The sequence below is a fragment of the Cavia porcellus genome, unplaced genomic scaffold (assembly GCF_034190915.1).
Source record: "Cavia porcellus strain 051 isolate PalLab524CR breed Dunkin Hartley unplaced genomic scaffold, mCavPor4.1 scaffold_1, whole genome shotgun sequence".
Lineage (NCBI taxonomy): Eukaryota > Metazoa > Chordata > Mammalia > Rodentia > Caviidae > Cavia > Cavia porcellus.
Window position 1 is genome coordinate 47,148,332 of NW_026947484.1, and position 564,979 is coordinate 47,713,310.

General features: G+C 39.2%; 8 protein-coding genes, 3 long non-coding RNA genes, 2 other non-coding genes and 2 pseudogenes across 28 annotated transcripts; 6 read left to right on the forward strand and 9 right to left on the reverse strand.

The window, feature by feature from the left end:
- Window positions 1-31,470: 31,470 nt before the first annotated feature.
- On the forward strand, window positions 31,471-46,646 carry Ptger2 (prostaglandin E receptor 2). Of its 2 annotated transcripts, none has more exons than XM_013154721.2 (2): window positions 31,471-32,982; window positions 43,054-46,646. In XM_013154721.2, the coding sequence occupies exons 1-2, from the start codon at window positions 32,149-32,151 to the stop codon at window positions 43,156-43,158; spliced, it is 939 nt and encodes a 312-aa protein (XP_013010175.1). In that variant the 5' UTR covers window positions 31,471-32,148; the 3' UTR covers window positions 43,159-46,646. The 2 variants fall into 2 exon arrangements, with proteins under 2 accessions (XP_013010175.1, XP_003471795.1); XM_003471747.4 differs by having other exon boundaries at window positions 31,473-32,982; window positions 42,941-46,646.
- A 37,970-nt stretch (window positions 46,647-84,616) lies between these two features.
- LOC106028082 (uncharacterized) lies at window positions 84,617-104,205 on the reverse strand. 2 transcript variants are annotated; one of them, XR_002791734.2, is made up of 5 exons: window positions 104,022-104,205; window positions 103,210-103,339; window positions 94,588-94,705; window positions 93,605-93,826; window positions 84,617-91,121 (listed from the first exon to the last, which is right to left on the reverse strand). It is a non-coding gene; the product is annotated as an uncharacterized LOC106028082 (long non-coding RNA). The 2 variants fall into 2 exon arrangements; XR_010047071.1 differs by lacking the exons at window positions 103,210-103,339; window positions 104,022-104,205 and adding an exon at window positions 99,225-100,445.
- Window positions 104,206-115,815: 11,610 nt separating this feature from the next.
- On the reverse strand, window positions 115,816-205,619 carry Txndc16 (thioredoxin domain containing 16). 5 transcript variants are annotated; one of them, XM_063247716.1, is made up of 20 exons: window positions 205,320-205,617; window positions 195,655-195,945; window positions 193,704-193,786; window positions 188,949-189,025; window positions 188,074-188,148; window positions 178,841-178,962; window positions 173,679-173,769; window positions 166,993-167,143; window positions 153,058-153,224; window positions 152,656-152,716; window positions 149,870-149,993; window positions 146,094-146,237; window positions 145,471-145,530; window positions 138,909-139,077; window positions 138,653-138,783; window positions 130,214-130,298; window positions 128,553-128,691; window positions 125,815-125,975; window positions 124,730-124,920; window positions 115,816-119,887 (listed from the first exon to the last, which is right to left on the reverse strand). In XM_063247716.1, the coding sequence occupies exons 2-20, from the start codon at window positions 195,812-195,814 to the stop codon at window positions 119,622-119,624; spliced, it is 2,457 nt and encodes an 818-aa protein (XP_063103786.1). In that variant the 5' UTR covers window positions 195,815-195,945; window positions 205,320-205,617; the 3' UTR covers window positions 115,816-119,621. The 5 variants fall into 5 exon arrangements, with proteins under 5 accessions (XP_063103786.1, XP_005004597.2, XP_013010153.1 ...); XM_005004540.4 differs by having other exon boundaries at window positions 138,653-138,789; window positions 205,320-205,616; XM_013154700.3 differs by lacking the exon at window positions 124,730-124,920 and having other exon boundaries at window positions 119,662-119,887; window positions 138,653-138,789; window positions 205,320-205,619.
- A 330-nt stretch (window positions 205,620-205,949) lies between these two features.
- Gpr137c (G protein-coupled receptor 137C) lies at window positions 205,950-267,469 on the forward strand. 2 transcript variants are annotated; one of them, XM_003471827.5, is made up of 7 exons: window positions 205,958-206,558; window positions 237,972-238,015; window positions 239,214-239,442; window positions 261,995-262,144; window positions 263,266-263,391; window positions 263,555-263,673; window positions 264,747-267,469. In XM_003471827.5, the coding sequence occupies exons 1-7, from the start codon at window positions 206,130-206,132 to the stop codon at window positions 264,922-264,924; spliced, it is 1,275 nt and encodes a 424-aa protein (XP_003471875.1). In that variant the 5' UTR covers window positions 205,958-206,129; the 3' UTR covers window positions 264,925-267,469. The 2 variants fall into 2 exon arrangements, with proteins under 2 accessions (XP_063103816.1, XP_003471875.1); XM_063247746.1 differs by lacking the exon at window positions 261,995-262,144 and having other exon boundaries at window positions 205,950-206,558.
- Window positions 248,061-248,166, reverse strand: LOC111757400 (U6 spliceosomal RNA). Its single transcript, XR_002791760.1, has one exon. It is a non-coding gene; the product is annotated as a U6 spliceosomal RNA (small nuclear RNA).
- Window positions 267,470-267,989: 520 nt separating the features above from the next.
- On the reverse strand, window positions 267,990-311,253 carry Ero1a (endoplasmic reticulum oxidoreductase 1 alpha). The gene is made up of 16 exons (XM_063247752.1): window positions 311,062-311,253; window positions 296,793-296,912; window positions 295,934-296,017; window positions 289,953-289,991; window positions 288,778-288,854; window positions 288,611-288,684; window positions 284,357-284,477; window positions 282,792-282,842; window positions 282,001-282,008; window positions 278,837-278,863; window positions 278,654-278,746; window positions 277,599-277,845; window positions 276,904-276,973; window positions 272,679-272,765; window positions 272,468-272,601; window positions 267,990-270,837 (listed from the first exon to the last, which is right to left on the reverse strand). Exons 1-16 carry the CDS (start codon window positions 311,188-311,190, stop codon window positions 270,777-270,779), a joined length of 1,422 nt encoding a protein of 473 aa, XP_063103822.1. The 5' UTR covers window positions 311,191-311,253; the 3' UTR covers window positions 267,990-270,776.
- On the reverse strand, window positions 302,345-311,054 carry LOC134475820 (uncharacterized). The gene is made up of 2 exons (XR_010047087.1): window positions 308,330-311,054; window positions 302,345-306,790 (listed from the first exon to the last, which is right to left on the reverse strand). It is a non-coding gene; the product is annotated as an uncharacterized LOC134475820 (long non-coding RNA).
- A 12,348-nt stretch (window positions 311,254-323,601) lies between the features above and the next one.
- Psmc6 (proteasome 26S subunit, ATPase 6) lies at window positions 323,602-345,807 on the forward strand. The gene is made up of 14 exons (XM_003471828.5): window positions 323,602-323,791; window positions 324,722-324,801; window positions 324,895-324,934; window positions 325,140-325,192; window positions 327,258-327,325; window positions 328,012-328,126; window positions 329,894-329,981; window positions 332,622-332,683; window positions 332,769-332,892; window positions 333,256-333,317; window positions 335,102-335,222; window positions 335,352-335,432; window positions 339,541-339,612; window positions 344,344-345,807. Exons 1-14 carry the CDS (start codon window positions 323,665-323,667, stop codon window positions 344,460-344,462), a joined length of 1,212 nt encoding a protein of 403 aa, XP_003471876.1. The 5' UTR covers window positions 323,602-323,664; the 3' UTR covers window positions 344,463-345,807.
- Window positions 345,808-346,572: 765 nt separating this feature from the next.
- Window positions 346,573-372,401, forward strand: Styx (serine/threonine/tyrosine interacting protein). 2 transcript variants are annotated; one of them, XM_063247767.1, is made up of 12 exons: window positions 346,573-346,931; window positions 354,239-354,271; window positions 355,672-355,725; window positions 357,247-357,344; window positions 359,576-359,636; window positions 359,980-360,016; window positions 360,319-360,358; window positions 360,437-360,487; window positions 361,181-361,253; window positions 365,300-365,393; window positions 367,435-367,522; window positions 368,247-372,401. In XM_063247767.1, the coding sequence occupies exons 1-11, from the start codon at window positions 346,875-346,877 to the stop codon at window positions 367,506-367,508; spliced, it is 672 nt and encodes a 223-aa protein (XP_063103837.1). In that variant the 5' UTR covers window positions 346,573-346,874; the 3' UTR covers window positions 367,509-367,522; window positions 368,247-372,401. The 2 variants fall into 2 exon arrangements, with proteins under 2 accessions (XP_063103837.1, XP_003471797.2); XM_003471749.5 differs by having other exon boundaries at window positions 367,435-372,401.
- A 1,077-nt stretch (window positions 372,402-373,478) lies between these two features.
- Gnpnat1 (glucosamine-phosphate N-acetyltransferase 1) lies at window positions 373,479-385,824 on the reverse strand. 2 transcript variants are annotated; one of them, XM_003471750.5, is made up of 6 exons: window positions 385,572-385,824; window positions 379,992-380,159; window positions 378,869-378,931; window positions 377,099-377,226; window positions 375,961-376,022; window positions 373,479-374,863 (listed from the first exon to the last, which is right to left on the reverse strand). In XM_003471750.5, the coding sequence occupies exons 2-6, from the start codon at window positions 380,143-380,145 to the stop codon at window positions 374,716-374,718; spliced, it is 555 nt and encodes a 184-aa protein (XP_003471798.1). In that variant the 5' UTR covers window positions 380,146-380,159; window positions 385,572-385,824; the 3' UTR covers window positions 373,479-374,715. The 2 variants fall into 2 exon arrangements, with proteins under 2 accessions (XP_003471798.1, XP_063103845.1); XM_063247775.1 differs by lacking the exon at window positions 385,572-385,824 and adding an exon at window positions 385,149-385,323.
- LOC111757381 (5S ribosomal RNA) lies at window positions 379,321-379,439 on the reverse strand. The gene has a single exon (XR_002791744.1). It is a non-coding gene; the product is annotated as a 5S ribosomal RNA (ribosomal RNA).
- Window positions 385,825-385,863: 39 nt separating the features above from the next.
- LOC134475829 (uncharacterized) lies at window positions 385,864-397,429 on the forward strand. The gene is made up of 2 exons (XR_010047101.1): window positions 385,864-386,021; window positions 394,527-397,429. It is a non-coding gene; the product is annotated as an uncharacterized LOC134475829 (long non-coding RNA).
- A 12,112-nt stretch (window positions 397,430-409,541) lies between these two features.
- LOC111757369 (mitotic spindle assembly checkpoint protein MAD2A-like) lies at window positions 409,542-426,099 on the reverse strand (annotated as a pseudogene).
- A 28,970-nt stretch (window positions 426,100-455,069) lies between these two features.
- Fermt2 (FERM domain containing kindlin 2) lies at window positions 455,070-528,556 on the reverse strand. 7 transcript variants are annotated; one of them, XM_013154622.3, is made up of 18 exons: window positions 528,229-528,556; window positions 526,906-527,071; window positions 496,204-496,437; window positions 479,243-479,377; window positions 472,925-472,957; window positions 472,360-472,585; window positions 472,148-472,250; window positions 470,428-470,535; window positions 466,702-466,836; window positions 465,871-465,920; window positions 464,503-464,627; window positions 461,513-461,619; window positions 461,143-461,364; window positions 459,135-459,158; window positions 458,603-458,623; window positions 457,918-458,042; window positions 457,279-457,420; window positions 455,070-456,320 (listed from the first exon to the last, which is right to left on the reverse strand). In XM_013154622.3, the coding sequence occupies exons 2-18, from the start codon at window positions 527,060-527,062 to the stop codon at window positions 456,147-456,149; spliced, it is 2,121 nt and encodes a 706-aa protein (XP_013010076.1). In that variant the 5' UTR covers window positions 527,063-527,071; window positions 528,229-528,556; the 3' UTR covers window positions 455,070-456,146. The 7 variants fall into 7 exon arrangements, with proteins under 7 accessions (XP_013010076.1, XP_063103858.1, XP_063103874.1 ...); XM_063247788.1 differs by lacking the exon at window positions 528,229-528,556 and adding an exon at window positions 527,292-527,443; XM_063247804.1 differs by lacking the exons at window positions 472,925-472,957; window positions 528,229-528,556 and adding an exon at window positions 527,292-527,443.
- On the forward strand, window positions 488,575-488,986 carry LOC134475833 (protein CEBPZOS-like; annotated as a pseudogene).
- Window positions 528,557-564,979: the final 36,423 nt, after the last annotated feature.

Here is a 564,979-nt window from a genome sequence, read left to right on the forward strand (position 1 = left end):
AAGAGGAGCAGGTTATAAAAGGCATCGAAACAAGGAGTGGGCAGACAGAGGGTCGCTGCTCTAGAGGCGGCCAGATGGAATTGGGCTGGATCTGCTGGTGGCGTGGCTTGTGATTGGGGTGAGGGGATAGGGGCACCAGAGAGATTGGGAGTGCTCATGTGGGGCCCTGTGCAGTTGTGCAGTCTGTGCACTGGCCCAGGGCTCCCTGCTGAGGCTGTGAGGGTGTGAAATGCAGGCACACCCTGCTCAGCTTCCTTGCAGCTCAAGAGAAGGGAGCCCCTCTTAGGATCCCTGCGCTGTTCTCCTCAGGTTCCCTGTTTATCTAGGTGGCAGATTGCAGTTACACATTGAAATGAAGTTGCTGGGATATGGTGTGTAGTTGAAATACTCTACCTAGCCAGGCCCAGGAGGAAGCAAATATTAGGATTGTCAAGTGAGTGCCACACATTCTTCAAAGGCCTTTTGGGCCACGCATTCCTGAGGAGCAGAGAAATCCTGTCAACACCAAAGTCAGGAGTGGCCTTGGACCTTCTGCAGCCATGCAGGCCTCATCATCTGCTTCTGATTGAGAATTCCCGTGCTCCAGGCCCATCTGTGCTCCAAGCCTGACCCTCGGCCGGCAGCAGTATCATTGTACAGAACGTATGGAAAATGCAACCTCTCGGCCTCCTTTCAGCATGAGGAGCAGGTCCACAATTCCTCCCCTTGGAATTACTCTTTCCCAGGAGGCTGGGATTGCTGGCATGGCTGTTGGGGGGGGGGGTGGCGGGGAGGCAGAGCCTAGCCTACAGGTAAGCAGTGATTAGGGCTCTCCTCTCTACCTCTGCACCATTACCCACTGCAGTGAAATCCACAGGTCTCCAACTATCTGCAAGGTGAACAGTCCAATCCTCAGACCATGAAAAACTTGAATGAACTCAGAATTCACTCAGTCTTGGAAATATTTACAACAAAGGCATTTAGAACCTGCCATATTTACTACAGTGTCAAGAAGGGAGAAGAAATACATTTAATTTTGTCATTGCTGCTGTTGTTAATTCAATGCTAATGCCAGGGAGTACATTAAACCTGAATTGAGTAAAAATCTGATCAGAAAGTATATTTTAAATTGAGCTTATAGGCTTAGGAGGATCTTACATTCATAGAAAATACTAGGAATCTCAATGGAAAAACAGGATAAAGTTAAAACTCACAAGTGCAAAATGTTACCATGTGCTGCAGTATGAAGCTTAGATTTTGAATCAACAAGGCCCCAAATCAGATCATTGATGTTGGAGGTTAGTCTAGCAGGTTAGATACACACTTGGGCAAATGAGGAAGTTGGTAAGTTGCTGACATCAATTTCTTAACAGCATAATGGAGGAATAAGACACAGTAAAGGTCAAACAACACAATTGGTTGAATGGGTAATATTCGATTTCATTCTACAATCTTAAAAACATCCAAGTTCTCTTTAGGTTGTTTGTTTGTTTTTTGGTACTGGGGATCAAACTCACAACTTTACATTTGCTAAGCAGGAACTTACACCACTGAGCTAAATCCCTGGCCCTCATTTTACTTTTTAAAAAGAATGATTTACTGACTGTGATTGGCCCATCTAAATTGATATTTTTGATTTTTAAAAACATAAAATACTAGACCAAAAATCTACCCTTCGTATGTGAACTAAAAGTTAACATTAGGTAAAACAGAAAATAAGGCAATGAATTTAAAATGGTTTTTAAAAACTAGCCGGTCATGATGGCACACACCTGTGATCCCAGGACTCAGGAAGCTGCGGCAGGAGGATCATTGTGAATTGGAGGCCAGCCAGGACTACGAGGTGAGTTCAAGGCCAGCCTAAGCTGCATAGTGAAACCCTATCTCAAAAAGATACACACACACACACACACACACACACACACACACACACACACACACAAATCAGCATGCAGCTTTACAATATAATCAACAGTGAACTCTTTAGGTCATTGAGTTATTATGGCAATAAAACATAAAGGAAAAAGTATTAAAGAAGTAGTAAAGAAATCAAAATTTCATTGTTTTCATACCTCATCCCCAATTAAGGTAGAAAAAATAGAAAAATATTCCATTTTAATATACTTGCATTTTTATTGCCACATCACTCAGATTTTTATCAAATAGATAAAGTATATGTTTAGGATGGATGGTAAGTATAGACTACAATACGGTAATTCATCTATAATTCACATCGGGAGACCAGGGGCACCCACAGGAACAAAAAGGCTTCTCCAGAGCCACTCAAACCTCAGACCAACAAGTGACTTTGAAAGGTAACCACCATATGTGAAATAATACTGTGGGGAAAGAAAATGAACCATGTTTCAGAAAGAGCCCCAGTCTCAAAGTCAAGGGCAACATCTCTGACTATTAGATGTAAATTTGTGACCCAGCTGTTTGATAGGATTATTTCCAAAAGAAAGGCTCATCTATATTGCTGCGACATAGAGAATTTCTTTCTTTTATATTCCTTACTGCAGCCTTGCCAGAGACCTGTAACAGTTGATAGATTGTGTCAATTTAAGCTTAGAAGCTTAACTAAGAAACTCAACAGGTCTACTTCTTAGGGTATAGAGGACATGCCCTTGGGCACTGTTTACAGTCCAGGATGTTGTAATGGTTGATTTATTGTATCAACTTGAGAAGTTTAGAAGCTTATAGAAGCTTAACTAAGTAACAAAGTGTCCTTACTTTGTAAACATTCTGAGCCATGCAAGAAGAGGGTGTGGAGATGGTGTGTGTGAGTGCTACACCTGCCTTAGGGTGGGTAGCCTGCTTAGAATATAAGGAAGGAAAATAGGTTTGTTCCCCACTTTTGCTCTTGTTACTTTTGCTGTCTTCTGTAGACTTGAACTCTTTATGCCTGGCCACCCTGCCTTGAAATCTACTGATTACAGACTGAAATCTCTACAAACTGTGAGCTAACTAAAACTTTCCCTCTTTAACTTTGGGTGTTGGGTATTTTGTCCCAGCAACAGGAGAAAAGTAACTAAGACAAAACTTGAGTCAGAAGACTCAGGTAAATTGTGCAGAGATTCCTGACCCCAAAATCCTGAAATAAGAAATGTTTTAAGCTACTATAACTTTTCGGCTTTTATCATTAGCTAATACAACTATTTTAGGTATCATTAAACTAATGGATATCAAATTATATACAAATCCATAACATTTTATTAAAAAATGACACATGAAATATTTATAAACCGATTCTACAGTACACTACAAGGAAATTTTCAACAAAGGTGAGAAAGATTAGAAAAGACATTTCTATTTAAACTGGAACCAAAAACCCTCTCCTAATTACATGACCATTCTTTCTTGGCATGTGCCACGCTTACTAACGAATGCATATAAGATGCACGTATGGTCTAAGAATCATAAAGTAAATATCCATGTAGACATCTTGCATGTGAATAAACACATTGTCTATACCAGAACCCTCTGTGCACCTAACCTGAAAACTGCTCTGCCCCTTGAGAAAAATTATGCTTTTGAGAAATTATGTCCTTTGTTTTTCTTTATTGCTTATGTATATAGTTATTGTCTTTGTCTCAGTATAACAGCAGGTCTCAGGACAGGTGCCTTGTTGGTAGAGCCTAGGACAAGGACTTAGGAGTAGGTGATCTGTAAGTGAAGGTAACAAGGTAGATAAGGGCAGAAAAAAAGGAACAGGGCTCAGCTTTACCTTGACCCCAAGGGGACTCAGTGCTTGAAGGACATCACAGTATTGGTCCCACAGAGACACTGGTGATGGATATCAATGTGTATTTGACCAATGTGTCCTGGAAGGCCCCTTTGAGCCATGAGCTGAAGGGAAAGTTTGAACTCTTGGCAACCGATATGGACAGACGCAGAGGGAGATGAGCACTGACTCAGCAAAGCAGGTCTAGGTGATCTCCACAGCATCACGGATGTGAGAGTCATCCTCACTGTTTGTGTAGCGGTGGTTCATGTATTTGCATTGCCAAATACTATTCTGTTGCATGAATATATCACATGCCTCGATGACCAGTTGGGTTGCTTCTGGATTTGCCTCTTACAAATAATATCCTGTTTTGGACATGGTGCAAGAGCATTTCTAAAGCACATATCCAGGAGCAAAATTGCAGGATTGTACGGTATATGCCTCCTTGAAATTTTCTCATATCATAAAAGTTGTTTTCCGGTTTACACTACTGGTTTTAATTGATAGTTATTACTGCTTGACATCATTGCCAACAATTTTTATTTGTCAGATTTGATCTTTTTCATTCTGGTAAATTTGTAATGGTGCTTCACTCGGCTTTTAATGTATTTGCTCTGTTAATAATAATGATGTTTTACACCCTTCATACATTTATTGTCTTCTTGGAAATGTTTGTTATGTAAAGCATTTACCTAAGTTTTTAATATAATGTCTATCTTTTCACACTGATTTGTAGACACTATACCCACTGTTTACAAAACCCTTTTCCCATTTTGTAGTCTGTCTTTCTACTCTCTTTATGACTTTTAATAAATGGAAATTATTATCACTTAATTCATATGGATAATCTTTTTATGTCTTAAATATTTTCTGAACTTGGAATGATGAAATATTATATTACTATACATTAGTTTTGCCTTTCTCTCTTGAATTTTAATCCATCTATGATTTATTTTGTATAAGGTATGATGTAGATTTATCTTGTATATCAAGTAGATAATTCTGTACTTTTATCACATAATAACAATGTCCCACAATCATTTATCAAAAGTTTATCCTTTCCCACATTAAATATCATTTCTGCCACATACTAAGTGTCCAAAATTGTATCTTTCTATTTTGTTGGTTTATTGTCTTAGTCACCGTAATTTTATAATACCTGGTACTTTAAATCCTTCTACCTAGTTCTTTTTCAAGTGAACCCTGATAATTTTAGTGATTTGTATTTTTGTAGAAATTTTAAAAATTGGACTCTGGAGAACATGGCGGACAGACAACAGCAACTGCTGAACGCTCTCTAAAGGCTCGGCTCAGAGGCCAGGAATGATGCGGACTAAGGAGATACGAACCAGTAGAGATATGCTCTGCTGACTCAGGAACGAACTGGGCTGAGAGAATCCAACTTGGAATACAGCCCTGGCGCTAAAATAGGAACAGAAAAATCTCGGTGTGGAGGCTCGACTCCGCGCCATTGGAAACCGCGGTTTGGATTTCCCGCCGCCAAGCGCCCGGCTACCTCCACAGCTGCTCGGCAAGGAGAAACGCGACCGCGGAGCTCGGGGAACGGGAGTCTGGGAACGGAGTCGGAAACGCGACAGACAGGGAGGAAGGCTGACTGGTGGCGAGGTGAGCGAGGAACTGACTCCCTACCGCAGTTTGACTCCAGCGGAGGATTTTCTGGGCGCGGGCAGTCCTGTAAGAGCAGGGCGCGGTGCCAACTGCAGCCGCACGTTTCCCTCTCGGACGGGATTGGTGAAAGGTGCCTGGCCGGAGGGACGCTGCTCGCGGACTTTCTAGGCTGGCCCAACCCAGATCCCAGAGCCTGACAGTGGCCCGGAGGAGCGACCGACTTCCGCGTAGGCTGCCTCCTCCGCAACTCCCTGGGGCGCAGAGGTGAGCGGGAACAACTAGCCAGCGCAATTTGATCAAGCTGTGGCTGACAGGCAGGGAAGCCGGGCCTCCTGTGTAAGATTACATTTTATAAGGAACAGAAAATATGGGGAAGGGAAGCAACAAAAAAGGCTCCTCGACCCCCAATCCTGAGAATCAGGCAATAGTGGACACTGTACCAATATACATTAAGCGCCATTTAGAGAGCCTCATAGACCAATTCAGGAATGAAGTTATCAATGACCTGAAGCTAGAAGTATGCAGAATAGTTAGAGAAATGCTAAGCACCACCCAGGAAAAAGCAGATGGTGGAGTGGAAGAACAGAAAAAGAGGGGAGAATTGCTTGATGGAGAAAACAGAGAAAGCATTGAGTATGTGAAGCAGGTGCAAAGGGACTATCAAGAAATCAAGAAGTCTACCCAAGACTGGCATAACAGCTTGAAAGAAACTAAGGACAGACTATCTGAATTGGAGGGCAGACTTGAAACATGGGAGAATGAAATGAAAAACTTCTTAAAAATAACAAAGAAACACACAGCAATAATACAAAGACAAGAAGATGATAAGAGGAGCCATAACTTAAGGATTAAGAACATAAAAGAAGAAGTAGGGACACAAACAAGTGAACTACAAAAGCTACTCACAGAAATAATCCAGGAGAATTTTCCTAATTTAGCAAAAGGTAAAGATACTCAAATGTATGAGGCATACAGGACCCCAGCTACCTACAACCCTAACAGAGAAACACCCAGGCATATAATAATAAAAATTCCAGAAATTCAATACAAGAACAAAATATTAAAAGCTGTAAGAGACAAGAAACAGATCACTTACCAGGGAAGACCCATCAAAATTACAGCCGATTTCTCTTCACAAACCATCAAATCACGAAGAACATGGGGAGAAATAATTCAAGCTTTGAAAGATAATAATCTACAGCCAAGATTGAGATATCCTGCACAACTGTCCCTGGAAATTGATGGAAAAACGAGGTGCTTCCAAGATAAAGAGGAACTGGGGGAATTTGCAACCACCAATTCAACCCTACAGAAAGTATTGCAGGATATTCTAAAAAAAGAAAAATACAAAGAACCCAGAAATAGGGGCGGGGAGGCCACAACGAATAGAGCAGAGAACAAAACGAAGAAGACAAACTGACAGCTACTGACAGAAAAAGAGCTCAACAGAAATGAGACAGAGAAGATTGGATGATAGGAACAGCTTTTTTTGGAGAAAATGACATCTTAATAGGTAATGCTGATTTAGTACCATCTTGTTTTGAAGTCTCATCTAGCTTTTGTTCTTCTGTCTCCAATGGTCTAAACAGGTTGTATCTTATTGGATTTTGCTATGTATGATAGTATAAGAAAAAACCTTTTAAAGACAAGGAGATTATACAGAGACCATTGTTCATTTTCTGTTAGTCGATTCTAAATACTCTATAATGCTGTCATTCTCTTAAATGGATTTACATTGTTTTGATATACTTAATGCTACAGTATATGAAGTTGTACTCAAGGACTTCAGGGAGGGAGTCAATATGGTAACTATTTTTGGGTCAGGATTAGCTGGTGGTGAAACACTATTCTGCTTAAATGGTTATGTTTTGATCTGCCCTGTTTCGCTGTTATGCCCTCTTTTTTCTCAATCTCCACTCCATTATTTACTTTTTTATTTTTATCCATTTAATTACAGGGAAAAATATAGCAGGATATAATATAGTAACCCACTTTGACTTTCTATTATCTCGATTTGAAGCCCTGTATTACTCTCACCATCTTGTTTTTGACTGAGGTTCCTATATTCTGTTTTGCTGGATAGTATCAGGTTCGAAAGTTTAGGCATCAGCTGAGAAGATAATGAGATTCATTATAATGCCCATTCTCGTTGACTTTTATCTACTTTTGAAGACCTACAATATCTCCAATGTTTTGGTTTTGTCGATTTTATTCTTTACGGTTTTGTTCAATTGTATTACAACTAATGATATAGGCAATTCTATTAGAAATAGCGGGAGGCATTATGGTAACCATTGTTGATCATCTTGTATTATGTTTTTATATTATCTATTATGTCCACCCTTTTGACTTGACCGATTCTGTTCTGTTATGTCACATTTGGTTTTACTCTCTTCCAAAAAAGCAACAAGAACCGTGGGAGCAATGAAACCCAAAATGTGTAATAGTCACTGTACAAAAGAGAGGAAAAGAAAGTGCTCTAAACTATATAACTGCAGGTATATTTAAAAGTATAAGATAGAAAATGATATCACAGAGTTTTATTGGATCATTGAACAGAACTGTTTGCAGTATCATTGTTGGAATGTCCACTCTACAAGCTTTAATTTTGTGACTTGAACAATTATTTCTAAGATGGCAATATGTAATCCATTAACTAGTGATTTCCTACTGCGCATTTTTTTATTCTGTAAATCTGTATAACTTGTACCCCTTCACTGTTTTTTTTTCTTTCTTCTCTTTTCTCCTTAAATAAAAATTTAAAAAAAAAAAAAGAAATTTTAAAAATTTAAAATAAATTTTCTAAGTTTCACCAAAAATTACAAAAATCAGGATTTTCATTGGGATTTTATTGTCTCTGTTAATTAATTTGGTGTATTTCCCAGTTTACTTAGGTCTTTTTCAATGTCTCCATAAGTTTCAAATTTCTGTTGAAGTATAATATATATATAGAAAAGTACACAAATTGTAAGTAGACCGTGGAATACATTTGCATCTCTAACTAACCAGCACCCAGAGTAAAAACAGAGTATGGTGCTACTAGAATCTCAGACCTCTCTATGGTTGCCTTTTAACTACCAGCTTACTACAAGGGGAAACCACTTTCTTGAGTTTTAATAGTGTATAATAATCTCTTCACTTTTAAACTTCATATAAATGGAATCATTCAGTGTGGGTTTGATTTCTTCCACTCAGCGCTCTGCTTATGAATTCAGCCACCCTCTTCAGAACTATATTTTGCTTATTCTCTTTGCTGTAGTGTATGGTATTGTACTGTATGACTCTACCACAATACATTAACTCATTCCATTGTAGATGATTTTTGAGGGATTTTTGATGGGGATTACTACAAATAGTAATAAAGATTGTTTTACATGTCTTTTTGAAATGAATGCATGCATTTCTAGTAAGGATATAACTGTAAATGTAATTGCCAGATGATAAGTTTGGTCCATAATAGACCTTCTATGACTTTAACCTGCATATCACTGATACACCTTTCTACGTTGCTCGGCCTTTGGCTATCCCTGCCTATGAAGGATTTGTTCAAATCTTTTCCCCTACTTTTCCTGTTCAGTTCTCTCCCATTCGCTTATCGGTTTTCAGGAGTTTCACACTCTGAATCTATTAGGTTTTTGAGTTTGGGCATGTGGATGACAAAAATGTGAATAGTTGGAAATTTTAATAAATCTCCATCTATTTGGTTCCTGGAGTTCAAAATGAGAATTTAGCTAAGGAAGGCTGTGTGACATCATTGTAGGTCTGTGCCTGCTGCTTCTGGCTCATGGTACTTTATTTCCCACCAAGCTGAACATCGTGAAAACTCGTGTTTCTGAGATTCTCTTATGCTAAGATGACGGTGCCTTCCTCATGTGAGACACTGTGTGGTGGCCCAGGTGCTAGGACTGGATTGGGACACTCCCAGAAGAGTTTAGAGCATCCTGTTGTGTGAGTGCACCAGGTAAGTTAAACTCACAGGAACTGCCTGCTTCTGCTAATAACTTCACACAGGTGGGGTTGAAAGGGTTAACTCCCTAACTCCCCAGAGCTATCAGAGCAGAGCAGAAAGGAATGCCTAACTCCCCAGAGCTATCAGAACCGAGCAAAAAAAAAAAAAAAAAATGCACCTGCAAGGTTGTTCTGTCTCAACGAGATAAGTAAGACAAGTAACTGTTCTGTTCTGGGCACATAGTGACTGTGCTAGGACCCCCAGTCTCCATGGTTACTCAACCCCAAACCCCTCCAATCAACTTCTGCCAAGTCCTATGCTGCTCAAAATTAACCAATGCAATCTGCTTCTGTAAACTTGCTTGCCTCCTGCTTGCGCCCTTAAAAACCCTACACAATTCCCCCTCGGGGCCCTCTGCACTTGTTTGCCTGGGGGACCCCATGCGCATGGAAATAAACTTTTTACTCCTCACTACGAGCTGAGTCCTTGGGGTCTTCTTCCCTGCGATGCCGGTCCTTACATTTGGAGGCCCCAGCGAGATCAAACTGAGATCAGACCTCCTCGCAGAGGGAGACCCCAACGGCACCTCTCTGGGGTAAGTAGTACAGCCGGTTTTTGTTTACTTTCATTTTGGATCGATCCGCTGTTTCCTTTCGCCCCAGGCCGAACTCCCGGCTCTACTTCAGGGGCAAATTCTGTTCTTGGGTGATCGGGGGACGCCCCACACGGTTTTCCGTGACTCACCGTCTGCGATAGGATTTTCCTATTGGTCTGGGGAATTTCATTCCCAATCTGTGGTCCGTCTGGGCCAATCTGGGGAATTTCATTCCCAATCTGTGGTCCGTCCGGGCCAATCTGGAGGCACCCCCTAAGGTGACTCGTCTGATGTGAAAGTAATGCGTGAGAGTGAGGTGGCCGGCCTGTTTGTCCTGTGTGTTGTGACTGTTGTGATCGGTTATTTGTTGTGTCGCGCGTACGCTAACCACTCTTTGTCTTCAGAACATCATGGGACAAACGACATCATCCCCATTGTCCCTCACCCTCGACCATTGGTCGGAGGTTCGAGAGAGGGCTCACAATCTCTCCTTACAGGTTAAAAAAGTAAATGGCAGACTTTCTGCTCGTCTGAGTGGCCCACATTCTCCGTGGGTTGGCCACCGGAGGGGACTTTCCACCTTCCCCTCATCTTAGCAGTTAAGAACATCATCTTCCGCCCCGGACGAGAGGGCCACCCCGACCAGGTCGCCTACATCTTGGTATGACAGGACCTCAGGGAGGAGCCCCCACCGTGGGTAAAACCCTTCCTTCCTCCGCCCTCTCCTTGGTTGCCTATTTAAACTTGTTACTAACTTAGGGGCTTGTTGCCCATTTCTGTTGCAGGATCCATATGGCTTATTAGATTCAAGGTTCATGATAAGAAAAATTATTTCCTTTAGCTCACCAAACTATGCAAGAAGCTCCCTTTGTTTGTGTCTTTAATGTTGTGGCGCCTTGTTTAATATGTAAGACTTCAATTGATTGCTTGCAACCTCAGCATGCCTTTTAAAAGGAGTATTTTTTTCTCTCTGGTGAAAATGTAAACATGTGCACATATATATGTATATCTATGGTTATTAAGAATCATATCAACTTTACCAAGTGAAAACCAGGTCATACTGTAATTGAGCCAGTAAAAAGGTTATAGTTTTTAAAAAAAAACAGCATTTTAATGTGGTAAAAAGACATAAAATAATTAAATATGATTTAGACTACTAGAAGGTGACTTCAAGGTTCTGTTGTGAGTTTTAATGTTGTCTGAGAAACGAGAAAAAAGGTAATTGACTGGTAATAGTAAAAAGGAGAAAAAATAAAGTGGTTTGTTTTCAAGTAAAAATATCTGGCTGTGCCAGAATATAAAAAAAAAGATAAAACTTGGAGGTATATTGTAAGTTATAAAAAGCACGAGATGATGTGAATTTTATTTGTCTTGGTTATAGTACTAAAAACAGCAGGTTTGACAAAAAGTAAATGTGTTCAAAATTTGACAATATTAGATCAGTTTTGGTAGATTTATTTATATGATTCTAAACCTTTGCTGCAAGGTGTTTCCATTAATATGAGATTATAGATGATAATAAAGTTAAGATATAAGTTCTTACATGTGCTGTGGACATCTGGGAGATTATATGGCACAATTTTGTTACCTGTAAAAAAGCTTCTTTTTGTTAAGTATTTAATTTCAATAAAATGATGGAATGCCACGTGACAGCCTGGGACAAAGGGTGATGTGCCATCCAGAAAAAGCCTGCTCTCTGATCTGGAATGCCAAAACCATGTTTTCCCTTTGTTCCACCCCGATTGGACATCCAGAGGTAAGGGGGTTTCCCCAGCATCGCCAGTTGTTCTCTTTGTAGCTCAGTCGGCCCCACATGTTAGACAAAAATTACAAAGGTTTGAGAGGTTTAAGGAAATGCCCCTCAGCCAGTTAATAGAGATAGCACAAAAAGGTCTTTGAGAACTAAAAAATTTACAAAAAGATAGCCAAGATGTTAAAATTGCTCTATGAAAAAAAAAAACTTTTAAAAAACAGACGAGAGTTTCTGGGGGCAATTGGATACTGTAGGCTAAATTTTACTGAAAAGCTTGCCTCTATATGACTCCCATAAGGGAAAAACTCAAAATTCGCTGAACTGTACTGATGAATGTAAACAGGCCTTCCAGCAGCTCAAGCGGGCCTTGACAGAGGCCCCAGCCCTGGGACTCCCTGACATTACCAAGCCTTTCATCTTGTTCATAGATAAACTCAGGGACATTGCCAAAAGAGTCCTAACTCAGGACATTGGCCCTTAAAAGAGGCCTATAGCCTACCTCTCCAAAAGACTTAATCCAGTAACAGGAGTATGGCCCCCTGCCTTAAAATACTAGCTACTGTGACAATGTTACTTAAGGAAACAAAAAAACACGCTTTGGGCAAGTGATTTCTGTGGTAACCTCTCACAGTTTAGAGACTCTTATCAAAACCCCTCCTGAAAAAAAAGGCTCTCCAATGCCAGAATTCTACTGTCAAGCCCTGCTTCTAGACCCAGAGTCAATGATATTCAAGACTTCTTCAGCTTTAAACCCAGCCACCCTTATGCCTGATGATGACCTGGAGGAACAAAAGACACCTTCCATGAGTGTGCTGACATCCTCGAACTGCAGCGGAACCTACAGGCTGATCTTACTGACCAGCTTTTGGGAAATGCCGTCAACTGTTTGATGGAAGCAGCTTCATCCAAAACGACAAACGAGTGGCCGAGGCAGCAGTGACCACCGAAAAAGAGGTACTCTGGGTTAAGCGGGTAGAACCTGGCACTTCTGCCCAAAAGGCGGAGCTTGTTGCTTTGACTGAGAGGCTAAAACTAGCCATGAAAAAGAGGGTAAACATCTATACTGATAGTAGATATGCTTTTGCTACTATACATATACATAGAGCCATCTATTAAGAGCGAGGTCTCTTAACCTTGGCCAGAGCTAAGATTAAAAAAAAAAAAAGAGGGCTCCACAAATCCTAAATTTGCTGGCAGCAGTCTGGCTGTCAGCAGATTGCTGCTATTCACCTGAGGAAACAATTTGGCAGATCAGGCCGCTGGAAGAGTAACAATCACATCAGAGAGGCCAGCCAAAAAAGTAACTGCTCTGATGTGAGTCCCCCCGACCTTATCAGAACCAGTCTACACAAAAAAAGACTACACTGGTTGTTGTGAGCCATCTAACGGATTCCAGTCCCTGTGACTAAAAGACAAGTACAAAATTTCTAGGAGCCACAGGACTGATCCAGAGTTTGGGACCCTGGCAGAGGGCTGTTGCCTACCTTTCCAAGAGACTTGGTTCTGTGGCAGCCAGATGGCCACCCTGTCTGCGGTGATTTCATCAATGGCCCCCTCATAAAGGAGGCTTAAAAATTGACTTTTAGACACAAACTCTTAATTGTTTCCTCCTATTCACTGGAGACTCTCATCAAGGTCCCACCAGACTGATGGATGTCTAATTCCTGAGCCATACATTATCAGGCACTATTTCTGAAAACAGCAGCTTCAAACTCGACTACTTTGCTGCCTGAGGATGACCCCTCATCGCCTCACCACAATTGTACTGAGGTCATTAATCACCTCATGGAACATCGACCTTATCTAGTGGATAAGCTACTGTCTAGCGTTCCATCCTACTTCTCTGATGAAAGCAGTTACGTCTCTCAAGGTAAGCGGGTCGTGGGAGCTGCCGTTACACAAAATCTCAGGTTCTATGGGAACAAATCTTAGAGCCAGAGACATCAGCATAGTGGGCTAAACTCGTTGCCCACACTGAGGCCTCAAGTTGTCTTTATCAAAAATGGTGTTTACTGTCTTCTGGAGTCAAAAGATTAAAATTGCTCCCCAAATTTAGACTTGTTGGCTGCCATCTAGATGCCAAGGAGAGTGGCTACTATCTGCTGTATAAGCCATTGGGCAGAAAAAGATTTGTTATACAGAAAAATAATTTAACAAATGCCACCTTCCAAAAGACAGCCAAAAAGCCCCAAAATCAGTGGAGATTGAGATAAGCTTGACATTACTGCTGATCCCACCTATTTTCTTTGTCAGAGTCCATTTGCACTTAAAAAGACCAGCATCTGGCAGCTCAACTTCTAAGAGATTCCGGGGGCTAATATCAAGCTAGCCCAGTCTGTGAGCTTCAGATGCCCTCAGTGCCAATTGGTAAATCTAAAAGTGCTGCAACAAATAAAAACCACTGGTTATCGTGGGACTATGCCTAAAAACACTGAAAAATAGATTTTACAAAAATAAAAAGCCTAAACTTCAAAAATATAAGTGTTTTCTACTTAGTCTGAGTCAGCTCTGATAGCAGTTTCTCTGATTTGGTCTCTCTTTTTATCCATGGGGTCCGACAATGGCCTGGCTTTTATAGCCTAGTAACTCAAATTAACCTAAGCTTTACAGATCAATTAAAAAAAAAAAAACTCGATTGGGCTTACCAGCTTCAGAGTTCAAAAAAAAGATAAAAAGATAAGTTAGATTTTAAAGACTATAATTACTAATGGCCTTAAAAAAACTGGCGAAAACTGGGTGAGTCTCTTTTCCTTCTGCCCCTTTGCATGCGTGATACACCCCCTATGTTGCAGATATTTCCTCTTTTGAGGTTTTATGTGAGGTTTCTAGAAATTAGCTAATTTAACTAATCAAGATCTTATTAAGTCTCCCCCAGACTTTTCAGCTAGCTGTGACTTCCATCCACTGGTTACTTCGCTGCTGCCCACTGCAGCTAAAGAGCCTAGACACCTGGACAAGCGACCTCACCGTAAATCTCTTGAGAGCGACCTCACCGTAAATCTCTTGAGCCGCAATAGACTGTCAAAATAGCTAAAAGCCTGCCTGGATTCAACATTCCCACTGCAGACAGGTCCCAACTTCAAAAGACCATCAGCCTACAAATAAGTAAACTGTCATTTCTTCCAAGGACACTTTAAAGCTTAAGATTGTCTAATATAACTGATAATTTTGTGTTCTCCTCCTTTATAGAGACCCCAAGGAGGCCTCTGTCTGACTTAAAAATTGTTACTTGTATGATAAAACAGAATAAATTTAAATGTTGGTTTTCTTTCTCCTTTTGGTTAACAGCTTTAATGACAGCTACAAGACCTTTGTTAATCCTCCTACTGGGCCTTATGTTGTAAACAAGTTGATAAACTATGTCAAAGTTCTTAAAAGCTTGTGATTTTAAAGACACATACAAGGTTATAAACAGATGCTAATGAGTCAATCAATGGGAAGTGTTATACTCTAAAAAAATAGCTTCGTTATATGTGTATTATAACAAACCTGTAAAGTGACTTACTAAATGTTTTTTTTATCCTTTTTCCCTAACTGATATGTGACCTAATTGATATGTTGAGTAACACTCTCCTCTGTAAAGAATTACAAGAATCTCACCTAATTGATATGTTAACCATTGTTGCCCTCTACAAACTACAAAAGCTGTACTAAAACAAGCTAACAAGGGTTGTTAATCACTGCTAGGGGCCTCTATTCTCCGTTAAAAAAAAAAAAACTAGAATGGCAATTAATTTACATTTATTTAAAGTAACCTGCTTGTATGCAGAGAGATTCGCGTGTGAGTTTGGCCCTTTACTCTGACCTTGACACATAACCGCCGTTTTCTGTTCTGTATGGCGCCTTATTGCCTCCCTCTCCCCTCACCTATCTATCTAGGCCATAAAAAAAATTTGGGTTTCTGGTGACCTCCTCCCGGCCCGGTGATGACCTGTCATAAAATAAGCCTGCCCCAAAGTTTAAAAACTGTTTAGCTTCAAAAAAATTACCGGGTAATACTATGGCCCAAACCCCAATCGGTGCTTTCCTTTTGTTCTGTATGTATCAAATGAGTTAGATATCAGGTCTTTGTAAAACTTAAGTTCCAGTGTCTCATAACTTGTGACCCCTTCGCACTCACTAGCAAAGACAAGCTGTCCTGAGATAATTAACTCTCCACTTTCTTCTCCAAATATTGCTGCAGACGTGCCACTCTGAGATAATGTCAGTCTGCAGGATGGGAGTAATTTAAAAAATAACCGGGGGCTCCCAAGATTGTCAGAGCTAGGTAAACAACAATACAGTTTCCAGACTTGGGTCAACAAGTTTGATGGCTCTACAGGTTTCTTTATAAATCACATAACTCAGTTTATTAACTCCCAAGTCTCTCAGATAAAAATAATGGTCCTTAGACAACAACATACTCCCTTAGCTATAACTGACCTCTAAGATTAGAGGTATTATGCAGAAGAAGGGAGGAGATGAAAGGGTTAACTCCCTAACTCCCCAGAGCTATCAGAGCAGAGCAGAAAGGAATGCCTAACTCCCCAGAGCTATCAGAACCGAGCAAAAAAAAAAAAAAAAAAAAAAAAAAAATGCACCTGCAAGGTTGTTCTGTCTCAACGAGATAAGTAAGACAAGTAACTGTTCTGTTCTGGGCACATAGTGACTGGGCTAGGACCCTCAGTCTCCATGGTTACTCAACCCCAAACCCCTCCAATCAACTTCTGCCAAGTCCTATGCTGCTCAAAATTAACCAATGCAATCTGCTTCTGTAAACTTGCTTGCCTCCCGCTTGCGCCCTTAAAAACCCTACACAATTCCCCCTCGGGGCCCTCTGCACTTGTTTGCCTGGGGGACCCCATGCGCATGGAAATAAACTTTTTACTCCTCACTACGAGCTGAGTCCTTGGGGTCTTCTTCCCTGCGACGCTGGTCCTTACAGGGTTTCCTTTACTTTTATTCACTGTGCTGTTACTTTTTCGGTTTTCTGGTAAGCCGTGGGAGAGCGGTTTGGGGGATGAAGTGGGTTTAGTTTTATTTCCGGTTCATTCGGAACCTAAGGAAGTAGGTCTTCCAGGCCTAACTTTACAGTGCTTTAGTATAATTTAGAATTTAATTGCTGAACTTGTAGGTACTGGGAGGACATAAAAAATAAAAATGAGATTTCCAAAAAAACCTCCAAAGTGGAAATAAAACTCATAGACTTGGGGAAAAAAACCTTCAACTTTACCAAATGTTAAAGAAATTCAAATCAAAACAGTGAGATAGCGCTTTTTCACCTCACTAAATGATCAACGCATTTTAAAAACAGTAGTACCCAGTGCTGAGTGGGTGTGTTGAAACTGACATTTTCATTACTTTGCTGATGATCCATGAATTGATACGACTCTTTTGGAAAGTGATGTAGAAATATGTACTGTCATTTCCAAAAAGATCACATTCTTTGATTTGGTAATTTCACAGCTGAGAATAAATCCTAGGAACAGAATCAAAGTGTAGTTTAGTAGTACAGCGCTTTCCTAGCCTTCCCAGGGCCCCGGGTTCCATTCCAGCAACCTCCATCTCACCAAAAAAGAAAGAAACTCAAATGTAAGAAACACTACAATGCATAAAAATGTGAAGTGTAGTTGACTGTAAGAATTGGAAGCAATATATCTGCTCAGCAACAGGAGAAATTATTACAATGTATCCAGTGGATGTATTTATTACAATATTACTCTGTAAAAAATACAGTAAGGAAAAGAAAGTGGATGCAACATCTTATGTGCATTTTATAGCAGACAAAACTGGAGAAAATACTTCAAATCAGGAATACTTATCCTAGCAAAATGGTACTTTTTATTTTAAAGAGGAAAAAAACAATATAAGTTTTAAAACAGCTTAATAGAAGAGTTACAATAATTAATATACATTGCATATGGTTATCTTCATAGTAGTTACTCAGAGTACAAGATACAGGGTACTTTTGAGTATCAAAATTCAAACTCCACGTGGGACAAATGCGGACAGCCCTGACATTTTATGTTGCTCCTCTAGAGGGAGCACAAGTGCGTGAAACACACTGAAGCTGCAGGGACGCAGGAGGTGGCCGAGGGATGTTTGGACATACAGGAGACTGTCCTAAGCTAGAAATCATTTCTACTGCCACTGCCTTTAAGTGACACAGATTTTCTCATACTGAGTGCATGATGTTTTCTAATCCATGTTCCCAAAGGAGAGGGAGACGATAAAAAGGAAAAGAAACTTGAGGATGCAAACTATTCTGAAAGCCCTAATATTAATGACATGGAATTACAACCATGTTTCCCCTGAAATACAGAAAAACAGTACTGTTATAAGGCAGCTAAGTTAGATAAAAAATATTACAGGTAGTGAAATAGGTCTGGGCCCTTGAAGGAGCCTGTGCAGAAGACAAGATACCTTGCAACTGTGGGGGAGGCAGACGCCTCCTCTGAGGGCCAGAGCTCAAGAAAAAAAGAAAAACAAATGCCCCCATATACTTTCTAAGGATAACCATCAGGCATCATCTAAATAAGTATCCTTCACCTTGCAGAGGCCAGCAAGAGCCACTGACCCAAACCCTACAGGAAAAGCCTCCATTCTGTATTCATGCCCGCTTGCTATGTGACTTGTTTCCCCATTTGATCCCAATTTAATCAATTTTACCTGAGCAGTTGCACTCGTAATCTTATTGGTTGACCATAGTTCTGTCCCCCCTCGTGCCAACCTTGTGATTGCCCATTTTTCCACACCTTGGACAGAGACTTAATAGCAATGTGTCTTTTATGGCAATTTTTAAGTTAAACATTCGCCATATTCCTCACCCTCCTTCACTGATGTACAGTTGATGGTGATTTCTGTCATGTAACACATGACAGTGTGTCTTCATGTATTTTATTCACTGGATCTGGCACCCTGTAACTTCTGGCTCCTTCCCAAAGTCAAAATGATCATAAGAGGTAAATATTTTCAATTGATTCAGGCCCTCAGCCAGCCGCCATATGCAACTGAAGACAGCACAAAAGAGAACTTCTAGAACTGCTTCGAGAAGTGGGAGGGACGATGGGATGATGAATGTGTTTGAAGAAAAGGAGGGATTTTGAGAGAGATTCACTACAATGTCTTTTACTGTAATAAATTTTAAAAATTCAAACATTCTCCACTTTTAAAATCATATCTCATTTGCTAAATCACATCTCATTAACACGTGTGGGTGTTTTTACAAATACTACGTTTTTGTTGGCTGCTTATGTTACTGGAGGTTTTCTGACTTTGTGTACCAGGACATCTTATCTCACCTAGGACCCAGTCTCTGTGCAAATTTCACGAGTATCCTCAAAGTGGGCTGTAAGTCCATTTATTCAAACCACCACCCAGCTGCCCACTTCGCTTTGTCACACAGATCCTCTTTCTGCCTCGTGGTGATTCTACCTTGGGGAAGAGCCCTGGCCATTTGTCCTCCTGAGTTTGTTTGCTACCTTGATCTGCCCCGCAACTTGTTTCTCAAACCCTGAAATTTGAATCTGAAAGTTAAAAGACTTGACAGCTTCAAGTTGTTTTTACTGTTAGTCTATTTAAGAGATGGCGTTGTGCTTCACGTTGTATTTAATCATGTCTGAGAAGACAAATATTAACTGGGCTCTTGGCTTCACTCCTGGCCTAGGGTAATGATGGTCTGAACCCTTCACTGAACATTTAATTTCCCTGTTATTTATCACCACAGAAGTGACCTTGGTGCTGTTACTTTTGGTTTTAAGTGAACATCTAGCTCCTGTTCATCTTGTATACCTATACATTTTGAGCAATTGGACAGAGTTACTGAAATCAATACTTTTAATAAGGATTAGAACGCTGCCTTTTCTAATTCTGTCATATTTTCTACATTGTTGACTAACATTCTTCTACAAAGGAGAACTTCATTGAACTATTTGGCTACTCTCAGATATATTCTTATAGAAAGACTGGATAGTGCTTAATTCTTTACGGACTGTCAAAATAGGAAGTAGAGTGCAAGTCCTTTCAAAGGATGACATGCGTTCTTTCTCTTTCTCTTTGAGTATTAGAAGCCAAACTCAAGACCTTTGTACTGAGCGATATCTCCAGCCCTTTGTTTAGTTTTCACTCTGAGGAGGGGTCTGGCTAAGTCACTGAGTTGTCCAGGGTGGGTTAGACCTAGTGATCTTTCTACCTCAGCTTCCCAGAATGCTTGGATTACAGGCGTGTGCCACCCAGCCTCTCTCTGAGTACCTACAAAAATTTCTATAATTCAGTGTGATTCAATCCATTGTCACTATTCTTTTGATATTCAAATTATTTATGATTGAGCCATGACTAAGCTTTGGATCTGACATGCATTTATTTAGATTTTATGAATAATATTCCCTTCTCTGGGCACTGTCCCTATCCCCCAAATGTGCCATATATTTATGTAATATAGATAGAGAATAGGAAGATAGGTAGGTAGATAGATTCATATTGCTAACTTTCTTCTCTGTCACCAATTTAAGCAATATTCCTACTTCATGTGTGTAGGTTCTGCCTAATCTAAGCAACTTTTTACTTTTAAATTGTCAGTTTAATTTGTGCTCATAAAAACCATTTCGCTCTGGTTAGCCTAATTAGTCACGTCCATTTTCTCTCTAACTTTCCAAGTTTCATGCCTTTGTGTCTTCTCCCAAGGTCTTGGTCTTCATGGGGAGGCAGGCAGGAAATAGTCATGGAGAGTCTTATATGCCAAGTCAAAAAAGTGTCCCTTTGATCTGAATGACAGTCAAGAGGCACCAAACAGCAGGAGAGGACCGTGATCATATCTTTATGGAATGATTGCTTGAGTCACATACAGAGAATTTTGTAGAAATGAACAACACTAAAGAGCGGAAAATGAGAAACATAACCTATGAGGAAACCAGAACCAAAAACTGGCACCGGCCTGGAAAGAATTCCAGCTGTCTTTGTTCCTACGATTAGTTAGATGCAGAGGCCAAAGGAGAGAGACAAACCAAACCGACACGGGTTTTGTCGTGGGCAACTGTGGGGCGGGGTGCATCTGCAGGGATGAGGAACAGTGGGTGAGAAGCCGGTCTGAAGGAGAGGGCTCGCATCCTGTCTTTGCAGACACCCACCTCCTCCGTGTCGCATCCTAACATGAAAGGCCACTTTCCCAGTGGGTGCATTTTTCTTTTGCAGGAGGACAAAGCATACCTTTTCTATTTGAAATCACCAACATCCCCGCTTCTGTCTTCCTTCAACAACCTCATCGACCTCTGCTACCAACTGTCTCAGCCTGCCCGCACCCGTGCCCGTGTACACCGACGTCCATCCAGCTTCTGAGAAACACACCCTCAGCTCTCTGTGGCCTACAAAGGTCAGGGTGAGTTACCTGACCGTCTTCTCAGATCTTCCAGGGACACGGGTCAGTCTGCCCTTCCCTCCTCCTTCAGTCAACACACACTTTCCAAGAACTTACTTTATGCCAGACACTGTCGATCCTTGGGATCATTAGCGCATCGGAAAAACAAAGATCTCTGCCTTCTAGGGACTTATCTTCCAACAGGAGAAAATCAGCTGACAAACAAAAACCAATGAATAATCAAACCATGTGGTATTTTAGGAGATAATAGGGGTTACGGAAAAGAGAAAAAAGTAGACCTCAGTAACAGCCTTGAGTGATTTCCTTTTCAACACATTGTCATCACTATAACAAAACACACGCTTCGAGGAAATATTCGCCACTAAGTCAGATTGGAGGACATGTTGATGTATCCCCAAATGATAAAAATGAATCCCATTTTCATCTACTATGCTTAAATCAGTGCGCTTCTCCTTCCCACTTCTCTGACATTTGATGTGAGCACAGTAGAGAAGAGACGGAGTGAAGTCTGGAAACGCGGGAAAAGTGGAGATTTCCTACTTTGTCATATTGTGCCAGGGGTCGCAGGGTCAGGCCACAGAAACAGCCACAAGCTGACTCCTCTTTCCTCTGGGGTCTGACGTTCTGTTAAGTGACTGCTACTCTACAGGGCAGAGGAGATCAGGAACTCACAGAATGATACATGGCCCAGGAATGGAATTTCCCATGGGCAATGCTTTTTGTTTCAAGTGTAAAGAAAATGAAGCTCTTGTGCTTCGAATATAACCACAAGAAGCTCAGCTGTCACAATGGGCATGGCCAGTTGTTTACAAAGATGACTGCAAGAATTCCTCGGTCTCTCACTGCACTCAGACTCCATCCAGAGGCAGCACCTATGTGCAGCTCCCTTTCTCCAGACTGGCCTTGGGACTTGCCCTGACTAGTAAATAAGGTATGGCGGAAGGTGTGGTTCATAGCTACATGTCCCCCACGCCTCATGCCCTTATAGGAGGCATTCCAGGGAGGTGATCAGATCATGGGGGTACTGCACTCATAGGCAGATTAGTCCACGGATGACTTCATAGCTGAAGGTAATGTTAGAAGACAGGTCCTTGTCAGAAGAGGGAGTCAGTGGGGAGGTGGCCGGGAAGGGTATGTCTCCCTCCCTAGCTCCTCCCATCACTCTCTGCTTCTGGGTCACCATAAAGTGAGCACCCTCTACTCCCTTGTACCCCTCACCATACATCCTGCCTTGGAACCATGAACTGTAAACATCAGCCAAAATAAACCTTTCTTCCTTTAAAGTTGGGGTGTTGGGTATTGAGTCGCAAGGACAAGAGAGAGACTAGGACAGTGGAGGTGATGGGTCAAAACTTCCGCAGCTGGGCCTTGCAGCTTCCATTCACCTTGTGCAACAGCGGGGCACACAGCAGCCAGCCGGGGCTACCCTGCTGTCACTGAGACAGCCCTGGGGCCAAAGCCTCCTGGACAGCCACTCCCCAGTCAGCCACCGCGTGACTGCAGCACGAGATGACCCAGCACAACCTCTCATTGCTGAGTCAAGCTTTCCGTTACTGACCCACTAATCAAGAGAAAATAAAAGGACTGTTTTAAGACATTGCATTTTGGAATGAGCTGTCACTCTGAAATAGGTAACTGATATGGTACATATGCATTACAGTAACGTTTTATTAAAATTGAACATTGATGCTCTAGTAAATTGGATTCTAATAAATAAATTTAATATTGACAGTGAGAAGTAACAACAGGGTACCTATTTCTCAATGAAAAACTCACTAGCATCTATCTTGCCATAATTGCTTGTTTTACAAAAATTAAACTGTATTATACAGTGTTTCATGATTCACTTAATTTACTTAGTATGACTAGGACACGTCAATAAATGCAGAGCTACATTTTTTTTTTTTTTTTGAGACAGCATCTCACTGCATAATTCAGACTGGCCTGGAACTCACTGTGTAGTCCAGCCTGGCCTTAAACTAAGGATAATCCTCCTCTCTCAGCCTCCGGAGTGCTGGGATTATAGCTCCCGGATGGAGCTACATTTTTAAATAGTTGCATAATAGCCCTTTGAACAGATGTGCACAATGTATGTATAGAATGTCTTAGTTACTTTTCTCATTGCTGAGACAAAATACTCCACACTCAGAGTAAAAAGAGGAAGGATTTATGCTGAGAACTCTTGAAACTGGAACTTGCACACACGTGCAGGGCTGCTGCATGACCAGGGCAAGATGAGATAACTGCTGAGGACACCTGGCTCCAGCTCCAGTTAACTAAATAAAGAATGTAGCTGCAGGCATGTCACTCCTATGGTGAAATGCAACATGGAGATCTTCTCACAAGATATTTCTCCTAAATTAACATGATTTGTTACTTAGAAAAGCCCTTGAACCACTCCCAAGCTCTGTTCAATTTCCTGCATTTTCCACTCTAACCCCCTAAATAAACACGGGCTATCCAGAGACATCTGTTGTCTTAGCCACCAGAGTCCCCAAATTCTGCAGAGGGTTTTGATCCTGCTGAGCCCTAAAATCATACCACTTATCTCATTTAATTAAGCCTTTGCCATACACTCATTTGGGAGACTGGGGCTAGGCCAAGGCCCCCTGTAGGTTTACTTTGGATCACAGTTTGTAGGGTCATAGTCAGCTGGCTTGAAGGCAGGATGACATGACAGAGGGTCATCATAGAGGAGCAACAATTTATGGTGCACAGAAGGCAGCAGACTATTAAAGCCACCATTGATGAAAAGCAAGGACTTTCTTTCTGTCCCTTATATTTCACTCAGTGTATCAGCCCTTATCCCTCCCACCCTTAGTCCTAGCATCACACCACAAAGCAGTCCCAGCATCACATCCTTGATCCCAGCAGCATGAAGCCTAGCTCCAGCCACCTCTGCAAAGCCCCACCCACGACCACATGAGGCACTGGGGGAGATCTAGACACAGGTCATAACATATAACTCCCTTCAACTGACACTGAGGCTTGTTTCCAATCCTAACACATAGTGAACAATCCTGAAAGAAATGTCTTTATGCCTACAACACTAAGTGTTTATCCTTTCAGCTTTGCTTTCTTCGCCTGCAAAATGAGATAAGGTGCGTAAAGCTTTTAGTAGTTTGGGATGCAGTGCTGCCCTTAATAAGTGATATTCTTTCATTATCTTTATTGTCTGATTCTAAACTTCACTAATGCAGGGATCATGTCAAGCGTTTCTCAAATCCCAGTACATCTCAAGTGCTCAATATTAAAATAACTGGTGCACAATGAGTGCTTTCTTTGAGCCAAGGCCCCAAGTTCACCTGCCATCTAGGAGGTAGGTGCTGCTGTCCTCCCACACTACCAGTGAGGAAACCAAGGCACATGCAAGTTAAGGAACATCCTAAGGACAGAACTAAAGTCCAAGCAATCTGCCTCCAAAGCCCACGCTCACGAAGCTACTCCACGCTGCCTCAGTAAGCATCTGCCTCAATATGTTGCTGAGTGATAAGTACTGTAAATGAATAACAGGTCCTGGAAATGCAATCTCTGGATCTCAGGACATTCCTACTTCAAGACCTTCATTACTTATATGCAAGGTAAGCTGTTTATTACATTGTCTTTGAAAATCAGTACACAAAATCATACATGCTATATTGTCACAATTATAGAAGGAAAAAAAGCACAGAAGAAAAATTTAAGGCAACGCATTAAAATGTTAACAGTGATCCCTTTTGGATGGCCATTTATGAGTGACCTTCCCCCTCCCATTTCTCCAAAATTGCTGGAATGAGGCATTATCTAACATAAGCAAGTTAAATAACCATAACCTTGCTTTGATGTTAATTTACTTTTACCTTGCATTTGGTTGGGTTCTTGAAAGCAAACACTCCCAAGAAAACAGAATGTTCATGATTATGTTGTATTTTTTGTCCTCTGTCCCCGCCTTTAAAAGGAAATCAGAATACCCATGATTTGCTGCCCTGAGATGAGTGGAGTGGTTCCTTTGATCTATCTCCTGCTTCTAATCAGCAGTATTACAGAACTGTCCATGCTCTTCCATCCATTTGTAAAGCACTTTTTATTGACTTGGGGTTTTGCAAAGACTTTATCAAACTGTTTGTCAAATGATCTGAAATAAGTGCTACCAAACCTTGCACATGTGCGTGCACACACATGCACACTTCTACATGGACCCAAATGTAGCTGGGTAATAATATGACATATTTACCTGTATATTTTTTTTGCCCAGTAATTCGTGATCCTCTGATCTTACCCATTTCAGCAGTTGCTAGGGTGTTCTGTGTACCCTGCTTTTAAGAAAGGAAATAAGACAATAGAACAGAACAAACAGACGTATAGGTTTCAATTCTGGATTTATGGGGTTTTTTTTTGTTGTTGTTGTTGTTGTTGTTTGTCTTTTTCGGTTTTTATCGGTACCAGGGAATGGTTTTTGAGGCTTAGGAAATTCAGATCAGAGAAGATGAGGGATAGCTAAGTGTCACACTTGTCCCCCAATGACTTCCATGGGCTGTGAAAGAAGGAAGGTGAAGTACGGAGAACAAGGAGAGATTGGCTGCTAACACAGGGCTGTCTTGGAAGATGTGGCTCATACCTCAAGGTATCAGAAAGGTCTAGTGGATCCAGCAGCATAGAAAACTCTTGCCTAGCTTTTTGCATGCAACCAAGCAAAGGTTCTGTCCGTCTCACATGCCATAGGAAGAGGAAAGCATTTCCTGGAAGACAACAGTGATAAGAAAAATGAAAGAATGGGACCAGATACAACTAATTTTTAAAGTGCTCTTCGGCTAACTCCAACCTGCTAAATGTTTTAATTCTACAATTACCATTTAGTACGTTTTTTAACCTGCCCCCTCAAAATTCCTCTAATTCCTAGGACATATTGAATTTAAACTCTGGGCTCTCTAAAAGTCAGTTGCTATTGATTTTTCTTTATTTTTATGAAAGAACGACTTCTTGGTGATTTTCATGTAAGACCTAGATTAAGCAATAAACTAAGGGATGACAAAAAATTAATATCTGGGCTGGTCCGAAGGTAGTGAGTTATCTCAATTGATTGTTCACAGTCAGTACAGATTGAACTCCTTGTTCTACTCTTTCCCCCCTTCTCACTACTGCACTTGACTAGTCTAAAAAAAATAAAAAATAAAAAATAAAAAAATTAAAAAAAAATTAAAAAAAAAATTAAAAAAATTAATATCTGTCTTAGTTACACTCTTCATTGCTGGGATAAAATACTCAATATCTACAATTTAAGGAGAGATTTCTTTTGGCTCACAGTTTGTAGAGTTTTCAGTCCATAGTCAACTGGCTCCAAGGCAGGGTGGCATGGCTGAGAGGCATGAGAGGAGCACGGCAGAGAAGGTTTGCTTATGATATGGTGCAGAAAGCAGAGAGCAATCCAGGGATGCAGGAAGGGGCTAGATCTTTCCAGGCTACAACCCCAGTGACCCACCTCCTCCAACAGCACATTTAGCTATAAACTCATCAGTGGACTAATCCACTAAGGAAATTCACAGCTCCATGATCCAATTACCTCCCCAAAACCCCACTTATGAGTGTGAGACGTAAACCTTTACAATATCAAAATATTTGCTTAAAGCTGAGTGAAGCATTCTTTTATTAGAAATGGTATTTACAAGTGAGATGAATTCAAATCTTCCACTGAGAATGAGTTTCCAAACCTTGTGGAAAATGGAAGGCTACTATCTCTATTATTCCTGCTCAGCTTTAAACAACTGGCAAGACCTTTCCTCTAGTTACAGAGTAGAACTGGAAGAGAATTAAAATCTTAAATCTAAACCTTGACCTTCCACCAAGTAGAAAAGAATTTGTCTTCCAAATATAATTATTTCTCAGAAAGCAGATTCCTTGCATTTCCTAATATAAAGGTAATAATCACAGCAAAAGTAATCAAAACACACAAGTATAGGGAAGAAAATACCACCAGAGAAATTACCATTAATATTTTGTTAAACATCCTTCTAGACTATGCAAATTGTGTATGCATAGTTTTATATTAATGATTTTGTACTGATACTGAATGTAGTAAAGATCATTTGCAGTAAATACAGGCACATCTTTTTAAATGACTGCATATTCCACTTCATTGGTGTACCATAATTTATTAAACCAGTCACCTATGGAGGACATTTATTTCCAGATCGATGCAATAATATGCCTGTGTGTGTGCATGTGTACGTGTGTGTACCATTGTACACACACCAAAACAAGTATATCTTGGTGACCTTGTCAGATTACATCTTCCTAAGGCAGTACATTTCTATGCATATTGTTTTAGGCTGAAGCATGTTTTAGGCTGAAGCATTTTTAGTAAGTAATAAAAATTTCCCAGCAGGCAGAAGTCACCCATTCAACTGTCACCAACAGTGAGCCCATTTCTCTTTATCCTTGTCCATCCTAGACTTGTGCAGTCTCTTTAAACTTTTCCCAATCCATCAAAATAAAAAGCAACATTTATGTTTTGTCCAGTAATTTTCCCAAGTTCTACTGCAGAAGGCAGGAATCTTGTCATATGCTTCTTTCTAGAGAGTGTGTGTAATATATGGGGACATGGAATCAGATAAGATGGTCTGGCTGCCACATGCCGAGATACATTGCATTAACTCTGTGAGTCCGTAACACTGCCATGCTAACCCACTTCCCCTTCCAGACCCCACTCCCATCACATAACAGTAAAGGTGATTGGAACCAGATGTTCTTCCACTTCACTGCCAGCTCAAGGAAGGACGGTGTTGGGAAATGCATTATGAATATTTGCAGTGGTCAACTGTAGGCTGACTAACTCCTCAGCCATTGCCAGTCCCTGCTCCTTTGTCTGCCTCTACACTTTCTAGCTTCCAGAAGTTGGAAAACCTCAAGTCCTCTTTTGTCAACCTCGTTTGGAATTAAGGGGTGGCAATGTTGTCAAATTCAGGTCAATGAGACATAAAAGGAAGTCTCTTGGGGTGCTTCTCAGAAGCCTTTTGCTTTCCAGCTTAAATAAACAGGTACAAGAGAGCTAGCTGACTGGTTTTGTCTCTCTCTGGTTCCTGTCTCCAGGGTGGACTTGATGGCTGGACTCCTGGGGAGCTGGGTAGAGGCTTTGTGGGCAACATCCCAGCAAGGCAGAATCCGCTCAGCGCCCAGAATCCTTGAATAGTCACAGGCTAACACTAGTTGCATGAGGACCATGTTGCATGAGCTCTGAAAGGTGCTGGGGAAGCAACACCCATGCCGTTCATGCTGCAAAGGATCCTGCAAGGGTTTGGGCATGTTTGCAGCTCACACACTGTCACTGAGCTGCTGCTGGCTCACCTTGCTGCATGGAGCAGCACTCAGGCTTGCAGCTCCTCCAGCTCTTGTTATTTCTTCTTTAGCTTCGTCAAGTCCTAAGCCAAGTGCCTCCGCCAATCCATGAAGTGTGCCAGCTTCCCCTGCAGGACACCCACACTGCTGAGGCCTGAGGTAGTAGAACACATGCAGATCCAGTCCGCCTTCAAAGATTTTGGTCACTTGAGAATTCCAATTTGTCTTCGCACATTGTAGACTTCTTTTGCTCTCATCCAAGAACAGCTTTCTACCCCAACTGCCCGTCTGGCTGAACTATAGTAAACTTCAGGCTCTACAAAAGAACCAAAGAGAACAAATAGCCTTCTACAGACCCAAAACTGCCCTGTCCAATAAAACATCTGTGATGCTAGAAGTGGTGTCCACATAAGCCACCCAGCAGGACAGCTACTAATCACACATGGCTGCTGACCACTTGACGTGTACCTAGTGCAAGTGAGAAACCAAGTCTTTAATTTTAATTCATTTAAATTTAGGGGCTGGGAATTTAGCTCAGCGGCATAAGCACCTGCCTTGCAAGCAGGGAGTCATGAGTTCGATCCCTGGTACTGATAAAAAAGGAGAAAGACAAAAAATAAAATAAATAAATAAATTTAGATAGTGACATGTGGCTAGTAGCTAGTTTAGTAGCAATACAGGCCTACTGCCTAATAATAAATTCTACATCATTCATCACTCAGAGCGGTCCTCTTCCTCAGATTGAATCCTGATAGTCATGACGCAGCTGGTGATTTCATGGGGGTGAGCATGGAGACAGAAAGCTAGCACCTAAAGAACAACAGGAGCAGATGGCAGAAACAGCCATAGTCCTGGTAGCTAGCTCCACCAGCACAAAACCTAGAAACTTCCTAGGTGAGAAAATAAAGATCTGTGAGCAGAGCACCATCACTGTGCACTTTCAAGAAAGCCTCTTTCCATTTTTAAATGACTTCTGTTTTTTGCAATGAAGTGCTATAAATCTTGTCTAGGATATTACAGGACTCAGATGCTGTCCTTAGAACTTGACTTGAAAAAAAACGTATTTACACATGCCTAAGAATCATAAATTAGTCTTCTGGAAGAGAAGTGTTTGCCCCACCACAAACCTACCCATCAGTCCTGTGCAGTTCCAGGTTAGCATTGGTCCCCAGGTTCACACTGTCTGAACTCTAATAGGCAGTGGTGAACCAGCACCCATGACATCTGTGCACACTGGTGGCCCTCACGCACTGTCACTTACCTGCTGCATGTGGCAGCACACAGTCTTGCAGTTCCTCCAGCTCCCGCCACATATTCTCCTTGGGCTTCTTCAAGTGCTAAGCCAAGCGCCTCTGCAGATCTGTGAAGCACGTGGCATTTTTCAGCACTCTGATAGGAAATGGTGCATGACTGTAGGCAAGTCCACTGGTAAAGTCAAGGGGTCTCAGAGCTGTTGACCCAATGGTGTAGACTCCAGTCTGAGGACCAGAAACATTAAGAATTTAAAAAGACCAATGTCCTGGTGTAAGCTGAGAATTCTCTTCCTCTACCTTCTCAGCTCTATCCAGACCTTGAAGAGACCCTAAGAAGCCCATCCACATGGAGCAGGGCTATCTGCTTTACTCGGGCTACCCTGGGTCCAGTGGCTTTGGGGAAGGGATGTATACAGATCTTGGACACTAGGAATTAGCTGTCCACACACCTCTGCTCAAGTGTTCTCACAGTGCCGGACGAAGTCAGAGATGGAAATTAGGAAGAAAAGGGAAAGACAGTGTGGGCGTAAATCTGCAGTTACAGCCTTGCTCAGGTACCCATTAAAGCCAGGGGCACCAAATACCCATCCAAAGGAAAGCTGGAGACAAATACACAGGGAAGAGTCACTCTCCCTTTGTGATAAAGGGGATTTATGAAAATAGCAAACGTATGAAAACACTTGAAAAGTAAGCACAGTGAAATTTCATGACTCAAAAAAAAAAAAAAACCACCTTTATTTAGTAGTAAACCACAGTGCAGGAACTGTGTTGTAAGGCAGATTCATAGTGTTTCTCTGTTGAGAAACACTCCCAAACCCTATGGAGCTTCCACATTGCTTGGGGTTGGATGGGGTGAGGTTGGGATAGGGGAGTCATCAGCAAGGATTCGTAAAAACTGATGATGTTACTGACCTGGCATTTACAAAGGAAACTGCAAGGGTTAGGATAGCCTTCCCTGCAACTCTTAGGGTTGGAAGAAGGGGTTGCTGGTCTGTGAAAACCATCCTGCAGGCTGTGCAAAGGATCTGGGGCACCATGCTCGCCCTTCTTCCTGGGCACCTGCCCTATACTTAAGTCTCCAGGCCTTCATCAAGATGGGCTGAATCAGTCACGTGGAGAAAGCACACTGTGCCCAGGTGGGACCCAGCACAGTACCAAAGTGTGCTCAAAGCCTTTCTTTTCCTTCAATACTATGGCTTCTTTGCTTGTCAGCTCCTTGTGCAAATCCTTCCAACCTACAGAGGCCAGTGGGTGGAGATTAAGAAGTGAATAAGAGCCCAAGAGAATACAATTGATATTTGATATGGAAATTATCCACACTGTCTGTCAAACTAGTTTTTATTTATTTATTTATTTTGAGATGGTCTTGCTAGGCAATTCGACCTGAACTTAAATTCACTATGCAGCTCAGGGTGGCTTTGAACTCACCGCCATACTCCTGCCTCAGCCTCTCCAATGCTGGTATTACAGGCGTGTGACACCACACCGGACTCAAACTGAATTTTTAGTTTTGCTTCACTTAGCACATTTTCGCAACTCCACAATCATGACAGTTGCTGACAAGCAATTTCTTTTTTTTTTCCCCCTTTTCCGCAGCTCCATTTTGAAACTAGCCCGTTACCCTGCACTATCCAGAGCGAGTCAGTCCAATGGACCCTGCATGCTTAACCCAGCTTGCAGACATGAAGGCCCAAGGGACTAGTGAACCACCGGATTTGTTTTTTTTTTTAAAGACTGACTTGAGGAGAGAGCGATGAAGTGTTCAAGCTGTGAGCACAAGCACAGTTCTATTCAATTACATGAACTTTTTCTCTTTTTTTTAAAGGTTGCTTACACAAGTGCTCATGCGTTAGGGTGTCGACACAGGAAAAGGTCAAAGGCTGGCAACCTAATCTGAGAGGCTGTGGCCTGCGTGTTTGGTTCCTTGGGTGGCCTTCTCACTTCCTCCCAGCGTGTCCTGCCCTGTCACCTCGGAATGCCACACGCACTCCGCAGAGGGCACACGGTCTCCCTATCAGCGATGCTTGGTTCTTGACGTCTCCCAGGCCTGGCTCCTCTGACCTCTCCCCAGTGTGCTGAGCGCTCTGTTTTGCTGTCGCCCGGATCCTCAGTGCGTTCCGCCTACGCCCCAAAAGGGCGCGCAGCCCTGCCACCCTCCCTGGACTGGCCCGGCCCCACACTCCCCCGCCGGGCCGGGGCTCCGCTCTCCCGCATCCGCGAGCCCAGGACCCGCACGGCCCCGCTGCCCCGGCCGCGCCTGCAGGCTCCGGCTTGCTGCGCGGGCTCTGCCGGGCGCCGACGCCCCTCCCGGGTCCGCCCCAGGGCGGCGCGGGGCGGGGGCGGGGCGGCCACGTCTGGGGCCGAAGGTCCGGGCCAGGCGGACGCAGGAGCCTCGAGGGCGACCGGATGCGGCACCGCACGGCCACTGAGCGCGCGGCGGGGACCCTGGAGCGCGGCTGCCCGGAGCGCGTGCCGGGGGCTGTGGGTCGCGGTCCCTCCCCACTCCCCGCTGGGCCTCGGGGCGCTGGGACGCGCACACCCTGGTCCTCCCCGGTGCTGTCCGGGCCCGGAGGGCGCGCCCGTCCGACACGCACCCCGCCATGGGCAACGCCTCCAATGACTCCGGGCCCGGGGACTGCGAGAGCCGACAGTGGCTCCCCGCGGGCGAGAGCCCGGCCATCAGCGCGGCGATGTTCTCGGCGGGGGTGCTGGGGAACCTCATCGCGCTGGGGCTGCTGGCCCGCCGCTGGCGGGGGGACTCGGGGCGCGGCGCGGGCGGCCGCGGCTCCGTGTCCCTGTTCTACGTGCTGGTGACGGAGCTGGTGTTCACCGACCTGCTCGGGACCTGCCTCATCAGCCCGGTGGTGCTGGCCTCGTACGCGCGGAACCAGGCGCTGGTGGCGCTGGAGCCCGGCAACCGCGTGTGCACCTACTTCGCCTTCGCGATGACCTTCTTCAGCCTGGCCACGATGCTCATGCTCTTCGCCATGGCCCTGGAGCGCTACGTCGCCATCGGGCACCCCTACTTCTACCAGCGCCGCTTCTCGAGCCGCGGGGGCCTGGCCGTGCTCCCGGCCATCTACGCCGCGTCGCTGCTGCTCTGCTCCCTGCCGCTGCTCGGCTACGGCCAGTACGTCCAGTACTGCCCGGGGACCTGGTGCTTCATCAGCCACAGGCGCACGGCTTACCTGCAGCTCTACGCCACCATCCTGCTGCTGCTCATCGTGGCGGTGCTCGCCTGCAACTTCAGGGTCATCTTCAACCTGGTCCGTATGCACCGCCGGGGCAGACGGAGCCGCTGCGGATCGACGTGGAGCGGCGGCCCGGGGTCCCGCAGGAGAGCGGAACGGCTGTCCGTGGCGGAGGAGGCGGACCACCTCATCCTCCTGGCCATCATGACCATCACCTTCGCCGTCTGCTCCCTGCCCATCACGGTGAGTCGGGCCTCCGCGGTATCTGCAGCCCAGCGCCAAGCAGCCTGCCGGGCTCTTTCACACCAGCCCTTCCTGCCGCCCAGCAGACTCTTGGCAACTGAAAAAGTGTGTCCTCATTTTCAAGCTGTGTCTCTAGCCTTGCCCTTTTCGCTTCTGTCTTCACCCGACTTCCTTCCTCCGGCAGTCCTGGCACGTGGGCGTCGCTAAGCGAGTGTACCCCAGAAGGGAGCCTTGGCCTCTTGCAATGCCTGCCCGGCCCCCACGCTAGGATCACAGCCCTTGTACACCGTCCCTTTCCACTCTTGGGGGATGAGGCAGCTCGGGAGGAGGCGGCCCGCGCCACCCTAGGATGTTTGCCACTGTTGTAAGGTGGCCACCCTGAGCTAGTTTGCTGCTGTTCCCTGCTCTGCCTTCTGCTTCTCCCGCATAAAGCATTCCAGCTGCCATTGAAAATGCACCCAGATGCAGGGGCCTGTGGCAGAAGTTCAGAGCGATCGCTATTTAAAGTTCAAACAAGCATCTCGTTTACAGGTTCCCGATTTATGTATTTTAGTGTTACTGTTTGTGGCCATGGAGATTCAGGATTTGGAAGAGAAGGAGGAGGAGGAGAAGGAGGAAGAGACAGTTCCATAGAAGAACCCCCTTATGCTTCTGCAAGTCCTCATAGGAAGCATTTGTAACCTCTTAAGAAACATCCTCTGGTGTCAGGGTCAGGAATGCACGCACAGGTGCACTTCCTTTTGTGGCTGTGCACTTTACAAGTTAAAAGCTCAGCTTTTCCATCTCAGCGAAGGGAGAACTGAAGGGCGTTGGGTGGGCAACCAGTTCCGCGGTTCTCACGTGCTGAGCTCAAGCCTCCTGAAGGCTCAGCCCGGCCTGGTGCTGTTCGGGCCTCTAACAGTGCTAGAAACGGGGAGTGTGTCAAGAAAAGGCAGCACGCCTGTCCTTGTAACTATCTCGGCCCCCTGGCTGCTTCCTCTGGTTAGCCTCTACTGCCATCCTCAACGGCAAAGGAGCATGGTCCTAATAGTCCAGATGTGACCCCGCAGCTGTGTTCTATTTGCCGGAGTCCCCAGTGCCCTCTCTTTTCTACCCCAGCCTCCATCAGGGCAGAAGCTGCTCTGAATCCACAAGTTACATTTAGTGGGGATGAGAGGGAGTTTGTCAAAGGCACCCTCTCCGTAATGAACCAGGACCCTGTGGGAAGTGATACCTCCTCCTCCATCCCAGCGGTGGAGTTTGTTGTAGAGAAGAAACACTTCGATGCAGAAACCACCAGGGTTTCTGTGCTTCTTGTTTTACAGCCAGCATTTTTAATTATGTCAGCGCCTAAGGCAGCTTTTGGGGTTAGGACCAGGATGGAGAAGATTATGAAAGAAAGCAGTTCAGGTTCCTTAAACAACAGAATGCAGCGTGAGGGACATAAACAGGCCAAAAGGGAGGAGGGCCTGTCAGGCTGGTGGGAGCTAGGGTGTCAGCTCTTGGGAGTTTTATCTGCCACTTTTGAATGAGTATATGAAAACATGCCCCACTTACAGCTATGTAAATGGGCTCAAGGGTGATGGCACTCTTGTAAAAAGGATTGTTATCCCCCTTCCTAGCCATTTAGAGGAGGCAAGCAGGAAGGAAAGGTCCCTCCCACGTCTCCCCACTGCATAAACCATAGGCTTACAAATAAAGGGCGAGTGTTCAACAGGTTCCCATGGTTCCAAGTAAATATTGCCTATAACAGTGGACTCCATCATTGCCATAGGTTGATTTTTAAATATAACATACTTGATATATTTAGACCTTCATTAATATGAGGCCTGGATGTAGCTCCAGAGTTGCCCAAAAGAGAGGGCTTAGAGCCAGATGTCTGAGTAGAAAGGGGAGAAGGAGATGAGGAAGTTTGCTCTGAAACTGTTTTTATTTAGGTTGCCTGTTCATGGTTTGAGGGTCTAGATGAAGTTTAGGGGGTTCACTTCCAGTGTTTGCTTCTGTATGTATTCATTGCAAAGATTCCCAAGGAGCAAAGAAAATCCTCATATGAACAAAATCAGGAAGCCAGCCAAGCTGATTTCTTGTCTTTCAACTATCATGACACCACAGCCAGATGAACTACAGATAATCCAGTAGGCACAAAAGAGAAGGTTGAAATCAGTTCTTCATAAGGAAATCTGCCTTGGCCACTGACTAGTTTTAGTTTATTAGTAGGTCATTGGTAATAACTGCTAGCATCTTTCCCTTGTGTAACACTTCACACTTGAGGAAGCATACAAAATTTATAGCTATGATTTAGTTCACTCATTCTATTGTAGAATGTGTGACTTTTTCCCCAAAGGGTGCTTTCACCCCCAAGCCCTTTTGTTCTACTTGAGCTACCTAATATTGTGGTCATAAATGGTCTACACCAATCTCCCACCCAGATAGGAATCATTTACATAGGTCCTAACCAGAGGCACGGGAAGACAAATAGAGGGTTCCGACTGACCTAATTCTCCTGTTTCCCCAACACAGGGCACACAGTCCAACAGAAATACAATGTGAGCCACATAGGAAATTTAAAATTTTTCTGGAAGCCACATAACAAAAAGTAAAAAGAAACAGATAAACTAATTACATATTGTAGTTAACCCAGTGTAAAAAAAAATCAATTCAAATAAGCGATCCGTGTAAAACTACTTGAGCTAGTCCAGCTAATTTTCTTCTTTATATACCATAAAATACAGAAAATAGTAATAAAGTACCCTAGGTCTACCACTCGTTCCTCAGAATAACAAGCATTGCTTTCTGTGTCCATCATAAGTGGACCAAACCACTGACCAGCAAGGGGTGTGCACACATCTGTACCCAGTGGGATACCAGGCTATTCCTCAGCATCCTAGCATTGGAGGAGACTGGGTGATTTAGGAAACCTAGAACTACTAATCTCTGCCATTGCCCTACGGTTTGGGCGAAGTGGAATTAATAGCTTCTACTAAAGAGTGCAAAGTTTGGAAAGTAAAACTCTCAAAATGAAAAAAAAAAAAAAAAGCCCTGAAACAAAGTCGTATAACCTCATGTATCATTTTTATTAATGCCAAAAAAAACCTTAGGATTTTTGAGTACTTACTTTATAGTAACTCATTATCTTCACAACCTGTGAAATAAATAATACTATGATTCCTGTTACAGATGAGACATAACTTCCCCTAGGTCCCGTAGCTAGTGAGGGGTGGATCTGGGATTCAAAGCCTGGCAGGAAGCACTGCGGTACACTGACTGTGCACCAATTACAGTACCTTAATGAGAAGGTACTCGGTTCAGGAGTAACATAAGAGAAGATGAACCCACAGTTTTATAAGAGAAATATGAAGACACTATAAGTATCTGGGGGCTGTAAGTGTAGCTCAGTGGTAGAAAGCTTGCTTAGCATGCACAAAACCTCTATTCCTGGACTAAATAAATTACTGTGCATTTTAATTTCAGCTTGTTAACTTTAAAACTACAAGGGCAAGGACCTTTTACTACTGGTCAGCTCAAGGGAGCTAAGCTGTGTCAAAGTATAGAGTTTCCTTTTTGCTCTCCACAGACCTATAAAATAAATGTCTGAGACTGAGATTTTAAGAGATTGGCTCATGTAAATGGTAATCTAAATTAAGAAACAATCAGATTGTCCCTCACACAAAACCTTCCATTGGTACTCATAAAACATTTCTTCAGTGACTTAAAAAAAAGTACGTAGTGTTTGGAAAAGGACATTATTTTGGCTCTCCAATATGAAATCATGCATGAGACCAACAACATATTCCAAACTGTTTATCCATTAAAGGACTTTTGTATAAATTAATAAATTCCTCCTTATGTTAATCAGCAGTTGTCAACATTTCACAATGACAAATAGAAACTTTTTTCTTCCTGCAATGGAACAGCAGAGGAAACATGAGACCTCTGTTCTTGTCTCAAATAATGTTTGTTTCTTAATTTCCGACCCATTCTCTTACCACTTTGCTGATTGTGGATGGTTTCTGTTCATTTTAAACCCTTTTTCACATGCCATTACGATAAAGTGCTCATGCTTCTTACTCAGTTCTAAAATTTCATAAGGGAACCATTGACTCATTCTAAAAATGTCTTCATCTTTACAAATTCTTTACGGTTATAATTTCTAGGTAAATCTGATTAGTGGAAATCTGATCCTTGCAAGTACAGAATAAATGCAAGTAAAACAATACCAGAGTTTCCTGTTATTCCAGGTATTTATGTAAAAGGTGATACCAGGGCAGGTTGAAAAGCTGGTCTGTAGGGGCTGGGGATTTAGCTCAGTGGCATAAGTGCCTGCCTTGCAAGTGCGTGGTAGTGAGTTCGATCTCTGGTACTGATAGAAAAAGAGAAAGAAAGGAAGAAAGAAAAAGCTGGTCTGAAGTAGGCCCATTACATAGGACAACAATTCAGATAGGGATTTCTGTGCATAACCACTATGAACTTTGCCTGGTACTTTAAAAGGATGCCCTCAAGCAACTAACTAGAAGGTCCTTTATCATTCAGGCATATTAAGGTTGTGCTTAGGGATTGTTGAGACGTTTTGCATATACATTACCTTTTAAGAGAAAGTTCCTCTATATGCTTATTTTCAGTTTGACATCCTTTCTTTCACCATTTGACACTGAGCAGTGGGGATTATAAATCAAGGCACAATTAAAATTTAGATAGCAAGAGCTGCATTCCTTTTTCCAAAAGAGAATTTGTGCATTTGGTTTATCCCGTGGTCAGGGATATTCTCACTGCTATTTCAGATAGTTTAGGGCAGGTATGTGGTTTACAGAAAAAAAGCCTTTTGACATGTCAGAAGTCAATCATTGTTTGTTTGATTTTTAAGAGATAGATTAGATACAGTGGTTAGATACAGTGCTTCGAGAATGTCATTAGCACATCTCTTTCCAGCCAGAGCCTTAAGACCCAGTTAATCTCAGTGCGGTGTGCTCTCTTGACTTCTCCTGTCCTCTCTTTCAAAGTGTCTGACCACCACTCCCCATCTGGATCTTGAGCACTCATATCATCAAGGTATACAAATCTCTATTTTTCTGATAGCATTTTGTTGCCTAAAATGACCTCAAACTAAAAATGGACTTTCAGTCCCCTAAAATTGGGACATATGTTTGATGGGAAGGGCCAAGGAGAAGGCAGATTTCATCTAGGGAAGGCTGAAGGTCCTCTAGACCAGCGTTCTTATCTCCTGCTGTGTGGACAGCACTTGGATCTCTCTGAAATCATTTGCAAAATGTTGTGTTGGGGAAGTCCCGGGGAAACTGCGCACCGATTTCTGTAATGGATAAGAGGCGCCATCTGGCATCGTGTAGGCCCTGAGTTTCAGACTCAGCATTCACTCCCCTTTTCTGCTCTGAAATGCACCATACAAAGGTCATGATCATCTCAGAGGCGCCTCTGTGCTCCAGGTTTTCCTTCTGGTGGAAACAGGCTTCATTTTCCTGCACCATGAAGCGCTTGGGATGTGACGGACAGGACTTTTTCTTTCTTTTTTCAGTACCAGGGCTTGAACTCATGACTTCTCACATGCCAAGCAGGTGGTTGTACCACTGAGCTAAATCCTCAGCTCTGAATTCCTTAAAGCATTGTATACCTGGAAAATTTTCTCCCTGTCCCCTATCAAAAAAATTTACAAAGAATTAATTGTACCAAACCTATAGTCCAAGACACCCTACTGTCTTCCAGAAGGCAGAGAAACACAATTACAAGCAGTGCCTACACGTCAGCTGTGGATAAAAATAAAGGAAAAAGAAGCCTCCAAGAAAGCCAAACAGCTGCTTGGAAAGAGAGAGGTTTTTGAACTATAAACAGGAATATTGATAGCCAGCAGCCTTCACGACATCTTTGAAGGGAAGTCCCCTGAAAACCGGAAAGTCTGCCATTTAACTTTATTTCAGAAGCTCTTTACATCAATGGCAGTGAGTGTGGAGGGGCTAAAAGCGAATTTGGTTTCCCACTGCTTCAGTTTGACTTCATGGTTTCCCGACTGGCCTAGAGTGTGATCTTAGTTTCCTGCTCCTAAAATGGGAATAATAAGACTTAGAAGGTTTATGTAAGGCTTAAACAAAATTAGACTTTTCAGTTGGCTGTGTACCATGTCATATTCAGTGATAATGCTCTCTCTTAGGGTTAGCTGCTATCTCTGTGGGATGAAATTTCCAGAAGAAAATCAGACTGTATGTTAATAAGCAAGAACTGAATCTAGAAGCTCATTATTTTGATTGATCAGCCCTAAGTTGGTCTTGGGGTTTTTAAGTGAGATAAATGTGAAAAGCATTTCAGGTTTTGTAATCAGGTTTTAGGTAACATTCTGAAGCTGTGGTCCTTAACCTTAGTGTGCATCAGTGTTAGCATTAGCCCTACAGTGGTCGGAAGATCAGGAGGGTATGAAAACCCTAGAGCCGTCACTTAACTCAGACTAAATGCGTCCAAGTGGCTAAGGGAGGAAAAGAAAGACAGCGGAATGTTTTAAAACTCCCTAGATGATTTCAATGGTCAGTCAAATACCATCCTCATTTACTCTAAATTTCTGAACCCACTTTGTAACATCATTAAAGATAGGAAAGTAGTTTAAATAAACAGCCCCTGGGCAGTGCCCAGATGAAGTATTCCACGGAAGCTGCCAGAGACAGCCCTAAAGTAGCACCAGTTCCCGTCCGTGCTGCTTTGTGAGTGTCACAAGCTCCCTGCTCTTTGAAAGCCCTGTAGAGAGGGCCTGCCCTAAAGAATGAAAATGCACTTGGCTCCTTTAGGTTAGCTGTTGGTACTTTTCTCATGGTGAACACATTGGATGTATACACAAAAAGCACACAGATTCCACCAGACTCAGAATCCGACACAGCATTCCTTCATCGCCCAGGCCCCATGGTTTCATTAACACCCCAGAAACAGCTAGACTCTCAGGGAGAGGGAATGTGCGGCCACTGAGTCCCAGGCTCAGTTTCCATTTAGAGACAGACGGTGGCCAGCCATTGTTGCTTGATGTTCTTTCTTGTCACAGCGGGTCCAGTGTTTGCAAAGGGGGATTGGGAGAGGCTCCAGGGAAACAAGGCAGGGCTCTTGCGGGCCAGGTAGGCAAGTACCAGAGTGAGGCAGACAGAAGAGCCCAGAGGAAGGGGAGAGCCCGGCCATAGCCCCCCGCTGGCATGGACAGCTCAGGATAGGCTGTCTGGACCAACTTCAGCAGGCTCTAAGCCCCAGGGGAGTTAGGTCCTATTGCAGGTCCTGACCCTGGGATGTTAGCTTCTGGTGTACAGCCTATTTCTGGTTTGGTTAGTGCTACAGTGTTTCAGAAACTCTCCCTGCCCAGTCCTCCATTGCCTCTAAGACTCAGCTAGCCCAAGGAGTGGCAGTCTCTCCCCAGCCATGGAGAGCTTTCATCTGTCAAAACATCGCTATGGGGTCAGGTGTGGGGTTCTCTCCTGTAAGCCCAGCACTCAGGAAAGCGAGTCAGGAGGGTCTCTGAGTTTGAGGCCAGCCTCAGTCACATAGTGATTTCAAGGTCAGCCTGAACTGCATTGGGAGACTGTCCCCAAAAAGAAAAAGTGGGGGGTGGGGGGACAGAGGAACCACCTAAAACATCAATATATACCGAAAAATTAAAAAATATATAAATAATATAATTTGATAGTAACCAGAATATACTTAATGCCACCAAATTGTACACTTGAAAATAGCTACAGTGGTAAGTTTTATGTTATGTAGATTCTAGCACAGTTGGAAAACAAACTCCAAAAGTGCTAAACTCAAGTTTAAAAAAAAAAAAAAAAAAAAAAGAAGGGAGGAATGGGGAGGCTGAAGACAAAGCTTACCTCCAGGACTTCAAGGCTCAAAACTGAAGAAATTGCTACGTCCTGAAATGCATATTCTAAGCAGTTCTAAAAATTGCCCTTTGTAGTGGATGAAAAGGAAAGAGTACAGAATTGCTTCATTCTCTAGAAGTATCTTTCACTTCTCATTACCCTGACACGCTCTGAAGCCATCAGGAACCGTGAGGAAGGTTTTTCACCGAAAACCTAACTCATCAGCAGAGTGGAAGCTCCAGGAGCAGACACCAAGCCTTAACCGAGTCTCGCTGACGACTCAGCCTTAGCAAGTTCTCTGCTCAAACTAAGCACAAAGTCAGCTCCAGGTTTCCCTATAATAAAGTGTTATCTATGCACGTACACGTGCATTACCAATTAATATATTTTAATCCAGCAGATTTATATGCACAGTTAATCCTGAATTTCTAACCTCCAGAATCACCTCTTTAATACACTATACTGTGTATTTTACATCTAAAGTGGTTTAATTGACAAGAAAACTAGTGCTCCATTGTGTATCCCCCGCCTGTTTTCTTTTCTCTGTGATCTGGGAAACACACTATCAGTTCTTCTTTTTCCTTGCTCTCTTGCCAAATCTTTTCTCCACTCCCTATGCCAAGATTCTCTGGCATAAACACCTCTGGCTGCCAAACCTTTCTGCTATTGTCCTAACATAAGCAATGCAAAGAGGACTACACTTTCCTCTCCCTGCAATTTGCTTGGTACGTCCAGTTCTCAGATGCCCGCAGAGTAAGTACCAGGGAAAAAGAAAATGAACCGTTGTTTCTTTTGTTGGGGAGGGAGAGGATGGTGCCCTAAGTCAGAGGGTACCATCTATCACAGGTCAGAGGGTCTCCAAAGCCTAATGACAAGGTCCAATCCACATTAGTTTCCTTCCCTTCTATAAACTATGGAAATGTTCTCTCTTTACCAAGTCATATGGTTCCATCCCTTGCAATCTGATCAAAATGTCTTTTTGCTCCCCAAATAGCTAAAGAATCAGAAAAAAGCGGGGTGACCAATTGTAAAACACAGACACAAGTGTAGAGATGCTTAGCACATGGTTCTACAAACCTATGCTCTAATACAGACCTGGATGCCCTTCTCAATGAGCAGTGCACAGGCAGCAGGAGAGTTGGATTTTTGTCCTGACTGGACCAATAGGCAGCCTTGTATACTCAGGAAAACCCCAACTTTTCCATGTTTTCATTGCTAAAGTGGTGATAATAACAATTAACATTGCAGAGTGCTTATCACATGTGAGCTGTGAAAGTAGCCAAAACGTATCTTCCTGTCATCCTGCCAGCATCCCTGTAAAAATGGTATTATTGTTATTATTATCATGATTTTACAGATGTGGAAACTGAGGCACAAAGATTAGTTTTCTTAGTTCTTAGTTTTCTTATCTGTGTTGCCAAAGCTATTGCAAGAGCTATGATTCAACTGAAGCAGCCAGATGACAAGAATTCATGCTCCTTCTGTTGATAATCTGCTGCACGCCCTGTCTTGCTGAATTATGACTATTACAGCAGATCTGGGATTTGGAAAGAAAGAGGCGCATGACATGTTATCAACATTCCTAAAGATCGCAGCCTCATCTCTTAAAAGGAGACAATACTTAAGCTTCCAAGTTTTTGTAAGGACTAGGAATAAAGCAATTTTAGTAGCCAGTATAATTCATGACCCACGTTAGGCTACTGATCAGTGCACATTAGTAATGTTACTACTACTATTGATATTTTTAAAAGATTTTATTCTAGGCATCCAGAAGACCTCTACCACTGAGCTATACTCCAGACCCCAGTTTGGCAGGTTTGAAAAGTATGATTTGCACTGTAATCGAGAATATAAAACACTCAAAAGAGTACTTGGTATTGGACATTTTTCCAGTAACAGGACGGTTGTGCATGATGTCAGTGTTAATTATAATCCACAGAAAACATGCGCTCCTGGAGTTCAAGGGAAAAATGCATTCATTATGTTATGAGTTACGTATGGAAGAAGGATGAGGTTTCACTACCCACCCTCTTCACCACCACTGCTAAACCAAGGACACGGTTAGATTGTGGGAACTAGCATAAGATGTAAGCCTGTCCATTGCTACGGTGTAAACTAACTTCGTTTCTCTCCTTTACTTTTTACAGATCTTTGCATATATGAATGAAACTTATTCCCGAAAGAAAAAATGGGACCTCCAAGCTCTTAGATTTTTATCAATTAATTCAATAATTGACCCTTGGGTCTTTGTCATCCTCAGGCCTCCTGTTCTGAGACTCGTGCGTTCCGTCCTGTGTTGTCGGACTCCATTAAGGACACAAGATACAACACAGATTTCCTGTTCTTCACAGTCCAACGCCAGTAAGCAGGCTGACCTCTGTGGACAGTCATGAGGACATGCTGTGCTATGCTGCATCTTGGGGGATCCTTTGGAAATGGCTCCTTGGAGAAATGGAAAAGGCTAGCACATAAACAGAGTGAAACCACCCTAATAAAACAGAGTAAAAAGTATGTCAGCAGTGATTCGGATTACAGGCATGCTGACAGGACACTTCGTAGCAGGTGGCAGCGGTGTCTATAAAACCTCCCCTCACGGAGCTCCCACACATGTGGTGTGGGAGGAACAGCCAGCCGTTAAGATCCACTGGGTTTTGATGGGAGCTTCCCCGTCGAATGTCATAGCATGTGGTGTGTACTTTGTTAAAACCCCTGTGGAGTTACTGTCTTTTCTATGTTAAATGTCTGTGCTAGATGTATACGAATAATGTAGAGTCAGATGAAGTGAAACTTCATGTGTTTTTCTCGGAAGTCAAAATGCAGAAGCACCCAAGCCAGGCAAGCTGCCTTGTGATTGCTTAATGAGCCCTTTGTTTGGACAGTGATGTCAAAAGTCATTGGTACTTTTTACTCTGACGTTTGTAGATGTGGGTACTCTGGTCGCTGTATTATTCTTACCAGGCCAGACTTCATTGGTTAGCATCAGTTTGTTACACCTGACCTTTAGGAATTCTGTGTCCAATTGCCAGTTATTTATTTCATAAGATCCATCTAATATTACTAACATTAATCAAGAAGATTGTAGGAAGTTTCTTCTCAACAAGAAATAATGAAATGGTTGTTAAGACTGTTAATTCTGATGAATGCTCTACATTCTATTTCCGGAGGAGGATGTGTCTGGCTATCTGAAGCCAAGTATTAGCATTGAACACTGAAGCTTTTAGTCCATTCTTCATATGTTCTAGAGCTCTTCTGAGCTGATCTAAGGTTCTTCCTAAAATACACTTTTAAAGCTGATTATTACAGCAAAATTCATCTGTCTGTGTTTTTATTTAGGGAACTTGGTTTGAGTCATACTATATAAGAAATCACGTAACAATGAGTCATATCTTAGTATATTTCTAAATGTTTGGCATAGTGTAAACTCAGCACCAAAATATTTCAGCAAATTTACACAGTTTAATCATGGTTACTGTGTAAACTCACATGAAATGTCACAAAAGAAACCATCAAACAAAATTTAAACATGGAATACTGGATGAAGTCTCCCAAATAACATTGTATAATTCATGCAGATGTAGTGTCTTTTAAGTAAGATTAAAAACAAAAATGTTAGAGTTAATGCGACCAGCATTCTGGTTTTGGTTTTGATTTTATTTTGTTTCTTTTTGTAAGATGAACCTAGGACCTACCACAGCTAAACAAGAGCTCTACCACCAAGCCAAACTGCCAGCCTAATTTGGCAGGTTTTTAAAATATGACTGCATTGTACATGCCATTATAAAATAGTCACTGAGTACTTGGCCCTGGAAGTTTTTCTATTGGTGTTCAGGCTTCCAGCATGATCTTTAAAATAGTAGAACTGCATTATATTTTGCAGAGCATAATTATGAGTGTTATTTAAAAAGAGAGCATGTTAGTGCTTTCCAAAGTCTCACTGAATTATTTACTTAAAACTACTTCCTATACGTAGTTATCAAACCAGAAGAGCACTCCAGACCAATCTGGATATCATGGTATTTTGACCCAGGTAATCTATGTCAAATCAGCACTTATTTTTTGAGTAAATGGTCTGCAGCTGCACAATTCTTTTTAACAAGCAGGCAAAATTTAACTTAAAATCTAGACAGAAAAATAAATCTTCGCTATCTGCCAAGCAATCTAGTGTTAAAAAATTATCTGAACAAGACTAACTAGGCCCATGGGTAATTCCTAAACATAAAATTCTGAAGTTACTTTGAATCTGGAAGATTGATTCCATTTATCAGATGACTTTAAATCTCAGAATGAAAATGTTAACCACAATCCTTCACCCTACTCACTGCCCCCTAAATTCCAGAATAATGCCTGAGAATTAAAAAAAAAAAAATCTGGACATAATATCATAAGTAGAAACAAGATTTACCATGGGAACCTCAAATAGAAGAATTTAAGCCATTAAGAACTAGCAGATTTCTAGAATTTGTTTCCTTGTGTGTTCTTATGCCATGTACTATGTTCAATAATTATACCTTATTTCATTTGCGTCAATATGTACATAGAAGAAATTGAATGTAAAAATCCTATGTAATAGCCAGTCACTTACATTAATGGTACTTTAAAGGTAACTTACGTGAGATACACAACAATTTCCTATGTAAAAAGCCTCTCACTTCAGCTGTACATGTAAAGATTATCGATTTCATGGTAAATAAGAGACATGATGTTTACCGTAGTACATTAAAAAAGTACATTGTGTTTAAAAGAAGACCTAGATATTATTATTTGCCTCCAACAGTCTATGAAATTCAAAAGGAGAGAAAAAATGTAGTGAATTTTCACCACAGAATGCCAGCCTTCATTTTAAGCACCCTAGATGGACTCCAGAAGTCTGTGCTAAGCTAAGTTGCTCCTAGGTGGTTCATTATGGCTTTGCTATCTTTTCTGAGAAAGAACAGGGACAGTCTGGTGCTAAATTGTGGCCTCGAGTCTCCAAAGATCTGGTAGGGAACTAGGTATGCTTAAAAGCTGTAGAAAACCTGCAGAAGGTCTGGCTGCCAAAGTGTTCTAGGCCGATGGGAACCTAGAGCCAGACTAAAGTTCTAGAAACAGCACTGTCTGTCCCCAGACCTCCATGCCGGCAGGGTCAAATCAGAGAGGACGAGACTCATCCACATCACTACATTCTCGGCATAGCTCAGCTCTGCTCTTGGCCTCCCCAGCTCTCATGTCGGCGCACTTTGAAGCGGGCTGGGGCTTGTGTCAAGTCCCCTCTGAGTTGAACTCAGAGAAACACAACACATACTGTTTTAGTATTTGATGACTTTGAAAGGCAGAAGAGGACAATTAGCTCTCACTTAAGCCAAGGTTTGTTTATTTCACTTAGCTTAAGCCAAATCTAATGGTTTTCCGAATTTAGGGAGGGCCTGCGCTTGAGCATTCGAGAGGGAGAAGCATTCCTCTGCAAATGCAGGATTTTCTCCACTCTGGCTTCCAAGGCTGCCTCTTTCAAGGCAGAGTTGCTGCCGCTTGGGTACTGATGAGCTTCTGCCTCTATCCATGTCCATCGCATTTCCTCACTGAACGCATGGACACTTTCAATCACCTGACTGCAGTATATTTCATTTTAATAAAAATTGACCAAGCATTCTGATCGCCTGAAATATACTGTATGGAAAGAAGTATCATTTTAGCAGTTCAAAAAAGCTACAGTCTGATTTTATACATGGACCAAGAATGTGTACCGGGCATTACTGTTTTCAGAAAGTTACTCCCTACCCTCTAAGTAGTGTTTGTGATTTTTAAAAAGTGTAAAGAATTTTTTTGAGTTATATATTTTTATTTCCTGTAATAAAACTATGTATTATTAAAGGTCAATTGTAGTGGTTGAATTCTGTGACCAATGTTTTTAATTTTGAGAAATCTACAGAGTCGAGGCCAGGGATTTAGCTCAGCAGCATAACCACCTGCCTGGCAAGCACGATGTAGTGAGTTCAATTGCCGCTACCAAAAGAAAAAAGATTGAGGTTTTGGGAGTGAAGGACTGTGAAAGGATGAGAAAATAAAGAAGAGAAAAAAGCTGGAGCCCTTACTCTCCTGAAGGAACTGCTCCACCACTGTAGCACCTTTATTTATACACTTAGAAAGAGGATGTCAATTTCAGCCCCACTGCCTAGCAACTTGTTTGCCCAGCTGGCCTGGGACCTTTGCTTTCTTGGTGCTGGAAAAGGGTAAGCATAGCTGTTTTGGGGCTCTCTGTGTTTTCAGGGCTGGCCTTGCTTGAGCCCCACACATATGATTAATCTCCAGCTTCAGTGGCTCTCTACAAGGGGATGATTTTTAAAAAATGTGATGGGGGAGCCCTGAAAAGCTGTTACCTTCCTAGGCCTGAAGGTACAGGGAGGGAGCAGTTACTAGAAACTGGGAGAGCTGACAGAGATGCCATCCTGTTGGGCCTGTGGCCTAGAGCAGGGAAATGCAGCTCTGAGCAGACCATAGGGAGGAACAAGGGGCAGAGGTTTCCTGAAGGTTCTCTCCTCCCTACCTGATCTTCTGCTCCTGGTTCCCTTTAGCCAAACGCAACCGTAACCTGGAGCCTACAGGAGACCCAGGCGCTGCATCCCATCAAGCACAGGGCATGGGCAGGGGGTAACATTCAGCAGGAACAGATAAAAATGCATGGTTTTTATTCTTTTTAATGGTACAAAACTGAGACAGCAAATTCAGCAGCCTCCCTTCTGATCCCCGACCTTAAGTAGACAATCCTCTAGCGGCAGGGAACAGGAATCAGCCCCATCTTTACAGAAGGACATAAAATAGTGTCCTAGGCCCTGCCGCCCTGGCTCAGGAGACAGATTACATGATTAGGAAAGAGAAAGAAATCACACTGGAACATTTTTTTGTTTTCCTTGCCCAGCAATATGACATGGTAGCCTTTTCTTTCTCTCTGTCTCTTTCTGTCTCTCTGTCTCTGTCTCTCATTTGTGTCACTGGTAATCAAACCCAGGGACTTGCATGCTCTAGGCAAGCTCTCTACCACTGAGCTATGTACCCAGTCCCACGTGGTCATTTTTAAGCAAAACAAAGGCAGAGAATCAAGGGCAGGGTTTTAATCACGGTAGAGCTTTTGCCTATGCATGCCCAGAGCCCTGAGTTCAATCCCAAGGAAAATGAGAATGACAGAAAACCGCATACCCCTGTTTAGAAATAAACTGAATCTTTATTTTTAAGAAAGACCACTGGAGCGTGAAAAACTTCACTGTATTGAAGGCGATCCCCAAACTTACCATAAACTGAGATGGTTCTCCACAGCACTCACAGAGAAAGATGATAGGAAGCAATTCTGCAGTCCAGCACCCATACAAAGCATCAAGGAAAAACACATTTTAGCCAAACAGAAAACTTGGGTGAAGCACTGTTCCCACAGCCATCTGCCACTGCGGCCCCTCTTCTGCCACAGGCTTGGTCCCTATTCTGTGAGCTGCCTGCCTTGATCCCCTCTTTTTCAGGCAGGAAGTGTCTCCCCTTTACATCTCAGCGCTGCCTCCCGTCTCCCTGAGTACACGAACTCCGCCAGAACCAAGCACTGAGAACTGTAAACTGGATTCTCTGGTGCTGAGTTCCAGTGTGTTGGCTTTTGCCTTGATTTTGACACTGTATTGTTAATACAACCGGAGTTTTACAAAGCTTTCTTAAAAATCAGATCCACTCAAAGCACTTTGAAGACAACAATACACAATCTATCAATCACTGGTAATTAATTTCCTGTTATCTTGTTGTGAAACTCTGTATCATTGTTCCTACTATGTTTTTCTCCTCTTTAAAAATAATAAATAAATAAATACATTTTAAAAAGAAATAAGGTCCAGTTCAGGTAGAGTACGTCCAAGGGGGGTCACTAAGGATGTCCTGAAAGCCACCCTTATCTCGTCCTGCTTGCTATCTTGCCAATCTGAAAGCGCACAGCCCATCAGCTGCTCTCTCTTGCCTGTGGTTCTCTGAGGGGCTGTTGTACACCAGCAAAGATGAGCCTTCAGCTTTGTCAGCTGAGCCTTGTCCTCTGTGTCGCTAAGGTGCTCATTAGGTGATGTGGAACTAGACCTTAGTGTTGTGGCCCAGAGACAGAAAGTTCCCTTGAAAGTGGAACCAACTGCTCTCAGACTTAACTGGAAGATGCTCCTTTCATTCCTAAGAATACTGTGCGCCTGGTACATTGTGATACTTAAGCATTTAAAATTGCAACAGTTGCATAATCAAACCTAAGAAGACAAAGTTGAGACTATCTTTCAGCTCTCAGAGAGCTTTCCAGCCTGTACAATGTGGTGAAGGGTTCAGAGGAACAGGCCAGAAAGCCCCAGAATTTTAAAACCCCACTATTATCTTTTTATATTTTTAAAAATGAATGTCTTCCTGTTACTTGAAAATAACAGACACAATAACCAAAACATCGTGGGCTGCGTACTGTGGTAGACTTATTCTCTGCCCTGTAAAAATAAATCTCCCTGTGTGAGTCGGCATTCCAATCAAAGAAGAGAAGGTTAAGTGTGGCGATGGCGGGGAGTGGGGTGCTCACTCAGAGAGGGAACACTGTTCACATCTTGTTTACATTTGCCTTCAGGCAAACCGGGAAACTCAGCTGGCGGCTGGAGTGAGTCCGCGTGCCACCCTGAGCCCAGGGAGACTTTAAGATCGTCTCTTCTGGAGCTCAAGGACCCACCCAGAGCCCAGCCACACTAGACTAGCCTTGGGAGGTTTTGTGGACCAACTATATTAAGCCCAGTGACCTTCTTCAATTACGGGATTTGAGAGCAGGTGAAGTGAGTTCCAGGGCGTTGGTCCTTGCCCAGAGAGAGCTTTAACCCATCATCCACAGTGGGTAGGTGCCTGCCTAGCTACCTGGAACACTGAAGGTGGCACAGGAGGGCTAAGGGCCTAACTGGACCAGGCTCAACAATGTCCATTCAGTCCCAGGAGCCTAGGGTACAGAAGATGATTTCCAACACATCCAGGGGAAGCTTTGGAACAATATTTGAAACACAGAAACATAGGAAAATGACAAAGCAAAAGACCAAAATGCAATCTCAAACCGGCAGCCCATCCCAAGAAACCTCAGGAGCTATGTATGTAGAAGAAAATATGTCATACACCTGAAATATCTGAAAATAATAGCAACTGGAATAAAGAAGCAACTCTGAGAAGCTTTAAAGGAATTCAAACTAGAAATAATCTCCCAGGTAAAAGAAGAAATGATAAAAGAAATGAAAGAGATGCTGAACATACCTAAAGAAGATACAGTTAAAAATTGGAGGAACTAAACAAAAAGGTAAAATCCTGGGATGAAAAATATAAGAAACAAACAGAATACATAAAGCAGATGCAAAGAGATATACAGGAAATCAAAAATTCCACTGAAAGTTGTAAAAACCACCTCAATGAAAGTGAAGATAGAATTTCAGTCCTTGAAGATAGATTGCAGCTAGCAAACAGGAAAGGAAAGATCTTTTAAAAACAACAAGGAATCAAGAAATAATTCAATAGCTGCAAGATGATGCAAAGAAAAACAACATAAGATTGATAAGGATAAATGAAAAAGAAGGGGGCAACATAAAGGGGATATTTAGAGAAGTAATCACTGAAAATTTCCCAAACATGAGAACGGAAACTGACATCAGGATCAGTGAAGCATATAGAACTCCAGATAACCATAACCAAAATAAAACTACATTCACCTTTGGGGCTAGGGACATGCACTTAGTGGAGTTTGTTCTTTTTATTTATTTCTCTTCCCCTTTCCTCTCTCTCTGGATCCCCTTCCATCTGCAGAAGACCCAGCTTTCTATCCTTATACTTTGGGTTTCTTACAGAAGATCTGATCCTTGAAAGAGGGCCGAAAACTTTGCTTTTAAATGAATGCAGTGAAGGAGAAAGTGGGGGCCATTGCTCTGGCCCTTGGCTCCATCTGCAATTCACCTTCTTCCCCAGGAGCCTAGAGCACTGCTCTAGGGACGCCTTCTCAGCAAGGTGGCCCCTCACACCTGCTGAGGCCGAGTCCCCTGCACCCCATTCCTTTACACCGGCCTATTCATTTCCTAATATCAGCAGTGTCAGGAACACCTCCAGGCTGACTTATGTATAACCTTCAGGGAAGGTCTCTCCCTGCTCCAGAATGCAAGTCTAGGGAAACAGAGATTGTTTTCTGTTTTGTTTTGCTGTCTGTGATGGCATCTTACAGTTGTCTTCTACGCTTATAACTGTGTCTCATTTGGGGACCTTTTTCTACTTATTTACTCTGTATGATATTTTGAAAGTAATCCCATAGCGTATTTTGAGTGTTGTATGTATAAATCTCATCTAATCCTCTAAATGACACTGTAAGAGATGTACTTGCCCATTTTACAGATGGAAAATAGATGTTAAAAGTTAACTCAAGCTGGGCATGGTGGTGCACACCTGTAATTCCAGCACTGAGGAGGCTGAGACAGGAAGATGCTATGAGCTAAAGGCTAGCCTGGGCTACATAGTGAGGTCAGGGCCAGCCTGAACTATATAGCAAGACCCCATCTCAAAAAACAAAAAATAAATATAGTAAGTAAATAAATAAAAGTTAACCCATTAGCTCAAGATCACACAGTTTAATAACAAATGTTGAGAAGCTGAGAGTGAGGGCAGAGAACCCTTCTACCCTCTGAAGTGGGATTCAACAGTGGGGTTATTTTCAAGAGAGTGAGGGCAGAAAACCCTCCCCTGTTTGTGGGAATGCAAACTGGTATGATCACTATGGAAATCAGTATGAAGATTCCTCAAAACTAAAACTAGAAATCCCATTTGACTTAGCTATTCACTTCTAGGTTTCTTCCTCAAAGAGTTAAAAACATCATATTTGGGGTGCCTGCTTATCCAAATTTATAGCAGTTCAACTCATAGTAGCCAAATCTTGGAAGTAGTTTATATATCCATCAAGCTTATATATCCAGATGAATGGACAAAGAAAAGGGGATATTTATACACAAAGAAAAGGGGGTATTTATACACAAAGAAAAGGAGATATTTATACAAAATGGAGTAGTATCCTGCCATAAAGAAGGATAAATGAATCATTTGTAAGAAAATGGATACACCTTGAGACCGTAATATTAAGTGAAGTAAATCAGACACACGAGCTTAAATACTACGTGGTTTCTTTTACATGAGACACCAAAATATAAATAAATAACAAAATTAAAGACAGATAATAGGAAGTAGGGAAATAGATTTTGTTCAAATAGGAAGGTGATAGAAGAATGAGAAGACTTCAGATGTGTTATGTATATGAACCAACTCCATCCACAGGGGCAGAGACTGAGGGCTTGAGCAGGAAGAAGGAGATGTGGGGAGGTGACGGCAGGGACAAGAGATTGGTCCCGTACAGAAGGATTCATCATGCAAGCAAATATGTTAAGGACAAGGAAAACCAGAACTGTCATCGTTAGAGAAAAGTTAAAGCAAACAGGTTGCGTGTTATAGTGTTGGGTTGGACCTGGGGGTACTGGTGTTAGCTCATATCTTTTAATCCATAAAGAAACCATGTAGGTGTGTGTGTGTGTGTGTGTGTGTGTGTGTGTGTGTGTGTGTGTTCTCAACTTTGTCCCTTAAGAGTAACTGAAATTAGCAGACTCTTCCCTGGCCTAGTGACAAGCACACAGATCTTAGCTCCTACAGAGCATTCTCCTCCAGAACCCAGATGGCTGCTTCCAGCCCTGGGTTAGGAGAACATGGAAAGATCCTGGAAGATCTTAACTGTGCAAGAAAATAAAGAAGTTCTCAAGGAACAAAGACGCCCAGGTCCTCAGGATTTAGAAGCAGCTTGAAAGCCAATTCAACTGGACTACAACTGAACTGGGAACTATTTCAGCAACAAAATATCTAATGACAATAACAGACTATGACTCCTGGAACAAAATAGGCAAGAGTAATTCCACACAGATGAAAATAAATTTTAAAATGAAAGTTTAACCAGAAGCAGGATATTATGCAATTTCAAAGCACTTTCCCATAAAATAATTATTAATGACAGAAGGAAAGAGCAACTTGACAGCAAGCCAGCCCAACTGACCCTAACTTAAAGGACCAAAGTGCACGACGGGATGAATTTAAATTATGAGCCAGAAGGTTTAATGCAGTACCCACAGGGTCACTTTTGTGAGGTTCATAAGTGGCACTGGATCACGAGGAAAGCCACACAGACTCAAATTGAAGGATTTCTGTACAAAATGCCTGACCTGTGATCTTCACAAATGTGAAGGTCATGGCAGTCCTAAGGACAGTGAGGAACTAAAAGCCAAGGACTAGTAAACACAGTAAGTGGGTCAGGGCTGGGTCCACTGCTATAAAGGATGTTGTGGGGACAACTGGCGAAATACGGGTGGGTTTGAGGACCAGACGGTAGAAATGTGTCCAAGTAAACTTCTTGGTCTGTTATGTGTCCAGGGAGGATGATGCCCTTGGAAACACACACTCTGCTATTTGAGGGTGAAGATGCATCTGTTCAAAGAAGTTATGTATCCTGCGCTTCTAACGCTTTGTGATACTTTCAACATGCAAAATAATTATCAAGTAAAACCACAGACGAACTCTCCACAAGAGAAAGAAAACAGAACAAAAAGAGTTCATGCTTTTTGTTTACACAGGGAGAAATTCACCTAAACTAAAAAATCACAATCCAATTTCTACCTCTCTGATCAGTTTTCCATCAAGTGTTTTGTTTTGAATTGTAAACGACTGAGTGTATACAAAATAGAACCACAACCTAGCACCAATGATAGACACCTCAGTGGCTGGAGAATGAGGTGACCCACAAAGCTGGTGCAGTGGTTGCTGAAAGGCTTAGGCTTTGCCACTGGACAGACTTCATTTCAAACCTTGCCTTTGCCACTCCCTGTTTAACTGCAAGCATGTTATTCAGACTTGCTAAGCCTCTGTTTTCATCCACCCCAAGGGTAGTGGTTACGGAATTTCTAACAGAATAAAATGACACATCATATAAAGTACTGAAAAGAATGTCTGGCACAGAGTAAATGCTTTCTCAAAATGCCAATTATCATCATCATTCTGGGTATTTTAGAATGAGAATTTATTTGTGTGTTTAGGATCTCATGAATATTTTCTCCCTGTCCTGCTATTTAAACCCTTCTTATCTTGAGACCCACATACACCTCTGTCATCACCAACACCACAACATTAATAATACCACCAACACCCATCCCATCAATGAAACATGGACACCACCAACACCATGAGCAACATCAACCCCACCCATGCCAACACCACCACCACCACCACCATCATCCTGCCTGGTGACTTGGAAAGGTGTTACTAAGAAACTCGGATCTGACTGGAGGCCCCAAGGGCACCGAAGCCAGAGGTGATGCGATGGACGGGATCTACCCCTGCGTTCACCAAGAAATCTGCAAAAAAGTCACAACTAGAGCAACTGCCCACGATCTGCACACCACTGAGAGACACTGGCAGCCTTCACGCAGATCTTCTCCCATCTCCTCAGGTCTTTGCTCAGAAAAGACCTCCCCTGCATGAAGAAACACCTCCATGAAACAGTCCCACCACTGTCCTTCCCCTTGCCCTCGGCTGCTTCTTTCTCTTTAGGGCCCTTAGCATCCTCCTCAGTAGCTGATATTATAGTGTGTGTGTGCCCACCTGTGCACATGTTTATTGTCTTTCTCTCCGAGTAGATAAAAAGTCTCTATGTTGGCAGGATCTGTGTTTTTTTTGTTTGCCTTTAGAACAATACTTCAAGTAATAGGTATTAAATAAATACTTATTGAGTGAACAAATAAATGAATCTAATTTTCAACCAGCAGTTTCAAGGCAAACATCCCTGGGGATGTTTAATCAATGCAAAGGACCCTGGGAAAATGAAATATCTACACATATGCCACAGGGAGATTTAAAAGGAAGAGCAGATAACTTCAGCACAATAAATGCAAACAAAGAAAAAGAATTCCCTCCACAAAACCTTCACTATGAAGCTCTTGATACATCTATCTTTGATAGATTTGTAAAAGCATAGCTTTTTTTGATTACTCCTTTTCTGTTTATTTTTGTAAGTGGGGTTTTTGCCTCAGAAAATAAATTCCAGGAGTAAAATCCCACTGTTGTAGCAGGACATTTATAGGACCTAGGAGTCTAACCTGTGACTGCTGCCAGGAAATCAATCTGTTCCTAAATGGTCAGTTTGCCTACCTTGTCTGCTTCCATTTTCCTGGGGGGACCCCAGCCCCCTGGGTGGCGGACTCTGCACTGACCGTTGTCACTTCTCAAGCCACCTCAGCTGTCATTAGTCCGTGCTGAGGTGCTTGCAGATGCCTCTCTGTCAGGGGCTGTCTGCAGCCTCTCGATCTGGAGTGCCCCTGTGTTTTTGTTTGTTTGTTTTGATACCAGGGATCAAACTCATGACCTTGTATTTGCACAGGCCAGATCACTGGCCAGTGCCTGTGTTCTGCCGATCTAACAGACACTCATCCATTTTTAAGTTTCCAAGAGGGTTATTCCTGACTTGCCTTGTGTACCGTGAAAGTAATGGAAATCTAACTAATTCAACATAACAATCAATAATAGGCGTGTGAACTTTACTAAAATAGGTTAGAACAACTAAAAGTAACCCAGCCCCGAATATCTTTAATATGTTTTCTTTTAATTTTCTGAAGAGTCCACTTATTTCATATCATTTAAAATTCTGAGATTGCAATGATGATAATATGTACACATCTCATCATATCTGTGTAATTATACCAGGAGCCCCATCTGTGAAAGAAATTGAATATGGGTAGTACAGACAGTCCCAGCCTAGCTGTTTTTTCCCCTACAGATAATCTCCCAAATATCCCCCTACACTGAAGAAAAAGCAAAACACTGATTTAGTCAGATGTACCTCTGTGAACTGATGCTATCTTCTTAACCCAGCAAGAATTTTAAATAAGGAAGTGCAGTTTGGACAGTCGCAAAATTATATATCCCAGGAAGATTTTCAGACAATAAATTACATCTTAGAAATAATGGTATTATACTTAAATCCTTAAGTTCTTACATGAACTTTCCTCCAGGCAAAATAAAATGGTCATCTGATAAGCATTTGCGTTTCTTAGGCCAAAGAACAATACTCCGGGGGCTTAGAACTAAAAACTGCAGATTGCATTTCCTAAGAATTTAAGATAAGATCTCAAAATAGTGACACAAATAAAAATCCAGGCCAGATACTATATTTAAAGGTTTTTCTAGTAGGCTTATAATTTAAATCTCCATCCAAAAGTTTTATTTTATAGTCATCCAAAAGCATTATTTACTTTTATATTTGTTTTCTTTTGGACTATTCTGAGTGAAGAATTCTTGCTTTTGTTTTGTTTCAGTGGTGCTTGGGCTAGAACGCTGGCCTCACACATGCTAGGCAAGTGCTCTACCACCTAGCTACATCTCTAGCCCTTGCATAAAGAATTTTTAACCAAGAAGCAGGGTTAATATGGGCATCTAGCCTCAGCTAAAAGTTAAATACAAAAGAAAAATCAGTAAATGCACACGTAAGAAGAGGACTTGTACTTTGATTATGAAGTGATCATTATGATCATGTATTTTATTTCCAAACACTTCTTTTTTTTTTTTTTTTTTTTTGGTCTTTTTGAGACAGGGTCTCTCTATGCAGTTCAGGCTGGGCTTGAGCTCACTTTGTAGCCCAGGCTGGTCTTGAACTCACAATGATCCTCCTGCCTCAGCCTCCCAAGTGCTGAGAATACAGGTGTGAGCCACCACTACCAGCTTCCAAGCACTTCTTGAAGTAAGTGTTTACTAAGAGACTTCTCTGGAAATGAGAATGTGGATTAAAAGGGGTCCTTTAGATTTTTCTTTGGTGAGTTTTGTGAAAATCAAGTATACGCATGGAAACCTTCTGGTTTTGTATTGTAGATCTGACAAACTTCCAAAAAGGATTTGAGGGGAATTACAAAGATAGTTGATGTAACACTATATACATGTATAGTTATGAATATATTTATTCATATACATATGAACAAAAATGAAAAGAAATTGCTGTTTCCTTAGTATTACCATATTGCTTGTCTTTCTGTTGACATCTATCTGATACTAATAAGGAAAAAGTCTCCAGTTCAACTATGAAAGACTCTAGAAAATATAATGGACAATTCCAGGAACAAAAGAAATACTGTTCCAATGAACTCATAACATACTTTTATCAAACGTTTAAACTAAGCCAATGAAGGTATTCTGTGTTCGGTCAAGATAATATAAGATACATAAGATGCATTCTGGCTACACCTGTGGTGACTTATTGTCTGAGTACAACTGAGTTCCACCAGCTACACTTCCCAGAGCTGGGTTCAGGATGACCATACAGGAAAGTGCAGGCAGACCTGGAGAAGAGGCGTGAGAGGAGCAGGCTGTGTTTAAGCCTGGAACATCGGTGTTATGTCATGCACATTGCTGCAAAAGAGTGTCTGAACCCCAGCTCGCAGCTCCTGTAAAGGTCTCTTTGGGGCAGCAGCCTGGCCCGTTACACATCCAACAGGAGCTGCGGTTCCTCCTACAGACTGTTTGAATCTTGTGCCTGCTTCATGGGCTGGTCCCGCAGAATGCCTGCACAGAAGCTTCTTCAGGTCCTCTGCATCACCCAGGGCTTGGTGGGAGGCTAATAAAAGATGTCTTAGATCCTCAGCCTCAGTATTATTCTAGAATAATAGAATTCTAGAAACAGATTCTAGAGGAAGAGAATGCTTCTGTTCCGATTTCTTGGGCTTATTGCACCTTTAGGGGCTATTTTTAGCTTTATGTCATAAACAGGGCATGTAAGGACCAGCCTACCAACCTTCCCAAGAAAATGGTCTCTGAGGCCAATAAAAACAAATGGTGGAAAGATGAGTCTCAAAGAGCTTTATAGAACGGACAGAGTAAAAGAGGCATCAGTCTCCACGGTTTGGAAGAACTTCACAGAAAACTGTAAATGACTTGAGCAGAACAAGGAGGAAATATTATCATCCTCCGACGCTGCCTGCAGAGAAGCCTCACCAGGGCTGTCAGATGGGAAACAGAAACAAGTAGGAAATCAGAGAGGAAGGCCTGTGGTTTGTAAATCACGGTTATCCACATGGGAAGTCCAATGGCAAATTAGTCAAAGAAGCCATTTGCATTAGGCAAATTCCCTGGAAAGATTATCTTAGAAAAAGCTATAGTGTTCTTATGCCCAGTGAGAAATATAATCTTTTAAAAATTCTGTTCTGTGCACGAGACAAGCAAGAAAGCATCTCATAACAAACAGAACAAAACATGTGAAAGACCTTCATGGAGAACTTTATAACATTTTATTAAAAGGTAGAAGACACAAAAATGTACAGATACATAGTGATCGTGGGCAGGAAGGCACAATAACTTACACTATAAATTCCCACTGAATTTGTCTGTAAATGCCAAGCAACTTTTTTTGTGGCTTTTGTGAAAGCTTGAGTGTGTATGTGTGCACCCATGTGTGTGTCTGTGTGGGTAGCTTAACAGATTCTTTCTAAATTCAGGTGGGAGAGTAAAGAGCAGGGATAATCAAGTATACTAGTTTCTTATTATTGCTGTAACAAATTACCACAGATTTAGTGACTTAATACTGATTTATTATCTTACTGTTTTGGAAGGCAGACATTCAGAATGAATCTTATAGGCTAAGATGGGGGTGTCAGGCAGGCTATGTTCCTTTTGGGGTGTTGAGGGGAAAATCCACAGAATGCCTTGACGTCAGTATTCCTAGAATCACCTCCTCTTAGAACGCAGGAGTCTGCTCCCATAGCCCCGAATTAAGGTTCTATTTCAAGGACCTTAATCTAATCACATCTGTAAGTCCCTTTTCATTTGTAAAATAAAAGAATTCCAGAGATTAGGGTATGGACTGACTGCTATGGAGAATGATATTATTCTGACACTGAGGTAATTTCAAAGAACTAGGAGAAAGACCTTTGCATACTGCAAATGAAAATGTAATAAACCTGTAGTAATTAAAATTGCGTGCTACTGGGAGAGGGATAAACACAGAGCTCAGGACACAATGTGAATCAAATCAGAAACTTGGTAAATGACACAAGTAGTTTTGTAAATTAGGAGAGAAAAGCCAGTGAATACTGCTGAGATAATTATTGTAGAGACAATTTTTCTAGGTAGAAAAAACTAAATCTCTAGTTCATAGTATATATATAGAGAGGAATATTCATCATATAAATATAAGTACAAGTAAATTCTAGAAAAATCATGTGGATTTAAAGGTGAAGAAAATATTAAAATACAGGCAAATGTGACCTCAAGTAAAAAAAACTTCTTAACCAGACCTCAAAATTCCAAGTAATAAATTCTAGACAGAGATGTAGTTCTATTCATTTTTCTCCACAACAATAAAAGACACTATGCATAACGTAAAGGTGAACCCCAAACTAAAAGATCTTCCTCATCTGTGTAACTAAAACATTAGTGCTGAAAAAAATGAAAAGAACTCTAAATCTATAAGAAAGTAAAATTGTATTAAAATTAACTAAAAATGAATCAAAGACTAAATATAAGAGCTGAAACCATAAGCGTCTTGGGAAAAAATAAGGGTACGTTTTCATGACCATGAATTTGGCAATAGTTTCTTAGACATGACATCAAAAGCACAAGTAATTTTTAAAAATAAGTAAACTGAATTGCATCAAAATTTAAAACTTTTGTCCATCAAAAACACCATCAAAGGCCAAGGATATAGTTCAATGGCATAAGCACCTGCCTGGCAAGTACAAGTTACTGAGTTTGAGTCCCCATACAAACACCCAGAACCAAAACCAACCAAACAAAAAACACCATCAAAAAATGTGAAGACAATCCACAATATGAAAGAAGTATTTGCAAATTACATACAGTATACAAGGGTCTAGAATCTAACACATATAAAGAGCACTTACAACTGAACAACAGAAAGACAACCCATTTCTAACATGCCAAAGAACTTGAACAGGCCTTTCTCTACATACAGATGGCCAGGAGGCCCCTGAAAAGATCCTCAACAGAATCGGCCATTAGAGAAGTGCAAATAAAAATGACATGCGATATCACTCTGCTCCCACTAGAACAAGCATAATATTTTTAATGGAAAATAAATGTTGGCATGAGTGTGGGAAGATTAGAACCTTCATATATTGCTGATATGACTGTAAATAGAGCAGTTGCCATGAAAGCAGTTGTTATTCCTCCGAAAACTTAACATCGAAATAATATGTGACAATTCCCCTCCTAGGTATAGATCCCCCAAACCGAAAACAAATTCTCAAACAGGTACTCACATGCCGGGGTTCATAGCGGCACCATCCACAATAGTCAGAAGCTAGAAACAACTCTAATGCCTGCTAATTGATGAATGGATAAAGAAACAGAGTATGTGCATACAACCCAATAGTGTATTATTCAGCCTTAAGGGACCACAGTACTAATGGGAAGTGTAATCAGAACATGCAGTGAATATTGAATTTTTAAAAAATGTATTACAGTAAGAGATACACTGACATTAATCCCCCTTAAAAATACTCAACCGTACTTTGAATATGGTTATCCCATTTTTCTTTCTCAAACAGTTCCAGAAGTCCTTTCTGGTGTCTTTAGTTGTGCCATTTTGGCTGCCTTGATGCTCTAAATCAGTTCAGAACTGCTGCTTTTCATGTTAACTTTGGGGAAGAGCCAGAAGTCACACAGAGCCAGATCCAGTGAAAAAAATGAGTGAGGCCACAGGGTAGTGTTTTCAGGGGTCTGCGTTTCCACTGGATGGTACTCCACAGCAGTACTGACTACATTCTTTAATCAGTCCTCAGAGACACTCACGAGAGACAGCTTCCAGAACGGCTTCAGAAAGTAACAAGAATGGAGGGATAATTGTATTTGAAGTGAGGGCAAACATTTTGAGAAGGATTCATCCCAAGGTCTTGTACTGTAATAATTTTAAAAATTTAAACATTCACTGTATGTTTTGGTCACACCAGTAAATGATACAATATAAATGAACTTTGCAAATAGTAAACTAAGTGAAAGAAGCCAGACATGAAAGTATTCTATGGTTACACTGATACAAAATACTCAGAGTCAGCAAATTCACAGAAACAGCAGATTAGTAGTTTTCAGGGTCTGGGTGTAGAACAGGGAGTAGTTGCTTAATGTATAGGAGTTCCCTTTTTGAATGATGAAAACTTTCTATAATTAGACAGAGGTGACAGTTACACAATATTGTGAATAACTAAATGTTGGCAATGAGAAAGTTTATATTATGTATGTTTTGCAATGATAAAAAATATCATGAAGCCAGGTGTGGTGGAAAATGTCTATAATCCCAGACAGAACTCAGGAGGTTGAGGCAGGAGGATTGCTGTGATTTCGAGATCAACTTGGGTCATGAAGTGAATTCAAGTGAACTACATAGCAAGATCCTATCTCAAAAAGACAAACAAATAAACAAAAAAGTGAGTAATAATTGTATACACCAAACTGTAATACTCCTGTACCAAAAAAGATACCATAAATACTGTAAAAAGACAAACCACAACTATTGAAAGGACTTTTGTTGTCACTGTAGCGAGGAGGGAGGGAGAGAGAGAGAGAGAGAGACAGAGAAAGAGAAGGATAAAATCAAGATTATAAAAAAGAATTTCCCTAAATCATTAAGACAATACAAATACCACTGTCTCAGTTACTTTTCACTTTTCTCTGAGACAAAATACCTGATGCCCAAAATGAAGGAAGGAAAGGTTTATTTCTTACAGTTCTTTCAGTCCATACTCAGATGGCTCCAAAGCAGAGTGGCATGGTGGGGCCACCATTTATGGCTGTCACAAACAGCAAGGTGCAAACTGGCAAGATGGAGAGACACATTGTGTGCTGGCTCCACCCCTAGGCAGGTGTAGCGCTCACATCACCAATCCAAGCACTTAGACAATGAACCAATCACAAATGCTTAATTTGGTCCAGTCCATAGTTGTATAAGACTTGGGGACTACTGACATAAACCATGACAACTACAAAGGGAAATGAACTAGGGGTATAGACAGCTCACAGAAGGAGAACCCAAATGGCCAAGAAAAAAATATGTTCAACCTAACCAGTAATCAGCAAAGTAAAAATGAAAAATACCTTTTACACAAGTAGTTACAAATCAGTGAAAATGAATGGATGCATTACATCTCAATTGTTTGCTCTGGATGCATCACAAAAGTAATGTTGAATGAAACTGGCACCTGTGTAAAATTTTAAAACATCTGAATTAGGAAGGTAGACATCCAAAGGAAAGGTACAGTTAGAAGGAAAGGAGAGTTGGCCATGGTGGTGCATACCGATGGTCCCAGGTACTCAGGAGGCTAGAGCAGAAGGACTGCTCTGAGTCCACAGGTTTGAGATCAGCCTAGTGACACTTCATCTCGAGGAAAAGAAGAAAAGATCCCTGGAATGTCCAGATGATTGTCTCCAGGGTCTGGAGGTAGGGAATGGAAGAAAGTGGTACCAGTGAGATGTTGTCTATAATTTTTACTTCCTACCTAAATGGGAAGCAAATAAAACACATTATTGGTATTTGTTAATTTTGAACGGTTGACACTTAGATTTGTGTTCTGTATTTCCCGTACTTTTCTGTGAATGAAGTTTTTCAGAATTAATTAATAGTCTATTAATGTGGAGTTATAAAGCAAGAGGCAATGTTGTGAAGACTGCATGTGTTGATGAGCCAATTATTTCTACAGTGAAAAAACTGGCTAAATGAGAGAGAGGGTGGGAGAAGGTGGTGGTGGAGAAGAAGGAAGAGGAGGAGGAAGAACGGAAAGTTCATGAGAGAGACAGAATATGTGTCATGCAATGAAATCTGCCGCCTGCCAAGCAGACTTTCTTTGAAGAAGAGACCTCATAAAGACAATGGTGGTGACACTCCCTAATCACAGATCCCTGGACAGTGCAGTGCTGGAGACTTGTGTGTCTGCCTGGGACAGTGTGTACTGCCATTGATGAAGGGTAGCTCCCGTTCTTCTAGAAGAGGCATCAAACAGCAAAATCCAGGACAAAAACTGTTACCCACTCCTGGCTCCTCCAACATTTTTCATTTATTTGCTTATGAATTTAAATCTGATACAAGCCATCATATTACCTGTTGTGTCAAACAGTTTCAATTTTTTTTAAGATTATCTTTGCTAATGCAGTCACAGATGGAAAAAGAAAAACAGTCTCTTTAGCCCATTTGTTTGGGCTTTTGCCTGACACCAGCTGGCTGCTTCAGAAGGAAACAAGTGGGAAATGTTGCTGCTTGCTCAACTTAAGAAGTGTGACCTGCTGTTGGTTTTCTGGGCTGCATATTCTGTGTTAACGTCAGAAACAACAGCGTATTAACAAAGCTGGCTCAGAGGTCCAGCAGGCCCATGGCTCAGACCTAAGTCTGCTGTGTCCAGGCTGTACACCTGCTCAGCACACAGGAATGCTGCATTTACATGTCACTTTCTCCAATCAGTAAACACTTCTTTCTAATGCACGGATAAGGGAGAGAAGCCCTGAATTAGTGTTCTTAAGTTTCTTCAAATTTACCCCAGGAGCTAAAGCAGGAAATTCTGTTCCTAAGAACTATCCCAAATTTATAAATACTGCTTGACTGTGAATAGGGTATTAAGATGGATTCAGTTTGGTGGGAAGAGTAACTGTTATATTCATAGAAAACTTTCTCAAAGAAAAAGAATTATTTCTCCTTTAGCAGAAAACCCAATAAAATGTGTATCGTTTCCCAGATCTCATTATTTGAAGTCTTCTAGAATACAGCTTCCCTTTTTGAAATACAGACTCCTTACGGGCAGGGATTTTGTTCTACTTTTTCAGCATGCAGCCTGACACTTAGTTGGCCCCTGTTATGAATAATGCAAACCCAAGATGACTGCGTGGATCATGGACTGCATCATCTATCCAACAAGCAAGATGCATGTTCCAGCTCCTACTCTCAGAGGAGTTGAAAAGAAAACAATAACAAAAAGGACTAAAAATAATCAGACTTCTAATCATTCTCAAGAAGGAAAATTATTGTTTTACATATGACAAAATCACGCATATGGTCATCGTGATTCTGGAAAAAGATGTAATCTTGCTGTAAAATCTGCAGAGATGAATAGCACATAACCCATTACCCATCAATCTCTAGAAAGCCATTCTTCATATCAAAGGACAAGAGGCAATCAAGACACTAGTATTTGTTTACACAAATGTGCCAAGCAGGAAACGTGATGCTACATGACCTGATATCCTGGTTTTGTCTGGTGAGCCAAGGAGGACACCCCTGCCGTAAGCTGTCCCAATCACATTCTTCTGGAATTTGGAATTGAAACCATGAAAGGAGACTCAGAACCTGCGTGGGAGGGGACCTGTGACATATCACCTTTGGCACGTTGAGGGGGCCAGTTCTTAAAGAGAGACAAATGAAGTGAATGCCCTATTAATATCCTGTGGCTTCTGTGACCAAGTGCTACAAAAGTTAGTAGTTTAAAACATGCACGTTTATTACCTTACAGCACCACAGGTCAGAAGGTTGCAATGGGTTGGCAGTAATGGAGGGTGCAGGGGTAATTTCATTTCCTTGTTTCCACCACCTTCCAGAGGTGACTGAATTCCTTGAATGATGCTCACGTACTCTGAACTCCATTTCCATGGTCCATCATCTCTGACTGGTCCGTCTATCTTCCTCTTATAGAGGCCCTTGTGGTCATACGGCCCACCGGGGTAATTTGGGACAATCGCTCCATCTCAAGAATTTTAACTTAACCATATCTGCAAAGTCTGATTCACCATGAAAAGTAGCATTTTCACATGTTGCAGAGATTAGGACATCATTGTAGGGTGGGGGGCATTATTCTGTCTGCCATAAATACTGAAGGAGGGATCAAGATGACAAATGAAGAAGAGGTTCCCATAGCCCTGTGCTTCCTCCCATGTCAAGCTGTTCCTGCCCTGGGGTGCCACGAGGTGTTCTTATGTCCCTCTGAGAAGGCTCCCGGGAAGCAGCCACCCGGAACAGCCACCTAGGGAGAATTCTGAAGGTTTATTGAAACGATAAGATCAGTTAACGTCTGCCCTGGGTACTAAACCACGGGGCTATACGGTGTGTGTCACAAATTCATCATCGTGGCACGAGGTTAGAAGTAGATTCAGCCTGGCTGGTGAAAGGAAAGTTTTTTTCCTCACCAAAATGGTGCTTAAGCTATGAAAATTTAGATTCATGTTAGTACACAAACCTAAATTCAGGAATCTGGGGTATGATAGAAAGATACAGTGAATGCTTAAATTTTTAAAAAATTTATTATAATAAAGGATGACTTTTGATTTTGGGGAAAAGCCAAAAATGCAGATCTGATGAACAAGGTGGATATGCACACACAGCAATGTTTTTGTTTCAGAGAAATTGCCATAAACATGCTTAAGGGGTGATCAAAATATTCAGTGAACGTTGAAATGTTAAATATTTATTTATTTATTTAGGTCTTATTATGGATTAAAAACTGGTGGTCAACTTAACACCAGCTGAATTAAATCAGCACAGTGCTGAGTGTAGACAGCCCACCTGAGGAAAGTTGCCAGCATAAATGGAGACGTAGAGAAGACAAGCAGGGTGTTGTGGGTTACTCTAAGTGTTGCTGTTTGAGCCATTGGTTCTCCTGGAGGAGCTGGTCATGACTACCTTCCCCAGTATGAGTTTGACCACTGTCATTAGAGGAGCTCAAGACCTTGTTGGTGACAGTAGCTGTGGTTCACTTTGGGGGATCTCTGGTCCTTAAATTGAGCATTGCTTCCTGGCTCTGGAGGGAAAGATGTGTGCTGTTTAATCTTCAGGAGAAACTTGTCATGCTGGCTTCCTGGCATGTGCTTACCTGTTCTTATCGTCAGAGGAGCTCGGAACCTCTGTGTCATTAAGAATGGCTATGGTGCTTTTTAGGGCAGCCCTAGTCTTGGTTTTAAGCGTGACTTCTCAGCTCCAGTGTAGAACCCTCAACCCATCAGCACAGCTCCTTCACCCCACTGGCATAGACTTTCTAGCTTCCACCGCTGACCTTTGGGTCTTCCCAGTGCAGATCCATAAAAGAAACTGGTATTAGTCCTTCTTGTGGGCTCTAGACCTGCAGTTGGACTCATGGGAGACACTGTCATGGGTTCTAGGTCTTTATCTGGACTCATGCAGGACATTGCTGTGGGATCCAGATCCTTGGCTGAATATTCTGGGTCTTTAGTGTTGTGGACAGATTTTCTGCACTTTCTTGTGTCAAATTCTGGGTGACCGGGGCTGGGGATTTAGCTCAGGGGCTGGGGATTTCGCTCAGCAGCATAAGTGCCTGCCTTGCAAGCAGGCAGTCCTGAGTTCAATCCTTGGTACCAATAAAAACGAAAAAGACCAAAAAAAAAAAAAAAAAAAAAGAAAAGAAAGAAATTCTGGGTGACCACCATAAAACAATATTATAAATTCTGTGTCCTGATTCTAGTTGTTCTCCTCACAACCCATGACTACAACAGGTCTTTTTGAGACAAAGTTTCACTATGTAGTTCAGGCTGACCTCAAACTCAAAGCAATCCTCCTGCCTTAGCCTCCTGATGGCTGGGATTATAGGTATGAACCATCATGCCTGGCTAGACATTTATTACACTACAGACACATTGCCATTAATCTCTCTTAAAATATTCTTTCCTACTTTGAACACATTTACCCACTATTCTCGGTAATGTGCCATTTACTGTAATAAACTTTTTAAATTTAAACATTCACTGTAGTTTTAGTCTAATCCTTATGTTTATAGCACTTCAGAGGTTGCCTGTCACATGTAACCCAGGGAGCCTGCAAAGGAACTGGATTTTAGTTGTACCTGTACCAACTACCTAGCCCCTAAGAGACTCCCCAGCTCCCCAAAAATTAATTTGATGATTTTTTTTGCCAACTCTTTGCCCATAGCAGTGGTACTCAGTGCCCCTCATCACAGACCGCTTGGCACAGGCATCACAAGGCCCCCAAGGCCTCAGCTGGGTGGCCTCAGTTGGGAAGCCTTCTGTTTCCCTGCGTGAAACAGTTTTCCACTGAGAAGCAGTTTCTCACAGAGAAGGCCAGGGGTTTGGGGGCCATGAAGGTTTATTTCTGTTAGTTTTGTTTATTGCCGTGTGCCAGGAGCTCACTTATGCCTGTATCCTTGGCTTCAATTTAAGAGGGAATTCTGCCCTGAGTGACATTTAATAACTTCACCAGTTGCTCACCCCTGTGACTTCATAGTGCTGAAATTACACGGGCACACTGCCCCAGGCGAAGATAAGAGGGGCCCATCCTGTTACAGAACTTACGAGAACCCGGAGGGTTGGCTGGATTGGAGCACTCCATTGTACACACGTAGTATCTCTCAGAATCAGCAGCAGCTCTAGGAGAGTGGGGCCAAACGCTGATGCAAGAGACCTCTCCCTGGGCACCGCCTTGATGCACTCTTGGTGTTAAGAATTCTTTCCTCCAACAAAAACTTAAAGAAGCCTATGCCATCTAATCCCCCACTGTGGTTTTCAAATCCTGTAGAATGAGTGTTTATAAAATAGGATTTTTTTTTTACTAGATATTGTTAGAAGGATGTCTGTATGCATGTTCTGCCAAGAAATTTTAAAATCTGGGCTTTGCCAAGGAGCATAAATATACTTGGCAGAATCCAGAGACTCGGTAGCAAAGATAAAAGTAATCATTCTGCTCAGCCAATTGTTCACACTTAGCACAAAACATCTGTCTTCCCTGGGGTGAATTTTCTCCCCTGATGCAGTCTGACTCTGGTGGGGACCCATGAGATGTCCAAGCCCAGCTCCGCACAGCACCAGATAAAACCACCAGCGGCAAACAATGGGCCCCAAACAGGTCATCTCTTGCCAAGGTGACATCTTTTCCTCCGGGAACAACCAATGTTTAAGGGAGACATTTATACTTTAACTGGGTCAATCTTTAAATCTGATCAGATTTTCTTCAGCCCTCTGGGCTTTATGGAAATGTCAGTACAACACACAGGCTGTCAACTTGCAGACTGATGATCAGTTAACAGATTTCTTAGTTTTACACTCAGTGAAGCAATGTAGTGACCTCTCACAAGAACTACATGATATCTTTAGGGTTATGTCTTCACTTCTACATATCCCCCAAAACATCACTCGGGGGGAAAAAATAACCCCAATACTCTGATTCTGCATGAAACCTATCTATTCTTCCTTTTCTTGCAACATGCACTCCAAATCAATTAATTATCAAAAAGCTAAAACATTGCCTCTCCAGAAAATTAAAGTCATTTCTTCCTCTTTTTTTTGTACCAGGGATCGAACTCATAACCTCAAGCTTGCCAGGCAGGTACTTGCGTTGCTGAGCTAAATCCCAGGCCCCAAAATCATTTCTTTTTTATCTTTAAAAGTTTAACAATTTAAAGAACATCAGCATTTAGCATTTCAGAAAAAAACTTATGCCAGCAGCAGCAGCTACAATTTGATACCAACTTTTGGCAGCTAATTTACTTAATCTACAATATTTACAATACTACAGCTGCATTTAACAGTTTCTATAAAATTTCTTAAATTAGTCAAGCATTCATCTGTTTAGTATTGCAGGTGTTTGTATACTTGCCACGTTTTTCTTTGGAGCTGTGTGTTCCTGGAAGGGAGACACATCAAAGCATTGAGGAAAGACAAAGATCTACTCTCATCTTCTTGATGGTGGAGCCCTAATGGAACCCAGGGCCTCACACATGCTGGGTGAGTGCTCTCCCCTGAAAGATAGCTCCAGGCCTGAATTGTGCCGTCTGATGGCCCTCCTGTCTCCTCCTGTTCTCTAGCTCTTCTCTACCACTGCTACACTCAGAAAAACAAAAGCTGAAACAAATACCATATAGATTATATTTCTTATCATTTATCATTTGACTCTTACCAAACAGCTTTTAACAAACACCACAAAAGGAGTCATTCTAGACCCTTTTTGAAAATCACCTTAAAAAGCATCATTAGGTTACTCCTTAGGACTTAGAGGTTGGAGAGTAGAAAAAGGAAACAATAAAAAAAGAGGTCTCTCTCCACAGAATGACTAAAATAGACCATTTGGCAAATTGTAACATCGTGGCTCATAGTTTTTGAAAGGTTGCATTTGTAGATTTTATTTACATTATAAATTATTTTTAAAAACCAGACATACCGGGGAACTGTTTTTAGCAAGTTAAAGTTATTATCAAGATCTTTTCCCACAAAACCACAAATAAAAGGCAGTGAAATGTCAGCTGTGCCCATTTCATTACCAGACAAGTAGTTACAGAAGCCAGAATTTCTGTTAATAACCCACGTAAGTCAAACTCATTCCAAAATAGGAAAAAGGAAAATGGAAACCAGCTGAAATCGATGGTTAAGATTCTCACATGACGTAGTGGTGCATACCTGTAATCCTAGCTACCCAGGAGCTAAAGCAGGAGCATCACAAAGTCAAGGCCAGTGGGGGCAATTTATCCAGACCCTGTCTCAAAGTAAAACATATTTTTCAAAGGTTGGGAGATATAGTTCAGTGACAGAATGCTGGCCTAGCATGTATTGAGGCCTTGACTTCAATCTCCAGTGCTTTAAAAAATAATAAGATTCTTAGAGGGTAAACTTCTTAAGATTAATTAACACCCTTCTACCTTAATTAGCAAACCTAATGAGCCATAACTTGGATTTATACAAGCAGTAATTTCAGAAATAATTCTATGATAATCAGAAATAAATATGTTTTAAGTGTCCAACTTTTCTATTCTGCAAGGCAGTTTTAGAATTACATAGTTAAAAAAAATACAACATAACAGGAAACAACTTTCCTTATGAATAAAACACGGATCTACCAAGATATTAGGGGAAAATAAAAATCCCTACAGGCCACTCCACGATGGAAGCTGCTGGTTCCCAGGGAAGCACTTTCTCAAGAATTGACGCCCTCCCACCCTTCACCCCATTCCCTGGTTCCCTTTGACCCAGTTGAAACCGATTTAGTACTTTTTTTAAAAAAATACTGGTAAGTTAATATGTTTTTGTTTTTACTTGACTTGTTATTGATTTTAAAGATTAAGTAAGAAAGAAGATAAATAATTTTGCAAAATCCAAACTCTAAACAAAAACAGGCACATTTCTGAATAACAAGTTTCTGGTTCTAAAATAATTTCCCTCCCATCCTAAAGAACCATGTTCAGTATCTTGCTTCTCCAGTTCTCTGTGCTTCTCAAGTTGGCCAAGAAATCTTAGAACTTGCACCCAGAAGAACCAATCTTAGACACCAAATAATTCACAGACACCAAATTTGATCTTTCCTGTTATTTCCTTTGCTTTAACTTTCCCTCATTCTCAGATTTTTCATTTAGGCCTAGTTTCCCTTTTGAAGAAGATAACTGACATATAAAGACATGGTGATGAGTGAATTACCCATTCCTTTCTAGCTCAAGATACAGGTTTCTGTCTACCTTCGAAAGTTGTGATTCAGTGAGAGTTCACTGAGAATAGACCCGAATGTGTGATGTCCTCGAGCTGGATGACAGTCACTGTTTCCATACAGTATTATGTCTTCCTCAGAAGGCCTCAGAAGGCATGGGATTCAGAAGGACTTTGGTTGCTCAGATTTTAGCCACTAAACCATTCACAACAGCTGAGCATGTGGAGAACAGGGGTCCTCAAGACCACAGAGACAAATGACTCACACTTGGGAAGAACAGGGCAGCAGGACTGGTCAACTGAACAGCAAAATGGTGAAGAAGGAGCCTCTGAAAAATAAACCCTCAGATTACAAACAATCCAGGCAAACTGGGTTTAACTCCGTGCAGATTACAACCCAGAGTAGGAGACTGTCAGATTCCATGTATGGACTCATTCATACCTGGAACACAACTTAGGGAAAATAGTTCAACAAAACATTAGCAGCAAACTCTCAGCAATGAGAACAGGTTCCATGTACATATCTGCTTTTCGTACAATTCAAGAATGGAAGTTTCTTATGAATGAATTAACTCTTGATATCCAGAAGAATACAGAAAAAACCAATACTGGCTTTTCCATTTTTTCAGATGAGCTCTTCATTTCCTTTTCCTGTTGGTGTCCCAGCCATAGTGTTTCAGCATCCACCAAATTGAAAAGAGACACCTTTGTGACTTCTGGCAGTAGGGTTTTCTTTTTGGCCATGGAGCAGTGTTACAGGCAAAAATCATGGCATATGGACTCTTCCCGTTTTAAATTAATTACATATAAAGTAATACAAAGCATGAGTAAAGAAACACTGTGTATGGGATAGGAAGATTCAATATGATCAAAATATCAGGTGTAAATGAACTCAAGAATGCAGGGCAATCCTGTTTTTTTTTTTTAAACCATTTACTTTCTGCAGGTGGACAAATTAATTCTAGGTTTCATGCTAAAAACAAGCAAGAATAGTTACAAAGCTCGGAAAAGAAGGGGCAACTGTTAGGAGTAAAGAGTAGGAGTGAAGTAGAGAGGGCAGCTGCCCTCAGGTTATCAAGCACACTGTAAAAGCCTCTGTGATTCAGCACTGTTGTACCGGGTCAGTGGGCAGACAGATGGCAAAAACAGACAGCAAAGAACGAAAGACTGTACAAAATAGAGATGAGCTGACACGGAAATGTAAGAAGTAAGTTGCATTTTCAAATCAGTGAGAAAAAGCAGATTTTAACACTTTCTTTTGAAAAAACATTTTTTATCCTAGACCAATAGGACATCACTGGTAGCACGGAAAGAGAGGAGGGGGGTTACTGTAACACTGATGATCTTTCTGGTCTTCCTTATTTTGTCTAAAAGGTCACTATCTTAATTTTTGTTATATAGAAGTTGTTATCCTGCAAACCATACCATAAAACACATTTTGCCAAAACATTTTCTGTTAGAGTTGAAAAAATATATAAATTTGATATCTGTGGAAATAAACTTGCAAACATTTTGGCAATGATAGTAATCTATTCACCACTTTTGACATTTATTTTTCCATTACATTTAAAATTATGTTTTAAAACTCACTTCAGGACTTTATTTTCTAATATGTTGCTCATTCATAAAAGATGAGAAGCTGATTTAAACTTATTATGTTAATAATAATTTGCTTCTAGAATAAAAGTATTTGATTTTACCATTTAGGTTAGAAAGTTTGTGCCTCTCTAATAAAATAAAATATTATTTACTATTCTCTTGATACACTTTAGTACAATAAAAAGTATGCCTTAAAGCTTTAAAAAAAACACTTTCTTTTTCCTCTAGAAATTTCAAAATGCTTTTTAATTAACAAAAATAGAATTTAGAAAATTTTAAATGTCTAACCATTTAAACAGAAATAAATTGGACTCATATTTCCTACTGTACACCTGAATCAATCAGGCATCTAAATGCACAAAGTAAGTCCTTATGAATTTTTAAAAAGAGTAAGTTCTTTTAAAGTTTAAAAGGCAGGAGAAATTTTCCTAAGATTTAACATCCAAACACAATGAATAAAAAAAACTTTCACATGGCAAAAAGTTTCATAAACAATGGCAAAAAACCATCTGGGAAAAATATTTGCGATGATTATCAGAGTTAATATCTATGTGTGGTATATAAATAACTCCCAAAGATAGAGAAAGAAAACACTGATAACATGATAGAAATCTGCTAGTTAATAGAAAAATAAAGTAAATCATCTTAACATATAAAAAAGTTTAACCCTCCTTGTACTAATAAAATTGAAAAGTAATAAAATCATTTCTCTTGTAATAGATTGAGAAAATCCAAAATCCACAATTTACCCTGTTTACTGGGTTGTGGAGAAATAGATCCTCTTATATAACACTGGTGAGAATGTATAATTGTGAAACCCCAAGTAGAAGAGAATTTAACAATATCTAGAAAAAATATAGACTCTATAATTTTATCCTATGACACGATCATCCCACTTTTAGCAATCTGTCTCCCAAAACATAAAATCATACACACACACACACACACACAGAGTTATTTATTATTACATTATGAGACTTGCAACAGGCAGAGTTTGGTCTCTGTAAGTGCTATCCTCAACTTCAGAGGAAGAAAACAAAAGATAAGAATTTCTTGGAGAATGATTAATTCCAGGTTGACTGAGAAAAATAAAAGAAAGAAATGTATGACTATGAAAAAAAATTTGTGCCAGAAAAGTAGTAAAACACTTTAAAGACTAACAGGGGTCATAAAGAACAAGAGAGCCGATCTAAATGAGTTCTCTACAACTTGAGAATCAGGGAAGAAAATCCTGACTGCAACTGATTAAAATTATATTAAATAGAGAAAAAAAGTCCAGGAGCTTATGATGAAACTTACAAACAGGATGTCCTAAAAAAAAAATCTGTGTTCATTAAATCTGTGTTCATTGGAAAAAGCTTGTATATAAACTCTCTATTTTTATAATGATAGCTAACGGGGAAGAATTAAGTACTTGTTGGCCTCTCCTATACTGTACTTCAAAGTATCCAGAGAACCCTAATTAATGTAAGGGAATGTCTCATTACAGACTGCTCTCAGTTAAGTAAGCACAGGAAGGATAATAAATTTTAAAACATCTGCTGTATAGTTCCTGATGAAATGACCAAATCAGGCCGTAGTCATCAACACATGGGAAAACCTAAAAGAAAGGTCAAAGGAAACGAGATATTTACACAGGGTGCCAAGCATTGGTTGTAAAGGAACAATAAAGGACATTACACTAGAAAAACAAAGCTGTTGTTGGTTTAATATGAAATGCTCCCCAATGACTCATGCACTGAAAGCTTGATTCTCCAATGCGACAATATTCAAAGGGGCTTAGATCTCCATGGTGCTAAGCTCATCCATGAATCAATGCATTCATGAGTTCACAGCAAACCAGGCCTAGTGGAAAGAAGCAGGTTAGAGAGTCGGCCTTTGAAAGGCACCTCTTGTCCCTAGGCTCCCCTTATTTCCCACTCCCTTGTCCTCCTCTCCTCCCCTTCCCCCATCTCCCCAGCTTCCCGGCTGTGATGAGTTGAGCAGTTTTCTTCTACCAGAACATTCCATCACGAGGTTTCCACCTAGCCAAAAGGCCCAAACCCAGGTAGCCCCTGACCATGGACTGAAACCTCGAAACCATGAGCCAAGATAAACTTTCCTACTTTGAGTTAATTTTCTCTAAATTTTTCCCATAGCTGCAGAATGCTGATTAACACACAGAGTGTCACTCATATGCACACCAACAAATCTTGACAATCCTAACAGAGCACTAGATATTGCTTGCCTCCCCAGGTGACCCTATTCGAAGGACATGGGACCAAGCATGCTTGGCAAGACGTTAAGCCCAAATCTAATCAACTATAAAAACATATGTTATGCAGTACTAAAAATGCAATTGGGGAAACCGAAAGTATATTGGCTATTAGAGAACGTATTGTCCATTTTGTTAGATGCAATTAAAAATGAATTTTTTTTCTTTTTTTAAAATATATTGAAATATTTAGGGGTGAAAAGCCATGGTTTCTAGGAACCTACACAGAGGCCTCGCCACATAGTCATCTAGCAGGAAAACTGGCTGTTTTGTAGCAAGCCAGAGGGGAGGCAGGGAGGGACTGCCTGCCTGGCATCAGTCAGACTTCATCTGCAGATGGGGAGAGTAGAAGGGCCAGCTGGGAAAAGCTGTGCAAAAGTAGGACATAAGCAATGAGACGGGGCTCCCCCAAGCACAGATAAACTTGGGTGAAAGGTCAGACTCGAGTTTATTTACAAACAGCAGTGCATTACTTGAATTCCCCAAAGTATTAAGAAGTCCCTTGGTCTTGCAAGCTTCCGTCAGAGCAATGATAATACATGTTGTTTCTTCTTTCTAAAGGCAGATAATAGATTGTCTCTTGCATTGGCTAAATATCCTCCTTGGAACAACCAACGCAGAACATTGCCCTTTTTTTGTTTACCTTTATAGGTGGAAAAGATAGGGTGAGTCTAAAAGAGACTACATCTATTGCTTAACCCTTTAAGAATGAATTAAAGCCACTGAGGAGCTTACAAACAGCAATGTATGGTTATTCCTATGTACCACCCGGAATTTAAAACTTTTAACGTAAGTTTGGTATCTTTGCTATTTAAGAACAAGACATTACACTTACAGTTTAAATCCTTCTACTCCTTTCTGCAAATCCATTCACCTTCCTTTGCAGAGAGGCAACTCCTTTCAGATTGATCGTCTCACTTTCTTATCCATTTCATCTTTGCATAATTTCTTCCACAAGAAACTACCCACATCTTATATCTTGTTAAAGTATCAGTCTTCAAATTGTTTCTATCACCTTGTCATTTGAGTTTCAAGATTCATAAATATCTGGAAACTGATTGTGATTATTTGTTGTACCCCATTAAAAAAACACACTGATATTTATCTGTTTTTTTGTTACTAGTGAGCATTTTAAAATTTAAACTTGTTAACTTGTAGATATTACAAACCATGCTGCTTCAAAGAACAATTTATGCATTATTTTATGTGAACATGTGCAAGAATTTCTCTAGGATTCCTGTGGTCCTACTTTTTCATCTAAATGTGAATCTAGCAGATTGAAGCACAGAATATATCTCTAAATGACCTTGATCTTCTAGAAATTGAACAGAATTGTTTATGGAAAGTGATACCTTATGTTAAAAATAGTTTGTTTGTTTGTGGAACATTTATACACAGCTTTATTTATTTACTATATTTTGCTAATCAGTTAATGGCTGTACATGTGCTTTACATTATAGTTTATCTAAGATAAGTAGCTTACTATAGAAGCTTTTATTGTATGATATTTTTTATCTACATCATAGGATTTCTAATTAAACAAGTCTTAGGTCTTCTGGAGAAACTCTAGAATCATACCTTCCTCTGACCTTTTATAACACAAGGGCTTTTAAAAAAAACCCAACTGTATAAATATTAATCAGTTTTCTCATTTCATTTAATTATTTTTATTGGTTGATTGATTGATTTTTGGTACTGGGGATTGAACTCACAACCTTGTATTTCCCAGGCAGGTGTTTATACCACTGAGCTAAATCCCCAGCCCCACTGTTTTCTCATTTTATAACAGGAAGTTTTCATCCCAAGTTGTATGTAACCAGTGTTACTACACTTTATGTAATTTCAGCAGTAAACCCAAAATCTTAGTATTTTAGCTATTTTAGTAAGGTAAGTAGCTTACTATAAGTAGCTATGATTTTAACCTACTTAAATAGCATCATTGGTATAGCAGACAGCTGAGTTCACTTACAAAATCTAAACTTTTGAATTAATACATGCAATTTGAATTAATTACAATTTTAACTATTAACATATTCAAATATTTCAGTTCAACTATACGTGTGCAGATCATATACCTCCTAGAAAGACATGATAGAAAAGCATCAAATATTATAAGCAAAGTAAATAAAGGACTAGTGCAAATTATGAATTGATGAACTTCTCTAATGACTCGTTCATGACTAGAGTTTTTTCTCTTTTGTCATTGTCTTATTTTCCACCCATAAAGGAGGGAATTCAATGACTCTTTCATTCACATTTTCTTGATGGAGACATGAAAGCTGCTATGTTGCTTTAGTCAACTCATTAAAATATTAGCTTATTGAATTAATTTAATTCAGTTAGTTAAATCAGATTATCTCGACTGAGACCAATATTAAGACTGTTATTCTACAAAAAGGAAATGTGAGCTAAACTTCAGTCAAGTCAAGCATAGGAGGAATAAGTTGAGTCTGTTTTCCAGCTCTCCTTTTATAGGTATCCTCTACATAATCAGCATCACATTAGCCTCAGTTCTCCCCATTCTGAATTATACTGCAGACTAGATGGAAACAACCAGCAATCAGTGTATCAGCACTATACTGGTCGCTTTCCTGACCCTCAGACAGTCGGGGGGACTTTAAATCTAAACCATAACAAACACCAATAACTCCCCAAATGAGTAGGCAAGATCTAAGTTTATTCGTAGGATGAGATAAAGGGTACTTGTTTAGCCACAAAGATACTTTTAGTTCCTGTGCCTCTTGAACCTTTCAAAGACGTGAAGGTCCAGCTCCATAAACAATTTTATAAACCTGGTGCTCATATTGCTGGCCTCAACAAACGAAAATAAAATTTTATTTTCTTCTAAGAAGATCCTGCAATATTTTCCTTCAGATGGTCTCTAGAGATGACATATATGTGTTAGATTTTCAGGGACAAAACTGTAGGTGGGAGAAACTTTTATTGTTTATTTGCACTTCAGCTGCATGATACAAGTTGAGAGCCATTGACCTGGGCAAATGCTGAAGCATCCACCCACCAACTCCATATGTAGGGCAGCCTCAGATACCTAAGGCTAGATGCAATCATAGCTAACGGTATTTATCACTTACTGAATGCCAGGCACTGTTGTGAGTACTTTCACTTGTAGTAATCTGTGTTGACCTCCCAAATGCAAGAGAGATGTACTATTATTAACTTGATTTTACAGATGAGGAAATTGAGACAAAGAGAGGTTAAATAACTGGCCCTGGTTATTCAGCTGCCCGGCCTGTGATCTCCAGCTAGACCACAAAGTGTAGTTTATGTGGCTTTATTTGAACCAACAGCGATATCCTGGGCTGTGGTCTACCACCTTAGGGAGACTAAAGTTCCTCTGAAGTCATTCGAGGATGGAGATCCCACTGACTCAATACTCTTTGGAAAATATAAAGAAGACCAGGAGTGGGACTTGCCAAACACTAAGCTGACCAAAGTCCCAGTCTATGGAAACTCATTAAATCAAAGCCAGTGTGGAGCTAGATCTGACTTCCTGAAATTTTCATTTCATAAACCTTATTAATAACTCCAAATGTTAATGGTTCAATTGCTAAAATTTATGGGAGAACAGAAGATCTCCTGGTCACGTAAGTTTAAATAAAGTAACATTCTACTGAAAATTCATAATGAATCACAGAGATTATAATATATTAAAGGTTCATAGAAATCCTGCAATTAAAAAATGGCTTAAAATTATTTAGAACAGCATTTCCCAAATATGTTCCCCAACATATTAGAATACAACTTGGGATAGGTGCTGTTGACTAAAGGTGACCAGTAGCCCCTTAGGACAGGCATGGAAAGATACAGAAGCTCTGTGGGCTGCCTTGTCTTGAAAATGTCCCTCTAGGATCTCACAACACCCATAGCCTTTTCTGATATCTTCAGCAGGGCCACAATTCTGGCGTTGGTGCTCCACGATCCCAGGTCTGGCCTTAGTTTTCTAAGTCCCCTCAGACTTTTCTATCCAACAGCTCGGTGTGTAGCCCTACACAAAACTTTCTCCCAAAACCAGGGAGCAAGACATTTTATTTGGAGTTTCAGAAGCTCTCTGGTAGCTTCCCAAACAAGTGTTTCCTCAGTAAGCAGCGAATCACAAACATCCATATGGATGGGAGCAACTGCGTAATAATAGAACAGACATGTGCTATTCTTACGGCTTTTTTCTCCGAAGAGGGCATAAATTGGATTAAATCCATTCCCACAGTACACTCCTCAGTGTTTCTAAGGGTATGAGAAACCTGAAAATCAGAAGGCAAGCCACAAATGAACTGTTGTTCCTCCAAATCACGCCACTAATAGAATGTTAAATTCCTCTGTGGCCAAACACAACATCTAGTTCCCAGTCTACCAAAGACCAAGCCAGGCAGTGACCATGTTACAGCTAAATACTTCATCCAAGTTATCCAGCCAATCAAAGGTCTCAGAGCTTTTTAAGATTTCAAATGATTGGATGTTCATCTTATAGGAGCAGAAGAGCTCAGAGATTCCTGCAGGTATTTTGATGGCCTCATTCTCTTCTTCCTTGAGAAGGAAGGGTGGGAATTATGATGAATTTATAGCTGTCATGATGTTCATGCAGTCAGTTAATAGCATTTTATACTTAAACTGTAATTCTCAAAATAAATACATAGAAACTTCTCATCAGATTGTGACAACAATGATTGAAAGCTGTTATTGTAACAAGTGAAATCTACAATTCTATGGTTTTAGTTTCTGCAAGTGTTATGGATTAAGAACTGGTGGTCAACTTAACATCAGCTGGATGGCACTGAGTGAAGATGTGCCACCTGAGGAAAGCTGCCAGCATTATTAGGTGGAGTGTTAAGGCATTGTTGTATTGAGGCATTGTGGGTTTTCCTACAAGTTGCTGTTGAGCCATTGGTTCTCCTGGAGAAGCTTTGGTCCTCATATCGAGCATTGCTTCCTGGCTCTGGAGGGGAAGCATGGCTTCCTTGGTCTCCAGGATGAACTCGTCACACTGGCTTCCTGGCATGTACCTGACTGTGCTTGTCGTTGGAGGAGCTCAGGGCCTCCATGTCGCTGAGGACAGCTGTGGTGGCTTTCAGGACAGCCCTGGTCTTTGTTGTGAATATGACTTCTCGGCTCCAGCATAGAACCCTCATCCCACCAGCACAGCTCCTTTACCCAGCTGGCACAGACTTTCTGGCTTCCACTGCTGACCTTTGGGCCTTCCTGACACGGATCCATAAAAGAGACTTCTTGTGGGCTCTGGACCTCCATTTGGATTCATGGGAGGCATTGCATGAGTTCTGGTTTTCATCTGGACTCTTGTGGGACACTGCTGTGGAATTTAGGCCCTTGACTAAATATTCTATGTCTTTGGTGTTGCAGATAGATTTCCTGCATTTTCTTGCGTTAACTCTTGGTGACCATTATAAAAATATTATAAACTCCATGTCCTGATTTTAATTGTTCTCTGCACAACCCTTGACTACAATAGCAAGTAAAATGAGAAGATTAAAGAAGAAAATCATTAAACTCTTTTGTAAGCTTTGAAATTCTATAGATATATCTGTTGTAGTCAGAGGTTATGAAGAGAACAATTAGAATCAGGACATGGAATTTATAATATTAATTTATGATGGTCACTGTTGCAGTCGGGTTTTGAGGAGAACAATTAGAATCAGGACATAGAATTTATAATATTATTTATGATGGTCACCCAGAGTTTAACACAAGAAAGAGCAGGAAATCTGTCCACAACACTAAAGACCCAGAATATTCAACCAAGGTCCTGGATCCCACAGCAATGTCCTGCACAAGTCCAGATGAAAACCTAGAGCCCATGACAGTCCCTCCCACGAGTCTAACTGGAAGTCTAGAGCCCATGAGAAGGACTCATGCCAGTCTATTTAACAGATCCAGGCTGGGAAGACACAAAAGTCAATGGTGGAAGCTAGAAAGTCTATGCCAGTGGGGTGAAGGAGCTGTGCTGGTAGGTTGAGGGTTCTACACTGGAGCTGAGAAGTCACATTCACAACAAGACCAGGGCTGCTCTGAAAAGCACCACAGCCATCCTCAGCAACACGGCGGCCCCAAGTTCCTCCGATGATAAGAAGAGTTGAGTTACATGCCAGAAAGCCAGGGTGACAAGTTTCTCTTGGAGATTAAACAGCACATGTCTTTACCTCTAAAGCCAGGAAGCAATGCTCAATGTAAGGACCAGAGCTCCCCCAAAGTGAACCACACCCACTCTCAGCAACAAGGTCTCAAGCTCCTCTGATGCCAATAGTCAAACTCACACTGGGGAAGGTAGTTAGCACGACAAGCTCCTCCAGGAGAACCAACAGCTCAAAATAGTGACACTTAGAGAAATCCACAACACCTTGCTCTTGTTCAAGTCTCTACGCTAGCAACTTTTCTCAGGTGGACCATCTATGCTCAGTACCATGCTGATTTAATTCAGCTGGCATTAAGTTAATCACCAGTTTTTTAATCCATAGCAATACCACACTGCAAGACTGGATATGAGCCAGTCTGCAGGGTTACAAAATTTGTATTTAACTTCTAATGTAGGTTGGCCTATTTCTTCCTCAAAGAAATGGGAGACTGCTGTTGGGCAGAGGCTGTAACTGCCATGTCCTTAGACCTCTTTATCTAAATCTTGTTTGTTCCCTAGCAAGTCATGAAGCTGGCACATTGCTGGTGCTCCTTAAATATCCGATGGCCAACTAACATTGAAGGTGGCACATTGCTGTCTTCACAGTGCCACAAAACTCCTCACCCAGCACCCTCTAACTTTCCTGAGCAAGTCAAATGGCTCTCCCTCGACCCTTATTCTTCATAACCTTGGTATTACTTTGAATGCCATAGAAGTAATCTGCTTTTTTTTCTTGGTCTTCTGTGCATGTCTTTTTTTTTTTTTAATCTTTTTATCAGTACTGAGGATTGAACTCATGACCACCTGCTTGCAAGGCAGGGGCTTATGCTGCTGAGCTAAATCCCCAGCCCCTTCTGTGCATGTCTTAAGGCACCTGATAATATCCCTTTCTGAAGAAGGGAACTTAACCCTGTATTACAGAGCCTGAACCTCCAGCCATGGCATTGTCTAGCAGGTAGTTTCCTGTTCCTGTGTGTGTGACCTAGAGAATATTTTCTTGAATTTTTTGGCTCTTAGCAACCTACACTACAGATATGTAAAAGTCTAGACTCATGGCTAGAAAACGGAGTCATATAGAAGAACTGGCCAAAGAATTCACAGCAACTTACAGATCAAACAATCCAAGCACCTAACTCAGTTTGGTCTCCCATTGCCAATGTCCAAGGATGCCAAGGACTTTTGTAGCAGCTCCCAGTCTCCATGGATCCCTGAATGAGTACTCATCCAGTCTTCCCAGAGTCTACCTTCTTCTATAAGCCTGGGATTTGAAGATGAGCTAGAAATCAAGTACCATAAATGGAAACTATCTATGATCCTTTCCTGCCTTGGGTGTAGGGGTGTAGGAGAAGGCAACTTCTCTACTTAGTGTGTAGCTTAAATTTTACACTTCTGTGTAATCAAAGAAAAGGACAAAGTGGTCTGGTGTTTTATTTTAGTGTTCTGTGGTGTCTACAGACACTAGTGCAAACCACTATGTGAAGAGAACTTCATTCTTCTGATCTTGTAGGAAACCAAGGCTTAGAGAAGATTATTACTTATCAAGCTTCCTGAAATTTGGATCCAAGGTCTCCATCCCTTTAAAAACTCTCTCACAGTGCATCTAAATATTCATCGAATAAGTACAGAGGAAAAAAGATTTTGGATCTATTGTTTATCATCTACCTATGTAATTGTTAAATCACAAATTGGACGAAGTTCCTCTGCTCAAGGAATTCATGCTTTAATAAGATAAATTAGATCCATTAAAATAGGCACAACACAAAGCAGAGTTTGTTGCCATGATAAATCAGAAGCCCTACAGCAACTGGGGACAAAACTGCTGCACAAGATGGCCTGAGGAACTACCTTTCAGCTCTCAGAGAGTTTCAGTGCAAAGACGTGGTGAAGTGCTCATAAAGCAAGCCAAAGTGCTTTGCAAACCCAATATTAACTTTTTGTATTCTTTGAATCGGATGTCTTCATCTTATTTGAGAAAAAAAGATGCGATAACTGAGACACCACAGCTTCATGCCACAGCACGTGGCTCTCTGACCTGGATTTATTTCCGGGCTCCTGGACAGGACAAAGCCTGAAAAGTGGCTCCAGGGTGGGAGTGGTGGTCAAGGCAAACCACGAGGGTTCCACGGGCCCAGTTAGGATTCAGGCAGCTGCCATTCCAGAGCAGAAGGGGCAGTAGAGGAAGAAGTCTGGAATCGTGTCCAGTGGGGCTCGGGAGCAGGGCTGCGAACCTCAGCCCAGGTGGGAAGCTGGTGAACTAGGGCAACTGTCCCCAGAAGGAAGGGGAGGAGACAGTAACCAGGGCTGGAAAACAAATAATATGGGGAATAGATGGGAAAGGAAGTTAAAGGACCTCAAATTTTAAATGAGGTGGTCAGAAAGTTGACATTGTCATTACCAGCAATGAGAATGGAATCCAGAAAGGGACAAAAGAGGAAGAGGGTTGTATATGGCTTTGAATATGTCAACTTGGAAGCATCCACAGGGAGTTGAGAGCCTGGCATCCAGCAGGAATTGGAAGCAAAGAAGATCTGACAGCTGGTTGTGACTGTGTAAGGAAATGGTGCATCATAGGTAGGAAGAATTGACGCCACAGGTATCAAGGGAAAGGAATCAATCATTCATCAATTAATTTGCACTGAGCCCTTCCTTTGTAGGCACTAGCGGTACAACAGTGTCAGAGACGTGTTGTAGGATTTCCCTCCTGGAGCATAGACCAAGGAGAAGAAAGTTGAAGGCAGAATTTTAGAGAACACTGACTGTCAGAAGATGAAAGGGGAGGGAAAGCAAGACAGGCAGGCAGCAGGTAGCTGGCTTAGATTCCAAAGAAGGAGAAAATTTCAGTGAAGAAAAAATACAAATATTGCAGAAGTCCTTTGTTTGTTATTCTTATCCCAAAAACATGTAAACATGTAATCATGGAGATGCAGCTAAGAACCAAAAAAGGAGACTGGTCCAGGGAACCCTCATTCCAGTAAAGGAGACAACGGTCAACACACTGAACAGGATAATCACACGCTGTCACAAGTGGCCTAAGTAAGCAAACAGGATGAAGCAATGAAGGGCCGCTGCAGAAAGTGGGAAGGCTGGCAGGTGAGGCTTTGCCAGGAAGAGACCATAAACTGAGATCTGAAGATTGTAAACCATTCCCACTGCTTGTGGTGCAAAGAAAGCTCCGGCAGAAACAGGAAGTGCAACCATGCAGAAGTCAGAGAGGGTGCTGTGGTTTTGGGTAAGGTTTATTCAGGTTTAATTCTTTAAGAAGTGAGTGTTGAAGAGGGTGGTGTTCGGGTCATGGAGGTGGGGCCCTGACGGATATAATGATATCTCCAGGAAATGAGTGAGTTCTCACCATCCTGGAACTGAATTAGTCACCCTCAGAGCAGTGTGTTATAAAGCATGGTTACCTCTTGTTTGTTGACTGTGTACTTGTGTTTGCTTGCCCACCTGCCTTTCCAACTGCACATGGTCCTCACCATGTGCAGCTGCCCAAACTTGAATGCTATGGCCTCTAGAACTGTGAGCTATACAGACCTTTTCACTTTACTGGTTAGCCAGTCTCTAGCATTCTGTTATAGCAAGGGAAAATGGACTAAGGTGGGGGAGGGCCACCAGAGGAAATGAAGAGAAACCAGTGTGGCTGAAGTCTACTGAGCAGAGAGAAGCCTGCTGTGATAAAAGGCTGGAAAGTAAATTTCCAGTGGATCAACAGAGCCGTGGCCTTGGTTGGTGACAGAGGACATAAAGAAAAGGCCAGACCTGAGCTTGAATCCATAGAATGTGCTGATAGATTAGTCAGGAGGCAAAGGGAAGTCAAAGATGGATCTGAGATTCTGTTTGAGTAATGAGGTGTGGAAGGTGGCGCCATTTATTTGCCTGTGAAAGTCTGGGAGTGGAAAACTGGAAGGAGAAACAGCTCCATTTGGGACACATAAAGCAGAAGGTCCTGAGATTATTACTCAGAATTCTAAATAATGGGTTTTTGGCAATAAGGAGGCCACTCATTTCCAGGCAGAGATTGTTCCATGGTCGTCCTGGGTCGCGTGGTTACTGGCCCCAGTGGAACACCTATGGTGCCTTGGAGCCCATTGTTATAGCTTGGGCTGGGGGTTCACTGCACACACACTGACTCTCAAGACTGTATCTCACCTGCCCAATCCCCATCCTGGCAGCTGGAGGGCAGGAGGGCTGGAGATGTTCTTCAGGCTCTGTCTCCAGAAAGGTGAGAGGGTATATCACCCACTGTGAATAACCAACCAAAGGAAAATCAGCCTGGTTTCCACCCCATGGCAATTTTTTTCTAGTGTTCCCTCTGCTAAGACATTAGAAAAAAAATCTTTGTTTTATTTTATTAGGGACAAATGTTACACTGAAAAATGTTAACAGTATGTAGACATTGTTTTGCCAAAATAAGATTACTTTGATGTACAGCCAGTTGGCTACCCGTAAATGATTCCTGCCCCAAGTCAGGAAGGCTGAATAATAAATTGGCTATTTGGTCTAAAGCATTCATTCATTTCTTTATTAAGCAAGCATATTGGGGTTGGAGGTATATCTCAGTGATAAAGTGTTTGCCTAGCCTTTCTGAGGCCCTGGACTCAGTCTCCAACACCACAAAAATATAAAAATAAAAATAAATTTTAAAAATCATTTTAAAAAATTATATCTTAAATACTAATATTTGCTAGGGGACATAGGCTATATAAAAATGTATGAGACAAATCCTTTTATCCTGTCGAGAGATTAGACATGAACACAAACAGTAATTCATAAGAGTATGAGCTAAGTACCATTTGAAACAAAGTCCTTTCTAGGAACCTGGCCAGGAGAACCGAAGGAGGAGATGTACTTTCACAGAGAGAAGAAAAATAGGAGATAAGAAGTTTCTCTGAAGCAGGAGGAAGAAGTTTAAGGTGATGTTGTAGAATAGCCAAAATATCAGTGGTGCTAAAATCTAAATTTGTATTGCAAAGTAGAATACCAGGGTGGAAAGGTAGGCTGATGCCAGGCTTGGGAGACAGAGTTAAGGGTCCTATCTCAACTCTTGAGCAGAAGATGGGTGGGAGGTAAGGGGAGCCTTAGAGACAGAGCAACACAGAGGAGTTGTTGTGTTTATGTCTAGATGTCCCCCCAAAGCTTCATGGGCTCATAGGTGACTGGATTAGCCCACTGATAGGTCTATAGCTGGGTATGATGTTGAGAAGTGAAGCCTGGTGGGAAGAGGTGGTCACCATGTGGCCTGCAAGTCTATACCTCCCTCCTCCTCCCTTGATCCAACTCTGCTTCCAGCCTACCCTGCCATGAACTGTTTGTTTCTCCTCTGCCAGGCCCTCGGCCGTGCTGCCCAGCCTTGGAACCTACTGAACTGAACTGAAACTTATACAAACTATGAGTCAAAATGAACCTTTCCTCCTTTAAATTGTGAGTGTTAGGCATTGGGTCTCAGTGATGAGAAAGCAGCTAAGTCAGGAGTCTAGAGACCACCGTACTCTTCTCGCCTGAGCAATGGGGCTGAGCTTGTAGCTGGCAGCCCCGGGGAAGGACGGGGGGATGGAAGAAAGGGTTTGAAAAAATGTTCAGCCAGCCTAGGTTTGGGAAGCAGGGAGGAAGGGAAGAGAAAGTATTGACTGAGGCTTAGGCTCTGCTGAGAGGAAGAGGGCAATTTTGCTGCAGAAACAGGAAGGTCAAGAGTTCTGAGGAAGACATGGTCAGTTGGTTTGAGGCAGAGCTCGTGAGTCTGAAGCCCTGGGAAGGTCTGAAGTGACTTTTAGCAGTGGGTGAACCTGTGGGATTCGAATCAGAGAAGCTGTAGAAACTGGACACCCACCAAGCTGACACTGAAGGTGTGGGAGCGGGTGGGATTCTGGGCCCAGGTGTGAAAAGCCACAGGAAGAGTGACAAGGGTCTAAGGAGACATCAGAGAGGGAAAGAGAAAACCAGACCCTGATCAAGCACATCTTCCATGCCTATAAACCTAACTTCAGAGGAACAATTACTTCTTGGCTAAAAGGATATCCACAGGGCAGAGCCTTGGGGGAGTGGGGACAGGTCATGCTTCCAGGGAGGCTGGGGAGGCAAGGTCAGGGCAACCCATCTCCCAGAGGCTGGAGCCTGGACACCCTTCTCCAGCTAGCATGCAGGTCTGCCCTGCTCTGGGGCTTCCTTCCCATCCCCACAGGGGCTGTTCCTCTGCTCCATGCATTGGACATTGAGAAAGGGAGCCCCAAAAACTTGCCATTCAAAAAGGAGGTTCAGGCAGGGGCAGACCAGGGGGATGGAGTTAAGAAAAAGAGTATTTGTTTTAGTGATAGTGGATTTAGAAAAATCTCTCTCTCTCTCTCTCTCTCTCTCTCTCTCTCTCTCTGTTTTACTGTTTTGACAGTGTACAGAGCATCTGCAAATGTTTAATTGCATTTAGTAAAAAAATGTCAATCTTTTGTAGTTCCTGCATGGTGTGGTTCAAAGTCTCCCTCGCTATACTGAAAAACAATCACCCGCGTGTTTACAGCTTCACGTCTGTACATATGTATGTGTATGAATTGGACGTGTAACATTTTGCTCCATGTGGATTTTATTTCTGTCCACATGAATGATCAGTTCTCCCAACACAACATTTCTCTAACTTTGTTCTAAGGAGTTATTTTCCGGGAGTGCAGGCTGGAGCTATGAAGAGGATCCTAAGATTGAGTGATCAGGACCTGCACACTACAATGTGCCTCTTAGGAACTGATAGCAACCACTTGTGGTCTGACAAGAAAGAAGAAATTTCAATTAATTTTAACTCAGGGCTTTATAAATGTATTTGGACATGGAACACACTTTTTGCAACTCAACTGATAACTCAAGTATGTCTTGTATGCCTGCTTTTCTTTCTTCTTTTTCTTTCAAATGTGTAGTTGGTGGTGCCAGGAATTGGTTCCAACCTTTGCACTGAACTACTTCCCCAGCCTTTATTTTGTTATATTATTTTATGACAGAGTCTGGCTAAGTCATTAAGTTACCTAGGCTATTCTTGAACTTACAATCCTCCTGCTTCAGCTTCCCAGAGCACTGAGATTATAAACAGGTGCCAGCGATGTCTGCTACTTTTAAACACAGAATCGATGGAATTAAAGGTTAAGAGACAGTCTTTACCCTCAAAAGCTTACAGCCAAAAAAGAATTATGATCCAGTAAGGATCATTTTAGAGGCAGAGCTGACCGCGTTGATCTTATTCAAATGACTCCATCTGCACAATCTCGTTGAGCCCTAACAGCCTCCTGAAAGCCCCCTGGCATATTCCATACTTCAACACAGGGACATGGGCAGTGAAGGACACACGGGGCCCATCACCAGAGAGATGCCCAGAGGGACACAGCCCCAGATGTGGCTGCATTTCGGGAGGCACAGGAGGAGTCAGGGAAGGAAAAAAAAGATGATGGCGTCAGAGAGGAAGGAGGAGAGTCTTAAAAAGATTTAGAAGTACTTAGCATAGGTTTGTTTTCCAGGATCATTCTGAGACCTTTTATTAAACATTAATTGGCAATTTCCTGGATGAAGAGCTTGGGACAGAGGGTCAAGTGATTGGGTCATCATGAATCAGCAGCTTACACATCAGCCCACCACACATGAAATGCAACTGGCAGCTCAGAGCTGGGAAAGGAAAGGAAGTGGAACTTTTCCAAATGAAACACAAGGACTCTACCATTTTTAAATGCAAAGAAACTGAAATACATGGCGGTAATTTCAAAACTGTTGCGACTTAGAGACAAAATTGGCCTTTCTGCTTTGGGAAAAAAATAGGCTAAGTGGCAGAAAGAATGGGTAGTGGTGGAAATTCATGAACAGGGCTCTGTGAGGGTCATGGGTGAGTCTCTAACTCACCTATTTTGTCTGTAGAATCAGCTGCTTAAACTATTTTCTTTTCTTTTTTTCTTTTTTTTTTTTTTTTGATCTTTTTCTTTTTTATCGGTACCAGGGATCGAACTCACAACCACACACTTGCAAGGCATGCGCTCATGCCACTGAGCTAAACCCCCAGCCCCTGCTTAAACTATTTCAAATGTCTTCATCTTATCACATTTCCACTTGGTATCTCTTCTTTGCCTATAACAAAATCCACCTCCCTGGCCCAGCTAGCACCACCTTTGGAAGTTTTCTGGAGGTTGTGGGAAATCATAACAAAGTCTGGAGATGCCATGGGTACTGACAGAGCTTGGGTGTGGATGACACCTCAACTCAGCTACCATGTCCAATGGCCACCCTCAGCCTCTCTTGCCCAGACATTAGATCATTAGTGCCTCTGAGATGGATCACCAGGCATCACCCACTTAATTTTTGAAATAGATTCTCAACATTGATTGAGGGATAGCTATGTGATTGTTAATGGTCACTGTTTACTATGTTCTAATCACTGCATATGCTAAGTACTGTATATGCATTCACTGATTTGATCATTTTTTACCCCTCTCCAAAGACGAGAAATGTAAGGTACAAAGCGGTTAATAATTTGTCAGCCCAGTGATGAATGAGGAAGCCAAGATTCAATCCAAGCTGCCAAACCCCGGATGTGGGCCATAAGAAGCCTGGGTGGACGAGCTGGACTCCTCATGAATTACATACAAATCAAAGGGTGTTGCTCAGGGTCCAGTGCATACCTAGCATGCACCAAAGCCCTGAGTTCAATCTCCAGCACCTCTACCCCATAAAAAAAGAGCCAGGAGGATCACAAGTTAAAGGCCAATCTGCCTAACAACATCTTAGCAAGACCCTGGCTCAAAATAAAAGGGCTAGGAATGCAGCTCAGCATGGAGCCCCTGAGTTCAGTATTCAGCACCAGAAAAGCAGAGCAAGAGGAAGAAGGAGAAGGAGGAGGAGGAAGAGGAGGAGAAGAAAATGGTTTGGCAGCATTAAGAAAGAGAATTGAGTGTAAAATAAAATGGAAAGATGCAGAAAAGTAGGTAAGAAGCTGCAAACAAAGACGATTTCCATCCGCCAATCTCTTCCTCCCTAACATGCTGTTCCTGCTTCCCGCTAATCCCATCCCATTTCCCCTCTGTACACCCTGTCTAGCCCAGGAAAGCCTCCTTGAGTGTCCACTACATTCACTTTCTCACCCCTCCACCACTCTTATATTGAAATATGTAGCCTCACCCTGCAGTTTCATGCGTTTCCTGCTCATTCTTACAAATCAGTGACCAGTGCTTGAAGTGACTGATCATGCCTTAGGTACGGGCTTGTGGGTCCCACTTCCTATCCACCACCATGCCTTCAGAAAGCTGGCCACATGACAGGCATTCATTATTTGTTGACTCAAATCCCATTACTGTGGAGAACCTTCTAAGTGACCTTTGCATGAGTAACTTCTTAATCTTTAACTTTCTATTTGTACGCCGCTTGCTGTGGAGGTCCATTGTTTGAAATCAATTCCAGGATTTCTGTTTACAGAATATGGTTTGAGTTATTTCATGCAGACAAGAAAATAAAAGAGAAAAAAAAGATCATTGGCTTCCAGAAAATATTTTTATAACACTATTATTATTGGCATCTCATGCTGACATGGAACTACTTTCTTTTGGCTAAACTTTGAACAAATTCACATTCTCCAAGTTCCTCTTGGAGTCAATTTTATTCTCATGCAAATTTCCTAAGATTGCCAGCTAAATCTCTCAATACGAGTAAAAAATGGCCATGTGTTAGGCTGATCCAGTTAAACGCCCAAAGTCTGTGCTCACTTTACTGCTTAAAATGTTCTGTAAGCAGCAAGTCTGGGGTTCCCAAATGTTCACCATATGCACACGCCCAAGCAAATAAAACAATTCTCAATTGTAATTGGACCATAAAATGGCTTCCTTTCTGTCTTACTATTTGCATTTGCAACATGAGCAGTAGCAGACAAATTATCATTTCTCATAAGGCAGTATGGGAATTTTCAGGCAAGTCACAGAGACCCCAGAATGCTGTTCATGCCAATCTTGTTACAGCTTCCCAAGACCTCTGAAACACCTACCATGAAGTTTCTTTTCTTACTGATGACAAATTCTTATAATCTTTTAAAGTCATTCAGCCGCCTTATGTGAGTTTAAATTTTCTGCCTTCCAACTAGATTTCAAACTGTAATTAAAAAACTAGTTTTACATTTCTTTGTATCTTCTACCACATTTAATCCTAATGATGGAAAGCAGTAATACAATAAATTTAACTGGCTCATACTCAAATCAACAAAAGTGTAAGTGACTTTTTTCCATTAAAGATTACACTTGGAGTGGTGAGTGGCAACAAAATTCAACATCTGAGATCCAGAATCCAGATACTGAAAATAACATGAGAAAGAAAAAAAAAAAGTAAATCACTAGGAATGTGGAAGGAACTGACAGGAAAAGTGAAAACTACAAAGAGGTTGAAGAGACAGTCCACAGTGCGGATATAGGAACCAAACAGTCTGGACTCTCACCCCAGCTCTTGGATCACAGCTCGTGGAGTGGGCATCCTGACTCTTCAGAAGCAAGGTGAATGCTGGGGCTTGAGACTGAAGTGCTGGCAGGGGACTGGGCCATCAGTGAGGGCTTCAAGGGGAGCCCACTGCTCTTGTGATCTGTAGGGATAGTGCTGGATTTTGCTCCAAGCAGACTTCTTCCACAAGGCAGGCAATGACTGGAGAGAGGCACCCACCACATTGCTGAGTTGTTAGTTGGGCATCGTTCCATGAAGGGGCTGGTTGTTTGACTCTTGGACTCAGAATAGCTGGGAATGGGTCACTTCAGGGATACCCATGTTACCTTCCCACAGGGACCGGGTGATGAGAACCACAAACAGGGAGTGGGCTAGAATTTGTGGAGGGGTTTGAGCTCCAGCTGAAAACTGAGGCTAGATTTGAACTGTGCTCCATCTGAAAAAACAAACATATCACCAAATTATTTGAAAAGATAATGAAAGAGATTGAAAAGCAGATCAATGAGGTTCTTAGCTGGATTACAGAAGATACAGCAGATAATGGAAGTAATAAACTAGATGATTAAGGAATTTACAGAAGACATTGAGCAAACAATAAGACAAAGCATATAAACAAAATACAGACATGTAAGAAGACAAGGCAACAAAATGCCTCCAAAACTCCCAGCTCCCCAAAGCTGATCTGGGGGCATCAAGGGAAAAGAAAGCAAAAGCCATATAACTGATTTATTGGAAATGATAATCTTGGAGTGAAGTGTTTCAAACTCTAAAAGACAAAAACTTCCAATCCAGACTTACATATCTTACAAATCTTTCTTTAAAATTGGTGGAGTGTGCAGCCCTTCCAGGGGGAGAACCACCAGTGTCTCCTGAGAGCCACGCTATGTTGGAACTTAGGATGCTGGGAAACCAAGCAACCAGCCTGCTCCCTGCTAAGCAATAGTGAATCTACTGGTGCACAGCCTAGAGTCAAATATCCCACTTTCCCTGCCCCCCCCCGCACCGCCCATTAGCAAATGGGAACCAGAAATCTGAGCGTCTCCTGGGAGGTTGACCATAGCAAATAAGGGCGATTTTTTTCTACCATCTCTTTGAAGGCAAATATTTTTATTACTGTTGTGCTTTATTCTGATTAATGGTACTGCTCTATTCAATATTCTGCTTTGATAAGTTCTATAATGTTCTGTATTTCATTTTATTTTGATATACATGATTGAAAGAACAACTATTGTAAAGATAATGAAATATATGGTGATACCTATTACTGTTATCCTGGTAACCTGCTGTGAAGTTCTGTACCAATTTCACTACATGGTCTCAGTTGGCTTTATTCTGTCTTGTTCTGCTGTATTTTACTACTTTCAAAATAAAAAAAAAGAAAAAATATATATATAAAAATTGGTGGGGCTGGGGATTTAGCTCAGCGGCATAAGCACCTGTCTTGCAAGCAGGCGGTCGTGAGTTCGATCTCCAGTGCTGATAAAAAAAAAAAAACTTGGTGGAGAAATAAGCTATTACTGTAGCAAGAGCACCTTAAGAAATTCATAATCAGCAAAACCAGCACTTGAAAAATTTGTCAAGGTTATCCAAGAAAGAGACAACAAAGTCAACAATACCAAAAAGCCTAACAGAATTAATATACCAGTCAAGGTGAGCACATAAGCAGAAAGGAGATGGGAAAAAGGAACCAGCAACAAGAAAATAGTGCAATGGTAGGGATAAGTCAATACCTTTCAGTAATAATTCTCAGTGTGAATAGTCTGGATTCTCTAATCAAAATACACAGGTGGACAGAACAGATCAAGAAAAAAACCTCATGATATGCAGTATGCAAAACATGTTTAATTCAAAAAGAAATTCACATATTAAAAATAAAAGAATGGAAAATAATATTCATGCAACAGAAATATGAGAAACACACACACACAAAAAAAAGTTATCTTAATTTTAGACAAAGTGGATGTCAAGCCAAAACTTATCAGAAGAAACAAAGGAAGATCACTACATATTGGTTAAGGGAATAATTTAATAGGAAGGGATAATAATTATAATATAATATGCTTATAATAATTATAAGCATATTGGCACCAAATATCAAAGCACCTGAAGACACAGGCATAGGCAAGGACTTTCCATACAGAATCCCAATTGCACAAGAAATAATACCAAGAATGAACAAATGGGATAATATCAAATTAAGCTTCTTCACAGCAAATGAAATAACAGAGCTAAGAGACAACTTACAGAATTGGAAAAATACTAGTCCTCTTCTTCAAAGGATTAGTATTTTAAAATATATATTCAAAAATGAGAACTTCCTCAAACAAAAGACCCAATCAAAAATAGGCAACTCAAATATAGAGAGAATTCTCAGAAAAAGTACAAATAGCCAATAAATACATGAAAAAACTGTTCAGCATCACAAACCATCCAAGAAATGCAAACTAAAACAAAACTGAAACACCTAACTCCAGAAAGAATACTCAGCAACAAGAAACAAAATGATAAGTGCTGGAGAGTCTGTGGGAAAAAAAGAACCCTTCTACATTGTTGATAGAAATGTAAATGAAGATTACTGAAAGCCTAAAACTAGAAACTCCATTTGAACTAGCTATTTTCATTCCTGGCATATTCTTGAGTTAAAGACTACACACAGTGAATTAATTAACGATCAACTTGGAACACCCAGCTGAACTGAGTCAGCATGGTGCTGGGTGTGGAAGGCCCACCAGAGAATTGTTGCCAACAACATAACAGGAGAACTGGAGGAGAAGATGGCATGCTGCTGATTCTCCTGGAGAAGCTTGTCACACTGGTTTTCCTGATATGAATTCAGCTGTTCACATCGTCATAGGGGGTTGGCTGCTTGCTGTTACTGATGATGGCTACAGATCTCTTCAGGAGAGCTCTGGTCCTTACCTTAAGCATTGCTTCCTAGCTCCACTGCAGATCCCTCAGCCTGCTGGCACAGATCTTTCATTCCACTGACATGGATGTTCTAGCTTCCACCACTGGTCTTTGGGCCTTCCCCGTGTAGATCCTTGATACCAACTTGCATGGGACATTGTTGTGGGCTCTAAACCTCCAGCCAGACTCATGGAGGACATTTCTTTTTTCCCACAGACTCTCCAGCATATTTCCCTGAAGGGGTGGGGGAGAGAGACATGGTATGTTAGTCAGCTTTCTGACACTATAAGAAAATATCAGTGATAATAAATTTATAAAGAAAAAAGGTTGAATTCAGCTAGCAGTTTTGGTGGTTCAGTCCCATAGTTGGATAGCTCTGTTTGCTTTGGGCCTGAAAACAAGGTGTCTTAACAGTGTCTTTACAGCTTTACAGTGGGAACACATGTTAGAGGAACAGCATTTATCTCTTGAGTCAGGGAGCAACATCATGGACAGGTAAGGGTCCAACAGGTCCCTTCCATTACCTAAAGAAGTCCCTCTAGGCCCCACTTTTAAAGGTCACCCCACATTCCAATAGCTCCATGCTGAGTATTATGCCTTTAATACATGAGCCTTCGTAGGACAATCACCCTCCACACTATAGCAAAGGGAACGTGTAGTCCCCTCCTTTGGGGAACTATGAATACAGCTCCCAGATCAGGGTACACTACATGGCTCTGCTACCAGAGCTCAGGGTGAATTTCCACCTGGGCTTTCTCCCTTCCTCCCTCTTTCTGTTACTATTTTCTCAGTCATCAAGGCTTGATATCTCCCAGCAGCTTCAATTTCAAAGTGTTTCTTGACCCTCTGTGTTAGAATTGGGTTCCCCTCCTCCTTTCCCTGAGGTCCCACCACCTCCCTGGGCACCTCCAGGGAGAGAGACCCCCACCACCTCCCCTCCTAACCCTGCCCACCCACCATAAGGCTAGAGCAGTCCCCTAGCCTTTCCCTCTCACCTGTCTGTCCAGAACACCTAGCACAACTTTCTCATGTACTTGGACTCTTAAAAATCAAGAGTCAGGGCTGGGGTTACAGTGTCTGGCAAGCGAAAGGTGGTGAGTTTGATTCCCAGTACTAAAAAAATAAAAATCAAGAGTTAAACAGGGAAGTGTTTTTCTGGAAACTTCTGCTTTCTGCTCCCTGTGAGGCAAGGCCAGAATTTGGCCACCTGCAAAGATGAGGGAAGGTAAAGAAAACAGCACAGGAAGAAACTGTCTCAGAAAATGTCCTAGCCATTTACTTCTGTCTTTGACCTCTTCACCCCTGCCGTGAATAACAATGTGCCCCACCCTGTCCACCAAAGGTGTCCACATTCTAATCCCCGAAACCTGGAAATGAATATATTCCCCACACAGGGTAAATGGGGCCTTGTAGGTGTGGTTAAGCTATAGATCTAGAGATGGGGAGATGATTCTGGATTATTTGGGTGGGCCCAGAATAATCATAAAAGTGGAAGGTGGGGGTTAGAGTCGGAGAGGAAACATAAACATGGAGACCAAGGCCACAGAAGAGATGTTGCTTTGCTGGCTTCAAAGATGGAGTCCAAGGCCACGGATTGCAGGCAGCTTCTGGAATCTAGAAAAACTGAGGAAATGGATTCTTCCCTCAGGCCTCCAAGAGGAACACAGCATCTTGGGTTTGGCTCAGTGAGACTGGCCATAGACTTCTAGAACTGTTAAAATACTTCTGTGTTGTTTTCAGTCAAAAGTCTGTGGTCATTTCTTCCACCCTTAATAGGAAATAATAAACTCTCTGAGGTCAGGGACCATAGGAAGTACCTCACATAGAAAACCAAAAAAAATACACATAGACATGAATTCCCTACACCTCATGAATAGAACTAGAAAGGCAAATAGCACACTGGACCTAAAAGAAGTGAAATACGGTTTAAGCTGAAAGGATTTTGATAAGATCATGTTTTGGTTTAAAAGCACATCTTCCAGGTTTCTTCTTCTTCCCTACTGCCAGGGAGTGTTGGAATTTCTTTGCACACTGCGCTCAAGGAATGGATGATTCAGCTTGGAAAAAGGAAGACTTTTCAGCATTTGGGGAGCACCTGGGGAGACGCTTGTTTAGGTATAATATCCACGCTCTCATAGATAAAAATAGTCTTTAAATTTTTCCAAAAGTAAATCATTTTTAAGTATCAAAAGCCTCGGGCTACACCTGCCCTTTCCTACCTGTTTCTTTTGAGGAATCAAGCATTTTAGCAAAGATATGAACAGTGACTGATGTCAGTGCTGGTGAGCAGAGATCAAGTCATCTTTGTATAACTCAGAGGAAGGAAAAGCTGAGTGCAGAGGTCATGCTTGTAATCCCAGCCCACTTCTGAGGCTGAGGCAGGAAGATGACTAGTTTGAGGCCAACTTGGCAACTTAGCAGATAAAGGAAGAGAAAGAGAGACCGAGAGATAGAGAGAAACAGATACAGAGACAGAGAGAAAAACAGAGACAGACAGAGTCAGACTCAGAGACAGAAACAGGCATTAAACTAGAAGGGAGATTGTTAGAGAACAGGAAGGAAATCAGGAATAATGGAGAGAAAAGAGCCAAAGGGGTTACTGGGAGGGATAAATATCCACGGTGCGTAATGTGCACATAGGAAAATGCCAACATGAAGCCGCTACGCTGTATAACTAATATGCACTAGTAAAACAGATTGCTTGCTCCAGGGCCCCTCTTCAGTGAAATTAAATCCCCACACCACTGGCAGAACTGATGGTTCCAGAATGAAGTAGTTTCAGTCATGAAGATATATAAAGAATGACATCTCTTCCCATAAAAAATCAGTAGACTGATAAAATTTATATGAACAAATAACTTTAAACAGAGCTGAAGGAGGATTTTATTAGACTAAAATCTAAACTTTTTACATACGATTTGTTTTTATCCATGATGGTTCAAAGAAAATAATTCCTTTTTATAGGGTTCATATGTAAATCACTTTTTTCTCTGTGAAAAAGATTTTATAGTAAGTGCTATTGCAGTGCTCTCTCTCTCTCTCTCTCTCTCTCTCTCTCTCTCTCTCTCCCACTCCCTCTCTTGAGACAGTCCCACTATGTAGTCCAAGCTGGCCTTGAATCCACCACAATCCTCTTGCCTCAGCCTGCTGAGGACTGGGATCACATGCCTGGCCCAGTTTTCTATTTTAGGCTAAAGTAAAATTAAATTTTACAGAGCAATTCTGCTCTTAATATACATGTTACACAGCAGGAGGCTTTCTCCTTTACCAAACATAAGCTGTTTTATTTACAGCCCTGTTTTCTACTGTGTATCTCGGGAAAACCTTGGTGCAGAAGGAGGATGCTCTCAGTCCACTCGAGAGAAGACATGTACAACAATTACTTCCTTGCCCTATCAGCATAATGCAGTGGGTGTCTGCAGCCTCGTGCTGACCTACTCTTGGGGTTTCTGTGTTCTATGCTAGTCGCTGAGCAGGAATTGCAGAGCTGTGTTGGTTCACGGTGGTTCTTGGCCTATGTAGAAAAGAGACACTCTCCAAAGCAAACGTTTCTCACACTTGAATGTATAGGTCTTCTGAATCTGGTCTGTGTCTCACCGAGTCAAAGAATGAATTCAAGGACAAAAGAGGTAGACAGGGGGAATGTTTAATCAGAAGAGAGAAAGGGCTCCTGATAGTCAGTAAGGGAGCTGAAAGTTGCTTGCCAAGGGGACTCTTTGTCTAGGAGTTTTTATACCAAAAAATGGACTCACGTCATTCAAACTAAAGTCAATCTAGAGGGGCCTAAGAGGAGTTGAGGAGGGCACAAGCGTATGTTGGCAGGTGTCTCTCACCTCTATCTTATCCAAGTGGTTCATTAAAAGAACAAATTGGGAAGGAAAAAACATTTTCCAAATAGGCAGGAGCAGAAGTTATTAGCAAGTGGGCATGCTAATAAACAAGATATCATTTGCTTATCACATTGCTTGTTACAACCCTGGACTTACTTACTGACTTGGATTTTATTAACTCTTGGCCTCATATTCCTGATTTGTTGATCAAAGACTGGTCATTCTGACTCTCTCTTAGGCCTCATGTCTCTCTAATTGCCTGCTATCTTCTGCTTAACTTGCTACTCTAACAAGTATGGTTTGAAATTAAAAAAAAAAAATTGCATTTGTACTAAATACACACAGACACATTTTCTTATCATTTTGCCCAGATAATAGAGGTCAGCAATGATGTACATAGTTCTTACAGTGTGCTGTGCATCTAGAGATGATAAAGTATACAGGAAGATGAGCATAGGTTACATGCAAATGCTCTGTTTTGGGGACTTAGGCACCCTTGGAGTGTGGTATCTATGTGGAACCCGTCCCCTGCAGATCCCGAGGGATAACTGTACTGCCATTGTCCATGTTTTAAAAATACATTTGGCACAGTTTTGAAAAGATGCACATTATTAAGTCTTAAGTTAACTGAGATTGCTATTAATGATTGCAGGTCACAAATATTCGGACTTTTCTCTAGCCCAGTGGTTCTCACCCCAGCTATACTTCCATATGACAGGGAGTGCTTTGAAAAACTGCCAGTGCCAGCCCTCTCCCCACACACAAGCTGAAACAAAATGAAATTGTCTAGGGAGGGGCACAGCATCCACCAGTATTTCTCAAAAACTCTGCCTGTGATCCTAATGGTCTTGTGCCACCAAGACGGGGCAGAGCTGCAAGCCAGCCCCTCCAACTAGGAAGGCATTCCAGGTATGAGCGTGGGGTAAACACTGCCCACAGCTGTGATCCATTAACTCCATGCATTCTCAAGGAAAGCTCGGTAAAATTATGTGACTCACATAAACATCTCTCCTACTACCTAGTAACTCAAAAGGGTTCTCAGCAGGGGAACCTGACAAAGAGAACCTCCTAGTTGCCTTTGGTCCATTTTAGAAAACTTGAGAAGATCATCAAATTTTGGCACACCAGGGCTGCAGGGAGCACACTTTCTCGAAGAGAGGCTTTGTCCCTTTTCTTTTTTGCAAGGCTCCACTTTAACAAGTAAAATCTTGTAAAGTTGACAGAAGCCAGCAGAGGCAGTAAAAGTTCCTGGAAGTCCAAGAGCCAGCAGAACAAACCCTCTGCAGAAACAAGACTTTCCAGTCTGTCACAGTGGCTAACAAGCCAGACTATCAGGGCTGAAATCTTGGCTATGCTATTTTCTAACTAAATGACCTTGACAATTTACTTTCTGCTTGAGCTTCCTCATTGTTAAGGCTGGTAACAGTGATGATGATTAGATTATGAAAATAAATATGAGACAATGCGTGTAAAGTGTTGCACGTACAACGCTTGGCCTTGGTAACTATCATTGTTATTCATTAACACCATGAGATAAAATGTAGAATATTATTACTATTGCTTTTTCTGGTTTCGCGAGTTCACGCCTATAATCCTAGCTACTGGGAAGGCTGAAGCAGGATGATCACAAGTTTGAGGCCAGCCTGGACAATTTAGCAAGATTCTGTTTCAGTTATAAAAAGAAGAAAAAATACTTGGGGATATAGCTCAGCAATGGAGCATTTACCTACATTTACAAGGCCTGAAGTTCAATCTCCAACACATGAAAAAAAATTTAAAAAGAAAGAGAGATTGTATCTTACCATTGCCTTCAGTAAGACTGTAGGATGTACACTGAGCCAAAATGAAAACTCTAAAGCAGGTTTTTCTTGTAATCCACAAAGGAGCCCCCAAGCTCGAGTTCAAAAAATGAAGCAAAAACATATTTTAAAAAGCAGCGCTGATGTGGGAGAACATGGCAGATAGATAGCAGCAGCTATGGAGGCTCTCTGAGATACCCCGCTTAAAATCCAGGAATGGTACAGGGTGAGAGGTCCTAAGCAAGGGGAGATACACCCTGCTGACCCAGAAATGAACTAAGCTAAGAGAAAACAACTGGAAATCCAATCCTGGTGCTATAACAGGAACAGATAAAATCTCAGCACAGGAAGCTAGAACCCACCCCACTGGAAGCCGCGATTTGAATTTCCTGCTGCTTCTGCTGCGTCCAAATCTGCAGGGCAGGGAGAGAGACGCGCGAAAGCTCTGAGAGCGGGAATCTGCAAACGGAGTTGAGAGCAGGAGTGGCAGGGAGCCCTACATCGACTTGCGGTGAGTGAGCGGAACGGGGACCCTTTCATAGAGTAGGAGGCTCCAGCAAAGGACATACTGGGACCAGGCAGACTTACCGGAACAGGACACTGCAGGGACGTTAGCTGCATATTCCCCTCTCAAGCGGGATTGGTGGGGAGTGCCTGGCCTGCGTGATGCCGCTGACTAAGACTCAGTAGACTAGCCCAAACCAGGTCCCAGCGCATGGAGGCGCACCTTAGCGGGAAGCCTTCGGTAGGTTGACCTGGAGGGGCAGGCCCAGCAGAGGCTGCTGAGGTTTGTGTCTCCCTAGTACACTGCAGTGGGCGGGAACACCTAGCCGGCGTAGTTCAAACAAACTGTAACTGAAAAAGAGAAAAAAATTGGGGCTCCTACATTTACTTGTATGGAAGGAACAAAAAGTATGGGAAGAGGAAGCAACAAGAAAAGGTCCTCAGTCCCCAATCCTGAGAACACTGATCCAGGAAAGGGAAATGCAAAGGAAGACAGAAAACATGCAGTATCAGACACGGCACCAATAGACATAAAGCGATATCTCCAGAGCCTCATAGATGAGCTTAAAAATGAAGCATTTCATGAAATAAAGCAAGATATAAGTAGAATAGTTAGAGAAATGCTAAGCACCGCCCAAGAAAAAACAGATGGTAGAATGGAAGAACAGAAAAAAAGGGGAGAATTGTTTGATGGAGAAAATAGAGAAAACATAGAATACGTGAAGCAGGTTCAAAGAGATTACCAGGAAACTAAAAACTCTATCAAAAGCTGGCATAACAGCTTAAAAGAAACTAAGGATCGATTATCTGAACTGGAGGGCAGATTTGTAATATGAGAGCATGAAATGAAAAACTTCTTAAAAATAACAAGAAAACAAACATCAATAATACAAAGGCTAGAAGATAAGATGATCTATAACTTAAGAATTAAGAACATAAAAGAAGAAGTAGGGACACAAACAAATGGACTACAAAAGCTATTCACAGAAATAATCCAAAAGAATTTCCCTAATTTAGCAAAAGGTAAAGATACTCAGATGTATGAGGCATACAGGACCCCAGCCACCTACAACCCAAACAGAGCTACACCCAGGCACATAATAATCAAAATTCCAGAAATCCAATATAAGAACAGAATACTAAAAGCCCTCAGAGACAAGAAACAGATCACTTACAAATGAATACCCATCAGAATTACAGCAGACTTCTCAGCACAAACCATCAAATCACAAAGAGTGTGGGGGGAAATAATTCAAGCTTTGAAAGATAACAACCTCCAGCCAAGATTGATATATCCTGCACAACTGTCCCTAGAAACTGATGGAAAAACAAGGTGCTTCCAGGATAAAGAGGAACTAGGGGAATTTGCAACCACCAATTCAACTTTACAGAGAATTCTACAGGATATTCTAAAAAAGGAAAATACCAAGACTTCAGAAACAGTGGCAGAGAGGCCACAATGAATGGAGCAGAAAGCGAAATGAAGAAGACAAACTGACAACAAACGACAGAAAAAGAGCTCAAGAGAAATGAGGCAGAAAAGATTGGATGGTAGGAACAGCTATTTTGGAGAAAACAAGACATCATAGTAGCTAGTGCTGATTTAGTATCATCTTGCTTTGAAGTCCCATCAAGCTTTTATTCTTCCGTCTCCATCGGTCTTAACAGGTTGTATCTTATTGGATTTTGTTGTATGTGATAATATAGGCAAAAACTTTTATAGACAGGGAGGTTGTACGGAGACCATTGTTCATTTTCTGATGGTTGGTTCTGAATGCCCTGTGGTACTGTCATTCTCTTGGATGGTTTTACATTGTCTTGATGTGTTTGGTGCTACAGTATACGAAGTTGTACTCAAAGATTTCGGGGGTGGGGGAGACACTATGGTAACTACTTTTATGTCAGGATATCTTGCGGTGAAACACTATTTTGCTTAGATGGTTATGCTTTGACCTGCGCTGGTTTGTTGTTGTGCCTTCTTTTATCTCAATCTCCTTTTTAAAAAATTATTTACTTTTTTATTTTTATCTTTTTAATTAAGGGAAAAATAAAAAAAGCAGGATACATTGTAGTAACCCACTTTGATTTCCTATTAACTTGATTTGAAACCCTGTATAGCCCTCACCATCTTGCTTTGACTGATTTTCCTCTCTTCTGCTTTGCTTGATAGTACCAAGTTCGAAAGTATAGGCAACAACTGTAAAGACAGTAAGATTCATTATGACACCCATTCCGGTTGACTATTATCTTCTTTTAAAGTCCTGTAATGTCTCCAATGTTTTGGTTTTATTCTTTACTGTTTTGTTCAATTTTATTATAACTGATGATATAGGCAATTCTTTTTAAGATAGCAAGAGGCAGTATGGTAACCATTGTTGATCACCTAGTATTTTGTTTTTACATTATCTATTATGTTCATCCTTTTGATTTGACTGACTCTGTTCTGTTATGGCACATTTGGTTTTATTGTCTTCAAAAAAAAGTAATAAGAACTGTGGGAGTAATAAAACCCAAAATGTGTAATTGTCATTGTACAAAAGAAAGTAAAAGAAAGTGCTCTAAAGAATATAACTGCATATATATTTAAGTGTATAAGATAGATAACCATATTACTGAGTTTTGTTGGATCATTGAACAAAACTGTTTCCAGTCTCACTGTTTGAAAGTCCACTTTATATGCTTTAATTTTGTAACTTGAACAACTATTTCTAAGATAACAATATGTAATCTATTAACTAGTGATTTCCTACTGTTTATGTTTTCTGAAATTCTGTATAACTTGTACCCTTTTTCTAATTTTTTTTCTTTTTCTCCTTAAATTAAAAAAAAAAAAAAAAAAAGCAGCGCTGATTTATTTTATCCTGGGCCCAGCAACACAATGTAGTTAGAGATTGCAAAAGCTGTGTATTGCTCTTTTATACTTGCCACCTTTAAGTACATATCACAGTTTACAAAGTAAGGGGGTATGGGCATGGATCAGGAAATCTGTTAACGAGGAAGATCTTTGGTTTTCCTTAGCAGAGGCTAGAGTAGTCTAGCAGTAATTGATCATCTTTGTTAGCTTATTTTAGCACCACATCTGTTATTTGTAGAGGGCAACAATGGTTAACATATCAATTAGGTAAGATTTTACAATTCTTTACAGAGGAGAGCATTGATTAACATATCAATTAGGTCACCCAGAGGGGGAAAGAAGACACATACACAGTAAGGCCACGTTACAGGTATTTTGGTATAATATAAATATAATAAAGCTCTTTTTTCTAGTGTACAACAGTTTTCACTGGGCCCAGGCATAAAGCCTAAACAGCCGTCAGGTGAGGCTGGTTTGTAGCACACTCGATGGAGGGACTTAACACTCAAAATTGATTCTGTTGACAGTGGGGAGCCATTTGGATTTTTTTGAGACAGAGAATATCATGGTCATCTTTCTTTTTTAAAACAGCACTTCACAGAATTCAGATGAGGTTTGAAAACATCTTACCTCTTCTGAGCTGCTAGAAGTTCTCTGCCCTTCTTCTACAGAGGACACCACCACACGATTTGCATTTGCGATTTGTGGTTTTCCTGAAGCAAAGAAGCGGTCTCAAGCCACTAACATTTCCGTTGCTGCCCTGAGAGGATGACAGTTAGACCAAACCTTGCAGCCTTGATGTACATTCTGCCATGGGCCTGGGGTAATTTTACTTCTGACCCATATTCTTTAGCAAATATTTGTATCATCTAAGTCACCTTGGGGGTTTACCTTTCAGTCTCTTGACAAGATCAAAATCAAAGCAAGAGAGCAAGGTAGCTGGGAAGCATCATGTGTCACACTGGAACTGTTAAGCAGGAGTGTTTCTTGCATTTAAGAGAAATCACTAGCCCACTCCCAGGCATTTATGGGTTTAGTTATGATGTGGAATTTCCTAACTTACACTAACTGTGCATTTTGCGCAAATAATGATGCACGTGTTAAAGACAGAATATGTGAAATTAGGTAGCCTGACTCTGGGTTTCTACTTACAGACAAAACACTATTACAGAAGAGAAATGTATTTTTTCCACCTGATAAGTGGGCATTATTTGGGAAGAGGAATTGTCATACTGTAATGCCTAAACCTAATTCTTCCCTTTGAGGACAGTCATTTAACACTTAAATGTTTTCCCCCCAAAATAAGTGGTAATGAAAAGTCCATCATCCAGATGTGCAAAAAGTCCCACAAATGCTAACCAAGTGCTTATTATGGGCTGTGTTTTACCTGCTACATTCTCATCATAACCCCATAACCTCAATCATTTGGTAATATTAGTAACCTCACTTCGCAGATAAGGATACTGTGAGATTAAGTAGCTTGTCAAAGCCACAGGAGACCACAGGGGCAGAGCCAGGATTGAAACACAGAATCCGGAGTCCGTGCAGCTGCAGTACATTGCGGTCACTTCTCTGAATAAGTTGAAAAGCTCATGGGAAGAGAGGCTTGTTTTCTGCACAGGTGCATTTGCTGGAACTCAGAAGGACAATTAAAAGGGGGAGGGGAGGGGAGGAGAGGGGGAAGAGGAAGGGGAAGGGAGGGGGAGGGACGCGGAGGGGGGGGAGGGGAGGAGAGGGGAGAGGAGGGGAGGGGGAGGAGCAGGGGAGGGGAGGGAGGGGAAGAGGAAGGGGAAGGAGGGGAAGGGGAGGGGAGGGACAGGGGAGGGAGGGGGAGGGAAGGGAGATGACTTGCTGCTGAGGTTGATAAGGTCCTGGGACAGTGGAGTTGGAAACGGGGTTCAGGTTAGAGTTAGAGTTAAAGTGTGGGAACTCCTGCGGGAAGGGAGAGCAGAGCCATTCTAGTTAGAGGAAACAACAGAAGCAGGTGCATAAAGGGTGACGTTAGGCTTATTTGCAAGAAATGTAGAGATATGGGTGGAATCAGACCACAGAAGATTAGAGAAGGGTAAGCATCTGAACCAGCTGAGGGTGGAAGAAAAGGCAGAGGTGGGGGGGAACCCGTGAAATATGGCTCAGGAAAAAGGCTGAGAATTTAGTTGCTGCTATGAATTAGACTTCATTTTGTTTCTAGTTTCTAGCCCTATTTCTGGTACACAGTAGGCTCTAAAATCATGTTTGTTGACTGAAGGAGAAAACTGTCAGAACCAAAAACGGATGAGGAAGTAGACTGTTTACAAATAATTCAACAAACAGCCTAAAAGAAACTTGAGGGTTTTTACATGAATGAAAACATGAACTCAGATGGAGAGGTCAAGAGAAGAAACTGATTTGGAGGCTACTGCAACACACAGAGCCCGAGACGAGCCAGGGGTTTCACCTGTTACCAACTTCTAGCTGACTGTATAAAGAAAGACATTGCAGTCACTGGGCAGTTCCATTTCTCCCAGCAGGTGAGAGGGCTCCATCTGTCCCCAGCTTCCTGCATTCTGACTCTTGTCTTCATTTCTTTAACCTCCACCATCCTCCACTGGGAATTTCAAGAGCTGAGCTGGCCGCATCACTGCCCAGCCCAGGTTCAGGCGGGGCCCCTCTTACTCCACTGCCCAACTGGCCTCAGAACTCTCTCTGCTTCCCATCCTGCCGTGGGCCTCGCTGTTGAGTCAGCCACTGCCTCTGTCAGCAGCTAAGAGGCAACCCAGCACCAAAGCCCTGCTGCACACAGAAGATGGTGATGATGCACAAGTCTAATTTCCCTTTCGAGAACATTTTCATTTGAATCCTAGCAACATGTTGATTAGTAAAATTTTTTTAAAGAAAATACAATCAAAAGCAGCGAGGAAGGGGACAAAGACTAAATAACACACACCAATAAGTCAGGGGATAGGAACAGAGAAGGGACCAAGGCATAGGACATGGCTTCCCAATCTGATAGAGATGACAGACAAGAAAAAGAAAATTACAATACAATGTGGTAAGTACAACAATAGTGAGACACATAGGACACTATTGTATTAAGTCAGCTGCGGAGGGGGATCAAGTGGCTTTCTGAAGATTAATAGTAAGTGATGTGATGGCTCCCCAAAGGTAGGATAGGATCTTGAAGAATAAGAATTTTCTAGTTTTCAAGTTACATTGTGACTGTCACAGAACACACACCTATATTTGTGGCTGCCCTGATGTGGCTTCCAGTTCTGTGGCTGTTTCTCGATGCCACGAGAAAAGCCTTAATTTTTTCCAATGCACATTCACCGACCTCATTTCTTCGACATTAAGCCAAGAGTCAGTGTTGCGTTAATTTAAAAATGAAACACGCCATTTGTTACATTAAGAAGCTTGACTAGCCAGGCCAAAAACCACCTAAAAGTTAAATTTGGTGTAAGATAAATCATAGTATACATAAAATCCAATTTCTTAAACACCAAAGCAAAAGACTTGTTTATATCTAATTATTATCCTAACTCATGAGACTTTATAGACATTTTGACTGACAGAAAATTTATACTCTTTCCCTTTCATTTTGTGACTAGAAAATGTGAGTCAAGAATTTAAATGAATGTCTCAGTACACTGTATCTCAAACCATCTTCGAATGTTAAAAAATTTTTCCACCAAATGCTGAATCAAAATGAAAATGTATCGCATAAACACACGCACATGGCACAAAAGCCAGAGCTAGAGTATTACATGCGCTAAAAATGCTCTTAACTGGTGTGTCATTTGGGCCAATCTCGCCTTCTGGTTGGGTCTCCTGAGCCATCATTCTGGTCCAGGATATAAATGCAGCACAACAAAGACCATGGAAGAGTGAAGATGTGTTTTCTCCTGGTACAGACTGAGAGAGGCTTTCAAGACAGTTACTGTACCACCAGTGGTGTTTATCATGATGAAAATACTAATCACACAAATTATTTAGGAATGGTCTCTCTCTCTATCTCTGTGAGTTTTGTTTTGTTTTTTTGAGATGAGTCTCACTGTGTAGTTCAGGCTAGCCTTGAACTTACTCTATAGCCCAAGTTGGTTAAGAACTTGCAGCAATCCTCCTGTCTCAGCCTCCTTCGTGCTGGGATTATAAGTATGCACCACCACGTGCCTGTAAGACTGGTATCTTTGAAGGGAGAAAATTTAATTAAAAAATTGAGAATTCTAATCATTGGAAAGAGTAAATTTTTCCATTTATCACACCTAATAAAACATACGTGACACTAATGTATGCAAGTAGGAACTGTTAACTTGAAAAGACTAAAATTAAAATACAAATAAAGTTCCACTTTCAGCACAAATTAGAAATACAGTAAATCAATCTTTTTTTTTTCTTTTTGTACTGGGAATTGAACTCATGAGCTTGCGCTTGCTGTCAGGCCACTGTGCTGCTGAACCATATCTCCAGCCCAGTGAATCTATTTTTAATTTTGAAGATTTACGCTTGTAAGCTGGAGGAGGGATGAATGAATTACCAACAATATTTATGCTATTGGCAAATGCTTTGTATACTTTTGCTGGTAAACATCTTTTTAATCCCATGGGAGCAACTAGATAACATATGCAAGTTTTAAAGTTTGCCAGGTCTTCAGAAACACATCATTCTAAAGTGAAATTATATTTTCTTTACTTTAGTCCTATTCCTGTACCATCCATGTCAACAAAAGTTACTTATTTTAAGTTGTTGTCTGGCATCTGGGTATCAAGATGCAGAGGAGAAATTCATGATAAATATATGCCTTGGGTTACTAAAGTAGGTTTAGCATTAGGATTCACATTAGGGTTAGAGTTAGGGTTAGGGTCAGAGTTAGTGTTAGGGTTCAGGTTAGGGTTAAAGGAAGTATGACTTTCACTCCTAGAAATGTGCATGTATGTACAGGTACCTTCCACTGTGCCTCTGTTCAAAACAAACTCCAAAAAAGGCTCTCTATGCATATACAGTCTCTGTGGACCAGGGTCCAGGGAAACAAGTGTGTCACTTCTATGTGCAGTTTTGGTTTCCAGTCTCCGACCCACAGTGGACATGGACAGGGAATATTTCATCCTGGATTCCGATTAATGCTCTTTCAATCCTCTGAAATATCCTGAAATTTCAGAATCGAAGATTTGTCGACCATTAAAGTGAAAGTCATGCCAGGTACATGATGTTATGCATATTTCCACTTCTTTTAGTAACCATCAGAGAACAGTAATGATGACCTAAGCAATCTTAAACCACAGGAAAGAAAATTATTCGATGTGCTAATTTACATACAGCAAATTTAAATATGAGAGAGGTAATCAAATGCATTTTTCTCTTAAAACACCTCACTATATCAGTTTGTATGAGAAACACAAATACATTCATACACATAGGCACATGCATGCATGCCTGAGCATACACAGCCAATCCTGAAGTACAAAACAGAATTTGTATTAATATAAACACCTGAATATTATCTTTTTTAAAAAGGCAATAAGACTTGAAAAATCAGAAGTATAAATAAATGAATCTGTGAGTGAGTTTCACTGTGAAAGCAGTCTTTTTTATTTTAAATCAAACCCAGGGCCTCACCACTGCTAGGGAAGTACTCTACCATTGAGCTATATCCCCAGCCCTGACGGAAGGGGAGGGGATGCAAAGGGAATAAAAAAGGAATTAGGATGTCTTGTATATGTGCATCAACTCCCCATGATTAATGTAATCATCATGTACTGAAATCCTGTACTAAAAATAAAAATAGAAATAAAATTTAAGCACGTTTTTAGAAGTTGCCTACACTGAACTCGAACTTGCGGCACTCCTGCCTCAGCCTCATGAGCACCTGAGATTACAGGCCGGGGCCACCAGCCCCAGCTCAAGCAGGAATTTTTAACTTTTTTTTAGAAGGTACAAAATATTTTCTTCAAAAAAAGTATTATCTATTCAACTACACTATCTACCATAGGGTTATTCATTCAGAAAACATTAAACGTGAGTTGAAATAGATCACCAAAGGAAAAGAAATTGCCCGTTAAAAACAATGGGAGCCCCCCAAATCACTGTTTTCTGTAGTTGACAAAAAACTACAGAGAGTGTTTTCAGGGAAACAGACCAACAGCAACAGTCACAGCTGGGACTCAGACTCCCTGTTTTACCAGTGGGGATAGAAAAGCGTCCATTTCGTGAAACTGGAATTAGAGCAAGTGTTAGCAAAATACGACCTGCTACACATTTTAAAAAATCTTCCCATACTAGTACTAAGGGATCAAGGGAATTGCTAGAAATAACTGAAATTCTTTCCCACCAATACTGACTTTCAATTTGTTTTACAATGCATGTATGTTAATAATTATGAAAAGATTAAAATAAGGAAAACCAAGAAATTCCTGATATATAGCTTCTGTTTTTTTATGAGTTTCATTATGAACAAATATGTTTTTAAATTTTATGTTCTCAGTGTTAATTTGATTTCTTATTATCATAATAATGCTATCTGGGGTGATTCCTATATCAGAAAAGCACAATGTGTATGAGAGGGGAAATTAAATTAAAACTCTGAATATCCTAATAATTAGAAAGAATGAATTTTCCGTTTATCGCAACCAATATAATACCTGATGCTAATGGATGCTAATGGATGCAAATTAGAATGTGTCGACTCTACAAGGCTGAAATTAAGATAGGGTTTCACTTTCAGCACAAAATTAGAAATAAAATAAAACAGTTCATGGGTTCTATATGTACTTTTGGGAAGCCAAATCATCTCATGTGTTCCTTAAGAAAAAGACCACTATGAATTCTCAACTTCCTGCTCATAAAATACAAAACTATTTCAAGGAAAAAGAAATTACAATCAGAAAGTTTTTAAATCAGAAAAGCAGAGTTTAACCAGAAAGTCCTTCCAGGGACTAGATGAAATAACAGGATAAATCAAAACACTCAAGAGTTACGAATTTCCAAGTGCTGGTTTTGTCTGCAGTATTTTCCTGGGGCCAGTTTTATTTAAGACATAAGAGATATCAGAGGCCTTCACTGAATCCTAGAACAAACTTTTAGCTTTTCCAGCCTTAACAAAATACATTTTTATGAAGTGAGACAGGAAAACAAGGGCCAACTCTTCCTTTTTCCCTTTGACAGCAAAAGGGAGGCAAGATCTCATTGACAGCCATCATCAACCTGGTAGCCACCAGCATGAATAGCTCCAGCATCTTCCTGCCAGCTCCGGGGTTGCCTCTGCCCTCTAGGCCCTGCTCATCCTTGCAGCCCTGCCCAGAGATGGCAGTCACAACACCTTCCCCAGGGCCAGCCTGCTCAGATGCCACCACAGCAGAAGTCAGGAACATCCAGGGTTGCAGCTTCAATCCCATCATTTCCTGGAAACAAAAGAAGCTGTCAAGCAGCTGGTTTTCTCCTGTTCAGTTTAATTGTCTCCATGACAGCTGATGCCATCCTAGATGCTCCATGGCCACTCAAGAGATATTTGCCTTGGCTATGGTAGGCCTTAGACACAGACTGACCCCCAAAGACTCTGCCATGTTGTCACTCCAAATGAGCCTGCTCCCTCTACCACTACTTCAAGAAGTACCAAAATAGGTCCATGAGATGTAGAAGACTGTGTGTGTATAGACTAACCTTTCCCCATATAAGCAGCATTCTCTCATCTTCCTCCGGTCAGTCCAGGAGGGCTGTCTCCTGTGCACTACCCCTCTGAACTACAGCATTGGCCCAATAAAAGCCTCCCTTGGATGGTCCAACTGCCTACTCCTTCTTTTTAATCTCAGGTGATGTGGGCTAAGCAGGTTGCATTGAGAGCTGATAACACTCAGGGATACTAATCCTGAGCAAGATTGGCAACCAGAGGGCTGCTGAGCAGCTCTAGGGAACAGCAAAATAGTGCAGAACCAAGGGCAGTAGAGACCTGTGGAGACTGGTGGAGACCAGCAGAAGAGCCCCAGACAGGCAATGGAAGGTTCTGGAAGAGCCCAAGAAAGGTGCAAGGGAGCTAAGTGTTCCAGGTGGTAGGGAGCTTCCAGGGGTGGCCGAGAGCTGACAGAAGCTGCTAATACTGAAAGCTCAGAGCTGCAACACTGAGTACCAAGAGCCAAGTCACTGACACTCAGAGGCCAGAGCTGGAATCAAGGGAGCTTCACTTTGCCAGTTTGTGATTCCTATCCTAATTGAGCTACAGAACCTCCATTTGGTGACAGAAGGACACTATAGCATGTCATACAGATTACATGAATTACAAACACTGGAAAATAGAAACTGCTTGCAGTATACTATTCATAACGTCATTCATCTAAAATACAAATTCTCAACCAATGGGTGGCAAGTGGCAGTATAAACAAATCATCTAAAAAGTATCTCCCCAAAATCTGGGTTTTTAAACAGTTATGTCCCAAGGCCAAACTTTTTCTTTAAACATCTGACAAAAATTTGAAAAGCATCAGTTTCAAATGTCCAAAACGAAATCTCATAATCCGAGTTCAGGGTTTTCTTTGGTGACAAAACCCAAAGAAAGCAGTGTTAAAGACCATAAATACCACAAAACGGATTGCAAGCCACGCAGAAAGGCCTCCTGTCAGTCTCCTGGAATTTATTTTCCTCTCTCTGATTCTTCTTTATTGCATCATTTATTACAGGTCGTGGTTTTATGGGTTCTCCCACACATTTGTAGAGCATCTTAGGCAACTTCCTTTTCTTCTTTACGTCTTAATTTCATCACTGGTAGGAGAAAAACACCTACACTATGACTTTTCTTTCTGGGGCCTGAAGATAACTTTTTTTCTAAAATGAGCAGTGCTCATACCTGTGTATGTGGGAGTTTATCAGTTGGATGGCAACTATGTTTTTAAATGATTTGTCCTCAGTTTTCGATTTTTTTGTTTTTGACGGTTATTATTGATTCTACCTTGGCTCTTCGAAAGATACAAAGGGCAAATCCACCACTTCTTCTGTCTTGTTCTCCTTCATTTCCCACCTTTTACACATAGAAACAAATATGCACATGACATGATCATTTATATTAACAATGTGATCTGTCCTGTTTCCCTTTCTCCTGTACAATGTTACCAACCTAAAAAATGCCTGATCGTTTTCATTCATCTTCACTTTTAAAAATTCTTTTTAAAAGGAGTACTCTAAGATTTACCCTTTTTACCATCAGTTGACACACATCTACATTCATCCCCTTTTCCACCATCCCTACCCTGTCCCTTGTCCAACTGCTCCTATCTTGTAATCTATTCGAAACACCCTTGGCCTGCAGTCGATATCTCTGGGATTGGAGTTCTGCTTCTCCTGCTAAAAAGCTTTAGAAAAATTTCCGTTACCAAGGATTTTTAATTGAGCTCTCCACATCATTTTGACAGCTTTTTAACTGTTTAAGCAGAATCTTGGAGACTAGATGGAAAAGGAAACATGCAAATCTGTTTTGTGGGAAGCTTTCACAGCAAATGAAGACTGAAGTTTGGAATCATGGATTCTCTCCTAGCTTGTAAAATACATTACAGATACACTGAAAATTAAATTAAATTAAATTAAATTGTTTAAAATTAAATTAAACAATGTATGGGAAGAGGCTTTATAATTAAGAAAATTGAATACTAGTTTGCTTTTTGGAATCAACATTTTGGGGGCATTCAGAGTAAAATAAACTCACTGTTACTCATTTCTACAGCAACCATTACACAAGATTCAGAACAAAAATATCAACATTAATGACCTTCTGTAATGTTCATGGTACAAAACCTTAGAGAAAACCAGAACACAACTTTTAAAGGGGCTGAAAACCAACTGACAAAACACTTTCACTCTACTTTAACCAGAGCATATCAAAAATAAATTTTACCAATTCTGACTTCTTGAATGACATTAAGACTTCATCGTGTGAATTTGCTTCCCAAAGTTACATTGTTTCTCCTAGAAAACTAGAGAAACAATGTCACAATACAAAGCTAAAGAAAAATGATGTGCAAATATTGGTCTCTCCCTTCATACACCTAAGTTGTTTCTTCATACCATATTAGTAGAGATACTAGAGAAGGTTTACCGATTTCCATTTTGGAAATTCTATGTTGCAAGGGGAGAAATGGTGCTCTAATCACTTGGAAAAATCACTGCAGGAAATGACTTCTGCCCTAGAGAGTATCTGAGTCATTATAATTTCCAAGACAAAACACTGACGACAACTTTTAAATTACAGCGAGTTTAATCTACTTAAGCTAATGCAAACAGAGGGCTGGCAGAAAGAAACTATTACTCTAAAATGATTTTAATTGTCAATTTAGAGAGATCACAAGCTTTACACTCAATTCATCAAAGATGTTTAATTTTCCTATTTCATCAGAATGAACCCTTTGAAGTATACTTTTCCACTCTTGGGAGAAGATGGGGAATCACCTAATAAAGTTGAAACCCTAATTCACAACCTATGATTCAGAATTCAAACTCATTAATGTTTTGCTGCATCTGGATTCGTCTCCTCACTAGTGTCTTAAGCTTTTCTCCAAATATCTTTCACTTCACGTGGAACTCTCACTCTTGTTTTTCAGACACCACATTGTTTGAGGACATCACATCATCATCCAGGTTCTTTGCTCTCCCTGGAAACGTGTTTAGCAAGTTTTACTCACATCTGAAACCTCAGCTTCAGCATCCTTGCTCCTGAGAGTTTTGTAGCTCTTGACCTTTTAGCTGCCATCCTCTGGGAGTTTCTACCACCCTCTGTAACTTTCTGCCCTGGCACTTCCCACGCAACGTTAAAACCTTTCACCATTTTCTGGGTGCCTTCCCTGCAAACTATACACTAAAGTTTTCTGCCTGGACTTTCTTCACAGTGTCTGATGTGACTTCATGTTCACAGCACTTAGGTCGGGGAGTTGGCATTGGTAGGCATTACAGGTATCAGTTGGAGGAATATATGAAAGTGAATAACATGATCTAAAGACATTTTGTGAAACTTCAAATTATTTTACTATTTGCAAGTACTGCAATAATTGCATATTTTCTAATTTTTTTTTTTTTTTTTTTTTTTTTTTTTTTTTTTTGGTATGGCCAAACAGTTTTTTTTAAGTGGGAAAAATTGAACTTCATTTCTCTGGAAGCAAAGTAAGCAATACAGGAAGTCACTGTGATTTTCTTGTTCTCAGTAGTCATTTGAATTGTTCAGATGTTAAGCAATTATAAGCCAAGATTGTCTGCTTATAGAGAAGGATAGATGGAGAATAGTCTCCTTTAATACACCACATTCCAAGAAGGGGAGAGCTGATTTACATAAGGATCTTTGGGCTCTGGGAGATCTTCCAGTGAACCAGAGTATCACTGCAATCCTCAGGGGCCAGGAAGTAAAACAGTTTGCCTAAAATAAAACTTGATAGAAAGGTATGAGAATTGTTGAATGGACCGAGCACTGAGCTGATAGCGAGGTGTAACAGTACTGAACCAGAGAGAGCAGATACAGGACTCCACAACCAAGATTCAGGGTATATTTGCCTCTGGTAAGTGAGTAGATGAGAACCAAAGTTGTAAATCACTAGCCACTAACAGCCAGGGGATCAGGCTTTCTTCTGGCATGGAGCTACTTAATCAAGGAGTATTCCATTTGCACTGGGTATGTCTACACACGAGTGACAAAACAGAACAGGCATAGCCCACTCCTCTTTCTCTTTCCCTCCTGTGACAGGCTGTGGATTGGCTACACCATTTTCCACAGCTGTTTCCCAGGGTGGAAATTGGAAAACCAAATGTAGGACTTGACTCCCAGCATCTTGGGCAGTAAGAGTGGCTATGTGATCCAGCTCTGGGTCATGCATTTTACACAATGAAAAGTTTCCCAGGTGAATGTTGGTTTAGCCTTTGTTCTCATGAAATGAAGAAATGTATTTGGCAGCGCCCTCCCTCCTCCTTCCTATCTTATATACATGTGGACACTGGAGCTTCTGCAAGTGTCTTACAGAAGTGGATGCAAGTAATTTGGATGGAGTCACTGGACAGTGAAGGGCTCTGTTGATGTTGTGTTAGCTGCTGTCATTCGTAGGCTTCTTTTCACTTAAATAAAGCAAAACCTCATGTGCCTAAGCTACTGCTGGAGTATCTGCTACAAGGAGGTAAAAGCATGCTCAGCTGACACCATGTTCACATCTGCAGTCATACCTACCAGACACCGGGAACACGAGGTGCTACCTAGCCCCATGAGGCTGGTGGCCCTCCACAGAACTCCTAGGAGACTGCTACACAGTGCACAAGGGTCTCCTAAGGCACCATACCTCAGGATGACGAGAGGACACTGTAGGTGTAAGTAAAGATTTCAATGCCTGCTCAGTTTTAAAGTCCAGTCTTGAAGTGCAAGCCCCGCTTCAAAAAGCGACGATGGGCTATGGTTATGATCAAATGAGACAGACTCCTCTACAACCTCTCTGCTCACCTCTGCGTGCTAAACAGGAATGAAACATTTAACAGTTTAATGTTATAAATGGAAATAGAAAAAGTAATTTAATTTTTTAAATTGTATTTTCGTATAGATATTCTGAAAGAAAGAAGTGAAACATTTAGAAGTTCAAATGGAAACCCAACTGGTTCCATTTGACTAATTGGAATTTGAGGGAAGTGAAACTAGTCATTGCATTTTTATACCTATTTCCATCTTATATTATAAATACATATTTCAGATTTTTATTATTAGAATTTATCACTGTGCAAATACGAAAATCTTACAAAAGAATCAAGCTTCAAGGTGACTCATCACAGTTGAAGCCTCAACAGTGGTGAGCAGTATTTTCACCAATGAACAAAGAAAGCTGTAAAGTTTTAAATAACTCACCATATGGCTATAGATAGGGAGTCTCGATGATTCTTTTTCCTGAATTGAAAGTCCCTTCTCTAACCAGCATGCCACACACTTTTCAGTTCCCAAATGTTTCTGGATAGGCTGGTGTTCTCAGGTCTGCTTACCAAATAAAAACTTCTTTGAATGACACTTTTATTGGACTCTATTTGCAGAGATCTTCCAATAAACACTCCCCCAGAGATTTAAAGTATTTTTAGGAGTAAAAATGATCTTAGCTTCTTATAACATCTAAGTAGGGATTTAGTTACTGTTCATATTTGTCAAGACCATCTAAGGCTGGCGTGTCCTCAGAATCCTATCCCAGTAACTTTGGGGAAGTGGTTTAAATGCACGAATTACTTTCAGTACAACAAACCAAACATTCAGAAGGAATTTCATGATACCAAGAATGGGGTAGCTGGTTACACTGTATTTCAAACAAAGAAATACTTTTAACATGAGGAAAGTTAATTCTTCACAAGTAGCCTTCATAAATGTACAAGAGATCCACAAGAGAAACCGAAAAATCCAGGATGTATTTAATGTCAGGAAGTGAGTGTTTTATTTGATTAAAAGGCTGACGAGAAATTTTGCCCATTCTTAAGTCAACAGCACTGTCTGGACTATTTCACTAGACTCCAGATTCTGCATCTGTTTTCTTATAAAGCTCTTTAGGCCTATGTAAGAAGTTGACCCCAGGTTATACAAACTAAACTAAATCTTGGATAGGCTTCCATCACCACAGCTTAGTAAGAAACAAAGGCTATTTTAAGAAAATGTGAAATTACCAGCTATACTCATAATGGGTTAGAACATTAACGCTAAATGGGAGAAATATCTGAATTATCAGCTTACTCAGTAATGATGCTAGACCATTGTTTCAATGTTACATATACATACACGTGTGCATAACTTATATACATATACGTGTGCATAACTTTCAAGCAGAAAGAAGTATGGTAGATAGGAAAGATTTGTATGCTACCACCTTACTAAACAAATGTGAAGGAGAGTCAGACTTAATTACAAGGTTTGCCATTAATACACATGTTATGCAGACTTTTATCCCAAGAACATGCTGTATGCAAGGTTCCCTGACTCCAATTTCTAGGTATCATTTCATTGTTGACATCAGATTAATTGCATCATGGACAGACAGCATGCTGTGCATGATTTTAATCCTTTTAACAATTAGAGACTTGCCTTGTAGCCCTATATGTCGACCTTTATAAATGTTCTGTGAGCTTGAAAAAAGTGTGTATTCAGCAGCCATGGGAGACGACAGATCAACTTTATTAATGACACTGTTAAAATCTTCCATAACTTCCCTCAATTACTTAAAAACCTAGTGTGACCTGTCGACTACTTTTACTTCATAAACCTGATATTACATTATTATTTAAGCTATTGTAACTTATTGCTAAACTTATGACTTTTTTTTTGTAATGGGTATCTAACTCACTATCTTGCTCTTGCCAGGCAGATACTTATGCCACTGAGCTCAATCCCCAGCCCAACATGACTCTCTTTAATAATGGTTTTTACTTAATATGTATCTTATTTGACATTAAGACTTATCTGACTTTTTTTTGGTGCCGAGAATTGAACCCAGGGCCTTGTGCTTGCCAGGCAGGCACTGTGCCACTGAGCTGTATCTCCAACCCTGACAAGCTTTCTTAGAAAATTGCATGGTGTATCTTTTACCTGATCTTTCATTTTAAATTTCCTTGTATACTTAACATAAATCCCCTATAAATGCTACATAATTGACATTTTAAGTCATGCCTGGCAGAGTTTTAACTGGGATATTTGATCTATTTGTACGTATTCACTAATACCTCAAACTAAACTGTTCTCAGTTTTACACTATTTGACCTGTACATTCTGTTTTCAGTTAATTTTCTTTCCTTGCCTTCTTTTGTCTCATTATTTTTTGTACCTGAAAAATTTCCCCTTGGTTTGATGGTTTTCAATTCTTTTAGTGAATAACTTAAAAATTGTAAAATTCTTATTTATGGAAACCTAGAGTCCATCAGTAACTTTGTATCTTTTTTTTCAGGGAAATTAAGAGCACATGCACCATTGACTCTTCTTCCTACACTGTCAGTGTGTGTGTTTTGTTCTTTGCTTTTAAAATCCACTAGGCATTGTCACACACTATTAACATTCATCCAGATTTATCCACATACTTACCACTTCGTTCAAATCTTAGCTTTCTGTGGCTATCACTAAGCTCCAGTTATTTTAGCTAATGGTTCTAAGTCCAGAGAATGGTGCCAACATCTGTGTGGCATCTATCTGGTGAGGGCCATGGTGGAAAGCATCATCAATTACATGGTAAAATAGAGCAAGTAAGCCAGAGACTAAGAGCTTACTTTCACAACAAAGCCACTTCTGTGATAACTCATTAACGCACTGGTGTACACCCCCATGGATGGAGCGAGCCTTCCTGAGGCCTAATGTCCCTCCTTTTAGTATATTACAATGGACACTTAGTGAGTGCTGGTGGAGACAGGTACGCCATTGCAAATCTCTATTCCCTTGCTTCTTTTCTGTTCTCTTTCTTTAATCATGAAGTCTGTCTCAAAAGTTCTTGTTTTGTTGATGGCAACTGTTTTGGTTGTTCTAAAATGTCTTTATCCTGTTTTTTTTTTTTCTTGAAAAAATATCTTCACTGGATTTAAAACTCCGTCGATAGCTTTGTTTCCTTTTTCTTTTAGCCTGTTAAAATCACTGCGGTCTTCTGGTTCAGCAGTTTCAAACTGTCACTTCTTTGAATGTAATTTTTTTTACTCTTGAACTTCCTAAGACTTTATCTGCATTTAATGTTTGTATTTTAGTTATGTGTCAAGTTTGCATTTGTTTTTATTTAATCTTTATTTATAAGCTTCCTGAATTTGTGAGTTGGTATCTTGCACTGTTCTGGTAAATTCTGTTAACTGTCCTTTCCTCTGGCTTGTTTCTGTCCTGAGCCACCTTTCCAAAACTGTTGCACATGTTAACCTTTATTACTGTCTCCCAGAAGAGTTTATTTCTTATGATTTTTCTGGTGATTAATTTTGATTATCAGCTTCATTAAACTGAGCACACTTGTAGGTATATCTAAGGGTGTTTCCAGAGATGTCTGGCCTGTGGGTCAGAGAACTCAGTGGAGAAGATCTCTGTGTAAATATGGGTGACACTCTGCCACAGGCCGGGCACTGGCTAGGACACAAAATCAGCAGGGGCAAGCTCTTGAACACAGGCATGCTGGACTTCTTAGGGGATACGGCCTGCGCTGGTGCTTTCACCCATGGGTGACAGACTCCAGATTCTTCAGCCATTGAATTTGAATCTGGCCCAGTCTCTGGGAGGTTTCCAGGCCTTTCAGCCTCACACTAAAGGTGCACCATTGATTTCCCTTGTTCTGAAACTTCGGGCTTCTTGGACTGAGTAGCTAACAGTTCTCCCAGCTCTTCAGCCTACCCCAAGGGCCAGTATGGCCTAGTGAGCCTCTTGATTATAGAAACTGATGTGAGACACAGATAGAGATTTTTTTTTCTATTTACTCTGTTTTTCTAGAGTATCTAAATCATTTGTTCTTGGCATATTCTGAATAATTTCCAGGATCTAACTTTCTGTTACCTCCCTCTTTTCGGCTGTGTCTAATTTGAATTTTAATTATTGTACTGTTTGGTTCTTTTCTGTATCAAGCTGCTGACTTTGGGGGCCGGATAACTCTGTTACGGGGGAGTCCAATGCAGGGTGTTCAGCAGCACCCCTTGCTCCTACCCATTGGGCACCAGCTGCACCTACCTCATCATGACATCCAAACTGTCAACAATGCCAAATATCCCACAGAAGCAAAAGTACCCCCTTGTTAATAAGTGCTGGTTAAAATACCATGACTACAAGAAAACAGATGTAACCACCAGCTGTGTGACATGGCTACAACTCAGTTAAATTAATTATACCAGTTTCTGTGTAATTAATGGGGCACTGAGCTTTCCAACACAGTATCACGCAGCATGAGTGAGCAAAGAGCTATTGAAACACAGCTACTTCACACTGAGAAACGTTACTGAGTGTAAAATATGCCTGCATTTTGAAGAGTTGGTATGAAAAAAAAGGAAAGGAAGCATCTCAATAATTTTTACATTAATTGGGTAAGATACATTTTTTAAATAAATTTCATCTCTCAAATTACAGCCCCAAGAAATCAGCTTACTTTTGAACATCATAGCTCTTTATGAGGCCTAAGCGATTTTTCTGTTTCTTTAAACCAGTTATTTCTATTCCAATGCTTTATTCTCAGTGTTTCCACTGGTTCTTTTCTGACTGCCAGTTTGTCTTCATGTTGCTCTTTATCACTCTCCTGTGTATCTGTTTCCTTCATGCACCCTGGCGCTTTTCCCGTGGAATGCTGAGCTGTGGCAGCGTCCATCATACTTAGGAAGTCATAAGCCGGAAGAGGAGGTTTCCATTCCTGAGCAGATAAAATTGCTAGAAGACACAATCAAGGGTTAATGAATAACATTTACAATGCTATCACATGAATATATAAGCGATGCTTTTTTTTGAAATATATATTTGTAGGCAATGAAGATTTTAGTTTTACTTATCTAAGCAAAGCTAGACTCTTTTTAGTGTCACTAAGAACTACATATATTTGTCCCAACTCTCCACAATGAGTGTAATCACGATATTCTGCAAACACGTACTAATAAAAATTTCTAACATTTAAGTATGTATCATCACTAGCTATTTCTGATTTTTAATTACAAATTATTTTCTACATCGAGATAAATTTTGATAGAGAAAAAAGGATCTATCATTTTACTGCCAATTAATCTTTACTTGTTAGGGTTTTTAAAACTAACATTACATATAAACAGGCCTAAGTTTGAATGAAAAGTCTCCTACCTGCCTCCCTACTCCAATCTTAAAATATTTAACTATTCCCTACAAATTATTCCAGAAGATTTAACAATCTGGTACACAATAAAATATTTGTGTAGTATTTTATAAGATTTTTGTTATGTCAAATTTCACACTATTTGTCTGGTATAATAATAATCTAAGTTTGCCATGTGTTTACTTATTTAAATTAAATGCTTAATTGTTACCACAATTGTATAAAAATGGCTAATACACAAATATAAATTAACATACATGTCCTATACTGAAGTATAAATTTCTGTGTTTTCAGAAAAGTAGAGATTATAAAGTCAGAATCCAGAATCATAGATTCTCAGCAATATCTCTTTTTTTGTGTTTCAAAATTTTGGTTCTGTTCAAATTAGAAAGAAAGTAATTAAACTTTTTACTTACAAAAGACATGATCTTTTTAAAAAAACCCTAAAGACTTCACCAAAACAACTCTCATAATAAATACATTCCGTTTAGTTGCAGAACACCAAATTGACATAACAATCGATAGCGTTTTCATATGGTAACATAAACCAACTGAAAAAAAATCTCAATAGCATGTAAAAAGAAAATGTTTAGGAATAAATTTAGCTAGGGAAGTGAAAACACCACATACTGAAAATTTTAAAATACTGATGAAGGAAACTGAAGGAAAAAAGGAAAAAAAAACCCCTGCTTATGGTTAGAAAAATTCAATGCTCCAGTGTCTGCATTGCCCAAAGCAATCTACAGATCTGAAGCACATGTATTAAAATCCCAATGTTTTCAAGAGAAAACATTCCTAAAATTCATTTAGCCAAAGCAATCATTAGTAAAAAAGAATGAAGCTACATGACTTTAAAATGTATTACACAAAGTTCCAATAAACACAATAGCAGGCTAGTTCATAAAGACAGACACATGGTTCAGTGGAATACAACAGAGACCTAAAGTAAGTGCACTTATTTAATCTCTACGTATCTTAAACAAAAGTACCACAAACACTCAACTGAGAAAGTCTTTAGTACGTTCAGTGTTGGGTTCAATTCATGTTGTAATCACATTTAAGAACAAGTTAGACACTTAGCAGACCCCATCTACAAAAGATCAACTCAAAACTGATTAAAGTCTTAAATTACCAGAAGAAAACAAATGGAAAGAGCCTCCTGAAATTGGTTTTTGCAATTACGGGGATTTTTAAAAAAAATATGATCCAGAAGCACGAACAACAAAAACAAGGCTAGACCAATGGGACTGTTTTTATCAAAGGCAAAAGCTTCTGCATTGCAAAAGAAGTAAGAGTGGACGAACTACAGAATGGGAGAAAATATCTGCAAACCACACATATGATAGGGGTGAATATCTGAAATATATAAGCAAATCAACAGCAATGAAACAAAGCAAAACAACCCAAATAACCCAACTAAAAAACAAGCAAAGACCTTAACACTTTTCCACAATGAGCTGTCATACCTGGAAGAATAAATTTTATGAAAAGGACAAAAAGCAAGTGTTGGTAAGAATGTGGATAAAAGGAAACCCTTGTATTCTATGGGTGGGAATGTAAATTAGTAAAACTATTATGGAAAATAGTACAGAAATTCTTTTAAAAGTTAAAAAATAGATCTTCTATATGATCCAGCAATTCTACTTCTGGGTTCATATCCAAAGAAATTAAAAATTAATATGTCAAAGAGACACATGCATTCCAAGTTCATTGCTTCATTATGAATAGCCAAGACATGATGAAATCAACCTGTATCCAACAAAGGATGAATGGATAACAGGCTGTAGAATAATCTACAAAAGAATGCTATTCTGCCTTTAAAAAGAAGGACAGGACTGTCATTTGCAACAATCTGAATGAATCCAAAGGATATTATGGTTAGTAACACAAGCCAAGCACAAAAAGACAAATGCTTCATGATCTCACTCATAAAGATGTTAATCTAAAATAATCAGACTCAGAGTATGAGGGTAGTTGCCAAAGGCAGGGCATGGGGCAGGGCAAAGAATAGAGAGATGTTGGCACAACAGTATCAAATTGGTTGGAGAGGAGAAATAATTTTTGGAGATCTGTCAAATAGCATGGTGATGACAATAAATAATAATGTATTATATATGTGAACAATTTTAATAGAGTAGATTTTGAATGCTCTCATTACAAGGAAATGATATGTATCTGACAGGCATGTTAACTAGCTAGATTTCATCTTTCCACAATATGTACATACATCACAACATGTTGTACAACATAAGTATACAGTTTCTCATGTGACAATTAAAATTTCTGGTTCTAAGGCTAGACTCCAAGCTTCCTGGTTTGTTGGTTAATTATTACTTTCTTCTAGTTTCTTTGTTTGCTCTTCTATGGGTAATTTTTCATATGATTCTCATGAGAATTAAATAATTGATGATAAGTCACAGCATTGTGGTGTGGTAGACACTTTGTAAACATTCTATAAACATTAGCTCTTATTAAATTTAACTGAAATAATAAAGTGGTACTTACTTTCTGTGGGTAATACCTACTTTGTGTGGCTTTGTGTGTAGACTAAAGTAATTAACAAGTTTGTTAGCTGTTATCGTAAAATAATACTTATGAAAATACTGTTTCATTAAACAGAAATGCTTTTCTCAAACATTTATGTATACAGATTAGATATAATAACTCTGGAGTTTAAGTAAAATCACTGCAAACTTGGTTATCACCTGATAGTACTGGTGACTACACAGACTATCTCAATTACTTGATTAGAAAGTCAATAAAAAGCAACATTATACATTTGATAATGTTATAGTTTAGATAAAAGCCTCATATATAGAAGTGGACTATTGGAATCATAACTGATCATAAGGGCTCTAACTTCATAAGCAGATGAATGGATTAATCAATCTGCTGATAAATCTGTCTTAATTACTTTTCCCGTTGCTCAGGTAACATACCCAATACCTACAGGCTAGAGGAGGAAAAGTTTATTTTAGTTCATGGTTTGCAGAGGTGTCAGTCCATAGTCGGCTCGCTCCAAGGAAGGGTGGTGTGGCAGAGTGGCATCATAGAGGAAAAACGGTCCATCACATGGCAAGCAGAAAACATCAAGCCTTCTTAGACTTTTATTTCATCCATGCTACAAGCCTGCTGGATGATACCATCCACATCCATTATCCATATCTAGAATTGTGCTAAACCAATCAGTGGGCTAATTCAGTGATCATTCCCTTAATCTGTATTCACCTATCCTTGGTCCAGCCACCTCTGAAAAACCTAGACTTTTAGTGCATTAGGCTTGGGGGGGGGGACATTTAGATACAAGCCATAGCAGCATCCATAATTTAATAGCATCACTAGAAAGTGAGAGTGGGTCATGAAGGCGTGATGTTGGGGACTGTATTTTGTCTGTGGTTCATTCCTTCCTGGCTCTTTCCTATTTTCCAGCTGCCATGAGGTGAGCAGCTTAGCTCTACCAGGCACTTCCGCCATGATGTTCTGCCTCACTCACAGAGCAGGTGGATCATGCACTAGTGACTGTGGACCATGAATCTCTGCAGCTGTAAGTGAAAGTTCAACTTTCCTTTTTAAAGCTGTTTATAAACTAACACACAGATTAGGTAATGTGGTTAAGAGTAAGGGCTCTGGAGTCAGACTGTTTGGTGCAAACCCCTGCTTTAGTATTTATTAATTAAATAACCTTGGACAAGTTACTTAACCTCTGTCACAATTTTTTATTTGAAAAAAAAAAGACTATAATGACAACATCCAGAACTCTTAGGTTGTTGTGAGACTAAAACATCTAATCCTTGAAATATATACAGCACCATGCCTAGAAAAGAGCACATGCTCAATATATATTTTTATTCCACCAGTAACTTTCTATATAGTAACTGGCCTATAATGTAAAGGCCAACTCACTGAACAACAAAAGCAATAATAAGTATTGAAGGAAAAACTAAGAGGAAACTTCAGTTGGACATATACATTGTTAGGATATTTAGAATCAATTTTTACATAAAATGTTTTCATTTCTGCAAACCGTGTATTGCTTATAGCTATAGGAAAAAAACTGGCATGCATATAAGAAAGCAACCTGGAACTCTCTGGTGACATGTATGATTTGAAGTTTTCTAAGTAGCACAAAGGACTCATGCTTCAGGAGGTCAGTGTTCCCACTAAAACAGCTTGTTAAACTATAAAAATCACATGCTTGAAGATACAATCTACAGAAGCAATGTGGACTTGAGGAATTAAAATTCAAAAGAAGAAAGCAGCCTTAGTAGACAAGCTGACTGTTTTCAACTGTCCCCCACAGAGTTTTTGCCCTTCAGGCCACAAGACTCTGTCACAGGCAACACTGTCACCATAACCATGACAGTCCAAATCCTCCTAGCGTTCACTTTACATCTATCCAACAAAACTGTGTGTCTTAAGAGAAAACTTACTGATAGGATTTTCTAGTCCTGCTTCTAACTTCTTAAGCCACAACGCAAGGTTTTGTTCGGTTATGGACCGATCTGAAGGAAACGCAAAAACTTGGCCGCTTGAATGCAGATTCACCAAAGCCAAAAGAGGAAGAGGAGGCAGAAGGCCGAAATAGGCCTGCAATATTCCTCTCCCCACGGGCGTATTCTTACTACGAGAGGAGACAAGTCAAACAAGTTAATTAGTGGTTTTGCTCTGATAAAAAATGAAAATCATAGTTTATGAAACACTGAAGTTTTCATTGGTCTCATGTCAGTAATATGCTTTTTATATTATGAAAAGATATCCTAAAAATTCTATAACGATGTTGTTAGCAGTCAAATTTTAAAAAGTTTTCTAACTTAGGCACTCTGTGTTCTAAGAGAAAATGAGGCAGCCACTAGCCATTTTTTATGAAAAGTACACATAGCCCAAAAAGCTTCTCAGCACAGCTTTGACATAAGCGATCAGTTTCTTCCATGTTTTAATGAAGTACCTGTTTGTGTCAGCTAAAAAACAAATCGGTTATACTAAAAAACTAATCAGTTACATACCTATAATAGGATATTTATTTATATAAATACAACTTTTCCAAATAAAGTTGTGCCTTTGCTCAGGAAATAGAAGAGATTCTTTGCAAATTAAAGAAATGAAAAATAATTATGTTCCTACAAAGAAACCCGTTAAAGTTACCTAGTGTTCCTAAGGTAGCACATTCCACATTATGCAAAATACCACTATTAGATAACCTATAAATGATAATCACCTGGGAAAACTGTCTCCAGCAGGGAGCTGTTAAACTTCAGGCAAACTGTACACTGCCCCATTTTTGTAATTTTCAAAAATCAGAAAAATTACTACTTTTGAACTTTTACTGTAGAATAAGATGCAGTCCAAAAAACCAAGATCATCTTGGATGTTACCTATAGTTAGGTTTAGTAACCTTTAGTTACTAAAATACCATGAAAATGTGTTTGGTCTCATATTGACCCCTAACATAGAGTTACAGAGTATCATTTCCTAACGAAAATACATTTACATATGAGACAAAGTGAAGCAGACTTACAGATTTAGCCAGCAAGGAGTAAATGAATCCAAGCGTTTCTGTTCCACTAGTGTCAACATTGCTTTTCTATACTGAGGATTTATGCTGCCATCACTGAACAAAATAAGTAACGGTTTCTGAAGTCTGAAATAATTAGGAAGATTTTCCACAGTGATTTCTGGCTGTTTCAAGAGAAGGACCAAAACAAACCAGAATAAAAAAAGAAAAAAAAGAAAGAAAACAAAAAGAAAAATAAAAAACATAGAAATTATGATGCACAAAATAGAAAACAACATTCAAATCACTCCTACAATTTCAGTTCATAAAATGTAATTCAAATATGTTTCCATTTAAATAGAAATTTACCATGCTAATAACTAGAAATCTCAAGAGTTTCTTATTCAATCCCACCTCACCTTAATGAGTTTTTGAAATAAAATTACTAATACACTTTGAGAATAAATTAATATTCCTACTAACTGCTCATGCCAATATCTAGACCAGGTTAACAAACTTATACATGACTAACAAGAAACCCTATTGTACATTTTTATCCTAATAAAATTTGAGTAAAACTACAAGCAGAAATTTAAAAATATAATCTTCTGATAGTTCTATGATTACTTAAAAATTAACTAAAATTTACCTTTTTCAACATTGTAGATATGTTGGCATAAAGATATCTAAAGAAAATCCAAAAACCAATCTCACTTCTTTTGAGATTAAAATAAGAGAAATTTAACAAGGAATTAAAAATCTAATCCTCTTGTCATTTTATTATTAACAAAAAGATAGTAACTATTTTAAATATATATTTATAGAAGACAATGTCTAAGCTGTTAGTATTTAGAATAAGAAAGAGCAAAAAACTAGAATTTCAAACAGCAATGACTCATAATAGTAAATCTACCATGCTCCAAATTTAGTTTCACATCTACTGTTTCACTTGTGGACTGAAACAAATCATGCCCTGTCAAATGCACAGAGAGGGCAACTTGCTATAAAGTAAGGTAAGGGAACTCATGAGTCCTTTTAGGAAGTGATATTTGGGCTGGACCTTGATTAAAGAACATGATCTTTCCAGAATGAGGTGTGTACTTGATTGGGGATTTGAAATATAGAGACTATTGTAACGACAGGAAGAGAGCTATTCAAACATAAAGAATATTGGGAATCAGTACAGTGAAGGAGGCCACACTTAGGAACCAAGAGACAAAAGCAGCTGTGAGACCAGATGGGTAAGGCTTTGACAGCTTTCCTAACTTGTGGGAACACAGACAGGAACTTTTATCAGATTGGTGAGGTGGATAGCACTGTTTCCAGAAAGACAACCAACTGGAAGGTGAATTTGGAAAAGATCAGTGATGGACACTGCTCTTTCCTGGATCTGTCAGAAAAGAGCAGGACCTTTAAAAGACAAAACACTCATCAAGAGGAAACTGGTTAAGTTATGGAACATTAGCATAACAGAGTATTATGCAGATATTAAAAACTAATATGCATACATATACCTTAATAAAAATTACATATAAGACATGTATAATTTTTTTAAGTTTGGGGAAATATATTGCCAAACTTAAATTTTAAGAAATTGTGATTGATTCTACTTTTTCCTTACCATTTTCCATATTATCTGAAAAAAATTCTAAAATTACTACACTATATATATGTGTACATATGTTAAGGGAATCTTTACCTAATAGTGTCATTAAAAACCATGTTCGCTATCTATTGTAATACACACCTGTAATCCTAGCAGTCTGTAAGGCAGAGGTAGGAGGATCACATATTTTGAGCCCAATCTGGGCAATTTAAAGACTTAGCCAGACCTTGTCTCAAAATGAAAAATAGAAAAGGGCTGAGTTAACTCAGTGTAAAGGCCATGGGTTCAACCCCAAGTACCACTGGAAAGAGGATTACTGTAGTAAATAGCTTAGAAAACTATATCCTGAAAATACTAACATGGTAATTTAATTAATCATAACCAGTGACTTTGATGAAGAGGGAGAGAGGATAGAATCAAGATTATGAGGAGACTTCTTCAAGACTACAGACATTCATTTGAGCCCTAAAAGTATTCACATTCAGGTCAAGTCAAGAAACACAATAATGGGAGAATATTTGTTCCTTCTGTCCTGTTAGAAGGGTAGAAGAACAAAGTTAAAATACGCTAGCTATGTTTAATACGAAACAACTGAAATCAATCATCTAGGTTGTACCTGCATGACCTTGAATCCACTCGTATATAAAGCCTTAGAAGAGGCCTTTCATTTTAGAAAGCATTTTAAAACTATATAAATAATAATGATAGCTAACATTTGCTGAATATTTGCGACAGGCCAAATGCTATAGACAAGCAGCACACATCACACTGTCTTTAGGCCTCATGCGAATTCTTTGCAGCAGGTGCTACTATGACGTGCCATTTTACACATGTGGAAACTCAGATCAGGAGCAGAAAGGTGCTGGACAGCCAGTAAGAAACTAAGCAAGGCACTGGAGCCAGGCAGCTGACCTTCTGCGAAACACTTGCTTTATAACGAGCTTCCCCCTAGATTCAATCCTTGAACTGAACTCCAGCCACTGTGGTTTCAGCAAGACAGGAGAATCCGTGGCAAGGACTAGAAAAGATGGATGTATCATCAGTGAACAGCCAAACAGAGCAACCCAGTGCCCTATGCCATCAAAGGCTGGAAAACTGCATACCAGCTGAGCAAGATTTCATTTCAAATAACATCCTTTTTATAAAGTACACTCACGAAGGCTTCCCGTGACGCATCTGTTATTATCTGCACTATGTCTTGTGTGTGGGTGCCAGCCAGTGGAATGCTCTCTATCTTGTCATCTTTGTGTCTGGCAAGCAGCAGGGCTGGCAGAGTCACAGCATATTTATTTGCCCTATGGAGAAATGCAGTATTAAAATTCACAACCAAAATACAGCAAGTCATCAGAAACATTGAAAAAAAAAAATCAGGCCAAAAAGTCACAGCAACTGGAAAGCCCTACTGCTGGAGAGAAAAAAATAGTTTCCAGGCAATTTTATCTTTTATATGAGGCTGAGGAAGTTCAAGAGCTGACAATCTTTAATAAAAGAAAACGACAGGTAGTAATCTAGCCAGATCTTATCCCCCCACCACCACCACTTACTCATCCTACCTGTGTCTAAATAAGATTTGGAACACAGTGAATGACTCTAGGGCCAATCTTTTTGGTGTTAAGAAGATGGGGACCCAGGAGGAACACCCTGACTGCCAGGTACTACACTACCTATCCTGGTTATGCTTCCTTTAACCCTCAGAACTTCCCTATTAAGTATCCTCCACAGTTCTGTTTTACAGATGAAGAAATAGAATTCTGAATTTAAATGAAGTACTCCAGACACAGGGTGTGTGCTCTCTCTATAGACAAGAAACCCACATCTGCCCTCCCACCACTTTTGCTAACTAAACCTGAAAGAAAATGCCCTGAATTAAACAGAAAAAATTCTTTGTGTGGAATTACCAGTGAGGTGCTCACAGGTGTAAAACCCTTGCTTTTACCAGAACAGAGTATCTGGCTTTAAAATAATTCAAGGGCTGCAGCAGGTCCAGTGTTCCCATCACTCGGGGGAGCCCCTTAGTTGGCTGGTAATAAACAAGACACCCTGAAACCTACCATTCTGGCTCTTCAGGCCATAGTTAAATATGCACCGACAGCAGAAAACAGTAGGTGATTTTATACTGTGAAATGGATAGGTCTCATATCTGCAGGTTTAGTATGTGCATTTCAAAAATGACTGCTTTCACCAAATGAACAAAAGTCTCATCATCAAGAGCAATGTTCAACAAGAAAGATTTAAACTCAGAAATTACAATCACGAATTTTACAGTAAGAAGGTCAGAAAAACTACAAGCACTTAACAAGTCCATTTGCATGTTAAAATAAGCCTCTACTGCAGACTGGTTTTTGTATCACTAACAGTTTCCAAATTCACAGTCCAGTCCTTTATTCTGCAACTAAAATACTTCGGTACTCACAGCTGCCCATCTTCCACAAAGCAACTTAAGTGGCTGAAAAAATGCTGATTTTTGTGAATATGTATTTTGGTAGCAAATATAAACTGAGATGCTTAAGAAATAAAATTTTCAAAAATTTTCCAGAACTATCAAGGCTCCACCAAAACTGCAGGGAACAGAACTAAAAGAAAATTTTTATAAGAGAATAAAGAGCTATGAAGCCAAGATGACCCCAGTTCTGGATCAAAGTGAAAGAATATTTAAAGAGTCTAAATAGTGTAGCACTTCTCAGATCTTCCTAAGAAGAAAACTAAACATTTATTTATGCTGCTGTTCTATCTTCCTAAGTCAGCTGTGTAAAGACAATCAACACATTATATTGCATAGCTTCTTCCTCCCTCAAATTAGAAAAGCAATAAACTTACAGTATCCAAACATCTTCTTCAGAATAAATTCCAGTGAGGACGCCTCCTTTTAAGTAGTTTCCTGCTTCAGTGAAATCTTCTTTTGCTATAAATACACAGACATGACCAACTCTGAAACCATTAATTATCAACTGATAAACAGGTTTATAAATGGTAGCATTTTGTTATTATTTAATTATTACAAAGATAAACATTTAAGTATAAATGTATTATATTAATGGTTTTAAAATAAATCAGAGCAGTTTTAAAATACATCTGTGTTATGACATCAGATTATGAAAGAAATGTAAATTGATAAAATGTAACAAGGCTTCCTAAACAAATGATTTCTAAAAGTTATTTATAAAGTTTATGGCACTCTGGTCATAAATAAAGAGTGACTAAACATGTATTTGTTGTTTTTTAAATTTACTCCTAAGAAAGGGTCAATGAAGACAGCTGTGAAACACTGTACATTACAGTTACAAAATATAAAGATGCCTTATGCAAAAAAAGTCCTGAAGTTCTAGACTTTTAAATAGTGTGTTAGGTTTTTCACTTATGAAGAATTTGTTTCTTATTTTCTGTACTTTCTGTAATGTATTTTTGCTACTTTTGAACTTTGACTTGTATGTGTATCTACCTTTTTCCCTTATTAGGACAGGCATATTCAAAATTAAAACTATTATTTCTATAGCTTTCTAAACATAATATGTTTTCACAAATGATGGCATCTCATGGGTCACGTGAATGATTATCTTACAACCAAGAAGCAAATTTGAATTAAAGTACTGTGGAGCAATGAGAAAAGAGCAGAGGTGGGTGTACAGGTAAATGAAGTATTCTTGCCCCATGAAGGCCACCTGGTCAGCTCCAAGCACAGCGCAGGCAGTGGCTCAAGCAGAAAAAGTGAATGGAAGAAGTCAGCTTTAAAGCAGCTGCTGAGGCAGGCATGCTGCACCCACGAGCTGCATCCTAGCATCAGCACGGTACTTTGGGGTAACATCAGCACTGTCTTCATCGGGTAACCACAGTGTTTTTTTAAAGGGTGCACTCTGAATCCTGTGCACTCTGCACAGGATTCAGAAGCATGGTCTGCAGGAAAGCAAACTTACCAGAGCAACTCAGCCCACAGGCAGCTTGTGAGCTCATTTATAACCGTATGTTTAGTAAGAAGCTAATAACCCATTAAAAGTATTTTTAGACTGTGATTTCCAAAATAGAAAAGACACATAAGAAAATAAGCAACTAAAAAAGAAGAGAATGCCTATACTTTTACTTCTAAGAGAAAACAGAGCTAAATTCTAAATCAGTGACATAATGGAATATGTGTCAGCTTCTCTTCTTTATTAAGCAGCAGCAGTGGAAAACATATCAATATTCTTGTATAATTTTCTCATATGGAAGCCTACTTTTGAATATGCTTCCTCATAAATCCCCGTGATTATCCTGTGTATTCTAAGTGACTTGTGGGATGGGAAAGTATAAAGATGCAGGCCTCATGTACACATTCATTTCCACTAAATCAGAGTGTGTATTTTCCTCCAAACATTCAAAACTAGGCATATTCTTCACTTCCATGATGAAAACCGTGTATTGTGAGAATACATAGCATTCTCAATTACAAGGAGTTCGGTTATCTAAATAAAAAGATGGAGAAATCTTTTGCTTCCAGAAATACATTTGGGATGGATATAAATGATGACTTGTCCCAGTTCCTCAGGAGATTGAGGTAGGAGGGTTATTCAGCCACGTAGTTTACAACTAATCTGGGTGACATAGTAAGACTGCTCCTGTACCTCCTGCCCCCATCTCGCAGCAAAAACATAAAAGGGACTAAGGGTATAGCTCAGTGGTAGAGCACCAGACTACTATGCACACAGCCCAGGGTTCAATCCCCAGTGGGGGAAAACCCATAAATATATTGTAATTACACAAATATGTTCATTTAGCAATACTGCATTTCCATTACATATAATTATATGCATATAACTGCATTTATAACCACACATATGTGTATGTGAGAATTCTGTGTCAGTGGAGAATTGAGAAATAAAACATGTCAGTAGCTACTCTTAACCACTAGATTTTGGTTTCCAAACTCAATTTCCCACTTAAGGAACCTGGACTTCTTGGAGAAGTGACTGGTTCCTGGAATATGGCTGAAAACATCTCATATCAAAAGAACAGATTTAAAGAATGGTGGAAACATGTCAAAAGGACACAGAGGTCAGACTGAATAGGTTCCCGGGATCCCAATCAGGAGCAATACGAATAAACTAATGGCAACAACTGACTATAACCCATTGAAGAAAATAAGAAGGCATGCCATGGGGTGCATGCCTGTAATCCCATAACTCTGGGAGGCAGGAAGGTCACAGGGTTAAGCCCAGCTTGGACAATTTAACTACTTGGCAAAATTCTGCTTTAAAATAAAAAAATAAATTATAAAAGACCTGGGGATGTTATTCAATGTGAAGACTCTGTGTTCCATGCCAGTATCACAAAAAAATAAAGAAATAAATATTCAGAAGTCCATAACTGATACACATGAAGAAAATCCTTTTTTATAGTAAGATACCAATGAACAAATGAAGGAATGGTGGAACTAGTTAAGATTTGGTTGGCCACTGTTATGGTTTATATTCACATGTCTCCCCCGCTCCCTTCAGAGGCAAGGGCTTTTGGCAGGTGAATGGATTATGGGGGTGCTATAGCTGACTTCATGTTGGGAGGCAGGGCCTGGCCACAAGAGGTGAGGGTCACTGTGGGATGACCTGGTGGGATTTATCTCCCTCCCTGGCTCCTCCGTTTTAGCTCTGCTTCCTAGCTGTCACGAGGTGAGCAGCTTTTTTCCACTTGGCCCTTCTATCATCCTGACAACCATGCAAGGACTGACACTTCTAAAACGTGAGCTGTTAGGTCTTGTGTCTAGTTGACCCCCAAAGCCTCATGCAGTCCTAGGTGAGGCTTTTTCAGAGGCTGGGGTGTGTGAGATGCCGGGATTCTTTCACTGTTCAATGCCAGGGTCAAGGGCACTACGATTAAGGCTGTGAATGCTACTCACCTTAGCCAGGATAAAATATAAAACACAGAAAGAAATGCGGTCACCCCATTCTTGCTTTGCTACCTTCTGCCTGCCATGAGCTGTTTCTCCTCTGTGATGCTTGTTTGCCATGTCAACCTGCCTTGGAGCCAGCCAATTATGGACTGAAACCTCTACAAACAGTGAGCTAAATAAACCTTTCATCTTTTAATTCCAGGTGTTGAGCATTTTGTCTTATCAACAAGAAAACTAAGATATGATTAAAAATAAGTCTCTCCTCCATTAAGTTGTGGGTGTCAAATATTTTATCCCAGAACAAGGAAAGTGACTAAGGCAGCAACCATCATGCTAATAGCTTTTTTATTTTTTTTTCAGGTAAGGGATTCTAAAACTGGTTTGTAATACAAAAGTGTGGTAACGAGCAGCTCTCCTACAGAGTTTTAAACTTCTCTCTCATGGGACACTTAATTAATTACAATGGAAAAGACAGTAACTTTTCAGCAGATAGAGAAGTGAATAAAAGAGGTATTTCTGCCCTCTTGGACCTAACATTGTTCTTCTTCAAACCATTAGAATGAATCTTAATAAATAAATCAACATCTGATACAAAAGAAGTACTCAATAAATGTTAGTAGGCAGCATGTATTTGTAAGACACAGCTTTACAACAAATGTTAATGAGTTCGTAGCAGCTTTTCATCATTGCACACTTTCATTCAACAGATGTTGATAGTCCAACTACTATCAGGCAACTGTCTATAAAAAAGGTAAATAAATAAACCTAAAGAAATAAAAAGGAATAAACGCCTCCCTGAAAAGGCTGAGAACAACCAACCCAATGAAATTATTTAAAGAGATGGACAGGGGTTTAGTTCAGTGGCGTAAGTACCTGCCTGACAAGCATGAGGTGGTAATTTTGATCCCTGGTACCAAAACAAACAAACAAACAAAAGAATAAATATCAAGAACGTGTCACTTTAGCATATCAGACGTGCTTCTACATAGTTCAACTTTAGGCTTTTGAGGGGAAATACGATTAAATTTTCTATTTCTTATGCTGATCTCCTATATAAAAACAGTATGAAAAATTCTTTCCATTGTTTCTAAATTAGCAAAACATTTTCTGTGTAGAGTCTAATCTGTATGTTACAGTTTATTATATAATGATGATAAGACAGTAAAAATTTCATCTTTCTGTTTCTAGTTGCTACCAGATTACTTAGGGCTAAACTTTGACCAACTGCTGTGTTTTCTGGACTTTCTACCTAATTATCCCCTACCATTTGTCTGCAGGGATTCTCCTCCTTGTTTTAATGGTTTTATTGTATTTGTGCTTTTTATTGTCTGAAGACTCAAGTTCTTCTTGAAAGGAGGAGGAGGCCTATTGTAAACAATAAATGATAACTTCAAGGCCGTGGCAACTAAAGTACATAGAAAACAAAGTCAATAGTAGGAGAAGAACATTAGAAAGAAAGGGAAGAATTAAAACACAAACGGCCTTCTTAAGATGACATGCCACTACTTTTTAGTAAGTTCCTTTGGGCTTTTATTATCAAAGATTCTTAAAGCAACATAAAAAATACTAAACATAAATTGGTAGGAAACAGTTAACAGTATCTACTATGTACAAATATAATTCAAGATGAGGGGAAAAAAGATGGGGGGGCCCTTCTTCCCATAAAATATTCTTAAGAGATTTCATTCAGAATTTGAAATTCATCTCAAAGAAAAGAAAAATAAGGGGAAAGTTTGCTAGATAAATGGTCAGAGTTAGCACAGTGAAGAAAATAGTAGTGGTTTTGTTACCCATTCCAAAAGCCACCATGTTCAAAGGCAACAAATAATATTCTCAGAATTACTACTGGTCAGAAAAAACACCTTGTGTGTATCTTTCTTTGGAAACTTACTTTCTTTGGAAACTTTCATAGAAACACATTTCTATGAAACAAGAGATAAAGAGGCAGAGTGTAAGAACAGAGAAGGTGTGATGTTTAAAAAACAGTAGTTTATCTACATTTTAAACACTAAATCTCTCCACATACTTTTCCTTCTTACACAAAAGTAACTAAGTTACATTTAAATGTCCTTATATCTCTTGCTTTGATGTTTATAAAATTTGAGTCTAAATTTTAGGCTTATAAATGTTATTCAACATTCAAAAAAACAGTTTATGATGCTACGGAAAACAAAGTAAAAATAACTGCTATAAGCACTGTATCAAAACAATGCAAAAACATTAATTTGAAATTCAACAAAAATAATACAAATTAATAGAAGGACAGATGTACAGGTACATAAGATAAATTCGTAAATGGACTGATATACAGAAACACACGGTATTGTGGAATATTTAAGGGCTGATTCTACAGATGTTCACAGCAAAATTCTTTCAACTTTCCTGTATGTTTAAAATATTGGAAAAGTAAACTTAAAAGATTTTTGAAAGAGAAATGTACAATGCAAAAAAAAAAAAAAAAAGAGAGAGTGAGAAACCAGCAATAATGATAATCTGAGTTCATAATAAGAAGCTCACACAAAGAAAAAACCCCTACAAAAGAAGTGAAAAACATCTTTATCTCTCAAGAAAAGCGTCAAAATGGTCTTTGATTTTTATAGGATCAGGTACATGTGTAATGAACATCTCTAACTCCATAGAAAATGTAAGAAGGCTGTATACAGAAAATAATTGTAATAAAGGAAAACCTAATCAAACACTAGTAAACCAAAACAAGCAGCAGACATCTAGTGAGACAAGATCATAAATGTAATTGGTTAATGTTGATCTGGAAGAGATGAAAGGTAAAAAAAGGGGGGGGGCAAAAAAAAGAAAAGTAAAATAGACAAATAAGAGACTTGACCAGTAGTATATTCAACATGTATTATAAAGCTAGTTTTATAATATGATGATGATGGAAAAATCATATAGAAGTAGAAAAAAAAAGGACAACTGTTAACTACTTCGAAAACATTAAGTTGATCTCTAACATCATATAACATGCACTAAAATATCTAAATGGTTAAAATCTTTTTAAAAAGAAAAAATATATATCAAAGAATACAAAGCGAAAAGGCAACTTACAGAATGGGAGAAAATGTTTATAGATCAAGTGTCTGACGAAGGGCTATCCAGAATATAAGAAACTTTTGTAGCTCAACAACAAAAAATACAAACAACCCAATTTTTCAAAACAATGAGCAAAGAACTTGAGTAGGCATTTCTCCAAAGAAAACATCACAACAGTCAACTGGCATAATGAAATGACATCAGACAGGTGTGGTGACACCCACTTGTAATCTTAGCACTCAGGCAGGGGAAGGCAGGAGGATCACAAGATTGAGCTCAGTCCAAAGCAACTTAGGAAGACCCTGTTTCAAAATTTAAAAACTGCTAGGGATCTAGCTCAGTGCAAAGGCCCTGGTTCCAATATCTACTCACACAGAAACAGAGAGAGAGAGAGAGAAAAAAAAGATGCTCAACCAATCTTTAGGGAAATGCAAACTAAAACTACAGTGACAGGTATTGTCTCACAACCTATTAGGATTACATGCTATGATATCAAAAAATAAATAACAACAGTTGGCAAGAATATTGGAGAATTGGAATCTCCCAAACTCTGTTAGGAAGAATGTAAGATGGTACATACAAACCATAGTACTATGGTCCTCGAAAAATTAAAAACAGGGACTGGGGATTTAGCTCAGCAGCACAAGTGCCTGCCTGGTAAGCACAAGATTGTGAGTTAAATCCCCAGTACCAAAATAAATAAATAAAATAAAAATAAAAACAGAATTACCAACAATTCCACTTTCAAGGATATATCCAAAAGAATGACAGCAAAGTGTCAAAGTGCTATTTTATACCTGTAGTTTTGTCAGCCTTATTCACAACAGCCAAGAAACAAAGCATCCTGAGCATTCACTGATGGACAGATGGATGGATGGATAGATGGACGGATGATGGATGATGGATGGATGGAGAAAATGTGGTATACACACAAAGGCATATTACTGAGACTCACAGTGAAAGAATCCTGACACATGCTACAGGTACACATAAACTGCAAGTAGAAGGGACGTTATAAGGGCCTGGAAGAGTGGGAAATGGGGTGGACCTGTTTATTGGATATAGTGTTTCAGTTTTGCAAAATGAAAAAGGTCTAAAGACAGCTGTATTTAACATAGTGAATGACACACCCCAAAATAGTTAAGATGATAAATTTTATGTTATGTGTATTTTACTACAATTTTTAAAAAGCAAAATGTTCACAACAAGAAGACAACATAAGCACCTGGTCCAATGGTACGTGCCTATAGTCCCAGCACTTGAGAGGCTGAGGCAGGAGGATCATATAAGTTTGAACCTCACCTGGGAACCTATATGAAAGTAAAAAATAGAGAGTGCTGGTGTGTAACTCAGTGTGAAGTCCCTAGGTTCATTCCTTAGTACTGCCAAAAATAAAAAATAAAAAGACATAAATTAAAGAAAATACATGCCAAACCAAAAATACAAGTGAATGAATCAACTGGTAAGAATTTTTATAGCTACAAGCAATGGAAGAAATCTCAAAATCAACAGACTTGAAAACAAAATTTTTACACTGCTATATATAAATTATTATCAAGCAAAGTCAAAAAGCAAACAAAGTAGGGGAAAATGACTGGGACACAATGAGCAAAGCTTAAAATCCTTAACCTGTGAGGATCTCATACTCATACAGTAAACAAAGCCTCATTGAAAAATGCACAGCACAGGGGCTGGGGATTTAGCTCAGCGGCATAAGCACCTGCCTTGCAAGCAGGCAGTTGTGAGTTCGATCCTTGGTACCGATAAAAATGAAAAAAGACAAAAAAACAAAAACTACAAAAGAAAAATGCACAGCACATATAAAATAAAATTTACAAATGGCAAAGTTATTCTACTGGAAACCTAACCCCCTTAAATTCATACAAAGACTCAAAAATTGTCTTCATATACAGACTAAAAAAAACAGTATTTACAAGCAGTATAGTCTGTAAATAAACTAGAGTGTATATGTAGTCATTCAAATATTATATAGCCATGTTTATGAAGAATATTAATCACATAAAAATATACCAATATAAAGTAAAATAAAAATAGCAAGATACTAACCTAATAACACAGTTTTAGTCCAATTACACCGAACATGTACAAATATATAATTAACCTATAGAGATACAGAAAAAATATGGAATGACAAAAATTTAATGGCATCTATAGTTTAATTTTTTTTTCCTCATAATTCTCTCTATTCTTACAATTTTTTTAAAAAAGAAAAAAAATAGGCAAGGGATATAGCTCAGCAACATAGCACCTGCCTGGCAAACACAAGGTCCTGAGTTCAATCCCCAGTATCAAGAAAAGAAAGCTCAATTTAAAAGCTCAACTCTACTTACCTGTAGTCATGGTTGGACTAAATAGTCCCAGGACTGACAAGGTAGAATAGGTCATCAGGCCTTCATATAACTCCCCATTTAAATACTCTTCTGCTTCTTGGATTGATGTTATAATCACTGGACATGAGATCCTGTTGCTGGATGAAAATAACTATATTCAAAATTAATTTTTAAAAATTTTTTTCTGTTAAAAACATTGGAATTTACCAATTTATTACACAAGGTAAGTTCCCTAACAGGGAAGCTGAATACTTACAGCTGGATAAACCTGAGGAGCCCTTCAGTTCCTAGCATACCGGTGTAAGACACAGGGTTCTCACCCTTCTTGTACATCTTTACAGCCGGAAATTCAGTAACATTTTGCTTGGTACATACATCAGACCAATCTGCACAGTTTATTCTAGTAAACAGTGCAGCAGATGTGCCTAAATTAAAGGAAAACGCACATTTTAAAACAAATATGAATGCAGTCATCTGCTTAGAATGTTCACTATCTTCCTATCCTGCTCTTACTTTAACCTCTGAGTATGAAAGATTAAATATTCTTGCTTTGAGTTTTGTAACACTTCCCCTTTAGCTTTTATTTCTATTTCTCTAGCTTCTCTTTTTGCTCTTTTTGGGGGGCTTTAGTGGAGTTGGGAGTTTCTCAAGGCTCTGCTTAAACTGTCTTCTTGCTCTACACTCAGTTCCTAGACAGTGTCAATAAGCACCAATAACCTAATGAATCCTAAGTCTGTATCTTTGGTCCTGGTTTTTGCTTCAAGTTTCAGATCCATGTATCCTTAACAGCCTTCTCTGTTTCCTGATGGGATCATCCTCAAATCCTGTAATGTCTAAAACAAACGTGGTCTCTTTCTTGGGTCCTCTGATGAAGGCTGCTACTGTTTCTTGGGGGGAATTAACACTAGTTAATATATTGCATATTGTTATCTTAGAAGTTGTCCTGTTACAAAATCAAGGCACAAAAGTGATCAGTCAAACAGTGATAGCACTAACTCTTCTTTTCGATGAGTGAACAGAGATTAGTATAGTTATCTATCTAGCATACATATACATACACACCAACATACATATAATCTTTTCCTTTCTTCCTGTTCCCTATCCTAGCTGTTCTGTGCTTTTGAGCACTTTCTCTTTCATTATTATAATATCTATTGTATATTTAGAATCTTATTACTTTTAGATTTTTATTTTTTATTACTTTTTATAGTAGGGAATTATGATAGGATTCAGAGTCCCATTTAATCCAGCTCTTCCCCTTCTGAATATTTTTCCAGAAAAATTGAAAATGTCATGTCACAGAGATATATGTGCATCTATGTTTATAGAATTATGATATTTATAAATGTGAGTTTGATTTATTTCACTTATGAGTAAGGTCTTGAGTTGCCTCCATTTACCTATAAAAGCCTCAAGATCATCCTTTTTATAGCTAAGTAATATTCCACTGTATAAAAATACCACATCTTTTTCATCCATTCTGCAGCTGATGGGCCTTTGGTTGTTTCCAAGATTTAGCTATAACAAATCGTGCTGTTATATACATGGGTGCATATATATATATATATATATATATATGTATATATATATATATATGTATATGTATATGTATATATCTGTGGCATGACATTTTCAATTTTTCTGGGAAAATATTCAGAAGGGGAATCACTGGATTGAATGGGACTTCCAATCTTAGTTTTTTGAGGAATCTCCACACTGATTTCCACAGTGGCTGCACCAGTCTACACTCTCACCAGCAATGGAAAAGTAATCTTTTGATAAAGTCCAACACTTGTTCATACTAAAAACCCTACAGAAACTTGGAATAGATGGTATCTACCTCAATCTGATAAAAGCCATCTATGACAAACCAACAGCCAACATTATACTAAATGAACAAAAACAAAAGCTTTCACAATCAGGGAGAAGACAAGGATGTCCACTATCACCATTCCTATTCAAAACAGTTCTGGAAACATTAGCCAAAGCAATTAAACAAGACAGAGAAATAAAAGGAATAAAGATAGGAAAGGAAGAAGTTAAATTACCACTATTTGCAGATATGATATTCTATATCATACTATACTAAAAACTCTTGTCAAAAGAATACTAGAGTTAATAAGCAAATCTTGCAGTGTAGCTGGATACAAAGTCAACACTCAAAAATCAATACCATTCCTGTACACAAACAACAAACCCACTGAGAGAGAAATTATGGAGGTAACACCTTTCACAATAGCATCCAAAACAGTGAAATAGTTAGGAATCAACCTAACCAAGGATGTATAGAACTTCAAAAAAGGACATTGCAGAGGATGTCAGAAAATGGGAAGATATCCCTTGGTCTTGGTTAGGAAGAGCCAACACTGTGAAATGACCATATTCCCAAAACTGTTATACAGATTTAATGGGATTCAGATCAAAATCCCACTAACATACCTTACAGATCTAAAGAAGACATTTCTAAAATTCATTTGGAAACAGAAAAGACCTAGAATCGCAAAGGCAATCCTGGGCAACAAAAGCAAGGAAAGAGGCATCACAATCCCTGACTCATACAAAGCTAAAGTGATAAAATCTGCATGGTACTGGCAAAACAAACAAACAAACAAAACAGACCTGAGGATCAGTGGAAAAGATTAGAAGATGCAGACACAGCCACAAAGCCGCTTAGCCACCCTCTTTGACAAAAAGACCAAACATGTACACTGGAAGAAAGATAGTCTCTTTAATAAACGGTGTTGGAAAAAATAGCTTTCTGCATGCCAAAAACTGAAACTATGTTTATCACCATACACGAAAATAAAATGGATCAAAGGTCTGAATATTAAAACAGAAACACTAAATCTACTGGAAGACAAGGTAGGTAGAAATCTTGAGGACAAGGGTAAGCAAGAGTTTATGAACAAAATGCAAACTACATGGGAAGCACTTCAAAGAACCAACAACTGGGGTCTCTTATTAAAAAGTTTTTGTACTTCAAAAGAAATCACCAACAAACTGAAGAGAAAGCTCACAGAATGGGAAAGAATTTTAGCAAGCTGTCCCTTAGACAAAGGAATTATATCTAGAACATATAAAGAATTGAAAAACATCAGGCCCCCCGGATTGAAAGACCCAATCTAAAAATGGGCATCTGAGATGAATACACACTTCTCAGATGAAGAAATACAGATGGCAAATAAATACATGAAAATATGCTCAACATCACTGGTCATTTGAGAAATGCACATTAAAACAACACTGAGATTCCATCTCACTCCAGAAAGAATGGCTGCCATCAAAAAATCAACTGATACCAACTGTTGGGAGGGATGTGAGGAAAAAGGAAAATTGGTACTTTGTGCAACGCAGAAAACAAAGCATCCTTATTCCTGTCTCCCCATTCCTAAGGCCCCCATGTCCAATCAATTAGTATATCTTTTTAATTGTAGCACTTAAATTTAAAACATCTTTCCGTCCACTTCTCTTTACTTCCAGTAATGTGTCAGCATTTCTATTAAATAAATACGATCACAGCTTCCAGTTCGCTTCCCTGGATTCGATGCCTACAATAACACCAGAGTTAACCTTTCCAAAACTCAAAATCTGTTCTGGTGCCAGCATACTCCCGACCCTGTTGTGCAGAGCCAGGTCTGTCTCTCGATGAGCGTCTACTTCACGGCTTTCTGATACATGCTCTGATAAAACCACGCTCCTTTCCTCATCACTCTGTGTGATCATGTGATCATGTGCTCATTCGCACGGATCCGACCCTACCAGAAGAGGGCTTTGAAAGAAGGGGCTGTGCCTCTGTCATTCATCACATACTCTCAACCTCTACGGCGATCCTTGCACATGAAGCCCTTTTAATAAGCAAGTGAGTAAATGACACACATGAAACTCGACCAGGGCTTCAGAAACCCATCCCTGGTTGAATATTGTATTTCTTTTCAGGTTAAAATGGAATCCAATGCACAAATTCCTACTTTTTCTGCAATAAAATATGTCAATTTCTCTAAAATATGTAAATCAGAGTGAAATGAGATTTTTAAAAACCAAATAGAACAAGTAAACAATTGAAAGTTATAAAGCCGCTTACACTGGTTACTATTTTTATGTTTATTTTCTGTAAGATGGCTTCAATATTTACTCCCATTTCAATCTTAATAGTCTAGCTACCAGAAGAAAAAAATTCTAATAATAAATAAAACTTAGTAGATTATTAGATCAAATAAGAAATCTCTGTATCAGTTTAGGATACAGTGTAACTTAACCATACAATGTAATACTTTACTGCTAAGTTTTCAATGATGAAAACTGATGTTTAGATTCTTGATTATACCTCACAGAGGCAAAATCTCATCCCTTCAGATTTAGTGCTAACACTGATAACACAAACAACATCTAAGTCCCCAGGAAATTCCCGGTGTTCAGCACAATGTCCACTGTACAGTATCTATTCAGTGAAAATGTAGAGATGTGCACTGGTATTTCTTCATAGGCAGTTTAAATTTTAAAAAATATGTCAGTATCTGAATATCATATGAGCATTTAAACAAAAAGAAGTCTTTATTCTTTCCAAAAATCAAACCTGTTATTTCTCTGCAAAGTTCTCCTGTCCTTAATCATGTCATCAATAACTACATGGCAGTGACTGTTCACATGACCACCATGTTATGCGCCATCTGAGTGTGGAATACAGTGCTATGGCATACCAAGTTATTTCCTTCCTATAACATCTTCAACACAGCTGCCCCCGCCAAAAAGGTTGATAATACCTTGTCCCTACAAAAAGGAAAACTCTGATGTTACTTTTAATTCTGGAAAAAAAAAAAAAAACCCAGAAACACATGTTGCTACGGTTGATGGTTGACACATTGTATTAACTTGAGAAGTTTAGAAGTTTAAGAGACTCAGCAGGGAGCTGGAGTTTTTACTTAATATCCTTGTTCTATGCAAGAGAAAGGCAGTATTTTTCCAGTGCTACACTGGCCTAGGGGTAGGGAGTGGACTATGTATAATATAAGGGAGGAAAAGAGGCTTGTGCTCCCTCTTTTGCTCTGGCTGCTTTTGCTGGATGCTGCCTTCAAGCGCCCCTGTCCCCTGCTACCCTTCCTTGGAGCCAGCTGATTATGGACTGAAATCTCCACAGAGAGATAATAAACCCTTCCTTTCATAATTTTGAGTATTAGGTATTTTGTCTCAGCAATGAGAGAAAAGTAACTAAGACACATGTTAACAAAAGTTACATGTTCATACTGAAGTAATTTTAAAATTTTATTTTACATAAAATGGTTTCAGTGCCTATATTTCAATCTGAATAGTTTATTATTCTGAGGTATCTATAGCATTAGATACATATACTTTATCAATGCATTAATTTCAAACAAAATTCCTGAAAGAAAAAATAGATTCTCTTTGCTAGATACTATGTGAGTATAAAAATCTGACATTTGCTGCCACCTTGTGACTGAGCAAAAAAAAAAAATTCATTGCCTTAGATGAAAAATGGCTTTTTCCCAAGAAGTCAACATGAAAGACTATAGGATTAATGTCCAAAGTACTACAATATTTTCCTAATTCACAAAGTTTTAGTACAGAATGGGCATCCTTAATCCGGAAAAAAAATCCAGACTGCTTCAAAATCTGAAATTTTTTGAGTGTCAACATAAAATACCATAAAAGAAAAATTCTACACCTAACCCTGAGAGATAACAGTCAAAATCCAGGTGCATAAAAAATATTACATAAAATTACTTTATGAATGTCATATATAGATAGTATTTATATGATATATATATATATATATATATATATATATATATATATATATATATATTTTACACCTGGGTCCTATCCCAAGATACTGCATTTTATATATATATGCAAATATCCTAAATTCTGAGAAAATCCAACACATTTCTAGTCCCAAGCATTTCAGGTAAGGGATATTTAACCTGCTAGATTTCATTATAAACACAATATACTATAGTTACTTATATCACATATTTTAACATTAAACCCCACCTTGAACTTGGAAAAAGTCTATTTATCTGACTTCTAATTACTAATAGGATTGTTATTCACAAAGAACACACTGAGTAAAAAGAAAATCAAGACCTAGGTTATTTTTATTGTGCAAACACAACTAAAACTAAACAGTGGATACCATTCCCAGAATAGCCAAGAATAACCAGATCCATCATGGGATCTGGTTACAAGATAAACAGGGCAAGAGAAAATCATATTACAGATACAAAACATGATACATTCTGTTTAATTCCAAGGACTGTAAAACTGTGCACCCCTAATCCATCACTAACTCTCTTACGCTCAGGCCTCCCAATTTCCCCCTATGTCTTTACTGGAACAATGTCATACACATTTTGATTTAAAGTCCAGTCCTTTAAATTTTACTTGCCTACCACCAGATTAGACTTCACAGAATAAATAAAAATATTTTGCCTGTTAAGAAATAGCCTAGACCAGTTAACCAAATATAGCTTCAAGAACACCATAATCTTTCATCTTCCATTAATCTATGGGACTAGGTCATATCTATTAGTTTTTATCTCCAATATTTAATAGGAACTGGCATGGAGTAGGTTTCATACATAAGCTTTCCTATTTCCACCAATCACAGTCTCATGAGACAATAAAAATGAATGCTTCTGAGTATGTCTGATATTCTGAATTTATTTACTAATTTAACTTTGGAGACACAAACCTAATAACCTGAAACTTTATGTGGTCCTCTGCATCTTTAGTATGACACAGTTTAACAAAAAGCTACAACTCAAATCAGGAAAATGAACATGCATATGACAGTATAATACCTTTCAATTTATCTGCCACATCAATATAGGATTGCAGGAAGGCCAGGGATACTGCTTGCCCTGCATTAAAATTTTAAAAATGTCAACAGAATGCATCAATGTATATATTTCCAGAAGCTTCCATACTTTTATACCCAACAAACACAGATTTATGTATTTTTGCAGAATTGCTATTTCCAAATAGTATAGATTACTCAGTACTGTCCAACCCCTTAAAAGGGTTCTCAGTGCAACCATTTTTCTGCATTAGTACTGCAGATAGTGTGTGCTCTTTGATAGCACATACAGGAACAGTACTGCAAATAACACAGAAGAATGGCTATCATATTAAGATAAAAGCAATATATTTCCTTTAAATGCTTAAATCTATAATAATTGCTAATATATTAAAAACCACTACTTAGAATCATAATATTTTTCAAACTATTTAGTTGAACACCTAGTGAAATCATTAAACTTCCATTTGTAAATTACACATATAGAGTACAGATATGGTCTGAACCACACTGACATGTGTGACAGGACACATAAAAGTTTACAATGTGCAACATGAATGAATAAAATGAAATCTACTTTAAATGTCCTACTATGTAACACAGAAGCCTCTAAAGGCTCCAACTCACAACCAGCATAGAAGAGCACAACGCTGTCCGAAGCCATCACTGTAGGGTTAAATGTCTCTTCTGTAAGTTCCATGGTCAATTCCAAAGGTAACTGTCTCTTCCTATCTCTGTAAACAGTTTCTGCCACTTCATCATCTTGAATATCTAAAATGTTTAAAAAGAAATGATTATGAACACAGATTTGTACTTAAAAGTATTTAAACTATTCTTATAAACAAGCGTTTGAAAATTTTGTAGTTTATAAAAATTCCTAAGGCCACACAAGCTAACTAGTTGAAATGAGCAATATTTTGGAAGCTTTCCAAGTTGCATGACTTTTGATCTTAAAAGACCCAGAGATGCTTTCTGACTTGGGAATGTCAAGCTTAGTTAATTCCACAAGTAACTGCTTAACTTTGCTCTACAAATAATATAAATATTGCTGTTGTATTTCTAATGGCAGCAGTAATTATTAATCTCCAAAGACTCTACTATCCATATTTGGTAGTGTTTAGCTTCTGCTATATGTCAAGCACTGTAAACGCAAACAGTAAAAACACAGCTCTAATCACTGGCCAGAAGAGCCAGGCAAGGAACTGATCAATGAATACACATACAACTATAAATTCTTGTCAGTTTATGAAGGAAGGTAAAAGACAAGTGAAAGACTGCAACAGGGAAATTCAGAATAGGAAAATAAAAAATTTACCATGCAGAAAATTAACAATGTTTTAGATGAAGAAAATGACAAAGAGGACAAATGTTGCAAAAATTTTGGCTTTTATTCTATGTGCATGAAATTATGGACAGATTCTGAATATGTGAAAAATCTTTCACTAGTTTAGATAGACTAATCAATATATTGATGGATTGCTAGATCACAGGTCCACCTGTGTATATATTAAAAAAAAAACCCACACTTTCAATTGGTAGCTATGCTGCTAAAAGTTTATAAAAATTGTACAGTAACATATAAGGGACACCTAACTGGGTAAGAGAGACAATTAAAGTCTCCTGGAAGAGTCTGTTAAAGGAGAAACGCAGGCAGAGGGAAGGGCACAATGAATGCACATCGACCAAAGGGAAGAGCACAAGCAAAGGCACAGCGGCCTGAAGAGCACGGTGCCAATCGAAATCCAATCACTGACCCAATAGCTGATAATATTAAGGATGTGAATGCTTTAGACATAATGATACTCAGTTAATATTTTTAAAATTCTCATCTTTATGAGATACACAAGTGAACATCTATGGCTGAAATTACCTATCTGGAACATGTGTACAGGGGGTGGGAGTGCTTACAGCAGGGTTAGCCATGAGCTGATGGTGACTTTGACAAGTCATGGAGACCAGGAGTGTGCTCTATTATCTTGCCTACTTTACAGCGTGCCCATCATTCTCTTCAGCGACACATGAAAAGGAAAGGAAGAAGACGATGCATGCGGAGAATTAGAGTACCATTTTTCCACATGATTTCTATGCTATACAGAAAATTCTAGATGTGGATTTCACTACCCTCCTCAGCAGTCTTTTAACTGACACATATAACTCTGGGTCTCAATGTTTAACACTCAGCTCTGAATTCTAACAGTTGCACCACATTAAAGTACTTTTAAATACCACATTCCATGAAAAATATTCTTCGAAAGGTACGACATCCTCAATAGCAAAGTCAGGAGTCTACTTCCTTATGTATTCTGTGGTCTTTCCTTCTTATTTACATGAGGTGCGTCTGAAATACATGGCTTAGAGCATACTCATATTTTCGTTTCCATCAGGCTTTTCTTATTTCCTAGCTCATCCCTTGTTCTCTTATTTGACTCTAACACCTCCTTTCCCTCCTTTCTGTATCTGTTGAGCCACCTCCTCTGTAAACTTCCTCCTCAGCTCTTTCCCCTGCTGGTCAGTACACAGTCACTACTTATTACACATGCTTCTTTTTTCTTTTCATCCTGTGGCCCTCCTGTAGAGCCCAGACTTTTTCATTCTGAGTTGTGCCTTGGCCACTTCTTTTGTGAAATATTTATCCTTGAGTTCCACTCACAGATGGTAAAACATTCTTTCCTAGACCTCTTCTCGTTTTCTTGTGTGAATGGGAAGGATACACAAAGGGAAGCAAAAGCAATAAGGCAGAGAACAAGGAACCAGAGCCCAGGTCTGCCCAGTTACACAAAGCATGGTGAACTCCGGAGAGGAACACAAGCAGTCCTAACCCTTGTGGATCAAAAAAGAGCTGGAGCTGGCTCAAACCAGAACTGGTCACTCTAATTAAAGCTCTAATTAAACATATAACACAGGCTTTGATCTTAATGATGGATAGGCCTCATGAAAATAATGTATAAATTGCTTTTTCAGAGCTCATGATGATGATACTACGTGGTAGGACTAAAAAAATCTGGAATTTAAATTTTTAAAAAATTTATTATACTAAAAGACCGCTGTCACTAATCCCCCTCAAAAATCCCCTCCTCACTATGAACACGCTTCTTCCATCATCTTGTCACTTTCTGAAGCAGTTCTGGAACCCTCTTTTTGTGGCTACCTCGATATCCTGAATCAGTTCAAGACATTTACCTTTCATGGTCATTTTGATTCTGGGAAAGAGCAAGAAGTCACACAGTGCCAGACCTGGCGAATAAGGTGGATGAGGAGTCTGCCCTTCTGATGGGTGGCACTTCATAGCAGCACTCACCATATTTCTACTCATATTTTATAAAAATGCTCAAAAAAGAGCAGTTCCAGAACTGCTTCTGAGAGTGGCAAGAATGATGTGATTGCCGCAAGGGAAGAATTCTGAGGGTGCTCGGCAGCACTGTCTTTACTGAAATGAATTCTTAAAATTCATTCTGTTTTTTGGTGACCCCTTGCAACAGTCAAGTACTTATTAAATGAGACATAAAAATAAGCATAGGTCACAGACCAGTGAAGAAGAAAGAACAGGAAATGAGCAGTGACAGAATAGGGTTAATGCTGTGAAAAAAAATTATCAGAATAATAATTTATAATAAAGATGTATCATGTCAAGGTGCTTTAAATCTGTTCGGGCACCACCACATTCACCTGTGTCCATGGGCAGCTCACACAACTCTGAAGACACAGACTCTATAATATGGAGGGACCACCAGTTAGCCTACAGGATAGTAAGCTGAGTAATGTGGAGCAGGGCAAGAACCATGAAATACTGCATATATGTAAGCGGTAAGGCCAATAAAAAACCAGAAATAACTGCTTAACAGAAATAACTGTTAAGAGAAATATTAACATGTTCTCAAAATTTATTTACCATACTACTAGCAATCAGACTCATTTACAACTAGAAACACAACTGTATTTATTTATTTATTTATTTTGTCTTTTTCCTTTTTATCAGTACCGGGGATTGAACTCACGACTGCCTGCTTGCAAAGCAGGTGCTTATGCCGCTGAGCTAAATCCCCAGCCCCCGAAACACAACTTTATTTCCTAATAGGAATAATAAAAATTAAACATGTTGTGGTTTGAGTGGAGTTTTTAAACATGGAGTAGACCAATGGGCAGGAGAACTGATTCGAAGGATACAAACAGAGCTGTGGGAACCCAGAAACCTGATCCAACAATACACAGGCGCACTAAACAAAAGAGGATCCTTACATCTTCTCACCTAGTCAACCTGACACAAAGGGCATCAAACACATTTCTCCAAGTCTCGCCACAGAATCCTGACTGTGAATGCTTTCTATGAGAAAAGGTAATTCACTGGAAACTTTACTGACTTGGGGGCTGGGCAGGAAGGGGGTGGTAAGTATTATAACTATTACCCATATCTGGATCTTCCATGTCACTGTCTTCATCATCCGGTATTTCCTCCATGTGCATATTATTTTCCACATGAGAAATTATGGAATCAACATCAGGTAACACCAAAAATTCCACTGGCATGTCCTAGAAATATGTTAATTTTTTAATCATTAAAATATAGCATAGCATTTTAATCTAAAAATGCTTTACTTATTTGACACTAAAAAACTAAGCCTCTGAATTTCACTTTTAAAACAAAACAAGAAAATAAACTCCACAATTACTATAAAAAGCATACTTTATACAAAGCATTTATACAAAGACAGTCTGCCCTGCTAAAAAACATGACAAAATGGAATTGTCTCACTCACTGATTGTCACAGCTGCCTCTCCTAAAGTCTACGACACATTTCACATACAATATCAAGTTCTAACTCAAGAGATAATGGAAACATAATTTTATAGCAAATATAGCCAATCGAAACTGGTTATTTTATATTCCCCTGAAATAATAAAAAATACTTCATCTAAAATAATTCCACTAAAAAGCACACTCTCTGCCCCATTTAGATCAGTATTATTCCATTAAGATTTCATTATTAATGCACAACTACTGCATTTTATACTCATGAAATTTTAGGTCATTAGATGAGCCAATCATCCTTAATATATATGCTTATTTGAATTTTACCCAAAACGCTCAATGGTGCTAATTAACTTTAAATCTAGTTTATAGAAAATAAAGAACAAGGTAGACAAAGCACAAAAAAGTTCAGACAAACCTAGAATATAGAAAAACTATTCCCATTTCATTTATGCAAAAAGCCAATGTCATAAGGAAAAAAAAGAGAAAATTAAGCAATTAAGAGACTTAGGAAACATCAAACAATTTATAATCTTTGACTGGATTTAGCTTTCCAAAAACTAGCTCTAGAAAATAATTCTAGGATGACAAAATTTGAATATAGACTGCTCAAAGAAGAGACTACCATATTAAAATATTATTATAAGGCCAGGAGTGGTGGCACAGGTCTGCAATCCCTCACTCGGGAAACTGAGGCAAGAGGATCACGGCAAGTTCGAGGGTGGTCTGGGCCACCCAATGAGTTCAAGGCCAGCCCGAACTGCAGAGTAAGACCTTGTCTCATAAAGACAAAAAAAAAAAAAAAAAACCTATAAATTTATAACAAAATTATCATATATATAGAACCACAAGTTTTTAGAGAGTCATGCTATGTATTTGTGAATAAAACTTCACATTATCTTCAACATTCTTTTAAAGTTTCAGAAAAATAACTAAAACAAACAAGACAAAATGTTCACAGTTGAGTATGGAGCTACACATAGGGTTATTCATTCTATCTTCTCTTGAACATTTAATTTTTTTCACAGTAAAATGTTTAAGAAAGGGGTAAAATGGACTTTTACAGACTTGATGTGATGGTTTGCATCTTAAATGTCCCCCAAAGGCTCGGGTGTGGAAAGGTGAGCCAGCGGAGAACATGGCGGGTGGTGAACCTTTGGAAAGTGAGGCTGCTGCGGGAAGTTAGGAGGTGGGGGTGTAACAATGGAGATGTGAAGAGAGATTCCAGGCATGAACACAAGCCTCACAGCGCTACGCTAACACACTAAGGCCATGCTCCTCCTTGAGGCCTCCTGTGCTCCATCTAGAACATTCTTTCTCCACACATCTTTCCGTTTGTTCCTTTGCTTTGCTGTCACTTCTCAGAGATGGCATCTGTGACCACCCTTTCACCTTAATTCGATTTTTTGTCCTCCATCACCCCCGGTACCATCTGACATTCCAGACATATTTGTTTTTTATGTTTCCTACTACTAATACAGTCACATAACTAGGGTGAAACCTGGTTTTCTAGCTGGGTCCTCAGAGCCTAGGACTATGCCTGAAAAAATGCAAGTACTTAACAAACACTTATGGATGAATATTATTTAATATTTATTAGCATCAACAATGTTGGATCCAAAGTAAGTACATTATTTCATTTATTATTCTGACTCAACAACCCTATACAGTAGGTAATATTATCCCTGTTTTATAACAGAAAATATGGAGATGAACAGAAATAATTTTCCCAGAGCTACAAAGTAGGATTTGAGCTAGGGAATATGACTCCAAAGCATAAGCACTGAGCCCTATTGTACTAATCACTGTCACAGAGAAAAAAACAACTGGAAAGCTTATATGAGACTAACTTTATTATAAATTTTATTATTATTAAAAGGCCTATAATGTAGTCATAGGTCTGTAATACTATCTGTGCAGAAAGTACTACCAGTGACACTCAAGGAGTACAGGAAAGGGAAAGGGAAGGAATGGTCACATAGTCTCAGGATCAACATTACTGCCCCAAAGTGGAAGTTAAAAAGAATTGCATTGAACTTGATACAACTCACAGAAAAAGCTTATTCTGGGGCTGGGGACTTAGCTCAGTGGCTCAGGCGCTTGCCTGGTAAGTGCAGGTCATGGGTTCAATCCTCAGAACCAAAAAAATAAAAATTTTTTTAAAAGCTTATTCTATTCTTAGCAATGAGCTACATCCCCAGGCCTTGTTGTTTGTTTCTTTGTTGTTTGTTTTTTATAATTTCAAGACCAAGTCTTACCAAGCAGCTAAATTGCCCAGGCTGGGCTAACCCTCCTGACTCAAGTTCCAGACTGCGGGATTGCAGGTATGCACCACCATGCCAAAGTGACAGGTTTTCTTTTCCATGAAAAACACGTATTATTTTAGGACTACGTGTACTTTAAGCAAGCTGACATTAGAGACCAGTAGCAAAAGTGACTAACCTTTTCTGCTCTTTTGAAGACCACATTGGTATGCTGAGGAATGTTCACTTCCAAAGAGTCCCTTTTTCAAAATGGAAACAAATGTTTTACATTGCAGATCTGAAGAGTAACAGTCATCCAGGAGGTCAATCCAAAATAGGACAATAAATTCTCATACTAAAAAATGCTTATGAAAAGTGATTACAATTTATTCTTTGAGAAATTTCACATATAAATGCATACCATATTGTCCCGTCTCCATGTTAATCTGATCAGACTAATAATGTGCAGAATTTAGCTCAGCTATTAGTTCTAACAATATTGGGATTTAGCCAAGATCTGAGGGTTTCATGTGTTTAGATTATATAAGAAGAAAAATACTAGGGTTTTGCTAATACAGTGGTTACTCGGTGTGGAAGATACCTTAACAAGAGTAGAACTCCGGCTTTTCCTAGAAGATGCCAAGCAACCCACTCTGCAGTTCTTCTATCAGCTTCATATGTAGCTTTTTGGCTAACAATAAAAACCAGTGGTAATCCTAGTTGGAGATGAACAGTTGAAACTTGCTGGGGATCTTCAGCAACTTCAGTCTTTATTTAAAATAAAAGAAAAACATGCCTTCATTGTGTGAATCTAATGTTCCAACATTTGGACTGAAATCCTAATTCATATTAATAAAGTCATGATTAAAAATCAACTCTGTGAAGTAAACCCAACATTAGTAAAAACAATCACATTTAATACTTCCATATACCTGCATAATTTAAACCAATTATAAAGCCAAGAAATACTATAAAGAATTAAACATAAAATTACAACGAAAAAACAGGCATATTATAAGGAAACAAAAATAAAAGAATGTGGTACTGATAGAGGTAAATATTTCAAAGGAAATAGAATAGACAAGACATAAATGTTCCTGTACAATACTTTAAGAGGCAATAAATGACACAATAACATAAGGAACATCTAAATTAAAAACAGTAGATTGGGTACATATATCTAATCTCTCTCCCTCTAGAAATCCCAGGGAAACCACAGGAGTTAAAAATATATAAACATGCATAATTGAATAAAGAAAAAACAAGAGGCAGTAATATTTGGAGGCTGGAATACAGAACAGTAACTGACATGGTTTTGTTATGAAGCAACACCCTCAGCCAGGAGAGTAAAAGCTAAGGAATGACTCAATTTCAACTATACAATTCTAAAACAGCACAAGAACTGTCAGTGTTTTATATATATAGAAAATGTCAGGAAGGTTCTAAAATGAGAAAGAATAAGTCAAAGTGCATGTTTGTAACAGAGAAGAACGGTGATGTTTTGGGAAACTGGTACCTGCATAGAACATCTTGGTCATTTTTCAATCCCTGTGGCCATCCTCCAGAACCCCTTGCCCTATTTTCAAAAGTCCACTTTCTAGTTTCCCATCACCTCTCATTTTATTCATTTATTTATTTATATTTTATGTTTCTCATAGAAAATATGCAATATTTAACTTTCTGCGTCTGGCTTCTTTTGCTTAGCATAATGGTCTCAAGTTCCATCTGCTTTCTTACAGTGATTTCACTCTCCTTTATAATTGGACAACATTCCATGGCATGCATATATATATATATATATATATATATATATATATTCACAATTTATTTATCCATTTGTCTGCTGATAGGCATCTAGGTTGTTTCCAGTGTTTAGCTACTGTGAACTGTGCTGCCATAGATATAGGTATGCATGTATCACTAAAATGTGGTGTCTTTAATTCTATCAGGAATATACCTAGGAGAGGTATGGCTGGGTTACATGGTATTTCTATTTGTAGTTTTTTGAGAGATCGCCATACTAATTTCAGTAGAAACTGCACTAGTTTGCATTCTCACCAACAAGGCAGGAAGGTTCCTTTCTCCACATCTTCACCAGTATTCACTGTTTTTTGTGTTCCAGATAAGATGGAATCTCAAAGCAGTTTTGATTTTCACTTCCCTCACGACTACACGTTGAACATTCTTTTCATATACTCATTGGCCATTTGTATTACATTTTGAGAAGTGTGTCATTAGCTCATTTGCCTGTTTTTTAATTTGGTCAATTTTGAGCAAAAATAGCAAAACATATGGCATCACAATACTAGACTTCAATACCAAAAATGACATGATTCTGGCACAAAGACAGACATGTAAACTAATGGAATGTAACAAAAGTGGGGAGAGAAACAACCCCATGCACCTTCAGCCACCTCATTTGTGACCAAAAAACATACAATGCAGGTCAGGGTTTTGAGAAGTAGCTAGATCTCTAGATTCCCATTTCCAGTTTAAGAGTTTAGGCAACTATTCTTCTTCCATGCCAACAAGAATCTGGGGCACCTCAGAAACAGCTGAGAGTGGGGATTCCATACCCAAACTGGCATAATTAAGTAACTGAATGCTAAGATGCCTCCCAAAGCTCCTCACCATTCCATTCTCAGAATGCTTGTAGTCACACTTCTGTCCTTGAGCAGAAGACTGGAAGAAGGATTTCATAGGATCTTGAATAATCCACATGAGCCTAAAGACAATGACCATGGGAGTTCCTTAAAAAGGCACCCAAGCCAAATCACCCTACAGAGCACAAGTCAACAAGTCCCACCAATCAATTTCTTAATTTTTAAATTCTATATCATGAACAGATATCCAAGGAAACCTGAGGAAAACCTCTATCATGAAAGAGAGAGACCAGAACCCACAGAAAAATAAATAATATGGCAGAAACACAGATTGTGCAAGAAGAAGAAAGCTTCATAATCACTATGGAGACTCTCAAGGAGATGAAAAGATATTATATCCATTAAGATTTGAAAAGTAAAGCTGGATAAATCTCCTAGAAAGCAAAACAAGGACAGACAGAAAGTTACAGAGAGACGATAATAAGTCATGTTGAAGCACTAGCAGAAGCCTGATATCTAAACAACAGGAGTCACAGAGAGGAAAAGGGGAAAACAGAAGGAAAGAAATCATCACAGAAATAAGCACAAAACTTCTCCACAACGAAGCAACATGAGCTGCCCAATTGAAAAAGCACAGTGAGTAATGAACAGAATAATTAAAAGTAGATACACAGGAAAACACATCCTCACAAACTTTCCAATTATTTAAAATTCAAAAATTATTTTCCAGACAGAATCCTGTATTTATATATGCTGGACAGAATTCTAAGGTGGCTCCCAAGACTGCCATGCCCCCTCATGAACAAGTCTTACATACTTCCCTCCCCTAGAGTTTAGCTGGGACCCACAAGATAACACAGAAAACACTTTACAAAAAAGTTTGAATCCTTCTATTTTGTTGGTTTACTAAAACTTAATGTAATTATATCAAATTATCTCAGATCCTGAACACATGAGTACAAGCTGGGTTTTTTTTTTTTTCTGTTGTTGTTAGTTTGTATGTTTGTTTTCTTTTTGTTTTGTTTTGCTTTGAGATGCCTTACTACATATTCCAGGCTGGCATTGAACTTACAATGCAGCCCAGGCTGGCCTCCCACGTCAGCCTCCTGAGTGCTGAGTAACTCAAGTCAACATCTAACAAGTCTTATAGGTAAGAACCTTAATAAATCATGAAATTTAGGTGTTAGTTTCCAGGATTTCTATTATTTTTTCTGGTTCATTATGCTATCAGAATGTATAACTCTGTGACATCAAATTTTCATCTACTGGGGTATGTTAATAGATTGTGTCTAGATGTCCCCCCACCAAAGCCTCATGCGGTCAGAGGTGGGGCTTTTTCAGAGGTGGCTGGATCTAGACTGTGTGACAGATTTAGGATTAAGGGTGCTAGAATTAAGGGTGGGTGATTACTAAATCAGTCTACTGATTGGTTTGGTACCATCCTAATCTAAGAAGACTAGATAAAATATATAAGGATCAGAAAAATAAGCTGGTAAGGTCTTTTTCTGGCTTTGTTACCTTCTGCTTGCCACACACTGCCTGTCCTGTGCAACTCCTGTCTGCCACGCCACTTTGCCTTGGTGACAGCCAGTTATGGGCTGAAGCCTCTATGAACTGTGAGCTAAATAAATCTTTTCCCCTTTGGGTGTCAGGTATTTTGTCTCAGCAATAAGACAGAGGTAAGAAAGACAGAATCTGGTACCAAGAGTGGGGTTGTTGCTGTGACTACACCTAACCATGTGGTTCAGAAGTCTTTAGGAATGATTTGTCGGAAGAATTTGGAAAGGTTCACAGACACTAGATGAAAAAGTAGACCTGGAACGCCTTAGGCTACACGATGGAAGATCAGAATTCAGAAGACCTGAAGGCTGACAGAAATCCTGCTGTTAAAAGATCAGGCTTAGGTGGTCTCTGACAGGAAAGAAAACTGCACTGACTGTTGGACTCTGCACAATGTGTGTTATAGTTGGCAGAAAATTTGTCTGCATTTTGCTTATGGCTAGAGACTGCTTGAGACTAAGACTAAGAGCAGCAGATGGATTAACTTAACAGAAGAAATTTCAAGGCAAACCAGGAAGCAAGCCCAGTCTGTGAACCAGCACTATGTGCAGGCCACCGCTGGACCAGGAACAGCCAGATCCCAGTCTCTCCCATGATCAGCTACACCATTCACATTCTAGGGGGAGAGAGAACAAGGCCACACCAGGAAGCAAGCCTACTCTGGGAACCAGTACCATGTGTGGGCTGCCGCAGGACCAGGAACAATCAGTCCCTTCTGGTGCACAAGAAGTACCATCCCAAAGACCCCCCACCTCACCCCAGCTGTAAGCAACTGGCTCATCCAGAGAAACACAGGCAGTGATGATAACTATCAAGGTGAAATGTAATTGGATGCCTGTGGTGCTCTGGTGTTTCACTAATATTACAGGTCTAGGCCAGAAGCCTAATTATGGTTTGGAGGACAGCAACACACAGTGTGACATCTAGGGGGTATGTCCTTCTGAGGGTTGCATCCATTGTTGAGTCCCTATGGTCTTGTTTTGAAGTCCTATATTGTTTCTATTGTTTTGTTGGGTTGGGTTTTATTCTCTTTTCTTTTGTTTTATCATGTCAAATCTGAAGGCAGGAGCAACTATTTCAAAGATAGCAAGATATATTATGGTAGCAATTTTGGATTTACTATAGGCTTGTTTTAAAGTCCTTTATTGCATTCATTGTTTTGTTTTTATCATTTCTATTCTATTCTGTTCTGTTTGAATTTTACTATGTCCAAAGTTATCTGCAGCTATTTTGAAGACATTAAAAGGCATTATGGTAACTATTGTTGATTTCATAATGTTTTGAAGTCCTGTATCTCTTACACTGGTTTGTTTTAATTGGTTTTATTCTGTTTTATCCTGTTTAAAATACATTTTTAAAAATTTTTCAAGGCAGTCTGATATTGAGGCAGTATCATGGCTATTGTTGGGGACTTTTAGCCAGGTTTATGTTGAAAATCCAGAGCAAAGGAGCCCAGCAGGATGACTCAAAATGCTGTAAGTTTGGTTAGAAAGCAAGCTTCAGTAAAGTTTCAGCCTGCAAAGATGGAACAGAGGATAAATTGGTCAATAAAAAGACTAGGAAGAAAAAAGTCAAGTATTTCAGAAAAACAAAGTAAAAATGGCCTAGGACATCAGAAGAATCTGCAGCCTCAGAGCTGAAAAGGTGAAAGGCATTGCTTTTAAGAGAGTCCCAAAGTACCATGTTCCAGAATGGTGACAATCAACAGCATTTGTTCCCTGGGATTTGGTTCAGAGTGTCAGTGATCCAGGCACTTGATCCCTACAGCCAAGAGAGAAGGAAGCCCGGCCACTGTTCCAGCTGGCAGCACACCTTGGCATTATCCATGTAGTGCTGGTTTTAGGTGTGTGCTGAATGCAACGGTTGGGTGCGGAACGCTTCCACCCAGATTTCAGAAGAAGGCCTGGGAAGCCAGGTAGTATGTCCCTGAGAGGACAGTGTGTGAAGCCATGAGTGTGAAGCTGAAAGCATACTGAAGACCCCAGAAGTTTGGGGAAACCAGGAACATTGATCATCACAAGAAAACTGCAACGAGTGGGCAGAACTGGCCTATAAGAGAAGTTGTGAGAGCTTCAACCACTGACAGTATTGTAGGGATGGAGTAACCCAAGCCCTTTGGAGTTCATATCTTGCCATGCATGTCCAGGGATGCTAGAAGTGGAACTGTGGCATGTAAGTGTTTGGCTTGCTGGAGTTTGGACTTACTTTGTTCTCATTCCTTTCTATCCCCCTCTTCGTACTTTTAGGAATGGAAATATCTATCTTGTGCCACTGAATGGTAGAAATATTTTGACTTTCTTTTTATTTGTATAGGGGCTGACAGCTAAGAGTTTGCAGAAATCTCAGAAGAAATTTTGGGCTTGGATTTTTCAACAATGGTAAAACTGTTAGGACTTAGGAAACTTTTGAAGATGGACTAATTTTTTTTTTTTTTTTTGTATAAAGGAATGTCCCTGAGTCTGGGGAGTCAGGGGTAGAATGTTATGTCCTATGTGTAGATGTCCCACCAAAGCCTCATGCAGTTAAAAATGGAGCTTTTTCAGAGGCAGCTGGATCTAGAGTATGTGACTGATTCAGGATGCAGTGCAAGGATTAAGAGTGCTAGAATTAAGAATTACTAAATCAGTCCACTGACTGGTTTGGACTAATCTCAGTAGCCTACATGTAATATAAAAGGGGCAGAAAAAAAGCTGCTAAGGTCTCACGCTTGCTTTGCTACCTTCTGCCTGCCATGAGCTGTTTCCACACTGCAATGCCTGCCTGCCATGCCACCCTGCCTTGGAGCCAGCTGATTACAGACTGAAACCTCTACAGACCTGTGTTAAATAAACCTTTCTCCCTTTAACTTTAGGCACTAGGTATTTTGTCTGGGCAATGAGAAAAGTAACTAAGACAGTGTTTTCTAAAAAAGTATCTGATCTTGCTTTGTTTAACCTCAAGTATTCCTTAAGAATAAAAATAATCTCAAATAATGATATAGTCAAACATTTTAAGCATCAAAATGAAAAAGTAACCAACTACATCAGAATTATTTAATATTTTCCTAATTCCATCAAATTAAGACCCTAGCTCCCCTCTACCACCACCCCCAAATGTCAAAGGATCTTTTCAGGCTTTGTCTCCTTTTCTGAACTTTGTATTCACCTGGCCTCTGCTGCTCTGGAAAGGTGTACTGATTTGTTTTTCTTGGCCTCTCTCTCTGCTAAGTCTTTCTATGCTGATGCCAAGATCTAGATTTTTCTCAGCTCTCCAGTCTGACACTGATCTTGAATATGTTCATGATGGAGCAGTATGTCTCACTGCCAGGCAGATCCATGCCACCAGTGGTACACACATGACTGTCCCACTAGGCAGTATAGGACAGTCCCATTGGGTGGTACAAGCAACTCAAGTCATACACTGTACCACAAGTGGTTCAAGCCAGTGGGAACATTAATTCTGCCACTCAGATCTTTCTTAGCCTCATGTTATTGGCCATTCCTACTTATTCTAGTTTCTAGAAATTCTACCTGAATCCTACATTCTAGTTCCCTGGTTGGGGTTGGGGGTAAATTTAAAAACAAAGATGCTTATGCATCATCATCTTATGAGAGTGTGGAAACAAAGCCCACTTTGCATTTTGACCATTTAATCTTTCTATTGTATGTGAATGATCACCTGCATTACATAATCCCCGGAAGGATCATTTATATTGTATTTTACAAAATGCACGTGCTAGGAGGTGTTATTCACAGAGAATACAATGTAAATAGAACTCTCAAATATTTTTTAATGTCATGCTTTCAAATAAAGTCACACTTCATTGAATCCTAAGGCATTATGAAATCTTTAAAGACTTAACTTCAAAACTATTGTAATTCATATAAATATCAAAAAGCAAGGCTATCAGAAGAATCTCCTTCCTTAAAAAAAAAAAGCATTCAGTTTGAAAACACAGTAAAAGAAAGTACATGAGCAGAAACTTTGGGAAAGGGGCAATTTCAAGACGGAATGATGAAGCAAAGCAAAGCAAAGCAAAACAAAACAAAACCAAACCCACAAAAAACAGAAACACATTTTTTACTAAGTCTGTAACAAGTTATAATCCTGAGCCCTACTACATTGTAGAAAAACTCCTGAGAATTTTTAATAATACCTATTATTTGAAGAGATGGAAATGAGACTAGAAAGAAATGGTAAAGAACTATATAGTGAATTAACTCCTTCATCACCCCTGCTCTCAAATGGGATATCAAAATAAATTTAGAGGTCATTCTTTCCATAGAAATAAGATGCAAGCCCCTTCTTTGTGGAAGGGAAGATCTATAAACCATGTTCTTTAAAGAGAAAAAACTCCAACCAAAGAAGAAGTTATTTAAAATAAAGAACTAAGGAATTAAGACAGCAAAATTAATGTTGGCAAGCTCTAAATTTATTTAAATACAGAAGCAAGTCTTTTTAAAAAGTGGAAATTATGGTTATAGAACAGACTATAAACATTATAGACCTAAAAAGTATAACAATAACACAATACTAACAAAAATCAAAAAGGCACAATGGCAAAAGATGAAAATAAATGTATTAAGCTAATTTCTTCATCTTTCAAAGTTAATCCTAAAATGAAAATATGAAGTTTTTAAAACTTTTTTTTTACACCAGGAATCAAACTCACAATCTCATACTTTCCAGGCAGGCAATGTGCCAATGAGCTGTATCTCCAGCCGAAATTTTAATTTCTTAATGATTTTCATAATACAGTAATTTTTCAACACTTCAGACTATATTTCCTGAAGAACCTTTAGTGACAGCAAATACTTACCAGTCAAAAGTCCCAAAATCTCTTCAATTTTATTAAATTCAGCAGCGCTCTCTGACAGGTCCGTGAATGCATTCATCACACTACCTGTATGTATCTACACAGGTACAGAGATGACCAGTGTGATGGTCATCTAGCACTAATCACTGAGTGATGAGATTAGACAATACCTTAAGATTTTTTCTTTATATTTTGTTGCACTGTTTAAAATGCATGCAGCATTTTATTTAAAAAAAAACAATACTGAGAAAATCTACTTTAAAATGTTACCTATGTTTAGGACAAAACAGAAAAGTCTGTTGATCATCATCACCTAGTGAGGCTCTGATATTCTCTTGAGGCTGATGCAAGGAAAGCAGGGCATCAGAAGTTCTATGGTTCTAACATATACTGCGTTTTTGTTATATAGACTCAATGCAATCTCAATCAAAATTCCAATAGTGTATCTCACGGAATTAGAGAAAACAATCCTAAAATTCATCTGGAACTAGAAGAGACCTAGAATAACAAAGGCAATCCTGGGCAACAACGAAAAGACAGGGGCATCACAATCCCTGACATGAAATTTTACTATGAAGCTACTGTAATAAACACACACACACACACACACACACACAAACGTGGTACTGGCAAAAAAATAAATAAATAAAAAACAGACTTGAAGATCAATGAAACAGATTAGAAGATGCAGAAACAACTCCAGACACACTAAGCCATCTTACCTTTGACAAAGATGCCAAATACATTCACTGGAAGAAAGACAGCCTCTTTAGTAAATGGTGCTGGGAAAACTGGCTCTGTACATGCCAAGGATTAAAAACGGACCGATAGACTTCCGGGTGAACATGGCGGACAGGTAGCAGCAGCTAAAGAGGCTCTCTGCGAGACCCAGCTTAGAATCCAGGAATGGTGCGGAGTGAGGAATCCTAAGCAAGAGGAGATATACCCTGCTGACCCAAGAATGAACTGGGCTGAGAGAAACCAACTGGGAATGCAATCCTGGTGCTATAACAGGAACAGATAAAGCCTCAGTGTGGAAGCTGGAGCCCGCACCATTGGAAGCCACGAATTGGGTTTCCTGCCGCCACTGTGGCATCTCAATTTGCTCAGCAGGGAGAGAGACGTGTGAAAGCTCTGAGAACGGGAATCGGTGAACAGAGTTCAGAGCGGGATGGGCGGGGAGCCGTGCATCGACCTGCAGTGAGTGAGGGAAACTGGGACTCTTCCACAATCTAGGAGGCTCCAACAGAGGACATTCTGGGACCAGGCAGACTTGCCAGAACAGGGCACTGTAGTGACTTCAGTCACATATCCCCCTCTCAAGCGGGGTTGGTGAGCAGTGCTGGCTGAGACCCAGTAGGCTAGCACAACCCAGGTCCCAGCGCCTAGAGGTGCACCCTAGCAGTGAAGCCTTTCAGTAGGTTGACCTGGAGGGGCAGGCCCTGCATAGGCTGCCCGGTCCGTAACTCCCTCGTGCGCTGCAGTGGGAGGGAACACCTAGCCGGCGCAATTCAATCAGACTGTGGCCAACAGGGAAGGAAGCTGGGCTTCCTATATACACTTGCATATATAAGGAACAAAGAATATGGGAAGAGGGAGCAACGAGAAAGGCTCCTTGGCCCCCAATCCTGAGAAACAGGCAATAGCAGACACAGCACCAATAGACATAAAGCGCTATCTCCAGAGCCTCATAGATGAGTTCAGGAATGAAGTTATTAATGACCTGAAGCAAGACACAAGCAGAATAGTTAGAGAAATGCTAAGCACCACCCAAGAAAAAGCAGATGGTGGAATGGAAGAACAGAAAAAGAGGGGAGAATTGTGTGATGGAGAAAATAGAGAAAACATAGAATATGTGAAGCAGGCTCAAAGAGATTACCAGGAAACTAAAAACTCTACCAGAAACTGGCATAACAGCTTGAAAGAAACTAAGGATAGATTATCTGAACTGGAGGGCAGATTTGTAAGGTAGGAGCATGAAATGAAAAACTTCCTAAAAATAAAAAAGAAACAAACAGCAATAATACAAAGACTAGAAGATGATAAGAGGATCTATAACTTAAGAATTAAGAACATAAAAGAAGAGGTAGGGACACAAACAAATGAACTACAAAAGCTACCCACAGAAATAATCCAGGAGAATTTTCCTAATTTAGGAAAAGGTAAAGATACTCAGATGTATGAGGCATACAGGACCCCAGCCACCTACAACCCAAACAGAGCTACACCCAGGCATATAATAATCAAAATTCCAGAAATCCAATACAAGAACAGAATATTAAAACTGTCAGAGACAAGAAACAGATCACTTACAAGGGAACACCAATCAGAATTACAGCAGACTTCTCAGCACAAACCATCAAATCACGAAGAGCGTGGGGGGAAATAATTCAAGTTGTGAAAGATAATAACCTCCAGCCAAGATTGATATATCCTGCACAACTATCCCTGAAAATTGATGGAAAAACAAGGTGCTTTCAGGATAAAGAGAAACTAGAGGAATATGCAACCACCAATTCAACTCTACAGAGAATACTGCAGGATATTCTAAAAAAGAAAAATACGAAGAATCCAGAAATAGTGGCAGAGAGGCCACAATGAATGGAGCAGAAAACAAAATGAAGAAGACAAACTGACAACTAATGACAGAAAAAGAGCTCAACAGAAATGAGGCAGAGAAGATTGGATGATAGGAACAGCTACTTTAAAGAAAACGACGTCATAATAGGTAATGCTGATTTAGTATCATCTTGTTTTGAAGTCCCATTAAGCTTTTGTTCTTCTGTCTCCATAGGTCTTAACATGTTGTATCTTATTGGATTTTATTATATGTGATAGTATAAACAAAAACTTTTATAGACAAGGAGATTATACAGAAACCATTGTTCATTTTCTGTTAGTTGATTCTAAATACCCTGTAGTACGGTCATTCTCTTGAATGGTGTTACACTGTTTTGATATATTTGATGCTACAGTATACGAAGTTATACTCAAAGATTTCAAGGAAAGAGACAATATGGTAACTACTTTTATGTTGGGATTATCTTGTGGTGAAACACTATTTTGCTTAAATGGTTATGTTTTGATCTGTGCTGTTTTGTTGTTATGCCCTCTTTTATCTCAATTTCCATTTTATTATTTACTTCTTTATTTTTATCCTTTTAATTAAGGGAAAATAAATAAAAAATAGCAGGATATATTATTATATATTATATATACACTTTGATTTTCTATTAACTTGATTTGAAGCCCTGTATTGCTCTTACCATCTTGTTTTGACTGATGTTCCTCTATTCTGTTTTGCTTGATAGTACAGGTTCGAAAGTTTAGGCAACAGCTGTGAAGATAGTGGGATTCATTATGACGCCCATTCTGGTTGACTATTATCTACTTTTGAAGACCTGTAATGTCTCCAATGTTTTGGTTTTGTTGGTTTCATTCTTTACTGTTTTGTTCAATTTTATTATAACTGATGATATAGGCAATTCTATTTGAGATAGCGGAAGGCATTATGGTAACCATTGTTGATCACCTTGTATTATGTTTTTACATTATCTATTATGTCTACCCTTTTGATTTACACGACTGTGTTTTTTTATGTCACATTTGGTTTTACTCTCTTCCAAAAAAAGTAATAAGAACTGTGGGAGCAATAAAACCCAAAATGTGTAATAGTCATTGTACAAAAGAGAGGAAAAGAAAGTGCTCTAAATGATATAACTGCATGTATATTTAAGTGTATAAGATAGACAATGATATTACTGAGTTTTGTTGGATCATTGAACAGAACTGTTTGCAGTCTCACTGTTTGAATGTCCACTTTATATGCTTTATTTTTGTAACTTGAACAACTATTTCTAAGATGACAATATGTGATCCATTAACTAGTGATTTCCTACTGTTTATTTTTTTCTGAAATTCTGTATAACTTGTACCGTTTTTCTGCTTTTTTTCCTTTTTCTCATTAAATAAAATTTTAAAAAAAAACGGACCAATATCTTTCACCAGGCACTAAGTTAAAATCAAATCTAAATCATAAGATCTTAATATTAAAACAGAAACATTAAATCTGCTGGAAGATAGTGTAGTAAAACTCTTGAAGACACTGGTGTAGGCAAAAACTTTATAAACAAAACCCCGATTACACAGGGACTGTCACAAAGACATTCTGTTAAAAAGCTTCTGCACAGCAAGAGAAACCACTAACAGAGTGAAGAGACAACCCATAATGTGGGACAAAATGTTCACCAGTTTTACCTCAAACAAATGATTACTATCAAGAACGTATAAAGAACTCAAAAGAAAATCAGTCCTCCCACATTTAAAGACCTAATCCAAAAATGAGCATCTGGGATGAGACACACTTCTCAAATGAAGAAATACGAACAACAAATAAACAAATGAAAAAATGTTCAACATCACTGTTCACTCAAGAGATGCAAATTAAACCAACACTGAAATTCAACCTCACTCCAGAAAGAATGACTATTATCAAGAAATCAACTAGTAACAAATGCTGGAGGGGTAGGGGAATCTATACTCTACTGTTGGTTGGAGTGTAGACTGGTGCAACCACTGTGGAAATCAGTATGCAGATTCCTCAAAAAAACTAGGATTAGAGGTCCCATTTGACCCGGCTCTTCTCTTCTGGGTATTTTCCCAGAAGAATTAAAAACATCACACCACAGCAATATATGTGCACCCATGTTTATAGCAGCACAATTTGTAATAGCTAGATCTTGGAAATGCCTATCTAAATGCCTATCTACTGAGGAATAGATAAAAAAAAGATATGGTATTTTTATACAATGGGGTACTACTCAGCCATAAAGAAAGATAAACTGGAGACTTTTACAGATAAATGGACACAACTTGAGACCTTACTCATAGTGAAATAAGTAAGACACACAGGTGAACATCATATTGTATCACTAGTGTGACAAGCTAAAAGAAACAACATATGTATATGGATATGGATACATACATACATATATAAAAATAGTTAAGATAGTTATACTACTGATTTCTCTGAGTTCACTGAAGAGGTAAGTTTGTGCTGGTATTGTTCAGACAATTGAATGCAGATGTCTTGTGCTCTGGGTAAATGATTTGGGGATGACAATGCACCATGTATGTACCATTGCTGCCCCTGATTGATGAAATTCTGTTTTATTTTTTTTTTCCTCTTTGAAATAAAATTCATTTGAAAAAACAGTAATATATATCAAGTTTTAAAACAATGATCAAAACAAGTATAAGAGATCTCTTCTCAACTACAATAATGATCTCTGTGATCTGTGAGCACTCATTGAGTCCCAGAGGTCCCTTTAACTACCACAGAATATTTCGCTTATATAATGCTATGGGACAATAAATCAAGGCATTAAAGTATCACTTTAAGAAGAGTCTATCATCTACTCTGTCTTTAATGAGAACTACTCCTAAACTTCACATAATCAAATAAATATATGCAAGACAGTGGGAAAAAGAGATAACTCATTTAAGTGAAACACATCAGTGAATAAAAATTTAATACATTTTAAGTCAAAGTTATCCACACTATTAAAACGACACATACCAGCAGGGGTGCTTTCATTGTCTTAACAAACACGTGAATGTTCAGCGTGGTCAATGGCTGACCCATCAGTGTTCTTCTGCACTGCTGAGTTAGGTCTGAGACGAGTTTACAATGAAAAAAGTAGAGATGTGCGTGTTCTATATTCTCAGAGCTGCAAATTAAAAATCAGGGTCAGCCACTTAATGAAGTTCAATGCACAATCCTTCTACCATTCAAAAAGACAAATTATAATTAAGTCTCATAATTCTGAATTACTGTTTTAGTAAGATTATAATATTAGAACAAGATGAACTCAGGCTGTAAAACTTACTACAATATTGAAGATTAAACTTTATATATGCTCAAACCATATGAGTCATGTAGGTAATTTTCTACCGGACCCTTTTTTGTATGGTAGCTTCTCGGGGAAGTTACACATAGGCCTACATAATTGTTTCAATAAAAGGATGTAATCTTGCAGACAATGAGATTATTTTTAAATATACTTGCTTTTCTATAGTTACCCTATATGAATCTTCTAGTTTTAATTTAAGACTAAAGCTGTTTCAAATAAACAGGCCTTAAAATTAGAACTATGTGACAGTTTGTGGGAGTTAGTGAGTTTATATCTAAAATACTACAAAGCTCAGCAAATATGGCTTATAATTCAAGTTTTCTTCAACACGAGAACACAAAGATAAACTTACAGTGAGAATAAGGTTTGCCAAAATTAAAATAGCATGTAAAAAAAACCTCCATATGCTATTAGTAGAGTTTGGCAAAATACTACAAAATTTTATATTTAAAATATTTATTCTAATTCTTGAGACACACTTAAATCAAATATTCAAGGTTCACTGATTTCAAATTTAACTACAATGGATCAGAGGAATAATCACTTAAAAGATACACTTAATGCCAACTGTCTTTTAGATTCCATGCTAACCATGAGAGATAAAGATAAATCATATAATTTAAATCCCTGAAGGGCTTAAACTAAAGAAGACATAGTCAGTAAAACAATTAAATTGTGGTTTATTAGTGCTATAACATATAAAATGTTACGAGGAACAAAGAGATATTCTATTCTGCCTCAGGTTGGAAAGGAAAAGAAAGGAAATACAACAAAGATTTTTTAAAAAAATTCAAAAAACAGAAAGGGAGAGAATGGATTCCTCAAGACAGGAAAAAATGGACATTTCAAATAAAAGCAGTAATACACCTAAGGCTCAATGTCAGTACAAAACTTTTGGAGAATCCCAAAACAGTCACATACTACTAAAAGGAAAATCCTCAGCAAGAAGATTCTAGTTAAGAATGGACTCCATGTTAAAATCTCTGAAATTATAAAATAATCTGAGAAAGTTCTTTAATCAGGGATTATCTGCTTGCAGGTAACAGAAACCAAGGTGAGGAGAACTTAGGTGAAGTCTAGAAGAATACCTCACAGAATACAAAATTCAAATAATGATCAGAAAATACTAATAATGATAGAAATCTACGAATTTTATACAAAATTCAAATAATGATCAGAAAATACAAATAATGATAGAAATCTACGAATTTTATACGGTGGCCTAAACAGCAAGAGCTCAGGGGCCTTCACCTTGCCATTAACACTCTTCAGCTTCCAACTCCGTCTGCGAAGACACTTTGCTGCTTTTTCTGTAATGGGGCAAAAATTCCTGTGAGCAAGACAGCTGCAGATAACTGCAGAACCCAGTGTCTCTGCACCAAATGCCAGACTCTGAGGAGTCGGGATCTCACCTGCTCAACAGTGGACTTGCTGGCCTGAGGTCAGGGGCCCCATCTGGTTTAACTCAGTGACCTGAGGATACGAAGGGTAACACACCATTCTTGGACAACGCAGATTCTTTAAGAAGGAATATGAAGAGGGGAAGGACAGGGAGGGAATTTTTAAAAATATTTAAAATGTGTTACCTGCATGTACTAAATCCCATACTAATAAAAAATGTTTTAAATTTAAAAAATTAAAAAAGGAAAATGGAGAGGTAGCAGAAAGTACTGGTGCCTCTACAGCATACTGCATCCTTTACTATCCATCTTATACTCCCTTCACGGATACATAATTTCAAATACACTCCAGCCCAACATGATATAGTTACCAATATACTAATCTAATCCGATGGTACAGCCCCAGAAACCAGAATAACGCCCTGCACACATAAAGCAGTCAATAAATATTAGCTGAATATAACAATGAAAAAAATAAAGGAAGTATTCACTTCACCCCATCAGGAGAAAAATCAGTCATAGTTAACCACTTTATCCAGAAGGGAGGTCACAGGACCACTGTATTCGGAACATAAGGTCCTACCCAGTTACATCAGGTCCAGATCTGACTCCTCACCATCTTGTTATTTATGAAGAAATGACAATTCAAACATCCCCAATGCAGTACGCCCAAAGTAAACAGAGGGGGCTGAGGATTTAGCTCAGCGGCATAAACGCCTGCCTTGCAAGCAGGCAGTCATGAGTTCGATTCCCGGTACCAATAAAAAGGAAAAAGCCAAAAAAAAAAAGTAAACAGAACAGGGTAACTATTTTCAATTCAATTTTAAAAATGGGGAAACCTGAAGGGGAAAAAACCCTGGTAGTATTGTCATATGACTACTAGAATAATATCATGTTTTACTCTCAAATCCAAGAGAGGGAAAAAGGGGAAGGGGAGCAGAAAGATACAGGCAGAAAGACAGACCGTCAGACAGACAAGGTTTTCTCCACTGGGAACCACGCAGCCTACAGAGCAGCACAATGGTGGTGTCTATCGACTGCTTTTTTTTTTTTTGCAACTCAAGTGACTACCTTCAGGGAAGGTTTATGGCAATGTCAGTACAATTCTCACACTGTTAGAAACATATTTCTCATACAGTAAGCATGCATTGAATGTTTAAGTCATTAATGAGGGAACCAGAAGAATGTCTGTAAGGAGAGAATCCTGGAAAGAGGCACACAGGTTAATGGTATACAGGGCAATAAAAATGTAACTTCTTCATAAGAACATTTTACTTCCCTCACTCTGACACCCAAATCATTTCACTTCATCAGTTTTCTGTGCGTCAGCCTCCACATCTTCAGAGCTGTAAAACATCTGGGCCTTAAACAATTATGTCTAGGATATCAAATAACTACTATGTCCTGCGAGGTCAGCAGGCACATTAAAAGCTGACACCTGGCATTAAAAGGTTGATTACTGTTTTGCCTTGCTCTGGATTAACTTTCCTGAAGGGCAGTTTGTAGTCAAATTTGGTTTTAAAGCACACTGGTTATTGCTTGTGTCCTTAAGCACTAAATGGAAGAAAAAACTTAACTAGAGAATGGCCCAGCCAAAAACCCTGCAAAGTACTTTTTCTATCTAGAATTGTAAATGAGAATCTAAACAAGAAAAATAAACGTTAAAACATTCTGTTTAAAAAACTGTACTTAGCTGGGCATGCTGACACACACCTGTGATCCCAGAACTTGGGAGGCTGAGGCAGGAGGATCACCATGTGTTTGAGGACAGCCTGGGCTACAAAATGAGTTCAAGGCCAGCCTGAACTTCATGGTGAAACCCTATCTCAAAAAGACAAAAACAAAACAAACACTACTTAAATACACCTAGGGCTAGAATGACAAAGTAACAAAAATCTCACAAACGTGATACAAAATCAACACATAAAAATTAAGTGTTGTCATACCACTCACTGAGAAAACAGCTGGAAATAATTCCATTCACATACAAATCAATGCTTAGGAATCAGCCTAACCAAGGAGGTGAAAGATCCCTATAATGAAAATTACAGAATTCTGAAGGAAAAAATTGAATAGGACATTAGAAAATACAAAGACAGCCCTTGTTTTTGAATTGGCAGAATTGGTATCATTAAAGTGGCCACAATACCAAGAAGTATGTGACAAAGTGCTCAGCATCTTTTGCAAAACAAAACAACACCGAGACTGCATCTCACTCCAGTTAGAATGCTCTCATCAAGGACTCCAAGGTAGCTAATGCTGGCAAGGCTGTGAGGAGAACAAACCATTCTACTCTCTTGGTGGGAATGTTAATTAGTGTAACCACTCTCTAGAAATAAAACTAAAAACACAGAAATTCCGTTTGACCCAGCTATACTTTTCTGGGTATTTTCCAAAAAGTGTGATAAAATCAGCATATTACGGTGATCCACGAACACATGTGTTGACAGTAGTGCAATGCACAACAGCTAGAGTATGGAAATAGCCTAGATACCCATCAACAGATGAACAGATAAAGAAAATGTGATGTATATGCACTGTGGAGTATTATTTAGTCGTAAAGAAGGATACATTTATAGGAAAATAAATGGCTCTTAAGACCATAATGTTAACTGACATCAAACACGTATATTAAGTTAAATACTGCATGTTTTCTCTGACATGAGAAAAAGTAAAATATAAGTAACTTAATAGCAAAATAAAGGAGTGATGGTAGAAAATAGGAAGACAGACTTTTTTGGGGAAATTGGGAAGGAGATCTAGAGATGTTAGAGAGAATGATGCGAGATAAAGGAGAACAAAAATTATCAAGATTATATATATGCATGTATACCAATTCCCCCAAACTAATGTAATTATTATGTATCACAAATACATAATTTTAAAAGTTACATAAGTGATAAAAGTAAATAAATAAAAAAGAAGATAACATGGCCATATTACCAAAAAGGGTCTATAATAACTTTAATGCACTTTCCATGGAAATTCCAATGACAGTCTCCAGAGGACTAGAAAAAGAACTTTAAAGTTTATATGGAATCAAAAAGAAGACCCAGAATAGCTAGAGCAATCCTGAGTAAAAATACCAAAGAGATATCACAATACCAGATTTCAGGTTACGCTACAAAGCTAGAGTAACAAAAACACGGCACTGACATACAGAAAAAGACACGTCGATAAAAACAACGAAACAAACCCATGAACCTTCAGCCACCTGGTTTTGACGAGGGAGCAAACACACACCCTGGAAAAAAGAGATGCTTCTTTTTCCAGATGATCCTACAAATGGGTATCTACTTACAGAAGCCTGGAATTAGATGCCTACCTCTCACGACGTACTAAAATCAAATCAAAGTGGATCAAAGTCCTAAACATAAAAATAGAAATGTTGAACCTGCTGGAAGAAAACACAGGGGAAATACGATCATGTGGAAAAGAAGGCTGTGTTCTCTCCAGGGTGTGCGTTTGCTCCCTTGTCAGAATCGGATGGGAGACTCTTGCTAGCTACTTTTCTGACAAAGCATAAAGCTATAGTCCAGAAAAAGAACTCAAAAAAATTAAGTAATCCTCAAAACAAATGATCCAATAAAAATGGGCACAGGCACTGAACAGACGCTTTTCAAATGAAGTACAAATGACCAATAAGTATGTGTAGGGCTGGGGATACAGCTCAGTGGCACAGCCCCTGCCTGGCAAGCATGAGGTCCTGATTTTGATTCCTGGTACCAAAAGAATTAAAAAAGGTATATGAAAATATGTTCAACATTTTTATCCACCAGGAAAATGTAAAACAAAACTACACTGAGATTCCATTTCATGGCAGTCAGAATGACTACATTGAAAACACAGGAGGTGACAGATGCTGGTAAGACTGGGAAACACGAAGCCTTCTCCATTGCTGGTGGAAAGGCAGATGAGTGGAGCTACTACATAGGTAAGTATGAAAAGTCCTCAAAAAACTAAAAGTGGAAATATCATTTAATCAGCCATACCATTCCCCGTTATATTCCTAAAAAATTAAATACATTCTATTGTAGTTATGCATGCATACTGATATTTATAATGGTGTAATTCACAATAGCTAAGCTCTAGAAACAGCCTACATGCCAGTCAATAGATGACTGGATAAAGAAAATGTGGTATATGCACAATGGAATATTATTCAGCCATAAAGAATAAAATCACATCATCTGTAGGAAAGCAGATGAAACTAAAGATCACCATGCTAAATGGAATAAGCCTGATTCAGAAAGTTAAACATCTCTTCTATGAGAAACCTAAAATATACATAAATGAACAAAATATGGAAAGAGGATTAGGAAGTAGTCTCTTAAAGATGTAAAAGGAGGGGCTGGGGATCTAGCTCAACGGCATAAGTGCCTGCCTTGCAAGCAGGCAGTCGTGAGTTCGATCCCCGGTACCAATAAAAACGAAAATGCCAAAAAAAAAAAAAAAAGATGTAAAAGGAGTTTAAAAGTGGGAGAAAGAAAGGGACAAGGAAGCAAAGCAACTGAAAATTATCAAGACATGTTATCCCCAACCCCCCAAGGTGAATATCACTGTTTTGCATTAAAAACATGTCCTAATAATTTTTAATTAAAAAATAACTCTCACAAAGAATTTCTGGAGCTTGAGTCTGAAGGCTGTTGTTTCCCCCACTATCTGAGGAAATCTATTCCTGATACCTCACTTGGCCACTTATGGGATCCCATCTCAAGCTGACCATCCTGTCCCTGTCACCTCAGTCTGACGCTGTTTCTGTACTTGTCACCCTGAAGCAGAACAGATGAGAGCAGTGATAGATATTTCAGGTTTCATTCGCAAATTCACCTCTGCTTGGAATTCCTTCAGATAAGCCCATGCTGTGAGGGTACCATGCAAACCCTGATTAAGAATGTGAAATAAACCAACAGGAAAAAACAAAATCGGTAACATGTGGCTCTCATACCTACCCGATACTTTCCAAAACGCCAGTTTCTGTAGTTAAAACAAACTGGTACACGGTCCCGTACACAAAGGCTGCTTCCATGACTGCTCTATGCTCTGAGTAAGAGAGGGGTGGGAAGAAAGGAGGGGTTAGTTTGTGGGACTCTACTGCAGCCGTGGAAATGGAAGAAAATGAACAGCGTTTTCAAAATTCCAACGGACATGACTTGAACCTAGAATTCTGTATCCAGGCAATATTAGTTCATCGTGAAAGTAGAATCAAGGAGACCAAATAAGAGCGCCAGGCAGGCACCATGCAGCAGTCTCCGTTGGTGGAGCAGATCAGCACTCTGCAGAAGTGCCTGAAGATGGTGATCGTGACTGTACCAGATACATTTGAGGAATCAAGAAGGACAGACCATGGAAGAGTAGAGGAAGAAAGGAAAACAAACAACAGCAAAAAACAACAACAATCAAGCAGCCATAAACAAATAACCAACCACTCACCTACCCTTTCTCCCATTTCCATTTACCAACTTACAATCACTTTGAATCTCTGAATTCTTTCACTATTTCTTCTAGTATTTATCTCTAAATGTCTAAATGGTGCAAATATATATATATATATTTGTATGATGTTTTCTCAGCAGATGGCAATACCCGCGAATAGGGGACCCTACAGGATGTTGTATATCGCAGAAAACCCACTACGCTGCCAGCCCTTAGAGAAGAAATTGAAAACACACGGGCAGCAATGACCAAGGTTACCCAGGCAGCAGTTTGCCGCACTGATGAACGTCTGCAGGCTCGTGGCCACCACATTGAGCACCTCTTATAATTGTATAGGCCAAAGGTAACTTGTATTAATACCATAATAACTCAATAAATTATACAATACTCAATAAACTGTTTTCTTGAAGAGTGTACACATTTTTTTGTCAGACTGTACACAAACACAAAAAGACAAAGGTTTATCACTTATTTATTTCCCACTATGGAAGATAACAAATTCCATCTCTAAACACAGCTCCAAAAATGTACCCAATTCCCATTGCCTCAACTCTAATTCTTATCAGATGAATATTCAGAGTTTACACTGTGACGGCTCAGAAAGCATTATTTATAGATGACCCACACGGGGCACAACGCCATGTTTTTTGAACAACTCTGTTATGCAGTTATGGTGTTTTAAATTTCATTTTAAATAATCATTTTAAATTGTTTTCTTCCATCCACTTTACAGAAACTACACTGCTAAGGGTCACCAGCAAGTGCTACACCACTCTGCATAATGCCCAAGTGGCAGTGCTCATCTCAATTTGAACATCACTTAACTTGCGTGCCTGCTCTCTTCCTTAAAACTCTAAAAGCACCAACAATACCTTTGGGTCCTTGCTCAGACATGAACATCTGGACATTTTAGGTTTCTACTGACTCTTAAAGCCTACGAAGGCAACTTAGAAATAATTGAAAGAACTCAAAATGGCCCTATATGGTATTATAAAATAGCTTGCCAGAGAAAACTGTTTTGGTCTAGAAGCTACTATTCGCCTGTGTCACTGAAACAGGGCATCTATTTGGACAGAAAGATGATGATGAATGTGGAAAAAAATCCCAGCAGACACCTCTCTCGCTCCTGGCTCCTTTACGTCAGACATCAAAACATGAGGCGCCAACCCTCAACCTTGCTGCAAGCCTAAAAGAGCTGGGAATGCTCCGGATAAATCTGGATAGGATACTCAAAAAAAAAGAGGCTTCTGTGCTGACTGGCTTCTCAGAATAGCACGAGGCACATTCTGTTCTCAGTCTAGGTCTGAGTAAGTCAGTGGTTCTTCACTAACACAAAGGGTCTCGCTGCCCTGGAGAGAATCTTGAAAAATATGATGCTCTGCTCATTCCCAAATTTAGCGATATGAGAGAATCACCTGATGGTTGTTAAAAAAAAAAAAAGTAAAGATTTCTGGGCCTCACTCCACATATGCCACTTCAGACTCTCCAGCCTCCTCACAGAACCCCAAAATGGAGACAGAGCTCAGCAGGTCTTTCATGAAGCTAACAAAGGCAGAGCACCTGACCTCCTGCATCCTTGGTGGCGGCTCTTCTCCACTGGCACAATGCTCCTAGGTTCTGCCCCAAGAACAGGGCTGGCAACAAGCCTGTCCACCCATCCAGCCAGAGCCCCTGCTCTCCACAGGTGGCTCCTGGGGTGAGCCCTCGAGTCAGCAGAACCTGGTGTCTGCTTGCCTGCCAGGGCTCTCCGCCAAAAAGAATGCATTCTGCCACAAAAAGTTTTCTCGATACAGGTAAAAGAGCAGAAGAGGTTCTTCAGCAAGACGTTGCAGAAGGGGTGGGATTGGGAAGTCTGCAGGGCTCTGCTTCCCAGAATTAGCGCTTTCCTATCACACACTCATGACTGCTTGTCATGTACCTGCAAATTCAGGGCAGACAGAAGCGGTTTCTGCATCCTGGTCTTATGAATATGCTGCAATGAACATTTCAATTCCCTTGGCTATATATGCAAAAACTATATACGCCTGCTTCAGTAGTGAGATGGCTCTAGCCTAGGGTGAAAGAAGGGGCCCGGCATCACAACGGAACGAGATTTCCTATGTAGGGTGCTCCCCAAGTTAATCATCACCCATCAACTGATTAAAGAGCGGTTAGAAAAAACAAACCTGTCCATTTCTGCCTGCTCAGCCCAGATCAAGCCACAGAGACCCCACATAGGGGTCCCTAAAGTGCTGACCAGTGACTATTATAAAAGGGGAGATGACAAAGGTGACCACGAAGCCACCTTCAAAATAAGGCAGACTGGAAGGAGAGCTCCTGAAAAACCTCTCTGCAGTGTTACTGACAGAAGTTCCCACGGATGGGCAATCAGAAATGAGAAGGTGAGAAGAAAATCTGATGTGATGTCAACTGTTGAAACCAGAGACGGAGTGGAAAGCAATAGTGTGGATGTAGGCACCTGTTCCCCAATTTTACAAAGCCCTTAGGAGCAAACGACTTCCAGGCCATAGCTTGTTAAGACCATCTTTACACTTAACTGCCTAAATTTGGGTAACTTCAGTTAAAAACTTTAAATTATTGAAAATACATAATAAATCTCAGATCATTACTGAGTTACTTTGCATCCTCCTTGAATTGAGAAAACTAGCACAATGTAACATTTCAGCTGCATCTGGAACAGGTGATTAAATAATACCTCTAGGAGTAGTCTGGAGGGATGAGGTAAGGAGAAAGTCAGGTCTGTTACAGCAAAGTTCTGATGGAGCTGAATCCCAGTGTGGCAGTAACAGTTGGGACTTTAGCCACTGTCAGTTCGGTTATTTGCTCAGTTTGTGATCCAGGGAAAAGGCTCTCACTTTGCCATGCTGTTTTCCTGAAGGTAAAACAGCTGCTGGCATTTCCACACCCAGTAAGGGGTGATTCACCTCAAATAAGGGATCAGTGAGAACAGATGCCCAGCCAAGGCCATCTCCCTCAGGATTTCTCATCATCAATACACGCTATTCTCTAGCTTCTCATAAAGAAGAGTGTGTTTGGACAAAAATTAACTTCTTGAAAAATTAAATGGAAATTCACTGGTGTGCAAATGCCGGAGTGTCTAATGGCTCCAACTGTGTCTTCTCTTTCCAGTCTCACACAGAGATTTCTTCTGGTCTCATAGTTTTATTTCTCCAGTTTGTATCACTAGTCTACATCCCAACATAAAAATGCAGTCTAGTGATACCCATGTATGTTGGCTGGCTGGCTGGATGTCAGGTGTCACCCACTTGGATGTCTTGTGGACGTTTCCCAAGTATGATGTCAAAGTGTCTAGTCCAGTCTATCTCCAATATTTTCTATCTCAGTTATTAGCATTTCATTTTTCCAGTATCTTACACCAAAATCTCAGCACTACTTTTGTCTCCACTATTTCTCAGTCTGCATCCAATGTCACAGCAACTTCTGTTTTCCCTTACCTCTAAAATACTTCTGAAATTCACACTTTTTGCTACCCCTATTGCTAACCCACTCACCCACTAGGTCCCAATCACCCACTGTCACTTCTTGCCTGCATTACTGCACAGATACCCAATTTTCTCCATTATTTTACCTTTGCTTCTTCTAATCTAGTACAAACCTAAACAGTCAGACTGTGCTATTAACATAAATTAGGAAGTTCACAGTCTGGGATAGCAGTAGCAGTGTAAGCCCTCCTACTTCATCCCTTTCACAGACTACAACTAGAAATTCTGGAGAAAACAGAACAATCAAGGACTCTAAAAAGGAAATAAAAGCAGGCTAACTGTGAAATATTATTTCCAAGTATATTATGGTCAGTAACATACAAGACAGCCAGCAAGCTTTACATGTGTAAAAATTGAGATTTTCAATAAATGATTTATTTCCTAAAAGCATTTACAATTATTAAAACATCTTTAACAGCATTTCATGCTAACATGGTTACACTATAACCATTAATGAATGAAAGTCTTGAAAACATAATTATAGCGGCTGGGATTTAGCTCAGCGGCATAAGCACCTGCCTTGCAAGCAGGCGGTCATGAGTTTGATCCCTGGTACCGATAAAAAGTTAAAACAAACCATAACTATAATTTGGTCATAAAATGTTTATAAACTTCTTTACCACAAACTTAGGTATTAATGCTCAGATGATGCTGTCAAAAGATTCTTTTTAAAAAAAATCAAGAAAAACCATTCTAAGCAACAAACAAAGTAGAAAAGAAAGCCCGTCAGTCAATAATATTTATCAAATATTAGGAACTATAATTCCAGGTATCATGAGAACTATAATGAAATAAAAACAGTAATAGTTAACATACAGCAACCACAAAATATTCTAGAGAACACTTCAGTTCCTGAAATTCATGGTGCTTTCCAAAATAAAACTAAGAGAAAGGTATCCTCTCCATCTTAAGGACTAGGAAACTACGATTAAGTAGCTAGTCCAAGGTTACACTCCAACTGATTAGCAGGAAACAGGTCTAAGGTAGTCAGTACCTTCTTCAACCATTAACTATATTATGAGTTCTCATTCAACCACTAACTATATGTATTATGCTGCTCATTTAGAGAAAGAGGACATAATAGTACAGATGCTTAAAGCGTGTGTATTCTACTTAAAGTACTTTAACCTACTCACATAGGCACAGCAAAGATAAAAGCAAAGCTTGATAAATACCTGGAGTTCCAATGGCTCTTACATATGCAAATATTATATTTGCTTTTCCTTTCACAGTATTTTCTATGTTCTGAATGTCTTCCTGGGTAGTAACATACTTCACTTCATTGAAAAGAAGAGCACTAAAATAAACATATATAAAATTAATAGAAAATCTGACATGTAATAATTACATATAGGTATTTTTTTTCATTCTTTTTTATTTTTTAGTACCAGGAATCAAACTTAGGATCCTGCTTTTCCCAGACAGGCACCTGTGCCACTGAGCTGTATCCCTGGCCCTATAGGTATATATTTTTGTTAAAGAAACTTACTTAAAAAAAAAATAAAGTCAAGCATGGTGGCTCACTCCTATAATCCTGGTACTCAGAGGGCTGAGGCAGGAGGATCATTGCGAGTTCAAGGCCAGCCCAAACTGCATATAGAGACCCTGTCTCAATAAATAAATTAATTAATTAATTCAGCTGGGCATAGTGGGATATACCTGTAATTCTAACACCCAGGGAGGCTGAGGCAGAAGGATCATAAGTTGGAGCCCAGCATGGGCAATACAGCAACTTAGTAAGACCCTGTCTCATAATAAATAAATAAAATGTAACTATAAATTATAAATGTATTTTAAATTTAAGGGATGTAGCTTAGGGCAAAAGCTTTGGGTTCAATACCCAGTACTACAAAAAGAAGAAAGATATTTAACGCCTTTGAACAAATTAGCAGCTGTAAGAACCTAAGCATGTTAAGGGGTGGGAATGTAGCTCAGCGGTAGAGCACTTGCCTGGCATCATCAAGCCCTGAGTTTAAGCCCCCATACTTCAAAGTGCATGCGCATGTACACATGCACACACGAAGTAACAGAACCTAGGAGTTAAAATCAGTCTCTAGGTTATCAGACAGGAGCAATGCTGAGAAACGTTGCTTATTCTCCATCACAGTCCCCTCGACAGATTTCAGCTGTATTCTCCACCACACCGGTCTGACCAAATAACCACAGCCGTGCACACACTTGAGTCCCTCACGCACCACAACTGCAGGCTTCTTTCCGAGGCCTCTGAGGCCCTGCCTGACGTAGACGCTGTCCACCTTTCTGAAGGCTCCCCTCATGTCCACACAATCTAGGCACACTCAGGTGTCTGCACACACACACTGCCCTCAGGCGCTCCCTCTGCTAGCTCTCAGACAGCTGTTCTCTTAAACATCATCATCTCAGAGAAGCCTCCCTTGTTATAGCTGTGTAAGCCTGAAACATCTTCCCATCTCACTATTTGATTCCTTCACAGAATTTATGACAAGTTTAATTGTTTGTATTTTCACTTACTTGTTTTCTTCTGGCTTTCTCATTAAACTACTATCTCCTTAAGGCAAAGACCTTGCATATTGTATCACTATCTATATAATAATTTAGAATAAAATCTCATGCATAGTAGTAATCAATAAAAACTTTTTAAAAAGCACAAATTATTTATTCTCATTCTTCATTTGAAAAAAATGCAGGGTCAAAAACACTGATGAGCTTACAATGCATTTATTAAATCAAGTTGCTAGAACACAAAATAGGTATTTTCACTTGTAATCAAGTTATCTTTTCGCCTGACCATAATTCTAGGAATTCCCACTTTTCTAAGTGTTTGTGGCAGGCAGAGCCCATGACCTGCATGAATGGCTATCATAAACTTTCTATCCCAGGCTCCCTACAGCAAGCATGGCTAAGCAACCCAGAATCACTGGCCTGAGACTACCCATCAGGAGCAAGTGACACAAAGAACTAGTGACAAAAGAGACTTATTTTAAGAAGCAGCAGCAGGGTTAGTTTCAAAAGCAGCAGTGATGACAATGTTAATAGCAGCCCCAGTGCAGGGAACATGACCTACGGCATTCAGCACTCAGGAAAAACGCAACTACCCCGGCCAGATTGCTTGTATGTCATGCCTGTGACTAATTTAGAGCTGTATAACCTTTGAGTCTGATTCTCCCCCCCTTCAGTGAGGATGAAATTTCCTATTTCTACTCCAAATCTCTGCTTAAGCCAGTCAGACCCAGATTCTAGGGCTTATCACTAAGAACCCTCAGCTGTATACTCTGCTCTGTTTAGTTTTCATGGCAAATATCTGAGATTGATCCTGTCATTAACTCTATTGCAAAGGCAAGGTCATGGGGTTTAGAGAGGTTACCTAGCTTAATGTCCCAAAGCTCATTAAGCAGTTGTGATCCACAACATAATAACCAAAACTAATGACATTCATAATCTCGCCAGCCCTGTGAGCCCTCCCGGTGGCTTCCTAACTTTAATACATTCCTTAATATGCTGCTATCCAGAAGAGCAGGCTATCTAGGGCTCGGGAGGATCTGTTCCCCAAGCATGTCCTTTATTCAGGTCCCAAAGAGGACAATTTCTGATAGAAACAGGTCCAGAAAAAGTCGTGGGGCTTCAGTGCTCTAATGCTGGGGTAAAACAGCCGGGGGCTGCTCTGGTCAGAACTGTTTCTCCCCCAGGCAGGTCCTGAGACCCCCACCCCAACATCAGGTAGGTAAGACAGGCAGCCAGGCACAGGGCAGGCACGTATAAGAAAAGCAGAGGGTTGCTTATCTCTAGTTTTAATGTAGGATAGGCCGCCTGGTCTTTTTTCAGAAAGAAACCATTTTTACATTATTTTTCTGCCTTTATTCAAATTCTAAGAAAGAAAAATGAAAATGTCACCTGTTAAATTATCATGCCAAATGGGGGCATGCTTTTATTTTAATTAATTATACTGTGACTGAATAGATTCATATATAAAAGGAAATACCCTAAAATCCTTTATGAAGCTTTCTTTCTTTCTCTTTTAGTTTTTTTAATCAGGGTCTCGCAATGTAGTCCAAGCTAGCTGCGAACTTACTATGTAGCCCAGGCTGGCCTCAAACTCACTATGTAGCCCAGGCTGGCATGAACTGGTGGCAATCCTCCTACCTCGGCCTCTAAAGTGCTGGGATTAGAGGCACATATATTCTGAAAAAAATAAATTATCTCAAACCTTGATATTTTCTGTTAACAAAAAGGCAGAGTTCAAGAATAACTGTCAAAAAAAAAAAAGAGTAACTGTCAATCACTGATTTCAATCAAAACATTCTCCAAAAAGAACAAATTCTAATGCTATAGGAAAAATAGCATGGCTTATACATTTTTGAAGCAGGGCAAACACAAATATTCTCAAAGGCAAGCTTTCAATTCATGAGAAAGTATTTTGAGAACAATCCAAACATCATCTACAAATATTTGTTCTCCTGTATTATAAGGCTAAGAAGTAGATTTGGATCAAAAACAAACAAGATGGATGAAACTAATTTTTTTTTGATACCAGGAATCAAACTCATGACTGTGCACTTGCAAGGCAGCACTTATGCCACTGAGCTAAATCCTCAGCCCCGAAACTAATGTTTTAATATGTGTGTTGATCAATTTTTGTAAATGGAGGGAACAGCAATAAATTTTGACTTGCCTATTTAACTACTTTATTGTCTAATAAAAAACTTAGAGCAATAATTTACATGATTATAGTGGTAAAATATATCTGATAGTACATGGAGGTTCTATGTATACATCTAATAACAAAAAACAGTATCTTAGAAAAAAGGACAGTATATAACTAAAAAATAATTGTCTTTCAGCTCTGGATAATGGGATTAAAGTATGGAGGAGGTTGTTGTGGCCTTTTGTATAACATATTGTTCCAATCTAATAGATTAATATGACTATTAATAAGTGAATATTATTTCAGTTATTAGTCAGTATAATTGAAAAACAAAGTGAAATACTAGTTCACTTTTCTGCTTTCTCAAATTAAAATTCCACTAAAGACAAAGGATGCATAATTAACTCACAAAAATCAGTATCTTTCATAAACATATAAATATACTATATATAGGTATATATATATATATATCTCAGGTAATATATAAGATATATATTTATATATTATTATCCATTACATAGAAATATATCCCATTATGTCTATGGGTCTCTGTGTCAGAAGATGATGGAAGAACTCATTTATGATGGAAATGAGATAAAATATGAATTAATAAATTTAAATGTCTAGGCATAGATGAAAAAAGCAGTAAAACACTGATAGATTTAAAAGAATGAGAAGACAAGCTACAGACTAAAAGAAAATATTTGCAAATATGCAGCTGATAAAGGACTGTAAACCAAAATACATAAGGAACTCTTAAAACTCAACAGTAAGCAAACCACCCAGTTAAAAAGAGCCAAAGTCTTCACCAAAGACACAGAGATAGCAGGTAAGCATAAAATTCTCCACATGGTATGTCATCAAAGTAATGCAAATTAAAACAGTGAACTATTACTACACATCTATTACCACAGATAAAACAGAAAGTGGTAATAACATCAATTGCTGGCAAGGGTAGAGCAACAGGAACCCTAATTTACTGCTAATGACATTTTGGAAGGCAGTTTCCCAGTTTCTTATACACTTGAGTTTCTTAAACACTTTAATCATTCAATCCAGCAATCACACTCTGCTATTTACCCAACCTGCAAGAGGTGAAAACTTAACACCCAACATACAGATATTTAAATAGTGTTATTCATAATTGCAAAACTTGGAAGCAACAAAAATGTCCTACAGTAGATGAATGGATAAACTGGTACCTCCAAACAATGAAATATCATTCACAGCTAAAAAGAAATGAGCTATCAGCCACGGAAGGATATAAAGGAAGCTTGAACACATTATCATTACTAAGTAAAAGCAGCCAATGTGAAAAGGCTATCCATATATTGTAGGATTTTGAATATACATTCTTAGAAAGGCAAAGCTAGCTAGAGAATAAAATAAAAAAGATCAGTGGTTACCAGGGAAGGGAGACACTTGGGTGTCAAATAGGAGAATTCTAGGGGCAGTGAAAATATTCTGTGTGATACCAAAATGATGAATGCATATCTTTACACATCTGTCAAAACCCACAGAACACACAAAAATGAGCCATACTGTAACCTATGGGCCTTCCGTGATTATGTCAGTGTAGATTCATCACTTATCTTAGTGGACACTAAGCACTCACCTGAACTGTTTAAGTCCATTCCTCACACCATCCCCAAGTTAATTTACAAGAGATAAAAAAAATTAAACATAAATTTAAAGCAATCAGGAAGGAAATACAGTACACCCACAAAACATATAGTCAACCTATCACTAACGAAGAGGCAAAGGCAGAGCAACAAGGAAAGCTTCAGCTGTTCAATCATGGGTACCGGAACACCTGGACAGCCACATGTAAAAATATGAACCCAGACACTGACTTTACATCCTATACAAAAACTGAATCAAAATGCATCACAGACCTAAACGTAGACATAAAATTCTAAACGTCTAAAGGTAAAAATCTTGGCACACTTGGATTTCAATGAGTTTTAAGAAACATCAAAAGCACAATCTGTAAAAGAAAACTTCATTATTAAAAACCTCTGCTCTGCAAAAGAAATTATTAAGAGAATGGGGAAAAAAAGGCAGAGTCTGGGAGAAAATTCTGTGAAACACACACCTAACAAAAGACTTGTATCCAAAATGTACAAATAATCTTTAAAATTCAATGGTAAGAAAATTACCCAACCTTTAAAAAAAAAAAACGAAAAACAGGCAAACTATCTCAGCAGATATTCCACCAAAAACATGCAGATGGCATATCAGCATATGAAAAGATGTCCAACATCAAGAGATACCACTGCACACCAATTAAGATGGTTAAAATTTAAAACATTTTTTGAAACAATGACATCGAATGGGGCAAGAAAGCGAAAGAACAGGCACTATCATGTTAGTGGGAATGCAAGACGGCGTGGCCACTTTGGAAGGTAGCTTGGCAGGTTCCTACAAAACTAAACAGTCTTACTACATAATCCACAAACCTTACCCCAGCATAATTACCCAAGTGAATTGAAAACTTACACCCACACGAAGAAACCTACATGTGACTATTTATAGTCATGTTATTCATAACTGCCAAACCTTGGAAGCAACCAAGGTGGTGTTCAGGATGAAATGGATAAACATTGGTACATCCACACAAAGGATTATACAGTGATAATAAGAAGAAAGAAGCTACGAACCATGAAAAGACACAGAGTCTTTCACATATGGCTAAGTAAGATCTGAAGAGGCTACATATGCTGTGTAATTCCAACCATATGAAAAAAGTAGCAGGCAAAACTACAGAGCGGGTAAAAGCTTCAGTGGTTTGTGGAGAGAAGAAGGGAATTTTAGAGCAAGGAAACTACTATATCTGATACTCTAATGGTGGGAATGTCCTCATGCATTCGTCAAAACATACAGAATTAAAAGTAGGAAAAGGAACTCAACAATGCACTGTACTTAAAGATAAAGTGTCGATATTTGTTCTTCAATTTTTGTTTTGTTTTGTTTTTTGATATGGTCTCATTATGTAGTTCAGGCTGGTTGTAAACTCACTATGTAGCCGAGATTGGCCTTGAGCTCACAGTGAGCCTCCTGCCTCAGCCTCCCAAGTGCCAGGATCACAGGCATGTGCCATCATGTCTAACTGTTCTTAAATTTTAACAACTGTTCCACATTGATGGAAAGTGTTAACAGAGAAAACCACATATAAGATGAAAGAAAACATGGGAATTCTCTGTACTATCTGCTCCTACAAATTTTATAATTTTCTGTAAATCTAAAGGTACTCTCTACCTTTAACTGGTAAGTTTATCAGTTAAAACCCCCATAAATAGGTACATATTTACCGTAAGTTTATCAGTTAAAACCCCCATAAAGGTATACTCTTTACAACAATGGCCTAAGGGAAATCTCTGTATGTGTACAACTAAAATTCCAGAAGTCAAAGAAGATAAATTTGATCACCTATTCTTAAAAAGAACACATTAGGGAATTTGAAGATATTTCCTAATATCTAGAACTGAATAATAATGAAGTTTCAAACTCAATAGAGGGGCCAAGGATATAGCTCAGTGGAACAAACGCCTGCCTGGCAAGCACAAGGTTCTAAATTCAAGTCTCAATACTGAAAAAAAAAAAGGCTTGGTGGTGCATGCCATAGTCCTAGCACTCAGGAAGCTGAGGCAGGAGGATTGTTGAGGCTGAGGCAGAAGGATTGAGCTCACTTTGCTGAGGCTGAAATAGACGAGCCTGGGCTACAAAGTGAGCTCAAGGCCAGCCTGAACTGCATAGTAAGACCTGTCTTAAAAAGACCAAAAAAAAAAAAAAAAACCCTTCAATAAAAAACATCTGCAAAAAATAGCAACCTGTTCAATCCCATTTCTATTAACAAAATATAACTGTAAATGACTATGAGACAGAGACCATTTTCCAAGTCAAGCACTGGGTATTTTAAACTCATGGTTTCAGCATGCACAGGTAAGAAAATAAACTGAAAGACATTTCATTTGTCAAGGCAGTTTGCAAGATACAGCTATGATACAGCAAGCTATTTGACCTAGTTCTTCAAGATTCTAAATAGCGTTACTGGAAATTTTTGTAAATGTTGTATTCCACATGTCATTTCCTTACATTCTAGACCAAAAGGGACAGCACGGTCTCTTTGGGTGAGACTACGTGGTTTTCCCTCCCAGTTTGTTCTTCCTATAGGTAGCACTGCCCTTAGACATTCCCTGGACGCCCTATGTGTGGGCAACACCTAGATAGGCACCCCCCCAGAGGCCCCACTTCCTACAGCTGTCTTTTTAATTCTGCTCTTCTTTCTTGCCGACCTGGCAATCAATAGATCCGGGTTAGCACGAAGTAGCAAAAAGGGGGAGATCAAGCATTGAGTCAAAAGTTTGCAGCTGTGCTGACTATTGGCAAATTTACTCTTACCAAGTCTAGTTAATTTTACCACTTAAGACACTGAAAAGAAAGTCCCCCCTCCACTACCTCTACCTCCTAGATTATTCAACAGCACACAGTGGTTTTATAAGTGCTTGGGTCCCTAAATCTGTCTCCCATACGTGAGAAAGATCTCTCAGATCCTAATCTGATCAGAACACTCACCTGCTACAACTCTTGGTCAAGCAATCATGGTTTAAAGAGGTCAATTAGGAACACCACAAGTCAAACTAACAATTGATACTTTAAAAACTAACAATTGATACTAACAAAGTAACAATTGATACTTTATTGAGGGCTGGGTGAGAGGCCCTGCGTTAGATCCTCAGCTAAACAAAGAAGTATATAAGACTTTATTAATTATGTGACAATGCAGACAAGACAGAGAGATACCAACTCCATACTGATCAGGATGGAAACATCACACAAGGATTCTGCTCTGGAATGGGATACTTTACTCTTCTGTGGCTATCCAAAAACCCAGGGCTCCACTGAGGGTAAAGAGGTACCCCTTCACCTGACCCCATGCTTTCTCCATTACCCTCATCCACTCCTGTACATTTTACACTCAGGAAAAACTACCTTCTCTAAACTATTTCCACTTTTGTTGCAGTTTCCCCTACTTTTCCCACCTTCCCCTTCTTTGCCAAACACGTATCCTGAGACCTATCCAACTGCCACTTCCCTCAGGAAACCACCTTCCTTCCGGACATGTAATTATTTTCTTGCTGGATCCATTGGCCATTAGGAACACATATCTCTACCTCTTTACTTACCATACATCTTTATGTTTATACCTATAGGAAAACACCAAATTCCTAGAGAATAGGGCTGGGGATTTAGCCCAGTGGCATAAGCACCTGCCTTGCAAGTGCACAGTTGTGAGTTTGATCCCCAGTACTGATAAAAAATAAATAAATAAAAAATCCTAGAGAACAGAAGCCACATCCTATTTTGTTTTGTGTCCCCAGTGTCTGACACACAGTAGGAATATGGGGAACAATCTATCTGAGGAAACCTGTGTTCTATAAATCAGCGTTAGTACACCCTAGTAACAGGCCAATGTCTACAGCGGGAATGAAGGTGACAAACCCCACCTGCTAACCCACTCAGGTAACAGGGTCCTCCTCACTGATGACCTTTCCTTATCTAGGATCCAGCTGTTCAAAGCCACCTGCTCGTGAAGTTGAGAGAATCCATGTGTTCTTGTATCCTTCAGCATTAAAATTAGATACTCAATGTGGAGAGATACGTCCGCAATTTGCATGGAACTGATGCCTACAAATACAATATTAAAATCTTAAGGTACTATAATGGATTTGGGTCCTCTGAAATGAAACCCACAATGGTTAAGTAGATGAGTACTCTAGTACTTACAAGAGAACATGAGCGACAATGGCGTTCACATCAAACAAGGTGTCACTTGGGAATTCTCTGAGCAATATGTTGCCTCTATAAAAAGTTCAAAAGACATGTTATAGAAACATTTCCTTAGATTTCAATTTACTTGCTTCTCTAGCACATTATGTTGTAAATTCTTTGATGTCAGAGCTGTGTCTTATCCATGTACTCTACGCACCAACTGGAGAGCTCACACATAATGAACCCTCAAATATTTATTGAATATACACTTGATAAATGTGTTGGTTTTGAAAAGTTTAGACCCTGGATCTAGTTTTTGAAAGACTAGAAATAAATACGAGTCAAAATAAAGCTCCCTAACTATTTTCTGATCACATACAGATTCCCAAACTGGGCTGGGAAGGAGAGGAGCAGGAGAAAGAAATATCCTTAGCAGGAGTTTCCTGAGCAAACAGAGTCTCTCCCCACTTCCTTGGCCAAACCCCAAAGATGAGATGCCCCAAAGAGATTAAAACACCGAAGTCCAAAAGAATCTGCGACCAAGACACAGACAGATTCCCCAAAAATAAAGTATATCTGAATACAGAACTGACACAGCTACCTGGGACACTGGAATTTTCTAAGTGCCTACATAGGCCCTTGAAATAAGGATTTATGTGAGATTACCGTGTAACATTCTAAACAACCCAAGGAGGTAGGTTTTAGACTTCCTATTTTGTAAACAAGGAAGTTAAAATGCAGAAAGGTTAGGGAACAAGTGTACAGCTTGGAATTTTTGCTAAACTTCACATAACCCAAATACAACTTTATTCTGGCTTAGTGATGTTTGATATACTTGAACATTCTAGAATATAACTTTATATTTGTACAACACATTCAAAAATGTTTACCTGAATAAATATGCTTTTATCAAATCCTTTTCTTTACCACAGTACTTCGATGCTTCTTCTTCTTTGGCACAATTAACCTTTAAAAGATTATATTTAAGGTTTAGAGCATATACCAAAAGGTCAAAGGTCAAAGGTCCTTGTTAGGAAAACAAGGGAAATTAAACAATTTTGTATTTTTTTTTATTTGTATACAATAATTTCTCTTACTCAAGTGTGTGAGGAAATGCAGCAAGGGGAACTGATTCTGACCTGAGAGTTATATTGAAGTATACCTAAGAGCTTATAATTAATCCAACCTTTCAGAACAAGAGAGTAATCAGGTAGAAAAGAAGGCATAAACGTATATGGCAAAGCCAGGAAGCAGAGGAGCAGGCAGCTCAGTGACAGAGCAACTACTTCGCAAGTAGAAGGCCCAGGATCAACCTCGGCACAAAAAAACAGGGGAGGAAGCATAAAAAGTGGGTGGCAAAGTGGAACCATGATGGCATCTCAGCAGCTGAATACAGGTATGACAGATCCTGCTAGTTTCTACTCTGACTTTATCTGTTTGCTACTTTTGTTTACTGACAGAAAGTTGCTAAAACCAAACGTCCCATAAAGAGGCTTTTCCAGCCTCCTCAACAGCTGGGGATGCCCAGAGGATGGTAGCAGAAACACTGGGATTCCTAGAGGGCGATGGACAGGGGGCTGGCTGCTGCTCTTACTCTCCATCAGTTGATACAAAAGCAGACAAGACAGGCAGGGTACCAAGGGACTAAGGGAACACGTGACATCCTTAGAGAGGAAACCACTTGCTAAGGATGCCACAATGGAAAGAATGAATCTGAGTCCCTGATGATGTTAGAGCAGCCACACCAGCTCAAGGGAGCTTATAATGTGGACTTGCTGTCAAAAAATACAGGGACAAAAGAGCCGGGCGTGGTGGTGCACATCTGTAATCCCAGCACTCAGGAGGCTGAGGCAGGAGGATCATTGCAAATTCGAGACCAGCCTGGGCTACAAAGTGAGCTCAAGGCCAGCCTGAACTGCACAGCGAGACCCTTTCTCAAAAGGAAAAAGAAAAAGAAAAAGGAAAAAAAATATATACATATATATATGGTCAATGCTAGTGGCAAATGAAGATAAAATGGGAGGTAAAGGAGCACACACATAGTAGAGGTCAAAGACCTGACATAAAGTCAAAAAGAACTAAAGAGACTCAAGTCTTTTCACAAAGACAGTAACTAAACTAAGTAGAAGGTCTGTGTGTGAATATGCATCCTGAGACAGAGAGGGAAAGCATGGAAAGAAAAGCATGAAGGGATTTCTAGATAGGACAAACGGGGCCACCAAAGTAACTAACAAAAACAAAGCCGAGGAGAACAGTTCTTTGGTTTCAGATTTGCTAAGGTTTTTGGTTTAAGAGCAAGATTTTTGTTGTTCAATTTAATTTTAATAAAGCTTGAGGAAACAGAATGACCACTTGGAAATGACATTTGTTCAAAAAGCTAAAAAAAAAACAAAAAAAGAAGAAGAAGAACTGACAGGGAAGACACCAGGAATAATCAACTAGAATTAAAAGTCAAAGTACAGACTAATGACCAAAATGTAAATTTTAGCACATTTTAAAACTGTTTAAGGTCCAGATCATACAGATGGTTGACACTGAGATAACAGATCTATCCATTCTTCCCTCTTTTCAGCATTTACTTGAACACCTACCATAAGTCATTCACTGTTCTAGCCCCTGGGGGTACAAAATTAAGATCTTTACCCTTTAATTTACATTTGCAAGCAGAAACAATTTAAAAACTAATTAATACACACTTAGAGCTATAAAAAGTAATAAATTTTTTAAAGCAACATACACAAACACATAAATATGTAGAAGAAATGAGTTCGAAGCAAAGAAGAAAACACCTGCAGAGAACATGTGGTAGTAGTACCTCTAGCAGGTTTAAGCAACAAAAGAAGAGCCAGGCATGGTGGCACATGCTTGTAATTCCAGCACTCAAAAGGCTGAAGCAGGTGAACTGCAAGTTTCACTCTCACTTGGGCAACTTAGCAAGACCCTGTCTCAAATCTTTAAAAAAAAAAAAAAAAGGCTGGGATTAATTTAGTTGTATAATGCCTGGGGATTTGATACCCAGTACTAGGAGAGGGAAAAAAAAAAAAAACCAGAATCATCACTGTACATCAAGAACAACCTAAACAAGGCAAAGGGACAGAAAATGAATTTGCAGCTGTCAGGAGTTTCAGGCGTATCGTTAGTATAACAGGAAGCCTGGACAGGGTGGCAATCTGTTCTGTCACCTCTGACGAACACGGAGAGGAATCTATAGTGGGAGAAGAGTGAAGGGAGAAAGACCATTAGTAGGAGATTCCTGTGGTATCAAAGATGAGAAGTGATGACAATGAAAGGAAAAAGTGAAAGCCCAGGAAAGAGTCAGATTTGAAAAGTTTTGAGAGTAGAACCTCATAGTAGATGGGCTGGTTATGACAGAAAGAAAAGCCCAGGATGACTAAACGGTTCTGTGTTTTCCAATAGATTGTGACATAGTAACATCGCTACACCAGAGTTTTCTTGGTTCTCATTTGCATGATGTATCTTTTTGCTTCATTTATTTTGACGATTTCTGATGCTTTTTAGACACATTTCTAAATAGCATACAGTTGGATTTGGTTATTGTCTCCAGCTTGACAATCTTTGTCTTAACTGGAACATTTAGTCCATTTCTATTTTATTGTTCTCTTCATCCACTTCCCCCTCTGGCAGTCTTAACTTTTGAAAACATTTTTAAATGCTACTCTTTGTGAAGTCTTCCCCAATAATACCATCTGTGACTTTCCACTTCAATAATCGGATATAGGCTTTCTTTCCTTTCAACTTCTAGCACTTTATTTCTACCTTCTTTCTTTCCTTCTTTTCTTATTTTTGTTTGTTTGTTTCTTCATTGGTACTGAGAAATGAACTTATGATCTTACATTTGCCAGGCAGGCTCAGTGCTGCTGAGCTATATCCCCACCCCTCTGTGTCTATCTTTCTGATTACAGTTATCAGATTTCACTAGTTATTGGAATAATTTGTAAATGTGTTATTTTATAAACAGTAAGCTCATTTCAATCTCAAATGTTTATTATAGTATTCGTTATGTGCCAAAGACTGAATTAGTATGCAGCATGGGCTTCTTTTATTGGTCACTTTATACTTTCCAGATCCACATTCTAGGATCATGAAATCAAGAGGTTAATTTCTGATAGTTAATAAAGGCAATGGGCTAGACACAAATCATAATATTCTATTCCACTAGTTACCATAAAGAGAGTACTAGGTACTAATCTACTAGTTTCTAAATAAACAAAAATGACTATCCCTCTGAAGTTCATATCAATCTACTATTGCATTTGTAAACCTCAGTTAAAATTGTATTCAAAGCTCCTGGAGACAAATGCCATTGTCATTCTAGAGGGGATTCATTTGCTGAAATTTTAACTGAGACTCCCCTATGTACAGAAATAACACATAAAAAATAGCAGTTTTTGATGTGTGATTGTTAGGGTATACAGCCTAAGTTAGTTAATCTTTCTATGTGCGCTACCTTGGAAAGTCAAGGTAAGGATACTAAGGATAACAAACATCTCTGGAGAAGGCAGACCAATGATTTAAGAATAAATGTACAAGAAACAGAGATTACTCTGAAGGAATTTAGTACCACTGGGTTACTTCCCATTCAGTTTCTGATGTACAAATTACAAATTAAATTAAAGGCTTAGGCAGCTATCTAACCCAGACACTTGTGAAACTTTGACGTAATACTCTCTTGTCTGTAACTTCTTGAGAAAAAGAAATTAGGTATGTACTGTCAAATTCAACTGTTTTCATTTTGTTCTAAAAATAAATGTGAGAAACTGCAGCACAAACAACTATAACAATTTTTTTTAAATTTTATTTAAGGAGAAAAGGGGAAAAAAAAGCAGAAAAAGGGTACAAGTTATACAGAATTTCAGAAAAAAATAAACAGTGGGAAATCACTAGTTACTGGATTACATATTGTCATCTTAGAAGTATTTGTTCAAGTTACAAAATTAAAGCATATAAAGTGGACATTCAAACAGTGAGACTGCAAAAAACTATAACAATGTAGAAAAAATTCGATTATATTAATTTTGTTGCCTCAGTTTATATTAGTAGAAATTTAATAAATGGCTGAATTGTAGTACTTATTTGAAATATCTGTCAGGGAAAACAAAATAGAACCAAAGCCTAATTATAATTTTGAAAAACAGCCCTATACTCAAATAAAAATAGTTTATAAAATAGTGAAATTCTAAGCTAACGAATTGTAAACAAGTCAGGTATGGTATGCATGTAATCTCACGGCTCTGGGAGGGTGAGGCAGGAGAGAGTCCAATCTGGACAACTCAGCAACTTAATAAGACTGTCTCAAATTTTAAAAAGTAAATCAATAAAAAGGGCTGGGATCTAACTGAACATGAAAGTTCTTAGTTAGTTCAATCACCAGTAGTACCATTAAGAAACAAAAAGAAAAACACAATGAATTTTAGAGTCCCCCCCCATGCACCATGCGATACAATCTGAAACTCTTTGTTTTTCTATTTTTATACCAAAAAAAAAAAGGGGGGGGGGGAGAAAAAATACTTTCCAGTTTGTAAAATGAAACTAAAGTATTTTTAGGTACTCTGTCTTAATCATACAATTCTAAAATGTCTGTCACTAATATTTTACTAACATAAGTAACTTAAGTAACTTTTTACCTTTGCAACTGAAATTCCATAGTCCTGGAGAGGTCTAACAGCCTCATTCAATTGTTCAAGAACTACAGAGGTACTTGGAAAATCTAGAACAAAAAATGTTTATCATTATCAATTACCCCTTAAAAAATGAATTTTAAAAATTAAAGCCAAAATCTGCAAACACAGAAGACATATTTATCCAACTACATTTCAATAACAAATAAATAAACATACCTAGTTACACATCTTCATACCATTATTTCCTTATTGTTTTACTCTTATTTCTAACATTTTTATCATAATGTATTTTAACTTTCAAGGTGGCCTTTAAAACTTCCCATTTTAATTTAAACCTAACATTTAGCACTATTTCTCCAAGATAAGACCATATATGCAAAACACATATATACAAAATCTTCAAAATGATTTTAAAGTATCAAATCATATTCATAATAAGAAAGCAGAAAGAAATGTGGATTCATCTTACTTATCAACTGCAAGAACAGAAGAGTGATTTCAAAGTTATGTTCAATAGTTACACTAGTTAATTCAGGGCAAATAATGGTATAGCAAAAGCAGAGTATTACACTAAACCATTCATAATACATTTCAAGTTCTAAAACACTATTAAAATATTTACATTCTAAAAACATAAGAAAGTGGGTAACCCCACTCGGGACCCCCTTCTGTTTCTCTCTGACAGAAGCTTTCTTTCTCTCAATAAACATATTCTACTCTTAACCTCCATTGTTCCTAAAATTCATTCTTCGATTTTAGAGAACATAAACTTGTACCAGACATAGCAGGTCAGAGTTTCATTCCCCTACATCATTTGGAGGTCTTCCACCAAGATCACTGGACAGAGGTGAGAGTTTACTTTTGTTTCATAGACTCTGGACTGGGACTCATTAAGGTAACAGTTTTTATGCTTCAAATTTTGCTTTGTCTTTGCCAGTTGTTTATAACTACTTGTGACAATTGCTTGCTATCTGCCCACTGTTTTTAATTGCTTTGTCTCATCTAGTTTAATTAAAACAATGTAAACCTCTGACTGCTGTTCAACCACTACAACCCTCTTGAGCCTAAAGGAGCTGGATCGGTCCTCGCCCATTACCCCCTAATAGCAGTTTGGGTTACTTCTTCAGACAAAGGGGGACTGTTGCAGGCAGCTGAAATATTATAGGCAGTGAGACAGGTCTAGGTCGTCAAAGGAGCCAATGCAAAAGCCCAGATACCTTGCAATTTGTGGGAGAAACAGACAAGTTCTGTTGTGGGCCAGGCCTCAAGAAAAAAGATCAAACAAATGCACCTACTTCCCTAGGACTGATATTCTAAATAGGTCTCTATCACTCTGAGGAAGTCAGGAATCACTATCCCATCCTCCTAGGGAAAAGTCACTGCTCCATAAGAATGCCTGCTTTCTACTTGAGCTTCCCCATTTGTTCCTAATGTAATCAAGTTTACCTGAACTATTAATTTTATTGGCTAACTCTAGTTCTGTCCCACCTTATACCCAACTCACCCCATGGTTTTACTCTATAAAAGTCCCTGGAAAAGACAAAGGCCTTGGCAACACACTTGGGACCCGATCTGTCTCTCTCAGACAGAAACTTTCTTTGTCTCAATAAATAAAAAAAATCAACATAAGAAAGTATACTTTCAAAGGTGACCAAATGAAATACAGATGCTGTATCAATAAGTATTCCCTAATACTGTACTCACTATGAATGGAGCATATGAATAAACTCATTTAATTCTCACAACAAACTTAGAAAATAAATACTATTTCCTTATAACAGAGAACAAAAGAGGGTCATGCTGCAGGGCAGACAGAAGAGTCTGGGTTACCCCAGCAGGTGGGTTACAGTGACAGTCGTACAGCACACAGTTAACCCCACCCCCACCCTGGGCCTACTGACTGAGCAGACATGTAACAACGCAAGTATCATATGAAGATTTTAAAAATACCTACCAGCATGACAAAAATAAGCTAAAGAGGCTTTTCCTGGTTGCAATGTACTGAAATATTTCTGAGGACTCAGTTCTGGCAAGGTGTCTCCAGCTGACGTGGACAAAATGCACATAATGAAAAAAAAGACCAGAACTCTAAACACACTGAAGTCAAATGGCATTATCAGAGGTAGCTGCTCATGAGCGGGAGACGTTGTCTTTCTGTTCACCGCTGTGTCCTAGTGCCTAGGACAAGACCTACTTCCAAGTAAGTGTTCCACAAAGTTCAAGTCTACGTTAAATGAAGCTAAATCTAAAAAAAAAAAAAAAAGTTAAATCATTACTGATGTTATTTAATTTCACTAGAACTTTACTATCTCCTTCTTAGTAAAAACTTGAGAAGGAATGACATAATGACATTAATCTGATAACTGCTAATTTTTTTATATTGCAAGAGAAATCAAAGATACAGTACCTGAAAAATATTTCGGTAGGAACAAATATTTTTACTACAATTCTAAAATGTAATTCTCAAATATTGTCCAACCCATTTTTTAAATTGGTCTTTTTTTAATCTACGTACAATTAATTTACAATACATACTCAATTACTTAATACAATTAAGATGGGAGTGAAACATCCAAAATATAGGTCTAATATGTTTACTATCTTTTATTTTAAATCTCAAGAAAATATCTATTAAAAACTATGTAAGAACATATTTTCTAAATATACATACATTTGAATTCTTAATACTTTTCTTTATACCATTTAAAAATGTGAATCTTTCTAAACTCGTATTTTAATTCAGCTCTATTTTCTGAACTCAGTTTTGGTCTACATCTCTTCCTCTTATCTTTTTCCCTACTGTACTCCCATCCTGCCCCTCTGTATCTGCTATTACTTTTATCTTCTTTTTCTTGGTTATTTTCAAATTTTTCTTGAACGACTTCAGTAAATTTTTCTACTGATGATTTATATATCTAAGCTGAAAAGAAAATAGTTTTGGAAAATTAGTATAACATAAAAATACACTGCCTGGCATTATAGCACACATCTGTAATCCCAGCACTCAGAAGGCTGAGGCAGGAGGAATCTTGGGAGTTCAAAGCCAGCCTGGGCTTCATAGTGAGTTTAAGACCAGCCTGAATGACAGAGCAAGACCATGTCTCAAAACAAAAATAAAAACAAAAACAAACAAACAAATATATATAGCAGAAGGTAAAGATATAAGAATAGATGAGAATTTTAATTTTTTTAAACAGGACCATACCTTTCAAATGCAAACAATTTTTCCAAAATAGAATAGAAAAAAATACCAAAAATAAGGGTAAATTTTTTCAATAAGTAAAATAATAAAGGCAAATTTATGGAAAAATCATAATAAATTGAATTCTTACTCTGATCATTCAATATTATCAATAAGCACATATTACTCCTCACTACTAAGCAAGTATTGCTAAAAAAGATACTTATTGATTATTTACTGATAATTCCACTCATTAGGGCTAGCTCACATCAAATAGTGAATAAATTTGTTATCAATTTTTAATAATGAGTCAAATGTTCAAAAACTAAAATGAGTAGTAAGAACTTCACAAGGTATATTAAAATGTAATTTTAATGATATAATTAAGGGGTATCCTTGACATTATAATTGATTATATATTATAACCATATCAAACCAGCCTATTTTACAGTCATTCTATATGAATGGGGATGTTTTAAAATAGATCATCCACTATTTTCTTCATATGCTAGAAGGAAATGCATGCATTCTCAAGGATAAGGGAATAACTACATAACATTCCTTATCATATAAAATAACTATAATTAAAACTATAAAAACTAGGTAAAAGCGTAATTGAAAGATTCAAATACAAAATATTTCTCCTGAGGTTACAATTCAATTATTTGAATACTAACTTAGATATGAGGGTTGACACATTTTCTCTACAATGTATTTTATATACCAAAAAGTGTAGCCACACATCCAATGCTGGAGTACTGTACCACATCTTCTGTCTCACTGGACAAATGAAATCAGGTATGCATATGAAGGTACTGTACATTCGGTCATTTAAAGATATTGATGGTTAATCTTATATACTTGTAGAGATAGGAACTCAGTAGTAATCATTAGCACTTGTTCTATCCTTGATTAGATTTGATTATTTTAAAAACTGATCAAAGCAGAAAATATAGCATAGGTCAGCTAGAATCAAAACCATTCCAATCACAGTTGATAACAGAAAGGAGACAAGTAAGGATCATGCAGTTAGAATAAAAAAGAAGATGAAAGCTAAATTTTCATTCTTCACAAAATCAAAGGCCAAGTCATTGGACACAGGAACATCAATGCCAAAATGGACAGCTGAAAGTTAACTGTCTCTAAAGAAGTCAAAATTGGTAATACCAACTTGTAAAGCCTTATACAACCAGTTTTTAAAACAGCATACCTTTTCATTTTGATCTTAAAAGTTCTTATTATATAATCAAATCTTCTATAGTTCTACTCAATCTAATTCACCCTTAGAAAAGAAAACACTACACACTTGAAAAATAAGATGCACTGGCCGAGGGACATATTCTCTTCCTAAAAAGATTTTTAGAGAGAAGGGGATGGGGAAATTAACATGAACAAAGTAAGAACAAAGATACAGAAGGTATTTGCTGACTTGTCCCTTTTTTCTCCAACAATTATAATAGGAAATAGAAATCCTTAATGCTTCAAAAATCCAAAAACCTAGACAAAGTGATGAGTAGAACTGGGGACAACTGTGACATTCCTTGGTGGGGTTCCAGGTCTTGGCAGGTGCAATACAAGACTTACTTCCCTCCTTCCTCCCCTTCCCATCCCAGTCATCATGGTGCCATGTGATTCACCATGCCCAAAAAACAGGAGGAAGAGGCTTATCTCATTCTCACAACGGTTTTAACAGCTAGTGTGACATGACACGCTTTACTTCTGTCAGTCACCAGAAAAGTTAAAAGAGCATCTGTTCTGTCGCATAAGCCCAACAAAGAACCCATAGGTGGTATGTGATATTTAGTAAGAAACAAATCTTGTGCTATTAAGCCACCAGGCAATGGTTACCAGTCTATCTTCATAGAAGATAGAAGACTACAGATATAGAAGATTTGATTAGGAAACTATAAACGGGATGTTCTCTTAACAAAAATTCAAAAATACTGGCTCAGGGACCAAGCAGCACATCAACTGTTAATGCACAAACTGTTCTGAGCCTACTCAAGAAAACGTGTATCAAGAGACCAGAGCTCAGCAAGTGACCCACCTGCAAAGGTGACAAAATATTTGAAAGAACTGTTGCAAAAACAACTGAAAGTGTAGCTTCATTCTTGTGGTGGATGAACTGATTCCTACCACCAGGACAAAAAGCTGGAAGAGAGGAGTACTGTGTGCTGGTTGCTATTGCCTGTAAGCAGGTCTTTAATAAAGATTCTCAAAGAAATGCCTTCCAAGAGACTAGCTGTTTAAAACTTAAAATCTTCAGGCTCCCACCCTTCTATGGTCATAAGCATGCTGACCACACTGCTCAGCCTTAGAAGGAGGCCGCACTTCCCAAGGCCGATGTCAGATGAGGCCAAGCCAGAGACCACAGAAAACTGCTCTAGGGTGTGCACAGGGTAAGAACTATTTGCTACTGGTCTACAATAATGAAGTATAGAAACAGCGTATGCTCACAAGTTTTTATTGCAATTTCAAACATAATTTTGTGTCCGTTGAATCTAATACTAATTTTTAAATTAGGCTTGTAGTTACCAGAGTTCCAGGACAAAAGTCCCAGTTCCAGGGGCTCAACTGACCAGGATGGGCCACCCATCCCATCACACCAAGGAGGACGTGCATTCTGTACAGCCACGCTAGGAAGTACAGATAGGGTGGTTCAAGATCTGCCCCTGGTAGAAACTTCGGGGTTTTATAGGAAAAGGAAACAAAGGCAAGGGTTGAGAGTTTGCATAGCTGGCAGCATACATGGGTAGTCCTGGTCAGATTGTGGGCTGGTCAATCAGTATCTCAGGATGGGTCCTGTGAGGTCGGGGGAGAGGACAATTCAATTCCCAGGCTGAGAGCAAGGCTACTTGCTGTGGGAAGGAAGTCTGGGTCCAATAGGAGGTGAGGGCTCCCACTGGAGCTGGGGGTGCTCATCGTGGGGAGAGCTGTGAGGTTCTGCTTTTCCTAGAATCCCAGGTGATCACAGTTTAGGACAATGTCCAGAGACTTCTAAGTATTGCTCCAGGGAGTTTGAAAGCTGGCCAGTCTTAAGGCTGGCACTTAGATGTCCTTGCAAATTCTAAAAATTAGTTGCTCTTATTTTCTATCCTCAATCTTGAAGGGGGAAAAGATGATAGGTAATTTTGGGGCTAATCAACCTTGTAATGCAGATACCTAAGAGATTAACAAGTCTATGTGCTGAGCTGAACAAAAATGTAACTCCAGGGTTTGCAGCCCTAAGGGAGATGTATAAAACGAAGACAAAGAAGTCAAGCCTCATCCTGCTTTTAATTACAGGGAATCTGTGGGTCCAGTCTCTAAGTCCCTATGTCATAGTTACTTTTCTCTCATTGCTGAGACAAAACAGCTGACACTCAAAATTACAGAAGGGAAGATTTATTTAGCTCACTGTTTGTGGAGGTTTCAGTCCATAATCAGCTGGCTCCAAAGCAGAGTGGCATGGCACCAGGGCAACACCTCAAGGCAGCAGTCAGAACAAAAGGGGGAAACAAGTCCCTTCTCCTCCCTTATATTGTACACAGGCTATACCATCCAGGGCAGGTGTAGCACTCACAAAATCTGTGCCCTCCTCTTGCAGAGACTGGGGATATTTATAAAGCAAGGATCCTGGCTCCCTGCTGAGTCTCTTAATTAAATTTCTAAGCTTTTCACATTGACACAATGTATCAGCTGTAACACTGCAACAGTGATAAATTGTTTATTTCACTTTTCTCACAATTTACTCTTACAGTCTTTACTAAATATTAAAACTGATTTTTTTTAAACTGGCCTATGGAATTCAGAGAACAAGACTAGACCTCTGGCAACACCTATAGATTGCTACAGTCTAGAATCTGATATGTATGGCCCATCCTTCTTCAAATAGGAACACTGATCTCTATACTACTCTATGTATTCAACAGGGGTGGAACACATATAACTTATACCCAGACCAGGTAAAGAACTGCCATGAATGGACAGTACTGGAAGATCCTGTGCTCTGAGCTTCTACAGTGCCTGGATAACACCAAGGCTGAACTGTTCAAATGTTTCCAATTCTGTATACATGCTAAAATTATACAGTACTTCTTCACTTCCTTCCCCGAGTTATGCATGGCCATGGCTTAATTTGGCCAATGAAATATGCAAAGTGATAACTTGTGAAAATTGCTAAGTCAGAATACATAAGTTGAGAATCTTGACATGCTTTCCCTCTGCTCCTATGACTGGTAACATTCAACATGAAGCCTTGTCAGCCCAAAAGTGCCAAATAAATTCCACCTTAGTGTGAACTCAAACTAAACTTTATTTTAAAATCCTAATGGCTTGAGATTCCTATCACAATACAATCTATCCTAACCCTAATAGCACATCACATCTTATTAATAGATAAGAGAGTACTTGAACATAAAATACATATTCTAGATCTGAAAGTAGGATATTTCAAAGAATTCATAAGAAACTAACACAGTAAAAAGATTCTAGGAGGAAAGATGACTAAAGTCCAATTGACTGTTTCAACTGATGAAACATCTAAAGGAGGCCTTGCGAATCCTTGCCATGTGCGGGCTGCTGGGGGGAGAGCCAGACCCCAGACTTTTCCTGTGAGTCAGCACCATTTGCATAATGTGAGGGAAGAGAACAAGAAATCATCAAGAAGCAAGCCCTCCCTGAAAATCAGCACTGAGTGGGCTGCTGGGGGAAGAGCCAGATGCCAGCCCCTTCCAGTGCGTGGGCTGGGAACCCCCTCCCCCATAAGCAACTCTCTGATCCGGAGAAACACAGACTGCAATGATAGCTATTGAGGTAAAATTCAATTTAATGCCTGTAGTGTTCAATGTTTCATTGACTTTACAGGTCTAAAGCTGGTGGTCTGATCATTTTTCAGAGGTAACAATACGCAATGTAGCATCTAATGGGGATCTCCTTCCGAGTGTGGTAGCCATTGTTAATTCCTATCATCTTATTTGTTTTTCGTACCAGCGATCAAACTTATGACCCCATGCTTGCCAGGCAGGCACTTAAACCACTGAGCTAAATCTCGAGGCTTCTATCATCTTGTTTTGAAGTCTTGTATCATTTTCATCATTTTGTTGGGTTGAGTTTTATTGTTTTGTTTGATTTGATTATATCCAATGGCATGGGCAGCTATTCCAAAGAGAACAAGATATATTATGGTAGCCATTTTGGATTCACTTGTATCTTGCTTTGAAGTCCTGTATTGTATTCATTATCTTCTTTGTATTGGTTCTATTCTATTCTGTTTCATGCTACTATGCCTGGGTATGGGCAGCTATTCTGAAAATAATAAAAGACATTATGGTAACCACTGTTGATTTCCTCTTATTTTAAAGTTCTGTTACTTACACTGGTTTGTTTTGATTGGCTTTATTCTGTTTTATGTTGCTTGGTTTTAGTCTCTTTAAAATTAAAAAAAAGGAAGAAGTCACAGACAGCTGTGTGTCATGGCATGTTTACCAATAGTACATACAGACAACCTGCAGCCTGGAGAAGGGCCTTCAATTCTTTTGCATGATAAGCACTGATCAGATTCTGCACATAAGATGAAACTGAAAAGATCTATCCTCCTCCAGGGCTGGGGACTGAATCCATGCCCTTCATACTGAGTTAGTGCCCAGCCCTTTTTATTATTATTATTATTTTTTTTTTTTTTTCTATTGGGACAGGGTCCCACTAAAGTCTCTAAGTTGCCTAGGCTGGGCTTAGACTTGTAATTCTCCCACCTCAGCCTTCCAGAGGCATGCATGCAAAGATCATTTAAAAGACTGAAAGAAGGCTTGGCTTGCAGCTTACCATGGGCAAGAATGCTTGCAAGTAAAATGCAAATAGGAACTAAAGTGCTTTTTTGTTGTTGTTCAGCACCAGAATATCAAGAAATTCTCCTGAGGCATAAAGGAGGAAGTACTTTAAGACAAAAATGGTTGTTGGGTCCTATATACAATAATATACAGATCTTCAGCTTTTAAATATGCTACAGTAGTCTTCTTGCTCAGAAAAACAATATTCAAACTTTGTGCATTTGGATATATTTAAATTTTAGCATATCTGGTGGCAAGCTTTGCTAGGCAACCCTTAATGAGTTTTTCCTTTTTAGGCCTGAAATTTCTTTATGATCAACTATAAAATTAATGATTTTCTCTATCAAAAGAAGCGGTAAACAAAATCACTAAACAAATTATATCAAGCTCTGTGGGCACCATTCTCTGGGAAAAGACACATTTCATACTTTGCAACAAATGGAGCATATAACGCTTACAGAGTTCCTGTAAGAACATTCCATCAAAAATTAGCTTACTTACAATTTAATACTATTGGAGAACAGAACTTGCTTACCAAACCATCCTCAAATAAAATGTTGATTAGATCTCAGCTTCTGTATGAGTCAGAGCAGATCATAACAGGAGTCAATAAATCTCTGTTCTGAAATCCTTCAAAGAAGATAGGAACCAAATCCTCTATCTGTTTCCCCTGCTCCAATACAGTGGTACCTTGGTTTGTGAACCTCATTCTTTCCAAGATTCTGGTTGTGAGAACCAAATGAAAGTCAATGGGTAGGTTCAATGTTGACCTTATGGGGAAATCTGATTCAGTTTTTGTCCAATGGTTTGCAACAACTTGGAGAGAACTGAGTTTGTGAACTGAAGAGGTACCACTATACTCAAAAAAAGGTAAAAAGAAAGAAAGAGGCTGTCCAGAATTCTCTGACACATGAACAAAAACAGTCTCACAAGCAGAGATGTAAAATCGATGTAGGTACTACGCAATGTTGACTACCATCACTGAGCAAAAAAAGAGATGGGGTTGGGGGAGAGAATCTTTTTGTGATTCCTACTCATGACCTGAAATTTGAACCTTACTACTGAGCATGCACATATAGGCCATGTCAGAGCATAAGTGGTACTACTAATTTTGAAAAGTACTTAAAATCACATAACTGATTTTGTGCTTAATTTAAGGCTTAAGCATACAACTGCAATCAGTTACCCTACTGCTGTCATGTACACTCCATCCCCAATTTGAAGAGAACTCCGTACTGCTGAACACATTTTGTAAGAATGCATGATGTAAAAAGTCCAATATGAAATTCTTCTCCAAAGCACTGATGTTGGATTAAGCCTGTTAGCTTCTTGCAGTAAGTTGTACTCTACTGTACAACACAATGCTCAACCTGCCCAGCTGACTATTTATCTGAGGGGTCTGTTGGCAACAGGCTCAGGCTCATGCATCCATCAGTTTGTCAGCATATAAAGAAAAGAACCTAACCCACATCAGCATCTGACCTTAAAGCAGACTTTAAAGTTCCTTTCGGACACAAAGCATAGGAGTGAGGATAGTGAGTTAGGAAAGGCTGGATCTTGGATGTACAAGAATACTAAATCTGTGTGGAGGTGTTCAGTCTAAAATTACGAACTATTTTTTGGTTTATTTTTGCAGTACTGGGGAATGAACCCCTGGTCTCCCACAGGTTGGGTAAATGCTCTACCACTGAACCACATTCCCTTCCTGTTTAAAATGTTTGCAATAGGCTCTAAATCACCAGAGGTGACCTTGACCTTGTGATTCTCCTGCCTCAGTCTCCGGAGCAACAGGAACTACAAGTGTGAACCACAACACCCCGTGATTATTTCCTCTTTAACTGCACTGTTCTGCTTATTTTATTACCAAATATTTTAAAAATCAACAAAAATGTGCTGATACAATATAACTGAGAGATCTAAGGGTTTTTTAGTTTGTTTCCTTACAGCAGTACAGGAATAAAACATTTATGCTGGGCATGGTGGTGCACATTTATGGTGGGCATGGTGTAATCTCAGTACACCAGAGCCTGAGGCAGGAGGTTGTCTTCAGTTCGAGACCAGCCTAGGGTATATAGTAATGATGATGATAATGATGATGATAACATAGTGAGTTCAAGGCCAGCCTGAAATACAGAGAGAGACCCTTCGATGATGATGCTAGATGGGAGAAAAAAGAATATACCATTTATACTGTACCCCTGTAAATCCCAGCAACAGCGCCACCATCTCCTAAAAATAGGACTAGGGCGTCAACACACGTGGAATTTGCACAGAAACTACTCTACTTCTCTAGACCACCACCAGAGACTTACAGTTGTGTTTCTTTCCTCCCAAACTTATTCCCTAAGCGTCTTTCCAAATTCTGTTTCAAACAACCAACTTTCTCCGACCCACAGGTCCTTTTCCTTAGCACTCGTCCTTCACGGTTATTTACGGAGCGGTGGAAAAAAAGGGTCTCCGCCCCCTCGTTTCCTCCCCTCGCTCGCACAGCAGGAGAAATCAATGACAGCACAGGGCCCCACGGAAGCATCCAGGCGAGGTCTCTTTGCTTCCCAGAACCCAGGGTTGGGAGTGCAGCGCTCACCAGAGAAAAGAGCTGCCCACGCCTGAAAGACAGGCACCACTACCTACCTGCCCGAGACCTGCGCGCAGCACCTGCGGGCGGGAACCTGGACCGAACCCGCGCGGAAGCAAAGGCCAGACAGCGGCCGCGCTGCAAGTCGCCACTACCCACCCGGCCGAACAGGCCTCCTGGAAAAAAAAAAAAGAGAGAGAGAGAGAGAGAAAGAGAGAAAACCAAAACCCTCGAAGCTCCGCCTTCTCCTCGTGCTTCCTACGTAAAAGAATCTCCAACCAATGGGAAGCGCGGGGGGCGGTGCGTGAGCGGCCCCAAGTGACAGACCACCACGAAGTCCTCCCGCCGGCGCGAGCGGGCAGAACAGTTGCTGGGCCAATCAGCAGCTTAAGAGGCGAGTGGGGAGGGGGGAGAAAGCGGGCAAAGCAGAAGCCCTATTAGAGTTCAAGATTCTGGAGTGACAGATCCCACAGCCAGTGGCCTTCCGAGTGCGGCGCTCAAGAGGCGTGCCGGCCTGAGCCAATCGGCACGAGCCCACGGTGCGGAGCGAGCGCCTCAAATGCTCGGGTTTCTCAGCTGATTGTCTCCAGCCGAGAGTTGTTTTTTGCAGCCACGGAACCGAGCCGCAGCCGCAGGAGGAGCCGAGACCCCCGGAGGGAGGGGGCGGAGAAGAGGAGGCGGGGTCGGGGGGTAGGGGAAGTCGCGGCGGCCGCTCCGCGCGGGGTTCCGGGTCCTGTCACAGCGCTGGCTGGGGCTGGAGGCTGGGGCGGGTGGGGGGCCCGGGGGCTAGCGCTCTCCCCCTCGACGGCGGCTCGGAGGCCGGCGCCTAGCTTCCCGCGCTCCCTCGCGCGGCCCCCAGGCCCCTCATGAGGGTGTCCGCGCCGGGTCCGGCCGTCGACCCCACGGCCGGCCGCGAACCCTTGACGCCCGGCGGCGGCGGCGGCACCGGGGGTGGCGGCGGGGGCGCCGCGGTGCCGGGCTCCGTGCAGCTGGGGCTGAGCGTCCTGCACGCCCTCCTCTACGCCGCGCTCTTCGCCTTTGCCTACCTGCAGCTGTGGCGGCTGCTGCTGTACCGCGAGCGGCGGCTGAGTTACCAGAGCCTCTGCCTCTTCCTCTGTCTGCTGTGGGCAGCGCTCAGGACCACCCTGTTCTCCGCTGCCTTCTCACTCAGCGGCTCGCTGCCCCTGCTCCGGCCGCCTGCTCACCTGCACTTCTTCCCGCACTGGCTACTCTACTGCTTCCCCTCCTGCCTCCAGTTCTCCACGCTCTGTCTGCTCAACCTCTACCTGGCGGAGGTAAGGCGGGAGGACCGGGCGTAGCGGGGCCGCTCGGATCGATCAACTCCCGCTGAGGCTTGGGGTCGGGGACGGTGCAGGGAGAGGCGGACCCGAGACCACTGTTGGGGAAACTGAGGCACGCCCGGAGCGTGCGCCAGTGTTTCGCCCCAAACTTGAGCCCCCCCCCCATGGTTGACTCGATGACTGAGCGGGGTTGGGGGAGTGTGAGTGAGAGTATGCACGCCCCGCCAACTTAAAACAACCGGACCACCCTTTGTTCAGCTTGCTGGCCCTCCAAGGTAAGGCGTGTTGGTGGCCCCCGAAAAAAAGTGGCATCGGAAGAAGTAGCAGCCCCGGTAGCTCTGCCGAAGCTGGACTGTGTTGAGGGAGGTTGGATGCTGAGGTAGCAGCAGCCCTGCCGAAGCTGGACCTCTGCCAGCCATTACGTCACCGGGCAGAGCTGTTCCCTTGCTATTGTTGCTGCGTTTCTTTTATTAGAAGCTTAGATTCCCTCCTGTATCTCCCTTCCTGTGGGCTCGATAAGCCTCACACAAATTCCCTTCGATCGTTCCCCAGCAGGGTTAACGATCGATAACCAATGCAAAGGGTCACTATAGGGACCTCCATCCAGCCTTTGAATGTTTGCCCCAGTTGTTTTATGCTTTAGTGATTTATTCCACTTCGCACAGCATAGCCTTTTTTGGGAGCTAATTAAGAGAGAAAATAACTAGCTTAACCTGTGCTTACTGCAGAACCCTCCAAACTGTTTTTGCAATAACTTGCTTGATAACTGAAACCTAATCACACCCCCTTTTCTTTTTTATGGGGAATTACTGGTTGGGTTGCATTGTGCTGCAGCGCTTAGGTATTTGACCCATTTCAAACAGGTTTGAGAGTCCAAGGTTGTCAATCATGTGTGTCAGCTAATGATATTTAAGCCACTATTTTGAGATTGCTCAAAAAAAGTCTCCCTTTCACTCAAAAGAGAAGCTTGAGAAAGGGAAGAAACAAGGTGACATCATACTTAATACTGACTAATATAGAACAATATTGGGTCTATGCAGCTAATCCTCTCAAAGGCTTTTGGAGGTGATGAGAATTAACAGTTCCAAGGAAAAGTAAATAACATTTGAGGCAGGGTGCGTGTTTATATTTTCTCCATAAACCAACTCGTTTTCTCCCTTAATAAATAGAAAACAGTGCATAATTTTAAAATCACACGATCATAACTTAAGCTATTTAGCACAATAAAAGCAGCAGTTAAGTAACAAAACTCATTAACTTTCTTTTTCTTCCCTATCCTTTGGAATTCCAAGCAATAGATGACAAAAACCCAAACAATAAGAAACAAATAAAAAACAAATAATCATAAATCAAGTAACCGTGTGATAGTCATGTCTCTTGTTTGAGGGTGTATTCTGTTAGTTGTCTTTGAAACTATTGTATAACACTTCTTTATTATTGTGTTCTTCCTACCATCATCCCTAATAACAAACCCTCATCACTAAAGTCATATTCTAATTTCCAATAGGTAATTTACCTAAGGTGACTAGCACTCCATATGCTATGAGCATCAGATAATTTGGTTTTTACATTGTATGTTTTGACTTACAAAATGATGTTAATACATTCTAAGATAGCTGGTGGGCATTTTGTAAAAGGGCTAAACACATTTTACTTCTTGGGATATAACACATATGAAGTGCACAATCTTGGAAAGCATTTCCAAAGCCCCAACACCAAGAAGATTCTCTTGTACCATGTACCAGTCAGTGTTTTTCCCAAGTAGAGTTCTATCACAGTAGAAAAAAAGCATCTGTTTAAGCTCAAAATTTAAAAAGTTGCACCTCCAGCATAAAATAGAGTATCTACATGAGGGGTTTAGGCTTTTTATTGCTAATATTCCATGCTACTAAAGAATTTAAAGTCTAAAAGTCTCCCATTTCCAGGTGTGATACACATGCCTGTAATCCCAGTTCATGGGAGGCTGAGGCAGGATAAGCACCTTGAGTTCGAGGCCAACTTGAACACATAGCAAACCCTTGCCTCAAAAAAATAAAAGTCTCCCTATTAATCCTGTGTGTGCAATGTGCTTTTTTGAAAAAGCAAAATGTTAATATAGAAAATAAAATATGGGAAGAAGCTGAACTAAAGCTTTTTTTTTTTTTCAGTATCCTAAAAAAGGTGTGAGTTACTTAGCTATTTTACAATCAAACTAATACAATATAAACAGTACTTAAAAGAATAACTTCAACTTTTTGGGAAATTTTATTTAAAAAGAAGTATCTTTTAAAATGTCCTTGTTAGGAAAAGTTCACAGGAATTTTGTAAAAGTACTGTATTTAAATTCAATGTTTTTATATCAGGTCCATGTAAATGAAGTACACTTCCAATTGAGCATTCCGAATTAGTGAATTTTTCCTCTAAAGAGGCCATATTGTAGCAGCGTGGTAGGGAAGGTCTGTTGAAAATATAAAGCATAACTGATATTTTTTTAACCCAAAGCTGCCTCTTTACTGTCATATTAAATGACAATTCCATTTTACTTTTATTAAAGGATTTATTTTCATTTCCCATTAATTAAAAAGATACTAATTTTAAGGACTCCACCGTAAAGAATTATGGACCAATATTAGAAATAATAAGCTAATTATTACTACTTTGGACACAGTTTGGTGGTTCTTAGGTTTTTGAAAAGTTATGAACTGCCTATCCCACTCTTTCCTTTGGTGACTGCACTGGAATGGAATTGAGATAAGGGGAAGGAGCCTTTTCTGAAACAATTAGGCTTTTCAGCTTCTCATACATTCTTAACCTCCTAGGAGCAGATTGTTGGGAGGACAAAACTGTGTACTAATCTAAAAATGTATTGCACTTTTTCTGGCAAGATAAGTGGGACATGAACTTTACCAAAAAAGGAGTCACACCCCTATACTTTCACCAGAGCAGACTTTGTGTCTTTAAAACAGATTGATAAATCTGATGCTCTCAACCATTAGCCATATGAAAGAAGGAAAAATGGGAGTTAATATACTATCTTTGGGGCATTGTGGTGCATGCCTAAATCAGTTCATTAACACCAATAATGAAATTTTTCCTTGGAATTTTTGCTTAACCGGGATAAAATTTGGTCACTTCATAACAGTGCCCAAACAGTTAAGATTAAAAACCTTACTGTTACACTTGTGGGTGCTATTATTGTCCCAGCCAGTGAATATACTCTTCCAAATATTGGTGGCAGTTTAACATGCAACTCAACTAATACAGTTTCTTTCTGTGATTTCTCACAGTGTTTACCACCTATAATGAATTGACAGTATGCTTTTCTAACAACTAGAACAACAGTGAATCTACTGTTGAATGACAATCTGAAAACAAAATCTAGAAAACATTTTAAACATCTAATATGTGCAGGGTAAATCTGTGAAGTCAGAGTATCAGATACATATTTATCACAGAAACCATGATTTATAATGTCTTTGATTTTATGGAATTAATATTGATAAAGCACCTGATAGCCTCTACCTTCACAACCCCTATGAAATAGAAAAGGGGGGTGATATGGTTGATAGGTGTCAGATGCTGAGACTACTATATGGCTAAGATACTAGAAAGTCTTGAGTAAATCTTCCTATGCCATGAACTCAACTAGGAACCATTACTTCTTTGGTGCTTCTCTAACTTGCTTTCTTATTTTCACTCTTTCAAATCTCTGCCAGTGTCTAGTGAACTCCTTTATTCCTTTCATCCTCAGCATGTGATCTTCACCCCCTCATTTTAACACATTCTCACCATCTTGTCCCACCAGTGGTGTAGAGCTGCCTGGCAAAATGTACCAATTATGGCCCTAACGTGAGTGGGTTAAAAAAGTAAAAACCCAGAGAACAAGGAAAGGGCTGGAGACGTAGCTCCATGGTGCAGCACCTGCCTGGCAAGCATGAAGTCCTGAGTTCAATTCCTAGTTTTTAAAAAATGCCTAATAATGGATGACTGAGCTTGATAAGTAAGGAAATTCCTCAAAGCCACCACCAAAAAAAATCCAAAATGATTAAATACCACACATGTTTGTTTGGAGAGTAATAGTGGTCAATTGTTTTTTGCTATCTCATAGCCCAGTTTTAATTTTATGTATTATAAGTTTAAAAAAAAAGTGATACTGAGCTATTTTTGCAATGAGGTCTAATTAGCCTATCCCAAGCACTACAGCATAATGCCCAAATCGAACCTGTTACCTAAGCGTGGAGGCAAATGCATATAATCCCAGCACTCAGGAGGCTAAGGCAGGAGGATTGTTGCAAATTCAAGACCAGCCTGGAATACAAAGTGAGCTCAAGGCCAACCTGAACTTCATAGTGAGACCCTAGGACCCCCCCCCCTCGCAAAAAGAAAAAACACGAGCTAAGAATTTAATCAGGTCCTCAGAGTTTAGTAGTGGGGTATGTGCTTGGCTCTGGATGAAAAGGGTGCAGGTTGGGGAAAGGAAATCATCCCCAATGATACATATCAGCCTTGTTCTTATCCTAGTTTAAGGGCAGAGTTCACATCAGTTCTGTGATTTTAGGGTAGGTAGGGACACTCATCCCAAAAATGTAAAGTCACTCTTGCCTGGTAGTAGCTTCAAGAAGCTGGAAGGAGCAAATATAAGTCACCTGTAGAGAAATGTACTTTAAACCTAGAATACTGACATAAAATTCCACAAAACGGGCTGGAGAATGTTACCTACAACTATCACAAGCATCAAAAATATTAAATGCACACAGGTTGAGTATTCATAACATAAATCTGAAATACTGCAAAATCTGAGATTTCAAACACTAGCATGACACTGCAAGTGGAAAATTCCACACCTGAGCTCATGTAATGCATTGCAGTCAAGACGGAGGTACACAGCAGTGTAAAGTTACATTCAGGCCGTGTGTTCCATTCAGGTCCATGAAGCAAATGAACTTTGTATTTAGACTTAGATCCTGTCCCCATGATGTCACATTATGTATATGACAATAGTTCAAAATAATTACATTATAAGAGTGCCTGCCTGGCAAGCTCAAGGTCATGAGTTTGACTCCTGGTGCCAACAAAAAATGAATTAAGAATGGGTATGATGCTGTTCCTAACCCTCTGGGAAGCTGAGACAGGAGAACTGCAAGTTAAAATCCTGGGCAATTTAGGAACTTAGCAAGACCTTGTCTCAAGATAAAAAGTGAAAAGCCTGGGCTATATATGGGTTCAACCTCCAGTGTCAAAAGAAAAAGTTTGAGCACTATTAAAATATAATAAAGCTATCAAAATTTGCATCTTTGAAAGCAGCATCTCAAAAAAATTAGACACAAGTGTATTGTTACACAACAAATTAAAAAATAAATTAGTAAATGAGAAGAAAAAAAGTCACCCAAGATGTAGTCCAGAGATAAAACAGATGGAAAAAGGAACAAGCAAATCAGGGTATAATGGGCAGGTCTAACATATGTCTAATTGGAATTTCAAGGGAAATGATTCAAAGAGATAATGGCTGAGAATTCACCCATATTTCAGATTAAGAAACTCCAACATCCAGTACAGTATAAATGACCAATTAGAGAAAAACTTAAAGGCACCAATGGCAAAATGCTTTTAAAGCAAGCAGATTGAAGATGCTACTGACCAAAGAATGAAAAGTAGAGCATTTAGTACATAAACGTCATCTACAAAGAAACTATCAACAATAGAAGTGAATAAAACCATATGGATATGAAAAAATTTTTGCTACAAATAGAAATCCTAGCAGGTGTGTCAAAAAGGTTAAAATACAAGAAATAATGAAAAATGGTACATACGTAAGTAAATCTAAACACAGTAAATGCATGAAAAGTCTCTAACTTGAATAAAATAAATGGAGAGAAAAATCCTGTGCAATAGCATAGAAATCAGGATGCCAGAGTAATAAAGCAGTGTAAGGTCCTGTTGTTTAAGGGAGTATAAATATTGATTAAGCCTTAGGTGGAATATGCTTTCAAATGAAAAGCAAGAAAACATAACTTTGAAACAATTGGGAAGAATAAAAATAATGGCTGGTTAGGTTGAGGGTAAAATTTGTCTACAGAAGGTAACCAAAGAAGGAAATCTTGAGAAAGATCAAATTCCCTGGTACAGAAACCAAAAATTAGTTTCCTGAACTTAGTACTCCAGAATAATAAAATGTGTCATTCATTTTTAGACAAATTTAGTTATATGCTATTTTATGAGACACTCCTGAGTACAAAAGAGTAAAAGCATACAAAAGTGAAATGTCATGCTCACCAAAAGTTAACTGCAAAGGTAAATAAACAAATCTAGTGTTTTGTTGGTAATTTAACATACCCCATTGATCAAACACAAAATCAGAAATTACCAAAATAACGATTTACTGAACACCGACCCTACAGCAGGATATACATTTTTATTAATACTTGGAATACTTTTAGAAATTGACCATTAAAGCAACACTCAACAAATTAAAGACATACTTGCCAAGAGTACATCTCAACTACCTACCAACTGTGATAGAGACCTAGGACAAGTTACTGAACTACTGTCTCTCAAAGTGTAAGTAATAACAATGTCTATCCAATAGGGTTGTGAGAACTAAATGATCACAAAAATTAAAGACACTATGATAAACAACCCCAGCTATCTCTCATGAAGGTAGATACAAAAGTCCTCAGCAAATTTGATTTCAAAAGTATGTTCAAACAATGTTACCGAATAAGTTTCATTCCAAGAGTGCAACATCATTTTAACATTTAAAAATTACTGCAGGCAGGCATTGTGGCACATGTTCGTAATCTCAGCGTTTGGGAAACTGAGACAGGAGGATCATGCAGCATTGAGACCAGCCTGGGCTACACAGCTCAAGGGCAATGTGAACTACATAGTGAAATCCTATCTCAAAAAAATCACTGCAATACAGTTGAATATTTGCTGTGAAAAGGGGAAACTATGCAGATATTATTTTAAAAGATGTATAAACATTTTGAAAAAACTCAAATATGATTTGTTAACTTTTAGCAGACTAGGAAGATTCTTCAGTCTGATAAGGAATGTTGCCAGGCATGGTGGTATACACCACTAATGCTACCATTCAAGGGGATGAGACAGGGGGATCACTGTGAGTTTGAAGCCAGCATAGACTTCAGAGTGAGACCTGGTGTCAAAACCCATATAGGAAGAAAGGGAAGGGGAAAAAGGAGAGTAAAATGAAGGAAGGAAGAGCATCCTATACAAAAAACCTACAGCTAATGTCATACTTGATGAAAGATTGAAAACTTCCTAGGACAAAATCAAAGAATTCTACATTGTATTGGAGATCTTAGACATTGCAATAAGACAAGGAGAAAAGGATTTTAAAATTAGAAAAGTAAGATGATACATGATATAATTGCTGACATCAAAAATCCCAGTGAATCTAAAGTATTAAAACATTGCATTCAACTAGTTTGCAAGATATATAACTGCACTAGCAGAAATAAAAAATGAGATATTAAAAAGTCCACATGCAATAGTGACAAGGAATACTTAGGAATAAATATAATAAACGATGTACAAGGTCTCTATAATGGAAACTATGGACATTATAGATTGAATAAATCTATGTAAATGCCAAATATACCTTAGATACACTGTTTTTTTTAAGATGTCACTTTTCCAATTTCACCTAAACATCCAATGCAATCCCTATTATAATCAGTGCAGGGTTTTTTTTCCCTTTTAAATTTTATTTAAAGAAAGACAAAACAAAACAAAATGGGTAGAAATAATACTTTCAAAGAAAAAAATAAACAGTAATCACTAGTTGATGTTTACATATTGTCCTCTTACCAATAATTGTTCAAGATACAAAAGTGGAACATATGAATGGAATTTCAAACAGTGAGACTGCAAATAGTTCTGTTCAACTATCTAATAAAAACTTAGTAATATGGTTATCAATCCTATACACTTATACATGCATTTATCCATATCTTCAATTATGTTGAGATTAAACAAACCAAAGCAGACTAAAATCACTCTGAATAAAGAATAATAGTATTGCTGAATTTCACATCATGACACTCCAAAATCAGCACTGGGTACTGTAGTGCCTTTTTTTCTTTCAAAGTATGTGTTCATTTCATCATGTGTCATAAGATCAGTTCTCATAAATTGTTTATAGGTTTTACACAAGCATGAGTCAACATGTATTTCTATTCTTTCTATATTAGAGGGAGAAACAGAACAAAGCAGGACAGAACAAAACATATTCCTATAGACATATAAAACTAAAAAGACATATAAAACTGCTGTACAAGGAGTTCTACTATGGTTACTCTGTTGTCTCTTGTTTTCATCAATAGAATAGGCTATATCATCAGATACAGTATGATTGAATACATCAGTACATAACAGTATTGGTAGAAATACAACTTTGTAAGTAGTGTAGAACTACAAAAACAGGTAGTAATCAAACCAGAATGGGTATTGTCATTTTCAGTATAGTTGTCTATACTCTCAGACTTGATACTATCAACCTTAACAATTTTGAATAAAATCTGTCAATGACAAACGACAATCAAGCCAAATCAGATTTAACTAAGATCAGTCATGATATAACAGTATAAGTTATACAGGGATCCAGATTAAGTTAATAGGAAATTAAAGATGATTACTGTGCTATATCCTGATATTTTGGGGATAGCTGTGCCCTCAGATCTAGTGCTTGTATACAAACTGGGATGGAATAAGTTCTATGTAAGCAGAGTGGTGCAAGTAATATGGTTTTTAATTCCTGATACACTGTGTTTTTGTTTTTGTTTTTGTTTTTGTTTTTGTTTTTTTGGTCTTTTTCTTAGTACCAGGGATCGAACTCAAGGCTGCCTACTTGCAAGCAGGCACTTATGCCACTGAGCTAAATCCCCAGCCCCTGATTCCTGATACACTATTGGCATTATCTTCTGCTGTCTTTTTTAAGACTATTCATCCCCTTTCACTCTCCCAGGGTGTACTGTGCATTTTTGGATCTCCGCAACACCCTCGTGCTGGGGGGGCAATCTGTTATTTACCTAAGTGCTTCCAAACCTTCTCACACCTCACACACTTGATCTCTAATTGTATTTCTTTACCTATTAAAGCCTGTCTTTCCAACCTATCCATAAATACTGGTCCAGTTGCCCCTATTACTCTCTGGTTCCCTATCACATAGAGTACTGTTTTCTCATATTTGATTTTCGGTCCATATATCCTTTTTCAGGTTAATTATATTTCCTATAAAGGGCATCTTGGTGGACCTACCTCTTGATCCACTTGCTTGTAATTCTCTTTTTTTTCCTTAATTTAGTGTATCTAGGTGATCTATATTAGAAATTATATCCAACCTTCTGCCTCATTTCTGTTATGCTCTTTTTCCATCATTAGTTGTCTGTTTGTCTTCTTCATTTTGTTCTCTGCTCCATTCATTAGGCCTCTCTGCCACTGTTCCTGAAATCCTGGTATTTTTCTTTCTCTTTAGAATGTCCTGCAGTATTCTCACAGAGTTGGATTGGTGGTTGCGAATTCCCCCAATTGCTGTTTATCTTGGAAGCATCTTTTTTCTGCATTAATTTCTAGAGACAGTTTTTCAGGGTACATCAATCTGGACTGGAGGTTGTTTTCTTTCAGGGCTTGGAATACTTCACGCTTTTCTTGATTTGATGGTTTGTGCTGAGAAGTCTGCCATAATTCTGATGGACCTTCCTCTATAGGTTATCTGTTTCTTGTCTCTGACATCTTTTAATATTCTGTTCTTGTATTGGATTTCTGGAATCTTGATTATTATATGCCTGGATGTAGTTCTGTTTTGGTTGTAAGTGGCTAGAGTTCTGTATGCATCATACATCTGAGTATCATTTCCTTTTCCTATGTTTGGGAAGTTTTCCTTAATTATTTCTGTGAGTAGCCTTTGTAGTTCCTTTGTTTTTATTCCTGCTTCTTCATTCACATTCTTTATTCTTAAGTTATAGATCCTCTTGTCATCCTCTAGCCTTTGTATTGTTGCTGCTTGTTTCCTTGTTTTTTTTAAGAAATTTTTCCTTTCATGATCCCACATTGCAAATCTGTGCTCCAGTTTGGATAATCTATCCTTAGTTGCTTTCAAATAGTTTTGCCAGCTTTCCATGGAGTTTTAGTTTCCTGGTAATCTCTTTGAACCTGCTTCATGTTTTCTATGTTTTCCTTATATTCTTCATCAACTGATTCGCCCTTGTTTGTGTTCTTCCATTCTTCCATCTGTGTCTTGAGAGATGCTTAGCATTTCTTTTATTAATCTATTTATATCTTGCTTTACTTTGTTAAATATTTCACTTTTAACTCATCTATGAGTTCCTGAAGGTATTGCTTTATGTCCACTGGTGCCGTGTCTGGTATTACATGTTTGCCGTCCTCAATCTCCTTTGCATTTACCTTTCCTGGATCAATGTTCTCAGGGTTGGGGGCTGAGGACCCTTTCTTGTTGCTTCCTCTTCTCATATTTTTTGTTCCTTCCATACAGGTGTATATAGGAGGCCCCAGTTTCTTTCTTTGTTGGTTATGGTTCGTCTGAAGTGCTCTGACTAGGTGCTTCTGCCCACTGCAGTGTACTATGGAGGTACAAACAGGTAGTGTATGCTGGCCCCTCCCATCCAGGTCAGTCAACCTGCTGAGGGCTTCATTGCATTAGGGTGCACTGCCAGGTATATGGACTTGGTTTGGACTAACCTATTGGGTCTTGGCCGGGGGATGACCCAGGACAAGCACATCCCACCAATCCCACTTGAGAAGGGAGCAGCTGGCTGAAGTCACCACTGCTCCTTGTTCTCGCCAGTCTGCCTGGCCCCAGAATGTCATCTATTGGAACCCCTTTTTCTGTGGATTGGTTTTATTCCTGGCACTCACCACAGATGTCGATGAAGGTTCCCCACTAGCTCAACTCTCTGTTCAGCTCACTGACCCCCGACCTCAGTATGAGTGCATCTCCAGTGAGTTGAAGTGGCAGGCTTTTGGGTAGCTCGGTAAGTCTTGGCTGTTTGAGTTCAAGCGCTGCAGTGGGAGCACCAAGCCTTTAGCTGTTCCAAAGTAGCACCGGGACTGTATGTTTAATTGGTTTCTCTCAGCTTAGTTTGTGCCTGGGTCAGGAGGATCCATCTCCCTCTGCTCGGGACTCCCCAGGCTGTATTATTTTTGGAATCTAAGTTGACTATCTCAGGGAGCCTCTGTAACCTGCTGTTATCTATCCACCATCTTTACCGGAACCTCCCAGTGTAGGGTTTTTTAAGGCCAATTTCCAAGATGATTTTTATATAAAAGTACAAATTAGAATAGCTGAAACATTTGTAAAAGAATAACAAAGTTGGAGACTCACACTGCCTAATATTGTAAGATTTATTGCAAGTTACAGAGACCAAGACTGCAATGCCGAGAAAACACTAGACATATAGATCAACAGGAAAACCTGAATTCAACATACACATGCTATGTGTGTCTGTGTGTCTGTGTGTCTGTGTGTCTGTGTGACTATACACATAGCCAACCAAGTTTTTCCCAAAATGCTGAGGAAATTTAGAGAAGAAAAAATGTTTTGTCAGCATTATTTGTTGACATGGTGCTGGAATACTTGAGTGTCCTCATGGAAAAAGTGAATATAGAGTCCTAAACCATCCTTTAAAATCTACTGTAGATCATGGAACTAAATGTTAAAGCTGAAAAGACAGACTTCTTAGGATGTTTTGGGAATATTCTCTTAAGAAAATTGATAAATGAGGCTTTATTAAATATTAAATTTTTGTTTTTGTAAGACAATGAAAAGGTAAGCTACAGGGGTGGGAGAAAATAATTATAGCACATATATTTGGCAGAGTACATGAATCTAGAATAAAGAACACCAGCTCAGAAATTAGTAAAAATGATCAAAAGAGTTGAACAAACAGTTCACAAAAGAAGAAATGTACAAGAAGTATATGAAAAGATGCTGAAGATTATTAGTTACCAAGAAAAGGAAAATTACAACCAAATGAATTACTACTAAACATCACCTATTAAGATTAAAATTTAAAAGACTCACCTTAACATGTATTGTCAAAGATGTGAATCAATTAGAATTTATACCCTAATGAAAGAAATGTAAAGCTTCATAACCACTTTGGAAAATAGTTTGGCAGTGTTGAAAAAGTAAGGCATCACTGTCATAAAAGTGAGCCATTATAGTTTTAATTTCCCAAGAGAAAGGAAAGCATATGTGCATACAAAAGCTTAAATATGAAAGTTCATACAAAGCTTTTGTATGTATTTAAACTACTGACAGTTTCCCAAAACTGAAATTAAAAGTGAATTGATAATATGTACATCTACTCAAAGGAATACTGTTCTTAGAAGAAAACAACAGAGCTATGGACACACAAGTGAATCTCAGAATCAGTGTGCTGAATGAAAAAAGCTAGATCAAAAATACGTTTACATATAATACAAAGTTTTCTTAACTTTATAGAAAACTATATATAGAAAATGAAAACCTGTAGTCACAATAAATGGATCACTAGTTGCCTAGGGTCTAGAGCCAAAGGGAAGATGTACAACAAAGGGGAAAGATGAAATTTAGCGGATGTGGGAACATTATGTATTTGATTGTTATGATGGTTTCATAGCTTGGGTACCTCTTTCAAAACTCAGAATTAAATGACATAATAAGATGCTACATATATGTTACATATAAATAATATCTCAGTGAAATGTACCCCACCCAAAAAAGTGCAGGGCTGTTTACTCCAGTAATAAAAGTTAAACTAGAGCTGGATGAAGCAGTGCATGCCTGCAATCCAGTTTTCTGGGGGGCTGAGGCAAGAGGATCACTAGTTTGAGCTCAGCCTGGACAACTGAACAACTTAGCAATACCCAATAACATAAAAAAATAAAATAAAATGGGGAAGAAATGTAAACTATAGCTGCATCATTCTGTAGTTCTGCATAAATTGATAAAATTGCTTGAATAATTATTTAACTTCTCTGTGCCTATGTTCTATTTCTAAAAATGAGAATAATAATAGTAGTGCTTCATAGGATTATTGTAAGTATTAAATATAATTCACGCAAAATCTCGAGGGCTATGTGGCATATAGTGCTGATCAGTAATGATTATTAAATTTCAAGAATTAGGATTTTAGAGCCTACATTCTCTCACCCCAAAGTTGTTAAGTTAGAATTCAGAAACAAAAATAACTTGTAGAAGTTCATTTGGAAAATGTAAAACACTTATGAACACATGGGTAAAGGTAGAAATTGCACCGGAATTTAGAAAATACTCAGAATATGCCGGTCTTACCTCCCGTCATTTGATGGTACAGCAGAATTGTTATGCAGAAGTAAACTGAGAGCCGTGAATCTTTACATTAGTCAAAAGGAGCCTAAAACCTTTAGGTTAAAAAATACAAAAACAAGATCAATCCAAAGAAAACAAATACAATGAATTTAAAATGTTAGTAAAGTATACAAGAAAGAGGCCACAAAGCCCTGAACTTCCCAATGCCTTTAAGATCAGACTTCAGAGATAACCATGCACAGACACCAAGCTTCTCATTTCTCCTGCCATTCTAATCTGCCTTTGCTCCATCACTGCAAAATAGCTGTTGCCTGTGGTTCATAGTGACCTTCATGTCAACAGTTTCATTCAACATTTCTCAGTCCTCGTTCAGATTAACCTCTTAGCAGGAAATGACTCCTCCTGTCTTTCTCCTTAACACTTAATAGCACTCTCCTGATTTTTTTTATTACTTTGCTAGCTGCTTTTCAAGTTCATCTGCCTATGTCTTGCCATTTCTAAAGATTTAAACCTAAATATCATCTTTTCTTGCCAAGAGATCAGATCCACATTTGTGGCATAATGCCTCTTAAAGGAAGATGACTCACTTACCTCTGATCCTATGCTCGCAGATTGCTCCTCTGAGCCCTGGCTTTTTAGTGTCTATATTTACCGTCTAAATTTCTGAAGCACCGAGATTCAACCTGTCTCAGTTTGAGCTCATGATCTCTTCTCCCTCACCACCCTACACCTATGCCCACCAAACTGACTTCACTTTATTTCCTCATCTCAATGACTGGTACTGTGCTCCATTTATTATGTAATTGAGAAACCTGTAAGTCATCCTTGAGACTGCCTTCTGTCTCAACTCACTCACTGCATTGTTAAATTTTATCATCTCTTAAATCCATTCTCCATTGCAAAACTTGGGCCAATTTACCTATTCTAGCCCAAAGTGGGTAGGCTTCTAACTGCAAGGTCCCTGGGCTCTGGCATAGACCGGTTCCCTATACTCTTGTCACAGTTACTCTTTTAAACAAAAATCTAATTTTCTAATGTAGAAGTCCCCCAAGTCCCTGCACTGCCTGTATTAACTTTAAGATAAAGACAGTTTAATAAATGTACTATATAAGTCACTCGTTCAGCTACATCTCCAACTGTGCTTCTTGTTTCTTGTCACTTCAGCCACACTAAATGTTCTTTTAGTCCTCTGTACTTTCCATTTCCTTCTGTCACAGAGCCTCTACAAATTTTTTTCTTGATGTTTTAGAATGGCCTTTTCTCCTTTGCTTAGTTAGTCCTCTCAATCCTAGGGGATACTTCTTCAGAAAACCTTCACATCAGTGTCCAAGTAGAGACGATTGCAAAATTATAAGCTAGCAGAGTGTTAGGCTTTGGTTCTTCATGCCATAAACACACTTGCACTTTTACATTTGTATGATTCATTTATGTGAGCTTAGTAGACTGTAAACACCACGAGGAACAGGGACCAAGTCTGTTCCTGCCCAATCTAATACTTACCATGTGTTAGACGTTCAGCAACTATTGAATGAATAGCTTTTGTTCAATCTCTCCCAAGTATCCTAGGGAAGAGGAATCCCTGAATGTATAATATCACCACAGAAAAATGTCTACCAAAATTTTCTCTTTCCCCACATACCTACTTTCTTAGTTTTTTGTTGTTGTTGTTGTTGTTTGTTAGTTTGTTTTTGTCTGAGTCAGGTTTCACTATGCAGTTCAGGCTGGCCTTGAACTTACCTTGTAGCCCAAGTTGGTCTCATACTCACAGAAATCTGAGTGCTGGGGTTACAAGTGTGCGTCACCACATCTGGTCTTCTTTTCTTTCTTGTAGAATAGGTCTCAAATTCAAATGTTTAACAGGGCCTTTCTGATACTCTGAGAGACCATAGACAGCAGTGAGAACCAAATCCTAGAGCAAAATGCCTGCAGAGAACAGTCACACTGGTCCAGTTTAGCTGCAGGATGACATTGAAAAAACATCTGATATTTTCAAGATAAATCAGAAATTAAGATTTGTTAAAATGGAAAGTGACAAGATTCGCATACTGTTTAAAAATACTGTACATTAATGCTGTATAAACCAAGCAAAAAACTTTTTTAGGTCAAACCCATCCCACAGACTACTGATTTTTACTTTCTCATTCTCTTTCTTCTCCTTCCATATTGTCTTCCTTAAATGAATAAAAGAGGTAAATAAAATGTGTTTTTTAGAACTGTCATATAACAAAGTTACATTTGATGTCCATTAGTATTAGTTAAAAGGAAGTCTGATTTACAACTTATGGGAAAACGTGATGTTCTAAGTCTGATCAAATGTGAAGAAAGTACCATACCATGGAATACACCATTCTTAGCTGCCCTCTCTACATTTTAGATCACTTTAGATCATCTATTGTTTTACACCTATTTTGAAAGAAATTTTGCAGTTCTCAGCACCTAGCACTGTTACATATAGGCAGGGCCTAATGACTTGGATGACTAAACAAATTAGTGATAAAGTAATTTTTTAAAAAATGTTTCCTTTTTTCCACCCCACCCCATGCAAATCAGAACCTCTAACATAGCAACACACAGTGTTCATCTAAATTGTTATAAAGACAAACTTTTTAAAAATTAAGTGTCTTTATAATCGTATTATTTTAACTGTATTTAAGAGTATGTTTAAGATAATATAATTTCATTACTAGTCCTAAACCAGAAGTCTGGGAACCTAAATTCTAACTCAGGTTCTATACTTCATTTGGCTAATTGATAGCTGCAAACTCACTGATATTCTGAGCTAGTTTTCGGTTTTGTAAAGTGGTTAATTATGTAACATCCCTGTGATTCCAATAGAAATTTAAGGAATTTTACTAGAATTCTTTATTACCTGGTTCTAAGATATGTCTGGATTCTGTCTCTAAAATACAAATGCCATTAAACAATGCCATGTTAAAACTAATCAAACTTTAGTTTATTTAGCACCTGGGGACATTGCTGTCTGAAATATGATGTAGCTGGATGTTTCAAATCTCCCTGTTCTCATTTCTTTAAAAACAGATCCATCATAGCTGCCGTCTCCCATTAGCGTATTAATCACATCCTACAATTTGCTTTTCCAGCATTCGGTCTCTTAGAATCTAAAGCTTAAGTACGATCTTAAAATTTTGTGCTCTTTTCTCAGCTGCTACATAAAACTGTGTACTTCCTGATTCAGATTTTGGGCTTTGAGGTGACACTGTGTACTGAGGGAAGGTAGGAGCTTTTACTCTTTCATAGCTTCACTTTTGGTTCCTCCCGCCCTTTCCCTTACTTTCCAAGGAATTCTGTGGAAAAGACAGTTCTGTGTGAGGGTTGAGGCTAAGTAGCTAATTGGCATTTTTAAAAAAATCTGTTCTAGAAAGAATGGGGCATTTAACAGCAGAAATCCAGCAAGAACTCAAATCAGAATAGACAGAACATAAATACTTAGCAGTAACAGAAAATCCTTCTGGCCACAGTAGAAAAAGTGATATGATTATCTGCGAGGAGGATTACACATAAGCATGAGTTAACAAACTAGTATCAGTCATGGTTAAAAACTCCTGCTTTCTAAATGAGTTGTGGGTCTATAAACTAGAGACTAAAGGAATATGGATGGAACGATAGTAAAGAACTTGGGCACTGGAGTTTTCTTTCTTGGAACCTTGCTAACTGACCTTGAGCAGGTTACTTAACTCTTCTGTATCTAATTGCCCCATCTTTACAGTGGAGTTAATTGTGCCCACCTAATAGGGTTGTGAAGATTAAATGAAAAAATATTTTTAATACTGAGAGTAGAATCTGAACACAGTACGACTTGCCACAGTTTGTGACCATAGCACAGCACAAAAGGATGAAAGCTGACTCAAAGATTACTTGGAGTCAGCGCCCAATGTGTTCTCCAAGAGGGCCCACAGGCCATGCCATTAACAGAGACCATCAGTGGTTCAGCTCCTAACAGGAACCTCTGTGGCCTTTTATTGATGGAACCGGGAAGCAAGGATCAAGGCAAAAAGAAGGGTGTGTGGGCAGGAACTCACATAGGGGACAGGCGAAGGACAGGCTGGGCTGTCGAATGATCAACCTTGGGAGCAACTTAAACGAAAATGAAAATCGAAGTGTAGGGAGAATGAAGGCCTGAGCATTCGTTCCTTGAGGCAGTATGTTGGCTCCTACTTGGATTTGTGGCCCTGCAGGCTATCTTTTAATCGCTAGCCATGCGTTCCAGGAGATTTTGGCTGTGTGGCTCCAAAAGTCCCTTACCTCTGTACATCCATCTCATATAGACCTCTGACCACCACCCCTACAAAGACTCAAATATTAGCAATTGTTTTGCTTTGCTTTTTGTTTTTTGAACCCAGACTAGCCTCAAGTTTGCAGCATTCTGAGTGCCAGAATTACAAGTGTGCACCACCATGCCCAGTTACTATATTACTATTTTATTTAGGGAAAAAAGAAATGAGAAAATCCTTTAAACTAGGATTGCCTTCTGTCTGGCTTCCTTTTTACACATGTAAATTTCTAAAAATGCAATAGTCACTTTTTCCAATGTATGATAGGTGCCACTAAGTCTTTATGTGTAATAAAGGCAAGTTTGTGGCTGTTATCCCCATTATTCAGATGATGAACTGGGATTTGTACTAAACCACACTAGAAACTGGAGCTGGAGTTAGGCTCTTTAAGCTACGCTAGTGTTCTTTCTGCCACATTGTGGAATTGACAGATATTAAGCTAATGTCAGTGATGATAATCATCACTGCTTATATTTCAGACTGTTACAGTTCTTAAGAAATCAGCATCAAAGATAAGAAGCAGCACTCCTTCTGCTTTGTCCCTAGAATATTCTATTATGTCCTACTTCTTGGACATTCCGTCCCTTTTTCCTCACCGTTATTAAGCAGATGGATGTTCTCCAGTGAGCCTCTCTCTCTATCTTTACAAAGCAATTTTACTGTCTTCCTCACTTAAAAGCATGAAAGGTTTTATGAAAAGTCAGTAATATACAGTGGAGAATTTAGTGCTGGAAATTTTTTTAAAGGACAGCACAGTTTTAGTACAAATTCAATTTAAGTTGCTTTTCTAGGGCATCTGAATCTTTGCAGTCTGAGATTTGTAATTTTAAAATAAATTCCGGTTTGGTTTGGTTTGGTTTTGGTTTTGAGGTTCTTATATAGTTCAAATTGGCCTTGAACTCACTATGTAACCCATGCTAGCCTCAAATTCTCAGTGATCTTCCTGCCTACGCCTCCCAAATGCTGGGATTACAGATGTAGCACCATGCACAGCTACATAGGTTTTTGGTTTGGAAGTGGGGGTTGTTTTTTGTTTTTGAGGCAGTGTCTCACTATATAGTACAGGATCCCCTTGAGCTTACTTTTATAGCCCAGGCTGACCTTATATTCACAGTGATCCTCCTGCCTCAGCCTCCCAAGTGCTGAAATTATAGATATGCACTATCATGCCCAGCAACTATATAGTTTTTAAGCACAAGATATATTGAATTGTCTCTAGTGAATTCTTTATAATAAATTAAGAGTTCATTATAATCAGTTATATTTTGGGATTTTTTTAAATTTTAGGATATTTTCAATAATGAAAGCTCACAAATTTTTTCTCACCCATAAAATTAATACTTCATTTTGAAAATTTGGGGTGGTTATGTTTTTAAAAAAAAATACTTCAAATTAAGGGTGTAGAAAGGTTCCTGTAAGGGTGTAGAAAGGTTCCTGACAAAACAACACACAGTGAAGGTGTTAAAATGCTTATAGATCAGTGCATTCTACTAAACAGATAATATGATTTCCGAATGCATTTTTCTTGGCATGTTAATTCTACAAGCTAATTCTATTAGCTATTAATTGAACAGCTAGTAACTAGTTTCTGTGAGGTGCTGATGACATTAACATTAATAAAGCAGTACTTGTCACCTTGGCAAATTTACGAATGAGGGAAGTAGCTTTTCTTCTGTTCTTTGTTTTTGATCTAGTGGACTTCCTAGATCTAGTCTTTGCTTATCCTGTTTGCATCTGTCATTTTACTCTGCTTGTAGGGATAGATTTCTTCAACTTCCAGCTCTTCTCTTATTTTTTTTCTGACATAGTTAATTTCTACAAGCTTTTTTATTTTTTAATTTTTTTTCTGTTTCGTGAATGGAATATCTTTTCCTTAATCTCTGTGTCCACTGGTACTTTTTACTTAGGATTTTTTTCTATTTTATTTCCTTGATTCTATTTGTTTTCATCTCTTTTATTAAAGATTGAGCTTTCTGGTTATGCTTGCCTATCTGCTCAGTGGAAACTAAATAAGTGGATGAGGTGTGTATGTTTTGAGCTGTGCTATAGGTGATCTGGCTAGACTCTTATAGGGAACCCCTAATACAGGGGTTTAAGGATGTAGATCTTTCTTCTTGGGCCAATCAGATTCCTCAGGAGAGAAAATATTCCGATATTTCAGAGTAAAGATTGGAAATGTAGTAGGGCAAGAGGACTGAGATAGGGAAGAATCCTGTTACTGCACAGCATTAATCTTCCTGCTTTTAACATGCGGCAAGACTATCAGACTATCAGCTTGAACTTCAGGACATTGAACTTCAGGACATTGAACTTCAGGACAAAGGCTTTTTGGCAGGCTCCGGAGAGAGTCAATACCCAGATTTTCCCAGAGTGGAGAAGGAGCATTGCCCAGAGTATAGGCTAGTGAGTTAAGATTTAGGGATTTAACTGCTCCCAAATAGTTATTAATTACCCTTTTTTAGCCACTCTTATCTCTCAGTGTTTTCAAAACTTTTTTTTATTTTAAAGAGAATAAAACCAAGCAAAAACAGAACAAAGCCAATCAAAACAAACCAGTATAAGTGACACAGGACACAAAACAATAGGAAGTCAACAGTAGTTACCATAATGCCACCTGCTGTCTTCAAAATAGCTTCAGACATAGTAAAAATCAAAACAGAACAGAATACAGCCAATAAAACTAAACAATGAATGCAATAAAGGACTTCAAAACAAGATAATGGTAAATCCAAAAGGCTTGTTATATTCGAAACAGTTCCCCATGCCATTGAATACAATAAAATCAAACAAACAAACAAACAAAAAACCAGAATAAAACCCAACCCAACAAAACAATAAAAATGATACAGGACTTCAAAACAAGACAATAGGGAATCAACCATGGCCACCACCCTCAGAAACAGACCCCCACAAAATGCTACACTGCATATTGCCATCCTCTGAATAGATGATTAAACCACCAGCTTTAGACCTACAAAGTCAGTGAAACACTAAACACTACAAGCATTAAGTTGTATTCCACCTCAGTAGCCATCATCACAACCTGTGTTTCTCCAGATAAGCTGGTCTATTACTTCAGGGTGGGGGAGTTGGCTCTTGTTTCCCAGCCTGTACGCTGGAAGGGGCTGGTGTTTGGATCTCCTCCCAGCAGCTCATGCATGGTATTGATTTGCTTGGAGGATTTGCTTTTTGTTGACTTCTTGATCTCCCCCACAGTCCACAAATGGTGCTGACTCACAGGAAAAGGCTGGCCTCTGGCTGTCCCTACAGCAGCCTGCTCATGGTGTGGATTTGCAAGGGAGGACTTGCTTCCTATTGACTTGCTGTTCTCTTCCCCTCCTAAACTTTTTAAAGATTCCTAAATGTGTGTCAGGTTAGTTCTCAGCCTCTCACTACTACCTTGGGATTCATGTTTCTTATGTAGTCAGACTGCCCCTCTCCCTTATGAGGACTCACAGTTGCTATGCTCATGATTATAGTTTATCACAGTGAAAGGATATACAGAGTGAAATCAGTAGGAAAAAGTCACATAAGTCTGAAGTAAGCCAGCCAAAGACTTTTAAGAGTTGTTAGGTGGGAGAGTGCTTCATTTATTTAGCAGTGAGTATGATGATACATGTGAAATGCTGTCTACTGGGAAAATTATTGAAAACTCAGCACCCAAGTTTTTAACCAGGGTCTAATCATGTATGCAACTCTGCCAAACACATACTAAGGTTCCAGATTCTTCAAAACAAAGTATTCAATATAGACCACATTGTTTGCTCATTTTGTTATTTAATCCTCTCCTATTCCACTCAAACTTAGAGGTTTATGATTTTTATCAATATACTTTCATACTAGACCTTATTTCAGTTTTCCATACCAGGGAGACAATATGATGTTTACATATGTGAGTCTGATTTATTTCACCTATGACTATGGTCTGAAGTTGCATCCATTTGCCTAGAAAAGTCTCAAGTTTATCCTTCTTTTTGCCTGCGTGGTATTCCATTGTATAAAAATGGTAATTGTTTAAATGGAGAAATGAACTAGGAAGGGGAAAGGAAGGGAAAAGGGAGAAAAATGCAAAGTAGCTATACTATTACTTAGTTCAATGAAGAGAAAGGTTTGTGCTAATATAATCCATCAGAAAAATTTTTATGCCCATATCTTGTACTCTGAGTAACGCCTTTAAAAGAAGATGGCAATATGCAATGTATTGTTATTTTCCTATCTTCCTATTGTTACAAAATTCTGTTCCTTTTCTCAGTAAAATTTTAAAAGTTCATTCATAGTTCTTTTAGTAGAAATTCAGATGGGAAGAAAATTAGTATACTCAGTATTTACCTGGAAACTCACTTGATTATAAGTAATATTAATGTGATTATATAAAATAATTTTATATAATCTGTACTCTTAATGTGATTATATAAAATAATTTTATATAATCTGATTTTATATAGACCAGGTATAGAGATGAAACATTTAAACACTTTTATAGTATTAAAATATTATGTTCTAAGGAGAAATGCAAGGTGATGTATTCTAAAAGCAAGAACAAGTCACTGCAAAGAATAACGTTTAAAAAATAAATTTTAAAGTGAAATGTAGTCATTAGAAGAGAACAGTTGAGGAAAAGTATGACTTTCAGTTTATAGCTGATATGGCTAAAAACTTCATTTTTCATATATAGGCAGTAGCAACAAGAACCTTGACAGTGATCACCAGTCTCCACAGGAATTTGAGCAGTTGATGTGGAGAATTAGTTTTTCTGGTATTTGGAAAGATAGAGCCCACCTGCCGTGTATTGACATTAACAAGTTATATAGTTATGTTATTTACTAGTGTAAACTTAAAATCCACATAAATGCATTATGTTTCATGAATTATCTTCACTACCTTAATCACCCCTAATTGCTTATTTATGATATTATTTTCACTCACAATCATGTCCTAGTAGTTACATTCTGTAAAACACTATCAGACTATTAGGTGCTTTGGTTTGATTTGGTTTGAGGTCTTGAGTAATTTAAGCTGGCCTTGAACTCACCATGTACCCCAGTCTGGCCTTGAACTTGAGACAATCCTCCTGCGTCAGCCTTCTGAGTGCTGGATTACAAGCATAGCCACCGGCTCCAGCAGATCACTGTTTTTAACCTTGCTATCATCTGGGTATAATTTACGTACTTGATGTGTTTCTATCACCCACTGGAATACAGTCAACAAATCTGGGATGGTAATCAACTTTTAATTTTTTCCTTACCCTCCGCATGCTCACTATTCTGTGACCTGTAGTTTGAAGAGTTACCCTCCTACCCTGTGCCCATTTTCTTCTTCCTGTGATCCTCCTAAATGCCTTCATGAAAATCTAGCATTTCTCAGATGACACTTCTTGCTTTTTGCAGAAAAAAAAAAAAAAACCAGCTAACCTATTTTATTTCCCAGTCTTCCTTACTGAGGTCACAGCATCATCTTCTCTCTGAAGCTTGTGCCATCTGATTTGGTCATCACTGCTGTTATAATAATGTCCTTCTTCTGGGAAGAATCAGCAGTTTCTTCCCTCTTGCCTTGTCTCTTATAATAGACCATTTTCAAAGCCCGTGTTGATAACCCATCCAAAGTCTCAATTTAGTGGTTTCCCAGAGCTCCAAATCTTCCATTTCCATTTCAGCTTCCCATTAGCGTGGCCACATCTTGAAATGGTTTTGAAATGGAGCTGTTCTTAGCCAGGCGTGGCAGTGCACGTCTGGAGTTCAGTACTCTGGAGGGTCACAAGTTTGAACCCAGCCTCAGCAATTTAGCGAGAGCTTTTCTCAAAATACAAAAAAAATTAAAATACAAATAGAAAATGGCTGGGGATGAAGCTCAGTATGAAGACTCTAAGTTCAGTACCCAGTAGTGAGAAACACACACACACAGAATGAGAGAGACTGATTCTTCCTAACCAGTATCCTCTGTTTACGATTACACATCTTGAATTCATTGGTTCATCTGTTTTTCTCCCTCTTACCTCCTTTCAGTCACTCTGTCCCTTGTGGTCTCCGCACTCCATCCCATTCCTCATTGCTTAACATTTTGCAGTCCCAAAGTAGTTCGTGCACGAGAGTGAGTTCTTTCTCTCCCGTAGTTCCCAAAGTTTCCATTTCTCAATTAATATATGAAAAATGTAGCCTAAACAAATTTGAACTTTCTAAAATGGCACTCAGTCTTTTCCCATTAGAGTGTTTCAATTTCAAAATCAAGAAACGCTCGCTGTGTGTGGTGGCACATGCCTGTAATACTAGCACTCCTGGAGGCTGAGGCAGGAGGATTGTAAGTTTGGAACCAGCCTAGGCAAGTTAGTAACTTAGTGAGCCCCTGCCTTAAAATAATTTTTTTTTTTTTTACCAGTACCAGGGATCAAACTCACAACCATGTGCTTGCAAGGCAGGTGCTTATGCCGCTGAGCTAAATCCCCAGCCCCAAAATAAATACTTTTTAAAAGGGCTAAGAATGTAGCTTGGTGAGAAGGCCCTGGGTTCAATCCCTAATACCACAAAGAAAGAAAGAGAAAAAGGGAAGGAAATAGAGAAAAAAACCCATGCTGACAGCATCTCCTGTCAAGCCCCTGATTTTAACTGGACCTCTCTGTGTCTCAGTGTGTTCTTTTATAACACTTCTGTTCATGTTTTTCATGTTCCAACTGATTAAATCTAACGTCCCTTCCTGGGAGATGACCTTGCCTCCCACTTTACTAGACAAACAAAGTAGAATTGATTTGCCAAATTCTCATGCTCTTCTAAACATATCATTGTGCATCCACGCAATGTCAAAATTTATTTTAACAAAGAACTTGTCTGTAAATTGTATTAAATTTTCTATAGAGACCTCCAAGTTTTCCCTCAACTCAAAAATGTGTGTTTTCCTTTTCATGGCTAGTTTGCCAGAGCCTTCTTTAACAATTTAACTCTCTTTCCTTTTCTCCCGTGTCTCTCTCTACCTTATGCCTCATCTTTTCTACTTACTTCATTTTGGGCTTTTTTAAAAACAGTAACTGTAAAGAATCTTTTACTCTCCTTGATATCTAACGCAGAAACTCATCACCATTATACATACATATACCTGAACTGACAACATCAGGCTCGTGGATTAGAGAAAAAGACCACTCATGACACATGGCAAAAGCACCAGTGTCCTAACACCAGGTTTCCAAGATGCAGCCAACAGGGTAGCACTGTGAGAGGATGTTACCTGCACGGGTAGCAGGATGACCTCAAACTGGCAGGGATCCTCCTGCCTCAGTCTCCCCAGGACTGGGATCACAGATGGGTGCCACCACACCCGGCTAGACATTTGCCTTGGAATGTGAGCAGATTGTTATGAGGGACAGAGGAGTTATTTTTCCTGCAAGATGTCCTCAGGAAGGGAACTGTTCTCTCTATACTGCTTGGGAAATAAATCTTGCTTTGACCTTCATTTAAACACTACCTCTAGCTTTCAAAGCTGTTTGCCCTTTTGCAAACCCTTTTGCCTGGAAGATCCACAACATGCAAAATGCTGAGACATTCACAGAAAATTGTCACCCACGCAGGGTCTCCAGGTGTCTTTTAGGTTCAGATGTCTCTCACCTGGTCTGTACTTAACTGCCTCTGTCATCCTACTTCCCGGATGCCCTGCCCATCTCCTGTTTAGCTCCTAAACTTGAGCATATCACCGCATGGCATCTCATCCTGCATCTGTTCACTCAGGAATCTTCTACTCCAGCTTCAGCTATCACCACCGCTGGTGGCTGTAATTTCCTTCTTACATTGCAAAACTCGTCTTATTGCTGCCTGGAGGTAGTAGACCTTAAAAATAACAATCCCATGTCAGTAGGGCCCTCATGCTAACAGTTTTGATTTTTAGATTCAAAACCCAAGAATATGGTTTAGTAGGCTCACTCAAATTCAACCGCCTTTGACCTGGAATTCTTCATAGCTTATGGTCCCTTCAGAGATCCCTCAAACGTGGAATTGTATTACAGAGTCTGCAGAGGGTTGAAGTTTAGCTCGTCTTCTACTATCTCTCCACACTCCCCCAGACCACACTACACCACTGTATCAGAGTACTTGCATTGACCAGAATTCACTGCTCATTTACCCAACACTTTCTGAAAACCTAGTATGAGCCAGGCATTATGCTAGCAACTGGAGCTATAATCTGAAAACCTTACTGTCTTTCTTAAGAGAAAAATAAATATGTAAATAAATGCCCAGAGTGTGATTAGTACTAGAAGGACACAAAGCACATACATACTCTTTCCCCAAGGCATTTAACCTGACGATATGCAGGATGACACTCTGGGAAAGTATGGAAGGATGATTTGGAATTTGTTATGAAACTATATCCTTGGCAAAGTACAAAAGTGTACAAAGGCATGAAGATAGGAAACTCAAACCCTTATCTGAAGAGCTGTAAATATTTCAGAATAAGCAGAGTGTATTGAGGTAGAGGGATAAAGGGGTAAGGTAGGATGGGAAAGGGAATTAGATAATAAAAGACCTTTTGTCTACTCAAGTGGTGGAGACTTTCCTAGACTTGTATGATCACATTTATCTTTTTTTTGTTGTTTATTTTTTAAATTTATTATTTTTTTAAAAAATTTTTTATTTTGAAGAGAATAAAACCAAACAAAACAGAATAGAGTCAATCAAAACAAAACAATGAAAGCAATACAGGACTTCAAAACAAGATAATGGGAAACCAACAACAGTAATCATAATGCCTCTTGTTATCTTCAAAGTAGCTGCCCGTATCATCAGACATAATAAAATCAAACAAAAGAAAATAGAATAAAATCAATCAAAACAAAACAGTGAAAGCAACGCAGGGCTTCAAAACAAGATAATAGTAAATCAATAATGGCTACCATAATATATTTTGCTATCTTTGAAATAGCTGCCTATGCTATCATATATAATGAAACCAAACAAAACAGAACAATGAAAACAATACAGAGTATCAAAACAAAATAATAGATTAACAATGACCACTGTCTTCCCTTTTTAGACATTTCACTTTCACAATATCTATTGTGTATTTTGGATCCCATTAACTCCTTTAGTTTTCTATACTAGGGAGACAACACAATGTTCACCCATGTGACTGAACCATTTCACCCATGAGCATGATCTCAAATTGTATCCATTTACCTTTATAGCTGAGTAGTCTATGGTATAAAAATGCCATATGGTATAAAATGCAAGCTACCCCTGCTTTTTTCTGGTTCCCTGTCACATTGTTTTCTCTCCTTTGACTTTCAGTTTATGAATTTCCTTTCAAGTTAAAAGTATTTCTTGTATAAGGTATATTGATGGATCCTGTCTCCTGATCCACTCTGCCTGTACTTCTTTTTATTGGTGAATTGAGGCCATCTATATTAGTGGTTATGGCCAATATGCACTGGCTCATCTCTACCTTGCTATCTTCCTGCTATTGGCTCCCTGTTTTTCTCCTCCATTCAGTTGCTTGCCCCATTTGGTGATCCCTTTCTGCCACTGTTACTGGAACCATGGTATTTTTCTCTCTCTCTAGAATGTCATTTAGTATTCTTTGTAGGGTTGGTTAGGTGGTCATGAATTTCATCAATTGTTCTTTGTCATGGAAGTATCTTGTTTCTCCACTAATTTTGAAAGATAGTTTTGCTTGGTACATCAATCTGGGCTGGAAGGTGTTTTCTTTGAGGACTTGAAATACTTTACTCCAACCTCTTCTTGACTTGATGATTTGTGTTGGGAAGTCTGTTGGTATTCTGATGTTGGGATATTCCTTTATAGGTGATCTGTTTCTTTTCTCTAACAGCCTTGAATATTCTATTCTTGTGCTGAATTTCTGGGATCTTGATTATTATATGTCTAGGTATGCTTTATTTTGGTTATGGCTAACTGGGTTCTATATGCCTCACTTATCTGCATGTCAGGTTCTTTTCCCAGCTGGGAAGCTGTCTGCTATTACATCCGTAAATAGACTTTTTATGTAATTTGTGTTGACCCCTGCTTTTTCACTGACACTTAACACTCTTAAATTATTTTTCTTTACGTCGTCTTTACAGCCCTTGACTTGTTTCTTGGTTCCTTGATAATTTTTAAGAGATCTTTCCTTTCATGATTGCTAGCTGCAAGGTTTGAAAGTCTATCTTCAGTTTCTTTCAAGCAGTTTTTCCAGCTTTCAAGGGAGTTTTTAATTTCCTGGATATCTCTTTGAATTTGTTTTATGCATTCTAAGTCTTTCTTGTATTGTTCATTCAACATTTCCCTCATTTTCTGTGCTCCTCTATTTTTTTAACTGTCTTCTTTAGAGATGCTTAGCAATTCTTTTGTTATGTTGTTCATTTCTTCCTTTACCTGAGGTAGTATTTCTGTTCTAATTTCTTTTATAGCCTCATGAAGTTGTTTCTTTACTACAGTTGCCATCACTTCAGAAACTTTAGGTGTGCCTATCCTGATCTCTTCCACATTTACATCTCCTGGACTTGTTCTGCCTGGGTTGGAAGCCAGAGACTGCCATTTGCTTCATCATCTTGACATTTTCCTGGGTTCTTCCAGACAAGCGGGTAGTGGGGTCCCAGGCACTTCTTACATTGGCTACAATTTCTCCAAAGCATAACTGTTTGGTTCTCCTGGCCAGTGCTGGCTACCAGGTGTCTGATGGTGGCCATTGGGTGCGCTGGTATGGTACTGGCTGCTGCTTTTCCCAGCCCACGCTGGCTACCAGTAGGAAGCATCCCAGATGGTAGCTGGTATGCATGCAGGGACAGGGCTGGCCAGACTGAGCTGGTTGCATGTGGGAAGCAACCCTGATGGCAGTTTTTGGCTGTTTCAGTCCATAATCAGCTGGTTCCAAGGCAGGATGGCATGGCACAGGGCAATACTTTAAGACAGCAGCCAGCTTTTTAAGATAACAAGAGGCATTACGTTAACCATTGTTGATCACCTTGTATTTTGTTTTTACATTATGCATTATGTTCATCCTTTTCATTTGAGTGACTGTCCTGGTATGTCACATTTGGTTTTACTTTCTTCAAAAAAAAAAAAAAAAAAGTAATAAGAACTGTGGGAGTAATAAAACCCAAAATGTGTAATTGTCATTGTACAAAAGAAAGGAAAAGAAAGTTCTTTAAAAGATATAACTGCATATATATTTAAGTGTATAAGATAGATAACCATATTACTGAGTTTTGTTAGATCATTGAACAAAACTGTTTGCAATCTCACTGTTTGAAAGTCCTCTCTATATGCTTTAATTTTGTAACTTCAACAACTATTTCTAAGAGGACAATATGTAATTAACTAGTGATTTCCTACTGTTTATTTTTTCTGAAATTCTGTATAACTTGTACCCTTTTTCTGGTTTTTTTCTCCTTAAATAAAATTTTAAAAAAAGAGACATAAAGATTATCATGAAAAAAAAAAAAAAGCTGTCAGCAAAAGCAGCCAAGAAGAAAAGGCCACATTTACCTTTTAAAAAGAAGCTGCCCATCATAATAACTTGTTTAGGCAAGAATTGTTTATATATTAAAACTAGTAGAAGAAAATTGGAAGAATAGAAGATAGATAATTTCTAAATATCATTTCACATAACATTTATCACATTGGGGAAAACAATAAGTGGCAAAAACCCTACAGATCTCATCCTAATCAATTAATCAAAGCTAGCACCATAGTAACAGGACAAATCAACATCATGACCTGATGTGCATTGAGAAACATCATCAGTTTCTTCCAAACACATAACCAAATTTAATCATAAGGAAATAGCAGGTAAGCCAGGCATTGTGTCTTATACCTGTTTTCCAAGCACTTAGAGATTAAGGGAAGAGGATTGCAAGTTCAAGCACAAGCTGGACAACTAGGCAAGGCTCTGTCTCAAATGTAAAAAAAAATTTTTAAGACATTTTTTGAAGTCATATAGTTGAATGCAGAGACTCTGGGCTCAGTCTTTTATACCACCCACAAAAAGTAGTAAACTCAAGGCTGAAAAGCAATATACAAGATCAGTGCTTTACATTCTCCAGAACTGTAAAAGACACAGGAAAGACATAAAAATTAAAGGAGATTAAATACATATGATGTTTGTTTGCAGTGCATGACCCTTGGATACTTTTTCTAGTAAAGGATGTCACTGAGACAATTGGCTGAATATAAGTAAGATCTATAAATTACATTGTCATATTTTTCCAATATCAATTTTGATTTTTATATAGCAGTATAACAGTTATATAAAAAATTTCCTTTTAAAAGTATATACAATGAAGTACTTAGGGGTAAAGGAACATCACAACTTACTGCCGAAAGAGTCTTAAAAATCACATCTAATCTAGGTATGTTGTCACACATCTGTAATCCCAGTACTCAGAAGGCTGAAGCAGGAGGATTGTTGTGAGCTCAAGGCTAACCTGAATTGCATAGCAAGACTCTGTCTCAAAAAAACAACAGCAAGAAAAAAATCACACCTAGAACATAGATGTTCATAGCAGTATTTCTCATAGTAGGTAAAAAAGGTTAAAATTTTTAGCCAAGTGTCCATGGAGGGTTGAATGAATGAGCAAAATATGGCATAGACATATATGTTAGTTATCCTCGAAAAATGGACATTCTGTCAAATGCTACACTGTAAAGAAACTCTGAAGACATTCATGTTAGCTGAAACAAATCAGTCATAAAGGGACAAATATGGTATGAGTCTACTTGTAAAAGGTACCTAGAATATGGTAGGCAAATATAAAGAGACTGAAAAGTAAATGGTGGTTGCCACAGTAACCAGAAGTCCTCCTGGACTCTGTACAGTTTTCCCCCTTAACCTTTGCCTCTTACCCCTCCCTGGATAAATTAGGATTTCTCCCTTCCTAGATCTTGTGATAGCGTCTTTTGCCCTTATGTCACAGTGTGTCAAAATAAATAGCTTACCTATTGCTTCCATATAATGAGTGCCTCGAAAGCAGAAGCTGGTCGTTTATGAATCCCTGATACCTTTCATAGATGTTAATAGGGGTGCAGAAAAGTTTGAATGAATTACTAAACGCCTACACTACCTTTGTTTGTAACATTTTGTACTTTCTTCTTTCTTTCCAAGGCACCAAAGTTCAGTATTCTTGTACTTGGTCTTCCTACTTCTATCCCATAGTTCTTTGTACCACGTGTATAATAATGCCAGATTACTAGAATTCCATACTTTGGAATACCTGTCTGGAAACTTTCATTATCTTCCTGTTCCTTAAAGAACAAAGTCCAAACTCAGCAGTAAGGACTTGAGGCCTGTCTCATTCTGCTCCCAGACTATACCGTGTTCCTATCATACTCTGTTTACCTACCGGCATAACTTCAGCACTCAGCTTTTGCAAGACAGTGAAAGAAGGAAGTCTACTAAATAAGATCTGTGCTCATTATCTTTGTGTTTACTTTTGATCTCGTTTTCTGTTATTCATCCTATGAGAAAGGGAAATAATCTTAGAGAACATTCAGCCATATTCATATTTAAGTGAGAAGTTCTATTTTAGGGCAAAACATGAGTAATATAATAAAGCTTAGGATAGGTGGCCACCAGCACAATGTCTGCCTCATAGAAAAAGTTCAATAAGCATTGAAACTGAATTAACTTTGTTGGAATTTTGAAGGTGGAAATTTCAGTTTAGGACTAAAAAAAGAAAACTATTTACAGTTTTAAACCTTTGGAAACTTGCCTCTCCTTGCTTCACAGTAATTTGATTTAACTCTGAACTTTTTTTTTGCTATTATCATTTGTTGTGTTGCTTTGAAACCCAAAGTCAAAACAAATTGGAGACGATTAGATTACATGTTTTCAACACTTTGTATACTCTCTTTCTAGGTTATATGTAAAGTCAGATGTGCCACTGAACTTGACAAACACAAGTAAGTTTCACGAGTACCTAAATTTCTGCCTAAAAGATCTAAAGGATTAACTCATTAATATTAATGATTAGTATCTAAAAGCTGTAGGGAGTTTTAACAGTGCACTGCTCATGATGAACGAAAGGGGTTGTTGCCAGGCATGGTGGTACATGTCTGTAATCCCAGCACTTGGGGAACTGAGGCAGGACTGCCGTGAGTTCTAGGCCAGCCTAGGCTACCTAGTGAGTTCAAGGCCAGCCTGCAATACAGAGCAAGACCCTATCTCAAAAAAAGAAAACAAACAAACAAATAAAAAAGATTTTTGGTTGTAAAATAAATTTCTGGATCATATGTGCTTAATTTGGGGATATAAAAGGCTTTAATGAGTTGCTTCCATACAGAAAGTGGTTATTGATAGTTGATATGGATAGCCACACTTAACTGAATCTTTTTTTGTTTAATTAAGTGGTCTAATTTTTCTTACAGGGACAGGATTAAGTGAGTTGTTTTGTATTCATAGTAAATGTGCATCTTTATGAAAAGATGAAGTATTGATCCGTGCTTCAAACTGTATATATCCTGTCCTTATGTTCTCCTTAATCAAATTTTTCCTTCATAAAGTTTACTATAATCAGGAGTTCATGGGATTGAATATTATTTAAAACAATTTTCCTTACCTCTTAAAATTACTATTAGATGATAAGTTTATATTTAGAAAATGAATACAGCATGTTCCTTTTCTAGGCGAATTTTAAAGTCTGGTAATTATCAGAATGAAAAAGTCAGTGAAAAATATACTTAGTGGTTATAAAGATGAAAACTCAGGGCTAGGGATTTAGCTCAGTGGCTTAAGCACCTGCCTTGCAAGCAGGCAGTCATGAGTTCAATCCCTGGTACCGATAAAAAAAAAAAAAAGATGAAAATTCCAAGATTGCTTGAAATAGTGTTAAGCAGTCCTATATTATCTTCCTGGTAGAGATAAGTAAATTCCAATCCACAAGAGATCATTTCTTAATTAATGCTTTAAAATCTATACCCTTTTAAAATGGATTAGATACTAAATTCATAGCAGCACAAATATTGCAAGTAACTAAGAGATCACTAACTTTGTGTTTAACTAAATTATAAACGTTTTAAACTGAAGAAATTCTTATGCCTAAAATGATAATTAACTCCTAAATCATTTTATTACATCTAACAAACTCCTTTTTTCTTCCAGAATTCTTCTGCATTTGGGCTTTATACTGGCAAGCCTTCTCTTTTTAGTGGTGAACTTGACTTGTGCAATGTTAGTCCACGGAGGCGTTCCAGAAAATCAGTTGAAATGGACTGTGTTCATTCGAGCATTAATTAATGACAGCTTATTTATTCTTTGTGCCATCTCTTTAGTTAGTTATATATGCAAAATTACAAAGATGTCATCAGCAAATGTCTACCTCGAATCAAAGGTAAGTGCATTTCTTAACTTTGCACTTGAAAATCTTAATTTCACATTCTTATCCTGGGTACCATATTTTAATGGAAAGTTATGGATTTGGTGGTTGTTGTTATAGTTTTTGTTTTGAGACAGGGTGTCTGACTGTGCAGTTCAGGCTGGCCTCGAACTTGAGGGTGCTCAGCCTCATGAGTGCTGGGATTACAGGCATGCGCCACCACACCCGGCTTATGTTGCTTTTCAACAAAAGTATTCTGAATAACAGCCACATTTCAGAGCATGAAATAATAGCCACTAGCAATTAAAGGCTTTTAAAATTTTGATCCTTAGTAAACAGTGATTTAAAAAAGAAGCTTTGCTACATGTATTTTCTGTGATGATGCATTAGAGGCTAGTCAGGTGGCATAAACCAGGATATGTATGAATGGGCCAACAGTAGTCTCACATATAAAACTGCAATAACAATTTAAGATTTTATTTGGTAAGAGTGGCAGTATATTGCTATTAAACAAATTTACCAAATTATGTCTATGTACACTTGGCTTAGCAATGTAAAGAAATCATACAGGTAAAGGGTATTTATTTGTATGAAGGTTTAGAAAATGTTACATTGACCTATAATGTGAAGTACATGTTATGATCAAACAGCTACTCCTACCTTGTTTCTCTTTTTCTTTACATTTTGGAAAAAAGTCAAGTGTGAATTCATGGTTAAGGAAGAACCGTGTTAGTTCTGCTGTAGAGTGACCAAGAAGCTGAGCGTTGAGTTGGTCACCGCAGGGGACTGTGGTTTTGAGTGGGACAGCACAGCTACATGGGGGTGGGGTGGGTGTACCCAGGAACACATTTTCTGCAGTTCCTTGCCCAGAAAAACATTCTTAAATTCTCTATCATTGCTTATTCACTAAAGATAAGCAAGGTAATATTTTAAACAGAACCATTCCTTGAAATATTTTTAGACTTCTCTGTTACCCTTAACGTAGTCCCAGTACAGTGCTGTCATTAAATATATGGTATCAACCTGTCCTTTAAATTTAGGCAAGGGTTTTCATTTTACTTTTTAAACATCTTTCAGTGAAATGCTAAATATATAACAAGAGATAGAGAGGGGAAGAAAGTAAAACTTTCAAGCCCATTAGTCATACCTAAAATATTATTTTATTCCACTTCTAAAGATTTTTTAAAATTTAAATATCTTAGTAAAAATACTACTGTCCCTGTTACTTTTGGACATTTCTACCAGCTTAAATATGATTCTTTTACTACTTATAACTTGTACCTCTCTATAGCTCTCTCATCTTGTCATTCTCATCATCTTTAATTCCTGTCATTCATTCAGACTCACATTTGTAGGATTCTAATGTCCACTTCTTCATTTAAAGACTATCTTCTAATGGGGCTGGGGATTTAGCTCAATGGCATAAGCGCCTGCCTTGCAAGCAGGCAGTCGTGAGTTCGATTCCTGGTACCAATAAAAATGAAAAAGACAAAAAAAAAATAAAGACTATCTTCTCTCAGTTTTTCTCCACTGAGTAATTTGGTAGGAAAAAGAACAAATTGAGTGTAACTATCAATATCTATTATATACCAGGAGGTTGCTTTCGTCACATCATCTCCTGATGAGGTGATTTGTGATACTGTGATTCAATGAGACGTGTATATTTCATCCCTGCCCCTGGTTCCTGGCTCACAATTCCTTAAAAGCCATAGAACCTTTGCAGTAATTAGGGTATCTTTTCCAAGATGGCAGGTAGTAGGGGTCCCTAGAGAGCTTCTCAATAGGCACTGGTCACAAGAAAGACCTCAGCTTTCAGGCAGGGTGGTGCTCACCTGTAATCCCAGGAGGCTGAGACAGCAAGATCACTGCAAGTTCAAGATTAGCCTGGGCTACATAGTGAGTTCAAGACCAGCCTGAACTACAAAGTAAGATTTTATCTCAAAAAAGAAAAGCATGATTAGACTCAGCCCTAACCCACTATCAATTTATAAGAACAGGTTTTGTTTTCTTCCACAGTTTTAGAGATTTTGGCCCATAACTATTTCACCCTATTGTTTGGGCCTGTTTTGAGGCAGAAGTGTGTGGTAGAGCAAACACACTTGATCATGACCGTTATGGTTTGTCTGGATGTACCCCCCCAAAGCCTCATGCAGTCATGGAGATGGCTTCTAGAGTTTGTGAATGACTCATGGTCCAATGCTGGGACTATGGATGTGAGTGCTACACCCAAGTGGACGTGGCCTACATACCATAATAGGGACAAAAAGAGTCTTCTCTCCATGCTCCTCCCCTTTTGCGCTTGTTGCCTGTGCTTTTTTTCAATTGCCATGAACTGTTGCGCTGTGACATTCTGCCTTGGAGCCAGCTGATCATGGACTGAAACCTCCACAAACTGTGAGCTAAATAAACTTTTACTTCCCTAACTTTGGTGTCTGGTATTTTGTCCCAGCAACAAGAGAAAGTAACCAAGACCATAGCCAAGGAAGCAAGAAATGAAATGAAAAAAGTAGAAAAATAAAAGGCAAGAGTCCCCTAATCTCCTTTTAGAACATATTCCCAATAAACTAAAGTCCTTTGACAAGGCCTCACCTCCCAGTGTTTCACCATCTCTCAGTACAACCACCCTGGTTACCTAGCCTTTGACATAGGGATTTAAGATTGTGTGTAGCATATATGTATGTAGTGAGACCTCAGTAAAACCCCAGACCAGGTGTGGGGAGCACCCAGACCCCAGACCACCAGACTGTAGAGGGTGAGAGGGAGGCATAGAGCATAGGAGTTCCACAGCCTTTCCCCACACCTGCCCAGCACAATTCTCCACTGAAGTGCTTCTCTGCATCCTTGGTAAATATCCTTTAGAGTAAAGTGGTGGATGTGTGCCCCTGAGTTTTGAAACTGACTATAGCAAGTTAATCTAACCCAAGAAGGGGACCCCTGGAACCCCAGATCTACAGCCCATTGGGCAGAATTCTATGGGACAACCTGTGCTTTTGGCACCTGGAGAGCAGGGTAGGCTCATGGGACCTGATGCTGTCTCTAAGGCAGGTCATGTCAGAACTAAAACAAATTATAAATTATAGGGCTTTCATTAAACATCCTCTGGAGAATTGCATGTATTTGGGGAGTTATACGAGCACATTTTGGTATAAGAAGGATTGCTTTTCACGTCAGAAGATCTTGTTATTGAACATGAGAGAAAAAGGGAGACAGAGACGGATAGAGATAGACAGAGAAAGACCGACTTTTCTTAACCACTCAAAGTTCTTTCCTATACTGATTACTATTTTATCACTCTTTTTATTATGTTCATAGCCAAAATTATTGTCCATTTGTTTGTATATATTTTCTGGGTTTTTTTTAACCACAAGTATAAGTTCTTGTCTCTTGTTAATTTTTCCAGCTTTTTGTTTAAAATAATGCCTGGCATATAGTAGATGTTTTTTCTTTTTTAGGGGAGGGGTCTTTTTTCTTTCTTTTTTTCCCTAGTACTGGAGATTGAATCTAGGTAGCCATATTGAATTACACTCCAAACCCTTTTTTGTTTGTTTCTTTTGATAAAGAGTCTAGCTTAGTTGGCCAGGCTGGCCTTGAACTTGTGAGCCTTCTGCCTCAGCTCCTGAGTAGCTGGGATTACAGGCATGTACTATACCATTCTCAGCTTTAAGGAATAGAATTTTTTTAGTAAATATATTCCATGCTTGCATATAGGCTGTGATAGAGGATCTTTAATCTAGTAACTAGGAAGTTCAAATGGTCACTCTAAAAGTTTGATAACCAAATCTTTAAAAAAACTGAAAGAAAAAACAGATACTCCTACCACTAGCTCAACCAGATTCCCAAAGCAGAGAGAGCCAGGAGACTGACTAGTTAGAATATTTCTTAACTGTTTGCCTGCTTGTCAGGTCTTAAGCTGTCCCTGCAGCTTTTGAAGGAGCAACACAGTTTTAGAATCTTGCCTCTCTGCCAATACCAGAGGGGCTAAGGGAATTTCTCTCTCCCCATCTGAAGATTTGAGTCTTTAAGTTTGCTAAAAAAAAACCAGAGACTGGTTTTCCGCTCACCATTTCAAAGCACCACACTTTGGGATAGCATTTTTTTTTAAATTTTATTTTGAAGGTAGTAAAAGTACAACAGAATAGGACAGAACAAAGCCAATCGAGATAATGCAGTGAAATTGGTACAGAACTTCACAGCAGGATACTGGGATGGTAGTAATAGGTACTGTAGTATATTTCGTTATCTTCACAATAGTTTTCCAGTCAATTAGGTATAGCAAAATCAAACCAAAAGCAAAACATTATAAAACCAACTGAAAGAGAATATTGAATAGAGCAAAACAATCATAACAAAACAAAACAGTGGAAACAACCTTTGCCTTCAAACAGAAGATAGAAGGAAATCCCCCATATTTGCTATATTGCATATGTTCACCCTCCCAAGAGGTGTGGAGACATCTATCCCCATGGGATAGCATTTTCTGAGCCCCAACATTACCAAACGAACTTTCACAACTGAAATGTGTCAGAGCAAAGTGAACCAATAAACATGCTCAAGGTCACATAGTTGGACCAGAGTTCAATTTCAGGTCTCTTACTAGTAATCCCAGTTCTTTTTAATCCTGCATTCCATTTGTATATTGCTTAATATTATGTATTCCATTTATATGACCCTGTGCTTATATGCTTTTAGATTTATAAAGACTCTTAATTTATGTCTTAGTGTGTCTGTGTGAATGTGTGCACACATATTTGGGTGTCTGCTGAGGATCAAACCCAGGGCCTTGTGTTGTATCACTGAGTTATGCCCCAGCCCTATTTGTATGTTATTAAAGGCATTATTCCACATACATTCTTACTAGATTTTTGGTTTTGGTGGTCCTGGGGATTAAGTGCAGGGCCTCACATATGCTAGGCAAGTGCTCTACCACTGAACTACAGCCCCACTGACACTACACTCTAGAAGAGTAAACCATTTTAGGGGTTGGGGATTTAGTTCAGTGGCACAAGTGCCTGCCTGGCAAGTAAGAGATCATGAGTTCAATCTCTGGTTCAAAAAAAAAAGTAAACCATTTTATGTGCTGTCATCAGTAACTTGCTTCTTCTGCTCCAATGGTATTTGTATTCAAGTTTTATTTATTTTGGTTACTTTCACTGATAAGCCTTTAAAATTTTGAATTTAGGTTTATTTAAATGATAGGTATATATAATGCCATGTAGAGATTTACTGTCCACATTTCTGTATGTGTAAACTATTTCTTAGTTTAGGCCGAATCTAGTCATTTAATCTTTCTTTGGAGTATGTTTTTTCTTCACACTAAAACGTTGCTTTTATTAAGAATAATAGCTTTTTGTTTGGTTAAGAAGAGATCCTTTCTAAATCCTTTTCAGTAACTATTCATATTGCTACAATACTGTTTTTTCTAATCCACGAACAAACTATTTGACTAGATTTTCGTTATGTTCCTTGAATTTTCAAAAGAATCATTTTGATGTTATTTTTATATTTTAACTTAGCATATTATTTAAACTTTTATTAAATTTAGACTTAAATTATGACTTTTTTCTCTTTTTTGTTGTCCTTGGCAGGTTTTAGAAAATAAGCACATTTATCTCATGAACTGAGATGGGTAACACACCCTATACAATACAAAGTAGTGATAATTTAAACTCTAGAATCTTAATGCCTCTGTTTAATCTAAATTCTGCCATTTACTCTCACCTTAGCTTTCCTGTCCACATTTAAACTAGAGGTAAGTATAGTAACAATGTGCTCAACGGTGTTACTAAGATAAAATGGTAATATATAGGAAGTCATACGATACTACTGGCACTTCAATAATATAAATGTTAACTGCTACTGTTTTATCATCCTATTTTGGCACAGTTTATAGAATAGAATTATTCTCACAAGACTTGAACAAATCCTTCTACTTGGCAGAAGATTGGTTTTTGGTTAATTTTTTGTTTCCTTTCATTCTTTCTTATTTCCCTATCCATTAATTTATTTTATTTCCACCAGACCTGGTGTTTTTTTTAGTTTAATAGACTGAATCATATTGTCATTCTTATTAAAATTTTTGTCTGTAATATAAAAGAATATGTCAACATAAAAGAATGTGATTTTAAAATTTAAACAGCAGTAATGTTTACTGACACATATCTCATACAGTATTTAGAATTCAATGTAAATATAACTTTATATCTTGCTTTCCCCTTTATACTGGTAAAGAATTTTCTCATGATAACAAAGGTTGCATAATATTTCATCCTATGTGAACATTTAATTCTTCTCTACTGATAGTCCTATAAATGGTTTTAATCCTCCATGATGTTAATTTTCTTCCAAATTAATTTTGATTTACTTTTTAAAAAAACCTGAGACAAGTGTTTTAGCAATTACATCTGAAACTATCTTCCTCAGTCAGTTTATGGAACACTGGAGTATCCTTTATGTTATTACTTATTTATTAATTTGTATATATTCTTTAACCAACTAGAGCTAGTATAATTAGATTCTTTTTCAAAGTAGCACTTTTACTTGCTTTTAAATACTGTTTATTCCCAATTTGAGTATTTATTTGTGTTTCTGTTTCTCTTTCTTACATATTTAAAGTTGTTATGTTCCACATTTTTGTGTTTATAGAGATACTTAATTCATTCTTTTGTAAATTGATATAGGTATTCAGAGCAATATGTTTGCCAAAGTACTGTTTGGCAGCTTTCCATTTTGCTTAAAGTATTATAGCAACATCCCTTATTTAACAAACACAAAGAAAATTTATGTTTGGATTTCAGCCATGTCTCAAATATTGCATACATAAACATCAGTGTGCATTAAATATTACCTCTCTCTATAGATTTTCCTTCTGCTCATCTTGGAAGGAAATCTAAAATTCAAACATTTGTCTTCTTTGGGCTCCCTTTAGTCTACAAAACATTAATTCAGTTTCAGCCTCTGCTTGATTGTCCAAGAACTGAATCTGGTCTACTAAATAATGTAGAATTTCTGAACACTAGGTGTTTGCCAGAGAAAATAAACTCTCACAACTTAATAAACTCACAAGGTGATTGCCCAGGAGTTGACCTGAAAGACTCACAGGCTGTCTATTTCTCTGCCTGTTCTAAGTTTATGCTCAGCCCAATCCACATCACTGCAGATTTTTGTACAAAGACTGCATTGCACCCTTCATGGAATTGTCTTCTGCAGCTTACATTTTATATCTGCACTGGTTTGCATCAAGGTATATATAGAAAATGTCTTATAAGAAAGGATTGCTCTAAGATCAATATTGTATAATGTTGAGGATATTGCCTACATAGTATCTCTAGAAAACGTCTTTTTTCTCAGATCCAGTACCAGGAAAAATAGTGTCAATTAAATCCTTTTTTCCCTCTTGCTACTATAACATGCCTCACGTCTATCACTTGTAAATGACCTTACAGTATCTATTTTTATTCTGATACTACCTCATTTCATCTTTCTCGTCCCCTCCCATACACACACCCATTCATATACTTTCATATCCATAAAATCTTTTTGTGTGTGTCTCTAACCATTTCAAATTCTTGTTTGCAACAAGAATAGTATTTAAAATGGGATTGGATATACTTTTAAATTGTCTATTATTTCTTTTGGAGGTAATTGATTTTTGAAATTAATGCGCAAAGACCTTAATGACAGACAGTTTTCATAGGGATTAAAAAATGGAAACCTAAAACCAGAGCTAGGTGGATATAAATCCAAGTTCTGCTGTTTATTGGTTTTCTTACTTTTTTCATTACTGGAACAAAATACCCAATTCCCAAAGTTAAGAGAGAAAAGGTTTATTTAGCTCACAGTTTGTAGAGGTTTCAGGCCATAATCAGCTGGCTCCCAGGCAAGGTGGCACCTGGCAGAGGGGCAACAGTTCATGGCCATGAAAGACAGCAAGAGCAACAAGAGAGTGTGAGGCAAGCCTTTCTGTGTCCCTTACATTGTACTCAGTCTACTAGGATTAGGACAGTGCCAATCCAATCAATGAACTGATCCAGAAGTCATCCACTCTTAATCCCAGCATTAATTACAAATTGAATTTACAGATTAATTATAAATGCATCACACTCTATAGAGTTAGCCATTTCTGAAAAAAACCTGTACTACCTGAGGCTTTGGGGAGACATCTCAACACAAACCATAACACTGGCTGAATGACTTTAGACAAGTAATAGCATCTCTTCAGTTCCTTTTCCTGATCTGTATAACAAAGACAATGATAATGTTGATCTCCTGGGTTGTTATGAGGATAAGGGAAGTATCTGTCTTATAAGATTGTTACAAGGATTAAATGAAAATGCATGTAGAGTGCTTGGTATAATGCCTAGCACTTGGGAAGTGTGTATGAATCTTAGCTATTATAGTCCTAAGGATGGTAACCTAGCTTCAAAAAGTTCTTGAATACCTCGAAAATGTTGACAAAATTTTTATAAAGATTAAAGTCTCTTGATTATATTTCATCTAATATTGACTTCTTAGAAATTTTTGGGACAAATAGGGTTGACATTGTGAGATGGCCTGTTTGTTTTCAGCTTTGTGTCTCTGTCTCTCTCAGGAGATTAGAGGCCTCAAGAGGACAAGAAATCTTTGCTCAGAAATGTAAAATGATGGAAGGCTTCAAAAACCTTGCATATCATCTTTGCAAGAGACAATGCTAATCTTCTCTTTATTTACCAGTTTAAATGTATGTGCTACCGAAGCTTACACTGAAGTAATCTTTTTAATTGTGGGCATTTTTGTTTCTAAGTCTACTGTACCTTTTATCACAGTTTCAGTCTTGGATTTGCATTGACATGGGAAGCTTAATGCTGTTTTTTACGTTTGGTCTATCAATACCATTCCAAGTGTGTCTGATTAACTTAGACAAAATTTTGTGGAGTTTATTTTGCAGTTGCTAATGGGTATCACCATTTCTAGAGTAGCTCAAACACACTTTTGTTTGCAGTTGCTAGTAAACACCCCCATTTCTAGGGTAGCTCAAACATTTATTGACATAATTGTTAGTGTTGACTTTTTTCTCTCATTAAGTCTTTTATTGCTGCTTGTCTTCATCTATGTGATCTCTAAGGTACATTTGAATCTATTTACTTTTACCAGAATTATAACTTTCAACATGAGATGCATGCTGATAGAACTATTTTTGTTTTAATGTTACTTTTTCAGAAAAAAGAATAAAAGAATATAGAAGACATGACATTTTTAAAGGACAAAATAACTCATAAGCACAAAAAGGTTCAAACCAGTAAGAAATGTTTAGTCCTCATGATGGGTACATTAAGATTTTCTGTATTAAAAACCACTAAAGACTAGATGAGAATAAAAATCAAGCTTTTGGCCTTAAATGTTTTCCAGGAAGATGCACAATTTTATATTTGGATAAGAATGTAGAAGAAAAAAAAACATTGTCTGATTGCCAAGATCAGCTGTCTCCTAGACTAGCCTCCCATTTGCAAATAATGCACTTTCTGTCTTCCTGAATTCCTAACAGTTTTAAGTATAGTCAGCCTATGCCTTCATAGCTTCATGTTCTTTATCTGCAAATTCAACCAATCAAAGATCAAAGATATTCAGAAAGAAACTGCATATGTACTGGAAATAATACAGACTTTGGTCATTATCCCCTAAATAATATAATATAAATTCTACTTACATAGCATTTACATTATGTTAGATAGTATACAGGAGGATGTGTATGGGTTATATGTAATTACAATGCCATTTTTTCTATAAAGGACTTGAGTGTCCATAGGTTTGAATACCCAGAGATCCTGGACCAATCTCTTGTTGAATATGGAAGAAACAGACACAAATTCATGAATATAGAAGCCTATCTGCTGTGCATTCATTCAATTCCTGATCTTTGCTATTTAATATATGGGGATGGGAGGCAGCATCAATACCATTCAGACACAGTAACATCCAACCAAATGTATTTCTGATAATGTGTAGTGGCCAACAAATCCTATAGGATTAAAGTGGTGATGCAAGATACCTTAGGCCATAACTAAAGACCAAATACTGCTGTAGTGATGCTTTCTTCTGCCACCTTAAAATAGAACTAACTAGAATTTAGGGATGATAGAAAAATACAGGTTGCATTATTCCCTAAAACATGGCTGTCACTTTTCCAATATCCTGTTACAATTTCTGTCTTGTGTTACTGGGATTTACTTTATCCACCTCAACCTGTAGAATTTCTTCAGTTTGCTGCTGCAGTTACTCCAGCCATGATACTCCAAGTGTTATTTGATGCTCTCTTGCTAAGCCAATCTATCACATAGTAGTCCCATTTGAAAAATTCTTTATACTTGGAGTTACATATTGAGTCTATGCCTGAAATCATCTTCCCCTTATATTTCTAGGCTCTTTTACTGAACTATCGCACATTTTTCAGAATTGGTTTATTTTTCTATGGCCAGAAGTTCTACCCAATAAAAGCTGTCTATTCCTAGCACCAGGATGTTGAAACCAGAGATCTAATTTCAATTGTATCTTTGCAGCATTAAATTGTTTTTGAAACTTTCTAGGCCTTATAGATTATCAAAACATATTTTAAATGTATTCAGTGAGAGTATTTTGTTTCCTTTTTAATGTTGTTTACTTGGGCATTTTAATTTCAAAATGGAAATAGTATTTGTGAGATGATTTGAGAAAATATGTGAAGGATTCTGCTTCTGATAATGGCTGGGATTGCTCCTGGGTCAGCCTTTCACAAACAACAATGATAAACTCTGGGCAAAATATGAAAAGCATGAAGAAAACAAATTAAAAAATAAAATTTAAAAAAAGCACTGAAGACATTAGACAGCACCAGTTAGAAGAAAACTACACCTCTAGCTTCTTGCCTAAGGGAAAGTTCCCATCCATGGGGCAGCCAAAATGTGAAGAGAAACCCACTGTCATACTGGCTTGAAAAATCTGAGGATCAATTCTAGTAAGTCAACTACCACAGATGGAAAGTGAATGGGTAATCTCAGGAATAAGGTAGCCAAAAAAGAGGAGCCTCATATTCTGATTACAAGTTCTGCCAAAGTTTTGTGTGCTACCTGAACTACATGTGTATAAGGCAGGCTCCAAGCAGCATAAGTAAGGGTAAAGGAATTGAATTGAGATTTCAGCTGCTGTTTATGCATGGAAGGCAGAGTCTGGAATCTAAGTCCAGGCCAAATGTGTTGTTTTCTAAAACAAACAGAGACAAATACATTTTAGAGCAATATGAACAGAATCCAGACTCTTTAAAATATGGACTCTAAATCCATAGGACACTAGCAGAGTAATCAGACATATACAAGGAGAGAAAAGATACAACTCATTCAGAGCAAGAGCAAAACTTCAAAAACCAATAAATGGGGACAACTCATCCCTCAAGGGGACCTAGATATTTGGATCAGACAGGATTTTATAATATGCTAAAAAATGGAAGACACATGAGCAAATACACAAATAGTCTGAAGAGAAATAAAAACCATTTAAAAAAGCCCCCAAAGGCGGGGTTGTAGCACACTTGTATAGTATGTACAAGGCACTGGGTCCAATCCTCAGTGCCTCAAATTCCTAGAATTAAAAGTACAGTATTTGGCATAAATAACTCACTAGTCATGCTTAAAATCAAATTAGTGATGAAAGAATTGATAAAAATTATCCACTCTGAAGAACAGAGGACAGTGAAAGATTATAACCAAATGAACAGATCTTCAGCATCTAAGAATTACAATTCCTAAAGGGAAGAGGAAGAAGATAAAGCTAGAAACAAAATTGAAAAATAATGACCTAAATTTTTAATTGTGTCAAAAAGCATAAATTCTCAATTTCAAAAAGCTCAGCAGTTCTAATCAGCATAAAGAAAACTTAATGTAAGTTCATCATAATCAAATTGCTTTACACTGAAAGAGAAAATTTTAAAAGCAGTCAGAAAACAATGAGTTATAGACTTACATCTGGGAACAGTGGTTCAAGTACCTGACCTCCCATCAGGAATAACGGCAATCAGAAGACATGGAAACATCTTTAAAAGTCAACTTTGAAATGCGTACCAAGTGGCAGTATTCTTAAGAACAGCAGAGGAATAGCATTTTCAGATAAAAGGAAACAAAGTTCATTACCAGCATGATACAAAAAATGCTAAGAAAATTCTGTAGACTAAAAAAAAAAAAAGCTTGAACTCATCTCTTCAAGAAGGAATGAAAAACACAAGAAATGGTAAAGGCGTGGGTAAATAGAAATTATTAATTTCTTTAAAATACATATGACTATGCTAAGCAATTATAACACTATGAGACTTTTAGAGAAATTTACTATGTAACAACTATGGCACAAGAGGTGAAACTAAAATGTTAAGGATATATGTTATAATCTCTAAAGCAGTGGTTCTCAAACTTTTTGGTCCTAAAATCCCACTATACTTCTAAAAATTATTAAGGATCCTTAAAGAGTTTTCTATTCATCTATTGATAAAAAATTATAAAAATGTTCACTTTTTAAAATAATAAACCATTACATGTTAATGTAAGTAACTATGAAAAATAATTATGCTTTCTAAAACTAAGCAAAAAGTAGTGAAACTGGCATCGTATTATACTTTGCAAATCTCTGTAATTAATGTCTGGCTTAATAGAAGACAGCTGGATTTCCATCTCTGCTTCTGCATTAAATCTATTGTGATATGTTGTTCAGGTTGAAGTATATGAAGATAGTTCGTCTTCACAAATATATGTAATTGGTAAATAGAGAATTTTAATAGATCTTTCAGATAATTGTGGATATCTTCTTAAATCCTACCCAAAAATTCAGAAGTGGAGGTTTCTTTTTTATTTTTTTATTCTTGGTACTAGGGATCGAACTCATGACTGCGTGCTTACAAGGAGGCGCTTATGCCACTGAGCTAAATCCCTAGCAAAGTGAAGGTTTCTAAAAGGTTAGTTGCTATGTGGAATCTAAAATCATAGTAGTGAATATTTTGTACTCTCCACTACTCTTATCTTGCCCTTTGATTAATTTTGTAACGTGCTTTGATCATTTGGAAAGGAGAGGTCACAGATCTGCAAAATGTATATTCCATTAGATAAAATTTAAAAATAACATGTTAGTATCATACCGTCTCATCAGAAAAGTCAATTTGGGAAAGCTGTCAATCATGGATACAAATGTGGACAAGTTTCCCAAAATTTTAACTTCTAACTGCAGGTTCAGATTTTATCATTGGCAGTAAGTACTGCCAGATGTTTTCTTTGAAATGATCGGCTCATTTTTGTTCATTTTGTGGGGGAAAAATATGTTCAGTTGTCAGGTCTGAATAACCAATGTTTGTCTGCCATAGTTGTATGTCAAGTACCAAGTGGAGTTCTGTTTAAAAAAAATCAAACAATCAAATACTGTATTTCAGTATAAAGCAGAATTTCTTCAGAGGCATGTCTCATCTTGTCATACAGAACATTAAATAAACAACTGTCCTTACATGAAACATACTCTCTTTACCCATTAATAGTGTACTGCTTTGATTTATGGCAAGGCCCAGCAGTTTGACCTGTTTTTGTGCCATTCGTGAAAATATCAACACAATTGACGCAGGATAAACAACCAGAAAAGTCGTTCTACACTTTGAATACTTCAGTACTGCTTGTGTTTCTTTTCAGATAGTGATGTAAAAGAACATCTGCTTGAATTATTGAGATATTAATCATCCAAGCACTAACATCATAGTGAATCCTCTAACTGTAGGTTCATTCATTTGTAAGGCAAATAAGTTTGTAGACAAGACATTAAATCTATCTTTATGTTTTCCATTGAATCCTTAAATCTGTGAATTTCTGCATTATTGGAAAATGGCAATGTTGTAATTTCTTGTAGACTTTCCATCTAGCAGGCATTCAGCAGTGTCAACTGTGAAAACTAGTGTCTTAGCTACTGGGGACTTTAAAAACAAGGCAATATAATAACTTAGCCTATTAGATGTTTCAGTAACTTTTTCATTTCTAAGAAGATAAGCTTTGTAACACTTTAGTGTTTAAAGCATTCATCACTCACGCCTTTAAATTTTCAGTTCCTAACCTGGTGTGGTGGCATGCACTGGTAAATCCCAGCACTCCACAGGCTGAGACAGGAGTAGCCACCTCTGGGCTGTGTAAGCGAGGGCAAGGCCAGCCTGCGCTACAGAGCAAGACCTGTTTCCAAAAAAAAAAAAAAAAAAAAAAAAACCAAAACAAAAAAATCAGTTCCTTTGTATTACGCTCTAAATGATGGGTCTCAAAATGATGCTGCAGCTTACCTAAGACCATAGTACTATTTAAAATATTCTGTTCCAGAAGAAATAATAATGTAAATTCTTAGCATTGGAAGTCATCAAAGGATAGTTTTGATTAGTGTTGGTTATTTATTGTTTTACACAGTTTCTCCAAGAAAGATTCCTCCACTCATTGAATTGGAATATTCTTTTGCTACTTCATCTTTCTCTTCATCTTAGAGGTAAACAGAGGAATTGTGTGTTGAAATAAATTTCTTCTAACTTGTCCTAAAATATACATAATATTAAAATCACTGTAACCCTTTTAAATGTACAGGTCAGTGGTATTGAGTACTTTTATGTTTTGTGAAGCCACCACCACTATCCATTTCCAGAATGTTTTTCTCATCCAGTATTGAAACTCTACCCATTATGCAATAGTTCCCCACTACTAACCCAATAATCCATCCTTAAATGCGAAACAATATGCAATTTGTTCATTATATAGTAAAATATTCTAAAATGAGTTTTATATGAAATTAAATCCTTTTAACTTTTTGAAGAAAATACTCTAAATATTATAAGACAAATCCAGATGATACACATATTGCTGTGTTTCCGTGTTGTTGCAAGAAAAAAAGTTTAGGATGTACAAGTGAAATTCGTGTCAGCCCGGTATGGCAGTGCATGCCTGTAATCCCAGCACACAGGAGGCTGAGGCAGGAGGATCGTTGGGAGTTTGAGATCAGCCTGGCTTACAAAGTGAGCTCAAGGCCAGCCTGAACTACATAGCAAGACCCTGTCTCAAAAAAGACAAAGAAAAGAAAGAAAAAGAAGGAGGAAGAGGAAGAGGAGAAGGAGAAGAAAAATTCACTTTCATAATAGATTCAGTAGATAGTAGCTGTAACTGAAAGAAACTAGTAAAAATCCAGTAAAACTATAGAGAACAAACTGAAGTTAATCTGAAAATGTATATAATTAGACCCAGACACACAGAATGACATCGTCACCTATCATGTGGCCGCTAGAAATTTTATTGTACATTCAGGAGAATGTTAAAAAAAAAAAAGGTAACTAAAATCCTTTAACTAGGATTAGGATTTTAGGTTTTAAAATAGTTTTGATTTTGATCTTTACAGGCTTTGGATCCCACTTTAAGAACTGCTGCCCTAGAGCAATACTAACAACAAAACACAAGAGAAGAAAATAGAAAACACATAGGGAAATGTTAGATCTAAACTCAGACATATCACTACTTTATATTAAATGCTGATGTTTAAAAAGTGGACCATCAAATAGATTTTTCAAAATTAGTCATCCATGTATAGCTCTCAAAATGTACTTCTAAATATAAAAACTGAGGTTGAAAATAAACAGATAAAAACTAATATATTATGCACTTTAGTAAGCATAGAAGGATATATCAGTATCAGATAAAATAGACTTTCAAAGAGTATTAGATAAAGATATTTAAAAATGCACTTCATCAGGAATGAAAAAATATTACCAAAAAATATAAAGAGGTTTATTTCATTGAGAAGATATTATATATTCATAAATATGGACATGAAGCCAATCATGGGAGAAAACAGGCAAGCTAACAGTCATAACTGGAGATTTTAATACCCCATCCTTAGCAGCTGAGTAAGCACTGGTAGAAATGGAAAGTCTTGATGCTATCAATGCCCTTGTGCTAATTGATGTCCAATCACTGGAAAATACATGTTCTTTTGAGTAGAGTGTGGGAATGGTCATCAGAAACTTATTCACAATGCACCGTAAAACAAGGCTCAACACATTCAAAAAGATAGGAATCAGAATTTTTTTTGGCCATAATTCAAACATTAATAACATTAATAGCAATTAATAGCAATACAATTATATATATATATGGATTCTATACATATATGGAAATTGTACCACATAATTCTCAATAGCCTATGAAGAAAAGAAATCACAAAGGAAATTTTTAAATATTTCAAACTGAAGGCAGGCTGAGGAAATAAAATCAGAATTTGTGGAATGCAACTAAATAATGCTGGAGGGAAAAATACAGTGTTAGATACTCGTAGAGAAAAAGAAAGATGTAAAATCAATGACGTGCATTTCTTCCTTAGGATCTAGAAAAGTAGGACTAGGGAAAGTATTTTTTAAAAAGAGGCCAAATTAAGTAGAAAGACTAAGGTAATAAAGGTAAAAATAGAAATCGATAAACAACAGAGAAATGAAAGCCAAAGGTTGATTCTTTGACTATATTGACAAATTTAAGCTACAGAAAAATAAAACAATAAAAATGCAAATTTCCAGTGTCATGAATAAGAGGGATTACCACTACAGATCTTATAGACACTCAGAGAAAAATAAGTGGATATTGTGAACAACTCTGTCCCAGGAAATTTGACAAATTAGGGGGAATGAAGAAAGTCAAAAACACAGCTGGAGAGAGGGCAGGCAGCTCAGCAGTAGCACAGGTGTGTAGCATACCGAGGGACCTGTGTTCAGTTTCCAGTTGGCATTAAAAAAAAAAAAAGTAATGAAATTACAGGTGAAATACAGAATCCGAGGAGCCTGGTATTATCAAAGAAGTTAAATTTGTTATCAGAAGTTCCCCTCAATGAAAATTCAAGGTCTGGATGATTTTATTGGTTAATTCTATTTTGAGAATAAGCAGGTTGAAACAGTGGCTTGTGTCTGTATTCCCAGCTACTTGGGAGGCTGAGGCAGGAGGATTGCATGAGGCCAGGAGTTAATGCCAGTCTAGGCAACATAGTAAGAGCCTGAACTCTCAAGAAGCAAACAAACAAGAAAAGCTAAATAATACCAATATTGGCAAATATTCTTAGAAAACAGAAGAGAGCTGGGCATGGTGGCACACACCTAAAATCCTACTGCTCTGGAAGGCTAAGTCAGGAAAATCACAGATTCCAGCCCAAGCTAGACAGTTTAGGGACTTACCAAGACACTATCTCAGCAAAACAAAAACAAAAGACTCAGGAAAACTTGCTGGGTTAAAATCTCAGTGCAAGATGGACAGACTTCTTAACAAGTTCCATGAGGCTTGCATTACTCTGATACCAAAACCTAACAAGAATATTACAAACTAAGTAAAAATTACAGACTAGTATCCTTTTTATTTATAGACTCAAATCTAATAACATATAAGGACAGTGCATGATAACCAAAGAGATTTATCAAGGAATGCAACATTAGTTTAGCATTTAAGCATTAATTATGGAATTCACCATATGAAGAGAATAAAACCCATATAATTGTTTCAATAGATGTAGGAAAAAATTGATAAAATTGAGTGTCTTTCATGATTAAGAAATAAAACAACTAATAAGTAGAAAGGAATTTGATAAAAATTGATTTTTAATAAATACCATTCTTAAATATTGAATGTTTTATTCCTAGTATTGGGAACAAAGTAAGGCTCTCAATGTTTTTATGAATATTCCAAGAAAGAAGAAGCAAAAAATTGGAAATGAAGAAGTAAAATATTTTTAAACATGATACCAGTAAGAATAAATTTTCAGAAACCAAGCAACCTCCATCCTGACAACTGTAAAATACTGCTTAGAGAAGTTAAAGACAACCTATCTAAAGAGGAGACTTGCCATATTCATGGACTAGGGGGTACAGGATTGGTAGGATGGTACTTCTTTCCAATGATGTATGAATTGAATTCAATCCCAATTGTAATTTTGTCATATACTTTTTTCTAAAAATACAAGTTGACAAACTCATCATATTTATACATTAAATTTGTACAGCTTTTGGCATGTCAGTCATAACTCAATGAAGTAACTTTGAAAAGAGAAAGAAACTAGTCAGGCCTGATGGCACATGCCTGTAATCTTAACTCTGAGAAGCTAAGGCAAGAGGGTCGCAAGTTTCAGCCTAGCCTCGGCAATTCATCAATTTAACAAAACTGTCCAAAAATAAAGATATAAAAGAGAGGTTGGGGATTAGCTTAGTGAAAAGGTCCTGAGTTTGTCCTCAATGCTTATAAAGAAACAGAAGAAAGGGAGGGAAGGAGAAAAAAGGAAAGAAAACAAAGTGACTTTAGACATCAATCCACATTCATGTAGTCTGTTTTTTCAGAGATCCTAAAAGCGTGGGGAAAGAAATTCTTAACTAACAGTGCTGGAGCAACGAGATATCCATATGGGACAGAATAAACCTCTTAATGAATTTCCTAAGTGTAAATGGAAAAAGTCAAAATCTTTTGAAAGATAACAGGAGAATACCTTTACAGCTTGAGTACAGGCAAAGATTTCTTAGATCTTTGAAAGTAATAACCATAAAAGAAAGTCAGTACATTAGACTTAATTAAAATTAAAATTTTCTCATCAAACTACTACACTAAAGAAATGCCAAAGCAAGTCACAGATGTCAAGAAAACATTTGCAACACATGTATCTGACAAGGAGCCAGTGCCTTGCATGTATAAAGATCTATAGTGCAATGCTTTGCTTTTTTTTCTGTTAAAAAAGAGAGCCCAGTTAAGAAGTGTTCAAAAGATGTGAATAGATTCTTTACATGCAAGATCTACAAAGGCCAATAACATTACATTAGTCATCAGGGAAAGATAAATTCAGACCAGAATATTACCAAAAATAAAACAGCTAAAAATAACAAGAAAATTAAAAAGACTGGCAACCCCAAGTGAGACCAGCATTACACAATCAAAGGAAACAACTGGAACTCTCATATTTTGTAGGAAGTATAAAATTGTGCATCCACTGGGAAAATGGCAATTTCTTAATACATCTAAGCTTACACCCAACATATGACCCATGAATTTTAGGTATTTTCTGTCCACAAAGTAAAAGCATATATCCACAAAAAATGTACAAGAATGTTCACAGAAGCTGTTCATTAACAGAATATGGGTAAACAAATTGTTATGTAAAACTCATCATGATGCAGTAGAATTATTGTAGTTGATTGTCCTGGTTTGCCTGGAAGATTTTTCCAGAATGTGGGCCTTTCAAAGTGCTAACCCTTGGAAACTCCTGAGCAGGAAGACTTGGCCAACCCTCAGCAATAAGGACTGGCCACTGACAGGTCCAGCAACTAAAGTAAACTTTAAAAGCACACTAGTGAATGAAGCCTACAAGAGTGCATGTTCTGCAATTCCACTTATGTGAAGTTCTGGAGCAGTAAAAACTAAGTTGTTAAAAAAGAAGCAAAAGGGTTTTTGTGTCTGGGGGATTGTCCAATGAAGGGAAGGGTGTGTGGGAACTGTCTGAGTTGATGGTAATACTCTATATGTGGGTAGAGATTCGGGTTACACAGATGTATACCTTTACCCAAACCTAATCAATGGTAAGTTAAGGTTTTTGCATATCTGTATTCTAAAAGCATCTATAAGCAAACACTGAAATGAAATTAATAATACAAATATTACAGTGTTCAGAAGTACGGCACAACTCTATTCATGAATATGGCATGTCTTAAAAAGGGGACGTGGGGTGTCAGAGATGGAGGAAGGAAAAGAATCATTCCTAAAGAGTGGCTCCTGAGTGAACGAATGTTCTGCTTCTGAGTCTACTCCCTTTAGGAAGCTTTTCAACTTTTTGATAAGAGTTTCAACATTTCTAGATCCTTATTTTTAATTTAAAAAATTTTAAATTTTGTAATCGTTTGTAGGATGAATCTTGCTTTGTTTTCTACATCAGGGGGCTTCTTTAATTGCTTTGTGCTTGTAATTTGCTACCGGTTGTTTTGTCTTGTTTTAATAAATTCATTGGTATTATTGTTTGATCTTTTATCTTTTTAGAAAAGTTTTTCTAGTACTTACAAATGAAGATGTCTGCATATTATAGAATATAGTGTTCTAGTAGTCATTTTTTTGAAACAGTGATATAAAATTCTGTGATTCTTTCAGGTAATGCTTACACATTTTCTTCTTTCTTTAATAATATAACACTTTTAAAATTAAATCTGACCCACAGTGAAAGTAATCATTATGTATGTACTGCAAAAATGTACTAATAAAAAAAAATTCAATCTGAGGGAGGCAAGGTGGCTTGCCTTGTAATCCCAGATACTCAGGTGCCTGAGGAGAGTTCGCTTGAGCCCAGGAGTCTGAGCCAACCTGAGAAACACAGCAAGACCCCATCTGAAAGAAAACTGCATGTTTTAGATGAACTTTTTATTAACATTATTTTTTAGAATTCACTGAAATAATAATGCACATTGCAGAAAATTAACCTTATTTTTTTTCAAATTTAATCTTTCCTGGGTTTTATTGTTACAAAAACTTTTTATTATTATAGTAAGTTAGCTCAAGGAATGTACTCTTTAATATTTTTCAAAGTACCTTTCATCTTTCAGTGCTTCCTTCCTACAAGCCTCTAAAATGCATTGTTCTTATCAGGAAGTCAGTTACAATGATTCTCAAACTTGTACCCTTCTGGTAACAAATATTTGTAATAACCTGTTTCTATCCTGAAAATAATGGATTTTCAAAGTACTACACATATAAAAATTTAATATAAAGTAGAAATACATGTGAGTCTGATTTATTTCACTTAAATGAAATAAGTGAATTCGCTTAAGTGAATTAAGTGAAATAAATCAGACTCGCATGTATGAACATTGTATTGTCTCCCTAGTGTGAGAAGCTGAAACAATCAGTAAGATCCAGGATGTTCAATAGAGATTGTGAAATGGGAAGAAACTGCTCAAAAAGAAAGAAAAACTGAGATGGGGAAGGAGGAAAAGAAGAAAAGGAAAAGTGGGGAATTATATATATATAATTGTATATATATATATATATATATATATATATATATATACAAGATAGTTGAATTTTTTTATTTTTTCTTTTTAAATAAAAATAAAAGACCAATAATTCTGCTCAAAAAGCAACATAATAGGACTTACAGATATTTTTAATAATTTTTGTCTAACATCAAGTGCTGGTTATTAATGAAATTTATAGCTGGGGATTTAGCTCAGTGGCACAAGCACTTGCCTGGCAAGTGCGAGGTCACAGAGTTCAACCCTGTACAAAATAAAATATTAATAATGAAATTTATAAAGAAAAAATGTGATAAATTTCTGTGATTTATAAAAAAGGAAATAGAAGGAAAGTAATTGATATTTTAGTGGAGCAGCTGCAAAGACTGTGTTTTGTGTTGGTCATATACACCACAAGCATTTTTGCTGTCCAGCATTTTGTTGTCAATGTCATGATACTCTCAAATATTTGAACAATTCTTGATAAAATTATGAGCAAAACAAATTGCAAGTTTCCATTAGTTTGTATATTACGCCTATGTGTTTCTCAAAATGTTAGCATGTATTTGAACTATGCAAACAAAGTTTGTTTTAATGTAAACCAGAGTTTGGGTTCTGGCCCAGATCACCCTTTGGTTTTCCATCTTCCTGAATATCCAGGAAGACATCCCAAAGTTAAACAAGTCACAGAGCCTGTGGAGAATTCCCCATGAGTTCCCAGCCATCTACCATCCCTGCTCTTCATGTGATAAGTGCCATAATTACTGCTTAATCACTCACAATACCATGTTGGGTGTTACTTTGTAAGTGATCTCTTTGACAGTGATTTCCTTTCTCAGAAAAACAGTTTTAATACACAAGATAAAATATATAGGATTACAAAGGAAAACAGTAGTACTGAAACACAGGCCTTAGATAAAGAATACCTGCAAGAGGTGCTGTCACACCCTGCTCCAGTGTGTACACCACATCTGAGGACCACCAAGTTAGAAGGGCTTTCTATATTTGGGAAAATGGTGAAAGCCATACATTCAAAATGTTGCAAATTCGAGAGTACTTCTGGATCATTTTGGCATCAACATAATGGCCTCGACAGAGGACTAACATCATCTCTCTAACAGAATGGTGTGGATAGCTTAGGAACTGAATTTCTATTTTAATTTTATGTTGGAAACTAAGTGTATCAAATGGACTAACGCTTCTAATTTGCCATTATGACTAACCTACTTCTCTAATTAGCTTCAATTAAAGTTCAGATCATTTGCCAACTTGTTTATTCATATATTACTTATATGAATAAGATAACCTTGGCAGAACAAAATCTTCCTCCAGCTGCCATTCAGCAGACTGGCAAAGAACTTACGCATATTAACTTACACATATTAAACACAATACATAATTCTAGAAATATGAATTAAAAGCCAGGATAATTGGGTTTATTTCAACAGATGTCCACTCAGTACTCTCTAGGAATGCTTTCCAAGATGTGACCATGTTTTTTCCATGGATGACTACCGTCATGACAAATGTGCAGAATATCGTGACGATGATTTTCATCTCTTTTAGGGTATGTCTCTATGCCAGACTGTCGTCGTAGGCTCTGTAGTCATTCTTCTCTACTCTTCCAGAGCCTGCTATAATTTAGTGGTGATTACCATATCTCAGAATACATTAGAAAGTCCATTTAATTATGGCTGGGATAATCTTTCAGATAAGGTAAGTACCGACCACACATTGCCAATGTACAATTGGTAGTTGACAGTACAAGTGACATTTCAGTTGGCCTTATCTGGAACATTTTAGTGTTTGACTTACACTTTCATGGAATCTCTGACATCCATAATCATGCTTAAAGCTTTGCTTAAATATCTTCATTTACATGTAACAGTTGAAATCATTCTTCCAAGAGAACTTTTCACTTTTCTTATTGCAAATAATAGTGTAATAAACCTCCTGGTCATAAATCTAGTTTACTAAGTTATAAAAGGATGTTCCAGAAAAAAAGGATGATGTTTAAATATGTCTAGATTAATTGCCTAATATTAATACTGTTGAATACATGTCTTTAATTTATTAGTATAAAATTACCTCTCCCCTACCCAAGAACCACATAAAACCTGAATTCGTGTTGTAGTTTGAAAATGTAATGCGTTTCTTACAACATTGACATTAATAATTTTAATAACAGAAAAAAACCTTCCTCACTTCTTTGGTGTCCAGGAGCTTGATATAGTAATTCTGATTATTACCTTTCCTCTCGTCATCGCCTTCCTAAAAGTACAGTTTGACATAGCTGCAGATCACAGCTTTTTATTAACTTTGTACTGAATTCGAGGCAGCCAAGAGTACCCTTTTCCACTTATCTAAGGCGAAGGAATTTCCTGTGTGTTTCCATGTGGCAGAAGGTTTCACTCCTTTCCCCATTTCCCGCTCGCTACCTATGTGAGAATAGAACCAAGGGCAATAAGCACCTTAGACCCCAGAGCTTGTGTGATGTAACAGCCGAGCCAAGTGACTGGCCACGCTGTGCTTGTCCACGGGCCTCACTTCTGCTGCCCCAGGGCAGCAGCTGGAGTAGTCACTCCTCGGACTTAAGGGCCCCTAAGTGAGATGCTCCTTCTTATCCAAAGATTAAAATTACTGTCCATCAGTTGATGCATTAAGAGTTAGCAGCTTTTATCCTACTTAACATCAAAGCATGTGCTGTCCCTTAGAGGAAAGGTATCATTACATGAGAAAGCACATTTGAACTCTCTAAAGAGAAGCGAGGTAATTGCAGGTCGCGAGGCTTGTACATAAAGCAGGAGTCAAAACAGCTCTGCGGTCCTCTGTTCCAGGCTCATGTAGAAGACGTAAGTGGAGAAGACTACATAGTATTTGGAATGGTCCTCTTCCTGTGGGAACATGTACCAGCATGGTCAGTGGTACTGTTTTTCCGGGCACAGAGATTAAACCAGAATTTGGTATGATATCATAATATCCCCCAATGCTTGTTCTTATTTTTAAACAATATTGAATGTTTATATTGATTTCGTTTTGGAGCAAAGTTTAAAAATTATGATAGTCTAGCCTCCTTCCTTAGTTGAATAGCAAGCCTTCATCTACCTTCGAATATTCTGTCCTCAGGCTCCTGCTGGCATGATAAACAGTCACAGTTACAGTTCCAGAGCTTACTTCTTCGACAATCCGAGACGATATGATAGCGACGACGACTTGCCAAGACTGGGAAGTTCCAGAGAAGGAAGGTAGATGTAACAGCATCGTGTATCCTGATGGTACTGACATAGACAGAAAGGGCCAGATTTCAGTTTATCCCAAGTGTGGAGCAGATGGGATAAATAAATCCTAGAACCCCAGAGCTTAAGGTGATAGATTGTAAACATGTGGTGGGACCTCAGCTGTAAAGAACCACCATCTGACTCAAAGGCTGTATGTAGCATTACCTTTATTTGAGAAATGCCTTTGGGGTTGAAATGGCCCCATTTTGCTTCAGAACCCCTTGGTTCAGAACTGGGGAGGGGATAAGGTAGATGTATAGGGAAGGATGATTATTATACCGATTATGTCTGTTTCTGTATCCTTCGTCTGTTCCAAGTCCACAAAAGCACCCTAGATAAAACTCTTGGGAAGCTTGGATGCTCTAAGAACCCTTTCCAGCCCCTCCCATTCCAAAACCATTTAAGCCCTGAAGTCCAGCCTATGGTTAGCTATTCATCAGGGCAAAGAGAAAACCCTAAGGCACACTTAAGTAATTATTTCAGCTTGATGTAACGGTTGGTAATTTTACTTTCTTTTGGGGGGGAGTCTTTTTTTCATTTTTATCGGTACTGGGGCTCGAACTCACGACTGCCTGCTTGTAAGGCAGGTACTTATGCCGCTGAGCTAAGTCCCCAGCCCCTGGTAATTTTACTTTCTCTGGACTACTTAACTTGCTTTTTGAGCTGGTTTTTACCTGTGAGGCAGAGATGATAGTAGAACCTCTTATGTTTGTAGTGAGGATTAATGAGAATAGAAGAAGATATATAGACATCTTAGACTAAACCTTGTACATAATAAACACTGTATCATTTTACTATTATTATAGTAAATTCTACCCGTTCTAAGAGGCATGTATTCTTTTGTAATGTGTGATACAGATCAAAAATACTAGGTAAAACTCATTAAATTTTGTGGAAAGTTACTCTGTTGAGGAAGAGCCTATGTAGACATGGTACTGTATTTGATGCTGCTCAGAGTTCACTGACAGTGTGAAAGATGCCCGTGTTGCTCATCATGTCCTGATGAGCGCCATTCGGCTTCTTTGCCCTCTTTGTTGCAGTTTACCTAATTCGCAGAGCTTGGGCTGGTACGGCACCATGACCGGGTGTGGCAGCGACACCTACACGGTCACCTCCCACCTGAATGGACCCATGGCAGACACTGCGCCTTTGCTCTTTACTTGTAGTAATTTAGATCTGAACAATCACCATAGCTTATATGTGACACCACAAAACTAATGGCATTTCCCAGTCGCGAATCGAGACTCGTCTTTCATGAATGCGTCTATTCAATGTGTTTAAATTTCATCTGCATAAACACTGCACCTGAGAACGGAATCTGGAAAGGTGGCTGTGTGATGGAGAACACAGCTGTTTGTTTTGACCTCCACGCAATCAAGCAAAATGGACAGTTTGGAGTAAAAGAAAGATAAGATCTTAAGGCACTTGATTTCCTCCAGACAGCCTGACTTTGGAACGTCAATTGCATATTTGCACTTTTATCTGTGTTCTGACAGAGTACACGGCAGTGCCCAAAGTCATACTCCAGTGTTCACACTGGAATATTCTTGTACACCAAATTGGAAGGCATTTTTTTTCTACGAAAAGCAAAGCCTATATTTTCATTGGTGTACTGTGTCCAGAATCCTTCCCTAAGTAAGTTTTAGAGTGTGAGTAGTGCACAGTTAAAGCATAAACATGTATCATCATCCTCAAAAACCTACTAAAACATGTAATTACTGAAGACAGTTCTTTGAAGCATGGTTTTAAAATACTAATTGAAAGTATTCAATCATTTTAAATAAATGGTAGTAGTAACCCTTTACAGTGATGAGCAGCAGTGTTCTTTGGAAAGCCACAGTGATTTCTTCACAAGGAAAATAATAGCAGTGAAAATTGTGGCTACTTTGAGTAGGATTGGTCAAGTGATTCTTTTGTATGATTAAGATATACAGTACATAGTAGTTTAAGCATGATTATTCAAGAAAGCAATAGTGATTTTCACATAGGGAGATTTTGGTAGATACTTCTTGGGACTAAACAAGTTTTCATGAAAGGTACAATTCTAAGTTAAAACAGAAATACATTTTCAAAAGCATTAGATTTATCTGAAATACAATGTAACTGATTTTACCCATTGAATCAGGATTGTCCTCAGGTAAATTAAGTCATGGTACATTATTGTAGTGAACTAAAGTGCAATACTTTGTAAGACATATATATATAATTCCTTTAGTTTTGTTTTATACCTTCAATTTGGGCAAAGCCAAAATAAACCAAAATCAAATTAATTCTAGCATTGAATTAATTGGGCAAACATAAAAATGTACAAACTTGGTACATATAAAACCAGAAACAATAGTGAATACTTCTACAAATACATTAAAACTGTCTTAAATTTCCTACCCCGTAATTCATATATATGGTAGGCTAAGACAAAACAGAATTTTAAAATGCACTTTCTACCAATGTCTATATGGAAGTAGATGCTGAATACCTCAAGATGCCAAGAAAAAAGGCAACATTTAAAGTTGTCAAAATGTGTTTAAAGATAATCATAAAATTCTTTGCTATCTGTCTTCAAAACTGGAACTAATAGAATTATCCTATCTTCTACTTTGATTAGTTGTTTTATTTCTATTTTTACTTAAAATATGTCTCAGCTTTTTAATAACTGATACATAAAGTTTAAAAGTAACATCAGAAAAGTTTAACAGTAGGTAAAATGAAATAAAAAATGAAATTGTTAATGCTGTTTTGGGTGGTTGATACAAAGCAAAATAAATTCTTTTTATGATTCAAAGGACTTTAAATTCAATCAGAAGCATACTAATAGTTATAAGTGTTATCTGGAATTTGTTTATAAAAAGCTCATTGTAACCAAATTACTCAAAATTTTACAGTACAGGAGTTAACTATGATATTGATAACAGTATTTTTTACAAGTTTTTTCAGTTACTAATTTCTTTTGGAATGCACCTATTTATTTTACTGATGATGATATCTATCTAGAGATGGGTCTGAAAAGATCTGTATATTCTTTGGTAATCCATGGGTTCAAGGTGATAAATTTTTTCTAATAAAACCTCCTAAATGAAGTTCCTATTTGTCCAGATAAAGATTACTTTAAAATTGTTTTTCATACAAAACAACTTAGTTCCTTTTAGCTGTATTAGTTGATTGTACTAAATTTGAGATTTGTGAATTTATAACTAGGGTACCTAAATTCTTGCATTTGTCTCCTTATACACATCTCACACAATAGCTCACCAAAGGAAAAAAAAAAAAGATAAAACTCTGGCCCAATTTTTGCTTAAAAATTCCAAAGCACTAGGAGCACTTTAAGTTTGGTCGCAAAAGAAGTTGTTTATAAAATCAAAGGGCTACCAATTCCCTGTCCACCCTGCACTGAAGCACACGATGACAATTTCACACCTTCCTTTTGTGTTAATTTATGAAGTGGATCTCATTGCTTCCATGTGTATCTCTACAGTGATTAGCTATATTTGTTTTTATAACTTCAGTTAGTTGGCCATGAACTTTGAAACTCTTACCACTCATTCTAGCTGGTTGTAGTTTTATGGAAGATGTAATTTACAGCACTAGTGGGTTTTTTATGCATAGCTGCCTTTTTATTGTTTAACAGTGTTCCTCAGCTATATAATCAGTTCCCAACTGGTTGTAAAAGTATAGCTGAGGCCAATGAATGTATTTGTTTGTTGTTTCCCTTAATTGTAACAAAACACTACTGTTAAAAATAAAAGTGTTTGTGCTTTTATTTGAATGTCTGGTTTCCTGAATCTCCTTTAATGGGCTCTACTGAGTTTATATTACACAGGTTAAGGACCTGGTGTTACTATAGGAAAAAAATATCAAGTTACAAAGACTAGTTTGCTTTGATGGTCTCATCACATCTGAGTGTCACAGACACCAACTTGATAGGGAATGCCTTACACTTTTAAAATATCAATGTTACTAGAAAGCACATAATTAGTCAAGAATTAAGCTACAAAAACCCTTGTATAATTTATACCATCACCCTCTTTTTCCTTTAGAATCTTAAACAAGAATCCACACATGCAGCATACCCTAACTACTTTTTATTATTGAAGAAGCTCCTCAGTGATGCTGCCATTGCCAAGGAAGATCCCTTCCAAAGCCCACCAAAACCACAACATAATTTGAATATAACTTCAGCTTCATTGATTTCAAAAAGCCTCCAAGTCTTTGGAGTCTACTGACCTTTGCTGTGAAGTAAGGGAGTGAAGATATGACTTCTAATAAAGTTGTCACTTTAAAAGCAGTTTATTCAACAAATATTTATTAAATGTTTATATGCCAAAAAGTATGCTATAGAGATGCCAAAGTAAACAGATTTTTTTTTCCTGCTCTTGAGGAGCTCACACTCTAATAAAGGAGATCTCTCAAAACAAAAATAATATAGTACAATAAGTGATTCAGTAGAGGTAGGTTGTAATTACAGTGGTGACACAAAAGTTAGATTCTCTTGAATGAAGGAGGGGAAATTTCAGATCAGATGCTGATGCTGAACCTGCAAGGATGCATGGAATTTTCTGGTGGAAAGGATAGCTAGGACACGATGTAAAAAGTACAGTATCCATCTAGGTACGGAGAGCTGGCTACACAGGCATCTGAAAGACTGAGTCTGCTTTATTAGAACCTTGGGTGGGGAAAACAAATGAAAAGACCTTGTGTAACAAGCTAAGAACTCCGGCTGTCTCCAGGCAGTATATGAGGTCACGAAAGGGTGTTAAGCCAAGTAACATTTCCAGAGTGCATCTAGGGGGCCTAATCTAGTGACATTGTGGAACCATGAGATAGGTTATAAGGAGACAGGTTCATGTAGTCCTTCTGGAACCCGCAATGAAAATGCAACAGCAGAGTTGCATGTATCAGAAAGATAGACACAAAATCAACAGAACTTAGAGCTAAGGCAAGGCGAGGAATGAGCTGAGAAAATCGTGGTCCTGAAATTAAAGTGTAAGAAACACAGGCACAAGAGTAGGTGTGAGAGAACATGTGAAGACACATATAGTGTACACTGATTATGACACAACAATGAAAAAGCCTGATAACATTTAAGGAATCAAGGAAAAGGCCAAAAATAAGAGGTTTAGGAGCAAACAACATACAAAGTGATCAGAAGTTGGGGTTATTTGTTTTCAGTTTTTAGTGGAAACTAGTCAGAAAAGGAAATGGCTTGTGAGCTGAAATGTAGATTTAGAATTAGGGTTTTAGACTTTGCAGGTAAGGACTGATAAGGACACAGGGCTAAACGCCAGCTTTTAGTTAAGGAGCAAGTGAGAGGTGGCAAAGTGAGGAAAGACTGGCACTGGTAGGCGACATCTGAAGGCCAGGGAGGTATATACACAATTCCCATTAAGCCATTACCACTTTTCCAGAGTACAAATGTCCTTAAAGTTTTATACACACTGATCACTCAAGAGTCTACAAGAGGACCTGACTTAATTAGCAAGTTAATGGCTTTCTTCTCTGCCCTATTCAGAGAAAATGAGTGGAAAAAAGAAAACAGGATGCTTATTGTTAAACTTCACTCTGTAATTATTCATTTAAAATACACTAAAAGCATATTACATCCATTCAACAAATATTTATTGGATAACAACGATGGTGCTTGGCACCATACCAGGCCTTAGGGACACAGACAAAAAAGTATTTCGCAGTGTGAAGTGGCAGTTCTAAAATGTTACATAAACAAACTCTGATTTACTAATAATGTGATATCTCACCATGTTTTACCTGCTCAGACATATGTAAAGAAGGTACATAATTTTGAGGTATACAATTTTTTCCCCTACAATCACTATGCGATATGTATTCTTAACCTGTTCAAATATTTTATTAGAATTTCCACTAATAAAAACCTCCCAAAATTATAGCTCAGTTGTACAGAGGCAAAAGAAACTAATTTCATTAAAACATTAACTTCATAAAAAATAAAAATTATATACTCTAAGACTATAGAAATCAAACATAAAAAGAACAACTAAACTAAAAAAGAACTTTAGATTGCAACTGGAAATGATTCCATTTTAAGACTTACAGAATTGCAGTAGGGATTTTTTTCTGAGAAAACAATTTTTAGAAAATTAACATTACATGGCGTATTTAGGATTAGAGGGGCATGATATGTGTAGCTGACTTTCAGATGATCAAAGGAAAAAGCATGGAGCGAGAGCATAATAGACAAAGCAAATGTGAACAACTGGTGAATCAGTAGAAGTCCTTTGTACTATTTTTGAAACTTTTCTGTAAATTTTATATTATATAAAAATAAAAGGGCTCCCCAAATTTTCACTCATTATTAGGGAAACTACTATGATAATATATATTCTATTCAGCTTTTTACAATGCTTCCAAATCTCCTGTGCCTTTAAATTGTTCTCAATTTGACATGCTGAAACAACCTACTTGAAATAGCAATTTAACTCTAAAAGTGATGTTTTCCATACCAACATACTTTAGGGTTGTCAAATAACGCACAGGACCTTCAGTTAAAATTTGAATTTCAAACAAATAATGAGTAATTTTTCTATAAGTATGTTTCAAATACCGCATGCAACATATTTTAAACTAGTTGTTTATGTGAAATTCAATTCTAAGTGGGCATTCTGCATTTTTACTTCCTAAATCTGACAACTCTGAACGTACTGAAAACTTCTGCACAGAAGTATTGTCCCTAGTATTGTCCTATTAAACACTTGTCACATTTGCCACAGTTTCATCTTTATTACATCTTCTCACACAAAACTCTAGTTTGAGACTTAAAACATCATCCACCTGATTCAGCATAAAAGAATCTAATAATCCTTTTAGTCAATATTAAACTTTAAAATTTGTACCACATTATCAAAGTATTCTATTCACAATAATATTAAACATAGACAGGACAATTTAAAAAATGTTTACTTAAAACAATATAATTTTCCTCTTATAAAAGCAGCTTAATATAAAATGTCTGTCATTCTGTCATTGCTGTTACACCTTTGAATGAGTTCCACTCTTTGGCCTCCGTTTCCCAGAAACAGGCTTATTTCAAGTCACTGTCCTTAATGAACACTGTGTAACAAGTTCCTGAAGTTTTGTAATTCTTTCACACTTGTAGAAATTCTGAAATCAAAATGTATTTCACTTAAAAACCATCTTAAATGTTCTGTGGAAATAACTCAGTTTGCATCTTTAGAGCACAGAAAAATTTAAAATTGATTTACATACATTTTCATTTACTGAAGTAAATTATTTTAATGTATTTTACTTAATATGGTAAAAGTATAAAAGTATTAAAATATACACATGTGAAATAGATATTGAAACATTTATGTACTTTTATAACCGTGTTCATTTACTTCATACTAAAATACATGAGTAGTATAAAATACATAAATATGAGTATTAAAATGCTAAGGCATTTTAAGTGTAATATATTCATATGCTTAAGATTCAAGTCTGTAACAGTTAAGACTAGAAACAAACATTAAAATACATATTTTAAATATTCACAAGTATACAAATACTTTAAAATAATATGCTGTTATTTAGTACATATGCAAAGAGTCAAAGCTATTGGTCTAATAAAGAGAATGTAAATGAATGTGTAATCAAAATACCACGAAATTGTATAAAAAGTAAAGTTTATTCCTTGTTATTTGGGGCAGGGTTATGTCTGATTTTAAGTGCACTTTAGCTGCGCTCTCCAGCCTGTGAAAGCAGCAGAAAGGCAGTGAAATGTAAGCGTCACGCTGCTGGGAGCTCTAGAAGGGAAATAACCATGCTGGCCACTTATTCCAAGGCCAAAATACTAAACCACACGTTTTTAAGTGAAGAAACACAGGTCTTAAAAATAATGTTAATACTGGGAGCCAGAGATGCATCTCAGTGGTAGATAACTTCCCTAGTGTGCGTAGAGCCCTGCTTCAACCCCCAGCCCCACAAAAGTATTTTTAAGGAGTTTTATGAATCTCAGCATTCCTTCCACTGAGGAGCCAGAATGAAGCATATCTATAGACAAATTTATACACCACCGCTGGTCCTGGGAGAACCCACGGAGCACCAAGCTGCACCTCCAGTCCTGTGCGGCTGGCAAAGGCCTCACTGAGTTGCCCCAGCTGGCCTCAGACTTTGGCTTCCCCTTCTTCATCCTCCCAAGTGTCTGGGACTACAGGTGTGCACATCACACCCATCGTATCCTCAGAGTTTCTGATGTATGTTCCTTATTTCGTACTTCCTGCCAATCATTTTTGCAGGAAATAAGCATTTTAAGAATTATTAATACTTTTCTATAATGGTGAGTTCACAGAGAAACCTATATATACACCTATATTAAACAACATGATTTTTCTAGACCTTCAAAAATAATGGACTGCACCAAAAAATGCTTTTAAACAATTATTAAAAATGTATAATTCAGCTCAGTGGCATAAGCACCTGCTTTGCAAGCAGGAAGTCGGGAGTTCGATCCCCCGTACCGAGAAAAACAAAACAAACAAACAAACAAACAAATGTATAATTCAATAGGTGAATACTAGTATCCAATCTATAACTTACTCAAGAAATAAGAATCAATAGATGAAAAATCATCTAATAATAGTATGTGTCAACATACTTGAGGTATTTCATAAGATCATATAATTCTCTAAGATTATTGCACTAAAAAAGCTGTTTTTTACCTAATTTCACCTGAGAGTACAGATGTTGCATTAGATTTACTTAGCTGGCAGAAAAAGTCCACATTCAAACTAACCTTCCAAATGCATTAAATAGTGACACAATTTCTTGTCTAGTTAGATGAAATTCATAACTGGGTCCACTTTCTGGCATATTTGCTATCAATTTCTCAGAAAATAAGATCTTCAGAGCAGTACCCAAACCTTGAGTCTGTAACAGAAATAGGAAAATTAAGAAAATTCATGCAAAGGGTCAATGAGAAGTAAAAATGAGCTTGATTTGCTTACCTGAAGCTTTCCCCACAGCCGACATTTAAAACAACCAACACAATCCATGATCCTTGAAATATTTCTAAAATGCAGCCGAAAGTCCTCCTAAAAACAATTTACAAAGTTTTGTTAAGATGTGCTGTGTAGCCAGGGATTTAGTTCCGTGGCTCAAATGCCTGCCTGGTAAGCGCAAGGTCCTGAGTTCGATCCCCAGTACCAGAGGGGGACGGGGGAGAGATGTGCTGTGTAGGCCTAGGGATGCATGCAGCTCAGTGGTACAATGCTTGCCTAGCATATGCAAGGCGCTGGGTTCAACCCCCAATACGAAAAAAAAAAACAAGATGTAATATATAGTCATCTAGTAAGTATTTTCTGAGTGCCTTCTATGTATTTAAGACTGGGCAAGATACTATAGTACCAATAACAGAAAAGAACTAACATTTATTGAGTGTCTCCTTCACACCAGTCTCTACAGTACAACTGTATTTCCTCATCACCCAAATTTTAAAAAGTAACTATTACTATAAGCTACCCCTTGTGGATTAAAAAAAGACTCAGAGAAATTAGGAGCCTTACCTAACCTCCCACTGAGCACACAGCAAACTCAGAACCCAGGCCTGCCTGACTGCAAAGCCAAACCGTCTGCCAAAACGTAAAAAAACAACTGAGCTGAGGAGCCCTACTGTATGTAATTATTAACTACCCATCCGCTGTGGCAGGACAGGAGTTAGAAGACACTATTTGCCAAAACAGAGAAAGGGAGGGATAAAAGGAGCCAAAGCTCTGGTTTCACAATAGTTAAGTTACAGTTCTCCTTTTTGCGGTTAATTAGGTAAAAGCAGATTTTCTCATTATTAGTAGTAACATAATTATTACTACGAAAATACTCTAAATACTATAAACATCCATGTACCCACCACCAGGTTTTAGAAAGAAACCATTCCAAGTACAATGAAGCTCACCATGCGTCCCTCTAAACCGCTGTATCCCATCCTCCGCTGTTATGCTGAACTTGGGTTTCCTGCTCCTTGTTTGTCTGTATTTACTACACAGTCATATATCCAGGCACATTGGGGTACTACATTGCTTATAACAGAGGCATCTGGCTCACCCAAAAGTAGTCTATGGCCTTGAGGAACAAGAAATAAAAAGAAGGGAGGCCAAGAACACATCCTCCTTTTACTACAGAGGGAATTATTAATTGATTCTCCAAGGAATTCACTCTGTCCTGGACCTAAGAGTGGAACCCTAAGCTTCCAGAATTTTAAGCAGAAAAGCAACATTCCAGATATAACACCAATTATCCCACTTGGTCTATAATTTAAAAAGCATAAAATGTGCTAAAGTATACAGGGACTCAAAGAGAGGAAAACAGGACCACAGGTCCAGCACTGAATAAACAATCAAAGACTGGCATCCACTCCACTCAAAACGGTCCTAAGTTTCTTTTGGAGATAGACTTTCTCCTGATGCTGCATTTAGCTTGAGACTCGGAAACAGCCATAACATGGAAAAGATTTGTAATAAGATCCTAGATCTTTTAGTTCACAGAAATCCCAAACTATAAATATTGTTTCCACATATTAATATTCGCTGTGCTGTTCAGTAAAAAATAATCTAATTTGAAGTCTACTATTCAAAAACACTATCCATTATTATTCCAGATAGATGTCATGATTTAAGGTGTCCTTTAAACTAGTGTTTTGACCTCGGCTTAAAGAAAAATCACACTTCAAACGGTAATAAGGTGACTATAAAGCACATGTCCGCATCCTGCAAGCTATACAGACCTCTAGAGTATTTAATAGCTGTTGTTAAGTCTACAAAATCCATATTAAGATTACATAGAGATAGAATAAATACTTCCCACATAGGATCTATAAATATCCAAATGAATATAAATGAGCAATAAAATACAACTTTTACTTTAAGCTATTACCGACTGCATAGTGGCTTTTGGGCAATTATATATTTTCACGATCAATAGATACTAAAAATATACTCATGGGGAAAAGCTTTAAAAGTGTTTGACGTTAAGAGATTCTAACACTTGTAAAGGCTGAATGCCTGAGTTCTAGAAGATCACGCTTGTTTCATACACTGTCTAATTCAGTATTCAGATCCATGGTAATTCAGTCCTCTGAGGGTGGCAGTTCTTGGGTCAATCTTTACATGCCATGTATAGAAAGCACGTATGCTTGCTTTCAGCAGCCTGGTCAACACTGTAAAATTCAAACTAGTGCAAAAATAGCATCCATCTTCTGCCTGAGTGACCATAATAGGCTGGAACCAAATGGGCTACATTATGAGAACTGGAGAAAATCCCCAACTCCCATAAATAACAATTACAGTAAATAACCTGAGTTTATCTTGGTTATCTCAGAAAATTTAGGATCCTCAAAATAAACAGAACCTAACAGACTGACAGATTCTCCTTGTACAGATGTAGTTTTAGGTCACCATTTTATTTTTCTATTATAAAGAAATGAGGTCCCACACTGTCGCTCATGTTCACCTCAAACTCCTGGGCTCAAGCGAACGCCTCTACCTCAGCCTCTGGAGCGGCTGGGACAACAGGTGTGTATAACCACAGCCAGCTTTTCAGTTATTTTTACTATGGTTATTTGGCACAATAATGAAATGTACTGTGGTTATATCCTGTGATCTATACTCAGAGAAATCAACTGGCCAGTCTCATCCAAATTTTCAAATGTCTTTGTACGTCTTCAAGCAAGACCCTACTCTATTTTTAACTGAACACTATACATCTCTCTCAGGTAAATCCTCTATTTCTAGTCATATATTGAGTATAAAGAAATTACAATTAGATTTTTTAAATGAGTTTATAAATATGACTGTTCAAATCAATGATGTTTACCACAAAGTACTTTTAGACACAAAAAAAGGAAATCTCTGATGTTCATGTGCTTTTTTTTTTAACTTCTTTTCTCTAAAATTAGGTTCAGAAAAATTCTGTCAGATAAAGACTGCATAAACTTCATAGAACATCAAAGCTAAGCACTTGGGAGTTTTGATCAAATTAAAACATTGTGAGAAATATTTCTAATTTGCAAGATCTAAAAAGGGCTTATACCAAAACACTCTCCAATAAACCAGCAAGTGAACTAAAAATAAGGCACATATTGAAAATAGTAGGCAAAAAATAAGTCTTATTGCAACATCTTCCCCCTCACTTTCCAGTTCCTGGAAGCTGTTTGGGAGATTATATAAGCACTGAGGTATGTTTTTATAGCAAAAATGCTTTAAGTAGGAGATAGATGAGAGGGCAGGAATAACTATTACCTAACAGCTCTTTCTTTTAGGCAGGCTGCCTAAAATCAATTTCTTCATCACGGAAAGAAACCAAGAATAAGAAGAAGATAGTTATAAATATTCCAATAAAATCAGATCAAGCCCATGGTAGTAAGGGCCTATTCCCTTTACTGACCAATAGTCTGGTAAAGACAACAGTAATATAATTTTACTCAGCTTCCCAAATAATCTCGAAATCTCAAGGGCAAGAGGTGTGTCTCCCTCTAATGGCAAATACCACATTCCACACACAGTGTTCAATCAGTCTTCCTAAGAATATTTTATCTTTATAGCATCTGGCGGCAACTGTACTCACTAGTCTTAGCTGAGGTCAGACCCCTCTTACGCCAGCAATGACCAGACCCCTCCACTCAGTGAGGCATCAGGTCTGTCCTCATCAGGCCCGTCCTCCCCACAGCCACGTGCTGTCATCGGGACTGCCTCTAACTCTCGGGGTGTAAACTGGCTGGCAAAACGCCTCTCAGCACCTGCTCCTCAGAGACGCCATCTTTTAATTTAACCAATGCCATTTTCAGAAATTTCTCCAGCAACAGGGCAGGCTAATACTGCCACTTATGTTCTAATTTATAAACACTATTTATTCATAAAGCCATCAATGTGAAAGCCATCTACACAGGACACAGTAATACACAGCTTATTATTTTGTGTTGTAGGAATTTTTGTTTTGCTTTGCTTTTAAGATTTTTTTTTCTTGGTGCTGAGGACAAACCCATGGCTTCAAGCGTGCTAAGTAGGTGTCTACCATGGAGCTCCACCCTAGGTGTCTAGCTGTTATCTTGAACATAATACAAACATAAGATATATTCTTGAACATAATGCATACTCCCTCTTATGAGAAACACATGAATTTATATATATAGCTGCATTGTATTAATCAGTTTATATCTAATAATTAAGTTAAAATAATTACCTTTAGTTTTTGGGCTTCTTTTTTATCCCCAGCAAAAAGTGAGTTCTCATCAAAATGCAAAGGAAATGACCTACATTTTAGGAAAAAAAATATTTTTGTGCATTATAAATATTAAAAGCTCTGCTAATACAATATTTTGCTGGCTAATGGTAAATAATACAGAGCAGAAAACAGTTAAAACCATTTGATGCAAACAAATTATTTTCTCAAATAAATGCTAACTGCACAACATAGTAGAGGTTTAGCCCCAAACTCAATCTGTTCACCTAAATAAAGAAATAATGCAAGTGTCACATACTAAAAATATGTCTCCTGGGCTGGGGATTTAGCCCAGTGGCATAAGCGCCTGCCTGGTAAGGGTGAGGTCATGAGTTCAATCTCCCATTAAAAAAAAAAAAAAGTCTCCTGAAAAGTTAAAAATGTGTATTTTTGGTATATGGATCAAAATAAAAACAAAACTGAACCCTGAAAGTTCCATGAGCAGAACTCACTTTTAATTATTTTCAAATAGTTTTCCTTTTTCTACATAAATATTTAAGGGTTTTTTTTTTTTGGTGCCCAGGTTCAAACTCATGACTTTGCACAAGCCAGGTGGATGCTTGTGCCACTGAGCTAAATCCTCAACACTAAAAATTTGATTTCAGATACCATCTAGATGCTACATCTATTAATGTGTAAGGTGTAATATAACTTACTTGATTTCATGAAGTATTTCAAGAAGTAACATTTTGTTTTCTCCATCCTGAATTTTATTTCCAGTGAAAAGCTGAAAATCTGGGCGCTCAAAAAATGGTAACACTTTAGATAAAGCCCTTAATTCAATTAAATAGAGAAAATACAAGTTCTTAAGCCTTCTTGGGCCCTCTCCTTCAGTCAGAATCGCATCAAACCGCTGCTGAAACTCTGTAATGTTGTGTCCCCACTTTGTTTCCAGCCAGGTATCTAGGAAGAAAAAAAATTAAAAACTAAATTTTACTTCAATTTCCTTAAATTTTTACTTAAATTTTTATTTTATTATATTAGGTTATTTATACTTATAGACGTTAATTTTATTTTGTATGTGTGTGTGTTATCTCCAAGAAAATTGGCTTTTATAATTTACTTTTTAAAAATTCTGTATTAATATTTTTATCTTCTAGAACTCAGCCTTAAAAGCAAAACTGAATTCACTGTTTTACTGAGAAAGTTATAATCAAAATCACATTTCTCACTATCAACATTCATAAAATCAAAGTCTACAAATGAAAAATTACTATTTGAAATTATTAACAAGTTTAAAGGATTATTTCAAATCAAAGTTGTTCTTTTGTTCCCAAGAAGCAGAATCCTCTAATTCTCAGAAGACATATTTATAGATGAAAATTAAGCATGGCCTCATTTATCAACAGTATTCCTGAAGCATAAAGAACAGCAGAAAATGCTTCCCCTAAGCTAGCACTTAGGCTCTGATGTCATAACTAATAACAAACTGCTGTTAGGAGCTGGTTTAATTCCCATATCAAAAGAAAATAACATTTCCAAAGTGTCATTTTAAGCAATTGCTTAAAAGAAGGTAAGGAATTAATAATATGCTGAGCTATTCAACTGTATCTACAGTTCTCATATTCCTGATTACTACCATTTAAGAAAGGGTTTTTACAGCCTAATATTCAGGGAGCTCTGTCTTTCCCCATTCAGATAAACACCACGACGGATTTAAGAATGCCTGAAAATAAGTGTGAAGAGGTAAATAAAAGTAAACACCACCTACCTTGTAAAAGATACCTTGCACTCAAATGCACATTAATGCTTGCATGTAAGCCAGATATAAGTCTGTAAAATGCTCTTTTTTCAACACAGAGGCCTGAAAGTCAATGATTTAGAAATAAAATTTCATATGTAAATCTTGTAGATTAATTTCATGATTTTAAAAGTGAAAAACATTTCTAATTACCTTCTAGCCAACTGTAAAATGTGTTCTCTGAAAGGAAAAATAAGTCACAAGTTCATAAAAATGCCAAGAAGTTTTCCAAAGTGTTAAGCTACATTACAGAAAATCTATCCCAATATTTTAAAGATTACTTAACCTAAAGGTTCCAATCTGATGTGCAGTTTCTTCAAAGGAAGAAGCCAAGAAATGATACAGACGCAGCTAAGCGCCATCTGCGCGCACACTGGGAGTGGCCTTGGCGCTGCCTGTGGCAGCCAGGGGCTCGAAGTGTTCCATAGTGCCAACATAGAGAATTTAAACAGTAAGGCACTCAAAAATGGGAAAATACTCAGCCTAGGGAGCAGTTCATGCTACGAAAATTAAAGACTCATTATATGCTTTTTAAATCAGAAAAAATAAAAATTATAAAATAGCATTAGAGGCATATTATTTCTACACGGCAGATTGTATTTCATCCCATTCACTATTTCAAAAGAGCAATTTATAGAATTGTTACAGAAATTGATTCTCTCTTACATTGTAAGCCCTAATAAGATCAGTTTTAATAGACTTCAAAATTGTTTTTAGAACTGGAAGTAACTAAAAATAAGGATAGCAAAAAATTTTAGAAAGATGATTATATTACATCTTTTTTATTTTATCAAACTCACGACTGTGCGATTGCAAGGCAGGCGCTTATGCCGCTGAGCTTAATCCCCAGCCCGATTATACTACAATTTAAACATCTAAATAAAAATGTACAGTATTGTCTAAGTTAATAGGATAGAATACCACATAATATGGTGTAGTTAACATGGTAAAATAACAACTATGAAAATGACAAAAATTTAGAATATAACAATTCTGCATGTACAAGAAAATGTTTTGTTTGGAATATATAAAATATGTAAGAAACCATAACTAGGCAAAGATGCATTTTTATTTGCTATATAAATACTGCATTATTTTATTCACTACAGTAAATACTATTTTTACTATAGTTGCTTACAACAATACTAAAAGTAAATCCCAACCAAGCATAAAAATGGTACAAGCAATGACAAAGGGCATAAGCAACAAATCAGACTGTATACAAATTTAAAATAACTATAGGAAATTTTATGCAAAAGCAAAATGCAGGGGGCTGGAGATTTAGCTCAGCAGCATAAGCACCTGTCTGGCAGGTGTAAGATTGTAAATTCAATCCCCGGTGCTACCCCCTACCCAGCCAAAAAAAACCAAAAAACAAAAAACACAAAAGCAAAATTCAAACACCAAACTAGATAAAACACATACTGCATGTTGCAAACATGACAAAGGAATCTACCTTAAATACATAAAAGATCATAAACCAGACAAAAAGCTAAAAAGGACCCAGTCATTTTTCCTTCACCTGTCATATTACCTCAAGAATTACAAAGAAATAAAACTTCAGTTCTTTTGAGTCTCAAAAGTGGGAAGAAAAAATAGTTTTTCTTTAAAATAAATATCCTAGGGCTGCGGATTTAGCTCAGTGGAGTAAGCACCTTGCCTGCCAAGCACAAGGCTATGAGTTCGACCCCCGTACCACAAAAATAAAATAAAATAAAATAAAAATCCTAATGTATAAGCAATTACATGTGTAAAATATGAGAAAAAAGTTATACTTACCTTTGTTTTTTCCTGAAAAGCAGAACAAAACAAAGTATTTATTATTATAAACTTGTATCTGCCCCTTTTGTAAAGGTACACTTCCATAAAAATGAGACTTTCTAAACATGAGTCATTTCAGTTTATTAGCCCTCCATCCAAGTCTGCAGGGGACGCTCAGGACTGCACTGTCTAGCGCTGACAGGAGTGCTACTGGGGGAAGAGACTGACCATGTCCAGGGGGCCACCAGGAGCTTCGGCTCGCCAAGATTCACTATGCCTGACGAAAGGAAGAAATCTAGTCCAGCACCTGACAGATACTTTCTTAAATATCTTCAGGACTTGTGTTTATTTGGCTGCCAGAGACTCTTTCTACAGTTATTGTCCTAAAGCTACAACATAATTTCTGTTAAAGATTTACCTCACTGCTGTGAAATCTCCAGACTGACATTATAAGATTTAACTTTAGGAATGGTTTGAAAGATGTTAAGATTAGAATTACACGCAACAAACAAACACACACACACACATATAATGTAGCAGTTCGTATGTAGCTGCTTATTTATGATTGAAAGATTATCTTCATTTTGTTCATTTTTCTTTAATGCCATCATTATAAACATATATTTCTACAAATACACGTTTACAAAAAAGACAGATAAAAAGTTATCCATAACTCCACTCTAAGATAAATACCATTTATATTTTGTTAAATGTCCTTTTCCTTTGTGTATAGATATTTGAAGGTTGTATTGATAATGCTCTAATAAAACTGTGTCACACATGTTGCTTGGATTCTTCCTTCTCTGCCTCAGTGTGCTACTCAGTGCTATTAATCATTTTTATCTAAATGAATACAAATTTATGGCAACAGTTGTTATGGCTTATTCTACTCTGTAGCTTTACATAAATCACTTAACCAGTTCCCTGATGATAAACATTTAAACTATTGTCATTTATCTTGTTAATTTTTCTCCCTGTAGTACTGGGAATTAAACCCAGGTCCTTCTCACGAAGCTATATTACCAGCCCTTTTTTTGCTTTTAATTTTGAGATGGTCTCAGCAAGTTGCCCAGGTTGGGCTCAAGCTTGTGATCCTCCTGCCTCAGCTTCCCAGAGCGCTAGTATTATACGCATGAGCCACCACACCCAGTTCCCATTTATTTTTAATGTAAGTCAGGGCTGTTAATTTATCAAGCCATATGTGAGTTCACAGTAAAGACCATCACTTATTTATGAATTTGCATTTCATCTGATATTAAATCAATAGCTTCCACTTACTGACTGTATGTGACTGTGTAAACCCAAAAGCCTTCTTTAAAAGGCTTTCCTAATCTAAGTCAGTCAACATTTAGAGAATGATGCAACCTCACAGCTTTACAGGAAAAATTTATATTTATTGACCGTGTGAGATCAGCATCTTTTCAAATTAATTTTAAACAGTGTAACATTTGCTAAAAGCACAGCAAAGATTTATCGGTAAGCACACGTTAAAAGAGAACAGGGATATATATTTCCTACTCAAGGTGACCATCACTGAAACTACACATTCAGCAAACCACGGTGCCTATGATGAGGCGGGATCTGGGGTTTTCAGTTGTACACTCTCTGTCACCTTCACAGTGGCTAACACAAGTACCCAATGAGTCATCACTTGTGGAAAGAACAAGTGACTCCCACTGTTGTAGACAAGATCATTCACTGAGCACAGCAATCTCTGATGATTTACCTAAAACACTTCTCCATATAAATGCATCAGGTTCTACAGAAACGGACAGAAGAGATAAACGCTGCCCATATACCCGGAATCCTAGGGTAGCATAGTAGGTATATAAGTAACAATAATAATATCCAATAAAAGAAGGTTGGGTGAGAGTACAAACATGTTATTAAGTGACTTCACAAGGACCAGGGAAAGTTGTGGAAAGGGCTGCATTGGGCCGGACCTTGAGTGGAGGGAAAGATAAAAATGCTAATGAGGAATAAATGTAATGTGAATTTGAAGTCAGACTCGCAATATATGAAATCTATAGTATCAAGTTTTGGGGAAATCTTGAGTTTTGGATATTCACTTATCTGGAAGATGAGTAAAAACTGAAATCAGTGAACACACCAGTAAGTGTGTATACAAAAGTACACAGAATAGTGTATATTCCAATCTTCATCTTACATTAGTCCAATACCATGAACTTCAGTACAACAACACACCTACTGTATAAATACAGCTTTGCAGGGTAGGGCTTATCTTCTATGGACACGGGGCTGTGGTTCTTGCCATTTATCTTGGCTTCCCTTTCCTTCTACCCAAAGTCCACAGTTGATAAATAGCGTAACAATGCAGGTAACTAACTCACCTTGACTAGAAGCCAGAGGATTTAAAGGCCTTTTAATTGTCTGTGGCCTAGAAAACAAAATAATTAAAAGTACTGTATAAAATGCAAATATGTTACCAGTCATGTTATAATTATTTACGTAAGACAATTATTATCTCAGGAAGTTATTTAATGACTATATCCAAAGTCAAATGGTTTATTGGGACTATAAAATATTTAATTTTCTCTAATTGCATTAGAAATTACTGGCTATTATTTTAGTACTAACATCTCCTGATCTATCCCGTTATAGCAGCCATCAAGTCATTTCCTAATCACATCTTCTTCAAACAAAAGAAAAATCAGCAGTCAAGCTCTCCTCCACTAGTTACTAATATGTTTTAATACATGTTATCCATATGTATGTGTGTACACCATAAAGAATACACAACTGAAAGACAACCAAAAATATAAACATTCTAATATAAGCATTAAAACTCAACAGTGAAAAATACTGTGGATAGGTTATTTTATACTTATGTAATCTTAAACACATCGGTTGGCCCTGTGGCCATCAAATTCATTATGATTTGAATAAAAGGTTTTCATAATAGAAAAAAACAGCCAAAAGTGTTCTGGAGAATTAATATGTTACTAAAGTACCTTTAAATCCTTCCCCCCACCAAAAAAAACCCCCATTATTAGTATTATTACTAAACTACAGGGATTATTTCAATGTTCATAATTTAAGTTTTAAAAATTTGCATAATGAGACATTTCAAGAAAAAAGCTATATTTTAGCACAATAAATGTAAGTTAGTGTTTAACATAATATTACTTAAATTTAAAAATATGGAAATCAGGATATGAATAAGAAAATAATTATAAAACTAATGTAAATCTAACAAATGCTTTGGGGCTGGGGATTTAGCTCAGCGGCATAAGCACCTGCCTTGCAAGCAGGCAGTCGTGAGTTCAATTCCTGGTACCAATAAAGTGAATAATCCAAGGCACCCCTCAATCACTCAGCGACCGCTTCCACTGCAGAGGTTAGGAGTATAGAGTGGGCCTTTCCCCTTCCTAGACCTGTCACCCCGAATGAATTAACTTCACTTCCCCACGTCGCAGACTCCCACCTGTAACATGGTGATGACTAAGCCGGTCACTAAGAACCACAGGAGGAAAGGCCTATAACATGCAGAACACAATGCCAGGCACTCGGTCAGTGCAAGGCGAGGTGACCTTTTATTTCATTTTATTCTATTCTCTGAAGGCAATTTAACTTTAATGTTAAAGCAGATTGAAATAACTCAGCCACAGAAACGACAGCACATAGCAACAAAAAGAAAAAGTGGTGTGAATTCTATTTGTCCTCTGCCACTAATTACCTGGCCTTGGGAAGTGAAGCGATCTCCGCAGATCTAGGTTACTTCATCTACAAAACGAGACTATTTATTCAGTCAAGTACCCACTGTATTCCCATAAAGGTCTAGAACTAGTCTATGTCTTTTCAAAAAAGATGAATTTTAAGTCATTATGATTTTGCTTATTTATAAAGAGAAATCCTGTCTTACAAGAATTTTTAAATGAAAATGACACATACTTAAAACAGTTTTCTTCGTAGATGACATTCCATATCTTCCACGCATCTGGCCCCTTGTAACCTGTGTAGCGCTCGGGATTAAGGAGCAGATCTACATATTCAGCATCAGGGGACTGTATATCTGTAAAACACAATGTTTTATTCAATCTTTTTTATCTTTATCTTTAAAAGCTAGTATTCAGGCACAGTGCTGTACACCTATAATCTCACCTACTCAAGAGGCTGAAGCAGGAGGACCGCCAGTTTAAGGCCAGCAAGGGCAGTTTAGTGAGACTTTGTCTCACAATCAAAAAGTGCAGCGATGTAGCTCAGTGGGAGAACACTTGATGAACATGTGCAAGTCCAGTCCAGGGTTCAACCCCCAGTACAGGAAAAAAAGTATACAAGCCTTGGTTCTAAGGCTTCACAAAAGTTATATCAGGGAAATAAAAACTTTTCAAGAGAAAAAGAAAAAAATAAATAGCTATCTTAACTGTACACAGTGGTTACAAAAAGATTCTGGTTTAAAGGAACGGTAAAAAAAAAGAGGAATATGGTAATTGGGGAGGAGGCAGGTACTGGAGATTGGACCTCACTGAGCTACAGCCACAACCCTTTATTATTTATTAAGCTAACCTGCCTAACTGCCCAGGATGTAATCCCACAGTGCTGGGATTACAGACATGTGCCACTTGCCCAGCTGGAATGCATGCACTTCAGAACTCATGAAACATGCAACTCCATCTTCCCAGGCCCTCCAGACAATGAATATAATATGCATTTTTCCACATAACCAGAGCAGCTCATCAGGAACTAAGATTATGGGGCAGCATTAGTGCCATATGCTACTTTTTTCCAAGTACTTTTTTCTCAGCTGTCGACCATCAGAATCCCCCAACCAAGCTGTTCTAAAAATGCAATACTAAAATGCAAAAGTTATGTGCAGAGTGATTTACTGTTAGAATTATTTATAAAATGGAAGATAAAAGCAATTTAAATGCCCAAGGTAGCAGAAAAGTTAGAACACAGACCCTGGAGGCAGAGTGCCTTGGCTGGGGTCCAGGTTCTGCTACCTATTCGTAATTTACCATACTGTGTGATATGACTTCAAGGACAACAACCCTGGTCCTCCACTGGCTTTGGGAAATTATTTAATAGCACAGCAATGTCCTACTCACCTATAAACTTTACCAATATGAATGGACAAATAAAAGGAGCCAAAATGGCCCACGAACAACTAAAATCAATGACAAAAATCAGAGCTCATGGATCTATACAAGACAGTCCATCAAAGGGGCAGAGGGTGTGGCCCAGTGCTACTGCCCTGCACATGTGAGGCCTGGATTTGATCCCCAGCATAGGAGAGAGAGAGTATCAAGTTTTCAACAATACCTAGTTCTTATTCTCAAACAAAAAAACAAACAAACAAAAAAAAATCGACCTGGGCTATTTCTATCCCAAGGGCCACGGTGTATTGGGCATAAATTAGGGGGAAAGTTGCTTCCAGAAGCAGCACAATGATAGCAGCTAGAACTGACTGAGCCTAACACAAAAACAGCCACTAAAATACCCAGAAAAAGCCATTAACAACTTCAAGAAACAAATGAGCATGGTATCGTCTAGTTCAGGGATGGATAACTGTTTATTCCAATGTATACTAAAAGCAATTGCCCAATATAAAAAATTATAATAAATTGAATTTTAAAATCCCAATTTTTAAGATATATAAATAATGCTCAGCATCCCATACAAAAAACTAGTAAGAAATGATTAAATTTTTAATAATCTACCTAATTACAGAAAATATTTGTTGCCTCATAATTTTACTTATGACAAATATTTTATTTCAAACTTTATAAGAAAAGTTACTATAACTATATTTTGCCATAAGACAAAAACGTTTATACTTCACCTAACATCTATGTAAATCATTTATTCCCTATGATGCTGCCCTGTTTGATCAGGAGAAATGAATGCAAATATGCAAGTGATTTCACTGAACCCTGCCCGATATAGGAGGTGAACTGTTGATTCTTCATGCTCACGTTGGTAGTTTCAAAACAAGACCACGTTAATTGAAATTAAGATGCTACCAACTTTTTTCTAACATTGCAGGCCTAAAATATTTGCTGTATATTAAAATTTAGTTTCATCATATACAACAATGTTTAAGGCCAACAATTCTTGTAGAAAAGACGGTGAAGTAAGGGATTTGAGAGAATGTTTTAATGCCTTCCTATACTTGTCTAAATCTTGGTATGTGTCTCATTCAACACACTGAGCTCAAATGTGTTTTGGAACACAAAACTTCTAGACTCTACAAAGGTGACACAGGACATGCAACATACATGGAGTCTTATCCCTGCAGGACCTGGGCAGCAATATTTGGTGGGGTGGGGCAGCAATCTTTAATCACAGGGCTGGGGTGTAACTCAGGAATAGTCATCAGCTACAATGAGAAGACATGAAATAGCTGTTTGGAGGCCTGAAAATAAAGCATGGTTTCTAGGTAGCAATAAGAGTTAACATTGGTAATTTAAAGTAATATCATAGAGCTAGGAATGTAGCTCAACACAGAGCACTTACCTAGCACTCACAAGGCTCTAGGTCTGATACTCTCCCCAGGGCAGGGGAGGAGGAAATTATTTCTGCTATGAAATGCCTATTTGAATATTCACAATTAAATGAGTTTATATTTTACTTAGGGGGAGAAATAATGCATTTTCAGTCTTCAGATTTTTAAAATAGAAATTTGACATTTCAGATATGTATATGCCCAAACATGGTCATGTTTCCTATTAAGGAACACTTCTCACTTTTCTTTCCAAAAAGACACAGCTGAGCAGGGCCAGCTGCTCACAGGGCAGAGATCTCACAAGGTTGAGACGAAAAAGATTCCTCAAGCCAAGGGTTTGAGACCAGCGTGGTAGGCAACACAGTCTGACCAGTTCAAAAGAAAAGTCACCAAGTTTAAAATAAGCACTTTCCCTTTTTCCTTTTTTTTTTTTTTTTTTTTTAATCGGTACCAGGGATCGAACTCACGACTGCCTACTTTCAAGGCAGGCTTTTATGCCGCTGAGCTAAACCCCCAGCCCCTTCCCTTCTCTTTTATGGGGATGTAGACTTCTTCTTTTACTTGTAATTAAAATGATCTGCATTGTTCTTTATAGTCATTTTTTAAAGATCATTAATCCACTACCAAGGAGCCACAGAAAGATACGAAGTTCAATTTGATTTAATTTTGTTTGGCCAATTAAAAGGATAATATAATCAAACTCAGAGAAGATACAAGAAGAATGGGACAACCCATAAATCTTGATCTAAGAGTTGCAATTCTAAGGCTTTTAGATTTTAATATCACCAGCACTAGAGCTTAGTTTTGATGTTCCAGACATGACTTCATGGTTCAATATTCTTGTCTCCAAAAGCCACACAGACCATCATTAAGGAAAATTACTACAATCCAACAGCAAAGTAAGAAGCAGGTTTTAGTACTTCCATTTCAGCTACCTTTATGAAATGTACGCGTACATTACAAAAATTAGGCACACCAGATACACAGAATAGCAAAACTGAAGACGGGCATTTCTTTAGGAAATCAAGTTTCCTTTGCAAACTGTGTTATTATGGTAAAATATATAAAACAAAATTTACTAGGTCAAGCATATTTAAGTAAATGATTCAGTGGCATTAAGTATATTTACGTCCCCTATGTCTCCAAAACTTTTGCATCATCCCAACCAAAACTTTTACTCAGCAATCACACACACATACACACACTCTCCTACAACTTCTGATAACATTTAATCTGTCTAACATTCTGTTTCTTATAAAGTTACCTATTCTAGGTACTTCAGAAAGATGGGCTCATAAAATACAGGTCCTTTTGCAGCTGGCTTATTTCATTGAGCATGTTTTTAAGGTTCACCATGTAGTAGCATGTCTCAGAATTTCATTCCCTTTTGTGGCTCAGGGGTATCGTGTGGCAGGTATATCCATACAACACATTGCTTTAGCCATTCATCTGGTGATGGACATTTGGGTTGTTTCTAACTTTCACATACCATAAAGGAGACGCATGAACCTGGGTTTATCTACACCTCAGTTTCCATTTTCAGTTCTTTTCTCTATATACCAAGAAATAGCACTGCTCAGTTACACAATAATTCTAAGCTTAACTTTCTGAGGAACTGTGAAACTCTTAGAAAATGAGTCTTTAATTCTTTTTCTTAAGTGTAATTCTGAACCTAATGGACACTATGAAAAGTGGTATACCATCTGCTTCACAGAAGCTGTCTGCAGAATCATCATGCCTGGTCCACTGAAGCACAGCCTTCTGAGTTTCCTCACTGCAAACAAAGAAAATAAATCATGTTACCCTTTTTTCAAGTTAACGTGTGACATGAAAGAAGCAAAGCCTGCTGCAAAATAAGTGACCACACCTCAGTGATTCATCCACTGCACCGAGCCGTTCAGCTTGCTCACATTCTTCAATGAGATTATTGGCTTCTTCAGAATACTAGAATGAAAGAGAAAGTCACCGAATACTACTTTTTACACTCTGCAAGCTTTTCAAAAGGAACTTAGAATATGGAACTTAGAAGTTATCACTATGGCTTCAATTTTTTTTTTTTTTTTGTCTTTTTAAGTTATCACTATGGCTTCAAATTTTGTGTGTGTGTGTGTGTGTGTGTGTGTGTGTGTGTGTGTGTGTGTGTTTCATTTTTATCGGTACCGGGGATCGAACTCAGGACCACCTGCTTGCAAGGCAGGTGCTTATGCCGCTGAGCTAAACCCCCAGCCCCTGGCTTCAAATTTTTAAAATTCTCACATTCCTCTTGAAGCTAAAAGATAAGCCGAGGCCTTGCCTCTTGTCTTGGTTAAACATGACTTAGTATTATGTTCACAAAATAAAGAACATGGTTCTGAAAATATCCATGAAGGAGATGTCTGAGGCATGAAAAAGGAAGGAGCAGGACACCTCACCCTGCCTTCGTATGACCTCACCATGAGCACGGGCACTGTCCTGCTGTCCGATCCCCAGCACCACCACCCAGCAGGCACCGTCCTCACATCACATTATCCTCGAGGAGTCTGGTGTGAGCTATATGAGAACTCTTCACACCGCACAGTTTTTACATAAATCTAAAACTGTTACGAAATTAAGTCTGTTAAAAGACAGACATAAAAGACACATAAACCCAATTCAATCCATGAAACACAACGTGACTCCTATTTTTTAAAAAACACATGGATATGTTTTTGTTTGTTCATTTATTTTTTATCTTAGAGATGTATAATGATTTGGATAAAAAGCTTAAAAATGATTTGATATTCACCTTAAAATAATTAGAAAAAAGAAATTGGAGGTACAGATAAAGCAATTTTGACTGTATAGTAACTGTTTTTCCTTCTACTTTTATTTTTGATACTTTCTATAACAGAAGGTTAAAAAAAAAAATAAGAATTAGAGCCATGGAAAATAAATAACTTTCAAGGGATATCACTATAAAGGGAAGCAGAGCTGTGGATTAGTATATGGCAGGGAAAATGGTCTTTTTAAGTTTTTTGTTACAATATAGGACACACCACTTAGTAAGTTAGTATACATACAAACCTTGTAGCTCGCAGATTTAATTCCATCAGGAACTTCATCCTAGAAAAAAATTTTTTAGTTGAAATTTATTTCATCTTCTGAAAAAATATCTTACAGCTCATGAAAAAAATGACTGAAGTTTAAAGATTTTTTAGCTAAGGATAGATAATTTTAAATGATTTATTTAGAATAAAACTTCAAAAACAGGGTAAGGCTATAGTTCAGTGAGTAGAGCATTTGTCTACCACGCACAAGGCTCCAGGTTCCATCCTGAATGTCACACACATACCCTAATTAATTAGTGAAGTACTGTAAGTTAGTAAAAAATAACAATTCAAAATCAAATTATTCTATTGTGGATCATTTATTACAGCACGGAAAGGTAAAAGTAGTTACCCAGCTATCATTCCTTTTGACGTTTAAATTGTCCCATGTCTGGCTCCTAGGACACTCACCAAATGCTAACTTACTCTTAGCACAGTCCTCTTGATAGTACTTCAGGACTCCTTAGTAGTACTTTGTGTTCTGTGATGACACAACATTCCAGGTTCATCTCATCTATTTCTCACGTCTCTCTTACAAGCAACCATTTTTAAATTAACCATTCTGGTTTTGTTTTTGTTTTTGCTTCTTTACACTGGGGATCCAATTCAAGACCTCATGCTTGCCAGGCAGGCGCTTATGCCACTGAGCTAAATCCCCAGCCCCTCAAGCAACCATTTTTAAAGGAGCCCTAATTCTTTCCAGAGGAAACTGGAACAGATTTTTGGATGTGTGGGTCAAGTAGTAACTACAGGAACGCTGGCATCCACCCATCCTAAGTATGATTGCTGAGCAGACAGGGTGTACCAGAACTCCATACACTGCAGAGCTCTGGTCCAGTGAAGGACCTGCACAGATCATCACTTTATTTTACATGTTCTTTTTCAACATTTTTAAGTTTCTAATTTTTTCATATAATGTCGAATTTATGGATTAATGTCAGCAGAACTGACATGTTTATAATAGTACTGCTTTATAGTCATCTTTGAACATCTGTCCAATCACCTTATTAAGTAAAATTCTGAGGAGAACAAGTAGGTCAAAGATCTGTACCTTTTTAATTTTGTTGATGCATTTGCCAAATTAATCTCCAAAAAGACTTAATCATCAGAGTTCATCTGTTATTCTCAGATTGATATTGAGTACTGTTAATTAACAAATAATAATGGAGGTGAAAGCAGCTTATTTTAAAGGGAATAAATGGCCTTTTAGAAAAGATTCCAACTGTAAAGGGCAAACTGTCTAACTCATTCAAATTTTCCCTGGAATCAGCACATGAAGAGTATCAAACATAAGGAAGAGAATTTCAAACTTTTATTATTTTTCTATCTCTTGCTGGTTCGCAGGGTATTACATGAACTAAACGAAGAAATCAAAGTGTTGACCAAAAGGGAACTGGTCTTTTTCCTTCCTTGTTCAGCCCAAAAAGGAAGTGCCAAAGCTGCAACCATCTGAGGAGGTAACTGTGGGTACTCGATTAAGGGAACTGCTCCTGTTTTAGCTATGATACTGGCACTGTGGTTACTTTCTTTTAGATGCACAATTTCTTTTATGCCTGTAATCCCAGCACACAGGAGGTGGAGGCAGGAGGATTGTTGTGAGTTTGAGACCAGCCGTGGCTACACAGTGAGCTCAAAGCCAGCCTGAACTGCATAGAGAGACTGCCTCAAAAAAGACCAAAAAAAAAAAGATGCACACTGAAGAAAAAGTGATATATCAAGATATCAATAGCACAATGCAAATGTTAAGTATAAAAATTGATCAACTGTAAGAATTTCAAATTACTTGAAATGATTTTTAGCAACTCTTTGGTTTCGATCCCCTCTCCCAATTCAGAACTATCAGAACCGAGCCCAGGCTTACCCCAAAAGGAGTAACAATAACCACTGACTCACTCTCACTGGGAGGGGAGTCCTCCGGTCTCCCTCCTCTGTGCCCTCAGTGTGTACCTGTTAGCATACTCTGAAAAAGGGAAGTGAGCTATTAACTCTGAACCACTGGTCAGTTTCTCTTCTCTACCAAACCACTAGTCAAGACCACAGCTACATTTGTATGTCCAGGTCCTAGAACATCACAAAATATTCACTACTGAACCAAATTACATTCCAGTGCTAACTGGTATTACTTTACCCATCTCCTCATCTTCCACTCTCACTCCTACAACACTGCCACTTATCCTCTAAAACTTCAATGCCAAGTTTATACATTTATAAATTAAAAATATTTTCAGGTAGAAAAATACCTTCCAATTATCTTATTTGAAAATGTAGAAAGTCTTCCATTATGATACCAACAAGAAAAAAAGAGTACTGACAAGAAAGGTACTCAGCCCCAGTTCTGGAGAAGCTAAGCTAATGAGATCCTATCTCAGTTTCACTCAGTTATTACACTCAGTTTCAAAGTCTACTCAGTTTAGTAAGTCATATAAATGATATTGGTAAATTTAAATTTCAACTAAACTTTCCTGTTACTAAAATGAAATGAAACACTGAAATTGATAATACTGCTTTAATGATGTGCCCAGGCTCTAACAATTATAACTGCTATCCTGTGGGTCCTGAATGTCCTAAAGGCTCATGCATTGAAAGTAGTGACCAGGGAAGCACCACTGGGAGGTAGTAGGGCTGGAGCGAGGCTTTAATTCAATGGGGGCCCGTCCTTGAAGGCGCAGTGTAACCCCAGACCCTTCCACTTCCTCCTTTGGGCTTGCTGCCATGAGGTAAGAGATGCTGCTCTGCCGCGTGCTCCCACCAGATACGCTTCCTCACCACAGGCCCAAGGCAACAAGGGCCATCAACCACAGGCTGGACCACTAACACCGTGAGCCAAGACAAACCCTTCCCCTGGTAAGGTGATTAACTTAGGTATTCTACTAAAGAGCCATGAAGCAAGCCAATATAGAAATATAAAGTGTTTCATTATTTAATCCTTAAATTCTCAGAGCTGTGTCTAGGTGGATCAATATATTTAAAAATATACTTCTTCTCATAATAAAACATTCACAAATAATGTTTTACATTGGCCTTAACTCTACATGTTCAATATGTCTGTGATAATATTTACATGTATTAAAATAAACTGCTGAAAACCACAATGCTACTTCAATGTGTTAGGATGGCCGTCATCCAAAAACAGAAAATAAGACTGCTGTCAAATATGTAAAGAAACTGGAACTTTTGTGTATTGCTGACACGAATGCAAAGTGACACAGTTTTACCATGTGACCCAGCAATTCCACTTCTAGTTACACACATAAAGATTGAAAGACTCAGGACATAGCTGGGTGGTAAATCACGTGCTCAACATGCCCAAGAAACTAGGCTCAACCCCAAAAAAATGAAAATAAGGAGTTTGAAGATGTCTGTAGGCCATGTTCATAGTTGCATGATTCACAATCAAAAAGTAGAAGTCCTTCCATGGATGAATGGGTAACAAAATTGAGTAAAAACAGAATGCAGTATTATAATTCAGCTTTTACTAAAATAGAATAAAATTCTGATTCATGCCATTACATGCATCAAGAAATAAAGCCAGATGCAAAAGGACAAATATTGTATGGTTGCCATTATGGTGGTGCCCACTATAATCAAAAACACAGAGAAAAAATGGTGTTTGCCAAGGCTTTGGAGGAGGGAGAATTGGCATAGTTTCAATCTGAAAGAATAAAAACGGTATGGAGATGGGTGGTGGTGACTGTACAAAATAAATGTACTTAATGCCACCAAACTATATGATTAAAATGGTTAGAATGGCCAATTTTATAATATATACATATTTATATAGGCTGCAAAAGAAGCCATATAAAGTAAGAAGTTATACTTTCTTTGACTGCTGGGAGTTCATACTCAGGCCTCAGGTATGCTAGGCAAGTACTCTACTGCCATGAGGTCCAACCCCAGCTCTATAACTTTAAAGAAGAAAAAGTATTTCATCTGAAAAAATTAAAAAACTATTCTCACAGAAAAACACCTCAAATTCTAGTACTCTTAAGAACTCCTACTTCTACCCCAGAAAATCCAAGGAAAATAATAAAAGGGATTCATATGTATACACATAACTTGGTTCAAGTAAAATGTAAGAACAAAAACAAATATCAAGACAAAAGGACTATTCATACATCAAAGGGTTGCATTAACCACAAAATTATAATCCTATTATTATTAAGGCAGTATAATTCAAAATAGGCTTATAGTTGTAAGTTTAGGTTTGTAATATGTAAATATGGGGTAACATATTTAAACTAAGGATTGAATTATTATTTGGTTATATTGGCTCCCTTTAAAAAGTTGCAGTGTGCCCTTCCTGTGAGCCGGCAGAAGCCATGTAGGTCACAGGAGAAGAAAGAAGAAAACAATTCACCCTTCTAGTGAGCCGGCACAAGCCACTGGGTCCCAGGAGGAAAAATGAGAAGCCAATTTGCCCTTCCTGTGAGCTGACCAGTGCACAGGCTCAGAGCCAAAACCACCCCCTCCATTACTCCCCCATCCCATGGCCACCTGGCTGATTCAGAGGAACACAGGCTGAGCTGCTAGCAACAGAGCACAAACAACTTAATGTTTGAACTGTCTGCTTGACTTTGCAGGCCTAAGGCTGGCAGCCTGAGCGTCTACTAGGAGGATGGCAGTGTGCAGTGTGGCAGCTGTGGGGGATTTCCTTCCATCTTGTTTTTGGAGGCCACTGTGGTTCTCACTGTTTTGGTTCATTCTGTTTTGTTTTGTTTTGTTCAGTGTTTTGTTTTGTTTGATTCTGTTGTGCCTGATAGTGTGGGCAGCAGTTCTGGGGATGGCAAGGAGCATGGTGGTAGCCATTGTTGACTTCCTATTGCCTGTTTTGAGCTCTTACATCACTTTGACTGTTTTGTTTTGATTGGCTTTGTTCTGTCTTATTTTGTTTGGTTTTAATTCTCTTTAAAAATAAAATTAAAAAACAAAATATAAAAACCTGTAATGAACCAGCCATGGTGGACACATCTGTCATTCCAGCACCAAGGAACTGAGACAGTGGAATCACAAGATTGAACTCAGACTGGACAGCTTTGCAAGATGTTGTTTCAAAATAAAAAATAAGGGAAATTCTGTTGTCTCCCAGTCAGAATGGCCACCATCAACAATGCAAAAAAACAATATACATCTGACAAGGATATAAAAAAAGGAACACTCTTGGTTGAGAATGTAAATTAGTGCAGCCACTATGGAAATCCATGCGGAAGTTCCTCAAAAAACTAAAAATAGAACTACCATTTGATTCAGCTACACCCAAAGGATTAAAGTCAGCAACTGTAGGGTTACCTCATACCCAGGTATACTGCAGCACAATACACCATGGCCAAGAAATGGAACCAGCTTGGGTATCCGTCAACAGATGAATGAATAAAGAAATTATGGTGGGTGGTATGGTAGGGGGTGCAGTTCAGCCATTAAAAATAATTTGTCATTTGCAGAAAAATGGATGGATTTGGCAATTATGTGGAGTAAAGTAAGCCTGGCACAGAAAGACAAATTCTGCAAGTTCTCCATAACATGTAGAATCTAAAAAAGATGACAAAGTACAAGACTATTGTTAGACAAGGAAAAGGGAAAACTGAGGAGTGAAAAAGAGTATGAGAACAGATAACAGAGGCATGAATTTTGTCAAAATAGATTATACACATTGAACCCTCCAAAAATTGTGAGACAGGATGGAAGGGGTTGATTAATATATGTATGTACATGTACAAATCTGTCAAAGTAAAATCCATTAATCTGTATAACCAATATGCACTAATAAAAAATATGGGAGGAAATTGTTTTTAATTAAAAAAGAATTGCATGTATAATTAATTAATTTTAAACAAGGCTGGGGATATAGCTCAGTGCAAAGGCCCTGGGTTCAACCCTTCCTCATCACCACCAAAATTAAAAAAAAAAGTGTAATGGGTGAAAAAAGATATGATAGTTCATAAATTTATTTACGGTTCTTACAGATTGACAAGGTTTGACAGCACAGTCCCGCACGCCACAGTGGTTGGTATCATTCCAGAAAGGACATGGCCTCTTCAGGTTTACCTATTTAAAAAATAGACAAAAGTTATAAAAATAATAAACACTTTTTGGTTTTTGAGTCAGGGTTTCACTGTGCAGTCCAGGTTGGCCCTGAAATCACCATCTAGCTGACAGCTGCTTAATCAGGATGTATAACCTGGTTATGTGACATGCTGCAATTATGCTGCTTCTTCCTGTTGTCAAGACTGTGCTGTGTAACTGCAGAGCTGGTATAGATAAATTGGTAGATTTTGTTAGAAAGACACAGACTGTCACTAAACAAACCCTGGACTAGTTCTCATATCATCACTGCTTGATTTGCATTTTTTGAGACAAAAATGTTACCGGATAGAGTCCAGTTAGGCAGTATGAACTCAGAATACAAATAAATATTCCAATGGTCAGGTTTTCCAGTAGCTATTGCAAAATAAAATATTACAAGTGACTTGTCAAAATAATATAGGTCAGAATAAACCATGCTTGGTAAAAGTTTCATTATTTCAATTAATTTGAGCCAATCTGACACTTGAGAAAATTATAAACTAGTTTGATTATCATACAATAGTTTCTGTTCTAGTTTCAATTTAGCGAGCTAGACAGTCTAACTGTAAAGTGCAATAGTCACTGAATTTAAATTCACCGAATGTGTGGTTTCAGAAACAAATAGTTCATTCTCATGAAGAGAATTATCCTAATAAAGCCTCTATCAATTTTAAATAATAACTGTAATTTTGAAGCTTAGTAATTCCTAAGAAAATGTAATTATCCATTTGAAGAATTCATACACAATTTTAAATACCTTGTAATATCTAAAGTAGTCACTTTCAAGAAGTTTTTGTAGTCTCGGGAAAAGTTTGTAGTTATTAAATCTATCGATGGTTTCAACATCGCAGGTACAATCATCCAAGTAACCAGTCACCTGTTGCAAAGACAGGAAAATATTAAATTAAGTGTCTTAGGGGCTTTTTATAAATGTGATTATTATAAACAAGCCTCCTATTCGCCCAGCATTAATCCTCCCTCCCCCTTATAACTTCTTAAAATGGGGCTTGGCAATAACCTGATAATACTATTGCTCTTTTACTATTTCTGCAGAAAAATACTATATCTGAAGAAAAGATACTTTTTCTTTCTTTCATTGTTTTGTTTTGTTTTCAGACAGAGTCTCCTTAATTTGCCCAGGATGGCCCTGGAGCTGCAATCCTCCAGCATTAGACTCCCAACTAGCTGGGATTACAAGTGTGCACTACCACACTGTTTGGGCAGCAGATACTTTCATGGGGTGTACTGAGCTTATAAAAAACAAACAAATGCGTGCGTGCACACACATACACATGCAGGATAACCCTTCCTTCCGGGCCCCACTGACCTGACCAAAGACAGGCAACGTCACCAAGAGGGAGAGAGAGATCTCCCTGTGGTTGACCAATAAACAAGGAAACTTGTATTTCATCATGTGGGCTGACGAGCACAGGAGCCAGTTGGCAGAGAGGAAAGATCTTAAACAATAAGCAAAGAAGCTGAGTCAGGAGATAAAGAGCAGATGCTACTTGGATTTCCTGGGGGTTTCCAGCTCCTACTGTTCATTTTTCAAGCCCAGCTGTGTATTTCCATCCTTGGTTTTCCTGACCCTTTACTCTTACACCTGTTTTTCAGTCTTTCCTTACTATTTTCTAGTGAATGTGAAAGTCAGACACAAGCTTGGTGAGTTCATAAATACAAGTGATACTAAATTTATAAAAGAAATAATGCATTACAAGGACATAACAATTCCCAAATATTGGGCTGTAACATTTTTTTACAGGCTTGGGATGTTCTTTAAAGTTATTTATCATTAACAACAGTGAGATAACAAACTAACAAAATGAATCCTGAGCTTCAAGTGCTTTACACTGCTGTCTTCACCCATTTGCTACATGAAACTATTAATGTACCTATGCTGGGATACAATAGGAAGTTATTTTATAATCAGACAATGTGATCAGTTGTGAAACTAAAATTATTACATGTTATTCCAGGTTAAACCCCTATTACAAGTAACGAAACACTGCTTTTAGTAACAAATACATGATTCCCCAAAAACCTACATACTAAAAACAGAAAACAAAAGTAGCATGCTTCAGAAAACAGGTCCTTCAGAGTATCTTGCCTGAATATACCAGAATATATTTCAGTGAGGCGTATTGTGTACAAAAATATAATTTAAAAATCTATTTGAGGATTGGGAATATAGCTCAGTGGCACAAGCACCTGCCTGGCAAGCACAGGTCCTGGGTTCAATTCCCAGTATCAAAAAAAAGAAAATCTACTTGAAGTAAAGCAAATAAACAACTGAATTAAGAGGCTTTCCTCCAGGAGCTGGGGATTTAGCTCAGCAGCATTAAGTGCCTGCCTTGCAAGCACACGGTCTTGAGTTCGAGCCCCAGTACCAAAAAAAAAAAAGATGCTTTCCTCTTGAAATATGTGAAAAACTACATGACCTCCAAATTTGAGAACACTGCAAAACAGTACTGGAAAATGTTCACCTCTGAGATAAGATTATTTTTTGAATGTAATAGCCATATTCAAGAACTAAGGCTTTTTAATGATTTTTGTCTTGTTTTAGACTAACTCCACTTTTAAAAATCTGAGCTACATATTTTGATATACAAAGTCTTTGTTTCTACTAACACTTTAACTTTCTAAACATTTTGTTAGTACACGTTGGCAGCACATGCAGTCTTACAGCCATCTTGGGGAGCAGGTACATGTACATACTACAGCTTCCTTGTTTTCAATCCCCTTCCCCTCCCTCTCCCCCCTCCTCCTCTAATTCCCTTATCCCAGTTCTCATCTTGTTAATATTATTAATCTTAGCTCATGTTATAGCATATAATGTTTATACTCAATAGAGGTTATCAGGTTCCTGTTCGTGCGTATCTTTATTCTACTTGAAGTGAAGCAAATAAACAACTGAATTAAGATGCCTCCCTTCCCCTCCTCCTCACCCCTCGCCCTGTTCCCTGGACCACTTCTCCACTGCAAGAAGATCCGGTCCCTTGTCCCCTCTATCCATCCTTTATTATTCTCTTTATATGTTGCCTCACTCAAATGACAGATACCAAACTGTGTTTAAGCTTATGTGTCTGGTTTATTTCACTCAACATTATGTTTTCTGGGTACGTCCGTTTTCCCACAAATGTCTCACATTTGTCAGCCTTGATATCTGAGTAGTACTCCATTATATATTAATGTCACATTTTCTTTCTCCAACTGTCTGTTCATGTGCATATAGGCTGCTTCCAGGATTTAGCTATCATGAATTGTGCTGCTCTAAACAATGGTATGAATTTATCACTGTAATATGACATCTTAAGCCCTACCAGGGGAACAGCTGGGTCATACAGAATTTCTAATTTCAATTCTCTGAAAAATCTTCACACTGATATCCATAAGGACTACCTGACAGAACGCCTGAGTACGCAATAATCTTAGAGTCCTAGTGTGTTTGTGTGTGTGGTCCCGGGGACTGAACCCTTGCCTTACACATGCTGACCAGTATTCTGCCCTGAGCTCAACCTTCACTCCAAGGAATCCTAGTTTCAGATGCAACAAAACTTTCAACCTAGATGATTTGATTTTTCACACATTCTTTTGAACCTTTAAAGCTAAATTTCTAAGGACAAAGAATTTTGAAAAGCAAAAACTCTTTCCCCTCTTTGACACAATTATTATATGTGGACTGTGACTGGGGAACCCAGTGTGTTCTCGGGGCTGGCTGTACTCAGGCTGCAGCTCAGGCTGTCAGTGGGAGCCTCGGGCTCCTCTCCAGCCCTCAAAGCCTCTCCTGTCACAGGCAGTGCTCATTGTCCTTGAAGACACCCTGGCCCAGGTTTCCCAATGAACCTTGTTCCTTCCAGAGCTCTTCCAGGGCTCAGTTTATATCTGTGCCATCTGGAAGCACAGTCAGCCGGCATTCGGGTCATAGCTCTAGACTCTGACCCCAAGTTAAAACTAAAATTCTGGTCAGAACCCAAGTGGTTCATGTGTCAGGCCAAGCATAGCTCAAAGGTCCACTGTAAAAAGAAACACACACAAAGACCACCAAGGACACAAGGAAAGCAGAGACATTAAGCTACAAAAGGAAACAAACAAATGTGAGCCATCCATTTCCCTCCTAAGGAATTCACTGTCAAAGTAAAAACGTATCTTCAGGACCTCCACAGGTGGCAGGGGCTGTCTCAGGAAATCCTTGCTACTCCTACTGTGATGTCTCTCCTGTGTGTGTCCAGCACACTCGGCTTCCACTGTGCTGAATTTCCCTGCTTCACTCCTGCACCCCGCCATGTAAAGCAATGAGATGAAATCATATTTGCTCATCTTTGTGCTCCAGACTCCACTGTGCTTCTGGAAAGTGTATAGTAGCTAGTCAACCAATCACTGACTTTCGGAGCAGGTGGGCAGATGAATGAATGCAGTTCATGGTCACTCATCACCAGAGACCAGCACCACACTGTCTAATTGTAACTGATGTACCACTGTGTCACTCTCACAGTGCTCGGTGTCCCAGAGTACACAGCACGTATGGCAGGAAGGCATTATTCACATAGCAATAAAAGCAGGCAGCAAAGACGAACACCCTTTGCACTCAACATTCCCCCATCTGTGTTCTAAAGACAAAGGAAGCTAGCAGAAGCTGCCAGAAACCAAAAAGGGAAACAGGATCCTCCAGAGTAGGAGGGAAAGTAGCCAAGAAACTTCAGAGGCAAAGAAGGCAGGACAAACGGTGGTTTTTAAATCCTCTGTCCCTTACCCCAGGTGTGTACCATGGGTAGAGGACGGCTAGGACAACAAAATAAAGAGTGGCAGGGGTCTCATTAGATGCAAAGAGACTAGCAAAACCAAACTAAACTACAAGCTCCTTGGAAACACAGGCCATCTGACAGTTCAGGTGAGCTGCCAACAGGCAGCAGAACCTGACCCCTGGAAGGAATTCTGGCAGGTGTGATGCTGGGCCAGTTCTAGAAACTGAAGAACAAAACATACTACCAAAACAGAGTCACAGGAAGAGGCTCAGATACAAATCCAGTTCAGAAAACTAGGACAGAATCTTGGAAACAAAGCAAAATTCTATACCCGAACAACAGCCAGAAGACGGGTGCCAGGCTGCAACAAGGGTGGCTTGATGCTGAGCTTCAGAACGTGGAAAGGCTGTTCAAGTAACCACCGCACTAGCTCCTGGCCCTACCCTAGGAATCCGAATGTTTTAAAAATGTGTTTTCCCTACCCTCCTACAGGACTAATGTAGGCGAGAAACTGAAGTTCACTGCTCTATACTTCAAGCAGTCATCAACCTTGGGTAGGAGAAGGTCAAACTAAAAGGTGCAAATAAAAAGGTCCAGTTAAGAGACACAAACGTAAGGACCAGGGAGTGCCTGACGCATAGCATCACCACAGTTCAAAGCCCTAGTCTCCAAAGAGCCCCTGGAGGTCTTCTGCTGTAACACCCCAAACAACACAACAACCCCACCAGTAGACACCTCTCAAGGAAGAGCCAGTGCAGACCAATGGGTTACCTGCAGGCTCTGAGTCAGCCCTTAGTTCTGAATCCCATCCCAGCTGCCTGGTGTTTTTGTTTTTGTTTACCTTATCCAAGGTATTTAGCCTCTCCAGACCTCAGTTTCATATCTTAATACAATAGTAATTCCCATCCTATGGATTTGATATCAGTATAAAATAATACAGTAAATGCTCAGTAAATGTTAGTCAGTATTATCACTCTATGTCTCCTTCAATCTTCCAGTGACTGGGGTCTTGCTACTTTCCAAAGCAGCCCCCAACACTGTCTTAATGAATATCAAAATAGGCTTAATGAGTAAGAAAAACTTAAATTTGTAGTTAAGTTTTTCTAAAACTTTGAAATCCATTGGCCCAGACTAAAGCAACAGACAATGGAAACTTGGCAGTAGAGAGAGACACAATTACTTTCCCACTGACTGAGTGAACAAAAATCAACTGCATGTCTATAAAATAACACCAAATATCCAAGAAAGAAATTTTACAAAATCCCATTTATAAGAGCATCAAAAAGAATGAAATGCTTTGGAAGACAAACACGGTAAAAGCTCAGTAACCAAAAACTATACGACTCTGATGAAAGAAATTGAAGACACAAATAAATGAAAGCAGCCCATGTGCATGAATTTAAATTATTAAAATGCCATACTATCTAAAGCAATTTACAGATTCAGTGTAATCTCTATTAATTCCAATGACATTTGCCACCTTATAGAAAAAAAAATTCTAAGGTTCAGACAGAAGCACAAAAGTCTCTAAATAGTTCTCAGTAATCTCGAGCACAAAAAACAGACCTTGAAGCAATATACTTTTTAATTCCAAATTATATAAAAAGCTATAATAAAAAAACAATATGGGATCAGTATTAAAACAGACATAAAAATTGAACAGTTACATAGCAAAAAAATAAAGGTTGACAGAGTTATAGATCAATGAATGGAACACAACAAAAAACAAAAGAAATAAACTTAGGCATTCACGGCTAAATTTTGATAACAGAACACACAATGGGGGAAGAAGGGTCTCTTTAGTATGGGGTTGGAAAAACTGAGTAGTCACAGGTAAACTATATATATATATGTTCAGCTATTTTACAACATACACAAAAATCAACTGGCAATGGAATAGAGACTTAAACTAAGTACATGAATCATAAAACTCCTGGAAAAAAAACAAGGAGAAAGCTCACTGGTCTTCACAGTAATTTTTTGCACATGATACCAAAAGCATGTGCTACAAAAGCAAATGTGCACGAATGGAACTGCATCAAATTAAAATGTTTATGCATGGCAAAAGAAAATAAAAAGACAACCTATACCACAGGAGAAAATATTTACAAACCATCTACTGAAGAAAGGGCTAACATCTGTAGTGGTTGACTGCTGTCAACCTGACAGGTTTAGAAATTTAACTAAATGAGCTCAACAATTCTACTCCCTGGGGTGCAGAAGACCTGCCTTGGGGTGGCTCATTTACACCCTAGGTTGGAGAGGCCCCATCCTAGAGCTGCTCATGGCCTGGACAGGATAAAGGAGACATGAAAAACGGCTTTTGTTTCTTTGGAGGAGATTCAGTCTCAGGCTTCAGCTTGGATGGTGTCTCTTGGCTTCCAGCACAAACTTCAGCTGCAGTACCTTCAGCCTTTGGGCGTAAGCTCTTCAGCCTTCCATCGCAGACTCACTGGCCTCCTGATACAGCGTGGCAAGGCACACTGCGTGAACTCCAGGCCTCGGACTGTATCCTTCGGTCTGCGGTGTACAGACACCCTCTCATGCCTCCTAACCCAATTCTGTAGATGACCATCATAAGCTGATCGTGTAACACATTTGTATACCTTGTGTTATATGTTTCTCTAATAAAATACTGACTGATACAATATGCAAAATATATAAGAAATTCATACAACTCAAAAAAAATGTGGCAAAAAAATGTGGAAGACACACAGAAACATTCATTATCAGTAATCAGCAAGTGATTTCTAATCAAAACTACAATAAAACCAACTCACACCCACTGTGATGGCCACTATCAAAAAGTCAACAAAAAACAATAGCAAGCAAGCCTGGTGAGGAAGCAGAGAAGGGAACTTTACACTGCAGGTAGGAATGCAGTTTGGCACAGCTACTATGGGAAACAGCATGGAGTCTCCTAAAGCAAAACAAAAGGAACCTATCATAGGACCCAGCAATGAGACCCCTGGGTGTATTTGCACAGGAAGTAAAATCACTACCTCAAAGAGACATCTGGGACATGGGGGGACATACGCCCCATGTTCATTCCATGATTACTCACCGTAGCTAAGATATGATGCAACCTAAGTATCTGTCAAGAGATAAAGAAAATGTGATCCACACACCACATAATGCAATACTATTCTACTTTTAAAAAAGAAAAAAGAAAACCTTGCCATTTGTGACAACCTGGAAGGACCTGGAGAACACTGAACTAAGTGACATAATCATAATCAGTACTGCCTAATTTCACTTACATCTGTAATCTTAAAAAAAAAAAATCATAGAAACACACAGTAGAAAGGTACCTCCCAGGGTTAGAAAAAGCAGGAAGATGTTACAAGATAAGTAAGTTCTGGAGACTTCATGTATAGCATGATGATTATACAAGATCAGATGATGTAGATATACTTAAAATGTGCTAAAAGAACAGATTTTAGGTATCTTTGCTACACACATGCACAAGAGCAACTAGGTAGATATGTTAATTACCTTTATTAAGGCGATTATCTCCCAAGTATACGTATATAACAACATCATATTGTATTTGTGTATGTGTAGTTTTGTTGGTCAACTACGCTTTGACAGGAGGGATGAAAAGACAAACCCATAAATGAATGTGCGCAAAGTATGTTTTATTTAGTAAAGCATTTTGTTACTGCTTGTTTCAATACAAAGGCTAGAAGATGATAAGAGGATCTATAACTTAAGAATTAAGATTGTAAAGGAAGCAGCAGGGATCCAAACAAATGAACTGCAAAGGCTATTCACAGATATAATCAAGGAGAATTTCCCTAATATGGGAAAAGGTAAAGATACTCAGATCTATGAGGGATACCGGACCCCAGGCACCTACAACCCAAACAGAACTACACCCAGGCATAGAATAATCAAAATTCCAAAAATCCAATAGAAGAACAGAATATTAAAAGCTGTCAGAGACAAGAAACAGATCACTTACAAGGAACACCCATCAGAATTACAGCAGACTCCTTGGCACAAACCATCAAATCACAAGGGGCGTGGGGCGAAATAATTCAAGCTTTGAAAGACAATAATCTCCAGCCAAGATTGATATATCCTGCACAATTGTCCCTAGAAATTAATGAAGAAACAAGGTGCTTCCAGGATAAAGAGGAACTAGGGAAATTTGCAACCACCAATTCAACTCTACAGAGAATACTACAGGACATTCTAAGAGAAAAATACCAAGACTCCAGAAACAGTGGCAGAGAGGCCACAATGCAGAAAGCGAAATGAAGAAGACAAACTGACAACTAATGACAGAAAAAGAGCTCAACAGAAATGAGGCAGAGAAGGTTGGATGGTATGAACAGCCATTTTGGAGAGAACAAGACATCATAATAGCTAGTGCTGATTTAATATGATCTTGTTTTGAAGTCCCATCAAGCTTTTGTTCTTTTCTCTCCATCGGTCTTAACATGTTGTATCTTATTGGATTTTATTATATGTGATAATATAAACAAAAACTTTTATAGACAAGGAAATAATACAGAAAACCATTGTTCATTTTCTGTTAGTTGGTTCTAAATACCCTGTAATACTGTCATTCTCTCCAATGGTTTTACATTGTCTCGATATGTTTGATGCTACAGTATACAAAGTTATACTTAAAGATTCCAAGGAAAGAGACACTATGGTAACTACTTTTATGTCGGGATATCTTATGGTGAAACACTATTTTGCTTAAATGGTTATGTTCTGACCTGTGCTGTTTTGTTGTTATGTCCTCTTTTATCTCAATCTCTTTATTTTTTTTTATTTTTATCTTTTTAAGGGAAAAAATAAAAAATAGCAGGATATATTATAGTAACCCACTTTGATTTCTTATTAACTTGATTTGAAACCCTGTATTGCTCTCACCATCTTCTTTTGACTGATTTTCCTCTATTCTGTTTTGCTTGACAGTACCAAGTTTGAGAGTATAGGCAACAACTGTGAAGACAGTAAGATTCACTATGATGCCCATTCTGGTTTGACTATTATCTTCTTTTGAAATCCTGTAATGTCTCCAATGTTTTGGTTTTATTGGTTTTGTTCTTTACTGTTTTGTTCAACTTTATTATAACCGATGATATAGGCAATTCTTTTTAAGATAGCAAGAGGCATTATGGTAATCATTGTTGATCACCTTGTATTCTGCTTTTACATTATGTACTATGTCCATCCTTTTGATTTGACTGACTCTGTTTTGTTATGTCACATTTGTTTTTATTCTCTTCAAAAAAAAAAAAGTAAGAACTGTGGGAGTAATAAAACTCAAAATGTGTAATTGTCATTGTAAAAAAGAACGGAAAAGAAAGTGCTCTAAGGGATATCATTGTAAAAAAGAGAGGAAAAGAAAGTGCTCTAAGGGATATAACTGCGTATATATTTAAGCATATAAGATAGATAACCATATTACTGAGTTTTTGTTGCATCATTGAACAGAACTGTTTGCAGTCTCACTGTTTGAATGTCCACTTTACATGCTTTAATTTTGTAACCTGAACAACTATTTCTAAGATGACAATATGTAATCTATTTAGTAGTGATTTTGTACTGTTTATTTTTTTTTGAAATTCTGTGTAACTTGTACACTTTTTGTTTTTATTCTTTTTCTCCTTAAATAAAATTTTTTAAAAAAAGAATTTTGAGTGTATTTAATTTCCTAGAGTTTGGAACCATAAAAAGAAGTTTTACAAATAAATAACATTTTGTATATTTAAGGTCTACAACACATTGTAAGATATCTGTATAGTAAATTACCCTGGTGAGGCAAATTAACATATCCATCATTTCACATAGTTAACCACTTTATCCCCACCACCATGGCAAGCACAACTATCATTTGTTCACTTGACAAAAATCTTAAACAAATACACAATCATTAACCAGAGTCCTCTAAATACCTGTCCACAAATGTGTAAAGAAAATGTCATACAGGCTGGGGATTTAGCTCAGCAGCGTAAGTGCCTGCCTTGCAAGCGCGTGGTCGTGTGTTCGATCCCTGGTCCAGGTTTAAAAAAAAAAGAAAAGAAAAGAAAATGTCACACACACACAGAGTGAAATCTGTCGTAACATTTATGAACTTGCAAGTCATTGTGCTAGGTAAGGTTAAGTCAGACTTGGAAAAATATTGCATGACCTCACTTATATGTGGAAACACAGGGTGAGAAAGTGCTCAAAGACAGAGATAAAAGTGAACAGTGGAGGGCTGGGGATGTGGCTCAGTGGTAGTTATTGCCTTGTATGCACAAGGCCCTGGGTTCAATCCCCAGCACCACCAAAAAAATACATAAATACAGTTCAAAAATTACATCAAACAATGGTTACTATGGTGATACAAAGACAAAACGTGGAGATGGAGATTAAAAGACTGAAAAATAGCAGATCTGCAGGCTGGAGGGCATGAAAATGATTCATTTGTTGATAAGGCTAGCACAACTCTGTCAATGAAAGCTGAGAAAGGACAAAGGTTTCACAGGTAGCAAGATAAGCAGTGTTTCTCCACTTTATAGTAGTGTTACTCTATTGTTAAACTACTAGAAGGATAGCAACATCCTGAAAATATTTCTTCACATGCTTCATTCAGAAAAGCCGGCACTGAGTCAATGGACACTTGTCCAGTATAACCTGTTCCAAAGAGCTTTCTTTAGTCAGAAGAATTAAAACTTGTACATGAATATATCTCAGTTCCTCTTTTTTTCCCCCTTTTCCTCTCCCCTTCAGCTCCTTTTACCCTTAACGTCAAAGCTTTGTTTACATTTTTTCCTTCTTTCCTCATTTTTTTTCTTTTCTCTTCCTTCCTTTCCTCCTCATCCCTCTCTACTTCCCCTTGTCATTTGAGCATTTTCTTCCTATTTCATAATATCTACACATTCTGGTCTATACTTACACTTTTGATTTCTCACACCAGAGAGACAATGTGATATTTACACATGTTCAATTTATTTTACTTAAGAGTATGGTCTCAAAAATGCATCTGTTTACCTAAAAATGACTCAAGTTTATCCTTCATGGCTCAATAATATTTCATTGTATTAAAAAAAAAAAAAACCACCATAAAAGCAGAGTGGAAAGAAAAAGAGAAAGCCAGCCAGCCAGAGCTGTATATAAAGAAGATTTAAAGGTTCCAGGAAAATAAGAACTTATTTTGAGCTAATAACACTTGAAGCATTATTATCAAAAGAACTTACAACATAGTAAAAATAGGGTAATATTTGATGTCAACTGACAGGCATTTGTAGTGAATGACCAAGTTCAAAGACTCATTTGGAGTTGTTAACTATCCCATCTGAAAAATGCAACTCTCGGTTTACCCTTTTTTTTTTTAACTTTTCTTTCTTTTCCTTCCTCTTTTCTTTATGAAATGAGGTCTTGCTAAATTATGAAGGCAGGCCTTAAATCTGCAATCCTGCTTCAGCCTCCTATACAGCCAGGATTACAGTGTCCAGCACTATGCCTGTTTTAAATTGCTCAGACTGGGCTCAAACTTATGATCTTCCTGCTTCAGCTTTCCAAAGTACTGAGGTTATAGGGTACTTACCGTTCTTAAAGTTGACTCTAATAAACAGGGAGCCACTCCTGTTCTGAAAGGAAAAAAAGGAGCCAAACAGAGTTCTGTGTTGGAAGATATTTAAATCTAAGGATAGCATGAAAGGGGGGAAAGCTCTATCACTGATCAAGAAAAGAATGCAAGAAAAAAATAAAAGTTGTCCAATTTTAAGCAACTCTCTAAAAAATGTACTGGGTGGAAAAGTAAAACCTGAAGAGCTAAACAGTGCTTTTATTCCATTGTCCAAATCTCCAGGATGTAGTTGAGAAGGTCACAGTGGATGCCTTCTTTCACTACTGAATGCCTTAAAGTCATTTATTTCTTTTTTTTTGGCTTTTTTTTTTTTTTTTTCATTTTTATCGGTACCAGGGATCGAACTCACGACTGCCTGCTTTCAAGGCAGGTGCTTATGCCGCTGAGCTAAATCCCCAGCCCCCTGAGCTAAATCCCCAGCCCCTAAAAGTCATTTATTTCTATCTTACATATATTTTAGATGTTTGAGCTCTCTCCATGGAGTATTTGGAGTCAGAAGGAAAATGATCTCTTCCCATTTAAGCATTTAATTATGTGCTGTTTGCGATTCCAGAAGGTAAAAGGGCTTTCCAATGTCTCAGTTGTGAAGCAAAAATTTTCTCCCAGCTACTTTGATAGGTTTACAAATAGCCTCACCTCAGCTCCCAAATCCATGAGCAAAACAACAAAATTCATGTACAGGAGATTGAATCTAGACTCATATTTATTACCATACAGTAAACTAAAGTCAAAATGGATCAAAGATCTGAGTATTAAAACAGAAACAGGCTGGGGATACAGCTCAGCGGCACAGTGCCTGTCTGGCAAGTGCAAGGTTCTGAGTTCAATTCACAGTACTCCCCCCCACCAAAAAAAAACCTGTCTGCTGGAAGATAAAATAGGTAAAACCCTTGAAGACATAGGCATAGGCAAGGACTTTTTGAATAGAACCTCAAGGGCACCAAAAATACTAGAAGTCAACAAATGGGCTTTTATCAAATTCAACAGCTTCTCTATAGCAAAAGAAACAATCAAGTGTGAGGAGACAATACACAGTATGGGAAAAAAATTTCCATCTATTCTCAGAGGACTCATATCTAGAACAGTTAAAGGACTCAAAAAAAAGTAGACCCTACCAATAAAAGACCCAGTGAAAAAATGGGTGAGTGAAATGAATAGGGACTTCCCTGAAGTACAAATAGCCAATAAACACATGAAAAAATGTTTAACATCACAGGCCATTCAAAAAAATGCAAATTCAAACAACACCGAGATTGCATCTTATTCCAGAAAGAAGGGCTATCATCAAGAAATCAAACAATAACAAATACGGCCTTGACTGGGGGAAAAGGGGGTACGTTTCCTCATTGTTAGTGAGAATGTAAACTAGTATAACCAGCAGAGGAATCGGTATGGAGATTCCTCACAGAACTAAAACTAGAAATGCCATTCAGCCCAGTTATTCCTCTTGTAGATATCTTCTGGAAAGAGTTAAAGACATCACACGCACCCCCATGTTTACGACAGTATAAATTCATAACTGCTAAATCTTAGAAATAGTCTACATGTCCCTCAACAGATCAATGAATGAAGAAAATGTGGTATGTATACACTATGGAGTACTACTCTGCCATACAGAAGAATAAACGAGTCATGTGTATGAAAATGGACACACCTTGAAACCACAATAATTAAATGAAATAAATCACACAAGGTTAAATATCATGTGGTGTCTCTTATATGAGAAACTCAAAATATAAATAAAACAGCAAAATAAAAGAGAAAATAGGGAGACATCTTTTTCAGGTTGGAAAGGGATCAAGAGATGCAGGGAGGTGAAGGAAGAGGGAGAAGAGATGAACAAAGAATTAAGATGTGTTATGTACAACTCCTCAAGAAAACTGTAATCAATATGCACTGCAACCATTTACAAATAAAAATGCAAACTCAAGAAAATTTTTAAACCCATGAAATCTAAGAATTTAAAGCAGTGAGAGGCACTATATCTCTTCCTCTTGTAATAAAGTGCTTCCTTAAATTCTTAAAGTACTTCCCATGAGACATCATGCTGCTACACCATAACAGTAAAAACTACACAAATTGAAATATTGGAATACCTCGCCCTCAATGTTAAATAACATAAATCACCAAAACATGGCTTTAGGAAGACTAATGAAGCCAGACATGCGCCTGTAATCCCAGCATTCTGGGAGGCTGAGGCAAGAGGATCACAAATTAGAGCCCAAGGGAGCCCTTGTGTCAAAATCTAAAAATGTAAAAAAGTGTCAGAGGTTTGGCTCAGTGAGAAGGCCCTTAGTCCAATCTCCAGGACCAGAAAGACCAAAAAGGGGATGCAGCCCAGTGAGAGGTTTACAGTAGCATGTTTGGGAGCCCGGGTCCAAGTTCCAGGACTGAACCAAGAAAACCGAACCCGTTTGGGGATGGTTGGTTTCTCTGAAGGCTCCGCTCGGGCAACCCTAGCTCCATCGCTGACCGAAGGAAGCAACAGAAAAGCCTGCACACAGACGCCTGCACACAGACGCGGCCCGGAGGAGGCAGGAGCGCCCCCCGCAGCCCCGCCGCGAAGCCGGGCAGCCTGACACAGCGAGGCCAACCAGGCAGAAGTGGAGGCCGCGTGGGGTCGGGGAGCCCCGGGCGGGCGGGAGCCCGGCCCCTCACCTGCCCGCCGCCGCCCGTGGCCCGCCGCTCACCTGGCAAAAGCAGCGCTGTGCCGCCGAGCCCGGCGTCCCTGGCGTCCCCGGCGGGTCCGCCCCGCCGCCCGACCCGTACAGCCACGCCGCGCCGAGCAGGCCGATCACCAGGCCCCAGCCGCGGCCCATCCCGCCGCCGCAGCCACCGCCGCCGCCGCGCGCCTCCAACGCCCCGCGCCCCGCCGGCCGCGCGCTGCAGATGAACCACAGCCTCCGGGACCAAGGCCCGCCCCCTCTCCACCCAGGCCCCGCCCCCTCCACCCAGGCCCCGCCCCTCGCTGCCCGGCGCCGAGGACGTGCAGCGCCGCCAGCCACCCCGGCCCCGCGTGAGGCCACGCACGCTCCCGTCCCCCCGCCCCGCCGGGCCGCCCGCAGGCTTCTTCCGGGTGCCCCGCCCCTCCAGGCCGCGAGTTCTGGAGCCGCCTGCACGCGAGGGGGCTTCTGCGACCCTGGCTGTCCTGTCACTGAGTCATGCTGCGCCACCGCCCAAGAGCAGAAGAAACAGGTGGAGTTCACTTCGCGATGATGTTCTATTAAACCCCGGGGCTGCAGCGTGTTTCAAAATGCAGCCTGTGTGAAATGCATTCATCACATATTTCATTTTTCTTAGGTTATCTTGAGTTCCGGTGTGTATTTGCTGCGAACTAGAGGGCGACCTGTAAGACCGGTCGCACAGACAGGAACAGGGAAGGGTAGTGAGCAAGGGCAGGGACCTGGGCAGTGCCAGAGCCAGGTCCTGTGACACCACCACCACCCCCGCCCCAGGCTGTAAACTGGCAGTATGGGCCTGACCTATGTATTTTCAGTGTATTGGTACATTTTAGGTGTCCATATCGATCACATTCGTCAGAGAGAATTTGTATCTGTACATGACATAATCTTATTTTTTTTCCCATTCTCCTCCTCCTTTCAACCCCTCTTCCTGCCCTTATCTACAAAGCTTTGTTTCCATTTATTTTTCTTTTCTCATTTTTTCTTTTCCCATCTTTCCTTTCCCCTTCCCTAGTTCTCTTCCTCTGAACAATTTCTTCGTATTTCCCAATATCTGTTGCACATTTTGGCCCTTTTTTGTACTTTCAGTTTCTCACACCAGAGAAATAATGCAGAGAAATATTTACACGTGTGTCTGATTTATTTCAGCTAAGAGTATGGTCTCAAGGTGATTCCATTACCTAGAAATGCCTCCAGTTTGTCCCTCATTATAGATGAGTAAGTACTTCATTGTATAAAAAGACCACTTCATCTTTACCCATTTATTGGTTGATGAGCATTTGGACTGCTCCCAAGATTTAGCTATTACAAACTATGCTACTATAAATATAGGTGTGCATATGTCTCTGGGGTATGATGCTTTTAATTCTTTCAGAAAGATACCAAGAGGAGAATAGCTGGGGCCCATGGAATCTCAAGTCCTAGTTTCCTGAGAAATCTCCGTACTGATTTCCACAGTGATTGCACCAATCTACCAACCGTGGAAAAGGGCTCCTTTTCCCCTACAGCCTCACCAGCATTTGTTATCGGTTGATTTCTTGATAATAGCCATTCTTTCTGAAACAAGATGAATTATCAGCATTACTTTAGTTTGTATCTCTCAACTGACAAGTGATGTTAAACATTTTTTCATATATTTATTTGCCATTTGTATTTCTTCATCTGAGAATTGCCTGTTCATCTCAGATGCCCATTTTTTGATTGGGTCTTTAAATTTAGATATCTGATTTTTAAAAAATTTATATGTTCTAAATAGAAGTCCATTGTCTGAGGAATAATTGCCCAAAATGTAGTCCCCTCTCTGTGGTTTGTTTTTTCACACTGTTGGTGGTTTCTTTTTTTTTTTTTTTTTTTTTTTTGTCTTTTTTATTTTTATCGGTACCAGGGATCAAACTCACGACCGCCTGCTTGCAAGGCAGGTGCTTATGCCACTGAGCTAAATCCCCAGCCCCTGTTGGTGGTTTCTTTTGCTGTGCAAAAAGCTTTCTAAGATGAGATCCCAGTTGCTGATCCTTTGTTATATTTTTCATGAGATCTAAGGGGGTTTTGTTCATGAAGTCTTTGCCTTCAGTTGTTTAGCTGGATACAAACTAAACACTCAAAAATCAGTAGCATTCTTGTACACAAATAACAAACTCACTGAGAGAGAAATTAGGGAAGCAATGCCTTTGACAATAACACTGAAAAAAATAAAATATTTAGGAATCAATCTAACAAAGAAAGGATCTTGGCATTGAAACTACAGTAGTCAGAAAAAGGAGATCCAAGAGGATATCAGAAAATGGAAAGATATCCCTTGTTCTTGGGTGGAAAGAACCAACACAGTGCAAATGGCCATACTTCCAAAATTGATACACAGATTTAAAGCAATCCTTATCAAAATACCAATAGCATACCTCACAGCAGTAAAGACATTTCCAAAATTTATTTGGAACTGAAAGAGACCTAAAATAGCAAAAACTACTCTGGGCAACAAAGGCAAGGCAGAGGCATAACTTGAAACTATACTACAAAGCTACTGTGATAAAAACAGCATGGTACTGGCCAAAAAATCAGATCTGAGAATCAATAGAACAGATTAGAAGATGCAAAAACAACTCCAAACACACTCAACTACACCTTGTTTTTGACAAGGGGACCAAACATGTTCACTGAAAGAAAAGACAGCCTCTTTAATAAGTGGTGCGAGGACCGGGGGTTTAGCTCAGGGCTTAAGTGCCTGCAAGGCAAATGTGAGGTCATCAGTTTGATCCCCGGTACCCCAAAAAAAAAAAAAAAGTGGTGCTAGAAAACTAGCTTTCCATATGTTAAAGACTAAAAACTAAAACTAAACCGTGTCTCTCACCATGCACTAAACTAAAACCAAAATGAACCAAAGATCTGAATATTAAAGCAGAAACACTAAATCTGCTAGAACAGTATTTTTTTTTTAAGAAGAAAATTCTGTGGTGAAACTGGAAGCTTTTTCAACATCTCGCCCGTTAATAGTTGAAATATTTTGGGCTGTCAGGACATGGGTTAGATGTTGAGGCCCTGAGTTTATATCCTAGCAATAGCCAATTAAAATTTAAAAATCACAGGTTTTTTGCAAAGGCAAACAAGCCAGGTGTGGTGGGGCACACCTGTAACCCAACACTTGGGGGGCTGAGGCAAGAGGATCACTATGAGTTCAAGGCCAACCTGGCGTACATAGCAAGACCCTGACTCTAAATAAACAACTTAATTAATTAAATGGGCAAACAAGCTGAACATTTTCCCAAAGATTACATACAAATAAATGACTACTGGCTTTACAAAAAGTGAAATATCATTAATCATCAGAAAAATGCTAATTCAAAACAGTGAGATATGGCTTCGTATCTGCTAGACTGGCTGAGAGAGAAATAATAAAAACAGCTGTATTCAAAAGAGGTACTCAATCCCCAGTACTAAAAATGAAAACAAATGCTGTACAATCATTTTGAAAAATAGCATGAAGTTTCCTCAAGAAATTAATCATAGAAGGGCCAGGGATTTAGCTAAGTGGCGTAAGTGCTTGCCTGGTAAGCACAAGGTTGTGAGTTTGATCCCTGGTACCAAAAAAAAAAAAAGAAACATAGACCACCATATGATCACTTGGAGATTTACCATAGTTATGCATCTATATCTAGGTGAATTTAAACAGGTATGTCAAGGAAATATCTGCATGCTCATATTCATGTCAGCATGATTACTATCTAATCTTTGGTGGTTTTTTGCCCATATGTCCACCTCTGAATTGTAAACTCCTCAAGCAAGAATTATATCTCGAACATACCCGCGAGAACTAAAGATCTTCACAAGCAACTTTGCTCCTGTATTGGAATGAAAGTCTCTTTCCTCTGCCCACAGTACTAATTTTTCACAGTAACCAGAAGAGCTTCTCATAGTTACTAATCATTGAAGATTTGACCACCAAAAATGAGGAGCACAATAAGCAAAGGGGAAACTAAACCAATAAAGCCTGAGCTTTCAGAAGGAAGGGTGACTCTGCTTACTATTTCACCCTGATGCAATCCTGTGTAATGTGGAGGAGTTTATTGTTTCCATGACACAAGCTCCATTGCCTACAAGTTAAACTTTTACACAGAACAGATTTCTAGCAAACTTAGAAACATATTTATGGAAGGCAATTTTTCTTTATTGTCCTGATAATTATGATTTTTCTCATCCAGATTTGTAAAGGTTTTTAGTACCGGTAATACAGTTTTGTATGTATCTTGAAGCTTCTCTGTGAGTCCTTTAAGTCAGTCTTTGTATACATTTACTTCAATATGCTTGTCTGGGCAATCATCTCATCTGTGTTAGGGCTCATGAGATAACTGCCTAGTCATTTAATAGCTATTTCAAGAGTACCCACAAGGTGCATACTTTAACCTTTGATTTCTGAAAGCCTTACCTCCCATCTATCATAACTTTGTGAAACGTCACATTTTTCAGAGATGAACGACTTCACAACCATGTTATTCTAGTATTAATGATGACACATGACTTAGGTTTAATGTACACAGCACTTCAGGGTGGACTTCTGATTACTGTGTAAATAACCACTATTATTATTTTTTTGATGACTGAAGCAGGAAATGGCTGGAGTCCAGTTTCGCAATGTGGGACAAAGACTTTTCTGTAGAAAGCTTCTCAGTACCTAAACCATTTTTAATTCAGTGGACTGAAGGGAAATAAGTTGATCAAGAGAGAGAAAGGCTAGCTGGGCAGGTTGCACACACCTATAATTCTAGCACTGGGGAGGGGCTGAGGCAGGAGGATTGCTGTGAATTCAAGGTGAGCCTGGACTACATTAGCAAGACGCTGTTTCAAAAAGTGGGGTGGGGCTAAGTAAAAATGTAAAGGTTTGGTGCTATTTGATTAGATACACTTATCTAATTAATGGTTGTTAAATATAAATGTTCACGTTACCTTGTTACAGGGAGCTGCTCTGAATCATCTACAGCCGGAAGACAGATCACCTAAACTGTTTCATCTGTTTTCCCTCAAGTCCCTGAAGGAGCAGGCTATATAAAGTCACTGACCTCACGCCTTCATTTCCTGTTCACCCCCGTGTACAGTTGGTTTCTGGCTCCTCCCTCTGGAATTCCTCTGTAGGCAACATTCTTATTGGCAAACGCAATGACCCTTTTTTTCCTGACACCTCTGCTGCCTTTCACAATGCCACACCGTTTCCTTCAATTCAGTTTCTTTCACCAAACACTGCAACTTCTCCTTATGCGTTTCTGGTATTTTTAATCTCGTCCTTCATGAGCTGTTCCCCAGCCCACTTGTAAGAAGTGAGAATCCCCCAGGATGCTGTGTTCTGCTCAGCCTTTAGGTATGCCCACTTCTAGAGAAATTTGCTACAGTTGCTTGATTTTAGACACATTCTCTACATTCCTGACCAGGGATGTTTTATTTCTAGTTAAGTTCTCTCCTTTAAGCTTCAAAATCCAGCAATCTATTGGGAGTATCCATCTGGTTTTCTCAGAAACATTGGATTACACACTTTTGGTCTCCAGAAAGCCAGAAAAGCCATCCTCAGGATCCATTTCCTTTCCACCTCCCAGGATTGGCTGATACAAGTCCTGCCAGTCTGTCCTCTCCATCTCCCCCTGTGATTCCCTCCTCCCTGTCTTGATGACCGAGGACTTCATTCCGACCTTTATCATCTCTCACCTGACATTTTTTCATGCTGATCCCTGAGCTTTAAATCCTCAATGCTTCCAATCTTTTGAAGAATTAAGTTCAAGACTCTCAGCAGGACATTCAAGGTCCTCCCTGCCATCTTCCACTTCATTTTTCCACACTTCTTTGTCCTCAATCAGTGAACTGCTAGCAATTCCCCCCACAGGCCTTTGCTGCTTTCAGCCTCTACATCTCTGCTCACTTGAAAGAAGTTTCTGTTCTTAAAATATTTCCTCCCACCTTAACCTTCCACCCTCACTTTGGCGGGCCTTGCTTTGAGATTCAGCTCAGACCCCTTCCATGTCTTCCCTAACCCTTCTGCTATCATTGGATTTGGTTCCATAGGTTGTATAATCATCCTTATGATGTAGAATCAAATGCATCCGTTTATGTGTAGGTTTTCCTCATTCTACTCCCAGATGGAGAACTTGCCTTGGTATTTTCAGGTTCCATAGCACTTAGCAGTGTGTGTGTGTGTGTGTGTGTGTGTGTGTGTCTGAAGATGACTGCTGGGAGAATTAATGGATGTACACATAGTTTAACCAATTAACAAACCTAAACACTGAACAGCCTCAGATGTCACAGGGCAGTGTGTTGATTACACAAACCATAGGGGCCAAGAGATCATTTTGGACACAAGTAATTTTGGATAAGAGGACACAGGAGAAAATTCACAAAAGGTATGGATAAGGTCTGAATGTGGAAGGAAACGTGACAAAGTGGGAGTTAACTACTTGGTCGACTTTCTAGAAACAAAATAAAGTTGTCTAAATTCACTTAGAAAATATTCCAAAGTAAAAATAATCCAGTCAAGAATGGTTACAAACTTAGAGACTTCGGAGTCTGCATTCAGCACAATTCTAGGAAAAAGGGAGAGAGTCCTGCACTGGGAGAACAAAGTGGATTGTACCAAGACATACCTCAGGTGGAGTGCTCAACTCCCCTCACATCCAGATCATCCATAATTCTCAGAACTGCAGGCCCCACAGACACTCGCTTCCCACTCACCCCATCCTGCCCGATCCCCACCTCTTCCATTCCAAACGGGGACTGTAAAACTCTCCCAGGAAAAAAAACACAGGAGTAAAAAACTCCGCAATTCCTGGACCCTCCCATTCACACTCAGAATTTCACTGCCTGTTAAGTGACTCATAATGATCAAAAAACCAAGGCTCATGAGGAAAGAATCCACTGGGGAGTTGACCAAATATGTAGGAAAAAAATGGAAGAAAGAAAAACAAAAATCTATAATCAGTATTCTCTAATACATAAGAAAAGGGGGAAATCTATCTATCTATCTATCCATCCATCTGTCTATCTAGATGCCCCGAGAACAAGAGGCCTTGGAAACTCAATCTATGAAAATAAAAATAAAAACTTCCAGTAGAAACATCACCAGAAACATTGAAGAAGACTAGGTGGTGGAAGAAAAAGACACACAGGTAGAAATAGATGAGAACAAATGGAAAAATTAAAGGATTAAGTGAAGAAAAGCAAAGTGTGGCCAATAAAAGTACCACCAAGAGGAAATATGAAGACAGAGAAGAGGAGGTGTTTCTCAGCATAACTGAGAAGAATAACCAAGGTGGAAGCATGGGGTCCTCAGACTGATACCATCCCTGCCCAGGTGAGTGGGTGGACAATGCCCTTAGAAGAGATGAGGCTTTCAAAAAGAAAGACCAAAAACCCAGTCCCCTTTCTAAGAATGAGAAGTGGAGGGCACGATAGACCCTGGAAGCTGCCGAACAATAAATCAAAACCGTCTCATTCTTGGAAAACTCATTGTCACACAGATTGTTAATCTAGTGTGAGAGCAGTTTCAGACAGTTTTCATTTTGCAAGGTTCTGTCCTTTCTCAGAAAACTACTAAAGGGATGCGAAGAAACTGAACAAAGGAGTAAACCAAAAAAAAAAAAAAAAAAAAAAAGAGGAACATAGGGTGTGAGGAAAGGAAAGACAGCATACTTGAAGGGAAACTGCAGGAGAGTTGGGCCACAGGAGAGCAAAACATGGCGGCCCCCAGGCAGGGACTTCCAGAAAAGCAACATGCACAGGTTACCATTACAGTACAACCTTGGTTTGCAAGCATAATTTATTCTGGAAACATCCTGGTCATCCAAAGCACTTGTATATCTAGTGAATTTACCCTTCAGAAATAATGGAAACTCAGATGACCCACAGCCAAAAATATTCCTGTGAAAATGATTACAATACTGTAATGTAATACAAATGATAAAGAAAATAAACAAACCTGCACTTACCTTTGAAAACCTTCGTGGCTGGTGTGAAGGAGACAAGAGGGGAGGGTCATCGTGTAGCAGGACTGCCACTATCACTAGTGGAGTCGCCGCCCTCTGTTGGCTCCACGGTCAGTCAGCATCACGTCCTACTCACATTGTAACATACATTTGCTCGGTCTGTGGAACACTCATAGAACAAACTACTTGCTATTCAAGGTTTTGCTGTATATTGAAAAGTTGGGAAGTCTCAACTGTTGGGAGCCACCACATTGCCGAGCCGCCGCATATAGCGATCATGCGGTCTGTGGTAAAGAGCAAAGCCTGAGTTAGATTACCCCTCCCATCGAGCACGTTAGTTTCCTGCTTACCGCGTAAACAACCCGCTCAATAATATGTTAGCCAATCAGCTTGCCTTGCTTACTTTAATATGATTGGACACTGTATCCGTATATATACTGGTGCCACCCCTGGGGGGAAGTAGAAGCCCGGAAGGAGCCGCGGAGAGCGGACCGGTAGAGGCTTCGGAGCGAAGCACGGAAGGAGCCGCGGGGAGCGGACCAGAGGAGGCTTCGGCTGGGAGCGATCCCAGGGCAGGCTGTACGGAGAGAAAATAAAAGAAAAGGTTGTCCACTGCCAGACTTTGTCGTGTGTCCTTCCTGCCGGCCGGGAAAGACATCGACACTCAACGACTAAACAAGACACCACGAGCACATTTTTAAAGAGGAGGCAACTTTTTATCCTAAAAAGTTTGAGATTTACAATAAAGTAAATATTACTACAGTCTGTTCCTTTATATACTAGGCACCACAATGAAGCTAATATTGGGCAGTAATATAATCAAAACTTGTGCATAGTGTATGTATGGAGAGTGGAAGGAGAGAAACTGACTCCAGAGTGATAGGAAGGTGGTCAATCTTTATCTACTTGACTGGAATCCTAAAAAATAAAATCAAGATAGTAGCACGAGCATATTATTTAGAACTATGGGAATAAATATAGAAGAAATATGTTTTTAAAAAGAGGAAATGGGACTCAGGACTAGAGTAGGGTTGTAAATTCTTCTTTTTGAACCTAACCTTTGTAGTATTTGCGGGGGGGGGGGGGAATACTAGGAATCAAACTCAGAACCTTGCACTTACCAGGCAGGTGATTATGCTGCTGAGCTGTATCTCTAGCCCCTTCATAGCGTTTTTAAAGCCATATTTGTATATTATTTTAATTAGGAGAATTTTCCAGAAACCTAGGAATTCAAGTATTCCTATTTCTTTAAAGATTTTGTGTTTTGTTTTTTTGTTTTGCTTTGTTTTAATTATAGAGACAGGGTGTTGCTACGTAGTTCAGGCTGGCCATAAACTTGCTATGTACCCATAGCTGGCCTTGAACTCACTATGCAGCCCAGGCTGGCCTTGAACTCACTGTGCACCCTGGGGTGGCCTCAAACATGTGGTGGTGATCCTCCTGCCTCAGCCTCTTGAGTGCTGGGATTGCAGGAATCCACCTACCTCAGCCTCTCAAATGCTGGTCTTGGAGGCATGAACCACAGCACAAAATTTCTATTTCTACCTCTACATTTACTACTTACCCATAGACACATCTGATTAAGGTGCATTCTGGTAAGTATTTGGGGGAATAAACAATATGTGGAACAAAAAATTCTTTAAAACTTTAGGGTATGCTGGCAATGGTGGTGCATGTGTCTATATTCCCAGCTACTCCTAGCTTCTTTGGCAAAAAGGTGAGAGTTATATGCTCTGAGGTGTAATCAGAGTCTGCTCCCAGCTATTTTGTGAGACTGAGGTGGGAGAATCCTTGGGTTTTGAGACTAACCTGAGCAACATAGGGAGACTTTGTCTTAAATAAATAAAACAACAAGAAACCTCAAAGACCATTGCTGATATGTGAGCAAAAGTCATTGCTACTTGCCTTTCTGCTAGTACTTTTCAATTTCTTTCTGGAACAGTATCATTTCCTACTGTCTTATCTATCACTGTGTAACAAATTATTCCAAAATTTAGTGGCTTAAAACAATAAACACCGATCACCTCACAATGGTCATGTGCCTGCAATTTAGGAGCTGCTGAGCTGGGTAGTATGACTCTGTCTCAGTGTAATGTTTGCAACAGAGATTAGGACTGCAGTCACTGGAAGTCACCCCGGGCTGAAGGTCTCCACGGAGGACAGCTCACTCTCATGCCTGCTGACAGGAGGCCTCCACTCTGGACTGCACTTCTTGCCATATGGGCTTTTCCACACATTTGCTGGTGTATCCTCTTGGTATAGGAGCTAGCTACCCCCAGAGGGCCAGTAAGAAGGACAACTTTTTACAACCTAGTATCAGTAGTTGCATATGTATCAAGGACCCATCATTAATCCCAGGAGAGCAAGCAGTCTTTGTTTCTTAACATGGAAACTAGTGAAAACATTTGTGTAGCAAATTTGTGTGCATAATCTAAAACGACCAAAGCAATCAGAGCTAATTTAGAGATGAGTAGTTTAGGTGACTCTACATGACTTACAAAAGTCTAAATGTCTCATTACTCTTGTTATGATGTTATCTTTAATAGTCACAAAATAAACTAAGATTGCCCTACCTTCTTATGTTTCTTCTCTTCTGATAGCATATTTTAGTCTTTTTTTTGTCTCTGCTTACTGACAAGAGTGTTTGACACGTTATATATTTTATACACAAAATACACACTCAAAATAGAAAATATATATATACCATTTTCAGACATTATGCTACAGTAGCATCAGCATACATGACAACTTTTTTTGTTTGTTTGTTTTTGGTACCAGAGATTGATCAGACCTTATACTTGCCAGGCAGGTGCTTATGCCGCTGAGCTAAATCCTCAGCCCCAGTGTCAGGATACAATCATGAACAGCAGTCATAGTCCTTGAATAATTTTCTAAGCTTAGTCTACTGGGATGAAAAGATACTAAATATTATTTAATCACATTTATGAACACAATTACAAACTGAGGTACATTTTTCTAATAAAGAAGAATGTCTCCTAAGAGCACATAAAAAAGTAAATGGGAACCAGATGTGGGGCACAGCCCTGTAATCCCAGCATTCGGGAGCCTGAAGCAGGAGGATCATAATGAGTTTGAGGTTGGCCTGGGCTACAAGTCCAGACTGAACTCCATAGCAAGACCCTGTCTCAAAAATGAACAAAAAACAGGGTTAAGTGGAGCTATAAGGCATATAGAAAATTCAATGCAAATTAGAATTTTGCTATGGAAGGTATGAGAACAACAATAAGAGCCAAAGGAATTTAAAATATTGGTGAGAATGTTACAATAATATACTAGCATCTGTTCATACATATTTGTTGAATTGAACCAAACTGACCTTTTTCCTCTCGCTCTTCCCCTCTTCTTACTTCTCTAATGTTAGAGGTGACATATTTCAGTCTGGACAGACTAGTTTGACCCGAGTAGTAGTACTAACTTAGTGGAAGAAGGGACTACTCTTGCCCAATTCATCTCCTTTCTTCATTGTCTGCTGCAAGACCTAGTCACACTTAGAAAAAATACAATAGACTATTCATGCAATACCCAGATGTTTTTCCTAATAAATCTGCAGACATATGTTCTATGTCATTTGGTCATCAATTCACATGGACTTGTCCTTTATTTGTAAAGTATAGGAAGTATACATTTATTTATTTATTTTGTGGTGCTGAGGATTGAAACTCGGGCTTCATATGTATTATGCAAGTGCCTTACTACTCAGCTACTCCTCTAGCTCTGAAATAACAATTTAGAACACTGTTGAGTGCTTACTATGGGCTGGATGCTAGGCTAACATCTCTAGGTACACAGTATTATCTTATTAAAATGGCCACCTTTTAGATAGGTGCAGTTTGCTCGTTCTACAAAGCTGTGGAGAGTAATTAAGTAGAGTCTCCAGAATCACAGCTATGTGAGGCAGTTCTAGCGGAAGACCTCAAAGTTCCTGCCCCAGCGAGGTTAGCATCTTTATCTGATACCCACATCTCGACCTCACCCCATTCTGGTCTCACCGACCTTCTTCTTTTCCTAGAAGTGAGCCAAGCTCTTGTCTTTTCAGTTCTTGCTCTTGCTCTTTCCTCTACCCAGAGCATCTTCCTCTAGTTTGTTGCATGGCTGGCGCCTTTCCATCTCAGATACCTGCTCTAAGTTAATTCTCCACACTCGTCTATAATAGCACTATGTTTTATTCCCATGATAGTATTTATTACTTTTTGAAATGATTATTCTTACTTCTCCCACAAGCAAATCCCTACCTCATTTATTGGCTGAAACGGCCTCCTTCCTCTGTACCTGCAGGTGTTATACCAAAATGCCATCTGTGTTACACCCATAAGCCATGGGACCTGTTAGAGGTATTACAACATTCCCTGCTCCTCTCCTTTCTCAAATCTATTACAGAGCCTTTGGTGTTTCCATGAAAGCGACACTTAGGTCTCTCGCTAACAGCACCCTGATTTACCCAGATGGGCCAGCAGGGGGCAGTGTACGAGGAGGCTTCCTTTTGTTACACTCTGGCGCTCTAGGTGAATTGAGACATAGAGTTAGGAGAACCCGAGTAGGGAGGCGGGCCCAGCGGAAGGAGGTGGAGCAGGCCGTGAGTCCGCCCCTTTAGGCCGGCTTTCCCCTGCCTCGCCCCGCCCCTTTCCCCGCCCAGGCGGCCATGGCCATTCCCGGCATCCCCTATGAGCGACGGCTTCTCATCATGGCGGACCCTAGAGATAAGGCGCTTCAGGACTACCGCAAGAAGCTGCTGGAGCACAAGGAGATCGACGGCCGTCTGAAGGAGTGTGAGTGCACCGTTCTTTCCATATAATCTCCTCGTTGGGCTCGCTTCTGCCTCTGACAAAACAAAGGCTTCAGCTGAGCCCGGCAGCCGAGCCCTGGGGATGGGAAGGCCTCGATCCGGGGACAAGTCGCTTTGTCATCCCGCCCTGAGCTCGGGAGCTGCGCCCCTCCGGGCGTGGAGATGGCCCAGGCCGGTACCGGTGACGGAGAGAACATGCACGGTTCTGACGTAAAGGTGGAAAAGGACCCCAGAAGTGGAGATGAGGTGGGCTAGGCGCATTTCCCAGGTTGGGGTGAGCGGAGGCCGGGTACGGGTGCCCGGTGCAGGGAGGACGCCCGAGTCAGGGAGGCTGCAGCCAGGGGTGAGACCTCGGGGGGCGGCCTGTTGCTGGAGGTGAAAGCCGGACTTGCTGCTTGAGGGGGAAGAGGGCCAGAGGTCATGAGTAACACCTGCCATCCTTCTCAAGGTTTGTGATGTGCTGCTGTGTCAGGCATCTGAGTTTTCTTTACACGCCGAGCGCTTATGTTTTTTATTCATAGCGCTTTCCTCTTGAAAAGCCTGAATGGTTTAATTAAATGAAAGAAGACCGTAACCATTTGATTCCGGGAAGAACTGCATTGTCGACTTTATTTAGGGTAGAAAAAGAGGGAGTAGTGTAGGCGGGTAGGTGAGGTGATCAAGGATTTGATTGCCATTTGGATTTGTAGTCCACAGTCCTGTGTCAGGATGTCAGTATCTGTTAAGAATGTAACTTGAAACCTGTTAAATAAACATTGCCCATCAAAAAATATAATGCTTTCTCTTTTTCTTAATGGCGCCTTTTAATGTTGTAGATGTGAAATTTACATAAAGTAGACATAAGTAAGATTGGGAGACTTAAATGTGCTAAGATCATTGTGTAACTTAAAATGTCCAAATTATATTATTTCAGTAAGGGAACAATTAAAAGAACTTACCAAGCAGTATGAAAAGTCTGAAAATGATCTGAAGGCCCTGCAAAGTGTTGGGCAGGTAGGTACTAAAGTTTGGGCTGTAGAGGGTGATGGCAATTTGCTTTGTATTTTAGCCATTAGCAACACATAATGCTCTTTCTTTCTTTCTTAGATTGTGGGTGAAGTGCTTAAACAATTAACTGAAGAAAAATGTAAGTGTATCAGCTTATTAGCTAGTAAAAAACAGCCAGCTCCCCAGTTTTTGAAATGCTTATTTTAATGACAGTAATGTAGGGAGATGGTATTTTTGCATAAAATGTATTTTAACTCTCCTTGGGGGCAGAAATAAAAATAATCCTTCCATTGATGTGGCTATGTTGATACTATTTTTCAATTTATTCTTTTGTTTTCTTCTAGTCATTGTTAAAGCTACGAATGGACCAAGATATGTTGTGGGTTGTCGTCGACAGGTAATGCTTGACATTAGTATAGTGCTTTACAATTGATAAGTGCTTTTATATCAGCTATTATTTCTAATTCTTGAGGTAAGCGGGTCAAGCATTATGCCTCTTTCAGTGATGACTTGTTTGTACAGACTTAATTATTAACAAAGCCAGAATTCAAATCATAGGCTTTGACTTCTTCCTATTTTCTGCTGTATCACATTGCCTCAGCCAGTTCTGTGTACTTCCAAATTAAAGAAGTTTACAAATGAAAATAGATCATTCTATTTTAATGTCTTTTTTGAAGAGTACTTAAAAAGTATTAGACTCTATTAGATACCCATAGTTTACATGTAAACCTTTGAAACTGTTAAGAATTCTACTGTGGCCCAAGTTAATTTTGTATGAGGTTATTTAGATTAGAACAAGACAATTGAAAGAATTCTAAATTTTACATTACAGTTATTTGAAAAAATGCCAGCAAGTACCCAGTAATGGCAAACCTTTTAAAGCTTTCATTGATAGCAGACAGCCAGCTGTGACACCCATGCCATCGGTTTGCCTCCATTGGCTTAATATTATCAATTTAAGTATACTTTTGTCCTTTATAAATGTCCTGAAGTAGAGCATTCATGTAAATTCGCTGGTAGAGCTTGCTCTGAATATTTCTTATGGCAGATTCAGGTTTTAAAAGACTGATACAACATGACTGTGGGATAGAATTTAAACTAAATCAAACTTAGGATTTTGCCTGGCATAAATGTAGGTGACATTTTCAAAGTGAAATATGAGACTCCTAGTGTGAAAAAAATTTTCATAACCCTCTAGATGCCAAAAATTGGCATTTCTGAAATATTTTGTGACTGTATAATGATAAGAGAATATTTGGAAATTGGGAAATACTAGAAATGTAAAGTCTGTATTTCATTTTTCTAGTATATTAAAGCTAGTGTTTTTGCATATTAAATCTGTTATATTAAAGCTAGTGTTTTTGCATATCTTCATTTTAATTGATATTGTTTCCTAAATTTGCAGCTTTTTGGGAAAATCCTCTAAAAAGTGGTCAATAATTTATATGATTCTGAAAATGTATTGGCAAACAGTTTTTTTTGTTGTTGTTTTTTTGTTTGTCCTTTTTGAGATGGGGTCTCACTATGCAATTCAGGCTGGCCTTGAGCTCACTTTGTAGCCCAGGCTGGTCTTGAACTTGCAACCATCCTCCCACCTCAGCCTCCCGAGTGCTGGGTGTGAGCCACCACCCCTGCTCGGCAAACAGTTTTCTTCTTCTTTTTCTTTTTCTTTTTTTTTTTTTTGGTCTTTTTCATTTTTATCTGTACCAGGGATCAAACTCACGACTGCCTGCTTACAAGGCAGGCGCTTATGCCGCTGAGCTAAATCCCCAGCCTTAAAACAGTTTTCTAAACTATCAAAAAGTAACTTTATTTCTGAAGAGTAACATCTTGAATATAAGTGGATTTATTAGAGTCCAGCCAGTTTTAACCATGTGAATTACTGTACCTAGTTAGATACACAGTAAATTGTGTAGTTTGTTGCAGTCTAATACATGAAGTGCTTAGCATAAGGTCTGGCATGTAGCAGAAGCATGAATGATGGTTGGTAGGTTATGGGGCCTAGGCTTCTTTCTGGCTTTGGTTTTTGTTTTTTTCATTCTTTAGCATGTTAATAAAAATCACTTATGAGAAAACAAAGTGCATTTCCCCCTATCTCTTATGATTATGTAGCATATTTCTTTTTCCCAAAAGTTATACTTTTCAAAATCTAAAGGTGTCTTTAAAATGTCTCCTTTCCTTCCCCCAAAATGCTTATTAACGGCTCTTTTCTATACATGCTTTGGTACTAATTCCCATCACTTTCCTATGATGATTGATACAAATAGGAGATGGAAATAACTTTAAATGATTATTTTTATAAGCTTTCCTAGTGGCATGGTGCTTGTACTCTGATATTTGTGTTTGTTCATATTGGTTAAAAAAAAAAAAAGAATTTTGACTCCAGAATATTAAGCTGTTAGAGTATTAGTTTCCTTTAAATATCTATGTATAATACCTTTTTTTTTCTCCAAAAAAACTAGCTTGACAAAAGCAAGCTGAAGCCAGGAACAAGAGTTGCTTTGGATATGACTACACTAACTATCATGAGGTAAGTTTCTTTTTAAAAGTTGCGTTTTATTTTCACAGAGGAAAGATTGGATCCAAAGTCTGTGCTTCTTGAAATCATTGAATATTGACACAACCTTTCACTAAGTTTTTTTTTTTTTGGTCTTTTTCCTTTTTTATCGGTACCAGGGATCGAACTCATGACTGCCTACTTGCAAGGCAGGCGCTTGTGCTGCTGAGCTAAATCCCCAGCCCTTTCACCAAGTTTTTTAAATACTGCATTATTAAAAATTTATTTGATGTTTATATTTTCTTATAAGCTAGTAATTGTTTTGTTTGGTATTTTGAGATAGAGTCTTGCTTTGTAGTGCAGACTATTATTGACAATAGGTAGCCCAGCCTGGTCTTGAACTCATAACAATCTTTTTTTTTTTGGTCTTTTTCCTTTTTATCAGTACTGGGGTTGAACTCACGACTGCCTGCTTGCAAGACAGGCGCTTATGCCGCTGAGCTACATCCCCAGCCCCTACTCACAGCAATCTTGCTGCGTCAGCTTCCTGAGAGCTGGGGGTCATAGGCATGCACTATCATCCCTAGGCTTCTTTCACTAATTTTTAATTCAACATCCATATAAAATCACATAAGGCTGCTTGTGTAGACCTTTGTACTGTATTTGTAACCTGAGAGGAAATATACCTTTTGCAACAAATACATACCTTTTCATTCTAGATACTTGCCGAGAGAGGTGGATCCATTGGTTTACAACATGTCTCATGAGGACCCTGGGAATGTTTCTTACTCAGAGATTGGAGGGCTGTCAGAACAGATTCGAGAACTGAGAGAGGTTGGTACCATATGCTTTGATCACTGACTTCTGTAACAATAATTCCTGGTTTTAAGATGCTTGAAGGGATTTGCATTATGAAAAATTACTCTTTCTTCCAAATAGTTACTAAATACAGTATAGGCGTATAATATTCATGCTGACAGATGAACAGCACTGAAGTTCTAGCTATGAAAATTACTGTTGTTAGTTTGGCAACTAACAAATTTGATGTTGGGAAAATTTTTTTGTGGTAAAGACGGTGGAGGAAAGCTAAGAATAATTGCTATGATCCGATGTTGCCATCTGTGGTTTTAATTGTCTACTATAGTGTGTTTGGGGCGGAGCACATGTTCGGTGTTACGTAGTTTTCTCAAAAATTCAGTGTTAGCTTCTCATTCTTACAATAGACTGTGCCTTAAGTATTTTATTTTCATAAGGCTGTTTGCTGCCATTCAGGGAAATATTGACTGCAGGGGTGACAAATCTCAGCTCTGGTGAAAAATCAATCTAGGGTTACCTGTATTATGGCACAGATAACTTCTTAAGAATAATCTGTAATGCAAATTGCATTGTCTATTGGTTTGGCCTAATATAAGGTGAAAATATTTAGGTGTTAGTGAAAATGGAAATAAAGTTAAATTCAAAAAACATGCCAGGAGTGGTGCCACGTGCCTGTAATTCCAGCACTTGGGAGGCTGAGGCAGGATCACCAAAAGTTTGAGCCTAGCCTGGGCTACATAGTGAGTCCAGGCTGGCCTGAAGTGCACCGTAAGACCCTATTTCAAAAAAGAGGAAGCCCCTCAAATTGATATGGGTCTTTGAGTAAAGAAATTGTGATGAAGTAGATGGGGGTAGAGTATAGAAATTATTTAAACAAGCATTCCAAGGAGTGTGAGACCAAAATTTTCTTTGCCCATACCCAAGGAAGCATTTATTTACTTACGTGTAAATAAAAGCCTGGTGTCACTTTCAGCTCATGAAAGGGCAACCGTGTACAGGTAAAGTGTTTCACCACACTGGAAGCTTGCCTTCTGCCATGACTCACTGCCTCACTTCTTCAGCACAGAGCAGAAAGAATCACAGGCACACAGACTTTTCCACTGCAGACACTACTGAGTGTCCACACTTTGCCTTCTTCTGGTCCATCTTACAGACACAGCTATTCAGCAGGTGTTCTTTCAAGTTACTGATACTGAAAGTAATTTGGATTGTCAAAGCCTCAATTTTTCCATTCTTTTCATGAATCTGTCTTGGGTAAAGCATATTGTTCTGGGTAAAACTGCCGTGGCACAATCAGTGTAACTTTTATATGTCTTTTTGCTTACTGATGATTATAACTCACCAAATCCATTCCCCATTTTATGATTATCTGTATTGTATTACCACATGAAAACTAGTGGGATCCTGGGAACATTTCTTATTCTGAGATTGGAGGGCTGTCACTCCACTTTTTTCTTCAATGATTTTTTTTTTGTAATTTTTCATTGAGATATAATTCAATCAATGCATTGATTTTAGCTGTACATTTTAAATATGTTTTGGCACATTATACACCTATTTATAATCTAGCATATGGTTGATTAAAGTAACCATTTAAAATTTTTAGATTTTGATAGCTTGTAAATCTGCTTGAAGGAAAACCTGTAATATAAATGTTTTTACATAGTATAGAAGCCTAGATTTCTTTTGACTTCTGTGTGTGCCTATGCTATTATCAGACTGACAATATTTGCAAATATATAAAAATCTTTACTAACTTTACGAAGCATACAACTTCTTTTCTAGGTAATAGAATTACCACTCACAAACCCAGAATTATTCCAGCGTGTGGGAATAATACCTCCAAAAGGCTGTTTGTTATATGGACCACCAGGTTGGTATTGAATTATTTTTAGCCCACCAATACATGAAAGAATTTTACAGAGTAAGAAATTTGATGTGAGCACTGCCTTCTGATTGAGAATGGGTTAAGATGTGTGGCTACTGCTTGCTCAGGCACTCTTAGTCCATTTGGTCTCACAGTTAGCAGGCTATGGGATTCCAGTGCAGTATTTCCAAAGTGTGCTTCACAGTTGTGGGCCTCACTGAAATACTTTCATGGGATTTGCAAGTTCAAAATTACTTCAGGATACTAAGATATTATTTGGCTCCTTCACAGTGTTGACATCTATCCTGATGGTGCAAAAGCAACATAGTTAAAGTTGCTTGGGCCCCATAACATGACTCACTGGTCAGTGTGTCATGAAGTGCCAATGTCATGTTTCTGAGGCCACACACATCCTTACAATATAAAAGATTGGCAGTTCCTCTAATTTTTTTTTATGTGTGTATGTATGTCGGGGATTGGACTCATGACCTTGAGCTTGCCAAGCAGGTGCTTATACCACTGAGCTAAATCCTCAGCCCATCACTAGAATATTTTTGCAAAGCAGTGAAAATTAATTTTATTAAATCTACGTCCTTAAATCATGTATTACATTGTATATGTTGAAATGGAAAAAATACATGAAGTTGTGCTGTGTACTGCAGAAGATAATTGTTTTTAGGAAAAGCACTTGTAGAGTTGTCACCCAAGTAAGCTGCTTTTCTTGAACTACCATTTTTATTTGAAAGGACAGTTTACAGTCTGGGGTCTTTTGTAGTGGTTTGCTGATTAGCTGTTAGTGATGGGTTATTATCTGGGACATTTTTTTTTTCTAAAATGATCAGAGTGAGCTTTGTCATGGTAAAGAAAATCGCTAAAGGGTTGGGGGGACAGCTCAGTGTTAGAAGGTTTGTTAGGCCTGCATAAGGCTTTTGGTTTGATCCTCAGCACTGAAGGAAGAAAAAGGGAAGGGAGGGGAGAAGGAAAAGGGCAGGAGAAAAATGCTGATATCATGTCTTGCTAGTGATAAGATTTGTGCATTCAAGTGAAATTGAAATTTTAAAAAGTTGGTACTATAAGTTTGACAGCTTTCTAATATGTTAAAAACTTTTATGGGCAGTATCAGATGTAGTTTTTAATATTGTATTTCTGAAAAATGTCAACATCTGGCATAATTGCATAATTCTCGGAACCAGTAATTTCCAATGTTTAATGTTAAAGTAGGTAGAGATTAAAAGTCCATTCAACATGCAAAATAAGCCAATGTATTTTAATGTAACAGAAATCTTTATTGCAGTGGCAAGCAGAAACACTGAAGTGACACCCAAGATTTGGAGATAAGATTTATTTATCATCAGTGGGCACTCATCCGCTGATTGGGATCATTGCCCATCAGCATCAATATCAGGCTCTGATCTCTGGTGTTCTAGGGCCTGTTATAAGATAAGCAGGCAGGAACTATATAGGCAGAATGGCTTGCCAGTTGAGAATTGGTTTATACAATGTGCATCACAGTGACCCACTGTGCATCACAGTGACCAGCCATTTCTAAGAGACAGGAGCAACCAGAACTGGAACAGGAACTGTCACCTGGGCAACTACCAAACTGAAGTATACTGCCTGAGGTGCGGGTGGGGTTCTGCTACATTATGATAGTCCATATTGTAAGCAGGATTTGATGTATTTCTAAAGTTCCGTATAAGAATGGCTGTTTTCAAGATGAACCATAATAGGTATTGGCAAGGATGCGGAATAAAGGGAATCCTTGTACACTTTTGATAGCAGTGTAAATTTGTGCAACCAAAATGATATGGAGGGTCCTCAGGAGAGTAAAAACAGTCAGCCTGTGGTCTGGCAGCCTTCCGAGTACACATTCAAAGGAACGAAGTCGGTGTGTTGGCATAGCTGCTCTCCCGTGCTCACTGAGGCGCTTCTCACAGTACCAAGACATGGAAAAACAGCCCAATGCGCATCAGCTGATGCACGGATACAGAAAATTTGGGTTATATTCATGAGGGAATTCTGTTTAATCTTAAAAGAGAAGGAAAATCTGTCATGTGTGACAAATGAATCTAGAGTACTAAATGAAATAAACTAGGAAAAAAAGACCCACGTGATGTCACTTGTGGGATCTTTAAGTTGAATTCACACAAGCAGAGTTGAACGGTGACCAGCGGCTGAGGTGGATTTGGTGGGCAGTAGGGGGTGGCAAACAGAGTTAGGAAATGTTGCATAACAGGTACAAAGTTCAGTTAGGAAGAGTAAGTTCTAGCGATGGCCAACATGGTGACTATACTGTAGTTAGACATGTGTGGAGTGTTTTTTTGTTGTTGTTGCTGGGGCTCGAATCTGGAGCCTTGTACATGATAGGCAAAGTGCTCTACCATTTTTTAAAATTAATGTAGTGATTTTTTAAAATGACTAAGGTACTTTAAATGTTCTTTCTACAAAGTAATATATGAGGGAATATAATCATTTCACAATACATACATATGTCAGTGTGACATTTTAAATAGGCACAATTATGTCAATTTATTAGAGGATTTAGCTTTAATTTTGGAAAATGTCCTAGCCAAAGGATTATATTCTTAAAAGACTTTTGAAAATTTGTTTTAGTTTCCATCTAATCAGGATTTTTTTCCTTCCTAGGCACAGGAAAAACACTCTTGGCACGAGCTGTTGCTAGCCAGCTGGACTGCAATTTCTTAAAGGTGGGGGAAGATTCTTTTGTAGCTGTTGCAATTCAGTTTTATTTGAAATGCCTTATATTTATCATTACATTTTTCCTTTATTTAGGTTGTATCTAGTTCTATTGTAGATAAGTACATTGGTGAAAGTGCCCGTTTGATTAGAGAAATGTTTAATTATGCAAGGGACCATCAGCCATGCATCATTTTTATGGATGAAATCGATGCTATTGGTAAGAGTAACACCTTTTAAAATTCATTTTAAATTTTTGAAAGTGTTAGAGGAAATGTTTTAAAACTCTAGACAACCCCCCCATCCTAAAATTGTGACTTATATAACATAAGTACACCCCACGGAATTGGATGGTATTTTAAAAGACTTGAAAGCTAACCAGTTTTAATAAATAACCTTTGATGTTGACAAAATGAGAAACAACGCACCAAAGTAATTTCACTTTGTTAGTATAATTTTTACATTTATTTTTCTTCTCTTAATCTTTATATATTTAACCCTAAACATTTTTCCTATTCTATTTCTTAGATGGTGGTTAAGGAGGATTGATAATGCATATGAATTTGCAAATCTATTATTTTAGGTGGTCGCCGGTTTTCTGAGGGTACTTCAGCTGACAGAGAGATCCAGAGAACTTTAATGGAGGTAATATTTGGTAAAGAGCCCATTGTTTATTAAATGAAGAACGTAGTGTATTTGGAAGTCAAAGTACATGCAACAATTTAAATAAACTGTGATATTTGAACTGTTGACAGACATGAACACATTTCGGTATCAGAATAAGAAAATGACTAGTCCTGGGGAGAGGAGGGTACAGGAGAGGTCGATCTGTGGGTACTAAGTTGCAGGTAGGTAGGAGCAGGGGTTTTGTTGTGCTATTATTGCATAGAGGGATGATTGCAGATAAGACTTACACATGTTTACTTCCAAAAGCTAGAAGCAGTGATTCTGAATGTTTTCTCCATAAAGTTAATGTTAAATGTTTGAGAACTTCGGTATGTTTAGCCTAAATTAAACATTATACAATCTCAGTAATAGGGATAATTTTTATGTTTTTATATATCAAGAAATAGAAAATAGCCACTGAAAAAGTTATTTTATATATCTGTACTCTTCTGTTTTCTGAGCAAATCAGCCATTGTTAAAATGTACTTTAAACTTGTTTATAAATGTTACCTCATGCTGATTATTAATGAAGTAGTGGACATACTAAGACTTGGCTATAAACTAATAAAAATTACATGAGAGTTGGTACTAGAAATCATTCTTTGCTTGTTCTATGGCTGAGCCTGAGACACACTTATAATAGTTTTAATAATTGAAGGGGCTAGATGAGGGAGCAGAAGAACAAACATAAAGCCTTTGCCAAAATTTCTTTTCCCACTCCAAATTCTGTGAAAATGATGGAAAGACTCCAGATAGATTTGATCACTCCCACTAATAGCAACGAAGTATCATAGGTAATTGAGTGCCAAATCAAATGATACATTCTCTTAAAAAATTTAAATTTAGGTGTTTATTTTTTTTTTTAGTTTTTGGTACCAGGGATCGAACTCGTCCTCACGCTTGCCAGGCAAGTGTTTGTGCCACTGAGCTAAATCCCCAGCCCCTAAATTGAGGTATTTTAAAACTATAAATACTAATTTTTTTCCCTCTCAGGAAACTGATAAAATGTTGTCAGCTACATTTTCAGGCTAGGTGTATTTTAAAGCATTTGTTAAAAGCAGTACAGTTTTCAATTTATTGGCGAAAACATCAGAAATCCAAAGAAGTATTTTTGATATCTCAGTATTTCTCTGTACAATGGAATTATTGATTTTCAGAACTTCTGGGTACTGTCAAATTATTCAATGAGTAAGATTATCAGATTTGTCGCAAAACCTTTTTATCCATATGCCTATTTTTTTTTCTTCTTTTTTTGTGGTACTACAGATTGAATGTAGGGCATTCACACTGAGCCCCTTTCTTATTCTTACTCCCAGCCCCTTTCTTATTTTTTATTTTGAGACAGGGTCCCACTGAGTTACTGAACTGACCAGGGTGAGCTCAAATTTGTAATCTTCCTCAGCCTCCTGAAAGTTGGGGGTGTACCTCAATATGAAGGCCTTGGGTTTGTTCTAAATATTGGGGAAAAAAATAAAGAGATTGTTGATATGGGAAATCAGGTTCACATAGTTTAGTTTCATAATTCTTGACCAGATGGAAGGAAACTTTCAAGCCTACTAAATCTAAATAGCTGTAAAAAGGCACAGTGTCTTAGAACATTGAGGATCCAAGTATATCCTTAAAAAAAAGAGCCAAATTTCATCAAATGAACATCTGAAGGTCTCATGGTTATATGCAACATCCTTGCTGGCATTAGCTATATAAAAAGTATGTGTTTAAAGTGGTTAATATTTTATAAAATCTGTGATTTTTAATAATCTTAGTTACTGAATCAGATGGATGGATTTGATACTCTGCATAGAGTTAAAATGATCATGGCTACAAACAGACCAGATACACTGGATCCTGCGTTGCTGCGTCCAGGAAGATTAGATAGAAAAATACGTGAGTTAAACTTTTTATTTGCTATCTATGTTATTTTGTTCTTTTCTCTTTTTATACTTCCCCTTAGCTCCACTTTATTTAAAACAACAAACTACGATAAAATAATTCCTTGTAATTTCTTATTTTCAGATATTGATTTACCAAATGAACAAGCAAGATTAGATATATTGAAAATCCATGCAGGCCCCATTACAAAGCATGGCGAAATAGGTAAGGAAGTAACCAGTTTTGAATGCATTTATTTTAACAAATGAAACATAATTACTATTAGAAATTGATAGAATACCAATTTAGCAAACACTGTGGCTTTAAACTCATCAGAGATTTGTTGAGCAAGCATGTATTATATCCTATGAATTGTAAGTGCTAGAGATATAGCAATGAATGAAACAATTTCCTGCCTTAGAAGGACTTCCATTTTTGTTAGAAAAGATTGATAAAAATAAGTAAAATAGATAGCACATATCATGGTGATTAAATAGTATAGAGAGAAAAAAACAAGAAAAAAGGGATAGGAAACATCAAGAATAAGCATGAGTGTGTATACATTCAGTGGAGGGTGAGGAGGCACAGGAATGTTCTTACCAAGGTGACTTTTAAGCAATGGCTTGCAACAGAGAAGGAATTAGACACACATACATGCGAGGGGAAGACCCTTTCATGGAAGAGGAGCAGCAAATTGGAGGGCAGTGATGCAGGTGAGTGCCTGGAACATTTGAGAGGCCATCGTATCTGTGGCAGAGTAAGTGGCCTAGGAGTGGCAGCTGAAGTCTTAGAGGTCATGGGGTCCAGACTGTGGAGAGCCTTATGGAGGTCACCATGTGAGAACTTTTCCTTTTTGTTTTTTCTTTTTTGGCTTTTAGAATATAGACACCATTGGAGGATTTTGAGCAGAACAAACATACAACTTTCTTTGTTGTTGTTATTTAACTTTTTATTACAGAAAGGAACATAAAATTAGAGATAAAAGTATAATGGGGGCTGGGGATTTAGCTCAGCGGCATAAGCGCCTGCCTTGTAAAGCAGGCAGTTGTGAGTTCGATCCCCAGTACCGATAAAAAGGAAAAAGACAAAAATAAAAGTATAATGAACTTCTAGCCCTTACGTATTCATCCATCAACTTCAGTGTTTGTTTTCTAAAGACTGTACCCAGCCAGGGATGGTAGTGCACACCTGTAATCCTAGTTGTTGGGGTGGCGAAGGCAGGAGAGTTGCAAGTTCAGGGAGACTTAGACCTTTTCTCAAAAAATAAAAAAGGGTAGGGGTCTACCTCAGTGATAGAGAGCTTGCCTACTATGCATGAGACCCTGGGTTCAACCCCCACTGCTACCAAAAACCAAGAAGACTGTCCAGTTTGGATACTGTGCTCAAAAAGGTTTGTGTATCAAGTTTTCTTTCCTTGTAATTGTGATAAATGCTTAAATTAATTTGTGAGTTGTATTTTTCCCTACCTTTTAAATTTAGTTTTATTTTTGAGTATGTATATTTTGAAAAAAATCAAATCCCAGGCATTATGTCACTTGATGCATGAGTATTTCAGAACTCAAGAAACATTATTTTGGCAACACATTGAGAATAGACTGTAGAGGGACAAAGAGAAGCAGGAGTGTCAGGTGATTCTTTCAATAACCATGGTCAAAGGTAGTGCAAAATCTTTTTACCACCAATTTTAATGATTTGTAATTGAGAAGGACTTTTAAAATGATGAGACTCTGGGTATATTTTGAAAGTAAAGGTGACAGACAAAACTTAGTAATGAACTGAATATGAAGTCATGGGCTGAAGAGAAGAAGAAGAAAAAAACAATTTAAGTTTGGACCAAATGGCAGAAAAGATGGTGCTGCTTTTAATTAAAATTGAAAAGAATAGCAGGCATGGTGACACACTCCTGTAATCCCAGCACTCGGGAAGCTGAGGCAGGAGGATCATTGCAAGTTCAAGACCACTCTGGGCTACAAAATGAGCAGCCTGAACTACATAAAGAGACCCAGTCTCAAAAGGCTAAAATAAAATAAAATAAAATTGAAAAGACTGGGCTGGGGTTATAGCTCAATGATAGAGCGCTTGACTAGCATGTGAAAGGCCACAAGCTTAATCCCCAGCACTGCAAAGGAAATAAGTAAGATAACATTGAAAGGTGGTGAAGTTCAAGTTTAAGTAGGAGAATAAGAAACCTAGTTTTGAATGCATTAAGTTTGAGATGCCAATTAGATTTCCAAATAGATATTGAATAGTAATTCTCTAAGCATCTGAGTTCATTGAAGCAATGTATTCTGCAGATAAAAATGTAGATGATTTCAGCCTAAAATACGGTTTTTAAAGTCTTGCAATTAGATGCTATTTCTGAAGAGGCAAATAAAGGTAGAGAATAGAGAGTGTCGAAGACTGAATTTAGGTCGTTATGACATTAAGAAGTTGAGATGAAGTGCCAGGTGTGAGAGGCACTTGGGAGGCTGAGGCAAAGGACTGCCACAAGTTCAAGGCCAGCCTAGGCTCTATAGTGAATTCAAGGCCAGCTTGAATTACACAACAAGACCCTGTTTGAAAAAAAAAAGTTGACGTGAAGAAACCTTGTAAAAGTCTGAGGGCACAGGTACAGAGGTAGGAATAGTCAGGAGAGGATGATGTTCTGGAAGGTAAATGAAAGGAGGGACTGATTTCCTATAAATGCTGGTATTCAGTCAGATAAAAGAATTCTGAGAGTAAACCTTTGGGTTTCAGTGTGGAACCTTTGGTGACCCTGTTGAAAGTAATTTGATTGCAGTGTTGGGAATGAAAACCTTCTAAAACGAATTTCACAGAGATGGGGAGGAGAGGCATTGAATTTAGACATTTCTTTTAATGAGTTGTGTGGAGGAGTGGAGTAGTAGCTAGAAGGGAAATAGAGCATTTTTTTAGGTTGGAGAAATTTACAGTTTTCCCTTTTTTTAATGCTTCTTGGAATGATTTACCAGAGAAACTGATAATGCATTTTGCTTAAAGAGGAGGTGGCCCTATCTGAGCATACTTTTCACTTACGATAAAGGAGAAAAGGCAGAGCATATAGGTGCTGATGCTGACAAGTTCGCAGGTGCAGTTCTATCACCTTGGGAAAATCTTCTGAATGCTTCTGTTTTCCCAGATAAATAGCGTGCAGATTCAGAGTAAAAAAGGGAATAGTGTTAGATATTTGAGGACAGAGAAGAAGTTGCAAATAGTGAGGGACTGGAGTAGTATTGAAGCTAGCAAGCTGGCATAAAGTTTTGCTGTAATACAACCATGCCTTTCATTTATGTGTTGTTTATGGCTGCTTTGCCACTACTACAGCAGGGTGGAGTAACTTAGACAGAGACTGCAAAATATAAAATATTTATTCTCTGCTCTCTACATAAAAAGTGCACTGACTCCTACTACAGGAATCTAGTATAATTGACAAAGCAGTATCAAAAATTTCTTGTGTTAATGGTCTAGAATGATTACAAATACAAATGATTATTGTTTCTGATCTCCTTTTTTCCTATGATAAAGAAAGTCTAGTCTGAACAAAAACATATCAAATAATAGGTTTCTGTCACAACTACTAAACTGTTGGTACATACCAGATATTGTGCTAGCCTTAGAAACCCTGCTTTCAGAAAGCTTTTTAATGGTTAATGAATATCTGTATACTTTCAAGTAGAGATTGACCTACCCTTTATAGTGTGATAGTATGTTGCCAGAGTTAACTCACAAGGTAGTAGCTCATACTAATCTCTTTCTATCCATTGACTGGTAGTCCACACCTTTACCACTTCATTGATGTGTTTCATGCAACAAGGTAGAGAATGACTTCACCTGTTATTGTAATGCTTGATCTGATACTACAGTACTTGAAACTTACACTAAAACTTGGAAAGCTGTAGTACTTAAATATTCTATGTGATAAAATTACATCTGGTATCTGGTGGGTTTTTTGTCTTTTTGATACACCTTTTACATTTGGCTTCTGTGATTAAATTCTGTTGTTATAAATGGTTTTGAAATTAGATGTTAGTTGAAATTAAAGTGTTAATAAGTCATAGAAAGTATCTGAAATTCACATGTGCATAGTTGTTTCATTGTATAAAAAGAGGTTACTGCGCTTTCAGACCTTGGTTACTCCCAATTTTAAAGCTGCTGAGGAGGTCTGAGTGTGCATCTGTCAGCTTGCTTGCCTAGCATGAGTGAGGCACTGCGTTATGCATAGCTGATCAAATTCAAAGTAAGCTCTTTCACTTACATTTTACATGTCATTTTAAATCAAGAAAAGGCATCTTTTTTTTTTTTTTTAAACTAACTTCAGGTATTTTTTCTGAAACAGATTATGAAGCAATTGTGAAACTTTCAGATGGCTTTAATGGAGCAGACCTGAGAAATGTTTGTACTGAAGCAGGTAAAGATGTACAATTTTATTACTGATTTTGATTTTTAAAATGTACTAAAATTGTTTTGAGTTTGCCTAAAAGCAGAGGCTGGGCCTTTCAAGAATTTTGAGTGTAATATTTTTGGGGGAATTGATTCCAGGAGGCAACAGAGAAAGGACAAGTGAGATGAAAGAGGAAATGCTAACATATAAGGGTATACAGACACTGAGTTAGCTCCTTTAGGCAAGGGTGTCTTGATTTTGGAGCAGACCTTGGAGAATGCCTTTAAGGATTGCTGTCAGAAAGATGAGAGACTAGAATACTGATTTACCAACACCTGTGACCCATTAGGTAAGATTTGCCCTTGGGAGTGGTCTTAATTTCTCATAGCAGTACCTGACACCCACAAAGTAAAGGAAGAAAGGTTTATTTTAGCTCAGTTTGTGGAGGTTTCAGTCCATAATCAACTGGCTGCAGGACAGAGCACAAGAAAAGAAACAGTCCATGGAAGGGCAGGCAGGAGGCAGCGAAGCATTGAGCCTGCCTGCCTTTCTTTGCCTTTATATTCTATCCAGGCTGTAAGCTTATTGGTTGGTGTCACCCACACTGGTGTGGGCCTTCCCCACAATTCCATGACCCACAGTTATGCTAAATTACTCAATGTACTAATCTGGTTAGCGCACTAATAGTCCAGTGTCACACACCTATGAGCCAGCCATTTCCCAGGAGCCTCACCTATGAGTTCATGAGGCATTGAGGGGACATTTAGATATAAACCATAAGAGGGGTATGTTAATTCCCTTGCACTTTTGGATTCCTGCTGACAGAATGTGTAAAGCAAGCATGTGATAGGATATTGGTCCCCTGAAATAAGTCTTGAGGGTATATAGAACCGTGACTAGAATTCGAATGGGCCAGAGCTATCTGCTGCAAAATACGTTTTTTGCATACTAGTCTGAGCAGTAAGCTTTGAAAGACTGATCATGTGGTTTATATAAAATGCAGATTTTAAATATAATCTACTTTGGGGGCTGGAGGTTTAGCTCAGTGGCATAAGCACCTGCCCTGCCTTGCAAGCAGGCAGTTGTGAGTTCGGTCCCCGGTACCAATAAAAAGGAAAAAGACAAATATATATATAATCCACTTTCATTCAGGTGTGATGGTGCATGCCTGTAATCCCAGCCACTCAGGAGGCTGAGGCAGGATTATTGCAGGGAGTCAAGGGAAGCCTGGACTACAGAGTGAGTTCAGGGTCAGCCTGAACTGCATAACCAAAACCCTGTCTCAGAAACAAAAAGAAGCCAGTAGGCGTGGTGGTGCATGCCTATAATCCTAGCACATAGGAGGCTGAGGCAGGAAGATCCTTATGAATTGGAGGCCAGCCTGAACTACATAAGGAGACCTTGTTTCAAAAAGACAAAAAAACAAAACAAAGTAGAAATACAATCTTCTCTGGTTTTGTGACACTTTATATTTCTGGTACCAGTAGCTTTAGTTCTCAATACAAAAGCTTAAAATTTAAAAGATAAGTTTCTATAGTAGTTTTATAATTTTTTTTTTGTCTTTTTCGTTTTTATCAGTACCAGGGATCAAACTCACGACTGCCTGCTTGCAAGGCAGGTGCTTATGCTGCTGAGCTAAATCCCCAGCCCCCGTTTTATAATTATTAACTTCATAGGCTGTATGTTAACTATTTTCTTAAGTGTTACACTATTTGATTTCCGCTTGTCTTCCATATCATGCTGAGCTTTATTATAATAACATTCCTTATACATTTAACAGACAGTGTTTAAAGATGCTGCTCAGGAAGGTAGAAAGGTGTTCATGGGTACACAGTGACTCAGTATCTGGATCCGAGGTCTGCCAGTCTAGACAATGTGAATCATAGTAAATCATGCTCATACCAACTTGTATTAAGAGGTAAACTGTCATATGCTTTGAACTACTTAATATATGACACAGCCTTTCCAAAATCTATGCCAGACCAAATTATTATCAGAAGATTGCTTTGGAGAAATTGAAATCAAAACAAAAGCAGTTGTGTTACCTTAAAGGCTGATGCTATCAAATTTGATACATACCTTTTCACATTTGAAAGTTTTTAAAACTTTTTAAATATAAAAGTTATTCATATTGATAGAGTGCCATGTGATATTTTGATACATGTATTTGTTGTTTAATGTTTAGATTAGACTAAACCTATCTATCTCCTCCAACATTTAAAACATTCAGAATCCTTTTTACTAGATTTTTGAAGTGTACAGTGTGCAGTTGTTAGGTGTGTAGTCGTGCCCAGAACTGTAGCCAGCACCCACTACTGCCCTTTCCCCATCCCTCTACGCCTTCTGTTCGCCACCCTCTGGCAGCCCCCCTGTGTTGTCACCTGCTCTGACATCAGCTTTTTTTATATGCCCTGTTTAAGTGAGATCACCAATACTTATATTTCTGTACCTGTCTTAATTTCACTTAATGTAATGACCTCTACTTCAATCTATGTTGATGCAAAGAGTAGGATATTCTTTTTATGGCTGAATAATATTCCATTGTGTCTATCCCATTTTCCTTATCCATTTATCAGCTGATAGACACTTAGCTTCTTTTTATTTTTGATGATTGTGAGGAGTGCTGCAGTATACATAGGACATGCCCCTCTTGTCCACATCCTTGGACAGCACTTTTTTTCTGTCTTTGATAATAGCCATTCTTATTGAGTAAAATGAGGTGGTATGTAACTGTGGTTTCAATTTACATATTTCAAAGAATTTATCTTACCTTGTCCTCAATTAAGAGCTATAATTTATGTATGGATGAAAATACTAGCTTTTTTTTTTTTTTAACTGAGTAGGACATTCATATCTGGAGTTACAGGGATTCTTCCTTGGATTTTTTATTTTTTATTTGTTTATTTTTTGAGACAAGATCTTGCTATGTAGTTCAGGTTGGCCTTGAACTTGTGGCAGTTCTCCTGCCTCAGCCTCCCAAGTGCTGGAATTACAGTTATACACCACCATGCCCAGCTTCCTTGGTTTTCTTTTTATTAGACTTTTAGGCTTTTTCATTACTTCTTTCTCTAAGCTAAAATACATTTGACTCAGTTATGATGATTGCCTTTTTCATCTAACTCTTGGCATCATCCTCCTTCATAGAATGTGTATCATTTGTATGTCAGTAAACTATTATTTAAAAATAGTCATCAAGATTTATAGGGCTGGGGATTTAGCTCAGTGGCATAAGCGCCTGCCTTGCAAGCAGGCAGTCGTGAGTTCGATCCCTGGTACCAATAAAAACGAAAAAGACAAAAAAAAAAAAAAAAAAGATTTATAAAAATAACTTACTTTATTTAGTTGTAGCCTGCTAAACAAGTTTTGAAACTTTCTATTCAAAAAAATGTTAGAGCCAGGGATATAGCTCAATGGCATAGCGCCTGCCTGGCAAGCACAAGGTCCTGAGTTTGATTCCTAGTACAAAACAAAAACCAACCAAACAAAAAAACCAAAGACTACTTGGTTACTACAGTAACCAAGACATGAGTTAGATCCTCAGTACAAAAAGTCAGTCATTTCCATTCACTCGATTTCTACAGCAACATAGAATGACTTTTTCCAGAGTGCTTACTTTAAAAAATCTAGAACAAGAAACAATTCTTGTAATTTTCTAGTCTAATCCCCTTATTACATATAATTAAAAATTCAATTCCAGGGGGCTGGGGATTTAGCTCAGCGGCATAAGTGCCTGCCTTGCAAGCAGGCAGTTATGAGTTCGATCCCGGGTACCGATAAAAAGGAAAACGACAAAAAAAAAAAAAATTCAATTCCAGACAATCTTTAATGGAAATTTTAGTATGATTCATGTGATTAGCAGTGATCTTTCCATCTTCAATTTATCATGAAAGTAGGATGGTCTTAAAATCTGGGACTTATACTCATGGTGTAACTAATATTAAAAATAACCAAAAAGCTTTCATTCCTTGGCAAATACTGTTTGACAAAGAATCTTTCAAAATTTTGGAAGAGAAAATTGAGTTGTAATACTTTAATATAAGTCATATAAAATATTGTGTGTAAGTAAAATAGATTTTAGTAGGTTAGTAATGGCTTTTATTTTTTTCTTTTGTTAAAGTCCATTGTTTCTGTAGTTTTCTATTCTGTAAGCCTTTGATTTTTAGCAAGCAGCAGATACAAAAATAATGGGAGATTTGCTTTGATTTGTAAATATACTTTGTGCAGGAAGTTGCTGCCTGTAACATTAAGAAATTACCATTTAAAGTGTGTAAGTGGCTGAGTGTGGTGGAGTATGCTTATAATCCCAGCTCTTAGGAAGCTGAGGCAGGACAGTTGCTGAGTTCAGGGGGGCTACATAGTGAGTTTAAGGCCATCCTGGACCACATAGCAAGACCTTGTCTCAAAAAAATAAGAAACAACAACAAAAATATGTGTATGTGTTGTTGATAGTTTGAGGTTCGTTTTGGATTTTTGTTTTTATTAAGAGGAACTATTGGATACAAGGGCTTTTCAAGCTAGTTTTTAAAACAGTTATAATAAATTGTCTCACCTGCCTTTGATTTAGAAAATGATACTTCCCATAACTGTGGAAGTTAACCGAACAAAAATAGTGGTTTTTAACAAATCAAAAATACTGGCTGAAGAGAAAATCTAGGCTCTTTCCAATTTATTCTGTAGAATTTTATTATTTAGTTTTCTTACAATGAACATATAATTCACATGTAATAAATAGCAATTGTGTTATTTTATTCTCTACAGGTATGTTTGCAATTCGTGCTGATCATGATTTTGTAGTTCAGGAAGACTTCATGAAAGCAGTTAGAAAAGTGGCTGATTCTAAGAAGCTAGAGTCGAAATTGGACTATAAACCTGTGTAATTTAATATAAGGTGTTTGACGGCTGCATGACAGACACTGACTTAATGTAAAAATAAAGTTAAGGAAAATAATGTGTGTATTGGCAGTGATCTCATTAAAACCAAATAAAATGTATGTGAATAACATCATAAAATTAGTATGTAATTCAGTAATTCAACTTTAAAATTGATACAGAAAAAATTTGTATGTTAATGTTGCATTATTGCAGCAGAAGTTATGAGTATTGAACTTTTCATATTTGCAATGTGAGCATTTTGTAAAACATTGAAAGTCATTTGAGATAGTATGAGAGCATTTCTTATGACTTATTTTATATCATTTGTTTTCCTCATCCTAAAACTGAATAAAACCTGTTTGATTTAGTGCTACATCTATTCTTGTCTTTTCTAACAGTACATTTGCCTCTTTTAAGGTTCTTCCATAATTAAACTGTTCATTTTGATAATTTAGATGAAGTTGAAATTAGATAGTAGGTCTCTGAATTTTATTTTAAAACAGTACCAACACTTGAAATACAAAAAAATCATCTTACTATATGTAACATAAATGCATAAGTGTATATATATGGTTTTCCTTCCAGAAAGTGTTTATCCACTCTTCATCTATTGTGACTAGGCCACTTGATAATTAACTGAAAAAGTACACGTACATCTACAACTTAAGATTGTTATTTAAGGAAATATTTCATAGTTAATTCATATGACTTGGTTTTGTTAATAGTAGTTCCCTTTTGAGAATGTTATCTATAGAACCTTCTTCCCAGAACACAATTTTATATGTACTGTAATTTCAAGAGATTTGTTATTTCCCAGCTCACCCATGGATTCTATAAATATATATGGATACAGGTGAAGAGTATCTGATGTAAGGGATGATGATACCTAAAATGTTCAAAAGTTCTGTTACCTACACACAATTCTCATTTCACGTGGCGATAAAAGTTTTAACAAATTACATAAGAGAATCATCACTGAACCACTGTTAGAAGGTACTGTTAAAAACTGAAGTATTTCATAAACCCTAAAGAACCAATGAAACAAGACCTAGTTAATTATATGATTATTCTTCAAGTTATAAACCTACTAGTCACCTTTCTGCCATTTACAATATTTAAAAGACATCAGTTTACATAGCAGTAGCGAATGTGAGCACTGGGGCCAGTTACCTAATACTCAGTCCAACAGTTCCAAGTGGGTTGTTTGTGCCCTAGGTGAAAACCGGGAGAAGGGCTAAGTCAAACAAGCTTGGGATCTTTTCACTTGCATCCACTGTACCTTGCATCTAGTTAATCTTGCCTTTTCCCCTTTGTGCTGCTGGTGGTTTATTAAATACTCTGATGCACAAATTTTATACGTATGGGTTCTTTCATTTCTAAGCTTGATTTTACCTGTTTAAAAAAAGCCCAATAGTATCTTCTTAAGCCTCGAGAAATAACAGTGATACAGATTGTAAACTTTAAAAAGTATCGAAAAGTATATTATGTTGAAATATGAATAAACTCAAAGGGAGATACCTTAAAAGTATCATGTACAGTTTTCTGAGTAAAGTATCAGTTCCGCTTCCGATGACTTAAATTTGCTATTCTTGAGATTTTCTTTTCTAGGTAATCTAAAAGTTGCATTCCCAAGCACTCCTAGAAGCCCACCATTTCAGTTACCTGTTTTAAAGATGATAGGTGTTTCATTTTCCCTGCAGCATACCAATGAATTTAAAATGAAGTATCTACTTATTACGCTTTTGGTTGTAAATTCACTCCAGGTGGGGCAGAATTTTGAGAAGATATACTGGTTTTCCTTTTGGCTAGCAGTTCCTGGTAGGCAGGATGTTTGCCTGTTCGCTTCCCACTAAAGACAGGTCTGAGCCGCGTCTGGTTCAGCAGGCCCACTGCCTTTCCCAGGACCTTCATACGATCGGCCCCGCCCTCCTGCCGTAGCCCCGCCTTCTCCCCCCGCGGGCGCGAGCCGGCCGAGACCCCGCCCCTCGGCGTCTGCGCTCTCGTGAAGGGGCGGGACGGGCGGCGGCGCGCTGACACCTGGCGGCGGCGAGGGGCGGGCCCCAGATGAGCGTGGGTTGGGATTGGCTGGGGCGGCGTGGGTGGGGCGAGAGGAGGTCGGGGAGGGGATTGTAAGGCTAGTGTCGCTGCCGGATCCTAGGCTGCCTGAGGGGCACAGAGACTCGGTGGGAGGGGTCGAGGGAGGTGGCAGAAGCATGGCGGCCGGGTACGGGCCGCACAACCCTCCTCGTCCCCGTTGCCGCCGCCGTCGCCACCGGAGTCGCTGGGACGCCCTCGCCTTCGAGTGTTAGTTGGGAGCCCTCCGCCCTGCGCTCCGCCTGCCCTCCTTCATTTCGCCGCCGCGGGTCGGATCGGCGGGAGCTTCCCCCGCCCTTCCCGCCCGCTTGCGGGGCCGGACCATGGAGGACGTGAAGCTGGAGTTCCCCTCGCTCCCACAGTGCAAGGACGACGCTGAGGTAAGCCTGTCCGGCCGCCGCCACACGCAGGCCTCCCAGTGCCCAGGCCGAGGGCGCCCCCGGGCCGGGCGTCGCAGCCCCCACTCAGAGGAGTCCGGCGACTCCGGCGGCGTCCGGGACCCTGGGCGGAGCCTCGCTGTCGCCGGGCCCAGCCCTCTTACCGGCCTGAGATCCGGGCTCAGGGACGGTGACAGGGATCTTTCATTTGATGGGGTGACCTCCTTGACCCGTCGTTGAGGATTTACCTGGAGTGAGGTTCACTCTGTGTGGGCAGAGCAGTGCCACGTAAAGAGGTTTCTAATACCAGCTTGAGCTCTCGCATCGGTGTCAAGGAGTCACTTGTGGGACACATGGCCCCACGTGTGGCATAGTGCTGGGGCCAGAACTTTTGAAGTGCTCCCACGAATTGTTTCCTAAAGTTTTTTGTTTCTAGACAGAAGGCTGTGATGAAGAGAATAAAATACCACAAAGCTACTTCATTTGAATCTTGAGAACTTTAATCAGAAATCATCCTCTTTGGAGGCAAATTAATACAGTAAAAACTCTTTGTACCGTACAGTGGGTATACGGTATCTAAATCAAGATTCTTTTTATTCCACTGTGCTTCATTCTTGCCTAGCGTTTTGGGTTTTTTTTTTTTTTTTTCCAGTTGCAGTATTTTCCGGTTTTCGAAACTATGAAGGTAGTTTATTCTGCAGACTAAATTAGTAATTGGACAAGGCTATTTGATTATACTTTAAAGACTTGCATTTCTAGAGTTTAAAATATCTTGAAAGTAATTAGGAAGGTAAAGCAGTTCTTTTTAGAAGACCATTTGGCTTTTTTCCATATCCAATCTTTAAATATCTGTATTTGGGGATATACCTTTTATTACTTGAAAGGCTCGGTTGCTTGTTGTGGTAATGCTTGAGACAGTCCTGCAAGCAACCTTGGAAATAATAAACTTTCCCGGTGTTCACAAATTCAGGTTTGTTGAAAATAAGTGATACGCCAGATGAACATTATACCACAAGGCATAGGAGGACCTTGAAATGCTGATTCCTAATGTATTCCTGTTTGTTTGTTTGTTTGTTTTGCGGTACTGGGGACTGAACCAGGGCCTTTGCCCTCAGCTGCATCCCCACCCCTTTTTGTTTTGACTCTGAGCCTTGCTGATCTTCCCAGCCTCCAATTTGGTGATCTCCTGCCTGAACCTCCCAGGGTTCTGGGAGGGCTTCTACCATATCTCAACTTTTCCCTCTCTTAATCTTAAAAGCTGTAGTTTAAAGTTTTGTTAGACTCCATATTTAGTCTCTTATTGTGTGCATATTTAATTCCTGCAAAACTGTAAATTCTTACTGGGAGTACAGCTTTCTTCCTGGTGTGAGGCTGTTGAAAACATACTCTGTTTCTGTGTCAGATATGAGAAGGTGTTTCAAGCATTTCTCTAGTAGACACCAACTGGCTTCCCTATGGTTCATTTCATTTCTGACACTATCAGAATTAAATTTAGATTCTGAGATAGCCATACTACTTGTGGTGCTAATAATTTGTTGATGTGGCTTACAGAATTCAGGAAAATGTATTCTTGTACTATAAAGAATATTACAAAGGATACAGATGAATGGTTAGAAGGATGTTGGGTAGAGTATGGAGAGGCACACCAGCTCTCTAGACCTTTAGTCATTCAGCAACCTAAAAGCTGCTCAAATTTCTTTCCAGATTTAAGAGAGATTAGTCTCCAGCTGCCTCCCACCATGCTCCTCCCGCTCCTTGCCTGTAGGTTAAGCTGAAAATTCTCATCTATTGATCCTCCATTATCTTTCTGGTGACCAGTGCCACCCAACACCACACCCTAAGCCTCTCTGTTAGCACCAGCTTGGTTGTGGTCAACAGTATCTCATTGTAAATCCCAAAAGACTCTTGTATTACTGGAAAATTAGAGGACGCAAGGAGGTCTGTGAGAGAAACTGGGCCAAGAACTAAGCATCCTTCAAATTATATCATAGAGGTAGAGGTAATGCTTAAAACCCAGTGGATGATGATGTGGTATTATTGACTGAAAGCCAGTTCATACCTTATTGGATGTTTGTTCCCTTTTGGTTGCAAGTAAGAAATGCAGACTAGCATAAGCAAGGAGAGAAAGAGAGAAGAGAAACAAGAAGGACTGAAATAAAGAATAACTAAATCCAAAAGTAAAAAGTGTTCTAGGCTGGTTGCAGGACCTAGCAAGATGCAGGCGTTAAATTTACAGCTGCCTCTTCCTCTTAAGAATTCTGATCTCTAGTTTCTGCCAGTCTGTTCTTTGTCTCTTTACTGAGGTGTGGAGGAATTAAAAAAGCCTGTTTATGAAAAAATGACAAAAGCACCTCTCCCCAGAAATCCTGCAGGGTTTTGAGTGTTGATGCAGTTTGGGTCATGTGTCTACCAGTCAGAATATCGAGGAAGGGATGAATAAGCCCAGTCTCATATCTCTGACCCCTTGGCTAGGAGAGTAAAGTTAACTGGTGACCCTCCCACCGAGGGCCGTTCCCACAGATGGAGGGTGCTTTCTGGGCTGACAAAACTATAAATAGAGGCTATGTAAGTAAACAAGCTGGGCTGTATATTTAATCACAATAAACTGGTTTTAAAAAGACAGTGATAATTCTCTGATCTCAAGTGAGACATGTAACCTGTCAAATGATCTAATGTCTGAAGTCAGTACTGTTTCTTCCTCATAGGAAAGCACCACATGGAAAGGCAAATTACCATCCAAATTTTGCTTTGGTAAAATGAGATTCAAGTTGAGAAATTTTAGTGAATGCTTTTAATGATTAATGTGATCACTCTATGATTGTTTGATTCAGTCAGCTCTATAAGAATATTTTCAAGTTTCTTGACATACTAATCAGGCTTCCTTGTTTGCTTTTCTTCCTCTTTTTTTTCCTTCCTGAAACAGGGTCACCCACCCTGTGTAATCCAGGCTGGCCTTGAATTTGCAAACCTTCCTCAGCCTCTCAAGGGCTGGGATTATAGGCGTGCTCCACACATTTGACAGGGTCAGGCATTCTTTGTGCAAGCAAAGTTTAACTGTGTAGATTTATCTGATTACACAGAAATTGTCACTCCCTTAAAACTTTTTTTTTATGGTTTCCCATGGTTTTAAGGATTAAGTTAAAACCTTTGAAACATCTGCAAGGCCCTGGGTAATGTGGTATCTGTCTATCCATCTCTAAACTCATTGTGAGCAACTCTTGTCTCTGTTCCTTTCTCTGGGTGCCCAAGATGATCTTTTAGTTCTGGGGATGCTCGGGGCTTTTACACTGAGCTATTTGACCAGCCCAATATATATTTGACACAAGATATTTTATAAATTCTCCATGTTGAGCTCAAACCTGTGATCCTCTTGCCTCAGCCTCCTGCTGGATAGAGTGGCACCTTTTTAATGTTGGCAATAGAATAGAATTACTCAAGGTATGTGTTTGTTTTATGATTTTTGCAGTATTGGGAATGTAACTACACCCCTTGTGCTAAGTGAAATCCCTTGCCATATTTTATTTTTTTATTTTGAGACAAGATCTCATTAGGTTGCTTGGGCATTGTTGGGATTTGATGATCCTCTTAGCTCAGCCTACCAGAGTCCTGAGATTACAGATTTTTGCACTCAGTTCCAGAAGCTTTTTTTTTTTTTAACGGGAAATCAAAACTCAGGGACTCACATTTGCTAGGCAGGTGATGTGCTACTGAGCTGTATCCCCAGCCCCATGCCTGGGTTCTGTCATCACCAGGTACAATCTGATTGGTTTGGATGATGCCAGACAGTACTGATTTGTAGCTAGGTTTTAAAAAATCACTGATTTAGAAAACTACTACTTGAATAATGTTCTGCTTCTCCATTCCCCTTCCCAACTTTATAAAAATTAAATTTTTCTTTTATGATTTATAGGCTAAGTCCATGGCTGCGTTATTATTTCAGGGTCTTTGAACTTTTTAATTTTCCAAACTCAGTTTTATAAATCTTCGCATGTTGTGAGGAGATCCTTCTGAAAGATGTTTTAATATATGGTACCCTCTACCTCATGCTGATTAAAGGATTTTCACTTAAGAATTTTGTTCATTCATTCTTTAATTTGAGATGGCATCTCTGGGATTACCCAGGCTGGCCTTCAAATCATGCTCCTTCCACCTCAACCTCCCAGGTAGCTGGGATGGGACAGGCATATGGCACTGTGCCTGGCTTATGAAATAGTTCCTGTCAAAACCATGGTTAATGTCACAGCTGTGGGTGTTTTTGGCTTGCCTGGCTTGCTTTGGTTGAATGACTGTGGTTGGAATTCTGGGCCAAGAGCAGAAGTTTGGCACATTGATCCCACTGAATCACCTGCAGTAAATAGAGGAGCTTATACCATTAAAGCTACAAACTGGACGAGGATGGGTTTTAGGAGCAGCATGTGCAGGCTGAAATTCATGAGTATGATGGGCTGTAGCTAAGAGGGTAAGTGGTGAAGTGGTAGTCTCTGGGGCACGGGCTGTAGGTTCAGTTCTCAGCACCAGTGAGGCAGGGAGCAGGTAAGAGGAGGAGATACAGTTAAGACCTGGTTTTAGAAAAATTTTCAGGTAGATACCTAGTAGAAGAAGACAGTGAGCATTGATACCCTTTAAAATCTAGATCCAATACCACAAGGTCAATGCACAAGGCAGATTTACGGTCTATTCTGTAGGCCAACATCATAATCATAGTATGTTAGTTCAGTTTCTGTTGCCAGTAATACAGTATTGCTTGTAAGGAAAAGAGGCTTTGTTTTGGCTCGTGGTTCTGGAGGTGCAAAGTCAAGGGTTGCGTCTGTGGTGGCCTTCTTGCTGGGAGAATTGCAGGGTGATGATGGTCATTGTGCAGCAAGGGCGCGCGCGCACATACACACACACACACACTTACACACGTGTGGGTCTGCCTTCAGGCCTTGTCCTCAGGGTCCACCCTAATCATCATTTTAGCTAAGCCCAATCACTTCCCAGAGCCCCCACCTCTAAACACTGCAGTCAGGTTAGTACAGGACAGTCGGGATGCATTTCAGTGCGTGAACCTTGGCAGCCACACTCAAACCATACCCACACCACAGCACATGGTGGGGTCGGGAATTGATGATGGCAGTGGGAAGATTTCCCACTGAAATTTTCTCTCGGGTTAAACTTCTGGGTTTCAAGGGATCATACTTACTACAGCAAAGTCATGCTTCCTGAATAAGGCTGCATGCTCATCTGCCCTGTGCTTAGGGGTAAATTTCCATACTCTCACCATGCAACGGTCCACTGTATTCTGTATGTTCATGGTGATTTTAATGTAAAAAGTTTAAATTATTAGCCAGTGAAAATACCCCCTCTCTATCTCTTGGTACAATGAGTATTGCAGAAAAAAAAAAAAAGGCACATTTGTTCTGTGGCTTTGAGTTCCTTCTGGCACTCCAAATTGAAGGAGTTCTAGAAATGCCACCACAAAGTCTATTGTGCTGGTATGTCGATTACCTTTGGGTTTAAGGCTCCTGAAAAAAAAATACCAAATGCAGGGAGTGGCTTTCTCTGAACTCCCCTTATCTGTTTACAAAAGATCCTCTGAAAAGAAATCCCTTGCCACCACTTCTTTCCCTGGGTGTTTTTTCAACGGTGGATGATTGACTTTGCAGAGAAGAGTAGAAGTGGACACCATACCCAGACAAATTTGGTGGCAGACCATCATCTGTTCTCCCAAGGCCTTTCCTCAGAATCACTTACTTTGTTCTAAGCTGCCTGTACCCGCCTCTTTTCTCACCTATGTAGAAAGTGTGTAAGCTCCTAAATCTCACTAGTACTTTGGTTTTACCTCCAAGCACTTAGTATATTTGCATACCTTTTCTCCTGTTAATCTCCCTGTTGTACTTTTATTTATAAATGCAGATATGAAATAAATCATCATAGGTTAGAAAGTCTTCTCTCTTCACAAATGTTTCCCAGAATATATATATGCTATTTATATATGTTTCCATGGGCTTTGGCTTTTTTTTTTATACTACTAGAGATCTAATCCAGGGCCTCACACATGCTCTACCGCTGAGCTACACCTCCAGCCCTGTTTTTTTTTTTTTTTAATCACATACACTTTAATGATTTCATTTTAGTTAAGCTCAGAAGTACACATTTCATTTAACTCCTTTTTTTCTGTCTAATAGCTGTAACAAGTTGTTTCAGGAAAAGTGGCTATTAGATTTCTTGAATCTTTTTAGAAAAGGAAAAAAAGATCTTTGGAATTTAGTGCTGTAGGTCTCTATAATGCACATCTATTGTGTGCTTGTTCTAAGGCACTGTGCTCATTGTTAGGTGTAATATGATTAAAAAGGAGTATTTGGACTAAGTTTTTAAAAACTTTCTTATGCTAAAATATGTCATCTTAGTTAAAGAGGCAGGTGGGTAAACATTCAGTTTGATTATATCTTTCCTTGTAGCTTGGAAATCATAGGCTTTTATTTCTAATCTATTAATTGTCAAGTCATTATTATTTCATACAGTCATATTTGTTTAAATATATTTATCATAAAGTTTCTCCTTCTATTGAAAGTATAGTGATTAAGAGAATGAAGTCTAGATTCAGACCACCTGGTCTCTCAAGGTTCTCTGCCTAAAAATTCAACATAATGATAGTACCTTTTCTTTAAAGAACATCTTTTAAGAGGTCTTTTAATAAAAATTTGCTTGTATTAATCATTTTTTCTTTTACTTTTGTTCTTGAAAGCTGATTTTTCTGAGCATATACTCTTTTTTTTTTTTTTTTTTTTTTTGTCTTTTTCCTTTTCATCGGTACCAGGGATTGAACTCACGACTCCCTGCTTGCAAGACAGGCGCTTATGCCGCTGAGCTAAATCCCCAGCCCCTGAGCATATACTCTTGATGACGATTATTTTGTAGTTTTGAATGAATTATTCCTGTCTTACTGTTCTTGCACTTGAGAAGTCAGGAATAGTCTTAATTCTTTCCTCTGTTATGTAGTCTGTCTTTTTTGTCAGATTGTGCTGTCAACACAGAAATTAACTCTTACTATTTCTAGACATCTCCTACTCCACCCTACAGTAGGCAATAATAATCTGCCTTTGATCACCAACATACTAGTTTTTAAAAGTTTTTTGTTTTGTGGTGCTGAGGATCAAACCTAGGGCCTCTTGCATGTTAGGAAAGCCCTTTACCACAGCGCTACATCTTCAGCTCTATTTAAGTGTAATTTTAAAAATCTATTTTTTGTATGTTGCATCTTTGGTCTTTCACTGGGTGGCATTTTTTTCTTGTTACTTACGTTTCTTCTTGTATTTTCCTTTGTAAAGGAGTGGACCTACCCTATGAGGCGAGAGATGCAGGTATGGAAACTTTCTGTTTGTTCAAGTCAACTCATTATATAAATAACCTAATTTCATGAATGATTTGAGACCTGTTGGTTTATGGTTTATAGGTTCATCACTAAATATTTTAAATAGTGACTTTTTAATGTGTGGGTATGCATGCCTAAGAGTCACTTTCATCTGAAAAATGAATACTAAATTTGTGTTCCTTTTTGAAAGCAGTTAGCTATTTGTTTAGTTTAGGTAGGTATAGTGTTGACTTTTAAGCAAATAAGACTAGTTGTTCATTTTTGTGCCTGTCCAACCAGCATTTGTAATGAAGTCCCCAGAAGAGTACTTTCAGTTTAGTATGAATTAAAATGATAACCAGTACTCATAGTTGTTGCTCTTCTTTTGCATTTGGTACCATCTGCAGTCAGTATGACTCACCTCAGGACCAAGTCATGTTTCTCATTTCTGGGGCTCTCTGAACTTTTTTTTTTTTTCTTTTTTTATTGGTACTAGGGATGCAAGGCAGGTGGCTTATGCTGCTAAGCTAAATCCCCAGCCCCTCTCTGAACTTTTAAATAGGCATTTTCATCAGTGAAAATTAACTTTTAAGAAAATATCTGAGTACATCTGAGGCATTTTACTTGGTGCTGTGGGACAAAAATGAGTAAAAGGTAAAGTCTGAGTAAAAGAAGCTGGTGGGCAAACCAGTCTCATATCCAGGTAACTAGGTAATCATAATTAGTTTGCTCCTGTTAAGTAGAGATAAGAGTTCTAACACTGTTGTATCTTGTGCTACCTTTTTTTTTTTTTTTTTTTTTTTTTTTTTTTTTTTTTTGGTACTAGGGATCAACTGCACGCTTGCAAGGCAGGCACTTAGGCCACTGAGCTAAATCCCCAGTCCCTCTAGTGCTACTTTTGATAATTCCAAAGTAATGATTTTCTTTTTTTTTTTTTGTCTTTTTTCCTTTTTATTGGTACCAGGGATCGAACTCACGACTGCCTATTTGCAAGACAGGTGCTTATGCCGCTGAGCTAAATCCCCAGTCCCCAAAGTAATGATTTTCTTCCTGCCTGTTTAATTTTTAGAATTTAGAGAGTAGAAGTGATATTAGGGAGATTGTATTAATCTAAAAGCAGTGATACAGTGTTTATTACCCAAACTGCTTATAAAACGCACTATGGAAGTTCAAATATTGGCCTTTTCAGAACTACATTTAAGCTTAAAATATCTCCCTTACCATTATGAGGCACATCTGCATTTCTCTTTCTAGTCATTTGCTCGGTGTAGCTAGGAAATGCTCCCCAAATGACAAACTTTTAAGCAAATTTTTATAACTGAAAACACTCCATAAATCTAATGATGTGACACACACATGTGATATAAATTGAAATTGCTAATGGGGATTTTATTTTTCCCTTCTTGCTAGGAAATTTTACCTGGATTATTCCTAGGCCCATATTCTTCTGCTATGAAAAGCAAGGTAAGAACTTTAGGTTACGTTCACCAAGAGATTTTAGTAACCAGCTTTCTCTGGTAAGTTTTTTAGTAACATGGTTTTTATTTTAGGGAGCATTCACAAGTACTATGTATTAACAGTAATTACCACTATCTAGTACCTGCCTCTTCCATTTCATTGGACCAGTAGCTCCTAAAAGTTTCATTACAACAGAGGTTTTTTTAAAATGAATATTTTTTATAGCACCAGAAATTAAACCCCGAGATTATTGTGCTATATCACCAGGCTTTTACTGATTTATTTTTAGTAAATTTTCTTTATTTTGTAGTGCCGAGGATCAAACCCAGTACATGTCAGGCAGTGCTCTACTGTAGAGCTATACTCCCACCTTGTTTTTTTGTTGTTGTTTTGGTTTGAGACTAGGCTCACTAAGTTGATCAGGCTGGACACAAATTTGTTGTCTTCCTGTCTGAGCCTTCCAGAGTGCTGGGGTGACAGATATACCCCATCACACCTATAAATATGAGGTTGTATGTTTTATTTTTCTCAGGATGTCTGAGTTTGAAAGATTTAAAAATCAAGCTAGGCATGTTGATGCATATATGTCCTCCCAGCATTCTGTAAGGCTAAAAGAGGAGGGCAGATTTGAGCCTAACCTAAATCCATCCAGTTCTCATATGTGCCCTCCTCTGGCTCACAGACCCTGCCTGCTTGGCTGCATTCTCATATGGTCTACAGAGCAAGTCCTTGTCTCTTTTCTTCTAAGGGTCCTCATCTCTCCTGCAGGTTCTACTTCATGACCTTGTTGAAGCCTAATTATTTCCCACAGGCCCAGCCTCCTAATACCACATTTGGGAGTTTACCATATAAATCTTGGGAAGGGAGCATGAACTCAATTCATAACACATACAAATTAATGGCTATTGTCATGAATTATTAGTACTATTGTTCTAGTCTATTTAATGCAGAAAGTGGAAAACAAAATATTGAGAATTATAAATTGAAGGTGCCATAGAAAATGCAGGGTTATTCTGATTTCTCATACCACATGATTTGCTCATTTATCAAACAAGTAATTATTGAACTTACCCGTGCCATGAAGTTTCAAATTATTATCTTACGTAATTGTCACAGTCAACAAGTTAATAGCCTTTTTCCCATTCTCACACAGTGAAACTGAGAATGAGGTCACACTGTTAGCAGCGCTGCAGTGTGTAACTTGAATTCTCATGATGCCAATTCCCTTAACTTTTAACCACTGTATAAGGCTGTTTTCTAAGTAAATTGTCTGTAAGATCCCATCAGGTTCTAGAATTGTAGACATGAAATTACCTTGTTAGCCTTGTGAAGACAATTAAAGTGTTAATCTTGAGTCGTTGAACTATCTTGCTGATGATTTTAAGCAAATTATCACAAAATTAGCTTTAACCCTCTATGCTTGGCTCAGAAGTAGTTCTTACATATTTTGGAATGTGTTACAATAAAATTATTTGTGTTTTAAATGGCTCTTCTTCCCTGTCTCTCCCCCTCCCCCTTTTTTTATAGTTACCTATACTACAGAAACATGGAATAACTCATATAATTTGCATACGACAAAATATTGAAGCAAACTTCATCAAACCAAATTTTCAGCAGTTATTTAGGTAAGAATCATTGATGTGATATATAAAAAATACTGAAAGTAAACATAATACAGTTTTCATTTTGCCTTATGTTATATAAAAAGCTACATATTTATCTTGTAAAGATGGGCTATGTGGTACATAACTTCTGAAGTTTATTTAAAATGTTTAAATTATTTTCATAATGAAGAATTTAAAAGTTTAAAAGAATATGTACTGAAAATAAGTTTTCCTTTTGGTATCTCCTAGACACATAGTTCCTATACCTAGAAGCATCTACTCTTCTCCCTAAGTCACTAAGTTACTTAGGCTGGGCTAAAATTTGCAGTCTTCTGCTTGGGCTCCTACAGTCCTGTGATTACAATGTGTGCCACCATACCCAGCAAAAAGCAGATAAATTTTGTTTTTTACAGAGAATTTTTCAACTTAATTTTTTGGCAATTGCTTCATATCAGTACTTACAAAGTTATAGGATGACTATACTAAAATAGGTACAGTTGAATATTTAATGATTTTAAATATTCTTTTAAATTCATTATTAAAACAATATGTTGCACATGATTAAAGTATGCATAAGCCCACCTCAGTTTTATCGTGGGAGGCAGCTACTGTTGACTGTCTTTAGTATATTTCTAGAAATATCCTATTTCTGTATAAAAGCATCAGTTAAAATTTTTTTTATACTTTCCCTGTTGTTTATCAAAATGAATGCAAGCTGGGTATAGTAACACCAGCACTGTGGGAAGTTTATGTAGGAAAGTCACAAGTTGGAGCCCAGCATGGGCAACTTAGCAATCAAGTAAGACCACATGTCAGAATGAAAATAAAAGGGACTGAGGATGTTGCTTGGTGCAAAGGCCCTGGCTCAAGTACCACAAAAACAAAAAACAAGTGAATGCAATCTCTTAAATATTTATAAATACAGTGCCCTCCAAAGTATGTTTGTGTGAACCACACAACCATGAAAAAGAATGAACTATATCTTTGTATGATGATTTGTTACTGTCTTCTTGATTGATTGTATGAAAAAGTATGGAACTAGATTAAATTTCCAGTGTATTTAAAAATATACGTATATATTGAAAATTTTGGGACCCGCAGAGGAAAAACTTTATAGTACAGTCCATGCTTCTGAGAAGAAAAATTGGAGATCTAGAATGATAAAAGGACCTATCTTTCTTTGTGTATAATTTCATAGTGTTCATTTTTTATTAAGGTGCTACATTGTGGCCCCATGCTCCTAGGCTCAAATGATCTTCTTGTTTGAGCCTTCCCGAGTAACTGCAACTACAGCCTTGTGTCACCACTACACTGGGCTATACTGCTAGAATTGTTTTGGTTTTTTTTGACTTTCAAAAAAGTTCTTGTTCTGTTTTTAGGAAAGTGTAGAATGGTAACAAGAAAAATATTTAGCAACCATTCATAATCTGCTTCCAGAGAAAATTCTTCAGTTAGTATTTTGGTATACTTACAAATCTTACTGTGTTCCATGTATACACTGTGTATATACACATTTATATACATGTATGAAAAAGGAAATCAAAGCCAAAGTTTCCATATGCTTGGCAAGAGCCATACCACTGAGCCATATCCCCAGACCAGAGAATGTTGTATTTTACAATGTCATGCTGTTCATTTCTAGTTTTTTATACAATAATTGGTTTTTGGTTTAAAAAAATATTCTAGTTGCTGGTTCTTTATCCTAATGAAGAACCATCATTCCTCAGACTTAATGATACTGGTTTCTTACAGACTAATAGTTCTGGTAGTTCTTGGTATTCAAAATAGTGTCTGTAGGTGGGTCTGCCCAACTTAAGATGCAGTCATTGTCACAATCTTTGTGGTTTATACAGTGGGTTTTTCTTGAATCCTCGGATTTAGCATCTCTGTTAAGCCCTGAATTTTCTAAAGTTTCTATCAGAAAAATTATTGAAGGTAATAAGAATTTTTTTGTATTTATTTCCTATCTCTGCTCTTACCTAGAGGAAAGTGTTTTTCTGCTTGTGATTTTTCTGTTTTAACCAGATGGGGTTTTTTATTCTAAAATATAGAGAAATGATAACATGTTATTTAAGGGTTTAAATATTGTTCCCTCAGGGAACATAAAAGATCTATAACCCAGTTCTTGGAAATGTGATACTTGGGTAATTATTTTTCTATTCTTTTTATGGTTACCAAGAAATAGTCAGGTTTTTTAAATATGAATATGAATTTTATCTGAAAGTACTTATCACAACCTGTTCTATTTTCAGATATTTAGTCTTGGATATTGCAGATAATCCAGTGGAAAATATAATACGTTTTTTCCCTATGGTAGGTGTCAATATTTTAGTATCATTTAAAATTTACTTATGATTTTATCTCTTAATTGTGGTCCTAAAAGTTACTATTTTTACTTTGTTATCGAACTGTGGCAGTTACTTTTTTTAAAAGGCAATAAATGATCTATGAGCTTTTTCAAATTAAGTTCAGCTTCTGCACATACTTTTAAAAAAGCTTTTAATAGTTGTATTTGTAGTGCTTTAGAAATTTTGAATTAAGATAATTTTTATTCCATAAATTAGCAAGAAATGATTTCCTGTAGAATTAGTTTTTTCACTATTTTATGCTTAAGTTAATCTGCGTATTTATTATAACTTTGTCTTTTTGTCTTCAGACTAAGGAATTTATAGATGGCAGCTTACAAACTGGAGGTAAGTCATATTTCTTATAATTAGTTAGTATTTATTTTGAGGTTATTTTTATATTAGTATTTTAAGTTGGTAATAAATGTGTAAGATATGAAAATTGTAGTTAAATGTAATAGAATAGTCCCAAGTTTATATTTTCATTTAGAAGTCTGACATATTCCCTATACAATTAAAGATTTGAAAATTGGTAGATAACCTAACTGCTATGTATATGATAAAGACAGCTGTGGTTTCAATGGTTCTCAGTGTATTTCAGCTGCTGGCTTAAGTGTTTTTCTGAGAATAACGATTTCTTATTTTTTCAGGAAAAGTTCTTGTCCATGGAAATGCAGGAATCTCCAGAAGGTATGAAGTTACAGATAGTCTTTCTTTCTCTATCACCTAATTAGTGCGTTTTCTGAAATTTTTCTCCTTTGTCTTTAGTGCTGCCTTTGTAATTGCATACATTATGGAAACATTTGGGATGAAATACAGGTAAGCAGTACATTAAAACCTACCCACAGTTTAAATTCTCATTAAAATGACATTTAGTAAAAATGGTTGGATATTTGAAGTTAATGTTTGCTTTATTTAAAAACAAACATTGTTTTCCTTTATTAGTTGTCCAGTGAAAAGTAACTTGGAAATTGTCAGTAGCATCTATTCATAATTCAGGAGAGTATTAAAAACAATCTTTGCCAGGCATAGTACATAGATTTCTTTAAAAGATCTTTTTGACCCCAAAGAGCAAAACCTAGCCAGTGTTCAATACTACCTTTCTCTGTTTTGCACAGGTGAGAAATTTGTCATTGACAGTGTCAGTTCTTAAATATTTTAATTCAAATGCTTTGCTGGTTAAAGGGAAAAACATTTACCATGCATTGTTTACTTTACCTTTTTTAAATATTCCATATATTATTTGGAATCTTGTCAATAATATAGTGAAAATAACTTCCTTTAATTCCATCGTGCCCAATACTGACTGTTCCATGTAATTTGATCTTACTTGAGCCTCACAACAACATAGAGTGTTACCATGTTCTTTAACCAGTGATGATATATTGAGCATATACTGTATAACAGATGTACTACATATATTTTACCAATGAAACTTAGAGAAATTGAGTCTGAAAAATAGGATTAATTCATGAGACAATGTCTTTTTATTAATTATCTTTGCCTTTTTAGAGATGCATTTGCTTACGTGCAAGAAAGAAGATTTTGTATTAATCCTAATGCTGGATTTGTCCATCAACTTCAGGTAAGCTCTTTCTCTTTAAGGCAGTCAGAATGTAAAATTTTTTGTCCATGTCACTTAAGTGTGGAATTTAGAATTTTCATAAGCATGACTTAGTTATTCAAGTTTACATTTCTATTAAGAGTATTTTTTGAGTTATGGCTTATAGCAGCTAAGGTTGTACACACTTCTAATCTGAGTTCCTGGGGAAATTTCTGAGCTAATATCTAAGCAAATATCTGAGCTAAGCAATTCATGAGAAGGAAAGGTTTTGGAGGGCTCAGTCTGTGACTGATTGGCCCTGGCAGCTTAGTCCTGTGGAGAGGCACCACACCATGGTAGAGTGTGGCAGAGCAAACATACCTGTGTCACCAGCCAGGGAGCAAAGAGAACAAGAACCAGGCTGGATTTGCACAAGTCTATCCAGGTGCACCTCCAGTTGTCTAAAAACAGTACTTGCTGCTAGGCCCTACCTCTCGAGGACTCTACTACCTCCCAGTGGTGCCACTGTGAGGAACAAGCCTTAACCCATGGGCCTTTGTGAGACATTTATCTTCCAAACTGTGGCAGTACTACTTTTATTAGTATATATTGTCATCTGTACTTGGGGCTGTTTCTGGACTTTTGTCTCTTAAATGGATCTGTTTTGTTGTTAGTGTGGATCTCTTTTATGGGTCTGTTTTATTGCAAGTAGTGTGAAACAGGTTTTTGGTTTGTTTTGTTTTTTGTTGGCACAGGGTCTTGCTCTTTTACCCAGGTTGGTTCCAAGCTCCTGGGTCCAAGTAGCCCTCCTGCCTGAGATTCCTAAGTAACTGAGATTCTAGGCCACACCTGGCAGAATTGCAAATACTGTGATTTTCATATAATTTATGTTATTTGTTCAGGATTCTTTCATTAGTGTCCTTTCTAGAACTTTACTAGTGAGTTCTTATTTGGTATCACCTTTATTGGAAGGAATCTGAGGGTTTGGCAGGGTTGTTTGTTTTTGGCTTTTTGTCATAAGGTTTTCTATTTTGCCCAAGCCAGCCTTATGAGAAAGATATTTGAGTAAACACATAAATCATGAAAATATCCGGGGAAAATATCTTGGTGGAGGGAATAATAACTGGAAGTGTCTTGAGGTTGGCATATGTATAGTGTTTTCAAAGAACTGTGAGATCAGTTGTCTGGAGCAGAGTAAGCAGATGAGATAGTAAGAGATTAGAGCTGAGAGGGATTGTTTTGTGAGGCCTTCCAGTTTTAAGAGGAATATTGAATCTTACAGCATCATTCTGGCTGCTTGAGTGATAGCTACAGAGAGTTGAGAGCAAAGACAGAAGCAAGTAGGCTGGTTGGGTTGTTGCCATAATAAGTGTCAGAGTGTTCAATTGTAGCCAAACGGTAGTAGCGGAAGAGTTGAGAAGAGATAGGGTTTGCAGGTAGAGATGTCAGCATTTACTGCTCGATTAGATACACGTTCAAAAAAGGAGAGGAAAATGCTGAACCTAAGCTTAGTGTGGTGGTGCACACCTGTAACCCCAGCACTCTGGGAGGCTGAAGCCGGAGGATCAAAAGTTCAAGTCTAGCCTAGGCCACTTAGCAACTTGACAAGACCCTATCACAAAATAAAAATTTTATAAAAGTTGAAGATGTAGCTTAGATGAAGCTCTGAGTTCCGTCCCAAGTACTAACAAAATAAGAAAGAGACTGAGGATAGAGAGCATCAACCTTTGACTTGAGCAACTGGAGGACCAATTGCTCCTTACTGCGGGAAGCTACTTTAATTTTTTTTTTTTTTTTTTTTTTTTTTTTGTGGTACCTGGGATCAAACTCACGACCTTGCACTTGCCAGGAAGGCGCTTATGCAGCTGAACTAATCCCCAGCCGCGGGGGACTCTATTTACATTAGGAGGTGATTTGTACATGCAGAGTTGGAGAGGGCTGTCAGGAACATACAAGTGAAGTACAAGGCAAGGAATTCCGTGTACACAGACAATTGGAAACTCTGAAACTGGGTGAGATCACTAGGAGTGAGTAGAGATAAAAAAGAATTCAAAGATAGAGCCCTGTATACTCAAACCTAGAGATTGGTGAGATGAATTAGCAGGAGCTTCAAAAGGAAAGGCCAGCAAAGTAGGAAGAAAATCAGGATAGGCTGGTGTCTGAAATGTCAGGTGAAGGTGCTGTTTTAAAAGGAAGGAGTGAACCCTCAGAGAATATGAGGTCATTGATTTCCTTGACAGAGTTCCTGTGGAGTGGGAAGGATAAGCATAGGTGCAGATTTCCAAGGGAAAATGGGAAGAAAGAAATTTTAGCCATAGTCAATTCTAGGAATGTTGCCTTGAAAGGGAAGCAGAAATGAAGTAGTTACTGAAGGAGAAGGAGGGTTAAGAGGGTTTTACTCAGCATACTAATTGGAATGGCCCAGGAGAAGGGAAAATTATTTTGCCTAAATTGCATACCATGTTCTGTTCTCCTTTGTTGATTGTATTAGTCATTGTTTCTTCTCTTTTGTTTCTTTGTTGAGTTTGAATGATTAACAATATCATGTCTGTTGTCATAGCCTTCTATGAGTCCTTTTATCTGTTCTTTGAATTGACTTCAGAAATGCCATCAACTTAGCTTGGGCTGCCATAACAAAATACCAGAGCCTTTGTGATTTAAAGATAATGTTTTTCCTCACAGTTCGGGAGGGTGGGAAGTGCCTAGGTGATGGTCACACATAGCCAGGCTTTCGATTTACCTCTTTACCTTTTACTATTAGCTGAGCAAGCTCAGCAGGTGGCATGCCACATGCCACTCAGATTCCCTTTCACCTTATGTGCCTGATAGTTTGCTGCTTGCAAAAGTAGTGTCGGGGCTGGGGATTTAGCTCAGCAGCATAAGTGCCTGCCTTGCAAGCAGGTAGTCGTGAGTTCGATCCCCGGTACCAATAAAAAGGAAAAAGACCAAAAAAAAAAAAAAAAAAAGGTAAGTGTCCCACTGTCCTTCCTCCAGAGCTCACTAATACTTAAATGGCTATCATAGCATTCAAAGGCTTGTTGGATCTCTCTTTGGTCTGCTACCATTTTTGGAAAGTGTGAACTGTACTTAAAGTGCCTGAGAAAGTTGCAGAAGCAAGCATCTTATGTACCCAGCTCAGTGTTTCTATTTTTTAAAAAATGTACCACAAAATATCCTATAGAAAATGCAAACAATATAAACATCCACATAACCTGGACCCAGATTCCCTCTTGATGCCCCTTCCCATGCACAAGTCATTCTTTTATGAAAGTAACTATCCTGGCCTGTTGAGAACCCTTTCCTTACTTTCCTCCTGAATTTATGGATATTTCATAGTTTTATCAAATTGAAAGGATTTTGCCCTAAATGGGACGCTGCAGCGGTGGGAGGCTGGGAGGTGGAACCAAGGGGCTCTATCTTGAGGCCACCTTCCCTGCCCCTAGGCAGTTTACCTGTGGCTTGAATTCCAGTGGGCTACTTGTGCATCAGTAATGCCCCTTAGGCACCACCCCAGACCTAAGCTATATGCATGCCCCCAACAACACTGTGCCCGGCAGAGAGAAAGCCAGACCTTAGTGCTGGTGGTGGTGATACAGGTTTCTCTCTCTACATTCTTAAAATAAAGGCCACTTTTATTTCATATTTCTATCTTTTTAGCCATGCCAAAAATTCTATCACAAATATAGTCCTCGTTTTCAGAAAGGGAACAGTTACAGAAATGCCTTTATTGTTCCATCTTTAACTGGAGGCATACAATTGCTAAGGAATTAGATAACCAAATAAATACTTGAATATATTTTATTTCATTTTTTTTCTTAGATTTATTAATGAGGTTGGTGATTTAAGTTTTTGATTATTTTTTCCTCCTTAACAGATGGAATTAGAGGTCATTACAGCTAATGCCCCTCTTTACTGACTGCCAGTCCAGTGTGTGATATGCCAGTACAGGCTATTAGCATGCCTTGATTTATAGTTATCAGTGATTGGCAATTGTGCAATACAAATTTTAAAACTTCAGCAATGAACACATTCACTTCTTGGTATCAGAATGAAGATGTATGTTAAAGTAAATTAAAATCTTTTTTTAGGAATATGAAGCCATCTACCTTGCAAAATTAACAATACAGATGATGTCGCCACTCCAGATAGAAAGGTCCTTATCTGTTCATTCTGGTACGACAGGTAAGAATTTTTTCTTTTAAAAAAAAATGTTGTTGCTTTTGTTTTAGCCTACTAGACAAAGTAGTCACAGCACCTCAGTTTCTCTAGCCCTGTTTATTTCAGTCTTCTTTTGAAGCCGCAGCATTATGAGGTAGGAAGAACAGGTTCTATACTTGGAATATGAGAACAGGTGATTTGGTCCACAAGTCTAAAACACTTTGTACTGAAATGCTCTTCTTCAGGTAATACAGCCACACAATCACCTCTTAGGTTCAACTTCCAGTTATTACTGATTCTTTCCTTTTCTTTACTGCCTCTATGAGTCACTTTGTAAATCCTACTGGGTCTCTTTTCTCAATATTTCTTAAATTCCTTCTTTTTTATAGTACTCTTAATCTCAGCCTTGGTCAGGTCCATGTTTGTCTGCTGCCTGAACTTACGTTGTCTGTTTTGTACATCGTGACCAGACTTCTTTTCCTTTGCCAAAGCCTTTACTTGACTTTATTCCTACAGAAGAAAATGTATAGATTACCCTAAGTAATAAAGGCTCTTCCGATTTTTTAAATTAGTGTCTCTCTGTCCTTTTTATATCTGCTTTCCAAGAAAATGGGATTGAACTAATGAGCTTGTATTTGTAGGGCAGGTATTTACGCTGCTGAGCTAAACCCCCGCCCCAGCCTTCCTGTTTTTGTACATGAACTGTCATTTCCTCGGGAAAACGTAATGCACAATGCTCTCTGCCTCTGATCCCTCTTCCTTCTGAGTCCCTTAGCAGTACAGTTCTTCACTGACACCCATCACAGCATCTGTGCTTAGCCCTGTGACTGGGATAGTTGTACTTTTTTCCATTGTATCGACAGTATATTTTTATTTTTACTGTTTTGATCTTCTGGTGAAACATGAGTTTTGTATTGGGAGTTGCATGCATGCATTAACATTATTAGTGTGATTTAATACAACCTTCAGGGCATGAATTTGAGGCCATGCCATTGTCAGGTACAGAACACAACAGACTCTGTCAGGTCTCCTGTTCTCTATACAGATTCATATTTCCTGAACATAACTGTTTAGGACATTAGTACAGGTTTGATTCTGTGTGGGAAGCTTTTGTATTGCCTGCCTCCTGCCTTCCTTTCTGTCACCATAGACTTGTTGATAATAAAACAGCAGGTTCAGTGGGACAATACTTGTAGCTGCTTTTCATAGCATCTATGAAAACTAAAGGATAATTCTGTTTAAAATACATGCAATTATGATTAGTTTCTAGAAGTTTATGCCCTAAGTTACACATTCATATGCCTAAAAAGCATAAATTTGGTAACCAAACTCTGGATGCCATTCAGCTTCTGAAAAGTGCTAGTTTTGGGCCAGTGATTTAGCTCAGTGGCATAAGTGCCTGCCTGGCAAGTGTGAAGTTGTGAGATAATCCCTGGTACCCCCCCTCCAAAGTGCTAGTTTCACACTGCATTAAAACAATTTTTGAGGGGCCAGGGATATCGCCCAGTGGCACAAGCTGCCTGGCAAGTGGCACCAAAACAAAATTTTATTTATTTCTCTATTTTTTTTCTTTTTCTTTTTTTTTTTTTTTGGTACCCTGGCCAGCAAACAATTTTTGAGGCAGGTGTGGTGGCACATGCCTGTTATCCCAGCACTTGGGAGGCTGAGACAGGAGGATTGCTGTGAATCCAAGGATAGCCTGGACTACATAGCCAGACCCTGTCTTGATATGTAAAATATTAAGAATTAACTGCACTGGGGCTGGGGATTTAGCTCAGCGACGTGAGTGCCTGCCTTGCCAAGTGTGTGGTCGTGAGTTCGATCCTCGGTACCGATAAGAAAAAAAAAAGAACTGCATAATTTAATTTTCAGTACAGAAAATATAGTTTGACATAAGGTTAAAAGTTATTTGGGTAATTTCCAATAAACTTGCTAAAAGTTTGCCATAAATTGAATCATGATTATCTTATGTGCATAGAATCACTTATGACAAATTTTCACTGGCTGTTACATTCTGACATGAATTTACTGAATTTCCATTTTATGTTCACTCAATAACTTTCAGGCAGTTTGAAGAGAACACATGAAGAGGAGGATGATTTTGGAAACATGCAGGTGGCAGCTGCCCAGAATGGCTGACTCAAGAGTAAAAAGTGTGAATTTCTGTTTGAAAGAGAAAATACTAAGGATGATGATACTGTAAAGTGGTGTAAACACAAGTAGTTTCTTTTCAGTTACATGCTGCCTCCAAACATGTTTCTCTGCAAAAACTTGTTAAGCAACATTTTAAGAAGATGTTGGACTTCTGCAGTAGATGGCACTGGTGGTTTTACTCATTTTTTTCCTTCTTAACTTTACAGTTTTATTATAAACTAAGAATTTTGGACTTGCAAAGAGTTATTATTGCAATAATGCACTTTTCATACTTGAAATTTATTTGTATGATATAAAGTTATTACTTTAAACAAAATCAAGTTAGGGGGGATTTGTTTATCAATTTTGGGTAATTTATAACAAAAGAATTTCCTAAGGTTTGCTATAAATTCATTTTGTGTTCTATATATTACATTTAGAAAATAATTTTAGTTACATTTTATGATGGAAACCAATATAACAAGTGCAGGAATCTACCACTTTCTTAGGATAAGTCAATAAATTAATGACCAATTTTTTAAACTTTTTGACCCCTTGTTAATCAGCTATCCTTATTCTACTTAATCCAATTAATGCTTCCTGTTACCTTAATTGGCTTATTCTTAAAGGGGGGGGATTTAATGATCAAAGAAAGATGTATTGCTTTATGGTACCAGATGTTCAAAATCAAAGGTAACATTAAGATTTTCAAGTAACTTTCCTAATTTCTTTTTTCTTTCAAAGTGCATAAACTTCTGGATTTTTGAGACAAGGTCTTGCTAAGTAGTCCAGGCTGGCCTCCCAATTTATGATCCTTCTGCCTCAGCCACCCAAGTGTTGGGATTGCAGGCCAGAAGTGCATAAATCTCGATACTGAGTTCTTAAACAGCGTATCGTCCTCAAAATAGGACAGCCAGCTTGCTGTGTTTCCTGTTGTCATCTCAGAAATTTGCCCCACTGCGAAGAAGAGGCTCTCTGCAGTCCCCCATTTGTCCAGCGGTGGCTTTCACCAGCACGGCACCACTGCTTCAAATGCATCCGGTCCCACGGGAGGATCTGCTGCCCTCTTTCTGATGAGCTCAGCGTCCTTGCAGCCCTGGTGATCGGGTTCTTCCTGGGACACCCACAGCTTCCTGAAGAGGCTGCAGCTTTTGGACAGGGAGCCAGTGGCCAGAAATATCGTTAATGAGTCTGTGAGCTGTGGAGTAGCAGAGGGTGCTCCAGCTCCTCCCAGAAGCTTCGCAGTGTAGGGGTGACCTTCCTGGAGGGTCCTTGTCTTCAGCTTCTCCTCAATGCCTCTGAAATGTCCCCCATGTTGGTCATCTTGGAAAGGATATCTGCTGACTAGTTGCTCCATAAAGCGTGGCCAGACAGAGCCATCTCCAAGGGAGACCATGTATGCGATGGTGGCTATGTGCAGACTTCACTTGCCCTCCGTGGTCCCAGAGAACTGCACATCAAGGATGTTAGGAACTGCAGTTTCCAGGTGGCTGAACAATGTGTCAGACCCGGCAGTGACTTCCAGGAGCTGGCGCTGGTTCCCAGAGAAAAGTGGAAGCACCAGCTGGGCTTGGCTGTGAAGCCAGAGGGCAGCCCCAGCGGGAAACACTCGCACTGCCCTCGGAGATCCCCTTAACCAGGGTTTCACCTGAGGTCAAGATGGAGCAGCCCGCACAGGAGCCTTCGCTTGTCCCCACCGTCCTCCTCCACTGAGCTACATTCTCATTTTCGTTGGTTTTTGAACAGGGTCTAAGTTGCCCAGCCTGGGCTCAGCAGATCTTGGAATCCTCTCTGCTTCAGCCTTCTGGGTGCTGGGATTACAGGCCTGCCTGAGCCCAGTGTCCCGCTGTCTCACTAGCTATGGGTGATGGTTTCCACTGCAGGACTCCAGAAATCAGAGGCTGCCCCACTGGACCGCAGCCTGGAGCAGCCCACCTCCAGGGTCTCCCCGGGCCCAGTACCTCCTCCGTGTGGCCCGTGTGCGCTCGCTGTGTGCTGTTTTGAAGCCAAATGTATTTGTTCTTTAGTGCTGCCTAGCTGTTAAATTTTTGTTTTTCTAAATGAAGCTCCCCCACCCCCACCAAAAAAGTGCCTTGCATCACTTAAAAAAAGTTAGATCCTCATTGACCTCTAAACTAGTAAGTAGGCCAATGAAAAGCTCTTCACATTTTTTGTAACTGCTGTTGTTTTTAAACTTAGTTTAAAGTGAACCTTGAAGAAGCATTACTAAATTATTTGGAATGTGGAGCATTTACTTTTTCACATTGTCTTGTTTCTGTGAACTTGTTCCAACTCAGATGCTTTTCTTTAAAAATGAAGATGAATATTGGGAAAAATGATTTGTGCATGTATTCTGTGTATTTTAGTGTTTTAATCAGTTCTTTACATTGAATTCAAACTTCCTGCATAATTTGCGTTAGCAAAGTCACTTTTATAGATCTTTGTCTGCTTACAAGTCACTTTTAAAAAAACTGCTGTTATTTTGAATATGTGTGGGAAAAGGAGTTCCATAGTTGACCTTTGGGCAGCACAAAGAAAACTCTCCACCTCACTCCTCGGTCCTCTCGAGGCGCTTCAGATTTCTCCTTACTGATGGAACAGTGTCCTATCTTTCTGAGTCCACCTTACAAGGCAATGTGCTACACCAGTTACCGGCTCACTTTCCTCCCTGAGATGTAATGATACAGGAAAAGCTGTTACCTAGCATAATGGAAAAGGGAAAATTAAAATGAATGTTAACTTTTCAGGCCAGGGATATGGCTGGGCAGGGTAGCGCTTGCCTGGAAAGCTCAAGGCCATGAGTTCAATTCCGAGTACCAAAAAAAAATTTACTTTTCTTAACCCATGTGATATTTCTGATCTCATTTCCACCCCTTCTCCTATTTTGCCACCCTGAAAACAACAGATCAACCCATGGGGGGTCGTCCTTGTACTGTGTGATTGGGTCATCTTTGTAGTCCAGTGGAATCCAGATTGCACTGGCTGTTCAAAATTCTAGTTGGTAAAAACCTACTGGATGCCATGGCTTTTTGTATATATGTCATTCCTGGGTAGTTCAATGAAGATACCTCTTGCAGTATAATAACCAACCTGTGATACTTCATGCAGCATAAACTCTGCTTGAAATAATTTTCATGAAAGTAAATTTTACAACTTAGGCAACTGAGTTTTTTAAATTAGTTTGGTAAAAAAAAGTTTCTAGAAATATGCCTGAAAATACAGATTTGGTGCCAATTGCAATAGGCATGCCTGTAATAGCAATTACTCAGGAGGCTGAGACAAGAGGATTTCAAGTTTAAGCCCAGCTTGGGCAATTTAGTGAAACCCTGTCTCAAAAATAAAAATCTGGGAATGTAGCTCAGTGTTATATAGATGCCCTGAACCTATGTTCAGGGCCTCTATGTAAACTTTTAAAAATTAGTTATTGAAACTAATTTGTAGCTGGTAATTTTCCACTTTTTCCAGCCATTATCATTTTTACGTTGTCACTGAAGTGCCTGCCCAGCACTAGATACTAAAGACAGTTTCTCTTAAACACAAGCAAAAGGAACTGCCATCATCTTGAGTACAGTAGTAGTGAATGTGGACACAACACAGTATTATCCTTTCATATAAGAAACACTGATACTTGTTTTTTCTTGGATCTGTTGGTCCACTTAACGTTAACTAGTTCTTCTGTTAGCTTTTCCTGTTACTTGGTCTCATTCCTGTGATTCTTTTATTTCCAGGGATGTTTTGTGATAGTTAACTATGATAAACTTAACCAATCACAATGTTTTATTTTCTAGAGTATTTGACTAATAGTATGAGTGACTACCCAGTTTTAACATTAAATATGTACTCTGGGCACAAAATTTGAAGTGAAATTGCATCAAAACATAGGAAAATTGCATTACTATCCATTTTGAAAGTATGAAACAGTACTGCAAATATTCAAACTGGAATGCCAGTTATTTTCTAATTTTAACTAATTGGTTCATGTTAATTTCTTACTAGATGTTTAAACAATAGTTAGCTGTATTTGTATCTATTCTGCAGTGGAAATGTTAAAACATGACAGCTTTTGCTATCAACTCGCAACTACTCAATTTGTAGAGCCGAATATTCATTCACTTTGTGGTGGGGGGATTTTGTGCTTAATCTGAGTTTAGAAATAACGTCAGAAAACTTTAAGCATGTCCTTTTTGAGAAAATATAATGTTTCTTATTGTCTTATTGCCATGGTGATTCAAGTGAATTAGAAGTATTTAACTGCAATCTTGAATTGTAAAGTTGAGATGTATATATCAGGAGCTCAACTTAGTAAATGAGCAGTTACCTGGTGGTTTTTTTTTTTTTTTTTTAAATAACTGGTTTAATCCATAATCCCATAACAATCACTTCAGATAGCTTCACTTCAGAATTTATCTTTTTCCATTCAATACTGCTCTAGTAAGGAAGTAAGTAGGTAAGAGTTTTTTTATTCATTAGAAAAATAAGTTTCTAGGATCTTTGAATGCTGGATTTCCTTTGTTGTTCCTATCCATGGCAGCTACAAAACAAAAAATCACTCAATATTTTACATGTTAAATACAGGTTTACATGTAAGCTCTCTTCTCAGTAGAGAGTTACCATACCTCACAGTTCAAAGTGTATCTATAGATCAGTAACATTATACTGACATGTAATTGCAATTTACTATGCAGCAAAATGATTCAAGAGAATAATGTACAGTGTCTATTTACCTTGTATAGGCAATTGCTTATGTTACTCTACTTTTAATATTTGTACTTCAGTAAATGCTTATGTATGTATAGGAATGTCACAATGCAAGATGCTGCTAGCTCAGGCACAAAGTATTAAAATTATTTTGTGAAGATTGGTGGTTATATTAAAACTATTGTGCCATTATACCTCAAAGATTGAAAAGCTCATTCATATGGCTTTTGCCTCCAAACTTCTTTACTTGTCTTTTGGGTGAAATAACTGTTTTGCTCCCACAGATTAAAAAGGATAAATGAATACTGGATTAGGGAGAAACACTGGTGAAACACAAAATTATAGTCAAGATTAAGCAAGCCCCAAAGTCCAGCTAAAGTATTCTGCAAGATTTAGTTGAGCAAGTTTGGAGTTGGAAGTAAGGGAACTCATGCCATCTTGAATAGAATCACCTTCAGCCAGTGGAAAAAACTGTTTTCATAGTATCCCTCTTCCTCTTTTAGCCTAGCTACTGTGCTTCACTGAACTTAACCTCCCCTCAAAACAGCACGATTATTTTACATAGTACCCAGCACAATGTTACTGACTAAACAGTAGTAGACAATGGTCACAAAATTCACCCAGATTTCAGCCTAGACTGTTGATCCTCCCACCTCAGCTTCCAAGTGCTGGGATTACAGGTGTGTGCTACCATCCCTGGCGAATTGCACCTTTCAGAAGCAAACAGTGGGGGCTGGGGGTTTAGCTCAGTGGCATAAGCACTTGTCTGGCAGGCACAAGGTCATGAGCCCCAGCACCAAAAAAAAAAGAAAGAAAATGCTCAGAGATGTGGATATAGTTCATGTCTGATGCAGTTTTTTCATGCTCAAGTTTACTTAAAATGTGGCTCAGAAATAAACTCATCTGCTAATTAAAAACCAAAGATTAGTTTTCCTCAGCACAAACTTATATACTAAATCTTATTTGTAACCTTTCTACGGGGAGAGAGTAAAGATTTAAGAAAAAATTCAAGTGGATTTATTGAAATATAGGGATCCCTCAATTTACGAGCTTAATTTGTTTTATAATTTTGGGGACTGTTGCTGCAGTATTTGCGAGAAGATGGTCATGTTCATCACCCAGTGCAGAGTTTGCAAATGGAAGCAAAACATTACCAGATGGTTTTGTTTGTGAACCAAACTGTCTGCAAAGAAAAGCATTTGTGAATGGAGCATTACCATGCTAACCTATAGGTAATTTTACCTCAAATAGTTCAGTTATAAGAAACACAACACAGCATTACCTTTTAAAGCCTTTTTACTATGCTTATTAACATGGCTTTTAATTACCAGAATTTACTTAATGAAATTGATGCCCAAGATTATAGGACTTCTGAAACAACAGCACTTTGTTGATTTCACTAGGCACTCATCTGTGTAGGTCAGTAATATACCCCCTACCAGTCAAGGATTTCTACTGTTCTGAAAAGTCAACTTCAACTAACAACTTTTAGTAAAATCCAAAATCCAGTTGAAGTGGTTCAACTTAAGAAATGAGAAGTAGCCAGTTCTTCCTTTCCAAGTTTGTTTTACAAAGAGTATACAAAACTTAAGATGCTGTGAAATCAGACTTGAATAGGAGACTCAAAGTACAGCCAAGATTCTAACAGATGTCATTCATATGAACAGTTTAATGTAACATGGAATGCAAAAGATTAGAACCATTAATAAAGTATCTTAATTCCTTAAAAAAATAATTAAAATAAATAGAAAAAGCTATCAACATTTTAAGGACGTGACAAATGCAATGCCAAACAATTTTAAATATTCCACCAATTACATAATCCATGTTTCACAAAAACATTAACCAAAAGCAAGGTTTCAGTGCCCATTTTAAAAAAAGGTAGAAGTACATATGCCAAGAGTTGCTAAGTCACGTAAAAAAATACCTGTTATGACCCTTAAATTCACTCTTAGATAATTCTAATGAATATTATTTCACAGATAATATAGGTAGCACTTTACGTAGAACTATGTAAATTTTTGGTAAATAAAACATTTGTTTTACTCTGAATCCTATCAGCTTCATAATTCCTTAAAAGGCTGATAAGTTGTTTGCCAGTATTAGGATCAGCAAATGTTAGATGCACTATATTTGATTCGATACCCTATAATTAATATGTGAGAAATGATACCCACAAGTGTATGTTTTATGAATATGGTAAGAAACAGCCTTAGTCAGTTTTTTTTAAAAAAATGAGCAGCATTGCTCCTTACTATTCATACTCACTACCAAGAAATTAAGCCGACCTTTAGAAAAATACAAAGCAAGAAAAGATTCAAGTTAAAAATATATTCATTTGGTTAAAAATCATCCCCTTTACCATATTTATTTATAATCTAAACTCAGCATATCCCTCCAGCCCAAGGTAATCTAAATATCATTATACTTGGGATATTACATTGGGTTTCTCCGCTGTGTTCATGGAGGCCATTGGGTGGCAGCAACGTCAGCTCTGTTAATTCTCTTAGGAGAGTTAGTTTAGAAACCTCCGGCACATGTAGTTTTCTTCAGATACTGTATATCCAAACTTTTTATAGAAACCAACATTTTGTGGTAGACATTCAAGAGTAATCTTATAACAGTTCAGTTTCTTGCTTAACAAAGTAAGGGTTGATAATAACCTGAAATTTAAAAAAAAAAGTACGGAAAAGGCATTTATTATTCCAAAACATGAATTAATTCACTAAAATGTTGTATGAGAAAAACCTTTGATTTTTATTAGAAATAGTTTAGATCCTGCTCTGTATCAATGTGTTCACTGAAATATTAAAATTATAAATCATTTTAGTCTCAAATATTCTTTAATACTATTAATAAGTAGGACAAATTTTAAGGTCAGTCTAAAACCTTTTGAAAATTAAGATTTTTTGTTAACAATGAAGTCTTATCAACCTGTATAAAAATATGGCCAAAATTATTAAAGATCTTTGTTCTAAATCTGTTCAAACCAAGATCTGAACATTCTCACATAAAATGGGTACATAAAAGCTTTGTTCTTTAATTGTTTTAAAGGTACTTTAACATTCATGAAGAATATGGATTAGATTAATTCAAGGTTTGCCTAAATATAACTCAAGGTTGGACACAAAGCCAAGGAGAATATACAAATTCTTGAATCAAAACCCTAAATAAAAATGTGAAGTCCTGTAGGGGATAAAATAAAAGTTTCAGAAAATTTTCCTGAAAGGTTTTCTCATATTTGAGCAGACTAAAAGGTTTAAATCCTAAAGTTTTTAATTAAATTATAAATGTTATGACTGAGTTAAATGGACAAGAATAGAAATCAGTCTGTTTTCTTCACTCATAACATTTCAGATACCTAAGATTAGAATCTGGTACTTAAAATTTACTAAGTAGATTTCTTAAAACTAAAGAGATAAAATAGACAATAAATCTGTGCAATTTACAACAGTTGAACATTTTTTTCACTTAAAATACAACAGAGGAATTGGCACATCTGCAACATTCTCAAGTCTGTTTCCCACTACTATGAAAATACTAAAAGTTTTAAGATGTCGTTGTTGGTAATGGTGTATATTTTTCTGTTCTCAAACTGAGGTAAAACTATACACTGCCACTTTGTTTCTTCACTAAATTCAGCCCAAGCTACAGTATGAGAATGAATTCATACTTAGTGAAGCTTAAAAATAACTTCAAACAGAAAAACAAGAAGCTAACCAGAACAGTACACAGGGTTACCTTATTTCTGCTTACTTACAGTTTGCCAAGCTGCTTTCCTCTGCATTCATCACTAACCACAACATCTTCTACTCTTCCTCTCTGAAAATATTTACAAGTGTTTAAAGGAGTATATTTTTGTGATAGTTGGCAAGAATTTACTGATAAATATTTTGTAAATGTGAACTTTATAAAGAATTCAAAACCTGTTTTTTATTATCATAGAGGAATCAATGTGGTTAATACAGTTTTTGGCTGTATTACCAAACCTCCCTAAGTACAAACTCAGAATCCACATCTAAGTGTAGTCTTGTCACAAACAGAACATTCCTCAATGTACTCTTTGCATAGTAGCAATTTATTTTAAATAGCCAAGTAAGATTTCTCTTTTCCTAGTGCAGAAACCCCGTAACTCCATCAGAATTTATAAACGACAGAATACAGCCAAGTGTTCCTGTGTTCACAGGGGATTGAACGAAATCTCTGAGCTACCCACCCTTTTCACTGTTTACACCGAAACAGTGTCTTCCTAAGTTGCCCATGTTGGCTTTGAACTGTGGTCTTCCTGGTTTGCTCCAACTTTTCTTTGATTACGTAGGGAGTTTTTATTTTTACTATTTCATGTGAGTTTATGAGAACTGAAAGGCTATTACAAAACAAGTATTTTAAGTGTCACAACTAGAATGCAATTATGATATAGTATTACATGATCTTTACCACTTGGAGACTGATAGAAATCTGTACAAATGTAATATACTCAAAAGTATAAAGTTCTGTTTCTGAAGAAATGAGGGATTCTAAACTCTTACAGACTACTTGGTTTTCAATGACTGTACCAAATCTGACACCTTTGCAGAACCAGCTCAGCAAACAATTCACACACTACTATTCTTCCTTTGGCAGCTCTGAGAAATACACCAGGAAAATGCGTGGTAAGAAGAGATTTCTAGGGGCTGGGGATTTAGCTCAGCAGCATAAGCACCAGCCTTGCAAGCAGGCGGTTGTGAGTTCGATCCCCGGTACAGATAAAAAGGAAAAAGACAAAAAAAAAAAAAAAGAGAGATTTCTAAGAATCATATAAAACAATGACAAAAACCGATGTTATCTAATGGGAATTCAGGGTCCTCGAGATTACCTATTCATTTTACACACAGGCATTAATGTGAGCATATATATACCTTAGCACAGGAATGGATGAATTTGTGTTCGATTATCAGAGTTGCTGTAGCTACAATCTGTCCGAGAGTCACATCTTCCACAACTAGAACATAGTAATCCCCTGATTTCTTCATATGTTCAAAAGACTCTACAAATTAGAAAACAAAGTATTATACTATAAATATTCTATCTTCTTAGGTATCAGAAATAGGCACTAGTTCATTTTTAGAACTACCGTACCAATTTACTTTCCATTTCTAAAAATATTAATCTAAAATGAATTAAAATAGCTAAATTAGTATTAATTGGACTGCAATCCATATATTTAATTTGTTAACAAAGACTAAGCTAATCTAGATGAACAGCATTTACAATACAAATGAATTACACGTTTTGCCATTTCTATCACTAATTAAAACTTCAATAGCTTCATTTGTTTAACCTTTACACCCAACAGATACGCAAATTTTAAGAAGCACACTTAGCTGGGCATAGTGGTACAAGCCTATATAATCTGTCTCAGGAGGCTGACAAAGGAGAATCGCTGTGAGTCAAAGCCAGCCTGAAATTTGTAGTGAAGCCTTGTCTCAAAAAGAATAAAAAGCGGGGTTGGGGGATTTAGCTCAGCGGCATAAGCACCTGCCTTGCAAGCAGGCGGTTGTGAGTTCGATCCCCGGTACTGATAAAAATGAAAAAGACAAAAAAAAAAAAAAAAAAGAATAAAAAGGACCGGGATTTAGTTCTGCGGCTCATGTGCTTGCCTGGTAAGCATGAGGCTGTGAATTTGATCCCTGGTACCAAAAAAACCCAAAACAGTGTACTCCATAATTCTTAAGTTTCTAAATATTTTGACAAAACAGTTTTTCAGTTTTCTCTTTGTGATTTCAAGTGTTTCATAATTACACACTGGCTCTTTTAAAAACACACATCACTTCATTTGCTTTGAAAGCACCTTACATAGCAGGCGAAAAATGACTTCACTTTCAAGTAATTTTCCAAAGTCACATAGGAGCAGAGATACTCTCCCCATCAGATAATTTTTAGTACTTGTATGTCTGAAAAAAACATCTTTTCTCATCTAATCTATTATGCATGCAAAGGGAAATTGAGTTAAAAACCAAATTGTCATTGCAGTCTACAATACCAAATTGTCATTGCAGTCTAGATAGGGGTCTAAAGTAGAAATAGTAAACTTAGTAAAGGAAAATGAAGAGTGAAAATCCGAGAATGACAGTTTTCCTTCTTAGGAGGGTTTAGAAAAAAGCTGTATTATCTGAACACTGGATAAAGTTGAGAAGCTTCTAGACTTTTCCTTAGCAGTAACCAGCTATGATCTTGGGTAAGACCCTAAATCTCTGGATACCCACTTTTCTCACATCTCAAGGGAGTGGGTAGACTAACTCCAAGATACGTGCTACCTTTACAATTCAAACTAAGAACAAAAGAAATAAAGTTAGAATGTATACTTTTTAAAAAATAGAACATATACTCTTGCATTTTTAATTTGGTAAGGATATTTCTGTAACCACATAGGAAATACTGTAAGAAAAACAAAAATACCTAGAGCTGCCCCTACACCTTACTCAAAAAATATATAAAAATAGGTTATTTTGCAAAACAAAGTAATTACTGCATTTGGATTCTGAGACAACTCAGTCATGTTAATCATTTATAAAAGAAACCCTGTTACCTGAAAAATTGCCAGTAACTTGAATAAAAACACAAACAGGCACTGAACAAAGTTCTAAACAAAAAATCTTTTTTCTTTAAGAAAATTGTATAATACTTACTCATAAACTGTTCAGGGCTGACAACTCCAGTCTCTGTCAACTGACCCAGTACCTTAAAAAAACCTAGTTTTGAAAAAGAAATTACAAGACATGACAAGAAAAGCAAAGGGGAGATCCATTGTAAAGCAGTATTACCTTAGCTGGTGGGACTACTGAAAGTTACTGTTTCAACAAAATTAGCTGAACCCTGTTTTCTGTAATCACTGTAACAAAGGATTATAAAATTCACCAATATTGCCTGCTTAATAAGATTTTTGGGATAGTGTAAACCTTAATATCCAGATTTATAGAGCTAGCACATACATTTTTCTTTCCAGTGTAATTTGTGTTCAGTTCAAATATAAGAAGGCCAAGTTTTCCCAAATATGTGATTTGGTTTAAAGTAAAAGATTCTCACTGTGGCAGGGAGTTATGGCAAATTATTGTTTTTTTTGTTTTTTTTTTTTTTTTTAAGCCTACAGCACCCGGTATTCCCAGGCGGTCTCCCATCCAAGTACTAACCAGGCCCGACCCTGCTTAGCTTCCGAGATCAGACGAGATCGGGCGCGTTCAGGGTGGTATGGCCGTAGACATGGCAAATTATTGTAATTCCAGAATATTGTAATCTCTCTGGGGGAGAATGAGGTAGAAGGATCAGGGCCAGCCTAGACTACATGATGAGATCCTGTCTTAAACAACAACAACATAAGATTCTTACTATGATTCAAGACCAACCCAAACCCATACATAACAATGAGACAATGAGACTCTGGATCAAAAAACAAAACAAACAACAAAGAAACAAAGAACAAAATTAGTTTCTTCAGATTTCTCACCCAAATGAAAAAAATCTGAGAAACTTTACTATTAATTACCACAGTTTAGGGGAATTATGATGGAGAATTTAGATGTTATTAAAGAAATACATAGTAGTTTGAATGTAGTTTGAATTTAACTAAGGAAAATTATCTCCATTCTCATTTCCATTCAGCTTCTAAAGGAAGATTCTAACACATGACACCTTTACCTCTGTTTATGAGGAGTCTTTCTCCAAGAAATATTTTTTAAAATTATGTTTTAATGTTTATGGAGAAAATACAGAACTAATTTAATAATTTTTATAGGAAATTAAGTGAGTCCATACCTCTGTTTAAGTCAGCAGTACAAAGAGGCCTCAAAACCAAGCCCTCTCCAGGATGTGCTGGAGAAATGGCTGGAGAAAACGTAGCTGTATTCTGGCTCCAGTCCACTTCTCTGAGTAGACTTGGGTCAAACATAGGTGTTTCATCAGGTTTCATCTTTCCAGTAAGGTCTAAAAGAAAATTTTATGTGTTAAGGCATTTTATTTAATTAAAAAATTATTATGACTGATGAGAACATTAATTTCTTAATACATTAATACAATTAGAAGCATTCTGGGGGCTGGGGATTTAGCTCAGCGGCATAAGCGCCTGCCTTGCAAGCAGGCAGTCGTGAGTTCGATCCCTGGTACCGATAAAAAGGAAAAAGACAAAAAAAAAAAAAAAAAAAGAAGCATTCTTTAACAGTCTCAAAAAACTGTCCATAGAAATGGCTGGTCTTAGCTATGACGAACTAAACACTGGATTTTGTTTCCATAGCAGGATTTCTAAGCATCTAGGCAACTCAAAGACAGCTGCCTTCAAGAGGCTGAGAGGCAGGAGGATCATGAGTTTGAGGCCAACCTGGGCTACATAGTAAGTTCTAGGATAGCCCAACTACAAAGCAAGTTCCTGTCTCTTTTTTTTTTTTTTTTTTTTTTTTTTTTGTCTTTTTTCCTTTTTATTGGTATCGGGGATTGAACTCACGACTGCCTGCTTACAAGGCAGGCGCTTATGCCTCTGAGCTAAATCCCCAGGCCCAAGTCTCTGTCTCTTATACTTACACACACACACACACACACACACACGAACTAGTGTTTTTTGTGCTACTGAAAATAACCAATTATGGTATTTCCCCCCTTCATAAACATTCAGAAATGGAGAGGTTCTCACTAATGGCCTTGGAAAACTAAGCCTAAATAATACATATCACAGTAGAAGAGATGAACAATTTTACAAAGCATAAAATGGGGTAAATCACATAGTGAGAAGAAAACAGCTTTCCCAACAATCAGAAGACTGAACCTCCAATTTTAATTTGTATCCCTATATATAGAAATTGTTATGTTTCAAAGACTAACTTTCCCACAAACTAACTCCCAGATGTTCCCTATTTCTTAAGTTATGACATACTTTAGGGCAAATATTCTTAAATTTTCCCTAAAAGTAGATCAAATTTTTGCCTCTGAGCTGGGCATGGTTCTGCAGGCCTGTAATCTCAGAACATGGAAGGCTGAGACAACAGGGTCTTCACAACATCAAACCAGCCTAAACTACATAGCAAAACCCTGTTTTACCCCCCACAATTCTGTCTGTGCAACCCCCTATAACTGTACAATGGAATGCTACGGGACAGTACAGGTTTGGGGAAGTAGCTTGATATAATCCTTGCTCACCTTCTATGTGCCAGGCATGGTTTAAAGAACTTTACATATTACTAGTTCACTTACTTCAATAATCCTTCAGGGTAAGTGTGTGGATATCTGCATTTTAGTAAGTAAAGAAATGAAGGCAGAGATGCCAAGAAACTTGCCCAAGGTTACAAAATAGAGCCAATAAACCCTGGCATAGAAAAAGCATGAGCTTTGGAATTAGGCCTGTTATACAAATGTCAATTGTGTGATCTTAAAGTAATTGAAGTATTAAAGTCTTAGTTTCCTCATTTACAAAGTAGACATGAAATTATTAGGAGGGAAAGAAGTTCCCATATACACACCAGTACTTAGTGGTACCTGGCACACTGAGAATACTTAACAAGATATATTCTACTTAGCAATAAATTCAAAATTAGCTTTATAAGTGTTAACTCATTAATCAGGCACCAGGCAGGGTACAGGGACTACAAACATATGACATTCATTATGTTTCTGTTAAGCCAAAAGTTAGTATTTTTGGAAAAGAAAGAATAAAAATGTCACTTGGTATGTACAATGCTGAGAGGTTAGTTTTGTTTTTTTCCTCACAAAGGTTTCAGATCAAATTATAACACTATTCCTAAGACAAAAATTATTGAAGAAAAGATATGAATTGTGATGATTCAAATAATCACTTGTATTAAGTAAACAAGCTTACTAACCATTCTAAACTCTTGTAGGTTAATTTTTGGGCATGAATTTTAATGTTTGTCTTTGATAACTGAACCCCTGAGGGTTCAATTGTAATCTCATGTGAAAAAGGGGAAACAACATTGTTTTTCAAGTATGCAGACAATCAATAAAATATATATTAAATGCTGAAACAAAAAATATTGAATTTTAAATTTCTTAAGGCAACACCCTAAACATTTTTATTCTTATTTGATGATGAACATTAATGAAATTTAAGGTTAATGTCTTTTTCTTATAAAGTTGCTACAGCTTACAATAAAACATAGCCTGAAGATACTCTAAGTTTAGTAATTTTCATATGAGTAGGGAGAAGTATACAGAAGAAGAATCAGCATTAGAAAGATTTTAATTAATTTTAAATGTTTTCCTGAGCTTTTCTTTAACTAGCTGGTCCTAGTTTACAAATGATTATAAAAATCAGTAGTCCCCTAACATTTGTGGAGTACATTATAGTTGTTAATTCTTTCAAACACTGTGAAAGACAGTTATGATTTTTATCCCCATTTTTCCAAGCATATTTGCTGTAGGTTCCAGTGCTAGGAGGAAGAGTTAGAATTCAGAGGAAGGTGGCAGGGTATGCTTCACAGGTGCTGGATCTCTACAGGGCCCCGGTCCTCCTTGCTCAGATTAAATACTCTGCTGCTGGTAATCTGACATTCTTTAATGATTTTTGGACAAAAATATACCTAGCCAGAATGAGTTCAGACTCTGCTAAACTATCCCACCAAAAATGTACTAGTTTAGACGAATTCCCTACTTACTGTGTAAGAGTTGAAAATTTAACCAAGACAGCACTTTAGAACATACACTTGCAAAATAAGAATTTTAGCTTTGTCAAAAATAGCATGATGAAAGCATTCTGGATAGAAATAAGAATCCATTAATCAGAATACCAGAAATTAATGTTAAAATGTACTTTATCCGTTATTCTACAAAACCATAATTGTCATTCTGTCCTCAGTTAGTAACTTTGCTGTTGTTGAACTAACATGCTAGGTAAACATAAAACAAGATGTGATTTGATACCAGATTTCCAAAACACATTAAAAAGAACTAAATAGACAATTTTATTTGCTTTGCAAAAGTAATACTATTTTAGCTTCTTAAGGTGTCCCAGATACTGCAAAACTAGGAAATTTCATCAAAGTTGTAACAGTTGCCTGAAATACAATCTCATCGTTACTATCACAGTCTCATCATAAAGTAGGTTAATTTAAAAAGTAAACTTTGGAGCCAGGTGTGGTGGCTCACAGCATTTGGGAGGCTAAGGAAGGAGGATCACTGTAAATTCAAGCCCAGCCTGGGCTACAAAGTGAGCCCAAGGCCAGCCTGACCTGCAGAGCTCAAAAAGATTTAAAAAAAAAAAAAAAAAGAAAAGAAAAAAGGAAACCATGGAGCTTCCAGATAGCTCAACACACAAAGTTCCTGGACAGCAGCCCACCCAGGGAAGGCATCAAAAGGCTGTCCTTTTTCCTGTATGCCTGGACCTATGCTATGCTACTTTCTCTTTTTCCTTGGTAGTAGGCTTTAAACCAGTGAACAACCCATGCTGGAGAAGCCAGGATCCTTGAGAAAAATCACTCTTAGCAAAGGTCAGAAGCTCAAGAGATAAACAAAAAACAAAGACCCTTTCAAACTTCCATTTACAGCTGGCACAAGCTACCATTTTTACCTTCATCCATTGGTCAACTAACCATGTCTAAAGTCAATCAATTGGAAAGTATACTTATTTATAAAGAACCATACTAAAGGAGGGAGAAGGAACAGTAAACAAAACGACATTACCTAACCCAGCTTTCCAGCAGTCAGAGTCAAATCAGTTCTGACACTAGCTACAAACAGACTGATCAGGGTGCACAACCATGAACTCAGTGATCTACGGAGCCAAGACTCTTCTAATAAGATTTACAAAATAGGCCAAAAGAGAAAGATCTCCATCTTTCTATCAGGAAGCCGTGAAATGTGATTTATGGAGTCAGCTGTATCCAAAACCTAATTGTAATTACAGAAACTGTCGTGGAGATTTAAAAAAAAAAAAAAAAAACCTTTGATGATTTTAAGACTTTTTATTTTTTTGTACCATTCCTACACTTGAAGTTTAGTTATGTGAACTAATAAAAAAATCCCTTTTCTCTTCAAAAGCAACCCTAACTCTTCTGTAATAATCCTCAAGGACCTCTTCTGTTTAACTGCTAAAACTGGTTAATTAGCCTACATTCACAAGACCAATATATTGCCTCACCCTAGCCCAATAAATGCCTAGTGAATGAATAACAAATGATATAAGACTTATCTAGGCCACATTTCAGGAAATCAAGGGAAAAAGATTCCCACAGTGCCACAAGTTACATCACAAAAACTATTCACCAAACTCATTTTTACTAGTACTGAGAGGTTTCCACTTGAATTTTTAAATACATTTCAACAACTCAGTTTTTCAGTTTTTATATCAGATAATACAAATGGGAAGGAACTGCTTCTAGAACGCAGCTGAAGCAAAAGTAGACACTGGAGACAAAGATTTACAAAGTCGATACACAAATTTAAAAACATGATCTAAGATCAAATCTATGTTACCATACACCTCCCCGGGGGGCGTCTTCAGTATATGATGAAGAGGAGAAGGGAACATTTGTGCTGTTCGAGACATCAGAATTTTTCTCTTAATTATATGACAAAACAATTTGCCTAACATTTTGAATCTCAAGAACGTCTCATTCATGATGAAATTATGCACTTGCACAGATTCTCGCAAGTATTTCCTGATAGCTTCCTAGACCTTTCATTCAGACGTTATTCCCAGTGTACTGAAGAGGCAGCTCAGGTGCTGGAATCGCCAAGACTAACTTCAAGGTTACACACACTGCAAATGAGTGAGCGGGGACCGGACTCCTCCGACCTCGCCTTTGCAACTGGCGCTTCGCAATGAAAGAATCTACAAGACGCAAATCTTTACATCCTGGGCCACGACAGGTGGCTCTGGCTCCCCCGTTCAGCCTCAATCCTGCCTGAAACAGCTAAACGGCTCCCGGACCCACTCCCGAAACGCCTCCCGTCGGCCTGCGTTCACTCTACCTTGGACTTTCACTTGGACACCAGCTACTGCAACAGAAACCCGTGCTCGGAGTCTCTGGGGACAGAAGCCCCGCGCCTAGACAAAGGATGTCCCTAGCTCCCCGGAGGCTGAGCCAGGCAGGTAGGGAGCAGCCTCTGGAGCAGAAGCCGCTCGTGTCCTCCGCGCTCCCAACGGCCAGGAGCCGAGAGCTGGGGCGGCCGGGCCTGGGCCGGCTCGGGCCCGTCCCACCGCCTACAACTCAGCCCGCCTGGTTGACCAGCTGCCCGTCTCGTCTGCGCAGCGTCCAGGCTGCGTTCTCCCCCCACGTGTGCCCGAACGGCCCAGACCGACTTCGGCTTCCCGGCTCCCCGGTCCCCTAATCCCGGTTCCCTGGCCCCCGGCTTCCCCGTCCCCCGGCTCCCCGGTACCCTGGCACTCCTCACCCGCAGAGCCGCGGCAGTCTGCGCTCCCGCCAGGTGCGTCGAATTCTATACCCCGGGGCCGCAGAGTACCGGATCCGCATCCGGATCCGGCTTCAGCGCCTGCCCCACCTCCTGCCCCGCCAGCGCCACAGCGGGGAACCCAGGCCCAGACGTGGCAGGGCCAACGCCTGCACCCCGCCCCCGCCCCTGCCCCTCACGCAGGGCGACGCGGCACCCCCGGACTCAGAGCTCTGGGCCGCGGGGCGGGGCCCTGGAGGTCACGGGGCGGTCCGAAGGGGGCCGAAGGGCGGGGATCAGGGGTCACAGGGGCGGGGCCTTCATGTGTCAGCTCTGGGTGCTGGGGCCGGCACCGGAAGCCCGCCCACCGGATGTGCGTCATCACTGAGCGGGGCCTTCGGAGCGTCTAGGTCTCAGACTGGAAATGCGTCTACCTGGGAGTCCCTGAGCTACGTAAGTCGTGACCACGGTGGGTCCCTAAAGTTCTCAGAGACCGAAGGCGCAATCCCTTGTCCTTTGTTACCTTCGCTTAGGGTCTTGTCCGTCCATTCGGGCCTGTACCTGGAGGCTCTCATGGCTCCTCGTTCCTAAGTAGCTTGTTTTTTTCAAATGTCCCTTTCATTGGAGTATTTTATGTCACGATCTGAATTTCGTACTCACATTTGTTGCTGTTTGTCAAGTTCAAGACCAAGGGTTTTATTTACTTTTAAACAAATGGAAAAACGTTAAGTACAATGCGCTTTCTTTTTACTACAGCATAAGGTGGTAAGGAATTGGAGAAGAGATGTAGAAACTCGTAGAAAAGAGGTGTTGGCCGGGAGGGTGATGCACGCCTGTAATCCCAGGCTGAGGCGGGAGGATTGCCGGAAGTTCAGGCCAGCCCGGGCTACATAGGGAGACACTGTCTCAAACAAAACAAAGCAAAACAAAGGAAGTAGCTGTTAGCATGATGAAACGGTGAAACAAAAGTATTGTAGTTAATTCGTTGGCTTTATTTTTTGTCCCTCTTGCAGCATTAAATGAAATAAACTTTGATTTACTTCTTTTTAAAGTGTTGTTATAAATGAAAGATGAAATTAAACGTATGGAGATTTATGTGTGCAACTAGTGAATATTAAACGTATGGAGATTTATGTGTGCAACTAGTGAATATTGAAATGATAGAAATTCCTGGAAAGAAAAACAATACATTAAACTGGGAAGAAATCTAAGAACTAGTCAAACTGCTTTTGTGAGATTTATCATCCCACTCAAGTTCCTTCAAAGATGGCTCATTTTCTTCTAGACGTGCCTTCTAAGTCTTGTAAGCAGTGGCCAGTCGCCACTATTCGGTAATCAAGTTCTTGTTTCCAAGCAAAAGAAACCAACTCAGGGCAAATAGTTTAGAGTCTGGGAGAGAACACTGAAGAAACAAGCTCGAAAAATAAAGGCAATATGGGCACCCATGAAGACAGCAAGGTCTGGCTATGAGAATAGCTTGATTAGATTGCCATCCCAGAGTAATCATCACAGGATTGAAGTCAGGTGACATGCATGTCACCAAGCTGTTTCAGGTCTGGGATAGTTTAGCCTTTCAGTTTCCTCCTGACAAGAATAAAACTAGGGTCTGCCTTGCAAGTGCGTGGTCTTGAGTTCAATTCCCGGTATCAATAAAAAAAAAAAAAAAAGAAGAAGAAGAATAAAACTAGGGCTGGGTGTAGTAATCCAGCTGGCAGTGATACTGGGACTGCAGGCATGTGCCACACATCCTGTCAAATTATTGCCTTTTAATAAGCGATATTAAGGAAAATCCGAAATTACAATATTGCAGAACTACAACATTAATCCGTCTATGGGCCTAAAGCACGTTTTATACTTCTTACCAGAAATATTTTTCTCTCAGTAAACCAATGCAATTTTCCTCTAAAAATACAGTATAATTTGCCTTACTCAGTAGAATTCACTTGTAAAACCAAATATGCCTATTTAGAAGGTAGAAAGTCATTTTTAGGAAATCCTTAATTACACCACGGCCTCATGATTACTTGATTTTCATCTCTGAATTCATAATCTGTGAGTATCCAATAGCTTATTTTTATTTACTTACCTACTACAAAGCTAATATGTGGTTTTGTTTGGGTAGGGCAGGTACCAGGAATTGAATTTAGAACCTTGCACTTGCCAGGCAGGTGCTGTGCGGCTGAGCTATACTCCTGACCCCATACATGATTTTTTCAAAAAACTTGAATACAGAATAGGGAGTGATCATTCTATAATCCCACCTACAGGGGTAACCACTGTTAACAACTCAGTAGGTGTTTCTCTAGACTGCTTGGGCTTCATTTTCAGTCCTTCCATTTAACTGGCAACCATAAGCAAAGTTGTCTTTACACTGACTTATTTTCCTCACCTCCATCTAACAGTACTGGCTTTGGGGCTTTGTACAGGTTTAGTAAAATAATATATGTGGAGTAGTCGCAAAATTTCTGGCACATAATACATGCTAGTTTGTTTACATGTATTTATATAAGCTAGAGATGTTGCAGAAACAAACATCCCAAAATGTCTCAGGAAAACCCGACAGAAGTTATTTCTTGTCAGCTACATCTCTTGCACAGATGAAAAAGCAGTTTCTCCTTGCAGTTACTCAGGGGTCCCCCTTCTGGCAAGTTTCGTTCTGCAGTGGTCAAACTCTGAAATAAGTGACATCTTTAATAACCATAGTAGTGGAAAGACACGATAATCGCGCATAGGCTTTTTACTGCATTAGCTCATTATTGACATGTGTATAATTTATTGGTCATCATTACTAATAGAGCTCTGCCTAACTACAAGTAACTGGCATGTACTGTGTACGGAATATGCTATTACCTCCCTCCATCCTCCCTTTTTTCCCTAGTGTGGCATATCTTCCTGTATCAGTACACACTTGTTCACTCACTAAATATTTGTTAAACCCATCTACATTGCAGGAATATTCTAAGTGGAATATACCAGTGAAGAAGATATATGACAGTTCTTTCATGTAGTTTGTTAGATTGTGAACAGATTAGAAATAAAATACTTTAAAAATTATCTCAGAAGATGATAAATGTTACAGTGAAGAATAAGAAATGATCACAGAAGACTTCATTGAGGTGTCATTTGAGTTAGAGCTTTTACATCTTCACTTTGGAAAAGAAAAATCAACATTAAATTTGATCAATATTCTCAATTATTAAAAACATTTTTTTTAACCAACTTGCTTCTTCAGAAACCATTTTTGTCTTGCTTGTTTCTTTGTATTATCACTAACTGGCCACCAAGGTTGCTGTTTGTCACTGCACAGTTGGCTTTTGTGTTAGTCTTAATCTTTCCAGTTGCTAAAATCGTATCTTTTTATCCCCTCCCTTTTCTACCATTTTCTTTAAAGTAAGTGGACCAAGCTGGTTACAGTGGTGTAACCTGCAGTCCCGGCATTCAGGAGTCTGAGATAGGAGCTTCAAGGACAGCCCAAGCTACATAGCAAAACTCTGTATCAAAAATAAGGAAACTAAAATAAAGTGATTGGACATATAAAGAATTATAAAAGCTGTAAATTGAGTGGTATGACTATTAAGTATAATATCAGGCCTGAATAATTCCTTTAACATTTTGCTATGTCAAGAATGTAAAAGAAAAAAAGGCTGCACAAAATATTATATCCAAAAGCAGCTTAAAAGTTTTGAGCATTAAAAATTGGTTTAAAAATATTTTAAATATTTTTTCAAATAATCTGATAGCGAAGAGGTACAATTGGAATAGAAACTTTTCTTAATCACATATTTAACGATTCTACTTCAGAAAAAAATTTTTTCAGTTACTTTCTGTTGCCATAGGAACAAGCTACATTGCATAAATATTCAGTAAGTCCCAACATTTTTTGCTTATAATGATAGTTTCAACAATTAGATGACTAGCATTAAAGCAGAAAATGAAATCAGCGTAGTTGAAGATCAAAAATTTTGCTCAAGTCTCTTGTTTGACTAAATTGTGAGCTCAGTCTCCCCATGAGACACCACTGGGAGTGTCTTGGAAAGATTACTGTCTTAGAACCACCCTGCGCTTTAAGGGATGTGGTGACAAGCTGATCACACAGTGAGAAAGAATATTGTAGCCAAATTTGTCAGTGTTACTCATACAACTAGAAAATAGCATTTAAAGGAAAACTCATAACATTGCTGGGAAGCTGTGTCAGGACTGTAATGGGCTAGTGGTATGGCTCAGTGGTGCATACATGGTCAGCATATGTGATGCCTAGTCCTACAAAAAAAAATTAAAGAGGGTAGGGGAGGTGAGAAAAGAGGTGATGGGGAGGACAAGAGAAAAAAACCCTGACCAAAAAAAAAAAAATAAAAATGTCTAAAGTTGTATTTTCATGGGGTGGAGAACTTGGAAATCTGATACATAAACAGTGTTTTGTTTTCATGATTTGTTTGACCTTATTGATATGCTAGTTCACATGTTTGGAGAATGTTACCTTAGGAAGGAATGAGCACTGCATTAGGCTAACATCCAGTTGGAAATATTTTTTGGGATTTGGAATGATAAGTTTTCAGGATCAAGCTGTCATCATCATAGGCCCTATTTAATCATAAAAAACAGTTCTGGAATAGTGGCCAGATTTCAGTGTCAAACAAGGTAAAGATGACATCATCATGATTCAGAGGTTACTCAAATTGTCTTGAGACCATGAATAGTAGTTTTAATCTCTAAACTCAATTTTTTCATTTGAAAGACACAGAATATCTTCTTTTTTTTTTTTTACTAGAATGTTTTGTATACAGCATCCCAGAATCCTGAGCTTAATTCTTTTAAGCAGAAACTTGAGCAGAGGGAGAAATAAGAATAATTAAAGTAGCATTTATGATGCTATGAAATAGAATGTTCCCTGTGTTCATTTCTGATCATCCTCTAGGAGAATTTCCTTTGTTGTCTACCTGAGAACTAGAACTTTGCTTTATATTCTCTAAAGTATCCCAGATTCACTGTTCAGCCGATGATTCATTTGTTCTTTTTTTTTTTTTTTTTTTTTTTGGTACCGGGGATCGAACTCTCGACCACCTGCTTGCAAGGCTGGTGCTTATGCCACTGAGCTAAATCCCCAGCCCCAATTTGTTCATTCTTTTAGTGAGTTGATCATCAACCAAGGATTAAGATCTTGCCTTGTGCTAAGCACTATGTGAGGGGCTAGGAGTACAAAGAATAAGATAGGCATAGCTCCACCACCCCGAAATGTACAACAAAGTAGGGGAGACCAGCATGCAAGCACTCACCAATGCTCTTGAGTTTAGCAAGAGGTACCAAATACTGTGGGAGCTTTCAGGAAAGGAGTAGATAGCCTGATTTGGATGATCAGAAAGGGATTTTAGAGATTTCAGAGTGCAAATAGGAAAAATGAGAAAAGCTGGCTAAACAGACTACTTAGGTAAAAGGGAAAAGTAGTTTAGGTGCAGGAGATAGCACTAGACTGATTTTTAAGTACCAAAAGAAAACCAGTATGGTGACATAGAGCAAGAAGGTCCAGATTTCATATCCTGTTATTTTTTGGAGAGTAGTAGAAAGCCATTGAAGCTTTTGTTTGTTGGTTTTATGGATTTTAGCAAAGAAGTGACATAACCACTTGCAGTTTTCAAAGATCATTATAGGACTCGGTGAAAATGGAAGAGATGATGCCATACAAATAACATATCAAGGGAACCAGCAAGGAAATAAGTGGAGGAAATGGATTCTAGGAGAGACAAACAAGAGAAGAAAACAAGTGAGCTAACTCAAAAGATGGTTAACAGAATCAGTAGGATTGGGTTGTGGGGTGTGATTGTTTGGGTGCAGTTTGACTGACCACTCAGGGCCTCCCCTTGCCAGGCAGGCACTGTGCCACTGAGCTAAATCCATGACCTGGAAGCAATTTCAGTGTCCCCTAGGGTCTCGTTGTTGAAAGTTAAGTGTGAGGTATTCACAATTAATTTGTTGTGGTAATGAGTCTTAATCCAACTATGGTCTTTAAAGGTGGGAGTTCTGGGGTGAGTATCAACAGTCACTAGGGTGGAGCCCTATAATGGAATCCTGCTGGCTTTATGAGAAAAGGGTGAGACAGACATACATACACATCCTTCCAGATGCACGCAATGCCATGTGATGTCCTCTGCCACCTGGGGACCTAGCAAGAAGGCCATTACCAGATGTAGCCCCCTTAAGCCTTTTTTCTTTATATACAGTTTTTTTAGTCTGTGGAATTATATTTTTGGCAATAAAAAATGGAACTAATACATGAACGTAAGGTGAATGAATGACTTCCATATTTCTGGTTTAAGGTAATAAGTGAGTGTCATTTACTTGAACAGGAAAGAAGGGAGGTGCCCATGAAGGAGAGATAATCTAAAGAATCCCAGCACACAACATTCATTTAATACATGAAAGATACTCATGAAACTGTAACACAGACAGCTAATCTAAGTTGTTAGATAACAGATCAGTGTTTTTAAAATATTTATTTCGTGATAGGAACTCACTATGTCAATAATGGCAAACTTTGTAGAGCTTTCGATGCTACAGCCCACTGTAGCATATATGCCATAAGTATGTCACCACTTGCACTGTGTAGTCACAACCTTCCTTGAACTTTTATGTAGCCCAGGATAGACTCAAATTTAGGATCCTTCTGCTTCTTCCTTCTTATTGATGGGATTGTCACGATTGGAGTTTCTTACTATCTTTTGTTTTTGGTACTAACAATTAAACTCTGGGTGCTTATACTGAGCTACAGCTACAGCTTTTTTATTACTTTTTTCTTTGAGAATGGAATTCATTAGATTGCTAAAAATTACCCAAGCTGGAATTGAATTTGGTATCCTTCAGCCTCAGCCTTTAAGTGCTAGGATTACAGGTACGCATCACCATGCCCAAGCTTCAGTGTTGTTTTTTTTTAAAAATCAGTTCTTCCCAAATTGATCTATGTAATTCATTGTAATTCCAAAGTTTTGTTTTGCTGTGAAATATATCAAACCATAATTAAAATTTTTTTGTATAAGAACCAGAAAGAATAAGAAGCAGTGTGTAGAAACACCCTGAAGGAATCTCAATACCCTTGAGTCTAAGACCCTCTTCTCTCAATCAGAGCTTTGTGGGCACTGCTTCAGAGGTTGGTCTGATACCATAGCCAGTAACTTCCTGGCTTTATTGTTTGTGCTGCGTTTTTTTTTTTTTTTTTGAAAGTACAAACTAGACAACTTCACTACATACAAATTTCCTTTCATAGACTTCATCCTTGCAGACTCTCTGCAACTTACTTTAACTTTCTGGCAGAATCTCACCATTCAGAATTCTTTCTTATCTGAACATATTCACCCTTCATATCCATCTTTCTTTATATCATTTATTTCCTTCCCCAAGTCTATACTATGCATGCCTTCCTGTAGCTTTCTTATCAAACAACTCATTTTCCTCCCATATATCATCTCAACAGAAGAGCTTGATACTCTTCTGGTCATCTACCAGTGTCCTTTTCCCTTTAAGACATCTCGATTCTAGTGAGAGGTCTGTCTTTCCAAAGATTGGTAGAGGGACAGCCTAGTTGCTTTTTTCACCAAGTGGGGATGTTATAACCACTGCTTTGAGATAGTCAAGGCATTCCCTTGTCACTGCTTAGGAGTATCAGAAGAAATAGTCTACCAGCCAAGCGATATTTCCTAGTCTTTGAGTTAAGGTTCATATTGTTACCTGATGATATAGCTGAGAATGACAGAATATAACATTAAGACTTTTCCAGAAGCCAGTCATTCCACAAAAGGTGAAGTGTCTCTGTGTATCTTTTTAGTTTACATGCTGTCTTACTTACTTTTCTAACTACTAAGAACCCAACACCCAAAGTTAAATGAGGAACGGTTTATTCTGGCTCACAACGTGTAGAGATTTCAGTCTGTAATTGGCTGGCTTCAAGGCAGGGTGGTATGGTAGAGGGCATTACAGAGAAGAAAAATATGGTACAACAGAAGACAGCAAAAGCAAGCAACAATAGTAGCTTCTTTCTGCCTCTTTTACATTCTGCCTAGGTTTCCCAGTTTAGGGTGGGTTCCAAACCAATCAATGGATTAAGGGTAATCCCACACCCTTAATCCTAGCATCACACATTCTAGATCCAGCCACCTCTGAAGAAGTTCCACCTATGACTGCAGGATGCTTTGTAGGGACATCTAGACCCAAGCTGTAACACATATTTATTAAAACTTAGGTAATGGGGACTTAAATTAGTAAGGGGTTCAGAGCTGGGTGAACTACATAGTACATAAGCTAAATCGATAAAACATTTCCAGATGCAATTTTATAACATTCCTGTGTCCAAAAGAAATTGACATTTTCTTTTTACCCTGCCAAGCTGATGGTTACCTAAGCTTCTCCATGGTAATGGTGATGTTTCCAATTGTAGTGGAGCCTAAAAGATATTTTTACTTCCTTAGTCCAGTTGTCAAGTCTTTTTTTCTGGAGAGTTCATTTGATCCTGGACTTTTAATGCTTACTGACCTCCTTTTGATAATGAGTTACACTGAGATGGCAGATGAATTAAAGGAGCCAAAATCTGCATCTTTTTCTTTATCCTCTTTATTTGCCTTCTATCTAATCCGGGTTCCTACTGACCTGGTAGACTTCCTCCCCCAAGGTTGACAATGGAGTTTGGGGACCTGCCTGAAGTTTTTGTAACTTCCTCCTAATACTGGGCAGGCTACATTATAAAATGCATGGCTATTAAACAAGTGATATGAAGATAAAGCAGAATTCTCTTCCTTTTCTTATGTTACCTATTAAATTTTGTCATAATTAACAGACTTAGCCAGGCACCTTCTCATTCTTTCTGAAAGTCAACTTATGAAATATTCCATTCTCAGTCATGAGAAGGAAGTTCACACTGTGAGAATGTAGTTGAGTACCTCCAGCTAACTAGACCACCTTTTTCTCTGACTTCAGCTTACTGCAGGCTACATTCAAAGAATCCCCAGAGACTCTCAAGCCACAAAATGAAGACAGTGACCTTTGAGGATCTAGTTGTGAACTTCACCCCAGCAGAATGGGACATAATGAATCCATCCCAAAGGAAGCTCTACAGAGGTATGATGTGGAAAAGATTTAGGAATATTAGTGCTATAGAAAGAACTTGAGATAACCAGCAAATTGAAGAAGAGGGCAAAAATTGCTCAGAAATCTAAGATATATGCAGTGAATTAGTTGAAATTTGAAGAGAAGCAGTGTAAAAGTAATGAACATGGGAAACCCTGAAATGATTTGCAGTCCCTTTAGAAACATGAAATGAGGAAGACTGGAGAGAAACCCTATCAACAGGAACAGTGAGGAAGGCAACTCTGAGCTTAGTGAATGAACTCACACTGGGCACAAAACCTTTGTAGGTAAAAAAAAGTGTGTGTGAAAGACTTCACAACATGTAGTGGTCAAATCCACACAGTTTAGGGAATTCATATGTACACAAACACTTTGAGTTTTATTTCTTCATACCATATTGAAAAATATGATAGAAGACTTGCCACTTGTGACTAAGAAATGTGTAAAAGCATTAGCTCTTAGTAATTCCTTTCAAAAACAACAACAACAAAATTCACACTGAGGAGACTGTATGTGAGCTTTGCAGGAAAGCATTCAGTACATAGTGTCAAAGTCATGAAAAGATTCACACTGGGGAGAAACCCTACGTGTACCAGAAATGTAGTGAAGCATTCAGTCCAGAGACATGTTACAAAATTCATGATAAAACTCATTGTGGGCAAACTATATGTATGTAAGCAGTGTGGGAAAGCATTCAGCAGACGCAGTCACTGTCAACGTCATAAAAAACTCACACTGGGGAGAAACCTTGTGGATGTGAACAATGTAGGAAATCTTCCCAGCTCTGGTTTTCTCAAAAATGAGTTCATACTGGGATGTAACCCTATGCATTTTAACAATAGGGAAAAAGCTTTCAGTGCATAAAAATGCAATAAAATATTGGAAAGAGTACATACAAGGGTAAAAACCTATGTATGGACACAGTGGGAAATTAGCTGCCCACCTATCAGCAACTGCAGCAGTCTTTTTTAAAAAACATCATCAGGAGTGTGGCAATGGGTTAACACTGCAGCCACATACTTTCAAGTCAGAATAACATTTCCACTCAGATTAATGAATTCAACCCTAAATTTACCAGGCTCCTCAGAAAAACCACCAAACCTTTCTTTACACTGAGCCATGTTTATCGTTGAGAGAGGGATGTATACTGGTAATGCTTCCATCCCAATCTGACACTTCCTGTAGTGAAAAAAGATTTCCTAGGGTAAAGTGGGGTGCTAGCTTTTTTACTCATTTCAATCTTGATGGGATTGATGGGGCAGGTGATGATAAGGACAGAGGCAAGAGGCCTCTGCCTTGAGTGAGGAGGATGAACCTGTAGGATTTAGAAACTGTAGCCACACAAATATATTTGTAGAGATCTGGACGTAAGGGATATCTCACCACTTCCCTTTTACAGTACAGATCTAGCAGGAGAGTGATATAATTCAGATACTCATTCTTTGACTAGTATTCTCAGTTTGCCAATTTGTACTGAGGTTAAACTGTTAGAAAAATTCAACCTCCCTACTGTGTACTGAGGCCTATCTGCTGCAGCACAGCCCTGTGAAAATAAAGACTTGTTTTGGTGTTCCTATAAACCTGCTTGTGATTTACTTCTTGGCTCCAAAAGATGTGTGCATTTACTTGGGATTTTTATCATGAGTAGTGTGGACAGAGTAGTCATTTCCAAAGAAAGACTAATAAACACTCAGAGCTGCTAATACCAGCACCAAAGAGCTCCATAGACCAACGCCAAATGAAGGCAAAGAAGTGAGGACAAGCACCTAGTTTTGGAAACTTGATTCGTAATGGGTTTGTCCCCCTAATTTAAGGAGTTTAATCCTCAAAAGTGTATGTTAATGGTATTAACTGGAATGGTATTAAGTGGATTGAAACTTAATCCAATTTAAGTATTTAAGGGTGAGGCCCTAGAACATGATTAGGATTGAATGAGGTTGGCTAAGGTCATTAGAGTATAACCGTCATGATTGAATTCTGGTAGCTTTATAAGAAGAAAGACAGGCTGAGATATAGTTCAGTGGTAGAGCATTTGCTTACTATGTGTGAGGCCCTGGATTCAATCTCCAGCACCAAAAAATAAATAATAAAGAACAGAGACCTAATATATAAACACATGTATCCCTGCCTCTTGCCCCGTGATGCCATGTTAGGTATCTTGGGACTCTCCCAGCAAGAGAGCCATAACCAGAGTTGAGCCTGCAAAACTAAATATGTGACACTTACAATTTGAAAGAAGAGAGATCTATTTTGGATCCTGTTTTTAGGCTATAGACTGCTAGCTCCAAGGCACAATGGCATGGTGGAAGGGCACAGTGAAGGAAAAGCTACTCACACCATGATGATCAAGAAATAGCACCAAAGGGGCTGGAGAAGAATATACACTCTTCCAGGTCACACCCAGGGACGTGCCTTCCCCAAGCAGGCCCTGCCTCCTAACAGCAGGTTAGCCAAAACCCCTCGAAGACAGGCACACACAAAGACTTCAGAGGAAACACCAATCACACAAGAAATAAAACCAAGAATCAACAAATGGGGTCATACCAAATTAAAAAGCTTCTGTATAGCAAGGAAAACAACAGAGTGAAGAGACAACCTGCAGAATGGAAAATTTTTTCACAGCTATTCCTTGGACAACAGATTAATACATAGAATATATAAAGAACTCAGAATTAGACCTCCCAAAATAGACTCAGTCAAAAATGGGCAACTGAAATGAGTAGGTACTTCTCAGAAGAATAAAATACATAAAAGATATTAAACATTTCTGGCCATTTGAAAAAAACAAAACAACACAGGTTCTGTCCTACTCCAAAAAGAATGATCATCATCAAGAAATCAAATAATGTGCTGGCAAGACTGGGAATAAAGAAATTTTCTATATTAGTACAACTACTGTGGAAATCAGTATGGAGAGTCCTTAGAAAACTAAAACTAGAAATTCTATTAAACCAAGCTATTCCTCTTCTGGGCGCCTTCCCAAGAGTTAGAAGACATCATTTTACAGTGAAAGATGCCTACCCACACAGCAGCATAATTCATAACAGCTATGTGTATCTTGGAAGAGACCTACATGTCCATCAGTACATGAAGGGATAAAGAAAATGTATTTATACACAATGGAGTACTACTTTCCTTTAAGGAAGGGTAAACTTCAGTCATTTGTGGAAAAAAAAAAATACAGATGTACCTTAAGAACAACGTTAAGTGAAATATATCAGACACACAAGCTTAGATATCACATGGTTTCTCTTTTAGGAGAAACCCAAAATAAAGAGCAAAGTAAAAGATAGGTAATAGGAAAAGAAAGGATTCAGGGTGGGGAAAAGAAAGGGAAGAAAAATGCAGCGGGGAAGGAAGAGAGGAAAGTGCTGTAAAAAGAATCAAAATGTTATGTGCATGTACAGATATCTCACAATGAATGTAGTCATGTGCTGCAAATATGAACTAACATTACATTTTAAAACTGCATAGAAAAAATATCAGTCACAGTAAGAGTAACAACCAAACAGAAATCACCTTAAGAATGTGCTATATGAGAGCTGGAGATTTAGCTCAGTGGTATAAGCGCCTGCCTGGCAAGCGCAAGATTATGAGTTTGATCTCTGGTACCACAAAAAAAAAAAAAAAAAAAAAAACCAAACCAACAAAAAAATTAAGAATGTGCTATAGTAAAGGTTACGTGAATATGACCTCTCAGAATACCTTAACTTTTACCAAAAAAAAAAAAATCTTTATTGTTTACTTTCATTTTCTCACTCAAAGGAAACACTTTAGAGCTCTTTTTTTCTTCTGTACTAGGAATTGAAGTCAAGGCTTTGAACATGCTAGGTGAGCACTGTACCACTGAACTACATTTCCATCACTTTTTATTTTATATTTTGGATTCAAGGTCTCACTAAATTGCTGACCTCAAACTTAAGATTCCTTTGCCTTGGCCCAGGGATGTAGCTCAGTGGCGCAGCACCTGCCTGGTAAGTGCAAGGTCCTAAGTTCAATTCCTGAGACCAAAAAAAAAAAAAAAGCATCCCCTTGCCTTAGCCTCCTAAGTAACTGAAATTACATCTGTGCTACTATACCCTGCTAGCTTTGTGGCTTCTTTTTGGCATATTCTAATTGCTAGCATCTGTACTCTTGTACTTTGGACCTTTTATTAGTAAATTAAGATTCACTGGAACACAGCACCATGAGGCCACAACTTTGGACCTGCTAACCAAAAAGACTAAGTGACTAATGGGTGGGAAGCATGAGTGGATGTGCTAGACAATGGGATTGTTCAGATCTAGGGTGAGATAGAGTGGGATGACATGAGAGTCCACCATACTACTACTAACAGTGCAATTTAAAACTCGAGAATTGTTTAGTTAAATTTTCTACTTAATAATTTCAAACGGTAACTGAAACTTGAAAAATCAAAACTATGAGTAAGGGGAAACTATTGTAGAACAAAAAAATGGAAAGACAATATACAGAATGGAAGAAAATATATGTCGTGAGAGGCAGTGAATGCTCTCAAGTCTTTGAGCCTATAGTCAAAGGTGTATGGGAAGGGACCAGTAGCATTTATGCAGGATCTCAAGACTGTCCTAGTGAGACTGGGCAGGGCCCTTGTTTTACTTTGGGTTTCCCTAGAAAGCGCATCCTGAGGAAAAGGCTGATGTGCTGTTTCTGTGTTACAAAGGACAGTTTTAAGGAACAGAAGAAGACAGTAGAGTAAAAGCTAAAGACTAGGAGATGGCATTACACATTTGACCATCATCAGACATCATGAATTATTTGATCTCTTGCAGTAGTTCTTTAGAAGCCTGAAAAAAGGTGACTTCTGAGGATGCAAACATTAGCTGAATACATTTTTTTAAAAAGTGATTGTTTTCTCTTTCAGGTAGTTAGTGATGTGTAAATTAAGACTCTTGAACCTCATAACCTACTTTCCCTTTAATCAGTGTCCAACTTATAATTGGTGGTAATGGATAGCAGAGATCATTGAAAGCCACAGAATAATAGCTGCCATTCAGTAAGCACAAGGCAATTTTATGTAATGTCTGATCCTCACAAAGTAGCTTTTGTTACACTGATGTTATTAAAGCCAAAAGTGAGATTCAACTAACTTTAAAAACTTATCCAAGGTCATAGAACTGGTAAATAGTGGACTAAGTTTCAAAACCAGGTCTTTTTTTCCCCTCTCCAAAAAACAATGCTTTCTATTATATCATAATGCCTCTCAGAAGAAAGGATTGAGATTTCTAAATTGCTTCTTAGCCAAGGCTTTTAAAGTTTTAAATTTATTTTTAAAATAGGTCACATGAACACATAATTCTAAATTCAGTAAATATAGGTATCCAATAAACAGCCTCTCACCTTTTTTTGCAGTGCTGGGATTAAGTCTAGGGCCATGTATATGCTAGACTAGTGTTTTACTACTGAGCTACACTCTCCAGCCTAAAAACCCTTTTTACATTGCTTACCTGTCACCCCCATTCCTCTCTTCAGGGGCAACTAATTTCATCAGTCTCTTATGTATCTTCTCTAAAAGCTTTATGCTAAATATAAATATGACTATTCCCTGATTATTAGAAATTAACAAATATAGTAGTCTCACTTTGCTCCCTTCTCTACTACAGTGAATTTTGCAATATCCGTATCTTTGCATCCTTAAACACTTTGAACTTTTTTCATCATTAAATTCTTTGCTAAAGTATACAAGATAAACTGTACTAAAATTTATCATTTTTTTCTGTCCTACTTATTCATTATTGAAAAAATAAAACAACTAAAAATCAAACAATGAAAAAGAGTTGGAGAATGATAGAGCAGCCACAAACTAACTGGGCACGGTGGCACATGACTATAATCCCGACACTCTGGGAAGCTTAGACAAAAAGAAAGTTCAAGCCCAGTTGGGCAGTTTAGTGACTTAGTGAGACCTTGTTGCAAAAAAAATAAAATAAAATAAAAGGCTGGAGATGTAGCTCAGAGGAAGGCCCTAGGTTCAATTCCCCATGCCAAAAAGAAGAAAAGAGAAAAAGAAGACAACAGCTGAATAGTGGCTCCTCATTGAAAGGCATTTATTGTTTTGTTCTTAGATTACCTGGCTTTAATTCATCTGTAATTTCAGATGTATTTCACAGAGTAATTGCTGTTATTTTCCCTTCTACATTTGTGTTCATGTTCATGAGTGGAATATATCTGTTTGTCTTGGGCAGTTTGGACCATCTGGCTGCAAAAGTTCCAGGCTAAGAGAACAGCACCGTGATAACGAACAGCACGTATAGATAGATCTTGCCCTCCACATTTCATAGTTCTGAAGTCTCTATCATCCTATAACACTTGGTTAGCTTTAGTGCAGTAAATCAGAACATGAAAATTTATGATTTTGTGCCCACAAAATCTTTGTGATTTTGCTCTATGAAACTTAAAGAATTAATTCTGTGGAACAACAGAAGTTAATAGTAGGAAACTATTGAAGGCAGGAGCTGTTTTTCTCTTTAAAAAGTAGGAAAAAAATTTCCTACTATTAACCTTCATTGTTCTACAGAATTAGTTATTCAAATTAGAGAACACAGACAGCATACTGAACATCTAGCAGGATGAGAATTACATTTTCTTATATCATCTGGAGGTCCTATATCACTCCTATATCAATATCAACAGGGAAAGGAGACAGCTATTTGGAAAAAGCTTTTTAGGTTACTCTTGTATTTTCCTGTCTTTGTTTATAAGTATGACTAGGAAAAAAAAGAAGCACAAGGAGAAGTGAAAATATCAAACATCCACTTCAGATGCAAAGTATTACACTTTTTAAACATTACAACACAATATACATGAAAATATGGACAGCTATTTTGAAAAGAACGAGAGACTCTAAGACAGCTGTTAATAACTACTATAATGTCTGGTTTTGAAGACCTAAACCACCTTCTTCATTTTCGCCAGTCTTATGTCCTATTTTGGTCTGTTTCATTGTGTTTAATTTTTCCCCCTTTAAAAATAAAAGGAATAAACATTACAGCAGATGTCTTTTTAAAATGTGTTTTTATTGTACATTTTTGCATTAAATAATAATTATGTTCACTGTGGGGAATTGGTATGTATACATTGCCAGGGGCTGATCAGACCCTGGGGTACCTGTGAGGGGAACAGCAAGGAATAAAGAAAGTCAAAAGATAATATTCAAGATGCAAGGGGACTGGGAAGAATCTGTCTCTAGTGGACTGGCACACTAATCTCCATGGTTGATCCATTTTAATTAGCAAGCAAGAAGCATAGAGAAGGGTATAATATACTTTTCATGGAACAGCAACTGTAGTAAATGGAGAGCAAATAAAGGGAGAACAAGTCCTCCATATCAATATGTCTGCATTCTTCAGATTGCCTTCAGCAGATGTTATCTTGCATTAGGAATGTTGTGATTACAAGAATTCTCTAGGCAACTAAGAAACATGCAGTTTTCCGTATACTTTTCTGTGCCTAAAGCAGGGTTACACAGGCCTTGAGACCATGAGACCTCAGTCATGTAGCCAAGTCCCCAGCATAGTAAAATGTTATTCCATATCCCCTGATCCCCAATGGTTCACCCTTTTTGTTTCTGTAATTGTGAAAGATATAAAGATGTAAGTTGTGGTTAGATAGCATTTGATATCATCTGATTTAATGTGCCCTATAACAGACTGGGAACAGAAGTAGAAGACACAACGTATTAACATAATCAGTCCAGTGTGGAATCCAAAATAGGTCTGGGGGCAGCAGACTCCACCATGAATCTGGAGACCTCCTCTCTTGATGGCTGCATGTTCCAGGATGGCACCTACCTAGTGTTCCATGACCTATTAATACACAAGCATACATACATCCCCATGTTACTGCACTGGGCCGTCCCACTCTCCTGTTTTGATGTCTTTCCACAGGACTTGTGCTCTAGACATACTCATTGATTTGTCCTTTTCCATTGAAGTTCTGATGGAGTGTATTTACATTCTGCAAGCAGGTTCAAAATATTTAAGATAAAGGTAGCAAGATCTAATTATGCTTGTGGAGGTAATCATACTCTCTGTTTGCTTCTGTAATTGCATTTTTAAGGGAAGATGTGCACACTGCACTATGGCTTGGTCCTGAGGGTATTACAAAATGCTGGCCTAGCATGGGGCTACTCATCATCCCTTGAGGCAAAAATGTCCACTGACGAACAGGTTCCTTAAAATTGATACTAGGGGGGCTGGGGATTTAGCTCAGCGGCATAGGCACCTGCCTTGCAAGCAGGCAGTCGTGAGTTCGATCCCCAGTACCGATAAAAAGGAAAAAGACCACCAAAAAAAAAAAAAAAATTGATACTATGTAGCGAAAGCAAAACATTGACAATCAGGGATGTACAGGAATTGTGAAAAAGCAGTCTTTTAGATCAATAATAATCAGCAGCCATTCTTAGGGCTGGCTGCCTGTTACTTACAGCTTGCTGCTTGCCACCTTCTGCCTGCCTGCTCTATGTTGGATGCCCTTCTGCCATGTCAGCCTGCCTTGGTGCCAATCAGCTATGAAATGAAACCTCTACAAACCGTGAGCTAAATTAACCTTTCCTTCCTTAAAAACAAAACAAAACAAAAAATGAAAGACACCGGACTGGTGTGCCCTCTTTGGGAATTGCAGCCCATGCTGGTTTCGTCATCAAATTGATCTGGTCATATGCTTTATTAGGATAGATCACTTGTTGCACAAGGTCTGCATAAAGTCCCATACCTGGCAGCATATCCCCCATGATTTCTCATCTTCTTGCTGCCCTATTTCTGTCTGCCTGTTTGACTGCAAGCTCTTCTAGCTGCACATCAAAATGAAGATGTTAACCTGCTGATAGACAATAACAGGCGAGGTATCTCATGGGGCCATACATAGGGTTCCCAAACTTGACTCCAAGAGTTCCAGTGTAAAGAGTCCTGGACTCCACTATTTATTACACTTTATTTTAACTCTGTCAAAAACTTGTACTTTATCCCATGATGTCCATGTGTCATTTGTTGGGAATTATAGTAGGGAAGCGACAGGGCCTAAAGGGGTCCCTAGCCATTGTAGCTTATCAAACAAGCTGCTGATACCTTGATAAGCACTGATGGCCTCTCAAGCCTCCAAAAGTTTTGGAGGTATGGGCCAAGAAAGAGTCTCTCTACTTTTCTCCTGATCTTTCCCTTTTCTCTCATCACGGGGAGCAGTAGCAGTTGTGTCAACTGTTGCAGCACAGTTTCCAGTATGGATTTCACCAAACTCCATGGAGAAAAGGCGTGCAGGGCAATCTGTTCTCCCCCTAGCATGGGCCCTTCTCCTTCTGTTTCTCCTTCTCAACGGTTTTTTGTTTTTGGCTCTTTTTTTTTTTTTTTTTTTTTTTTGGTAGTGAGGATTAAACTCACAACCTCATGCTTATCAGGCAAATGTTTGAGCCACTGAGCTGAATCTCCAGTCCCACATGGGCCCTTCTTGAATTTTCACCTACTCTATCCCAATTCTCCACATCCAAAGTTCCTGTCTGCAGGACTCGTAGGTTATACTTGATAATATCTTGCAGCATTTTTGAAAAGACAATGGTTACTGACCTGTTGCAACAATACATGCAGCAACTGCACATATCTTTGCTCCTGTACTGAAAATTCTTCCCCATTATCTTGGTTAGAAAAAGTTTGCACAGTGCTACTCCTTATTTTCACTTTTTGGCCAACTGCAAAATTGTACTATGGAATTCTGCAACATCTGTGTTGCTCCTTCCCACTCTGGTGGGCCTTCCCCTCCAAGTCTCAAGTCCCTGTTTCAGGCACCAATTGCTGGGAAGTGATGAGATCCGTGGGAAATAAAGGGGGGAATAAAGAAAGACAAAGGACAACATTCAAGGAACAAAGGGACCAGGAGAAACCTGCCTGTAGTGGACAGGCTCACCAATCTCTGTGGTTGACCCATTTTTATTAGCAAAAAGCACAGAGGAAGAGGTAGTGTACTTTTCAAGGAGCAGCAACTGTAGTATTGAAGTCCAAATATTATAATCCAAATAATAATTTATAATGTTGTAATACAATTATTATATATTGTAATCCAATTATTGTTATCCTTTTTCCAGTCCACTTCATAATCAGGAGTTATGTTTGTAATCCCATAGAAATATTATTGGAATTCCAGTGAGTTAATTTCAACCCACTACCTCCAATGCAACCCATGGTGAGAGTAAAGACATTAAGACATATTCAAAGTTATGGGCAGCCAAGGGTCCTCAATCCAATCTGAGTGAGGTTATACCAACAAAGGCTTTGATCCAAGGCCTCTCCCAGAATTTATTATCTTGTGAAGAAGGGAATGGTTCAAGGATGAGTGACAGGGAGGATGGCAGGAGCTGTGTGAGTAACCTGAGCTGGGTAGCCAGGTGTAGAGAGAAGCATCTTTGCAATATGCAAGGTACATGATAAACAGAAGAACCAATCTGCATAACTCTATTGGGGTAGCATTTGAGTGATTTTAGGAGGCTTTGTTGCTTCAGTTTCTGATATGTAAACTTTTGTGCCTTAGGGAGTTACAACCTATTACTTTGAGGTTCACACCCAGTTGACATTCCTAGAGCTGAGTGGCTCTGGCATCCCGTTATGTTCGACCGTTAAAAAGGGAACACAATTTGAAGAAACAGGAAGATACCAGTTGTCCTTAAAAATTATATGTCAGTACCTTGGCTATCCTTATTTGCATTGCTCATAACCAGTTGAGAGAAGAGAAAAGGGAGAAGGAAATACCATAGCCAGTTCTGGACATATCACTGCATGGAAACAAGACTCAATTTAACTAAGACTTTATTTAATTAAGCAATTGTTCAGTATTCAAGGGGAGCTGCTCAAATTGTCTCCTATATGTAATAAATGGGAGGCAAAGAAATGGAGAACAAGTGCTTTTCCAATCTGTGGTTACAAGTTTTCTCTACGCAACCAGGAAGCATGCAGCCTTCCACATACTTCTGTACCTAAAGCAGGGTCACATCGACCTCAAGACAACAGGTCCCCAATCCTTTAGCCTGCTCCCTAGGATAGTAAAATAATTTTTCATATTTCCTGGTCTCCAACAGTACATAACATATCTCAATTCTTTATTTCCCCCTTCTCTACTGTCTCTTTTGCTAGCATTAGATCATTTATCTATCTTTTAAGTCCTTAGAAAGTTTTAATTATCACAATACTGATTAGTAGCCAGGCTAATAGGCCAAAAAAAATATAAAACCCAGAAAACAATTGTATTAAACTTTTAAATAAATTGTCCATACTAGATTAAAAAAAGTTTCCTATTTCCTATCTGTTATTTTACACGTGATTTATATATTGAGTTTCTCATATAAGAGAAACTATGTGATATTCAAGCTTATGGAAACACCTTTTTTTTTTTAAAGGAAAGAAAGGAAATCGTCCTCTCTATTCTCTTCTTCCCTTTCTGCTTCTTGTTATAGTCGTAGCACAAAGAAAGAGCAAACAACTTCTAATAGTGAAAGCGGCCATGCACATCATCTGAGAGGCTCAAATGGGCTATTTTTGCATGTCCCAGTGACATAGTCTTGACATAGGACAGACAGGGACAGAAGACAAACTCATGGGCCCTGAATCTGTTATTCATTAAAAGCAAAATTTGTGTTGTCTTCTAAGGTAGGAACTTAAAAGTGGTTTTTGCTACAACCCACAACACTTCACTTGCCCAGTAAATAACTACAGTAGACCAAAGCTTGAAGAAACAGGAAAATATTTATAAATAAATACTTATTGTGGTCAGATCTTTCTCAGCTCTGCATATAGACATGTTAATCGTTTAGGGAGTGTTTGCCTAAAAATTGGCAAAACAAGATTTATTGGCCCTAAATTGACCCAGTCTATTTCATCCCTCTTTGGGCATGAGGGCACCAGGATAAGAGATTTACAGGGACATTCAGCAATGCCCAGAAGCCCCCACCGCCTTAAACTTGCCATCACCTTGAATTCCAGGAAGGGCTCACATGGCTGAAATTTCTCAAGTCAGAAGGATTCTGTTCATGCAACCATTGTTTCTCAAGCCGCAAAGTATGAAACAAGGATGTGATGACTGACCAGACTTTGGCTCACTATAAACACTCCATATGTGTGGTCCCTTTCTTCACTAGTGCACCAGTCTTCAGACTGTCCTTATAGCTACTTAAGCTGGAGTCTCTTTCTTACCTTCTTTCCTACTTTCCAATGAAAGCTTTGGCTTATATATTCACACTGTTGATTTAGTTTTAATTTCCTTTATCATCACTAAAGTAAGGACCAGTGGTGACAACAGTTGATCTATTTGTTTGAAGTTCTTTAATTTTCTAATTTTTGTTTTTTGAGACAGGGTCTTCCTGTGTAGTTCTGACCTCAAACTTGAGGTCTTTTTTGCCTCAGCTTCCCAAGTGCTGAGATTACAGGTGTGTACCACCTCACACAGCTTTTTTTTTTTCAATCTTCCCAAAAATTTCCCTAGAAAGATATAGACTCATGATGTAGATATCCACTGATAAATACATTCATTGTTTTTCTAATTCAGTGGTTCTTAAACTTGAAAGCACACCAGAATTACCTGGATGGCTTGGTAAAACACAGACTGGGATCCAGTCCTAGTTTCTGATTCAGTAGATGTGGATACAGCCCAGGAATTGGCATTGCTAATAAGTCCCAGATGATGCTCATGTCTGGACCACTTTTGGGAACCACTGTTCTGATCATTATTAATTGCATACTTCCCACTGTAAGTGGGAGGGAGAGATATCCTACCAACAAAGAAGAGTGATTGAAAAAGGCAATCCCAATATATGTTAATAGAAGAAGATTTTGTAATGCAGGGAGAAGAAATGTTCTTTCAGTATAATCATGTCTGGAAATTTCAAAAGCATTTCAGTGAAACTTTTTTTTTTTTTTTTTGCTGGTGATATTAGGGATTGAGCCCCAGCTTTTGCACTGACCTGTCCTATCCACCCCCACTCACTTTAAATATTTAAAGAATATTTTCAGTCAGGGGTCTCAAGTTGCTAAGTTGCCAAGGCTGGGTTTGAATTTGGGATCTTCCTACCTCAGCTTCCCAGAACGCTGGGAATTATAAGTGTATACCATTATGCTCAGCTTCAAGGATTATTTTTAATATCTTTTAGAGGATGTCTAGAATAGTCTTTACTGTAACAGGGCTGGTTTAGCTTTAATAAACTTTTTATGATTGTTCTATGTTTCCAGTGAGGTTTCTCCTCTAGCTGAGTAAAAATTTAACATCTCTTAGTTCTCAGTATACTCTGCAAATTGTTTAGTATAAGCTTCTGACTGTCTTTGCCTAACCTGAAGTTTTGTTTTCTGCATGTGTAAATTGTTATTCAGCTCTGGTACAGATTTTGGAACTCTTTCCTTGTAGAACTGTCCCCTCCCTGGTCCTTTGCACCTCAACTTCCAACTCTCTTATCTCCCAGAAATCTAATCTGTGTGTCCTCAATAGAGCAAAACCACAGTGGTTTGCCTGATTTTTCCTTCCTTTGCTGGAAAGTCAAAATAGCCACCTGGTAGGAAGCTGGCGGCAAATATAAGGCTTATCTTATTTGTTTTCCTTTTCTCAGAGATCACAATCTTTCCTTGCCTGTTTTCACAGTATCTGAAACAGTTGCTTCTTTTTCTTCCAGCTATCTTGCTGTTTACTGTGCGGGAGCAAGTCTATACCAGCTATTTCTTCAGGGCAGTCGTGGAGCTCAACTGCTTTACCAAGTTCAGTCTCCCAACCCCTGTTTATTTCTTATTTTTTTAATTAATTATGTTGATTGGTACATTTTACATGCTGATCACATTCATCATAGAGAATTTGTACCTATACATGATATACATTGATTCTTTTTTATTTACTTATGTTTAAAACATACAGATTTAACTTATTTTTGCTCTGGCATGGAAACCTTAATATTATAAACCAACACAATGTATTTCAGTAATTGAACAGTACAGTTATCTATTGCCTAATAGTTTTTTTTTTAATTTCAAAGGGGGTAACATTAAACACCACAAAACAGAACAAAATAGGACATAAGAAAGCAATGTAAGAGATAAATTTCAAAGCTAGACGACCTGAGATCTTCACTATCTATCATATTGTCTAGGGAGGGGAAGGGTTGCTTGGTTTCCCAGCGTACCAGGTCCCATCAGGGCACGGATCCCAGTAAACGCTGGTGGTTCCTGTCCTGGGCCATCGCAGCCTGCCACGCTCACAGCCGCTCCCCAGGGAACGGAGTGATCGCTTGGTTTCCTGGCATACCAGGTCCCAGTGTGGCGTGGGTCCCAGTAAATGCCGGTAGCTCCCATCCTGGGCTGCTGCAACCTGCCTTACAGTTTCAAGTTATATGTTAAAATCAAATAAAATAATTAGAAAATTTTTCAGTATTAGAGCTATACAATGAAATAATGGCAAAAAGATCCAATAAAGTAATGCTTAGTTACTTTCAGGATGTAAACAAAAGATGTTCAGACTTTGTTCTCTGTATTATATTTAAATATTTCTCTACCCATATTTGGAATCAAGCTCACTGTTTGACCTAGGAAATGTGGCTCATTAGCAAAAAATTTCCAATCTACGATTGCCATCTTCAAAGGAGTTCACAGGAAAATGTGGCTGAGATCTGCTGATTCCTCTAGAGAAATGTGGAGTCTTCTCATTATGTTAGTCCTCTGGTAAGCCAAACAGAAGCCAAAAAATGGAACTATTATGCACAGTTCATTAAAGCATAATATTGGTTTTTGCCCATCTAAAAATTAACCAGTAAAATAACATAGCCATAGTAGATGACTTGGTTTCAGGAAAACCTCACTTGCAGATTTTAATTCCATTACTTTCTTCACCTCATCATTAATCACTGATGGGGATTTTCTAGGCCACCCTACTGTTGACTTTGTGGATTGTGGTGACAAAGATGAAGCATTTCCTTAGAATTGGTAATGAATGGGGGTTCTGATTCTTCTCATTATTTTGGTACCACCAAATCTTTGTATAAATCAGGAGATCACATGAACCCATCTTTTGCAGCCTGTCAGTCACAGTTTCACACTGCTCTCTTTTAAGGATCTCACCACTTTCACTATTTGTGATGACCTCTACCAGTTTCTGAACTGAATCCTTGGAGAGCCAATCTTTTAGTTGTACCACATTATTACTTTTTACAAAACTGGGATCTGTAGTTATAAGCAGGGTGAGTTGATATTTCTGCATGTGAGTCAGGCTTCAAATGGATATAGGCCATGCTGATACAAAATGCTGCTGATGCCAGATGGGAAGCTGGCCATGATTTTCACACAGTCCAAGACAAAGGCATGCCCTGTTCCCAAGACAGTGGCAATGCCAAGGCTGGACACAGAGGAAGGCACTTCGTGCTACAGACAGTAACAGAGACTCATGCAGTCATAGGTGGGGCTTTTCAGAGATGCTGGATCTAGAGTTCGTGATGCTAAGACCAAGGGAGTGTGGTTACTAAATTAGTCCACTGATTGGTCTGACATAATTGTAGGTAGGATCAAGGGTCCCCCACCCTGATGAGTGCTACCCACCCTAATAATAACCTGTTTATGATATAAGGGAAAACCTAGGTTACCTTGTCATTTGTCACTGGCTGCCTTCTGCCTCCCATGAACTGTTTCTCATCTGCCATGCCCTTCTGCCTTCCCACCCTGCCTTGGAGCCAGCCAACTATGAACTGAAACCTCTACAAACTATGAACCAATTAAGCCTTTCTTTAACTTTGGATATTGGATATTTTGTCTCAATAATGAGAAAAGTAATCAAGACACCATATGATGGCTAAAGTTTCAGGTATAAAAATGTATTTTTATTTCCCTTTTTAAACCTCAAAGCACCAAAACACTTTTTCTTGCAGTCCAAGCTGAGTTCTATTTTTGTGTTTATATTTGGCCTGGAGATCATGAATATTTAACATGTTTATTGAGCATTTTTAGTTATAAGTGGGAGGCACTGTCTGTATAATTGACTGTGCTACTTTACTGAAATGGAAGACTTAATACACATTATCTTCTAAGAATTTTAAAAAACAATGTTAAAATATATGTAACATAAAATTTACCATTTTAATCTCATTTAAGTGCCACAATTCAGTGCCATTACATACATCACATTATTGTGCAACCATCACCACCATCTATCTCCAGAACGCTTTCAACTTCTCTTATGCTGAATGTGTACTCACAAAATAATCCCCTACTTCCCCTACCTCCTTTGCCCCTGCCAACCACCATTCTGTTTCTGCCTCTATGAATCTGACTACTCTAGTTACCTCATATAAATAGAAAAATTAAGCATTTGTCCTTGTGAAGCTTAATTCATTTGACATAATGTCAAATGAACTGTGTCACTAAATTTCACTGTAGCATGGCCTATTGATTTTCCATAGTTAGGCTTTTAGTTACTCTAAAGATAATTTGTGTTTAGGTGCGAAGTGTGGATCTAAATTTATTCCAATATGGACAGCTATTTCCCATTATTATTTATATCCCTTTCACACTGATTCATAATACCACCTCCATATTACAGCAAATATCTCTATAGGCTACTTTGCTCCATTGGTCCATTTATTTTTATACCAGAGAGCAGCCTTAGTTATCTATTAATGTTCCAAAATAACTCAATATCTGGTAACAAATCCTTCCACCTAGTAAGTTTGGGATTTTATTTTTTTCCTCTGCTCTGGCCATAGGAGAGTCCTCATAGTTCTGTGGTTGAAGGCTGGATGAGAAGCAGCAGTGTGGCAGAGTATGCAGGCTGAGAATCTAAGCCACCTGCTTTTCACTGTGTTTTTGTCTTCAACTCCTATGGGTTCTATTTTAGATACACTGTTTCTATTTGATTGCTGGCTCTGTGTTGAATTCCACCTATCTGCATCCAAAAGCACTCACTTCATGGCTTGGATAGACTAAGTGTTCTGCTGGTGGACTCTTGTCTTCCCAGAGACCAGTAACTCTCAGGAGTTGAAGCATCCAACATATCCATTTGTTAGTGTTTGCCAATACCTACTATACACTGACACAGTGGATAGAGTAATGATCTGCATAGACAAAGCTACCGTTACTAAGATATTTATATTCTAGTCTAGCAGACAAAAAAGTCATTTTTTATTGAAATTTTAGCTTTGCTAAAAAATGCTGATGACTTTTCACATGATTATTAAGGAAATTTAATCCTTCAATGGTTTGTGTTCTCTACACTCAAAATATTTCTGAAGATGCGTGTTAGTTCGTCTTTCATTTTATAGCAAAATATTTGCAGCAGGCTACTTATAAAGTAAAAGGCTTATTTAGCTCATAGTTTAGGATACTGAAAGTCCAAACAATGAGAGCACCGTCAGAGTGCTTGGCAGAGTCATCTAACAGGAATTTGGCAATGAAAGATGGAAATTCCAGGAGGAAAAAAAAAAATCCCATTTCCAACCAGGAAGCGGGAGAAAGCTGGGTGGGGCCAGCCTTGCTCTTGTTCTCTTCTTGGGAGAACTACCAAGGAATCCTACTGCAACTCTTTCTCTTTCCAGGGCATACCTCTGCTGACACAAAGACCTCCCAGAGGGGACCAAGACATCAACACATAAACACTTTGGAGGACACACAACCATATCCAAACCATAGCAATGTTAATTTGAAAAAAATACTTTATTGCTCTTACTGAAAATTTCAGTAAAGGTTAATGTCTTAAGGATCACAGAATGACTGGAAAAAATAGTATCTGCATAATTGGGGCTGACTTTCCAACAGGCAAATCTATCCTAGTGGATGAGGCTGCCACCAACACCTCAGGAAACTCAGTAGACATGCCAATCTGGACCTTGCTGGCTGCACCTCACCCCAGGAAAGTGCCTCCTTACTTTCTCAGTGGGGGAAGTGGGATAGATAACATAAACAGAAATTTTTAGTCTTATAAATACTAGCTTTAAAAAAAAACTACTGGTTATTTCATACAAACTAGTAACACACATACAAGTGACTGAAAATTTCTCTTTTCAATAGATGTGTAGTAGTTTAGGGGAAGGTACTGGTAAGAATTTCTATGGGTTCAGGTTTAAGTTACTTTTCCAGGACTGGCTGTGGTGATGCACACCTGTAATCCCAGCACTCAGGAGCCAGAGACAGCAGGATTGCTGTGTTTGATGCCAGCCTTGGCTACAAAGTGAGTTCAAGTCCAGCCTGAACCGCATAGTAAGATTGTCTCAGAAAGACAAAAAAAAATATTTTCTCTCATGGAAAACTAAAAAGATTTCAAAATATAAAGGTCTAAACAGGGGCTGGGGATTTAGCTCAGCGGCATAAGCGTCTGCCTTGCAAGTATGAGGTCGTGAATTCAATCCCTGGTACCAATAAAAAACGAAAAAGACACACAAGGTTATGGGGGTGGGGGGCATGCTGTCACCTTTTCCTTGCTCAGGACCTGATTCTGAAACAGTGCCTAGAGCCAGTTCCCTTGTGGTTGTCTCAAGAAGCTTAAGGTTATTAAGACCCTGTCTCATCCAGATCCACAGAAGGAATGTAAATACTAGAATCAAGCATACAACAAACAGGTCCTTATACATTTGTGATTCTTTTAGATAAGTTTGTCCCATAGACAATCAATATACTTCTTTTTTTTCTCTTTTCAGAGGAGGGGGTCTCTCTCAGGCCCATTTATAACTGGCCCTAGAGAATAAGGGAGTTTCAATGCCCCACTCTTTATACCTGATGAAGCCCATATCAATACACTCCAGTGATGACTATTTTTGTTTTTGTTTTTTTCCTTTTTATCGGTACTGGGGATCAAACTCATGACCGCCTGCTTGCAAGGCAGGCACTTATGCCGCTGAGCTAAATCCCCAGCCCCTCAGTGATGACTATTGGTCTATACCAATGCATGCACTTCTCCCCCTAGGTGTACACACATGAGAAGTGTCCCCTCGCCCTCAGTCTCCTACCCCATCCATGTTCTGGTGTCATATGCTGCAACCCAGTGTGGCTCCTGAGATTCTTGAGGTTAAGGACCAGTGAGAGGATGAGAAAAAGACAAAGCTGGGGTCAGGTGGAGCCCTTACTCTCCTAATGGGGAGAGGAAGGGGCGGGGAAGGAAAGGAACTGCTCAACCACTGTAGCACCTTTATGTATATACTGGGAAAGATGATGTCAATTTCAGTCCCTCTGCCTAGCCACCCATTGCTTGGCAGGCCTGGGCCCCTTACTTTCTTGGTGCTGGAACAATTTGTTTTCATAGCTTGTTTTGGTCTTTCTGTTTTTTTCTGGGCTGGCCTTGCTTTAGCCCACATATGTGATCAATCTCTATCTTCAGCGCCTCCCTACAGGTGCTATTACTTGTTGTACTGATTTCTGTATATGATCCCTCTATGTGATTCAGGGTCCTCAAAATCCTGTGGGTACTAGATCTGATATTTGATATTGGCTCCTCTTATTTCAATATCCAAATTTGATACATCCCAGAAAAGTGGGAAACTCTCGTAATGTTTAAACTATTTATAATAATTAAAAACAGAGAGAAAGAACATGGCAGAGTGGTGATTGGAAGCAAAATTCAGCTTCTCTGAGATTGGAAATCCAGGCACTGGAAAATAACTTCTCAGAGGTAAAAATGAGAAACAAATCTCTGTGAATCAGGAAGGAGTTTACAGAAAAAAAATAGAAGCTACACAGAATTGGAAATATGGTCCACAATGCATATAAAAAATGCAAATAGTTTGGTAGCTTCCTGTCTCTGGTAGCTCAAGAGGAGAACTGGGCTGCCCAGAAACAAGACAAGCATGCAGGATTGGGAGGTCCAGGGAGAAACAACAGTGGAGTTTACAACCTTGTGAACTGCAAAAGTAGCATGGGGTTTTGCTCCAAAAAGACTCCTTCCACACAGGAGGCAACTGACGAAGGATTCAAGTGTGGGTACTCACCATATGACCAGTGATTTTGGGAAGGGGTTGAAAATTTAAGTCGGGTTTAGAACAACTGATAAAGGACTTCACTTCGTGGCCCCAGTGTTTCTCTCCCACAGTGACTGGATGGGAGATAGCCATGGGCCGGGAACGGACTAGGAAAAAGATCTCCTGAGAAGTTTAAACTCAGGCTGGGAAGCACGTAGGCCCCACAATGGGAAGCCAAGCACTCAGTGACAGCTGGTTTAAAGGTGCCTCCTAGCATTAAGTACTTAAACCTTTGCTGGCTGCCTGCACCCAGCACAGATCTGAGGTCTGATTTCCTGTCCCGTCTACCATCATGAGTAAGGACCTCTTTTAGCACGGATATGGCCACAACCTGGGATAAACAGAGGGGCCTCTGGAGTGGGGAGCTCACCTCATGAACCCACAGAGTAGGAGGCTATGCGGAGAAAACTGAGACTTGCTACATTCTAAAACTGTAGATCCTAGAAAGAAACCACGATTTTTTTTTACTCATATCCTATTTTTTCTTCTTTTTCTTACTCCTTTTAAATTTTTTCTTTTTATATCGTTTTCTTTTATTTTTTCTATTTTTAGTCTCCATAATTTTTTCCTCTTTTCCTTTATCTTCTACTTTTCATTGAAGTTTTTGTTACCTTTACCTAGTTCCATAAATACTCTTCTCCATAATAGATCCTTTGTTTTACTTTTCTCTCCTCATCTCCCACTGTTTCCAAATTTTTGTATTTTCTCATTCCCAGTCTGCTCTATCTTTAATACTATAACCACTAAGCTTTATTAATCTTTAGATTGTTTGTGCTATGTTACCACTGTTGAATTCCTTTCTATCTTTAGTGGAGATATAGTTATCACATTTAGTAGGGTTTTTTTTTTTTTTTGTATGTTGGTATTTGGTTTATCTTATATATCTTATAGTTTTCACATTATAACTATAGGCCTCTTTTCTAAGGTTAAGGCTGATTATGTCAATGTCCACTTTGTCTTGGATTATATTACTGTTACTGATTTACTTGGTCACATAATTGTTGATTTTAATAGGTTTTCTCTCTATGCCAATACCTGGATTACTTTTGTGACAATAATACTGCAGTCCATTCCCACAGAACTGACTGCTGAGTCATTTACACTGCCTCCCTCCTTCTCAAATTAATATAGGTGATCAGATCTTGGGGCAGAGGTAAAAAAGAAAAAACAACTATAGCCAGGCCCCAAGTGCATGACAGAAAGTCGACTAAAGAGATCTGCATACTAGCAACACAATTTGTCCATTATAAGCAACTACATGCCTGGGTACAAAACAATCAAAAGACAATAGAAACATGAGAAGACAACAAGAAAATGCCTTCCAAACTCCTAACTTCCCAAAACCAACCCATGGGGCGCTGAGGGAGAAGAAAGCAAAAGGCACACAGCCAAATTATAATAACATAATAACAGGTTATCGAATGTATCAGTGAGGTGCTCAGCGGGCCCACAGAAAATATAGCTAATCAAGTAAAGAGGTAATAAAAACTCAGGGAGCTTAAAAAGATACTAATAAAATGCCAACTGAGCTAAATAAAATGATACAAAACATGAATGACTGGTTTAGCAAAGAACTACAGTTCATGAAAAGGTTCCAAATAGAAATCCAGAAGATTAAAAATTATACTAAAAGAATGAGCAGCAGAAGTTACTAATGTGAAGAGACAGAATATCAGGATTAAAAGATAAGAAAGCTTTTAGAGACAAACTACTCAGAGATACCTTAAAAATGAGAACATAATAAGTGCGTTCAATAGCTACTAGATAACATGAGATTAAGATGAACTGGAATAAGTGAAAAATCAGAAAACACCACCAAGAACTGTTTATAGAAATAATAGCAGAAAACTTTGCAAATACTGGGGGAAAACATACAGATTAAGTGATGTATATGGGCCAAGGATTTAGCTCAGTGGCATAAGCACCTGTCTGGCAAGTATGAGGTTGTAAGTTCAATATCCTGTACAAAAAACAAACAAACAAACAAAAAACCACAATGACTTAAAGACCTGATTCTTTGAAAATATAAACAAAATAGGCAAACCTCTAGCCAATCTTACCAAAAATGAAGAGAACCAAATCAATGCAATTAGAAATGAAAAAGGTGAAATCACAGATACCACTGAAATCTAGATTATTAGTAACTACTTGGAGACCCTGTTCTCTAATACTTTCAGAATTCAGAAGAAATGGGTAGATTCCTAGATACATATAAATTACAAAGCCTGAATGAAGATAATATAAATACCCTAACAATACAATAACAGACAGTGAAATTGAAGAAATAACTTTAAAAAACCCTATCACTGCTGAATTTTATAAGAACTTCAGGGAAGGTCTTGTGCCAATACTCTCAAACTGAAACAGATTAAATTTAATGAAACAGAAAGGAAATGAGTACTCCCAAAGTGATTCCTGAAAGCTAGCATTTCCCTGATTCTAAAACCTGAAAATGACCCAACCAAAAAAGAGAACTATAGGCCAATCTCTTTAATGAACAATGATGCAAAAAATCCTTAAAAAAAAAATCCTCAACAAGACACTGGCAAACAGGATGCAATAAATCATCTGAAGATCATACATCATGACTAAATAAGATTCACTTGAAGATTGCAGGGGTGGTTTAACATATGCAAATCGGCAAATGTAATACATCACATAAACAGAAGCAAGGGCAAAAATCACACCATCATCTCAATTGATGTAGAAAAAGCTTTTGACAAAAACCAACAATGATTAGTGATTAAAAACCCTGAAGAATATAGGACCTTATCTCAATACCATAAAAGCCATTTATGACAAACCAACAGCTAACATCATATTAAATAGCAAGATGAAAAATTTCCCTTCAAAATAGGGATCAACACAAGTATGTCTGCTGTCACCACTATGTTCAATATAATTCTTGAAACATTAGCCAAGGCAACCAGGCAAGAGAAACAAATAAAAGGGATATGTATAGGAAAGGAAGAATGCAAATTATCATCATTTGCAGATGGCATGACCATCTAAATAGAAGATTCAAAACATTCCACTAGAAATCTTTTAGAATTAATAACCAAATTCAGTAATGTAGCAGGATACAAAATCACACTCAAAAATCAATAGCATTTCTGTACACCAATAATAACCTCACCAAGAAAGAAGTTAGAGAAGTGATACTTTTCACAATAGCATCAAGAAAAATTAAATACCTAGGAAGTAACCTAACTAAGGATGTGAAAGACCTCTACAGTGAAGCTGCAACATTATGAAAACAGTGATCAATGTGGACAGCAGAAAAGAGAAACACATTTCCTGTTCCTGGATAGGCGGAACCAATAGAGTCAAAATGTCCATACTTCAAAACTGATACACAGATTCACTGCAGTCCCAATCAAAACATGAATACTATTCCTTGTAGAACTAGAAAAAACAACCCTCAAATTTATATAGAACCAAAGGAGGCCTAGGGTAACAGGAACAACACTGGATAACAAGTGAGGCAAGAGGTATCACATGTTCAGACTTTGTGATGCTATAACACTACGTGATAGAAACAGCATGATTTTGGCAAAACAGACAACAACAAAACCAGACATGTGGGACAGAATAAAGGATGCTGAAGCAATTATAAGCATTCTAAGCTATCTGATCTGTGACAAAGAGGACAAAAACTTATGCTGGAGGAAAGATAATCTCTGTTAACATATGGTATAAGGGAAACTGACTGTCCATATGCCGAAGATTGAGTCTAAGCTCGTATCTGTCACTGTGAACCAAACCAAAATCAAACAGGTCAAAGGTCTAACTACTAAAATGGAAACAATCTGCTGGAATATACAATAAGTACAACTCTTAAAAGTTATAGGTGTAGGAAAGGACTTTCTGAACAGAACCCCAACTGCACAAGGTTAACACCAAGAATCAACAGTGGAATCAAATTAAAAAGCTGCGCAGCAGGGAAAACAACTAACAGAGTGAAGAGACAACCTAGAAAATAGGAAAAAATTATTGCCATCTATTCCTCAGACAGTGGCCTAGTACCTAGAGTATATAAAGAACTAAAAAAAAAAATTAAACTCCAAAATAAAAGATGCTATTAAATATGGAAAACTGAAATGAATGGACATTTCTTGGAAAAAGAAATACAAATGGCCAATACATAGAGTTGTGCCTTGGTTCATGAGCTTAATTCTTACCGTAATTCTGGCTGCAAACAAAATTGAATGCAGTTCAGGCTGGCCTTGGGCTAACTTTGTAGCCCGGGATGGTCTCAAACTTGAAATGATCCTCCTGCCTCAGTCTCCCAAGTGCTGGGATTGATCCTGATTTCTTAACAAAAAAAAAACGCTATGAACTAGACAGAGTGGTACAAAACTGTAGTCCCAGTAGCCTGGGAGGCTGGGGCAGGAGGATCACAAGTTCCAGGCAAGCCTGAGCAACACAGTGAGCCTATATGTTCTCACCTGCATTCTTCTGCTTTTCCCTATCTTGAAATAAAATATCTAACCCCCAAAAATTTCAAAAAATTGAACCCAAAAAGGGTTCAATTTCCAGTACCCCCCCCCAAAGCCATAAAGGACATCTATGGGACAATTATGGACATTTGGAATTGAGCTGGATATTAGATATTAGGGTATTCCTGATAATTTTTAGATGTGACAGAGACATTGGAGTTATAAAGACCACTATCCTCATTCTTAATGCTTGAGGCAGTATTTAGGGGCAGTATGTCATGATACGTGCAACTTGCTTTTAATGGTTCAAAAATAATGGTTAGGTAAAAAAATTAACAAAAGTTAAATGTAGTCAATTGGTTTTTTGGACGTTATTTGCTTTTGAGACTGGGTCTCACTATGCAGTTCAGGCTGGCCTTAAACTCACTGTTAGCTCAGCCTAGCTTTGAATTTTTGGCAATTTTCCTGCCTCAGCCTCCTGAGTGCAGGGATTATAGGAGTGTACCATCTTGCCCAGCTATATTATGAGTTAGAGAGTTCTCACTCTTCTATTCTTTCAACTTTTCTAGATGTTTAAATTTTTTAGAATAAAAGGTTGAGAAAATATCTTACTTCTTTTTTCTCCTCTTCTTTTTTTTTTTTTTTTCAATCAGTTGCGGCATTGAACTCATGACCACACATTTGCCAGGTGGGCGCTTATGCTGCTGAGCTAAAGTCTCAGCCCCTTTTTCTCTTCTTTGCTATAAACAAGACATGAGTACATAATTCTTCCAGGAGAATCTTCCCAATATATGAATTAGAAATCAGAGACCGTACAAATTCAAGGAAGTTTCAGAAAGAATTTTGTTGTTTTTCTTTCAAAAGAAGTTTACCCTTAAGTTACATTACTTAGGGGTGAACTTAGATCTGAGGAACTCCTTTCCATGAATTTTGTCACAATTGTTTTTTTGTTGTTGTTGTTCATTTGTGGTCTTCTTGAAGCAGGGTTTCACCATGTAGATCAGGCTGGCCTGGAACTCACTTTTTAACCCAGACTGGCCTTGAACTCTCAGCGATCCTCCTCCCTCAGCTTTCTGAGTGCTGGGATCACAGGCACACACCAACACGCCTGGCCAATGTCACAAAATTGTTGAATGTTTGTCTCTACCACATCGTACCTTGTGCATCACGTTTGCCAGAGGAGTTGTATCCTCATGGTTCCTAGTGAGGTGCCATCACTTAGTCCACATAAATGTTCGTGGTATGCACATCTGTGGAGTGGGGAAGGGTAGATTCAAGAACATTAGAAGACACAATTTCACTTGGAGAGTTTAAAATTTAATTGGGTTTGAGATCTCAAAATTTCTTCCCATAGCCAGACATGGTGGCGCACACCTATAATCCCAGCAGTCTGAGAGAATCAGGCAGAAAGAGCCCACATTCAAGACAGCGTGGGCTATTTAGTGACATAATTAGACCTTGTCTCCCTGCCAAAAAGAACGAAGCCAAAACCTCTTCTACTTAAAATTTAATTGGCAGGCAAAACATGATGAAGCGGAAGAACAAGAAACATACTAGGGGCTGTAGATTAAAATACTGTAGCTGTGTATGATAGCACACTTGTAATCTCAGCTACTTACGAGGCTGAGGCAGGAGGATTGCAAATATGGGGCCAAGCTAGGCAACTTAATGAGACCCTATCTCAATGTAAAGTAAAAATAAAAAGGGCTGGGAGTGTAGCTCAGTTGTCCCTAGGTTCGAACCCTCGTAATACAAAAATGAACCAACCAAGCAATTCCAAGAGAGTTCCAAGAGGCTGGTTAGTATGCGTGAAGATGTAAATTCAGTGCAATTCAGTACAAAAGTGAGGAAAATATCACTAATATAGGTGTGGGAACAAAGTTGTAATAATCTTTATGCTCACAGTGACCAGGAATCCATAAACGTCCTATCTCTACATAAATTTTTCTTCTAGTTCAAGTAGATTCAGGATATCACAGCTGAATTTTCTTTTTATATTGGGGATCAAACTCAAGACCTGGTACTTCCCAAGCAGGTGCTTCTGCCACTGAGCTAAGTCCCCAACCCCACAGCTAAAATTTTCTATTGCTGTTATCCACATTTTACCCACTTTTCCCCCTGAAGTTAAAACCCAGGGCCATACTGAATGTCTAAGGGCAGAGAAATTGTCATTAGTACTGTTAATTTCATTATGCCCACAAAGTCCTGAGTGTAAAGGGTATATTTAGTGTCTACAAGACACATTGTATGCACAATATGTCACAGAATTGGGTAAACGTAGTCAGTGATCCTAAATATTAGAATTAAGATACTGTTATTAGTTTTCTCAGAGAAAGGAAAAAAAGAGTTGATCCCCTAGAAAATCATTGCCCCCAAATAAAAAAAAGACTTAAATTCATATAGGATCTCAGAATTCTTATGACTACTACAACAAATTTACTCAAAAAGAGTTATTAACATTCTGTTACACAATGTTTACCCAGGCAATTTTTATGAATATAAAATATATTGAATAGTTTGGTTTTTAAGACTAAAGAATCATTTTTAACTAAGTGAAAAATTACCTAGAAGTACAATATTTCTTTTTACCTCTAGATGGTGCTATGTATTGCGTTTTATTTTGTAAGAGCCAGTCTGAAGCTGTAACTAGGAATTTTTAAGATAAAAATTGTGGCTCAGTGGACAGGAGATGTAGCTTAGTGTAGAGCTGCCGCTTGTTAGTATGCATGAAGATGTAAATTCAGTTCCTAACCCTACCAAAAGAAAAGAAAAAAATACATTTGTGACTTGGCCTAAAATATGTAATGTACTGTTTGACAAAGAAATGGACCATTCCATAGTTGTGTCAAACAGCATTATACTATTGTGACAGCTTTAAAACTTATTTTATTGATTCATGGAATATTTAATCATTGGTTGATTTTCAGTAGTGGGTACTGAACACTGAGACGCTCTTCCACCGAGCTGCACCCCAGTCCTTTTTATTTCTTGCTTTAAGAAGTCACTGAAATGCCCAGACTAACTGGAAATTTCAGTCTTTCTGCTTCACCTCCTGAGTAGCTGGAATTACAGATGGGAGCCCCCTGTAGAACCTTTCTTTAGAAGGTTCTAAAAGAGACTGTTTTTCTTCACCTGCACTATAGATTATCATTATATGTTCATCTAAATTACTTTACTGCCAAACTCCTAGTGACTAAAAATCACATATAATTTGCTGAAAAGGAAATGTAAATTGCAGATAATTACATGAAAATATATTAAAATGCATTAACCATCAAAACCAAAATAAAATGGCTAAGTGTATTTCCTTTTCAAATCGGAAAAAAAGTGTGGGATTGTAGAGTGGTACCACTTCTCTGAAGGTCAGCTTGGCAGACATTATGCAGAAACTTAAATAGTTCAAATTCTACCCTAGTGTGTCAACTGTTAGCCTCCTCTCTGGATGAAAAAGAAACAGAAACACAGACAGCCCATTTACAAAGCTAAGACTATCTTGCTATATATAGCATTTGTAAATATAAAAATTATTGCAAGCTACGTGTGGTAGCATATGCCTGCAGTTTCAGCACCCTGAGAGGCTGCAGCAGGATGATTACAAGTCTGAGCCCAGGGTGGGAAATTTAGCAACCTACTAAGATCCTGTCTCAAAAAATAAAAAGGGCTAGGAATAGAGCTCAATATGAGGACCCAGGATTTAATGCCCAGCAACACACATACACATGTATGCACAAGGTCTCCTGTGTTCTTAGCAACAGGCCATGAAGACCTGAGTGGCTGGTGAGAGGGACACAGACACTGTCCTCCATGAGCCAGAAAGGGACCTTCGACAGACACTGAATCTGTCAGCTCTTTGATCTTAGACTTCCCAGGCTCCAAAACTGTGAGAAGCAAAAATGTTATTTATAAGACACTTACACTGACACACTGTGTAAGTCAGAGCTGGGGACACAGAAGCTGCTGCTGCCCCCTAAGAATAAAGTCCTATATCCCCACAGCCATAGATATGTCTGGAAGGGTGCAGCGGCCTGACCCACTAATGCGCCTCTATTTATTTTGCACAGGCAAACGTTGGCAGGAACACTAGTGTCTAAATGCATGCAGGCACTGCAACCTTCCGCAGGCAGCCAGGGCTTCCTTGAAGTAGGCGCAGTACATAGGTGGCTGCCTACAAGGAGTGCTTGAGAGGACACCAGGCAGGTTTCACCCAAAATACCAGCCCACTGCCTAGGAGTCCAACTTATTCTGTTTAATTTTGGCTCCTGAAAGCTACCACAAATTATATTACTATTTGTGGTACTGGGTTTGGAATACAGGGCCTTCACACTGAGCTACATTCCCAGCCCTTTTCTTATTTTTAATTTTGAGAAAATTAAAATCTCACTAAATTGCTAAGTTTCCCAGGGTGGGCTTGAACTTGCTATGATCCTCCTGCCTCAGCCTCCCAGAGTACTGGGGTTGTAGGCACACACTGTGACACTTACCCAAAGATTCTTTATGAAGATCTGTTTCAAAAAATGGAAAGAAAGCCATGTTGAGTAGAATAGTGTCCAGTTATAGATTGGGTCAAGTGCAAAAAGGACTTAGCAAGTCTACCATGAAGAAATATATTTCACTATGTATTTCCTGTCAGTAGACCAGGGCATGTCATGTTACCATTACTACTAATACTTTTGTTTATTTATTTTTTGATTTTAGTGGTATTGGGGATTAAAATCAAGATAAGCACTCTACCACTGAGCTACACTGCCAGCTGTCTTTGCTGGTTTGTGTGTGTGTGTGTGTGTGTGTGTGTGTGTGTGTGTGTTGTGTGTGGGGTTACTGGAGATCAAACTCACAACCTTGCACTTGCCAGGCAGGCACTTGTGCCGCTGAGCTAAATCCCTGGCCCCTTCCAGCTGTTTTTTTTTTTTTTTTTTTTTTTTTTGACAAATGTTTTCATTATTGTGCTCAGGCTGCCCCAGCTTCCCAAGTTGGTAGGATCACATACAGGTGAATACTGCCACCTGGTTCAGCTCACGCATCTCTTTTTAACATGCAAACAACACCTAGCATTTTCACATTTCACGTCTCTGCTTGTTCCTGTGTTACCTTTGTTCTGTATCTGAACGGTCAGTCTCAAAGTTGGGACTCAGCCATGTGTCTGTACTACTGCTGCAAAATAGATTCTAGGTTAATATTTGCTGTGTGCCTACTTTAAAAATGATTTATTTGGTCTGAGTCTAATTCCATTTTTGGCCATCAGTGTGTTCCCAGGCAAACTTAGAAATCTCTGGTGTCTTGTTATACTGACTATATCTAAAGGCATTTCTAGTGAAATAATTCAACTTTTAAGCAAGTTATTGTGAAAACACCTTAAATATATGGGAAATTTTGTATGCTTGCCCTTGTAAGTTGTCTCAATGAATGGGCTTCATTTTCTTTCAAGGTTCTTAGAGCTGGTGATGTTACAGATTTGTAAATTTACCATTTTAAAATTAGTTAATATTAATTAGTGATGGAGACATAAATAGAAAAAACAGAGTTCTGAGCATCTCACGTAGATGTTATCCCATACCACTGTTTGGTCAGACTTGTCTAGAGAAAATTACCATTCACTTGATTGCTTTGGTTGATTTTTCTGTGATTCTTCTTTCCTCTTGTTCTTTAAAAGTATGCTTGACAGTTTTAGATGCTTATCCATTTGTTCAACAGAGTATCTGTCCAACACCCTCTGTGTTCCGAGAATTATGCTTAAACTAGAAAGCTAAATAAAAGAAACCCCTTTCATGTCAACAGAGATGGGCAGTTCCAGTACCATGTTGCACCACCAGAACTAGGCCTGAGTTTCCCAGTGATCACGTTCAGGAAGAAGCCCCTGGTTTTGCTGGGACATGGAGGAAGACCTGCAGGAGGAGGAACCCCAGGGCCGTGCTGGATGGCACCGAGAGAAGGACCCCCATGGGCTGGGGAATGTGGAGTGGGGTCCTTCCAGGAGAGCGAGCAGGGAGCCAGGCACAAAGACGTCTGCATAATCTGCTCAGGGGAGGCGACTGGTTCAGAAAAGCTGGGAGATGGAACATGTAAGAGGAGTGGCTGCGGGGCAGTATGGTAGGCAGGAGCTTAGAAATGCTCTCTGTAGGCAGGACTTGTGCTGCTCAATGCTGCAAGTACCTTAGCTCCTTTAACCCTACTTACCTCTGTGAATTACCATGTCTATCTCCACTCTACAGAAGAAGACATTGTGGTGGCCTTAAATATGTCCAGAAAATCTTTCGTACTCTTCTCATTAAGAGCTAGGACTTAATTATTTTCCTTTGAGTGTGGACTGGAGTGAGTGACTTGTTTCTTCCTAACACAATATGGCAGAAGTGACAAGCTGAGTTCTGAGCCAAGGCCAGAAAAGGGCTCAGGACCTTCTTCTTACCCTCTCAGTCGTTCACTCTGGAGGAAGCCAGCTGCCACGTCCTGAGCACCCGGGCAACCTAAGTAGAGGCCTTCCTGGCAAGGAACTAAGCCCTCCTGCTAAGAGCTACCAAGGACTGATGTTTTCTGTCTGCTTCCTTGCGATCGGTCCATTTGGGAAAGCAGATCTTCCAACCCTAGTGAAGCCTTCAGACAGAGTGGCTGCCAAACCTTGACTTCAAGCTCAAGGGATACCCTGAGGCACAGGTACCTGGCAAAGCTGCTCCCCAACCCCTCACTCAAAAAAGAAAACCCTCAAAAATGATAAGTGCTAGTTATATTAAATTATTCAGCTTTGAGGTGATTTATTTCACAGCACTACCTAACCAGTACAGCAAGGTGTTTATATAGTAAGTAAGGTTCCTGAGGTCCCACACGTTAGAGATTTTAAATGTGAAATGAAGGGTTCAAATGCCACAGCTTGTGCCTCTGCTGTCTACCTTGCATAGGAGCAGGGGCCTGTATTGGTCAGCTTCTCCACTGCTGGGACAAAATACCTGACGCTCACAATGTAAGGCTCACATTTGTGGCTTACATTTCCAGAGGTCCAGTCCATGGTCAGCTGGTGCCAAGGCAGAGACATCATTTCGGAAAGGCGTGGTGGCAGGAAGCTGCTCATCTCATGATGGCTGAGAAGTAGAATGGGTTGCAAAGAACCGGAGAAGGGTCCAGGGACTAACTACAGTACAGTGTCCCCTAAGGCCACTCCCTTAGAGCCTACATTCTCCAGCGAGGTCCCACCTCCACAGCCCCTTAGTGATGAACTTATCACTAACCCCTGGGAGTCAGTGCCCTCACCGTCCAGTCAGATCACCAGCTGCCTCATTCCAGTCAAGCTGGCCATCACAATTAACTGGCACAAGGCCTGTTACGGTTTAGATCTAAAATGTTCCCCAAAGACTGAGTCCAGAGGATGGGCTTCTAGAAGCTGACTGGATCTTGAGGGCTCTAACTTTATCAGGGAATTAGTCTATGATATGATCATAATTTGACAGCAGCATAGGGAGGTCATGCAAGCTGAGGAGTTGGCCCAGCTGAGAGGAATGAGTCATGGGACTGTGGCCTGGGGCCTGTATCTTGTATCTGGCCCCTTCTCTGCCCCTCCTACTCTCTATTTGCTGGGTTGAAAAAAGAACTAAGATGTGTTCTGTACATGTATCAACTCCCCATGGGAAATGTGGTCATTATATATTGCTAACATGGATTAATAAAAATAAAATCTTTTTTTAAAAAGAATTTTAAAAAAGGGAAAACAAGGGGAGAGCATTTCATTGCAAAGCTGGGAACTAAACCCAGGGGACACTGAGCTACATTCCCAGCCCTTTTCTTTTTTGAGACAGGCGCTGCGCCTGAATTTGTGATTCTCTTGACTCTCCCAAAGAGCTGGGATTACAGTTATGTGCTATCACATCGCTGTATTTCCTTTCTTTGGTGGAACCAGAGATTGAACCTGGGGTCCCATGTGTGCTAGGCAAGCACTGTACCTCTGAGCTATATCCCTAGCCCCAAGGGGAATATGTGCCCCCACCCTCGCCCCAGTAAAAGGTCTTGCTATGTAGTTCAGGTTGGCCCTGGACTCACTGAGTAGCCCAGGCTGGCCTCCAACTCAGGGCAATCCTCCTGTCTCAGCCTCCTGAATACTGGGATTATAGGCCTGCACTGCCACTCAAGGAGAGCATTCTTTTTTTTTTTTTTTTTTTACTGGTACCAGGAATCGAACTCATGACCACAGGCTTGCAAGGCAGGCGCTTATGCCACTGAGCTATATCCCCAGCCCCAAGGAGAGCATTCTTAACATGTCACATGCTGCCTCAGTATCTGAGAGATGCCACTTTCTGAGTCTGAGTACCCTGGCTGTTTGAACCGAAGGTCTGTCACTTGAAAGATAAGCAGCAGAGATCCTTCCCTTCTGCCTCTGGTTTTTGGTTTTGGTTGTTTGAGACAGGTCTTCTTATATAGTTCAGGCTGGTCTTGAACTCACTATTTAGCCCAGGATAAGCTCAAAACTCTCAATAGTCCTCCTACCTCAGCCTCCCAAATGCTAGGATTACAGATGCACACCACCACGCCTGGCTTCTGCTGTTTTCTGAGACTGCTCCAAAGCCCGGCCTAAGGAACTTTCCGTATTCACTTGGTCTTAGTAGATCCACTTAATTCATTTCAGTCCAGCAAACATTTAAAGTCTCACACCTACTGAGCACAATCATAAATGACTGTTGAATGAACAAATAATTAGGACAGGGTACTGGGTGGCCCAGGACTTTGCTCTACTTGTGTATACAAAGTAATAAGACTTCTCAATGAATTCTGGTGACTCACATTTAAGTTGCTCCAGATTGTAATGGGAGTCTGATGTGTCCAGTATGGACATATTTTTATTTTTCTTGTGCAAAGCTATTAGTGCTGATAAAAAAGTCAAAGGCCCAGAATTCCAAAAATATTTCCTGATATTTTAAGATTGAGTTTGAAAAAGCAATTTGGAAAGTTAACATGGATTAAACTTAGCTTTTAAAAAAAAACTGGTTTCTTTAATGACATAAGCTTCTTGCAGCCCCAGCTGTTCAAATGGCAACTTCCCGTCCATCTGGGAGTCATTATTTTTAAAAGTCGCATTTAAGTAAAATGGAATAATGTCAGTACTTAGCTTTGCTGGTAATTAGATCTAGTGATTAGAATCTCTTTTTATATTACACTGGAGTTGTCAATTAAAAAAACCACAGCAAAACCATAAAATAATGGACTTGTAATAAAGTTTCAAAGGGCTGAAAACTTTTACTGAGTAAAATAGACTGAGTTAGAAAATTGAGTTATGTGGCATTCATTGTAGAGGCAAAAAGTTTGCCACATATTCAAATAATTAAGACAAGTGGAAAACTGTAAACCAGGCTTTTGATTCTGCAGTCCTTCGTAGCTGCAAAGCTCACTGTGAGTCTGCAAAGCATTTTGGGGGGCCGCTCATTTAGCAGGGCATAAAAACTGTAACTGAATGTTGCTTGTTTCTGTGTTAATACTTGTAAAAAATAATAATAAATAACAACAATAAATAAATATATAAATAAGAAAAGAGTTAGTTGACTTGTCTGGAAGAACCTTTGGCTTCAGTCTCGGAAAGGGAGCTTGGCCTTACATTCTGCTTTCTTACTGAACTCTTGCACTGAGTACCACGGTGGGGAGGTTTTTCATTCCGTCTTTTGGAATTGTTTTATAGTTTTCATATGAGCATTGAGCCTAAATTCCTCTCTGTAGTTTCCAGGAGTTTGTTTTGTTTCGTTTTTGAAGTACTGGGGATTGAACCTAGGGAACACTGAGCTCCATCTCTGGCCTTTTTAAAAAAAATTTTTAAGGGGCTGGGGATTTAGCTCAGCGGCATAAGCACCTGCCTTGTAAGTAGGAGTCGTGAGTTTGATCCCTGGTACCTATAAAAATGAAAAAGACAAAAAAAATTTTTTTTTTAAATTTTGATATTGGGGAAAGGAAAAGGGAAAAGGCAAGAAGAGAAAAAATTATTAAAAAGAGGATAAAATGGAAACAAAACTTTGTAAATAGGGAGGGGAGAAATGGTTGAAGGGAGGAAAGGGGACTGGGAAAAAAAGAGGAACCATACTATACCATGTACACATACAAATTTCCTATGATGAATATGACCATTATGTTCATCTAAGTATTGGTACATCTGTACCAATAAGCTTAGTTTGGGTATTTTTTTTTGTTTTGTTTTTATTGGTACTGGGATCAAACTCACGACCACACACTTGCAAGTCGGGCACTTATGCCACTGAGCTAAATCCCCAGCCCATGAGCTAAATCCCCAGCCCTGAGCTAAATCCCCAGCCCGAATAAGCTTAATTTTAAAAAATGTATTTTGAGACAGGGTCTCCCGGAGTCGGCCAAGCTGGCTTTGAATGTGGAATCCATTTGCCTCAGCCTCCTAAGCAGCTAGGATTCCAGGCCTGACTTGGAGTGTGCTTTTCCTGAAGACAGGGAGCACCCTACGTTTTGGTCCTGTTTTCCCGCAGCAGCGTACACAATATTGATTTCCACTCACTGAGATGATGATTTCTTATCAGCTTGCCAAAGCTATGGTGCCCAATTGTTGGTCAGATCTAAAGTAAAGGATGGGTGTACCAGATTTCCTTGAACTATATATAGTAATCTTACTATCTGTGAAGAAACTGTTATTTAGCTATCAGGTTGCACACGTGAGAGGCCTTAAGAAGCTGTTTAAAAAAAAAAAATGATGCTGAAGATGGAATCCAGGGCCTCACAGATGCTAGGCACAGGCTGTGCCACTGAGTTACACTCCATCCTCTTGGAGGAAGGAGCTTTAAGGAACTTGGCCGGTCAACCAGTGTTGCAAGAAAGTTGCAAGGAAAAGAATCATAAAAAGAAAACTTGTATACCTTCTACTTTACTTAGGTACCCTGTGATTACTGTGCACATGCTTGTCCTCCCCCCAACCTTGACTTCTTTGATTTCCTTTTCTTCAGGGCTAGGAGTATAGCTCAGCATAGAGCACTTACCTAATATCTGCAAGAACCTCAATTTCATCCCTAGCATGACGAAAAAGAATAACTTTACCTCCAAATGCCACCATGTGTACTTGTTAAAAATAAAGGTAGTCCCTTACTAATCCAGAATATTTAACAACCTAAGGGAAACAATTTTTTATGAAACATGGTCTTGCTAGTTAGGCCAAGCAGGTTTGAACTCATGGGAATCCTCCTGCCTCAGCTGCCTGAGTGCTGGGATTACAGGCACATACCACTTCCAGCGACCTAAGGAAATTCAACGCTGATATAACACATCGGTAGTATTCTATAATCCATATTCCAGTTGAATCTGTTGGCCTACTGTTTTCCTCAAAGCCATTTTTTTCTTTAAAGTAGAGTCAGTTTTTTATGTCTTCCTAGGCTGGAGCATTTCCATAGTCAGTCTTTGTCTTTTATGACATAGATGCCATCAATTTTGATGCAAAATTTCCAGGGAAATTGAGCCTGTTTTCACAAAACTCAGCATCTAGAAAAAACCCATAGAGGATGTCACTTTCCTAGTAGGCCATTAGGATGGCTCACCCTTGGCTATGGGACACATACTGTAGAATATATGACTAAGTAATCCTGCTGATGCTTTCCTGTAAACTAACATGCTTTCACAATCCAGATTTCCCTCTGCCATGGGACAGTGGGCAAGACAGACTATGTCTGATGTTCTGTGACTGAGAATTTAATTTGAATTAGAGTTGGCCTTGGGAATTAGAAGCAGATCTGGTTTGTAGCTAATTCATAACATAAGAGAAAATGAAGCATGTTGGTTTAAAAAAATTAGCAAGAAGACACTAAAATCACTGGGAGCAGACTTTACCAAAATATGTTCTCTTCAACTTTACCTAATATGTTTTGTTAAAAAATTAATGTAATTAGGCTAACCTTAGTCCATATCAAGCTCTGGCTTTTTTGTTTTGTTTTGTTTTTAACAGAGAGGAACATTTGATTCAATTACTATTTGTCTGAAGATAATATTCAACAGAGGAAAACCCATTAGATGCCCAAAGGCAAACAACACTGAATAGTTATTCGAAAGAAAAAACTGCATGATGTCAGACACATAACTAAGGAGAAGAGGCCTTAATTTTGAAATGCATTTTATGCCTTGTCATACAGTCTGGTTAAAATCACTGTCATGGAACTTTTTGATCCAAAAATGGAAATCCTATAGTGGGCCATGAAACATCCTCATTTTGGCTGACTCACTGTGTTGGTGTAGTTTTGGCTACAGATGCGTGTGGAGAAGGTTCATGTCATTTAGAAAAAATGTCTTGGATAGCAAAGCAGAAGAACATAATTAAGGAGGCTTCTGAATAAGGCTTTTGGGGGTGGGTACTGGCGATAGACTGAACCCACTGCTTTAGCTCTTAGCAACATCCCTACGCCCTTTATCTGTTTATCTTTATTTTGAGACAGGGTCTCAGTGAGTCACTAATTACCCAGGCTGGGCTCAAATTTGTGATCCTTCTGCCTCAGCCTCCCAGAGTGCTGAGATTATAGGCTTGTGCCACCATGCCTGGCAGGCATTTTTTTTAAAAAAATAGTGAATTTACTTAAAAGGCATTTTCATGTGACCAGTGAAAAAACTTTAGTCTTTATTTTTTAAAAATTAGGATGAATACTAAATTATAATTTGGGGGAAGGAACAGATAGTTTAGGTGATTAAAAATTAACTGGTTACCAGTCAGAAACCACAGAGAGCTGACTCTACTTTGGTGACAGAGGAAGCTTTTTGGGGTGTTTCTCGGAAAACTTGATGAATAAAATAATTGCCATTTGAAAAATTCTAAACACTATTCTCACTTACAGACAAATAAATTGAGCCTGTAATGAAAGTCAGGAAGCTGGTAGTAAAGTTCGTGGAGATGAAAAGCCACGTATCTCACGTAGCCAGCGCTGCCCAGCCTGGGAACCGGGCTGGCCCTGGGCCAGGGGTCAACAGCCCTAAGCAGGCTCCTGGGATGAAATGCAGCCCCGGATGCACTGGGAATTGTTCTTCAGCCACACCAGGTCAGGTGCGATTCTATTTCTGATAGTGACAGCCACCCACACTGCCCTGGGACACCTTGACAGAGAACAAAGACACACTGTACCTCTCACTGTCTGAAGGGCATAAATAGCTTCCTTCTGAATGAGTCTGCATCGCTTAATGTCGAAAGCAGTTCCGTGGCCAGGGATGTGCCCTGGCCTTTTCCTTCCTGCTCCGCGAGTCATTTCCCACCCAGAACTCAGCTCAGTGGAGCTCAGAGAGGCTCCCTCCCCAGGACAGGGCTCCTCAGCTCTGTCCTGCACACAGACACACCTGCCCAGACCAGGCAATGGTCCCTGTGGCTTCAGCCGCCTCCTCTAGGTCAGGGAGTGGGCTGTGGGCTCTGCCCCGAGCAAGCTAAAGGTCCAAGGACCCTCCAGGACTGAGGGACATGAGGGCAGTTGATGCTTGCTGTGTCCCACAACAGTGGCACATGTATGAGTGCAGTTGTGGGTATGTGTGTGTTGGGAGGAGATGAGTGTGCACTGGGTGGAGACGGGTGACTGGTAAGATTATAAATAGGTCTAGGGTTAGGATCACCTAAGCCTTGAATACTTACGGCAACAGTATTTGAACCTCAAATGCTGTTTTTGAGTCATCATGGATGATTTCTTCTTTCTTCCAGGAAAGTGCTAACACAACCATTAAATATTGCAGCTGTAAGGTCATGAAGCCATGGCTCCAATGAGCAAATATTGTTGGGTTTTGTTTATCAGAACCTGGTTCCATGATTGGCTGGATTATAGGCTGCTTTGCCATTTGCTATGACCCACTCCTCAATTGTTGCTTCTCAGTTGCTAGGAAAAAAAAATTCAAGACCTCTATGTTTCCTGCTGACATGTATTAAAAATTGATTTGACACTTGTTAAAATAAGGATGACTTCCCATGGGACTCTTGGAATAGGCGTATTGGGAGAGCCAGGCTGCAATCTTGATATGACAACCTGGGATGAAGAATGGGAACCAGGCAGAGGAGGTCATCCATGGAAACCCCCGAGGCATCAGGTGGGGAGGTTCCTGCTGATTCTTGCTAAAACTCCGGTCACACCAGTTTAGCAAGGACAGGCGCAAGGTCAGGGCCTACCTGAGCACTTAGAGGAGCCTAAACCACGTCTGGCTGTCCACGGCACAGGACATGAAGCTCTGGTGCAGTCACTCTGAGCTGGGAAAAGCCTTTCCCAGCCTTGTGTTTGGAAGTCACAGAGGATGGTGACGTCCCTGCTGCAGGGTGGTCTCAGCGGCTGGGGCCAGAGGGAAGGCATTGCAGATGGCTCTCCTAGGCCAGCCACAGTTCCCAGGCCTTCTGCCCACCACACCACGCAGCCAGTCCTGCCCAGCAATTCCCTGTTACCCTGGACCCAGGGAGATGTGGAAGTCCTTATTGTTTGTGGTCTAGAATCAAAATGGAACAATCCAACCACCTTTGATTGGTTTTGTCTATTTAGAACAACGAAAGCATATTTGGAGTATAAGTCTGACTTTGTACAGTAAATGCTCACGCAGGGTGTGTGTGTGTGTGTGTGTGTGTGTGTGTGTGTGTTAAAGTATGTGTAACAAAAATTCAACATATCTACTCTTTCTGAGTTTACAATCTAGTGGTCCTAAGTATATTCACATTCATCACTGTCTAGATCGGTTCTGTCATCTCACACAGATACTGTGTAGATTAAACACTAACTCCTTCCCTCCCTCCCCCCAGCCACCCTATTTCTAGCTCTGTGAACCTGACTATTCTAGGTGTCTCATGTAAGTGGGATCATACAGTGTTTGTTGTATTGTTATTGGTGTTTTTCTTTCTTTATTTTTGGTCTTTGTGTGTGTATGTCGTTTGTGTCGTTTTTTTTTTTTTAAAGCCAGTCAAATTTAGCAGTGGGGGGGGGTGGTATATCAACTTTAGTGACACTAATGTTAATAAGTTCTGATAACCCACTGCCATCGGACCAGCCTCACTGCCATCGGACCAGCCTTGTGTCATTTTTTGAGACAGGAGTTTGCTATGCAGTTCAGCCTGGCCTCGAACTCACTTTGCAGCCCAGACTGGCCTTAAACTCACAACCATCCTCCTGCCTCAGCTTCTGGAGAGCTGGGATTATAGGCATGTGCCACCAGGTCTGGCCATGACTGGCATATTTCGCTAGGTGTAATGTCTTCAAGCCTCATCCATTTATGGTATGTGCTAGAATTTCCTTCCTTTAAAAGGCTGATACTTTGCCATTGTAAGCTTACCACATTTCGTTTATCAGTTCACCTGTCGATGGACACGTGAGTGACTTCTGCCTATTGGCTATTGTCATTAATGCTGCTTTGAGCACACATTTGCAGATACATTTCAGTCTCAGCTCTCAGTTCTTTGGGATGTATGCCTAGGGGTAAGATTGCTGAATCATTCAGTCTAGGTTTACATCTTTTGATGTTTTGAGAAGCTTGCTCTATTGTATTTCACAGCAGTCACCCCATTTTGCATTCTTACCAGCAGTGCATGGGTTCCAGTTTCCCACAGCCTTGCCAACACTCGGTTATTTGTTTGATAGTAGCCATCCCAATGGTGTGAAGTGTTATCCCACAGTGGTATTGATTTGCATCTCCTTAATAATTAATGAGGTTGCACATTTTTTCATGTGTTTGCTGGCCCTTTGTACATCCTGTTTGTAGCAGTGTCTGTTCAAGTCCTGTGCCCTTTTTTAAAAAATTAGGTGTTGCTTTGTTGCCCATGTTGTTCACAAACTTCTGAGCTCAAGTCATCTTCCTGCCTCAGTCTCCAGAGTGCTGGGGTTATGGCCATGCACTTCGTGCCTGCTCTGCCCATTTTTGAGCTGAGCTTGTCTTTTTAGTTGAGTTATGGGAATTATTTATATGTTCTCGATATTAATATCTTATTAGACATGTATTTCACGGGCACCTTTATTGGAGGGGTTGCCTTTTCATTTTGTTGACAATGTGTTTGACACATAAATACTTTAACTTTTTTTTTTTTTTTTGTATTTTTATCGGTACCAGGGATTGAACTCACAACCACAGGCTTGCAAAGCAGGCGCTTATGCTGCTGAGCTAAATCCCCGGCCCCATATTTTAACTTTTTTGATACTGGGAATTGAACTCAGGACCTTTGTGCTTGCCAGGCAGGCACTGTGCTGCTGAGCTATATCCCTGGCCCTAATTTTTTTAAAATGAGGTCTCACCATGCTTCCCATCTAGGTCTCGAATGCACAATCCTCCTGCTTCAGCCTCCCAGGTAAGTAGGATTATAGGTTTGTGCCACTGCACCCAACTTAAAGTTTCCAATTTTTGACACGGTCCAATGTATCTAATTTTTTCTTTTTCTGCCCCTGCTTTTCATGCTATACTCAGAGAACTTATTGTTACACCAGTATCATGAAGATTTTCACCTATATTTTCTAAGAGGTTTATAGTTTTAGCTCTTGCATTGAACCATTCGGTCCATTTTGAGCTAAGCTTTGTATGTAGTGGAAGGTAAGGGCCTAGTTTCCTTCTGCAGGTGGAGATCCAGTTTTCCCAGCACCATTTGCTGAGAGAAGATTGTCTTTTCCCCATTGAATGGTCTGGCCCCTTGATTATTTGTTTGCTTTTACACGGAGGAAAAGAAACTTTAAGAATTAGAATTTTCTTTCTTTCTTTCCTTCGATACTGGGGATTGAACTCATGACCACACACTTGCAAGGCAGGCACTTATGCCACTGAGCTAAATCCCCCATAACCTGGTGTTAGTCTCGGATCAAAAGTACTACTGGACTCAGTGTTACACACGCCTATAATCCCAGCTACTCTTGAGGCAGAGGCACAAGGATGGCAAGTGCAAAGACAGCCTGGGCAATTTACTTATTTATTTTTTATTTTGAAGAGAAACCAGATGAGACAAAAAAAAATAGACAGTCAAAACAAAAGGATGGACATAGTACATGACTTAAAAACAAAATACAAGGGGATCAACAATGGTTACCATAATGCTTCTTGTTATCTTCAAAAGAACTGCCCATATCATCAGGCATAATAAAATTGAACAAAGCAGTACAGAACAAAACCAATAAAAACAAAACATTGGAGACATTACAGGACTTCAAAAGAAGATACTAGTCAAACCAGAATGGGCATCATAGGGATTCTTATTGTCTTCAAAGTAGTTGCCTATACCCTCAAACTTGATACTATCATACAGAACAGATTCAAATCAGTCAAAACAAGACAGTGTGGGGCTGGGGATTTAGCTCAGCGGCATAAGCGCCTGCCTTGCAAGCAGGCAGCCGTGAGTTCAATCCCTGGTACCAATAAAAAGGAAAAAGACAAAAAAAAAAAAAAAAAAAAAAAAAACCAAGACAGTGAAAGCAACTCAGGGCTTCAAATCAAGTTAATAGGAAAAATGGTTACCATAGTATATCCTGCTATCTTTGGAATAGCTGTCCATGCCATCAAATCTAGTACAAGTAGACAAACTAGAACAGAATAAAACCAAACTAAACAGAGCAATAAAAACAATATGGGTTTCAAATCATGGTACACGATTAACAATGGCCACTGCCTTCCCTTTTTAGACCACTGTTCCCCTTTCACTTTCACAGGGTGCATTGTACCTTTTGTATCCCATTAACTCCTTTAGTTTTTAAATTAGGGAGGCAGCCCCGCTATTCACCTAAGTGATTCTGAACCTTTTTAACCCCTGAGCATGATCTCAAGTTGCATCCATTTACCTCCAAGAGCCTCAAGGTTTTCCTTCCTTATAATAGCTGAGTAATCTTCCATTGTATAAAAGTGTCATGGATTGCTAACCAACCTGCTGCTGATGGGCAAGCTACGCCCACTTTTTTTCCTGTTCCCTGTCACATACAGCATTGTTTTCTCGTCTTTGACTTTCAGTCTATAAATCCCCTTTCAGGTTAATTATATTTCTTATATAGAGCATACTGATGGACCCTGTCTCCTGATCCACTCTGCCTGGGTTTCTTTTTATTGACAGCCTGGGCAATCCAGAGGGACCTTGCCTCAGTGCTGAGACACAGCCATGAAATTTCGTTTCCTCTCCTTCAACCCTTCTTCCACACTTTATCTACAAAACCTTCATTTCCATTTTTTCCCTTTTTCCTCATCATTTTTTCTTTCCCCTTCCTTCCTTTTCCTTTCCCCCACTTCTAGTTCCTTTCCCATTTGAAACAATTTCTTCCTATTTCACAAGATCTATTATAGATTTTGGTTCTTATTTACCCTTTTGGTTTCTCACATCAGAGAAACAGTGTGGTACTTACACATGTGTGTCTGATTTATTTCATTTAAGAGAATAGCCTCAAAGTGCATCCATTTAGCTAGAAATGTCTCAGGCTTACCTTTCTTTACAGCAAGTAGTAAGGAGTAGATTATTTTTATTCCTTTCCTCTCCCCACCCCATGTCTTCATCCTCTTCCCTTTTGCAAAAGATCTGTCTGGTACCATCTCTTTTATTTTGCGCTTTACTTAAACTTTGGTCTTCTCCACTAAGAGAAGCCGTGTGGTATTTAAACTTGTGCCTCTGATTTACTTTACTTATTGTCTTATTCCATTTTCTTACAAATGACTCCTATGTATCTTCCTTTATTGTTGAGTAGTACTCCATTGTGTAAAAATGCCAAGAACGTCCATTGACCCTGCTGGTCCCCTTCAAGGTACTTCCTGAAAGCCTACGACACCTGTCACAGGGAGACCTGGCCGCCCTGGGGACAGCAGCACAGTTCATACCGGCGAAGAAGCAGCCAGCGTGTCCGTGCACAGAGGAGTGGATAAGGAAATGTGGGGTTAGCTCTTGAGAGAAGATTGCTGAAAAGCAGCAGAGCTGGCACCTCCCCAGCCTCTGTGGCTTCTTACCTAACCATGCCACCCGCTCTTTCACAGGAACACCCACTGCCGGGACCCCACTCCCATGAGATCTCCTCCAAGTTGAGTTGATACTGCTACCTTGAACTTGCAGAGCTGTGAGCGTAGAGAAACCTCCATTCTTTTTTTTTTTTTTTTTCCTTCTTTCCTTTCTTCCATTCTTTTTAGGTCGAGGACCATTCTTTATTACTGCTGGGGAAAAATCATTTCATAACTAAGTTGTGATTAGGGCTGTCAGTGGGAATATATCACCATGGGCCTCTGGTCACCAGTCACTGTTGAGGCCTCCAGGGTGCTGCGATGCCACGGTGCCCCAACGCAGGACTGCACTCACTGACGACATCCTGGTTCATTGAGAACCCAGTAGCAGTAGCCTGCCATCTCTCCCGACTCGGGATTCCCAGCATTCTCTGAGTCATGCATTAATCTCTCCGGTCATTGAGACACCCAGTGAATAGCGGGCTGGTTTGGAGTCTTTGTCTGTGCCTATCCTGAGACGATGACCTCCTATTCCCGGTCATGTGTTACTAAATTTGTCTCTGTTTCGTATTTCATCCTTACGCCATAACCTTCCCACAAGCAGCTGGGGATCTTGGCCAGATCCTCAATATTTTTCAGCAGTAGGAATTGAATTGAAGGTCTTTGCGTTTTTTTCCCCCCCTGAGGCACATCCCCAGTCATTTTTATTTTTATTTATTTTTGAGACAGGATCTCAGTAAATCACTAGGTTGCCCGCACTAGGTTCAAATTTGCAGTCCTCCTGCCTCACCCCATCGGGTGGTGGGATACAGGCAAGCACTGCCATGTGAAGATTAGACTTCTTTTTATAAAGTTATCCAGCCTCAGGCCTTTTGTTATACTAGAAAACAGTCTGGCACAGATGGTTTGATGATACTCAGAATGCCCCAGCCTTCCTCCTGCAGAGCATGTTCCTTTAAAATGAAATGCTAGAATACCAGGACACATGGGAGGAATCACAAGTGTTAGTTACACGCAGTATGCATTTATTTACAGCATTCCTTCTCTCCTAGTTCAGCTGACAGGAAGGGCATTTTAACTTTTAACTTCTCTTTCTTTTTTCTGAGATAGAGTCTCACTGTGTTCCCCAGCTGCTGTCAAACTCATGAGCTACCAAGCTTGAGCAATTGTCCCGCCTCAGCCTCCCACTAAGGTCACCAGGATTGGGGAGAAGTACATAGAAGGTGGGGTGAGAGTGCACTGCCTTTGGGTCACAGCCACATTCCGAGGAGGGCAGGCCTGGCCTTAAACACCTCAGAGGGACCCAGGCTGAGGACCAGGCAGCCAAGGAGGGAGGAGATGCCAGAGAGAAACCCTGCCTGCTGCACAGCTGTGCCCAGAAGAGGCCAGGGCATGAGTGTGCACAACCCTGGGACCAGCCCTTTACAGTTTACTTTTAATCTCCCCCAAAGCAGTTCATGCTGCTCCAGGCCTGGTAGCACTGCTTTGAGTAGTGTCTGTGCGTCTCTTTTAGGGGACCAAGGAAAAACCTTCAACTAGAGAACTGTCTCTCGGGACCTTTACTTCTCTCCCCAACATGTGCACATGAACAGTTCTCTCTTTTGATTTGTCCTGATTCTATAATATTCTAGTTTGAATTGATTGCATAAAAACCCTCTCATAAACACAGGATATTTAATAGTTCCATTTATACATTTGAAGAATTAGGATTCTTAAAAAATTCCTAAAGGAGGAGCTGGGCATGGTGGCTCACGCCTGTAATCCCAGCACTCAAAAGGCTGAAGCAGGAGGATCGTTTCGAGTTCAAGACCAGCCTGGGCTACAAAGTGAGCTCAAGGCCAGTCTGAACTGCATAGTGAGACCCTGTCTCAAAAAGGAAAAAAAAAAAAGATTAAAAAAATTCCTAAAGGCTTAATTTTTTTAAAAAACTATAAGCTCTGTTTCTAGTGATAATCATCTCTATTACATAGATTAAAAAAACACTTTTTGTTTGTTTGGGGTTTTTTTGGTGATACCAGGGATTGAACTCACGACCTCACGCTTGCCAGGCAGGCACTTATACCGCTGAGCTAAATCCCCAGCCCCCCAAAAAACATTTCAAAATTTGCTTTGGTTATTTCTAAAATCCCTTTTATTCACAAAAGAATAGGTACCTGGATTACACTCCCCTTTATATTTCTTTTTTTGGTGGTACCAGGGATCGAACTCATGACCTCACGCTTGTCAGGCAGGTGCTTATGTGTATCAAATTCATGTGTTTCATTAATCATTAATGTAGCCATACATTACTGTGTTAGTCTCTCATCACAAGTACCACTGGACTCAGTCATGGTGGCACCTGAGGCTACGGCAGGAGGCTAGCAATTCAAAGCCAGCCTGACCATGTCTCAGGGCACAGACACATGCATGAAATTGATGTAGCTCCAGGCCAGCACCCTGATGCGTCCTTAACACTGAAAAACAAATAAACAAACAACTCCACCAGAGCCCAAACTGCTCCCTTTGTTCCCTGCTGTCAGGGTTTCTCTCTTGGTTTTTGACCAGGGGTTGAACTCACAACCTCATGCTTGACATGCATCCCTCTGAGCTAAACCCCCTGCCTTGGTTGATTTCTCTCTTCTGTTGCAGAACTAACTGTGTCTCCCTTTCTCCGTGCTGGCTGCAGAGCTGACGTGACACTGGAGTAAAAACTGCTCTAGCCAGTGCTTGTCCGCTGACCATTTTAAAGAGGTCAGCTGGAGGGGCTGTGATATCACTGAAAGCAGAATCTCCATTATCTTTCATTCAGTACTTACTTGGTTTTTTTTTTTTTTTTTGTCTTTTTCCTTTTTATCGGTACTGGGGATCAAACCCACTACTGCCTGCTTGCAAGGCAGGTGCTTATGCCACTGAGCTAAATCCCCAGCCCCTTACTTACTTGTTTTAAAAAAACTGGTTACTGGGGATCGAACTCACGACCTTACACTTGCCAGCAGGCACTTGTGCCACTGAGCTAAATCCCCAGCCCAGTACCTATTTTTTTATGTTGTCCAGTGCTTCAAGAATTCAAATCCTACAAGCTGGGTGCAGTAGTGCATGCCTGTAATCCTACCATTCCATTCCAGAGGCTGAAGCAGGAGGATCACCTTGAGTCTGAGGCCAACCTGAACTACATAACAAGACTCTGTTTAAAAAAAAAAAACAACTTGGACTTTGTGATCAGCTTCCCCCATCCTCAGGTAGACCATGTAGGTTTCCTCTTAACGTGGTGCTTAAGATACGCAAGCATTTAAAAAACTTTTTTATTGGTACATGTTTGCAGTACATGATGGTTACCTTTATCGTGGGGAGTCTGTGCATGTATGTACACGTCTTCATTCTTGTTTTGTTCTCTTTCCCTCCCATCCCTCTCTACTCCTTCCCGTTTGCAAAAGCACTATTTCCATTTTTTTTCAATTCTCTTTCTAAAATCCCTTTTCCTTCTTTCCTTCCCCTCCCTCCAAATGTTCTGCCCCTCCCCATATGAAAACATCTCCCTGCTTCCAATTATCTGTCTTTCCTTTTTCTCTTTATTTCTACTTTATACTTCTCATATGAGAGAAGCCATGTGGTATTTAAGCTTGTGTGTCTGATTTGTGTCACTTGATTATGGGCTCGAGGTGCATCCATTTACCTGGAAATATTTATTGGCTATCTTGTTAGAGTAGCTTATTGATTTTCTTTATCTGATTTTAAGGATCATCTACCCAGCTTGAAGTTACAATCCAATAGCTAATAAGACTTTTGTTTGTTTGTTCAGTTGGTTGGTTGGCTGGTTGGTTTTTGGTTTTCTTGAGACAGGGTCTCACTACGTAGCCTAAGCTGGCATGAAAGCTATGACAAGCCTCTGCCTCAGTCTCCCAAGGGTGAGTGCTGGGGTCACAGGTGTGTGCCACACTCCTGGCTGCTAGTAAGGTTTTGACCATGGTAGGGTGAGATAGAATAAAAATCACGTTTAACCTTGAAAATGATCTTTGTCAAAACAGTTTTTCTTTTGATGAGCCTAGGAAGTGGGAACAGATACTATACCCATGGATTTGAAACCTCAAATGGTTAGAACATGTCAGTTCTCTCCAAAGTAAATTAGAAATTCAATCCTATCTGAATCATAATCCCGGCAGTTCTTTATTATATTTGTATAAACGTTTCTGGGGATGGAAAGTAATAGCCATAAAAGGGGAAAGATTACAAATGAGCCTTCTTTCCAAGTAAATATTTCTAGTTAGCAAAAGCCTCATTAAGAATAATAAGAATCCATAGCCTGAAAAAAGATAAACCCATTGTTTTGAAAATGGGCGAAAATCATAAACAGCTGCTCCACAAAGGAGGAGCTGGTGGGCAGCAAGCGTCTGAGAAGACACCCACAGCATTAGTCAGCAGGAGATGCAGCTTCAAACCACAGCAGAGCAATGCTGTGGCCGCTGAGAGCGCTGGGGCCCCACGGCCACGCAGCATCAGCGTTGGGAAGGCTGTGAGCGCCGCAACTCCCATTCACTGCAGGTAGAAACAGAAAAATAATAGTATATACAGTTTGGAAAAACTTTTTGACAATTAACTTAAAAACCAAGCCTACACTTCACTTTCGATTTATAGTTTTTACTCCTAAAAGAAATGAAGACCCATGTTCCAAAAAAGGCTTGTACAAGGATGTGCACAGTGCCAGGCGTGGTAGCACACGCCTATAATCCCAGCACTCCGGAGACTGAGGCAGGAGGATAGCTGCGAATTCAAGACCAGCCTAGGCCACGAAATGAACTCAAAGCTGGCCTGAACTACAAAGTGAGACCCTGTCTCAAAAAGATCAAAAACAAAAACAAAACAAGAAAAAGAATGTGCATAGTGAGCTTTATTCGTAATAATTCCAGGCTAGAAACATCCCCAACGGACATCAGGAGCACAATGGGAAATAAACTGTGGTGATTCACACAAAGAATGAACCATGGATACATTTCCAACAATGTCTAAGTCCCCAAAACACGCTGTAAAGATAAGGAAACAAGAAAGACAGAGACAAGGAGAAAAGGAAAGGGCGAGACCATGCTGAGCAAGAGAAACCAGGTACAAGGGTACACACTGGGATTCCAATCATATAAACTCTAAAACCGAGGAAAAGGGGAGGGAAATAACCTCACAGTGCTCCCTCTGGGGGTGGGGAGGAACGCCCGGAGGGATACAGGGGTGCTTTCTGGTCAGAGCTCTGCGAGGAGTGTGAGTGTGGGTTACACTGCAGCAGCCGTCTGTCAATCTGCGCTAAGGCTGGTCTATTTTAGTGTATTTTTTAAACTAAAAGAAGCTGCAAAAAGTAGAGTGAATGGTAGCAGGATACTGAAAATTAAAATTAAAAGTGATAGGCACATGGGGGCATATATATTTTGTACCAGGAACCAAGCTCATGACCTCATACTTGCCAGGCAGGAGCCCTCTGTTCTGTTTTATTTACTTTGTACATTTGGAATTTTCCATAATAAAATGATTTTTTTGTGTCTTTTTCTTTTTTATTGGTACCAGGGATCAAACTCATGACTGACTGCTTGCAAGGCAGGTGCTTATGCCACTGAGCTAAATCCCCAGCCCCCATAATAAAATGATTTTACAAGCTTTCATAGCATTTTAAAAATTGGATGGATCATCAATTGATATAATTGCTGTTCTTTTCAAGAGCAATATATAGCCATCCATTAAGGGGGCAGATCACAGTTTTTAAGAAGACCAGCTTTGGTGCCTTGTATTAGCTATCACTTTGAGACAATTCGGTGAGTTTTCCCAAATTTAGTCTCTCAGAGGGCTTTGCAGGGTTTAAATGATATTAAACACCAATCAAGTGCTTCCAAAGTCTGTCAGTGAGTGACTTGCTCAATAAGTTTTCATTTATTATCAGTGGAAGGAAAGGGTGGCAGAGATCGACTTTAAAAAATACATGTTAAAAGTTTTATATGAATGCATATCAGTTGCCCATATAACAGGGCTCCATGTGATACATTCGTGTCTGTGTAGAGTGTGCACTGATAAAATCCAGGTGAGCAGATGTCTGGTGCTCTGGGTGAATGATTTGGGGATGACAATGTGTAATGTATATACCACTGTTGCCCCCATTGACATATTTTGAAGTTCTGTTGTAATTTCTCCTCCTCCCCCTCCTCCTCCTCCTCCTCCTCCTTCTTTTCTCTTTATCCTTGAAATAAAATGGACTTGGAAAACAATTTTTTAAAAATGTAAAGTTTCTTAAATAGCCTGGCTATTAGCCCTGTCAGATGGAGAGTGACATGTATTCTCTCCCATTGTGCAGGCTGTCTCTTTACCCTGTTGATTGTTTCTTTTGCTGTGTTGGGAGCTTTAAAGTTTGATGTAATTCCATTGGCTAGTTATTTTCTTTTGTTTCCTGTGCTTTGGGGTCCTATCTAGAATATCATCTCCTGCACCACTGTCTTATTTGTTTCCTTTATATTTTCTTCTAGTAGTTTTAGAATTTCAGGTCTTACAGTTAGGTCTTTGATCCATTTTGAGTTGGTTGTTACACAGATGAGAGAGGGGTCAATTTTAAGTCTGCCACATGTGGATATCCAGTTTTTTCAGCATTGTGTGTTGAAGAGGCTGTCTGTTCTCCACTGTTTGTTGCTGTGGCCTTGGATCTAAATGCATGGGTTAATTTCTGGGATCTCTAAACCTGTTCCATTGGTCTGTGTATCTGTTTTCATGCAAATAACGTGCTATTTTGGTTACTGTGATTTTATAGCATGTCGTGAACTCAGGAAATGTGATACTTCTTGATTTGTGTGTGCATATTCTGGGGGACTGATTCCAGAGCCTTCACACTGAACTACATTCCCAGCCTTTCAAAAGTTTTAAATTTTGAGACAGGGTCCAAGAGGCTCAGCCTGGGCTTGATCTTGCAATCCTCTTGGCTTAGCCTTCCAGAATGCACCACACAGTGCCTAGTTGTTGTGCTGTTCTTTTTGCTCAAGAATGATTTGGCCATTTGAGGTTTTTTGTGCTTCCATCTAAATTTTAGGGTTGTTTTTATGAGTTTTGTGAGGAATGTCACTGGTATTTTTTATGGACTTTAACGACATTAATTATTCCAATCCATGAACATAGGAGGTCTTTCCATTTTGTGTGTGTGCCTTCAATTTGTTTTTCAGCATTTTCTGAGTTTTGCAGAGATACTTTAATTCCTTGGTTGATGTATTCCATTTATTTATTTATTTGTAGCTGTCATAAATGGGATTGTTTTCAAGGTTTCTCTCTTAGCAAATTCATTATTGCCATATAAAAAAGCCACTGGTTTTCACAGGTCGATGTTTGTATTTTGCTGCTATACTGAATTCATTTAACAGTTCTAATAGTCTTTCCGGGTTGTTGTTAGGTTTTTCTGCATGTGAAATAATGCCATCTGCAAACAGTGGTAAGTTGACTTTCCTCTTCCTACTTGTGCATCCTTTCATTCTTTCCCTTGCTCAAACAAGGCTGAGCCAAGAGGATTACAAGTTCCTCGGAGGAAATTTGTAGTGCTGTACTGAATAAGAGCAGTGAGAACGAACACCCTGTCCAGAAACTAACCTTAGAGAAAATGCTTTTAGGTTTCCCGTTCAGTCTGTTGTTGACTGTGGCTCTGTCTTTTGTAACTTTTACCATGTTGAAGCAGAAGTACAATCCTTCTGTGTCTAATTTGTCCAGGGATTTTATTATAAGAGAATGTTGAATTTTATCCAATACCTATTTGGTATTCTTTGAGATGATGTTATCATTATCAATCCTTTTTGTCTGTGGAGGTGATGTATCACATTTACTCATTTGCACGTGGTGAGCCATCCTTGTCTCCCTGGATGAAACTAACTGGGTCACTGATATGATTTGTTTTGATACAGAATCTCATCATGGAGCCCAGGCTGGCTTTGAACTCACGGCAATCCTCCTGCCACAGCCTCCCGAGAGCACTGGGATTACAGACATGTGCCACCCTGTCCAGCTTGTCTGTGATCTTTTTGATGTGTTGTTGAATTCAATTTGTTAGGATTTGTTGAGACTTTCCCATATATGTTCGTCAGGGGTGTCAGTCTGTGGTTTCCGTTTTGGTTTTTTTTCTCTTCCTTCCTCTTTCTTCCCTTTCTCTGTCTCATTTTTCTTCCTCCTTTCCATTCTCTCTTCTTTTCTGTGTCCTTGTCTGGCAGCAGGGTAATGATAGCCTCAGAGAAAGAATCTGGAAGGCCCTCTGCCTTTCGGTTCTATGGATTACTATGAGAAAAACCGACATTAGCTCTTCTTCTTTTTTTTTTTTTTTTTTTTGTCTTTTTATCGGTACCAGGGATTGAACTCACGACTGCCTGCTTGCAAGGCAGGTGCTTATGCCGCTGACTGCCTGCTTTCAAGGCAGGCGCTTATGCCGCTGAGTTAAATCCCCAGCCCATCTCCTGGTTCAATTTTGATAGATCACATGAATCCAGAAATGTTTCCATTTCTTTAAGGTTTGCCTCTTAGTTAGGGTAGTTTTCTTAAAAATCACAATCAATTCATAATAGTTCTTTGTATTTCTGTGGTGTCAGTTATAATGTCTCTCTATTCACCTCCAGTTTTATCTATTTTTACACAGTCTCTCTCACTCTCTTTCTCTGTTTTTCCCCACCCTATTAGTCTAGTAAAAGACTACTTTTATCTTTTCAAAGAGCCAACATGGGTTGGCCTGGTGTGGTGGTTCATGCCTGTAATCACAGCACGCAGGAGGCTGAGGCAGGAGGATTCTTGCAAATTCCAGACCAGCCTGGGTTACAAGGTAAATTTAAGGCCAACCTGATCTGCAACATGAGACCCTGCCTCAGAAAGACAAAACAAAATAATCAAAGAGCTCACTCTGTGTTTCATTGATGTTTTATGTTGTTTTAGGTTCTGTGTTGTTTATTTCTGCTCTGCTCTTTGTTACTTCAATTTTGGGTTTAGTTTGTTCTTGCTTTTCTAAGTTATTGAGATGTAATCTTTGGTTTATTTGAAATCTTTCTTTTTTAAATGTACATACTCATTGCTATAAAATGTCCTTCTAATGTTACTTTAAATTAGGAATTTAAATTGGAAATTGACAACTTTTATCTCCATGACATGACTGTCTTCCCATTCCTAACATAAAACGCATAAAACTAACAGAGGCAATCCTGAAATTTTTTTTTCTTGTTTGGTTTTAAATGTGAACTTACTTGTTTTTTCTTTGGAAGGCACCTGTCACTGGGTTGTTTTGATCCAGCCACTATTTAACTTGGCTCCACTTCCCGACTTCAAAACAGCTAGTTGTAGGGAAAGAAGGCAAAATTTTTATACTTAAAAATAGCAGAAAAAAATTCTCAGCTGGCTAATAAAAAACAAAGTATACGACCATATTCCGTGTCAGGCCTGGCCCCCGGTTCTGAGTTTTACAGCCTTTTATTTATTTTTGCGGTGTTGGGGATTGAACCCTGGGCCTTAGGTCATGCTGGGCAAACGGCACATGGCCTGTGGAGCAGGGCCACAGCCCAGAGCGTCTTTCGAAAGCAGCTTTCACCTCCTGCCAAAGGCCAGGCCTCGCCTTCCTGGCTGGAGCCCCTGGCCCCGACCCGGGAGTCCGCCGTGGGCCTCTGCTCCGTGCCAGCCCGCCCAGGCCAGCGCCCTGGGGCGCGGGCAGGGGCTCTGTGCTCCCGGGAAGGAGGGGCCTTCACTCTGTGCACAGCCACGCCCGCGGGGCCACTCGGGCAGGGTCAGCGGAGGGGGTTCCGCGTCGCTTCTTCCCGCGCTGCCCAGCTGCGGCTCTTGGTGCCATTTTCCTTTGGGGGACCCGCATGGACTCCCGCTGGCCGTGAGCCTCACCGCGGCCGCAGCCTCCCAGCTCGCGGGTCTCGGGTCCCGGCGCGCGCCTGGGGCGGCGCAGTTCCCACGCTGCGCTGGGCGGGAGGCTGCGCTGCCTCTGCTTCCTGCTCCTGGGGCGGGCGGCTTCCCACGGCTGCTCTGACCTCGCTGCCTCCTTCCTTCCTCCTCTTCTTCGTCTCTCCTCTGCTTTTTATGTTCACATTTTCCCTCTGCTTTTGCAAACGCATGCATTTCAAACGCGTTTCCGCACAGCCCGCTTCGCCTGTGCCCAGCGCCTCCCCTCCTCGAGCTCTGGACCGGTTTCCCCGCCTGGCGCTCTGCGTTTCCCATCTGCCCTGCAAAAACAGTTGGCTAAATTTAGCTTCGCTCGGGTAACTCGAGCACGGACCACGTTATCCGCACGGTTCTCTGAGGTTTGCACCACTTTCTTTTCGGTTTTTTCAAATCGCCCCTTGAGGTTTGCACGAATGTTTATCGAGGCTGCAGCCCTTCCCGGGGCGGGTTTGGATTTCTCAAGAGCTGGAGCCTGGCTTCCCACCCGCTCCCCGCTTCCGGCCGCCCTCCCCGCCCCGCGGTGCCCCCCAGGGCGGCCAGTTTCCCCGGGTCACTGTGGCCCCGGCTCTCGCTCTGCCTGGGGAACGCTTATCAGCCGTCCTCCCGCGCACTCAGTCATAAACGGCCATGTGGCCCATGTCACGCTACCCGGGCGTGGGTGTCTTCAAGGGCTTTCAGCGGGGAGTCACTGCCCGCCCCGAAGTCTCTTCCTTCTGCGCCCTCGCAGAATTAGATTGAGAGATCGATCGCAGCTTTCCGCTGTGAGCTCTAGGAACCGGCCCGGCCTTCAGCTTCAGCCGTGTAAGAAAGTTCTGTCTGCTCTATGTGCGCTGTGTGCCCCGGGATCCACGCCTGCTGAGGCCCGGCCTCCAGCCCGGGGCTTTCTTTTGAGACAGCACCCGAGCAAGAGGCTCCCAGCAATTCCTTGGTATGCCTCCTCCCCTCCTTAAAAAGTTTGTCGGTAGACTGCAGAACAAGAAGCAACACCAGGGTTGTAACAGAATACTACAGAGTTAGAAATAATTTTTGTTTCTAAAGCAACATAATTTGATCGCGAGTTTGTGGGACTACAGAACACACTGTCGAATTCATGTTGTTTACTCAAAACAAAACAAAACATTGCATCCACAAAAAACTCTAGAGGTTGTGCATTCCGCAGATTTTCTGAACCAGTGAAGATTAAGGAAAACATCTGTCCAGTCCCTTCTTCCGAGAGCATCACAGGAAGAATTTGGAGCATGTGGCAGAGGTCACGTTCACCAGTGCAACCTCCTCTGCCTGCTAGCCAGGCCATCGCACACCAGCCGCCCCCTCCACCCAAGAAGAAGAAATAAAAGTCACATCTAAATGACAGAGATGACTTGCAATGGTCTTCTGTTCTTTAATTTTGGTAAATTTTTTCCCTGTTGCAGCTGTTTTTGAAAAGGGCTTCCTTTCTCCCCATCTTTGGTACAGATACACCTGACAAATGATAAAACTTATGGCTTTATAGTCAGAATATACCCTTGTAGAAAAGCTTTATTTCCAGGGCATGGTGTCTCACGCCTGTAATCCAGGCACTCGGGAGGCTGAGGAAGGAGGATCGTTGTGAGTTCAAGACCAGCCTGCGCTACAAAGTGAGCTCAAGGCCTGCTTGAACTGCACAGAGGACCCTGTCTGAAAAAACAAACAAACAAAAAAAGCTTTATACATGTTTCATTTGGTCTATGATGTGTCCTTTCCATTCTTACTGAAGCTGCCCAGAACTAATTTTATTGAAAAACAATTTTTCTATCCATTTGGAATCTCCTTGTGTGTGCGTGCGCTTTGTGTATGAACCAGGGAAATTTTAAAAACAAAAGAGATTCCAAGTGTTCAAGATTTTCCCACTGTGTAGTAGTGATTTTCATGTCTTGCCTATCCTGTTGACTTCACATGTATGTACTATACAGCTCTTTTAGATCACCAATGTATGAGGTAATTTGAGAGTTATCATCATCTTTAGAATCTGTATTTCAGAAAATTAGCATTTACAGAAGTCTGGAATTCAAGTAAGGGGAGACCTTTGACACTAATCCAGGCTGCAAGAGAAGGTGTCGAATTCCTGGGCTCCTTGGCTATGGCTGGGCTGGTTTGGCAAGATTTTTGTCAATGTTTTCACAATTCCTTGAGTAACAAGGCTGTAATTTCTACACTGAGCAGAGCTTTAAGAGTTGATTTTCTACCAAAGCCAACAGACCTCTCACTCAGTTGCTCTGGAGATATTTACAGGACAGAGGCAGAGCAAGCATGACGCTAGTGAAGCTGACTGCACCAGGAGAGGCAGTGAGCTCCATTTTTAAAACAGTCGCTGATTGTGACTCACCTGGCCACAGTGGGCTGGACTCCGCACTGATCCAGCCAGGCCCAGCAGCAAGATACCCCGTGGCCGCTGTCAGGCCCCAGGTGCTGTGGCTGCAGGGACACTCACCAATGCTGTCTCCAGAAAATGCAGCTTTTAGTTCACAGGAAAGCCTATTTACCACCTTCCTTGTTTTTGTGTTTAAAATCTTTGTGTGCCTGTGTTTAAAATCTTGCACGTTTACTTGTACCGTGTCTTCTGTGATGAGTGTTTTTAGTTTATAAGGTTGAGATTTAGTCATCTTTTGTGCAGTGTGATCGATTGTTGTGTTTTGATTCCATTTTTTAGGAGGGGGGTACAATTTATTATCTCCTGTTTCAGACACATTCTGGGTATGGCGGTTAATTGAGTAGTTAACTTGAATGGGGAACACCTGAGTCGGCATGGTCCTGGGTGTGGAAGACCCACTTGAAGGAGGTTTGTTATTGGAATGGTATAAAGGAGAACAAGAGGGAAGAGTTTTCACTAATTTTGCTCAGAGGAGCTTTGCTGCTCTCTTTGGAGAGGCCTGGTCCTCATTTTCGCCTTGGGAGTCCTATCCTAGCTTTCAGTGTAGACTCTTCATCTTCCACACCCACCCATCCGACTGCAGCGTCTAGAGAGCCCGCCCTCTGACCTCCTGGTGCGGGTCCCTAGGTCTTTTGTCTTGGATCCTTCGGTTTCCAGGTGGGATCTTGCTGTGGGCTCTGGGCCTTTGATTAGTCCTTCAGATCTCTAGCACACAGAAAGATCTTTGCATTCTTCTGCATTTGACTGTGTGGGCGGCCGTTGTAGGTCAATCTTGTACATTTCTGTGTCCAGCTTTAAACCTGATTCAGAATGCACGCAATCTTTTGCGGAGCCTTGCCCCAGCTCGGCAAGCTTTTTTTTTTTTTTTTTTTTTTTTGGTCTTTTTCCTTTTTATTGGTACCAGGGATCGAACTCACGACTTGCCAGGCAGGCGCTTATGCCGCTGAGCTAAACCCCCAGCCCCTCTGCAAGCTTTTTAAGCACTGAGTAATACACTGGCTTCTTGCTGTCTATGGCATGGGCTTAAGAACACTTGTGTTTGCCTTCCAGTGGGCATGGGCACATGGGCATGAGTCTCTCCAGGGTTAGGTGTCCATTCGAGCAGCGTGATTGTGGACCACCAGGTACATCTGTAATTTAACAGTGATGCCAAAATGTTTCCCAAAGTATTCTGTTCCCATCTAAACTCCCACCAGCAAGTGAAAAAAAAAAATTCCTGTTTCCTGTAATAATAAATGTCTTCTTCCTCCGTGCGCCTGTGTAGTAAAGTGGAACAGATTTTTATAGGGTTATGAACATTTTGGCTTTTGCAAAATGCCTGCTTTAGGGTCTTGTCCACTTTTCTTTTGATCTGTGTGTGTTTATACTTTGGAAACCCTGTCAATTATGCATTGCAAATATCTTCTCTCAATTTTGACTGGCCTTCCACCCTACCGTATTTTTGTAATTCTCATTTCAATGTAATTGGTTTCTACTTATGTCTCACGTAAGATCTTCCCCCACTGACTGTAGAAATGGTGTCATGTTTAAAGAGTTTTATGGCTTTGTTATTCACATTTTAGTCCTTAATTCACTTGGAATTAGACTATTACATGAGGATCTGAGGAAGTGGAACACATTCATAGTTCAGACATGACCTGCACTGCTCACTGGGGAACCCTTGTTTTGGGGTGATCTGCACACCAGCTTTCAGGCACAGGGTCCGTAGAAGCAGCCCGCATTTTTTGACTCTCTCTGGACTGTGGCTGTTCCTCTGTCCCAGCATTGTGTTTTCAGTGTGGTTTTATTCAATAAGGCGGGTTGTCCTCTCACCTGTTGCTCTGTAGGAATGTTTTCTGTCCTGTTTTTCTGAACATTTTCTCTAAGAACTAACTGAACTAGACAAGACAGATAGAAACAAGGATGTTTAGATATTTTAATTAGCAAACCTTAGTGTTAATGTGTTCTGTTGAATTTTACTTGGTCCTAAAGTTCACAAAACTTAAGAGATGAGAATTTTATACTCATAACAATGTTTTGTTTAGGAGCATCTATAAGCCATACTAACACAGATATGATTTAAAACCTGTTTGGTTGCTTGTGCTGTTTTTAATCACAAATTTAATTAACATTGAGCTTGGGCCACTTCCCTGAGCAGTAATACAAATAATGCCTGGCCAGTGAAGCCACATGAGACTATAATTAGATCTCATGAAATAATGGTCTCAAATTATTTTAAGTGCTCATAATTTTTAGTCATGTGCAGGATCGTGCCCAAATATCACAAAGGAAACTCAACTGGCAGTGTGTATGCTGGAAATGTTTGCTAAGGGGACAGGGAATTTTAATGTATACATCCAAGCCTGGGAAACTGTGTTGTTTATTAAATAAGCAGAGAAAACCAGAGGAATCGGCACAGTGGGAAATAAGGTCACCAGATAAAGCTTCGTGGCTGCTCGGTTTCCTGTTCTGGACAGCTCTGCGATCCACCCTGAGAATTTCGTCCTCCTTAGCCAGATTGCAGTTTCCCATTTCCTGCCGCTTGTCTCTACCACCTCCCCCAAGTCTCGAGCTGCCAGACTGAAGCGGTTCAGATAAAGACAGCACACAGCTCTTCTCTAAATGTCTTCTTCCTCCGTGCGCCTGTGTAGCCCACAGAACCTTAAACTCACTACTGCGCCACGGCTGTGAGGTCTGCACCTGTCCCGCGCATCGTCCTTGTACAGCTTACAGGGGCTGACAGTACCGGTGGACAGTGCTATGGACGTGACACGATTTTTGAATCAGTGCGTATGATTCTGGACTATATTGGAGCAGAGCTGGCAGCCAGCAGGGTTATGCATTTAGAAAAGGCAGTAACTGTGCTGACAGACAGCATGCCACAAAGGGAGGGAGAGCTCTGCCATCCCTCCCACGGTTCCGGGGACTGACCAGGGCTCTGCACACCCCAGGCACTCCACTCAGCTACACCCCCAGCCCGTCCTTATTTTTAAATCTTACTTTAAAACCGGCTGGTGCCAGGTATGGTGTCCATGGCTGTAATCTCAGCACTCAGACTGAGGAAGGATTGCTGCGAGTTCGAGGTCAACCTAAGCTTCACAGAGAGAGGCAGGCTAAGCTCTCAGGCAGGCCTCCCAATGTGCCTGTCTCCCGAGTACTCGGGCTTCCAGGTGTGCACCACCATGCCTGGCTCTTCTTGGATCTTCTGAGCCACAGAAATGGTGACCATATTACCGTATTTCAGGCGACTAATCTGAAGACAGCAGCGTCACTTGTAGCCTTAATGATAAAAGGTTAGGACTACGAAAGGCATAGGATAAAGATGCATTACAGGGAACAAGAATAAAGTGGAGGGGCTGGGGGTTTAGCTCAGCGGCGTAAGTGCCTGCCTGGCAAGCGTGAAGTTGTTTGATTCTGGTACCAAAAACAAACAAAATAAAACAAATAAAGTGCAATTATAAAAACTTTAACATTTTATGGAGAAACTATAGGACTTTCAACATTTTACTTCACCTTGTGTATATTTTTCTGGATAAATTAAGGGTCAGAAATTTACACTAACCTAATTCCACTACAACATCAGTTGATAATCAGTTGCTAAGGTTTAGCTAAAACTTCAGTATACTGAATGAGGAAAGCACAGCCTAGCCTGCTGTCACTTCTGGGACCTGTGTTAGAATAGGTTAACAAGTGGCTTTTCTTCCACAAGGTGCCAGTCTCCAGCTCCCTGACTTTGGAAGGTCAAGGCTGTGTGAAGTAAACCGTGCAGGTGGAGATTACTGATTAATCCATGGTGGCTCCCAGCAGGTCTTTAACTTGCTGACTTCGCAGGAACAGCTGGAAGGGGGTTGGGGGCACCCTGTCCCCAGTGCCTGTGTCCACTTGAACTTGAATCCAGAGTGGGAAACCTAGGTCAGCCACTCGTGACAGGGCTTCCTGGGGTCATGACCAGTGGCTGTTGGCAGCCCTGGGTGGAGATGGGATACAGGTTTGGGCTCCTACTCTGCCTTTGTTAGACTGGCAGTGCTGAGGAAGGGGTGCCGGTACAGGAGAGTAGGAGCCCTAGGATATCTGAACTGCTGGACAGCGATTTGGGTAGGTGGAGACTGAGAGGCTTCCGGTGGAGATTGGTCTGCAGGACAGGTGGGCCCCGCCTGACCGGACCACAGGTCTGCTGCGTTAAGGGAGAAGCAAAAGTGCCAGCCCACTGAGCAGGCCTCTGAGCAGAAGCACAGCTGCGCTCTGCCAGGGTTGGAGTCGCCTTGGATTCAGCAGGCAGGCGGAGATGGGGCTGCGGGACTATGGTGTCAGATATCCAAGTGAAGACACAGGGAACATGGTGGTACAAGAACAGTTTAAGAGACCAGGGATTTAGCTCACTGGCACAGCACCTGCTTGGCAAGCATGAGGTCCTAAGTTTGATTCCTATACCAAAAAACTAACAAACAAAACAACAAAGAACATTTTAAATGAGGAGTTTTGTATTTTGGAGCAAATGGCCTTAGCAAAGTGACCAGCTCTAAGCGGCTCCTACAGCCCAACAGCACAGCACAGAGGTGAACGAGGTGATAGTGGTGCCAACAAGAGGGGGATGCAAGGTTGTGGGGCCTGACAAAACACAAGGGTAAATAAGGAGAAAGTCCAGAAACACGGGAGAGAGGGAGAGGGAGGGAGAGGGAGAGGGAGAGGGAGAGGGAGAGGGAGAGGGAGAGGGAGAGGGAGAGGGAAAGGGAGAAGGAGAATGGATCTAGTGACTGCTGAGCACCCCGGACCCCCAGCACACAGACCCCCAGCACACAGACGGGCCAAGCCCTTCCAAAAGGCAAAGTTCATTTCCCCACAGCGAATGCGACGTGAAGAGCAAAGACAAGCACAAGAAGAAATGTTAAATAAAAGGTTTTATTTTTATTTAAAATAAAATGCATTTATACAGTCTTTAAACCGTGGCTTATTGGACGACACTGGTCCCCACTCCTCTGGCCCCTCTCGCGGGCTGTGAGCTAGGATCCTGTCTAGCACCAATGCGGATTGTAACAGCGCGGCAGACCAGCACGGGCTAGTCCGGGCGCTGGGAGCTGAGGACACGGTGGCAAATCACAACCAGAATGAAGTCATTTTTAATTTAGCACATATTAAAACTGCATATTAATTATATCTCTTAAAAGCATTTAATGCAAGTATGCTACATTTAAGCCATTTTCTAGTTGTGAATAGTTTTAAAAAACTGTACAATTTTATAAAATTTGTGTTTGTACATTAGTTACACAAAATGCATACTTCATAGACCTTTACTTCATATTTTAAGCATAAGTTGCATATTTTAGGCAGACAGTGAATATGCTGGTGAATACTAAAAGTGTTGTAATACATTATGGTGTAAAAATAAAAACACAAGACAATATACACACATGCTTACTCAAGGACAAAACCAAGCATCACAGACTAACAGCATTTTCCTTCAAACAATGACATTATTAAACACCAGGCATCTTTTGCAGGCCTGATTTTATACTGGGGGGGGGGGCGCGGTTTAAATGGCTACCAGAAATAGGATATTTAAAACATGACACCAAATTAAACATACATTAAAACACATGCATTAAACATGATAAACAGACTTCATGTAGGTTGAGCCCTGGGTAACTTAGAGGCGATGGCTTGTTTCTTATAGCTTGGCTCGCTTACATCAGTGATGGTCTGCTCCTGACTGATCCACTGTTTGGGGTCAGCTTGTGGCCTTCAGGAACGCGCGCCAACTTCGAGAGTCCACATGTCATATCACGATAGCAAGGTAAGAATCGTGCGCGTTAGTGCACATAGTAACCGGTCTGGTAAGGCAAAGAAGGTTTTCATGATAAAATGGTAATTTCAAGCTTACTTTATTAAGCAGCATATAACAACAGCTTTAAAGTTAAATAGTGTTATGGCCGTGGAGTTTCATTACGCAGTGTTTCTAATCACACCCAACCACTGGTCAGTTTGTAGAACATCTCTTCATCTAAACTCTCATTTTGGTCTTTTGCACGTGTTGAAAGAAATATGTAGCCACCGATGAACTCATGAACCACCTTGCAGTCCACTTCGGTACAAATGAAGGACAATCGGACTTCATCAGCAAACTCAACAGTGACCTAGGACAAAGGATCGACAATTTGGCCAGTGAAACTCCAGCGGGCAGGTTCCTAACAAAGCTGTGTGCTGGGTAAAGACTGCCCTGTTTAAAGCTTGAGGACTTGTCAATCCTCAAATAATTACTGCTCTTTTAAAAAGCGAGAGTAACAATGCTTTCAGTCTGGGAGAACAGGAAAGTTTATTAACCTTTCCCCCCATTCTTTTCTGAGTTCTGAAAAGGAAGACAGAACACAAGGGTTTTAGGTCATTAAGTTCCCAACTGGTCTCTGGTGATTAAATTAATGAGAATGTCTCTCTCCAAGTCCTGGGAGAAAACCGACTTCCTGTGTTTTATTTAATATTTGCTTCGATATTTAACCTTTAGGTATCGTGTTTGAGTATTTTTAAAAATGTTTTCCCTCACCCTGGTATTAGACACTGAAATCGGATGCCTCACCCCTGAGATACACCCCCAGTTTTCCACTTTAAGATGAAGTCTGCTACATTGCGCAGGCAGGCTTTGAACTTTTGATCCTCTTGTCTCAGCCTCTTGAAGAGCTGGAGGTACAGGTGTGTACCACCACACAACACCAGGAATGTGACTTCTACTCAGAAATGAGATCATGCGACCTTAAATCAAATGAGCTGCTAGTAAAGTATTCTGTTTAGAGTTCAGGCACATCAGGCTTGGGGGTGGAAAATAGCACGAAGGCTACATACTTTAGAGCCCTGGGTCATCTCAGCCTGAACGCTGATTCCGTTAGTTTGCACATGGTCATGGACAAATGTCCTGACCAGGAAGGACATACAGGCAATCTGCCCACCCTGGAAGCTGTGGTGAGACCGAGAGGGCACACATACAAACATCTGGTATCATACCTGGTAGAGCAGACATTCAATGGACAGTGGCCGCTGCTTTGAGCAGAGGGGATTTATCTGTCATGAAAAGGCAACCTGAGTGACGCCGGTCCCGCTCACCATTTTGATCTCCCAGTTGACATTCCACTGCTTCATGTTGCTGAATCTCCAGGTCTTAATGGCGTCCCCTGTGCTGGCATCCATCCGAATTAATCTGTTGTATGCAATCCCAATCAGTTCTTCTTTTTTGCCTCCCTGGAACCTGTAATATTGTAAAAAACCCAAACATTTAAAAAACATGTTTTGGGGGAAACATTTTGGTCTGTTTTTAAGTCTTCTTTAACCCTGAAAGAAAATGTGTGGAAAGTTGGGGGGCTGACCCAAGGTTTTGTATTGAACTACATACACACCCAGGGCTTCATTTTTTCGAGACAAGGTCTTGCTAAGTGGCCCAGGGTAGACCCGAACTTGTCACCCCCTTGCCTCAGTCTCTCACAGTGCTGGTATTACACATGTGCCTACCATACTCTGATACAAGAGATTCTTATACAAGTAAAAACAGAAAGAAAACTTTTGAGTTTTTAATGTAAAAATTAAAAGTCTAGAAAATAAATTCCACCATTTTTTCAAATTTTACTTAAACTATGTTGCTGCTGTGCCTCCTGAGCTGTGGTTTAAATGCTGGATTTCTAATTACACGAAGCAGATGAACTGAAAACACAGGTTTATCAAAGGCTCACTCCTCGCAGACACTCTCACCTTGCAATGAAGTGCGTGATGCCAAATTCGGGCAGTGACTGCCATGCCTGAATAAATCTCATCTTGGCTTCAATCAGACTCATCTGAGCCACGTTCTGATGGGCCTCCAGGATTCTTGCTGTTATCTGAACAGTAAAATCACATTTACGAACAGACACTATTCTTTCATGGTACAATCAAAAGGAAAAACACCACAAGACTGAATTACGTGCCCCACCACAAAAATCATGTATCCCAGAGTTGGGATGAGAGACGATCTTAGGCCACATTTGTGAATTTAATCAATATGTATTTTATTTTTCAAAAATATGATACACTCTTAATTTTAGTTTTCATATATTAAGAAACAAAAATGTACTATTAAGAGTACATTTTAAAAAACTGCCATACTTGAGCCATGCTGTACTAGTATAAAGCAGTATATTCCCATCTGTACACATGGCGTGTTTAATTTAGCAGGAAGATGTGGTTGGATGAGCATCTGGTAAACAAGTTTCTAGTAGAAATATGTGTTAGCAGCTCTAAATCAAATCATCATAATTTTTAGAAATGTCTAAATCAATCAATCACCAGAAAAATTTAAACGTTTTAATTAGATTTACTAGTTTCTCTTGGGAAAAACTATAGCTATGGTTTCTAACTTTTCAGTTCATGTTTCTTTCTTTGGCAAACATGGAGAACTTACCAAATCTCTTACATAGCCTGGCTGTGGATGGCAATGCGGGGAAAGAAAAAGGAAGCAGAAAGGAAAAAAAGAAAAAAGAGGCAATCAGAAAAAATGGCAACAAAGCAAAGCAAAAGCTGCGGCAACCTGCAAACCGAAACTCAGCCAAAACCATGCACCAACTGCTCTAGGTGGGAACCAGGCAAAGTAAATGCAAGAGTGAAAATGAAAACGAAGCAGCAGCATTACTTTCATTTAGAATGAGAAACACCGCCCAGTTTACAATGTTAATTTAAATGCTGCTAAAATAAAGTGTAGAAATTTCAGGAAGAAAATACAAAGAGCAAATACTTTTTTCCACTCCTTGTGTACCAGTTCTTACTGCTTAGAACAAAGCTAATTATTTTAGTAGCAAACTAAAAATTAATATTCGAAAGTCTTCAAAATATTTTCAGATTTAGTCAAATTCATGCACTGCTTTTCAAAGAGGTCAAGAGCATAATGTACAGTGCTCATATGTCCTTTACACAAGAAAAGCAAACCCCTCAATTACCATCTGCTTTTTGCATCCTTTTTCCTGGAAGGGAAAATAAAGACATGCCATATGCTACCCTAGGACTGGTCACCATCAACTAATAATGTATTAGCCCATTTCAGCTTAGATTAAGAGAAACACACGCAACTCTTTAAAAAAATACACAATTAGTTTGAGTAATATTCATTCAAAAACGTTCACAGCAAGTTCAGCTAACTTAATGTAATTCTGGAAAAGCAGATTAAACATAGAAAAGGTTTCGGTGATGGACTCAAAAGGAAACCGTGTGTTTATGCCTGGCAGGGAGGGATGACGGTGAAGCGGGCCTGTAGCACGCATGGATTCAGTTCATAGTCCTGAGCCTGTGTCCAGTGACGGGCACACTGCTCAAACCCCGGGCAACTCAGCTGCTCACTGGCACCTCCTGGTTGCCAGGCAGTAAGACATGTCCCTGCCTTTGAGGAATAATAACCTGGATGTTCAGTCAAAGGAAGGAGGATTACAAAGCAATGTGCCCCTCGCAAGGCACCAACATGGAAGGCGGGTCCAAGAAGGACCCTGCGCAGGGACCCTGTGCAGGGACAGGCCTTCCGGTCAGCGGTCAGCGACAGGCCCAAGCACTGTCTGTCCTCCTGGGAATTTCCTCTTGAGGATCTAGTTGGGAACTCAGGGACAGAAAGTATTATTTCCTGATACCTGATACTGAAACCACAAAACTGCTAAGATCTCAAATTATGCAATGCCTTTGCAGGCAAAGAAATTCACTTTTAGAAACAAAGTTCCTTATAAATCTTAAATGAAATAACTGAGAGTAAGAAATGCAATTACTACTTGCTTCACTTTCCCTTTTTAATTTAACAATCTGCATTCCAAAAGCACCCATGGCAGCATCTCCTACATTCCTCACTACACCCACATCCCAGGACTGTACGGTCAACAACTTCCATGTAGCTTACTGGACTCTGAGACTCGAAAACTCACACTCACTGATTAAAATTTTTACACTTTTCCAGCTAACTGTCAGATGCTACAACAAACATTGTATTTAAAGTTAAGGAATTAAGTGTTCTGCATACTTAATTGGAGTCTTTCATTGTTTTAAAATTATGTACTCTTTAACAAAGATAAAAACAAAACTCGATAAACATGAAATATTTATTCTAAACATCTTCCCTGCTCCCCTGCCCAAAATGAAGCTGCTTCCTTTTATGGCATGGCGTCTGGTGGAGACAATGCGGGGCTATCTAGAGTCCAATTCCCCTACGCAAGAACTTTCATGTTGTACTGAGGGACCATTTTCCTAAATAGCAAACCTTTTATGGTACTGATTTCCAGAAAAGGAATTCTAAGCAAAGTAAACACCAAAAGCAGTGAGTTTCAGTTAAAAAGTTACCAAACTTCATAATGTGCATCACAAACTGTGCAGGTTGTATAGAACCTTGGTTAGGTTCTCCTCATGTTAGTAGGAGTACAGACTGCTTATCTTTATAAAGTTTATGTTTGCCCAGGGATTTAGCTCAGTGGTGTAAGTGCCTGCTTGGTAAGTGCAAGGTTATGAGTTTGATCCCCAGGACCAAAAAAAGTTTATTTTCAAAGCCAGAAAAATCCATTTCAATAATAAGAATAGGTATTAAAAATTCTGTGGGGAAGTGCTGGCCATACTTGATACCACATCTGCTTAATTATAAAAGGAATAAAACTGAATGGATTAAGAAACACAGAGCACAAGGACCACCTTCAGTTCCCGGAAATATTTAAAAGAACATCCTGTGAACAGAACAACTTCCTCAAGTCATTTAGAATGACTGTGCTCTCAATACTCCTCCCTCTTACCTCTGCCAAAAGGTGATGAAAAATTTTAAATAACCAATTCAAGGTGACCAACATCTATGTATTTCCTATCTTACAGTCTAACCAGCTGGTATGAAATTAAAACTTTTAATAGCAGAAACAACATTTAAAGGATATACACAGAATAAAAAGCAAATCAGCAGAAAGCAATAGATTGAGGAAAATAATAAAATACCTGCTTGTTCTTGTACTTTTTTAGGTAGCGAGGAGACACCAAACACTCAGGATTTATATCAGTGGTGATCTGTTCTGGTATTAACTGAGGATCTGGGTTTAAATGCTGCATTTTCAGGAAGGAGAGAATATTCTGAACTTCTAGATTGTAAGAACTGTCTGCCATGGTCTTGCCCTTGGAGGCTAATCTGCAGGCTGCCATCCAGTGCGCGTACTGCTTTTCCTAGTGGAAGCAAACATGGGAACACGAAGTCATTGGGCTGCCGGTGTCACAGTGGAGGGCTTCCCAGGATGAGTGGGACACAAGAACGGCGGGCTGACTGTCTTGGCAGAGAAAAACCAGCTTTACTGCTAGCCGGAGAAGAACTTACACTGTCACAACGAAGCCAGATTTCATTCATGCCCTCCGCAACTGGAATCAGGAGCTTAATGTTAAACTTCTGGCCTGAAATGTTTACATCTGGGGTAACTTCACAACCTGTAATAAAAAAGTGAATTACCAAGGTACTTAAAAATTAACTCTAAGAAATCCCAAGCCAACACAATCGCTTCATTCTGTGGAGTTTTAACATGTTCAGTTTTGCTACGTTTCAGGAATGCAGCTCTCCAGAAGGTAACACACACCTACATGTGTGGGGAGTTGCTAAGTAGCTTGTGACAAGCCTTCAAAGACAGCACACCTGTACTAGCCACACACATCCAAATAACAGCAGCGCTGGGTCCCCAGTGGGTGCCAGCGGCAGCTCAGGCCCCCGAAGGGCCGCGCGGTCTGTGCTTGTGCTTAAGTTCAAGTCAGAGGATCGTCCTGGGTGCGCAGCACAGAGTTAACAGTATGTTCAGAAAAATAAATGTTAGACTGCCATCTGTTCCTCCTTCATGTGCAATATATTAAGGCATTAAATAAGACACGGAACAACTGAGGTAAAAGGGAAGTTCTTTGTTCTCTCTAGAAGTAACTCCGATGTGAACTTGAGGGATTTTTCTGTGTTTCTTCCTAAAATACTCCATATAAATACCCTGGCTTACAAGTCCTTTTATAGAAGTTTTACAAATGAAGAGAAAATTGTATGGCAATTTGTTTAAGCAGCAAAGTTAAAACAAAGATGTGTGAAAATATACCACCTTTCAAGCAGCTACACTGGTTATTCAAGAGGATTTAGAGTACATAATCCTGAAATAACCAGGCCTCCTTTAAACTAACAAGAGTCAGAGGGAGTGGTGGGCTCCATCTCAGGCTTCATTTCAAGCGCCTCCCTGCTGGTCACAACCCTCCCGCTCCACCTCTGACACAGTGAATGCAAATCCTAACTGCCTTCAAATCCTTTAAGAGACACTATCCTACACCCGTCCCCTCCCCACGCAAGTTTCCCACCTCTCCCTTCAGCCCAGCTTCCACTGTGTCTCACTTCCACGCATTTCCCTGGCATTCCTGCTGTTGCTGCTTGTTCTAAGCAAGCTCCTGCTTTTGCCCTGTCAGGTAAACATGGGCCTTCTGCAGGCTTTCGGTCTTAGCTGTCTCTTCTCAGATTATTTACCGCTAATTCTAATTGCTACTACACTGACACCCGTGCACATATTTTCCCCTCCCCCCACGGTGTACACAGGTTCCAAACAGACACCCCATGAATTTAAAATAGGCCCCAATTAACCTCATCTCTGCTCCAGACCCAATTCTTTCTTCTATATACCACTCTCAGTATCGCTCTATCCACCTGATTATGGAAGCCAGAAAGGTGAGCGCCTTCCCCAGCTCCTCTCAGATTAGTCACCCAGCCTTGCTGGATGACCTTCCTCAGCACTTACTGAACTTGCCCCCCTCCATTCGTGCTGCTGTCATTTAGTCCTCTTGTGTGTGTGTGCTGGGGACTGAAGCCAGGGCCTGTGTGTGCTAACCAGGGGGCCTGCCACTGAGCTACACCGGCTGTCACTGACCTCAATTTGGGCCACTCTCATTGTCCTAAAATTACTCCTTCACACTGTGGTTGGCCTAAATAGGGATCCAGTCATTTTTGTGTTATCATCTTTCAGTGACACTTCACAGTCTCAGCTCAAAACCAACACTGATGACGACAACAATAACAAAACACCAACTTTAGAGCTCAGGTGAGAGCACCACAAGACAACTTACCATCTTTAACCATCGAATACTCTCACCTTAGCACACCCAGGCTCCACAGCTTAGGGAAGCATCCACCCCACCCCTAAGCCCTGTGTTCCCAGGCTGCTGAATCTTTTCTGGAGGCATTTTCTGCACAGCACTTTCTGCCTAGAAGCCCTTTTATTAACTCCTAGGCTTCCTTTCCACAGACCTCGATTTCCATGGATTTCGTGTTGTGAGTGTGAGTGTGTGTGTGTGTGTGCGTGTGTGCGCGCGTGTCACTGGGGACCGAATTGGCCTCAGCATGCATGCTGCACACGCTGATGGTAAGCTCTACCCCAGGCCTCTCTCCAGATCTTCACTCTGCTACCGTTTCCCCCGGGAAGTCTCTCTACCCTCACTGAAGTGTAAGTAGCACTCTTACCTCTTTGCGCCTTTATACTTACTCTTTAAAGGCAATTCATTACCCAAATTATAACAGTTCTTTTGCAGTGCTGAGGATTAAACCCAGGGCCTGGCAGCACTTTCCAGAATACCCTACCCTGAGCTGCACACAGTGCCAGGCCAGAATGAACCCTGTATCTTCTCCCCACACACGTTCTAGGCACAGACGGATGGGACTGCTCTTCCTAATGCTGCTGTGCCCAGCGCAGCTGGCAGCACAGAAGTTTGATGTGCACTGCCCGAATTAAACTTCTCAAACTGTGTTTCTGGCTTCTAATTAAAGGAACTTAGTGATGGGCCAATACTCTTGAAAGTGCTCCTTGGGAGGACTTCGGAGAGGGAACGAGAAATAGCTTACACACTGACCACTTCTGCACAGGACTCAGCTTCCGGGCACACCAGGAAAAGGTCAAGACTGTACAGATACCTAAGCGTTCAATCAGGAGTAGCTCCAGCTCCTTCTGTGAGCTGCACCCCACCCACCAGAGAAGCAAGCCGCAAGTTACCAGTGCCAGCAGAGACCCAAAAGCTCAACTCACGTGACTAAGTTTAAAAGTTTTTATCAAATTACAGAATAAGGAAAACCTAAATGTCCTCAATGCTGAAGACAGACTTGAAAAATGAGAACAGGATATACTTTAAATCAGTTTTGTCCACAGAGATCCCAACAAATTACTGGTAAGGAACTGAATACTTACAATGAAAAATGGTTAAAAAACATCTAAACATTAAGTACCCGAAAGAGTAATGAAACGTACCCCCTCCCGGCATTTACTTCCTGCCAGACAGACAGACACCCCAGGTCGCCCGCTTCCTCACCTCGCAGGTTCATCTGATGGGCTGGGGTGCCACCGGACTCCTCCTTGCTCTTATAGCAGGAAATAGATGTATCTTTGAAAGTGCACCAATACTGCTTGTAGCCTTTTAAGGTCAGCTTTTTGGGCCTATGTATCAAACACAATCAGGAGGAAAAAGCACGTTGAAGTCACCTCTCATACTATTTTTAGTGGCCAGGTGTGAGGTGAAAAATCCCAAGGCCACATGTGCTTCCCTTTGGTGTCTTACAGGCAACCTGTGGGTACTGAATGTACCTTGGCCTCTCAACCTACTGGGACAATCCCGCAACCCTGAGCCAGTGGAGGGCGAGGAACTGTACTTCTCAAAGCCACCCTCTCCCTAGCAGCTCACTGAAAAGGTTAGGATGAGAAAGGCAGAGTCACTTTCCATGGCTGGATGCTCCTCAGGACCGTAAGGATTAAAGGGGCTCCCTGGGGGTCTGCAGCGCTGCCTCTGCCACTGCTACCAACTGAAGCAAGTGTACCCAGCAAGCCTGGAACACATTCATACAGGGACACTAATTTGCTCCTTCACCATTGCACAGAGAAGGTGAAGGAGCAGTCTTGAAGGTGCAGGTATTTAACCAAGAGGCATAAAGGGAGAAGGAAGAGCAGCCCTGGAAATCTTACCCTATTTTAGAAACTACATATTTTGAGCTGTTTTATGTTCAGCTAAAGTAACTGGTTTATACTCTAACAGTTTTACACGGGAGAGAAAAGTATATTCTACATCACTTCCTTTCTTCTCCCCTTGTCTATTGAGTCCTGTCCTGATTCTGTGGAATACAATGGTGGTTCTGACTGTTTTAAAAATCTGGACAGATATCCTGAGACCTTATATAATATAAAATGTTCCATGAATAAACAGACACAGTTCTGAGCTCTAAATTAGGAATGGCCGGGCAGTGACAGGTCAACCTGCGCTGTCTGACTGAGGCCCAGAGCGGCTGCGTCACCACACTGCTATGTTCTGGCTTCTCTGTGAAGCAATCCAGGTCTTAGGTGTTTTTAAAAGAGTGCTTATCAGATAAAACAAGACTCCTCAAGTGTAAACACGGTCATTCTCTCATAATTTACTGCTCATCAATTATTTGTAAAATGATAACATTAACTAGTGATTTCTTACTGTTTATTTTTTTCTCTGAATGTATGTACTATTTCTACCTATTTTCTGTTTTGTTTAGTCTTTAAATAAAAATTAAAAAAAAATTTATTGCTCATCTAATTGGCTAAGTTTTAAAGATATATTTACTAGTCCAAGTTAACATACTATAAATTTAAGTAACGTGAATGACTATAACCCTGACACCTTATTCATCAGATTTGGAACCCCACCCCCTTTTGCACTTACTTGAAAACTTTAATATAGTCAGCAAGTTCAGGAATGGATGTAATGTCACCCTAGGGAGAGAATTAAACAACATTTTTTGTATTTTTAAAAAAAATCTTCTTAATGTTTGATACCTATTATCAAGAATTTGCTTATTTAATGAACAAGATTAAGTAAAATACATATGATAAAGATTTAAAAGATGCACTACGGCCACATACAAACATTTTCCACTGTTACAAAGGCACTTTCAAATAGCATAGAAAGTTAGTAAGAATTTGAACTAAATGAAAATCTATATAACTGATAAGAATATATTACTTGTGAGCACAGCTAAAACTGTTTATAGAAAATAAATAAATTTGTTTACGGTTGCCTACAAAAACCTGTGAATTGTTTTTTTTTTTAACTTTTTTTATCGGTACCAGGGATTGAATTCACAACCTCCTGCTTGCAAGGCAGGTGCTTATGCCGCTGAGCTAAATCCCCAGCCCCGAAACCTGTGAATTATAACAACCCTGAGAGAACAGTTTTGTTAGCATTAGCCAATTCTTTAGCTTTAAAACAACGTTTAGAAGTTACTGTGATACCTGTTTCCTCTTCTCTGTAACACTCCAAACAAGCAGAACAATGAATGCATTTTTACCAGGACCTCAGATTTAAATTTTCCTTGGCAGGAATATTCCCTGCTGCTTGTAACAGAACGCACAGCGCACTGGAAGATACAGTGTGCGGAACCTACCATGCAGAGCACTGCTTTTTAAAGACTAAGTATTTCTTTGTACCCTCAAAATACTTTCTGCCAACTGAAATCCACAAGAAGGTAAGCACAAGTGAAAAGATTCACCCTACCAGAATTGTTGATGTTTTACCCCCTTCCAAAGTAATCTCCAGATCTGAAAGGGCAGCATCAACTTCATCAACGTCTTTGTCACTGTTGTTTAGGTGATTCTCTGACGTCATAATCGACAACTTATTGATATGATACTGAAACCAGAAATGATTTTACTGAAATAATGGGTATAACTGTAAACTTTAAAATATTATGACATGCATCAATATTACCAACATGAATGCTTTATGACCTAATTTGAAAAAATAAGGACCTGGCAACTGTTATCAGTATTATAAAACTGTTAATAAATACCTATGTCCTGTCTGGACACTTGGAAAGCTGAGGCAGGAGGACTGCTGTGAATGTGAGACCAGCCTGGGCTACAAAGTGAGTTCAAGGTCAGCCTGAATTGTATAGGAGACACTATCTCAAAACACAGAACAGAATAAAACTAAAACCAAACTAAACAAAAACAACAAAACAACAACAAAATGTCCTTTAGATATACATAAATACATAGTCCTTGAAGGCCCCAAGGACTGAAGAGTTAACAAGTCCATGCTCAGCTTTCATGAGCAGGGATACTTTTTCAGTCTTCCATGACCTGCCTGGTACAAATGAATACTGAATGAATATGCAGAACATGCAAAAAGTCTGTGATAGAAATGGATTAACACTGGCTGCCTTATATTACCGTCACTCAGAGCAGGAAATTAGCACTGACTGCCTTTCATTACTATGGCCAGGAGCCAGTCATCACCATCACAGCTTTAGGAGAAAGCTGAAGCCTCACCACTCCTGTTCTCAAGTCAATGCACTACATTCTCAGTTACGGAAGACTGGTACGTGTGCATTCACACCCACACACACATACACACACACACATACACATGTGTGCACACTAAATACATATCACTTACTCCTATGGATACACAGGAACATTTTGGTGTAGAATTTCCTAGACTGATTTTTAAATATATTACATATCAGTGACTTAGAAGAAATATTAAGAAATATACATATTGGGGCTGGGGATTTAGCTCAGGGGCATAAGCGCCTGCCTTGCAAGTGTGCGGTCCTGAGTTTAATCCCTGGTACCGATAAAAACGAAAAACACACACACAAAAAGTATATATATATATATATATATATATATAAAAAATATATATTTATATATATAAAGTACATATATATATTAAATATATATTTAATTTAAAGAGAAAAAAACACAAACGAAATGAAAACAACAGCAAAATGTAAACAACAAAAACAATAGTGATATAGGATTTCAAAACAAGATGATAGGAATTTAATAGTGGCTGTTACACTGCATACTTTTTGTTATCTTCAAAATAGTTGGTCTGGTTATTTGATACAGGCATGCAAAATTGATCAAACAATATGGCTTCCCTGTGAGCAGTTTCTTTCCCTTTCACTGTGTCTACTGTAACTTTTAGGTCTTACTCTGTTTCTTACACTAGCGAAACAGTAAGGTGTCCACACATTCAAGTTGGACTTGTCTCCCTTGTGAGTATGGTTAACTTCATCCATACCTATGGAAGCTCTAAGGTTATCCTTAGATGGAAAAGGTCCTTATGTGTCTTCCTGGAAGAGTCCTGGCTATGAACAGTGTCATAAAATCCAGCTTTTCTTTCACAGGTACAGGAGTATCCATGAAATGCACACTACATGCTAGGACCTAAATGCTTCACAACAGCATTACTAACTCAAACTCACGGCAATTTTCCTGTCTCAGCTCCCGAGTAATGGGACTGCAAACATGTGCCATCATACCTGGCTTTGTCTACTTTTTAAGTCCACAGCTTATTTGGCTTATTATTATTTTACTATAGTAGATTTATTTTACACAAGGATCGGGATGCCCCAGTGACAGGATAGTTGAATGCAGGCTCTGACTAAAACAAGAAATGCAAGGTATCTCTTCCCTACACTTTCAAAGTTCCCTCCTCCTGGCACTGGGTAGCTCCCTACCTGTACAGCCTGTGGGTCAGTCCAGGAGACTATAACAACTCTGCAAAATTTACTCAAAAAACCTAGATTCTAAAATGGTTGTGGAGGGTTATGGTGTGAAATCATTCAGCTTCTATGACTAGAATCTGTGGTCTCTGAAGTATTTCTGCTCTACTGTATTTACAGTAGAATCATATAGAGGTAAGGTACAAAATACCGCCATTTCTGTGAAAATATAACCGTGTGTATATACAGTATATTCATTCAACAAATACATTTTGAGCACAAACTATGTACCAAGCACACTACGCAGGCTGGTTTCAAAAAATAAACATTATTTTCGTGATATACAAGATAAAATGCAACAACTATACAAAACAGTCCATGTCTTTCGCACACTGTATATATTTTAGACATATTATTCTGTCACTGGCAAAACTTACACTGAAAAATTATAAGCCTGATTCAAAGTCAGAAATATGTAGGTAGAAAAGCATAAGTGAGAGACTCCCAATAAACTGCTCTAGAGTTTAATTCAAGAAACTCTTCAGACAGTCTGACTCAACTTGGAAACATAAATGATTTCTCAACAGTCAATTAATCCTGTCTCTAGAAATAACAGATTAATCCACCAGTCACAAGGGTTTCCTTGTCGGTGCTTCCTTTTTGACTGCCACCTTTCATCATGCAACTGAAATTAGTTGTTAGAGCAACCTCGAGTTTTAACTGATTACTTTTCTGGCTATATAAATGCATTTGGAAGACTGAGTAATTGTGTCTAAGGAAAAGGTAAAATCATTTTTATAATGAAAGTTCTTCAAACTCATCATCAGCTTTGCTTTCTATATTTCTATTTAAACAACAACTCTACTAGGACTTTGGATGAAATCAGAATCCCATCATCACTTGGCCAAATACTTGGCAAACAAAGTGTTTGATACTGGTCAAACACTAGCAACACTGGTCCTTAGTAGGTCACTGGACATCAGTACTTACGAGAATGCTGATCTGTGGTATCATCGTAATGCTATTTCAGTATGAGCACATTAGTAATGACGGTTTTAGTAAGTGCCACTAATTCTAAAAAGCAAGTGGTGTGTAAGAATCACATCTAGGAAACAGTGGTTTAAGAAAAATATAAGCCTTCTACTTCTTAATGGTTATCATTTGTTTTTAAAAACTTATTTATGTTTACTTTTATTAGTCTTAAAATTTTACTACTTAAATATACTATTTCTACCACAGTTCATGTTACAGGGTCTTTAAGAAATCTAATTTTACATATTACTAAGTTTTTGTTGATCATTGAACAGAACTGTTTGCAGTCTCACTGAATGTCCACTTTGTATACTTAAATTTTGTAATTTGAACAACTATTTCTAATTTATCAACTAGTGATTTCTTACTGTTTATTTTTTTGAAATTATTATTTCTACCCTTTTTCTGTTTTGCTTTTTTTCCTCTTTAAATAAAATAATTTTAAAAAAGAAATCTAATTTTAATACATTTTATTTCCAAGGCAAAACTTACCAAGCCAATAGACATGGGGATAGAAGATGATATTTTCTCACAAAACACAGAAAAATAACCATATATACCACTAAATGCTTAAGTAAGACAGACTAAATTCATTTATTTTGCTTTTCTAAGCATCTATTCACGTTGCACAGTGAAAACGAGCACTGCCAAAAGCTACGGGAATGGCCCTGCCACCTCACTATTTAGAAGGAGCTCCGCAGCCGTCTCCCACGGCCCCCCTGCCCTCCACCTACCTGCAAGGCTGCGAACATCATCATCTCTTCCTCTGTGCATTCCATTTCCTCCAGCAGAATGGCCCACTTGGCCTGCTCATAAAGCTGATTGATTCTGATTGCATCGTACTATGAAGCACAAGAAACATTTCTTTTATATTTACTGCCTTCGACATCGACTTTGAAAGCTTAACAAGAAAAACTGAATAATTATTTGTCTGAGATCTTTATTCACTATCAGCTACTTCTAAGAAAGACATCTATCGGCCTAGATACACCTTCACAGAACCATGTGATTTCCCATTTACAGTGACAGAGGATATTCGTTTAGTATTACAGTATTAGGAACAGGTCCTGCAGGTGAGGGTATGGCTCAATGGCCTAGCATGAACGAGGCCCTCGATCCTACACCCAGCACCACAAAAGGACAGAGAGCAAGAGAGAAAAATAGAGATTCATGTTATTTTCTAGGGAAATAATTATTCACTATTATACTTTGGGGTGGGTACCAGGATGGAATTCGTGACCTCACGCTTGCTAGGTAGGCGCTTATGCCACTGAGCTAAATCCCTCGGCCCAGTATTATACTTCTAATATAAGAAATCTAACTTAAGATATTAAAATGAGATAGAAGTACAGATTACTTTGCAGAATGGTTAGTGTGTCTTGCCACAGAAAAATATAACCGGAGCAATTGAATTATTTTGGGAAATAGCTTATCAAAGAGGAGATTTAGACACATTTCCAAGTCCTTGGAAACAATAGTTACTATAAGAGTCCACATGTATACCTGTGGAAAATATATCTTACTTTTACGTTACTGAACCACCCATTTAATTATATTAACAACAATAATAATAATGTTTAACAATGCTGCCTTAAAATGCAACCCTCATTCCACGTTAAGTATTCCCAAATAGCTCCGCTTAAATGTAACTAAGTAAGTACTGTATTCCATGACTTCTTATATGTATCTTACTACTGTATAAGGCTAAGCACATAACAAAGAGATCTAAATGGTAATCTAGATGTGACAAGGGTGACAGGGCAGCCAAAAGAGAGCAGGATTCTGAGGAGGATTCAGTCCTCTGTGCCAATTATTTTTTAGGGGAAAAAATCCAGGTCTTCACAGTGAAGGTAAATCTTATCAGAAAAATAACACATGTGACACCACTCATGGAAGAACAGATAATGATGTCTGGTTATTGTGTAGGAAATGCATATTTTAAAAATTTGACAATAAAATGTGGTCTTGAAGCAAAATCTTTTGGTATGTAATTAGTAATCTAAAGGTAAAAGAGAAAATAATCTTTCAGAAAACTTTTCCTTATAGCACAGTTAAAGGAAGGGTTACTAAATCTACAGTACCAAATTATTCCCTTTAAAATCCAAATCAGCCAAAATTGAATTATCTTAACAAAAAATAAAAAGCTTCAAAAATACTTTCTGGTTTTTTTTTTTGTGTGTGTGTCTTTTTCCTTTTTATCGGTACTGGGGATCGAACTCACAACTGCCTGCTTGCAGGCAGGCGCTTATGCGGCTCAGCTAAACCTCCAGCCCTACTTTCTGGTTATTAACATAGACTCTCTTGCTACAAATACCTTTGCCTGAAGATTTGGGTTTTTATAGCATTCACAACTTGCTATAAACAATCAATTCCTTACTTCCAAAAAACAAACATCCAAATGAAAAGGAAAAAAAAAAAAAAACAAAAAACAAAAACCCTTTAAACCTTTGGTACCTTTGGATTCAAATCAAAAAAGCTGTAATACTTGAATCGGAGCAGCAGGGCCTCATTTTCTTTCACATCTTGTTCCATAAGAGATCTTGAGGAATCGAGCCACCTGAACAAACCCGTTAGAGCAAGAGAACAAAGCAAGGCGGAATAAATAAAGTGTTCTACCACTCGGCAGACAAAGAAATGTTTCAGTTTTATCTGTACTCAAGACTCACCCTTGGTTGATTTTTGCTTTATCAAGAAGAGCTTGAGGCTTGAACATTTTTGCCAAGATTTCTGGTGATGTGATTGGCTGACTGACAGCAAGGATACCAGGATTGCCTTCTGACAGAGCACTATCACCAAACCAAGCAGAAGTTGGTGACAAGGGGCTTCCATCATGAGCATCATAAGTGGGGGTCATTGTTTTACTATAGAGTCCTGGGCTTGAATATATACTTCCTAGTAGTAAGTGACATGAAAAAGAGAAAGTATGAAGAACGGAATCTTCAGCATCAAGAACAGAATTTTCATTTTCAGCGACAACACATGCTACGATACAAAGCACACTGAAACAAGCTTCAATCTGGAAGGAAAGCTTAGTGCATTACTCTGTCGTGAAAAATACGTGACACTATCTCCACTTGTGTAACATTAGCGTGTGTAATAACAAAGCCATAAGAATACAATGAAGTTGGCAGAGATTCTGACGGAAGAGTCAGTTCAAGGGACTTAGGAAATAGGGAGGCAGCTGAAGCAGACAGACTAATGCTTTTTGTGTTTAATCGTGGCAAGGCTCACCTTTCAGAGGGCCAATGTAAAGAACATCAGTGCCTATAGGAAAGGAAAGAAAGGAATTCAGAAGGTAAAGGACAGGCAACAACAGAAGACAGAAACAAAAGGATGAAAAGTAAAGTGGGGAAAAGACTTTTTCCTAATTGAGTGTCATAAACTCAAGTACATTATTTCAAGTGGATTTAAGAACAAAGGACTTTAAAACTAAAACCTAAGCAAAACAAGAGTTTGGTAAAAAATAATGAAATGTCAGGCATCCATGTCTACAACACCTGCCATCTTTTGAAGTCATACTGTTGTCAACATAGCTCAAAGGACCTACATAAATCCACATAAATTAGGAGATCAATTTTATGTTTTCTCAGTGAATTCTAAACTAGTTTCAACAGTTACAAATATCTTATTAGCACGAAATGGTGGATAAAACTTTGCTCTAAAATATGTACATTTTACAGTTGAACTCCTAAAGGCAGACATGTATTACAATTCTTCAGTCTTACGAGACTAGGGGTGTAGCTAGTGACTACACAGATAAAAGCTTCTTACATTAGTCAATTGAGGATATATGCTTCCTCACTTAAGCTGCAACATGGAAAGAGATCAGATTTACTTAAGACATCTAAAAAAGTTCAGAATGCTATTAAAAGCATCTCCCCAAGTCCTGTTAAATTATATTTTATCCTATAGTCATAATTTCAAAAAAGAATATGTGTAATGGGTATAAAACTGTTTAAGAGTGACCAAAAGAAAATGTTTTTTTTCTGTATTACCTAATTGAGGAATATGTTTAGAATCCCTTGCCTTTTTTTTGTACCGGGGATCAAACTCACAACCTCGCACTTGCCAGGGAGGGGCTTACACTGCTGAGCTAAATCCCCAGCCCCCCTTTCCTTTCTTAACTCATCCCCCCTTTAATTGTAGAATCAATTACCTGTAAAAAAGTGATATTCATGCTAGAGATTTTTGGAGTTGACACAACCTAGTTTAAGAAGAGACGGCAAAGTAAAAACAAAAGGACTTTTACTGAGGAAATCTGGTATCTTGCTAGTCACAAGATACTCAATTTTATGTTCAGTGTATGTTCTTACAATTTCAGAACTGAAGCAACTTGTAAAATCTAAACATTGTAAAATACAAAGGAAAGCTGGGAAATCTTTTAAGTGTTTGACACAGGACACTGGCATAGTTAAGTCTCAGAGAGTTTTGTTCAAAAAACTGGAACCTTAAGCTAGATCAGTATTTTTCAAACTGTGACATCTTTATTTCTTTGTATTACTTTTTTTTTAAAGTTTGTACCAGGGATTGACACGCTTAGCAAGGCAGGCGCTTATGCCGCTGAGCTAAATCCCCAGCCCTAACTGTGACATCTTTAAAACAAAGATCTAAAGAACTGAAAGTATTATTCCAGGTCAGGTAGGCAGAGATTAATTCTGCTACAGAAAATATGCATATAAACAAGGTGCTGAAAACCCTAAATAAGTAAATAAAGAGTTGAAAAACATTTAACTTTTTTTTTTTTTTTTGGTACTGGGGATCAAACTCATAACCTCATGCTTGCCAGGCAGGCGCTGTGCCATTGAGCTGTTTCACCGGCCCAGACAGAGTTCTACCTAACTTCTAGGTAGAAATCTACCCTTATTTATTGCACAGATCTTCTACTAACAATAGTGACACAGTCTATCCTAGTATGATGAACTGTAATTACTGTTCAGAATTAAGTTAGAATGGACAGTTTCTTTATGAAGTTTCCAACTGAAAATACACTCTAAATCACACGTGTATTAGAACCAGTCACACACTCCAATCTCTTCCCTCTCAGTTTTCTATACAGTGTACTTCACATTTGATTGTTCCTGCCTGTTGCATTGGCAGTATGTGGTAATAACTCATTTGAGAGTTCAAATAGCTCTATTCTCATTTTAGAAGAGAAACCTCATGCAAAGGTCAAAGAACTTGTTGAAGGTCAAGAGCTAGTAAGCTGCAGAGCCGAGCTGTAAATTCTAAGCCAGTCTTCACCGCAGCTGTACACGCTACCTTTGTGTGCTGTGATTTATCCATGCCACTCTCAAGTGGTACGTGTCTATGTGTCTTGTTACTGATATTTCTACTGCAAGCAGAGCTTCGGTAAACATTTCTGCACTCGTTTCCCAATTCTCGCTACACTGCTGGGTCAGAGGTAGGCAGTGTTTGAATTCCTTAAGTCAATTCAGAGCCAACTGCAACTATCCTGTTTCCTATTTGCCTAATTCCTATCTTATTTTTTTTTAGAGGTAGACAGAAATGAATTCAAAATGTCACACAATCTGGAACCATCTATTACCGACATTAAAAACCCCATCTGACCAAACAGCTCCTAAAGTACTGGATTTTATCACAGTGAAATCTGCCTCATCATTCAGTATTATAAGCTGTACTTTTGCCACTTATGAGCTTCATGACCTTGGGAAAATTAACACTTGAAGCAAAATGGGGATGCCATCAAAATCACAGGAGTTCTAAAGTGAACGATAATATGTATTAAATGATCTTGTTACATTTTATTAACTGTGACAATTAATGACAATGTTGGAGGGATCTGACATTATACATTCTCCCTGCCCAACTGGAGATTGAACCTAAGGCCCACACTGAGATTCAGCGTTAGCCTTTTAAAACAATTTTGAGACAAGCCTCACTATGTCAAGCTTGCAATCTTCCTGCCTCAGTTTCTCAGAGTGCTGGGATTAGAGGTGTGCACCACCATGCTTGGCTGCTTATTTACTTCTATTCAGCTAAATTTTCTCTAAAATAAATTCTTAGACCGGGTAGTAGCTTCATCTATTACAAATCGGAGACCACCAAGAGGAGTAAAACGAACTGCTGGGCTTACTTGTGGTGTTGTTTTGTAGCCTACTTTCCTACAAAATGAAGCATCTTTAAGACATGGATTAGTAATTCACATTAGATATGAACTCCTACGGGAAAGCAGCAATAGTTCGTGCAAAACTGATCAGGGCAACCCTAAAGCCTGAGAATTTGGTGAAAAGGCGGATCTAACCCAACTGCTTTTGTTCATTAGCTTACATTATAAACCAGATTTCCTACGTTTTGTCATTAGCATCACAATTAATGAGGAAGATGAAAAAAATCAGTAAGAATAAAATACAGTATTATTAGGGGCTGGGGATTTAGCTCAGTGGCATAAGCGCCTGCCTTGCAAGCACATGGTCATGACTTCGATCCCCGGTACCGGTAAAAAAAAAAAACAAAAAAAAAAACCAGTATTATTAAATGCTTCTAATCCTGCTAGTACCTTCTCGGATGGCTTTTCTTGTGAAATACATATTTTTTTCATTCCCAGTCTAGCTAGCCATTGCTGGATAATCTCAAAATTTCAAGATTACCTGTTAACTAGACCAGCAGTGTGAGGATCTGTATGCACAACAGTTTTTACCCATGGCTTCTGGGTGAAACTCTCTCAGGTCCCAAATTCCAACTAAGACTTACACAATCTGTCACTCTTACAGGTTCTGATTTAGATGTTATGAACCTTCTGATTACCACTATACATTTGAAGTACAGTGTGGGGCTGAGGATTTAGCTCAGTGACACAAGCACTTGCCTGGCAGGTACAAGGTCATAAGGTTGATCCTTGGGACCAAAAAAGAAAAAAAAGACTACAGTGTAAAGATTTGGGGGAAAATTTAAGCTTTTTTTTTTTTTTTAAAGGCAAATGAGGCCACTAAAATTAACCAAAAGCCAGTGTGGTCTCTGGCTAATAAGAGCAGGTCCACCGGCCTTGGCGCCTCCTTGACTAGGGGTGTGCTGCTGGCAGCAGAGTCAGCACTCTGCACCACTCTCCTCATGCTGTTTTTCAAAACTAGTGAGGATCAAGTACAAGATTACTGGTAGTGTTTGGGACCAGAGCTGCTCAAGAAACGTGGTTGTTAGCAGTAGCAGCCGTTCAATACAAACACTGGTTTTCTTTTCTGAAAAGGACACTGGTTTTCTTTTCTGAAAAGGACCATTTGCAAAGAACAGTCCAGAAGTGTCCCTCAGGGCACTCGACACTGTCCAAAGGTCAAGCCTCTGGGAAGAAAGAACAGGAATGGTACACAGACCCAGAAATAACCAGCAGCTGCAGTCTGGATGAAAAGGGAACTGGTGGGAGTAAGAAAAGGGAGCTCAAGATGGGCGCTTAAGAGGTGGATGCTGGTCTTGAATAGAAGCCAATCAGAAATCTGGCAGCTTAGAACCAGCATAAAGAGGGAACCACAGAAGTACAAATTAGTATCTAATGTAGAGGCTCATTAGTCTCTGGAAACAGGATAAAACAAAACCAAATGAAACAGGATATACTCAAAAATTATCCTAAAAATCTCAAATAGCCGCAATGTACACTTGTTATCTTTGAACACCAGATCAAGTATGGCAGGAACTACTTAATCATGTAACTATTAACCTGTCTCATTACCCATAAAATCCACCATAATATCCTGAAATCTCTAGCTGGTAAATTAATCTTCAAAGTCGTTAGTTTATGTCAATTTTGTTTGTTACAATAATTAAAGCTGGAAAACATAAAAACAAAAGAAAGATATGCAGAGCCCATGATAACTAAATTAACTAGGGACTTGATAGAGAAGAGAGAAAATAACTTACTAAATTATGTGAGGATCAGCAATTACAAAAAACTGGAAGAAACAGGTACATTTTACATTCTGCACTAGACTGCTTTGTGAAGATTTTAAAATCTTAGCCTTAAAGACAGCTAACATACAGCTGGGATGGAGCATGGTGGAAAAGTGGAGGCCTGGGGCTCCAACTCTCTAAGGGGAGGGGCGTGGACAGACAAGGGTTATATAAAAGAGATTTAGAACTCCAAACAGCAGACTCACTCTAAAAGGGCTTTAATCCTACATTTAAAAAGTTTCTTTTTAAAAAGCTACAAAGAACTACCTATTCATGCTTTTAAGATAAAGTGTTAAGTAAATTTTTTTGGTTATATTTTGGGGGGGGAGTAGTGGGGGTTGAACTTACAACCTCACGCTTGCTAGGTAGGCACTTAACGCCACTGAGCTAAATCCCCAGCCCTGTTACTATGCTCTTAAACTGAATTTATATATGTATTTTTAAAAAACCTGCCAAAATTATTGCTTTTGGTTTGGACAAGGGACCTCTCCTCTTGAAGAACTAATCCCAGCCTCTGAGAGCAGGCCCGAGGTGCAGCTTGTCAACTGGCCTTGAGGCCGCTTCCATGACCCTCGCCTTGAGCTTGGTAATCTGCTGCAATGCTCCCAGCTGACTTCCTAGATTTCCAGTTTATCACAAACGACTGCGGACAGCCAGACTGAAGAGGTGCACGGGTCAGGTGATGTGGGAGCACTCGGTACTTCCTCGTCCTCTCCAGACACTGCCCTCTCAGCCCTTTGGTGGGCTCAGCAGCCTGGAGGCACCCCAATTAGCAGTGTGGAGGCTAAGCCACACAGGCGTGCCTGTGCAAGTGTAGTGTACTGCTATGGGCACCGCACAGAAATACTGTGTTTGCTGTCACCATGCTCCTCTCCCTCTGAGAACTTAAAAATCCAGTGATGAACCAAATCAGTACAACAGTTCACAAATTTGTGAGGACTCATCCTATGCAGTGGATTTATAAATGGATGACCAATTGAAACGTGGGAAACTAATGTCAGACCATGTGTATGTCCAGGATTAAAGAACTATGTTACCCATTTAACTAAGCACTTAGGCTACCCAACAGACACTCACACACCTGACATATACCAGGTACAAAAAGGTGAGAGTCCTTTCTGCAGGAAGTCCACACTTGAGGGACAATGTGGAGTACAATATCAAACACGAAAAGCCTGATGACTTACGATAGCAGGATACTAATCAGGAATCTAAGAAAGCTTTTTGAAAGACAGAACTTTAAGGAAAAGTATGTACGGAAGAAAACTGGCATGTGCAAAGCACGAAGAAGACATTCTGTGATTAAATAAGGTTTCAAGTCATAATGTACTTGCTGGTTTACTGGTTTGTACTACTTTATACCCTAAAAAGCCTCCAATCCCTGCCAAAGAATGGAGTTCTTTTGACTCTCAGAGCAAGAAACCAGGTTTCCTCTTCATCAATTTCACTATCATCGGCTAACATGACAGTGTGCATGGAAACTAACGGCATGAATGAAAGTGATCCCATGGTTGAGGAAGGGTGCTTGAGATTTCCGCTTGTTTTTCAGCTTGACCACCTTCTTGACCTGCACAAGCGTTCACCCTCTACCAAAAGATGAAAATACACAACATAGGGCTGTCATGTTCAGCTCCTTGCTTCTCAGGGTCTTACCTGAGCCAGGAGTGATAAGAGGGCCCTCTAATTCAAGAGCCTCATCTTCAGAGTGGTCATCTAACTTTTTCTTTTTTTTCTTTGTTGGATCTCTGGGTTTTTTTAAGAGAGAAAGTTCTTCAGGATGTCTAATATCTGTTAAGATAAGAAAACAGATTATTTTACTAAAACAAAGGCAAATTTAAATACACTTAATAAATCTGTAATTTCCTTCTATGTATGTTGAATTCTGCCAGACACTGATACCATGTAGAAAACTGATATATGCCACTTAAAAAATGTAGCAAAGCCAGAAAACAAAGAAAATCAACTACTAAAAGCACTCTTTTCAGTAATATCTTAAAAATGAAATGACCTTCAAGTACACAGATAACTCACTAACATAAGGAAAGCAAATGCTAGAATCCTCATACATATGGAATCTCAGGCACTGTTTTGGGCTAACACTAGAGTCAGGCTTTTCTGCTAAGTGAGGATTCTTAACACCAATGGCTGGCAGGCAGTGGGGGGGGGGGTGAGGCCAGGGTGCACACAGTCTGGACACATGGCATGAGGGGCGGCCGCCTCCCCAGCCGTCACGCTGCTCAGGATCATTCAGAACACACCACAGTTTAAAATGGTTACATCTAGACTTTGCCATTATATTTTCAGAGTAGCTGATGACAGGTAACTAAAACCTTGAAAAGTAAAACCATTGTCTATGGATTCTACTGTAATGATACATTCCTTACAAAAATAATCATGATAGGAAATCTGGAAGTCAAATATAAATGAGTCATTTACAAACTATTTCTCAATACTGGAATGATCACACAAATGATCACTTAATAGCTGCGTAATACACACCACATCATTTTAAAAATAAATGTAACTTAACCATTCTAAATCTGAGCATGTTATAAATCACATTTTAACAAATGCCTATGTACATCTTTCTCACACTGTGTTCTTTTAGAATTCATTACAGTGGAATTACTGAATAAAAGTTAAAATAATTTTTTTTTCTTTTTCTTTTTTATTGGTACTGGGGATCAAACTCACGATCGCCTGCTTGCAAGGCAGATGCTTATGCCACTGAGCTAAATCCCCAGCCCCAAGTTAAAATAATTTTTAAAAAAGAGCAAGGCTAGAACATATTTTTTAAAAAAAATTGCTCATTTGGAAAACTTTTGTTTAATTTATATTCTTTGGTAATGATGTGCATCTCATGTTTTTTATCATTTATATGTATTTCCTTCCTTTGGTCATTTTTCTCTCAAGTTTCTTAAAATCAAAGTTTATATGCATGTCAGAATCAACAAATAGCAATTTGTTTTCTTTCCATTTTAAAAAAATATTTACATACACATTACCTCATACCTAAGTAACACCAGAAAATCATTTTAATCACTATATGAGACTTTTATTTGATTTTCTATTGCTATTTGACTGTTAGTGTTAGGAATATTAAATTCTGTTTTTGTTCTGTACTTTACAGGTTATTTTCTAAAACTTGAAAATGGAATTGACCACAAGTTACCCTGAACTCAGTAGGTAATGTATCTACTATCCAATTATTAATAATCCAGGGCAAGTATATCTTAGGTACTAAAAAGCAGAAATCATCTTAAAAATAAATGCTTGTTCCTTGAATTCTGTCATTTTCTTAAAAGCTTCCAGAATACTATCTGATTTCAACTTAAAAATTGTGCAATTTTTTCAGCTAAAGCCACACAATTTAAAATCAAAGACTTTTTTCATTCTTGTATATTTGAGGTAAAAAGCTAATCCACTTATCTTTAAACATGATCTGGGAGACTCGATGCATCAGCACTACTTGTAAACTGGGTACATTCAGAAAATTAGAAGGTATTTCAAATATACCTTTTGAGCCATGTTCACTTAATACAAATGAACCATTATCTCCAGCTAGACTGTGTACGTGTGTGACACTGGGGATTGAATCCAGGACTTTTCTACTGAACTACAGCTCCAGTCCATATTTTTTATTTTGAGATAGGGTTTTACTAAGTCATTTAAGTGTCAGTTGCTAAACCTAAACTGCTCAGGCTGGACTTAAACTGGCAATCCTCCTGTCTCAGCCTTCCAGAGAGCTGGGATTAATAGGCATGTACCGCCATGTCTGACTTAAGACTGCTTTTTTAAAGCAACAAGATTTGATGTGCTAAGAGACCTAATGATTTTGAACTACACTTTTAACGAGCAGTATATACTTGGCTTTAAATGTCATGTCTGACATACTGGGATGAAAACAAAAGCATTAGAAAATTCCAAACATTTGGTGATCAGTACGTTAATATTAAGTGAGGAACAGGGTGACAATGGTGGGAATCTCTCTCTTAACCCCTTCATTCCTAAGTAAATTATGTACTAGCACACAGTGAAAAATTTAGAAAGTTCTGAAGGATAAAAAAACAACCAGAGAGAAAGGACATGCTTCCATCACAACTGACCACACGCATGTCCAGTGGGGTGGGGGACACTGACTATGATTAACTTGAAAAGTATCTGCAGAGGTTTCTGGCAGGCTCCCCAGGGCCAGAGAATTACTAAGCTACATGATTCATACATTGAGATTTGTGCTCCTAAGACATTTCCTGTCAGTTCACAAACTAGTTGCTAAGTAACTAGAAGAATGACCATCCTTACCTAGCTTTTGGTTTGCCCTAAGTAGATGAGGCAGTTCTTACACTAGCTGCACCCATGAGAACCACCTATGACATCAACAATAGCAACAACCATATTAATAACAAAGTACATGGTTGTTGTATAAAAGCTCTGTGGGTAATTCCAATTCCAACTTCTGAATGGGAGCTTCTGGGAGGGCAGAGAGACATCATACTATTCTAAGGACAGGCAGTCCTGTATTGGGACTGGGGAGTCAATGGGGCACATGAGTGTGAATAAAACAACCAAAATAAACCCAGTCAGCCATATATATAGTAATTAATTTGCTAATGCAGGAATGCAGATCTTACCAATTTATTTTATGCCCTGTATCAAGAAGGAACTTCACTAGTTAGATACAGCATTTATAATACCACACAAACAAGTGTTTCTGAACCTTTTTATATCAGAAGTTACACTGTAAAACATTTAATGTTCATTATAATCAATAAGGTATCAGGAAGACCAGTTTACATGGATTACACACACAAACCATGGGGTTAGAAACTGAGGCAGACATTGAAGCATAATGTTCTTAGGCAAACAATCATCTTAGTTTTTAAAAATTTTCAAAGTTTCTGGTTAAACAATTACATTAAACCTGTGCATTTATTTTTATGCCAAAGTCACAAAGAGGGAGCATAAACTTGCTAGGGTTTTGAAAGGAACGGAGGAAGAAAACATTCAGAAAGAAATGCCAAAAAACTATTTTAGCAGGCAGAAGTCAGACGGAAGCGTAATAAACAGCTTATCAGTGAGGATGAGTGTAAGCAGGCAACACCACTGGAAACACAGATTTCCCATAGCAAACATCCAAGCATCACGAAGCACTCTTTTACTAGATTAAAGCAACCTAGCCTACTTTTTGGATCCTTTAAAGAAAAACCTGAACAGTCCTAAGGAAAAGCCACTTTAGACACCGACATAAGCTTGTTCAAGGTCTGAGTAAGGGGAGGAGGCAGAAAATGAGCTGACAGCCACCAACAGTTTCCCATCATAGGGACATATTCACAACTGAAAGTAAATACAGCCAGTGGTCACTGGCCCCTTGAGAAAGGGCTCCAGTGCAGGGAGAATTTAATATTCTGATCAGGGCTACCTAATCAAACTTTACAAATGGAAATAAGGTTACTAATCAACCAATCTTAGGAAAGAATCCTGGGCTATCTGGGTGGACTAGTGGCATTACATCATTCCTTACAAACAGAGAGGCAGGAGAGGGGAGACAGGCGGGGTGAGGTAAATTTAAATGGTGAGAAACTGCTATTGCTGACTCTGAAGATGGAAGAAGGGGGCCACAAGAAATGGGGAGACCCCTAGAAACTAAAAATGACTGTTGGCATATAAGCCAGGGAAGAATCTTAGTCCTAGAGCCACAGGATTCCTTATCACATAGCTTTGCAGAGGGAATACAGCCCTGGTGACATTAACTCCAGCCATTGCAGACTCCAGGCAGAGGACTCAGATGGGCCATGCTGCGGGGCCAGACTTTTAACCCACAGAAACTGTGTAAGAAACTGGCATTAGGTCGCTAAATTTATGGTAATTTGTCATGATGGCAAAGAGTGGTACCAGAGCTTCTAAAGTGAAAGTCAGAAACCAAACAAAAAGGACCCTGGGAGTGTATGTAACACACTGGGAAAACCTGTGCTTAGCATTCATAAAATCGAATACCAAAACAATAGTTAGACAAGTAAGGAGAAATTGTAGTGCAGAGAACAAAAAAAATCTTTAAAAGTGCTAACTCAGTGGCACCTATGAAAGATTAGTACAATAAAGAACAGGCAGGGCATAAACATGAATGTGCATGTATCCTTTTCATTTATTTTCACATGTCTGCTAAGGTGTAACTTACAAGGTCCACAAATTTCAAATGTATTCCTGAATACCTGTGTAACAAATATTCAGATAAAAACATAAAACACTGAAAATTTAAGTCTGATAGTTACAATGTAAAAAGTCTAGCAGAAGAGACACAATGTTGGGCAAGAAGATCAATCCAAGGAGAGCATCTAGCCAGGTGTGGTAATGTACGCCTGTAATCTCAGCACTTGGGATGCTGAGGCAGGAGAAATGCTAGAATTTGATGTCGTCTTGGGCTATATAGTTAACTTAATGCCAGCCTAAACTACAGAATGGGACCTTGTCTCACCAAAAAAATCAAACCAAGCCAAAAAACCACACATACAGACACACAGACACAAGAGACAGGGAGAAAGAGACTTAATGTAAGAAAATTTCACATGAACAGAAAACACAGTGGTACCTCAGTTCATAATTTAGTTCCTTCCAGGATCCTTGCTGCAGCTGAACTGTAAGCACTACAATCCTGGTCAAGCTAGGCAGGATGACCTGTAATCCCACTCCTTTAGAGGCTACCTTAGGAGGATCGCAAGTTCCAGGTCAATTTACTGAGACTGTCTCCAGAAACCTTTCACTGCTCAGCACTCCCCACACCAACAAAACAAAACACACCCCATCAGGAGTCTCTAGTACTTCACTACAAACGGTTGAAAGTAAGATGTTAACCAGCGCACACGGCCCAAAAATTTCAAAGTAGCAGAGAAAAGACCTTCACAAAGTTTCCAGAGAGAAAAAAGCAGTCCAGAGATGAAAACAGAAGAACACTATAAGGACCGTTAGTAGCAACAATGAAAGCTGAAAGCCAACTGAACAATGACTTCCTAATTCTAAGGGGGAAAGTAATTTCTGATACAATTCTATCAAAGGGCAGAATAAAGAGTTTCAAATATACAATCTCAGAAATTTATATTCCAATCATCTGTTTGATGTAACACTGATGGAGAACATATCTCTTCGAAATAAGGAAGGAAAACAATCCAGAAGAAAATACAAGGATCAAAATATTAGACAGGGAATATATTTTCCTTGGATGGTGATGAAGTCCTGTGGCAGTGGGTGGGATATACACCCCTGCCTGGAAAACATCCTCCCCAAAAGGGAACAGAAGGATGGAGGGCCTCAGAGTGTTCAGGAAAAAGAGTGGGTCGCGCGGACAATGCTTATTATCTGATCATGTTGAAAAAGACACAAATAGCAGAACAATCAGCAACATACTTATGTTGAAAATGAAGGAAATGATAAAATGCCCTGTGAGATAGGAAAGGTCAAAGTATATACTTTTGGCTCAGAAATAAAATTAGCCTCTTTGTTAAAGTAATATAAAAATTATACTGACTTAGACAAAAATCATAATAGTTAAAGAAAAGGCTGGGGCCTGGGATTTAGCTCAACACCATAAGTGCTTGCCTTGCAAGCACAAGGTCGTGAGTTTGATCCCTGGTATCAAAAAAAAAAAAAAAAAAACCCTATTAAAAAAACAGAAAAGGCTGAGCAAAAAGTCAGCAGATTATCTAAAACTCGAATCAAAGAAATAGCAGTCTAAACACACAGCTGACCTGTGAGTTCTACATCAAAAATGGAAAATATTAGAGGAAAAAAACCCTATGTACGGAACATGTACACACTGTTCTAGCTATTATTCCCTAAATAATACAGTGTAACAACTATTTGTGAAGCATTTCCATTGTATTACATGTAACAGCCTAGATGGGCAGATGTGTGTAGGTTATAGGCAACTACGGCACCACTGAACATAAGGGAATAAAAACCAGAAACTTTACCTATGAGGGAGTAGAGAATGTGACTAGGGACGGGAAAAATAGGACAGAAAAGTGGTTCTGTGCTGTCTTTTTTTTTTCTTCTTCTTCATTAATTCACTTGTTTTGACTAAAAAATTTCAAAAACTTATTTATTATATAAGGAGTACACTAAAAGCAGCAAGAATAAAACAAACCACTGCTAGAACAATTAGGGAGAGATGGTGGTACAGATGCCCAGTGTAGTGGGGTTAAGAGAAATAAGTGACAAGATTTAAGATGTGTCTTGGAGGCAAAGAAACAATTCCGCTACTATAAACAATTCTTCCACCAGCAAACACAAAGGCCTTCTGGAAAATAACACAAAGCTAGTAGAAAATCTAAAATAAATTAAAACAGGTCTCAACTGAAATGGAGTAACCAGGGCGTGGATTTACCTTCCTGGCTTTACTTAAAACAGTAAGAAATAAAGGAAAGAAAAGAAAGACTTTCATTGAACACTAAGTACCAAACAGAAGAGAGAAGAAGGCGGCAGGGTGGCAGTGGGCTTGGCTGTTTCAGCTGACTGCCCCAGCCGTATCCGTACAGCATGCGGACGTCAGGTCCCGGAGGGACGTCAGGTGCCGGAGGCCGAGGTGCCTGGACCGCACTCGGCGAGGTCATGAGGGCCCGACTGTGGCTGGAAAGCAATGCCCATAAGAGTTCTGCAGTCTGCAAGGCTGTGCCTGGAGGTCGGCTGAACCCTACCTGTTCATCTGTGGGAGGAGGCTATTCCCAAGACTGGGGAAGAGCCAGGCAGTGGACACGCCTGCGACCCAGCACTATCAAGGTAACTCAAAACTTTATTTTTTAAAAAATTTTATTTAAAGAAAGACAAAACAAAACAGAAAACAGGCAGAAATAGTACATACTTTCAAAGAAAAGAAATAAACAGTACTAAATCACTAGTTGATGTTTACATATTGTCCCCCTACAAATAATTGTTCAAGACACAAAAGTGGAATATATAAATGGGAATTCAACCAAGGAGACTGCAAACAGTTCTGCTCAACTATCCAACAAAAACTAAGCAATATGGCTATCAATCCTATACACTTAGACATGTACGTATTTATCCATATCTTCATTTATGTTGAGACCTAACAAAACGTGGTAGATTAAAATCATTCTGAACAAAGATTAATAATATTGCTGGATTTCACATCATGACACACCAGAATCAGCACTGGTACTGCAGTGCCTTTTTTTCCTTCAAAGTATTTGTTCATTTCATCATGTGTTGTAAGATCAGTTCTCATATACTGTTTACATGTTTTACGCGAGCATGAGTCTTAACATGTATTTCTATCCTTTCTATATTAGAGGGAGAAACAGAACAAAGCAAGACAGAACTAAACATTTTCCTATAGACACATAAAACTAAAAAGACATATAAAACTGCTGTATAAGGAGTTCTACCGTGGTCACTGTGCTGTCTCTTGTTATCATCAACAGAATTGGCTATTTCATCAGATAAAGTATAACTGAATATATCAGTACATAGCTATTAATAAAAACACAACTTTGTAGATAGTGTAGAGCTACAAAAACAGGTAGTAATCAGATCAGATGAATCATTGTCATTTTCAGTATAGTTGTCTATACTCTCCAACTTGATACCATCAACCTAACAGTTTTGAATAAAATCTGTCAATAAGCAGCAATCAAATAAATCAGATTTAACTAAGATCAGTCATGATACAACAGTATAAGTCATACAGGGATCCAGATGAAGTTAATAGGAAATTAAAGATGACCACTGTGCTATATCCTGATATCTTTGGGACAGTGGTCTGTGCCTCAGACCCAGTGCTTGTATACAAACTGGGACGGAACAAGTTCCATCCAAGCAGTAGGTAACTTTTAACAGGAGGTGTGGCTCAGTACAAAGGCCCTAGGTTAAATCTCCAGTACCTGAGAGGTGGTATGGGAAACAGAAGGAAAGGGAAGCGGAAATTACCCAGACAAAAAAATCAGTAATCAAATATATTACAATAGCTATTCTTTTTTTTTTTTTTAACAATAGCTATTCTAAATGTACTCTGAATATTTAGAGTAAAGCATAATGGAGAGAAAAGAGAAAGTTTCGTATTAAAAAATAAGCCAAACTATTAATGATGAAAATTATATCTGAAATGAAAAACACATTGGCTGGGATTAATAGCAGATTAAGAGCAGAAAGAGCAAGGAAATCAAAGACCTAACAGACATACACAAAATGAAGCAAGGAAAACTACTAAAAAAGGGAACACAGTGACCTACGGAGCAGTAACATAGGGTGACACACATGAAATTGGAGTAGTCCAAAACCGTGGGGGCCAGGGGTGCAAACAACAAAAACTATTTGAAGAACCAATAGTGGCTTCAAAACCTTGTGAAACTGTAGACTCACAAATCTATGAAATCAATGAAATCAAAACTTAAAGAAAACTATAACCAAGTCTTAAAAAAGCAAACAAAAAATACATAGAAGAACAAGTAGAACAGTTAACAGATTTCTCTGAAATTACACAAACCAAAAGACAAGTGAAAGACATTAATTACTTAAGGGGAGAAGACTGAGAATTCTTCTCTTAGCTGAAATGTCTTTCAGAAATAAAGAAAAATGATGCTTTTGTAGAAAAACGAAAGTAAAAAATTTCACCACCAGCAGACCTCCATTAAAAGCCAAAAAAGTATATGAAGGTCTTCAGGTAAAAGAAAAAAGATTCTTAAAACAGAAGAACACTCAAAAATGGCAACTATGTGGGCAGTTATGAAACACCAATTTCCTCATTTAAATACACTATTATTTTAAATGACAAATAGTAACATACTATAAATTTTAGCACATGTAAAAGTAAAGTATAAAATGCATGACAATAGCATAAAGGACAGGAATGGCGGAAGGGAAGGAAATTTATAAAATGGTACAATCTTTGTAAAGGTCATAGTTATTATTTGAAGGTGGGCTGTAAGTTAAGAATCACATAATGAACACTAGGGAGCAAAGAGCAGTAATTACTATTAAGTCGGAGGTGGAGACAAATGTAGTAACAAAACCCCTCAATCTAACACTAAGAGGAAAATAAAAGAGGGGACGGAAATCATAAAAATTCATCTTCATCAAAATTAAAACCTGTTCATTTAAGTGCAGAAAAGTACAAACTGAGAAAATGAAAAAGAAGTGTGGCCGCCGGATGCCTCACCATGGAACCACTGGCAAAGAAGATCTTTAAAGGAGTGTTGGTAGCTGAACTTAGGGGCATTTTTGGAGTGCACTTCTTGTTTAATAAAATGAACACAAGTGAAGACTTCAGGCAAACAATAGTAAGAACTTCCTTTCATGTTGGAAGTGTATTACAAGTCCACTGAACAGTCTGGATTTTATGGAACCAGAGAGCAAGATCAAGAACAATGGTTGGGTAGCAAAAACTAGGAAAAGTAAACGCAAGCAAGGCTGGCTTTCAACTCTCTGAGCCTTCTACCTAAGTCTCCTGAGTACTGGGATTACAGGTGTGCGCCACAATGCCTGACCCTGTTTCCTACACTTTTATTAAAAACTTAAAACTGTCACCAGGAGAAAAAAAAAAAAAGGAAAATGATAAAGGAGGATAAAAAGGGACAAGGGGCCGGATCTCCTGCAATAGGGAAGTGGTCCAAGCAAACGGGGTAAGGGGAAACGAGAGCAATAAAGATGGCCACATACAGAAACCCAATGACCTCAATAAACGTAAACACTGTAGGCCACAACACAAGCTAAGACGAATAATATCAGCAAGTACCCAAAAGGGGCTGGAGGACTGAAAGGGAGTGGGGTGGGGACGGAAGGGGAAAGGGATTAAAAAAAAAAAACCAACAACACACCAAGCTGTAACATGTACATGAAACCACTCTCGATTGACTGTAAAAGCAAGAATTGCAAACATACTAATAAAATGATTTTTAAAAATTGAAACCTGCTCTATGAAAACTGTTAATGAATGAAAAGGTAAGCCAACTCTGAGAAAAATCCTTTCAAAACATATATACAATATAATGACAATATAATGACAACCTAATTTAAGAGATGGGGCAAAGAATTCAAACATATCTTGCCAAAGGAGATACATGAGTGGAAGTTAATCACATAAAGACATTTAACATTACTGTCTTTGGGTAATGCAACTGGAAGTCCAAAGGAGACAGAGCACCTCACATCCACTAAATACTAAAAACTAAAAGGTTTCAAAGACATCCAGTAACAGACACTAGTTGTCAGAAGGCACAGTAGTACAGACACTGAAAAAGAATGTCAGTATTTCTTTAAAGTTAAATTTACCTCTCGTAAGACCTAGAATCCTACTTGAAGGTATTTACCCGTCAAGGTTACGTCCCCACAAACACTTGCAAATACGCGACCACAGAAGCTCTATTCATGTTTGCCCAAACTGCCAAAGATTCCAAATGCCGACTGGCGAATACACAAAATATGATATTATGCATACAACAGAACACCACTCAGTAAGAAGGCAGAACAACTCGGTATATAAACCAACACGAAGGGTGGAAAGTGTTCTGCTAAGTGGGAGAAACCATCCTGAAAAGACCGCACTCTGAATGACTCCAGGTACATGGTATTTCAGAAAATGCCAGACTAGTTCTGGAGGTCGATCTTAGGCTGCTGGGGTCAGCAGGGCAAAGGGGATTAGACAAAGTCTGTGGAGAAATTTTCAGGGTGATGAAACTTTTCCTCTGTTCTGGAATACAGCTGTCAAAATGTGCTGAATTCTACCCGTAAGATCGTTTTACCTTAAATTATACCTTAATAACTGACCAAAAGATCAGAAATTAAAAGACACTGGTTACATAAGCTCTTAAGTACTTTCTTTAATCAAATTGTTATTTAATTTGACCTTAATCTTTGAAGTTTTGCTCAGTTTGACTGATAGGGGCTGTGGCTGGGACCTGTGGCAGACCTGCACATGAATAAGTGCCTGGGCTGCTTCTCCACTCTACTTGCGTTAGTTTACTCCCTTCATTGGGACAAAATGCTCAGCACCTGCACCTTAGAGAAGGCACATTTGCCTTGGCTCACGGTTTAGAACGGTGTGTGGGCACTCTGGGCTCCAAGGCAGAAGTCTGATGGAGGGAGGACGTTGGGGGAAGCTGCCCAACCACAGCAGACAGGATGCAGAGAGAGAAGGGAGGAGCAGGACAACACACACCCTTCCAGGCCAGGCCCACCTCCTAACAGCACATCGGGCCAGCCTGGTCGGTGGGTAGTACACTGCTGAGCAGAATCTAATCACCTTCCAAAAGCCCCTGCTCTAACACAGGAGACGCCTAGGGGACATTTCAGACCCAAACTTTTAACAGCCTCCGTTTCCTCTGTCTGTCGCTAGTATAAAGAAACATACTTGTTTTCTCAGCCACCCTCCAGTTAAAGACAGTCATGCAACTGATGCCAGGTGGGTCAACGACATGTGAGCAGAGCTGCAGGGAGGGCTTGCTTTCCTGCTAAGACAGGTTTGGGGTGAGAGCTTGTAGATCCTCTACCTCCTGCAGGGCTGCAGGTCTGCGGCACTAAAGAGACACCCCACAAACTGAGGCCACCCAACACCAAGAGGGACGGGGAGACCTTATCCCTGCACACGCACTGAATAAAACTCACTAGTAAACTGCTATTAAATAACACAATTATAGTTCTGTCATATGACTTCTAGCCATGTAAAAATTAAGCCCTTTTTAAAACAAGTTTGGATTTCTGGTACTTGTAAGGTAAAAGAAGCACTAAATAATTTTTAGAATTAAGAGAAAGTATAACCCCTCCTTGAGGGTAGAAACAGAAATGGGTAAAAAGTATTTTTCTTCATTTCCTTTTTGTCTTTTTCTTTATAAAAAAGTCAATCTTTATTGTTACTACTAAAACCTGTAGAGTCCTTACATATAGCTTAACTTTTCTAAGTCACATTACTTTTATAATTAAAAGACGTAACACAGTGGAGCTTCAGTTCAGCTGAGTTCTGTTCTCTATCTCTGCCATGCACACATGCTTCTTCACAAAGGTTAGAAGAGAAGGAAAGAACATGAGTGAATTAACCTATGTCTAATACCATGGCAGAAAGACCCGTATTACACATCCTATGAGAACAGACTGCTAACATAAACACAGAGCACTCTCTTTTACAGTAGCTGCATATCAATTGTCAAATTATGGGAGGAAAAAAAAATGCCATTCTGTGTAGCAAGATTCTCCACTTGTGAGGCCAACACAGTAGAACACAAACAAGAACTCAGTATTTTTGCCAACAGTGGCTCTTTCAAAAAAGAACAGGAAAATGCAGCTAAACCTCATTTAATCATTACACAGAAACATTTTCTGAAGAGTTAAACTGTAAACAAAAAGATAATTTTTATCAAATGAAAAATAAACCCAAAAAACACAGAAAGTTGTTGATGTTCAACCAAATTAGATGACTCACCTTTAAATACCAACACCTCTGGGTCAGTCCTTGTCAGCAGCTGGCGCCCTTCACACTCCCTGGTAATCTGAGGTAACGATGCTTGGGTGACAGAAATGCCATTTTGCTTAGAGCTAATTCTATTGCTCTTACCATAAGCAAGAGCCATGGAATGGACCCCAAGAGAGGTCAAGTAACGCAGTTCACTTCAATATGGGGAAATACTTGATTACTTATTTGGCTTGAATATTATTAAGTAATCTATCATTAACAAGAAAATTATTCTTGGGAATAACTATAAAGATTTTTTCAGAATTCAGTTTTCAGTGATAAAAGAAAAACATTAGTATCTCTCAATAATTTCATTCTGGGATTGACAACTTTTTTCACAGATAGCTGAATAGTCAGTATTTTAAGATTTGCAGATTTATTCAACTCTGCTGGTATAAAAGCAACCTTTGCAGATAATACTTAATAAATGAGCATGGCTGTCTTCCAATACAACTTTATAGGTGGGAATTTGAATTTCTCTAATTTTCATATTTTAAAATATTCTGTTTTTTTAAACATTAGAAGTGTAAAAAGATCTAGGCATAGTGGCAAATGCCTGTAATCCCAATTACTTGGGAAGGTGAGGCAGGAGGATTACTAATTCAAGGTCAGCTAAGGCAGCCTGGTGACACTATATCCCCAAATAAAACACTATGAAGGGATGGGGGTGTGGCTCAGCGCTGAAGCACTTATCAGCCCTCTATGAGGCCCTGGGTTCAGCCTCGCCCCCCTGGCATGTACAGGTTTAATTAGAATTAGCTCACAAGCTGCACAAAAGACAGTGGGCTGATGCATCAACCTGATTTAATTGCTTTGCAGATCAAATACCTCCCTCTTTCCTAATACACAAATTTTATAGTGTTTCTGAGGAAGATTTTATAGCAAAAAGAACAGTGTTATTACTTATTAAACACATTAAGCCATTATGTATTAATTATTACTTGAGGTCAACTGGCTATAACCAAACTTCAACTTCACAGTTACTTAGCTGGCTACTTATGTCCTAGTTGCTTCCTACTGTCCTCCAAATGGCCCTGTCTCAGGATCCCTGCTCTGTGAGATCTACTCTTACCCTACCCTTAAATTCTCCATGACGCACAGCACAGAGCCTGGTGCTCTCACATAGGGCCTTACCTGTTGTGTTACCAGTATCCAAACAAACCTACCTCTCTTCACATGTTAGTTACCTGGGTTGTCACTAAATATACATAATGTACCAGCTAGATTTTGAAATCTGTCTTTGGTACCTAGTCCTTCATGTAGAAATGACCATTTCATAAAAAGCCCAATCTCTTTTGCTTTGGACAGTTTCATACTCTAGTGCCCCAGTTCTGAAAGTATTTTTGTAAATACATCTACAAATAGAATTATCACTGATTAGGACCCTCTTCTTTTCTGTAAGTAAAACTTTCACTACTGTAGCCTGTCTAAATTTCTATACATGAATACTGACAACTCATTGACACTTAACTGTCCAGCTTAGAGCAGAGCTGGAGATCCAGTTCGATGGTAAAGCACTTGCCTAGGACATGCAAGGCTCTGTGTTCAGCTCCCAGTGTGGGGTGGGAATGGGGGTGATGGGACTGTTTATAGAGGAAGTTTAACTTAATCATCTAGTGATACAGAAATCCCTTGAACATCCTGTAATGGATCACTATCTCCACACAATTCCAATGACAGGATTAACCTACCCTAATTTATCTAATGATTTAATATTTGTTCTTTCTTATTCATTCAACTAATATTCTCTAAATTCATGCCCTATGCTAAGACTATGACCAAATGACATGATTCTGGCTTTTAAAAGTTTATATTCTTAAAATCATTGAAAGCTGAAAGTAGTTTTGTTTTTAAGTGAAAAAACAGGTTTTTTTCCCAGTTCATATAAATATGACAGTTTTAACAACAGCAATTCCTAAATTACAAGAACTGAAAATACAGCATATTTGAAATTTCACCTGTCAACAATTAGTGAAACTTCTCCTGATGTTATCTCCATGCAGATATTTAAACATAAATGGGACACCATTTAGACATATGATATATACTATCTTCTTGTAATCTAGCTTTTAACTTTGCAAATACAAATCTGCAACATTATCTGAGGCCTCAGGACAAGGAGGCCAACACGCTGGGTGCACAGATGAGATGCGGTGACTCCGTCCTCAGGAGACAGATGCAGCTGCCACTGCCAAGAGAATGAGCTTGAGTCACTTCTTCCTGACTTCAAGTTGTAGGAGAATTTCTTTCCTTTTCTTTCCTCTCCCTATCTTTCTAGACAAAATGTTACTAGAAGATCACCTCAACAAATGGATAATTTTATCCATAGATGGAAACAAGTCTACACAAAATCTCTGTATTTTAGTATATATACTGAATGTACTTCCCACCAACCTCTACAAATTTTTCCCTTGGAAAATAACAAATGTTCACATTTCGTATGGAAATATACAATGACACAACAGCCAGGCAATCCTGAAAAACAAGGAAGGGATACTAGTCCTAGCAAATGTACAGATTCACGAAAAAGCTGGAGAAATTTAGTGTGATACTCATATGATGTAGGACAAAGCTGGTATCACAGGTAAAAAAAGAGGTAACTTTAAACAGCTGGCTTTATTCAAAATAGATACAGCAACACTGGGTGTGGCAGACTGCTTGCCTAGTATGCAGAAGACCCTGGGTTTGATCCCTAGCATCACATTCAAACAAACAAACCAACCCCTTAAAACCTACCTCACAAAACACACAAAACAAAATTTTAAATAGATTGAAGAACTAAACATGAAAAATTAAACTTCAAGACTCTTAGAAGAAAATACAGATGATGCCTACAATTTAGGGAAGGAAAGGATTTTATTTACCATGCCCTAAAAACATAAATCAGTAACTTTGATATGACCAAAAAAACCCAAAAACAAATATTAATAAAAATAATAAACAGGAGAAATTATTTGAACACATATACCTTCCAAATAATTAACGTTTATAAAGAACTTGTAGAAATTAATACCAAAAACTGATAATAAGGTACATGGGGGGCACATGCATGTAATTCCAGCCCTCAAGAAGTTGGGGCAAGAGGATCATGGGTTCAAGGCCAGCCTAGGTTACACAGTGAAGACTCTGTTTCAAAAGACAGACAAACAAACAAACAAAAAGGACAAGTGGACATTTAGTTTCTATTATTTGATATGAATTTCAATTCAAATTGGTAAGTTCTTAATTTGAGTTAAAACACATATAAAATGCTATAGTTCTATTTGTAACTACAATATAAAAAAATTTAAACGTATCTTGAACTAAGAATCTTTAAAAGGAATACACCCAACAGTTATATACGTGGGATGAAACGGTTCACACCTTCCCTGGTGGCTGAATACTTCCTGTCATATGACCTAACTGGGTCAGCCAAAAGTAATCCCCAGGCCGCTTCAGAACACATAAATAGAACTATGATGAGAGCAGTCAAACCAAAGACTGAAGCACTCAAGTCATTTCCTCAGGAGCTGGGTCAGGCATTCAGCGAGGAAGTGACACGACCTGGCCCCCCAAGTTACCAAGTCAAATAGTGACCTGAGTGTAAGGAAACAGCGCAAAAGCCACATTCCTCTGGAAATGCCTGTTTCTTTCCCCTTCTGTAAAATAAAAGTCATCCAAAAAAGATATACACAATAAACATCTAGTACAACTCTAGTAAAGAAAAAAAATCTCTCTTAGATTCCTTTTATTCTACCCTAACCCAACAGTTTCCTCCCTCCCTCCCTTCTCTCCTTCCTTCCTTCCTTCCCTTCCTCTTATTTCCTCCTTTGGTGGGGCCACAGGGACGAACCCAAGGTCTTGCACATTTTAGGCCAGTGCACTAACACTGAGCCACATGCCCAGACCTATTTTTAAATTTTCGTATTTAAAGCTGGCCTCAAACTTGTAATTCTCCTGTCTCAGGCTCTTGAGTAGCTGGGGTTACAGGTATGAATCACCATGCTAGGCCTCAAGATTGATCTTAAATTAACAAAAAAAATTTAAATAATGAAGCATACATTTCAAATAACTACATAGTTTACCCTAATCATCACCCCTTGGGATAAGTTACAGTACATGGCAATCATCTCATGTATATCTCAGGACTCATATTTTAAGGAAAAATTTATTTAATACTTACTGAAAGTCTTACAGATGTCCGAAACAGCTTTGAAGACTCTATCAGAGAAATTTACTTTCACCTTCACATACTTCATGTTGGGAAGTTGCAGGCGAAGCAGTTTGTGCTGGGGGGTGAACTGAAGCTTGGCATCTGCCTGAATCCCATACTTATCCAGGGTCCAGTGTGTCTTAAGCAGCCAAGTTCTCTTCTTTTCCCACCACAGAGCATGATCGGACCAATCCTTCTTTACATCTAGGAGAAAAAAAAATCAGCAAGATTTTTTAATATTAAAAAATTATCAAGATTACCTTCAGAGAAATTAAACCTAGAAAATGAAACAACAGATTCTAAATGCTATAATGTGAAAGATACAAAAGAAATACAAACAGCTGAGAAAACACATCTGCCCCGAGAAGCCAATGTACACGGTAATTCAGGCAGAATACACACAGTAACTATAATGCTGAAGTTTAACACAAACTGGGATGCATGAGTGACAGAGTACTCCATGTTTTTAGAATATGAACAGGGGGTACAATTACAAGGGCTAATTTTAAAAAGCACAATTGGTGGATTTCAAGCTCAGCCTTGACGAATGGACAGTAACATTCTGGTGATAAAACTGGTAAAAAAAAAACCATAGTTTGTGAAGTTGCAGAAATGTAGTAAAATGAGTTAAGGATCGTAAAAAGCAAGACGGGAAACCAGAGTGAACAAAGCCCTTCACTCTAGGTAAAGAGGAGCACGGAGAAGCAAACTCATGAGCAGCGCTCTAGGCCAAGAGGGAGCACTGAAAAAAACAAAACCTACATGCCGATCACGTCTTCCCATCACCCCAAGGAAAGTAACTTCAAAAGTCACACTGTCCAACTGTTTTCTCTGAACATATTGTGGTACAACAGAAAAAAATATTTGCGGCTGGGGATTTAGCTCAGCAGCATGAATGAGTGCCTGCCTGGCAAGCGCAAGGTCGTGAATTTGATCCCCGGTACCAAAACAACACAAAAACAAAACACAAAAGCAAAAAGCATCTGCTTTCTTCTCTGTTAAGGCTGGGGTTTTACAGCTCAGCGGCATAAGCGCCTGCCTGGCAAGCATGAGGTCATGAGTTTGATCCCCCATGTACACACACACACACACATACACACACACAGAAACAAACCAATCCGCTAAGTTATCTAATAGTTTTATGTAAATAAAAGAAGCCAAATAATGAAAGAGAGGTATTGGTGGCATTCAGTAAGGCAGATTACACTAAACTTCATGCAGTAAAATCTAACTTTGGCTACTTTTTTAAATATTGGGAGTTGGAGATTTAGCTCAGCGGCATAAGTGCTGCCTTGTAAGCCCGCAGTTGTGAGTTTGATCCCCGATACCGATAAAAATAAATAAATAAAAACTGTAAGACTTCTTAGATCAATTCACTGCTGATAAATGCCAAAAAAAAGAGAGAAGTGATACTAAAACAAAACAACAAAACCCCCAAGACAACCAAAGAAGTGTCCTGGGGAAAAAAACATAGGAGAATAGCGTTCTCACAGCAAAAGCACCTCTGCTTCTAGTGCAAAGCTTACTCTAATATAATCATACCTTCAGAAATGAACTTATCAACTTTAAGACATTTAAAAGTAAATATTCTGGAATGTTAATAACATACTCAACTGATATATATGTAAAGAAAAGTCAAATTTTCATATATCACTAGATAAGGTTTTTATAGTGGTAAATTTCTGATACAATTCAACTTCTCATTATGAAGGAAACACATCATAAGAAAAAGATTGTAACTGCCAGATATTTAAAAATCTTAATCAGGGGAAACAAGAAGTACCCTTGTTGTGAGCCAGCAGTAACTGTAGGCAAGGAGAAGAAACAAGATGCACCCTACCCGTGAGCCAGTGGTGACTGTGGGGGCGGGACAAGGACAGGACCCTAGACATGCCCTTCCTATGAGCCAGCTAGTGCTGGCTGAAAGACAAGAAGAGTGCCCCCCGACCCCACCCATAAGCAACTGCTGATTCAGAGGAATGCAAACTGAGCTGACAGCAACTGAGGTACAAAAACAACTTAATGCTTATATTGTTTGACTTTGCAGGCCTAAAACCAATAGTCTGAGCATCTATTTAGAGCAGAGAATATGCAATAATATAGCAACTATGGGGGATTTTCTTCTGTCTCATTTTTGAAATCTAATATTGTTCTCACTGCTTTGTTTTGCTCCATCTTATTGTTTTGTTTTATTCAATGTTTTGTTTTGATTGGTTTTATTCTGTTCTGTCTGATTTTATTATATGTGATGGTGTGGGCAGCAATTCTGAAGATAACACAGGCATTATGGTAGTAATGGCTGATTTCCTATTATCCTGTTTTGAAGTCCTGTGTCAGCTTCACTATTTTGTTTGGATTGGTTTTATTCTGTTTTGTTTTATTCTCTTTAAAATAAAATCAGCAAATGCTTTCAGGAGAAAATTATAGCTACTTGTGATTACACTGCCATCTTAGAATTGCACTATTTGTTTTACCTCTGGCCATTTGGCCAAGTATGTTGTTTGAAGTTTCACTGCAAAAACACATTAAATTGCTATCTTAAAAGTACTAACGTAATTGTGATTTTTAATGTATGAGGTACCCGGCATCATTCATTATTTTCCAGTGTAGAATTTGCCAACTACCTCTCGGATGTAACAGATTCTGAACTAGCTTACAAAACACAGCAAAGGTTCAAACCTTTTCATAAACAATGAAGGAACTGTCACACACATTCCTTTTCAGGACCAGAGAACCAAATGGAGAAAAAAGTAACTTGCAAAGAACCACGGTATCTGAACAGGACTGAGACAAACTGAATTCCTGGAAGGTACATACACAAGTCTTTCCTCCCCACGCTTCCATCCAGGCACTTCTGCTGTCCTCCAATGTCAATGTTACCTTTATGGAAACCACATACAGACTTCAGGCAGGTGACAAAGGCAGAGAAATTAATAATAGTTTAATCCCAAAGCACTGATTTACATCACTCAGGTTTCCCTAAAAGGCAAGTAGCTTCCTTCAAAGGAGGGGAATCTCAGGAAGCACATTGAGAGGATCAGTAAAAGTGACACAATGGAAGAAGCAACTAGGGTCTATCAACTGCTATGGATACCTGCAGCATGAAGGAGATGAAAAAAGATGTGTTATGTACACGCACCAATTTCCTACAATGAAAGTAATCATGTACTGCAAACATGAACTAAGAAAAATTTTTAAAAAACCAGAGAGGTGAGAGAGCACTAAACATTTCTCTGCTTCCTTGGTTAAGGGTTACTTCCAGGGTCATTAAATTCTTAGCACTTCTGGGCTACCAAACACAGGGGCTGGTGGCGATGTCCTCAGGCACAGTGAACTCAGAAATCGCTTTGCTTGAGAAAAATAAGTACTGTAGGTTAGGGCTTTGTCCATCAGCTGTTGTACGCTAGTGACAGGTGAACTGTCTGTGGTAGGGAGGAGGCCTTCACAGCACCTGTTATAAGCTTCAAAGAAGTGCGCGCGCGCGCGTGTGTGTGTGTGTCTGTGTGTGCACGCCACAGCTGTTTTACAGTAGTAACAAGGCAGAGGCAAAGCAATGCTGTAAGATACAATAAAGCACCAAACTCAAACAATGTGGTCCAAAAGTAGATATTAAAACAGAAGCAAAAATATGAACCTGATAAGGAACTCTTTGAAGTAATAAAAGTTACAGATAAGTTTTGATAAAGAGGCAATTTTCCAGCAACCATGGACGTTATAGTGTACAGTATGAAAGGACTATTGGCCAAGAACCAATTTCTCAAATCCAACTACAGAAATGGATGCTATTCCTGTAAGCCAAAGGATGGCATACTATAAATGGCCCCAGGACCCAATCCTGCCTTCTTGCCTGTCTTTGCATGGCCTGCAAACCAAGAATGTTTTTAAATGGTTAGGAGACACAGAATGAAATAAGAATACATTTTATGTAACTTTTATCTGCTCTGAACAGTATTATCTTGGACTTCATTTTAATTGGATAACAAAGCAGTACATCTCTGCCATCTACCAATAAGTTTCACGCTCTGACCTTAGAAAAACAGACCTTCCTTGATGTGTACCCCTGCAAGTTTGAGAGAGGCACCCCTCACAGTGGTGCAGAAAGCCAACATTATATTTTTGAACCAGAAGAGCATCATTCATCTCTTCCTTTGAAACCTGACTGTTCCTCTCAATTCTTTCTTGCTTTGTCACTGAAAGAGCAGCTCAACTGCACGCAGAAAGAATACACAAAGAAGGGCATATGACCCAAAGACTATGCAGTAGACACCCCAGGAGTGCTTCCCCTTCCCACTGAAGGAAAGAGGCTCTCTTACTGACTGACAGCACTAGTAAGACCAGTCCTTATTATCCACTAGAAATAGAAAGAAGAATTACACAAAATAAAAGCACAACACAATACCAGAAAAAAAAAAATCCGAAGTATCAGTACTGCAAATATAAGAGACAAAAACAGTAAGTAGAAGACAGTGTGAGAAGACGCGTAGAGAATGGACTGTGGGAGTCTGGGACATAAGTAGTACAACAGGAAAGGTTTTGGTAACATTTTTCAAGACTCAACACAATAACCACCCAGTCATCATTAATTATAGAGTAATTACTACTACAGAGTACCCAACAGCAACTGTGAAAATACTCATCAATTTAACAAATAGTTGCTTAAGTATCTGCAAGAAGGTACTGCTTTAGTGCTAGAGATAGTGATAAACAAAACAAAGCTCCAGCATCTTTGAAGGAGGCCAGCTTGACCTGTGTGGAGAGGTAAAGAGACCAGCAGAGGATGGCACCAGAGAGCAAGGCGAGAGCCTTGATGGGCACAGCTGTTTAGATTTTACTGTAAGATAAGGCCCTAAAGCATTATTGGCAATCAGAGTGTCTAAGCACATTTTAAAAAATATTATGGCCACACCTACCCCAAAGCAGGATACTTTGGTTTGTGAACAGCTGTCTGTATTTGTTTTTTGCAGGTAGAATAAAGAGTGGTAGCTCCTATCCTGCCACTTTGGTGATACCATTTTAAACTAAATGTCAGAAGCTCTGGGTTGAGTCTGGAAACATTTGTTGTTGTTGTTTATTTGTTTTTGTAGTACTGAGGATCAAACCCAGGGTCTTTGCACTGAGCTATATCCCAGTCCTTTGCATTTTTTGAGACAAGGTCTCATTAAGTTGCCCAGGCTGTGCTAGAATTTATGACCCTTCTTCCTCAGTCTCACAGAGTTCTGGGATCACAGGTGTGGCTCCATGATGCCTGTGCTGCAGACTGATTTATGTTTCAATCATTGCTGAGAATGGTATGGAGGTGATAATGCATTATGTAACGGAGGCATACAAGAGCAAAACTGAGACATTAAAGTGAGACCACAAATGATGAATGCTTGAATTATAGTGGTTGGCTAGTGATGAAGTAGAAATGTGGATATAGAAAACTTTTCCTGGACACTTCACTACACTGGGAAGCAGAATAATAGAAAGAATATGGACAGAAAAGGGAGAACAGGTCCAAAGAGTACTTTTACTTCTGAAAGGAAAGCTATTACAGTATTATTTACATCCATTTTGGGGATGACACTATAATGCTCAACACATTTAACAGTATTCTTGCATCAAGTCCCACAGTGCCTCCTTTTAGGCTAAAACAAGAATGTATTCTAGAAATACATTTTTTTTTTTTGGTCTTTTTCATTTTTATCGGTACCAGGGATTGAACTCACGACTGCCTGCTTGCAAAGCAGGCGCTTATGCCGCTGAGCTAACTCCCCAGCAAGAATGTATTCTAATCATTAGCAGCAAAACTAAATTTTACATCTTGAGTAAAATCCTAAGGAAAATAAAGGTACACTGAGGGGGAAGTAACTTCCCAGGAAAGTTAACTGTAAGTCAAAAAGCATTTAACTGTGCAAAGTGTGCTGGGTGTGTGTTTAAAGCAGTCTCTTAATGCAATAGCTTTTATAAGTATTTGAACTGTCTAGTATATTACAGCCTAGCTTTTCTCTACAGTGGCAAGTTAACTCACAATGTATTACATGACTGTAACCTGTGTAACCATTATGTACATAATAGATTTCAGATACCAATACCACTAGCTTAAGATTGAGTAGAAGCATAAAAGCATTACAACTAAAAGCATTATGACTTTTAAAAAATGGATGTCTCACTAAAGAAAATGTATAGGAAAAAAAATGGATGTCTTTAAATAATTATAAATAAATAATGGAAAGCAAACAAAAATGCTACCTGATCAGTAAAGTAATAGTTATATTTTTCTTGTGTGGTATCAGGCTTCATAAAGGAACATCTATGAAATTCCCCACATTTGCAAAATTAAAAACTTTGGGATAATTTTCCACATATGTTGCTCCCTTTGTGTCTTAATGTTCTAAGTAAACATTTTTGCTTTTTATCAAATGGTAAGCTTGACATGTCAAACTTAACACTAGACAACTGAACGCAAAACACATGCAAAAAGATACACACACACACACACAAAACACACAAATATTCAGCCCATCACCTCCCATGGAGGAGCTGGCCAGCATCACTGGAGCAGACTCACTCAACAGCATTATGAAACCATTCAAGGAGGGACCATGCTCAAATCACGCTGTGAGACAGCATCTCTAATGTCTTTGAATTTCAGCTTCCTCCAAGTATAGTACAGTGTTAACTTTCTTTTATTACATATACTCTTTTAATACTTTTTATTTTAGATTTTCAGAAGCAATCTACCATAAGTATCTATTCTATTATGAAGTCACTTTCTTTTCTTTTTTGGGACAGAAAAGAAGGGATTTCATAATTAATTTGTAAATTTAGCCTGCTTAGCAATACTTAGAAGGACTACTAAAATTACAATTTAATATACCTAGCAAAGACCTCTTAAAAATCCAGAAAAATTTATCATTTCTTTTTAATATTTTGTCAGAATTCTAGAAGGGATTATTCCTGTGTCTTTCCCTCATTTAATAGAACCAATCACACTGTTCTCCGTTGCACATAGCAATATCTGACAATATCTGAAATATCAGCAGTATTTCAAACTCCTATCATTAAAACTACAAATTGCGGGGCTGGGGATTTAGCTCAGCGGCATAAGCACCTGCCTTCAAGCAGGCGGTCGTGAGTTCGATCCCTGGTACCAATAAAAATGAAAAAGACCAAAAAAAAAAAAAAGAGCTATAAAACTACAAATTGCTAAAACATTAATGAAACCTAAAAATAAGTAATTCTTAATTAGAAAGATTTGGGAATGAAGACGCTGCTTTTAGGTGCCGTAAACCTTGCAAATTTTAAGTGTTCATTTAGAAAAGAAATGTAAAGTCTATTTAGCCTTCTCATACTTCCATAATCCTGGTGCAAAGTTCATACTACATTAGAAAATCTTATAAAGTAAAGTAATAGTTTGATAAAGTAATAGTTTGTTTTTATAAGTACAAGCAACTTTATGGGCACATCTCTTATTTCTGACAAATACACATTTTTGTATTCTGTTAAAACTGTAATACTTTCTTTAGCTTCCTTTCGTTTCAAGATCTTCTCAAAGCTCAAGTGAAATAACATGTTCAGGAGTTTAGTTTGTCTTTACTATAGGAAAGAACACAACACAATTCTTTTTTTTTTTTTTTGGTCTTTTTCCTTTTTATCGGTACCAGGGATCAAACTCACGACTGCCTGCTTGCAAGACAGGCGCTTATGCCGCTGAGCTAAATCCCCAGCCCCCACAACACACAATTCTAAGGTACAACGAAGCTACTAAGCAACTGATCCTAATGCTATACAAACTGGGCAGACCAGGTAACATCACAGGCCAGTCTCTGGTCTTCCAAAATAAGACTTCCACAATGCTCCCTCCTACTATTTATCTATACTACCTAGATACTCTTCTAAAATTTAGATTTTATTTCACAACCAGGCACATTAAAACTACTGCAAGTTTACAGCCAACAGTTCAAAACACAACTATCTAATTAAATGTTTCCTCTGTCCAACTTATGAACACTCCTCACAGTTCTGAGAATCCTCCTTCTTAGAAAACCATAGGTTCTAGAGCAGAAAATAAATATAGAAGTCATTAGACTTAAAACATTTCACCTTCTGAGATCCACACCATGCTGGAACTTAGGACTCTGGGAAGCCAAGCCAGCACCTCCCCTCCCTGTAAGCGGAGGCAGGATGGCAGCCTGCATCCCTTCCAGGGGGAGAACTAGCAGTGTCTCCTGAGATCCACGCCATGCTGGAACTTAGGACTCTGGGAAGCCAAGCCAGCACCTCCCCTCCCTGGTAAGCGGCAGTAGTTTAGCCCACTGCAGCCCGTCCACGGGGAGAACTAGCAGTGTCTCCTGAGATCCTCGCCCTGTTGGAGCTTAGGTCTCTGGGAAGCCAAGCCAGCACCTCCCCTCCCTGGTAAGCGGCAGTAGTTTAGCCCACTGCAGCCCGTCCATGGGGAGAACTAGCAGTGTCTCCTGAGATCCTCGCCCTGTTGGAGCTTAGGTCTCTGGGAAGCCAAGCCAGCATCTCCCCTCCCTGTGAGTGGAGGCAGGGTGGCAGCCTGCAGCCCTTCCAGGGGGAGATCCAGCAGTGTCTCCTGAGATCCACGCCATGTTGGAGCTTATCTCAATCTCTCCCTTATTCTTTAAAAAAATTATTTAGTTATTTCTTATGTTTTTTAATTAAGGGGAAAATTTTTTTTAAATTAGCATATGTTATAGTAACTCTTTTTGATTTACTGTTAACTTGTTTTGAAGTCCTGTAATACTCCCACGATCTTGTTTTGACTGATTAGACTCTGTTCCATTCTATATGATAGTATCAAGTTTGAGGGTATAAGCACCTACTTTGAAGGCAATAAGATTCAGTAAGATGCCCATTCTGGTTTGACTGTTGTCTCCTTTGGAAGTCCTGTAATGTTTACAATGCCTAAGTTTTATTGGTCTTGTTCTCTACTGTTTTGTCCAACTTTATAATATCTAATGAGATAGACTATTCTTTTTAAGGAAACAAGAGACAACTTTGATAACCATTGTTGATAACCTTGTACTCTGTTCTACATCATGTGCTATGTCTATCCTTGGTTTTGAGTGACAGCTTTGTTTTCCATATTTGACTATATTCTCTCTCCCCCAAAAAAGTAATAAGAACTAGGAGTAATAAAATCCAAAATGTGTAAATTTTGTTTTAAAAAAGAGAAGGAAAAAAAAAAAGAGCTCTATGGATATAACAGCAATTGTGTTTAGGGGTGTTAAATAGCTGACTATATTAATGTTTTTGGATCATTGAACACAGCTGTTTGCAGTCTCTCTGTTTGAATGTTCACTTTGTATTCTTTGATACTGTGATTTGAGCAACTATTTCCAAGATGATAATATGTAATCTATTAGCAGGTGATTTCTTACTATTATGTTTTTTTTTTTTGTAGTTCTGTATTACGTGTACCCTTACACCACTTTGTTTTGTTTTGTGTTTTTCTCTTTTTCCTCTTAAATAAAATTAAAAAAAAAAAAACAAAAAAAAACCATTTCACCTTCTGCCAACCAAACTTACAGATTTGAGATGAGTAACCTGTCTTTTTGTTCTAATGAAAAAAAAATCTCCCTACCTGTACAACAATAATCTTGGCTGTGCTGCCCTCCCATCTTCTGGGAACCATTCCTTTCCTTATTCTGGGGCTCTCTAGGTATCCTATACACTCCCGCTTTAAACAAACTCAAATACCGGCTTTCATAATTTCCAGCCGGACATTCTAGAGTACCAGCTTATACACCTATTTGCTAGCTCACATTTTCACCTGGATGTCTCATTGAAATTGCAAGTTTTGTCTGTTTATTTGCTTTTTGGTGCTAAGCTACACCTTTAGGCAGCTATTTTCAACTTAATGTATCTAAAACTTAACCAACTTTCACCCCATCTCTAATGTTAATAAAAGAGCACAAACCAGGAACCAAATTGCTCAAGCCAAGAATCCACAAGTTATAGATTTTTCTTTTTTTTCCAGTAATAGAGATTGACCCCCAGGCCTTCACACTTAACTACATCCCCAACACAGCCAACCCTTTTTAAAGTCTGAGACTGTGTCTTACTAAGTTGCTAAATTGCCCAGGCTGGGCTTGAACTTGGCAATCCTCTTGGCTCAGCCTCCCAGTGCTAGGATGATAAACACGTAACACCACACCGGGCTTGTTCCTCTCCTTTATCAGCAAGCACCTGCCAATTCTTCCAGAAGTCTTTCCTGGTACCACACTATCTCAGACCACAGCACCTCCTCACTGACTGTGGCAACAGCCTCCTGAATGGTTTCATTTCCATCCAGCACATCCCACAACATACCCAGAACAAGCTATTCACCCTTCCGTGTTGTTCTCCTAAAAATCCTTCCCAGCAGCTTCCAACAGCATTCAAATAAAATCCAAATGCCTTATTATGGTCTATTCCAATCAGATCTTTTAGTTCTAATAAAAGTGACTGGATGCCCTTGCACATGTTATGCCATTTTTAAAACATCTACTATCCTCTCATCATTTAGATTTTACATTAAATTTCATAAAGAAAAGTCTTTCTTAACAACTTTACTGTGTTTGCAGCTTTCTGCTACTGTGACAAAATACCTGCAACACTGGATTTATAAGGAGGTTTGCTCTGGCTCAGGGTTTTAGAACTTTCAGCTCACTGTCACTTGACCCAGTGTCTCTGGGTCTATGGTGGCACAGTATAGCACTCTGGAGTTGCAGAGCAGAGCAAACCGCTCATGGCAGCCAGAAAGCAAAGAAAGAGGAGGCAGTGACAGGGTCCCGACATCCCAACTTTCTTCCTTAAGCCTTACCTCCTAAAGGTTTCACCATTTCTCAACAGCATCCCAAACTGGAGACCAAGCTGTCAACACACAGGCATCTGAGGGACACTTATCAAACCACAGCAGCTATCAAAGAGGAGCCCTTTACCAGCCTGTGTCCTTCCACCACTCAGTGTCAGCACAGAGGGAAACCATCTGTCAAAATCTGTATTCCTTCTGTTTGCTGCCTGGGGATAAGGAATGTCTTTTTTCCCTAACAGATTGTAAACCCTGTCTGAGAAGGCAGCAATAATGCCCATTTCGATCACTATTAAGAACCCAGCAGTGGCTGGCTGACAACAAAAGTTTGGTAAAGGCAGATGCACTCAGTATGAAAATATTAAAAGATTCCCTCAGTATTCTCTTTTTCCCTAAAACTGTGAGTTTGTTACAGTGTTAAAAAAAAAAAATCGACATCACCAAAGGATAAATACCATTTCGGTAATTTAGAGTATTACCAAAACACAAGAGCCATATGGAATGATATCCAAAATTTGATGACTGCCGCTGTCAAATATTTAGTAGATACTTTCCGTTGTAATCATCAGGGAAGCGAAAAATTTGGTTTCTACCATATTACCAACTGGGTCTGTAAGTACTGAGAAGCCCTTACTGTTAGTCGGGGCTCTCTAGCCCTCTCTGACAGTTGGCTGCTGTCCTATTTTTTCTCCTTCCTTCTTAGCCGCCATTTAAAAGCCCTTTCGCAGCCTATGTCCCTTTAACGAAGAACCATTCCTCTTGCTTTCTCCATCTGCTCTTCACCATTTTTCTTAAGCCATGATTGGACAGCTCCTTACGGATCTGTTTTCCTGTCTACTGTGCATCTCTTCAATTTGTTTACCTTGAAGAATTCTCATCTCTAGAACCTGCTCTTTTTTGGCAATTATGCTTTGACTGACAAGTATTTCTCTCTTTTCTTCTTCTATTTTCTGTTGTTTTTTCTCTCTCCAAAGCTTTTTTCCTTTTTTTCCGAGCCATTTCTGAAGTTTCTTCTGTCAAAAGGAAATGCAGTCTGTTGAGCTATTTTGGCAGACTGCGTCCAGTGACGAGCCCTGCCATTTCCTTTACTTTGATTTGTGTGTGGATCAGAGTATGGATGAGTCCAGGGGCTGGGTGGTGACTGAGGGACAGAAGCCAATGCAGTAGATGACCGAGTAGCATTATTCTTTGTTTCCTGATACCACGGATGGATGAGTTGGGAGATCTGAGTAGCAAGTGGTGAGTTCCATTTTCTGTACTGAGAACATTACTAGTGGGGGGCAGAATTCTCTGGTCTCAATGTCTTATAAATTCAGGAGTCCAATTTTCTAGCTCTACCAATATCTTCATATCCTCGATTTCTTCATAGCGTACATCCGCGAGAGGATGACATCCTCTTATCCAAATTCATTGGAAGTACAGAACTATAGTTTTCTAGACATATTACTTTCATTTTCAAAATAATTTTTTTTTTGTCTTTTTTCCTTTTTATCAGTACTGGGGATCGAACTCACGACTGCCTGCTTGCAAGGCAGGCGCTTATGCCACTGAGCTAAAAATCCCCAGCCCCCAAAATAATTTTTGTAAGTATCATTATTGTCTAGTGGAGGACCTTCCAGATTAACTTGTCCCTGAACTTAAGTTTTCACTCTCTTTTATCATCCATTTGTTCTGTAGAACCTTGTTATTCTCACTGTCTGAAGCCAATATGGGATCCAAAGACTGAATACCTACCTGGGACAGAAATGAAGTCACTTCTTAGTGAAGCCTCATCCTTCAAAGATCGGAAAGTAGTCTGATGTGTTCTATTTGTTTCATCCTTTGTTAATTCCTGGTTAATATTCTTTTCCTTCTCATAAACTATATTATGTTGGCATCACGTTCCTTTTATTAACCACTTGAGGCCCTTAATCAAAGTCACCTCCATGTCACCTACTTTCTTTTTCAATCACTGTCTCTCTTCATTCATTTTCAGTGTGAGAGGCAGCAGCTGGGGGAGCTCTCCTCAAGCTCCTCTAAGCTCTGATTTAGGAGCCCTAGAGGGACCGGGATGCCATGGCAACACCCTATCACTGAGTCCTACCCTTCCAGCGTTTTTTCGACCCAGCCCAGGCCCTCTCTATTCTAGAAACATTAGTTCCTGTAAACTTACTTTTCACCATCAAGAAAAACTATGATTTATTTGTATGTGTGAAGAATTCATTTTCAACTTGCGAATTAACTGTTCTTCCATACGAAATAGAAGAATGGCAGATTCCCTACATGTAGAAAACCAGTGAAAACTTTTTCACTTCTAAACAGAATTAATTCCCTTGCTCAAGACAGCACTCATTGTGCAAAATGATTATGTTCCAAACACTGACTGGTTAGGACTTAGAACTCAGATATGCCTAGAAGAAACATTATGAATAGCGGTTAGGTTCCAAACTAGGCTTTCAATCAGAAACAACCCAAAATCTATTACTAGCAGTACCATACAACAGTACAAGGGGCTTTTTAGAAAATCCAGTCAGTATTTCAACTTCAGGCAAAAGGGAAGCCCCGGCAGTGGGACTTGCAGGCTGCAAGGCTGGAAAAAATAAAAAGGAATGCTGCTGCTAAGTTGTGAGAGTCTGGAGCACAGGGAACCTGGTGACTGACTCCACTACCTTTCCACAAAGGCCAGGAATTAACTGATGATTTCCTCTTTTCCAGCTCCTAATTTGTTACTTATGCTATGCTTTCTTTTCTCTGCAAAGCTAATGACAACAGAGGGGTTTTAACATGCTTTCCTTTCTTTCCCAATACCTGAAACAAAATTTTAAGGCTTTTAATCCTTTTAGTGAGATTATATTGTCAATAATGTATAAAGACAGTATCCACAAATAAAACAAATGCTTAAATGTGGTTTTTAAATGATCTCTGCAATTTTATCACTAGAATGCATTAAAATGTACAGGACATTGTATTTTAATCCCAGCATTTAATCAAAAAGTCTTTTGTTTTTAAGAATTTCTTACTTGCACTCCTTAATCTCTTTCACCTAAACTCATCCTTTGAGAGTTGAGAATCATGAGGCTTCCCATACTCCCCGTGATTTTAGGATGTGCCCTCTTGCTCTTGCCTCTTCAGTCACTTAAACCTTCAAAGAGGCAAATAGATGACAAGTGTTGCTCTGTAGATACATAACCAATAAATAAACATCTTCCAAGAACCAATCATATGTCAGGCATTAAACTTGAATAATACACAGAAAAATTGGTAAGAATCCCCATCCTAGAAACATGTACATCTCAAGGGAAACTAGGTAAGCAAAATGAGCTTAAAAAACATAAAAAGAACAATTCGTCACAGAGGCAACCAACTTTTAAACATGAAAAATTAGACTCTGAAGATGAGGTAGTATTTCATTTAGGTCTTAAGAGATACGAGAATTCAAATGTTTTGAGAACACTGTTCTATAGATAATGGAGATTCTCAATGGCACTGTTTTATGAATAATCATGATGAAACTGCTGGGATCAAATCAGAAAGGGTAGCCTGCACAGCTAGAACCTGACCACAGTACTCCAGGGAGTAGGGCCTGATGTGAAGCAGAAGCCAACGAGGACAACAAACCAAAGAAAGGTACACGTCTAAGAAACACAGCTCTTGGTGATACTTACTGTAAAGACAGCTGGAAAGTGAAGAGAGAAACCAGAAAACTTCTGGTTTAATGATTAAATAAATTAAATGAAAAATGATAATAGCACTAAAATATGTTTATAGAACATTTACTATTTGTGATAGTTTTGTCAACTTAAGAAAACCTCAACTAAACTAGCTCAGCAATTCCAGACCATAGGGAAGACCTACTCTGCTTGTTGTGATTCAAAGGGGAAATGAAGAAGGACAGATCTGTTCTGTTTCTTCCAAGGAGCTCCAGCCTTTGCCTTCTAGCACAGGCCCATCAGTCTTCTGGTATGGACTAGGACGCGTCACTGCTGCACCTTCTACTGAACCCTTCCGTCTCTAGTGAGCAAACAGACCCTCTGCACTCTTCCACATCTGACTCTGAAGGTGGCCTTTTATGCCAGTCTTGTATACCCTGCATTGTACCTGTTTCCCTGGTAGACACTAACTGGTTCCCCCAAAGCCTCCTGTGTTCACAGAGCGGGCTTTCAGAGGTGGCTGCATCTAGGGTGTGTGCTGCTAGATCAAGGTTTCAATGCTGCGATTGATTGAGCTACGCTAAGATGAAGGCTGCCCTACCAAGTGAGTGCTACCTGCCCTAAGGGCGTGGAGCCTGGACAAGCTATTCCAGACAGAAAGAGCTTGTAGCTTGCTGCTTTGCTTTTTCACTGCTCTCTGCCTTCCATCTGCCATGAACTGTTTGTCACCTGCAATGCCCCTCTGTATGCCTGCCTGCCTTAGAGCCAGCAAATAATGGGCAGAAACCTCTACAAACTTGAGCTAAATAAACCTTTTTTACTTTAACTTTGGATGCTGGGCATTTTGTTTCAGCCATGACAAAACATAACTAAGACAACTATGTACCAAGTACTTGATGTATTCTCATTTAATTCTCACAAACATGCTATGCAGTAAATACTATTATCTCTTCTAATAAGAAAAACAAAGGATAGAGAAGTTATAAAGGTTGGCCAAAGGTCTTAAAGCTAGCATTAAGTAGTTAGGATTTGAATCCAGATCACCACGACTGCAGAGGTGGTACTCTTAACACTCCATTAACCAAGATACAGTTATTCAAAAGACAAGCAAGTTTGGATATGTTAAATATAGAGACAAAAACTATTAAGGTTATGGGCTGAGGGTTTTGTTCAGCGGCTCACAAACACAAGGTTGTGAGTTGGATCCCCGGTACCCCTCCCCACCAAATATGTATGTCTGTAGTAAATCCTGATTGTTCTGCACACTCTCAATAGGAAACAGGCATTCAGGAATGAGAAATAAGACAGACTGGACTTCTTCAGGGAGGTACAGAGATTATTAAATACAGCCTGGAAATACCAGGTCTAGTGCTTCACATCAGGATTGTACTGCTTTGTCTCCTTAACCTGACATCTGGCTGACAGCCAAGAGAGCTGACACAGGGGAGATACTTTGTGGGGTAGAAGGCGAGCGGCTGCAGCAGGATGTAAAACTCCAGCCAGGTCCAACAAACCTTCTGTAAGTCTGACATCAGCCCCCTTAGTTTATGCTGCTCTTCTACACCATGGGGATGCCGTGAGACTGTGTAAATTAGGGACTGAAAAGGTCCTTAGAAATCAGTCCATTTAATTCTCCCCACGGATAAGGAAACAGGGATCAATGAAGCTAAGCAAGTTGCCTGAGGCCCACAGTCCTCAGTGGCAGAGCTGAGATCAGAATCCATTTATCACTGTGTGTGGTGGGCAACATGAAAAAAAATGGATTTGGACTGAATTTATGTTCACTTGGCTCTGCTCCCAGCCCCAGAGAAACCACGTCATCGGAGGCTGCTCTGCTGAGCAGAGCTGTTCCAGGAGGGAGAGGCTGCCAGGGTAAGAGAAGCAGTCATCCAAATCACGTCACTTGTCTGTGTCCACACTACCCACACACTGGAATGTCAGTGTATAATGTATATGAGTCGCATCCCCATCACACACTTAGCAAGTCCATCACCAAGGAACTACGCAACATAAAATATGACCTAAGAAAGAAGGGTGTTACAGCCAAAAATTAAAGACCAGACAGATCCTAGAAAGTGTCATTCAACTGAGGCAAGGGTGACCTCAGAACCAGCTAACTCCATGCGTCTCTCATCCCTGTATTCCCAAAACAGAAAATGAGAAGGAATCCCCTGGTCATGTAATGCCTTCAACTGGTGTACTAATGGCAACTGCAACCCAATAAACTCAAGGAAGGCAAGTGCTGCCAAGCAAAATTAAACTGATATTAAAGCTGAAGAATACAGCCGTTACCAATGAAAAGAAATAATTTAGAATAAAATTAATGTTAATTAGGTTTTCCTTTTGAGACAGTCGCACTTTGTTGCCCCGACTGGCCTTGAATTCCGGGGCTCAATCATCTTCCTGCCTTGGCCTCCTGAGCAGCTGGGACTTCAAGCACCACTCTGCCTGGCTTAATGTAAGCACTTTTGTTTTTGTAATAGAAGTTATACGTGTGGTAGTAATAGAAAATGAATATACACTCTATTATCTAATAATAATTGAAATAAGTAATCACTATTCTAGAAACAAAGATCAGAAGTATTGAGACAGGGTTTTGCTACACAGTTGAGGCTGTCCTTGAACTCACCTTGTATCCCAGGCTGGCTTCAAAGTCACAGCAATCCTCCTGCCTTAGCCTCCCAAGGGCATGTACTGCCCAGCTGGCTAATTAAATTAATCTTACACTGAAGGAACAATTCTTCCTTTCAGAACTATTATTCTAGACGAACAGAACTCTCCATAGTGTAATCTGTAGGACTTTACTGAAATTTTTATAATATGCTTTTATTAGTATGCAAGAAGTACATTCTTGATTTTCAATAGCAATGAAAAACAGGAAAAGAATACTTTTTAAAAAATCATATTTAACCTAACCTTTATTCGTTTGTTTTCGAGAAGGTCTCTTGACATACTTAAGGCTGGCTTTGAACTTGCTTATTCCAGGCTCACCTCAGACTCACAGTGATCCTCCTGCCTCAGCCTCCTAAGTGTTGGGATTTCAGGCATGAGCCACCACACATGACCTAATCTACTTTTGAACTCTATGGAATCTTATTCTCCTGCATGGAGTTATTAACATGAAGGAAAAAAGAAAAAATAAAAACCACCCGCCAGGAAGCAAGCAAATAGCTTTTGCCCTCCACTCCATCTCCACCCCATCCAGCATTATAGGAAGACTAATCAGGGGGATAAAATAGTAATCCTATTATTCTAGCGTTTACATCTTTGAAACTGAACACATTTCTCCAAGTTATATTGTACTTCTTCCTCTCCCTCAGGTTTCCTTTCCATTCAATACCTGCAGAGTCTACCTCTTATCTTAGGCAGCTGGGAATTTGTCCCTCTCCCTTTATACTGATTTAGTTCAGTTCTTCTGTACCTCTTGCCTGAGTTACCAGAATCCACTTTGTGAAATACTACCTTAGTTATCTCTTAAAATGCAAATTTAATCATTTTCTCCTCTAATTAAAAACTTTTCCAAGCCCCTCTGTTGTGTGTGCATAAGGAGTTGTGCACCCCTTCGGCATCTGTCCTCTGTGCTGCCTGTGTCCGAGGAGCGCTCATCACTCCTGGATGCAGCCCATGCTGGGCCTAACTGTAGAACAACCTGGTGTTCTCAGTCTTCCCCAGGATTATGAAAATGACAGTAAGCTCCTGTCCCTATGAAGACGACAAGCAATCTGAATAGTCAACTGAAAAACTTAACTGTTCATGACAAGCTTTTGTCAAACATTAAAAACCTTTCACGTCAGTTATAAATGTGGGTATGGAAAAAACAGCCAAACCAACATTTAGTGAAATGATATCAACATTGAGAAGTGTTACATTTCTTTGTAAAAGCTTTCAAGAGTAGTTTAAATAGTGCCTGTTTTTTCAACTAACTCACAATATGGAACAAGCAAGCATCTTTTATGCCTTGGCAAATTTTCACACTCCTTTCTAAGTTTCAGTCAGCTTCTAAGATTTTATTTTCTGCATTTTCAGTGTCATGAACTATTTCCGAGACCTCCTTTAATATGGAGGCACTTCTTGTGGGTATCACTTCCTCCGGGACATCTTCATCCTTCTGCCACCCCACCTTCCTCATTTGGGTCAACATGTTTGCCTTCACTACATTCCTCTGGCTGCATCTCAAGTCTCTTGAAGGGGGAAGGCTTCCAAATTCCCGCAACAGGCTACTCCTTCTGTAGCTCCACTTTGGATCTCAGTTGCCCTGCGTTGCCCTGTCACTTTTCGTTTCTCTGTGAACTTCTATCTTTGTGGATCAAATCCCTCCTTGACTTAGCCATTTTCATAAAATACCATGTGAGTTTTCTCACTGGGAGACGAGGATGCAACGCAAACACACACTCTGCTATCAGTGAACAACAGTGTGACAGATGTGCAGCAGCCAGTAAGGAAGACTCTGAAGTAAGGCACACCAACTGCTCATGCTGAGTGTCTGCTATGTGCAGTGATTTGAGAACTGAAAGTCTAACAGCAAGGTTGTGCCTCACATACTTATCCAGAAAGATGACGATGGGAGTTTAGTTTCCCTACGGTGCCTGGAAAATGTGCGCACTGACTGTGCCCAGCATGTTTCTAAAATTCTCATTATGCTACACTGCAAAAATTGTTTCTGAATCTGGCAGAAGCATAAAGTGCCTCAAAGTCTGCATATCATTCAAGCTGCCAACACATTTTAATCGAAGTATTCTATGCAGTAACAGCTTTAAAAATTACTTTTTTATATTAAGGCTCCAATGGCTGAGTGACAGACTGTCTCAACACGGAGAACATTTAAAAACTGCCATGGACTGAATGTCATGTACACTGAAACCTTTGTCCCCCAGTGTGACGTGGAGTTGGGGCTTTAGGGAGGTGATCTGGTCACAGCAGGTGGGGCCCTCATGGCAAGGTTAAAGCCTTCAGAAGAGAGCTGGTGCTCCCTCTCCTAAGAGGAAATGCCCAAGCTGGCACCCAGCTTGCAGAACCGAGAAATAAATTTTTACTGTATAAACCACTAAGGCTACGATATTTGATACGGTGGCCTGAGTAGACTAGGACTGAAAATAAACTTTTAATAAAAAGCGACAACTTGGGGTCAGGGATATAGCTCAGTGGCACAGTGCCTGCCTGAGGCAGGTGTGAGGTCCTGAATTTGATTCCCAGCACAAACAAACAAAAAGTGACAACTGTTAACTTCTTTCAAGTAGCTAACTGATTAAAAAAATTGGGAATTTACTCTTTAAACAAAATACAAAGATCATCTAAGTTTACAAATACCTTTCTGAAGTTTGAAATCCAAAACAACATCAACTAATTTCAATATATTGTTGACAGTACAACAGAGGAAAACTGAAAGTTGCTGGAAAGCTTTCTCAGGTCACGTACGCCGTGCATGCCATTTCAGAGTGTTCACAAACAGACAGTATTGCCAATTATTCATTTCCAGAGGGTGGCTAACCGTCCACCCAATCCTGAAGGCCCATTGCTAGCGTAGTGCAAATGGCTTAGAAGACAGGGCTGGAGTCCGTGTGCGATGGCAATGTCTGACCAAGTCTACGAGGGACAGCAAGGCTACACTCACCAGTCAGCGCTCCCCTCATGGAAGAACTAACTGGATTGTTTTTTAGAGGTGGTTAAATGCACCTAGTTTATAGCTCAAAATAGGAGTCATTCTGTGAGAATATTTTACTGGCTTTGACACTAAATTTCTCTTAAAGCATACTAACAAATTCTAATACTTTCAAGTCTGAGCTTAAAAGCCATCTCCCTGTAGAAATCCGTTCTTCCATACTCTGAGGTAAGTGTATTATCCAAGGTGTACTTGTAAGAAAATTAAGTCAAGTTTAAGAAACTTGGCATAAAGCCACGAAACTACTCTGCTAGAAAGCCAGTATTCAAACCTAGACAGCCTGGCTTTTTTTAGCAAAGGCATTCAGGACTTCACTACCATTAACTGAACTGACAAAAACAAGAAAATCTTTTATAATTATCTTGACAAAAGGTAAACATCACCATGAGAATACTTGAAATTGCAATTCAAATTACAGTATTTAAAGATGCTAATTCTGAAGAATAAAATTTAAGTTCTTAGTATAGTCATTCTACTAACTCCCAGAGATACTGTTAATTCTTTTAACACCATAATTGGTCAAAGCTTAACTACAAGAAATAAGTGAACTAAAGGTAGGTGAGATTAAATAATTTCACCTGAGATTAGTAATATTTGTCTAGGTTACATACAACATGCCCATGTCTTTGACTAACTCCTTAATCACTAACAAAGTCCACCTCTGAAAGAAAGCACTTGTCTAACTAGAATACTAAGTTTGTAGAAGCTCTTTACATTAGCATTTTATTTTAAATTTTGTATATAATGAAGCATAAAATCTACTGCTTCTAAACCATCTTCATATTTAATTTTCTTTCTTTTTAAAAAAATAATGCTCAAGATCACACCCAGGGCCTCATACATGTTAGGCAAGTTCTTCACTGCTCAACTACACCCCACCACTCCTCCATTCTTTATAATATTACTAACAGTGATACAAGGCAGCACAAAAAAGTTAAAATATATTTCTAGGATGGTGAAGAATGAGTACTATTCAGCTTAACTTTATAAAAGCTGGATTTATTATGAAATACTATCAAATAATTTAATCTTTGAAATAATCCTATAATTAAGGCACTACTGTGGGCTGGAGATGTAGCTCCAAGGTAGAAGAACCCTTGTGTGAGGCAATGGGTACTTGCAGAGGGAAAAAGAAAAGGCACTATTATTACACTGTGCTCACAGATGCACACAGTAAGGTAGAATGTTACGCGGGGCTATGTCACAGCTACTATATGGTTATGTCAGAATTTGGACATCGGTGGACTGGCCTCACAGGCCACGTTCCACAACGAGAGAATTCTATCACAGCAACAAAGTCAATTTTTAAAAATTGATATACAATCATTTGCTTATTCAAGTTATTTTCAATTTCAAAGGTCATTAAATTCTTAAATCTGAAACCAGGAATGACATTAAGGAGTATTAGTGAAGCATAAAATCTACTGCTTCTAAAACATCTTCATATTTAATTTTCTAACTTTAAAAAAATAATGCTTGGGATCAGTATCCAGGGCCTGATACATACGAGGCAAGCTCTTCACTGTGAGCTGCATCCCCACCCCTTAATTCTTTATATTACTAATAGTGACACAAGGTAGGCACTTGTATCACTACTGGGAAGCACCAACCAGTATACAACCTCCTCTATAATCAGTAACGCTGGCACTTCATTGGTGTTTTATTTGTACCTGCATATCCCATTAAGAAAAAAAAATCAAAAACATCCTTACACTTATATTTTTGTATTTTTAAATGTACTTTTAAATTACAGTGTGCACAAAAATAAGAAAACCAGCCAAGGTTCACTACAAAGTCTAAAGCAGACTTCACCTCTTCTGGGCTGGGAGTTACCATCTCTAAACCCGTGAAAAGTACATCAGGTTCTCCACAATGTCCTGATGCAGGCTGCTCCATGGGTATCTAGATAACAAGACAAGTCTTCAATCTGAGTAATGAAAGGAAATCCAAAGGAAACCTCACATTTTAACCATTTTCTGCTAAATTGCTTTTCTTCTTTCATAAATACCAATTCAGGTGGAAGCAGAATTACTGAGGTTAAGAGAAAATACTAGAAAGTAACGCTTTAAATTAATTGGGTTCTCTAGCCAGGCCTGGTGGTGCATGCCTATAATCCCAGCACTCAGGAGGCTGAGGCAGGCAAAAGAATAGTTTGCAAATTTGAGACCAGCCTGGGCTACAAAGTGAGCCCAAGGCTAGCCCGAACTGGGTAGCAAGATCCTGTCTCACAAAGACAAAACAAAAACAAAAACAAAAGTAACTGGGTTCTTTTCATTTGTTTTGTTCTTTTCTGTGGTACTGGGGATTGAGCCCAAGTCACCACACTGATTCTCATCTCTTGTCCACTCTTTTTGAGACAGGATCATTACGCAGTTCAGGCTGGCCTTAAGCTCACTTGATAATCCAGCGTGGTCTCAAACTTGCAATCATCCTCCTGCCTCAACCTCCAAAGTGTTGGGATTACAGGCATGAACCAGCATGCTGGGCTTCCTGCCTACTTTTTAAAATCTCATAGATTGCTCGGGCTAAGCCTAAACTTGTGATCCTCATGCCTCAGCCTCTGAGAGTGTTTTAACATTTTATGTACCATGTAACTCTAAGCAAACTACTATGAATAAATCAGCATAATATTCTAAAGAACAACTAGGATGCAGATACTAACTTTTTAATCCATAATAGTATTGTTGTAGATACCACCACTTTATGATATTTAGATGTTTTTATATAGTTTTTGACATATTTTAGCTTGGAGAATGACCATATTTGAAGAACAATTTAAAAATAATCCTATTACACAGAGGGAAGAGAAAACAAAAAAAATCTCGCATATACACATTGGCTATGAAGTGGTACATGAGCAGGATTTGGACCCAGACTTCCTAATTTTATAACATTAAACCCATTAAACATTTTGCTTTGTTTATTAAAAGACTGTAAGTCACTTTTTATGATATAACTTCTAAAACTTCAAGTATGCTAGTGGATCAATAAGTAGGAGCCTTATAAATTAAAAATTAAAATAATTTACATTTAAAATTGTAATTATTTTAAATTGCACCATGTGATTATTTAAACTGGTATAACCCAGTTGTTTCTTTTCTGATACACAATCGTTGCTTTACTTCATTTTTTCCTTTTAATATAATTATAAACTATACTTCAAGCACAAAATCTTTTCAATCTGTTTAGGTAGACTTCTTATACGTGAAAAAAAAATTTTATAAAGCTTAATCCAGAGAAAATACTAATGAACCAGACTTCATCAAAACTAAAAGCATCAATTTTTTGAAGATATGGCTTTAAGGAAGCAAAAAGGAAAGTCACAGACAGGGATGTCTGCAAAACACAGAACTAACAAATGACTTGTATCTAGACTACAACACATAAAGAACTTTTTTTTTTTGGTACTGGGGATTGAATTCATGACCTCGTGCTTGCCAGGCAGGTACTGATTCCACTGAGCTAAATCCCCAGTCCCATATAAAGAACTTTTAAAACAATAAGAACATTTTTGGGGCTGGGGATTTAGCTCAGCGGCATAAGCACCTGCCTTGCAAGCAGTCGGTCGTGAGTTCGATCCCCGGTACCAATAAAAATGAAAAAGCCAAAAAAAAAAAAAAAAAAGTCGGGGAGAGAGTTGAATGACAACTATTTTTCTCATTGTGTATGGGTGGGAAAACAAAGCAGTGCTAAATTACACTCCTGCTGAGGTGTTCAATACCTCAGCAGGAAATGTGAATTTATTAAGTATTTGAGATTACGTTTTTTGTGTTTTTTTTTTAACTTTTTATCGGTACAGGGGATTGAACTCATGACTACCTGCTTGCAAGGCAGGTGCTTAAACCGCTAAACTAAATCTCCAGCCCCTTGAGATTACATTTTAATCCCCCTTTTTACTCTCCTCTCAGGCCGATATGCAGAGGCTCTTTTTGTTTTGTTTTGTCTTTTTCCTTTTTATCGGTATCAGGGATCGAACTCTCAACCACACACTTGCAAGATAGGTGCTTATGCCGCTGAGCTACACCCCCAGCCCCTAGAGGCTCTTAATACTATTAAGAAAATAACCACTCATTTGTACAGCACAAATAGTTTACATAAAGCATTTCAGTATGTATCATCTCACTTAATAAATCTCACCAAAACCTAAGAAACTTCTTTTTCTATCTTAGAGAAGCCAGAACTCACTCTGGGTGCATGTGGTGACACACACATCCGTAACCTCTACTACTGTGGAGACTATGGAAGGAGGACTGGAGTCTGCGGCCAGCCTGGAGAACAGCGAAATGATCTCAAAATAAAAGCTTAGGAAGGCTGGAGACATAGCTCATGGGTAGAGCACTCGCCCAGCTCAAGCAAGGCCCTGGTTTCAATTCTCAGAACCATAATGTAAAATACCACCAACAAAACAAATATCCATTCAAAAGACTGGATCAAGTCCAAGAATCACACAAACTTCTAAGTGGCAGGGCCAGAAGGTAAATTCAGATCTTGTGCCAAACTAGACAACACATTTTTGTCTTACTGATCTGTTATCCATCAGTACCTGAGTTAGTCTGAGTACAGCTGAAATGAGAGGAAATCTACACCCAATGATGTCTTAAAAATATTAGTAGTAGGTCTATAGTACTACCTATGGAAGTTGAGATGGGAATAATTTTACAGATAAAATATTTGAAAGAGAATCTCTACAATTATTCTTAAAAGAGGGGCTAAGGATGAAACCCAATGGCAAAACACCTGATTAGTATGGTCCTGTGTAGATCACCAGCACTGCCCCAGTATATATAAATATAAAGTAAATATAAATGCATATGTATATATATATTCTCAAGTAAAAATCACTAATAAATGATGTTATTTTAAAAACAATCTCTGAAAAACCAAAAGCTAAAGAATTTTTATTTAAGATATCTAAGAAGTCTGGAAACATGATTCTTTTATATGTATCTTAATAAAATATTAACAAGCCACTTATACATTCTATGATTTCAGACTTGGTGGATAATCTGTACATCTAAGATTAAGAATCCAATTTTGTGACAGCTAGAAGTACAATGAGACACAGTACAGGCAAAAAAAATTGGGGGACAACTGTAAAACCTGAACATGGATGCATAATGGATGACAATACTGAATCAATGTTAAATTTCATACTGCCATTAGGTAGATGAGGCCCTGGCTTTTAGGTAACACACATTTAAAGTATTTAGGGGTGAAAATTTATGATGTCTACAACTTACTCGAAGGGTTCCAAAAGCTATATGTGTGTGTCTGAGCCTGTATAGACAAGTATCGAAAAGGGATCTAGGTAAAGATTCTACAGTACTCAGTGAAATTACTCTTGAACTCGGAATTTTCAAGTCTGAAAAAAATTTAAAGATAAAAAATAATACTTTAGTTTCTGGAAAAACTTCAATTTCAAAATTTTCCTCAAAGGGATTATGACATCTCCAACAAGACCTACTGTCAGTAACTGCATAAAAACAGGAATGTTCTTTTTAGTGTTTCTCCAAAATAAGTTAATACTAGTTAGACTCAAATATCAAATAGAACCTTCTATTTTTAAATACTATCAAACATGGCAGAAAACAAAAAATGGCAACAAATACCACATAATATATCCCAAGAGCAGTTCATATTTCATTAGGTTCCATAAGGATTATAGTAAAATTTATGTATTGTCCTCTATTTTTGCAAAGCTTAAATTTTTCAAGAAACAAAATTCATCATTCAGTTTCTATGGACCTTTCACAGTATCTCAAACTGGCCATCAGATTTAACTGAGATTCAATTCACTTCAGTAGATTTCACCATTGTTTCTTCTATCTCACCTCCCACATATTTTAAAGATTTTATCATCTTAATATATTTCTTACCATGAAGGTAGTGAGGTCAACTATGTAGACATTTTATTTCCACTAATTCAACCTATAAGCCCTAAAGGACAAAAACAGAGAAATCAACAGCACACACTATTCAATGGAACCAGCACATACCTTCCCCAGGACACACCAAGCAAGACCTGGGAAGGGAGCTGTCCAATTACTATGCCTCTCTCTCCCCCTGTGCAGACTGCCAAGCTCTGATCCCAGTGTTTATAAAGTACTTTTTGTGCAACAAGTCCCTAAAGCAAGCCAACTTATAAATCTGGTACTTAACCAAAGCAACTTATTTTTGGAGTTCCTGGAAAAAACTAGGTATTTTGCACTGTTGTACAATGCCAACACATGTATACTATACTTAATCACTTTAAGGGACTTTTAGTGATAAAAAAGAAATAGATTTTAGGTATTAATTAAGTACAAGAACTAACTTCACAATGTAACTCTAACATGTAACTCCAACATATGTGCATTGTATTTCTTTTTTTTTTGGTCTTTTTCCTTTTTATCAGTACCAGGGATCGAACTCACGACTGCCTGCTTGCAAGGCAGGCGCTTATGCCGCTGAGCTAAATCCCCAGCCCCTGTATTTCATTTTTGTATGGTAAGAAAATGACACACTTTAAAGCAGGGATGACTTCTAAAACCACATTCAGAAACACAATCCTCAAATTTTCCAAGACGATTCCATGTACTTCTTTTCAGTTACTTCTGAGTTTCCAAACTTGTATTTCTCCCTGTCTGCATTACCAGATCTGATATAACCCAATGTGCACTTTCCTCACACAGAATCAGAGCTACAAGAAATTCAGAAGAAATTCAGAAGTAGCTAATTTCTCTTTCAAGCTCATAAAGCTGGTGGCTGGAGACTTCTATTCAGTGAAATGCATATTACTATAAATTCCCTATTCTCCACTTACAACAAATTTTTATAGAAAGGTTGAGATTCAACTATACACACAAGTTTTAAAAAGACAACTTTTGTAAAACAATATGAAATTGCAGTGAACAAATCCACTGAGTATTAAACTACACATGTCTATGGTATTTAGAATTCTCAGAGGTGGGCTCTGAATCTCACTGAGCAGAACTGCTTTTTAAAAAATACTTTTCAGTGACCTCAGGAGGAATCCCACAGAATTGGTCCTCTTCTTTACAAAATGTATTTCATACAATTAATTTATAATTTATTATCTTATGTCTTATATTCATAATCTGTATTCCTGATATTTTATATTTTAACTTTTTCTTTAACAAACTCTGTATCAAATAAATTAAAACACTAGATAAACCACACATGGCGGCACGTAATCTCAGCTACCTGACAGCTAAGAGAATTCCAAGTGTGAGGCCAGGCTGCGTATCTCAGTATTACCCTGTTTCACAGTAAAATAAAAAAAGGTTGGGAGTAGCTCAGTGACAGTGTGCTAGCTTGCCCAGATGTGAGGGGCCCTGGGTTTGATGCCAATTAACCCCCCTCCCCCCAGGATATATATGTTTGACATTTGTTTTTAACAACAATCAAAACAAACAAACAAAAACCTGCAAAAATACAAAGACTATTCAGTTTTCAGTCTATTTTTTAATAGATGAAATAATTTTTCATTTGCAAGATAAGGTATAAATACTGAAGGAATTAATTTAGTATCAGTTCAGAACGAGTCACACATGAAACAAGTTTCAGTCACATCAAAACACGATTCCATAGAGCCCACTTTTCATAGCATATACTAATTTATTTAAAAGATAACTACAGAATGGCTAATATGTTTTACATTGAGATTTTAAAAAGACCTCTTAAATCTTTTAATTCGATTCATAAATCTAAAAATCATCTTTTAATGACCTTTCTTGAAACACAGTCTTCATAAAATTCTAAACACAAAGAATATCTAAGGGACAATATATTATGTTTTTAGGCAAGCACTTATGCCACTGAGCTAAATCCCCGGCCCGGAAGTATTATGTTTTTGACTTGTTTAGTTAAAATGCTGCAGTTTGCAATCAATGCACACTGTAGCTCAAAGCCTGTCCTATAGTTGTGCTATAACCTGTTCTACCTTTGAGAAGCAAATGAAGGCAAAAAAAAAAAAAAAAAAAAAAAAAAAAAAAGACTTTTTCTCAGAGACTTCACATGTGTACTCCAAATCTGAACACAATGTTAAAGGGAAGGATCACCCTGAAACCTATCATCTCCAGGGAAATAAATGCTGCTACTAATCATTACATAAGAAGATAATCTAAAACTAATACTTTAATATTCATACACCTCCACTGAAACTAAGAAGAGTATTAGGCAGTTTGGAGCCTGAAGATGTACAGGAATCTGCCTACAGTGCCTCCTGTCATTAAATGCTTCAGTCACAGAGGCTCATGCTGCTGTCACTGCTCCTAATCCCTAGACACCTGACCCGGTACCACCTCAACCTACAGTGATCTCCATCTCTTATCTACTCTGCAAGCTGCTTTGATCTATTTCAGTCACTGTCAACAAGCAGCCTTCCAGTTTGCCCTTTAATACTTTCAAGTGACACAATGCTGGGCTCTGGACTTCAAGGGGCAAGTTATTCCAGCTTTAAGCAAATGTGAAAAACGCCAGGGGTTTGTGGATGTTTTCAATGGTGCCCTACTGAATTTCTCCACCAATTATTTCTCAGCAGATAACAAATTAGCTTACCATTCAAAGTATCTAATCCTACAAATCAGAAACAAAAATCATTTAGCTCTACTTTTATCAAAAAGAAAAATCAAATTTATACTGAAAAGCACTTTTTATTTGGTATTTAAAAAACAACAGGGTTCAGTTTTTTTTTTTTTTTTTTTTTTTTGTCTTTTTCCTTTTTATCGGTACCGGGGATCGAACTCACAACTGCCTGCTTGCAAGGCAGGTGCTTATGCCGCTGAGCTAAATCCCCAGCCCCAGGGTTCAGTTTTTAAAAATGCAATGTTTCCATATGTATAGCATCTCCTACACCTTGGTAGGCTTCTTTCTCTAAATTAAAAAAAAGTCAAAATGTATCAGCATTACAAGATTAAGATTTTGGCACTTAAAATTAACAACAATGCTGTAGTCTATTCTTTATTATTTCTACTTAAGTGTGACTATAATAAGCAGTTATAATCAATGTGACATAAATATAGAAATCATTATTTATTCATGAGATAAACCTTGCTTTCAAGAATTGTAAGTTGCTTTAGTCACCTTCAACAGCTCCTTCTTTGAAACATAAAAAAAATCTATTGAAACCAGAGTATTAATAAAATCTGTCATATACCAGTCTCTACCACAAAGGCTTGATTCCCTTGAAAACAAAGGAAATATAAGCAACTATAATCTTTGTACTCTTAAATAATGCCAAACTAGTGGACAAAAAGGCTCAAAAATATTTTGTAAACAGTAACTGATTTAATCAGATGAAAGCTGAACCAACAGTTAACTGATTAAACTAGCAAAATCATATTTTCCCAAGGGTTCCCTAGGCTTTCTTTCCTGGGCTGTCTCATGGAGCCAGACAATGCAGAGTCTTAAGAAGGAATCTGCTGTAAGGAGCTTCCTTTTAGTCTTTCAATAATAAACTTCCTGCAGGGTTAAAAAGCAGTCTGCCTAATTTTGCAAATTTATCATACTGCTATTTCAGTAAGTTTACATGGTAAACATACACAATATCCCCTTAGTAAGAAACACATTTCCTAGTAAATAACTGCTTCTTTACTTTTCCAGAGTGGCTTGAAGAATAACTGCTGTTTGAGTGAGTGAGAGAGAGAGACAGAGAGAGAGACAGAGAGAGAGACAAGGACAATAATACAGGTTACTTATCAAACTGCATTTTATGCAGATGGCACTCTAAAGCCTTGGAAGGCACTCCTGCCAGCCTTTATCATATGATAAAATCTTCTATCTCATCTATGCAGCTGACTCGTCCAGTTGAAAACAGTTTCATCATTAACAAAATGTGAAGTAGAAAATTTCTTAACACTGCACACTGTAAAACACTCCATTGCTTAAACCTGAGTCAAAACCAATCCAGAGTATGGATCTGTACTCAAGCACATGTTGTCAATCTGGAATTATTTTAATCAAGTCTGCTTTTCAAACACAAAGTCCTTTCACTGCGTTGTTATTCATACAAAATTGAACCCTTGAAAAAGCTTCCTTCCGGCAAGGACTACAGCTACCAAGTTTGTCAAGCCTGCCCCACCCCTTCAAAGAGCGGACGCTTGGGACTTTTATTTTAACGCGCTCCATCACGTAGTAAGTGCGGCTGGGGCAACTTCAGACCGACGCCGCAGCTGCACATTTCCCAGCACAATTTTCTTAAATGGACTATGCATTAACAAATGTCACCAAGGTTCAGGGGTAACAGAGAAGAGAAACGAGGAGCCGCAGACCCCGTAAGATGATCCTCCCAATTTTTGCTCACTCTGCCTATTTGCAACGTAAAGACCGCAAACAAAAAGCATTCAGGAGTACCCCCCGCCTTCGCGGCTACGCAATGAAGTCTGTAACAGGGAGACGCGAACCACTGGCTACCCGATGATCACTCCAAGAGTAACAAAAGATGCGCAGGGTAGAGCCCACGTTTTCCTAAAACCCTCGGCGGGACGCTCGGATCCCCAGGCCCGCCCCTCCCCCCAGGTCTCCTCTCCCCTCCCCCTCCGATCCTGGGAAGTCCGGACTCCACGCTCCGGGGATTCGCCACTTACCGAGTTTTTCCACCAACTTGAGCATCACCCCTCCGATGTGCACCTCCCCGGTCACTCGCAGGGTGACATCGCGGTTCAGGTCCGTCACATGGACGCTCAGTTCCCACGTCCCGTCCGCGTAGCAGCCATCTGGCATCCTTATCCCGTCCAGAGCCATGGCTTCTTCCTGCGAGCGCGGAGGAAATGGCTCTCGTCAGCGTCACTCCCCCTGAGACGCGCGGATCCCACACAACTCGCCGCTCCGGCCGCGGCCCGGACAAGGCTGGGGGTTCCCGGCGTTGTCCGTGCCGACTCGGCCGGGGACTGCGCCCCGGCCCCGGCCCCCGCCTAGCGGACCGCGGCGGCTTCACCTGCCGCCCGGTCGCGCCCCGCGCCCCTGCCCTCACCGCACTCCTGCGCTCCCGCGCTCCCGGCCTGGGGCTCACGCGGCGGCGTCAGTGTGTGCGGCTGTCCCGCGGCTCGCGCTGCCTCCGGCCAGAGCGCCTAATGGAGTCCGGCGGCCGCTGCCCCTCGCCTGGCTCCCGCGCTCCACCCCCTCTCCCCGCCCCTCAGCCGGTCCAGCCGCGGCCCGCGCCCCGCTGCGCCCCGCCCGCCCCGGCCCGCGCTCTCCCCGCCGCCGCCCGGGAGAGCAGGGAGGGAGGGGCGGGGGCGGGGCGCCGGGCCGGGCCGGCCGGGCCAGGCGGGCGGGGCGGGGGGCGCCGGCGGCAATCTCGGCCCTGCGGAGCGCTGCCCTTTTATGGAAATGAAGGACCCAGCGCCGGGATCGGATCCAACATCCGGGCTCTCGCCGGCGGGACTTGAGGAGGGGGAGGCGGAGGCCGCGGGCGCGGGGCGCCCCAGGCGGGCGGTTCTCGGGGAACAGCGGGGCCCTCCCGTGCCTCCCCAGCCTGCAGCGGCCCAGGAGTCCTGGGGGCGGCGGGGATGGAGAAACTGAGAAATCGGTGCCCCAGCCGGCGCCGTGAGCGTCCCACAAAAGGACGCGAAAGCCCACAGGGAGGCGAGCCGCAGAGACCGCCTCGCCCCCGGTGTCCCGCGCAGCCCGCGGCCCGCTCGTCTCCGGGAGGCCGCCCGCCCTCTGCGCCCGGCCCAGAGCGCCGGCCCCTTGCGCGTCGCTCGCGCCCCAGCTCCGAAAGGGAAGAACCCGCAGCGCTGCGGGTTTTACCCGGCTCCCAGCCTCTCTGGGCCTCGGCACGCACTGGAACTGACAGTCTTGATGGAGACTCTGGGGCGGGCGAGGATCGATCCCTGCCTGACCCCCAGCCTCTGCTTGAAGGAATCCGAGCAGCTCTGGAACGGCGCCTGCAGCACAGCTGGCGGCTTTACCTGTTGCAGGCTGCCAGGTGATGGTGATGGAGAAGGATCCTCCTGCTGTCCGCTTTGCTGCACTTCCCCGTTTACTGTGCACTGTTGGATGGGACAAGCCCGGGAAAACCTCACTAGCCAACGCAGGGCTCAGAGAAATTTACGTCTGGAAGGCTCTATAAGATACAGTATGAAAGACCTCAGTTTCAAGTGTCTCAGGGTGGTCTTCAACTCTCAGACACCTCGGAAGGGGCCCACCAGGCAAAAAACTCCTTTGTGCAAACAGGGTAGAGCTTTGAGAAAGGGGTGGAGCTCATCAAGGAGTGAAGGCAGCCAAATTTAGTCCGATGCTGAGGGTTTGGCACAAAAAAAAAATAAATAAATAAAAAGGGAAAACCACTATAGTGATTTTAGCTCATGGAGAAATTGATGACTTGTCTCTGGTCTCACCACTGTCCAATTATTTCTCCTCATGGATGTTCCACATACTTCACTTGGAAATAATATGAATGTCTGGGCAGGAAGGAGCGTTTATGTAAATTCTGGTGTTGAAAATACACACAAAGACCGTTGAATAAAACAACTGCTTGTTGGGATTTAAAATATATATATAGAAAATTGAACATACAGTTGTAAAACTAGGAGCTTGTCTGTTTTGAAATATACAGAGAAAAAAAGACCGAAAGGAAATACACCACCGTGTTAAGAAGTGATGCAGGTGTTGAGAGCATGGACAATTGTTTTCTTCTATCCTTTATTTTCTACAAACTTGAAAACTGCGCCCAGAACTTTTCTATCACCAACTAGAGTTGGATTCAGCTCATCAGTTTTTGTGTGCCTGTGATTACATTCACCACCACAGACGCAAGAGAGACAGTCTCCTGGATTCTCGGACAGGATTTTCCTTTTGTAGTTTTCCGTATCCCTAAATAAAACTTGAGCTCTTTTAGCTTGAGGACCTCGGATTCTTTGCCTTGTGCACAAATTTACAAATAGCTCAGCACACAGCACGTGGAACAGATGCTGGTGGCCTGTCAACACAGATGTCAAAAGTCAATAGGTCTTGTCCCAGGGGAAAATCTTGCACTTGGGAGATCCCCACAGTAAACTTTTATCTATATATTTTCCCCACCTTACTCCCTAGAGATTGTTGGCAGTAGATAATGATAAGATGGCATGCATTATAGATGGCACAAAACAAAACAAAAAAAAAAAAATAGAGAATGGAGGATATAGAGATTAGGGACTATGTAGGAGAGTGTGGAGGAGTTAGAAAATGGAGCTGGGAGTAAGGCTAGAGTTGTACCTTAGGGACCTGTGTGCATGTTCTGGTAAGATTCTGGCAACTACAGCGTCTCAAACCACCTTTTAGAGAAACAAATACTATATCTTTCTGAGTATTCCCTTTCCTCTGACAAAATTGTTGAAGCTATTAAGGCTCAGAAGCCCCTTTAAGACTTGGTGTCCACTTTCTAGTTATATTCTGAACCTTCCACTATAGTACCTACCAGTCTGTTGTTCCATCCACAATCCATGTCTACGAATGTTCCTCCACTTAGTGACAAGAAGTTGATATTATAAATAACTAGTCCATTGCTTAACATTTGAAATAGCTTAATTATAGCTTGATTGATTGATTGATTGTCTTTTTTTGAGACAAGGTCTCACGATGCAGTTCAGGCTGGCCTTGAGCTTACTTGGTAGCTCAGACTGGTCTGGAACTTGCAAGGAACCTCCTGCCTCAGCCTCCCAAGTGCTGGGATTGCAGGTGTGTGCCACCATGCCCAGTTTAATTGTAATTTTATAAAGTGCTTGACTAGCTTTAGAAAACCAGCTGACAGGTGAGCAATATCATGCCCAGGGAGGCAGGGACCCTCCATTTAGTACCACTGAGGGAAAAGTGAAGATGGGCATAGCTACTCCCTTCTGTCTGAGTATTTCAAGCTGTTGCTTGCCTTGAAGATTAAAGAGAAACTGGAATTTTTTTTTCTAGTTAAGTGAGATCTTCAAGTGCATTTCTTAAGTATTTACTTCTACCTAAAATTTTCCAGGGTATTTAAATGTAGGAGAATCTTATCTGAAGTCCCCCCACAAGAATCTCTAAGACATACAATACTTGTAGTACTTACATCATACTGAAAAGTAGCTGAGAACGCCGGTGTTTGGAAGAACAGCTCAAGCATTGAAAGCAGCAATACCCAAATAAGGTACCAAGCACTGGACTTAGATTTAGACTGAAGGATACCTCACAGATCTGCCGTCCAGTGCAGCCTTTGGGCTTGGTAATCCCCAGGTTCACTTCAGCTTTTTCTCTGAGCTTACTTATGCTGTGCTTTAAAGGGGTATTTCTAAAAGGTTCACACAAAATATAATTACTGGGATTGAAATAAGGAGAGAAGCTGGGTTGGAGAAAATGAGAGAGGTTTTGTAGGGGTATGAAATGTGTTAAGAGGGGGTTTAAACATTTGATATGAGGCCAGCAAGATGGAATGTAATGAATTATTACTGTCAAATGCCAGGTGAGTGGAATTCTTTCTTTGTCTTGGGGATTGCCAAAAATGGAACATACTGATAAAGCTATCATGGAGGCAGAAATCACAGACTGTGGGATGTAAACCAAGAATGGGAAGGACAGTGGCAAAATCACTTTTTTTTTTTGAGAGGGAAGTAGATGGTCCTTGTTTAAAAAGAAAAAAAAAAAAAAACAACCAAGAAAAGGCCTGGCGAACTGAAGAACAAGAAAAACTTTCTAAGCATAGGTCTGTTTTCACACAGAGGCAAGAAGGGCTCTGAGATAATGAAACTGCTAAGAGTAAAGAATACACTGTTGCATTTACTGTTTTAATTAAAGTTTTTTTTTTTTTTTAGAAGATCATGGGGTATGGTATCTTATTTTCTCCCTCTGGTTTTGGAACACTGGGACACTGGTGTGAGATGTTCAGAACCTTGACAAAAAATACATTCACACACATTTATGACAACATGGTAGCTAACTGTATATTTAGCATCCTGTCAGGAACTGAGATAGGTGTGTGACATATGTCACAAGCTGTTAGCCAGGCTATCTACAGTTGGCATTTAAAACATTAGAAAGGAAATCCACATATGGAAGGATGAAATTAGACTCCTACTTCACATCGGATACAGATACAGATAAAAACAAATCATAGATTTATAATGTGAGATCTAAAAACGATAAGGATTCTTCAAAGAAAATGTAGAACTAAACTTTTGTGACACTGGATTACACAATAGCTTCTTAGATAAGATAGCAAAGCATTAGCAAATAAAGGAATGTTTGCTAAGTGGGATTCAATATGAAGACCTGTAACAATTTTACAATAATTCAGGATAACTCAAAGTGCGCTAGGGATTTAGCTCAGTGACATAAGCACCTGCCTGGCAAGTGCGAGGTCATGAGTTCAATCCCCAGTACCACATTAAAAAAAAAATAATTCAAAGTAGGCAAAAGTTATATGTAGTTTTTCAAATAAGATACGTGAAAGTGACCAATAAGTACATAAAAAGATACTCAGGATCATTAGTCATCAAGGAAATGCAAATCAAAGTCATGATGAAGTAATCCTTCATACCCACTAGAATAGCTATAATTTTTAAAAAATGACTATAACATGTGTTGGCAAGGATCCAGAGAAACTGCAACCCTTATATATTGGTGATGTAGGTACAAAGTGATCATTTGTTTTGGAAAATAATGTGGCTGTTCATTGAAAGGTTAACCATGGGATGACCATATGCTGGGTTCTGAGCATCCTCGCCAAGTTCATACATTGAAATCCTAACTTCCATAACTTTATAGTGTTAAGAGGTGGGCCTTTCACTGGGTCATGAGAGAACCCATTGATTAAATCACCCATTGCAAAAAGTTTGGCACTCACTGAGCTCTCACAGGAAATAAACCTTTGCTGTTTTGACCTTGGACTTAACTAGCATCTGGAACTGAGAGAAATAAATTATTTTGTTTTATGTATCAGTTAGTGCTTCCTAGAAAAACTGATTTAATGCAAGATTTACAAATATATACGAATTTACAATATTGGCTTACAAGGGCTACCCACAGTCAGGTGCAGAAGAGGGCAAAAGGGCCGTCTGTGCGCTGGAGACCTGAAAGATCCAGTGGAATGCTTGGAGCTCACTGTAGTGTCCCGGGCAAGTCCACATCTGGAAGCCAAAGGGTTTATGCTGGAAGCTGAAGGATCAGTGCCGGGAGGCTGAAGAGGCTGCTGGAAGCCAGGAGATGACGTTCAAGGTGAAGAGGGAAAACTGGAGCTCTTCTCAGAAGAAACAGAAGCGAGCTTTCATTCCTTTGAGTCTTCATTCCTTTCCCTTTTATTTGGTCCAGACATCCTAATGTTGCTGTCATACCCAGGGTGGGGCATCTGTTTTCAACAAATCCCTTAGCCACACCCAGAACTGTGCAGATCTAGTTTTGTTGTCCATTTCTTACTCAAATTGACACAATCAGTTAACAATTCATAAAGTACTCCATTTTTGGCATTTTGTTATAGTTGCCATATTAACAAATTACTAAAACAGCATACATATAAAAGAATTGAAAATGTTTATCCACATAAAAACTTGTGCTTGTGGGCTGGTGATGTAGCTCAGTGGTACAGTATTTGCCTAGCATGTGTGAAGCCCTGGGTATGGTCCCCAGCACTGAAATAAGGAAAACAATCTTGTATATGACTATACATAAGGTCATAAATGATGAAAATCATCTGAACTTCTTTCATGTAGTGAATAGGCAGATTAAAAAAGGATATATCCATGCAACGGAATATTAGTCAGCCCAAGAAAAGAAATGAAGTATACGCTACGCCCTGGGGTTGCATTCCTCCAGCCCCACAACATGTAATGGCAAATGCTTCAAAATAGATGAAATCATGCTCAGTGATTAAAGCCAGTCATAGAGGCTAATATCATATGATTTCATTTCTGTGGAATATCCAGAGTAAACAAAACCCTGGAGACCAAAAATAGATTAGTGGTTGTCAGAAGCTGAGAAGGTGTGTGAGGAGAGAGCTGGCGTTACCACTAATGGGTGCAGTGTTGATTTGGGGGGTGATAAAAGTGCTTTGGAATTAATGATGGTTGCACAAGCCTGCGAATATACTGCTGATAGGATTATTTCCGAAAGATGAAAAATATTTCCAAAAGATGAGAAGTATAAAACAAAAAGCAGCCTTTATTCTGAGAACACGGAGATGACCAGCACCCCCCACTGCTGGTGTCCAGTGATCTCTCCGTGGAACACATGGAGTGAGGCACATAAGTAGCTTCGGTTTGGGGTGGAACCTAAGGTGGGCATTAGGGATGCACAGGTAGCCCATTTGTCCTAGGTTTGGTGCCATAGGTAAATTCCCAGGGGCGGGAAGATGGCGTCACAGGTAAATTCCTAGGGGCGGGGGAGATAAGGGCTTCCTGCTTCCGGTTGAAGCTTTCCTGGCTACAGTGACCTGTCTGGGCCAAAACCCTTTCAACTGCTACCTACCAAATTGTACCTTCTTTTTTTTTTTTGTCTTTTTTTATCGGTAACGGGGATCGAACTCAGTGCTTGCAAGGCAGGTGCTTATGCCGCTGAGCTAAATCCCCAGCCCCCCAAATTGTACCTTCTGAAAGGGTGAATTTTATGGTATGTGAATAATATCTCAATAATGCTATTTTTTAAAATGACTCATTAACAGATCAGAAGGGAGAAAAGGCAAAAGCCTAAATTGTGAAGTACACATTTTCAGAACTGTGATCATCTAGACTCTTAACAAAGGCATGTGACATTTTAAGGGAATGATAAAGTGAAGAGATGTGAAAGAGTAGTGCGGTCAAGTTAGGCCAAGTGAAAAGAGGAGGATGGGACGCGGTGAGGCAGGAGAAGACAAGAAGAAATGCCAAGGAAATACTGGACGGAGAGCAAACACAGTGAAGTCAGACCAGGAGGACAGAAGGTTAGACTGTGTGGAAACCAGAGCCCTCTGAAGGACAGTGCATGTTAGTGATATGATGAGAACAATGGTCTAATAAGATTAGTCTGCCAAAAACATACATAATGGGTGGAAAGCAGTATGGACTAGAATCAAGATGGTTGGTTTAGAATCTGATCATAGAGGGCTGGGGATTTAGCTCAGCAGCATAAGCTCCTGCCTTGCAAGCAGGCAGTCGTGAGTTCAATCCCTGGTACCGATAAAAAGGGGAAAAAAAATAAGAATCTGATCATAACATAGACATGAGAAAAACATCTTAGTAGGTCATGTAATGGAATGGGCAATGCAGAAGATTCCAGCAGAATTGTGATTAAGAGTTTCTGATGTTTCCCGTGCTGTACTGGACACTTTAAATGTTCCTCAAAGTAACCTTGAGGGTGTTTTCTTTTTTCTTATTCAATGGAAGTTAATGGAAGTTATTAGATTATATAACTTGTTCTAACACACATAGCTGATATGTGGAAGAACTGAGATTGGGATTTAGATCTGAAAAAATGTAGTCGGAGATGCTTCAAAGTGTTGACATTCAGGTGGCCTAAAGAACAGTGAAGTAGGGGCTGGGGATTTAGCTCAGCGGCATAAGCACCTGCCTTGCAAGCAGGCGGTCGTGAGTTCGATCCCTGGTACCAGTAAAAATGAAAAAGACAAAAAAAAAAAAAAAAAAAAAACCAGTGAAGTCATTCACTAGGGAATGGATGTGGAGGGGAGCTGATTACTGGGTACGGGAAGGATGAAGAGTTTGTATAAAGAAATGTTCAGGTTGGGGTCAAAGCATTATATTCAGTGGTATATTTAGAGGACAATAAAATACACATGGCAGTGTTGCCAGAGGATGAAATCACACAGAGAAATCATTAACACAGAGGTGAGTGTCATGGATGGCTCAACCCCCCAAGTGAGACTGACGCTTGGGTAACAGCTCCCTAAAGGTACAGCGGGAACAAAGTTCAACTAAGGTAACAGAGAAGAGAGTATCAGAGTGAAGAAAAAAATTCAGGTTAGTCCGGTATCCAGTAAGCTAAACAAAACAAACAAAAAATAAGAGAAAGAAGGCATTTTTACAGAAGAGGTGATTTACAGTATCAAATGAAGCACAAAAGTTCAACTGAAGCATGGTCAGTGAAAAGGCACAGTTAACTCGGTGGAGGACAATTTTAGGCAGACAGATCACAAATTTCCAAGAGTTAAGAAAAAGGAAATTTGTCAAAGGGAAGCAAAAAAAAAAAAAAAAAAAAAAAGAAAGAAAGAAAGAAAGTAATTTGGAGGTGCAACAAAAGCAAAGACACTTTTTCAAAACCAAGGAGACAGAGTAAAGACTCTGGAAAATACAAAAGGGAAATAGTTGCTTAAAATCGAAACTGAGATTTCTCATTGAGATAATTCCAAAGATGTGGGGGGGAAGCAGGAGAGGCCCTTGCCAAGCCAGAAGAAATACCCATCAATCTGCAAGGGCAGGCTTGGGTTACTGAAAGGCGGTGACCATTTTGGAACAATGGAAAGGCGCAGATGAATGCAGTAAACTGGCACAGAAACAGATTTCAAGAAATGCTGTCAACATTAGTAGAGGAGAGGATGGGCCTGGCTTGAGTTTCGTGCGGCTCAGGTGGACATCCTCCAGGAGGTCAGATCTGGGCCAGGATGTAAGAAAGGAAGGATGTGCTCAAGAGATTATTTTGGTACAACTAGGACAGAGATTCAGAGGCCCATAAAGGAAAACCAGTGGTGACAGTGCTGATGTGAATTTGCTTGCCCAGCCTAAGAAAAACTCTCCTGCGGGCTAGCTGGGCTGAGGGCAGTGGGAAAGGCTCCCACCTCGGGCCCTGGAGGCCGAAGGCCAGGCTTTAAAGCACCAGTTAGAGGTTTTACTCTGCCACTCACAAGAGACCCTGCCTTGATCAGCTTTGGTTTGTTAATTGGAGCCCCCCACCCCCATATTTAGGGTTACCAATTATCTAGCTGGTTCCTTCTAGGTTTCAGGGGTAGGTAAGCGGGTGGTTCCCAGCCCCCATTCTGAGAAGTGATCTCTGTCCTTTATCCTCTTCAAATGCATAAAACTTCTATTCTTCCCAAGTCAGAAGTTGCAATTCCACTAAAAGAGCCAAAAAGAAAGTCATCACCTACAATTCCAATTACTGTGGGGCTAGTTCAGTCCAACCTGGAAAGACAAAAATGCTTTTGTCTGTCTTAAGAAGGTCCTGGCAGGTGACAGAGTCGACCAGCAGCTGAACATCGCCATCTGGTGCTTGGGAGGTGTCACTGTAAATCTTTCCCTGGAACTAAATTAAACAAATAACTCATTAAGAACTTAATGAATGGAAAAAGTACCCCTTGCACCTAACAAAGATAACTATTGGTGGAAATTCATCAAGATACTGCATATGGATGCTCCTATGAGTTGAAATAAGGCACACACATATACACATAAATAATACATTATTCCACTGATATGAGGTACTTACAGTAGTTAACATATAGAGATTGCAAGTTGAATGATGCTTTCCAGGGACTGAAAGAGGTTATTTTTATAAAATATAAGTTTTACAAAGGCACTGCAGTACCCAGTGCTGATCACAGAGTATCATGATGTAAAATCCAGCAATATTATTATTCTTTGTTCAGAATGAGTTTAACCTGCTTTAGTTTGTTTAATTTCAACATAAATGAAGATATGGATAACTGCATGTATGTTTAAGTGTATAGGATTGACAACCATGTTGCTAAGTTTTTGTTGGACAGTTGAACAGAACTGTTTGCAGTCTCACTGTTTGAATTCCCACTTTACATGTTCCATTTTTGTATCTTGAACAACTATTTGTAAAATGACAATATGTAAACATCAACTAGTGATTTCTTACTGTTTTTTTTTTTCTCTGAATGTATGTATTATTTCTACCTATTTTCTGTTTTGCTTAGTCTTTCTTTAAATACATTTTTTTTAAGCCAGTCAAATTTAGCAGTGGGGGGGGGGTGGTATACCAACTTTAATGACACTAATGTTAATAAGTTCTGATAACCCACTGCCATCGGATCAGCCTCCTTAAATAAAATTTTAAAAAAATATGTTTTACAAGATTAAAAACATTATGAAGATGGATACTGGTGGTGATTGAATGATATTCTGAATGCACTTAAATATCACTGAACTGTACACTTAAAATGGTTTTGACAGTGAATATTATGTTACATGTATTTTTTAAGTGATAAAAATTTAAAAAACAAAATGCTGTTTTTCACTCTGGGATCCCATTTCCTTCTGGGCCTGCCCCCTCGGAGGTACTATATTCCCACATTATCAAATTTTGCTTCTTCATCTAATTCTCTCCTTGCTCTCAGATCATTCGCATAACAATATAAACAGGTTCTGCTCTCTTCTATTTAAAGACAGAATGAAAAAAGTTTGTTTTGATCACATTTATCCGCCACTATCCATTTATTGCTAATGGCCTCCTTCAACACAAAACCATTCAAATGAGAAGTTTCTAGGTATACCTCAACTTCCTCAACTCTAGGTGTTACATTCTGAGCTAGTCTCAAACTGGCTTCTGATAAAAACAAAGATTTTTTTTTTTTTTTTTTGTCTTTTTCCTTTTTATCGGTACCGGGGATTGAACTCACGACTGCCTGCTTGCAAGGCAGGCATAAAAAATATTTTTGGCCAAAGGAAATGAAGAGGCAATAAACAGAAGACAAGCTCTCTCTATTCCACCACTTTTGCAGCTGAAGGCATGATATAAATTTTCCTTTCCTGGAGTAAACCTTGACTCTTATGGAGCCAGATACAGGGTTAGTGGGCTCTGCAAACAAACTTTATACTCCTTTAGTCTTCTTTCCATAGCTACCCTCTTACAGGTTCCCACCTTGGAAGCTGAAGATTGCTTTCTTTTGTCTTAGCAGTTTCCCACAATTTATTTTTACAGGCTGGGAACTGCGTGCATGCTAGGCAAGTGCTCTACCACTGAGCTACATCCCCAGCCCTACAATGTATTGTTCTTTGTTAAAGATGCTATATAAACCAGCAATCTAAGGCCTGTGCTTTGAACTGTTTTTCACTAAGACTTCTTCCATGTGATGTGCGCTGTATTAATAAACATATTTTCCTCTTGTTAATCTGCCTTTTGCCAAGAATTTTAAGGGGTTAAGGAAAAATTACTTTATGGACTCAGGTTCTTGTGCTTGCCAGGCAGGCTCTGTGCCACTGAGATATATCCCCAGCCCTACTTTATGTCTTTGACATCTCTGTTCCTTTCACTCACTGAGACTTTATAACATAACCTATGATCTTTTGAAAGGGTTTTGTCCCAGACAAGACACTGTAGCCAGGAAAGCCTCAACCGGAAGCAGGAAGCCCCATCTCCCCTGCCCCTAGGAAGTTACCTGTAATGCCATCTTCCCGCCCCTGGAAATTTACATATGGCGCCAAACCTAGGACCAATGGGCTACCTGTGCATCCCTAATGCCCACCTTAGGTTCCACCTCAAACCGAGGTTATTTACATGCCTCCACGCCACGTGTCCTCCGGAAGCCAGCGGTGGGGGGTGCCGGTCATCTCTCTCTGTGTTCTCAGAATAAAGGCCGCTTTTTATTTTATACTTCTCATCTTTTGGAAATATTTTTTATCTTTTGGAAATAATCCTAGCACTTTAATGTTGCAAAACAAGTGCACTTTTTTTTTGTCTCTTCTTTAGCATTTTCGGAGACACTTGTCTGGTCTAAATGCACTTACTAAACTCCTCTTAGTGTATGGACACTGCCATCTCCTTGAGTTTCTTCTACCTCTCTGCCCTCTTTTTCCAGACTTTTTTGTGGGTTCCTCCTCCTGTAGCTGATTTCTACTTTCAGCTTGCTATAGTGCTCCATCCAGAACCTCTGTTCTTTTCATACTTTCTCTTTCTCACTGATATCTTTCTGCTTTAAGGCTTAGAATATTATCTTTTTTTTTTTTTTTTTTTTTTTTGCACCGGGGATTGAACTCATGACCTCATGCTTGCCAGATGAGTGTTTATGTCACTGAGCTAAATCCCTGGCCCCTATATTATCTTTATGCTGATGATTCCCAGCCCAGCCCTGTCTCACTAACCTACAATGTCTCACTCTGGACTTTTCCTACACTGTGTATTTCCACTCTGAAAATTTTCATCTCATCAAATGGTATCACCAGTCAGCATTGATTTTTCACTTATCTGTTCTTCTCCAATGACTAATTCAACACTAAGCCCTGTGGGTGTGTTCTGGAAACACCCCAAATTATCCACTTCTCTTCATCTCCACTTTCCCACCCTGCTCTAATCGCCTGTCCTCTTCCTTGGATTATTTATTCAGTAACCTTCCAAGTGCTCCCTCTGATCTTTCTCCTTCCAGTCTGTTTTCTATAGAGCAATCATTTAAATTTCAATACTCAGTCTTTCCTTAGAAGCATTAGAAGCCTTCCCTCACACTTAAAACAAATTCCTAACCATTGCTTAAAACTCCTAACTGGGCCCCTAGAGCCACTGACCTCTTGCCCTGACAGAGGTATCCAGCCAGACAGCCTAGTTCCTCTTCCATCTTAGCACCTGACATTCCTCACCCTGCCTGCAGGCTTTTCCCTGGCTCTTCCGTGGCTCTGTTTCTCAGCGCCATCATCCCTTGGAAAAGCTCTTCCTGACTACATGTTCTATAGTAGCCTTCACCCACCCTCCCAGTTTCTGTTTCCTCACCTGCCTTTTGTCCCTCATAAGATTCAACAATCTGAAATGCTTACATGTTGGTTTGCTTGTTTCCATCCTGCCCAGTGTCCCTCTCCACCATTTCCATTGTCAGAGCGTGAGCTTCTTAAAGGGCCCTTCCGGTTCCATTCACAATTTTACACTATTGTTCCATGGTTTCACACCATGGTCATACTTCATTCCATGTTGATACAAATAGAGTTGCAAGGTTCTCTGTGTTTGTTTTGTTCATCACCTTAACCCTCACCCCAGTACCCTGCACAGTGCCTAGTGCATGGCAGGTGCTCGGTAAATATTTGCTGAATGAATCAAAGAATGGAAGATAGTATTCCAAACAACCTTAGATGTATGCCTTGGATCTATGCCTTCGGGGAACTTAAACTCTCTTTGCAGACCATTAGAACCAAGAGTATAAATGTCACTCATAAATATTGATGTGTTTTTCAGACCCACATGCATATTTAGTAGTTCAGTGCCTTTGATGGTTGAGCTGTAAACAAGCATATTGAGTGCACATAAATACTGTCCCCACTCTTCTCATAAACGCTGTCCTCCAGTCTTCTTCACTGTCTTTGAATAATCAACCTAGCCCCTGCCACCCTACCCCACTCCTTCTTTCCCCATGAGTTATTTCTCAATGAAACCGAAGCCATTAGGGAGTAATCCTTCTGACTTACTTGACTAAACCTTCAGTCCCCCCAAGCATCTGCACAAAGGTGTCCTCTTTTCCTTTCTGTCTCAGGCAGAAGAGGCGCCCATGTTTTCATCAAAGGCTAATCCACTTGTGCCCGCATCCCATTCCATTCTAGTCTCAACTCGTAAATTTTCAAGTGTTACCCTTCAGACTGACTCCTTAATCCAGAGGCTTCTTATAGCACTTACATATGCTTGAATCATTCCCTGCACCTGAAACGCAGGGTGGAGGAAAGGTCAGGAAGCTCTCTAGGCTTTACTATCTCCTTTGTTGCCGCCCTCTCTTCCTCCCCATGGCTTCCTTACTACTGAGTCCGTTCATGTTTCTCCATTTCCTTCCTCCACGGCAGTGGCTCATGTGTAGGTCATGAATTACCTCCATGCCACTACACTCAAAGGACACTTTCAAGGCCTCAGGCCTGCTCGGCAAATGCTCTACCACTGTCACGATCCCAGCCCTAAGAGCATCTTTTCTTTTTCTTTTTTTTGGTACTAGGATTGAACTCACAGCCTTACTCTTGCCCGGCAGGCAGTTGTGCCGCTGAGCTAAATCTCCCGCAAGAGCATTTTTTCTTTAAGCAGAACAAAAGTAGTTAAATTTCATTACTGCATATGTACATTTGGGTCCACAGAAAATGGTTACTGGAGTTCACAGAGTAATTGTTTACAGCTGAAGAGGTTAGATTCTGGTGCTTACTTACCATCTAAAGAAACAAGAAAAAAAAGTTTTGGGTTTTGTTAAAGTTTATGGGAGGCCATTGTTTGGACTGACCAAATCTGAACTGAATTAGTAAGACCTTGGTGCTATGGAATCAAACAACTCTGAAATGGAATAATTTTCAAAAACCTAGAGATTCACAGCAATAATAAGTGCCCTGTTTATCTGGACTGGTATATGGCCGTCTTCTGTGTGTTCTCTCCCCTCCCCAAACAAACAAACAAACAAACAAGCAAACACATTTAGAATGATTCTAGAAAAACTCATCAGGTTTCCAGTTTTTATTTCCTTAACAGGTTGTGAGTGGGAGGTTGCAAGTAAATCCATGAAATAAGGGAAGATAAGCATTGTGTTTCATGGTCTCATCTTGGTATTGGCTCTGTCTTTGATGGAAGGAATAGAACCTGTCTCCCTGGTGCAAGGGGCGCCTTCCTCACAGAGCAATCCATGCCCTGTTTTTAGACAGATAAAGCAAAGGGAGAGGGTCTTCTCATCTCTGTTAAGTCTTCATTGCCTTTAAGTCAAAACTGTCCTCATGCTATGCAGCGTGTTTGGGGTGGCACATTACGATCCTTCAGAGCAAGCTCATAGTCCATAGAAACAACAAACAAACCGACACTTTTACTTGCACTATCATCCAACAAGTTTATTACTATCACACATGTTTGATGAGCATTGTAAATATACGCAGGGGAAATGCACTGTCCAAAGTCAGCACTGGCTTCATGGCGGTTTTGTAAAACAGTGTCAGGGCATTTTGAACCTCGATCTTTCTTATCCTTCGCAGCTTTTGACACCGATAACTACTCCTTCTGTGAGACATTTCCCTTGCCTCCTGTGAGAGCATATCTCCCTAGGTCTCCAGTGTTTTCTTGCTACTTCTGCTGTGTCTGAGCAGCTGGTCTCTAGACCGCTTTGCTCATCACAGCCATGGTTTGTTGGATGTCTTTGGGCTCTACTTCCTTTTCTCCCCCAAAATCTCTTTCCGGGGGGTCTCATCCCATGGTTTCAAATACCAGCTATCTGTTGATAGGTCCCACATTTAAATTACGAGCATAGAGCTCTTAAACTTGTACCTATTTCCTTATTTTAGATCCCACAAAAGCCCCCAACTCAACATACAGACGACTGAACCCCAGGATTTTTTTCTCATAGGTTTGGCTCATTGATCCAATGAAGATAAGAAAAGGAGACCCCCAGTTTCCCTTTCCCCTTTGGCAGCCAGAGCAGTGAGATCTCTCTGATTGCTGTCACTCCTGGCCCCTTGCTGCCCCCAGGGTCACCAGGGTTGACTAGCTCCAGTATTTTCTTGCTATCTCCGCAGCTGTCTGAGCAGCTGGTCTCTAGGCCACTCCTCGCTGTTTGCTTCTGCGGTGCTGACAGGACCCTGGTCCAGTGGACAGCTGCTCTACCCCTCCCCAGTTTGCACCCTGGGCCACCTCCCTGAGGAGCTTTAGGGACACACTTGACAAGGCAAAAGTCAGGGAGGGATCAAGTATTGTTGATGGGATGCTTCAGTGGACGGGACAGGATCATGATAGAAATTGTCAGGGTTTTGTCTTTAACATATTTTGTTTACATTCCTCCTAGAGTTCTCAGTTCCTTTTTGAGAAGTGGATATTTAAAATAATTTTGTATAGGACATTAGTTTTACTCTCCCTTAATTTTGTCTGAGTTTACCTTCTAAAATATATTTGCAGGCTTCTGTCATTGCAGGCAGTTTAATTTCAGGCTTCTGTTGTTGGTCTTCTGTTTTCTAAAAGAGGTGATGTGGGTACGTGTTAAGTAATTTTGCATTTCGGAGAATCAATCAGGATGCTTGGCATCTAAGATCTAAGTATCATTGGGACACTAGTTTAATACACTAAAAACAACTAAAATTTACCTCCTGTCACTACTAACTTGTTTCTTTAGAAACTCTGAATTCCATTTTCAGAGCTTATGCCATATGGGTTTCACTACTTGGCAAAATCTTGGAAATAAATAATAGAAAAGCCCCCATAGGTTTTCCATTCTGTCTCCCCCAAACCAGAACAAGATCATTTCCTACATTAGGCCCATCTAATGTCTTATCTGATTTAATTTTTAATATTTTGGATGATGACTTTCACAATTTCCCTGAGGAGGCCATTTCATAATTTAATATTTATCTCCCAGATAAAGACTGTTTCCAGTAATCAACCCAAATTTTTAAATTTCATCTTGTTCTCTTGGAGATTAAGTACTTCCTCTCTGTGAAAAGTCGAAGACTTTCAAATATTGCATTAGTACACAACAGTTTTCCGGTAGGTAAGCAATTTCTTTCTTCTGTTCAAAGAAATTAATACCTGAGTCACTGGTGTTCATTGCTTTTCTGAAAATTCTTTCATCTTCTTCTATTTTTAAAAGTATAAATGAATTTATTTTTTACTTTAAAAAAATTGAGGTATATATTTATTGTTATTGAGGATTGATCCCAGGGGTTCATATTGATCTATATCCTCAGCCCTTTTTAAATTTTATTTTGAGCCAAAAATCTCACTAAGTTGCCCAAGGTGGGAAACTTGTGATCCTCTTGTCTCAGCCTTCCAAGTTGCTGGATCTCCAGCCATGCACTATGGCGCCCAGCTCTAAAGCTGACTCTGTTTCTAGCAGTGGGGAACATGCTAACACGGGAACTTTAAAAAGAGCCAGAGAACTGGGTGGGAAAAGTGAGTGGAGACAGAGCAAATGAGACCCGAGGCAGAGGGACAGGGGTCTGTTCATCTGAGAGCAGTGGCGAGGTCACTGGAGAACTTGGCATTTTGAGTGGTCTCACTGGCTGCTCTGTGGTGAACCAATGGTCAAAGCCAGAATGTCTGTGAGTGAAGTGGGAGTAAATCCAGAGGATTTATGATTTCTGTGTGGGTCATGTGATGAAAAGTGAAGACAGATTGAAGAGCCATTGAGAAGGCTTGTGATAGAGTGGGCATGGCCAGTAAGGATGATGCAAGTGCTACAAGAATACCTAGGCTGAGGACTTGGTGTCCAGCTTCTCCAGAGGAATCCAGGAGGGGATCCTCCCACCACACTGTGGACTCCACTGCCAGCACTGTGAAATGCCCAGGACTTTAGACTGGTGCAACCATCGTGGAGGTCAGTCTGGAGATTTCTCAAAAAGCTGGGATTGGAAATCCCATTTGTTCCAGCTATTCCACTTCTAGGCATATTCTCAGAAGAACAGAAAGCATCATACCACAGTGATATATGTGCACCTATGTTTATAGCAGCACAATTTGTAATAGCCAGATCTTGGAAACAACCCATCAACTGAGGAATGGATTAAAAAGTTGTGGTATTTCTATACAATGGAGTACTATTCAGCTATAAAGAAGGATCACATTGAGATATTTATAAATAAATAGGTGCAGCTTGAGATCATACTCAAGTGAAATAAATCAAACTCACATGTATAAATATCAAATAGTTTCCCTAGTGTAAGAAATGATAAGAATACATAAAAGTATATGGTAATCATGATTCCCCATTATATTGGTTTGAAGCCGTATAATGTTTTCAATCATTAATTGGAATGGCTTTATTCTGGGTTGTTTGATTTTATTGTCTGTGATAGTATGATCAGCTATTTTGAAGAAAACAAGACATCATAATAGCTAGTGCTGATTTAATATCATCTTGTTCTGAAGTTCCATCAAGCTGTTGTTCTTCTATCTCCATTGGTTTTATCATGTTGTATCTTATTGGATTTTAATATATGTGATAGCATAAACAAAATTTTTTATAGGCAAAGAGATAATATAGAAATCGTTGTTGGTTTTCTGTTAGCTGGTTCTAAATACCCTCTAATACTTTCATTCTCTTGAATGGTTTTATACTGTCTTGATATGTTTGATGCTATCGTATACGAAGTTATACTCAAATATTTCAAGGAAATAGACACTATGGTAGCTACTATTATGACAGGTTATCTGGTGGTGAAACTCTATGTTGCTTAAATTATTCTGTTCTGACCTGTATTGTTTTGTTGTTATGTCCTCTTTTATCTCAATCTCCCCTTTTATCCTGTTTTAAAAAAATTAATTTATTTTTTAATTAAGGGAAAAATAAATTAAAAAATAGCGGGACATATTATATTAACTTTTTTGTTTTCCTATTAACCTGATTTGAACCCCTGTATTGTTCTCACCATTTTGTTTTGACTGATTTTACTGTATTCTGTTTTGTTTGATAGTATCAAGTTTGAGGGTATAGGCAACTACTTTGAAGGCAATAAGATTCACTATGATGCCCATTCTGGTTTGACTATTACCTTCTTTTGAAGTCCTGTAAGGTCTCCAGTGTTTAGGTTTTACTGGTTTTGTTCTGTACTGTTTTGTTCAGTTCTATTATACCTGATGATGTATAGGCAAGTCTTTTTAAGATAGCAAGAGGCATTATGGTAACCATTGTTGATCACCTGGTATTCTGTTTTTACATCATGTACTGTGTCCATCCTTTTGTTCTGACTGTTTTGTTTTGTCACATTTTTATTCTCTTCAAAAAAAATTAATAAGAACTGTGGGAGTAATAAAACCCAAAATATGTAATTGTTATTGTAAAAAAGAGAGGAAAAGAAAGTGCTCTAAAGGATATAATTGCATGTATATTTAAGTGTGTAAGATAGAAAACCATATTACTAAGTTTTTGTTGGATCAATGAACAGAACTGTTTGCAATCTCACTGCTTGAATGTCCACTTTGTATTTTTTAATTTTGTAATTTGAACAACTATTTCTAAGATGACAATATGTAATCTATTAACTAATGATTTCTTACTGTTTATTTTTTTGAAATTCTGTATTACTTGTACCCTTAAAAAAAAAAGAAAGAAAGAAAAGCCCAGGACTCAGTAACTGTCCTTTTCCTCTCGTTTTTTGTCCTCTTTTTCTTTTCCCATTTTCTCCTTCTTCCTCTTCCCTTTTTCTCTTCCTTTCTTTCTTTTCTTCTTTTCCCCTCTTTTCATCTTTCCTGTCTCTTTTCTAAACAGCTGGGGAGAACTCAAGTCATAGAAAACTAATCCCATCCCATAAACCCAGAGAACAAGTTCACACAGTCCCTCAAATAACCCTTCATTCTTTCTTTTTTTCTCCTTTCTTTAGTTTCCCGAACTTTGCACAATCATTGTTTGTCCTCTAGTCTTGCATCTACTTTCCGTTCAATTCTATTTGTCTTATACATTATCTTCCCTAAGTGTCTCTGGCACAAGGTAAAACCACCCTACTAAGGGAAAACACTCTGCATACAAACTCTTAATTAATGATTAGTTCTGTTATACAGCTGCAGACTATTCTCCTATGGTCTAAAGCACAAAATCAATAGTTACCACAGTTTGTCAGTTTCTAAATTGTGCCTGATGCAATTGTTATTTATTACTAATTTTTACTACTGCAGCAGGGATAGCATATCTATTGTAGTTAGATGTTCTACCTTCTAACCATACTGGGAAGTTTTGGTGTAATAAACTCACATAGCCCAGCACCAAAAGACTGGAGGCTGAGCCAAGCAGATACCATCATCCCACCCTTCATAAATTGGGAAGATAGAATCATGGAACAGACACAAGCAAAGAATTTCCTACATACAGAAGACATCCCTAAAGAACAGACTTTTCCTAGAGAGACCTTGATGCTAGTAATTTAGCTACCTATTACAAAGACTCACAAGGATCATCACAGAAAACAAAATAATTTTTTTTTCAAACACAAAAAGACAAAGTGAAAAACAAAATGCAATCTCTGGCCTCCATCCCACCTAGAACATGTCCAGGAGAGATCAATATAGAAGAAATTGGAAGACGTACACTTGAAATTTCTGAAATGATATTAACTAAAGTAAAGAAACAAATCCATGAGGCTATAGAGGAAGTCAAATCAGAAATAAAATTGGAAATTAATGACGAAAGAAACCACAAAAACTATATAAACAACATTCTCCTGAGCAATCTGTGGGTCACAGATGAAATTAAACAGTATCTGCAATCAAATGAAAATGCAAATATAAGTTACCAAAACCTGTGGGATGCAATGAAAGCAGTCCTGAGAGTGAAACTTATAGCAGTGAATTTCACATCAGGAGGAAAAAAAACAAGCACAAAAAAACTAATGCTGCACTTCAAGCTTCTAGAAAAAGAAGAGCAAGTCATGCCCAAAGCCCATGCAAAGGAGGAAATTATAAAAATCAGAGCAGAAGTTAACACAATTGAGACTAAGAAAACAATACAAAGAGTTAATGAAATGAGTTGGTTTTTTTGAAAGGATAAATGACACTGATAAACAATTATCCAATCTTATCAAAAAAAGAAAGAAAAAACTCAAATTCATGTAATAAGGAACAACAAGGGCGAAATCACTACAGATCCCATTAAAATTCAGAGGACCACTAATACTTGCTTCAAAAATCTTCACTTGAATAAGATGGACAATATGGAAGAAATGGACAGATTCCTAGAAATGTGTGAATTATGAAAGCTGAATCAAGAAGACATAAAAATTCTAAATAACCCAATATCAATTAATGGAATTGAAAACATAATTAAAAACTTACCAACAAGTAAAAGCCCAGGTCCTGATCAATTCACTGCTGAATTCTACAAGAAATTTAGAGACAATTTAATGCCACTACTCCTCAGATTCTTTAGTGAAATCAAAAAGGAAGCAATTCTCCCTAACTCATTCCTAGAGGCAAGTATTACTCTGATAGCCAAGCCAGAGAAGCACACAACCAAAAAAAAGAACTATAGTCTAATCTCCCTAACAAATATTGATGCAAAAATCCTCAATAAGATAGCAGCAAACAGAATGCACCAAATCATCAAGAAGATTATACACCATGACCAAATGGGATTCATTCCAGGATTACAGGGATGACTCAGCATATGCAAATCAATAAATGTAATACAGCATAACAACAGAGCCAAAGACAAAAATCACATGATCATCTCAATAGATGCAGAAAAAGTTTTTGATAAAGCTCAACACTCATTCATGATAAAAACCCTACAGAAAATTGGTGTTCTTTACCTCAATCTGTTAAAAGTCCCCTATGACAAACCAACAGCCAATCTCATTCTAAATGAACAAAAACTGAAAGCTTTCACTCTAAAATCAGAAACAAGGAAAGAATATCCACTATCATCACTCCTATTTATTTAGTGTAGCTCTGGAAACAGCCAGAGCAATTAGATGAGAGAGAAAGAAACAGAATGAGAGAGAGAGACAGACACACACACAGAATAAGGATAGGAAAGGAAGAAGTTAAATTATCATTATTCACAGATGACATGATACTCTGCATAGAAGACCCCCAAAACTCCACCAAAAGACTTCTAGATTTAATAAGCAAATTTAAAAGTATAGCTGGATACAAAGTCAACATTCAAATCAATAATGTTCCTGTTCACAATCAACAAACTCACTGAGAAAGAAATTAAGAAAACCACATCCTTCACAATAGCATGCAAAAAAAAAAAAAAGAAAGAAATACTTAGGAATCAATCTAACAAAGGAGGTAAAAGATCTATACATTGAAAATTACAGTGTTCTGAAAAAGGAGATTGAAGAAGGTAACAGAAAGTGGAATGATATGCCTTGCTCATGAATAGAATAGGAAGAACCAACATTGTGAAAATGGCCATCCCCAAAACTGTTATACAGATTTAATGAAATCCTGATCAAAATAAAACCATTATTATACCTCACAGATCTGGAGAAAACATTCCTAAAATTCATTTGGAAACAGAAGAGATATAGCAAAGGCAATCCTGAGCAATAAAGGCAAGGCAGGACGCATCATAATCCCTGACCTCAAATTATGCTACAAAGCTACTGTGATAAAATCAGCATGGTACTGGCAAACAACAACAACAACAACAATAAACCAAAACAGAGGGTCAGTGGAACAGATTTAAAGATGCAGACACAAGTACAAAGATACTCAGCTACCTTATCTTTGACAAAGGGGCCAAATATGTTCACTGGAAGAAAGACAGCCTGTTTAAAAAATGGTGCTGGAAAAACTGGCTTTCCATATATGCCGAAGACTAAAACTAGACCGATGTCTCCCAAATTCAAAGACCCAATTAAAAAGCGGGCATCTGAGATAAATACAGGCTTCTCAGATGAAGAAATATACATGGCAAATAAATATATGACAAGAGGTTCAATATCACTGGCCATTTGAGAGATGCAAATTAAAACAACATTGAGGTTCCACCTCACCTCAGAAAGAATGGTTGTCATCTAGACACCAATCCATAACAACCGATGGAGCTATGGGGAAAAAAGAACTTCTCTACTGTTGGTGTTGTAGACTGGTACAACCACCATGGGAGTCAGTGCAGAGATTCCCCTAAAAACTAGGTTTGGAGGTCCCACTCAATCCAGCTATTCCCCTTCTGAATATTTTCCCAGAAGAATTAAAAACATCATACCACAGCAATATATGCACACCTATGTCTATAGCAGCACAATTTGTTAGAGCTAAGTCTTGAAAACAACCCAAATACCCATCAACTGAGGGATAGATAAAAAAGATATGGTATTTTTATATGGTGGAGTACTATTCAGCTATCTAGAAGGATAAACTCAAGGATTTTTTTAGGTAAATAAATGCAGCTAGAGACCATACTCATAGGTGAAATAAATCAGATGTGCATATGTAAACATCATATTGTCTCCTTAGTGTAAGATGCTCAAAGAGTTAATATCCAGAATGCACAACAGATATTGTGAAAGGGGAAGAAACTGCTCAAAAGGAAAGAACAATTGGGATGGAGGAATGGAGAGAAGAAGGAAGAGAAAAAATAAATATACACAAGACAGCTAAGATAATTATACTAATAATTTTTTTTGTTCATTGAAAAGAACAATTTGTGCTTATAACTTTTGATCAATTTTGCTGGTCTATGTCTTGTAATCTGAACAACTACTCTAAGATAATAATACACAATATATTAACCATTATTAATTTCCTATTATCTTGTTTTGAAATTCTGTATCATTGTTTATTTTTTTCTCTTAAAAAAAAAAAAAAAAAGAATGCCTAGGATTTTACCTTGCATTCCCGAGTGACTGGGAAACATCATTTACCTGGCCTAGTGGGAACAAGGCCAGGTTTGGAGGAAGATGGAACAGGAGTTCAGCTTTGATGTGTGGCGTCTGTTGTGGTGGCTCTGAAACCGCCAAGTGGACATGTTCAGAAGGCACTGGGTGTGTGGATCTGGAGCTCAACAGAGAGCAGCGCTGAAAGGATGCATTTGTGAATCACTGCACTGTATCTGTACGATGATTTCTCTCCCCATGCATATAACTATATAGCAAAGCTAAGTTAGTATGCACTGTTAATGTTACACATAAAAATTAAAGGCAAGGGTGCTATGATGTTACCTAGGCAGGACACACAGGTGCATACAGAAGAGGCAAGATCTCTCTAGCAAGTTGTGATAAGACAGAGAAGAAACAACCCATGAAATAGACTGAGAAGCAGCAGCCAGCTTCAGTCACTGAACTGAAGATCCCACAAGCGGCTCTGCAACATTCATGCTAATTTGTATTCATTTTTATCCAGGTTCTCAGAGGTTGCTTTACTTTCTGCTTTCTACCTGTGTTAGTCCATTCAGGCTGCTATAACGCAGTATCTTACACTGTGTAATTAATACATTCATTGCTTATGGTTTTGGAGGTCACAAAGTTCAGAGTCATGGTGCTAGCAGCTTTGGAGTCTGGTGAGGACCCTATCCTTCATTGATGGTCCCTTCTGCTGTGGCTGCAGCATGGCAGAAGTGGAAAACAAGCTCCTTTGGGCCTCTTTTAGAAGGGTATTGACCTCATCTGTGAAGACAGAACCTGCCTGACCTCATCACTTTTAGTGCGTCACATGGGGGACTCTGGTGGGATATCCCTTATCTTTAAGATTTTGGAGTTTTTCTGATTTACAAATCATTACATAGACCTTACAGGTTGAAAAGCCAAGATCCAAAATGATCCGTTCGGGTTGATCAGACTCAAAATGTTTCAGATTTCAGAGCCTTTTAGTTGAGGGATTTTCGACTCAGCCTGCATGAGTTTTGGGAGCTGCACGATCCTTCAGTCCTCAGGATCCTTCAGGATCCTTCAGGCTGCAACATGTTTTGCTTCACATTTTGTGCACCCACTGCTCAGTGACGCCAACATGTTGGGGTTTATTTAGCATGACTTCCTCCACTTTTGGAAAGAAAGTGAACTCTTGAGGGCTTCTTTCTCAGGGCAAATAATAAGTGAAGAACAAAGTGAACTGCAAAGTTCTGGAGACCCGAGGAGCTGCACCAGCTGAACGGGATGGGTATGGTGAGAGAATATGATTGCCAAAGCTTTCAGCTTTGAAAGACTTTGAATTCTGCAAGGTGACGCTGCCCTAAATGCTGCAGTGGTTACAACCCTGGGAACCCCAATGGGAATATCCTGGAACCCTAAGCTCATTACTCAGACTGGGTAGGGGTGCCATCTGGAGCCTGAGAGGTTTTGATGGTGTGACAATATGCCTGGAGCAAGAGGCTAGTTCCAGTGACACCCCTCACATTTTCTTAAGATATCTAGGGGGACACTTGCTAGGACTAAGAGGAGGAGTTACTACAGCCCTACTTTGCCACTTTTGCTCAGTTTTTGACCCAACGCTTTTTGGGGTGGTCAAATGCCAGTCATCAACTCTCTCATCTGCATTTATTTATAATTTTTTTTTTTTTGGTACCAGGGATTGAACTCATGACCTTGCACTTGCCAAGAAGGCACTTGTGCCAAGCTAAACTCCCAGCCCCTTTATTTGTAATTATTAAAGCAAGATTTACCAAATCTAGGCGGTACTATGGTTTGCAAATATCTTGAGAGCTGGAACTTTGTTTTGGTCACTGATATCACTGAGATGCCTGGTGCAGAGCAGGCCCTCAGCAAAATTGTTGTTCTGTAAATGAACGAGTGCAGGAGTGATTCACAGCTGTGCACCCAGGGAATATACTACCGACTGAAGTGGGGGTGCACATGTGACATAAAAAGGTGATCGAAAAATAAATTGAGTGTTTACAGTTTTAAAAAATATTATAGTAAAAAATCATATCAAGCACTATGGATAAGTGTATTCAAAGTGAGGGGACGTATTCTGAGGAAATTAATGGTAATGTATTTTATTGTAATAATTTTGGGGGGTATATTGGGAATCAAACTCATGACCTTGCGCTTGCCAGGCAGGCACTTATGCCTCTGTGCTATATTCCCAGCCCCTGTAATAAATTTTCAAATTTAAATTTTGATCAATTGTTTTGGCAATTTCTTTTTTCTTTTGTTTTGTTTTGTTTTGGTACCGGGGATTGAACTCGCCACCTTGCACTTGCCAGGCAGGCGCTTAAGCTGCTGAGCTAAATCCCTAGCCCAATCTCTTGTTCTTAATGTTTATTTTTTATTGTACAAGTTCGTAGTACATAATGATTGTATGCATCATGAGGAGTTAGATTGTGTATACAGGATATCTTAACTCTTTTTATGTATATTTATGGTAATTTCTGTCAAATAAAAACATCCTGGTGTGTCTTCACTCACCTTGTGCAGAAGATCTGGCACCATGTGACTTCTGGTTCTTCCCTAAAGTCAAAATGATGGTGAAAGGGACATTTTGGATCAGTTCTGGACATCAAGGTACAACTGCACAATTAAAGACACTCATGAAAGAGACTTTCAGAAATGCTTTAGAAAGTGGCCAGAACAATGGGATAAATGTGTTTGAATTGTGAGGGGGATTCATAGCAATGTGTCTTTTATTGTAAGACATTTTTAAAAATTTAAACTTTCAACAACTTTTTTTTTTTGGTGTTTTTCATTTTTATCAGTACCGGGGATCAAACTCACGACCACTTGCTTGTAAGGAAGGTGCTTATGCTGCTGCTAAACCCCCAGCCCCTTCAACAACTTTTTGATTGTGCCTGATAAAACGAAGAGCTGGCTCTCGCCTTCTGGGCTCTTTCCCTTCTGCTTCCTGTTTGCCCAAACTGTGCAAATGGCAGTGCTTGATTCGCCCTCAGCTGGTGTCACACATTCCAAGAAGAAGGCAGGACTCAGGCCACAGAGCAGGGACCCTCAGCACAGGCTCCACGCTCTGTGGGCACTCAGGAAACATCTTTGATTTGCCATCACCATATTAAACGCCACAGTGCCTGACATTTAGCCTTCTGGGATACATCATGAATCACTTAAGGTCCCTGTCATGCTGGCTTGCTCGCGGCAGCTTCTGAGGACTAATACATTCCTGAAACCTGGAAGAAGGCCAGCTTCACGTCTGTCTCAGGAAAGGAGGAAAGGGATGACCCTGAAAAGTATTAAGCTTGCAGCAATACCTCGAAAAGCTGTGCAATCAATCAGACAAATATCAGTGTAGAAATGCTGAAACGAGAACAAAGCTTCAGGCATGGTTTTGTATGAAATGATCCCTGTCTGACTTAGCTGATTTCCTTCTAAGCAGATGTAGGAGCCAGGGTAAAGGGAAGGGAACAATAAATTAAACAATTTTTAAAAAAACCTATCAAAAGCTTTCATTTTGTCTTGTATTACCATTTAAAATGAGAAAAACATAGTCAAGGCAGACATATTGGTAGGATTAAATTCTAAGACAAATCATTGTCAACCACGTAACAAATGTGTTCTGAGGGGATTTCAAGGGATTATATTTTCCTGGTTTTATCTTCATTTACGTAAGATATATTCATTAGAAACTTACTGGTTTGCAGGGACTATTCTAGATGCTGGGGACACGACCCTGCAGAAAATGTCCCCAAGGAGCTTACATCCCAGAGAGGGAATAGAAAATATAATTGATAACATTAATTATTGGGAAAATAAAGCGAAGAAGGGAGGTAGAAAATGTGTGGTGAGGGGTTAAAATTTTAGACAGAATGCCTGTAAAAAGCCGTCTGAGACAGTGATATTGTGTAGACGTGGATAAGGTCTGAAAGGGGCTCATGCTGATATCTGGGGAAGAACACTTTCATAAGAAAACGGCATGTGTGAAGGTCCTGAGGCCTGAACATGTTTAGCATGTTGTCCTGAAACTAAACCTGAGTAGGACAAAGTTGTGGTCAAGGCTGAAGCATGACATTTACTGTTTTTGGTAGTGACTGGGCTTGAACAGCCCAGTACTGGTAACTCTTTGTATTTGGGGGGATACTGCATAACATAACTCTTGGTAGGAGGTAAAATACCACCTCCCACCCCAGCTCTCTCTCCACTTCCTGTTCGATAAAGGAGCAAACAGGGCTGGGGATTTAGCTCAGCGGCATAAGCACCTGCCTTGCAAGCAGGCAGTTGTGAGTTCGATCCCTGGTACTGATAAAAACGAAAAAGACAAAAAAAAAAAAAAAAAAAAAAAGGAGCAAACAGACTTGGACAATTAGTTGTTTCTACCCAGGACTTTGAATCATGGGGGGACAGGTGCGTCAAACCATCAGACACAGGGAGGATGGCATGTGCGCGCAGTGACACTGTGGACGTGTCTTCCTGCTCGGCCTTCCTCAGGTTGTCTGTACCCTCAGTCTACTCCTCAGCCTTCCTGTCTTCTGTAAGCTACTCAGCAAACCACCAGAAAATTCCCTTTCTGCTTAAGTTTAGCCTTCAAGGTAAAAATACAGACTGACAGCAACGGAGCTCAGGATTGTGATTCATGACCTGGCTCACCAGATAACGTACTCGCTGATTAGTAAAAAGGAGACAGACATATGGGAGAAGACAAATGAATCCCAGATCCATACCTACGGCCTAGAACTAGGATTTATCGTCCTAACATGAAACAGGTCTGTACAGGCTTCCATACCTCCCAAGGCCTTATGACCTTGGCATTCCTTCAGCAGGAGGGGGATATCTATCTGTTATCACCAAATCTGAGTCCGTTCTGCGACCCCAATAAACTGTGGCAGGAGTGATGTATGATTCCAAGCCCCAGCCACCATCTTGGAAGCCAGTGCCGTGTAAGAAGCCTCAGGCACTTCAGCTCTGGCCAGATTCCTACCTAAACTGCGGCCCACGAGTGAGCCCAGCCAGCATCCCATGGAGCAGAAGCCCTTGAATAACTCAGCCCGGTCCAAATGCCTGCTCTACAGAATCATGAGTGGAGAAAAATGATTGTTGTTTTAAGCCACTACATTTTGGGGTTGTTTGTTGCATAGATTGTGAAAGCATAGAGATACTGCCTCATTAACAATATTAATAAAAAAGAATTAAGATGTGCTATGTACGTATACCAATCCTCATGAGGAATGCAATCATTATGTATGTAAACACGTACTAATAAAAATAACAGAAGAGAAAACTTAATTAAGCTCTTCATTCCAGTGTAGCTTCAGTTGTGAAGCTCACAGAGATAGGGGTATGTGTGTGTGTGTGTGTGTGTGTGTGTGTGTGTGTGTGTGTAATCTCTGCCCATTACAATCCCTACTATCCATCTTCAAGGAAATAGGCTCTTACAAGCCTTTAGTAAATTCCAGCCATATTTGATGGGTTATTTCCAAACCATCTCTTTGCTTTCCAGTCCAGATGCGTGGGGTCTCTCTGTGGTGCCCTGCCAACCGAGTCACATGGAAGAGGGTAGCTGGATGGAATTTCCCCTGTGGCCAAATGGAACACCAGCTTGCAGAGCGGCAGGCATGTGCAAGAAAGCAGGCAGAATCCCACACACGTCTCTGGGCTGGAAGGCAACTAGTGGACCCACAGCTGGAGCCACAGCGGACTTCCAGTTTCTGGATTGAACGGAAACAAATTGTGCCTTCCTCTAGCGGCCCCTGGTACTTTGGCTGCAGAATGAAAGGCTGAGCCCTTTCCCTTTTGTAAACCTCTACTGCGTTCCAAAACACAAAATTAAGTGCATCATCAACAGTACCAGAATGATTGAGTTTTTTCCCAAGGGGAACTCCGAAAGGCTTTGTCCAAATGACCTTGGCAGAAACTGCGACATTTACACATATGCTGCCTGCTCCATAGAAATGAGCTCATTTCTCTGCTATATTATCCAACATTCTTATGGAGAAATGCCCAGAAATGAACTCATAAAGTCGAATAACTTTTTCAGGCCATTGATCTATGGTCTAAACTTAATTTAACCTTTAGTAAATGTCACAATGTTGGTAGGTCCAGAGATTAAAAATTTTTGCAATAAAATATAAAGTCTAAGTTAACGATTTATAGGTTGAATTATCTAGTAGGATGTTAATATTAAATATGCATCAAATATATGAGAAATAACGAAATATTTATTAATAAAAGTTAAATAAATGGTGATACACTCACATGCTGGGATACTGTGTAGTTGTTAAAAAAAAAGTAACAGGTCAGAGAATGAACAGGTGAGAGGTTTCTGAGGCATATTAAGTAAAAAAAAGTAAAGTTTAGAAAAATATGTCATGCTTTGGTAAAGAAGGAAGAAATGCAAAGATGTATATTTCAATTTGCTTGCTTTTGCATTAAATAACTATGGAGCTAAATATACATATAAATTTAGAACTGTGGCTACTTACTGTGTGGGACCTGGAACAGTAGGAGACACAGCCTGGGTGAGGTTTCATTACATAACTTCCTATACATTTTGGGTTTGATCCGAGAGATTTTATTGCTGTTGGGAAGGGGTCCCCAACAGGGCAGAAGCGGCAGACCTCTGTGAAACACGAAAAGCTCGATGTAAGGGAACAGAAGCAGGGAGTCCAGGGAGCCGGCACAGTCAGTTGTCCTGGCTTCTGGGTGAGAGGAAGAGAGAGAGGAGAACCAAAAGTGGCCTTGAGGATGCTGGGGAGGAGACAGAGGCCAAATCTGGAAGGGCTGATTCAATGCCAGGGTAGGAATTCAGATTCTGGCCTGAAGGCTAAAGGTCTTCCATGTTAAGTTTAGATCCTAGAGAGAGGCAGACTCCACTGCTGAGAAGTTCAAGGGACAGGCAGAGAGGGAGGTGTCATGATTTGCCTGTGACCAAGGACTTGTGGTTGTAACAGATTGCTCTGAAATATACAACCATCTTCTTAGTTCCTAAAAGACATCCAGTGTTTGCTGCTATTGTTTTTGAGAGTGAAGACCAAGCAATATTGGTTCAGTTTGCTTGCTCATGGGAAGCAGAGGGCAACTCAAAGGAGGGATGATGTCCCTCCTAGGGGTGGGCGTCCAGTCCTTGCCCCAGCTGCTGCAGTGAGTTGGTCTCATAGTAGCGTGACTGACTCATGACAGCCTCTGGGCCCAGGCTACCAGTGCAGGGAATTCACACCCTATCCAGGAGTGGGAGGGCTGTGTGAAACAGGCCAGATGGAGAGGAGATGTGGCCGGCTCCAGGGACCTTAGGGAAAAACACAGGCAAGCAATGTGCAGACCTCCCCCTTCCCACTCCTTGTCATCTGCAAGACAGTAGGAGGATTGAGAGGCTTAGAAATGTGGGCTCATACCAGGGTATAGAAGGATAGGCCATGGATCTAGAAGAACAAATGGCACAAATATTATATTTCAACCTCCTTTAACTTATCCTTTCTTGGGTAACACCTCCACCAAAAAAAGAAAAAGAAAAATTTGACTAGGCTAGTATGTAAGTTAGAAAGAAACTGTGTGGGAAGGTACATACCTACAATCTCAGGTACTTGGGAGGTGCAGGCAGGAGGATCAAGTCCAGCCTGGGCAATTTAGAGGTACTGCCTCAAAAAAAAGTGTGTGGGGGAGTCCCGGGGGTGTAGCATACATGAGACTCTGACCCAATCCCCAGGACTGGAAAAAAATAAAACCAACAAACAGAAAAAGAAAAAGAAGAAGGGAGTGTATGTGTTAGAGAAGGCAAAACACTATAACAATTGACCTTAAAGTGTATCTATTTCTTGTTTACATAACAGTTCAGGGGTTTTACTTGAACAGCATCCATGACCCCAACCAGTTTGTCCTAAGTGAGAGGCTAAACTCTTGATAGAACTGCTCTACCCTGAGTGGCTTTACGAGCTTTGCATCCAGCTCTACAGAGCGTGAGCTGCCAGATTTGCGGTGCAGCACAGGAATGCAGTCACTCAAGGTCTGCATTAAGCTGAGAAAGAACAGTTTTTTATAGTTCCTTGATTTTGCTTATGATTCTGCTTTTACAGTTCTGCAATTCCTGCTTTACATTTGGCTTCAAATTCAGTGCTTTTAGCTGATAAACTGTTGTCCTCCAGAAGATGCATGTAGCAGCCGGCTGGATCTCTGCATGTGGCTGAGGGAACATCAGAGACAGAGCCCGTAGGTGGTGAAAGATGATCATGTAAGAGGAAAAAAACCAACTAAGCTGGTTAGATGACCTGGAGCTGGAGTTATAGAATTATAACTCAGTCCACAGTGGATTTATTAGCAAAGTAATTATCCCCATGGCTTTTGTTCGCTGAGCATCCTATGGCTGTTTTCTGGAAGCTTCCGTGTATGACCACTGCCCCTCCCGTGCACATGCATGTATCCACAGAGTGCCTTGTACAAACGCCCTCCCTGCCAAGTCTGTCCCCATCTTACAGCGAGTTCCCTGTGTTACGGCTTTTGTCCTTAGGCTCCAACACATTACAGGGCACACACAGATAGCTTTATATTCAGTTCTACCAAGAAGGGGCAAACCTATCCTTACAATCCAAACAGAACTGTAACAAAGAAGTTAAACACGTAGAGGAAGAACAAATTTCATTTGCAAACAGATTTCCGGCAGCAGCAATGTAACACAGCACCCAGATCTCGCTGCTGTTTACCAAGCCATTATTAGCAGTACTATTGCTCTTTATGGAAACAAATCAATGGCTTGATTTTGAGTAAGCAATGAGTGGTGAAAAGATACTTTTACGCAACTCTGTGGAAACTGCATCAGGGGTAAAGGCATAGGAACGTCATGTTAATTTTGTCTCTGTGTGTATGCAAAAAAAGAGAACTGTACCAAGTGAGAAGTCACGTATCCCCAAAGGGCATGTTTTAAAACACTCCTATCCTACCTTTGTTCCTCTGCTCTAGTCTCTTTACCAGGGTCATCAGATTATAAAGATATATTTTTCATACACTGAATTTAGAGTTTGCAGTATATATTAGCAGGTTGTTTTTCTTAAAGCCACATACGTAGTTAGTAGTATGATTTAAAAAAAATTTTTTTTGTCTTTTTCTTTTTTATCGGTACTAGGGATCGAACTCTCGACCACACACTTGCAAGGAAGGTGCTTATGCCGCTAAGCTAAATCCCCAGCCCCAGTAGTATGATTTTAAAGGGGCTTGCTTTCTGCCCTGTAGGATCATGAATGGTCTGAGTCATTAATTTTCATGTTAGCCATGGAAATGATGCTTCTGATTAATTATAATAGGAGGCCGAGGTACAGGGTCCCAGAGAAAAGCTTGCATCCTGTATTACTGGTAGATCCTGTGTGAGTTAGACTCTTGTAACAACTCACCGCAAACTGGGAAGTTTAAATCAACAGAGATTTATCTTCTCTTGGTTCTGGAGGCTCAGAAGTCGGTGCTCTCTGATGATCAGGAGCCTGCTTGCCCTTCTGGCTCCTGGTGGCCTTGGGCTACCCATGGCTTGCAGCAGTGTCGCCCCTTAGTGTTGCCCCTGTGTTCACATGGCCTGCTTGGCCATGCGTGTCTCTGCTTCACGCCTCATGCTTCTCTCACAAGGACATCCGACAGTGGACTGTGGCCTCACCCTAAACCCAGGATGATCTCACCTGTGTGCAAATGGAGCACTGTCTTTGTCACTTCGGAAAACCTGGAAGCCAGCTACCTGGGTTGCGGAGAGGCGTGGTCAGAGCCTCCCCTTCCACAGCTTCTCCTCCTCCATCTTCTCCCTGTCCTCTTCCCGCCTCCTCCCTCTCATCCTCCTCAGACTCACTTAAATCAGTCTTCCCTCCCCGCTGGACCTAAATCCAGAGCTCTTCTCATTGGGAGAACAGTAGTAAGGGCCCCGTAGGTTTCTTGGTACACACAACATGCACCAAGTTCAGCACCCAACACCATGAGTGATGAAGGGAGAGAAGCTCTCCAAAGTGATATTTTCTTTTGTCCTCCACCCTAGCATGAGTTTTGAAAATTCAGAGGGTTCTTGACTCCATCACCCCTTTGTTTATTCACTCAGAAGGCCACTCTGATTTCAAAGGCCTCCTAAGGGGCTTTGGAATCACTGTGCCGCTTGCAGGTGAGCACCGGAGGTTTCATGCCCGGTACTCGGTTGTTTGTTCCTCAGTGGTGGATACTGTGCTAAGACTGTGGGCAAGCACAGCGCAATCTCTGTCCTTCAGGGTCTCACACATGCCAGTGGGGAATGACAGAGAGGTAAGGAGATAAATAGGACAAGTTGGGCATGGTGGTGCATGCCTGGAACTCTAGCATTCTGGGAAGTTGAGGCAGGAGAATTGCAAGATCAAGTCCAGCTTGGGCAACATAGTGCTAAACAAGACCTTACCCTGAAAGAATTCAAGAAAGAAAGAAGGGAAGAAAGAAAAGAAAAGGAAAGGAAAGAAAAGAAAGAGCTGAAGATTTAGCTTAATGGAAGGCTCTACATTCAATATTTAGTATCCATAAAAAAGAGAGATAATTAGGACATTTGATAATTAGGTAGTGAGGTTAAGGTAGGGTGTGAAAGTATGATTTTCATGGCATGTACTCTGCTTCTGTATTCAACTAATAGTACCGGGCTGAGCTTCCCTGGGGAAGGCTGTTGCTCTGTGTTTGGGAGCTAATCCTATTTTTGATAATTTTAAATCCTGGATGAGCTAATAGAGTTCATAAAGGTAATTAGAACCACTAGTTGGTCTGAATGTCCTCATGCAAAGTAATTATGATCAATCTTCTACCAAATTACTCAACATCTCTAATTTCATACTAATTTAGGATGTTTTGGTTGCAAGAGACAGAAACTCTGACTCAGAATGGCTTTAAAATAAGGCACTGTGTTAACTCACATAACAAAAAGTCTGAAGATACGGCTGGCTTGACAATATCAATCACCCAGATTTTTTCTGCCCCTCTTTCCTTCTTGTGTTCCTACCATGACTTCCTTGAGGAATTCCAGTGACGCAAGGCCTTGTTTGTAGGTGACAGAAGAAGTAGAAGTGTTGATGGGCCCCTTAGTTCACAGTCAAACCGTGGATCAGTAATTCACCAATGAAAATGCCAACTGTGGTTTGGCTCAAATTTAGGTTACTAGCAACATGCTGACCAAAGCAGGGAAGGGACCACTGACATCGATTTAGGCCACAGAGAGCCCATTTCTTGGGAATAAGAGCTAGAACCTTCTTCTCCTGAATCTCCTGGGTTACCTGTGGGATTGCTACGACTCTCGGCAAAGCTGGACTTCCGCTAAGAAAGAGAAAAGGGGAACAGATACTTAGTAGGCAGCTAAAAAATGACAATCACACACTCTGACACACAATAATGAAGCAAGGGCTGCTAGAGGTGAGAAGATAACGAGGCTGTGAGGACTTCTGCTGTGTGGGTATCGGATCTGTTCTCCAATATGGAATACCATGAACAGGGCACTCCATGCTCCCGTGCTATGCCTGGGATCTTAAACAAGCCCCAAAAGCTCCTATGCTGAAGACCCCAGTGCAATGCTCAGAGGTAGGGTCTTTGGGAGGTGTCTGCTGTTACCTCGTCAATGAATCAACCCACTTACAGATTAAGGTGATGGAAGCATTAGGAGGTGGAGCATGGTTAGAACTGGAGGTCACGGGAGTTGCCCTTGCAGGATATATTTTGTCCCTAGTCCTTCCTTTCCCTTCCTCCTGGTCACCATGAGGTAAGCAGTTTTGCTTCACCACAGCTCCCTGCCATGATGCTCTGCCTCACCACAGGCGCCAAACAATGGAGACACCATAGACTGGACCCTCTGAAACTGTAAGCCAGAGCCATCCCTTCTTCCCTGAAGTTGATTTGCTCAGGTGTTTTGTTAGACTATTGAGATGCTGTCTAAGACAACTTGGTTTGAAATGATGGGAATGGGAGGTTTAGGCTGGATGCAGCAGTTTCCAGGTGGACAGAGGAGGCTGGGGAGGGTGGGTTACGTGAAGAAGCACGTGCTCTTGCTGTGTTTATAGGAAGCATCAGTGGGTGAGGTCAGAAAGGGGAAAAGCCTATGAACTGTGGATAGTCTCATGGTAGCTGATCACTGCTGACTAGGAAACAGAAAAAGGCTGAAACACACACACACACACACACACACACACACACACACACACACACACAGAGTTCAGTTCCTTCTTCCCTTAAACTCCTATAAATTGTTCTTCCAGGAACTCGCATCTCCTATCTGACCTGCTGTATACTCTTTAGAGTATTGTTTAGTCTCTTTGTGCTTCATTTGGTTCTTACGTAAAATAAGGAATTTTAAGAATAGGGCTATTGTTGTGAGGGTTGAGTGAGTTCACGTAGGTGAAGCCCATGGGAAAGAGAGTGGAACTTAGTAAGCAAAGTCATGAAGATGACCATGATGACTTTGAAAAGCAGTGACGAAGGAGCTGTACGTGTATGAAACATAAAGGAGCAGGAGAAAACAAGGGGACAAAATATAATACTATTGCTGCTGCACACAACTGAGCCTGGGAGGTGACTTTCCTTCCCATTTTCTTCAGTTTGGGACAGGAATGACCGGTTGCTACCTTTTCCTGTGACTGCACTGGATGTTTGGTATGGGGGGGGGGCAGGTACTTTCTCTTCTGAGTTCCTCAGGGCCCCAGTGAAGAGGATTTATACTCCACTGTGCTCCTGGGGCTGAACTGAATGAGTTAACACCCATTCTACTGCATTGTCCATGCCTGAGGTCCGAATTAGAGGATGGAATTCTGAACTTTCCAGAAAGTGGTGCTGTAGTGCAATGAGGTGTTTAGAGAACTTGAGAGGCGGCAGGTGTGTTTTGTCTGAGGAAATTACATGAACCTGGGGGGCTCTAGTGGGGACTGTGGCAGGCTCTGAGAGGGCCCCAGGTGAACCTCATCTGCTCCATTCTCAGCCTTCTGGAGCCCCTCGCCTTGAATGTACTTGGTACCCATGACTCACAGTTATCCAACAGAATGTGGTATGGCCATGGAACGTTAGGTTGCATTAGAGAGGACTGTAATTTCCATCTTGCCCATGGACTTTATTATGCCCTGTCTTGGTGGCTCTGACACAGTGAGCTGCCACATGGAAAAGCTGTCCTTGGTGGCAAGGACTGCGGGTGGCCTCTGGGTGACCTCCAGCAGGGATCTGAGGCCCTCAATCTGACAATCTGCAGTGAACTGACTGCTGTCAATAGCTATGTGAGCTTGAAAACAAATCCTTCTCCTGCTGAGCCCAAGATGAAACCTGGCTTCGGCTCACATTTTAATTGCAGGGTTGTGAAAGACCCTGAAGCAGAAGATCCAGGCGGCTAGAAAAAGATATTTATGGGGCCAACTTTATCCCATAACTACAATAAATTCTGGCTGGACCACAGCTTTAAATGCTGAATATAAGATAATTAACATTCAAGTGGAAAATACTGGGGGAGAGCCAGGTGTGGTGACACACGCCTGTGACCCCAGCTACCCTGAGACTGAGGGAGGAGGACAGAGAATCTGAGGCTGGCCAACATGGCACAGGGAGACCCTGGCTCCACGTAAAAGACTGGGGATGTAGCTCAGCAGTAGAGTACTTGCCTAGCATGCTCGACATCCTGGGCTCCATTGCTGGTGCCACGAAGCAACAACAGAAGCAGCTATAACAGCAGCAGCAGCAGCAACGACATTATCCAAATGCCAAACTTTTTAATTTTAAAATGAAAAAAGAATAAAAATGATGACACAGAATTTCAAAACAAAATAATAGATTAATAATGTTCAATAGATTGCACATTGTTATCTTCAGAGTAGTTGTTCAGATTACAAGACTCAGAATGCCAAACTTCCTAGGCAGCAATGTTGGGGTACAGAGGAGAATGATACCCCGACATGCAGTGCTTTGGCATGCTGCGTTCTCTGAGCTGAGGGAGAAGGAAGGCCTCGCTTTCTCCTGGCCTGTTTCTCTTGTCTGTTTTGTCTCTCAGAGTTCAGGGAGAGGGTTTTTTTTTTTCCCTGAATTTTTCTTATCTGCTTTGAGAGCAGATGCTCCGGAAAGAATCTCCTCATCGAGGGTTTGATAGACTTGTGTCACAGGGAGGAAGACTGGAGGGTGGCATCATATCCACAGACTTGGCCCAGGCTGCCATCTGTTCTTTGGTTACATCCATTCTTTCTGTGAAATCACTCACTGCTCCCCGAGTTGCCTCGCGCATACCGTCTCCTCTCCATCACCCCCATATTCTATCACCCTTATATTAGGGGTGATGGGAATATAGGATGAGTGTTTAATGTAAGCATTTTTATTGCAGTAAAAGATGGATTGCCATTGAGTCTCCCTCAAAACGCTTCCCTGGCTTCAAACACTCATCCCATCGTTCCTGCCACTTTCTGAAGCAGTCCTGGATGCCTTCCTTCATGAATGTCTTTATGAGTTATGATTAAAAAAAAATACAGTGAATGCTGCTGCCACCAGGTGCCATCCAGTGGAAAGGAGACTTGCAAAAACAATTCCCTGCATCCTCTTCCTTACCTAATCTGGCAGTGTGTGACCTCTGGCCCTGCCCCCGTCAATCATAGAAGGTAAACATTTTGAACAGATT

What these genes read in the sequence shown, in the direction of transcription:
- Ptger2 (XM_003471747.4), top strand. Translation starts at nt 32,149, where the DNA reads ATGGGCAACGCCTCCAATGACTCCGGGCCCGGGGACTGCGAGAGCCGA. An exon ending in TCTGCTCCCTGCCCATCACG is followed by an intron (nt 32,983 to 42,940) that starts GTGAGTCGGGCC and finishes TACTTTTTACAG; the next exon opens with ATCTTTGCATATATGAATGA.
- Txndc16 (XM_005004540.4), bottom strand. Translation starts at nt 195,814, where the DNA reads ATGCCATTTGACTTCAGTGTGTTTAGAGTTCTGGTCTTTTTTTTCATT. An exon ending in GGAGTTCTACTCTTGTTAAG is followed by an intron (nt 152,717 to 153,057) that starts GTATCTTCCACA and finishes ATTTTGAAAAAG; the next exon opens with GGACTCTTTGGAAGTGAACA. An exon ending in ACTCCTTGCTGGCTAAATCT is followed by an intron (nt 124,921 to 125,814) that starts GTAAGTCTGCTT and finishes CTCCTCTCGTAG; the next exon opens with TAAGAATACGCCCGTGGGGA.
- Gpr137c (XM_003471827.5), top strand. Translation starts at nt 206,130, where the DNA reads ATGAGGGTGTCCGCGCCGGGTCCGGCCGTCGACCCCACGGCCGGCCGC. An exon ending in ACTGAACTTGACAAACACAA is followed by an intron (nt 238,016 to 239,213) that starts GTAAGTTTCACG and finishes TTTTTCTTCCAG; the next exon opens with AATTCTTCTGCATTTGGGCT. An exon ending in ATGTCTACCTCGAATCAAAG is followed by an intron (nt 239,443 to 261,994) that starts GTAAGTGCATTT and finishes CATCTCTTTTAG; the next exon opens with GGTATGTCTCTATGCCAGAC.
- Ero1a (XM_063247752.1), bottom strand. Translation starts at nt 311,190, where the DNA reads ATGGGCCGCGGCTGGGGCCTGGTGATCGGCCTGCTCGGCGCGGCGTGG. An exon ending in CACAGCGCTGCTTTTGCCAG is followed by an intron (nt 296,913 to 311,061) that starts GTGAGCGGCGGG and finishes TCTTTGCAACAG; the next exon opens with GTGACTGGTTACTTGGATGA. An exon ending in CTGTCAAACCTTGTCAATCT is followed by an intron (nt 289,992 to 295,933) that starts GTAAGAACCGTA and finishes ATTTTTTTCTAG; the next exon opens with GATGAAGTTCCTGATGGAAT.
- Psmc6 (XM_003471828.5), top strand. Translation starts at nt 323,665, where the DNA reads ATGGCCATTCCCGGCATCCCCTATGAGCGACGGCTTCTCATCATGGCG. An exon ending in CGACGGCCGTCTGAAGGAGT is followed by an intron (nt 323,792 to 324,721) that starts GTGAGTGCACCG and finishes ATATTATTTCAG; the next exon opens with TAAGGGAACAATTAAAAGAA. An exon ending in TGGACTGCAATTTCTTAAAG is followed by an intron (nt 332,684 to 332,768) that starts GTGGGGGAAGAT and finishes TCCTTTATTTAG; the next exon opens with GTTGTATCTAGTTCTATTGT.
- Styx (XM_003471749.5), top strand. Translation starts at nt 346,875, where the DNA reads ATGGAGGACGTGAAGCTGGAGTTCCCCTCGCTCCCACAGTGCAAGGAC. An exon ending in AATTTTCAGCAGTTATTTAG is followed by an intron (nt 357,345 to 359,575) that starts GTAAGAATCATT and finishes TTCTATTTTCAG; the next exon opens with ATATTTAGTCTTGGATATTG. An exon ending in ACATTTGGGATGAAATACAG is followed by an intron (nt 360,488 to 361,180) that starts GTAAGCAGTACA and finishes TTGCCTTTTTAG; the next exon opens with AGATGCATTTGCTTACGTGC.
- Gnpnat1 (XM_003471750.5), bottom strand. Translation starts at nt 380,145, where the DNA reads ATGAAACCTGATGAAACACCTATGTTTGACCCAAGTCTACTCAGAGAA. An exon ending in TCATCCATTCCTGTGCTAAG is followed by an intron (nt 376,023 to 377,098) that starts GTATATATATGC and finishes AAATATTTTCAG; the next exon opens with AGAGGAAGAGTAGAAGATGT. An exon ending in GGAAAGCAGCTTGGCAAACT is followed by an intron (nt 374,864 to 375,960) that starts GTAAGTAAGCAG and finishes TTTAAATTTCAG; the next exon opens with GTTATTATCAACCCTTACTT.
- Fermt2 (XM_013154622.3), bottom strand. Translation starts at nt 527,062, where the DNA reads ATGGCTCTGGACGGGATAAGGATGCCAGATGGCTGCTACGCGGACGGG. An exon ending in CAAGTTGGTGGAAAAACTCG is followed by an intron (nt 496,438 to 526,905) that starts GTAAGTGGCGAA and finishes TTTTTCTCCTAG; the next exon opens with ATGTAAAGAAGGATTGGTCC. An exon ending in GACTATATTAAAGTTTTCAA is followed by an intron (nt 464,628 to 465,870) that starts GTAAGTGCAAAA and finishes TTTGATACATAG; the next exon opens with GCCCAAAAAGCTGACCTTAA.